The sequence below is a fragment of the Acinonyx jubatus genome, chromosome B4, assembly GCF_027475565.1.
Source record: "Acinonyx jubatus isolate Ajub_Pintada_27869175 chromosome B4, VMU_Ajub_asm_v1.0, whole genome shotgun sequence".
NCBI classification, from domain to species: domain Eukaryota; kingdom Metazoa; phylum Chordata; class Mammalia; order Carnivora; family Felidae; genus Acinonyx; species Acinonyx jubatus.
The window spans coordinates 47,726,618-48,303,333 of record NC_069387.1 but is presented as its reverse complement, the minus strand read 5'-3'; the positions used below and the strand labels follow the sequence as shown (position 1 = coordinate 48,303,333).

The 576,716-nt window shown below is 38.6% G+C and overlaps 3 protein-coding genes and 1 pseudogene across 5 annotated transcripts; 2 read left to right on the top strand and 2 right to left on the bottom strand.

Moving 5' to 3' along the window:
• Window positions 1-13,102: 13,102 nt before the first annotated feature.
• On the top strand, window positions 13,103-120,989 carry EPS8 (epidermal growth factor receptor pathway substrate 8). 2 transcript variants are annotated; one of them, XM_027035630.2, is made up of 21 exons: window positions 13,103-15,118; window positions 50,877-50,956; window positions 52,847-52,923; window positions 61,816-61,883; window positions 63,177-63,338; window positions 65,111-65,260; window positions 71,396-71,478; window positions 72,074-72,210; window positions 75,750-75,823; window positions 77,073-77,199; window positions 79,362-79,450; window positions 79,824-79,898; window positions 85,241-85,389; window positions 88,146-88,329; window positions 93,105-93,235; window positions 98,386-98,494; window positions 99,371-99,514; window positions 109,189-109,411; window positions 116,480-116,660; window positions 117,802-117,931; window positions 119,711-120,989. In XM_027035630.2, exons 2-21 carry the CDS (start codon window positions 50,898-50,900, stop codon window positions 119,822-119,824), a joined length of 2,466 nt encoding a protein of 821 aa, XP_026891431.1. In that variant the 5' UTR covers window positions 13,103-15,118; window positions 50,877-50,897; the 3' UTR covers window positions 119,825-120,989. The 2 variants fall into 2 exon arrangements, with proteins under 2 accessions (XP_026891431.1, XP_026891433.1); XM_027035632.2 differs by lacking the exon at window positions 13,103-15,118 and having other exon boundaries at window positions 93,108-93,235.
• Window positions 120,990-128,814: 7,825 nt separating this feature from the next.
• On the bottom strand, window positions 128,815-374,173 carry PTPRO (protein tyrosine phosphatase receptor type O). 2 transcript variants are annotated; one of them, XM_027035627.2, is made up of 27 exons: window positions 373,519-374,173; window positions 241,918-242,191; window positions 227,141-227,299; window positions 225,269-225,421; window positions 223,109-223,552; window positions 221,113-221,274; window positions 217,347-217,543; window positions 210,178-210,298; window positions 209,636-209,829; window positions 208,351-208,462; window positions 204,397-204,548; window positions 203,093-203,213; window positions 185,835-185,974; window positions 183,121-183,253; window positions 180,878-180,998; window positions 175,337-175,405; window positions 172,915-172,998; window positions 165,975-166,010; window positions 162,655-162,736; window positions 152,310-152,400; window positions 151,173-151,249; window positions 150,190-150,324; window positions 148,766-148,888; window positions 143,986-144,140; window positions 141,752-141,887; window positions 136,617-136,737; window positions 128,815-135,642 (listed from the first exon to the last, which is right to left on the bottom strand). In XM_027035627.2, the coding sequence occupies exons 1-26, from the start codon at window positions 373,591-373,593 to the stop codon at window positions 136,633-136,635; spliced, it is 3,651 nt and encodes a 1,216-aa protein (XP_026891428.2). In that variant the 5' UTR covers window positions 373,594-374,173; the 3' UTR covers window positions 128,815-135,642; window positions 136,617-136,632. The 2 variants fall into 2 exon arrangements, with proteins under 2 accessions (XP_026891428.2, XP_026891429.2); XM_027035628.2 differs by lacking the exon at window positions 172,915-172,998 and having other exon boundaries at window positions 373,519-374,172.
• On the bottom strand, window positions 313,138-316,583 carry LOC128316358 (cytochrome c oxidase subunit 1-like; annotated as a pseudogene).
• Window positions 374,174-461,124: 86,951 nt separating the features above from the next.
• RERG (RAS like estrogen regulated growth inhibitor) lies at window positions 461,125-576,357 on the top strand. Its single transcript, XM_015061745.3, has 5 exons — window positions 461,125-461,265; window positions 464,701-464,864; window positions 562,102-562,158; window positions 572,978-573,051; window positions 574,623-576,357. The coding sequence occupies exons 2-5, from the start codon at window positions 464,804-464,806 to the stop codon at window positions 575,028-575,030; spliced, it is 600 nt and encodes a 199-aa protein (XP_014917231.1). The 5' UTR covers window positions 461,125-461,265; window positions 464,701-464,803; the 3' UTR covers window positions 575,031-576,357.
• The last annotated feature ends 359 nt before the right edge of the window (window positions 576,358-576,716 follow it).

Sequence of the window (576,716 nt, the reverse complement as noted above, 5' to 3'; positions counted from 1 at the left end):
CATCTATCTAATAATTTAAATCTGAGGAGTCACATATGCAACAAAGTTTAAATTAGTTCAGTTCTGGTTATGATACGTCCTCTTTAACTCATGACTCAGTAATCAAAATGATTTTCCATTTAATTAGTTGCAGTTGAAGAGATTTTTCTCTTTTATCTCTACATCATTAATAAAATTATAAGGGTGCCTGGGTGGCTCAGTCAGTTAAACATCCAACTTTGGCTCAGGTCACGATCTCATGGTTTGTGAGTTGGAGCCCCATGTTGGGCTCTGTGCTGACAGCTTGGCGCCTGGACCCTGCTTCAGATTCTGTGTCTCCCTCCCTGTCGGCCCGTCCCCTATTGGTGCGCGCTCTCTCTCTCTCTCTCTCAAAAATAAACATTAAAAAAATTAAAAATAAATAATTAAAATTCCAATCATTTCTGCTTCTAGGATGACTATATAATTTCATTGATACCTAATATAGTACACAGTACATACTAGTGTTACTGTAAGTATTTATTTATTCCTTCTTTCAGGAGGCAAGGAGAGGTAGGATAATTAATCACCAACTTGCATCAAATAAATTAAAGGAGAAAGCTATACACTGTCACTTCAAAACCTGCCTCTTATTGCTATTTAACTGTTTTGAGGAATGCCTACTGTATCACTAATGTGTCCAGCACGAAAACATCCTGTATGTGTATATGCATATATATACATATATATGTATTTTTCTTCACTCCTTGCTGTCACTGTATAGACAAACAGGCTTTTGACAAAACCTGGCACTTCCCTCTTGACTGTTTTTCATAAATCCACCTGGCACGTATTACTGTAGAACTTTTGTTCTAGTTCTTTTCCTGACTTTGGCACATATTTGAATTCAAAGCCAGTGCTGCCTTTTCCAGGTGATTTGTTTGTAAGATGAGTTTTCCTGCTAGCCACAGGGACTGTCCCATAGGTGAATATGAAATTCGCAGCCCTCTCCCCAAAACCCACCACTCTGCCATCCTTGACAGTAACGAACCCTCTTCTTTCTTGATGTTTTTCTGTTTGTATTCTTTTCAACTTGTCTGTCATGTGAAAGAAAACAATCCTCCTTGCTTTATCAGGCTCTTCAGTTTTTTTGGGAAATTATCTTTAGATATTAAACTCCCCACGAAGGCTTTCTCACCTTATTGGAAAAGAAGTGGCAATTTGCTTCCTGAAACCTTTTATTTATTCAGTTTTTATGTAAACTGACTGACTCCTCACTGGTCATCCTATTAAAGTCTTCTGATCTTTTATTTATACATAAGTGTGATTTCATTAGATTTATGTGGTGTTCAATGTTAATGCATATACCTGTGCTACTTGTATGCTTTTAGCGTGTATATGTACTTCTGTAATACAGATTAACCTGAAGGGCAGTCTGTATTTAGAGTGTGTGTTTATATCTCTAATACAACCTAAAGGGAGAATTCTACATTTTCTATGAGCAAGTCAGCACACTGATGGGTTCAGGACAGGCTGCCCCAGAATATACCACTTTGGCATAACGATTATTGTGGATTAAAGTCACTTAAGAAACAGCCTGTGCCAGAAGGACACTGACCTTCTTCTCTCCCTCTGAAAGCAGGAATTAAATTCTCCGTGTGAAGGGTACCCTCCCTGCACCTGGAGGGTAAAAAGCATCCTTATTTACCAAAGAGAGGGAATTCAAGTCTGAGAAGCTTGTATAAACAAACCTTGTTACTGCTTCCTTACTAATTTCCTACCACAAGCACAAACCGCTTTGTCTTGTCATTTCCTCACGAATGTACTTTTTCTCTGTCTAAAAGATGTAAAAGCTCCTTGTTTTGGTGATTTCTTTGAAATTCATGTTTCTTTGAGCTCCCATATGTATGAATTAATTTTGTTATTCTCCTGTTCATCCGTTTTATGTCAATTTGTTGTTAGACCAGCCGGAGAACCTGGAAAGGGACAAAGGAAAAGTTCTCCTTCCCCTTCAGTACTCACCTGAGACAAATTTCAACAAATGTTTAAGACACTGTTTATTGACAGAGCTTATGAATTTTTAAAATTCATATTTCCCCCCTCATTTGTATTTTTTTTTCCTTCATTCATCTCTCAGTTCTTTGTTGGTGAATCAGGGCTGTTGTAATGAGATTTCTACAGGTCTGAAGTCCAAGGTCAGTACCGAGTAGTGGGTAAGGAACTGTGTGACTAAGAGTTGCTAGTGTAACCCCATTGTATAATTTTTGATGAGGTGACAAAAGTCAAAGAATTAATAACGTAAGTGAAAGTGCTACGTAAACTATATACTGTGTGTGCCCACACATCCTCTGAGAGTGATTTCAGTCTTTGCAAAGCTAGTGGTAGAGATAAAGCATGTTGCTGCTGTAATTACTGGAAGTCCCTGTGAATGAACTTGGTTTGGAGATCTAGCTGGTAAGTATAAGATCTGCTGGTTTATCCTGATTTATTGGCGTGGATCCCTGGGCTAGTGGTATCTTAATAGAATGCAGAAGAGTATTTGCCTCGAAGTAAACAAAGTAGATGTTTTTTATGTTCCCTAACAGGATGCCTATGTGATCTTTTGTCTTGACATTGAATTTTATTTCATTGTTAAATGAATCAAAATGATATGACTCATTATTCTAATGCATCTTATGGTATTTTAGTTTGGGAGGGGGGAAACCTTGAAGACTGATAGGTTTTAACAATAAAGCAGTATCTGTTCCTTGGAGATACTGGCTTGTCTGTAAACAAGCCCCCTTGCAAAATGGAGCAAGACCAGCCAGGAAAATTTTGTGTGGGAGTTATGCATATGTATGTGTCTTTCTACAAGATGCATGTAAAAATCTAAAGAGCCATGTAACCCCCTATTCAACATGTACTTATTATGCTATAGCAGCCAAATTTTAAAGTAGAATTATTGCTAATTTGAATTAATTTCTGTATTTAAAGATATAGAAAGCTTTTGCCAAAACTTATTGACAGTCAGAAAATCTGCCTTGTTAGCATCTAAGTCCTTCTCTAACGTCGAAGTCAATTGATGGAGACTTTTTGGTGGTATTTGAGACAATACCATACATGTGAAGTGCCTGATTTATCCCAGGAGTCTTGGATAAGGATTATATTTTGACACCAAGTTCTGAAAGTTCATGAGCATTAGAGAGGGACTGACTGACCCTTGGGTGATATTTTGATTCCTTATTATGAAGCCATACACCTTTTCTGTTAATGAGTACTGTAATATTCAAAGTCAGTAGGAAGTTAAGAAAGAATGACAACAGGCATCCTTACAGAAATGAAATAATGCTTTAATACTAGCACAGTCAACATATTGGTTACCTTAAAATTGAATTCTGTGTTTGCAGTAAAAATTAAGTTGTGGCCTCTTTGAGATGGAAGAGGTTAAGAGTTAGCACTAAGTTAATGTGTAAGTTTTTTCTTCTGCAGTATAAAATGATCTTTTTTTTTTGAGAGAGAGAGTGTGTGTGCATGTTGGAGAGGAGCAGAGGAAGAAGGAGAGAGAGAATCTTTTTTTTTTTTAAGTTTATTCTGAGAAGAGAGGTCACGAGTGAGTGGGGGAGAGGCAGAGAGCAAGGGGGGCAGAGAGAGAGAGACAGAATCCCAAGCAGGCTCCGCACTGTCAGCAAGGACCAAGCACCATGCAGAGCTGGAACTCAAACTGTGAGATCATTACCTCAGCCAAAGTTGGATGCCTAACCAACTGAGCCACCCAGGTGCCTGGGGGAGAGAGACAATCTTAAGCATGCTCCATACCCAGCCTGTAGTCCAACACAGGGCTCAGTCTCATTACCTTGAGATCCTGACCTGAGCTGAAATCAAGAATTGGACCCTTAACCAGCTGAACCACAGAGATGCCCCTGCAGCATAAAATGATTTTAACTTGGGAGTTGGTCAACAGGCACTTTTGGTTTTGGATTAAATGTAATTAGAATAATCTAGGCAGGTATATAGAAAGTTTTACCACATGTATCAGATTTATAAAAAGATACACAGATGTGGTTGTTAATTTAGGGAATCATGTCTGATATTCTTCATATATATATATATATATATATGAATAATTTATTGTCAAGCTAGCTAACATACGGTTTGTACAGTGTGCTCTTGGTTTTGCTGGTAGATCCCATGATTTATCACTTACATACAGCACCCGGTACTCATCCCAACACGTGTCCTTTTCGATGCCCATCATCCATCTCCCCTCTCCTCTGCTCCTGCCCCATAAACCCTTAGTTTGCATTCAAGAGTCTTTGCATTCAAGAGTCTCTTATGGTTTGCCTCCCTCTCTGAAACTACTTTTTCCCCTTCCCTTCCCCCATGGTCCTCCATTAAGTTGTCTCAAGTCCCACATATGAGTGAAAACATACATCTGTCTTTCTTTGACTGACATTGTTGAGAGTACCAAAAGACCTAACCTACTATCTTTTCTTTTTTTAATAGATATAGAATAGGTCTACATTATAGTTTTCTAAGTTAGAACTTGACACTGAGAACCTCAATGCAAGGTGTATGTTTCTTTTGGTCTAGAGGAAAAATGTTATGCATGTTTGTGTCTTGTACATACATAATAAAAAAAATCCATGCTGATAGCTAACAGAATGAATCCTATTGATCTAAAAGAAAAAGTGAAAAATCAGCAAGAAAAATTTGAGGTTAAGGTTTTAGTGAAAGATCACTGCTAAACTAAGAATGGCATAAAAAGTTTTTTCTCCTTCAAATTGGGATAGATTTTTACAAGTGATATACATACAGTTTTGGTGAGAGTATAAGTATAGCATCTGTGGAGTGTAGGGGAGGAAAAAGTTTTCCTCAGCTCTCTTAGGGTCTCTGGATCTGTAAATTAAACTGACAGAGAAGGATTAATAGGAGAAAAGAATACAGATTTATTTAATAGAAGGTTTTCATGAGATAGGAGCCTTCATAAAGAAAGGAAAAAGGAGGCCTGAGTATTTTTATCTAGGTTAGATGAAAACTGATCAGTTATGGAGGAATATGATAGAATAAAGAGTATGGGATAAATATAGTAAACTGGAGGAGATTTAGCAAAGCCTGTTTGTTCTGATTCTTCTCAGTGTCCCTTTGTCTTCAGAGATAAGGATGCTCCTTTCTTCCTCGTGAATGGAGGGCATCTCTCACACTAGGGTTTTATGACCTATTTCAGGAGAGAAGGGCCAGGGAAGGTCAGAGTGATCTTCCTGCTTCTTCCATTTTCTCAAACTCCTTTACCCTAAAATATCCAATATGCCAAGGTTCCATATTTTAGGGTTAGCTTGTCCTAAAACATGTCATTTGTTCCCCTATCTGAAACTTCCCCCAAGAACTTCCAAGGTCTAGAAATTGATTTAGTAGATTATCTGTTGAACCAGTTTCTCAGTCCTGGACATTTCTGTGGATACCAAAGAAAAAGAAAAGGTTAATGGTTAATGGTTAGAACAAACCATTAACCAATGAACGTGGTTTTTGAGTCCAGAGGGCAGTTAGTCATCAAGAATATTTATAGATGTTTGACTCAAAGCATCTTCAGATAGGGTGAGGGCAGGTCGTAGTAACCTGGCAGGTTTTCCTGGTTTGCAGTTTGAATGTCTCTGGTGATGTCATCAGGTGTTCTGGTGAACTTTCTGAGTGGCCCACATAGCAGTAGGCAGGAAGGGTTGTCCATATAGGAGTTGTTGTGGTGACTTCTCTGAAATTGATCTCAAGTTGTCCAGCTTCAACTTGCAGCGCTTTGGGAAAGAGGCAGTTTTAATTTTTAGTAATTCCAAGTCAGAAGGGTGGGAGTAAATTGGAAACATTAGTTTGGAGAATTGTAGCTAGATATTGGAGGAGACTAGAAGAATTCAGGATCCCATCTACTTTGTAGGTAGAAAACAAAACCTTAAAGACAATGAAGAGGACTAGAATTTAACACCCACATGGGTATGCTGTAGTTTTCCATTGAAACACAATTTTTGTCTTTATAGTCACCCTCATTTCTATCAAAGATAATTTAAGTAAGACCAATCTGTTTGCCACATAAGTCTAGTTTCATTAACTTGGACTGATCATATCGGTGCAGCAAGGATAGTGGTTGACCATATATACTTTTTAAAAGTCTGCTTTGCCAAAACTTTTTTTAAGTTTATTTATTTATTTTGAAAGAGGAAAGGGAGAGAGAGAGAGAGAGAGAGCGCATGCGCACAGGGGAAGGGCAGAGAGAGGGGAGACAGAATCCAAAGCAGGCTCTATGCTGTCAGCACAGAGCTTGATGTGGGGCTCAATCTCATGAATCTTGAGCTGAGATCAAGAGTCTGGTTGCTTAACTGATTGAGCCACTCAGGCACCCCTGCTTTGCTGGAACTTCTCATGAGGAATCATAGATTGGACTTTCAAAAGGCTCTTGAAGCTTGTAGACTCAGCCAGTGACTCACTGTCAGATTTTGCCTGTAACACTTATAAATGTGAGTAAAGTCCTCTGTTCTTGAGGTCCCCCAAGTATCCTGAGGTTCCTGGATTCGACTAGGAAGTAAGGGTACCCACCTGTTAGGCAGAAATCCTATAAGCAAGCTACCAGGTAGTTTTTAGAAGGGTAGCTGTATAAGCATTGGCTCCTTAAAGCTAACCTTAGTTCCTTGAAGCTGTCTGGTCACATCTGATTCTGTGCACATCATTTTCAAATATGTCATTCCAGTCCAAGCCTTTCTAATATAAGCAATGTTTACAATTGTGTCCTGTTACAAGGAGGACCGATTTTTATTGAACTTATGCAAATAACTATATTGCCATGAAAATATGAATACTCAGTAAGAATTCTCAAATTCTGGAGAGATGAGTTGGGGAGAAAAGAGAAATGCTTCAATTCTGTTTACAAAAGTATAATTTACCAAATTGCTGTGAGTTATAAGTAGCTCAAAAAGAAAGAGAAAAAGGTTTCCTTAAATTGGAAAAACACAACATTAAAGAACAAGTGCTACTTCAAACAGAAGTTATAATCATCATATCAGTCCATTCAGTCCCTTATAATTAATTCTTACTCTGCTTGCTCTTGGGTTAACAGGTTTACGAGTCTATCAACTCCTACATCAGTTCTGGAAATTCTTACCCATTCCAGTGGCATAGTGTCAGAGTTTTTCAAGTGATACCATCATAGAGCATTCTCATAGTAGATGATTGTAAACACTTCTAAGAAAGAGTCGGAGCAGAACAGTAACTCTGAGCTGTCAGCACGGAGCCCGACGCGGGACTCAAACTCACGAGCTGTGAGATCATGACCTGAGCCGAAGTGGGATGCTTAACTGAGCCACCCAGGCACCCTGGTACGGTTAAAATTCTGATGAGAGTTCATTTGATAGGAAAATTAGTTATTTCTATGGTATACAACAATCTAAGATGATAATTGGATAGAGGGTGGTGACAAATTTCTATGAACTTTGTACGACTTCTGGAATACCTATCTTAATACGATGTATCCATAAAACATAACCTGAATGTTTATCACCACTTCTTATTTCAGTCTTTCCCATGTCAAACCTAATTATATTAACATCTCTCTTGCATAAGATGAGAGACAAATCCTTTAAGATTTTCCAAGGGCCCTCTGGATAACCTGACAATCAAGTTGATGTCAACAAGAGTTTAGGAAGTTTGTCAAAAATATCAAAAGGTTTGGACTAGTTGACTAAATCGGGTCACAGATCATTGACCTGTGGTCACATTATCTATCTGACCAAAGTGAAAGAGGATTTTAAAGGCAAATACAGAAGGTTACCTAGTTGTGAACAAACTTTTTTTAATATGGAGGGAACTCAGTTTTCTTAAGTAACCAGTGACCTCATAAAGACAACATGGAGCACAGGAAATTATTCTAAGACAACATCTAAGGTAGATTACTTAAAAGGTAAAGAAAACTAAGAGAAATAGCAATGTTCTTTAAGCTCACCATTTAATACTTAGTTAACCACTTTATTACACTGTGCTCTTTTATGCATTGTTTCATTCAGTCTCTCTGAAGAAGATACTATTATTTTTATTTCATAGACAAGCAGACAGATTTGGTGGAGTAACTTGGCCAAAGTGATACAGCTATAAATAATAGCACTGGTGTTTGTACCTGTTTTGCACATGAACCTGAGTCTTTTACAACTATGTTCTATTTCCTACATTAATGATTTGTTTAAGGTCATATGATACTAAATGATAGAGCCAGGGGAAAAAATTAAGCTTTTAGGTTTCAAACCCATGGCTCTTTGGACCATAACATTTCACCTCTTGACATAGGTTTATTTAACCTCTTTTCCATAGGTCCATCTCCCAAATACAGAGGAATTAGATACTAGTGCTAGAATTGTCATTGGAAGGTCTTGAAACTGCAGATTAAATAAAGCTTAAGAAGTTTTTTGGAGGATCAATACTTTATTGACGAGAAATAAACTTGAAAGTAAATCCTTAATATTTTGCTCAACCCCAGTAAACTTGCAACGTATTAACACTTCAGCCAAAGGCCATGTAGTTATACATTCTTCTGCCTGTGCAGACTCTAGCCTGGTGATATTCAAAGAAGTTAAATCACTTTTTGAAATGAATATAGCCTCTCGCAGTTTAATATCGGTGTTTCACTGTGACATTCCACTTCAGATCCTGTTGAAGCTTTGCTGTAATGGCTTCTCTTTATATGACCACGGTACTATGTGCCACTGACACAGCTTGTCTGATTTAAGTGCCCTCTGCTGCCCCTCTTTATTGGTAACGCGTGAGCTTTAAGGATCATTTGATGTGCAAATTTAATTGCAGGTTTTATTTTTGAAGGATGACATAAGCTATGTCATTCTAATAGCTATTTCTACAGCTTTTTCTAAACTGCTACTCTGAAAACATGCATTTCTTTCTGTATTGTAATGCTTCCTGATTTACTTTTTCAAGCCTGCTTGCTCAGTGAACTTGTTGAAGTGTATATGTGATGGTTGTTTGCAGTATTTCAGTAGGTATATGCTTTGAAATTAAACTTGGGCAATTCTTATTTTTTGATAAGATAGGTCCTTATGAGCCTTTGTCTTCTGTATCTGTTAATTTCCCCCTCCTCCCTTTCTTCCTCCCTCCCTCCCTTTCTTCCCAGTGCTATAGCACATGATTACAATACTCAAGAGCGGTTGAGTCTCATTATATGGCTAATGTGATAATTTCTTGACTGTATTACAGAGTTATGGTAAAAATACTCTGGAAAGGATCAGTAGGCTTAAATGAAATGCCATTTTCTTTCCGAACGACACTAAAGAATCCAGAAGCACCGATGATTTTAATAAAACAAGTACTCCTATCTTTTTTTTTTTTTTTTTTTTTTTTGAGTAACATTTTGTGGAAAACAAAGGTTTGGAGGATGATATAGGTTTAAAAAATGCCGTTTTACAAGGAACATCTGTTAGTTCTTCTGATATGCATCCACTGAGTCAATTATGAAGGCTAGTACCATGTGAGTCAGGTGAAATAAGGAAGTTCTGAGTGAAATCTTAATAATGATAGGAAATATTGGTACTACATGTCAAAAGCTTCCACTTTTCCTGCCTCCCAGAAATTCTTTATACCTATTTGTTTTAGAAGAGTCTGTATTTAAATTGGAATTTTTTAGCAGAAATTGGGGGGCCTCTGAAATGTGTTATTTCATAATTTGTGAGGTAAATTGACAAATGTCCTCATAGCAACTAATACTTTTTCCTCATTTGTCATTAGATTTCCTGACTATTCATTCGGTGATTTAATTTTTCTGAAAATTTACCATTTTATGTTGAAAAGTGTAAAACTGCCATTTACAATGATTTAGCCAAAATCTAATTAAGTAGGTTTTCTGTTTTTAAATTTGAACTGTGAGAATGTTCTAGGATAGATCTGAATAAGAGCTCACCAATTTGTCTCACTGATCTCATTTTACAGGTGAGGAAATGGAGGCTGAGAGAGGTTAAGTTACTTGCCTGAGGTTATAGAGCTACTAAGTGGCAGAGTTGATGCTTCAACACAAGCCTTCAGTTTCTTAGTACTGAGGTCTTTACACTTTACTACTTGTCTTTGATTATAGGACTTGAATAGAAATGAGACATCACTCTTTTGTTTTCACCATTAAAAAAATGTGTTTTTTTTTCTTTTTGATTGTAATTGTCAAATGAGGGTGTGACTTCCTGGAACTGTATGGGGATTCCTAAGTGGAAAATTGACACACAATATCCATAATCAAATGAGTTTGTGTGGTGTTTCCCTGAGTATATACCTAAACTTTGCTACTTTAAGGTGAAACTACCATTTTGTTCCCTTATATATACCCTGTTACCTAATTTTGCAGTTCATTTTTCTCAAACTCGTACTTCTGTTATTGGAGACTCAAACCATCTGTAGACTTGAAAATGTAATTATGGTACCACTCTTCTAATAGCTTATGTAAAGAATGAATATTGTTTGGTCCTGCTATTTATATTTATTCATCCCAAGAAGTGTCCATTATCTTTTTTTGTTTGTTTTTCACCTTTAATCCAGATTCTGTGTCCAAACAGTATCTCCAAAATGATAGTGACTCATTTAATCTTTTTTTAAATTTAGTATTTTTTTATTAATTTTTTTAATATCCAGTTATTTTTGAGAGAGAGAGAGAGAGTGCAAACAGGGGAGGGGCAGAGAAAGAGGGAGACACAGAGTCTGTAGCAGGCTCCAGGCTCTGAGCTGTCAGCACAGAGCCTGACGGGGGGCTTGAGCCCACAAACCATGAGATCATGACCTGAGCCGAAGTCAGATGCTCAACCAGCTGAGCCACCCAGGCACCCCATCATTTAATCTTTTTTAATATGAGCAAGTTGGTTCTTCATCTCATTCACATCCCATGCATATTTGCTCTTTTGTATGCCTGTGATATATTAATAATTTTACATGACTCTCCCCAGATATGAATTATATTGCACTGCTATTTCATATCTAGATAAGTTGTTAAAGGATTTGGTTGATCATTCTACCCATATGAATTTAGCTAGCTTAACTTGCATGTTATTGAGATTTGGTAATGTGCAATTTAGAGTTTAGAAACTTCTTTTGGATTCTCTCATTAGTAACATGTTAGTTTCTTACTTCCAATGAGAAAGAGTTTTAAAGTTAGAAGAAGAAGGATTGGTTTACAGAAAACAAAGCAGATTGTGATTCTTGGGAGAGGAAGTGCTGAAAGACAGATGAGGAACCGCGATTGAAGTGTACAGAAACTGAGAGTGAAGTTCTGCATATTTCCAAGGTGAATGTATTCTGACATTGTTGATCTGTTCTGCTTGCCTGTCCTGATAATTTATGTTAATGACTTCGTGTCATTTTGAATCTGAAGGTCTTGATACGTTTTGCTACGTTTTATCGTCTGCCTTTGTATTTGTGGTTACAAAGTGTGGAATGTAGGGCAGGGACACCAGTAGAGAGGGTGTGTGTGTGTGTGTGTGTGTGTGTGTGTGTGTGTGTGTGTGCGCGCGCACGCGCACGCACATGCGCAATTTCCAGCTTCCTTTAATAGTTATGGAAGACGTGTGGCAACCAAATCTATGTTCCAGATATATTTCTAATGGCTACTTCTGGTACACTGCCCTGTCTTAGAAGGGTGAGGCAGTCAACAAATACCCATGAGCCTTGCTTGGATTTGTCCCGTGTTATTGACATCCTTTAGTGTGCATATGAATGAATATAGCTATAGTCCATGCAGTTTTTTTTATTAATATTCTCTTTTTTTAAGTATGCTTCATGCCCAGCTCAGAGCCCAGTACAGGGCTTGAACTCATGACCCTGAGATCAAGACCTGAGCTGAAATCAAGAGTCGGACACTTAACCAACTGAGCCACCCAGCACCCCTATTAGTATTCTTAATAATGATTAGTTATATACTTGCCTGAACCTGATTAACCGTTTATAAAACTGTCATTAACATCTTTACTGGTGGTTCAGAACCAAAAGGTGTATCAGAATTCTGTTACTTGGAACATGGGGTAAATATAAACAGGGCTCATGGGATTTGTAGATTTCCTCACCCTTAGAAGATAGGGCATTTACCAGAAGTAGCCATAAGAAACATGTATTTGGAATGTGTTAGATTTGGTTGTTGCACATTTTCCCATGACTGTTGAAGGAAGCTGGAAATTATACACGTACATCTCTATTGGTAAACTTGCCCCCCAGCAGGGAATTAAATGTACCAGTTAACTTACTGTTAGGAAAGTGACTGTCTTAGAAGAATAAATGGCCTATATCTAAGCAGCAACGTTTTTGGCATTTAGCAGACCCATGGACCTAAGAGGTATTGTCTTCACAAAGACACACTGGAATTGGTATACCCTTGAGATGTTGTGAAATGTTGTGTTGTGGAATTTTATGATTATATTTTCATTTTCAAAAAGTCTTTCCCTTGTGCTACTGGTCTCCTCACCAAAGAGATATTAGTACTTTCTGGTGTTCTCCTCATTGGTTTCAAAGTTTTATTATTTTTCTTTTCTCCTTTTTTTTAAAAAAAATATTTATTTTGAGAGAGAGCATGCACGAGTGGTGGAGCGGCAGAGAGAGAGAGAGGGAGGGAGAATCCCAAGCCCCGATGCGGGGTTTGAGCTCATGAACAGTGAGATGATGCCCTGAGCTGAAATCAAGAGTCAGACCCTTAACCAGCTGAGCCACCCAGGCAGCCCTTTCTCACTATCACTCCTTTCATAGTGCTGCCCCATATCCTGTCTTTTTTTTTTTTTTATGATGCTCTTCTGTTGCAGCTTGGGTTCCCCAGGATACAGACTCTCAGATGGAAATTAGTGTGCTAGAAGTTTCTTAAAAAGTGCTCTTTGGATCAACCCCTGTGGAAGGGAAGGGAGATACCAGTATTGGGCAGAAGGGAAATTAGGCTACTGTGCAGTCTTGATGGAGGTATGACCCAGAGGGGAGTTCTGAAGCTAGGATGGCTCTCCACCATTGTCCCCCATTAGGGAGAGAGGGCCACGTCTTTATATTCCCTGCAGCCACCTGTCTTTGAATGTGGGCTGCCCTGGAAAGGGAGCATGAGCTTGTGTGAGAAGAATTTTCAGCCAAGGCCGTTCTCAAGAGAGCTGGCAGCCGTTCAACAGGGGGATAAATCATTCAGTCCTGAAAGGGGATCTGAGTGGCACATCACAGTTTCCACTCTGTCCTTTTTGCACAGGTGCTGGAGAGGGCTCACGGCGGCCTGGGGGATGGGTCAGGATTTCCAGCAATGGGGCGTTGCAAGGGCAGAGTGGTCATCAATGGTAGAGAGGGAAAGTTGGTGTGCAATAGATCCTGCCATATAATTGAGTTCCTGCTTTGCTTATTGTCTAAGTAAGTTTTTAAACTTCTATCCATCTATACTAACAATGTTCTCTTTTTAAGTTACAGAAACCTGATGAAAACTCAGGGTGCTCTATGTAGAGAATATGCATGTCTTTGCATATAAATTCTGTATGGTTTTGTAAAACCTACTTGTTTTTTCTGTTTCCTATTCTTTATAGACTCTTTTTTCTTCCTCCGTCTCTTAATAATTATGCTTTGTTTTTCTATCTTCATATTAAAAAATTAGTTGAGTGCTGTATTTTCTATTTGGTATATACACACACACACACGTGTGTGTGTGTGTGTGTGTGTGTGTGTGTGTGTGTGTACCCATTTATTTTTAAAGTTTATTTGTTTATTTTGAGAGAGAGGGGAAGAGAGAGAATCCTAAGCAGGCTCCATGTTGTTAGTGCAGAGCCTGACATGGGCTCGATCCTGTGAACTGTGAGATCATGACCTGAGCCGAAATCAAGAGTTGGATGCTTAATGGACAGAGCCACCCAGGCGCCCCTGTTTGGTTTGTTAATGTTCAATCACAGTAAATCATTTTCTTACATGTTTTGTAATTTCTAAATTATAGGCTTATCTTCATTTGAGATTTTTGTTGTTGTTGTTTGGTTTAGTTTTTCTAGCTTATAGAGGTCCCATGTGGCCTATAGAGTGTTACTCTAGAGTGGTTTCATTTCTTCTGGATACTCCAGGGATATCACAAGCCTCGGACCCAATTTTATCTTAATTTTTGAGTTTGAAGATTCTCATAGAAATAAGATTTAGACTTGAGAACTGTTGTGACACAGGTGTAGGGTTTTAATTTCTGGTTGTTGTATTTCCCCTATGCTTTTACCCAGATTCCCAGAGACAGGTTGTCTTGAAGTCTTACTAAGACAGTGGGTGGATTTGTCCTGTTCCCTGCATCATTTTTTGACTGTGATTGCAGCCTTTTGAAAATAGCTCTGGTTTTTTGAAAGGATCTCAGTACCAACTTTATACCTTGTGTGTCTGAGAGCTCTTTCTCTGCCTGCACATGGTCATCAGGGTACAGTTGGGTAGGTGGTATCCTGTGTTGAGGAAAAGCAGGGCCAGAAATCTAGACTCTTCTTCTGAGAGAATACTTTCTTCCCATCTCATTGCTTGAGAGGGCATCTCCTTACCAATTTCAGTTAGGCCAAAGTGCTAAGGTGATTCCTGTGGTCATTTCTGGAGGCCATAACTGGCAGTATTTACTTTGGTGCATACCACTTTGGCCCTTGGTTCTAGCTTTGGTGTAGCACCAGGGGATTTTCTTTGTCGTAAGTGAAGCTGTGTTATTTCTTTTTAAATTTTGTTACACTCTTTTTCATTTTTTCTGTGTGTTTGCAGTGGAAGGTCTTCATTAGCTCAGTTAACCACGTTGCTGTACCTGGAATTTCTTCCAGTTACTTATTAACCTCTGTTCCTCAGATTCCACCGCTAACAATGGGAATAATAATAGTGTCTGTCTGTATGGTGTTAGTTTGGAGCACATCTTAAGTTCTCAGTCATTGTTAGCTATTATTATTTGCACCATTTACAGCTTTACTTTAGCACCTTAGGGAAGAGTTGGAAATGAAGTGGTTGTGTTTCTTAACAAGAAGAGGAAGTCTTAGTTAACGCCCTAGAGAAACCAGAGGAGAAACTTTGTTCACTATAGTAAAATGCCGAAACTGAAGCTTAGAGTCCCACCCTTTCTGTTGGTATGCCGAAGGTCACTTGGCACCCAGAGTGAGCTGAGAGGAATGTCCTCTCAATATTGCCTGGCGGATCGCTTAGAGGAGTCTTGCTTGGATTGTGTGGGTAGGTAAGTTTGACTTTGTGAATATTTACTTTGCTAAGGAGGGCTCTCAAAGGCATAATTATTTTAGAAGATATATATAGACCTTGAAACACGCAGTAATACTTTTTAGTCCCAGTTAGCCTTTTGACAATTTCTTAAACTCCCATTTGGTATTCCAAGTGGATTCTGAACTTGTTGAAATTGGTGCCTCGGGCTCCTCAGAGCCCTGCCTCCTGCCTCTGGGGGATTTTAAAGGATTTCTTTCTGTTAGGTCATATGTTTAAGAGAATCATTTTCCTCCATAAATTGTAGGTGAGAAGAAATCTGTTGACGATTAATAGTTGGGGAAGCACAGATAGAATATATGAAGTTTTCTTAAAAATTACTTTTAAGTTAATCTGATAGGCAAAATACTGTGATTATCCTATAAATATTAACTGTTTTGGATTGTTTATACAATGTCAGTTGTACTATGAAAATTTGCTTATTAACCAAGTTCAGTTTTCTTAGGTTGTTATTGGCTTTGAGTCCACAGACTTAACACTGCCAAATTTCTGTGTAAACATTTTGCTTGGGACCTAAACTGTAGTGAATATGTGTATTTAACGTTTTTTTTTCTTCTTCCCCTGAGCCTGTGTATATTAATGGAACTTGTAAACATTTAAATAGTCAATTAATGGAAATTTTTAAGGAAAAACTCTTCCAAAAAATTCAATCATGTGATTATGTTGTAAGTATAAAATTTGAGCTTAGTGTGAAATATCTATATATATCTATAGATACATAGATATATATAGATATATATAGATATATAATTCTTACATAGAGATGTTTTTGTAGCTTTTATCGATTTGTTACATTTAATTTTTTTTAGGAGGAGTCTTTTTGTTGTTATGTTATGAGTAATTAAGTGCAAGGCCAAGATTTATACTATTTAAAAACAAGAGTTAATAGTATTGTATCACAGTATACTAGATAGAGAACAAAAGTAAATAACCGGTTACATCTCTGTTTTGGTGCTGGGAAATGTAATGCATTCTTGAGTTCAGGTGCCATGGTTATTATGCCTATATTGATCCATTGAAGTCCATTCTTGAATATGTTGATTTTTCTCTAATGTGTCTGCTATTTATTAAGACTCTACACCATAAGGAATGTCATCTACACCCCAAACTTAAACTTCCCATATAAGCACAATGTGCAACTGTTTGGTAGCATACATAGGTGAGATTCAGTGGAATGTTTATGGCCTGAGTTATTCTCAACCTTGTTGCAGAGCTTTGGTCAGCTTTACAGGGCAAACTCTAAAGCAAGTGTCAGTGTCATGCTCAGTATAAATTTTGTATAAGCTCTCGGAATGGTATGTAATGTTGGGGAGGGGCAGAGAGCGAGGGAGAGAGAGAATTCCATGTAGGCTCCATGCTCAGTGCAGAGCCCTACATGGGGCTTGATACCCCAACCATGGGATCATGACCTGAGCCGAGAAAAACTGAGCCACCTGGGCGCCCCACCTGGAGTTTAGTTTTAAAAGTGGTTTCTGTTTTTCTTGCAGATGGACTTGGAAATACTTTCTTCAGTTTAAGTAAATTACATATAGGAGAAAATGACTTTGGGAAGGATACAATGTTTATACTGATTTTCTGTGTAATTCTGAAATAAACTGTATAGAGAAGTTTCCTTTTTAGTTTATTTTTCAGAGAAATCATGTTGCATTAATTCATCAAGGTAGGCGTGAAGATAAAGAGATTCTTTTGAGTTTTAAGCAGACAAAAATTAGCTCATTATATTTTAGATTTTTAAATAATACTTTACCTGAATTGTGTAAAATTTTTGTGTGGATGATATAACAAAGTAGATTTTCATATAGTCTTTTGATCATTTACCCTGTAACAAAGTTCTAATTTAATTAAACAATTATTCTTTAAAATTCTTTTTTCTGTTAGAGTTTAAGCTTGTGTGTGTGTGTATGTATATATACATATTTTTTAATGTTTATTTTTGAGAGAGAGAGAGAGAGAGAGAGAGAGCGAGAACAAGCGGGGGAGGGGCAAAGAGAGAGGGAGACTCAGAATCCAAAGCAGTCTGATGCGAGGCTTGAACCCACAAACTATGAGATCATGACCTGAGCTGAAGTCAGACACTTAACTGACTGAGCCACCCAGGTACCCCCCGTGTGTATAGTTTTAATTTTTAATTTTTTTCATGAAACACTGAAAAGTGGACTTTCAGCTAATAAAAATGTATTATTTTAGTTAAAATTTGTGGCATTTCTGTCTGCTGTATAGAATTCATTAACAGATTCAGGGACATGATTAGAAGAAACTTGTAGTAGTTGTAATTCTTAATATATATTCTAAGGTATTAAAGCAATATGTGAAATACTGTGCTCTTTGTACTTAGTGATGTAAAATCTGAGCTGAAATGGAACATGTGTTTCTTATACTTGCCTTAGACCTTATGTGCACATTAATCCAAGAAGGTTTTGCTTTGGGAGAACATTGATATACAGCTTCTTGACTATTAAAAAAATATTGTGTCAGATATTTAGATGTAATTCAAAACCATATTAACTTTCTTAATTATATGATCTAATGATCAGATTTAAATATTTGCTAATATTATTATTACTCTTAAGTTGTATTCTTTTTTTTCCCTCATTGTTTCCAAAAATATACTTTCCTCTCATTTTGCAGGTAATTTTTTTTATTCCACTATTTTTTATAATTTGCCAGACCAAATGACACAGTTAGGATCCATTAAGTAGAGCTGTGAATATCAATCTTGGACACAAAGCTGGGGATTGTTGTTGGGAAAGCCCTCCTGCTGCTCTTACTTGGCATTCCAAAGACTCTGAATGAAGTCTCTTCACTTATTTCAAAGCCTGGGTTTGTGAAGGCCAGTTGGGCTCCCTTTTGCTCATTCATCACTGATGTTACACTCTTCTGGTTAAATTACACTCTTCTGGTTAAAAATTGTCAGTGACTTTCCCATTTTCCATCAGATAAAATTCAAAGTTTGTTATAGAACTTATTATTTGTCATCATGTATCTTGATTTGTGGCCTACGTGTCTTGATCTTTATGCTTTATTGTATATTTCCTGCCTTTTTCTTTATTCATGCAGCAATTAGAAAACGTTTCCCTCATAATCAAAATTTAACTCATCCATAAGGTCTGCTAATCACCCCCATTAAATTTCTCCTGGTCCCTTTTTCCAACATTGAAAGTAATCTGTTTTTTTTTTCCTGCATTTAAAAAAATTTTTTTATTTATTTTTGAGAGAGCATAAGTGGGGGAGGGGCAGAGTGAGCCAGACAGAGGATCTGAATCAGGCTCTGTGCTGACAACAGGGAGCCTGAAATAGGGCTTAAGCTCAGAACTGCAAGATCATGACCCGAGTTTAAGTCAGATGCCCACCTGACTGAGCCACCCAGGTGCCCCTTCTGCATTGTCTTAAGGTGCTTCATGTTCTGTCTTGTGTTGCAGTTATTTTTACATGTGTTATAATATTTTACCCCTCCTGTATAGCCTTGACCAACTTTAAATGATCCACTGAATTACTTAAGTCTCTTACCTCTTACTAGGATGGATGGAGGTGGTTTCATCATGTTTCTCCTATGATACCTTGTATTCAGGAAATACTCATAAATATTTGGTGAGCGAATAAATGAAATGACATGACAGCGTGTTACCACCAGACATTTTATTCCTCTGTTGGGGATAGGGGATCAGTTAGAGAAGAAAACAATTGTGACATAGCTGTCTGAATCCGAGCTGTCCCCAGAAGGGAAAGCTGAGGGAACAGTCAAAGATGCAGTTAAGAAATGTTTTAGATCATGTTTAATGGCTCATTACTGACGAGGAAAGAACAACGTTTTCTAGATAAACACTTTGGGCTAATAGGAAATTGAAGAGTAACACAGGCTTTGTAGATCGTGACTAGAGTTCTGAGTCAGAGAACATTAATCATGAGTCTGTAGTTTGGGAATGAATAGTCAGTTCTTCTATAATGCTTGTTTTGAAAATGGGAATTTATTCCTACATTATTGGTACTAGGGAACAGTTTGAGGATAATGTATATTTCACACTTGTCATGTGTGATATTATCTGAGAAATAGTAGGTGAACACTGAAAGTTCCACCTGGTTGACCTGAGCCACATAGGAATACACAAAATGCATGGGCACAGTCCTCGGACGTCTCCAGCTACCTCACTTCATTGTACGCTATGAACTGCAAACACACCCATATCTTTTATAGTTTTCTCTTCAATTTCAGATAACCCTTTTCCCTCCATTTCACAATAACTTACTTATGTGTAACCCTGTGGCAGCCAGTTCCACAAGCAAACTTCAGGTCTTTTTCAAGGTAAGGTACCATGTTTATTGTGGTTTTTGTTTTTTTAACCATTTAACATATGTAAAACTGCTACAATCTTTATTAGTTTCTTTCCTTTTTTTTTATGAAGTGTCACTGACAGTTTTTGAGTGGTGTGCTTCTAACCCCATTTTCTCCATAAGCCTTGTGGTTTTAATGATGTGATTTTGTATCGCATCATTATTTTTAGGAATATGTGTGTTGCATTATAACAGAACAGGCTTGTCCTAATTGTTAACCTACAGAGTGCAATCTGATGGTTCTCCCTCTCTCTTTCCTTCATTTCCGCTCTTCCTCTTCCCTCTCTTTTGATGGTGAAAGAAACTAAATAAAATAGACCCTGTAAGGAGGGACACAGCATGACAGAGCAAAATACCAAAGGACTTTTTTTTTTTTTTTTTTTTACAAAAAAGGGCATAAATTTACCAGTGGACATAAATGGGTATCTTCAAAAGCAGGCAGGGACTGAGAAGTAAATACAAAAGCCAGTGGCCTCCTGGAGTAAAACTATATCTTACCTTTAAATAATAGTAATTATGTTTAACATTTTTTGAGCCTTTACTATATGCTGGGCACTGTGATAAGTGCTTGACATAGTTTACGCCATGTAATCGTCATAAAACGCTATAAAGTATGTGTTATTACTGTCTTCATTTTACAGATGAGGAAAATGAGACTTAGAAGGGTTAATTAACTTGCCCAAGGTAGGTAACTCATAAATATAAAGGGCAGAGCCAGTTCTAGAATCAGGTCTGACTTCCGAGCCTTAGATTTTAGTGGTCTGTCACAGTACTTTGTAGATTATAAATTAATAAACTACAGGTGTTATTTCCTCTACGCTTAACTGTGTCTGATTGGCATCACGGGCTATTTCTATGCCTGTAATAATTGAAGAAACGGAGGTGCCCAGGCTAAGAAATGTGCAGATTGTCAGAGGCAGAACAATAACAGAAATTAATTCTAATACCTAATTCAGGGTTTTTTTTTTTGTTTTTTTCTGGAGTTTATATATAGAAAGGGAGAAAATTTGGACAGTTGGCAATAAGGAGGTAAGCTGAGCTGAATAGAAGGAGAAATAATTGCTTTGGAAGTTGGAAAAAAAGGAGGTGAATTTGTAACAATATGTTAGAATTGAAAGATGAGAGCCCAATGGAGAATGAGCAAAAGGGATTCTCACTCTATGTCGTGGGTAGCCCAATCAGATTCTCATAAAAGAACTAAAATCAGTACCAGTTTTGATACAAGGTTATAGCACAAGAAATCTGAGGTCATGAGCATAAAATAGCTATATTATAAATCCTGATTAGTAGTAGGCTCAGGGAAAAAAAAAAAAGAGGAAAGAGAGAGGTTATGCTAAAGGATGCTTTCAAAAGGCTTTATTTGTACTGATTTTATTGCTTATCCTTAGTCACTTTTTTCTTTACATGGCCAGTTACCTCACAGGGCCTTACATAGAAACACGGACACAAGTGTTTAATCCATACTTGTTAAATGGAAGCATTGATGAATAGTGGAGAGAGTAGTTCTTCAATTGAGTGTTGATTAAAAGCTAAATATTATATAGGTAATGGATAAATAAGGGTGGAATTGATGAGTATTTAGAGCAAGGGATTAGCAAACTGACCAATAGACTATATTCTTTCTATAAGCCAAGAATGGTTTTTATATTTTTAGTAGATAATTAAAAACAAAAACAAAATTATCAACAGAGACCATATGGGGCCCACAAGCCCCAAATATTTGCCACTTGACCCTTTATAGAAAGTTTGTCAACACCTGACCTGAAAAATAGTCCAAAAAAAAGTTAGGTTGTTCTCTTTTAGGAAATCAGATTAGGAAATGGAAACTGGTATTATATTTTATAGCTACATTTCTGAACATGTGCCTTTTTTCCCCTCATATGTGGGAAGGAGTTGATATTTACTAAAAATAGTTTGCTAGGAGCTCTGTATACCTTATATTTATTTCTCATACCCTTAAAAGATATCATAACTACTTTAATTTTTTTTAATGTTTATTTATTTTTGAGAGAGGGAGAGAGAGACAGTGAGAGGTGGGGAGGGGCAGAGGGAGAGGGAGACACAGAATTTGAAGCAGGCCAGCACAGAGCCCGATGTGGGTCTTGAACTCACAAACTTTGAGACCATGACCTGAGCCAAAGTTGGACGCTTAACCGACTAAGCCACCCAGGCGTCCCAGATACTATAACTACTTTAAGTGAGGAATCCTGGCTTGTAGAAGCTAAGTAAGCCTAAAGTTTCACACTTAATGAGTAGTGGGATTCCTATATATTTGGGTCTCCCACGTAAGAAAATGGTAAAAGTTGAGTATAGACTATTCAGAATTCTGGCTTGAAAATATCTAAATAGATATCATATGTGGACATTTGTAGTATCTTTAGCTAGTATCTCAAATATAAACAGAACATTTAAGTTTCACATACAAAAAATAGGACTGTTTGAAGAATTGTAATTTTATTATAAAATTTGCATATGAAGGAAGATCTTTGGATAAATTGTGGAGTTACAGAGATAAAGTGTAAAGAAAAAATTCAAGACTCATCTGTTTTTTTTTTAACGTTTATTTCTTTTTGAGACAGAGAGAGACAGAGCATGAATGGGGGAGGGTCAGAGAGAGAGGGAGACACAGAATTCGAAGCAGGCTCCAGGCTCTGAGCTGTCAGCACAGAGCCCGATTTGGGGCTTGAATTCACGAACCGTGAGATCATGACTTGAGCCAAAGTTGGACGCTTAACTGACGGAGCCACCGTGAAAATTGTTTTCAGCCACCCTGAAAGAATTAAAATAATATTCACCTAAAAGAAAGATGAGACTTAAAACGTTTTCAATATAAAGTACAGAATAGAAAAGTTTATTCTGCTTCAATAGAAAGTATACCGGGCAGCCATTTATTTTTGAAAAGCTCATGTTACAAATATTGGCCCATAAGTCTAATTATAAAGCCTTATGAAGAAGATTTCAGGGTACTGTGAAAACATGCAATGAAGGATCTAATAATATAGATTGGAAGGTCCGGACAGGACATCCCAAGAGGGGTCATTTAAGCTGCGATGCAGGAGTCAGGCAAAGACAAAGAGGATAATTATTCCAGACAGATAATGATAGGCCTTGAGGATGGTAAGAGCTTGGCATATTCAAAGGAATATCAAAGAAGGTCATTGTGTCTCCTAACGACTCTGAGGACAAGAATTATATGTGTTTTGTTCATCCTTGTATATCCAGCTTCATACACATAGTATCTGTTGGCACATAGAAAGCCCTTAGCAAGATTTATTGAATGGACAAAGAATGAATGGACATTTCACAGGGAAATTCATGGTATAATTGTGAGTATAGGGATTCCTTGGATGAAGGCTACTACTCTCTCTCTGAAGCCTACCTAATTACATCAAACTATTCAGATTGTTGGTAATCCCAGATTATCCTAGGTCACTTGCAGCCCAGATGTCCCAAACCTTGGTAACTATGGTCAGAGGGTCTGAATGGAACTTGGACTGAGAGTCTGCATAGAAAAAGCAGGAAAAAAGGAAGGTAGACTGTTTCAGCTGGGTCTGAGCCTGAGAAGGAAAGTACATTTGCATTATTACAACATCAGGAATAAATCTGAGCTAGAATGTATATTGCCATTTTTCTAAAAATAACCAGCCGAAGGGAAGGGTGTTCCTTACTAGAACATGTGATCCCTGATTCTCTGGGTGATCACTGGTGGCCAAATAGCACATGATCATCAGGCTTAGAGGTTTAATTAAAAAGTTAAATACTCAAATGCTTATTATTTGTGTAGCTTATTTCTTCAAAATCATATTTGGACTTCTAAATTTAGATAATTTCACTTACTGGTTTGAGTGCATTGAGGAATTTATAAAGTAGAAAGAATGGGGAGAGGATTGCGTATTTCCTAGGTCTGTGATATAAAGTTGTAGTAACCACGGAAGGACTATTTTACAAAATATTAAGCATGCATTGGAGGTAAAATAGAGGTTTACAACAATTAAGGGAAGAGAGGATGACTTTAAGTGGGAAGGTAGATGGGAATTAGAGAAGAAGGAAAGAAAACATTTCAGGGTTATTCATAAATGATGGCCTTTGAGTTAAAAAAAAAAATAGCCGCTAACTGGTAAAAACAACACATGTACAATTGATTATACAATTTCATAATGCCACTTGCGTATGCCTTACTTAAGCTTAGACTTCAGTGAACTTTAGTTTAATGGTATCACATTGTTGGGGGTTTAATATGAAATCTGAGGCATTCCCTACTGGATGTCATAAGTCTATTTCCTTACAAAAAGAGAAATATTGGACAGCAGATGAGGTAAGTACTAAGACCTCTAAGTTTATTTGTATCAGTGAGCCAAAAAAAAAAAAAAAAAAAAAAAGACTCTTCCCCTTGCCCCCTGGAGATAATACAAGTTTTACAAAGGATATGTTGGGAGGGGAATTGGCAGTACTGGCATGTGAGAAACTCTTAGATGTTTATTTTAGATGGATTCTCTCTTGAGTATTAAAATTAGTGAGTTAGATATTGTCAGTGCCATTGGGCTCATTTGCAGGAACAGAGGATATTCTAACTATTGCAGGTAACAACTGATTTGTCCTAAGGCATCAATTTCATGACAGTTTTCTTAACCAAAAGTACAGGCATGTTCTTTAGGCCTTTTAAATAAATCTTAACAATTTTTGTTAACATCATTTTATAATTACTATTGATATTTGGTATGATACTTAGCAATGGACTAATTCATTATAAAAGCAAAATCTAAATATTTTCTTCCTTATCACTTTAAAAGCTAGACCTTTGAAGCCATCTTATTTAATATATGTATATTTAATATGTCATCTGACCCTTGACCGATGTGGGGGTTTGGGTACTGACCCCTTGCAGAGTAGAAAATCCACATATAGCTTTGTCCCCAAATTTAACTGCTAATAGCCTTTAGTTGATTAGCACAAATTTTGTATATGTATTATATATTGTATTCTTAGAATAAATAAAGCTACAGAACAGAAAGTGTGATTAAGAAAAGCATAAGTAAGAGGAAATAGATTTACAGTATTGCATGCATTTATTGAAAAAAATCCTTGTATAGGTGGAGTGCAGTTCAAACTTGTGTTTTTCAAGGGTCGGTTGTATATGTGCATATATATACATGTGTATGAATTTACCCCCCTTGGAATACTGATATATTTTATTGCTCAATGCCTGTTTTCCTCAAAGTTTCTGTGCCTACTAAATTGTTTAAAAGTTCAATTAAAAAGTGAAAAATGCAGAGAAATTTAAAAAAACTCTTTAAGCCCTTTCATGAGTCAGATGATCCTTTTGTACAGGAGCATGTCGATTCCAAATCATTTTAAACTTTGAAAGTAATTGTATGTGTACCTTGTCTTATTTTATCCCCTCAACACACTGTGAGATCAGTGTGTCGGGATGGAGCATGGAGCCCTACTCCATTTGACTAATAAGAAAGTGAAGGATCGGTGAAAAACGGCCTTTGCAAGAGGGACTGCCAAATCATGTTAGCGCTGATGGTAACAAGGATTGGTAAAAACTTGATAAGTGCTTTTTGTTTGTTTGTTTGTTTGTTTCCAAAACACAGTTCCAATTTGTTGGTCTTACAGATTAGGAATTTTGTCTCTTGATCTTTATTAAAGTGGAGTATATGATAATCTAGTGTATTTCAAATAAAAAATACATACATATGTGTATATGTATGCTCACACACACAAGATTGTAGGATGGTTTTAAGTTTTTTTTACAAGTGTGTTTGCCACATGTAAATTCTTTATGCTTCCATTACATCCTCATTTACAACCTTCACCTTAGTGGACCGGGTGGCCACACCTGATGGGCTTGCTGACATGACGCAGTCTTTTCATTCCTCAGGTTTATTTTTTATTGTGTAAAATATCCATGACATAAAATTTACCACTTTAATAATCTTTAAGTGTACATCTTTATGAACCGAAACTCTGTACCTGTTAAACAGTAACGACTACTCTTTTTTCCTCCCTGCTTCCCCCCCCGCCCCACCAGCTCCTGGATTCTTCCTTTTTTTTTCCTTCCTGGATTCTACATTCTATCTCAATGAGTGTGACTACTCTGGGTCCTCATATAAGTGGAATCATACAATATTTGTTGTTTTGTGACTGGCCTATTTACTTAGCATAATGGCTTCAAGGTTCATCCATGTTGTTGGATGTACCAGTCTTTCCTTCCTTTTGAAAGCTGAGTAATATTCCATTCTGTGCATATACATTTTCCTTATCCATTTACCTGTCAATGGACACTTGGCTTGCTTCCACCTTCTTCTGATGTGAATAGTGCTGCTGTAAACATGGGTATATAAGCATCTGTTTAAGTCCTTGTTTTCAGTTCTTTTGGGTGTATATTCAGAAGTGGAACCACTACAATGTACACGGTAATTCTGTGTTTAAGTTTTTGAGGAGCTCTGCCATGGGTTTCCACAGAAGCCACTTCATTAAAGGAATGTTTTCAATGGCTGACAAACAAAAAACAACCTTCAGTTCTCTTACTCTCTGGATTTTTAAAATGAACTTTCCTGGGGCGCCTGGGTGGCTCAGTCAGTTAAGCGGCCGACTTCATCTCAGGTCATGATTTCATGGTCCGTGAGTTCAAGCCCCGCGTTGGGCTCTGTGCTGACAGCTCAGAGCCTGGAGCCTGTTTCAGATTCTGTGTCTCCCTCTCTCTGACACTCCCCCATTCATGCTCTGTCTCTCTCTGTCTCAAAAATAAATAAACGTTAAAAAAAAAATTAAAAAAAAAAAATAAAATAAACTTTCCTAAAACAGGATGTATGCAACTTCAGTGGATTTCTTGTGTATCTAGTAACTGTTGAAAATGTGGGCTGTGTCCTTGTGCTATATTTTAGATTAAATTATCTTCCTGTTTCTCTTTGGAGAATTCAGATTTGAAGAAGTTATGGGAATGACATGGGTGAATCTTAGTTTTTCCAAAAATATATCTAGCACAGAATACAGTTGAGATGGTTCCCATAGGAATGAAAGAAACTGATAAAATTTCCTTAAAATAAGTTAGCTTTAATTCCTAATCTTGTCTGTCCTCCAAAATGCCCCATACTTAATTAAAAATTAGTAATATGATTTTGTGTTTCCATAAAGATTAAGTCTGAATTTCTGTGCATGCTCTACAAGGCCCCTCACGATCTGGCGTCAGGCTTTTCTCAACTACATTATCTTTCTATACATCTTGTACTGCAGCCACACTGAATATCTCCCTGTTCTCTGAAGCTCATGTCCTTCCATGTACCATGCTTTACATATGCCTGGAATGCTCTCTCACTGCCCTCGCACCTTCCAATTGACACACTCCTCTGTGTCTTTCAACACCTGGTTCTACTGTCAGTTCTTCTATGAAACCTACCAACAAACTTCTCCAGGTGGATGCTCCCATAATACATTGTTCATGCCATGACAGTAGCATTTATTAAATTGCACTATAATTATCTCTTTGCTAAACTGAGTGCTCCTAGCGGAGAGACACCATGTTGTTTATTATATGCCCTTGTTGTGAAGCACAGCACCTGGCAGGTGTAGACAAAAACTACTGGATGCATTTCTTAGACGGTTTTGCTTGCTGTATAGGTTGTTTGTCCATATAGTCCCGCTATATAGGATGTTTGTCTTTAATAAAGAATCATTCCTAAATAAAAATAAGTAAATAAGTAATCATTCCAGGTATAAGATGGAATTCATTTCATAATTTCAGTAATTATTAATAACTGGACATATCATAGGCAAAAGTATTAAGCAGGCAAATTTTTTTCTCAGTAGCTTACTACAGCTTCATTTCTGTGAAGCTTTCTTACATTTCCTGGCACACTGGCTTCATACGTATTCTTATAGTACTTTAAATTCCTCCTATCATAGCAGGAAGTATCTGATAATTCATACTTATGTGATAATAATATATTTTTAGTCCCAGAAGTGATTGAAGTCTAAAAGTGGTTCCTAGGGATTACGACACATAATTCAAAAGAATAAATTAATTTCCACTGGTAGAATTTCATTCCCTGTGTCACTTGGGTAAATGATACATTTTAAAAAAGCAGGATGACTGTCTTGGCCCTAAAATCACACTGGGCAGGCAGGGCTCCACAGCACCTCTGCATCTCAGCACCTCCAGAGTGGTGTTGATGCTGGGAATATTCTGTCTCCATAGGCTGCTGCTTTAAGGGCTTAACCCTCTGTGATAAATTTGCCCTTCTTATACTGGTCCTTAATAATCTGAAAGGCAGAGTGGTGTGGCATATTTATAAGTGCTTATTCTACCTCATTAGCTAACTAGGAATTTCCTTTTCAAATGTTTAGAACTAGAAATATGCAGTCATTTAATATTTAAACTCATTTCTATGAACCAGGTATAGATACAAGTGAACATTTATTAGCTGAATTGGCATATTAAAGGATGGTCTTTGTACTGAAAGCAAAATACTGCGAGAGTCAGATATTTGAACTCCTTCCAGTCTAGATTACTCAAGAGGAAACAAACAGCAAGATTCAGTTTAATTGCTTGTTATTTTGAAATAGGAAATGTTATGTGTATTTTTGTTCCCCAAGGGCTGTGTCCAGGACAGTATCATTGTGGTGTTTTTATAGTTCTGTGAGATGTTTACAGTGTTGTAGAAATAAAAAACAAATGAAACTGATATAAATGTATCCAGACAGTGGAGTGTTTCAAAGCTCATCCAAGTAATTGTTCTTCTAGTTCAAAGACTTGGTGTTTGTACACAAATCCTATCAATATAATAGTCACGTTAGGATTTATAAACTAATAAGTGAGGACATACTAAATTTTGGTACATATTATGTAAATGAAATATTTATACATATATGTAATTATATGTGTGTTGTGTGTGTGCTTAATTAAGCATGTTTAACTTTTAGCGAGCATTCTAGTGGGAGGTGTGTGGTCACATGCACAGAAAGCATCAAAACATTTTGGGCTCAGGGCACCTAGGTGGCTCAGGACGCTTGGTTAAGTGTCAGACTCCTGATTTTGGCTCAGGTCATGATCTCAGTGTTTGTGAGTTCAAGCCCCATATCTGGCTCTGCTCTGACAGTGTGGAGCCTGCCTGGGATTCTCTCGCTCTCCTGCTCTCTTTACCCCTCCCCTGCTCACGTGAGCGTGTGCTGCACCTTCTTTTCTCTCTCTCTCTCTCTCAAAATAAATAAACTTAAAAAAAAAACAGTTTAGGCTTTTGTGGTGGTCTGCCTGGGGTTTGAGGCTTTACTGTGTAATAGGTGTGATTCTGTGTCTCAGTTTCCTTATCTATGAAATTGAAGTAATAGTTGTATCTGTTCCTTATTGAGTAAATGCATGCTAACAACCTGTAACATGTTTGGCATGCATAAGCACTTAAGAAGTGTTATTTATTGTTTTTGTAAATTACTATTAAATATTGGCCACACAGTTGATTCAGTTGATTCAGAAGAGAATTCCCTTGAAAAAAAAAAAGACTGTTTTGAAGCCAAAGACATTAGTTAATTTTGTGGATTAAAATCATATGGTTGTTTCTTTATCATTAAGAGATTATGGTATAAAGAGGGATATGTGTAGGTAGTCAGTGGTTTATTCATTATAATATACTTTGGATTATCCATTTTGACTGTATTTAAAGTCTTCCCTTTTATGATCAGATAATATATGTTTATGAAATGGTCTCCTTTGAAACTTGTTGGCTTTGGAAAATATATGTCTTTTTGTTCATTTTGTGTTAGACTTCAATTTTGTCTAATCAGTGTTTGAATGAAATGGCACTTGTTGTATAGACTTCCTTCCAAGAAAAACATTGGGTGTTTCAGGAAGTGGTATTGATGAGTCAGAGGATAATACTTTTTTCCTCTGAGTCAGTTCTGAGTCTCCTTGATATAAATAGGCGTACTTTTTCCCAAAGTTCTGCTTTTTAGATCATATGTTAAAATCATTGACCACACCAACAACAGTACTTTTATTGGTATTTCCACTGAATTAACACAGAGAGTCTTATATAATTGTGACTATAGAAATTCTGTTAAATAAATTTTTTTGAACAATTTCAATTCAGTTTCTGTACTTCTAAATTAGTTCCTATTTTGCAACAAAAATGTCCAGTCCTCGGACAGGACTGATTTGTGCTAGGCGGTCATTTGTGTAAATCTTACAGGAAATTTATATTGGTAATGCTATCTCCTTTGATCACTAAAATTCTAGCACATGTACATAAAACTCCTATAGCGCAATTTTAGTACAGCAGTTATTTTGCAGAAGATTGTGCTAGCTTGCCACACCCCAGAGCTGTGTCAGAGATACGAAGGAATAATCCAGAGTTCTTTTTCATAACTACATTAAAAATATTAAACATGATAAATAGTTGCTGAATGACTAGATATTGTTGATGTTGAGTTGGTCAGGGAAGACTAAAATAGGGGTAGGAATGGAGGAATTGAGCTGTTGTTCGACGGGAGGTGTGAAGTGGCAGGAAGGGTATTTAGGGTAAGAGCAGAGGCCTGAAGGTGGCTCAGTGCTCCGTATGCTCAGAAGAGAGTGAAGGATTCTGGGTGGGAGTGTTGGAGAGAATATGGAGGACTGGAGAAATTCTTTAGGGCAAAATCGTGGTAGGCCTGGAATGATAAGCAAAGGAAACTTCTTTTTGGGTGTGTGAGTATGTAATTGGTAACATTCTTTACTCTGATTCTCATGTATTTCACTTGACTTGTATTTGATTGATTGCGATTGGTTTTTACCTCAGTGGATTTCATTATTAGAACCAGTATTTAAAGAAAGCTTCCATTACTATTTGTCTCCAATATACAATTCTTCAGGGAGATAAAGAACTCATAGATGTCGATATAGATAATAAATCTTAAGTGACCTATGTGTGCTTTTGCATACAGTCTTCATAACAACCTTATTTCAAAGATGAATAAACAGAGGCTCAGAGCTGATAAAGTTTGTTCAACGTCATGTAGAGTGAAAATTTACATTTAGGGCCTTCTACCTTCTTTTTACTACCCCGCAATACCACAATGCAAGCATTGCAATATACTCGGCAAGTTTTTATGGTTTCCAGTAGCTCTGAAATAGCACCCCAAAAGCATTTTTCTTCTTGGCGGAAATACTATTATTATTTTTTAGGAATTGGAAGGTGGTCTTTAGATGGTGGGAAATCGCCTTATGGGCAAGCTGGCTCACTCCCTCCCAGGGAGCAGCAATAGGGCTTTGCTTTCTAAGACTAGAGTATTGTCATTTGAAGCTCTGTGAGGTTTGCAAGGGCCATCAATTATGTTTAGGAACATTTGTGGGTAGTGGTGATCCACAGCATGGATCCTATCCTTTGCCCACTTATATAGTAGATTATTAGTTGGTCATTTTTCACTTCCTGTATTTTAAGCATTTGGGTCTAGATCAGTTGGAGTCTTTGATTTTTTTGTCTTCACGCACACAGTCACTTCTAGAGTAGGCCGCTTTCCTTCATCCTATTTCTTTCATGGCAGGGAAGCAGCTGTGTGACTCTTGGCAAAACTAGTCTTCCCTGAGGTGACATCAGTGACAGTTAAGAGTAAGTATTACTCTCATAAACATATCATATCTCATAAAATTCAAACACTTGTTTTCTAGAAAAATTTCCTTTTTAGCATCCTGGAATGGAGCAGCTTCATTTCTTGGGAGATCAGGGAAATTTATCTTATTTTTCCCAGATAAATAGTTAGAGGAGTGTGCTACTATATGCTGCTATGTGCTGTTCCCAGTGTTTCTTACCAACTAAATTGAAAACAGACAAAAAAATTATGGCACATGCTTTCTTCGTAGGCAGGCTTGGAGGTTGTGAGGGTAACATATATCCAGTTCTCAAAGGACTAACCTGAGTTAACCTGTGTTAACCCCCCCCCCCCCCCCAGTAAAATGGGATACTTTCTCCTGTGTTCTGTTTTGTCAGGTGGTCTGTAGAGGTAAATTTAGATGACAAGAATCAGCACACTGAGCCAGTGTGCTGGCCTATGACTGATGTCACTGAGCTAATCTTTGGAGCTGCAAAGGATTCTTGGAAATACCCTAGTTTCCAGCTTATGAAAAGGACTGATGAGGATGAGTTTAACATGTCCAAGGGCACAGAGTTGGGAATGGTATTGACAAAGCAAGCAAGAGTATTAACTTCGGTGTTCAGTGTTTTCTAATTTCACAACAAACCTAAGTCAAGTTGACATCTAGGTAGGATGTTCTAACGGCAAGCCTAGGAACAAAATTTCCTCACACCCACAGAAAGTGGTTGGATTCTGGTAGAACTGATGCTCACCATCAGACAAGGGACAGAATTGGAATGGTGAGAGGATATGGTTAGATGAGGATTTTTATTCCATTTCATTTGAGGAAAATAAGGAAGTTGGCTAACAATAACAGAGGTCAAGATGGAGAGGCTGGAGGAAGGAGGTGCAAAATATGCAGTGTGGATGGGGTGACTTACAGGGATTAGGGCATAAAGCAGACCATGCTTGCTGTTTTCCTTGAGTGGTTCTTGTTAGAAGCTAGTGATGCTAAATATTTTCTGTTTTTAACTCTTCAACAAGCTAACATATTTCCTACTCAGATTTTCTTGCTTTTAGAGCATTGTTTCATTCTGTCTTTCCTTAATAAGATTTTATTTATTTATTTATTTATTTATTTTTATTTTTATTTTTTTACATTTTTTTCTGAGAGATATAGAGAGACAGAGCACAAGTTGGGGGGGGGGAGCAGAGAGACAGAGGGAGACACAGAATCCGAAGCAGTCTCCAGGCTCTGAGCTGTCAGCACAGCTCAAACCATGAGATCTTGACCTGAGCCGAAGTCAGATGCTTAACCAACTGAGCCACCCAGGGGCCCCATCCTTAATAAGATTTTAAAATAAACATTTTAATTTGGGCATAATTTTTTCACTCATTGAATAAATTTTTATTGAGAACTTCCTGTTTTTAGGAACTACGCTTAACCCTTTGTATTCGGTAAAACTATTTAGCCCCTGCCCTCACGAAACTTACAATCCTGTGTACAAACAACAAAATGGGAAGCTGACTTCAGTATGATAAGTGCATCTTAGTGTTAGACTCCAGCATTATGGGAACACATGGAAGAGGCATCTGTCTATCCTACTTTGCAGAAATCAGGGAAGGTCTCCCTAGATTGATATCTGAAGTTTGAGTAGGAGCTGGCCAGATGAAGGTGGCAGGGAGGTTTTTTGGCTGAGAGAATATTCCAGATAGAAGATGTAATTTGCTGGCAAGAATCTTTAAAATGATGTATTGTGTGCCTGTGTAGTTATAGGGAGGGTTCAGGGTGGAGGAGTGGGTCTGGGACAGAACAGGGGAGGTGGCAGGAAGGCAGAAGTGGGGAGGAAGGAAGCTTTACAGGTGTAAAAGGCCAGATCACAGAGTACTAGGCTGTTTCATCCAACTGGATGTTTCCTGGAGGGCAGTGGGGAACCGTTGATTGGATTTATGTATAAGAATGATTGGGGCGCATGGGTGGCTCAGTCGGTTAAGCGTCCGACTTCAGCTCAGGTCATGATCTCACAGTTCGTGAGTTCGAGCCCCTCATCGGGCTCTGTGCTGACAGCTTAGAGCCTGGAACCTACTTCAAATTCTATGTCTCCCTCTTGCTCTGGTCCTCCCCCGCTCATGCTCTGTCTCTCTCTCCTTGAAAAATAAATTAAAAAAACCCATAAAAATAAAGAATAATAAATTTAAGTTTTAGAAGGCGGGAGTATTAGGTTGATTCAGATTTTATCTACAGAAGCTTCTGAAATGATTCCAATTTAGATTATCAAAAGATCACTTAAAATCCTGGCACCTCTCATTAATAGATTTTACTGCTTACATGACACAAATATTTCGAGTTTGAAAACTACTATTATTAAGAAATAATACCAAATATTAAAAAAAACATGTTTTATCAGAAACAATCATATATCTCTCTTAGAGTGTAATATATTGAACTTTTAAAAGATTTTGCTGAGTTAAACCTAGGCTGACACTTAGTTTAGCATCTTGAGGAAAACTTAGCTCCCTTCCTCATCAAATTCAATAAAACTATGTAAGATTATGTTAGAAAAAGCAACATGTTTTAGGTTGATTTGTTGAAGTTCCCGAGAAAATAAATTTTCCAAAGAAGTTGGAGGAAAAGCACCCACTGTGTATCATTCTGTTGGATAGAGGCAGAATGGATTATTTCTACATTTTCATAGAGCCTTTTTGAAGGAATAGAGCCTATTTGAAGAAATATACATATTGACACATTTCTTTTATAATAATTCATATGTTCCATGTTTGTAAAAACATGCTATCTGAAAGTTGAGTATAAAAGTCAATTCTAGTTTTATTGATTGCCATTAAACAATTGGAAATATGTTACCATAGAGAAGTACTCTGTAATAGGCATGGATTTTGCTGATCAGAAGTCAAGGTGATGCCATGACCCTTTAGAATTTTGTAATTCTTTGAAATTCTAGGGGCCATTGTTTTTATTCTGGTCTGACCCTTGCCTTTATCTTGATAATATTTCTGACACTCCTGATTGTCTCCTGCCTTTACTTCATGAACATTCTGAATCCAGTGGTTTTTCTTTCTTCTTTATAAGTAAAGCTTCACTGTTAGTTCTTTTCTATACAAATGTATGTGTTTTCATTTATAATAGCTTTTTAGCAAAACAAAAAAATCCTATTAGTTCTATTTGGATGCTAGGTGACCATGTGATTTGGGGCAAAAAACAAACTCTGACCATTATTTTCCTTTATATGGCAAAGCTGTTGGATTTTATTTCATACCAACTACTTATTGGGACTTTGATTAAACTCTGTCCCTCTCTTAACTCATCTGTAAAAGGCCATAGTAATGGTCTTAACTCATGAGGTTGTTGTGACAATTAAAACAAATGTATGCAATGGAATTGTGCCTGGCACGTAGTGCTCTGTAAATATTAGCTCCTCCTCCTCCTCCTCTCAATGCTATTAGCACTCGTAGTGGTAGCTTAGATCTCTTAGTGAATGGATTTTATAAAAACAGTTGGTTTAAAATGGTAGACAGTGATTATGCCAGCTAAATTATACCTCGTTTATTTAATAAAGAGCTGGAATAATTGGGGGGGGGCTATTTAGAAATACTAAACTTGTTCTTCTTATGAACAACACATTTCAATTAAATCAGGTCATGCTTCCCCCCCCAGTTTTACTTACCTCAGCCTATAGGCAGGGTTCCCACTTGCTTAAAAGTGGGAATGATGGGAATGGAAAGAAATGCAAATGTGACATTACTAGCCCTTGTGCTAGATCCCTCTTCAAATTTCCTCTTCCTTTTAACTTCAACTAGCCTACTTACCCAAACAAGTCTATCTTAACTTCCCAAACAAAAATTCACACCATATGATCCGGGAACATGAAAGTGTTTGGTGGTTCTCCCTTCCTCAGCTGACCCAAGCACCTCTCTTTAACTTATTAATTCACTATCTTGAGTTGTGTTTGCTCTGTTTCTTTTCCAGGTGCTCAAATCTAGGAATGTAACTCCTGGAAGCATTTATTATTTTCTTCTTTCTTCTTCTTCTTCTTCGTCTTCGTCTTTGTCTTCGTCTTCTTCTCCTTCTCCTTCTCCTTCTCCTCCTCCTTCTCCTTCCTCTCCTTCTCCTCCTCCTCTCCCTCCCCCTCCTCTCCCTCCCCCTCCCCTTCCTCTTCCTCCCCTCCTCCTCCTCCCCCTCCTCTCCCTCTTCCTTCTCCCTCTTCCTTCTCCCCCTCCTCCTCCCCCTCCTCCCTCTCCTCCTCCCCCTCCTCCTCCTCCTCCTGTTCCTTTTTCTCCTCTTCCTTCTCCTCCTCCTCCCCCCTCCCCCTCCCTCCCTCCCTCCCTGCCTCCCTCCCTCCTTTCCTCCTCCTCCTCCTCCTTCTTCTTTCTTCTCCTTCTCCTTCTCCTCCTCCTCTCCCTCCCCCTCCTCCTCCTCCTTCTTCTTCTTCTTCTTTCTTCTTTCTTCTTCCTCTCCTTCTACTCCTCCTCCCCCTCCTCTCCCTCCCCCTCCTCCTCCTCCTTCTTCTTCTTCTTCTTCTTTCTTCTTTCTTCTTCCTTTCCTTCTCCTCCTCCTCCCCCTCCTCCCTCCCCCTCCTCCTCCCCCTCCTCCTCCCCCTCCTCCCCCCCTCCTCCTCCCCCTCCTCCTCCCCCCCTCCTCCTCCCCTCCTCCTCCTCCCCCTCCTCCTCCTTTTTCTCCTCTTCCTTCCCCTCCTCCTCCTCGTCCTCCTTCTTCTTCTTCCTTTCCTCCTCCTCCTCCCCCTCCCCCTCCCTCCCTCCCTCCCTCCTTCTTCTTCTTCTTTTTCTTCTTTCTTCTTTCTTCTTTCTTCTTTCTTCTTTCTTCTTCTTCTCCTTCTCCTCCTTCTCCTCCTCCCCTTCCCCCTCCCCCCCCTCCTCCTTCTAAAAAGTGACACTGGCCCAAAAGGGGACATGTTACCATGAAAAAAGTTCCATTTAACCCCAAGTGGAATAGTACTTCACTTGTTTTTCTCTCACTTCCTGACCCATCAAATCCACATTTTTAAACTCGAAGTACCTGAATTTGCCATTTTATAGATTTTATTGTTTTATTTCTTATGATTCTTCTTCCCTACTCTCTTTAATTTTATTTTGTTTAAATTCAAGATATTAACAGGATACAAAGAACATTCCTTGTTCAGAATCATTTTTACATAAATTTCTTTGCCAACAGAGCACTGTTTCTGTGCATCAGTCTTAAAACATTGAAAGCAGTTTCAAAAAATGCATCAACTCTTTGTTTCAGTGTTCACTAATTATCTTGTTTCAGTGGTTCACTAATTATTCTGGATTTTGAAGGGGGAAAGCTTGAAATAACATTTTCAAAATGAATCATACAGTTTTTAGATGTTCCTAGCTATATGTGACTCAGTCTGACTTTGTAACCTTTATAAATACTATCTTTTCTATCCTTTTTCTTCTAAGCCACTAACAAATTATAATATTATATTTATTATTGTACTTACTTCATGCAGGCTCTCTTACGAGACTGTAAACTCCATAAAGGTGGGAACCAGGTCTGTTTGTTAACTGTGTGCTCAGTATCTAGAGCTCACCTGTCTAGTATGATAGCCATTAGCCAGATGTGGCAATTTACATTTCAGTATGAACTAATTTAAATTTAATAAAATTAAAATCAGAGCTCTTGAGTAGTGCTAGCCACAGTTCAGGTGTTCAGCACTTGGACTCAGCGTCTGTTTTGGGCAGTGGTGATACTGCACATTTTCACCATCACAGGAAGTTTTATTTATCAGTGCTCATCTAGATCCCTGATGGGCACATAATGGTTACATAGTACATGCTTGTTGAATGAGTGAATGAATGAATAAATTAGTACTGATATTGGCTGGTGGCAATTACTGTTGAATGAATCTTATTTGAATAATTATTTACAAAGGTCCTTTTGGCTTTTATTTAATCAGTGTTGACATATCCCTGACCAGTTTCCAAATTCCAGATTTATCCATAGTTAAGGGGAAGTACCCAATAGTTCAAAGTCCCAGATTCCTCATTAACATGGGGATAATAAGGACAGGTTGACCAAAGTAAAGCCATTTTGGTTTTAGGCTGAAAGTCAGTAGGTCATAGAAAGAGTCACAAGATCCAACTCATAGAAAACCACAATACCTCACTCTCTGTGGCAGTAAAAGCCTCAAAGACTGGACATTATTAACAATCTCCCCTGTGGGTAATTCCACAACCTAAGACAGTGGAAAAACTAACCACCCAATGTAAGTGATAAACCCAAAGTTAGAGTATGCCCCTTCCTATATGGTCAGCTAATTAAAAAACAAAACAAAACACTGATAAAACCCTTGTTAGAAGCAAAGCAGGGGTCCTTTTTCTTATCTGGGAGGAGAGACCACTTCTTTGTGAAGTTGTTCCAGTCCTCTATGTATAATAAATCTGTGTCCCTTCCCTATAAAGGGCTTGCTCTTGAATTCTTTCTCACACAAAGCCAGGAACCCTCTTGGTGAGGGGCCCTGGCCTGTCTGGTATCTGTGACCTCTCAACAATCTCATAAGGTGCGTAAGAATTAAGTAAGATGATATAAGAAAGCGCTTGCACCGTGACTTACTAAAATGCTTATAAATGAGCATTATTTTTTTGATGACAGCAAATAGAGATATGTCTAAATTTATCCCTGTTCATGGATGGTTTCACGTTTATGAGGAACTTTACTCCTATTTTTGAGAGCTTCCATTGTTATTATATGGTAGACATTTTTCAAGGGTAATATTATTCGTAACCAAAGCTTGCATTATACTGTCTTTAAATATGAAATTTAGTAGCCTCAATTAAAAATGTTTTTCCTTGGGGCGCGTGGGGGGCGCAGTCGGTTAAGCATCCGACTTCAGCCAGGTCACGATCTCGCGGTCTGTGAGTTCGAGCCCTGCGTCGGGCTCTGGGCTGATGGCCCAGAGCCTGGAGCCTGTTTCCGATTCTGTGTCTCCCTCTCTCTCTGCCCCTCGCCCGTTCATGCTCTGTCTCTCTCTGTCCCAAAAATAAATAAACGTTGAAAAAAAAATTAAAAAAAAAATGTTTTTCCTTTGGACTTAATTTTTTTTTCTTTAATTCGTATGACTATGTAAATAGCTAACTTCCCAAGAAAAGAGTTTCACACTACTTTTATAGGCAATTTGAATTTTATTTACTTAAAATTTTTTTTAACGTTTATTTATTTTTGAGAGAGAGAGACAGAGTGTGAGTCGGGGACGGCAGAGAGAGAGGGAGACACAGAATCTGAAGTAGGCTCCAGGCTCTAAGCTGCCAGTACAGAGTCCGACGTGGGGCTTGAACCCATGAACTGTGAGGTCCTGACCTGAGCCCAAGTCGGTTGCTTAACTGACTGAGCCACCCAGGCACCCCTTAGGCAACTTGAATTTTAAAACTAATGCACAGATATCTCTGACTTCTATTCTGGGGAGCTGACAAAGATTTTATTCCCACCTATATTCATTTAAATAGGGCTTCTCTTTGGAAACAGATTAAAAATCTGAATAATTAAAATGAATACATCACTGATTATTTATCTTAGGGTAATTTCAGGTTTCATTTAGTCACCTAACTGCTGTGCAGTTAAAGCTATGGTTTAATTTCTAGAAAAACAAGGTATTTTTTAAATTAACAATAATGCCTGATGTAGTTGGGGATATTGCCTCACTTTTACTCACTATAATTGTTGTTTCTTTCCTGGGATTTGAAAACAGCATTTGTTGTTATATATAACATCAGGTAGTTAAACATATCTACCAAAATATCAGCTGACTTATGTGAGGTAAATTTCCTTCATTTTTTATCTTGCTTTCACTGCGGCTGTTCTGGTCCTTTTGTTTTTAGTATAAACTTGTGCTCGTATTTTATAGTCCACCTTAACCTCTCAAGTTCATATTGGAGGTGACTTGAATTTTTCCCTTGAGTTTTCCATTAACAAATATTTGTCAGTGTTTTGACAATGAAAATATGTTACAGGAAAAGGCAGATCAAGCACATACATTTATTCCACTCCTTTCAAAAGAGTGACAGCAAAGGGATTCAAAAAAAATGCAGGAATTCAGTGAGATAAAATGACTCTGGAAAGCCTGTGGGTGATTGTTACTAACCTACAAGCTCTAAGAAGCAGGCACCTGAGCTGCTAGCGAGAGACTCTGAGAAGCAGCCTGATTTTCCCTTCAGAACCTCAGAAAGGCTCGACAATGAGAGTGAGGCTGAAAACAGGAGAATTAAGTGGTAAGTGTGTTTAAAGTGAACTTAGGCCCCAGATGCCTCCCCACACTCCAGCAAGACTGGAAGTTAATTCTGTGGAGAAATGTGGGCTAGGGAACTCTTGAGTAGGGGACACCAAGGCATAGAAGGAGAGTGGAAAATGAAATACTAAATAGTGAGGTACTCTCAGCACACGTCCTCTACTCATCTCCAAAAATTTGGCAGTTAGATATATATTCTCCAGGATTTCAATTGGAAGATGCTTTTTTGAAGAATCTGACCCTTCTGTGCAAAAGTCCTGTGGATACTGTTGGTTGAGGGTCTCCCCCTGGAATAGCCCAGCCAGATAATTCCACAGTGAAACCTATGTGTTGGCAAGTCCCACTCACCTACACAGATTTTCTTTTTTTTTAGTGTTTATTTTTATTATTTTTGAGAGAAAGAACAAGTGATGAAGGGGCAGAGAGAGGGAGACAGAGTATCTGAAGCAGGCTCTGTGCTGACAGCAGGCTCCTCACTTACAAGCAGAGAGCCCGATGTGTGGCTTGAACTCATGAACCCTGAGATTATGACCTGAGGAGCCAAAGTCAGACAAGACTGACAACTGAGCCACCCATGTGCCCCCACAGAACTTTCTAATTAGTCTTCAAGTGTTTTATCTTCACTGTGAATAGTGACCAGTGATCATCAGACATTTGAGGAAATTTAGAGACCAAAACAAGCCAAAATTGACAGCAATAGGCACAATAAAGGGAGAAGAAGAAAACTGTTAAGTATTGTCATTAATATTTTCAGAAAGATCAAAGAATATACTGCAATCTGGAAATAAGAACAAGTATCATGATAAAAAGAACATGTAGGGCATAAAAATGTACTCCTGGAAATTGAAAATTGATAGAAGACTTGAAAAATTTTAAATGACTTTAGGAGATAAAGTTAAGGAAGCCACCAGAGAGTAGAACAAAATACCAAGAAATGAAAAAACAAAAGTGAAAAGGCAATAAAATTAGAAGCTCAGTCCTCAGAATAGAACAATAGAATTTTTTAGAAAAGTAAAATTTAAAAAAAAATGTAGGGAAGAAACGATCAAAGAAATAACTCAGGAAAATTTATTAGAATTTAAGGACCATGATTTTCAAATTGGAAAAGATCCATTGAATTTCTAATATATTGAATTAAAAAAAAAGTCTATACCAGTGTATTCATGAGATTTCAGAACATTAGGGGAAAAAGAGTGAAGATTCCCAAACTCCAGAACTGCAGAAAGAAGAAAATAGGCCACTGAGAAACAGAATGCCACCTAATATCTCAGCAGGAACCCTGGAGACAGAACAATGGCTTCAAAATTTGGGAGCAAAAGTAATTTGCAAGATAGCACTGGAAACCAAGACAAATTACTGGCCATCTAGGAAGGTATAATAAACATGTTTTCAGCCTAGTAAAGCTGCAGAAATTACGTTTCTTATACCCTGAAGTATGTACTCTTCCAAGATAAAAAAGTAAAAGTAAAGAAGAGGGAGTCCTGAGATCCAAGAAACAAGGATTGAAGATAGGAGGAAGAGGAAATAATGGGTAGGATAAGGCTGCTTTGGAAACCACAGTGAATGCTGTACAGGAGACCTAGGGATTAATCGATTGATTGTAACAGGAAGGTGTAGGAATTAGGGAGAGATGCCTGCAGAAAGATAAGAATAGTGGTAGAGTAGATTGTGTTTAAATGCATCAAAAGAAACTTCACTTTTGGTGGAGAGGGAAAGGATCAAATTAATGGAAATGAAGGAGAACTAAGGGTTGAAGGTAAGATGATTATTAATTCTAAAGACAAAAGATTGTACAATGAAAGAAATGTAATCTTAGTCTATACTGTGAATAGCATTACACAGATATGGTGACTAAACACTGAATTTTGGCCTAACAAAAGCATGGTACCATGCTATCTGCTGTGTTTGCTCTTCTGTTTTCTGGCTTACTCAGCTCATGTATTACAGCCTGGAGGAAGGTTTTTTTTTTTTTTAATTTTTTTTTTTAACGTTTATTTATTTTTGAGACAGAGAGAGACAGAACATGAACAGAGGAGGGGCAGAGAGAGAGGGAGACACAGAATCTGAAGCAGGCTCCAGGCTCTGAGCTGTCAGCACAGAGCCCGACGCGGGGCTCAAACTCACGGACCGTGAGATCATGACCTGAGCCGAAGTCGGACGCTTAACTGACCGAGCCACCCAGGTGCCCCTGGAGGAAGGTTTTTATGAACTGAATGCCTAGCCCCTTCCCAGCATAAGCTGCCCACTTTGCGTTCTGTCTTTTTACTTGCCACGTTGAACTACATAAATGATCCTGTTGATGTCTCCTCCCCCCATTATGCCATTCATTATTTCTTCTCCTCCTCCTCCTCTTCCTCTTCCTCCTCCTCCTTCTTCTTCTCCTTTTTAATGTTTATTTATTTTTGAGAGACAGAGGGAGAAGCAGAGAGAGGATGTGAGACAGGATCTGAAGTAGGCTCTGCACTGACAGCAGAGAGCCCGATGTGGCGCTCAGACTTGCGAACCCTGAATTCATGACCAGAACTGAAGTTGGACACTTAACCAACTGAGCCATCCAGGTGCCCCTACGTGTGCTGTTCACTTCTAAAGATCTTTATCTTACCTTCTTTGATTCAACCCTTTTTTGAGGAAGATTTTGGTTTCTAGGCCCACTCCTCTGACTTCCCTTGAACTTTATTTATTTGTTTATTTATTTATTTATTTATTTTTTAATTTTTGAGAGGGAATGAGAGAGCATGAGCAGAGGGGGCGCAAAGGGAGAGAGAGAATCCCAGGCAGGCTCCCCACTGTCAGCATGGAACCCAACATGGGGCTCGATCTCACGGTTTGAGAGATCATGACCTGAGCTGAAATCAGGAATCAGACTCTTAACTGACTGACCCACATAGGAGCCCCTACTTTTTCTTCTTTTTGTTCCCCCCTAAAATTTCTGTATAAGATGGGAGAGTTTTCAAGGAAGGCTTTGTTAGGATTTGTTTTCTTCGTGGGAGTACGGACTATCAGTTATTTTTATATTCAGCCAAATGTAGATAATGACTGGAATTGATTTTTCTGTTGTGTTTTGACTGTTTTTTGTTACATCACTCTTTAGTAGCATATGGGGACTGTCTCTGATTTTGAAGATAAGTGAAAAATAGTATTTTGAAAGTCATGCACTGTTATCTCTGTCAACAAAATGTTAAACAGTGTGGAATAATAGGAGTAAGGAGTCGTTAAGCATGATTGGAGAGTTTTACCTTATTAGTCCAGTCATGGACTTTGTTGACTTATAAAGTTATAGATGTTGAACTTGAGACACCTGCCCCCATATAACCATTATGCTGGCATTTGGATCTCTAAAACTGTATCTTGCCAATATAGAACAAATTGAAATCATGAATAATCCTTGATGAGATATGCTATCTCTGTGTCCTCTTACCGAAATGATCACTGTTGGAGTAGTATGGCAAACAGGCAGAAATGAGGTTGAGGTGAGAAGTAGCATCTTTTTATAAACTATCTGGGAAGCAGTTTGGGGGTGATGTACATTATAATCTGGTAGAAAGCTTTATTTAACCTCCATTTAAAGAGAATTGCATTGCTTAAAAGTCCTGTGTAGTTTAACACTTAAGCATTTTTTACTTACACTAACCTTGGGGAGATGTATTTATGATTTAGAAAAGTAAGATGAATTGAGTATAATAGTTGCTTAAAGGTGACATTTGCCGCTTTGTGTGGCGTTTGCTACATTTGCTATAAAGCTGTGTGGTATGTTTGTACACCATCAGTCCTCATAAGGAGGTGTACTGACAGATCAGAGTGAGTCACCAGTGGTGTCTTATTTACTGCTTCATGTCCTTTGCTCTGGGTAATGCAGAGGGAGGTAATCATGTGACAGCAGGGTAGTTAAATATTAAAATGTTATATCTCATCCGTAGGTTAAAACTCTTCTCACTGTACCTGTGAGGTTTTATGATTTACTATTTTTAGAGGCCATTTAATACATCATAATAAAATTTGAATTCAAGACTTTTGGGCTCATTAAAGATGATTTTAGAACGTATTTTTCTTTCTAAACCCATAACGACGATTTTAGAACATATTTAGAATAGAAAAGTGTGGGTTATATCAGGCCCAGATAGCTCTTTATCTGTTTGCCTCTGTAAAATGTGTTGAGCTGTACTAATTTGGCTTATGGCACACTATGGAAAAAGAATATCTCACAATAAAAAATAGTCATATGTGAGATCCTAAGTTCCTCAGTAGCTTTTGTTTTGCACTAGCAGTGGCACAAAATTTCATTTTGAAACCTTTCCAAAAGGTTCATAGAATGTCAGTGAATACTAACCCTTAAGGCTGATTTTCAAAAAGTAGAGATTTGAAAAAAAAATTCCTGGGGAATGGGATGAGATGAGTTAGGTGGGATGGTTCTCTTTACTTCTTGTTCCAAAATGTTGTTCCCTGATATGTATTCAGTTGAGAACTGAACTGACAGAAAAAGTTGTACTTTTATTCTTATTCTGTGAGAAAATACCCACAGTAAATATTCTTCTACCTCTTCTGAGAATCTGCACTCAACAACTTTCTGCCTGGGAAGATTTGAACTTCCTAGATGATGTTTACTTTTTAAAATTCCAATCATCTTTTGGTGGTGTTAGCCAAGGTTTTTTTTGTTAAGGGCTGTGATCTCTCCCATGCTTCAATTTCTTTCTCTTTCCCTTCCTATCTTTCTCTCTTTCTCTCATTTTCTTTCTTTCTTTCTTTCTTTCTTTCTTTCTTTCTTTCTTTCTTTCTTTCTTTCTTTCTTTCTTTCTTTCTTTCTTTCCCTTGCTTCTCTTCCTTCCCTTCCTACCTCCCTCTTTTCCTTCCTTCCTTCCTTCCTTCCTTCCTTCCTTCCTTCCCTCCCTCCCTCCCTCCCTCCCTCCCTCCCTCCCTCCCTCCTTCCCTTCCTTCCCTTCCTACCTCCCTCTTTTTCTTTCTTTCCCTTCCTTCCTTCCTTCCTTCCTTCCTTCCTTCCTTCCTTCCCTCCCTCCCTCCCTCCCTTCCCTCCCTTCCCTCCCTTTCTTCCCTTCCTTCCTCCCTCTTTTTCTTTCTTTCTTTCTTTCTTTCTTTCTTTCTTTCTTTCTTTCTTTCTTTCTTTCTTTCTCTGTCTTCACTCTCTCCGTCTCTCCCTCTCTCTCTCTCTCTCCCTCTCCCTCTCTCCCTCTCCCTCTCTCCCTCTCTCCCTCTCTCCTGCTGTCCCTCTCAGCACTATCTATACCCAGAACAGAAGGGAAGGTTAACTCAGATCTTGTCTGAAGCACCTGAAGTAGGAGTTTATAGGGTTTGAATAATCAGGAGTTTCTATTTGATGAATCCGATCCCCTCTTGTTTGTTTTTCCATCTTTTCTGTTGACTAAAAAAATAGAATAAATGAGTAAATAGTGGAGAATATACAAATCTCCCATACAGAAGAATGCCAAATAATTTATGCGGATATTCCCTCCTGTAGAAAGTGGAGCATAACTGTCCACCCCATAAGTTGTGGGCTGCATGTAATCACTCCTTCCAAACAGGCCTGTAGAATGGTGGGGAGGGAGGTCACTTTATCATGGAGAAACCTGACAAATACTCCTCAGTCAGTGAGCAAGGTTAGCATAAACCATGTTCTCAGAGCCAGAAGCATGGACTCTTGATATGATATGGTGACAGTGGCACATATCTCTGTGGTCTCCCTCTCCAAAACCTATAATTCCAGCTTAATCATGAGAAAACATCAGACAAATCCCAACTGAGAGACAGCCTACAGAATATCAAAATACAGTATTCCTCAAAAAAGCTATCAAGGTCATTATTGCAGGTTGAATCGTGTTCCCCCAAAAGATAGGCTCAAGTCCTGCTACCTGGTACCTATGACTGTGACCTCATTTGCAGAGGGTCTTTGCTGATAAATCCAGATGAGGTCATACTGGATTAGGATCGACCCCAATCCATTGACTGGTGTCCTTATGAGAAGAAAGAAATTTGAACACAGACACCCAGGGGAGGCCATACGAAGATAGAGCAGAGATTTGAGTGATGCATCTACAAGCCAAGGAAAACCAGAGATTACCAGCCAGATAACTGTCAGAAATTAGGGGAGACAAAGAAGGATTCCTCCTCTATACCCTTCAGAGAGCTTAGCTCTACTGACACCTTCATTTTGGACTTCTAGCCTTCAGAACTGTGAGAGAGTAAATTTCTGTTGTTTTTAGCTGCCCACTTTGTGATACTTTGTTATGGAAGCCCTGGAAAACTAATATAGTCCTCAAAAGCAAAGGGGGAGTGTGAGACATGGTTACAGTGTAGAGCAGCCTAATGAGACATGAGGACTAAATGCCATGTGGTATTATGGAGAGGATCCTGGAACAGAAAAACAAAACAAAACAAACCCAACAGCTTTAGGTAAACACATGAAGGAACTTTGAATAAAGTATTGATTTTAGTTAATAAAATACTGATATTGGTTCATTAATTGTGACAGATACGTCATGCTAATGTGAGATGTTAACAATAAGAAAATGGGGTGTGGGGTATGCAAGAACTCTCAGTACTGTTTTCACAGATTTTCTATAAATATAAATAAAGTGGTTCCAAAAAAAAGTTTATTGCCCAAAAAAAAAAAAAAGACCAGGATTTAGCTGCAGTTTTATTGAGACCTCTGGTGCATGTGATGGAGTAAATGGTAGTATTTTTAAGGATGGTAGCAGTGGTGATGAGGCACTGAGGCTTGATTAATTATGCTGATTAATTATGTTGCAGGGTAATTGAATCAGAAACTTCCGCTAATAAAGTGTATACTGCTTTAAAAGTCAGTTTCTTGCAGCTGTCATTATATAAGGCTAACTGTAAGTCCATTGTTAATTGTGGAAATAATATAGTCGGGGGATAAACATTTTGAGGAAAGGTTTTATTCAAGCCTATTTGCCAAGGTATATGAAAAAAAAAAAAAAAAAAAACTCCTGTCAGTTGATTGATTGTCCAGCTTCTGCTCAGGTCATGCTCTCAGGGTTCTTGAGTTCGACCCCCCACCCCACCCCCCCTCCCCCGGCCCTGTTGGGCTTTGCTGACAGCAGGAGCCTGCTTTGGATACTCTGTCTCCCTCTCTCTTTGCTCCTCCCCTGCTCCTATGCTCTCCCAAACATAAATAAACATTAAAAAAAACTATCTAATGTTTATTTGTGTTTGAGAGAGACAGAGCATGAGTGGGGGAAGGACAGAGAGAGAATGAGGCCCAGAATCTGAAGTAGGCTCCAGGCTCCAGGCTCTGGGCTGTCAGCATAGAGGCCGATGCAGGGCTGGAACTCACAAACTGTGAGATCATGACCTGAGCCCAAGTCGGATGCTTAGCCAACTGAGCCACCCAGATGCCCCTAAAAATTTTTCTAAAAAGGAAAACTCCCACATAAATACTTGGAGATTTCAGTTAAAATTCTTCATGTCACTTGTGAAATTTAATGGACACTTTTCTGAGAAATAGTTCAAGATCCAATCCAACCGCCATTTCTCCTAACCCAACCCCCAGCATATGGTTCAGTGGGCAATAAAGAAAGGTTAAGACAATTTCTTCTCTCTCTGAATTTCATTCCCCTTCCTACCAAATTTTTATTTTTGTTGGAGGATTCCAACTACATTGGAGGCTTACCCTCACCCCCCCCCCCCAGTTTAATATGTATTTCATTATAATGGAAGAAATGCTAACGATCCAGGTAAATTTATGGGTATCACATGCTATTTACATGTGCATGAGCACTCAGAAGACCCACTTTTATAAACTTGACCTTGAACAACATGGGGGTTAGTGGCATGCCCCCCTCACAGTCGAAAATTATTATATAACTTTTGACTTCCTCCACACTGATCTATTCATAGCTAACTGTTGACTGGAAGAGACGTGAATTTAATTACATTGAAATCAAAGTAGAGATACCTCAAGATACTCTGTCAAGCATAAATAAACAAAAAGTTAAAGAAAGTCTGTGACATTTTCTGAGAGAACAAGTTATTTCAAGGACAGCTCAGTCTATAGAGAGCTACTAGCAGTTTGGTAGCCAGATTGGGTAGGTGGTATTCTGACATTGAGTAATGACTACATACTCATTCAGCAATTTGAAAACTGATTTTGTGTGTTAGCAAGAGTAAAGAAAAGGAGAGGGAATCTAAATATTTATTTATATTTGGGATCTTAACACTTTCTAATACCAAATTTAACTTTCTGGTTTTGCCATATTATAGATAGCTTCATTTATTTCTGCTTATGATGATTTTCACGGACTCCAATTACTCTGAAAACTTCAGTATTTAACATTTTTGGTGTGCTTAACTTAGGTCTTAAATTTACCACTTTTATCTTAATACTTGCTGAAGAATGTTATTTTCTGTAGAAAAGAAGAAGAAAATTATAATAACTATGACTTATAAACGTGTTTTTATAAGGAAAGTGAAGCTCTAATTTCACATCTGTAGAAGGTATTATGACAGTTTTAGTGTACCCTTTTAGTAGGATTAACTAGCTAACTTAATAGAGTTAACTGAATTTATGACATCTTTAAAGTGATAAAGAAAGTGTTTATCTCCTTAGTTTTGTTTTGCTTAATAGTTAATAAAAATGAAAACACCTATATTTTTTCTAGTAAGACTTGATGGTTCTTCTCAATTATATATATGATCTACATAGCTGTAATTTGGATATGTCTTCTGGAAGCCTAAAGGAAAACCAGGAATTTGTCATTGTTTCCTTTGTAAGGTGCGCACTCTAATTGCTATAGTTAAGGATTTGGAAACTCCATATTGCTGCATGAGCATCTGTGACAAGTGACAGTGTGATTGCCAAAGAGGAAAAGTTTCTATATTTAAAATCCAATTTAGCAAATTGACATTTTCTATTCCTGTTTCTAATATTCTCTTATTCTGACAGATCACTGTTTTAAACAAAACACAAACCACGCATTTATTTGACTGTCATGAAGAATTAAACATGAAAAGGATGAGATGCTGTGGCTATCACTTTTCATTAAACCAGCTGCTGTGGTTTTGAAATGCAAACCAGATCAAAATCAGTTCAAACCCTAGCGTTTAACTTATATACTGAATGAACCAGCTTGTTTTGAAAGCACACTTAAAAAAAAACTTAGAAGAAACTTACACATCCGTCATTTGATTTTTTCACTAGCGCTGTGAGTTAGAAGGATCCAAGAATTTTCTCTATTTTGCTGGTGAGAAAATTGAGACAGAGGCTTAATTGACTTGTGTAGTCTAGTCAGTGCCAGAATAGGGTTCCAGGCTTCTAACTGTGAATGAATGTGTCTGGCTATGGGCTCTAGATCTAGAATGTTATTCCAGGCCTCTGTCCTGGCCCACATTCTAGAATGTAACAGTTATGTGCTCTGTTCGGATCCTATAGGTTTATGAGAACCAATTGTGAAATACTTAAGAATTTTGTAAGCTGCTATAAAAGTATTGATAGCTTGAGATGAACCATAGTGGAAGTATTCATACCATGGAAATCGGTAAGCAGTACAGATCAGGATTTAATTTTTCCCCAGAAAACTGGTTGACCTGTACACTATGCATTGCATCCAAGTATAAATTGGAGGAGAACAAACAATAACAGCAACAATAAAAACAGAATACAACAATGTAACATAAATGTAATGTAATTTTGTAAATGCAGTATTTATCTAGGGGAGAAGTCAGTATTTCTTTGTTCCTTAATTTAGAAATTTGCTTCTAAGCCGTGAATAAATATGGGCAGGACTGTTGGGAAAGCTTGAATTAAACTTGAGTGTTTTGAGGACCTCTATAAATTCTTAGTTATTCTTCAGGAGCTAGGTCAAGTCTCAGCCCTTCCCAAAATTATGGTAGTCGACCTGGCTTTTTCATTTAAAATAGGATTTTAAATAGATTTAAAATGGAGCCTTATACATTGGGACTTATTTGTGTTTCATATGAATAATTTTATATCCTTAGGAATGCAATGAATGCAGCCTTTCAAAAGTGGGACATGGACTTTCTTTTTTTTCTTCCCTTGAATAAATATTTAATTAACACTTATTCTATGCCTAGTACTGTTCCTGCTGCTTGAGAAACAGCAGTCATTAAACAAAAGTCTCTGCCCTTATGCAGCTTTTAGTCTAGTGAAGAATCAGTCATTTAGTTACACAAATGAAAAACTATAACTGTGATACATACTTTGAAAAATTGATTATAGTATGAGCATGTCTGATAGTGGGCTTTTGTGTCTAGAAGGGAGGTGAGTTAAAGCTTCCCTGAGGGCATTGTGATTGAACTGAGATCTGAAGAATGAGAAAGAATTAATTTGAAGTTACTGATCATGAATACAATTTCTTTATGTGGGCTTTCGATGGCTTCCTAATCTGAATTACATTCTCTTTTAATATGCACCTCCATATCACCCTAAACTTTTCCTTTGTAATGGGAACATTCTGTAGTTTCATATTTATTCACTAAGTGACTGTTTTTCCCACTAGAGTGTTGGCCTAGAGCTGGGACTGTTTTGTTCACCTTGGCAGTATCAGCTTTATTGCCTGACACATAATAGTCACTCAGTAGTTATTAATTCTTCTGTTCCCATTGCCTTTGTCTTATAATAAAGCTGGGACGTGCCCTACCTACCTCTCAGTTATTGAGAAGACACGGTGATATAATGTCTACAAAAGTCAGAAAAATAAGATGAGACCTAAAATTGTTTAGTGTCACAGAACCTAGGAAGGACCAAGTATTCAGGAGAGAATAGAAATAAATCAGGTGTAGCAGTATTGTCTGGAAGCACAAAGAAAGAAAAGGCCGTTGGATTTAGCAGTAAGGAAGTTTTACTTATTCATCTTGTTGAGGGAATTTGTTCTATTTGTGAAACATATTAAAAATGTTTTCTGAAGTTAAATATCATTTGGTGTTGACTTTAAAAATTGCTTTCTCGTGAAAAGCGGAAGGAATATGTAAGTGGATACCTTCTTGGAAAAAAAAAGGTGTATCCAAGTGTGTATGTATAAGATGTCAAATGTGCTTTGAAGGAAGGGAGAATAGAAGGAAGGGAGAAAGAAGAAAAGTAGATGCAGGAAAAAGTCTGGAGGAAATTGACAGACTGTTAAATGGTTATCTTTAAATGGTAGGGCTCTGGGTGGTATTTTTCCCCTTTGTGCCTTTCTGTATTTTGTACTTCCCTGTATTTCTCAAGTTTTTTAATGTAATGAACCTGTATTACTTTCCTAATGAAACAATACACAAAGTAACATCTAAAACATCATAAAACTGACCTTTGATTGTGAGTTTGAGCAGAATGTACAATTAAGCCTATATATGTAGAGCATTTGGAACTATATTTTAGATTTTTTCTTTTACTCACCTAAATGTGCTTATAATTCTAGTACATAATGTTAAATGCCAGTTGAATCTTTTTTTCTGTGTCCCTCTGTACTTCTGGTGCGCGAGCTCTTTGAGGGTGGAGATCTTTATCTTCGTATTTCTGCCATCATCCTGGCAGTGACTGTATTTGTTGAATGAATAACTTGAAACTGGAATGTCTTGACCTTTTTATTACCTTTAATCTACGTACCTTTCTTTTTTCAGAACAGAGGAGTGAAAACCACAATGAATGGTCATATTTCTAATCATCCCAGTGGCTTTGGAATGTATCCATCTCAAATGAAGTAGGTTGGAAGATTTATATTTAATTTGTTGGGGTTCTTTTTGGATTTGATTTGGTGGCTTTGTTTTATGTTTCTAATGAAAGGACTAGCTAGCTCCACTTATTTATGTAGTTTATTCCTCATTAATATTTAATCTCTTTCTAATACTAAGGTATGATAGTATTAAAAGTTTACTGTGTCTAGTAAGAAAAAGATAGTAAAGTAACATCAACCTCAATGACAGTGATCAAATAGAAGACATTTTGTTCTAGGTATTTTATGTATTATTGTTTTCCATAGTTAAACATGTTCTTTGCTTCAGAGCTTTCAGTTTCTCTGGAGCATTCTACTATTTTGACTTATAAAGTATTGGCATTTGAGGAGAATTAAAGGTCTCTTAGTCCAATCTGTCAGAATACTTATCACTATGTAAACCAAATAAAAAGACCAGACAAGCAAACAGAACTATCCCTGTGGCTTCAGGTATAATTTGAAATCACAACCCTGGCTTAAGTTGCCATCCCCTTATATATCATGGTTAATATTGTTGTTATTTTCTACTGGCCATTGTGGTATACAGTCATTTTTCAGAATTCACAGGTTACTCCCTTTGTAAAGAGTTATACTTCATCTTTTCTCTCTGTAAAGATTATTGCAAATCTCTTTATAATTGGCCAGTAAGAGACACCAGGCGAGTATTGTCAGGTGCCATGTTTACCTTGTCCATCAGTTATGCAAGCCAGAAAGTTTGACCACATTCTCAATTTTCCTCCTTCTTCTTACAACAAATGTCCATTTAATCGTGAATTTATAACATTTTCTTCTGTTAGGGAACTCTTATTTCTGTCCCTTTCTTCTGTTCTTTCTATTCTAGCCCTACTTAAGGCCCTTTTTCCTACCGTAATTTTTGCAGCACCCTCTACGTGGTTACCTTGCCATTAGTTCTGGGATTATTTTCTTTAAAAATGTTTTTGATCATGTCACTTCCCTGTATTAATATACATACTCCATCTAGAGAATAAAAACTTAATTCTTATGTCTTAAGCCCTCTATCTGCCTTCTGTATGTCTGAAGCCATTCCTCTCTTCTATGCATACCCCACTAGATACGTTTTTTTTTTTTTTTTTTCCCTTGGACACCAGGCTCGTCTTTGAGCCAATTCCGCATGCCTTTTCCTCACTTAATTCTCCACCCATCTGTAGAGCTTCTTTCCAAACTTTTATATTCTGCTGAAATGCCAACTTGGCGGTAAAGTGTTTTTGGACATCCTGATGAAATCTATTAGTGTTATCCAGATGTTACATTCTGTTGTAACTGTTTTACTTGTTCTATTAGCTGAACCCTGTCCCCTGCCATTATCCTTATTCTTCTAGATTTTAGGGTTTAATAAATGTTTACTGAATGAATTTTAAAAATTCAAATAATATGTTTACTTCACCTAACATTAGTAACAGGAGGCTAGAAATAGGGCAAAGCTGGTCAAATTTAATGATAAAGTGTTATTTTGCATTTTAAATTTTTATGAAAATAATGTCTGTTCCATTATAAATTGAGTCATTTAGTACTTTTTATAACTGGATCACTGCTCACAACTCGATTTAGTATGGCACTCTTAAACTCTTCTAAGATAGTTTCAACCTTATTGAATCTTTTTGGCTAAGGTTCTGCCTTCAAGTTTAAGACATGGCTATAATTTACATCTGCCTCAGTCTACATCAGGGTAGTGTCATTCATGTTCTGTTTCTTGACCAGAGCAGGATCTGCTCATTTTGATGCCTAGGTATCATTAACTCTGTATGTTTTTAAAAAACTCACGGTGATTATGGTACCTTGGAATTTTTATTTGTCGTTTTGAATTTTTATTGCTTACTTTGGACTTTAACCCTGCACCATGACCATTTTTTATTACAGTGGCTACGGATCATCACCCACCTTTTCCCAAATGGACAGAGAACACGGTTCAAGAACAAGTGCAAAGGCCCTCTATGGTATGTTTGTTTATTTGATGAGGTATAATTCTATTTCCAACCACATTTCACAAACGAGGTTTTCGAAGTTATAATTTGAATCCATGCCTTGTTTATATTAATTGGAGTGAAGTAGTGAGAGATTAGGATTGTTTAAAAAAGAGTTTTTATAAAAGCTACTAAAGCTGTGACTTCTGCTTACTGTCATATAATTTAAAGCCACAGGCAAAATGTATTATAGTGTTTTCTAAGGAGTCTTTTATATGGCATCAGTGCCTTAGGTGGATTTCCTGGCCAATTATTTGTGATATGATTGTTGATCTTCATGACTGATCCATTTGATTATAGGCTGACAGTTGACAGGACTTCTTCCTTATAGTTCTTGAACTTTTGGGTAGCACTATAGTATGAGGAACAGTCCTTACATTATTTCTCTCTGCACTACAAAACCAGCAGGCTTTCTCCCTGATTCTCCTTTAACTTCCCTTGTCCTCTCTAGATTGTCTCATATGTAAATAATATATTTTTTAACTTAGGTATAAAATAGAAGTCATTACTAAGAAGAAATTGAAGACTCCTGACATACATGTGTTTAGGAATGCATTGTTTTCACAGGGTCTGTCTGGGCTTTTATTATTGTACAATAAAGAATAAGAACTGTATTATGTCCTAGTAGTTGTGAATAGTAGATCCAGAGAATATATTCAACAAATACGTATTTTATAATTAATATGTGCTCAGAACAGAGCTAGTAATATATGGTTCTTGACTTTAAGGGACTTGCAGTCTAGACAATGACTTGAAAGAACTGAAAAAGAAGGGTTTTTATGACTTTTTGGTTTTTGCAAAAATAAAATACTGAATTCCTTCAGGCTTTTATTTCTAGGTAGGTAGTCTAGGTACTTCTGTGAGCCAGGCCAAGGTCTTCATAGTGTCTGTTTCCATGACCATTCAGTCATTCCAAAGATGAATAAGACACATATTCATTATGCATTATTTTGGTGAGGTTAGGTTAGTAAATGCATCATTATAATAAAGAGCTAAATAAGCCTGGATGGCAGCGTGTGAGGTGCAGTGGGGGTGGTCACTTCTTCTACATGGGTAGGGGCGGTAGTCAGAAGAGATTTCATAGAAGACTTGAGCCTTGAGCTAAAGTCTGAAATGTAAGTAGTATGCTCCAGGCGTTTGGGAGGCTGGAGAGTACCATAAACAGCAGTATGAGTCCTTTATAAACTCGACTGTAAGTTCTGTGAAATTGGGCCATATCTGCCTTGTTTACTTTGGGATTCCCTAAGCATAGCACAGGGGCTGATGTATAATTTACGCTCAGTAAAATACTGGCAGAATGAATGTAATGAATGTATGAACTGCGAACAGTTTGGTCTTAACTGGAGGGTGCGTGGTGTTACACTGGGAAATAAGATTAGAAAAATAAACATGGCCACAGTAGGAACAATCATACTAAGGAAGTTGAGCATTGTTTATGGGGAATGACTAGTCACTGAAGTTTTTTAGTCAGAGGAAAAATAGTTCTGTTGTCTTGGGTCACTCTCATAGCAGTATTGAGGATGGATATGATGAGTGTGGATGGAAACAGGTTAAGTCAGACATCTAAACAATACCCTAGAGACTTGTTAAGGAGAAAGAGTATTATTGCTCATCTCACAAATACTGTAGATCCAAAAGTCTGTTCTCAGCTAAGAAAGGGATAAGGGATAAAAAAGTGGAATTCACCTCAAATTTTAATGTTTATTTTGTGTTAGGAGCACCTTCATAAAAGTGTAGATCTGGAGATTGAAAATCTTCAGGTTTAATCAGTGAATTTCTGTGAATCAAGAATTTCTGTGTTTTACATATAGAGAAAGCTGAGGCTCCTTTCTAAGGTGAGGTGATTGTCAAAGTCACATAACTTTAAAAATCTTGATTGTGAGAAAATGTGACAACTTTGTGTAGTGTGACAAAAATGAACAGTGTATAGGTAAAACAGAGGACATAAAGAGAGGGAAAGAATGGAGGGAATCCAAGAGTCAAAGAAGAAAGAAGACTTAGCAAATGTGTTTGGCTTAGAAGTAAGCAGGTTTTAAGTTTCTTGAGTTACAGATGATGTTTCATTCCTCCTGGTATCTAATCCTCACCCCTCCCTCCCAAAAGGGGCTCTAAGTCCAATGCCCATGGAATGAATGGAATGAATGACAGGGAAGAAATATGTTCAGATTTTGAACAATCTTTTTCAGTAAATAAGTTGGAGTTCCAGCTGTAGTTAGTTAATATAGAATGGTTAGCCTCCCAGTTTCAACTTTTTTTTTTTTTTAATGGGAGGTGGTAAAGGAGAGGTTTGTAATGTAGTTTGTCACAATGTATGCATTTTCTTAACAATTTTTCTTTTCACAATGATTAAACCAGTTGAGTAAATCAAGAGTTCATTTCTTTTGTGGATGGTACACGAACTTCTTTGGGATGTGACGATACTGTTTAGTGCACTGGAACATGTACAGTAATGACCGTTGTTTTTCATACACCGGCCACAGGTTAGATACTGCATCTAGAGTTTCATGCAGCTTGTCTTTCTCATGAGAACACTTTTCAGATCTGACACCATAATGTGCCTCCTAGACTGATTCAGTAACTCAGGAACTTCTGTCTCAAGAGAGGCATCGTAGGTTTTGGAGGCCAAGCAGTTTGGGGCTGAATCATGGCATTTCTACCAAAGCACTGCCAGTTTGAGCAGGTGATTTTACCTGTTGGCCCCCGTTTCTTCATCTATAAAATAGAAATGATAATAATATTGTGGTAATGAGTTTATATGAGGAAACAGAAGTAACGAGTCTGTCATGGTATTGAGGGGGAATGTAGGAGAGTTATTTTTTGTCCTGGGTGCTCAGATTAATCAAGGCCCTCAAATTTGATGTTTTGATGTCATACATACGGTATATAATTACAGTGAAACTTGGACAGGATCAAGTGGTAATCTTCATCATATTTTTTAAGCTTATATTCCAGATATTACCAGAAATATTTTTTATAAATCCTGTAAGTGTATTGTCAATTATAGAATTATGATGATAAATTTTGATTCTTTTGGATATGTGTAATTTTATTCAAGGAAAGTAGTTAAAATATACTGCAGTGTAATATCCCTGTTTTGCCATTTCTTCATTATGATATAAGAAATTTCAGAGCCAGTATGTGAGAAGCTCTGCCTCACTAAAGTCCCTGACAACATAAATAAACAGAAAATAAATATTAATTTCATTCTCCTCCACATACCGCATGACGGTAACATTTCATTTGGCTAGTGTTATCAGGGAATTGAAAATTTTGTAGATATGTACAGTTTGTAGTTAGCCTGCTTGTCAAAGTCTTTAAGCACTAAAATTTAATATCATTTTTAAGGGACGTACTTGTAAAATATATTAAACATTCCCTTCTATCAGGGTGTGGTGCCTGTAATCTCTTGTCGATGATTCGGAGGGTCATCAATGCACACTAGCTTGTGTACTGTCATGTGTTCAGAAGCTCTATTCTTTACCTTTATGCCAAATCATTCAAAATCATTTCCCTTTTGAATATCTGTGGCTGCCTTTTCTGTGCATCTGTGTACCATACCCGTCACTTTTCCCTGTTGTTAATGTGCCTTCTTCTAACATTGCTTCTGATATGTATGGGCTGATCAGCTAGATAGAATATCTTTAGTAGAGTAAGTAGATTCTGAGTGGGGAGTTGAGAGTCTTGTTAAAGTCTACATATTAAAATGTGCAAGTTTCGATGTGTCGACGTCGTGACATCTCTCCGCCCTTCAGAGGACTTCTTTAAGTGTGGGCTCTGCTGTGTTCTGAATAGCTGAACTTCCTAGAAAAGTAACTTCTCTTTAAGTTAGATATTGCTGAATTTGTAATATAGCCATTTATAATAATCAGGTATTTAAAGTCATCCTCTATCCAGAAAAACTCAAGTTTCACAGAATCATCAGTTAGCAATATTTTGTTGTCATTACCAACATTTATAGTAATTTTAAGATTTGTATTGTTGGAGTCCAAGTAGTACTGGATAAGTATGATAGACGGGCACCCTCTTAAGTCTCATTCTAGCCTTCAGTGTGAACTTTTTTGCAAAGATAGCAAGGAGGAAAATATATTTGTGTTTTTCCTATTTTTCTTTTTTCTTCTCCAGGAGGTACTGGTAAGAATTGAATGTAAGTAGTCTGTAAAGCGTATAGCTTCTGTATAATTGACTTTACTGTAAACTTTTCTGTATCTTTGCATAGCACTTGCCTTCTCTTTCTCATAGCAAGATTTCTGAATATAGCGCTTGTCTTAATAGATATATACCCCATATGTTTTACTTTTTGTACCTATCTTTCTTCTCTTCCTGTCCCTTTCTAGGAGTTAGTCTCTTTGTGTAACTGTCACAATTGAAGCCCAAGCAATCTCTTACACATTCAGGTGGCATTCACGAATTAAAGCCCATTTCTCTTTTCTCCACATGCGTCACTTACAGCGTGTATTTTACTTGGAGAAAACGTTTAAATATTCTTTTTTAAGAACGATTTTCTTTTAATTCTTATGAAGCACATGGCTGGCTCATGACTATATATTATCAGGAAGTCGGGCAATTAAGAGTCAAAATTCAGTTCCGTAGAGTGTTCTGGTGCTTCACCTTATCTGAAAATTTTAAACTTCTTTTCTCCTCATGGGACAAACCAGGAAAATTCATTCTTAAATAATGCAGTTTTATGAAAATGACCTTTTTTTTGTTTTTAGTTACTTTTTTTAAATGTTTATTTTTGAAAGAGATGGACAGAGCGCGAGTAGGGGAAGGGACAGAGAGAGAGGGAGACGCAGAATCTGAAGCAGGCTCCAGGCTGTCAGCACAGAGCGCACCGTGGGGCTCGAACCCACAAACCGTGAGATCATGACCTGACCCAAAGTCAGATGCTTAACCGACTGAGCCACCCAGGCGCCCCACTCAGCAGCTGCTTTTATGTTACATTTTTTTTCTTTTTAATTGCAAAATCCTTACTTTTTAAGATATGCTTAATTTTTGGAAAAAGAAAATAAAATTTTCTGGATATTAGCTCTTATAAATTTTGCTGTGTATATAAACAGCAATACAGACAAAAGGGAATTGCATTTAAATATTCAGACCTGCATGTTGTTATAGTTGCCATTGTACTAATTGAAGAGTTAAATGAAACCTACCTGGTTTTTTTTTTTTTAATTGAGACTTGTAGTTTTAGGCTCATAGCAAAATTGAGTGGAAGATACAGAGATTTCCTATCTATCATCCCGCATATGCATAGCCCTCCACTGTCAACAGCCCCCACCAGAGTGGTGTGTTTGTTACTGTTGATGAACCTATATTAATATATCCTTATCACTCAATGTCTTATGAAACCTGAATTTAATGTTCCTGATCTGCAAGTTGATTATCACATAATAGCTTGATAATGCTAAAAAAATCTGTAAAAACATATCAACTCAATAATGCTAAAAAAAAGCCTGTAAAGAATTTTTATCATTGGTCACTGAATTCACCTAATTCTGTTTCTGTGGGTTTGTATGTTCTGTTCTGCGGTGTAAAAGCAAGTGAGAAAAGCAGTAAAACCACAACCATTGGTACTACAATCAAGTAGTTTATTCCTAGCTTTAATTGACTCAGATTGAGAAAGTTAAGGAGACAGAAACTGAGGCTTTTATATTGGGAGTTGAGCAGCCTATATATGAGAAACCCAAAACTCTGCTGCCAGATTTATTCAGTTATTATTTAATGTACTATTTGGCTGTGCTTTACACTCTTAATTAGGAAAGAAAAGTTTTCAACCTAAAGAGGTAGTAGATGAGTTGGCCTTTGTACAGATTTTGGAACAATCTTGGCTGTCCATTAGAATTGCCATTTATAAATCCCAGTGCCCAAATTGCACCCTAGACCAGCTACGTTAGAATCTCTAGCAAGCAGAACCCAGGCATTATTTTTCAAAGTTCATTCTAGTGTGCAGCCAGGGATGAAAACCACTGTTAAAGTGGGGAACATCATTAGAGGCTTTATCTGGAGTATCATTGAGACTTTATTTAGACTTCTCATACTTTTTTAAGGCTTTTGGTGAGATTTTCAGCTTAGGAGCATGATTACTGTTTACGACTGTATTTGAGAGTACATATGATTCTCATAAAAAAAGAAATGTACCATAATTGCCTCTTAGGAACCTTCTTTCAGAATTTCCTATTAAAATGTTAATATTAACCTTTATTTATTCATCGACTTAAATCATTGGAACTACTAGTTTGTTTATAAATCCGTTTCGTGGCATTTATATATTTTTAGGGTCTTTAAAAGGTAATTTCTTATAACACATACATCTTATTTATTGTGTAGCATTGGAGAGAAAGCAGTTTAAGAATTTCTAAAATGGATTTTTCATGTGGAATATTTGAAATAACATCTATCTTCCAGGAAATCAGAGTGATCAGTTAATGTCATGTTTTTGTTTTTGTTTTTGTTTTTACAAATATCATCGAATAGTCAGTGTTTTTCTATTGTACTTATAAAATAAGCTTCTATGGGATTAAAAAACTGTGTTAGAAAATTAGGGAGAACAAATTCTTACTACTTCATAATGAGAAACTTGAATTACAAAACACGCCATTGGGCTTCACTTATCTGAAAGACTCAGTGAAGCATTTGAATGTCCTGGGGTTGCCATATCACAACTGGATACCATGGCAACCATTGCCATTTCTTTTGCTGTCTAGGTCAGACCACAGGAAACAGAACCACCTTCATGTTCTGAGTCTGCCTTAGAGAGTTGTGCTAGAAAATGATAAACTAGTGATTCTGAAATAGTGATTCTTTCTTTCTTTCTTTCTTTCTTTCTTTCTTTCTTTCTTTCTTTCTTAAATATAATTTATTGTCAAGTTGGCTAACATACAGTATGTACAGTGTGCTCTTGGTTTTGGGGGTAGATTCCCATGATTCATCACTTAACATACAACACTATTTAGAAATAGTAATTATTTCTGGGGCACCTGGGTGGTGCAGTTGGTTAAGCGTCCAACTTTGGCTCAGGTCATGATCTCACGGTTTGTAGGTTCGAGCCCCACTTCGAACTCTGTGCTGGAGCCTGGAACTGAGCCTCCAGCTGAGAGCCTGGAGCCTGCTTCGGATTCTGTCTCCCTTTCTCTCTGCCCCTCCCTGCTCATACTGTCTCTGTGTCTCTCAAAAATAAATAAACATTAAAAAACATTTTTTAGTTAAAAAAAAGAAATAGTAATTATTTCTAAAAGTGCTTTTGTCAGAAATGTTCCTCAGTTACATATTGTATTTCAGTGGTTCTCCTGAGAACAGTTATCTATTTGTTAATATCTCACCTTGATTAATTCTCAGCTAAGAATCAGAAGAATCATGGTTGTTTCTTTTCTTGATAAGTAGACTATAGTCATGTAAGTGAAGGTTATGTTTTATATATTGGAGTAGAAAATTTAAGGTGAAACCAGATCTTTCTTTTTGATCACATTGTTTTGGTAGGAACGGATGGATCATACTTCTTCAGGTCATCATCCAAACAAAAAAAGAAAGGTAGCAGATACTGAATTTTGTAGTGTGTCTGTTTCTATTAAGTAACTTTAATGCTGCAAAAACAAAAATAGAGTATATCAGAATAATATCAGACTGATGTAATATAAAGGACATAGGTATTTTTCATCTCAGTTTCAGATAAATATAAATGAAAAGATAATTACTTTCATATATATTATGAAATAAGAATTTATCAAAGTTTTAAAAAAATTCTGTTAACATTCTTGATCTGTATATGTGCTTTATATTTTGTACTTGGTTTGAGTTCATGTTCAGCAGAACTTTTCAACCTCTGAAGTTGTAGAAAGGTCTAGAGGTTTCATATCAACTGAAAGAAACATATTTATATTTGAAAAACAATTGGATATCAGGAAAGTTAAGGGGTGTGTGCGTGTGGTGTGTGTGTGTGCATGTGCATGCGTGCGTGTGTGCGTGTGTGTGGATATTAGTACTGTAGGAGTTTTGAGGTTTGATCTTATTTAACCCTTTTATTTTACAATAAGAGTGCTGAGGTCCAGAGCTAAGCACCTTGCTCAAATTTAGTGTCCTGCTTAGTGACGGAGCCAAAGCTAGAGTCAATAATCTCCTGGTTCCTACTTAGGGTTCTTTTTCATCATAGCATTCTGCTTTAGGAAAAAGAGGGCAACTCTGAATTTACAAATAAGCAAATTCCTTGATTAGAAAGTAACATGTACAAAATATTTTGTATTTTATTTTGGTTTTGCAGCATTATACAAAAGAAAATAAAGGTTTATTTTTGCTTTTTAAATAGTGTGGTGTGGTAACTTTCCACCTGACTTTCTTGTATTTTCTAACAGCTGATATCTACAGTTTTGAGCATCATGTTTGTTTGTTCTGTAGCTGTGTGGAGACTGTTAAAGTTTAATGGCACTCGGTATGATTGAGTCATGTTTTGAATCTCCTCTGACACTCTCCATAGTTTGGATGTTGTGAAAGGAGATGTTCCTTGTCATGGCCATTATTTTGATAATATAGTCTAACTCACAGAATACAGTATCTGTGACAGTATTTGCAATTCTGTTGTGTTCTCAACACATTAAAAAATGAGAGTTATAAGCCAGTTTTCGTCTTTTTTTGCCAAAGAGTAGGTATCTGATTAATAAAGCCCTTAATTAAATAACTCTTTTTAAATAAGCTTTCTGGTGGCTTATTCATTTAATGTGAATAATGAGTGTTTTCAGATACACCACACAACAGTGACTTGTCAGCTGCTATACTTATACGTGAGCTAGACTAGTTTTAGAGATGGTCACAAGGCCCTGGTACACAAGCTTTAGCCTCTTAGTGGGTACATAATGGCTTTTTCAACTTCTCTTTCAGAACAAAGGAAGAGTTATGCCCGGGACAGTGTCAGCAGCGTGTCCGACACATCCCAATACCGTGTTGAGGTAAGATGTTTTGATGTTTGCTAAAATGTAGAATGAACCTTGAGGGACATACAAATTTGGTAGTAAAATCAGAATTATGTTTTATTGTATTCCTATGATGTACTATGAATTGTGTTCACCTTTTTTCTTTTAGAGTTTTGCAAAATTTAGATGTAAAATATCAAAGTATCTTGTTAGTCTGGGGTCTATTTTCATAGAGAGTAAATTAAAATAACTACTCATTTATTATTGCCAGCCTTGTTTTGGTTAAAAACAGGACAAAGGCTTCTATTTTATATTATAGAATCTTGAACTTATGCCTTTGGTGGTTTCACGGAGTGGTTTGGTTTTATTTTTAATTTTACCTAAAGTCGTTAGTAGTCCTATTTAAACAGTGTTTTCTTATTAGTTTCCTGTGTTGTTATCTGTTAAGCTATATTTGCTCTTGAGTGGAATCTATTTAGTGACTTTTGTTTGTAATAGAAAATATTTAAGTAGGGAGTAAATTTTAAATTGCTCTTATTTTCAGTTTTCTACCCATAGCAAGCATGCTTAATTAGATTTAAAGTTTTATTTAAGAGCATGTGTGAGTGGCTCAGTTGGTTAAGTCTTCTACTCTCAATCTCAGCTCAGGTCATGATTTCACAGTTCGTGGGATCTAGCCCTGCATCAGGCTCTGTGCTGACAGCCTGGAGCCTGCTTGGGATTCTCTCTCCCTCTGTCTCTGCCCCTCCCTCCCTCTCTCTCTCTCCCTCCCTCCCTCCCTCCCTTTCTCCTCCTCCTCCGCCTCCACCTCTGCCTCCACCTCCTTCTTCTCTCTCTCTCTCTCTCTCTCTCAAAAATAAATAAACTTTAAAGTTTTGTTTCAGTTCAATGAAGACTTTGACAGTTGTTATAGTAGTAGTCAACTACTTCTCTCATTTATCAACGTCTGTAGTTTTCCACCTGCAGTGTAGCTTCCCTGCTGGTATTCAGCACTTAAGTAACCAAAATGAAATAAAACGGGAGGGATTGGTTTTAAGAGAATGTTATTTAAGCTGTTTGGAATTTATGTTATGTTTATGTAGCTTGACATGACTCAGTATTAAGCAGATTTAGGTATTTTATGACTCAAGGCACTGTTGCCTCTATTCAACAAAACCTGGCTTGACTTTATTATCTCAGTAAGATAGCCATGAAGTTGTAGGTGCTTTGTGTTGGTTCCTCACCACTCTACTCACCGACTTCAATGAGGTTACCATTGCTTTCTTTTGGAAAACGTGTACTAAGAGACTGTGAGCATTATATATATTTTTCCTTTTTGTCAATCATAAGCACTTGACTACCTTTGTTCTGGATCGGAAAGATGCAATGATAACTGTGGATGATGGAATAAGGAAGCTGAAATTGCTTGATGCCAAGGGCAAAGTGTGGACTCAAGATATGATTCTTCAAGTGGATGACAGAGCTGTGAGCCTGATTGACTTAGAATCAAAGGTAAGTTTGTAAAATTTGGACTATTTTACTTGTAAGAAAGTTCCACAGGTATTTACATTTACAAGCAGGTCATACTGTATAAAAGTGGATGAAAGTTGGATAAAATAAAATATTTTGTCAGTGATTTGAAAGAAGAAATAGAATACTGCATACACATCATGCACAAAATCAGTTCCTGAAACTAAAGATCAGGGATCCCTGTTCTGTTGTTTTATTTAAACCACAAACGATGAGATGAAGGAAGTGACAAAAACAATTCAGAGCACTGAAGCAAGGCCCCCCACTGGGCCTTTATGACATCTATCAATTACTTGCTAGGCCAAACCATATGCCAGGAAATGAGTGACCTGGGATGACGAGGTGTGTCAGTGTGTACGTATTCACTTCTCCCCAGCCATGTAGCAGGCACCTTTATTTCGCACTAGGCTGGCGGGTAAGATGCTGGAGCTCCTGAAACAGCACTCTTTTGAGCCCCATCATTTAAGAAGCACTTGAGTTGCGAAGGTAAAGAAAACAACTGTTGTAATCATTTTAGCGTATTCTGTCTGATGGGACTTGGAGTACAATTTGCCCTTTCTTTCACCAGTCACATCCATCGTACCCCGTGAGAAAATAGCAACTGAATGCCTCTCCGATCCTCATGGTTTCAAGTAATTCTAGGGAAGGGATATTATTTAATTAACCTTTGCAAAGAAAGAAAATTTGTTATTTCCCTGGTACTCTGAGAAATTGCATTTTATTCTGATGAGCCAGTATTTCTTGTTTTGCCTTCGCTGGATGTCAGGGAATCAGAATTTAGAATGAATCTATGGTGTGATATATGTGTATGTGTGCCGCCTGTAATAAAAGTTGATGCTTTTTATTTTTACTTTTATTAATTTATTTTTATTTATCGGGGATATTGTATTTTCTTTACTTAAAAAAATCACTTTCTCCCATCATGACCCACTTACTATTTGTATAAAGGCATTAGTCTAACAATAGACACTTTAAATTTATCTCATGAAATTCAGAATTCTGATTGTGAACAGAAAGTTCATTTGTTTAAGAAATAATTATTTAATCTATCAGTATTTTATTTAGTGGGCTACTTATAGGTTAAAGAGTATTCACTTTTATACTACCGAACATCTTAATCACTTTGAAGAATATATGTTTTTAGTGAGATCCTTTTGGCCCAGCTGTTTGATATTTTGGGCTGGAATAAATAAATATAGATATTTTTAATCTTTTCATCTGAGAGATTCATTGAAATAAAAAAAATGTACAAATGATGTATTATTTGTAGCCCCACATTTATGATCACAGAAGATAGAGACTTCTGTGTATGACTATTACTGTTCAATGTTCAAGTAAAAAAAAATTCTGACACTATATAGCCAGAGGGGAAAAAATACCATGTAAGATGGGGAATAATCTTGGAAAGAGGCCTCAGTTTACTTCTTTTTCTCTTAAAGGCATCATCTCCACTCCATAACCTAAGGAAGTCAATATTATTAAGTTCAGTATTTCTTCTGTTTATTAAGAAGATAACTGCATTCCTCTGCTAAATATTTCCTTTTTGTTGCTTTTTCTCCCACTCACCTGGCCCCACCTTGTTTTCTGCTGTCACCTTGTATCTACTCATCCTCTCCATCCTAGGTGTTTACTTGTATTCACTGTCAGTATGATTTACACACTTTAAAAATTATGTGTACAGTGCCAAGAGGTCTTTGTGGAATCGATTATATTTATACGATAAAAATTAAGACAAGTTTTTACTTTGTTTATAGAATGAACTAGAGAATTTTCCTTTAAACACAATCCAGCACTGCCAAGCTGTGATGCATTCCTGTAACTATGATTCAGTTCTTGCCCTGGTGTGCAAAGAGCCAACTCAGAACAAGCCAGATCTTCATCTTTTCCAATGTGATGAGATTAAGGTAAATGAATGGTGTATTTTTTTTCCCCTCTGAGTAGATGTTCTGACAGCTTTTGGATTATCTACTGCCATCATATGACTGGTGGATTTTTAGTTTCTTAGGATTTTGTAAGGAAAACAAATACCTTAGTATGTTCCTGAGGGCTTCCAGGAAATAAAGAGTAGATAGAGTGGTATAAAAGAAAGGAAGAAAGGAAGAAAGAAAGATGCATTCTACTTATTAAAAAAAAGCAGGCATAGATAATATATTAAATTCTTCATTGAGTTACTTGGACTTATAATTAAAAATTGATTCTTCAAGAATCATACTTCATGGACAGTAAGTAATCATATCATCTTATTTTATTCTGCACTAAACATGGATTATTGCGATGAAACACTTAGACACTTCCCATGATATAAAGTTAATTTTAATTATGTGTCTTGAATAATTGCTCAAGATATGTAATCCCCAAGTGGTAATGTGAAAGTGGTTAAGCACAGTTACCTGTAAAAACATGCTATATCCTTAAGATTTGTATTTCAAAGTACACTGTAATTTTCAAATGATTATAACTTGCAGTGCTTTGTTGGACATTAGAAATTATCATCAGCCTTGATATCTTTATTTCATGAGTTTATTTCTCCAAAAGGGAAATCATTTTGGGTTGAGTTGATTGGTGCTTTGTCAAGGCAGTGATTTATCACTTTGATTTTATATTATAAATCATACAGGTAATTTTTATCTTATAAAGAAGTGCTGGGAGATTAGCATAAAGTGTCACTTGATCTTTTCTGTATTTTTTGACATGATAGATAAATTAGACTGTCATCAGGATATTTTATAATTTTCTTTTTTTTAAATTTATGTTTAGATGACTTTCTAAAAACCTTACTTGAACTGTGGCATTAGGTAGATTACATATGTGATGTTCATCAAAATTTTATATAGTACCTTTTGAAAGTCATAAAGGGCATTAAGAATTTTGCAAGGTTAGGGGCACCTCGGTGGTTCAGTTGGTTAAGTTTCCTATTCTTCATTTCAGCTCAGGTCACGATTTCACTGTTTGTGAGTTCAAGCCCTGCATCAGGCTCTGCACTGACCGCACAGAGCCTGCTTGGGATTCTCTCTCTCCCTCTGTCTCTGCCCTTCCCTCTCTCCCTCTCTCTCAAAATAAATAAACAAAAAAAATGTGCAAGGTTAGATTTGTTAAGTATGAAATTAGTATGAAAGTGTATATTTTCTCTGGAAAAATGAAATTATAATGTAATAAAATTAAAACATTTTGAAAACAGAGGACTAAGCTAAAAGACATTTTAAATCTGGTGTTTGCCTCAGTGTTTTATTTTTTATGTTTATTTTTTATTTTTTATTTTTTTACCTCAGTGTTTTAAAACTTACCCTGAAACTAATAGTTACTGTGCTGAGTAGAGTTTCTGAATTTCAATTCTGAGGATAAAGGACTTATTTTATCCGATAGGGGATGGTAGTATTGAGGAGTCTGAAACATTTACTGAATTATTGTTTTATGTAACTAAAAGCTCAAGTACCATATATGCAGCTATATGTTTTTACTCATTAGTGCCATATTCTCCATGAGGCCATTTTTTCCTTGAGACATTGAAAATATAAACACAATGAAGTATGATGTGGTTTCTTTTATATGGGTCATGTTGCAACATCACTTTTGAGTTATAAAGTTTCTTTTTATTTTTTTCAAGTTTCTTTATTAGAGGATTTTAAACAATGCTTCTGCCCACTTCTGTAGTAAAATTTTTCTTAGAAATATGATATCCCCTCCCCAAAAAGAAATATGATAGTCCCCCCCTCGTAGGAAATTCAGGGTTCCTGGGCATCTTCAGTTTTTTAAATTAATTAATCAATTAATTATTAATTAATTAACATTTATTCACCTTTCTGAGACAGAGAGAGACAGAGCACGAGTGGGGGAGGAGCAGAGAGAGAGGGAGACACAGAATCTGAAGCAGGCTCCAGGCTCTGAGCTGTCAGCACAGAGCCCGATGCAGGACTTGAACTCACTGACTGTGAGATCATGACCTGAGCTGAAGTCAGACGCTTAACCAACTAAACCACCTGGGCGCTCCAATAATTTATTAATTTTTTAAATTTACATCCAAGTTAGTTAGCATATAGTGCAACAATGATATCAGGAGTAGATTCCTTAATGCCCCTTACGCATTTAGCCCATTCCCCCTCCCACAACCCCTCCAGCAACCCTCTGTTTATTCTCTGTATTTAAGAGTCTCTTATATTTTGTCCTCCTCCCTGTTTTTATATTATTTTTGCTTCCCTTCCCTTATGTTAATCTGTTTTGTATCTTAAAGTCCTCATATGAGTGAAGTCATATGATATGTCCTTCTCTGACAAATTTCGCTTAGCATAATACCCTCTAGTTCCATCCATGTAGTTGCAAATGGCAAGATTTCATTCTTTTTGATGGCTGAGTAATAACTCCATTGTATATATATACCACATCTTCTGTATCCATTCATCTATCGATGGACATTGGGCTCTTTCCATATTGTGGTTATTGTCAGTAGTGCTGCTTTAAATATTGGGGTGCCTGTGCCCTTTCAAAACAGCATACCTGTATCCCTTCGATAAATACCTAGTAGTGCCAATGCTGAGTCATAGGATAGTTCTATTTTTAATTTTTTGAGGCACCTCCATACTGTTTTCCGGAGTGGCTGCACCTATTTGCATTCCCACCAGCAGTGCAAAAGAGATCCTCTTTCTCCACATCCTCGCCAACATCTGTTGTTGCCTGAGTTGTTAATGTTGGCCATTCTGATGGGTGTGAGGTGGTATCTCATTGTAGTTTTGATTTGTATTTCCCTGATGATGAGTGATGTTGAGCATTTTTTCATATATCAGTTGGCCATCTGGATGTCTTCTTTGGAGAAGGGTCTATTCATGTCTTTTGTTCATTTCTTCACTGAATTCTTTGTTTTTTTTGGTGAGTTTGATAAGTTCTTTATAGATTTTGGATACTAACCCTTTTTCTGATATGTTGTTTGCAAACATCTCCCATTCTGTCAGTTGCCTTTTAGTTTTGCTGATTGTTTCCTTCGCTGTGCAGAAGCCTTTTATTTTGATGATGTCCCAATAGTTCATTTTTGCTTTTGTTTCCCTTGCCTCCAGAGACGTGTTGAGTAAGAAGTTGTTGCAGCCGAGGTGAAAGAGGTTTTTGCCTGCTTTCTTTTTGAGGATTTTGATGGCTTCCTGTCTTATGTTGAGGTCTTTCATCCATTTTGAGTTTATTTTTGTGTATGGTGTAAGACAGTGGTCCAGGTTCATTTTTCTGCATGTCGTTGTTCAGTTTTCCCAGCACCATTTTCTGAAGAGACCATCTTTATTCCATTGGATATTCTTTCCTGCTTTGTCAAAGATTAGTTGGCCATACGTTTGTGGGTCTATTTCTGGGGTCTCTATTCTGTTCCATTGATCTGAGTGTCTGCTTTTGTGCCAGTACCATACTGTCTTGATGATTACAGCTTTGTAATACAGCTTGAAGTCCAGGATTGTGATGCTTCATGCTTTGGTGCTATTCTGGGTCTTTTCTAGTTCCATACACATTTTAGGATTGTTTGTTCTAGCTCTGTGAAGAATGCTTGTGTTATTTTGATGGGTATTGCATTGAATATCTAGATTGCTTTGGGTAGTATTGACATTTTAACAATATTTGTTCTAACTGTCCAGGAGCATGGAATATTTTTCCATTTTTTGGTGTCTTGTTCACTTTCTTTCATAAGCTTTCTATAGTTTTCAGTGTTTAAATTTTTCATCTCTTTGGTTAGATTTATTCCTAGGTATTTTATGGTTTTGCTGCAATTGTAAATGGGATCAATTCCTTGATTTCTCTTTCTGTTGCTTCACTATTGGTGTGTAGGAATGCAACCGGTTTCTGTGCATTGATTTTTATATCCTGCAACTTTGCTGAATTCATAGGTCAGTTCTAGCAGTTTTTTGGTGGAATCTTTTGAGTTTTCCATATAGAGTATCATGTCATCTGTGAAGAGTGAAAGTTTGACCTCCTCCTGGCCGATTTTGATGCCTTTTATTTCTTTGTGTTGTCTGATTGCTGAGGCTAAGGCTTCCAATAGTATGTTGAATAACAGTGGCAAGAGTGGACATCCCTGTCTTGTTCCTGACTTTAGGGGGAAAGCTCTCAGTTTTTTTCCATTGAGGATGATACTAGTGGTGGGTCTTTCATATATGGCTTTTATTGTCTTGAGGTATGATCCTTCTGTCCCTACTTTCTTGAGGGTTTTTATCAAGAAAGGATGCTGTACTTTGTCAAATGCTTTCTCTGCATCTATTGACAGGATCATGTGGTTCTTGTCCTTTCTTTTATTGATGTGATGTATCACATTGGTTGTTTTGCAGGTATTAAACCAGCTCTGCATTCCAGGTATAAATCTTACTTGGTTGTGGTGAATAATTTTTTAATGTATTGCTGGATCCAGTTGGTGGTATCTTGTTGAGGATTTTTGCATCCATGTTCATCAGGGAAATTGGTCTATAGTTTTCCTTTTTAGTGGGCTCTTTGTCTGGTTTTGGAATTAAGGTAATGCTGGCTTTATAGAAAGTGTTTGGAAGTTTTCCTTCCATTTCTATTTTTTTGGAACAGCTTCAAGAAAACAGGTGTTAACTCTTCTTTAGATGTTTGGTAGAATTCCCCGGGAAGGCCCTGGACTCTTGTTTTGGGGGGAGATTTTTGATTACTATTTTGATTTCTTTACTGGTTATGGGTCTGTTCAAATTTTCTATTTCTTCATGTTTCAATTTTGGTAGTGTATATGTTTCTAGGAATTTGTCCATTTCTTCCAGATTGCCCATTTTGTTGGTGTTTAATTGCTCGTAAGGCATCTTCAGTTTTATTTAACATCCTGCGTAATAGAGAGCCTTTGACAGGATGTTTATTATATCTTCCTGAAAGTAAGATATTCTTATGGCAGTAACACTGAACTAGGGTGCATTAGCCCTCACAATTATTTAGGAATGTGACCTTGGCCAAGCTATCATGAGTATTCTTCAGTTTCATTAATTATAAAACGAGAACATATTAGATAATCTTCAAGTTTCCTTTCAGCTCTAAAATTTTATGATTATCTGTGCTTATGGTAAAAGAATATACAACATACATATTTGAGAAAAACATACATAGTTACAGAGAATCAGCAGGAATAAAAAATAGAAGATGAGTACATCCTAGCAAGAATCTAATATGCAGTAATAATCACTGGCCATAAATAAAATTCTTTGCTACTAATCTTACCTTGTTTCTCAAGAAAACCCAATCAGATATTCTTGTTGGGAGAGTATTAGAGAAGTTAATTGTTTGGAGAAAGTTAACTTTTATCTGAAATGACAAAATAGGATACAAAAGGATACAACCTAGTGTTGGGGGTTCATTCCATGATTATAGTGTATTTGTTCTAAACTGAGAGTATCTGCTGGGTCTGAGTGATATGTTGTAGTAGGTTAATAGGCGCCCACTGGAGCCTGAGGATGAGAATGGGAAAGGAGCTCTGTTCCTCACGCGTCACTTCTATTTCCTTCATTTCTCCTTAGGCAGAGATTTTCCCCCAGTTATACTTTCTGCATGTACCTATACTTCCAGCACATGCAAATCCCTCTCCTCTTTGCCTTTGTGCGAGGATAACTTGTGTCTAAACTAATGGAATCTGGACTAGATAATCTTTAACAATTTCTTCGCGTTTTAAATTTTGTCTTTGGGGCGCCGGGGTGGCTCAGTTGGTTAAGCGTCCGACCCTTGATTTTGGCTCAGGTCATGATCTCACAGTTCGTGGGGTTGAGCCCTGTGTCGACCTCTGCGCTGACAGAGTGGAGCCTACTTGGGATTCTCTCTCTCCCTTTCTCTCTGCCCCTCCCCCACTTGCATTCTCTCTCAAAATAAATAAACAAAATAAATAAATAAATTTGGCCATTATAAAGTTCACCATCAAAAAACCACAAGAGTCATGTTTGGAAAGCACATTTAAAAAAAAGAAAACACTTCTTTTGTGTCAAGACACTGATTCAGACAGGAAACATAATCCCTTTTTTGTTGTTGTTGTTTGAACCTACATATCAAGACAAGAAAAATCTATGACCTCCTATCTTTCATTGCAGGCAAACCTCATTAGTGAAGACATTGAAAGTGCAATCAGTGACAGTAAAGGAGGGAAACAGAAGAGGCGGCCCGAAGCCCTGAGGTAAAATCATTAAAAGAGATTGAGGGGTAGAATTGTTTTGTTTGTTAGAAAAGTTTTTTCATTTGTGGTTTTTTGTTTTGTTTTTTGCTGTAAAGATTTAGAAGGATTGCCTTCAGTGAAGGTATATTTTAGAGATTACAACCTGTGATTTCAACTCATTTGCTCTTCTGAGTTTGTCAGTTTATGGGTTTATGTGTGCACATTTTCCCCTCCATGTTTCTGGTCTTTCTCTGAGAAGGCTTCTCTCCCACGTGTGTTGTCCAAGAGAGTCAGGACTGATGAGTGACAATTTAAGGGAAGGTCAGCCTAAGGGAGTACAAATAGATGCGAGGAATATAGTTAGTTCACAGCCTTTCCAAATCACAGGAGGCACAGGAAAAAAAATTAAACCTAGTGATCAGTTGAATTAAAATGTTCCTATGTTTTTGTATTTGATGTACATTTGTAAATATATATAATATGAAAGGGTTAGGAAACCCTTATTGTTCTACCTCTTGACATAGTTCCTAAGGTTGAAGAACTAATACCATAAACTGAGAGAATTGATAGAAAGTAAGATGGTAAAAAATTCTTTTTTTTTTTTTGTCTTTTTTAGGATGATTTCAAAAGCAGACCCTTGTATACCGCCTCCACCAAGAGCTCCTGCCCCAGTGCCCCCTGGGACTGTTACCCAGGTGGATGTTAGAAGTCGGGTGGCAGCCTGGTCTGCGTGGGCAGCTGACCAGGGGGACTGTGAGTGTTTCTAGGAACTGCTACTTCTTGAACATTTATTATGGGTTGTGACATAGTTCCTGCTTTCAAATTCTGATGCTGATTTCTGAGCTAAAGCCTGAGGTTAGCTTTTTTAATTGAAACAAAACTTAGAAAAGAAATTTAAGCCTTGGACACTTTAAGACTATTGTATACGAGAGTTCAGGCCAGTTATTTAAATAAATACGGTGTTAGGATTACGGTCCCTTTTTTTTTTTTTTTTAAATGCAGTCAAAGGTGGGAAGTTTGACTCAGCTAACAAAAAGATGGTAACATGATATATACCAAACAAGAGTCTACCAGTTTGTTTTTAAAGACTATACTTCAAAATTCTTTCCATTATTATTATCTTTCCTATTTGGAAAAAGTGTTGTGCTTTCATGAAAAGGATATCAGGGTAGTATTAGGACAAGAGTAAAAGGCATTCTCCATCTGGCTAAGCTTGTCAAAGGGGCCCTTGTGGGCACCATCATTTTACCTTGGTATTCTTTTTAAAAGACAAATCACAGCATAGAACATAGTGTAACATTTTACATGTCAGAATGTTTCTTGCCAAATATGAAATTGTTATGACTGGTAATGCCTTATGATATGTTGTTAGGTCCAGTGTCTTCATTATAAGGGTTAATAATTGTGATCCAGCAAGTTTGAATTTGATGAAGCTTCACTCTTTTGCCTCACAGTTCAATAGACTTCTTAAATCACTTATCCTTTATCTAATAAAGCATTATTCATACAGGATATCTAGCAGGGTAGGTAAACAATAGAACTTGGTGGCCAAAATGAGTGACACTGGGCTTTATTTTGAATCTGATGAGTTGCAAGTTAGACTCTGGAATAAGACCAGGATCTACTGTGTGACCTTGGACAGTATCTCTCTGTGCTTCAATCTCACTTGTAAAATGGGGATAATAATTCATGGGTTGCTGTGAATCTGAAAGCAAGTAACGCCTCTAACAGTATCTCTTGCAGTGTAGTACACATAATGTGTGGTTGGTCTCACTTTTGCCAAATGGAGTTCATTTTATTTCTGAAATACTTTCCATTTTATTTAGTGTTTTGTTTTGTTTTGTTTTGTGTTTTGGTATCCTTAAAGTTATTTTTAGAGATTTACACATAAGCCCAGCTACCAAACAGATGAAAGAAAGAAATCTTTGAAACATCCATTTATCAAAAGTGAAGTAACAGAATTACTTACTTTAACTTTTATAACAATTTCTGTTTTTAGAAATTTATAAGGTAAATTTCTGTTGATGCTTTTTTTTTTTTTGTAAAATTTTGTGTTTAAAAAAACTGGTAGGAGTTTATAGTGTTTTTTACTTTTTGTTCTTATGGTACTTTTGTTGTTGCTGCTGTTTGGCGGAAGAAATGTGGGTTTTGAGAGAGATCAAAATGGTCTTCCTTGAAGTTGAGGAAGGATAAGACATCTTAAGTTTACAAATATTCTGAATAAAATTGTAAAAACATCTGTAAAACTAATATAATTTACAGAAAAGAGAAAATGTGTTCCTGGGGTGTTTGTGGGCTCTCATTAGGTTTTGTCTAAAATATGCTGTGCATTCTCATCTATTTAAATTGAAGTAAGAAACGGTTTTCAGAACTTCTAATTTTCTACTAGACCAAATAGAACATAACACTTACCGATGTGAGGTTCTGTCTGGATCCAGGCAAGTTTTTAGTTGGAAATCCACTGCACGCCCCCCTGCTTCCGTGACCCCCCCGCAAGAAGTATCTTTTGGTCCCTCTGCAAGTTCTGGCTGACTCAGGCTAAAATCTCCTTTGAATCCTTGACATAGCCTTATCCATGACTTCTAAAAGTGGTCTCTGTAGAATAGTGGCAGAAGGGGTCCTAGGTGATGAAAAAGTCTGCAAGATATTGCACCTCTCCCTTATCTCACCTGCCAAGTGACATTTTGGGACCTATCTGGAGTTCCTACTAGCTATATTTCAAGGTCAACTTGCTGCTTTCTGTAGTATACAATACCCAAGGAAGTAGCTAACCCATGCAAAACAGCATTTAACTGGCAAGATTTCATGAATGTAAATTCTAATTATCCTAAAGTACTTTACAGCCACTAATTAAGTTTCATAAGACTCTGTAATTTCTTCTTTTGTGTGTGTGGGGGAGTACCTATTCCTTTTTTGGGGAAAAGTTAGGCATAAAAAGGCATAGCGATACAGAATTTTGAGTATTTTTTTATAGTTTTCTGTATTGAATATCATGAGTCATGATGTATTATGAGTTGCATTTCCATTATTGATGGTACATTTTTCCTGTTTCATCTGTACAGTTTTTGGGTTTTTTTATTCCATATACTGTGAAATGTTTGTAGAAGTATCTGTGTTTAGTAGTAGTGTTAACCAGGAAGGAGATCATGATAATGACCTTACAATTAACATCATGCTTTAGCTCAATGAGCTAACTTAATATCTTGAATGCTCTTAAGATATCTATTATTTAATTTACAAATCCTGTAGGGCATTTATACTTTTAAAGTGTAAGTCAGTGAGCCCAACATTGCATGTTTTAAGCTTAATGACATTTTAAAAAGCACTTTACTGGGGCGCCTGGGTGGCTTGGTCGGTTAAGCGTCCGACTTCGGCTCAGGTCATGATCTCGCGGTCCGTGAGTTCGACCCCCACATCAGGCTCTGTGCTGACAGCTCAGAGCCTGGAGCCTGTTTCAGATTCTGTGTCTCCCTCTCTCTCTGCCCCTCCCCTGTTCATGCTCTGTTTCTCTCTGTCTCAAAAATAAATAAACGTTAAAAAAAATTTTTTTAAATAAATAAATAAAAAGCACTTTACTGTCAGAATTTTTTTATTTTTTATTTTAAAAAATTTTTTAAATGTTTATTTTTGAGAGACAGAGAGAGAGAGAGAGAGAGAGACAGAGCACAAGTGGAGGAGGGGTAGAGACAGAGAGGGAGACACAGAATCTGAAACAGGCTCCAGGCTCTGAGCTGTCGGCACAGATCCTGATGTGGGGCTTGAACTCAGGAACGGTGAGATCATGACCTGAGCTGCAGTCAGAAGCTTGGCTGACTGAGCCACCCAGGTGCCCCTACTGTCAGAATTTTAAAAAGGACTTTACTGTCAGAACCCCCAAAGCTGTATTATAATCAAAGTGTTGGAATGTGTAAGAATTGGGAGGTTTGTTGCGTTAGAAATAGTTGGCCAGTTTTTGAGGGGTAGGTGCTTAAATGTGAGTTGGTACTTGTTTTCTTCTGTAGGAATTATAGGATGAGAAGTTATGATTGGTTCCACAGGCAACTGTCAGGAAGAAGGGAAAATAGCGGGGAAGTTACAGGGTGAATCAGCATTGTGAAGGTTGAAAGCTCTGCCCGAGTCCTTCTTTTTTAGTGGTAGCAAGAGTGCATGTCATTCATAGATGACGAGCAATTTTGATTCTGTATCTAAAGAAGGTGTTCTCTTTTGTAAATGGTACTCTTTTCATGTTCCATTACCTATATTGATACTGCTCAGGCAACAGGTGGAAAGACTTAATGATTTCCTTTCTTTAGTTGAGAAGCCAAGGCAGTATCATGAGCAGGAAGAAACGCCTGAGATGATGGCAGCCCGAATTGACAGAGATGTGGTAGGTCTACCATTCATCTTTAGATCATTGGCTTTTTGTTTTGTTTTGTTTTTTAAAGGGGAGAAAATATCAACAGGGAAAATGAAGTTGATTTAAATAAAGGTGTTCTGTGGAAAGTATATTTTCTCTTTCCATTGGTGGTTATGCCCTTTGAATTATTTATCTTAACTGTTTTTTGCCTTTATGCCAATATTTAGTAGAATAGGGCTCTGATAGAAGAACTAGCATATTAACTAGTTTACAAAGGAATTTAAACTGAATTATCAGATTTGAGGGATTTTAACTTTTTCATAGTTTGTAATTCATAATTGAAATATCTTTTAGATATATCTTCATGACATTTATTAAAAAATGTTTTATAATTCCTAAAAAAATAAAATGTAAATTTTAACTCTTTATAAAGGATAAGGCTGTATTTATTTTTATTAGTCCATAGTAATTTACTTATACAGTGAGAATGTCCTGTGATGTAATAACAACATATGATCGTAATATAATTATTTTTATACTATACACACATTCCTAGCTTATTTGTAAACAAATACTTAGAGGAATTTGAAGTTTGGAACTTCATTTTTATATCACACCATTATTTATTACACTTAGAAGTTTATTTAATCCCGATTTCTAGTCTTTTAAATTAGAAGAATGTCAGGTTTCTCACAAAGTAGAGAAAGTCAGCTAAGACTGTAGTATAATCAAAATTCATCCAATAATCCCTGAAAGCATAATTCATCATTGATTCTATTTAACCATGTAGAAACTCTTATTAATGACTATTCTAGGTTATCTATGTGTTTATTAGGTTATACAACATTCTGTATACCCTTTTCCATGAAATAATACTGTTGGTACTCTATTGGGACATTTGTTAAAAAAAACAAAAATGCTTAGTGCTCTTCTAACAAGATATTTCTTAGAAAATTTTACCCTAACTTTATGTGGAAGAAACACTATGAGAAAATTAGAGTAGTTGAAAATAATTAATAATCTGAATAGATACTGTGAATGCTTTCTTGATGGTATTGAAAATAGAACAAAATTAAACTAAAGAAAAATGTGAATGTCAGACTTCAGCCACAGGTATAGATATATTTAGTTTAATTCATTTCTTGGAATTAGTGCTAAACTTAAAATTTGCACGTGGGAGGTATTTTTTTTTCTAATTTTCCTTTACTGACAGTATAAAGTCAAGGCAAAAAATTGTCTTATTTTGTTTTACATTTCATTCTGTAATTTCCAATTCCAGCAAATATTAAACCACATTTTGGATGATATTGAATTTTTTATCACAAAACTCCAAAAAGCAGCTGAAGCATTTTCTGAGCTTTCTAAAAGGAAGAAGACTAAGAAAGGTAAAAAGAAGGGGCCAGGAGGTAAGTTGGATTTTCTTAATCTTCTAAAGACCTTTGAGAACTCCAGTGCTAGGCAGAGTTTCTGCCCTTGTGAACTGCTCAGCAAAACTCCATTGACAGTGGGCCAAGGTCCCTTTTTTTATTTTGGGATAGCACCTGGAAGTTAGGCAGAGACTAAGATGAGCCCAGGGAAAAGTCCATTTTGGTTCGAAGTTGGCTATGGTAAGGAAAGAGTCTAGGATACTTCACCTAAATCACAGAGACTCTGAGATGCAGCTGGTGACCATCTGTTTATAGTTTTAATTAGTGACTGCAAAATTAATGTCTGCTAAAGTCATAGCTCTATTCTTCCCATAATTGGATGTATTTTATTATAAATATAGAACCTCATTATTTTGTTAGAAGGATTGATTTTTCTCATTAATATAGTTGCAAATGTCAGTGGATTTGATTTTTTTTTTTTAATCACAGAACTCCCAAACAATATGTTCAGGTCACATACAAGCAGTTTTTGAGTATGCTGTAGTTAGCTATTTAAAATGGCTTCAAAATATATAAACTTGCACTTGTAGAACATAATGAAATACATAAAAGAATAGTAAATAAATATCCCTTTCATGACACATGACTTTCCAGTCTTTCTCTAGCTCATGTCTATATCATAAGCATGTGACCTGCAGACCTGTCTTCCAGATGTGTATATCTGGATATATACGTCACTTCCTTATATTCTGAGATTAAGTATTATTGCTTCCTTATGTCTCACACCTCTTATTCCTGCTGTATTCTTTATGAAGGGTGTTCTATCCTTTTGGTCACCCAGATTCTAGACCACAGATTCTTGTATGATTTCATTCTCTAGCTTACAGCCAACATCAATATTTTTTCAATGTGTTGGGGTTTTTTTTGTTCCTTTGTTTTTGTTTTGTTTCTTTTTGGGAGAGAGAGTGTGTGAACAGGGGAGACGGGCAGAAGGACAGAGAGAGAATCCTAAGCAGGATGCTCAACGGCGAGCCTGACATGCATCTCGATCTCACAAACCATGAGATCATGACCTGAGCCAAAATCAAGAGTCGATGCTTAACCGGTTGAGCAACCACATGCTCCTTCACTGTGTTTTATATCCAGTTGTTTTCATTTTCATTTGCATAACTAGTGTCTGCTTCAAATGTGATCATTTTTACCCAGCTCTCTAAGTAGTCTTCAAGCCTCCAGTTTTTTATTCTGGGAGGACAGTTGTCTTAAAGCTCTAAGGCAGTCACTTTGTTCTTCTGAAAAGCATGTTAATTCCATGTTCTGTTGAGTTAAGCCTACTCCTCCCCTTGGCAGTCAAGGTCACCCACAATCTAACCTTGATGTACTTTTCCATCCTCGTCTTTCTTTGTTTTAGTTTGTTGTTTCATGTACATACGATTTCCTTTTTTCATGTTTTTTACTTATGCTGTTTTTATCCAACCATGACATTTTCTTACCAAATTGCCATGTAACAGACTTTCCAAATCTCATCTTAAAGGCTACTTTCCCTGTGAAACATCTTTTAGGTGTACATCCTCCCAACTCCCAACCAGGTGTAGTCTCTTTCTATAGTACTTCATTGGTGTATCTTTGTTACTTATCTGATTCATGTCTTCCATTAGATTTTAAGGCCCTACAGAGTGGGGCCTATAACTTACACATTTAAAAAAAAATGTTTATTTATTTATTTTGAGAGAGAGCAGTGGGGAGAGGGGCTGAGGGAGAGAGAGAATCCTAACCAGGCTCCATGCTCAGTACAGAGCCTGATGAGGGAGGGGCTCAGTCTCATGACCGTGAAATCGACCAGAACCAAAATCAAGAGTCAGATGCTTAACCACTGAGCCCCCCGGAGGCCCCATAACTTATACATTTTTATAGTCTTTGCAATGATAAGCACAGTAACTGGGACATAAAAAAGGCTACAGTATACGTTTATGGAATTGATGAGTAATTGGTAGTGCCTAAGGATAGAAGAATCCATTTCAAATGTCGGATCATCTTAGTTTGTTGCAGTTAGTCTATGACATGTGGTAGAGTAGCTACACAGCGTGGTATCTGGTATGATCGTCAAATTTTATAGACGCAAATGTGTTCTTCTACTTTTTCATTTAATGTATTTTCTTAGAACTTTGCTTTCATCTGTCCCTCTTCCCATTTATTTCTTTTAGAGGGCGTTTTAACTCTGCGGGCAAAACCTCCTCCTCCTGATGAATTTATTGACTGTTTACAAAAGTTTAAACATGGATTTAACCTTCTGGTAGGTGAAATTTATTTATATATAACTAAAAGAAACAAATGAAAGAAATCAAAGCCTAACCAGGATGTTATTGATTAAATTAAGAGATAAGCTTTTTCCTGCGGGTTTTTTGGTATGTGTGTCTTGATTTTTCTTTAATTAGGACAGTAGCTAGTAAAACCTATGTATCTAAGCGAATTATCAAAAAGGAATGATTCCTAACTTTTTAAAAACTAAATTCCCCTAATCTGACTTACCTAGGCTGATTAATACACTAAAAGTGAAAGTAGGTGTAAAGAACTCTTCCTCTGAGTCTGTGTTGGACCTTCATGAGTGTCTGTTTTTTGCTTATTACATCATAGTAATCTGTTTGTCTGGTTTCTTAATGCTACAGGCCAAACTGAAGTCTCATATCCAGAATCCAAGTGCTGCAGATTTGGTTCATTTTTTATTTACTCCATTAAATATGGTAAGGCTTTGTTAATATAAGAAAGGAATTACTCTTAGTACGTTTTTCAACCCCATGTGCCTGGCTGCAGTTACCTAGACAGTTTTTCTTCATCACCTTGCATGGATGCTATTTCCCTTGGCATCTATGCACATATCAAGAATGTGCAATTTGAGAGTTTGAAAGAACCTTAGAAATCATCTAGTTCAAACACCTTATTTTACAGTTGAGGAAACTGATGTCTGTGACAGCGCTAGGGAAATGAAAAGAAAGATTTATCGGATGCTGGTGTTGGCAATGTATACTAGTATATAATAGAAATAGAAATGGCTATAATAATATAAAAGCTTTTCTCTTTCTCCCAAAATAGGCTAGACATGAGGAGGCGCTGGTACTGGATGGAAGGTTTTGCTCATGTATTTATGTATTCACAAATATTGAGAGCCTGCTGTGTGCTTCGTATTATTCGTAGCTTATCAGGAACAAAACAGACATAAATTTTTACCTTCTTGGAACGTATATTGTAGTATGGAGGGGCAATTGTTAATCTAAATACATGCATAAATAATGCATTTTGCTAAAAATAAGTGTTACTTGAAAAAATGCAGTAGGGACAGAGAACAGGGAGCATTTCAGGTGCGTGCTCATGCAAGTGCGCACGTGAGTGTGTGAGCTGGAGTAGTACCCTTTCTGAATAGGGTTGGTTAAGGTGAGAAGGTGTCATTTGAGCAAATGAAGTGAGGAATGAGTCATGTGGATTTCTGAAAGAAGAGAATTCCAGGTAGAGAGCAGCTGTTGTAAATGCTCTGGGGTGGTAATTGCAAATTATGCTCTTGGAATAAATAAGTATAGTGACTGACATAGAATGAGGGAGATCTTAATTGGAAATGAGGTTAGCAAAAAAACGGAAGGTCATATTTTGTTGGTCCTTGTAGGTGATTGTGAAATCTTGTACACTTTGGAAGGTTTTCGCCAAAAGGATTCTTCTGGCTGTACTACTAGGAGATCTGGCGGAAGAAGAGACTGGAATGGTTATTAGAATAATCCAGATTGGAGATGACGGTGTTTGGATCAAGTAGCATTAGAGATCGTAAGAAGCCCGATTCTGGGTGTAAACCATAGAAGCAACACTTTCTGGTAGATAGGACATGCTGTGCAACAGCCAAGCGTATCTCCAAAGTTTGGCCTATGAGTGAAGAGATGGCCTAATTATTAACCAAGATGTAGAAAACAATAGGTAAGACAGAGACTACTACCAAGGTAGTAGTTACAAATAAAGAAGAGGAGTAAGGACTGGTGGATCCCTGTGCAGTTTCAGTGTGAGGAGAATAGAAAGAGCCAACAAAGATTTGAGAAAAAGCAGTTAAGAAGCCAAATGAAGAAAATGTTTCCAAGAGGAAGAATTGAACAACTGTGTCAGGTATCTGTGTGGTGGAAGCTGATTTTACCTCCACGTTCTTGTTACAGCTGTACAAAGGCAAAGAAAGATGATTTGTCTTTAAGGAAGTGACTCTGAAATTAAACAGATAATTTCTGCCTTTGTCCAGTTGGCCTGAATGTTCTCATATAGCCACACCGAACACCAGAGTAATGTAGTCTCCATCTGTGTTGGTTCATCTAAAATGTAGGGGCTTCTCTTTCTAGATGGGAGAAGAGAGTGGACACTAGGGAACAATTAGTAGTCCTTACATTGCCCACTATATGTCAGGTTGAGTGACAGGCAGGTAATACAATTTTTTTCTCCCCAGAAAACTCCCTTCTCATACAGGTATATTTTTATATAAGGTATAATTAAAAAAAATTTTGTTAATGTTTATTTATTTTTGAGAGAGAGAGAGACAGAGTGAGAGTGGGGGAGGGGTAGAGAAAGAGGGAGACACAGAATCCGAAGCAGGCTCCAGGCTCTGAGCTGTTAGCACAGAGCCTGACACGGGGCCTGAACTCTCAGACCATGAGATCATGACCTGAGCTGAAGTCAGAAGCTTAACCGACTGAGCCACCAAGGCCACCCCCCTCACATAAGGTATAATTTTTGAAGCCAAAAAGAAGGGTGTGTTGGAAACAATTCCCTTTGTAGAGGAGTTGGACTTTCCTATGAGCTTATCCAGCAAAAGGTTATATACCCTTGTGTCATAGGCCAGGATCCAAGATACACATCTTCATTTTCTGAATTTTCAGTATCCAGGTATGTTCTTTCCTTATATGGTATGATAATATACTTCCCTTCCTATTTTATATTTCTTATACTTGCAAATATTGTAATAGCAATTGTTCCAAGCTGACTTTATGTAGAACCGTCTTGTCCTACAGGACGGCTAGGAGAATTCACTGGAATATTTAAGAGTACACAAAAAAAATGCTGGGGCTTAGGAAAAGCATGGCGACAGAAAGCAGGCAGAACAATTGTTGGCCCCACATACAGACAGATATGAAAAGAGACTGGGCTACAAATCACTCTTTTCTACAATTCCACCAATTAGCTAGGTCATTCCCGTTTTGTGGGAGGACAAGTGAGCAAGGAGTAAAAAGAAGGCAGAATCTGTTTTAAATACTTCCAGGAGGACAGAGTTTCCTGTTTTCCGGGCTAAGGCAGGCACAGGTGGAGTGGTTGTGAATGGCTTTCCCTGTCAGAAGGGCAGACAATAGAGAACAGAATGACAATAGCAGTAATGATAATTGTTAGTAGTGTGTGATTATTTGGTGTTATTATTTCTATGGCTGTTTTTTAAAGAGTAAGAACTGTATGAAGCCAATAAGCTTAATTTTGGTTTAGGGCATATGGACATTATGGTTTGAGTTCTTTAATATTTATCAAAAATGGAGCAAATTCAAATGCATTTTTCATAGCTTTTACTTGATTATCAGAAAAAAAATGAGAAAAACAAAATCCAAGTTACAAAAAGGAATAATAAATCTTATCCTTTCCTCAAGGGCAACTAGACAAGACCTGAAGTAGAATATGAAATGAATATTGCTTTACAGACATAGGAAAGTAACATTGTCAGCATAAATGTCAGAACTGGGCAATAAAAGATTAGAAGATGAGAGTCCAAGGCTACATCAATAATTTATGAATGCTCCCATATGTTGTTGCTATATATAGAACATCAAATTTCTACTTGTCTAGTTATTATTGAATAATTCTTGCTATATAAGCTCTTTTAAAAATTAGATCAAGGCCATTCACATGCAACGAAGCCCAGACTAGCTCATTAACAAAATTTATATTCCTCACTCCTTTTTAAAAATATTTATTTATTTTTGAGAGACAGAGAGTTTGTGTGTGTGGGGGGGGGGGGGGTGCGTGCACACGTGTATGAGTTGGGGAGGGGCAGAGAGAGAGGGACACAGAGAATCCCAAGCACTATTAGTGCAGATCCTGACACCAGGCTCAAACTCACAAACTGCGAGGTCATGATCTGAGCCAAAATCAAGAATGGAACGCTTAACCTACTAAGCCACCCAGGTGCCCCTATATTCCTTATTCTTTAACACATTTGATACTGTCTTAGTTTGCATATTAGGAAGTGTTGGTTATAGAGCAGTTTTTTGCCACCTTCTCATTCTTTCAAACTCTTTCACACATTGTAAGTAATTGCGTAGTCATGACATAGAGGAGAACTATAAGATAATAGGACTGGTTTCCCTAGCATGTAGAAATTAGCCTTTGCGATCAGGCTATGTATCTGAAAATATGATGTATTTTATCTTTGTTTTTCATCAAAAATGAGTCCTTATTAATGGTGTCTCTGATCAAAATATGTCTGTGGCTCTTTTAATGTTCTGCCTACAGAGATCCAGATGTATTACTTGGATAAGAAACTTGGGAAGGAACGTTCATAAAGAGCCTACTTCCAGCCACACAAAATTGAATGGCTTTAAACCTTGAAAAACCTGCTGCCTGCCCCCAGCATCTGCACACAAGCTTACCTACAGCACACATACATGCAAACCTGCCTGACATCCATTCTCCAGAGGGAACTATGTCTTGCAGCTTTTTATTTACATTTCTTTTGTTTCATTCCCTCTTCCCTCTGTGAAACCAAAGATTTAAAAATTCCTTTACTCTTAGATTTTACTCCTTAACTTTTCCTTCTTAATCATCCCTACACATTTACTAGAAGTGCTTATAGGGCTTGGAAGTAAGAAAATTACATGCCAAACAGTCAGGGTGGGTTTTGTTCTCAAGTAAGAGCCAATGTCCCTCCTTATCTTTGGTCTTTCACTGATTCTCATTCATCCCTCCAACACTGTGTTTTCTGCAGTTCACTTGGTCCTAGTCCTCACGGGAGGGAAAACTGAAGAATAAGCCATAAGTTAAAATGTAATATGTTGCTAATACATATAAATTGTTTTGGGGACAGTGAGGTGCCTCAGAGCTATGCTGTGGGGTTAAGAAGGGCTTCCTGGAAGAGGTGGTACTGGAGTAGAGTTCTGAGTGATGAACGAAGGGCCTCATGGGGAACTGGGAAGAAACATGTGCAGATACACAGAGGTATACGATAGCATGGCATGCTCAGGGCACTTGGATGACTGGGGAGAAACTGACTCTTGGTCTGAAGCCATTCAAAAAAAAATCCCTTTTTACTTGTGCCATATCTCTGGGAAAGTGAAATTTTTATAAAAGGGCTCTGGTTTCTGCTCTAGGAGATAACTACCATTCTTTAGCCAGGAAATAGCCTCTGAGAAGTCAATTTGGAGCAGTTTCCAGACATACACTTATCATCATTTTGTTTATCAGAGAGTTGCACCTGTTTATTTGTTTCTGCTAGTCATTAAATTATCCATTTTAAATCAGGACAGTTTCCTAGAATTCGATTCTGGGAAAAGCTGTCATAGATTCAGAGTACCAGTTCTCATTCTTCTCTCACTTTTCTCTCCGGATCCTTTTATTTTTGTATGTCTTTATAGGCACAGCCATAGGCTGTTAACTTGAGACTTATTTCTCTTTAGAGTATTCCTTTATAGAACCGTATTTTTCAAGTTGGGCATAATAGATTTGCCAGGAAAGATACATGTACTTTTTTTTTTTTAAAGCAAAAAGCAGATAGTTAAACCACCTGACTTAGAATTCTCTGGATAGCCATTAGTATTTTCCAGGGAAAATACAGTCCTGTGCAGCCAATAGACAGATCCTGTGAAAGTCGTTAAACTATTAACTTTTCATTCTAGATTATTAGGCACTATTAGCCTGGGCAAGTTGACTTAACAAACTGTTTTTCATTCAGTAGTACACTGCACAACGTCAAAATTTGAGTATATGAAAACAGTGCTTGTTTTTTTTGGGCATAGATTTTACATATTTTGAAAATATACAAGTAATCATCATCTTCTTGCTAAAAAATGATTTATTGTCATTTTAGGTGGTGCAGGCAACAGGAGGTCCTGAACTAGCCAGTTCAGTACTCAGCCCCCTGTTGACTAAGGACACAATTGATTTCTTGAATTATACTGTCAACGCTGATGAAAGGCAGCTTTGGGTGTCACTGGGAGAAACTTGGATGAAAGCCAGGTAAGTGTATGAGTTTAATACCTATAATACTTTAAGTATTGTTCTTTGTTATTACATGAATCTAATGAGACATATTTTTAGCCTTCTACTTATGAAGGACCAGGCATTACAGAGAAAAAGCCTAAACCCTTCAAAAGCTAGTCTAGTGGAAAAGATATAAAGTATGCGCAATATAAGGCATGTTAAGTACCAGGAGTGACACATAAACTGCTGTTGTTTGGCAAGGTGGAACCATCAGGAGGAGGATTTAAAGAGGAGGGTAGTTAGCTTTCAGAGAAGGGCTGGCATTTAAATCAATAGATAATAATAGTCACATATTGTGTAATATATATGTACACACCATACATATAGGGTTTGCTAAGCAGTCTTCCATGAACTTTACGTAAGTACTATTGTTGTCACTATTTTACAGATAAGGAAACTGAGGCATAGAGTGGTTAAGTAATTTGCTCAAAGCCATATAACTCTTAAGTGGCAGATCTGCCATTTGTATTCAGGCAGTCTGGCTTTGGAGTTGATGTCCATAATTATTTTGCTATGCTGCCTCTCAGTAGGATGAGTAGGATTTCCACGAATACATAATTGGGAAGGGGTTTTTCTAATAGAGAAACACAAATGAGGGCATGAAGCAGGAAGTCAAGAGAATGGAGAATGAATATGGGTTTAGCTGACATATAAACTTTGGGTAGCAGGTGCTTGTGGAAAAGGGGGAGAGGAGAAAATGGTGTTAAATGAGGCACATGGAAATGAACAGGTGGGCTATGAGGGCTCCCCCCTGCCATGCTATGGAGTTGGAGAAGATTGTATAGGCTGCAGAGAACCACTAGCTTTGTGAATAGGAGTGTGACATAATCACATCTGTGTTTTAGAAAGATCAGTCTGGTAGTTGAGCTCAGGAAAGACAAGATCCTTCTCTGGGTAGAAAGAAGGAGGGGATCATTTTAAAAATTGTATCTTGTCAATAAAGTGATTGTGGAAGACAGATCATTAACATTGCATCATTTATCATTGCAGTATTAAAGTTTTTCTGAGCAAAGCAAGGTATAAAACTTTCTCATTTTATGACATTGAATAAATAATTTTTGCCTTTCTTATCCAAATCATTTTATTGCTCTCACTACTTAGAATAAGCCATTCAGGTGGTCATTTAGAAGCTTTTCTTCCTAATGCTTTTGGATGGACTAGCCTAAAAGTAATGGATCAATTCATACTTTCTTTCTTCTGTTTCTTTTGTGGAAACACATATAAACTGTTCCCACTTGTATTTTACACTTTGGCAACAGCTTCTGTTGGAATATGGCTTACATATTGAATGGTTTACCAAGCAAAAAATTCTTTAAAAGCACTGTAGTTGTTACTTTTATATTGAAAGCATTATTTAAATTTATTTTTATTATTTGTATATTAATATATCATGCTATTCGTATATCATACTATGTAAAAACTTGGTTAAACAGATTTCTTAAATCCATTAGATATTTGTAGGTTATGATCTTTTGATAAGTCTAAGTGGGATCTTTTAATATTTTCACATGAAACTTACTAAATTAATCAGATCTCATAGTACAAAAATAACCTATATTTTTAAATTTCTTGGTTTTGGGTCCTACCTCACAATGAGAAAATGAATGACCATTGGAAAAACTACATCAAAAGAAAATACACTGTTAGCTCTTGACATGAGAGATGGTCATTTCAAATCCTAATTGTTAAGAGTGTTAGGAAAAGAATATACTGATTTAAAAACTCATAAAGATAACAAAAATTATGAAGATACTTAATAATCTGAATAAAATGGCTCATTTTATCATAGTAGAAATATAACCTGAAGAATTAATCTTTCACTTGTGAGAGATAAAACAACACAGTGGAGCAGAAATGAACCTATAATTTCTGTCCCAGGTGTTTTTGTGGTTCATGAGTGATTAGGAGCTCGTAGAAATAAGTCTCACTCAGAGTCATTAAATAATGAATGGGTAATGATTACGGTTCCAGATTAGTCCTAACTTGATTTCACTGATTAAAGACTAGCTGATAAATTTAATTTATAAAATTGGTAATGTTTCATTTAGAGGACTTATTCCTTTATAAAGCATAAACATTCAGAACATTCTCTGTTATTTCTTTTTAGGAAGATATGTCTGACACCAGGAGGGTTGGTTATGATGATGAGAGGGAAGGGAAGGGAAAGATGAGAATCTGAAACTACTTTAGATGCAAGAGAAGTTCATGTTCTAAATACTTTCAGCACTTCTAGCCTCACACTCCCTTTCCAGTGTTTCAAAACCTATATCCATGTTACGAAGATGAATGAATGGAGAATGGAGGCAATGTAAAAAAACAGATCGTGAAGCAAAATTCAATCTTCATTTTGTTGGCATTACAATCTGGCATAAGCATGTTCCTTTTCCCTTTATGTGTGGAGAGAGGGCAGATTACGTATGCTTTGTTTTTGTTGGTTTTTGAAAGAAAAAATGTTTATTTTTGAGAGAGAGAGACAGACAGAGCAGAGGCTGGGGAGGGGCAGAGAGAGAGGGAGACACAGAATCCGAAGCAGGCTCCAGACTCTGGGCTTTCTGCACAGAGCCCGATGCGGGGCTCCAACTCACAGACCGAGAGACATGACCCGAGCTGAAGTCCAGCTTGACTGAGCCATCCAGCAGCCCCTGTTTTTGTTTTTTTGTGGCTAACCTTGTTGAAAGTAATTTTGAACATGGATACATTTCTTAATTTTATGCCTTAATGTCCCTCTACAGAGCAGAGTGGCCAAAAGAACAATTTATTCCACCATATGTTCCACGGTTCCGCAACGGTTGGGAGCCCCCAATGCTGAACTTCATGGGAGCACCGATGGAACAAGATCTTTATCAGCTGGCTGAGTCTGTGGCAAATGTAGCAGAACATCAGCGCAAACAAGAGACAAAAAGATTATCCACAGAGGTAAAGTTTTTAACATCACTTTTTGTAGAAAGTGCAGTAATCTGTGCATTCTCTTCTAATTCTGATTACGAGTTCTAGTTTTATTGATCTGAAGATTGTTCTAGAACTAATGACTTAAATGTCCTGCTGCCCTTATTTACCTCTCAGCTTTTTATCGTTGTTGTGACAGTTGCTCTGTTTCCCTGTGAAGCCCAAGCCCCCCCCCCCCCCCCGCCCCCCATATCATTCTTCCACAGCCTGCCAGCCATCACCCTGCCAGTGCCCTGGTGAGCCAGTCTCAATTTTTGAGTGCCTAGTTTCTCTCCTTGTCAGGGAATCACCCTGTTGCCTGTTGGCTTGTTCTATTTTTCTCATCCATTATCATACCCTTAAGACAGCTCCCTGGGGCGCCTGGATGTCTCAGTTTGTTAAGCGATTAAGCGGCTGACTTCAGCTCAGGTCATGATCTGTCAGTGAGTTCGAGCCCCGCGTTGGGCTTTGTGCCGACAGCTCAGAGCCTGGAGCCTGCTTCACATTCTGTGTCTCCCTCTCTTTATGCCCCTCCCCTGCTCATACTCTGTCTCTCTGTCTCTGTCTCAAAAATGAGTAAACATTAAATAAAAATTGAAAAAAGAAAGCTCCCTGAACCTAGGTCTCCTAACCTGTCCCAAGCAGCTTTTTCCCAAATGTCCCATTTGTTTCCTCCTCTGTCCCTCCCTCCCCTCTCTTTCCTCCCTCCTGTCCCTCTTCCCCCTCCCTCCCTGTCTTCCTTCCTTCCCTCCCTTCCTTCCTTTCATTTAGTTCTAAACCCTGGAGCCCTCTCAGCCTGGCTAGAAGGCCAGAGCTTCTCCTGGATTCATTCCCCAGGCTCAAATGAGCATTTCTAACAGTATCATACCTTGAGAAGAATCACAAAATTTACTGTACCTTTCAAGTATTTAGTAAGCTTTGGAGTAATAACCTATTTTGGGAGCCAATGGGGGGATTTGAAATTGGCTATGTTATCCCTTCACGTCTCTTAAAAATGACTTTTCTGTGATTCTTCTTGTTCTGTCAGAAAATTAAACATTGCTTAAAGCTGAAGCAAACCAAACAGGATGATCAGAACCTGAGGAATTAGGTGAATGAGGTCTATTTGGAGAAGAAACAGTAAATGATGACTAGATCCCCTTTGAGGTCCTGTTTGTTTCCTTTATTTAATTCCGTAGATAAATTTTCTCAGACTGCTGTGGGTATTCATAGCAAACATGATAGGAAGGAATGATTAGCAAACTAGAGTAAATCTTCACTTTTAAGGAAAAACACTTATATAAATTAAATTTTTAAAAAATCATTCCCTTGAACAATAACCATAATATTATAGAAGATTGATTAAATTCCAAAACTTTAAAAAAGCACATGTACTGCTTTGAAGATATGTTTTTTCCTAATGTAATTGTTTTTTCCTCTGGCACAATAAGGGTAGAGTCTATAACTGCCTGTCCTTCTAAATGAGGGATTAAGAAGATGACTTCACAGCCCTTTGCCTTGGTCGGCAGGCACACATCCCTCTCCAGACCTCATCCTGATGGATGGTGATGAGGATTTTATAGTTCAGACCTCATCACTGTGGATTTCCTTTCCTCATAGAGGGTGGCTTTTCTAGAGGGAAAAAAAGATGTAATCAAACAGGAAATTATGATACACATGTTGCTGCTATAGTTACAGCTGACTCTTTTCAAATCACAGGAATTTCTAGCTTACAGTCTTTATATCTTAAATAAGAAAATACATCCACTTAATAATACATGCCTCAGAAATTCACTTCTGTGAGTTCTTTTTCAATTTGTGTATTTAAAGGGAGAGTAATGTGTTCTGGGCTCCCAGTGTAAAAGTTGTCTACTCTCACTGAATAAGTAATTTTAAAGGAAGAATTATTGAGAATCTTTCCTTATAATGAGCTATCATTTTCCTGTTGTAAACTATTTGCCATTTTATGGCTTAAGTACTTATTCCGAGGTTTTAAAAAAAATGAAATGAAAAGCGCCTGCTAGCTGTTCTAGGGGAATTGATGCCTTAAGAATTTGTTGGAAAAGAGGCTGAGTAATGGTGATTTAAAATACATAAAAAATGCAATCATCCCTAGAAGAGAAACTTTATTATACTTTATTGCTACTAAAATAAATGCACTCAGGACAAGACTTGGATGATTCAAGATCTGGTGGTTTTGTTTAGAATCGAAAGGCATAGGTGACGTGGGGTGTCAAATGTGGGTAGCAATACTCAACTTCTTTACTTCCTCTGAACCAGCAACAGCCCTCGACAAGGCTGTGTATGTAGTCATCACAGTTAGTCATTTGTCATCATTCTCTCCTCCCTCCCAATATTCCCAGTCACTCTTAGGACCCAGTGATCTCATGCTGGCTGACCTCGCTCTGTTCTGTTCAAAGTTAGCCAAAGGTGAGGGTGATTCTACCAGGTTCTTGCACTCCGCCTTTTATAACAGCCTTTAATAAAAAGCTGCCTAACCATCTGATGCCTCTGCTCTCAACCAGAGAAATGAGAAACCAACTTAATTAAGCTATTTATTTCATTTTTAATTTCAGCTTTATTGAGGTATATAATTGGAAATCCTAAGATATTTAAGGTGTTCATCTGGTGATTTGATACACATTGTGAAAGGATCCCCCTGTCTAGTTAATTAACACATTGACACATCTATCACCTCACATATTTATCTTTTTTTTTTTCTTTTGGTGAGAACATTTAAGTTCTACTCTCTTAGAAAATTTCAATTATACACTATAGTGTTCTCAGCTATATTCACCATTACATTATATCTTCAGACTTCACTCATTTATAGCTGTAAGTTTCTGCCCTTTTACCAAATTCTTCCTATTTCCCCCAGCCCTTGGTACCCGCTTTTCTACTCTGTTTTCATGAATTTGACTTTGTTTTTCTTCGTGTAAATTTCACATATAAGTGCTATCATGTCGTATTTGTCTTTTTCTGTTTGGCTTATTTCACTTAGCAGAATGCTTTCAAAGTCCATCCATGTTACACACAGCATTATTCTCATGGCTGAATAATACTCCATTGTATGTTTATACCACATTATCCATTCATCTGTTAATGGGCATTTAGGTTGCTTCCCTATTGTGAACAATGCTGCAGTGAACATGGGGATGCAGATATCTCTTCAAGTTCCTAATTTCATTTCCTTTAGTATTATACCCAGTAGTGAAACTACTGAACATTTCTCATTTTTTGAGGAACCTCCATACTGTTTTTCATAGCAGCTGCCTCAATTTACATTCCCACCAATAGTGTACAGGGATTTCCTTTTTTTTCCACATCCTCACCAGTACTTGTTATCTCGTCTTTTTGATGATACTCACCCTAACAGGTGTGAGGTGACATATCATTATGATTTTGATTTACATTTCCTGGATGATTAGAGATGTTGAGCACCTTTTCATGTACCTGTTGGCCATTTGTATGCCTCCTCTGGAAGGATGTCTGTTCAGTTGCTGTACCCATTTTTTATTTGGACTGGGTTTTTGTTTGTTTGTGTTTGGTTGGTTGGTTGGGTTTTTTTTTTGTTTTTGTTTTTGCTCTTGAGCTATGAGTTCTTTATATATTTTGGATTTTCAGTCTTTATCAGATACATGAGTTGCAAATGTTTTCTCTGAGTTTGTAAGTTGCCTTTTCATCTTGTTGATGATTTAAGCTAAGGTATTTAAATGGTGAGAATTTTTTCTTTGTGTGTTAAGTGCAGTGTATTCCAGTGAAATATATTCCAGAGGAGTAATATAGTGTGAGTTTTTTTGACATTTACACTTGTCCACTGAAGAAACCCTACCTACACTGTGTTTATCCGTACTCCAACTAACTCTGTCATTAGAATGAACTGTAGTAAACATGTATCTAACATTTTTCTAAGACATTTCCAGTTTCAAATATTCTGCCCCAGTGAGTTCACAAACACTTTCAATAGCCAAGGACTTCCATTGCTTCAGGGTCTATTGTATGTGTCCCATACTCATTTCACATAAAGAAACAGTTAAAAATCTTTACGTACTTTTTTTTTTTTTGGTCTTTGTTTCTTTGTTTTTTCCTCATAGCTTTAAAACTATGGTGCTCCTTGGGACCCACAGACCTCAGCTCCCCCTCCTGGTAGCACCTAGTAGGCTCATGTCAGAATTGTGTTAAACATAAAAAGAAATTACTCCCATCATTATCTTACCCTGGACTACTGACTCTCAAGATCTGTATGTTTCTGCCTTTCTGTATTTTCCTCAGTAGTAAATGTGGTAATAGTGCTGCCATTTAAAAAAAATAGGGACTGTGTACATTTAAAAAAATGAGAGGGTGGTATAATTTTAATACACAGAGTTTAGATGATTTTCATGTGACATTTACTTTGTTTGACTAGTAAAGGTCTGTTCCTTAAACTTAGAGAGCAAGGGGGAAGAGTTTTCTTCTTGTTTTTAAACCAATTTCATTTTATATAAATTGTTAACATCTATCTAATACCAAAATCACCTTCAATGGAATTCCTAAGGAAAGAATGTATTACTTGCATACCCAGCTATTTTCAGAGTTAACATATAGCTTTTGTACTAATGACTTTTCCTGTTATAAATAGGTCTTTGATAAAAAAAGAATGTACCAACCCCATTTCATAATTTGTTAGTAATGGTCAATCACTTGAAAATGAAACTGATCATATTATAGTGGAGGGTTTTGTTCACTGACGTCAGTGGTCATTCAAATAGTCTTAGCAATTCTTTAATCTCTGTTTGTCTGTCTTTCAGCAGTCCAGTGTATCAGAGTATCCTCCACCTGATGGGTATGCATTCAATAACATGTACACAAGAGTGCCCCATCTGGACCAAGGGGAAGCTGCTGTGGCTTTTAAGCCAACTCCTAATCTCCACGTAGATAGGTAAGATTTCATGGGCGCCACTTGGAGAGCTGCGGATGACTGTCTCTGATTTAGCGCAAGTAGAGGTCCCAGTGTCTGCTTTGTTCACTACTTCTTTAAACTTTCCATCTGTTAATTGTTTGATAAAATTTCAGTTGTTCCTTTATAGAGCTGGCTTTGATAAAGAAAGCCTCTAGTCTATAATTCTAACTGGAAAACCTCCAGCCTATAACTCTAATTTAGAGAAAATGCCTTTGGATGACTTTCCCTTTTTAAAAAGGTGCTCTGACAAAATCTGTGAATTAAGAAGAAAGAAGAATTGTTTTTGAAACTCTCTACTAGTTTATACCAGATGGTCTCTAAGGATCTTTCTTTAAAAGGAAACAATTTCCATCTTTCTCTCCTTCCAACAAAAACAAACCTTCCTTTAGATAGAACTATTTCTAAATATAAACTAAATATTTAGAAGAAGTCAGTGTCTTATTTGCCATTCTTACCATTTCATCTTACTGTATTTTATTTTTACTTTTCAGTTTTAGCTTTCATTTATTTCCCCTTAGTTTCACTCTTGAAAAAAAATTCAGCGTGGGTAAATGTGGAGAACTGAGATGGGGGAGAAGTAATGGCACTGGAGAAGGTTCACTTCTTCAGTCTTGTTTTCTAGCCTCTGCAAATGAGGGTGACAAATGAGGATTGTGGCCAACCCATATACAAAACAGAAAGAAAAGGAGGTGAAAAAGGAAATGGAAGGATGGTCATTCAGATGAATGGGACTGAAAGCTTGCGCTGGTACCTTCCTATCACAAAGCTTCTCTTACCATGAGGGTTGCATTCCCTTTACTTCTTTTCTTTAAAAAAAATTGTTTAATGTTTATTTTATTCATTTTGAGAGAGAGAGAGAACATGAGCAGAGATAGAGGGAGAAAGAGCATCCCAAGTAGGCTCTTGATCCCAATGCAGGGATCAAACTCACGAGACATGAGATCATGACCTGAGCTGAAACTAAGAGTCAGACGTTTAACCTACTGAGCCACCCAGGAGCCCCTTAGTATACTCTTTTCTTAATAGAATATAAAGAAGGTAGAATTTAAAATTTTTTGTTTTTGCTAGGAACGACAGCAGAGGTAATACTTAAGTAACTGTGTAGAAATTTTCCAAGTATTACTCTAAGGACACCAGTAACATATAGAATATAAAGTCAGCAATGAATAATACATTTTAAAGATGGCAACATATGAAATATTTTTTTTAATTTTTTGACGTTTATTTTATTTTTGAGAGAGAGAGTGCAAGCGGAGGAGGGGCAGAAAGAGAGGGAAACACAGGATCTAAAACAGGCTTCAGGTTTTGAGCTGTCAGCACAGAGCCCAATGTGGGGCTCGAACTCACGAACTATGAGATCATGACCTGAGTGGAAGTCAGCGACTAACTAACTGAGCCACCGAGGCACCCGAAATAAGCTTTAATTATAGATTCAATTTTTAGAAGATAATGCATGAAACTTATTTTTGAAGCTTAAAAGTTATTTCATTGAAATTCTTGAGTAACTTATTACTCATCCCAGTATTTTTTCCTTTTTTTAAAACATATCCACGTACCAGAAATTATTTTAAATTGGTAATTCTTCCCTTTTTGTTCTATCTCTCCAGTAAACCAGTGATTTTTCATAGCAAAGTAACAAAGCTACAAAACCACTTGAGTACATTTCTCATGTGTGTTCAGATTTATAATATATATTGATAACTAACTTTGATCGTTGTCAACCTTGGGACCACATCTAGCACATTGTGGCCACTCAGTAAGTGTAGATTTATTTGATGTATTGAATGATTGAATAGGCACATGATAGTGTATCCAACATTTCAGAGTCACTACCTATGTCTTTGCCCTTCACCTCTAAGCCTATTAGGTATAGTGTTACTGATGGAAAAAACTCTGCCATTTATTTTGGACAGCTTACCACAAAGTGTTTTAAAAGTTTATCTTGATCATTTTAGAGGGTCAGGAGAGTGTACTTTGACTTAGTGATTTAGTTATATCTCTGTACCTCATCTGCTTCCAAACTGGATTCAGTCAACTCACTTAAATTACATGCAGTTTAAGTAATGCTAATATTAAAATAATGAAGCAAAAACTACAAAATTAAGTAATCAAGAGTGGGGGTAAGAATTAAAATTTTGGAAGTACAGATTGATACTGTGATTGAATTTCAGATTTGTCTTTGAGGTTCCTAGCTGTCAGCAGAAAGAGAAACAATCATTTGCTGTCATTAGGAAAAGGAAGAAGTATATATCGGTTTATTAGGATAAATAATGTTTTTTTTTATCCCATCCTCAAAAATATTTGTCTCATGAAATTTTGTATAGAATGTGAGAGATGATGTAAGGGACATTACTTTTAAGGATTTTTTTCCTCATTTAGAGAATGTTGTGGTAAATATCACAAAGTTTCTTTTAGTAACCTTTGAGAAATAAAAAATTTAAATGGAATTTATTGAAGGCAATTCCATGAAGGGATACTCAATTATATATAGAGTTTAGGGTTGTCAAAATTTACCTGGGGAAAGAATTGTTAAAAAAATACATTGAGTGGTGGGGGCACCTGGGTGGCTTAGTTGGGTTAAGCATCTGACTTCAGCTCAGGTCATGATTTCACAGTTAGTGAGTTCGAGCCCCAAGTCAGGCTCTGTGCTGACGGCTCAGAACCTCCTTCATATTCTGTGTTTCCCTCTCTCTCTGCCTCTCCCCCAGTCGCACTTTCTCTCTCTTAAAAATAAATAAACATTTTTAAAAATTCAATAAAAAAATACATTGAGTGGTGGGTAGATTGTATATCTGAGTTGTCTTGTGGATCCCATCTCTCACTCAGGCTATTGTAATAGGTGCTGGATCGTTGACATAGGCACCTGGATCGTTGATCTTTCAGGTTGCTAAGAAAATGTATCATCATTATTGCAAAAGATAATCTGAAAGTTCTGGTCTGATATAAAATACACAGAGGTTTGGAATTTGCTTTTATAATTATTTTTTATTACCCTTAAACTCTATTACATGCCTATGCCTGGAATGCAGTAAATACCATGTGAAGTATATTCACTCTTCAGTGAAACTTACTGTGCCATTAGGTAAACCACCTGTTGAATTTAGAGCCCTCTCCTTTGAGGGATTACAATTTACTTCTATCCCAAAGCAGTTCATGCTTCAGAGATGTCTCCGATCATTGCCGACTCCACATCTGCTCTATATCAAGTGCATATCGATTATTCCAAACCACGAACAGAGAACATACGTTTTTATATATTATAGATCTCTTAAGAAACTTTAGTATATCTGAAAAATTATACAGTATGATTTTGAGATTGATTATATGGTCAATATTGTAGCTAAGTTTTATCTATAGAGGGCAAGAAACTGTAAACCGTAAAGATTTGTACTCTCTAAAGCACTTTTTGAGTGCATGCTGGGTAGTCATCTCTGAGACACTCAAAATAGCAAAGACTTCAAGGAGAGCTGTGGCAAACTTTTCTTTTTAATTCGCTGGTTCCGAAACACAGTGGCGGAGAGTTATTCTGCCCTGTTATAGTATACTCAACTCTCTATTATTAATGGTGATTATTTTCCAGATCATGGGAAGGGAACACGAGGGAAGAGAGAAAGATAGAGAACTGAAATTATTGTTTTTCTGACTTTTGGAGTGGCTGAATTTTTTATCCCCCCAAATGAAATCTAAATAGAATGTAAACATATAAAGTAGGGAAAAGGGGTAGGAAGCCCACAGAACAGCTGTTAAATTATTATTAATATATAATAATTATTTGGCTATAATGTCACTTTTCTCACTTTTCTTATTTTTTAAAACTATATCAAAAATAGCCAGTAGGTAGCATAGCTTTTGGGTCATCTTTTCTCATTGTCTCTTTCCTCTTCTGGAGTTACTAAGAGGTTGCCAATTACCTCTGATGGCAGAATACGTTGTGTCACAATTGTCGTGCTGGCCCTGCTGCGACTCATTATTCCAGAGGACCCTGGTGGGCCACTTGACAGGGGAAAGATGAACAAACGTCTTTAGTTCCTTTCTGCTTTTTCCCTTGTAGAAATGAGTAAGGAAATGTGGAAACGTAAATGGAGGAGAAAATGAGGGAGTTAAATTAAGAAACAACAGTTAAAGTGTTTTATTATTGAAATGAAGAAAATAGTAGTGCATTATTGATATATCAATTTTTGTATTACATATAGAGGTATATTTTAGTTATGTTAAATTTATTAGTGGTCATTTAATGATTAAAGGAAGTATTTGGTTTTTTAAGAAAGTTTTGTGGGTTTTTTTGTTTTTTTGTTATTTTGAGAGAGAGACCGTGAGGGAGGGACAGAGAGAGAAGGAGAAAGAATTCTAAGCAGGCTCTGCTCTCCCAGCTCAGAGCCTGATGCAGGGCTCCAATTCACTCACCGAACTGTGAGATCATGACCTGAGCTGAAATCGAGTTCGGTGCTTAACTGACTGAGCCACCCAGGTGCCCCAAGAAAGTTTTCTTTTTAAAAAAGCATAGGACTCTTGGACCTGTTCTTACTATTAAAATAAGTTTATAATGAATGAATGGATTAACTAATTAGGAGGTGTTATTAGTCTTACTCTTAATTCATACCTACCCTTGCAATTTAGGAACTGGACAAAGCTTTTCTAAAACTTGACAGTCATAATTTTTAAATATGAATTAAAGACATTGCTTGAGTTAGTGAAATCAACATATAATTTAAATTTCTACTATGGAAATTATCTTCAGTCTCTTTTAATTTTATAAAAAATGCTACCATTGATCTTTATCCCAGTTCTTTCATGGTAGAGTCGCTAATTAACAAAGTAATGTCCCCGTATATTTAATGGACAAAGAATTCATAGATTTGTATTCTGTATTTGGCTTAGTATCCACTAACCTTATGATTTTTGCATTATTTAGTTTTGTACTAGCCATAGTTGCTCATTTTAATAGTAATAACTCCAAAGTTTTGTTCAGTTCTCATATTTTATGAAATATAATAAACTAAACTATTATTGTAATAATTTGTCAGAATGTTTTCTGGTAGGAATTGGCATTGATTTGCTTTAATGTCTTACTTCTGTTTTCAGCCTTTAGGAAGAGCTCACTAAATGATCGTTTCTCTTTCTTTTTATAGAAATTATGATCTACTAAAAGCACAACCCAAGAAGTATGCCAAATCCAAGTATGACTTTGTGGCAAGGAACAACAGTGAGCTCTCAGTTCTAAAAGATGATATTTTAGAGGTAATAGAATTTTACCTTTTTTATACTCTTAATAAAGTGGATTTATTTTGTATATTGTATACAATATACTGCATGTTGTATTTGGTATATATCTAAACCTTCTTAAAAAATGCCAAGGTCAATGTCATTTTATTTTATCCAGGATAAAAGCATGTTATAGATACCTATATCTATTTAGGAGGGGGAGCTTGCTTTATCTTATTTTTTTGTTGGGTTTTTCTGAAAAACGGAGGTTGGTGGGGAGGACAGAGGTTGAATTTCTTGGCTTACTTGGTCCTCTTTTCTTCTGGGATTTATCCATTTTGGAATCAAGACTAGTTATGTAGATACATCATAATATTTTAACGAGAGAAAACGTTTCCTTCTTCCTGTCATAGTCCCCTTGCACAAATGTACCCATCAGTGAGTAAGCTGTTGATTCTGGGAATAATCTACCGTGACTCTCGAATTCATTTCTTAGATCATAACTCGGAGTTCATCTTCTTTAATATGTAATGTGGGACAGTCATGATAGTTTTTATAAAAAGAATGGTTTCCATTCTTTTCCTTCCTGTTGAAGGGTGTAGACAAAAGACCTCTCCAAACATGTCATCTTAGTCATCTTTCCATGCTTCAGATAGCATAAACAGTTAAACCTTCTTGGCAGATGATGAGGACCTTGGGTACATTCACAGTAGTGGTTCCATACATGTTTTATACTAGTAATTATGATTATCAGTGTAACTCCTGAGAATCATTCAACCCACAGTGTGTTGATAGTAAGTCAGCTTATTAGAAGTGAAAAGAGTTTCCTGATCTAAGGAATAAAAATCGAAACTTCTTTCATAGATTGGTTTTGGTATGGAATGATGCCTTTATTTTTTTTCATGATGACAGATCCTTGATGATAGAAAACAATGGTGGAAGGTTCGAAATGCAAGTGGAGACTCTGGATTTGTGCCAAATAACATTTTGGATATCGTGAGACCTCCAGAATCTGGATTAGGGCGTGCTGATCCACCATACACGCATACCATACAGGTATTTATTATGACTTTTTAGCAAAATTTAACTTCTATAAACTTTCAAATTGATTACTCTAAAATGGGACTTAAATACCTTTTGTGTATTAATCATTTTGAGACTTAATTTGTTTTACAATTTGTATAGTTTTTTTCCTAGGGTTAGCGGGGGAGGGGGGCAATGGCGAAAGATATAGGAAACAATTATATATACGTTTTTTTCTGATTTATTTCTTCAGAAAATTGCTTAAAATGTTTACCAGTAAGTGACCTTCTCTTTTTTCATACACATCCTATAGTCCTTCTGATGTTCGGAGAAGCAGTATTTCTGCCTCTTCACTCTTGCCCATAGCCTTCCTATCCAGTGGTTTCTTCATAGAGGGTGGCACTGGGACAGTGGCTGGAGGGTGGCTCATCTTCACCGTCTTTCGCCTTTATTCTCTTAAACGTTCTGTCACTGACCTTGAACTTGCACTCTTCCCCCCCCCCCCACACCAACACATGGGTATTCATTTGGACTATAATATTGGTCCTCTCTTGATTTTAAGATTAAAATATACTTATGACATAGGGTAGATAGATCAGGCTCTCTCTTGTTGATCATTAAATAATCTTTGAGTCACATGACACATTTTCAGGACTTTATTAACTCTGGTAGCTCATTCACCCGAACATCTGAATCCACTTACTATTTAACTTGGGATTTTTGACCTGTGACAGAACCTCTAGAGTCCAGTCTGCTAGCAGAGGCGGAATGGATGGATGGTCTCATATGTAGCATATGAACCTGTGGTGGTTTCTATATCATGCCCCCAGGAAGAATTATTTTAATTTTCAGAATCTTCAGCAAAAAATCACATCTGACCCCATAATAATGTCATAAACTTGAGAAGCTACATATGCTGTCCAGTGACAGAGTTGATGTTCATGCCAGGTCTAGGCTTAGTAAGATACAGCTGTCCACATGTAGGATGGTGATCATACCTCTGCTGCATGACCATTCATTACTTGTGGCCCCTCATAGTGTTCACACTGAGTATAGGTCCTGTGGTCATCCAGAGTGACTTTTGGCCTTACTAGAATCCAAGAGTCAAGCAAACTTTTTTTTTGTTTTTAATTTTAGAGAGGGGAGAGGGCAGAGGGGGAGAAAGAATCTTAAGCAGGCTCCATGTTCAGTGTGGAGCCCACCATGGGGCTCGATCCCACAACCCTAGGATCATGACCTGAGCTGAAATCGGGAGTCGGATGCTCAACTGACTGAGCCACCCAGGCGCCCCATGCAAACTTATAAAGTAAAGAATTATTGTACAATGTATGTATCTTGATAACTTAAGGTGATGTGGTGGAAATTCTGTTTGCCGTGCTTGTTTTGGCTAGCCTGATGTGCATACGTACTATGTACTTATTTTATGTTCATCATTTGTCATTAGCTTTTGATGCCAAAGAAGGAGTTTGAGTTATTCAAGGTATGGTCTACTACTCCATTTCCTGTGGATTTTTGAAGTGACTTTTCTAACTTAGTTTGAATACCTTTTTCTTTCCTGAGTTCCTTTCTGATTTGAGATGTGGTTACCTGACATAACATAGGCTTCCGCCTGGTTTATAAGTGCCAATTCCTTACCTTCTTTCCTGTAGATGGTTGGACCAAATGCCTTAAACAGTGTTAAAGAGTGAAATATATGCCTAGAACAGTGATGGAGTATATACCCTTTGCGTTTATGCAATGTTAATGTTAAAAAGTTAACTTTTTAACAGTTAACTTGTAATAAGCTATCAGAGACACTGTTCACAGAGACTCTCCCTAGATGCTGCATATGAACGGGAGTCAAGAGTTAAAAACAATTATCCAAAGTTTTGTTTGTGTGCATCCTTACTAGGGATGAGCAAACTCCAATAAAATACCCGAAACATGCAAATAATGTCAATTCTAACTAAGTATTTTACCCCACCAGCAATTTCCTAAGGAATTTAACCTCTCTTACCTTTGTCTGTTTATTGTTCGGTCTTGTCTTTTCCTTGATTCTTGGCCTGAGCCATAAGTTGACTTTTCTGTTTAAAGGTTGCTTCTGTTTAAAACCAAAGCAAAACTGTTGATACATATCACAGGTAGGGAGAGTACTTTTTGAGGACATAAATTTTATTCCTCCTTTCTCGAACAGAGCCTCGTCTTACATTTTTGTCAACTTTGGCACAACCAAGAAATTTTTTAAGTGCTCACAAGCTTCAGGAGTTTGTTTTGCTACTTTATGTAAATAGAAATGTGTGGGAATTGCCTGTTTGGGCTGGTTCCTTTTAAACTTTTCAACACTATCTGACTGTCTTCTAAAAATTTCTGGATGCAGTGATATATGTGGAAACGTTATAGAAGCTGTGTGTGTGTGTGTGTGTGTGTGTGTGTGTGTGTGTGTGTTTAGGTTAAGAGCTCTGCTTTTAAAAGGTATTAAAAAGAGTTTATTTTTTAACAGCTCCTGAAAACTTTGGGCTTAGCCCAACAAAACCACCAAAATCTTGTAAAATTTTAATAAGCAGTCTTGACAATCTGCTATCTGGCATAAATCCTACTCTAAAAGAATTCCTTTTCTCAAAGCATCTATAACGCGCATACACACACACACACACACACACACACACACACACACACACACAGTGACTAGGTAGAATAAGATGGAAACGACAAAAGCATCCTTGGTCTAATATACCTAAAGAAAAACTGTGTGGCTTATTTTGAAACGACAATAAAGATACCACATATTTATGTAAATTCCAGTGATCCTAACCCTCTAGCCTAAAAGACCTCCACCAGATTACAAACAAATCAAGAACAACTCTGTGTCTTATTCATCTCCTTATTCACCTCCCAAATATTTATTGAGTGCCAGGATCTTGCATTTGATGAAAAGGAAGACAAAGCCTAGCACTGAGCAGGTCCTCCATAAAAGCCTGCTGTCTGGAATCGGAATCACCAAGCCATCTGCCACGGCTTTGCTCCTTTGTTCTTGAAGCATTACCAGTGACCCTCTCTCTCCTCAGAAAAGGATGATAAGGGTGCCTGGGTGGCTCAGTCAGTTAAGCGACCGACTTCGGCTCAGGTCATGATCTCACGGTTCATGAGTTCGAGCCCCACATCGGGCTCTGTGCTGACAGCTCAGAGCCTGTAGCCTGCTTCAGATTCTGTGTTTCCTTCTCTTTCTGCCCCTCCCCCACTCGTGCTCTGTCTCTCTTTCTCCCTCTCTCTCTCTCAAAAATGAATACACATTTAAAAAAATTAAAAAAGAAAAAGAAATTGGTGACATTCTTTTCCCCCTGGTATCTTCTATCCATTGAGATAAAAATTTTGAAGGAATTTAAAGAAACTTCTTTTTTTTTAATGTTTATTTTTGAGAGAGAGAGACAGAGAGACAGAGCGCAAGCAGGAGAGGGGCAGAGAGAGAAGGAGACACAGAATCCAAAGCAGGCTTCAGGCTCTGAGCTGTCAGCACAGAGCCCGACACAGGGCCTGAACTCACGAACCACAAGATCATGACCTGAGCTGAAGCCAGACACTCAACCGACTGAGCCACCCAGGCACCCAAGAAACTACTTCTAGCAAAAACATTTTAGATCCCTGTACTGGACTGCTGAATGATACCTAATGATTAATTGCTTAAGCTTCCTTCACATGCACTGATAGCAATGGTATTACCCTCCAAGTAGATAATGGCCAGTAGTCAGTGTTCATGCCGAGTGCAGGCATTGTTTAAGGACGTCACAAATACTGATTCATTTAATTCCCACAACAACCTTATGAAGTAGGCACATTTCACATATGAGGAAACTAAGGTTTGGAAAAGTAAGTTATGCACAATTAACAGCTGTGTGAAGCTGGCATTGGGACCCAGGACCCTGGATTCAGAGCCCATGGTCTGATGCACTCAATCAATAATGGGAATCATGCTTAGAAAAGATTGTTTTCTCATTTTGTACATACGTACAGTTTTCACTCTATGAATGCTTAAGAGACATTTTCTCAGAATAACTTTACCATGCATGGTATTGCGATAAAAGTTAATCTGATAATCACCATCCTCAGAGTGGAATTTTTGCCTTATCTACCAATTCCTTAGATTCCATCAGTTCTTCCATTTTTTTTTCATCCTTGAGGAAGGTAATCCAAATTACATAATTTACTTAGAAAGTAGACATTTTGTGAACAGTGGGACTAGGGAATTAGATGTAAACTGCTCCATGTGGCGTCTACAAGTCATCAAATGTTTTAACAGTGCACACAGTTGTGACTCTTATTGTTTCATACCCTTGTGTTTCCTGTCAAGAATGATGGCAGTCCCCCGGTGAAAGGCACAAGAGCAGTACTTGCTGTTGTTCAGACACTTTCGGTTGGAGATTCTTTTCTGATAGCAGGGATGCTAGTACCTGGCAGCAGAAGTAAATAGGTGTTGAATTGCCACCAATGTCCCTGAGAGTCTAGGTTATTTAATATCCTCACATTTGGAGTGATTTTTAACAGCTCTGTAAAGACAGCCATTCCCACCTATTGTGTTTCCCCCATGGGTTCCACAGAGTTTTGACAATAAAAGGGAGGGAAGTAATGCAGAATTTATAAAAGATATGGAACATCAAGAAAAGATTAACTGAAACCACAGGGAAAAGGAAGTAGATGCTTATGAGAGACTATGGAGAAATGAAGAAAAATGATATACCCTTTGATAAAAGTTTTGTTGTAGTGCATTCCAGTACTTCGTTATATTTTAGCTGGGCGACAGATCAACATCCAGGGTGCTTTCTCCCCATATAATCTACTTGCCACATAAAGTTTCCTGATACCTCTTTTGATTTGATTCCCAGACCTCTGGCACTAGGACTGTTCATCTACTAGAATTACCTTTTTGCCCATATGGATTCTCATGCTGTATGAGGGCAGAAACTAACCCCACCCTCCTGTTATCTCTGGTGTACTCAAAGGCTTGACTGAATGGGTCTTCCACTTACTATTAAGTCTACGTACTTATTATTATTGTAGATATTTTTAGTCTACCAAGGTGCCAATAATTATGAATACCTGGTCGTTACAGTCCTGTGAATTAAACAGAAAATTTCCTGTCTTCTCTGTTTCCTAGCAAGAGATATGGTGATAGTACGCAAAAAGCCCCAATCTGTCACTAACTAGCTGTGTGAACTTCAAGAAAGCATTTTATTTTTCTGTGCCCAGTTTGCTCAGCTGTGAAGTGGAAGGGGTCAACAATCTCTACAATCCCATCTAGATACAAATTTGTGGTATTTTTCTCAATGCATGTTTAAATAGCCCTAAAATAGGAAAGGAAATATTTCCTGTGACTTTTAAACCACGAACACCACTAATTTCACCCCATGTTATGAATGCTCTGTTTTTCAAGCTCAGTCCAGATATTCAGATATTGCTGGACAGTGACCATTTTACTAAAGATGTTTTCGTATTCGTTCCAGTAGACTTACTTCCTGATAGTACCCAGTTCTTTAAAATGTGTTTTCAAAATTAATCTCAGAACATTCTATGTATTAATTAGAGGCATGGTTTTTAGAAAAGGATGTTTACTTTTTATTCTGCCTTATGTGTTGACATTTTCCCCAGTATTTCTTGCAATAATTTGAAAAGTCATCTCCCTTTCTCTGTCTCTCTCTCATATGTATCTATATATCTTATGGATCTAGGTGACTTATATATGGTTACTATTTATATATAGTAATGACTGCCCAACATGCATGTGCAGAATTACAAAATTTTGTTGAGACTGCTTACAAGTTTAAACCTAAAGCTCCCTAAAACACACCATGATATGTATTTCCTTTTGTAAAGTCAGCTTTTAAAGAGAAATTAACCTTATATATAGTGCACTCTAATTGTATTCTTTATAAACTATAAGAATAAGATGAACCTATCTTAATATTTTAAAAACACAATAATATACAAATAGGTACTGAAATACTCTATACGGTTTATACTGTAGCATGATTCTATATAATTAGTTTTCCATTGTTAGATAAGAATGATGGAAATTAATTATATAAGTTGATTTGTAGGCAGGTAATTTTACTGTCAAAAAATAATTTGCTCACGTGTTCTGATATTTGATGTGAATTGTAACTGATACTATTTTAGTTCCATCTCCTGTGTTAATTTCTCATTTAATGTGGTTTGCTCCATTTTCCTAATAGCAATTACTTGGCGAGCTGTCAGAGGTAACCCACATTTGTTCCCTCATGGCACTTCTTTTTAATATCATTTTTTGGATTCATTTTCTGGACTTAACACCCTCCAAATGTTCCAGCTGTGCCTTTTTTTTTTTTCCACTGCAGAGTTCCAAAGAGACCAAATTTAGAGGAAAAATGTGTAGGTTAAAATTTTAAGAACAGTTCAATTTCAATGGCTTGGTTGGGCTTACTTGCATAACTTCCCCTTGAAGCAGTCTCTTACATGAATCAGGAGCTTATCTCTAAATAACTGTCCTTAATCCTGGAGAATTTCAACTTTAGTGGCTAAAGTGACTCATTCTGACTTAATTATCAATAAGAAAGTAAATTTGCCATGGGCTCTAGTCATTCTGACTCCTTTCAGAGAAAGAGAAGACGGATTTTGTTTTAAACAGAACTTTAAATATATTTGTGGGAGATAGGAGGGTGACAGTCACTATAGAGAAGTTGGTCCACTTCAAGGTGACCAGTCATGCCGGTTTGCTCGAAAGTGAGGGTTGTTAGGGACTTGGGACTTCCAGTGCTAACACTGGGAGAGTTGTGGGCAAACCAGGAAGAGTTTGGTCAAGAGTTTTTGGAGGCAGGATTTAGAGCTTCAGCACTTGGTTCAGAAGAAGGTGCAGGGTATGGTTCTACTCTCCAAGACTTCCTGGAAGTTGAGCCATCAATTTGGATCTGCCTCCAAGAGACAGAAATAATGAAGGGAAGAGCAGTAACTGCGTGGTGGGTAAAGGAGAGTAAAGAAGATTGGGAGGGACACAGAGAAGTGATTTCAAGAGTCAGTACTGATGCTCTGTTTCCTCCGCACCAAGAGTGAGGAGTCGACTTCCACAGAAACGCTGCCCTGGTTGCTGTTTCAGAGCAGGTCCTGATGGTCTGAGGAGACACTTTTCCCCCTTTTCATTCCGTGGGTTGGAGACACGAGGCAGGAAGAAAGGATCAGGAAAAGGGGGAAATATGCAAGTAAATTCATGACAAGTTTTCATATGGTTTCTGTTTAATCAACTACATGTATTTTAAGCCTATTATTCTGTCAGCTGGTACTAATAAAGTTGCATTATGCAGCAATGACGGAAATGAGGTGAGGCACGAGTTTTGGTGAGCCTGTCTTCAGTCTTGACTGTGACAATAACACACAGCATATCCCATTTTTCACAGTATTATTTGATGGATAGCAGAACACTAGCTGCTCTTGTTTTTATGAAAGCAGAAAGTATGAATCATATCATGGAATGCAGGGCTGATAGGATTTTTTGTTTGCTTGTTTAAGCTTTAAAAATAACAATTTAAACTGACACTTTTGAGATCCTAACATGAGAATTCACTGACCCTTTATGAAATTACATGCAAAGGCTATTCTTGTCAAAGGAACATTGCATCTACATTAATCAGATGACTTTGGTGTGTGCTAAGTATAACATTTTGGTGATATTTGCTGTATTTTGGTTGCTTTTAAATGTCTTATTGGCCCAAATATAGGAATATTATTTTATGGGGAATGATGATAATAATAATAATAATAATACTATGAACTCTATTATTGAATATATCAGGAACGTTTTTAGGCCTCCAATGCCGGGGGCATCAGCAGCCTCTCTTTCTGATCTAACTTCTGTCCCATCTAACTTCGTGGCACGCTCTTATGGATCTTGCCCTCTGTTCCTTCCCTCCCTCTTCCCTTCTTTCTCCCCCCTCTGTATATCCCAATAGCTGGCAGCATTGCAGACCCTTCTTTCGGTTCTGCTTTCATTTCTGCCTGATACCCTTCCCACCTTCTTCACCCCACTGGCTGGTGAGTGGTAGCTTTTAGAGAAACAGCAGAGAAGAACCGGGTTTCTTCCCACACCGGTTTCCACAGGTGTGACTCATTTGCTGTGAAGGCAACTGTGATGATAGTGTGGTTTTTTTGTTTTTGCTTTTTTTAAAAATTTTTTTGAGTAATGATTTAATTTAAAAACGGTGTGTGTTGTGTATTTTTATGTTTTTCATCTCTGTGGAAATTGGGGAGCCTTCTTTTAAAATCAATACCACCTTATATTTGGGCCAATTTAGGAATTAAAAGTACATACTGTTCTAACCAAAGGACCAGATTACCAAAAGGCCTACGTTTTTGCATTTTTTTCTGCTAATCTTGAATAGTAGCATAATTAAAATCATGCCACTGCAGTATCTAAACTTTACCTAAATGATAAGTCATTGTTCTGTATCTTTGATCTTACCAAAAAACACAAAAAACAAAAAGCACCCAAATACTGCCTTTTGAGAATTTGGAACTTGTTATATTGCAGTTATCTAGTAGTTAAGATTATTTTGTTTAAAGTTTTAATTCTCCTGTGTAGTTTAATAGGGAATATACATAAATAAAGTTTTCTAATAGCCTAACCATCATGATTTAAAACTTACTGAAAGTTATTGTGTATTTTATTTTATTTTATTGAAAATTGTTAATGTTTATTTATTTTTGAAAGAGAGAGAGGGACAGAGTATGAGCAGGGGAGGGGTAGAGAGAGAGAGTGGGAGACACAGAATCAGAAGCAGGCTCCAGGCTCTGAGCTGTCGGCACAGAGCCCAACGCGGGGCTTGAACCCACGAACTGTGAGATCATGACCTGAGCTGAAGTAGGACCCTTAACTGACTGAGCCATCCAGGCACCACTGTTATTGTGTATATTAACACATTCACCTTTTTTAATACAAATCCCCACATGGACTGTTTTTAATATATGTTTTCGAGTTGCAGTCATAAACATTTAAAGACCATACCATTACCCTCCCACCACTTACCCCACAGCATTCCTGTTTAACAAGGAAAATTTCTGATTTTAATAAGCTAACATTAAAATGACGGCAGAAAGTGTTAAGGCTTGAAAAAATTAACAGCATTTTAAAATTATTTATTGTAAAACATAGTCCTGAGATATTTTATCTACTGAGATATTACCCTTTTTCTTAACAAACTACATGGGAAGCAGCAGAATTAAATATTATTTAATCTAGCATACTTTTAAACTGAGGATTAAATGTTGCTTTATGTTACTGATATTTAAACTTCCAATGCAATTAGAGGTTAATATTGATGGAATTTGTAAAATAATCAAAATCTTTTGACCTACCCTGGTGTTGTGTGATTCCAAGTTCAAATTTTATTTTTTTGACGTTTATTACTATCATTAATACTACTGTTTCCTACTAGTATATCTTTTTGACTTTTTAACTTACATTTTGAATTTGAAAAAAATATGTAGAATATTTTAAAGATGATTTTTAATGATCATTCTACCATATAGGATTGGAGGTGTGTGTGTGTATATGTGTGTGTGTGTGTGTATATACACACACAAATTTGCTATGGATTTGCAGGTAAGTTTACAAATAAATAGCCAACAATGTCCTGTTAAAGTATAAATTGTTTTCCTAGCCTAGGTTTTATATTTCTGCAATTTCTAATTAATTATTTGTCTTTTTATAGAAACAAAGGATGGAATATGGTCCAAGACCAACGGATACTCCCTCTGCTCCATCACCTCCTCCAACACCTGCTCCTGTTCCTGTACCCCTTCCTCCTTCTACTCCAGCACCTGTTTCTGTGCCAAAGGTCCCAGCAAATGTAACCCGTCAGAACAGCAGCTCCAGTGACAGTGGTGGTAGTATTGTGCGAGATAACCAGAAACACAAACAACTTCCGGTCGACCGTAAGTTTGCCAGGGGGGCAAAAATATACAGTTTCTTCTGTGAATTAAAAGCACCGCTAAGTAATAAAATATTGTTTATTATTAGTTCTACTGGTATTAAACATTATCCAATATAAATAGTGGTCCTTTATACTTGCATGGTACTTCACAGATTGCAAAGACTTTTCATCTAGTTTCTTGTCCTTCAGGTAGTTCTAAGAAGCATGAAGTTCTCTCTACTCTCTATTGTATACATGTCTATGCATATTCCACTATATTGTGGTGGTCGAATGCAGACTCTGGTGCCAGACATACTCGAGTTTGTACAGTGAAACACCACTTATGGCCATGTGACCTTCAAGAATTTAATAATCTTCTCTATACTTGAGTATCTGAAAAGTGGGGGAGAATAATGGCGTCTGCTTCATAGGATAATTGTGAGGATTTAATGAGGTAATACATTTAAAGCATTTAGATCGGTCATTCTCACCCAGAGATGCTTATATACCCACCCCCCACAAGGGAACATTTGGTATTGTCTGGAGACATGTTTTCATCACAGTGGGGTAGAGGCTACTGGCATCTAATAGGTAGAAGCCAAGGATGTTTAGCAACATCCTACAATGAACAGATCAGTCCCCCTACAACAGAATTATCTGGTCCAAAATGTCGTGGATGCTGAGGTTGAAAAACTCTGTTTGGCCGTGACCAATATGACACACAGTAAGCAGTCAGCCAGTGCTCGCTGCTGTCATCCTCAGTGTCATAATCATGGTGTCCCGGCTCTTCTTCCACATATTTGTGACACATACACACTCACACTTGCTTGAGAGAGTCAACCTGCCAATTCCAGCTTCAAATTTGCCCTCCAATTCAGATTTCATTTGATTTAGACTTCAACTTCATATTTTCATAAATTTAAGTTTGATTTTTCACATGAATGTTTCTGTGAAAACCAGATTTTAAAAACTAAAAGAAAAGACACTATGGCAAACCTTGGATTATCCTCATTAGTGCCATTAAACAGCAGTATAGATAATTTGAGAATTGAAGGTACTTCTAAGGTAATTTTTCTTACTATTTAATCTTCATATTATGTTTGTATAAGTATTGCAAAATTACTTTGCCTTACCTATATTTGACATGTAAAATTTCCTGGAACACTAGAGCCGGGAAGATATTTCCTCAATATGATAAAAGTATATAAAGAGTATCTGTGTGTGTGCACATGCACCTATGTGTGCATATGTATAAAGGATGTCTGTCGTTCTTTCATTGTGGCCTCTCCTAGGGCTCAGTTCTGGGTTCTTCTCTCCATGTAAACATACTTTTACTGCAAATGATCAGTCCATTTCCATTTCTTTCAGTACTGCCCATATTGTTAGAGAAGGAATGACTCCCAGATTTGTCAAATCTCACCTCTGCCATCCAGATACAAGTATTGAACTGTTAACTTTAAAGCTGAGATTCGATGATTAGATTCAAAGTCAAATGACTGGATCCTTCACTCCAATTTTCACCCTACATTTTTCTTATTTCAGTAAATCAGAGCCACATCTAGTCAGTTGTGGTCATTCTTGATAAATTTTTTTTAAAAATTTAAAAGAAGACACGTATGTTACTGTTTAGTCCTAGAAATCCTGGCTAAATGCCATAAGCATTAGCCTACTTTTATACATTACTTTCTTTCCCAAAGTAAAGTTGATTCATCACCTTCTTATCCATATCCCGACCTTACCAAAAGACAAACAGAAATGTGACATTTCAGAGAAATGGTGAACTGTGCTGCAAAAACTGTGTGTGTGTACGAGAACATGTCAGTGTATGTAAGCATAATATGCTGCTGAAGTTTTTTGAATGTTTGTGTATTCTTTTAAAAGATGCTTTTACTTTTTTTCAAAGACACTTAAAGACGTAGTTTTGAGATGAGAAAGTTCTATAAATATATTTATTGATTTCCCTAAGGAAAATTTTTCTCCTAGAAATGAACATTGTTTTTTCATTTTTACCACAAGTTTATAACCCGTCCCTTCTTTGCTACGTCAGCATAGTGATCTTTGACACTGTGGACTGTAGTTAGTCTTTCTAGGCCTAGGTCAGACTCCATAGGCATCTAGCCCCCATTTGGAACAGTCTGTGGGTTGGGACAGTTTGTTCTTTGTCCTAGTCTAAGAAACTAAGAATAACCTAATGGGAAAGAGGCATAGTTTGAATACTTTCAAGATAGACAACTCTCCTGATAATTGTGACTCATCACTTTCAAATCTGTTTTTCATAAGTAAAAGGGTGACATTGGCATATAAAGTATAAACCTTTCTTCCAAAATTAACATTTGTGTGTTTTTCTTTACAATAATAAAACTTTCCATGTATTTACACAAAGTTCTCTTTAAAGATATCTCACTCAGAAGCATAGTTTCATATTAAATAAATGTATTTCTTTTTCTAAACGAATTATTTTCGTGAAAGCTTTCTCCTGAGCACGCTTTTGGAGAACGGTTTTTCTGAATGAATGTTGGGGCTTCTCAAAAGTCTTTTAGATCCAGACAGACATACCAAAATGTGTATTTGTCGATAGCCAGGTTTCTCTCAAACTAAACCTTTTATGCTTTCCTACATTCTCTGCTTACTGCTTAGCCTTGTGATTAAAATGGAAGGAACTGGAAAGTGAATACTCAACTCAAAAAAAAAGTTACCAAGTAGCCATAAACAAGGAAAAAAGTTAGCATGCCTGTTTTTATAAATTTTTTTTTAAACATTTATTTTATTTTTGAGACAGAGCATGAACAGGGGAGGGTCAGAGAGAGAGGGAGACACAGAATCAGAAGCAGGCCCCAGGCTCTGAGCTGTCAGCACAGAGCCCGACGCAGGGCTCGAACTCACGGACTGCAAGATCATGACCTGAGCCGAAGTCGGCCGCTTAACCAACTGAGCCCCAGCATGCCTGTTTTTAAAATTTAGCAGGTAGCAGGAGTGAGACAGAATGACACTTCTTTTGCTGAAGGTAACTATGGTTGCCTATTCAAACTGGCTGTTGGGAGCCATGTGTCATAGAAGCTATTCACATTGGTTTATCGCAGGATTTAAAAAGGTTCTCCTCTTGTCACTTTTGAAGAAACCAATGCTTTAGTTATTTTGCATTTCTTCCACTTCCTTTGAAATGTTAGTCCTTTTATTTGGGTTTAATCTTTTGTAATCAGAAGTGTTATTTCAGAACGAGGTGTAGAGTTAGTCTGGTTTGTTATTGTGTGCTAGAACGTTGCAAATGGAAACCGAAAGTCAGGAGCACAGCAGAAGTTTTTGTACTCCATGGAAGGTTATGCTGTGGACCAGAAATGTTCATGCAGTGGCTAAGTTAGTAGATAAGAAAACAAGTCTTTTAGTGTGGTGACGCTTTTTCTCTCTGATTTCTTTGAGATGTACTCGTATTCTGTGTGGCAGTATGATGCAGTGAGTTAAAAGAGTTATCTAGTGAAACGCATGTAGTGTATTACTTAAATGATCAGTCAGTAATATTCCCTCTCACCCTCCCTAGCCCCCTCTTCTTTCTCCCTCTCTCCCTTCATTTCTCCTCTTTCTGTCTTTTGCCTTCTTCAGAAGGTTCCCAGAATGCCTAAGGCATTAAAAAATTCGACTGAAATAACACTTTTTGGTTATTTCATATTTTCATTTACTTCTCAAGGACTTGAACACTTTCTGAAACATTCATTCTCCCTGGGGGTGAAAAAAAAGAAGAGAAAAGGAAGAGAAAAAAGACAAAAAAGATCATAGAACAGTGGTCACAAAAAGCTCCTTTAGAGGCCTGTTGCCAAGGTAATCAGTTAACTGGATTACTGTATCAGTTTTTGTATTTAATCCTTGAAGGTAACATACAAATAATGTATCTATATATATGTGTATGTACATATATATTTGTCTATTATATATGTTATATATATAATATAATCTGTAATGTTTTAAAATACACAAATACATTATTCCCTTTCCTATACCTTCATTTCTTCCCCATTTTTCTCATAAACATGTGTGCATATACACATATTTCCCATAAGCATAAAATGGGTGGGGGAGAGGGATAACATGTAACCTAATCAAAGGTAGATTCAATGACTTTGATCATAAAGCAACCGTGAGCTGAAAGTCAGGAAATCCAGTTCTAACTAAATTCTGCTAATTAACAACACTGTGATCTTGACGCATCATCTCTCCTCTTTTGACCTCCGTTCTCTTAGCTATTAATTTAGGAGTTTGTATATGATGCCTTTCAAAGTCTCACTTAGTGAAAAAGTCAGCAGAATGCCTCAGTCATTCATTTACTCAGCATTCGCTAAATACTTAACTGCTCCAGCTGTTGCAGGCAAACATCCCTTTTCTCTTCAGGCATGTATTTTGACAACAAGAGATGGCGACCTAAGTGATTGAGTTGATGAGGAATATTAGAAGGGGGTAAGTGGTTTTGGAGAATAATAAAGCCATGTGGATGGGAAGTGTTGTTGGGAAGGGGGTTGCAATTTTAAATAGGAGAAATCTAAAGGAGGGGAAAGAATAAACTGAGTGGATTCTGGGGGAAAAGCATTCCAGGCAGAGGCCCTTAAATCTCAAGAGCGTCAAGGAACCCAGCGTGAGTGAGAGCAGAGGGCTCCAGGGGACAGTGGAGTTACCTCAGGAGGTGGTTCTCTGAGGCCTTTTACTGGGAGTAATTTGTATTACTTGGAAAGGTTTGGAGCAGAAGACTTGCAATATCTGACTTATATTTTAAAAAGGCCATTTTAACTGTTGTATTGAAAACCGAATGAAGGAGCACAGGGTGCCATGGTAGAGAATAGAAGGAAGGCCATACATAGGCCCGTGGCTCAGACCAAGCTGGTCACAGAAAAAAATGGAGCAAAGCGGTTGGATTTTTCGTATATTTTGATGATAGGACTAACAGAATTTGATGATGGATTGAATGTAATAGAAGACAAAGGGGAGTCGAGCATGACTCTGTGGCATTTTGCCAGAGGAACTGAAAAAATAGAATTCCCGTGAATTGAGCTGAGAAGTGTAGCATAAAAGCAAGCTTCAGGAAGAAGAGAAGCCTTTCAGATTTGGACATGTTAAATTTGAGCTACCTAATAGATACCCAAATGAATATATCAAGAAGATGGCTGGCATATATGGCTTCAGAGTTCTGACTGGAGAAGTAATTTTGGTAGTCATCAGCTTTTAAAGGGCACATGGCTCATTGATGGAGTGAGGGCAGGCAGAGGAGAGGTCCAAGCATTGTGCCTCAACATTGCTTACTGGGGAGATGAGAAGAATCAGAATAGGATACTGAGAAGGAGAGGCCAGCGAGACAGGAGGAAAATCAGGTGAGTGTGGTGTCCTGGAGGCCACAGAAAGAAGGCATTTTAAGGAGTGAGCACCTTCTTCATATGTTGCTGGTAGGTTACGTGAGACAGTGACTGGGAATTGACCATAGGAGTTTAGCAAAATGTAGTGGAGGGATGGGGCTAGAAGTCTTATTTTTTAACAGTGAGTTCAAGAGAAAATTGGAGAACAAGAATAGGAGTCAGCTAGTACACACAGCTTTTCATGGAATTTGTGAAAAGGGGAGCAGAGAAATGGGCAACAGCTAGGAGGCACATGGGGTCAAGAAAGGGTTTATTTAAAGGCAAGAGGAACAATCACAAAATGATAGTGTTTGTATGCTGATGAAATGATCCAATAAAAGAGGAAAATGGAGAACCTAGGATAAGTAGAGGAGAAATTAAATAGGCAGAGGAGAGGCGCCTGGGTGGCTCAATCGTTTAAGCTTGTGACTTCAGCTCAGGCTCAGGTCATGATCTCACGGCTCGTGAGTTCAAGCCCTGCATTGGGCTCTGTGTTGACAGATTGAGCCTTGCTCCTGCTTTGGATTCTGTGTCTCCATCTCTCTCTGCCCCTCCCCTGCTCCTGTTCTCTCTCTCTCTCTCTCTCTCTCTCTCTCTCTCTCTCTCTCAAATATACATAAAACATTAAAAATAAATAGGCAGAGGACATGGGGTCTAGTGCACACATAGAGGGGTGGCCCTTCCTTAGGAGCACGGAAACAGTTCATCCATAATGTAATAGGGAGGGAGGGAGAAAGAGAGAAAGGAAGAGAGGGAGGGAGGGAGGAAGGGAGGAAGGAAAGGGAGGGAGGAAGGCAGGGAGAGGGGGAGGGAGGAAGGAACGGAGGGAGGGAGGGAGGGAGGAAGGAAGGAAGGAAGGAAGGAAGGAAGGAAGGGAGGGAGGGAGGGAGGGAGGAAGGGAGGGAGGGAGGGAGGGAGGGAGGGAGCATGAGGAAAGTGCTGGTAGGTGAACCACTAGGGGAACTTATGGAGGTTCTCTTATAACTTATTTTATTTGACATTAGGAAAGTGAAGTCCTCAGTTCAGGGTGAGAATTGGGAAATGAGTGTTGGAAGTTTGCAGAGAAAGAAGATACTAAATACTTGTCTAACAGTGGTCTAGGGCACTTGTCTTACTTGGTCTAGGGCAGATTCTCAACCTTGTTGACACAGGACTGGATAATTCTCTGTTGTAGGAGACTGACAAGGACACTGTACAATGTTTTGTGCATCCCAGGCCTCTACCTACTATGCGATAGTGGCATTCTTTCTCCTCCTCCCCTCTCATTGTGCCATCCACAAGTGTCTCCAGTCATTGCCAGATGTCTCTGGGGTCAAAATTTCCCCCACTTGAGACCAGGGGCCTAAGGAAATGCAGTGCGATTGTCAGGAAACATTAACAGCATGGTTGAGGTTCATATTCATGAATTTAACATGAGATCATTCAGCATTGTTGTGTTATATGCAGTGTGCAGGTGCAGGCACAGAATAAGCAGAAAGTAAGATTTAACAAGGGGTGGGGTTTTGCCAAATGAATACAATGAAGAGAGAGGAGAAGAGCCAAGGAGTGATTTCAGTAATTGATCATGAGATTTGTACTGGGTGAGGATGAAAGGGAAGATGGTGGGAATGCTAGATTATAAGTCCAGTTGGGGTCAAAGGATTTTTGGCACTGGGTTCTAGAGAGAGTGACGCATGTTAGGGGTTTTCAGAAATAACCTACTCTGTGTTGGTGTCTAGGAAGGAAATCTCAGATGGAGGAAGTACAGGACGAGCTCATCCACAGACTCACCATTGGTCGGAGTGCCGCGCAGAAGAGGTTCCACGTGCCACGGCAGAACGTGCCAGTTGTCAATATCACTTATGACTCCACACCAGAAGACGTGAAGACGTGGTTACAGTCAAAGGGGTTCAGCCCTGTGTAAGTGTCTCTGGGAATACTTTGCACTTCTTTGTGTAAAATCTGCCTTCTTTTCAGTTTGGTCGCTAAGACGCCACAAATGACTCTTTAAAACTTTGGGGAGCCCAGACTGCACATGTTCCATGCTCAGGAAATAGCTGTAGATATTTACAGCTAAAACTCTATACTATAATAATAACTACAATTTGGTGGTGCTCTGTTTTGTAGGTGATGTTGTCTCCTTACCATCGGTCCCTTAAGCAAACTGTCAGTAGCTTTGAGGTGGTAGCTTCCTTTCCCTCACATCAGGTTACACAGGGGAGGACAAAGGTCTTAGCTAGACTCCCCAGACCGTGGAGGACATGTCTTTTTATCGACTGCAAAATGTAGATTCTCAGCCAAATAAAAAAATAAGTTACCTATCGTAGATTATAACGTAATAGAGCTTTTCCCTTGGTAAACCCATGGTAAAGATTCTATTTATAGTCTAAAAATTTGAAAATAATAAATGTGTATTTGATACAATGAACTATTTCAGTAATACATATTTAAGGGAACTTTAATATTATAAACTCACATACCCAACATGAGTGAATGAGATACACAGGTTAGTCTGTTGCCTGGTTACTAGAAAGTTATCTGTTTCCCCTATGAAGGACCGTGTTTCAAGGAATTGGTACTCAACAATAATGGTACTAAACACAATCAGCTCCTTTTTGATACTTCATAATCATCTTATATAGCCCCAAGGTCATCATCACGAGAGTCCCTTGTTAGTGCCGTAATAAGTACCAAAGTACCATTTTATAAGTTTCATTGTATGGAACACTTGGAAAAGAGAGGTTATAGCAGGACCAGAAATTTTTTTCTTTTGTTTTAGCTAGATAATTAAAAAAAAATTTTTTTAACATTTATTTATTATTGAGAGACAGAGCATGAGCATGGGAGGGGCAGAGAGAGGAGGAGACACAGAATCCGAAGCAGGCTCTAGGCTCTGAGCTGTCGCACGGAGCCCAATGCGGGGCTCAAACTCACAAGCCACAAGATCGTGACTCGAGCCAAAGTTGGACACTCAGCCGACTGAGCCACCCAGGCACCCCATGTTTTACCTAGATAATATTTTTAATGCTGCATTTCTTTTTCTTTCTTCTGTGTTTTTCAGGACTGTCAATAGTCTTGGAGTATTAAACGGTGCACAGCTTTTCTCTCTCAATAAAGAGGAACTGAAGACAGTCTGCCCTGAAGGGTCCAGAGTCTTTAGCCAAATCACTGTACAAAAAGCTGCGCTAGAGGTAGGACTTGTCAACCTGAGGTGGTGTTTTTCTGCATTAATCAGGAGTGTGGTCTGCAAATTGAAAGCTCTGAAATCAGCTGTTGATGTCCACATTGGTTATTTTCCCTTTCACAGAGAGCTGAATTAAATTTGACTCAGCTTTTACAATTTATCCTTGGAGACCATCAATGACCATTTGCAGGAAGATTAATTTATCATAAATGCTCCTGTAACATGAAGCTTGGAGCATATGCTTTTGAACAGTTAATGAAAAGCCCAATGTGCTGATTTTATATGCATTAACTACTTCTGTAGGAATTTAAATTTTGACACGATAATGGACATTCACTTCTAAGTGAGTAAATGCCTTAAGAGGCCACAACTCTTTGGCCTGTTCTTAATATTGAGTTTGGAGGATTCCAGTAGGTTAGTGGTTTTAAGGTCTTAAAACTCTGGCTTTGTGTCTTAGGTCTTGTTATATATCTAAATAATCAGAGGGACAATAGTAGGTAGGGATCCCTGAAAATAGTGCTGAAGAGTAATTATTTAGTCCTAGCTGTGTGTACGAAAGGAAGAGAATGAATGTTTTTTAGATTGAATATCCTTAAGCTTCCAATATCCTATTCTTCTTAAAATGGGCTGTGTAAGAGTAGTAGTTTCAAACTGTTACATCTCACAGCTCTTAATAACTTCCACAAAATTATGCTTCGATTCAAATGAAAGGATATTGGCTTTGGTGTAAAATTGATACATAATTCTCTCTAGCAGGTGTATCATCTAAATTCAACAGTTAAATAAGTCAGACTGAAGTAGCTTCATGCATGCAACCCTGTAACCACTCTTAGGAGAAATTTTATTTCCTTGGAAATGTTTCCTATGGTCCTGATCTTGAGAGTTCCATATTAGATGAATCCCCGGGGTGTTCTGTATTAGGCTTTCTTTCTATTGAATATGAATAAGAACTATATCTTTTCTGAGGCAGTTTTTTTTTACCATTATATATTTTAATTTTATTGAGAGTATATAAAATTACTTCTTAAGAGTAGGATAGAAAGTTCCAGAATTCCCGAATTCCTTGGTTTCAGACTGCCTATACTTTGTCCTCAAAAGTATCTCTTGATCTCTGGCTTCCATTCCTCTGGATGTGAGCTGAGGCAGACTGAGTACCTGAGGTTCTTCACCTTCCTCAACTGCCTTCCCATTATACCCTTCTCTTGCATCTAGTCCATCTTTTACATTACTCATCTGAGTTGCCAGAAACTTCCATTGATGAGAGCAGAATAAGGAGGATGCACAGGGATCGTAGGTAGGGCTTGGCAAGGAGGAGAGCTGACATGATGTCAGAGGCTCAGAACCTTCGTGTATTCTGAAGGGAACTTTGGCGTATTCTGAGCCCAGTCTCTGAGCCTAATTTAGAATCCCCTAAAGGCAGATGAACATCTTGCTGGACTTAAGAGGGTTCTTTGATAATTCACCATCTTATCATGTTTATTGTATACATATTTTCTTTCTCCCAGGGAGTCTGGGGCATTCCACATACATTATTGATTTATCTTTATCATGTTCAAGTAAAAGGCATAGTGAATGAATTGCCTTAAGACTTCCCATAATTGAGAAAATGATTCATGTGATGGATTAGTGAAGTCCAGAAGCATCACTTACATGAAGGGCAGCCTTCAGTTTTCCCCAAGAGATATTAGAGGAAAAACAAAGGACTTTTACCCTGAACCATTTCATTACATGACCTGCAGCTTGCACAAACCAGTAACCATCTTGTCTGACCATGTTTAATTTTCAGGATAACAGCGGCAGCTCCGAGTTGCAAGAAATCATGCGAAGACGACAGGAAAAAATCAGTGCTGCTGCTAGTGATTCGGGAGTAGAATCTTTTGATGAGGGGAGCAGTCACTAATTTGTTTTTAAACTCCATTGAAATGTTTGGCATTATTCCAATGTGCTTTGTTTTAAGAAGCCATGAAGGGAATGTCAGATCCTTATTTCTTGGAATACTTAATTTATCACCATAAAGAAACAATGCAAACATAAGAAATCAGAGGACTTGTTCCCTGGCCTATTATTTTTATTAAAACTGAATGATTTTAATAGATGTTCTGCCCTTGGGAAATATTTTGCCTACTTTACCAAGGTGAGGTTTCCTTTATTGGATTAATTATTTCATCCCCATCTCAGTGGATAAGCCAGCATTTTTTTTTTTTTTGACAGTGGTGAATTTATTTCTTGCAGCAAAACAAAGATATTGCCCATGATTTAAAATCTGTTGATTTCAGTTTTGCCCATGACTCTGGTGTCTGTCATTCAGAGTGTAGCTTACTGTAGGCTAGCCTCTGCTTACTTAGGTCTCTTCTTTGACATACTCAATGATAGAATTATTTAGATTTATTTAAAGTTCTTAATGCCAACAGTTTTTTAAAAAAATCAAAACATTTAATGAACTGTAAAATACAACAAGGCCTTGGACATGCAAATATAAACCTATGGAACATTCCCAAGACATTTTATGTATCATGGCTCTGTTGATCACAACTCCTTGTATAGCCTGTGTTTTGATTTAGTTTATATTCTGCTTATTATCTATATTGTGTTCTTATATATGAGAAAGCACAAGTGGAAAAGAGGTCATATGCCATCAGAACGTATCACAGGAAGTAGCCCACATTGGTGTGCGTCACAGTATTTTGCTAATGAAAGCCTCAGTTCTGAATATTGATATAAGTAGTTAAATGGATATTGGGGCCATTTTATGTGTTTATCTGTGTCAAGTTTTTCTGGTAATAAGAAACACTTAATTTACACATATTTTAATCCTGTGAAAGATTCTAGATAGAGAAAAGAAAGATACTTAACCTTCAACAAATGTTATTTTTGGAAACACAATTTTTGTCATTAAATGTTATATTATTTCACATATATAAAACAGATGTTATGTAAGAATGTTGTATATTTTAACATAAATCCATTTAGAGAGATTATCTAGATTCATTAATTTTCATAGTGCCTTTTTCATATGAGTCAGCTGGAAAGTCTGCAATAAACAGTATTTGCTGTATGTTAATAAATGGCTTCTGTCTCATTGACAAATGGGGTCTTTGGTATGTAGACTGTGGATCAGGGTTGAATGGAATGGGAAGAACAGAGACCGCCCTTTTTTTATTTGTTGTGTTTTTGATTGATTTCCAGTATATTTCGGAGTGGGTAAAAACCATTCTAGAATACTTTATTCACTGGTTTCTCTTCTTTCCACCTCTCTTGTTTCATTATCTTTTCCTTCTACCATCTAGTCAGAACTGGTCACAGTAGTAAAAACAAAAGTGCACAGCACTTACGATTACTAAGTGCTTCCACAGAAATGCTTCCTGAGGTTTCTGCAGTAACTCTCTGAGTTTTATTTTGTAGATAAGGAAACAGCTTCCCAGGTCTAATTTCCCCCCAAGAGAATGATGAACATGACTCTAGATCTTTTCCATGTCGTAAGCACAGGCACACATTTATAACTTGGCCCTTATTGAAAATCTCTGAAAATGTGGAAAATCTTCTCTCGATAAGACAAGAGAAAATAGATAGGAAAGGTGAGATAACCTGAGTGTATTGTGACATAAGTAATATTACAAGAACTGGTGTAATTTATAAGGATGTCCTTATGCTATAAAACTCCAATGGAAAATAGCACCACAGTGGTGATTACAGGAAGCAGTTACCTCCTTCTGGGCTGTGGTAACAAAGGGGAGAACTGGGCTTAACAGAATTTCGAATCTTTGAGGGAGAGGGACTGCAGACTTTGGATCCAGACATCTGAGGAGTTTGGTCTGTGGTACCTGAGAAGTTTAGAGGAAAGACCCCACAGCTGGTACACAAACCTCTGAGACGGAGGCACAACCTGTCTGGTGCCATTGCCTCAGGAATTCAGATAAGAATTCAGCTGAGAAAACAGTGAAGCAAACCCACAGAGCTGGGATGCAGACCTCAGGAGACCACGCCAGCCAGCTGGTACTCAGATTTCCTTGAGGGCACAGTGAGGCCGCTCGGGAGTGTGGGGGGAAAACAAACAAACCGGTAACTGGAACCTGCTGGGGATCAATTGCTACTTCTAGAGTAAAGAACTATTATGAGGGTGATGTTAATATGATCAGGAAGTAAAACAGAAGGGAGCAAGTGCCTTGCCCCCTCTAGCTTCTTGTCTGCCTGTAGCACACTCCTTGGGCAGAATCCGTTGGGAACACACCTGGCAAAGCCCCAAATCATAAAAATGAGAAAAGGGGTAGATTTGAAAGAGCTCAATAAACAATCCATTCCAGTTCTGGCTACTTGGCCTGTATACTTACTCTTCTATACTTATTTGAGATTCCATCTAATAATTTTTAAAAGTTCATACTTTCACCTAACAAGATGCATTCATCCTTCTCTTGTTTAAATGGTATTTAACTTAAAGAATTGGTTAAATAGGCAAAAAGACAACACTGAGTAATAACAGGACGCAGCTTCCACACCTTGGTCTGGGGGAGCAAAGGAAGGGTTTGGGTTTATTAGCGTTTAGAAGTCTGGGGGAAGAGACCTAGAAATCTTGGATCCAGAGCCTTGGGGGAGGCACCGTCTGGCATTGGTGCTGGTGCTTCAGGAGCACAGAGGAGAGATGCCATGAGGAGCTGGGACAGAGACCTTTGAGGAGAGGATTCTGGACACTTGATGCTCATTACCTCTGAGGGGGGGTAGTGAAGTTGGTTCTGAAAATGTAGGGGGGTGGTAACTAGAAACTAGAATCACCCACTGCTACTGGATTAATTGCAGCTGCCAAGCTGGTGATCTCTTGACTGGTTAAACCATCTGATTATGGCGTGGCCTTTGTGTAGTTTTCTTCTTGTTCTTTGTGTTCACTGAGCGTCTTGGAATTGTGGGATCGCAGTTTTGACTAAATTTGGCAACATTTTCAGCAATTAAAAAAAAGCAATTTCCTTTTTTTTTCTCTGTCCCTCCTGCCTTTCTAGCCTTGAAAGTCTCCCAGTTGCATGTATATTAGACCATTTGATGTTTTCCCAAGTTCATTGATGCTCCTTTAATTTTTACCAAGTCCTTTTTCTCAGAGTTTCATTTTGGGTGGTTTCGGTTGCTGTCTTCAAGTTCACTACTCTTCTGGAGTTTCTAGTCTGATTTTAGTCTCTTTCATTGTATTTTTCACTTCAGACATTAGAGTTTCCATCTCTAAAAGCTTGATTTGATATTTCAAAATATCTCCCATGTCTCCATTTGCTCAATATTTCTTTAACTTTACCAATCATAGAGAATACAGGGGTGCCTGGGTGGCTCAAGTTAGTTAAGTGTCCGGCTCTTGGTTTCAGCTCAGGTCATGATCTCACGGTTCATGAGATTGAGCCCTGCATCAGGCTCTGCACTAACAGTGCAGGGATTCTCTCTCTCCCTCTCTCTCTCTGCCCCTGCCCTCCCTCAAAATAAATTTTAAAAAAATCATAGAGAATACAGTTAAAATATATGTCTTAATGTTCTTGTTTATGGGTTCTATCATCATAACTTACAGGTTAATTTTAATTGATCTTTTTAATGCTTTATGGAGTGTTATTTCTTTGCTTCTTTATGTGCCTGGTGATTTTTAATCAGATTAAAGACATTGTAGGTTTTACCTTTTTGGATTCTTTTGTATTCCTATAAATATCTTCATGCTTTGTTTTGGGATGCTGTGAGGTTACTGGGAAAGAGTTTGGTTCTTTCTGATCTTGCCTTTGTTAGGTGGAACTTGAGAGTGGCATTTGCATTAAACCTAATTTTATGCCACTCTTGAGGCAAAACCCTTCTGAATACCCAACCTATTGTTCCATGAATCAGCATGTTTTCTACTCTAGCCAATGGTGATAAGAACTATTCCTGGTTCTGTGTGAGCTCTGAGAATTGTTCCTCTAAACCTTTCAGGTGGTTCTTTCCTCAAACTTGAGCATTTTCTCATGTGCCTGCACTGGTTCATTTTCAACTTAAGTCTCTGTGGAGATCCTATAGAGATCTCCAGAACTCTCTATTCACAGAGCTTCCTCCTCTCAATTACTCTGTACTATGAACCTTAGCCCCTCTGTCCTTGCTACATTATAAGATTTGTGTTCTCAACTCAAGGAGTCTGTGAACTCCAAGTGGGCTCTCCCTCCCTGCAGTCCAGGTTGGAGACAATATCTAGGTAGAAAGCTGGAGCACTTGTAGGGTTTTTTTCGTTTGATTTTCATCTTTCAATGATCACAGCCATTTTAATGCCCAGTGTCCAGTATCTTGAAAACTGTTCTTTCATAAATTTCATACGTTTTGCTTGTTTTTTAATTTTTCAGGCTAGAGGGTAAATCCAGTTTCTCTGATTCCATCTGGGCCCAAACTTGGAGTCACCTTGCTTTTTAAAGTACACATTTCACTGAATATAGAAATGTAGGTTGCCAGTTTTTATTCTAGAACTTTAGAAGTGTTATTCCACTGATCTGTGGCTTCCATTGTTCGTAATGGTAAGTCAGTCATCATTCATGCTTTTTCCTTCTGGCTGTTTTCAGGATTTTTTTCCCAGTGTCTTTCATTTTCAACAGGTTGATTATAAAGTTAATAGATGTAGTTTTCTTGGTATTTATCCTGTGTGTACCTCAATGAATAGTGTTTTCCCATTATCGAAGCCCATACTCTTTCCAGTACTTTTTTCTGCTTTCTCTCTTCCTCTCCTTGGCCTCCTATTTCATGTATATTAAGCCAGTTGATATCACCCCAGCAATCTCGGTGTCTCTTAATAAAAATTTTTCCCACGGGGCGCCTGGGTGGCGCAGTCGGTTAAGCGTCCGACTTCAGCCAGGTCACGATCTCGCGGTCCGTGAGTTTGAGCCCCGCGTCGGGCTCTGGGCTGATGGCTCAGAGCCTGGAGCCTGTTTCCGATTCTGTGTCTCCCTCTCTGTCTGCCCCTCCCCCGTTCATGCTCTGTCTCTCTCTGTCCCAAAAATAAATAAACGTTGAAAAAAAAATTAAAAAAATAAATAGATAAATAAAAATTTTTTCCCATTCTTCAGATTGGAAAATTTATGTTACTATGTATTCAGGCTCACCAGCTCTCCTCTCTCCTACCCCTGTGATCTTTTTTCCAACATGCTGTTAATACAGATTATTTTTCTTTTCAGTTATTGTATTTTATTAGTTGTAGATTTTACATTTCATGCTTTTATTTAATTTTCATTTCTGTGCTGAGACTATCTGTTTACTCATTAAAATATTTCTCTTCAATTCTTTAAATGACTTTTAAAAAAAATTTTTAGCACATAAAAGCTACTTTATAATCCTTTTCTGCTAAATCCAACATTTGGGTCATCTCAGGCTCAGTTTCTATTGATTGCTTTTTCTCTCTCCCACTGTGGGTTCTAGTTTCCATTTTCCTTGCATGTGTAGTAATTTTTTTTATTATATACCTGGCGTTATAGATATGTTTTATATACTCTAGAACCTGTTATCTTTCTTTGAAGAGTATTCTTGTTCTGGCAAGCAATTCAGTACTGGCTGATCACTTTGAACTTGTATGTCTTTGATTTTATGCAAAGGATGGATCCTGATGCCTCAAAGTGTTTCATAAGGTCTTCTAACTTGATTTGCTTTATCTACAAGCTCTCTCTGTTCTGCATATCTGGTTATTGCTTAATTTTAGGCTTTGTCCGTACCTGTCAAGAGTAGTTTTTACTGTGGAGTCTTACTTCTAAGGAATTCCTTACTTCTAAGGAATTCTTACTTCTAAGGAATTTACTTTTTTGGACGAATTTCTAGGGTGAATCTATCTCAGATAGATTCCCAGAGTGTTAAAGGATGTTAAACAGGTCTCTTCCCTTTTGCTGGGCTGGACCTCTAATGTCCCCCAGCACAGCTTCCGCTGGTAGCTCTATTCCACTCTCACCCTTTTGGCAGCCACACTCTGCTAAACATTGGGTGATGTTACCCTCTGCAAACTGGGGATTCACTTCCAGATTTCTGTGGCCAGTCTCTGCACAAATAGTTCCACTTTGGTGCCCTTCTTTGGAAATTCTAGCCCCTTCCAGTGCCCTGACCTCCGATCTTTGCCTCCTCATTTCAGCAGGACTAACTGTTCAAGCCTAGCTTGCTGCACTGTTGGGGAATTATCCCCAAAGAGCCAGTGAGTCTCCTTCTCCCAATGACTGTAGTCTTATACTGCTTATAAGAGGTGAGCAGTAAATTTTCTCTTTCCCTCCACTTAAGACGCACTGGGTCATAGGATCCTCTAATCACGTAAAACTCTTCTTCCAATACTTTTCTCTAAGAAAATCTATAGGAAATTGAGATTCACTTGTTTTCGAAAAGTAAATTTATAGAGGCTGCATGAGGGATTATGTTAGAGTTCTCACCAGAACTGGGTCTGTGCACCCTCCTCTCAATGCTCATGCAAGGAGACCAGAACAATATTAGAAAGTATGCCTTTGGTTTGGTGTGGGGATGGGATGGGCAATGAATCAGGGCTCCTGCCAGGCCCAGATGGTCCTGGTCCAGGCTGGTCCCATGAGCTCTTTCCTTCCTGACTGTAGTCCCAGGCACTTGGCCCAATTCCTGCTTCTTTCCGTGTCCCTGAAGCCTGGCTGTGGAGTGGAGCATGATTTCTCCAACATTAGTTATTCCTGTCATCCCCCCAAATGAACAGTCTCTTGCAGATAATGGAAAAACAAGGAATAACACACACACAGTGAGAAATTAATATGTATAGCTTGTACTGTTTTAAAGTTTCTTACTTTAGGCTGGTATTACCTGCTAAGTCCTTCTGCTCCCCATCTATTCAAGGGAAAGGGAAACAAGAACCGAATTCAGTACCCTACGATCTCTCACATTACAGATTTTACAGATAACGAGGCTGAAACTCAGACATAAGTAGTTTGTACAAAGTCACACAGTAAGTAGAAAAACTAAATTTGGACTCCGCTCTCTTGGACTTCTGCATATCCTGCAAATCTTTACCCTCAGATATCATAGGCCAGTGTATAAAAAAAATTGGAAGCATAAAAAGCATCCTTTCAAAACATGAAATTTTATATAACATACCACTGTATCAAACAGATAAAGTCAGAGCTTCTGTCGCCGACGCTGCAGAGAGGAGATACGGAGCCTCATTTGGAAGCCCCTGGCCCAGGTCTCATAGGTTCCCTCCTCCACAAAGGCCCTTGCAGGTGAACATGAAGGTATATTGGGAGCTGATTATTCCATGCCCACAATTAGATCTGATCTCAGCAGTCATTTGCACCGTTGGGAAATTTCAGGTGGCTGACCACCCCTTCAAAGGAATACTTTATTTAGACAGGAAAATAGCCTTTGGATATCATCTCTTTAGTTTCATACATAGGCTTTGAAGTAGACATTATAGAGGATGCTGATAAATTGTCAAATACTAGCTGATCCTGGTCCCAGTTTTCCTGGTGATGGCCAGGCCAGGAACCAGGAAGAGATACACACTTTGCTGCAAGTCAATCTGTGGTGTGGTTTATCCAGTAAACATAACAGTGACAGGGTCTTCTTCGGCTCCTCGGAGGCATGTGGTAAGAGAATCAGCGTGACCAGTCACAAGATGAAAGTGGCAGAGCCATTGAGCCACAGCGAAGACAATTGCCACGATCTGTTGTCTAGCTTACAAAATATAGCCCTTTGCAAGGCGACAAGGTCTAGAGTCTTAATGACACAGCAACCCAGTATTTTGCAGCCGATAAGTGAAGACACATTTCGCATCAGGAAAGCAGCCCAGGGAAGTGAATTTATTACCTCTTCACTACAACCAGTCTTATAGGGCAGAGTGTAGACATTTAGGTAATTCATTTCATTTGTCTTGTAGCAATAGGAAAAAGAAAAAAAAAAGAAAAATGATTGTTGTTTTATGCCTTGGTGACAGTGCAGTGGATTTACAAAACGCAAATTAAAACAGCTCTCTGGAAATTGCTTGGGTGCTTCTCACTTCTTTTAGCAATCGTCAGACTGCGTTTCCCACACCCCTGTCAGATGTACGTGTGCAGGTGGGGCCTCCCTTACCGAGTGGCTGACCCCAAGTGTGGCAGCACTCAGCGCGGAGGGTTGTAACTGCTAACCTGGGGAGCGGGCCTCATGGACGGGATCTCACGAGAAGTGCTCCCGCAGGGGATCCAGGAATCAACGGGACACGCCTACTCTGGGGACGTCTCGGTGCTGGAATGAGCGGGAGGTTTGGTGTTCGGAACCCGCCGAGAGGCTTGGAGAACCGGATGGCATTTACGCCACGCAGACGCTGCCAGGCCCCCTGCTGGTGCTTTACACAACCAGCTCTGAGTCTCAGCACAACTGCACGGGGCTGCTTGTACTTTGTGGGGACACTTGGGCTCAGCGATGGTGACTTCTCAAGGGCCCCCTGCTCTGACAAGCACGGGCCGCTGGAACTCCAAGTCTGCCCTTCTTCAGTCGTCACTCCGCGTCCTCAAACCGCCAGGCACCACACCAAGGGCTTTACGTGTAATCCTCAACATGACCCTGTCGGGGAAACTCTTCTTATTCCCGCTCACAGACAAGGAGACTCATTCTCTCAGGCATCGAGCGGTGTCCCCAGGGGCGTCTGCTCACTCCGAGCCTGTATTCTTCAGTCCACCCAGGAGGGTTAACTCGTAACTCTTGCATCTTACAGTTTGTACAGATCAGCTTCTTTGTCTTCGAAGAAGTGGTCGGCTTTTCACACATTGTTTTATGCAGTGAATTTGCACAGCTTGCCTGCCCAATTACGGACGTTTTCACTGAATGCGAATCAGGCGGTGGCATGGCTTTGCCTCGAGTGGGGGTTCTGTGCACCCAGACGCAAAATACACACTGTTGATGCACTGGGTAGTAGAGAGGCAAAGTAGAAAGTCAGGCCCAGACCATCCAGGACTCTGATCTGTAGGACCAGCTCCTGCTTCAGCACCACATGCCTATGACCCAGGAGTCCACACTGGGTCACAGGCTGCACCTCCTTTATATTCTGAGGTTTGTGACTGTGTGTGGTAGGAATGGAGGTGAGTGTTCACTTGTCATCCTGGGGGAAACTAACCCAGCCCAGTTCAGGGACCAGCTCCAGATGCTCTTGCCAAATCTATTCAAGAATTCCAAGATGGCCCTTGGAGACTGTGGGAGGTTTGCCTGTCCCCGCCAGCTATGCAACATGCCGTTTCTCCAGGTATTGTTTTCAGCCCCACCGCATGTTGTTTCCTTTATCTTCTTGAAGCCCTGTGCTACCATAAAGCTACCATCACCATGCCTATTTCACAGATGAGATAACTGAGTCACAGTCAGGCACAGAATCTCAGCTCAAGTCTCTCTCCATCTACAGCCCCTTGTTCTAAACCGCTCCACTCTGCGATGCTGCTTCCCAAGTTCACTCACAGGTTAAGGGCGGGGGGGATGTGATCCAGTTTGGTTTTGGACATAAAGGGGCCCTTCGAGACCATTCTGTTTTCTATTTGTAAAGGCAGTAGTGGTTGCAGTGACCTCTCTGTAGTTTAAATGGCCCTTTGGACTTTTTGGTATTCGTAGAAGTGAACAAAAATACTTTGTGCCAGCTGGCTTTGAACTTCTAGCCGCTGCTCTGGAACCTACCGTGATGTACAAGACACGAAGGCACGGCTGGCTGAGCTTCACCTCCCTTGCCGAGCCTCACGGCCTCCTGTGTGTTTGGGCTTTTATTGATTGGAAACCACTGTGGGGCCTGTCGTTCACAGAAACCCTGGACTTTGATTCAGAGTCAATAGCCTCATTCAAGGCTAAAGACCTCAAGCGGGGTTCCTATATAATGGTCTTGTTATAAGGTTTAAAACGGGGTGACAAAGAGAAGGAGAGATCTAACGTGGGGGAAAACCACTTCTGGAGAAGAAGGCATATATTTCCATAGAAAACTTTATTTATTAAAAGAACCATCATTGCTCCTGTGGCCTTTTCCTGAGCACTTGTTTGCATTGCGGGGTGACCTTGCTCTGCCCTGTTTCATCTCTCACCTGCCTTCTGGGAACTTTATTGGGAAGTCCACACCACTGCCCAGGAAAACTCCCACGGTAACTGAAGCCACACACAGTTGTAAAGCATATCCTGGTGCTGCCATATTATTTAAGAGCAGGGTGACAGCCAGAGCTGACGATACCATAATCACTGTGAGAACACAATGGAAATGTGTTACTTGGTCACATCATGAGTCGGTGCAGCAGGCATTCATTCCTGCTCCAGGTAGTGATTTGGGGCCCCAGCCTCCTTCTGTATTTTTGGCATCACCATCTTGATCTGGAGGGATGGAAATAGATAGATGATAGATAGATAGATAGATAGACAGATGGACAGAGATGGAAGGTTGCTCCTGGGTGATCATCAGGGGTCACAGGCCAAGGAGTGGAGTTTAGCATTTCTGCCTACCTTGCCTTGGACAGCACTAATCGCAAGTAGCTGGAAAATGTAGCCCCAATAGGCTCTGTTACGTTTGCAGGAACAGTAAATTCATTGCATTCTGCTGAATAACACATGAGCTGGAGCTGTCTGTGGAGCTTGGAAAGAAATTGTCACTTTAGAGTCAAGTGAAAAAGAAACGTCTCAGAAGGCAGGATTTGAGGTTAGGTTACTCACATGGGCCCTGGTGAATGATACAATGGGTTTTCTGAATGCTTGCTGATTGCAAAATGAGTGTACATCATTAGTATTCCTTAATATAGTTCAATAGTCTTTAATACTTTAATATGGCAGTGTAGTCTTTTTTGGCCCTTCGAGAAAACAAACACCTATCCTGCTCTTGAGCCTGCATTGGATGCTTTATGTTTTCCTATCACAGCATCTGTAACACTTTGTTGCCCTTAGTTTCACTTCAAATTTCCCCAAATAGAATGTAAATTCCTTGAGGTAAGAACCTTGTTTCATCCATCTTCACAGCCCCAGTGCCTCGTAAGGGATGTTGAGTAAATAAATCATTTTTCGAGAGGGTTAGAAATCGGCTGTTTCTCAAATTGAATGGCTTGAAATTAGGTCTCTGTCCCAAGCAGCTCTGGACTCTAGCACTCACACGGCACCTGCCCTTTTACCAAAATGGGGAAGTGACTTGGGCTTCAAGCCTATATCCATGAGAGGCACAGACTCCTACATCGTTAGTGTCAGTAAAGTCCTTAGACGTGCAGACAGAGGAAGGGAATGCTGGTAATGCTTTCTGACAAATGAAGCGATGGACTGCCTGGTGAGGGGGCAATCCTACACACTGGAAGGGTTCAGTAGAAAAGAATCCGCCATCTTCCAGGGAGATATATGATGATTCTCATTAAGGAAGAGGGACTATGTCACGGTCTGTGGTGACTGATGAGCAACAAAGACGATGGGAACCTAGTATTGCTGTTCTATAAACCATAGGGGAAAAGCCCAACACCATTATCCTCACTGGCCCCTCATTGCAGAAAATATATTAAGTTTTGAGATATATAAGTGAAACATGTTGAAAAAGTCTTGACTGATGTTTTCTTGGTCCTTCCAACAACGACAAAATTGATTCCATGACATATTTTTATATGTCTTTTTAGAAGATAGCATATGGCACCGTTTGTGCTTACGATGGTGCCTAGCCTATTGCACAGGGTCAAGAAATCTTTCCTTGTTGGTTGATTCATTCAACATGATTAGGTAAACAAATATTTGTTGAATTAATGATTGAATAAACAAAGGAATCTTCCTTTACTCCGGGCTTAACAGTCTCACTTTTCTCAAGTCTTGTAATTTTGACCTGTTGTTTTCCACATCCCTAATGGTTCTGGTGACTGCCTTGGACAGCCTGCAGTTTCTTCTTCTCCTTTTTTTAAAAATGTTTATTTATCTTTGAGAGAGAGAGAGAGAGAGAGAGGGAGAGAAAACACGGGAGGGGCAGAGATTGGGAGCCAGGATCTGAAGACAGAGGCCACCACAGGATGCGGGCCTCGAACTCACGGAACCGTGAGATCATGACCTGAGCTGAAGTCGGACGCTTAACCGACGGAGCCACCCAGGCGCCCCTGGACAACCTTCAGTTTCTTAATGTCCCTGGAGATACGACTCCCCGAGCTACACACCGTACCCATCTTTAATTGAGGGCCCCGCCGGGATCAGGCCTTGCCATTGCATGGGCTGAAACTGACAAAAAGCCTCTGGCTGTTCTGGGAGGCCCAGTGTCAGAGATGTCATAACTTAAGTTGTTTTTCAAATGCGTCAAATGCTGTGAAAAACTCGGGGTAGGAGTCTGCATATGTTATGTTTTGGTTGCTTTATAACCCCTTTGGCCAAAGTAGATGTTATATTTAGTCCCGGGCATGGCCTCTGGACTCTGAGCCTGTGCCGAACACCAGGCTAGAAAGCTGTGAGCCAGGAAGCGAGCCAGCTAATTTGAGGCACATTACATCAGACGTTTCCTGAGGTGGAAAGGAAGGCCTCCTTGCTAGAAAGCAGGGAGGATTTTGGCTCTTAGAGATTGGATTCAGTAACTTTAACTCCTTGGCTAAGGGCCAACCCACTAGCAAGCAGCTATCATATGGTCTGCAAAAAATTCAGATCCAAAGTCTCCAGATCCTGCTTTATATGTTAATACCACACCTTCCTTGAGAGATGGATTGCCTTTGGGGGAGTGGGAGTGTGGGGGGGGGCAGGGACAGCTTTTATAACAAAAGACATTAGAAAATCTGATAAAAGATTTTATAAAAGATTAAAATAGTCTTACTAGCTTCTCTCATTTTAAATTTGGAGGAGTAACATTGACTTTGTACTGGAAAATTTATAAGCCTTGAATCAAAATGCTGTCCTAAAAAAATGTTGTAATTCGTCACTTTTCTTTTTCTTTTTCAAGTTACATAAAAGCGTGTGTGGTGGTGGATATGTTGGTATTAGATATTACATTTATAAATTAGGCCTTCATGGTAGTTTCTCAATTAACTTCAGAAACTGACTTTTGCAGTGAGGAAATCTGATCTCAATAGCACTCCAAGTTAAATATTTTGTGATGATAAAGTCTTCCTCTCTCTCTGTACCACGTAGGCTAGTATGAACTGCATGTGCTAAGCGCCTCTATGTTTAGAAGGTTGTAGCACGACCCAGATGATTACAAAACAAAACACCTTATTAATAATACAGAGGCCCTGGCAGCCTCCGCTCTGAATGCTCACACTGAGTCCTGGAGTGAAAATGCAGCTGCTTAAAATGGTTTTAGGGTACCTGAAGGGACGAGATACAGAGCATCTTTGGGTGAATTATCATGCTGATACTCTTTATACCTGAAAAATAGAGAGCTCTGAGGAGGTCACTGCTACAGTTGGTGAACTGAGATTCAGGAGAGGCAAGTTCCAAAGGCATCTGTTGGGATTAAAATCCAAGACTTCTCGGGCGCCGGGTGGCTCTGTTGGTTAAGCACCTGACTTTTGACTTCAGCTCAGGTCACGATCTCATGGTTCGCGAGTCAGTGCACAGACTGCTTGGGGTTCTCTCACTCTCTCTCTGCCCCTCTTGAGCTGTCTTGCATCTCTCAAAATCCAAGCCTTCTGATGGATGGATGCTTTCCCCACTCTAAATTCTATAGTTTCAGGAGCACCAGCATACCAATGGACAAAGTGACTGCTGGGGAGACCCCTGAGGGAGCCATCTGGAAAAGTGCTTTCGTGTGCCCTTTCTGTGGTCTAAACTCTTGAGTCTCCAGTCTAAACTCTGGATACTTCATTTTCTCTTTTGGGAAAGTTGATCTGGTACTATTTGATCCCTACACTGAAGGGGTGCTCAAGAAAAACATGAAATATTTATGAAGTGCTTTAAGTTTCAGGGGAAGTAATATTCCAGCCTACGAAAATGAAATGGATTCCGGCTTACCCATGCACCTTATCGGCTCATCCAAGTTTGCTCACGTCACTCCTGACCTGTCCTTGTGTGAAAATCTAAGGATGTCACACATACACTCGCCACCTCTCTTTAGCCCTGTGTGTTCCCGCGAATGGAGTGGGTGATACATTATTAACATGTCCAAGAAGGGAAATGAAGAGGTAGGGGTGAGAAGAGGAGGTGGCAGCAGGGAGGCGAGAAGGAGAGGAAAGGAGGTAAGAACTGACAATGCCTGAGGAGCCCAAGCTGTTAACCTGCAGGGTGTGGGCATCTTCTGCTGTTCCCCCTGCAAGGTGAACCTGACACTCGCTGGCCAGGTCTTGCACAGAACTGTGCCAAGGTCCGCGGTGGCCAGGGCTCCTCGGTGACGAGAGACAGTAGGGTGTGGAGCTGTTCACTTGGCATCCTTCACCACCACTAAGGTCACCGATAAAATATTAAGCTGATCCTGGGTACATGGCTTCATGAAGATGATCGGGAATGAAGGGAAGCCAGGGCGAGGGGCAGCCATCAGATCAGATGCACAGAGGAGAGCACGCGCACGCGCACGGGGAGGCAGGACAGCCACGCTGCCACAGTGAAGCAGTCAGCTTGTGTTTACTTTCCACTCAGAATGTTTTCCTTTGTATATCCGTACCATCACCTCTTGTTTTTTAAGGAAGTGACACAAAATAACAGGCTTCACAATGCCGTCAAATGTCACAATACACAGTCATGTACTGTAATTGTACAAAATCGGAAGAATAAAATGTTACTAGTTAACACTGGTTAAAATCAAACAGACAACCAAAAATGAAACCAAACGAAAAGAAATCAAACGCTGGAATCCATAGAAACGCCTGACAATATTACCCCAAAACGCCGCCAAATAATTGTCCTAGCATGCTGCAGCTCATTGCCATAACTTCATAAGTTCCCAGCTCTTTGGGGGAAAGAAAGTGCGTTTTCACAGCCTACAGTTCTCAAAGAAACAGCTTTCACATATATGCAGGTCAACAGATAAAGGAATGCAAACTCCAGGCACCAGGGTTGCTCAGACAGCAGTGGAGTCTAAAGAGTCCTTCTTAAAACCATTCTGAACCAGATCTGATTTGTTGAAAAAGAATCTGGAGGGTGACATTAGTTCAAGGGGGCCAAGGAAAAAACACTTAGCTGTTAATAAGGAAGAAAACCATCAAGAACTAGAACAATTAAGACTTAAATATTTTTCCTACTCTACTTTGAAGCTGAATTACAGCTCTTCATATTTGGAAAAGATATGCAGTTGATCCGTGGGTAAAACCCCTCTCTCTTCCCCCCTGCACCCTCCCCCCCTCCTGATCCAGCATCTGAATGTCGGAGTACAGATTTTGCCGGTTCAATTTCCGTGAAGCAGAATTACCGTTTCCTCATGTGTGGCCATGCCGCTTTTTAACAATGAGGTATAATTTGATACTAACAATGCCTGTTCCCTCTTGGGCTACGGGCTTGATCGGTCATGTGGGTAGAAAACAATTCAACTTCCTGATAAAATCACACATACAAAAATTATTGCACTTAGAAACAACAACAACAAAAACTCAGCCCAACCAGCCAAGGGCCAAGAAAACTCTTCTTCGGAAGTGCTGTGCTTCCTGCCCTTTGCAGAGCGTCTGGACCTTTCTGGTGTTCGGTTGAATGTGGTCCGTTATTCAATGTCCAGAAGTAAAAGAGTCCAAAAGACACTGGAGGCTCTTTAAGGCTAAGTCTTCCCGGTGCTTCAATGAGATAAATTATCTCCTTGGCCACATACTACAAAGCAGGGGCTCTTCTTAGCAAAATGGCTAGCAGCGCCCCTAAAAAACTCTGGAAGCAAGGGAGGATGGGTGCACACCATGTCCTGTCCTGTGGTGGGGGGGAGGGGGTGGGGAGGGAGAGGGAGAGAGAGAGAGAGAGATTGAAAGAGAGAGTAAGCGGTCTGGGAGGGTCAAGCCACACACGGACAGCTCTGTGACATAGGTTTATCTGTACATCTTTCTCTGTGTGAGCCTTTCCTGTGGATCTAAATATCTTTCCTTTTTCCGCAGATTTGTCTCTGTCTTAGTCTTTATCCTTCCTGCCTCTTCGGGCTTTCTGTCTTTTGATGGATATGAAGGTAGAATGCTAATCTTACCTTGCTACCCACTGGTCCATACGCTATTTATCCTTCCATTTTCCTGCCACAATGCACAGCTACCTTCTCCACACCCTGTCAATGGTCCCCCCACCCCCACCTCAGTGTAGTCAGATACATTTCACACTCCATTTACTGACTTGAATTGGCATATTGTTACTTCAGCTAAGATTACTTACACCTCCCAAATCTGATCTCCTGGTCGAATTTGAGCACAAGGCACCAACTATGTTACTAATGTTTTCAGGAAGCTCTCAGGAAAATGTTCACATCATGGATGAGATCAAGGCATTCTTAAACTCCACTATTCTGAGAATATTGCCAATACTATTTTTCTTCTCTGGGATGTGTGCTCCAGCTCACGTCTTTTTTGTAACTAACCCCTCATATGACCCTTGTAATCAATAAAACATTTGCACAAAATATCTAGATAGAGTTGGGTGAGAGTATCCTGACATTTCGTGCATGGATCCAATATCAGAACAATTTAAGGTTCAGGTGGAGACAATGAAGGTCATGTCACAAGGAGTTGCTGAAGCCCCTAATGTCACACTTACCGACCCGGGTACATGGAAGCTCTAAGATCTGCAATGGTATTAATCTCGCCCTGTGACCCCACTTGTGGGGGCAGAATCCATACAACTGGTGACTGCTGCCTTTTGTTGTTCTAAGACAGAGTGCCCGTGATGGCCTTTTCTCTACTTACTGCTCCGGGTTCTGAACTAGGACTTGCTAACATTCTCGTAGATGACGTCACTGATGCAGAACTGTTGTTTCTTCTTCGTCCACATCAGCTGCACACACTGATGGATAAAAATGTACTGCTCCTGGTGCATAGGACAAAAATGTGTTTCAGAACAAGATATTTTTGTGCAAACATGTGCCAAGACAGACTATTTTAATCCTATGGCAGGATTAAATACCATGATGTCAAAAAACAATTTCCATTATTTCTGAAATAATTTTATCACTAGGAAATCCAAGAGAATCCACCGTAAAAATATTCTGATTAATAATAGAGTTTACGTAATCACCGCTTAATGTTAAAGAAAATGTCCAATCGATAAATCATGGGGCTCTTTTGAAAAAAAAAATAGCGTATCACTTCATAATATACACCAAAATAAAATCCAGGAAGTTTACTAAATTAAGCCATAAAAATATAGGGGGGGAAATATAGGTTAATTTTTCTCTGATTCCTTTTAGGAAGGACTTTCTAAACTTCAAAACGATGTAACAAATTACAAATGAAACTTTGAAAGCACTGTATATGAAACAAAGTGAAAAGAATAAAATAAAGGTCAAACCAGAAACTGGGAGAGAAAATTATTTTCTAGAATTATGACGAAAAGTCGACACCTTTACTTTTCTTTAAAATTCCTCCAATCAGTAACACACACACTTAAACTGACAAAATATATCGACAATTAGACCAAATATTCCTAGAAGGCCGGGACTGTATCTTTTTATTCCTAATGTCTAGCACTCAGCTTGTGCTTAATAAATATTTTCTGAAGTAAACCGAGGAAATATTAAACCATAAGCAAAAAATGGCGACATAATAAAAAAATGTAAATTCAAACAATTGGTTTTCATCCATGATGTGAGCAAAACCGAAGGGGAAAAGTCACATTCAATGATAACTTGAGCTTGTTGAAGCCGTCGTTTTCATCTGTGGTGGGCAGAAGTATTATTAATAAAGTGCTAATAAGTGACACTCTGGACGCAGATAGTAAACAAGTGGGAAAAGACCCCAATTAATGTTCTATTAAAAGGAGAATGGTTTAAATAAGTTACAGCAGATCTATACTGAAACACTATTCAGTCTTTAAAATGAGATTTATAGAATTTTGGACAATTTGGGATGATAGATACACAGAGCAACATGTTAGGTGGAAAATTAGAATGTAAAATTAGCACATGTATACGTAGCATCGAAGCACAACTGGATGAAAGTTATACTTGACTGAAGATGGAGATGAAATGCATCAGCATATGGAGAGTAGCTGTCTTAGTGCCATGAAATCAAAGAAACTTCATGATCTTTCTACTTTGTCTTCATTGCCTAGAGCGTCTCTGTAAGTAATACCATTAGAAATAACCTTGAAATAAAAACCAGTCATGGTATTCGCAGGATTTAAGGAGTCTTTTGTACAACTTTATAAAAGATAGGTTAATGCTTCAAACCTCACTGAGTTGATACCTAAGCCCAATCTGTATTTTTCAACAAGCTTTGGAAAAAATACATTCCCTTATTTTTAAAGTTTTTTTTATTATTTTTTTTAAATTTTTTTTTTAACATTTATTTATTTTTGAGACAGAGAGAGACACAGTATGAATGGGGGAGGGGCAGAGAGAGAGGGAGACACAGAATCGGAAGCAGGCTCCAGGCTCCGAGCCATCAGCCCAGAGCCTGATGCGGGGCTCGAACTCACGGACCGTGAGATCGTGACCTGAGTCGAAGTCGGACGCTTAACCGACTGAGCCACCCAGGCGCCCCTAAAATTTTTTTATTATTTTTGAGAGAGAGAGAGAGAGAGAGCCCAAACAGGGGAGGGGCAGAGAGAGAGGGAGACACAGAATCCAAAGTAGGCTCCAGGCTCTGAGCTGTCAGCACAGAGCCTGACGCAGGGCTCGAACTCATGAACCTGAGCTGAAGTCGGACACTTAGCCGACTGAGCCACCCAGGCGCCCCATATATTCCCTTATTTTGTGATAATATCAATAACTGGCTACCTCTTCTCATTACCACACACCACTCCGTTGTTTTTGGTGTTGTGTCAGGCACTGGGCACAGTTAAGGCCAGAAACTGCCTGGCTCTTCAGTGCGTAACTGTTCAGTGGCCAAACTTGGGTGTCAAAAAATTTAAAAAAAAGAAAAGTAGACAGACCACAGGCAAAGTAAATAAAAGACTATTTACAGACACATCCTTGAGGGCCCCTGAGAAGTCTAAGCTGCCGATCAGGAGAATGGCTGCTCAAAGCAAAGCCGTCACTGACCTCCAGGGAAAGCCTATTAGAAGAAAATCAAACAAAACATTTGATAAAAATAGAAGAGAGCCCAGGAGAGGTGAATGCCATCCATACAGAGCCCTTTACAGTTTCACCGTGCTTGTCTAGGTGATATTTCCATGATGTGTGCTGTACGATTCACAAATGCATCATTCACATTTTACAGATGACAGAGGGCCTGTGAGAGGTGAAGGGGGTTGTACAGAGGCCATGCTGTGACCCAGGCCCTCACGGGGTCTCACCCCACCACCCCTACTCTCTAACTGCCCTTCCTGCTCTTGTGGAGAGGCCCAGACCACGTGCCTGGTCAGTTGAGAAAAGGCAAGAGGGCATGTCAACGCTGCAGACCATGCAGCATGTTGCCGGGACGTGAAATGTGCATTCAACGCTGCAGACCATGCAGCATGTTGCCGGGACGTGAAATGTGCATCTCAGGACACAGCTGTTTTAATTGGTAACTTCTGCAATTGCTCGAGTGGGGCGGGGTGGTGGAATGGAGGTGGCGGGTAGTCTAGAGGAGGCAGGGAAATTAGAAACCAGCCACGGGAGGAAACCCGGTACACAGCACACAGGCGGTTTATAGAGAGAATCCGAAATGGCCTCTTGAAAATCATTAGTGTCAACGGGGTACCGTGGGATGATAAAGCTGAAGAAAATAATTGTTTGACTCCGCTCCTTACGTGTTAACATCAGTCAAGTAGAAGACAGAAGGTCTGGGGGGTATTATGAACGGGCTCAAGAAGGATGTTAGGAAAACCCTAACATTCAAAATACAGGCTGAACCATGATGAGCATAGAAGCCATGAAAAATAAAGGTAAATGGACAAGATGTTTCAGACGTAACTAACAAAACGGAGATAAATAAGTAACTCCAACTAGAAAGCATCCATTGCAGAATCCTGAGGGAACTCAAAAAGCTGGAACAGTTGGAAAAAATCAGTAACCTGTGGTGACCTCCGCCTCTTTTACTGACTGAGTTTTCCCACAAGAGTTCAGGGAAGGGATGCTGTACTTTAAAAAGACCCTTTCCCTGGAGATGTCAACCTAAAATGCTGCCCCAAACAAAGAAGCCAAACAACCAAAATGCGGGGCCAGAGCGTTAGGGAGAAAAACAAAATACTTCCTCAGCTCTGCAGAGAGGCACATGGAGGCTGCTCTAGCTTTGTGCGATTACCACATGCGAGGAAAGATAATGGCGCTGAGAACTGGATGGAGGGTCGGCCATGTGAAGGTAGTTTTTAAAAGGGGATTAAGATTCTGTAATTGGGAAAGCCATAGGCAAACAGGCTATAATCAAAGTCTATAAAGTTATAAGAGGCATAAATTAAGTCAATGGGGCAGACAATTCATCACATCCAAAATACTTAAAATAAGGAGTGGCCCTTTGAAGGCTGGGGATTACTATACATAATGGGGACATTTTAAACCACATATGAGGATGTAAATTTATAGAAGTGGAAACCAAAAATATGGACCGATTCATAAAGCACTGTTTAATCACTAGGTAGTGGGCTTCTCTGGGGAACCAGCACATTTCAAGCTTACGATAAGGAGGTAATATTAGTTCACGTCCCCACCACTGTAAATTAGAAGGCAGCAGAGTTGGGATGTGAGTGGGTTCAAGGAAGTGAGGAAGCAAACACATCATCAATGAGGCACCTGCGTGTGAATGGGTCACTCTTTCCAAAGTGGTATGATCTTGCTATAGCTCAGAAATAAATACCATCCATCGGCTGTGTCCAGCCTTGGAAAGGTGGGAGTGGGGAGGCAGGAGAGCAAACAGAGGCAGAGAGGAGAAAAACCCGGGCACTAACAGCAGCCATGGCTGCACGCTTTTTGAGTTAGACTGACATCTAGTGGTGCATCGTAGAAAAAGCAGGAAAAAGACTAAGGCAGCATTTAGTCTGGAAATGGAATACGAGGTCAGGCCTGGTTGTGTTGTACTCTACAAGCATTCCTCTTGCACACCCCTTGGGGGAAAAAAGGCATTATTGTAAGCTGGAAGCTAAGAAGTCGCGACTATGGTTTGGTGATTAGGATCAGGAACAAGCTATTGTGCGTAGGCTTCGGGGCGCCTCCAGGTGCACACCTGTTGCTGTTTGGAGGCAGTGTGTGTTGTGTGGTGGCAGCGGCCCGGGGCTGCCACTCCAGCCAGGGTGCATTCTGAGGCTTGCAGGGAGGAGAAGGCTTGGCTGAAGAGGAGGAAGAGGGAGCATATAACACCGCTGGATATTTCTGGGGGATGTTCCCTTGTTGTTACAATGATAAATCCATTCATTTAGACCAAGGGAACTGGCTGCACTGCTAGGTTGGGAGCTGGAAAGCCTTAAAATCATAAGGGGGACAGGAAGCATAAATCAACCCTTGATCATCATCAAAAGTGCATTGGGACAGAGGGTTATGGAGGACAAACTAATGCCAAACTAACTGAACCAAATCTAGCATTTCAAGTATGAATTAAATCACATCAGTTCCACAGTCCCCACTCGGTGGCATTTACCCAGATTGGCTGTCACCTTCAATGAACTCTCAGTCTGTTCAAAGGGGCTTTATTCCATTATAGATATCATAGATACATCCACGTGCTCTGGATTATGAAGGGCATATGATGCCAACAACAGTGCCAGCTCTATGCACTGAAGAGATTGCTAGAAGCTAGTATCTTTTTTTTTTAATACCCTGAAGCAGTTTGAACATGCACAATAAAAAGCTGGGACTAGTGGATGCAGACAAAAAAATGGACACAACAGTTTTGAAACATGAGATTGAATAATGAGAAGTTTCTCATCCCAGGGCAAATTTGAAAATGCGTATTGATTCTGCTCCCACCTCCGTCTGCACCATAGACATCCGGTATGATCGCATTTCGGACACCAGCCCTAAGATGTCGACAAACTCGTGATCCCGAATGTGCTGCAAGAGCCTGTCCAGGGCAATGAATGTTCCTGTCCGTCCCACTCCAGCACTGCAAAAGAGTGTTCAGACAACATATTCCTCAGACATAGTCCTCTGTGCTGTTGCAAACAAACTGGCAATTTAAAACCCGCCAAACTACAGCTGGCACCACTGAGAAAAGGGAAGAACTCCTGAGCGTATTTTCCTAACTGATTTTGAAGTGTGCAGTTGTGGTCCGGGGTGTCGTTCGATGGCACATTTCTGACTATCCCTGCCACCTCGCTTAAGGAGATGTGGGTCTGCACTGCCTCACACACACCCCCTCTCCCGCAGGGCCCTCTGCTTCCGGAGGAAAGTGATGATTCCATGTAGAGCCTGTTGGAGAGCTGATACACATACATAAACAGTTGCAGCGTTCTGCGTAACCTCAGAGTTAGGCACACACACCCTGCTGGAAAGTCGGCTTGAGATGCCACACGCCAGCTCTAGCTCTGGGGCCATAGCAACTTGTGTGCCGTCAGGCCTAAGTTGAGTTCACCATCCCAGACCTTCCTTACAGCACACCGGCCATTCTGGTGGGTCCTGGGCCTGGTTCAGTCTCCCAGCGATCTTTTAGATAGTTGCCTCCAAATCACATTTGATATTTGGACTCAGTCTCTTCCAGTCCCCAAATCCCAGGGCTCAGAGAGTGGAACAAAGTGGAGCGAGTGACTGACACTGACCGCTGCCCACCGGCGGTCAGGAGAGCCCCCAGCTCTACGTTCAAGTCAGCTCTTCTCTCCCAACCACTGAGAGGCTGCGGATTGTGAATTATGGTAAAATGAGAAAAGAGAAAGTCTCTGCTGGGAGAGAAATCCAACACTAGAAGCCTCGAGTTCAGAGATTGCTTTTCTACAAGACAACTCTTCCCTCCTAAGACTTACTGTCTAAGAGAAAACGTTCTGCCTCTGGGTGAGCACCCATAAAGTCACATCCAGAGCTGTGGCTGCTTCCTGCTTGGAAAGGAACCACGAGTTTGACCGCGTGGTTGAGCACCTTTATTATCTGCTCATGGGAAGAATGGTGTTGAAACTAGATAATGTTGTCTGGTGGCGCCTGTGAACATGTGAGATGAACTCACGCAAGAATATCCTCCCTGATCCCAAACTGGGTAGCTTACAAAGTGTTTTTCTTTCTGGACAGACACAGACACATACTTCTCTTTCTCTGTCCCCACCCCTCCCCCCCACCGCTCTCTCTCTCTCTCACACACACACACACACACACACACACACACTCCCCTAGCCATTCTGGTTCACAAAGGCCAAGGTGTTAGACCCAGGATTATAGACTTATTTACTTAGGTTGACATGGCTACCAGTGCCTCCTCTAACATCCCCATTCCATTTCTATCTGTGGCATACAGTGGGAACATATTTATATCCCATGCTCTTTGGGGGTTGCATAAAAATTTTGCAACGAAATCATGTCAGACTGATGGATTTTGATGGAGATTTGGTTCACTTGGTGAGAAAGAAAGCTTAAATTCAAAGATAATGTTTCTCCTAAGGAATTAGTGTGGCCCTTGTTTTTGGATAATGTGCTAGATCATACAACCCCTTTCATTTGAGCTGTCTAGAAATTCAGAGACAATCTCTAAGAGCAATCATAGCAAATGTCTATCTGAATGAGCTGAATACCTTCATTTCTCCTTTCCCTCATCTTGCTTTTATGTCTATTAATATTATTCTGGGCTGTGATCGGCTATTTTTAATCTGCCCTTGCAGTTGGCCATGTTACAAACCACTCGGGATCTCTCATAGGCTGGGGGTAATTTCACACAGTACCTAAAGGCACGACCTTTAGAGACCGTGCACCTGGAGTTGAGTCCTAACCCCTCCACGTTCTGGCTGCACGAATTTGAGCAAGTCCCTTAACCTCCCCACTTCTTTCTTTCAGCTGAGAATGAGAATAAAAATATCTATCTCATAGGCTATAGGAGATAGGAAAAGCCACATTATAAGCAAATTGTGTACCTAGTAAGGTATCAGTGAGTTGTAAATGTTATAGATTCATAATTCATTTAATCGTTAATTCACTGTGCTCAGGGATTTATGGACTGGTGGGTGATTCCCTTTATAAAGCAAAGCCTGTGGTGCTGCGACAGAAAATGCGGCTGATGAGTTTACCTGCAGTGCACGATCATGGGGCCTTTGCTCTTGGTAGCTTGCTGTCGAACCACGTGTACAAACTGAAGGATACTTTCTGCAGCATTTGCTGTGGGCACACCGTGATCAGGCCACGCCGTGTAGTTGAAATGCATCACATCCTGCATCTCGTCAGCCTTTAGGAGAAAAAGCCAAAGCAAGCATTAATCTCTCGGTCCACTAGCCAGCTGGCCCGGGCCGCCACTGCAGCTCACAAGTTAATGCCATTAAGAAGTGAAAGCCATGTTCCACTCCTGGTCAGCACGCTTCCCTTTCCAGCTCTGAGGATCGTGTCTGGCACAAAGCAGGCCCTGGGGAAAAAATACTCATTGTTTAAAACTTCAAATAGTAGGATAAATCGGCGAATCCAGGCCTGTGCGGAGATGAGAGCATAAGCAGATCAGGGTGTGTATTCTGGCTCGGCCGTTTAGCAATGGCATCAGCTTTGGCCCAAAAATACCGTGGGAGGTGCTGTTGGTGACCCTCCCCCATAGGGTCTCCTTTGCCAGGCTGACTGCCCCTTTTCCAGCTGCTGCTAACAGCATATGGCTCTGTCCTCCTCATGGTTGTCCCTCCACGAAGGGAAATGCCTTGCTGGAGTGCGCCTGAGAGGATGTGTTCTCCTACTGAGGGCAGTCCACAGCTACGGAGTGACCGATATTGGGGTATAAAATGCCGGCCCCCTTACGTCGGAGTGGCACATGTAACTGTAAGGTGCCGTTCATGCCCCAACACTCCCCATGGTATGCAGCTGAGGCTAGAATTCAGCTGAACCCACAGCTGTGCCTGGCTCCTTCCCTGCCCTGTCCTCTCCTGCTTCCCTTGCTCCCTTACAGTTTTACCCAAGATCATACTTGCCATAACTCACCAATAGGATAATCCCGGTCTTGGGCTCTGACCCAAGACAAACTGGCTGAACAGCAGGTTTCTCATACCTAAGATGCGTCTTTTTAGATGTTAGAGTACAATACGACCTATCGCAGGGGTTGTTGGGAAGATTAAGTGTGCTCATGTCTGTGAAGGATGGACCGGTCAGATATTAAGCATCACCACTACTCCATAGTTTCCACCACTCTCTTCCTTCCAGCTCAGGGCATTTATATGGTTGGCTCTGGGAATCCCAGTGAGTGGGTATGTTTTGTAACATGTATCTTATTCATATTAACCCATACATCAAATATATTGTTGTCCCCTCTGAACTGAGTAATTATCAGGATAATTCAAGATTCACTCTGTTTAGTCTCTACTCATTTGTAAGCATAAAGATTTATTCTGTTCTTGTTATCAACAGTCAGGAATATTCCAAACCCAGGCCCCAACAAAGATCTAATTCACTCCCCTTCCCTCAAACTTGGCAAGAGCCTAAAATCCCCTCAGTGAATGGAATACTGTATCATAATTTGGAAGAATTTGGCCTGGTTATGAGTTTGAAACTAAAGTTAGGTTCAGGCATTAAAGAGGAATGAATTCCAAAGAGTCAGTGGTCTTGGGTGGAGTAGAATTTGTATAAATATAAGTAAATGCATAAATAAAGCATGTAAATAAACACATAATAAGATCTGTATAAACATAAGTAAATCAGCACTCAATTAGACCCACTGTCCCCAGACACTTAAGGCTAAACATCCCAAGCCACATGCAGTACCTCCCTCACCACCTTCAAGGGCTCTTTCTTAGACACATAGAGCATGAAGTCTGCAAAAATGTTGCCCCTCTCACTGCTGTTTTCAGGAAGTATGGCAATAAAGTAACCCAAGCATAATAAATTGTGCATAATGACTCCATTACTCAACACCATGAGGACCGAAGAACGCTCAATCAATTACTAGACAACTTCAGTTGCCCAGAAAAGCTCACAAAAAATGTTAGCTCTCTTCAAAGGCTGATTATAGGCTTAGTTCAAAGGCTTGTGCATTGTAGGCATATATGTGTGTGTATATATATGTATATGCATATATATAATTGATCTGAAAATGTCTCCAGCTAAAATGAGCAAAGTGGTTCCAAAATAAGCAATGCTTATATTGTCGTTAGTCTCTCTACAGCTGTAAGACAGAGGTATTGGGGTGATCCCTGGTCAAGCTGGATAGCAAGGCACACATCAATGGGGACAAAGTTTTGCTGGCTTTCGTTTCCAGTTATTACTCAGTTCATGCCAAGTTTTTAAGCACTGGACAGTGAAAAACTGTGTGCTATGGTGGTTTTCCTCCTTTCTTTGTTGAAGGAGAAAAACTTATCTTAGCCGTTCCAAAATCTCTCTTACCCCGGTTTCCTCACTCATATACTTTCATCTGGTTGTACTCTGAAAGTTTCCACATATCAATATAGAGGGAATAAAGAAGAGTGTAAACAAAAATGGAAACAAATAGAAAAACATATTCATTGGCAAGGCACAATGTTCTTTTAGATTCTGCATTTATGGCCAAAAGGGGGCACTCTAGGACCAAATGCTCGTGACTGTGTCTACCGTATAAACAATCTTACCAGAAAGCACTATTACTCAATATTTTATTCTTATGTTTCAAGCCCTTCACATGATTGTCACTGAAAGGTCATAATTTAAGATCAAGGACAAGAAGGGGCCCCTGGGTGGCTCAGTCGGTTGTGTCCGACTTCAGCTCAGGTCATGATCTCGCTTTTCATGAGTTTGAGCCCCGCGTCAGGCTCTGTGCTGACAGCTCAGAGCCTGGAGCCTGCTTCGGATTCTGTGTCTCCCTCTCTCTCTGCCCCTCCCCTGCTCACCCTCTGTCTCTCTCTGTTTCTCAAACTAATAATAATAATAATAAACGTTAAAAAAAATTAAAAAAAAAAAAGACCAAGGACAAGAAGCATAGTATTGATCATACAGTGATCTCTGTGACTCTTCCCTGCCAAGGAAACAGGTATGGGAACAGGTGTTGTCTCGTGCTCTGCCGTTTCTTGTCTCCTGAATCCAAACCGAGGGCAATATTTGTTCTACATTTTTCCAGCAGTTTACACTGGCTTCCCAGCTAAAATAACCAAAAAAGAAAGAAAGCAGGATTCAAATGGCATTCAGATTGTCAAGTAGTTTCTCTGATGGAAGGTCTTTTCAAGTGCTTCATTATTTTTGAAATCCTTCATTCATTCACTGATTTATTCATTCCACAAAGATTTTTATCCGTGGCTAAGGTGACACAGAGCAGAGGGGGAAAGAATAAAGTTGTCTAGAGACTACAGAAAGCGTAACAAAGGAGGTGACATTTGAGCTGAAACTCTGGGTGGAATGTGTTTAGGGAGGAGATGGCCATTGCAAAGAAAAGGAACAGCATGAAGCTGTCTGCCAGGGATTTGCCCAAATTCTCATTGTGACAAAAGTCATTGTTAACTACCAGTGGTTAAGAAGTGATTTAACTTGCAAATACAGTAAGTGGCTAGTTCATGAGTACTTATGCTGCACTGACAGGGACAATATTTGTTTCTATTGTGCATAGTAAGGGTCACCAAACATTTTCTGTCGAGGGCAGAGAGTAAACATTTTAGTTTTAAGGGTCATTTGTCTCTGTTCCAATGAGTCAAGCTTGATGCAGCACAAAAATAACTCATGGGCAATAAGTAAGCAAACGTGTGGCCATGTTTCAATGAAATGTTATTTGTGGACACTGACGTTTGAATTTCATATAATTTCCATATTGGGTGTGAAATATTATTTTTCTTTTTTTTTCACGCATTTAAAAAGTTAAAACTCATTCTTGGCTCATAGGTTTTACAAAACAAGCAGTGGTCAATTTGTCCATAGCCCAGTCTTGAACCCCTGACGTATACAGTTAGGAAGTGTTGTTTCTAGGCAGAGAACATTGTGCTGAGGACTTTCCTATTGAATGGTGTCCTCAACAGAGAGCATGTTTAAGTGAGTACTAGAAACATTCCCTCCTATTTTCTGGGACTACTGTGTGTGAAGAAGGGTGATTGGTTGACAGGGGCACGCAGCCTGGCACACAAACGTTGGGCATGAGCTCGAAGCCTAATCTTCAGAGAAGTAGCAGACCCAGGACAAATAGACTTTCCTTTTTCTTTTTTAAATTTTATTTGAGGGAGACAGAGAGAGAGAGTGGGAGCAGGGGAGGGGGCAGAAGGAGAGAGAGAATCCCAAGCAGCCTCCGTGCTGTCAGTGCAGAGTCAGACATGGGGCTCGATCCCACGACCCTGGGATCAATACCTAAGCAGAAATCAAGAGTCGGACACTCAACCGACTGAGCCACCCAGGTGCCTCTAGACTTTTCTAACATGGTAATATTCAGAAATCAATAGCATTTGAAAAGAGATATGGAACCATGATTAAAAAGAAATAGCTCTGAAATAATAAAAAGCCAAACCATAACAAAAAATAAGGAAAAAAGCCAAAGAAAACCAAACCCAAACTACTATATCATGGTTTAGGTGTTTAGTTTAAAATTTAGGTGTGCCTTATATATCCTAAGCATACCCATCCACAATTAGTATAAGTAATGAGAACCTGTCAATTGTAACTGGTGAGCAGTGGTGCCCTGTGTCTCCTATTGCCCTGGGCTGATCTGAGATGGAAAGGTGCAGACTTTTTATTCCATCTCCTCGGGGTCTCCAGGCCAACCATTTCATCCACACAGCACTGCTGATGAAACTGGAAATAAATACACTAAACGTGGGATTTATATCTTGAAGAAAGCAGTGATGCAAAGCTGGAAGAGCTCATAGTCTTACATGATGGGGGGTTAGTCTCTGACACGTTGGTGTCCCTCAGCGTGGGGACAGTCACCTGACTTACATAGTTGATCCGGAAGTGTCTGCAGGCCCAGTCTTCCCGTTCTTCCTCTGACATCATCTCCACGGTGATGTCCCCATAAGCTATGGGTTCTTCCGTGAACGGCCAGTAATGGTCACATTTCACCTGAGGTGACAATAGCACACAATCTTTTATTTATTTATTTATTTATTTATTTATTTATTTATTTGTAATGTTTATTTATTTTTAAGAGGGAGAGAGACAGAGCTTGAGCAGGGGAGGAGCAGAGAGAGAGGGAGACACAGAATCTGAAGCAGGTTCAAGGCTCTGAGCTGTCAGCGCACAGCCCGACACAGGGCTCAAACAGTCTTTGCAACCTTGAGATCATCACCTGAGCTGACTGTTGGATGCTTCACCAACTGAGCCACCCTGGCACCCCGCACACAACCTTTTAAAACAAACAGGCTAGGAAAGAAATAGTCTGTGCTCACTTAGAGAAAACAAAATTACAGTAAAACCTTGGACTGCAGGTAACTTGTTCTGTGAGTGTTCTGCAGGAGGAACAAACACTTCTAATAAATTTTAACTTGATAAATGAGCAATGTCTTGCCATATGAGTAGTATGTGATGCTGGATGTCACATGATCACAACTGAGCCAATGGTTCTTTCTTTCTCTCTCTCTCTCTCTCTCTCTCTCTCTCTTGCTCGGGATTGTGGGCATGGTCTCCTATGCTCAGATGCTCAGTCTCAGGCCGCGGTGTTTGGCAGAAATCAGTGATTTTTCAGAATGTTGGAAGGTGTCCACACTGGCCCTAGTGTATTTTTTGTCACTTCAAAGCACTTATGGACAGTCCTTTGCTTTTCTATACAAGAGTAAGCTTAGGAATGCTTTGGTTCATTCTAGGTCAGGCTGCCTGCAGACATAGACCCTTTCCTCCGCTGCCTTACTGCCAGTTATATTAAATACAGTATGTGACAAGAGTTTATTCATACTGTACTGTGGTCAACATCTGTTAGTGATAGTGAAAGCTGTCCTACACAATAACCCTGCCTTCTCTGGTCTCCCTCACACCAGCCACGAAGGTTTTCAAAGGTAAGTGCAGGTTAATTTGTTATTTTTCTTTATAGTTTGTATTTTCCTTGTTAGTTTGGATTATATTATAGTATTGTAATCATTTTATATGAATCTTTTTGAGTTCTGGAATAAAGCATCTGAGTTTCCATTACTTCTTATGGGAAAAGTCGCATGATACACAAGTGCTTTGGATTACAAGCATGTTTCTGGAACGAATTATGCTCACAAACCAAGGTTTTACTGTACTTGCCTCTGAAGAACTGTATAGTATTATTGTGCGCATTATAAAAGAAGCAAGTGGAAGTTTCTGGTACATAGTAAGCACTCCAGCCATAGCCCTGGCTGGTACAGATTTTGCTGCCAGTGGGAACAGCCCCATTAGACACTTACCCTTCTTTTCTCATTACACTGAGTGAGCATGACAATAATCTGGGACTTCTGTTGTAGGACCATCTTCCAAAAGTCATTTCTGGTTTCAGGCAGTGGCCCCTGTGTGGCAATATACTCCTGGGGTGAGTTGTATCCCTGAAAGATTAAGTGACAAAGCGGTCACCCAAGAAGCTACTGTCAACACCAAATGCTGTTCCACACAAATGAAAAAAAACTGAAAATGTACTGGGGATAAGCCTAGCAAAGGATCACACACCTAGGTAATGGTTCCTCCCTTTCTCATCAAAGAGGTAATCAGAGTAACTGACCCATGTAGGTCTGCGTGATTGTAAGCATTGTTCTCTGAAGTGTATACATACAATCGCACTCACACCTTTTTATGAGAACAGTCACTAGTTTTAAAATAGGGGCTCAGGTGGAGCCCTTTGAGTTGCGTTGCCAAAACCAAAGCTTATTTATTTATTTTTAAATGCTTATTTATTTATTTCGAGAGAGAAAGAGAGAGAGAGAGAGAGAGAGAGAGGAAGAGAGAGAGATGGGGCAGAGACAGAGGGAGAGAGAATCCCAAGCATGCTCCCCACTGTCAGGGCAGAGCCCGATGCAAGACTTGAACTCATGAACCTTGAGATCATGACCTGAGCCAAAATCGAGAGTCTGACACTTAATCAACAGAGTCAACTCAGGCACCCAAAACTGAAGTTTAAACACAAAAAAAGATGATGTTTAATATAATTACTTACTTTCACTTTCAGTCTTTACAAAGAAACGTGAACATTACTAATCTATGGGCTTTTCCCCCTATTTGTTATTCTGAAGTGGGATACTGGGAATTAATAGGATAATTCTTCAGAATTGGGTAGCCAGGTGGAGAATGGCTCTCTTTTTAACTGTTTGACATATATGTATAGCTCTAATAGTCCTCCTGTGTCTGAGCTAGAATTTGGACGCCTGGTTTTAAAAAATTTTTATTGTCTTTTACTTACAGGAATATAGTTGGCATTGATATAGTCTGTGCCTTCCTCTTCATTCATGGAGACTAATCTCACTCGGCTAAAGTCATCTGTAAAGAATAATAAGAAACAATGTCAAAACTCCGAGTGGAAAGAAGGATTGCCTTAACTTTCTCTAACCAATAGCAAGTCTGAGCAGCCCACGTTTACTTTAGCCTGATACTTCGGCCACACCTCAATCTTAGTTTCTTATTTAAATAAATATAGAAACACCTCGCAATCACCATTTCCTCCCCGTCAGCTTCCCTGTCCTTGTCTCCAGGCCTCAGGGGGATTGTGTAGGATATTTATAGGAACTAAGGTATCTGGTAGGTTGTATGGAAGGCTGTAGAATGTAGCCTAAATCCATGATTTCCATGTCACCTAACACATCCAGAGAATCCACTGCCTTTGGGAAACCCAGAGAAGATAGGGTTGCATGGACTTTGTGCAAACAGACTTCAGATGAGAAAAGTAAATTCTGAAATGTGTATAGATGTAAAAGTGTAAATGATGACACTACCCAATTCTATCAAGAAGCCTGATCAAGGAAGGGTTGTCCTTCTAGAGCTTTTTCACCTCTCTTCTTTCCCAATCTCCATTTTCTCCCAGCATCCCCCACCTCTACCCAGTATGGCAGAAAGTTAAATCTTTATTGGAATGTATTTTAATTGTCCTATAAGTACTTTATATTACTCTTCTCTTGAATGTTGGCTTTATTACAAAACGCTAAGCAACAGCAGAACCTGCCAGAAGAGGAGGTATTTTAATACACCGCACTCTTGCTGTTGTCAGGGAGTTGACTGAAAGTAGTTTATGAGAGCTCAGATTATCTTACCCCGAGTTTGGCTAAGACTTTTAATCTCCAAATAGAGATAAAAAAGAGCCAAATGGTCAGTCTTTCCTTCTCAGACACAATTCATTTGAAAGCAAAGAAATTAAATCTTCCGACACAGGACAGAATTGAGTAACACGGAAGCACGATTGGGATCAATGCAGTGGCAGAGACGGCCTTGAGGATCCAGACCACAGCTGGGGTTAGCCAGAGATTGGGGAAACTAATCCATCTGCAGTAACAGTCCGTCAGCCTTTGAGAGACGACACTAGGACAGGCTCTAGTGATAAGCTTACATGGTAGGATGTTTGTGTAGCGATTTTTACATCGGTTCAGTGGAAGGTCTGCAGCAAAATGTGGAATGTCCAGTCCAATCAATTTTAACTCCTGTAAATGACAGAGAATAGAGTTGAGTTTCCATACTTGATGTGGACTGGGTTACTGTTCACATTGGCTTATTGTTCACATTGGATTATTCCTCACTCCCTGCCTGTAATAGAAGCATCACACCCCCTCTTCCACATGATGTTCCAGTAGCTCCCTTTCGGGGCCGAGCATGCTTCTCCATGCCACTGTTCTCCACTTGCGTTGGCCCATGAACTTGGGAAGAAATCATTCCAATCAGAAGCCATAAGTGTGCTTGCTCAGTTTGGTTTGCCCTCCTGTGCTGCAGCCATCTGCTGTGATAACACCCAGGGAGGCTGCTAGCCCCAGAATGAGGAGACACTTGTAGCAGACCTAATTCTGACCCATGGCCTGAAGCCGACCTGTCCACTGTCCTACAGACCCTTGAATGAGGAAAATAAATTCATGTTGTTGTGGATCAGGGTGCCCGGCTGGCTCAGTTGGTTAAGCATCTGATGCTTGGTTTCGACTCAGGTCATGATCTCACAGTTTGTGAGTGAGAGCCCAGCATTGGGCTCCATGCTGATGGTGTGGAGCCTGCTTGGAATATTCTCTCTTCCTTTCTCTCTACCCCTCCCCTGTTTGCTCTCTACCTTTCTCTCTCAAGAAAAATAAATATTTAAAAAAATGTTGTTGTGGATCACTGAGATTTTGAGATTTACACTACATAATGCTTATATAGCATTACTGGAGGAACAGCTGACTAACATAATACATAAATACCCTCGGGGCCCCTGGGTGGCTCAGTTGGTTAAGTGTCTGACTCTTGATCTTGGCTCAGGACATGATTTCACATGTGATTATAAATTAGAGTCCCATGTTGGGTTTTACACTGATGGCACGGAGCCTGCTTGGGATTCTCTCTCTTCGTCTCTCTGCCCCTCCCCTGCTTGTGCTCTTTCTGTCTCAAAACAAATAAATAGAACTTAAAAAAAAAACACTTAATTCCAATGGATAGTTTAGTGATCATGTGGAGAAGGTAGGAATTATGAGTATCATTCAAGGTGTGGAAAATTTGAAAACAGAGACATTTCAGATTTTTGGAAGTATGTATTAACTGAAATTTATATGATATATGTAAATATTCCTATTCTATGAGGTATTTCTCCTGCAGGCAACAGGTCTTCAAGAAGTAGTAAAAGAAAGAGTGAGGAACAAGTAGGGAATATTCTCCGTGTTACAAGATATAAGATCTACAGGCACTAAATATCTGGTAATAAATTCAACAGTAAGGATGAATCAGTAATGGGTAGGCAAACCTGTCAGTGAAAATAGGAACATCCAGGTACCTGTCTGTGTGTATCAGTACTCTTATAAATCCAATTTATCAGAATGTACATTAGTAGGGTAATTTTTATATAAACAGACAACCATCATAATTCAAAAAGATTATGTTACAGGATGCAGAAGAGGGGGGCGGCTTCTAAGCTTTCATCTCTTATAGGAAACAAGCAATTACAGTCAGGTCACCTGGATTTTCCAGGAGGCATCATTCACTCTGGTCTGTGTGAAGGGCGCTCCATATAATTGAACAGTGCACAACCAGTGCAGCAGGTCTGGTTATACCTGAACAAATTTCAGGGAACTATTAGTCAACAGCATATAGAACCATCTGTGAATGGAATCATCTGTATGGTATGCACCTTTCTATAATACTATTCAGTGAGGCAGTAGAGAAATCACCTGCTGTAAGTTTTTTTACTCGTATAGTATGTTAATGTTGCGCACGCATTTAACTCTTCATAATTCCTCCCAATTTTTACTTCAATGAATCATAAGCTGGAGGAATACATATCTGGGGAAGAATTTTGGAGACTCTTGGAAAGACTTCAGTAGGGAGTTGGAGACACTGGTGATGTTTTGAGAGGCTGACCAGGCATATCTCTTTCATGGCCTTTCTGTCTGGATTTAAGTGCTTTTTGCAAAGCATATGCTTTAAAGAAATAAAGTTCTTGGGTCTTTTGCTGCTTCTCATAAAAGGTCCTTGACAGCTGAATGTGCTTACTGGCCCTGGGATGCAAACCTGTGGTCAGCACGAATGGATTGACGTGAATCACTCATATTTCTCTCCTCCTTTAATTCTGCAACACTTTTGGCTTATTTTTAAATTTTTTTTAGAGAGAGAGAGCATGCATGTGCAAGTGAGGGAGTGGGAGAGATGGAGGGAGAGCGAGAATCCCAAGCAGGCTCTGCGCTCAGCGCTGTCTATGTGAAGCTGGACGCAGATCTCAATCTCACAAACCATAAGATCATGACCTGAGCTAAAATCAAGAGTTGGACGCTCAACCAGTTGAGCCACCCAGGCGTCCCAACACTTTTGGCTTTTTTAACATCACAAAATCTCAAGTTCCTTGGCCCACATTGAAGCCAACCTTAAAGACAAGCCACGCTGACTTTGATCCTCCATTCACAAAATGGGTTTTTTCCACTCAGGCAAAATACATGCTTGGTAAATGCCTTTAAACAGAAGCTTGTCACTGTCACTTTGTAAGTGGTTTTCCATTTTAAAGGGTTTTCAAAGACTGTATTTTTCTTGTAGGAAAATCATTTATTTTTATCAACTTTAAACCAAATCAGGTATTTTTAGGTTAGTTCCTCTTGGCAGTAATAAGCTTATTTAGATGATGCATCCATTGCCTAAAATATTTTGGAAATCTACCTCCTTTAGAGAGTGTCTTTATAGATAGTTTGCCAAAACATATGGCGTATTTTGTTGTACCACTTATGAATGGTAGGGTCTTAGAAAAGTAGTTCAGTTCTTGTTAACATCAGTTTAGTATTCTGTAAGATAAGGCTAACAATAAATACCTCCATCCCTCAGTCACGTATAGCGACTATCCACTGGAATGATTAAACTCAACAAATATTAATACAGTACTACCGGGCACCACCTACTGGGTGGCTCAGTCGGTTGAGCGTCTTTCGCTCAGGTCATGATCTCACTGTTTGTGAGTTCAAGCCCCATGTCAGGCTCTGAGCTGACAGTGCAGGGCCTGCTTGGGATCCTGTCTCTGTCCTTTCCCCCACTCATGTGCTCTCTCTCTCTCAAATATAAATAAACATTAAAAAAAATACAGCCCTATTGATAACGATTATGAAATGCTGGTGTTATGATGCTTTGTTTTGCTTTGCCTGTATGCATAGTTTCTCCCTCCTTTGCCATTTGTACTACCAGACCGACAACTTTCCCCACAAATCCCCTGCTTTGAGGACAGACTGACGAGCCACAGGAAGAGGCCTCAGATACAAAAGAAAAGTGTGGAAACAGATTGGAGCTGAGAGCTGTAGCACATATGGAAGCTGACTGAATGATAGAACTTTAATTGTGTGTTGTCTCCCTGCTGTAAGTGCCCTTAGTTGATAAGAGAGGTTTAATTGTCTGAACACTGTAAATGTAAATTGCCAGAGCTGAACCATAGCAAAGCAGGAACAGGAGTGTATACACAAAATGCTTCACCATCTTTTGTAATTTAGCCTGTCACTAAGTGGAAAATCAAATACTCAGTTTCCGGTTCAGTGGCTTTGTAGTTATTTTCTTTCCAACCATATGGAAACTCCAGAGGCTTAAATCTTCATAAAGGCAAAGTATGAGGTGATGGCCCAAAACCAACATAAATCATTTTTGAATTTTCATTTGCCAGTTTTGTTTCTGTCACAACTTGTGTTTTTTTCCCCTGGGCCATGTAGTCATTTGCACATTGGGCTCAGTGGTGGCTCCCCAAAAGATGTGTCCACATTTTAACCCCTAGAACTTGTGGTTGTGGCCTTATGAAAAAAGAGGCTTTGCGGATGTAGTTATGGATCATAAGATGAGATTATTCTGCATTATCTGGGTGAGCCCTGTATCTAACAACACATGTCCTTGGAGGAGAGAAGAGAAGGCCACATAACGATGGAGACCTAGATTGGAGTCATGCAGGCTGCAAGCCCAGGAGTGCCTTGAGCCACCAGTAGCTGGAAGAGGCAAAGAAGGATTCTCCCCTAGAGCCTTCAAAGGAAACACGGCCCTGATAACACTTTGATTTTGGACTTCTGGCCTCTAGCATTGTGAGAGAATACTTCTCTGTAGTTTTAAGTCGCCAAGATTGTGATAATTTGTTACGGCAGGCCCTAAGGAACGAATGCAATCCCCAAAACCCAATGGCAGTCTCTGTCGTGTGGGCTGTGTTTGAAGCGTGCAGGTCTTGGAAAGCAAAGCCCAAACACATGCACTGTATTAGTCTGTTCAGGCCGCCATAGCAAAATATCATAGGCGGGGTGGTTTAAACCACAGAAATGCATTTCCCACGGTCCAAAAGCCAGGTGCTGACAAGGCAGATTTCATTCTGAGGCTTCTCTTGACTTGCACATGACCACCATCTCACTGTGTGCTCACGTGGTCTTTCTTGTCTAACCCTACTTACCGTCCCAAGACCCCACTTCTTCCACATATCAATTCTGGGAGAACATATCCAGTCCATCCCATGCACATTAATCTTCAGAGAAGACCACAACCTGTATTCTGGCTCTAGAGTCTGTAACAATGTCAGCAGGTGGTAAGCACTTGGGACAGGGTGGACATCAGAATCAGGTGAGTGAGATTACTAGACTACAGAAGAAGTGAGGAGCAACAGCGGGACCAGTGGTGTTCACAGAAGCAGTGCCATCTGTAGCAAGTAAAAGGCTCAGTGGAATGGGGCAAGGTCTGGCTGGTTTCCAGATGAACACAAAAGGGCACGGGATTTAGAACAAAGTATTTAGTGAGGCTCTGCGTTCATCTGAGGGCCGCCATAACAAAGTGCCACAAACTGGGTGGCTTAGTGCAACAGAAATTAATTGTCTTATAGCTCTGGAGGCTATATGCCCCAAATCAGGGTGTCAGCAGGGACCTCTGGCCGCTGTCACTTGTAGAGGAATATAAGAGTATCCCTCCTTGCCTTTTCCTAGCTTCTGATGGTTTGTTGGCAATCTCACTTGCCGCTGTATGACTCCAAGCTCTGCCTTTGTCACCACATGACATTCTCTCTGTTTGTCTGTGTCTTAACACAGCTGAATTTTCACAGGGACACCAGTCAGACTAAGAGCCCACGCTAGGCTAGTCTGACCTCATCTTAACTAATTACACCTGCAATGACCCTCTTTTCAAACAGGGTTACATTCTGAAGTGCTGATGGCTAGGGCTTCAACATATCTTTTGTGAGGGACACAATTAAACCCATAACAGGTATTCTAAAGGTAGAATAGGGTGCATTAGTAATGGGCATCTCCGGGAGGTGAAGGAAGACCGGATGAGGATGCCAACCTCAGGAAAGTGTAGCAGTAGCCTGCAAGGCCCTGGCACTAGGAGGGGATTTAGGGGCAACATTCCAGTCAGTGGCACAGGCACTGGGAAACAGACCAAACCTAGAAGATTAGGAAGAGGAGAGAACTCAGGTCTGAGAACCAAGCAAGACCTCTGGTGTAAGAACTGTTGGAGAGGGTTCAAGGCGACTTATTTCAACAACGACTATGGGCAGGTCTCCAGTGCACTGGATGGAGCACAGGAAAAAACAGCTGCAAACAGAAGCTATCAGGAATCAAAGATCATCTCTCATGAACTATGTGGCCAGGAGTGTAGCTAATCTTGACCTTTGCAACCACATTTCTGAACAAAAACGGTAAGGGCTTTTGCTAGCATCCTGCTCAAACCAATACAAAACACAGAAATTAATGGCAGAATGAGCAATATATGGTATGTCTCGTGGACGCTCACATTTCAAGCTCTAAAGTCTGGCTCTTCAAAACCTTTCCATATGAGACATATGAAAGGAGCACTTGAACTTAATCCCGGAGCCCCAAACCTCCTTAAGTAAAGACGTACAGTTTCATCAGAAGGATAATCAATGTTTCCAGGAGATCCAAAATCAGATGCAGAGTGAAAAAAGAATGTATTTAGTGAGTGCAAATTAGCAAGTCATATAGCTTCATGTATGACTTATAGCCGTATTGGTAATATATGTAAATCCAGACATTAGTTTCAATTTGCATAATGCTTATAGATGATGTGATTTCTCAATATGTGTGTGATCTTTCAATGTCAGAATCAAAATGAATATAAAGTATTAAGCATTCATAGAAACAGGACAAATAACTGTTCAGCTACTGAATTTAGTTAGACCAACGATTCAGCCATCTTGATACCCTCTTGGGTTCCTATTAGAGTAGGAAACCTTTTTTTTCCCTTAAGCTTTGATTGATTATCAATTTCAGGAAAATCTGAGGGCTGCCCTGTGAAAGGTCTGACCTACATCCTGAAATCAGGTATGGGAGCATGAGTCTTTGGAAATAGCTGAGGCTATCCTGGCACGGAACCTGAGGATGTGGAGCCGGGTGGAGTTGGAGGCTGGCAGTGCCCGGGAGGCTGGAGAATGACAAAGGAAGTGAGTCAGGCCAATGGGTCACTGCCTGGGCAAATGTCAGCTCAGAAAATATAGCTGAGCCTGTGATTTAAAGCAGACTTCTGGAGGGGCACCTGGGTGGCTCAGTCGGTTGAGCATCCAACTCTTGGTTTCTGCTCGGAGCAGAGATACAACATGAGGGCATGGCACCAAATACGTTACCTATTTGACCCACAATGTTCTAAGATATATGAAAAGAAAAAAGCTTCATAATAAATGAAGATACTAAATACTCCTTCAAATCATGGTCTAGTGGTTAATTTCATGTGTCTACCTGACCAGACTATATAGTGCTTTGTCAAATAGCAGCCTAGATGTTGCAGGAAGGTATTTTTTTTTTAAAATGTGATTAACATTTGAATCAGTGGGATTTGAGAAAGCAAATGACTCTCCATAATGTGGGTGGGCCTCACCCATCAGTTGAAAACTCTCAGAGAAAAGACTGAGATCCCCTGAGAAGGAGGGAATTCTGCTTCCAGACTGCTTTGGGACTTGCGCAGCAACATCAATTCTTCCTGGGGTCCACAGCCTGCCCTGCAGTTTTCAGACTTGCCAGCTCCCACAACTGTGTGAGCCAGTTCCTTAAAATAAGTCCATCTCTTTATATATATATTTCGTCTATTCTATTATCATATATAGGATATAAGATATACATATTACAATAATTACATAAAATTAAATATATAATAATTACATAATGTAATAAACTTATGAAAGAATTATATTGATTTTTATATTGTATTAGCAGTTTTGTGTGTGTGTGTGTGTGTGTGTGTGTGTGTGTGTGTGTGTGTGTAAGTTTTACACCCAATGTCGGGCTTGAATTTATGACTCCAAGATCAAGAGTCACAAGTTCTGACAGAGCCAGTCAGGTGCCCTTGCATTAGTGTTTATACATGTATATGTTTCCTATTGGTCTGTTTCTCTGGAGAACACTAATACCCATGAGTTAGAACATGTGGAATACTACTAGTAGCTTCCTTCTAAGTCATTATGAGAGCCAAAAATACTCCCACACCTTCCCAAACTCTCCCTAGGGGTAATCCCTGGTACTGGCCCAGTTGAAAACCACTGACTTAGTTCAGCCTACTCATTTTATGGATGAAAAAGTTGAGGTGATGAGTAATTGTGGCTTTTTTTCAACATTAGTTAATGCCAAAATGTTAGTGAGAATTAAGACTTTTGGATTCCCACTTTAGTACATTCCTGCCTCCTTTATTTATTTATTTTTTAAATTTTTTTAACGTTTATTTATTTTTGAGACAGGGAGAGACAGATCATGAACGGGGGAGGGGCAGAGAGAGAGGGAGACACAGAATCTGAAACAGGCTCCAGGCTCTGAGCTGTCAGCACAGAGCCTGACGCGGGGCTCGAACTCACGGACCGTGAGATCGTGACCTGAGCCGAAGTCGGACGCTTAACCGACCGTGCCACCCAGGCACCCCACATACCTCCTTTATAAGTCCTATGAAATAAGCCTGGATGTGTTCATTTATATATCGAAGATATCAAAGCTCTCAGCATGTTATAAATTAAACATTATCACATAAAATTTATTACTCCACTTTGAACAATTTTGAAGCACCTGAAGCTAGGATCTAATCACTTCTTGTGTGGTTCTCCCAGTGTCCTTTCTTTGTTTGGGATTAATGGTCTCCTTTGGTTTAGCCAAGTGGTTCCAGTAAGAGCTGTCCTGTTCTTACATGATTCTGCCCTCTCTGGCTGTGGTTAGTTTGAGTGGAAGTCACAACCCAGGTCAGCCAGTCAGAATTGGTTGTGAATTTTCAAACCCTGAATAAGAAGGAGAGTCAACAGTTCCCTTTGGAAATTGTGGAAACCAGCATGTAACACTCAGGGGTTGGTTTGTAGTGAAAGAAAGGGAGGCCAAACAGAGAGAGAAGCAGAAATGAGGAAAAAAATGAGGGTAGGGGGTGTCCCTGCAGGGGTGTGGCCTTTGGTTCCAACATACCTGAGACTGAGCTGCTTCCCTTTCCTCCCCCTACTGGATCTCCGATTGTGATTCCTTTGATTACATGAGATAGCTCAGCCTCTTTTGAACAAATCCCCTCTTTCTTTGGTCTAGACTAGCTGGAATGCTGTGTCATTCACAAAAAAATCATCTTTCCTTTTTACCAGGAAACGGTAAAATTTGAATTGTCTTTATAGTGATGCAACCCAGCAGGACAATAATAGTCACACTGGGCTTTGATGGCACAAACCAGGAGGTAATGCTAAGCCTCCCAGCAAAGGCAGTGTCACCAAGGTAATATAATCCTGTAGGAATTAAGAGCTGGAGATTTCAATGAAGTTGAAAGTGTGCATGCATCCATCATAATTGCCATCATCATTATCAGAATTATCTAGACATTTATTTTTTCCTGAATTTTGGCTTATGCGTTCTTATAGAAAGTCTCCTTTTTTCCTGAAATGCCCTCCTTGCCATAGATCTCCAGTTCACACAGAATTTCTGTTCTTTGAGATACAGGATTGGTGTAGCATCTAACAGCCTCTTGTGCCCTTGCATGCAGTGGGTAACTGAGCTGGGCTCTGGGTAGAATTTTTAATGACACAGGGTGGTCGTTAGGGGGCTTTGTTTTTGATAATGTGTATGGTTCTTTTCCTTCTTAAATTCCCTCTTAGTATATCCACACCAGGACTGCTTCTCACAGACCTATGACATCCTAGGCTGATGAGGGGAGAGAAGAACTGAATATGAATAACGAGAAGAAAGCAGCTCCATTCGATGACCTGGTGTTTTCCATGAAAGAGAACCTAAGACGTTTCAAATAACACTTTCGAAAAGTCACTTTATCTTTTTCTTTCCCCTAGTCTCCTTGAATCACAGACCACCTGAGCCTTGCTGTAGGATCCTGAAGGATGAGGCCATCCAGACCATTAGGAGCTATGAAAAACATGGGAAAAAACCCCTGAGGACCAGTTACATTCCTCACACGGCTGAGATCTGAGGCTGACTCATTTCCATCTTCCCTGACATGGGGTCTTGGACTCAAAGAACATGCGTGCTTCAGAGAAAGGAGGTTTTGGCATTTTTCTCTTCTTCTACATTAACCACATATAACTCTTCCCCAATTTCCCCAGGAAAAGAAAAGGGAAACCTCACAAAAAAATACAGTAAAACCTTGGATTGCAAATAACTTGTTCTGCGAGTGTTCAGCAAGACGAGCAAACATTTCTCATAAGTTTCAACTTGATAAACGAGCGATGTCTTGTCATATGAGTAGTATGTGATGCTGGACGTCACATGATCACGACTGAGCCAATGGTTCTTGAAATTCACTTTGATATACGAGTGCTTTGGATTACAAGCATGTTTCCAGACTAAATTATGCTCGCAAACCAAGGTCTTACTGTATTCAGCAGAATATCAGGAGTCCTATAGCTGTAAGAGCCCCACCCCAGTCTCTTCTATGCTCAGAAGACAAAGACATTTCAGCCACCACCTACCTTTACTGTGGGCCACGTGACGTAAGACATACACTAAAAGTTCCCTGAAAGTGAAATTCTGTTTCAGGCCTAAATTCTCATCTTGCTTTTCCCTGCACTCTTGAATACACTGGTTTTTCGTGACGGCTTCTCTTATAACCATGTTTGTTCACCCCACGACCTGCATCTGTTCTCTGCTTTCGTCACCCTGACTTGCAAAAGGCAAGATTAGACACTCCCAGCCCAATTACCACCCTGCCCATTATGAACCATATCACGGGTAGTGCCCAATGAGCAGGAAAATGACATCAATGCCAATATGCCAATTCCCATGCCTTATCTATCACAGAAGGTGGGAAATACTTTATCCACTCACCTCAAATTGAAGAGAAAATTTATAGTCAGAGTCTTTGGCCATATCCTTGATGTAGGCATCAAAGTCATCCAGTTGAACTGGGCTTTATCAAACACAAAAAAATGTATGCTTTAAAAATCCTGTTGACAGGTATCTATTATATTGCTTAATGCCATACTTTTCACACACGAACAATTTTCTTGGAGAAAAAAGAACTTTTACTTCTCCAAGGTTACCACTCACCATTTTTTTGTTGTTGTTGTTAAAGTTACCAGTCCCTAATATATTGTAATTAAAAAGCGGGCCTTGTAGGTTACACTTCCTTCAGATTGGAGAGACCTCTAGATTTTTAATTGGCTCTTACTCTAGCAATAAAATATCATATATATGCATACTCATATACCCACATGTATATAATGTTGTTTCTAGAAAGCTCTGGTTTATGGGAAAGAACAAAGGATTCGAGCCTGAAGAACTGCTTGAGTTATGGTTTTTCTTTATTTACTGTGTGATTATGGAGAATTTACCTAACTCTTGTAAGATTCAACATTATCATCTATAAAATACTATGGTCCTACTTACCTTATAAGGTTGACATAGTATGTTAAAGAACTTTCTAAATTTAAACAGCTTTACAAGTATAAGGCCTTGTACTGCCAGCCTCGCCAGAAAGCTTTTAGTGCCTCACTCTTAGAGAGCCAGGTTTAGAGGCTTGTGTATCTATAAAAGTGTCAAAATGGTTCAAAGGTACAATCAGGTAACACCTCTGAGTTTACATTTCTGCATCTGTAGCAGAAGTTGTCACCTCTTGCCTTCTTCTTTTCATGAATAAGAATTACATTTTATTTCCTATAGTTTTCTGTAGCTGCTTTTGCTTTCCAGAGCCTACCAATACCAACCTGTTCTCTCCGCTTCTGCAGGATGCTGTACTCTGTCATCTATTTCGAGCCTTTTCACCCTGGCAGGATCCATCCAGTCCACCTTTCCCTTAATCTTGTTGCAAATTACTCCATTTACATCATCTACCTGTGGTCTTAGGTCTTATTAGCCAATACATAATATTTAATAGATATTTGTTTCAAGTTGTTGATTAGCCAATCTGACAGATTATGTTAAGAATTTAGTAGATTTTAAAGGGCATTATACCTGCCAGAGGCACATTTAAACCCTAATGGTTTCACTAAATAATATTAATGACTTGTATCCATAAAACACATGACAGTACATATATTCGCATATGGTATCTTGCACAGTTGACCCCTGAAGTACACATGGGCAACATTAGCCCCATGCTTCAAGTGAAGGAGCCAAGGCTAAGTAAGTCAAGCAAATAGTCCAAGATCACATGGCTCTCAGCAGTAGACTAGCATGCAGGGAGAATGATTTCTGGTTCAAAGCTGTTCCCACTCCAAACTTGCTATCCTTCCAAAAGAATGGCTATACATGGGGCTCCTGTCCTGGAATGAACTCCATCAGACTGCACTCTCTGGCTCTTGTCTTTGAGCAGTGCATTGACCTTCAGATTAGATTTACGATTCTAGTTTTCATCCTGTTACCAGGAGAATGGAAGCACAATAGGGAAGGCGATCTGAGAAAATATTTATGAATTGGAAAAAGCAAAAGGAAAAGAGAGACAGAAGAAGGGCCAGGAAATAGAAGGATGAACATCAGGGAGAGGAGAAAGACGGTAAGGAGAAGCAAAAGAAAGCTGGGAGAGAGCAGAGACGAGGAGAACAAAGGTTTAGAGGGAAAAGGAAGAGGAGGAGGTAAAGCAAAGGAGTGTTGAAATGAAGGTAGGTGGAGATAGGAAAGGGGAGCCATGGGGACATGGTGCGGGGGCTTTGGGAGTGAAAGAGAAAGGGTACAGAGACGGCAATTGGAAATGTGGGGTGGGAGAGTCCCTGGAGAACTGGCTTTTGGAGAAGGAGGGAGGATTAGAAAAGAAACGAGAAGCGGGAAGGAGGAAGCTGGTTTGACGTGAGTTTGGGGCCTGTGGGCAGGTTCTACCACACCGACACTCTACCCAGACTGTTGTCCACACCCTCCTTCTCCTCCTCCTCTCTGCTGAGTCTTGGGAAAAGCAAGCCTGATAGAATCTCCCCTTTTGGTCCAGAGGCCCTGTCCTCTAAACACTCTAGTCTATGCCTTTCTACCTTACTTAACAACCCAGCCAAGAACTTTGGGCAATAAATTCTTCCTGTTTCTGTCGAATCATTCTTTCCAGGTGATGGTACCTCTCTTCTGTGTTAGTTACTCTCATCTCTCCTGCATCAGTTGCTGTATACCAATGGACCGCATACTGATTTGAAATAGATTTAGGAAAAAATTATTCTGTTATCTATATGTGCCCTCCCGCAAAATCTATACATCACGAAATGCTAAACAAATATTTTTATGTCCAAATTTTTTTGGTATTATGTATTCCATTAGCATGAATGCCATAGATTTGGCCGGAACCCCCAATTGCCTCCTATTAAGTCATCAATATTTTATCCAAGGCAAGAATCAAGGATGAACTCTATGTATGGAAATATTCCACTTTTTATATTCAGCGTTTGAACCAATGGCCCAGAGGTGACAATCTAATTAGGCTTTTGAAATCAACCGATGGTTAATTTTTGCCCATCAAAATCTTAATTCTTATGACTTAGCAGTTCAGTAGATAAGTGAAACCATAGGCTGGCTACGGTAATTATTCTTTTCTATTTATTATAAAGATTTCCAGAGACAGCATTTCTCAAAGTAATTATTATAATATCAAATAGAGTAAAAGCTTTTCCCTGCACTACGCACAGAATTTCAAAGTACAAACCAGTAAAGGTTTTTGTACAGCTTTGATGTAGCTAACTATTAGACATTTTCTAGATTGAGAATGGCAGATAGCTTTCTATGAAAGACTTTTATAATTCCTAACAACCCATTCTTTACCAGTTTTCATATGATGATGATTTTCCTTATTCCTAACTTGGTTTTTGTGATATGCTTTCTTAGTGATCACTGACACCAACACATAATAGTTTAGACGTTGTAAGTACACATTTGCCTCTTTCTTAAGCATCTCCTCTATTTGAAGACAAGCAATTGTTTTAATTTGCAAAGTTAAGATCATTATGAAGACCTTCTTTAAATAAATTATTTTTAAAGGAAGTAGTAAGAAAAACTTAAACGTATTGTATATTTCAAAGTTTTATGGATTGGATCTTAAATGTTTTCACCACAAAAAGGAAACAATAATTATGTGACATGATGGAGATGTTGGCTAAATGCTATAATACATCGCACAATTTACTTTTACACAATGTTACATGTCGGTTATATCTTAATGATAAAGAACAACTTACTTAGTCAGTTTCCTCTTCTTTAAACCATTTTTACTCCTGAGAATTAAAAAAAAAAAAGACAAGTTTATCTGAGCAAAAGAATTGATTGACATAATGATTAAATTTGAAGAGCTTTAAATAATTATATCAGGCTCCGCAATTTTATTTAATTTTCATTAAACATTGTCTCCATTTTGTTTAATTACTTTTCCTTAAATGAGAAGATAATGATAATAATTTCAGATTCATTTTGTAAAAACCCTGTTAGATTGCAGGAACATCCTGCATTTTAGGTTTCCGATTTGCCAAATACCGAATTGTAGAAATGTAATTTCTTACTACTAGTGGTTAAATTGCTGAAGTATTTTTATAAATATACATAGAAGTACCTACTGCTTGAATACTCCAGGCTCTACAGACAAGAAGGAAAGAGTTGGGGAATAAAATGGAGAACTAATGTCTAGGAGGGTAGACATGTTGGTTGTCAAAGACTAAAAGAACCTTTGGACATTTTCCCTGGGAACATGAGTGTGTTATCAGTTTTGGCATGCATCTTACAGAATTCTATGATGGTGTTGTTCTTATTCAATCTTGAATTTGTTTTTTTTTAAGTTTATTTATTCATTTTGAGAGAGGCAGAGACAGTGTGAGTGAGGAAGGGGGAGAGAGAAAGGAGAGAGAGAGAATCCCATTCAGGCTCAACATGGGGCTCGAACCCACAAAGCCGTGAGATCATGACCTCAGCTGAAACCAAGAGTTGAATTTTTGAGCTAGTTTTTTAAGCTATCTGAAGACTTGGACCTATTACTTACTAGTTCTTAATTCATTACTATTCTGTAAGCTCAAACACATGCAATGCTAATGTGTGCTTCAGTTAATTACATTTTAGGGGCTATTTAGAGTAATTGTTTCAACCAATAAGTCAGATAACTGACCTAAGCTAGGGAATGCTAACATGCTATCTGATGAAACACTTCATTCCTTTGTATTGATATGATTGAGGGCTAGCAACAATTTTTATAAGTAATTTCCCAAGGTCTTTAAATATTGATGGCAGCACCCAAACTTCCTGAAAATATACAATCTATAGTAAATAACCAGTTGTGACCTGAGTGCTCTCATGTGCCCAAATATTTATTTATACTGAAATTGTGAATGTTTGGGTACCTTCATTTCTAGAAAGGCTTTAGCAGAATGAAGCCCTGCTTCTTCTGTGCTCTCATAGTACTTTGTCGATGGAGTATTTCTCATGATGTCTATCAGCTGCATATGTGCTCCTTTCTAGACAGTCCTTCCCCCCCACCCACCCCCCCCTCCCCGAGCTGAGAACAGTTAATAGAAAACGTGGTGGTGCTCAAAAAATCTTACTTAATTGGACCGAAACAAAACATCTTTGCTGGGGTGCTTGGGTGGCTCCATCAGTTAAGCGTCTGACTCTTGATTTCGGCACAGGTCAAGATCTCTCAGTTCATGAGATCAAGCCCCGTGTTGGGCTCTGTGCTGGGCATGGATCCCGCTTGGGATTCTCTCTCTCTGCCCCTCCCCCGCTGGCACATTCACACGCTCTCCCTCTCTCAAAATAAATAAACACTAAAAAAAATCTTTGCCATGTTGCCCTCACAGTTTTACTCAATGATTCAATTAGGAATTTGATGTTAGACTTGGGAAATGGAACTGGTGGGTGGAGAGGAAGTAATACGGGGTAGGGAATGTAGGGAAATTTCCATAAAGGCAAATGGTGTTTCTTGTTTTCATTTTCTGGTTTCAGGCAGTTTTTATTTCTTCCCACTTCTGAGTGATGACAATCCATTCCACAGCTCATGTCTTATTTTTTCTCCCTCATCCTCTGTCTTCCATACTTGAGATTTAGCGGGAAGAGACATTACAGTTTTTACTTTGCCCCCCCCCCCCCGCCCTCAAAAAGCCACTGTAATGTTGGACAGGGCTGTATCATCTAAGCATTTTAGAACTTAAAAGAACACCTTCTGAATAATGTTTACTCAGCTCTTGTGAAGGTAGCGGAGTTAACTTTAGGAATCCCACAATGACTTCATGTAGTAGAAACTAATTAATTTGGTGCTTTGTGACACAGGAATGTCAGCTTAGATAGCTAACAGTTTGGCGAAGTCAGGAGGCTGCCCAACATATTTTGTGATTGGGAGTGAAAAAACAAACAAACAAACCCAAACCTCAAGCTTTCTTATCCAAGCAGACTTTAAGGCAAACTTGGAAAAAACAAATATCTGTGGAGAGTGACGCTGAATACATTCAGTGCTGAAATATTAAGCTGCTACTATTCAACAGCTGTATGGAAGCCTGGTTCGTGGAAGAGAGGCCCTTTTTTTTCTTTCAATCTCATTCATTGATTGAATTAACTTTTACATATAATGTAAAATTCCACCGCATGGTTTGAATGACTTATTGTGTCAAGTGTATATTTATGTGTTTATGTTCAGGATTTGTGTACAATCTTTACATTTTGCTTAGATTTTGCTGAAATCCCAAAGATTCCAAAGGATCCTTATATCCTCAGGCTGTGGGATAAGGACAGGGCTGAATTATGAGACTCCCCAGCAACGCTGATAGAACGTTCCTATGTTTTCCATTGCTGTGCTAATTCTAAGACTACAATCAGGGGACAATTCACTTTTGAACATGTAAGTTAAGCTTTTGCCAGCCATTTTAACTTCAGGACATTATGGAAAGAACTAGCTTGTGTGTGTGTGTCACAGTGAACATCTGAGGTGATGTTAGGGTATCATCTTGTCATTGCAAAGCATTTTTTTAATAGAAGTGATAACACCCATCAGACATGCAGAATATATGCATACACAGCCATGCACATCTTTTAATCTTCTCTTTCACTTATATTAGGTAAGGTTCAAAATCCTGATGACTTCAAGAAGTTAAGACGCATAAGTTCTTCATGGTTATGACATCTTGGAAAGCCAACCAGACTGGAATTCATTGCAAAGGAGAATACAAGGCATGGCAGAGACATGGGATTTATAATGGCCACAAACAAACAAACAAACAAGCAAACAAACATCCACCTCCAACATAAACCCCAAACAGTCTAAATGTCCCCAATGTCATAAGCTCTACTTACTCTTTCATAGGTTAAATGGAAATCATCCCCAAATCTTAAAAAGGTGTTTAGAGTTGTATCATTCTCTGAATAAAGTGTGCAAAAACCACGAGTAAAGCCGAGCAGTTTAAACTAAATGTTGCTTCACCCTTAAAATGACAACTGTGGAGAATTTAGAGCAAGCAGATGAATACTTGAGTAGAGCATGAGGTGACTATGGCCTTAGAGAGAGAGAGAGAGAGTAGTAACAATGAATCCAGATGGAGCTAGTCTGAATGAAATGGTTTTCTCTGACTAGGAAACATGATCTGAGATGACTGTAGCCAGAAATCCTGGCAGAATACCATGTTGGGACTAAGCCACCTGGGCATTGGTGCCCTGCCCTGGTTTTTCTACCACCCTGGGACAGATTTGAGCAATACCATGAGCCAGAAAGAGTCCCTTGATTTCCACACAAACCACTCATCCAGAGGATTTTACAAAATGATCAGGAACGTCTATTTCCATGAAGTTGGTAGTTTAGGGAAGAATCAGGGTATGTGTGAGGAAGGAGGCGGGGCAGGTGGCTCTGTTACTTCTAGAGTAGGTGAAATGTGAAGACGAACCATGTGGAGAGGATTAACAATGGCTATTTAGCAGGGAAAAATATCCACGAGTTACTAGATGAGGAGAAAAGTAGCGAACAGTAGGGAATTCGGGTGGCTTTGTGAGTACTGAGGTAGCTGTACCCAAAAAAAAGCAAGGATAATGTATTTTATTTCTTTTATTTATCTCACACAGCATAAGCCAAAGGCTGAAAGCATAGTTTATGTTCAATCTATGTTCATTGGTTGATATGCGTGTGGTTTACTGAAAGTGACAGAGAGCTGGGGGCTCTACGTTTTGCCTTCTCTTCTCACATGGGGATAACCATTTCCAGTCTCAAGACCATTCTTCTAAAAACTACTGAAGGGTTTTTTAAAAACAACAAATAGGGGGCACCTGGGTGGCTCAGTTGGTTAGGCATCTGACTCTTGGTTTCGGCTCAGGTCCTGATCCCAGGGTCTTGAGATCAGGCCCCGTGTTGGCATTTGTGCTGGGCATGGAGCCTGCTTAAGGTTCTCTCTTCCTCCCTCTGCTCCTCTCCCCATTCTCTCTCTCTCTCTCTCTCTCAAAAAAAAGGATTTTTTTAAACAACCAACAGACAAAACTACTGAATGGTTCTCCCCCACCCCCCAACTTGGGTCTAGTGCTATTTGACCAGTACTATAAGTAGCAGACCCTAAAGGGTTTGTTGGAATTTGAAGATGCATTTATTAAGGGGACCTATTAACAAAGGCATGCAAAAATGCATAGGCCTGATATAAGCTTAAAAAACAGACTGTGGGAAAGTCAGAGAATTAAACAGAGAAATTTATAGGGTAGCATATGCAGCTTTCTTTCTTTTGTTTTAATTGAGATCTGTGGAGGGTACTTTAAGGGTATTGACTACAATTGGTCTGATGATAGGTAGAATACTTGAGAATGATTAATAGATGTTGAGTAAAAATTGATGCATATGTTGAAGGTCAAAATGGAATTTATACGCACTATTTGTACCTGAATGCTATCTGATGTCAAATACTTAAAATATTGTGTTGGGTATAGTGAAGCCCTATACTAAAAACTGTTATTAAAACCAACTTAGAGGGGCCCCCAGGTGGCTCAGTTGGTTAAGTGTCCAACTCTTCATTTTGCCTCAGGTTGTGAGATCTGATCTCTTATGGTTGTGAGATCGAGCACCGAGTTGGGTTCCACAATGGGTGAGAAGTCTGCTTAAGATTCTCTCTCTCTCTTCCTCTCCCCCTCCCCTGCTTGCGTGCATGAGCACACACACGCGTGCACATTTTTTCCTCTCTCAAAATCAATCAATCACTCAATCAATCAATCAATCAAGTTAGAATAACAGCAAATGGTCCTCATCATCCAGAACATTCCTCTGATTTCCTTACTTAACGCATCATGTCTAGTGTACTTCAACAGCTTTCCTCTAGTCTCTCTTTTAAAAAAAAGAAAAATGCAAATTCTGGTATAAACAATCTCTACTGTGAGGAAGTCCTTTTTTGTGTTTCTTCCATTACAACTCAAAATCCTAACCTTGCTAGCTGTATTTATTCTGTCCTTGGAGAAACTGAAGAACATTTAATCAATTGTCTTTTTGAATACATAACTCTACAGATTGCTTTTCGCCTTTTACTCTTTCCCTATTCCCCCCTGCCCATGCACCATTTTTCCAGTTCATGAACTATTTTTATTGCTTTTTTCTGAGTCCTTCTGAAGTTGTCCAGATACCTGGATCTGCCTGTACATAATTTAGTACCTAAACACCATGGATATTTCAGGACAATGATTTTTGGTTTTGGTCAGGAAACCACTACTTTTCTTTTCCTGTGGCTCAGGAAAGGGAATAGATCCTTCTAGATACGTTAGCCTGAGATTTCAAGATGATGATGATGATGATGATGATGATTATATTTTATAAAAACTGAAAAAATACTCTTTTGAGATTTGATTATTAAAAATATTTAAAAGTTAAGAAAATAAGAATTTAAAGGAAGCTGCTTTTTACAGAGGAAAGAATAGATTTCAGAGAAACCTGGATTTGGAACCTGGATATTTTAGATGGTAGTATGATGTTAAGATAATCTCCTTAAGAGATTCTTTGGCATATTTCTTTTTTTTTTCAATATATGAAATTTATTGTCAAATTGGTTTCCATACAACACCCAGTGCTCATCCCAAAAGGTGCCCTCCTCAATACCCATCACTCACCCTCCCCTCCCTCCCAACCCCCATCAACCCTGAGTTTGTTCTCAGTTTTTAAGAGTCTCTTATGCTTTGGCTCTCTCCCACTCTAACCTCTTTTTTTTTCCTTCCCCTCCCTCATGGGTTTCTGTTAAGTTTCTCAGGATCCACATAAGAGTGAAACCATATGGTATCTGTCTTTCTCTGTATGGCTTAATTCACTTAGCATCACACTCTCCAGTTCCATCCACGTTGCTACAAAGGGCCATATTTCGTTCTTTCTCATTGCCATGTAGTACTCCATTGTGTATATAAACCACAATTTCTTTATCCATTCATCAGTTGATGGACATTTAGGTTCTTTCCACAATTTGGCTATTGTTGAGAGTGCTGCTATAAACATTGGGGTACAAGTGCCCCTCTGCATCAGTACTCTTGTATCCCTTGGGTAAATTCCTAGCAGTGCTATTGCTGGGTCATAGGGTAGGTCTGTTTTTAATTTTCTGAGGAACCTCCACACTGTTTTCCAGAGTGGCTGCACCAGTTTGCATTCCCACCAACAGTTCTTTGGCATATTTCTAAGATGGGGCTGATAATACTCGCTGCAGAGTTGTGGGGACAATGAAATAAGATAATTAGACAAAGAGGCTTGCAAATAGCCATTTGTTCAATATTCACTGAGTTAGCATTAACTACGAAAACACTGAGACCCCAAACACAGTACAGTATTCTTGGCTCTCTACCTTCATACATTTCTTCATTGTTGGAAACAGAGTTCTCTAATGGATGGAGATGGTAAGGATAATGGGAAGCATCATTTACTAAGAAGCCAATGCATTGATTGAATGAAGAAACAAACGACTAGTAATAAATGGAAGAAAAGCTTGCCAAGAACATCCCAAGAAGAAAATTTTAATTGGGAAACCAATATAGGTATAGACCATCTTGGTACCATTAACTACTTTAATCCATTTCAAGACATGAGTCATAATTTCAGATGCTGCCAAACACATAAAATAATTAAAAAGAATTTTTCCTTTTTGTTTTACTTCTGGAGGGCTAACTTTACAGACTTTGTGTTAGGTAAACAGTAAAAAAAAAATCACTTACCAAGGATTAATATAAAATGCCAAAAGATAATCAGTCCAAAGACATGAGGGTAGCAGGGTTAAGAAAGCAAATATACTCCTACGCCTGTGAGCATTAATAGATAACAGATGTAAAGATGAAAAAGTGGCAAGAGTTAGTAGCATAAACTGTGAACAGATATCAGTAAATTACCTACGAAGATCAATTAAAATGACAAGCATCTTAATTATGATTAAATATTATTCCATTCTGTGAAACTTAAACGTGAGGGCTTAAGTGCTATCATATTGCCAAAATCAGTTTGATTCGCACACATCCATATTGTAATCAGATATATTTCTTTCAACTTCTGTTGTGTCAATTAGTCTGCTATTAGGTGATTACATTTTACATCAGTTAAATGAGACTCTTCAATGCCTCATTAGCTAGCTCCGGTCTTATTCTTGGGTATTATTACCCTTGCAATGCTTAAACCTCTTTTAAGGAACCATTATAACATCATTTGATAGCTAACAGCAGCTCGTGGGAGGAAATATAAACCGTCAATTTGTGCGTATACTGATTTTGACAAAGACTCCAAGCTTCTGGGACACATTCTTACAAAGCTGCACCCCTAGGTATGACTTTCTATATTATTTTTAGTTTAAATTAATACCTTCTTTCTGAAAAATAACCCTTAAAACAGAGCTATGGTATGACACTCAGGTATCATTTTTCAAGACAAGGAGCTCAGCAAACTGCCTGTTCTGGAATCTGACTGATACTCAGCTGAGTGAGAGCAAAATTATTTCATTTTACTTTTAACTTCTCATTCAGACTGTTGATTTTAAAAAGTGTGTTTTGAATCCAATCTCAGGTATTCAAACCACCTGCGAAATAGAACATTCATTAATGTGGATTTTAAACTGCCCTATGGCTGCATCTATAGCTATTCTGAGAATTAGTGGGGGGAAATGGCATCACCTTGTCACTCTAGTTACTACAAATTCCCATTGAGATATCTATTTTGTCAGCCAGGAAATGCTGGTGTGCTGGCAAACTATCTTTGCCAAGAGCTGGTGGAGAATTTTCTAGATTTTCTAGAAAGGTCCTGAAGTGAATTCTTTTTTTGCCTCAGCTCTCCTATAACTGGTCTCTCATATTCTATCCATTGTGAGTGATTGTGTAGTCAATACATAGGTGTCCTGAGTCGCCAAGTATAACTGGGCCAATTTCTACATGGGCTGCTCGTCACTGCTTTGTGACTGAGCCTTTTTAAAGGGTGAGCCAGACCAGAAACACGCATCAGTGAATTAGTTTCTTAATCTTGGCAAGAGTGTTAATGTATTCGAACAAACCTAGAAATGTTTACTAACTTTTCACCATCGAGGGGTTATGGGTTCTTTTTCTTCATAGTTAGCAAAAATCCATTCAGGCTAAAATTTAAAAATAGCACAACACATTGTCTTGTTAAAAAGAATCCTATTTCAACTAGACTTTCAACTGCTAGATGCCCACTCAGGGAAGCAGAATTTATATTTCAGTTAAAGCCCTCCCTCTTTCATTGATTCCATAAAGTTTCTAGTCTCACCTAACTATTTCTTTAAGATCACCATTTTGGGGGATTTGGAAAACAAGAAAAAAAACCTCAGATCTCTTACAGGGATTAACATGAAATGTATACATTTAAATAAATGTGCTTTGCATGGTCACTTGCAAAAGAAACAAAGTAGATCCTGTAAGCAGTGCTGGCTCCATTTTAAATGGTTACTTCATTAGCAATTTTGTTAGGCATCCATTGCAGTGGAGAGGATCATTAATTCTCATCTATCACTGTTAACGTATAATGTCAAGCAATTTAATCTCCTGACAATGCTTTCTTAATTCTGAAAATACCTCCTCCCTCCAGGTCCTAAATACGCCAGCAGGCGGAAAAAAATGAGGCCATGTTTTCCTATGGGACTTTACTTGCCCTTGAGATTTATTTACCTGTAAGTGTAACAGTTGAGAGCCCTGGGCTGTACACGTCTACTTGACTTTTGAACAAAAGGTGGTGGCTCACATTCCCGGGCACTGAAGTGTCAGTTTGAGATAGAGATGCTGCTCTGTCACATGCTGCTTCTGTGGGGTCTGTCCTGTGCCTTCGGCTGCCACCTGTTCAATGTGGGTCTTGCACTTACGCCCTTCCTTAGCTATGGGCTACATTCATGACTGCGTTAGTCCTTTGATTAATATAGTAAATACTGAGCAGACTAAGACATTTTCTCTACTTTGTGACTACAGTAAACTTACATGAACTTAATGTAGTTGGTGAAGAAAATCTAACCTTCAAAGTCCACTATCACCGAAATTGTGAAAGGATAATCAGACAAAACCATTTATCCACAAAAGATAGTAAAATAAAGTTGGAGGCACACACAGCATAGATAAGCTGCCTAAAGGCTTATTCCAAAATAATGCTCACCAATTGTATGGAAGCTTTCCATCCCTCTCCAAAGATGCAAAATTGACAAAAGTTCCTGCTCCACATTCCCTGTTTGGAAGGAACCACAAAATTAGGTTACTGCTTGACAGAGCACTCTTTTACCTTGATATAATAGAGAGCCTTTACTGGTTTATCATCACAGCATTAAATTTATAAAGGGGGGGAGGCGCCTGGGTGGCTCATCCGATTAAGCATCCAGCTGTTAATTTTGGCTCAGATCATGATCTCACAGTTCACTTCATGAGATAGAGCCCCATGTCGGGCTCCATACTGACAGCACAGAGTCTGCTTGGGATTCTCTCTCTCCCTCTCTCTCTGCAACCCCTTCTCCCCATGCTCACTCTCTCTCTCCAAAAGAAAAAAAAACAGCTTAAAAAACATCTAAGTTCCATGTACTTCTCTTTCACATGCAATGCAAAATAGAAAGATAAAATAATTTTTCATAAGGTTGCACATGCCCAAGTCATTTGAAGCCAAAAGGATTTGTTTTCAATCCTTTCCAAAAGGCACTCATGATCCTAGCTTAAATCTCTCTCTCTCTCTCTCTTTTTTTAGTGTTTACTTATTTATTTAGAGAGAGAGTGAGCATAAACAGGGAGAGAGGGAGAGAGAGAAAATCCCAAGTAGGCTCTGTGTTGTAAGCGTGGAGCCTGATGTGTAACTCGATCTCATGAACCATGAGAAGATGACCTGAGCTGAAATCAAGAGTCAGATGCTTAATCGACTGAGCCACCCAGGCACCCCAATCCTAACATAAAGTTTTGAACTGTTTGGGGCATATTTTTTACAAAGCCTCCTAGACCGAGGGCTTTCTGTTTTCAGCACATATTCTTTGTGGGGTTCTGTTTTTATAGCATTTAAATTTCCTCTCTAAAATGATGGTGGATCAAGTTGGATTTTTTTTTCCTCCAAAAATTTCTCCTCACGTTGGGATGTCCATGTGATGTATCAATTGAGATAAGAGTATAAAAAATGATACATATTGAAATAGATTGGCTTATGCAGTGCCTCTTGTCCAGAATGTTGCTTATTAATCTGTCAGTAGAAAATACTGTTAAAGTTGTTGTAAAGTTTTTTTCCCCAGAAGTGGAGGTAAAAAGTATACATATTCTCATGCCTTCTCCACCTTTGCCTAATGTCAATGGATAAACAACACAGCTTACTGGGCTCATGCATCTCATTTTCCCCCCTATATGAAATTGATTGACTTATTCAGAACTGAAGAAGGGATTTTGACATTACTGGCACATGTACTAATCACTTTAGTTACCTGCCTGCTCTTATTACAGTGTTCTAAAAACATTTTTCTTCTCTTTTTTAAAAAAAATTTTTTTAAGTTTATTTATTTATTTTGTGTGTGTGTGTGTGAGAGAGAGAGAGAGCAGGGGAGGGGCAGAGAGAGAGGGAAAGAGAGGATCCCAAGCAGGCTCTCAGCTGTCAGCACAGAGCCAGATGAGAGGCTTGAACTCACAAACCGTGAGATCATGACATGAGCCAAAACTGAGTCGGACACTCAACCGACTGAGCCACCCAAGTGCCTGGAACATTTTTCTTCTTTGAAAAGTACACTAATATATTGTTATATCACATTGTGCTATAAATTACACACCATCAATTAATTTTCCTATGTCAATTTCTTATATATAGGATTTACTTTACCTTATAATTCAAATGTTCTTACTCTGGGGGTTAAGGATAGAATTTAGGGCTCTAGAACATAGTGGGGGAAAAGTTCATCTTTAATTTCACCACCTCTAAATTTCTAACTGAAATTCAGCAATTCCTTCAACGATTAGAGTAGGCAACAAGCCACAATAATATCATCAGTACTGATGAGATGAGATCGCTAAACCATAGAAACTGCAGACATATTTCCATAATCAACCTGCTGCAGATATTGAAATATTGTTCATATTCATCACTCTGATGAAATTATGAGAGTTATTGGACATCTTACGCAATATTATCGTACTATATATTATCTAATATATTTATAAAAAAGCATGTAAAGCATATTTAAAAATAGTCTGATGACCATATTTTAATATAATTAATTTCTTTTTAATCCTATGTATTTCATTTTATGCACTTAAAAAGAAAGTATTATTCTTGGAAGAGATCCACAGGCTTAATCAGACTGCCAGAAAAGATCGCAGCACAAAAAAAATGTTAAGAATCTCTGCTCTAATGACTAGCTGGCTGAGGTAGATCCACTTCTAAATATCTTGCTGGGTGCACCACAACGAATGCTCCTGTGATAGTATTCTCAGAAATGCCACTAATCCATTACTATACCTATCCCCACCCCCACCACTGTTACTATTACGAGGTAACGTTTGTTGCATGCTTCCCAATGATTGCATTACTGCTCCTAACCATCCACTCACCTAGGGGCTATTCCCGTATTTCTTGAAATACATTCTTTCCCCTGCTTGCAGGCCACGTAATCTCTTAGTTTTTCTTGTACTCCGCTGGGTGCCTCTTACCAGTCTCCTTTGCTCCTATCTTTTTATTCTTCCCTGAAAATCTTGATATTAGATTGTTCTGGTGCTTAATCCAGGACCCTCTTCTCTAATTTACACGCACTCCCTCCAGTAAATGAGAATTTCATCCAGCTTTATATAGCTTTAATACTGTTTATATGCTAGCAACTCCCAAAGTCATATCCTTAATCCAGACTTCGCTCCTGAACACCAGACCTTTGTGTTCAACTCCCACTCCACACCTGCACTTGAAATCATCTTAAATGTAACATTTTCAAAACCAAAGTCTTGATGTTCCTCCAACTCTGAAATCCTCATCTGGAATCCCATTTCAATTGGTGGTGACTCCATCCTTTCCAGTTGCTAGGACCAAAAACCTTGGAGTCATCTTTGACCCTTATTCATTTCCATTTCACGTGCAATTTGTTAGCCAATCCCCTTAGCTAATGACTCTGTTTTCAAAATATATCCAGAATCTGATCTTTTTTTCCTACCTTTATTGCTGCTATCCTGGACTAAACTATTACCATCTCTTGCCTGGATTCCTGGAATAGATCCCCCAGTTAATATGCCTGCTTTTGTCTCAACAGATTGTTTTCTTAAAAAAAAAATTTTTTTTAACATTTACTCATTTTTAAGAGACAGAGAGAAACAGAGCATGAGTAGGGGAGGGCAGAGAGAGAGGGAGACACAGAATCTGAAGCAGGCTCCAGGCTCTGAGGTGTCAGCACAAAGCCTGATGCGGGGCTTGAACCCACGAACCGTGAGATCATGACCTGAGGCAAAGTCGGACGCTTAACCAACAGAGTCACCCAGGTGCCCCTCAATACATATTGTTTTTTAATGTAAGGCAGCTCTTCTGCCCCAAGTCCTGAACTCAGAATAAAAGCATAAGTCTGTCCTTTACTCAGGATAAAAGTATAAGTCTTCACAATGGCTTACAAAGTTCTACGTGATCTGACATCATCTCCTGCTAAACCTTCCTTCATTTCCTCTGCTTTAGCTGCACTAACCTTCCTACTACTCTCTGAATATGTTCCTGCCTCAGGACCTTTGCACTGGCTCTTTCCTCTACTCTTCCCCTAGAAAACACATGGCTAACTCCCGCATATCCTTCAAATTGTTTCTCAGATATCCTTTCAGTGAGACTCACCCACCTCCCAGAGATCTTCGACATATATTCCTTATGCCTGTACTGCTAATTTCCCTTACTCTGCTCTATTATTTTTCTCTTATTGTCTGCTCACATGCCATGTAATCCTTTTACTTTTATTGATATTACTTATTATCTACCTCCTCCACTAGAATATGAGCTCCATGAAGGCAGAAATTCTCATCTGTTTTCCCAAGCATCTGGAGAGTCTGACACATAGCAGGTGTCCATTAATATTTGTTAATTAATAAATGAAATTTCAGTGAACTGCACAAGGTGACATAGATTGTAAATTAAGATTTGATCCCAAGGAGTGTAATTTTAGAGCTCTCTACTCTAGCCACAATGTGGTACCACCTTCTTCCCTATCCTTCTAAGATTTTTTTAAATGACAACATTCAAAAAGTTTGATATTTATATTTAGACTAATCTCTTTTCTCTACGTTAATAGAAGCTCATTTTTATCTCCTTTCTGGGGCAGGTCAGTTTATACCTTTAAATACATTTATTTATTTATTTTCTTAAAAATTTTTTTAATGTTTATTTTATTTTTGAGAGAGAGAGAGAGCACAAGTAGGAAAGGGGCAGAGAGTGAGAGAGAGACACAGAATCTGAAGCAGGCTCCAGGCTCCAAGCTGTCAACACAGAGCCCGATGCAGTGTTCGAATTCATGAACCCTGAGATCATGACCTGAGCAGGAGTCAGATGTTTAACTGACTCAGCCACCCAGGAGCCCCAAATATATTTATTTAGGTACATATCTCCACCTATATTCTAAATGCTTAGTGGACAGCTTAGATGTCTGATTTTTATTTAATTGTGCCATATAAGACACCGATTAAATCATTATTGGATGGATACATTTAGTTATGAATGTAAATGATAGAATTCTGAGAAAGAAAAAGGATGTTGATTGGCAGTTCGGCAGGCTCCCAATGGGTAAATATAAATTTGAATCAAATTTCCCAAACCCTGTAGTACTCAACTAAACAACAGTTTTTAAGAGAATTGATGGATTGTTCTGATAATATAGGGGACCACCGAAAGTACTTGAGAACGTGCTCTGATAAGAAACGCATCAGTGGTCAAAGGAATAGGGAATCACCAAAGTCATAAATCAAAAGTCTTTTTCAGCTGCAAGAAAAATGAAAACTGCCTGCAAGTCTGAGTAGTAGGAACAAAACTGACAGGGGGCCTCGAATGGACCTGATCATAGACTCTGCAAATGTTTTCTAAGACAGTTTTGGCAGAATTGATGAAGAGAGGGATGTTTTTCTTTCTTGTGGTCTCTCCATATATTAACTCCTTTCATTAATCATACTAAGTAGCCATAGATCTTTATTTGACTCCAAAATACGTTCGAAAATATCCAAACGTCATTAATAGATCCCTTTGTATGCGTTTCTTAAAATGACAAGATTGAGAGTAGGAGATCTGGATTTGTATAAACAATCCTTTGCTTTGCCATTTCCACTGTGATGTTTTCTTGTTAGTATTATTATTATCTTTTAATGTCTATTTATTTATTTTGAAAGACAGAGCAAGAGGGGGAGGGGCAGAGAGAGAAGGGGAGAGAGAATCCCAAGCAGGTTCTGCGTTGTCAGTGCAGAGCCTGACGTGGGGCTCCAACCCATGAACCATGAGATCATGACCTGAGCTGAAATCAAGAGTCAGACGCTCAACTGACTAAGCCACCCAGGTGCCCCCATCATAATGTTTTCTAAACTAATATTTAAAAGTCTACCTAGAAAACACACACAATAGACACTGAAAACTGAAATGAAACTTATCGCTAATAAAATTTAGGTCTGCAAAAGTATACACGTATGATAAATTAAAATACTTTAAAGGCCGTGGGTAAAAGATTAACCAAACTTAACTTACCTTGCCATCTGCAGGTGTTTTTTCCTAAGAATTATAAGGGTCACGAGCAGCAGTCCAATTAACAGCGTGCTGAGGATGGCCAGCACGGAGATGACCACCACGTTGGGGTTCATCTCTGTCACTAAAGAGAAAAGCCATGAATTTTCATTACAAACTTCCATTACACAAAGCTAACAGAACCACTCGTCGTTTTCCATTGATTTTTAACACCATGGAACTTATGATGTTGAAAACAAGAGCAACAATGGTGTTTCTCCAAGCCGACAATGACCTCCTCCTGGTCAAATATACTCTAGCAAAGCAGTTTGATAAGCGGTGTTCAGGTACCTAGAGGAATTGAGTCCATCTCCAAAGCTTCTGTTCAGTATGTTCTTACAAAGGGAAATTATAAACTGTGAATAGTGCCTGTACCGTCGTTTAAATTCTTTTGAAAATCAAAATATCTAGAGGTCATCATTACGCGTTATTATTGCTTAACATTTTCAGAAGCTTGGAGAGGGGCAGGTTTTTGCGTTACGCCTATGACGTTAAAGGCAGAAAGCACAACTGTATATTGCACTCGCAACTAATAACGTATATGAAAAAGGCATTAGCAAGCTACCATCTGCTGCAACACTTAACACATCACTAGAAGCAAGCATTCTGATGATTGGTAGCCATATGTTGAGAGGCTTCCCATCTGCACAACTCTAGAGATGAAACTGATTATTAAGTCGTGGAGCCCTTAAGAACAGGGGCTGTGTCCCTCGCATATACTTTACATAAGGGCTGCTATGGCACTGCGCGTTGCCTAGTTCATCACACTACGGGGAAGAGCCAGATATTAACAAATGGGGACTACGTGTCACATGTTTTTATGAAATTCGTTACGGTGGACCCAAGAGGAAAGACTGCTATCATCCTCAGCATTGATCATAAAATCACACAACCGGCCACCACATTCAATCCATAAACCTTTGTGTATTTGCCACTTCCCATTTGGGCCAGCTTGATTCCTGTTCACAGGCAGAGTAACTGAACACAAAGAACATTAGACTCATGGTCAGGAGACCTTTTTCAGGTTCATTTGACTACTAACTGTCATGTGGAGAAGCTATTTTATCTGTCTCTCTGGGTCTCGTTTTCCTTACTTGTAAATAAGCTTAATAGTGTCACCTGTTTCTGCTATATTCTGGTAGCAATGACAGGGAATAGTAAGCATGAAGAGACACAGAATGGTGGAAAGGAGACAGAAGTGACAGACCATTAATATACTTTTCAGGTCCACTTTTGTCCTCTTTTCTGGAAAAATAAAAATTCAAAACAGAAAACAAACAACTATATGATGAATGCTACAGAAATGAAAATGAACCCAGTAAAGGGATCTTGTGACAGTGAAAGGTTGTGTTACAGGAGGTTTCATTGAAGGTCTCAGGTTGCAGAATCAGACTCCAACAAACAGGGGAGCAACACATTTAATAGAACTCAGAAGGGGAAAAGGAAAACTCCCTTATTCCAGACCTTTCATTAATTTCTAATTTCCCTACTTATAGTTTGGCTTCATTGGAAACTCGCCTGCTCTGACCCAGTAATTTAGCATTGTCACCGCATGGTCAGTGACGGCTAAGGGCCGAGGGACAACAGATGAGCCCTAATCGATCAGGGCACTGTGACCACTGCTGGACAGGAGGATGACGATGGAGGAGTTGATGGTGGCAACTATCACTCACACTACGTGTGCAAAGCTTTACATATTTCATTTCTAGGCTTCAAAACAGCTCAACAAGGTACACATATTATGATTCCACTTTCGCAGATGAAAACACAGAGGCTCAGAGATAGTAAATATCTTTCCCTAAATCACATAGCTGGTAAGGGCAGGTACGTGCTCCCTGACCCCACAGCCTGGAATGTTTCAGTGGAGCATGGATCTATTAGAAGTACAGAGTACATATATTTGAAAAGAAAATGTAAGGAAAATCTAAAAAGATAAAACTTCTGGGGGTGCCTGGGTGGCACAGTCTGTTAAGCGTCAAACTTGATCTCAGCTGAGGTCATGATCTCACAGTTTGTGAGTTCGAGCCCCGCATCAGGCTCTGTGCTGATGGCGTAGAGCCTGCTTGGGATTCTGTCTCTCCTCCTCTCTGCCCCTCCCCTGCTTGTGCACTCTAGCTCTCTCTTTCAAAATAAATAAATAAACTTAAAAAAATAATACAAAGATAAGACTTTCAAAGACACCAGATTTCACGAATGCCAGGAATTACCCATTGTTGAGACAGCTATGAATGTGGGGACACTGGGGCTGTCGTGGCTGAAGCTGGTGACACTACAGTTGTAGGCAGTGGCAGGAAGGAGGCTGGAGATGGTCACAACGTGAGAGGAAACAGAAATCGGTTCCTGGAGATTCAGAACATAAGATCAATGTTATATTATCTCCACCTGCTTTGTTTTTTAAACTATTTTTCAGAGCCGAGTGGGTAATATATAAGCAGTAAAGAAATTAAAAGATGCGAAAGGATAGCAATGAAAAATAAGCTTCCTTATTTCACTACTTCTTATCTCCCGAGTTCTCTTCCACAGATGGAGCCGTTGTTGTCAGACATGTTTTTGTTTTTTTTTTCTTTCCCATCTATATTTTATGGAGGTAAAAACATAAGATACAGCTAAACAAAAGTGATAATGTAGTTCACACATCATGCTGCTTACTCTTTACCTTGATTATCAGTATATTTCGGTGCTTTGCCCATGTCAGCACAGGTAAAGCTGTTTTATTCTTCTCAAGGGCTTTGTAGAATTCACTTTATTTAACCAGTCCCCTACTGAGGAATGTTTACACTGTCCCTGATTTTTTGCGATTACAAACAATGCCACAGTGAACATAATTTTACATTATGGGAACAAACATATACGTACACACACTCAATATATGTATGTGTGTATGCATGTGTACGCATACACCTTCATACACAAAACCTGCATGTGTGTAGATGTGTGAATGTGCATACGTATATGTATACTCATGTTCCCAACAGTTGAGTGCTGGGTCAAAACGTTGTGTAGTTTTCATTTGGAAAGCTATTGACATACTGTCTTCTGCAGACATGTTCCATGTTATCCTGCCACTGTCAATGTGGGACAACACCTGTTCCCATTTACTCTTTCCAATCCAATGTGTCCGCAAACTCTGAGTTTTTCCAATCATATTGGTGGAAATTGTACCTCATTGTAGATTTATTTTGCATTTATTTTACCATAAATGAACTTGATCATCTTTTCCTATGTTTAAGAATCTTTTGGGGCGCCTGAGCGGCTCAGGTGGTTAAGTGTCCGGCTTCGGCTCAGGTCATGATCTCACGATTCATGGGTTCGAGCCCCACGTCAGGCTCTGGGCTGACAGCTGGGAGCCCAGAGCCTGCTTCGGATTCTGCGTCTCCCTCTCTCTCTGCCCCTCCCCTGCTCTCTCTCTCTCTCTCTCTTTCTGTCTCTCTCAAAACTAAATAAACATTAAAAAATGTTTTTAAAAAGAATCTTTTGTGTTTATTTTCTGTGATATATTTGTTTTGGGTTGTTGGTCTTCTACTAAAGACATTACCCCCTTTGTCTGCATTCTCAGCTTTTAAACAGCAGCCACCAAAGGCATAGCAACTTTGAGTTCTCAAAAACATTTGATATTAACTTATTCTTGAGTCGAACAGATTGTTAATTTGTTGGGCCAGTGGTTGGACCAGTGACAAGTACCACAGTACAATATAAAAAGATGAGCCAGCATAACAATCTTTTTCAAAACAGGGATCTGAAACACTCCTGCCTAAAGAGATGACAGCCATCAGCACTTATTTCCAATCCCACCTCTTTTATTGTCCTATAAAAGAATGATTCTAAGGAAAAGCTCAATTGTAATAAGCAGCTACATAACCATTGTTTTCTTGAGGAAAGATGTTACTATAGCCGCAGAGAAGAAAATCCACTACTGACAAAGCAGTTATTTCCAAAAAGGATTCTTTGAATAGAAAAAGAGATTAGCTGTTCAGTATAGATCAAAAAGAGATAAGTTTGTAGAAGAGAGTATCAAAAGGGGAAAGAAATCAAAGCAAATTATCTTAACATTCTGTATGAAAAGATTCCCACTCCCAGAAATCCTTTCTTCTTTTCAATCTCATGAACTGCATTATTTAAAAAGCATCAATTATTCATGTTCATAGAATTAGTCTCTACCCTGCATTTTGTGACATCCTTCACACACTTGACCTTTTCCTTCCACGTCTGACTGTAAAAAATTGTTTTCTTGTGGCTTTGTTACCCTGGGAGCTCCCGGTTCATCTCCCTCCTTCCCTTCCTTTTGACCTGGTGAATAACTGAGGAGTCATTCTACCTGCTGTTTATGATTCTAACGCCTTCACAATCACCTCTCTCAGCCTTCATTTTCCCAAGCGAAATTGTCATCCTTACTGACTAGAAATAGTCCCTTTTTTAAATTCTCTAAGTAGAATGGATCTCTCTATGGCACTTGAGTTTTACTTTAATTATTTCTAGACTGACGCAATATCCATAACTACATGAAAAAAAATTTAAAGGCCAGTATTGATTCTACCATTTGTATCACATATAGTGCCTTTCACATAACTGGCAATCAGTTCATATTTGTTAAATTATATTTTATATGGCAGTGTCTATACCTTTGGTCGATTTAATGGCAATAGGAAAAATGAACCCTTTTAAGTCCTCAGGACCCAGGGTAACTAAGAACTAGGGACAAAAGCTAATGCAAAGAGAAAAATAAACTTTGCGATTTGGCAAATTGGTTCTTACATTTTAGGCTTATTCTAAGCACACTGTTAATTTCTATCACTGAAACACAAAAGCGCAAATGAACAATTTTCATTTTCTATAGTTTAAACAAATAAAGGACTTGACTTCATTCAGATAATTAGCCTTAATCAAAATCAACTCAGAAAAGAAAAATCAAAATGTACTGTACCTGGAGTTTGGTTTCTTGACTAGAGCCAACTTGTTGACAAAAGACTTCAAAGAAATCAGCTACTCCTTCTTCCACCCACAGCAAAGTCACTGAAGTCTGGGTTTTATTCACGGCAAAGAGTGATTTTGGAGGAGCTGGTTCTGAGCAAAGATAGAGTTTTAAAATTTTATTTTAATTTAATATATTCTTTCTTCTTTCACTAATTGGCAGGATAAAAATAGGCCAAAAACAAAAACCAAATACAGGCAGTTGAGAGCACCATCAAAATTTTATATTGCTTTTGAAATATGTCCTTTCACAAAGACAGTGGTCACCTAACTTAGAAGGCAGAGGATTTGGCCTTTTCCTCCCCCTTTCATTATAGTTCTCTTTTTGGAGCACTTCTGTTTTCTACTTCAGCTTTATTATATACATAATCTATTAATAGTTTTTATGTCATCTGCATTGGAGCTAGCACTGCCCTGATAATACAGACTTGCTGTAGGAGACACAAAAATCTGCACTTCAATGGCTGAGAAAAATGAAAGTGGTTTGCTGCCTTCTAATGCAGACATTCAGTCTGGTACTTAGCCAAAAACCTGCTGGAGACTATCTGGAATCATTTTGTCAGAAGAATGGCTTCTTGAAAATGCCGTCGAAATTAAGAGGGGTAGAGTTAAGTACATATGATTTTTTTTTTAAAGAAAAGGATTATGGAAGGGGACTGGATGGTTAATAAAATGTTAGAGGACTGATTTCTTTACCTAACTCTTTTAGACACTTCATCTTGATCAATAAATTAATCCATTAGTCAAGGAAACTATGCCCCTTCATCCTCATTTCCAGTAACTGAGTCACTGGATTTGTTGGCTTGAGACCAAACCCCTGCCTGTTCCTCAGTTTTAGGAAGTGATCTTGCTGTCTTGATCCCCCATTCTTGAGTCTCTCCTACTCTCCTCTCCGTGCCCTATCATTTGGGTGTTGTCTTTCCCTTGAATTCCTCCAGTACGCAAAGTGCTATGCCTGAACCCCAGTGCTTATGACAGAGTCCCTGTTACCCCCTGTCAGACCTCCTTGACATTGCTTGTTTGACATATCACATATCTTGCTGTTAGGTTCATGAAACATCATACTCCGACCACCTGCATGTCCCTGTTAGACAACTACCCAAACTGTTTGCTCGTTACTTGGATTTCTTTTTATTATTTGTCCCATGCCCCAAAGTCTGTCCTCTAGCTCCTGGCTTTTAGTAGTGCTTGAAGAAGCTCTTGAAGGCCATTTCACTCCTTTGACATATACATTATCTTTGTGGGGGAAGGTTTAGACCTTCGTTCTAGAATACCATCCTCATGGCCCTATTCAGAACCAGGAAGTATGTCAGAACCATTCTTCTCATGGTTTATCCCAGACAACTTAAATTTGTGTGCAACTAAAAAGAAGCATTTTTCTTTCTAGAGCCAATTGACGAGGTTAGGCAGAAGAGCTGAAGAAGGAAAGGGAGGGGGTTAGTTTTGGGCAGGTTTGATTCACAACAGATATCAGGACCCCTTTCTCATTTGCAATGAATTGTCCACTTGATGAAACATAGCGGTCAGCTTCCACTTCTCACATCCTTTATAACTGTCACTGCCAATAGGTATGAGTCAGAGAATAGGTCCTCTGACTCTCATAGAACTTGAATCTTTGGAGAAAAGTGAGGGTTCTCTGGGGGCAGAGATGGATGATTTTTGGGCTGAACCTTGGTTATGTCTCTTTTCAAAATCCACAAGACAGAATTTCTCCTCAGAGTGCCTCTTAAACTGATTAGGTTCCCTAGGACATTATGTCTTGTTTTTTGTTTTTGTTTTTGTTTTTGTTTTTGTTTTCCCCTGATGGGTAGAAAAAAGTCAGTTTAGCTATCCAACAAGAATACCGCCCAAGTCTCAATTTCCAGATCCAACTTTTTACACGTGTATTTCCAATCACCTATCATCCTTGCTTACTCAAATACTTCACTATTGCCTTAACCTCCATAGGGTCAAAATAGACCTTGAGTCTTCCGCCTTCCCGAAATCAATCTGCTTTCCAACCACTGATACTCTGACGAGCAACACCATTCTCTCAATTGACGAGGCTCTCCTCTGGTTTCTCAGTCCCTGATAGCATATCTTCAAATAATTCTTGTCATCTCTTCCTTTTATCTATTCTTTTTATTATATTGCACGTTCAAGCTTTTGTCATCACACTTTATCAATCAACACGACAGACCTTTAATTCTTTTTCCTGCTTTTAATCAGTTCTTTCTTATTTGTCAATGAAGGCATAAATCACCTAAAATACCACTTTGCTCATGTTAAATCCTATCTGCGTAATAATCTATTGTGATCAATGTCTACTGCATCACATCAAACGTGCCAAATTTTGAAGATCCTACTTACATCAGCCACATTTACCCATCCAGCTTCATCACCATCCTTCCTACCCAGAAATGTTTCCTTTGGTAGGGCCAATTTTCTCACTGACTACCATACAAGCAGTACTCTTACTCAACTCATGTATTTCCCTTCAATGTACTTTTCCTTCTATTTGGATCATCCTAAGATCAGGAAAAAGTCTTCCTTTCTTCCTGAAGCCTTACCTGTTCACTCTGTCTTTTGATGATCTATCCCTTCTCTGACCTTCTGTTACCCTAATTTGATCTACGTGAGTAAAGTCCTGATTCTACTAGGTCCCATTTGATTCTTTGAGGACAAATACCATGTGTTATAAATTATTTTTGTCTTCACCTTGAACTAGTCACCTGAAATTGCTCAATAAATCTTATCTATTGACTGATTTAAACCACAGGTCAAGATTCATCAATCAGAGCTGTTAAGATTTAAGCATCAGGCAAGATCAGACACATTGGGGTTGAATTTTGATGTCCTCTGCCTTTTTACAGTGATCGTGTTGCTAAAATTACCAGCTTTCAGTGGCAGAGTCAAAGATTGCCATGAATTGTAAGCATTCTCAGTGGTCCAAAGATTATGACTTTAATAATGGAGCAGAGGTTTCTTTGGGTCTGGCTAAAAAATGTGAATCTAGGTGATAAGTTGGATCCTCAGGTAAATCTCCAAAGGCCACAAAACAAATTTTTCCTTTCAGGTGTTATGCAGGGGCAAGAGATGATTCCAAAGTCACTGCACCCATTATCTCAGTATTCTTTTCTGAAAGATATATGCATATTAGCTCTGTAGGTCAATGAATAACATACACAAATCACCTGTTTGAGGACTGTTTAGGATTTTTGTGATAGGTATATTTCTTTAGCTGTTTTGGGGAGAAATTTCACTCAGCTATTCCAAACAAAGAAAATTACTGCAATATTTCATAAGTGGAGGTGTAATTGGGTTGAGAAGGGATTCTAATTAAATTTCACTACACAAGACAACATCTGCCCCAGGAAATGTATTAAATGTTAGAATTGTATTGTTCAAAGTAGTAGCTATTAGCCACATACAGCTACTGACTATTTGAAATATGGCTAGTCTAAATTGAGAGGTGCTATAAGAGTGACAGACTGAATTTTGAAGACTTAGTACAAAATAAGAATAAAAATATCTCATTTATATTTATTTATATCAATTACATATTAGAGTGATACTACTTTGGGTATATTTGGTTAAATAGACATATTAAACTCAATTTCACCTATCTCTTCTTAGTATTTTGTAACGTGGCCACTAGAAAATTTAAAATTACATATATGGCTCTCATTATATTTCAATTGTACAGGATGGGGTTAGAGCATTCCTTCTTGCTTGGTAGAGCAGAAGTGTGGAAATTCTTGGCAGAAGCTGCTTAGAGAGGCCCCCCTTTTGCTGTCTATCTCCTCTCATAAGAAGGCAAGGTCAGCTAAACTCCATAGCCTAGCATGACTTAGATGATTTCTGTTTCCCATCCTTGGGCATGAGACCAAAAGGGAGTGGTGGCTAAATACTGTCCAGGCAATTTCATGTGATAGGGAATACGATGACATGCAAACGCCTTTTGATTGGTCTGTGTTATGGGCTAAATTGTGTTCACTCACATTCCTATGTTGTAGACCTAAGCCCCAGCACCTCAAAAATGTGAATGTATTTGGAGATAGGGCCTTTCAACAGGTAAATTGAAGTGATGCCCTTAGGGTGGGCGCTAATCCAGTTTGACTGGTGTTCTTATAAGAGGAAATTTGGGCAAAGAGACACCAAAGATGAATGGGTTCAGAGAAGAAACCATGTGAAGACATAGCTGGAAGGCGGTCACCTGGAAGCCCAGGAGAAGGGTCTCGGAGAAACCAAACCTGCTGGTATCTTCTTCTTGGACTTTTAGCCTCCAGAACTGTGAGAAAATAAATGTCTATTGATTAAGCCACCCGATCTGTGATATTTTGCTATGGAGCTCTAGCAAATGAATACAGTCTCTTACTATTCAAAATCTCAAATATAGTCTAGCTTATAAAAGGGAGGGATAGAGAGACCTCAATGATTTTATGAAGAGTCAATGAGCTTTAAGACGATGGACACAAAAACTCTTTATATAATATAAAGAGCCACGTAGATATTAGCTATAGAAATCCCCCTGGCTACTATCACTGTCTACTTTCCAAAGTGACATTTGAAATCTCAACTCCTTCAAAATTCCCTTGCTTCATAATGTCAGATTTCCTTTTGTTTAAAATCATTTCAGAGTCCACGATGTTTGTTGTGAGACTGTGGATATGGGGAAAGGAGACAGATGTACTATTTTTACAAAATAAGGTAGAGATACAGAATTGTTTGCTTTAAAATATTTTTGAACAGCTTTCTAGCGTTGCTGATGTTATACTCAACTGTCTGGCCCTCTTCTTCCCTTCTCTTCTCTCCTTTTCAGTGCCTGTCCTATTTGAGTGGGGAATCCAACCTAATTTTATAAGGAAATTAAATACAATGCGCAGAACATGGGCAGAAAGGAAAGCTGTAAGGCTACCTCTACCATTTAATTTAGATTGGATTATGAAAGGCTCAAGCTGTTCCCTAGGATCTCAGGGGAGTGAAGGTGACCTTGAGTAAAGTATGAGCTAGTGCCTGATTCTTATTCTTTGTTCTGGCAGCAAATTTCTTCCTTTCCTAGGAAATTCCAGAGGGAGTCAGGTGTAATAGTTAGAGTTGGAGAAGAATAGAATGTATTTATTGCCTAAAAACCATCTTTTCCTGACAATTATTACATTGTTTCTTATTTTAATGTGACCCATTGGTTTAGCTGCTGAAAGAATGATGCTAATGAGGCCAAGATTATATCCGTGAGGGCCCATTAGTTTTACAAATGTGTGACATTGGTGATAAGAGGAATTCAACCAAAACACATTGTAAAAAAACGGTCAATAAGACAAAATCGATTTTCAATCCTCGGTATCAGTGACAGCAATTTGCTGGTATCCTCTTCAGATAACAAAGAACGGTTCAACATCTATATTATTGTATGTCTTTTACATCTATTTTTATTTCCCTCAAGGCAGGCAGTTCCTCCTTCGGCAGTGTAAGCCGTGTAACTTATATTCAACTTGGTCAGAGAAAACACCTGGGACTTAAACAGTGTCAGCCACATAAAGTATGTCCAGTGTGGTCAAAAACAACATCCGCAACAGAAAGAAATATTCGAAAGAAAAAGCAAAGTGGTAGAGAAATTATTCATAATGAGTTCAGACTGATATGCAATGAAATTAAGAAGATGAAAATTTATATTAAAGAACAGAAACTTGTGTTAGAGCTGAAGTTTACTAAGTCTATTCTCTTGTCAATTTAGGGACGTTCTTTAAAAAAAATTTTTTTTAGTGTTTATTTATTTTTGAGAAAAAAGAGTATGAGCGGCGGGGGTGGGGGGGGGGGCAGAGAGAGATGGAGACACAGAATCCAAAGCAGGCTCCTGGCTCCGAGCTGTCAGCACAGAGCCCGAGGTGGGGCTCGAACTCACGAACCACGAGATCATGACCTGAGCTGAAGTCTGGCGCTTAAGCCACTGAGCCACCCAGGCGCCCCAGGGAGATTCTTTTAATAAATAATGAGCAAAGTTAAAAACAACATTGGGAAATATTTTTTAAAATTCAGGCAAATATTACATTATAATTAGGCCATTTCCATATCGAAAACACACAATTTTCTCAGGAATTAGAAATACCCATGATTTCCATTACATTTTAAATAAATTCTTTATGGCTTAATGATAGCAAGTGTAACATCCCCTTCTGTGAGTCATTGGGTGTTTCTATGGTTTTCCCAGCTCAACTAACTTCTAACGATTAGCAGAATTTTTCAAAGAAAGCTTTCATTTAACTTTACTTAGTTTCAAAACAGTATATCTAACTTCCTCTTTTTTTTTTGGTTCCAAGAATATGATTTTTTTTTTTACTTAGCATTTTTATTTAGTTAAGAGTTATTTTCACAAAATTCTTAGAAAAGGATCACTACCCTCATTGTATCATTAGCCTTGTTGCCTTTATTCTGAACTCAGGTATGAACTTTAAAACTGGAAGGAATATTAAAGATTATTTAGTCCAGACCCTCACTTTGTAGATGAGGCAACTGAAATCCAGAGGGCTTAACCCACTTTTCTATGGTAACACAACTTGTCTGTGAGAACAAGAACTAGGATCCAGGGGCGCCTGGATGGCTCAGTCGGTTGAATGTCAGACTTTGGCTCAGGCCTGATCTCATGGTTCATGGGTTTGAGCCCTGCATCGGGCTCTGTGCTGACAGCTCAGAACCCAGACCCTGCTTCAGATTCTGTCTGTGTCTCTTTCTGCCCCTCCCCTGATCATGCTCTGTCTCTCTCTCTCAAAAATAAATAAATGTTAAAAAAAAAAACAAAAAACAACTGGGATCCAGACCTCTGCACACCTAGTTAAGGGTCCTTCTACACCTGGATTCCTCCCTGAAAATGTGGGTGTTTGCCATCTATTTCCATATAACTGAGGATGATAGGGCTTTCTGAAAAGTTCCTCTTTCCCCAAAGGGCAACTTTTCCACAATGGGCAGTTGCTTATACGTTGAGATCACTACATCATAGTTGCTGCCCTATCAGTCCACATCATGGGGTGCAAGGGAAGTGCTTTTAAGGACTTCCTTAAAAGGATGTCCTTTTTGTGTGGCTTGGCTGTGGGCAGCTGGAAATGGCAGTGAAACTCAGGAGACCACAGTGAGAAATGGGAGAGAGAGAGATTGAGAAGAGGCATCAGTTAGCCTCAGGACTAGGAACGGGGCCACGGAACATGACATGCCTGGCATTCCAACCCAGAAGCTAATGCTGGCATGAGGCTGCTGGCCATGTAGGACCATACATGAAGGGTAGCAGGGCAATCATGGTCCTCTGAAAACCTAAAGAACACGCTTGTAAGAAGTCAGTAGGAGAAATCTCCCACAAGCTTCCATCATCGCTCTCACCCGACGAGCCTACTCTATTGGCGGCCTTATGCTCTGTCACTCTTCCTTACTACAGATTCACTCCGTCTAAGGCCACCCCCTCTGCTGGCACCCCGGGGTCCTGTCTCCTCTGGCCCAAGCAAGGAACATCATTTTAATGAGCGTCACCTTCTAAACTATCCTGCACCATCAATTTTCCCTTTTCTGTTGAATCATTTTGATTAGCTGTTGAAAAGCTGTTTCCACCCACTTAAAAAAATAGAAAGACAGACAAAACAAATCCAACCAAACAAATAAAAACGCTTGGCTTCTTTTATCCTCAGCTCCTGCTCATTTTCTCTCCTCTTTATAATCACACTTCTCAAAAGTTTTGTTATTCCAGCTGTCTTCCTTTTTTCTTTTATTCTCTCTTGAATTACTTTTTTAAAAGAAAAGTTTATTTATTTTGAGAGAGAGAGAGAAGGAGAGCAGGGCAGGGGGAGAGAGAGTGGAGAGAGAGAATCCCAAGCAGGCTCCCCACTGTCAGTGCAGAGCCCGATGTGGGGTTTGAACTCATGAACCGTGAGATCATGACTTGGGTGGAAGCTTAACCGACTGAGCCACCCAGGCGCCCTCTCTTGAATTACTTTTAGTAGCATAATTTTCCCTCACTATTCCACCCAAATGCCTCCTTTCTGAATCACCAATAACTCCTGGGTTGCCAATTCTCACTCCACATCTTACTTGACTTACCAGCAGGTGTAAGCTGATCAATCAAGTACTTTCTTCGCTTGGTTCTTTGGACATCACACTTTTCTGTGCTCCTTTGTCCTTTACCGGCCACTCCTTCTCTGGCTCTTTTGCTGGTTGCCTCACACCATTTCCATTTCTTAACATTGGAGTGCCAGGGCTCAGTCCTTGGATAGCATGCTTTCTTCTTCATTCACTCCCTGATAACTTCATCAAGTCTGTTTCCTGACCCTCAAACTTATACCCCCAATCCTTAAATCTCCCAAAACCCAAGCTCTTTTATCTAATTGCCTACTCAGTATCTGTTCCTTAATATTTAACAGGTACCTTCAAATGTGGATGCATCCAAATCTGAGCTTCTGATCTTTCACCCAAATCTGCCTCTCCCATGATCTTCCCCAACTCAATAAATAGCACCTCTGTCCTTCCAACTGCTCAGGCCCAAGATCTTGGCGTCTTCAAGATAAATTTTGAATCTGCTCACGGCTCATCACCTTCACGGCAACCACCCTGGCACAGGCAAGTATAATCTCGTATTTGGGTAGATGCAGTAGTCTCCTAACTCTAAGGTGACTGTGTAATTTATCAAATATGTCCAAAGTGGAATACTTTTAGGGAAGAAAAGAATTGCAAAAGAGGATGACTAGTCTTTAACTGATCTATAGCAGTGTAAACTGGTATTATGTGTGGTAACTGGGATGTAAGGTCATCTTATCTACCTGGTTTCCTGTTTTACCTTGATCCCTGAACACTATTCTTACCAAAGTGATCTTGTGAAACTTGTCAGGTCATATGACTCCTTAGCTTGAACCATCTACTGGAATATCATCTCACTTGGTGTGAAATGTCTTTTCAACGACTCCACATGATCTGCTCCTTTGTTACTTCTCTATCTTCTTTTCTACTGCTCTCGCTCTCTCTCTCTATCTCTCTCTCTTGTTCCTTCCACTTCAGCCACACTACCTCCCTGATCTTTTCTTGAACTTCCAGGTACACCACTGCTTCTGGAGCTTTGCACCTGCAGTTGCCTATGCCTACAAAATCTCCCAGTTATCTGTTTGGCTCACTCCTTTACCTCCTTCAGGTTTTGACTGAAATATCACCTTCACAGTGAAGCTTAACTTATGCCACCGCCTACAAAAATTGCACTCTGCTTCTCATTATGCTTCTTTCTCTGCCTCATTTTCCTCCACAGCATCTGACGTCCTTATATTTGTGTTTATTGTCTCTTTTTCTCTAGTAGAATGAGGGTAGAAATTTTTGTCAGTCTTGTTCGTTTCTGTATTCTGAGCACCTAGATTAGTATGTAACAGATAGTAAATGCTAAATAAATATGTGTTGATTGATAGAATAAATTAATTTTTTAAATGTGTATCTTTGAAACAGAGACAGAGAATGAGCGGGGGAAGCGCAGAGGGAGAGAGAGACACACAGAATCCGAAGCAGGCTCCAGGCTCGGAGATGTCAGCACAGAGCCCAATGCGGGGCTCGAACTCGTCAACCATGACATCGTGATCTGAGCCGAAGTCAGATGCCTAACTGACTGAGCCACCCAGGTGCCTCTAGAATAAATTATTTTTCAAAGCATAGTAGCTTAATTAATTTATTAGTTTTTTTTCTGACTGGCAGTCAATATAGATGGATGGACGGATGGATGGACAGATGGATAGATAGATAGATAGATAGATAGATAGATAGATGAGAGATAGAATGGATATGCATATTTTCTTTCTTATTTCACTTTCCTCTTCCCTTCCATACATTCATTCATCCATCCATCTTTCCTTTTCTCTGTGCTACATTGACACAATTTATTCACATTTAGATCTTATTAAGCTCATTTCTTTTTGGTGGGGGGTGAGAGGGGTAACAAGGTAGTCACTTACCAGGACATGATCCAAGAAAAGGGCACGGGAGGATAGAGAGAGGTACATTAGACTTCAGTAGGCTCTGACTCACAGCATTTCACTCACTTCTTACCAAAAATAAGGGCTGCATATATCCAAGCAACCATTTCCCAAACTGTTAACTCAATGATTTCAACATAAGAATAAACAAATGTTCTCAACTGAGCATGAGATCATGAAGGGCAGTACTGTATAATAGCTGGGTTTTTCTTAAGTAAGAAATTACATTTCATCAAAATAGAAATAATTATTTGTAATCACTGAAATTTTATGACCGAGAGATTGTAATATGCCCCAAATTCCTAACACCTGAAAATATATTGATTCTTTCTTATCCATAGCCAAACTATGTTTAAAGGTTTCTAATCTATATAAAGTTTTTCATGACTGAGATTAAGAAAATCAAGCTAATGTTATTAATACCCAAACTCCAAAAGAGGAAGAGAGAAAACCACACAGTGGGTGTGAAATTCCTTCCTTCTCTATTAGGAGTTTTTCACTGAAAAAAGAAGTTTATAGAAAAAAAAATACACTCCAAATCCAGGAAAACATAAACAGCAGATGGACAAAAAGTGCCAAATCACTGTTTCTTGACTCAGACTCAACAATGTGTGAAGTCAAATTTCTCTAGGTTGCAGCTTGCTCAGATGAGGACGTTTCATTAAATTACCTCCAAACCTCTCCTGGCACTGAAGTTACCTGATTCCTTATCTTGAACCTGTCTGAACACAGCTGTGGTCAGGATACTGCAGAAGTTTGACAGTGATGGTGTATCCATTCTGTTTTTGGTTTTCTCTGACCTCATTGGCTATACCTTCCCAGTCTCTCTGCTCAGTGTCCAAGTGCTGGAAGTGGTTCTCCTCTATTTCTGCTTACTAGTTAGTGATCTCATCTAGACACTCCAAAATTTATATTTCTAGCCCAGAATTTGCTGCTGATCTCCAGACACATAACAAGAATCATTTTATTTGACAACTGTATTTGGATGACCTCTCAGTTTGGTTTTGGTTTTTTTTAGTCCAGAGAAGAATCTTTGATTCTCACCCTATCCCAAAGTTACTCCTTTTCTAGTTTTTCTAGTTGTGTCAGTCTCAGTGAATTGTACCACCATCCAGCCTAGTTGCTTAAGAGTAAAGCCTAGGAGTTAATTTTAATTTCCCTTTCTCTTATTTCCTATTTTCACCCCACAAGCAATTTCTATGGCCACAACCTCCAAAATAACTCCTGAATTCTGTCCATTTTTCTTCATCTCCATTATTACCACTTAACTAAAAGTTGCCCTCATTTCCAATGGAACGTACTGAATTAGAATGTTATTTTTTTTTAATTTTTTTCACATTTATTTATTTTTGACAGATAGACAGACAGAGCATGAGTGAGGGAGGGGCAGAGAAAGAGGGAGATACAGAATCCAAAGCAGGCTCCAGGCTCTGAGCTGTCAGCACAGAGCCTGATATGGGGCTCGAACTCACGAACCGTGAGATCAAGACCTGAGTCGAAGTCAGACATTTAACCGACTGAGTCACCCAGGTGCCCCGAATTAGAATGCTATTTTTTTAATATGAAATTTATTGTCAAATTGGTTTCCATAAAACACCCAGTGCTCATCCCAACAGGTGCCCTCCTCAATGCCCATCACCCACTTTCCCCTCCATCCCACCCACCATCAACCCTCAGTTTATTCTCAGTTTTTCTAAGAATCTCTTATGGTTTGCATCTTTCCCTCTCTGTAACTTTTTTTCTCCCCCTTCCCCTCGCCCATGGTCTTCTGTTAAGTTTCTCAGGATCCACATAAGAGTGAAAACATATGGTATCTGTCTTTCTCTGTATGACTTATTTCACTTAGCATAACACTCTCCAGTTCCATCCACGTTGCTACAAAAAGCCCATTTTTCATTCTTTCTCATTGCCAAGTAGTATTCCATTGCATATATAAACCACAAATTTTTTATCCAGTCTCACCGCTGTTGCTTAACATAGTGTTGGAAGTTCTAGCATCAGCAATCAGACAACAAAAGGAAGTCAAAGACATCAAAATTGGCAAAGATGAAGTCAAGCTTTCACTTTTTGCAGATGACATGATATTATACATGGAAAACCCGACAGATTCCACCAAAAGTCTGCTAGAACTGATATGTGAATTCAACAAGGTTGCAGGATACAAAATTAATGTACAGAAATCAGTTGCATTCTTATACACTAATAATGAAGCAACAGAAAGGCAAATAAAGAAACTGGTCCCATTCACAATTGCACCAAGAATCATAGAATACCTAGGAATAAACCTAACCAAAGATGTAAAAGATCTGTATGCTGAAAACTATAGAACACTTATGAAAGAAATTGAAGATACAAATAAATAGAAAAACATTCCATGTTCATGGATTGGAAGAATAAATATTGTTAAAATGTCCATACTACCCAAAGCAATCTACACATTCAATGCAATCCCAATCAAAATTTCACCAGCATTCTTCTTGAAACTAGAACAAGCAATCCTAAAATTTGTATGGAACCACAAAAGACCCTGAATAGCCAAAGTAATATTGAAGAAGAAAACCAAAATGGGAATGTTATTTTTAAAGTTAGGGCACATGGTGCCTTAATTGGTCTCCCTATCTTCACTGGTAACCCAACAATCCTTCCTCCCTTGAGCAACCAGAGGGATTATTTTAAATATGTCAGATTGTTTATTTTTAATTCTTTAAATTCTCTCTTATTACACTCAAAATAAAATCTCAACTCCATCTTCTTAAAAATCCTGTATAATTTGGTCTCTGCCTATTCCTTCTGCTTTGCATGCCCTTTCCCAAACTTTTCATGGCAGATCCTTTCTTGTGATTCATATCTCTCATCATTGCTTCCTCAGGGAAAGGTTTGCTGCTTATACACTGTCCCACACTACCCTGTTTTAATGTGGTACACAGCACTTCTTACCATCTCCCCCTTCGGCAGATCCTAAGCTCCTTGTGAACAGAAACTGAACCCTTCGAGTTCATTATTACAAGTAGTCTGGCATCTGGGCAATTCTTAGAAGGTTCTCTGTATGTATTCATTGAATGAATTCATGAATGGATATTCTACTACCATAGAGCTATTTTGTGATAGGCTCAACCCTTCTCATCCCTATTTCTTTCCCTTTCTTTCTTTTTTGAATGGTTGCTTATCTGGTGTAAACTTACCCAATTCTCTTGAAGTTGGCCCAGGGTTTCAAGTGGATTCACCAAGACCAGAAGTTATGACTGGTTGCTGGTTGAAGCCACAGTTGCATGTAGACCAGTAAGTTCTTGTAAAATGACATTTCTTAGCGCAGATTTGATTCACATTTGTATTGACTGCCAAAGGGAACTGTCATCACATACCCCCATGGTACCGTGAAACTGCTGACAACCTACAATTCTTAATAGGATGATGGGCTCAATGCCCTGCAAACAGTACCACTGTTGGTAGATGTCTTCTTGTGGATGCTGATCGGTGACATAATATTTGAGAATCTTTGGCAATTGCTTTGAGGCTCTCTACCCTTGCAGATACCATCCTGGATTACTTTATATTATACTGGACTCAATCATAGCCTGGTTTCTTCCCATAGATGTAGATCCTGTCCTCCATGATACCAAGTAGAGCCATTGCAAAGAGGCTTTTATCACAGAGAAATCGACCTCAGGGTTAGCCAAACCAGTTTTGGTCCTAGCTTTAACAACATCGTTCTGATTCACACTAGCCTTAAAAATCTGTGTGCCAGAGTTGCAGGTTTCTGTAAAGTAGAATTCATATGACTTCTATGGACACCGAATGAATGCTATAAAGGAACATAAAATGACTAGAATGAAAGTTCTATGAAATAAGATAACTGCAATCAGTTATTACTAAAGCAAAATGTTATTTTACTTCTTTGAAAGATAAAGTTTGGTAGAATGTATTCAACTTTGAGGTCTGTGGTTGCAGTTCGGTTCAATAAGTATCTATTGAGCACCTACAGTAGGCAAGGCCATATGTGTTATGGAAAATTGAAAGAACCAAAAAACAATAGTGTGATGAGTGGAATAGAAAATAGACTTCTAGACAAATGGATGACAAGTGAAATTATTTAGTTTTCAGGGGGAAAAAGGCCGAGTTCAGGCACATTATATACAGATTGTCTTGTTTTCAGAGAGCTACGATGTAGAAGCAGTATTTTGTCTGATATTTAGATCATAAAAAAGAAAACCTTATTGATTTTAAGAAATAATTTTTATGGAAACTGGCCTTCCCTTCTTGAAAAGTTTAAAGGACCTTTCTACACTGGTTTAAGTAGTCCTGCCTGCTAACAGGAAGATATGGAACCTCAAAACCTCATGATAAATTTGGGCTGGGAACTATCATGATTTTTACTCATATGCCTGTGTAGTGTGAGTATAATTGTACCAGCTCAGGACTTTAACTCATACTCCTGATCATATATCAACCATAATGTCACATTATGGCAACAGTGAGGCTCTCGATAGGCTCCCTAATTGCTGCTTTGGTAAGACTCACCTCTGAACAAACCAAATGAGTTAGAGAAAGCAGCTAGGACCCAAGAAACACTTACAGCCTCCTGTAATCATAAAGCTGGGGAAAAGAAAGGCATGGGGAATGTGAGCATAATCTTTAAGCAATTCCAGTTACCTGGAAATGAGTTTTGAATGGATTTTTATATCCACGAAGGACAAAATCAGAGATAGCAGTTGCAAGTGATAGGCAGGCAATTTTTTTTTTTAATAGAAAGATCACACAACGTTGGAAGCTGGTGATCTCCACATTCCTAGAGTTGAAGTACAGACCGTTGGGGAAGAAGAGCAGATTGCCTGCAGTGAATGAAATTGAACTCGTGGTTCTCAATGGGAAGGTGTTTGTAAATTTGTAGGCATGTTTTTAATAGCCACCAGGAAGGTTGTTAACTGGGCTTCTGTAGGCAGGAAGCAGAAATGCTAGATGTTCTGCAATGATCAAGAAAGCTCCAAACAGAAAAACTGTCCCAAGTCCCACATCCCACATATGTTTGTAATGTCATACCAGAATAAATCCACTATAAATGTAATTGCAAGTACTTTATCACATAATAATGTTAGAAAAGATTTTCCGGAAGTTGAGTAAAATAATTTAGAAGAAAGTTGTCATTAAGAAAAATACCTAAATGGAATTAAGGTGTTATTTACAAATTACTCAATAATTTACTTTTTCTGCCAATAGTTTCTATTTAATATGTTATGTATCTCCAGCTACCTATTTAATTTTATTTATTTATTTAAAAATTTGTTAATGTTTATTTATTTTTGAGAGAGAGAGAGAGACAGACAGACAGAGTGTGAGTGGGAGAGGGGCAGAGAGAGAGGGAGACACAGAATCCGAAGCAGGCTCCAGGCTCCCAGCTGTCAGCACAGAGCCCAATGTTCAAACCATGAGATCATGACCCGAGCTGAAGTCAGATACTTAACCAACTGCGCCACCCGGACAACCCTAATTTTAAAGGGTGTCAGTGTGAGGATTTAATTTTTGCCATGGCCAATAGAAGACAAAAAGATTTAAGACTGAGTGTTTTATGCACTGAATTATAGAGAAAAGCAACTACTGGGGAAACTAAGGAAAGACTGTGTTTTGTTTTGTTTTGTTTTGTTTGGGATTTGCTACGAGTGTTCTAAAGCTACATCCCTACCAGCAATGGTACTCCGGGTGTTTGTTTAAGCTGCTAATAAAACACCCTGGATCAGTCTTTACCTACAGCTACACCTATAAACATATGTGGTGAGAGTGACAATTTGACACTCTTAGGAACAGACTTAGATACAGACTATAAATTAGCAGACATCTGAAACAGGATGTCAGTAAGTTGCATTAAGTGTTTTGAAAATATTCTTATTTTCAATATTGCCATTCTCTATACTGTTAATTTTCAAAATATAAAAAGGAGATCTCTGCTGTGAAAATCACACATTGAAGTGCATTCATTTCTAGGTGGCCCCTCTTACACTGACACTACCCCACAACTTTTTGCCAATCCATTCTCTTGCCTGCTGCTGATTATAGACTATTATCCCTGAGGTCCCTTTATGTATCAGAAACTAAATGTATACCTCACTATGTGGAAAACTGTTGAATGTAAAAGATGTGTTGTGTGCTAAATAGTGTCACTTCCTAGTTGTATTTCATAATATAAATAATTATTTTGACACTACACTACACAATCATTTCCAGCTCATTTGCAAGAATATTACACTTTCCTCATTTCCCCTCATCCACAGCCTATTATTTTTCTTGGCATGTTCTCTTTACTTTAATTAAGGTTATTTTCCTCTTTCTCTCATCGCATGCAAATACATGTAGTCTCTTACTACTTATCCTAATTCTAACTTTTATTCAAGGGTCCACTTGTACTTATGCTTGCTCAGTTATTTATTCACTCCTTTATTTCCTTTTATATGTGCATGGAAGAACTACTAATTCCTTTACTGCTTGTAAACTTCAACTTTTTCATTTTAATTATGTGCAGTCATTAGACAATTCCATTATGACTTACAGAAGCACTGTATCTGAACAAATACACAGGGAATCCATATGATTTTGTTATAATTTTTTCTTTTACCTTGGTTTTACACTACAGTTAGGACATTATATCAACTTTGAAAATCAGTATGTGGGTTATTTTATCTATAAGTCTCAATTTGAGATATTAAAAAGGGCATCACATAATACTTACATGAGAAAGGAATGGTGTCTGATAGGGGTTGAAAGCACTGCACTAGATAATCTCTAAAGCTTTTCCTTTCCTAAATTCCTAAGACTTTTTTGTTTCTATAATCTCACTAAGGATGGGGAATACTCCTGACTCCCAGAATAGCAAAACTTCCATTCACAGAAACCTATATTAAGTTGAACGAGGGCACCTGGGTGGCTCAGTCGGTTAAGTGTCCGACTTAAGCTCAGGTCATAATCTCACAGTTCATGAGTTGGAGCCATGCGTCATGATCTCTGCTATAAGCACAGAGCCTGCTTTGGATCTTCTGCCCTCCTCTCTCTCTCTCTGCCCCTCTCCTGCTCATTCTCTGTCTCTCAAAAATACATAAACATTTAAGTTGAACATACATGTTTATGTTGCACTTATGAAAGAGAGTGAACATTTTTCTGTTATTTCATCGAATTGAAAAGACCATGACAAATCAAGAGATGCAAACGCTAGTTCTCTGGGCATGACTATTTTCACAAACACCCCCAGGTATATTTTTCTTACCTAGCTTGACAAGGCGGAGCATGGAGGTATTACTTCCTCTTTCAGTGCAAGCGGTTACTGAGAGGTTGTAGATATCTCCTGGAGGCAGACTGAGAATCGCAGTCATGACATTGCGTGTTACCTGAAAGATCCATCAAGATTGAAGGTTTAAACTTCTAATGAACTTGAACTAGAATACCACTCCAAACAACTACAGGGCTATGGTAGGCATTCTCTCTATTCTATGCGGCTTTCTACAGTTGATTACAACCCTACGGATACTTTATTTCCTTTGAAAATGATATGAATTCCTCAACTGAACCAAATGCAAGGTAGCTCTACACGTGCACAATAAATATCAGGACATTTTTGCAATTAATCCTCTATTTAGAATAGGTACTACTCTGATACTTTGCTTCTTATTCACAGCAAATTTTAGAAAAGGCAACTGCTAGGTGTCTGCTGATATGTATATAACTCAGCCCTAGCTGAGAAGCTCAGAAGACACCTAGTCATATCTATAGCCACCTGGTTTCTTAACTAAAGACTACATTTCCTAGTTTCCTCTATAGCTAGAGGGAACCATGCGATCCACTTCTGACCAACGGATCATAAGTGGAAGTCACATGGGCAGTTTATAATCCTGTCTACACTCTGTAAGTGCTGGGCCTCCATATCTTCTCCTTTCCTCTCCCCGCATGCTAGAATATGGATATAATGATGATAAGGTTCAGCTATGCAAATGAAGCCTACACAGTTCTAGACGAAACAACATGACAGAAAGAATCTGGACCCCTGGATGATTGATCCTTTACAGCAGAGGTGCTCTGACAGTTCTATGCTAGCATGAGAGAAACAAGCTTTTATTTTCTTCAAGCTATGCTCTTTTTTTTTTTTTTACAGTAGTTTAGTCTGTACCCTAACTAACGCCATGTCAAAAGTGTAATAAAGCAGGAGAAAAGAAATCAGTATTTCCAACGTACCCAAATATTTAGGCATTGGTGATATATGGAGAAAATATCAAAACATATTAACTGTGGTTTTCTTGAAAATGTTTGACATCCTGAATAAAAACCTCAAATCATAACTTTAAATGTAAATGATGAGTAGTTTTAACTATTAGAGATCACTATTAAAGATTAAAAGGTAAACTCTCTGAAAGGAGGAATTTAATTTTTTTTACTGTCCCTTCTCCGGAGCCCAAAACAGTGCCAACTGGCATAAACTATTTGTTTAATGTTTCAATAAGTGTTTGCTTAATGGTTTTCAAGAGTTCATGTAAATAAACGTTCAGATGCCCGATACTGGGATTCAAAAAAACATACACTCTTTTTAATTTTCTTCTTTCCTTCTGCAACAACCATCCAGTGTAACATTCTAGAATGGGAGAGGTCAGTTGTGTCATCTCCATATGTCCAACTGATATATAACAGACTGTTGAAATACTCCACAGATGTGATTTCTGGAGCAACTGGGGCTACAAGGAAGGTAAGAGGCACATTTTAGTTTAATAAGAGACTAATAATAATTAAAGTACTTACCAACAGAGCATGCAATCCCATGTAGAGTTAATTTAGAGAATTAAAATTCACACCATAAAGGGGTACCTGGTGCCTCAGTTGGTTAAGCATCGGACTCTTGATCTTGGTTCAGGTCATGATCTCATGGTTCATGGGTTTGAGCCCTGCATTGGGCTCCTCACTGACATCGTTGAGCCTGCTTGGGATTCTCACTCTCTCTCTCTGCCCCTCCCCTGCTCACTCACATGCTTTCTCTCTCTCTCTCTCTCTCTCTCTCTCTCTCTCTCTCTCTCTCAAAATAAATAAACTTTAAAAAATTCACACCATAGGATGGTCCTGGGGATCCCAGGACCTCTCAGTAACATAACGAAGGTTGGTGGTAAAAGTTGGGCACTGATTTCCTGGGTCCCCACCTTGTATGGCCCAGACACAAGGCGGCCAGACCCATCTGTACCTGAGGATATCAGGTCTTTTATATTGATTTCATAGTTAGAAGATTCCTAAAATGTTCACTTCTTTGCATCCACTTGTTGCATCAATAAATTAATAGTATAAGGCATTATCGAATTGATTTTCCAAGCAGTACTGGAAAACTTGGGGTCCTATAAAAGTATATTTTTTATTGTGGTATAGCAAAGATGTTTATAGAAATAAAGGGCAGTAAGATCAATGGTTAGAGGGGCAGAAAATAAATATTGTTTATATAAAATCACAAAGCAATACTATTGATCATGTCTAACCAGCACCTTGCAAAAAGTAGGCTCTTAATAAATGTTACTGAAGCAAGTAGCAAGGAAGGAAAGAAGGGCTCTTTTATCACACCACAAAGCTAACTTCTAACACTGAGTTTCTTCATTTATTTTACATTCTGACACATTTAAATGCAAATTTTTTAATGGGGAGGAGAGTTCATTACCAGCTTTATAATACATGAGCTCTGAATGTATTTTTAATTATTTTTTAAACTTAACTGATAATTCTGAAGATTTTAGGAAACACGCACACACAGTTGAATTTCAGTTCCCTGTGTGTGCTGGTTTGGACAAGCAAGTGTTCCATTCTGAGAGACAGCACAAGACCAAAGGAAATATCTGGAGGAGAATTTCTATAAACCATGAAGATTTAGTTTCCTTGATATGCTACGAGTACTCGTAACAAACATTCATAACTATGCTTTCTAGAACAATTTTTACGGAAGAGACTTGTAATATAGAGCGTAAAATACATTTCTGTAGCAAGCAAGTTAACACAAACCCAAATCGTATTTCAGAATAGTCTAATAAAGAGAATAATACCTGTGGCTTCTTTCCTCCATTATATTTCTATGTACTTCGTTATACATATGTATCTATACTTATATTTTGCCAAAGGATATTTTCTCATGTTCTAATTCTAGTGAGGACAAGAAACACTTTTAAAATTGCAAACCCGGAACGTATTTAAAATTGTATAAGTATTAACACAGATCCCCGCACATAAATAATTAACTAGATCTTTAGATTTTTAAACGCCATGTTGTTGCCTTAAAATTCAGCATATTGCTGAAAGGCCACAAGATGTCACTATTTGTTTATTAAACATAATTTGGTACACTGGCATAATTACTATGCATTTGACTTGCAGACAAAGTTGCCTAACAAAGACAGTAGTCCAGAGATCCTAATAAATCACACCTTATTCAAATATTTTATTCCTGTATCCTTTTATATCACACGATTTGGCGTTTTGGATCACAACTAAAAGCACAGGAAAGAGAAGTGTGATATCCTTGTTTGCTTTAAACTTGAGACGAGGGAAGAAAAGCAAAACGAGATAAGGCAAAGATTTCAATTGGCTTTAAAAATAAGTCTAAAAATAAGTCAGTGCCCATATATATTTTAATAATGATTTATATTATATAATTTACTTCTCACACTACCTGTGAAATATTATTATGCCTATTTGACAGATGGGAGAGTTGAGACCGTCTATATTCATATGCTTAGGTGACACCTTGAAGGGACAGTGTCAGCATGACTTAGGAGATAGTCCCAGGAGGGTTCGCTTTGGCAGCACATACACTAAAATAGGAGATTGTCCCAGGAAAAGATAAGGAGTTCACAAAGATCAATTTGTTGGAGACAACAGACTGCTCACCTAGCCAAGCAGCTCACTTATTAACCATAGAACTATTCAGACTTGCCAGGCCCATAACTTTTGCCAGGTCCCAGTCAGTTCCCAGCTCTGAAAGGCACACCTAAGCCACTTGAGTCCAGAACTCCAAATCCTGTTAATGGTTCATTTCCGGTGTCCCCCTTCAGAGACACCATAGAGAGCCTGGCAAGGTGGTTTTCTGCTTTATTGCAGAGAGTTCTAAAACACTTGGTCTTGCTCTATTAGCCGGTTGTTAGGTCACATTTTGAATTCTGCCAATGAGAAAAAAGAAGTCGAGGATCATTAGGACAATTTGCTCAAAGTCTGACAGCTAGAATTCTGGAGGGCCAGGTCTGCTCAATCACGTCTTCAGATGCAAAGTCTGGGCTCTTTTCAGACGTCTCTGTCTGAGGGGGAAAGAGTATTCTCAGAAAGGCAATGTCAATAAAGTTAAGCTGTATGAATCATTTATATGGTAAATGTAACTAAAATTAAGTATGCAATTATTAATATAGTCAAGAAGCTCACACACTACTCATCACATAATTGGTATTTTCTACCTTTTTGATATTTTGGTAGTCTTTCACTTGTCTACTCTAGTATTACTATTAATATCTGGAACACAGGGAGCTCCAGATATTGTCTAGTAAAGGAAAGGGATATACTATGTATGTTGATAGTGTAAGAATTCACATGATTAATTTCTTCTTTTTTTTTTAAGATTTTATTTTTAAGTAATCTCTATACTCAACATGGGGCTCGAACTCACAACCCAGAGATCAAGAGTTGCATGCTCTACCAACTGGGCCAGCCAGGTGCTCCCACGCAATTAATTTCTTTGCATTTTCTTTCATTGATAAAGTCTGACAGAGTAAAACTAGATGTCCAGAGAAGAATATATTTTGGTAACATTTTTCTTCACCTAAACATATTTTTCTCACATCTTCTCTCAGTATAACACTAATTATAGCCTTGTAGTCCAACCAAAAGTTCCTGAAAAATCGTAGTTCAAATAGGATTCAGAAATAGTCAGTGTTTCTTTGATGAAATCCCCTTTCATTGCCATCTCTGACCACCTCTGTTATCTATCTCTGCTATATGAAAATGAGCTAACAACTGTTTCAGTGCTTTTAAAAAAACCCCCAAGGCTTACAAAAGTTAACATGCACAGGTTACGCAGAGTAGATGGCCGATCCGTGATTCAAACCCAGGTCCATCAGTCTCCAAAGCCTGTTTTAACTCCTGCTCTGGACAATGCTGCCATCAGCCTGTGACTTTAAAACTTTAATTAATAAGGAAAAGGAGGCACTCTAGCAAACAAAATCATTGAGTGGGTAAAATCAGTTGAAGCCCAAAGTTCTGTCTGCTACATCTCTATTCTAATCGATTCCAAACAGGGGCACATAAATAAAGGACAATGACTCAGGATGAAAATGTATTTTGATTTTCAAAGACTATCATTTAAACATATAATGAACTTTCAGAATCAAGGATACTAGCTTCCATGAGACTGAGCTTCAGTCAGTGCTGGGTGAGTGCCTAGCGCTTTCTGGAGATATATCTCTTCAGAAACTCCTCAAAATGGCGTTCTCTCCCCGTGGAAGCCGTTCCCATAACACCACTCACCTGTTATGAAGCTTATGGTGGAGCTGTCGCAACAGCTCAGTTCTGGGTCTCCCCATGTTACCATGGTAACTCGAAAGTTGTAGTACCATGCTGGCAGCAAATTGGCTATCCTCTAAAAAGAGCAAGGAGACAAAAGAGCAAGGGGGAAAAAATCCTATTTTTGGAATAGAGTTACTTTTATTAGGTCATGAAAATTATCAATAAGTATTTTTTATTTTCCTTCCCATACCTTTTTGTATTGTATGTATATACATGTATGTATATCTGCATGTAAATAGAATGATCTACAAACAGAACTTTTAAAAAAGTGATTCATAGGTATTGAGTCAAATGTTACTAATATTGGTCTCGTTTTGCAGTTTCCTACGTTGTATTACTCATGTGAAATAGTACTTATTTGTAAGCGACTGTACATACACATTCCCCTATTTCTACAAAAACTGGCCTCTCACGACTTTGTGTTCTCCCAGTTTGGACCATAATCATGCATCCTTGTTGGGTGGCAAATACCAGAGACATCAACCAGGTAGAGGGCAATCGTGCACTTCATGTGTGACCTGTGCCTTAGAAATTATTCCAGCCTCAGAAAGCGCAATCTTTCCCTACACTCTTGAAAAGCATCCTCTAGTTGCACCTGGTTGCAACCAACCTCAGTTGGTTAAGCGTCCGACTTCAGCTCAGGTCATAATCTCACAGTTTGTGGGTTCGAGCCCCACACTGGGCTCTGGGTTGACAGTTCAGAGCCTGGAGCCTGTTTCAGATTCTCTGTCTCCCTCTCTCTCTGTCCCTCCCCCGCTCATACTCTGTCTCTCTCTCCTTCAAAAATAAATAAACATTAAAAAAGATTTTTTTAAAAAGAAAGAAAAGCATCCTCTAATAGCCTGACATCATAGGTATTTAAGTGATGTGTAGATATTAAGAATACTCATCACTAGTGTTAAAACAGTGTCAACTAATTATTGAATGACTAACGGTAACTTTTTGTGTTTTCCTCCTAGGGACAGAGAGGGACAATAAGCTCTCAGCTCTATTAAAACGTGGATATGCCCAATTAGGTGTGAAAGCATGCTTCACATAATTATTTCTCTCTCTTTCTCTCTCTCAATCTCTCTCTCTCAATCTCTCCCTCGGAAAAAACAGTCCTACACGCAAAAACAACTAAAAAAAATCTTGAAGGTAGCAAACCACCCATGTGTATTTACAGGTAACTTTTTCTGACACACTTGGTACAGAAAGGCAAATTTCTTTACACAGGAAGTGTGACGGCTACTTAAGGAACCATTACCACTGATGCAGTTAAGGAGATAGTCGCTGCTATTTCATAGTATGTTGTCCACTCTGATGTCATTGTTGCAGGGTTGAAATAAAACATTTCAACTACATATTTTCTGAACACTCCTAAGTAAGGTCTGCTCCAGCTCAGAACCACTGCCGTAGGACCCAAGGGATAGAGCATTAAATCCTTTATTCCCGTTGGAACTAAGAAGAAGCAGGGAAGGATGAGAAAAGAGAGCCAAGAAGAAAGGTTTAATATCTTTTCGAATGTCTTAGAAATGGCTTCAAACTTCTTAAAACTAGAGTTTTTGCCCTTCTGATATGGTCATTGAATAAATCATATTTGCCTCCGATGTTATTTTTCTGAGTAATAGTTTCTAACTTTAGACCCCAGGTTATACAACTGTAGTCATTTATGACTCTGGATGTAGAATATTGGGTGAATGAGTAGGGACCCCCCATATATGATGCTAATGACTTGGGCATGGACACTGCGTCCCCCTCCCCACCAACAGTACTCTGATAAAGTAATTCTTGAGGCTGGCAACTTACCGATAGCAAATGTCACAGGATCTGAAGGTGGGCCAATCAAAGGGCCTTTTCTTAGGTACATCACGACCTGGTACTGGGCACCGGGAACCAGATTTTCAATGATAGATTTGCTTGAGTTCACCTTTAAACCAAACACCCAACATGATTTATTTAGAGGTGGGCTTTCAGAATGTGACACAGCGGCTGATACCATATTCAGGGACTCTTTGTGGAGCCACAGACGCCTTTGAAATCCAGAAGCCTTTGCTTGTTCTGGGGAAGGTCAGATTTCAAAATTAGCATGATTTATAGTTTATGTGAACACTGAAGGGAACCCGGAACATTCAAATTCTATGGCTGGATTTAATAAGCCCCGTGAACTGCTTTATACCATCAATGTCAATTTGAACCATGTACACTAGAGACACATCAGCCTCTAACCATAATCAAATCAGCAATACCATAAGGGTAGGCTGACATCCTAAATTGTAGTGTCAGCTAAAAACATACAAAGATCAGTGCAGGAATGTCTTTGGTCTCTCGTCACTAAGAAGCATATAATATCTAATTATAGAGAAGGAAATGACCTCAGAGATTATCTGCTCCAAATCTCTCATTTAATAGATCAAAACAGTGAAACCAGGAAATGGCCAAGGTCACATATTCAGATGCAGTGTTGGGACTGGAAGCCTAGTGTTGTGACCTCCAATGGCTGTTACAGGCAAGTCTGGGACTAACCATCAAGATACAGTAGGAAATGCTTCTGAAGGCTATTGTGACCCCTTAAAATAATGTTGTAGAAAATATTTCTCATATAGATGAGCCCTTCTTTACTGTTCTTTTTTTTTTTTAACTTTTGGTTAGGTAACAAATACAATATAGAGAAAAACAACCGACAGATGAATGAAATGTACATTTAAAAAAAATGTACTTATTAAAGTTAAATGTTGGCATGCACTAGGATTAATGGTTCAGTTTACAGGTCAAGAAATGTGACCTTTAATGCCTCTGATATTGAAGACAGCCTTGCTTAGTAGAGAGAACACAGGTTCTCTATTCAGACTGCCTGAAATCAAATCCTGACTCTACCTCTTATCAGCATGGGAATTTATTTATAATTCTTAGCGTGGCTTCATGATTGATAAACTATAGATAATACTATTATATACCTCACAGGTGAGGATGCTTATATACCTCACAGGTTTCTATTGAAACTAGAGATTCAATAAAGATAATTCACTCCTCATCAATTTTTGGCCTCTAGGGTATATAACATTGTAAAATTACTGTGGAAAGGACCAGAAAGAAATCAAAGAAGAACAATAACGTTGACAGCTTACCTATGCTATAAGGTTTTTTTTAAGCTTCGTTATGATTTTAAGAATAAATACAGAATTCATGGGTATGAATTTTAAGCCTTTCTAACACCAGAAACTGATTCTACACAATAGGAATTGTATAACTTGAGTTGGGACAACTTGCTCTAAATGTAAGTAGGGGGAGCAGCATACCATAATTTCTTTTCCAGTAACTTAAACAAAATAAAATGAAGTTGAATTCATAAAATAGCATTTCCGCCCCTTCTTTCCTACTCACTCATACCAGAATTTTTTGCCCATGTTTTACTTTTTTAAAAATTATTATTATTTTTACAAGTCTATTTATTTATTTTGAGAGAGACAGAGACAGAAAGAAAGAGCATGAGTTGGGGAGGGCAGAGAGAGAGGGAGACAGAGGATCCCAATCAGGCTCCGCACTGAGTGTGGCTCAGGGCTCCACCTCGTGACTGCCAGATCACGAGTTCATGACCACGGAGATCACCACCTGAGCAAACATCAAGAATTGGGCGCTCAACTGACTGAGCCACCCAAGTGTCCTTGCCCATGTTTTAGAATGTGAATTCTGCTGGAAGCCATCTAGGTAAAGTTAGCCAACTAGATATTCTCATCTGATGGAGCATTTCCTGAAGAGACAAACTATGAATAAGAATGTGTGTGCTGTGCACAACTAAGCAACATTGGCTTATTTCTTTGAAATACATTTTTAAATGATAAAACTAATAATGCGCATTGCGAAAATTATTCACCCAACAGAAGAGCAAATGAAGTTAACTGGCAATTTTTCTATCCTCCTCCCCCCACTTCCAGCATTTTGGGGGACAATCTTCCAGACCCTCCTACACACATATATAAATAAACAATATTATATTGAACCATATAGGTGTTGCATTATCAATGTCGCTCCGAACTTTCCTTTAAGACTTAACAACATATTATGCACATGTAGGCATGCCTGTGAATGTTAACCTAGCTCATTAATCACTCCTTTAGAATATTTAGAATAGCAGGACAGACAAAGCGTAGATTACTTCAGGGTGGTGTTAAATCTCTTTGGTTTGATAATATTTTAGGCAACTACTTGATTCTGATTATTCAAATGACTACCTGAAGTCATAGCCACTTAAGTTTGCCATCATATTTAATATCCTGAGGGTATTTTACTATTGAAATAAGTAAGAGAAAGGCAAACATAGTATGATTTCACTGTGAGGAAACTAGAAAGCAAAACTAATGAACAGACAAAACAAAACAAAGCTCATAGGTATGGGGAACAGAAGGGGGGTGGCCAGAGGGGAGAGGGGTTCACAGGAGGATGACATGGGTGAAGGGGGTCAAGAGGTACAAACTTCTAGTTATGAAATAAACAAGTCACGGGGCTGTAACATGCAGCGTGGTGATGACTATAGTTAGTAATATTGTATCGCCTATCTGAAAATTGCTAGGAGAGTAAATCTTAAATGTTCTCAACCCTAGAAAAAAAATTTTGTAACTTTGTGTGGTGATGGATGGCAACTAGACCTATTGTGATGGTCATCTTGCAATGTATGTGACTCTTGAATCATTATGCTGCAACCTGACATTAATATAATATAATGTGATAATTATACCTCAATGCAAAAAATATGCCATCATAATAAATTCATCCTAGGGACATGATTCGATTTTTTAATAAGAAGCAACTATGTGTATATACATCACACTACTAAAAAAAAAAGGAGAAGAGGGCAACGGTGTTGCAAATAACCTTGGTAACAATTAATAAACACCAACTCCTTTCTGCCACCCTGTTTTCGAATATTTGCTAAGCTGCCAGCTGGTATCTGTGCTTTTATCCCTCCACACTCTTTATTTATCTTGGACCGCGCTGGGAGTAGGTACACTGCACTCTACTTAGTAAATAATGTGTATAATATGTATTTTATTCTCCAGAGGATCATTCCACATCCCCTTCCCCAATTTTCATCCCATCTTTGCATTTCACTATTTCCTCTCTCCCTTTCCCAGCTCACTTGGTCTCCATTTCAGAGAATTCTGTTCAGCCCAATGCCTCTCCAATGAGGCACCAGTCCTTATCCCTCTTCAGCTAAAGAAATAGGAGGAAAGATGTCTTAGCACAGGAAATACATGCAGACTATTAAATAACAGGGTGTGTAAATTGTTGGAAGGCACTTAGGGACCAAGGCAGATCACATTAAAAATAAATATACAGGGGCGCCTGGGTGGCTCAGTCGGTTAAGCGGCTGACTTCTGCTCAGGTCGTAATCTCGCAGTCCGTGAGTTTGAGCCCCGTGTCGGGCTCTGTGCTGACAGCTCAGAGCCTGGAGCCTGTTTCAGATTCTGTGTCTCTCTCTCTCTGACCCTCCCCTGTTCATGCTCTGTCTCTCCCTGTCTCAAAAATAAATTAAAAAAAAATAAAAGATACATACATATATTATGTAACGTTTTTTAATCCTGAAATTTAGGATTGTGTGTGAGTCTTCAGAGAAAGTACTGAGAGCACATTTACTTTGAAGAATTGACAGGGTCCTTTATGTATAACACTGATGGAGCACAGACTTTATGTTCCTCATATATTTATTAATGAAAAGCACCACGATGGTTGTTAGGGGGCATGCAACGCAAAACACCCTTTTCCACAAACATTTGTTGCCGGCAAACTTATACACGAAACAACAACCAGACATGAAGAGCACATGTGGGATTTGGACAAGTTCAAATTAATGGGTCCATGGAAGGCCAGACTCTAAGCCTCATGAACTCAAGGTTCGAGTCAAATTTGTTTTATTTCTAGGACCTTGCACTAGGACCCACCTAGCATGCAGAAATCAGCGGTGGTATAAGGGAGGGTAACGGTACTCGCAGTGACTCTCATGGATGACCTGGGTGATATATAAACAACGATCCTGTGGTATAGTCAGTGGTAGATGCCAAGTAGGGAGAGTGAAAGTATCAAATAGTGAAACATTATCTTAATGTTAATACAGTAGTCCCGCCTTATCTGCAGGGGATTCTGTGTTCTAAGACCCCCAGTGGACGCCTGAAACCATGGGTAGTACCGAACCCTGTATGTACTCTGTTTCTTCTTATACCTACATACCTATAAACCTATTGTAAAGTTTAATTTATAAATCAGGGACAGTAAGAGATCAACAATAACCAATAGTAAAAACAATTACACAGTATACTGTAATTAAAGTTGTGTGAATATAGTCTGTGTCAAAATATCTTACCGGACTATACGCTCTCTTCTTATGGTGCCGTGACACGATAAAATGTCTGTGTGATGAGACAGAGTGAGATGAATGACGTAGAAACTGCGACCTATCGCTAGGCTATTATTGACCTTCTGACTATATGTCACAGGAGGATCATCTGCTTCTGGCCCGTGGGTGACCATGGGTGACTGAATCCATGGAAAGTGAAATCATGAATAAGGGGAGGGACTACTGTATGTGTTTAGCCTTAGAATCACTTTTATTTTTGAGCTGCAGGAAATCTTGAATTTCCTGTTGAATGCAATCACAGTACCACTGCAGACAGAATTAAAGAACTATTAATTTTTTTTTTTTTCTGGATAACAGTTGCTTTAGGAAATAAGCCCAAGTCAGACAGGTACTGGTGATACTGTCTTCTGGATTCTTTTGATTAGTGGCCACGTGACTGCAGGCCAGTTTTTGAGACTTTTTGAATAATGTTTCCTCGTCTAAACATATGTGTGTGCCTGTGTGTGTGTGTGTGTGCGCATGCATGCGTGTATAGTGAGGCAATGGATAATGTTGGTGTAATAACAAAATCTTCAAAATGTTCCTGTGGTAACTGAGATAATGCCTCACACAGTGAGGTCTAGATCCCGGGTCTAGATCCGGGCGGGTCTAGATCCCGCCCTCCATTCTAAATATTGGCCTTCTTGCCTGTAATCCTTAACAGTTTCATGTTTGCATCTCAAGAAGGCACTGTCAAAGTACACTTAGACCAGCCTTTTCTGGCTCATTTATAATTTACAAACTCTATCTATACCGTTAGCCTTTGGCTTCTATGCAAAAGATACATAATTTGTACATCAGATGAAGGGCGAAGCAATGTACCTTGGAGCAGTCAAGTTCTATGTCATGTTCTGTAAGAGAAACGGATGTTTCTAGCAATGGAACCAGTCAGCCGTTTTCGGTAGGCTCAGGAAAGGAAGCTAGTAAACTGCACAGTGAGTCGTGATTACAAGTTAATCTGTTTAGCATATTTACTCCTTAATTTAATTGAAGTCAAGGGGTAGCCTCATCCTCAAGTAAGAGCCTATCTTAGTACTTTTAAGCCTTTCTGGCACTCCAAAGGCCAGGATTCCTAAATTCATCTTATCAGTTTCAAGTTTCTCACTCTTTGAATTTCATTAAATGCCCTAAAAGCTTTCATATAGCAACTGTTGTATTTGAGTATTATATTTCTAGTGTATGACACATGAGTTGATAATTTTACCTGTGGGGAAGTTAATATTCTGTTTGTAAGACACCAAGAATCAGTACATTTGACCGTATGAAAAAATAAAACCAAGTTTTGGGAAAGTACGGCTGGGCACCAGGCTCTCTGTGGATACTTCTGGGCGACGGACTGCAGGATCTGCCCCGGGGCCCACGTGGCAGGGTTTCCCTTCGGATGGATGTTTGGGCCTGAAAGCTCACTCTGGTAGCCATTCCCTGAACTAATGATTTGCACCCCATTTCCACTTGCCCTTCATGCTCCCTTGTGCTCAGCTAAGTCCTATTTCTCCTTCAAAGCTCTCCTCAACGGGGCACCTGGGTGGCTCAGTGGGTTAAGCCTCTGACATCAGGCTCTGTGCTGAGAGCTCAGAGCCTGGAGCCTGCTTCTGATTCTGTGTCTCCCTCTCTCTCTGCCCCTCCCCGGCTCCCACTCTATCTCTCTCTCTCAAAAATAAATAAACATTTAAAAAATTTTTTTAAAAAGCTCTTCTTAGCTGCGATTAGTGAAGGGGGAGTTTTTTTCCTTTCGTACTTTTAATTTTTGAATTAGTTTTCCGGTGAGCATGAATTATTTTTTGTAGTTTAAATAACAAGAAAAAGAAAATGGAAAAAGTAAAACAAACAAACAAAAACTCCCCAGAATCTTCTGCTTGGTTTTCTCCTTGCCAGGTAAAAGTTTCTCTGGCCAGTTTTCCCAATCCTCTCGCCCCAATCCATATTTACTCATGCCCAGCTCTTTCTTTCTGTGAACTCATAAGGGCTCCCTGGGCCTTATTTTATACTCTGCAGTAACTGTATGTTCCCTTATGCTCTGTTCTCACTAGATTATAAACTCTGCAAGGGGCAGATGCATAGAAATTATCTAGATCCCCAACATCTATCAGAGTACCTGCCACATCGTAGGTCTCTTTTTTTCCCTTAAGTTTTTTAATGTTTATTTTTGAGAAAGAGAGAGACAGAGAGACAGAGTGTGAGCAGGGGAGGGGCAGAGAGAGAGGGAGACACAGAATCCCAAGCAGGCTCCAGGCTCTGAACTGTCAGCACAGAGCCCAACGCGGGGCTCGAACTCACCAGCTATGAGATCATGACCTGAGCCGAAGTCGGATGCTTAACCGACTAAGCCCCCAGGTGCCCCCCCCCCCCCACATCGTAGGTCTCCTGAATGAGGCATGGAAATAAATGGGAGATGGTAGTCCTGAGAGGGACAGGGAGGAAGACTGTCACTGAATGTCACTGAAGAGCCATGCACACTCATCCCCCGTGCACAACGCACCCGGGGGAGACCTCAGCACAGCCTCTCGCACCGGCCTCCTGGCTCTGCCTGTCTGGCTGTGCCACAGCAGGTGAATGAGCCCGTCAGCATTGTTTTCTGTTCCTTTACCTGAGTGCAGTACTGCTTTTCTAGCCTCTGGCTCTCCTTTTGTTTCTGGCAGGTGAGTGACACCACAGACACGATGGTGCCATTGTAGTTCTCTTGGGAAGACGTCCAGGACATCAAAGCGGTGGTTGAGCTTAAAACGTGGACGCTCACATGCTGGGGCTTCTCAGTCAGTTCTTCGATCCACTCTCCTGACGGGCCTGAACATTTCACATAAGAGCACAAGGGAGGTGTCATACCGAGCTGGTTGAGATAAAAGAGTCTCCTTTTAAAAATCATGTTGTTCTCCTTTGGCCCTTACAAAGATACTCAAAGTAAGACCGGCAGCTGGACCGGCACGTCTGTATGTTCTCTGCCCAGCTGGTCTCACCACTGCCCGAACAGCAGTGGCAGCAGCAACGAAATCAGTTCTAGGGACAGAGAGAAGCTCTACGTCAGCTGTTATGTGCATCTGAGGTGACGCTGGTCAATTCTCCACCCGAGAGAATCTACTTCTCTTCTAACAAACACTGGGTGGGGCATTTCATCAGTGTTTATGGTTCCTTTGCTGTTAGGACCCTCAGCCTCTAGAAATAATTACTTTGAGATTCAAATTAGCCTCGACTGCCATCGTGTGAACAGATTTTAAATTTGGTAACAGCAGGATCAAAGAGGCGGGGTGTGACTCTATGAGAGAAGAAACAGGCAAACGGGCTGGCTCAATTATAGAAGCTGCCTGCAATCCGGGTGATCATTTGAGGGTCGCGGCGGGTTCCTCATTATAAAGTATCAGCATAGAAATGCCCACCATTAGCTTTGTTCTCTTAAGTTTTTAAAGTGGTTATTAGCACAGTGCCTGACACATAGTAAGGACTCAAGAAGTGTTAAGATGGTTATTATCTACAGAAAGTCCTTGTTGAAATGCAAATGCACAACTTTTCTTTATTTGCTTAGGATACACTTCTGAGTGTCTTCCTGGGCTGGAACCCATGAGGGGAAAAGAAGGAAGTGGCTCTGCAGGGGAGAGCAGTCTCCAGCTCACAGCAAAGGGGGCAAGGGAGATAAAGACAATAAAAAATGACCATAATAGTGGTGGCAAAGAGACCTGGCATTCACCATGTATCAGGCTCTGTTTGAAGCTTTTATATGTTTACATAGTTTAATCCTTTCATTTTCATGACAGACCTATGAGATAAGTACTAGTACTCCTTCCACTGTCAGATGAAGAAACTGAGGCAGAGAAAGGGAAAGTAGAGCTGGGATTCATACACAGGAAGGCTGGTTCCAGAATCCATGCTCTTAACACCTCCATGACACTTCTGGAGGCACTATGAAAACATTGGTTTGGAGACAGGTACGTTGACCCAGACTCAGTTTTGCTCATTAGTGAGCAAATGACTGGGCAAATGATTTAACATCTCTGAATCTCAGATGGATAAATGGCCAAATGGCCAAATGGATAAATCATAGAATGTTAGGATTGACAACTTTAGAGATCCGATACCTCATTTAACTGATGAGGAAACTGAGGCCCAGAGATGCAAATGGCATGTCCAGTGTCACAGAGCTAATAAGTGCTTGGGGCCCAACCCAGACCCCCCGTCTCCTGGGTCATTGCTTTGTGACAATTTATCATGATGCCATCTGTCGCTGGGATCAAATGAGATTATACGTGTTAGAGAACAATGTAAATGTGAAGTGTTAACACTGTTATGAAGATTACTGGGGTAGCAGGTGCACAGAGAGCCAAAGTGGGAATAAGGAAAATAAGTCACTTATTTGATAATCAAGCCAAAGTAACAGGTCATTGCAGGCTACATGGAAACGGACTTTGCTAGCAAATATTCCTAGGTCTAGTCCTCACTTGGACGCTTCGGAAAGTCATTAAACTTTCCATGAATTAGTTTTTTCCACCTGAAAAATGGGGGTAATTGAAATGTAAGGCTATTGGGGGACTCAAATAAGTTTCTACCTTACTTCTCATCTCTGAAGGAAAACGTTCAGAGCTAACATACCTAGAAATCATAATGCAACAAAAAAAAAAAAACAAATCTGAATGAAATGTAATAAATATTAATGTCATAGCCTAACTCCCACCCGGTTTGGATCAGGAAAATGGTCTGTGAATAGAATTTAGCTGGTGTGAGACTACACTGTGTGTAGGGGCTTACTCAGGTAAGTATAGTATTTATATCTACAGTGTCCTGTTTTAAACTAAAGATATATATACAGTACACTTGAATGACCCACTACTGCAGAATAGAATATCCTAAGTGCTACAAATATTATTCTTTTATTGGCAGAGAAAAAACAAAAATTTTAGTGCCTTATATTTTTCTAGATGAATATTAATAGGTACCTCTTTGAAATAATTATATTTTGGAGCAATTCTGACACATTCTCAATAGCACTAGTCAATTTGGATACTCTAGGGCAGAGTGCCTGACGCATGAAAGTAGTTCAGTGAATTACTTGTTGGTTGAAGGTACAGCAGAATTAATAAATCAATAGTATAACCCCAGGCTAGGATTTTGTAATTTGGTATGAGAAGCGAGATGTACACATATAAAAGAAATCGAGAGAAATATCATACACAAATAAATTCTGTATTTTGTGCTGAGCACTATGAAACACAGGAGCAATTCAGAGAAAGGAAAGCCAAGTGAGGTTAGAATAGCTGAGGGAGTGTTCCTGGATGCTCTTCACACTTGCGGTGGACCTCTACTGACAGGCCAGGAAACCTTTTGGTTAATGAGACATTGTCAGGTTCAGAAAAAATGGAATACTAAACTTTGTCCTCATTCTCAAGTGACTTCAGGTCAAAGATCGATGTGCAAACAATTAGGACTAATCTTTCTGTATATCTAACGGATCTTTAGGCCTCTTATCAGGGACAGCATTTTTGGTTTCTTAAATAGAAATGCTACATGGGTCATTTGCAACATTTTTCAGCTGTGAAATAAGCTGATCTCTTCCCTCTACCTCCCTTCTCATTCTCCCACCCACCTTTCTGAGGATTGACGAAAGGTGGTATTTTGCCTTTGGAGAGGGTGATAAAGTATAGGGTGGCCATCCTTTTTGACAAGCGGTTTTTATCCACTGCCTCCTGGTTTTTCCTTTCTTCTGATCGGAGACACATCTAACTGCTTTGAACTGATTTTTGACCTCTAGACCTCTAGTGAACATTCAGATTAGCTAAAAGCATTACAGACACGCACAATTTGTGCAGCTTTTAGAGGTAGTAATTCCTTTACTCTTGCCCCTTATGGAATCAGTAGAAGCCACCCTAAGACTTGGCACCGGGGCTTCTAGGATGCTCTAGCTTTGTCCTCTTGTGCCAAATTTATGGCAACCACCTAGGTCCCACTACCCATGAATCTTTGTTTGTCCTTTGAATTGTATAAGCTCAACATTCTAGCGAGACCTTTCACATAATCCAAAAATATCAATTTTCTATACAGCCTTAAACAAAAGTCATATTTCCTAAACAGTGCATCCATGTCCTTGGAGAGTTTGCGATGGCTAGTGTGGAAAGTCAGCTTAATAATGTTCAATTATCACAATAATAAAAAAAATCTGTAAGCTAAACCTCTGAGTAGGTCTGCTACTATTAAACATACATATATTTCCTCTGCTGTCAAAATCTCATGGATCTGGGCCTCCCCTGACCGTGAAGATTTCTCAGGGTCTCTGAGGTTTGATGAATCATTGATGCTGGAGCATCATTAATCTCCCCGGTTCCATTGTCCTAGTCCCCCTGTAGGTACAACATAATCCCTTTGGTACTTACTGATATAAAAACTGAGTGATTTTGCTGACTGACTTTTTCGAGTTTCACAAGATCCTGAGGAGCTAAAAGTTGTTACAGATAACTTATATTTCCCAGGCTCCTTCAGCTCTGCGACAAATTCATGCGCTTCTTCATCCACTGTCAAATATTCAGTAAAGTTTTCTGAATCATATGTAAAAAAGAGAATATATATGAATTAGAATCTGAAAGGGCCTTGAATGTAAACAAGTCAATTAATAAAAAAAGTAGTTTTTAAAATATTGTTTCTTTCCTTTTGTCACGTTATATTACATATCTTAATCAAAGGTGCTATAAAAAAAAGATGACTAAGTATTCAAATTGGTTTTCATAATACTTTTAAACAACCAAACTAAAATATGGCATCGAAATCAAGAAAACTTAGGGATTCTCCTGTACGGTTTCCCAACAACATTATATGCACACAATAATAGTAGAATGTGAGGAAAAGATCAAAATAGTTGACTTTTTCATCTAGATATAAGGAGTAAAAAAATAACAGGCAACAAAGTATCTTATAAATTCTTGGTGGTAGTATTAAATATCCAGAAATGCCTTTAAATAAGCTGAACTCTTTCTAGTTAGAAATAATTCTTCTGGGCAGATTTTCTGACACTTGCAATATGCTTCCTTCATCTGTTTTCTTCCAGAACTTCTAAAAGTAAAAATGATTTTTACATTGCTTCAAAGTTCATCTCCTGCTGCTTATTACTGCATTTGAAGTTGTTCTCACCCGTTGGTGACTACAATAGCCTTCAACAGAACACATTGCAGTCACATAAAAGCATGACTGAACCTGCACAGAAATACTCGTTTAAAAAAAATTCTGAGTTAAGGGATCCTATTTTCCATAGAATATATTAAGGAACGGAAAAATAAGAGACAAATAAACTAAGGGCAGACTAAGACAGATTACTTTATACAAGTAATTCCAGGCAAATGTGAAGACTTTTGACTCGAATAATTGGAAATGACAAAGGATTTCAACTTTATACAATATATGGGTATGGTTGATTGCGCTATAATCCAGCATAGAGGAATCCACAGCTTTTGATATCTTCCTCTATTAAATAAAATAAGAGCAAACAATATATAATACATCAGAGTCCATGATACTAATGCCCTATTCTGAAATAAAGCTATTATTTGGAACTTCAAATTTTGCCAACTTGACAACTTTTATCACCCAAACTACTGGACTGGAAAGTATAAAACAAAGAATGTTATTTTAGAAACAAAACAAACAGCAAATGACTATAAAAATCTACCAAACAATTTGGATGTGATTCATGACCCAAGTTTACTGAAGGCCATGGCCGTTTTTCTTATGGTAAGGGCTAAAATACAAAGAATGGCTCTGAGATGCTGGATACATGAACATGAGACACAATACAGCAGCTGTAGTGAGACTATCAGTTGCTGTGCGTTTTCTATTTTATTACCAGCTCCTCTTCAGGAAAACGTGAGTGGTACTGGCTCCAGAGGGGCGCACACCCTAAGGCAAGTAAGAGTCCCTAGATAAGCAGTACAAAGGTCTGACCCCTTTGGGAAAGCAGCCATCTTGTCAGGAAGACTGTTTTGCTGCATGCTTCCACAAATTGTGTCCTGGAAAACAGAACATCTCTCCAGGATTATTGTAATTGTGATGGTTACAACTTTAATCAAAATCTTTCCAAACGTAAGGTTTCCCTCAGCGGCCAGGGGTACGTGACATGTTGGGCAGTGAAACGTGTCCTGTTGTCAAAACTTGCAATTTATACGCTTCCCGAACCTTGGATGCTGATCCTACCTGTTCAGTTTTGTTTTCTAATCTCAGTCCACGTTGCTACTCAATTAGACTCTTCCCTTCCTTTACCATTTATCTTGAAATCTTAACTGTCTACCAGCAGTCTTTTTTTCTAAATTTAGTTTGAAAACATTTCAATTTCCTTTCCTTTGCACACCGTTTGCTATTTTCACTGATTTCCTATTACGTTACCTTCTCTTTCTATGTGGATATGGAACCCATCAAAGGCAGTGGGTGGTTTGGGTGGTAACCAGTTCAAAATCATTTGTACAGGAAAAAATGAGAAGGAGCCTGATGTTGATTTCTCAGTGTCACTGAGTGTACTGTTATGTTCATACTCCACGGGAAGTACGCTGACAAAGTCATCTTCACTTTCAGGAGCTGTCGATGCGCTGCCCCACCAGTACGGCTGGGATGTAGTTTCGTAGTCACTGCTGTTAAAATCAGGCCAACCAGAAGAAATGTTGCCAGAGGGCATTTCTGGGGTTTCATCTGTAAAACGGAAGAGTCTGTCTTTTCCCATTGTATCTTGTGATCTCATGAAGGATTCCTCTGGGAAACTGCCACTCTGCTCTTCCCAATTGCTCTTGTTCAAGTTTACAATGCGAACTGAGATATTTCGAGGTGGGTACGGGGCTGTAAGGGAGACAATGTTCATTCTCGAGTGATTTTTAATTCTATGACAGCAAATAGTTATTCGTGAGTCAAATATGCAAGCGGATTTACAAAACAGAGGTTCGTTTTACTACTACTATATAAAGATAATCTACATCGAGAACTAGTGTGGTGTCAAGTACACATTTATCTAAGATTTTGTGCACGATGTATTCACACTGGTGTATCACCACTCATATTTCAAATACAGTAACGAGTGATAGTATGCTTGTCCAACAGGTAATTTCACCATGCCCAGAGCAGAGCTTTGTAAATATTCTTCGGCTTATCAAAATCTCCTTTTAAAGCAATTGAGTCTCGCCACTGGATCTTTCTTACCAGCAAGCAGCTATAGTGTACCTTAGCTATCAAGATAAAAATACTCCCTGTGACACAGCTGCGCTTAGAAAAGGTAAATACATGTCTCTAGAAACAATAACACACATGTTAGAAATATGGCTTCACACCTTACCTCTCTAGAATGAAACATATGAGCCCAAAATCAATTTGTGAATTATGGAAGTATACTTTTCTAGAGGGAGAAAATTGTGAAGGCACACCATATGGTCTCTACCTGCAACAGTTTCTACCTATCCTTCAAAGAGCAGCTTAAATATCACTTTGTCCATGAATTTCTAATAAAAATTAATCTTTCTCTCCTCTGTGCAGTTATATAACTTTGCACCTCTTATGACATTTATCACCTTCTGCCATGTATGATTGCCATTTATATTGTATCTCTACCATTTTTTTAGGACAGGGAACCTATCTCACCAGATTTTGTCTACATCTCTCATACTTAGAACAACTTCCAGGTAGAAGTCACTCAATTGGTAATGCTTCCTTAGTTGAACTGAATAATTAAAAATACAAATAGACTCTTATTTGTAAGTGTTTTATTTGTAAGTGTATTGTAGCTGAATAATTAAAAATACAAATAGACTCTTATTTGTAAGTGTATTGAGGTGAATAACTTATTTAGCTGAAATAATTTCTTTGTCTTGGTCTAATTAATGCAAATCATAGCATCTTAGAATTCAGATTGGCAGGGCCTCAGGGGTGATCTATTACAATCCATTCCCAACGTTCATATGAAAGGCATCTCCAACATTCATAATGAGTAATTTAGGCAAAGGTAATGTCATTAGGCACAGGTAATGTCAACTATATTGGAATTCGTGACAGGCATTGAGTATGTGCGTATTTATGTCCATCCATCCATCCATCCATCCCATAACCGTGCTTCATATTAGTGATGCTACTAAAATTAAACACTCCAAGTTTTAGATACACATGAATCCCAATATTTTCCTTGAATAATCTGATATTCTGTACTAGAACATCTCTTATCTGTTTATCTGCCATATGAGCATTTACCAGGTTATAGAATAATAGATGTCTACTTGGTCATGTTAAGTCACTTAATTGTAACTTTTAGTCATATCATGTACTATTTTCCAAACCAAGATTGTAAGTCTATGATTACATTGATATATTTTAGATTTTTTTTTTTTTTTGGATATTTTGCTCACCTCTTCTTACACTGATAGAGAATTTGTTTAATACTATTACAAATATATATGTATCTCATTTCTTATCTCTGGAACAGAATTTTTCTTAGAATGATAGAATATTTATATGCAACAAACATATAACTTAATTGTTTTTTCACTAAATTTGGTTCTTCAGAAGACTTACCAGTTCTATGTTGTTTGGGTTCATGACTGACTCCACTGTACTCCACAAGAGTACTTTTATTAAAAGTTGCCTCGGATACCAGCTGAAAAGTGATATTACTATAACATATTCCTGGCAGCCAGTGATTAAATACTGTTTTTCCCTTAAAGAAATCTGCGAAGAAAAAAAAATCAATTATATTACAATTCTGGTCTCCTAAATGCCACGTCTGTTTAGGAAGTCCTAAACAATCATAATTAAATTGCCATAAAATAATATCCCCTTCAACTTCTGGCATGGTCAGTAATACAAACTTGGCATAAGGTTAGAGGTGAAAATTTGGATCTTTCGATCCAAAATCCTGAAAAGCTTTTTCCACAAGAATTGGATACAATTGGAATTAAATTTTTATTGCAGGGACATTTGGTGCATTAAATGGAGAAGATAATATATAGAAATTATCGAGATTAGGTTTATGCTAGCCATTTACTTTATGATAAAAATCAAAGATAGTTTGCCACTTTATGACTTAGGAAAAAATAATTTTATAAGACATGTTTTCACTAGGCTCATTTGTAAAAACTGGCCCATTCTTAAAGTAGAATGGTTTATCTGCGAGTTGGCAGATAGCACTTGATCAAACACAGAAGAAAATACAAATCTGGATTTCATTTGGAAAACACTAGGAAAATAATAAATTTAAGATTCCAATCCAAATCAGGAAGAAACATGGCAAAGAAACTAAAAATATCACTTATTGAACTAAAAGCCAAAAATAGTTTAAACAATTAATTAACTTAAAAAGGAGAGCATATTAATTAACTTATTTTAAAACTGCTGGCTTTAAACTCAACAAAAATTCCACAGACCACATCTCAGTCATTCATGAACTTGGATTTGCAGGCAATCACTAAGCAAATAAGGTCCCGTTTATTATTTTGCAGATAATCTGTTCTCATGGAAAATAAAAAATGTGATTAATTTGTGGAGTTCATGATTATATTTATTTCATTTTTTAAAGTTTCAAAAACTATAAAAATCGATGCACGTGTTTTAAACAATGTCTCATAAAAATATTCATGGAAGAAACGAGTTTGTAAAAGCAACAAGTCAAAAGGACACTTTTCTGGATATCATGCCCTGTGTAGTTTGGGACCCATTTTCCACCTCCCTAATACATGTTTCCAGTTATAACCAGCCAACAGAGAAATGTTACATGTCGTATCCTGAGAGTTCTAGGTTCCTTTCCTTCCCAATTCACTCCCAATGGAGCTGAATGCTCCCCTTCCACCCTTCCTTCTCTATCTTCCTCTAAGAGTCTACTCAAAGAAGTTGAGCAGGTTTTTTTGAGATTGATTCCCATAGGATTGTCTTTCTCCTTTCCCATCAAGACAGTACAAACAGTGAAACCAACTTTTGTATTTTAATGCATGAAATCATTTAGCTGGTCATACAGATAAAAAATACATCCAAGGGTACACAAAAGCATTATCATTTGCCTTTGAGAATAGTCTTGGACCACCTCCAAGTCAAACTTGGTGGAAGGTGACTTTCTAGCTTCTTAGTTCTAGAAATGCCCTTCTAACACACCTGGAAGGAAGTGGTAGGGTGACGTGTTTCTAAGCTTAAGTCTTGTACCAGACATGCTGCACATATAAAGTGGTAATAATTTGAGTATTTCTTATGCTTATGCATTGCACGTGGCTCTAGCAAACCAGATGTTCTAAGATTCATGACAACAAGATTTTCATTAATTAATACTTCTTTGTAATGGTTCTTTCATGGTCAGATAGTGAATCCTGAGACCTCTTTAGAGCAAGAGAGAAGACCTTTTGGCAAACATCATGTAAAAAGGAATCGTTATCATTCAACACTGTTCCTTTTGCCTCTTACCTTTATATAGCATTGTTCGGAAGTCTTTACCTTCCCAGTAGCTTATGTTTACTCTTGTGAAAACATTATATTTTTCTGGATAATGAATTTCAAACAGGACTCCTGTTTCAGGAGAAGGTTTATAGTCATATATTGAAACACTGGTTACAGGTAGGGGTTCTGCAGAAGGGAAGTACATGGAGAAAGGGGAAGTGGAGGAAAAGGGACAAAAATCATTATCAGTACTTGAAAGTAGCAAAAATTATGCCTACCAAAACCTTATACACTTTTATTATCCATGAGCATTAAACTGCTGCATACTTATGAGCTGACTGGTCTACTTAGCAGTAACTAACAGAATACATTTATAAGGTGTTTTGTGCCTTTCAAAGAACTTTCATATTCATTTTTCCACTTGCCTTTGCAACAACCCTGAGATCTAAGATGAGCAAATGTAAATACTGCGATTCAACCAATAAAAATAATGATGATGATTCAGAGACTTTAAATTATTTGTTAAAAGCAACTTAAGTATGTGGCAGAGCGGATGTCTTCAAATTCCTAGTTCATTTTTCTTTTTTCCAAGCCAAGAAAACTTGATATTAAAAACAGACCTGCAGCAGAAAATACATCTGGCCCTGACCAAGGATAAATGTTTATGTCATCTTTTATTTTTGTGTGTGAAGTTACTACTTATTTTTCTATATTAAGTATAAGAATGCAAACCATCCTAGGTTGTGAGAATCACAATTTATGGTGTTTATCAAACCCCTCTTCCTGCAGAAGTTTGAAAAAATGTTCATTTATATTTCGCTTGACTTATTAATTCATTACAAACTTTTTAAATACTCATTTTTTAAAACTGCAATTTAATGTATGTGTGCATCTCCTCCATAACACGTTCTTCAGCAAAAATCTTGTAAAAAAAATTGAACTCCTGCGCCCCTCTTATGGTGCTGTTGGATAAGTTTTACTTGAATTCATTTTATTCGAGAAAATCTTTTAAATAACTTAGTTTGGAGTCAACTATTGTATTACAGAAAAAAATAAATTTGATTCAAAGTGTTATCATTAGCAATTCTTGGAAATCATCTATAGTCCAAAGGGAAGCAATATCCTTACTTTAAATTTTACACTTTTAAATTTTCAATTTTGATACCATAGGACATCAAAATTTAATTTAACTTATTCCACAATTATCAAGTACCTACCTTGTTTCAATCTACTTTGTCTCAACCAATGAAAAAAAATATTTTTTTCATTTTGCCCTCCAGGATCATAATCTATTTTAGCTTTTGCTTTTGATTAAAGAGATCCAGGAAGGATTGAAGCAACATGTTAAAGCTTTGATTTTTCCTGGAATTTTCTTAAAAAACCAAGCCAAACTATCAAAAAGTCAGGAAGGACCTTCAGATTAGGGTATATATTGTGATCATGTCCCTGTAGACTACATGCTATATTCTCTGGTTAAAATGTTTCTATTTTATCTTTGATGTGTCCTGAGTCTTCCTGCTTAAAGGTAACAATTACAGAGTGAATTCACTTTGTCATGTTAGCAAACCCACCAACCAACCCCTGAAGACTCTTGAGTATTGCTCTTTGATTAATGCCAAAGAAGTTTTGAACTATTTGAAGGTCTTTCTTTCAACCCAGTCCCTTTACTAACCCAGGGAGTCTACCAAATCCACCTACTGCCTCTGGATCTAAGAGAACCAAAATGAAAGCTAACAACAAAAAGCAGCCACTGAGCACAGACTCTTCCAGGCCTGGAGTCCTGTTTCCCACCCTCACCAGGGTTCTGTCTATGGAAAAGTGAGAGGCCCACCCAATCTTTCATTCCCTGTGGCATGGAGTGTGCACATCAAAGCCACAGCCCAACTTTGAAATTCAAGAGATAGATGAGGATTACAGCATGGGTATTTTATTTTGTGATATTTTTTTTTCTGCTGCAAGTTACTTAAATTTCAACTAAACGAATTTTAAAAATGCCTATTTGCATGTTCGCTTCTTATAGTTCTCTGAGCTTCAACCTAAGTGACCCAGGTCAGCTATAAATTCTAAACTGCAAGCCCAGGCATTACAGAGGCAAATTCAATCCAAGAATTACTATTTTCAATAGCACTCAAATGCATTCTCTAAAAATGTTTTACTGTCTCTCCAGTTCCTTCCCTCGTTCTTTTTCTTTTTTGCAGTTAAGGGGTGTGCTATAAACCAGAGCTGTTATTATGTGTTTTTCAGTGATGGCAAGGTTAAATTCTGATCAAATTCAATATTCTTTCCTCTTTACACTTCCATTTCTTGCCTTGGGGACCAGGCTGGACTAGATAAAGAAATAGAATTGTTAGAATATGTGTATCACTTATTACTTTTGCTTGTTTATAACTTTTTTGTCCTCAATCTTTTTATTGTTCCAGAAGTTCAGCATTACAAAATATATTTGTAACTCCTTCATATAACTTACTCAGATCCTATTTGCCTTCCCACAATGGCCAGAAGTCAATTATTACTCTGAATCTGGTGGTTATCTTCCGATGTGTTTTTATTTTTATATTTATATGTGTACAACATCCATGTGAAATGTTATTTTATGTGTTTTAAAGTATGTTAACGGTCTCATATTATATGAAGCATTCTGAAGCTTACTTCTATTACCTATCACTGCTTTTGAGATTTGTCCACCTTGATTCGAGTATTTCTAGGAAGTTTATTTTAGTGTTCACTTTAGAATTATACACACTGTACTGTTTATCTGTTATTTTGTTAGATAGATTGCTTTCAGTCATTCACTTTTGCAAATAATGCTGCAATAATCTTGGGACATGTTTCTGGAAGCTGGAAATCCTGGATAGTATGGTATGCACATCTTCAATTGTATGAGCTATTGTAAAAATGTGTTCTAACTTTCTGTCAATTTGCATTTCAATAAGCAGTGTATGATAGTCCCTCTTTTTCCATATTCTTATCCAGCACTTGCTCATATCAGCCTTTTTAATTTTTGCCACATGAAATTTGCCATGTGAAAGTTTGTTTCTTTTAATTCATGAAAGAGGTTAATTATCTTTTCTAATGTTAGTCATTCAGCCTTTCTTTTCGTAAAATTGGTTCTTTTGCCTGTTTCATGGATTCTTTTTCCATATTCTTCTGCTAATTTGTAATACAACTTTTGTTGTATTCCACATTCCCACAGGTTTTTTTTGGTTTGTTTTCTTGTGTGTGTGTCCTGTGCCTTCCTTCTAGATTTATCTTCCTTGTTAAAACACATCACTTAATAGTTATTTAAGTTAGAGTCTAAGTGTTAAATTCTCCTAGACTTTGTATTCTGGACAAGTTCCTTATCTTCATTCTTGATGTAGTTTAGCTGGGCATAAAATTACAAGATTTCCTCTTACTACTTTGAAGTTATTGCTCCATTGTTTCTTTAATCAATTACTGTGCAAGAGAAAACTTCTGTCAGTTTTCCTTTGTAGATACGATACTGGTTTTCCTTTGGTAGGTTCTAAGCTTTTTATTTATTCTTGGTAATCTGCGGTTTCACCATCACATATTTAGGTGTTGTCTTATTTTTGAATTACGCTACCAGGTATTTGGAATGCTTTGTCCATCTATAGATTGATGTCACTCTTCAAGTCTTGGAAGTTTTCATAATCAACTCTTGAAATATTGTGCCCATCATTTCCTCCATTCTCTTTTTCTTGAACTCTTAACCTCTTAGAGCCTCTCCCACCTTCCTACCTGAGAATTGTAAGGCAATTATAATTATAAAGCAATCACACAGTATTATCTTTCAGTTTACTAGCTATTTAACTGTTATCAGTATAGAATTTATCCCATCTACTGAAGTTTTTCAATTAAATTTAAATTTGATGCATTCAGATAATTTTGTCTCATCTAACCAATTAAATATTAAATTAAATAAGTGTATTTTTAATTTCTAAAACATTTATTTTATGCTTTTTTGATGTTTTTGCTTAATTTCTGCCAATCTTTGCTTCATAATTTTTTAATCCCTTTAAATTGATGCAATTCTTATATTTATTTCTTTGAATATATTCTTTGAATATATTATGAAATATATTTATTTCATAGCATACTGTACATTTGTTGTCAGATTGCTATATAAAATATAATTCGCAATGTTAGAGTTGTTGTTTTGATCTTTTTTAGCAGACATTTCTTTGTGTGTTTTGAAATGCAGGCCCTAGGCTAATTTTTTGTTTCTTTTGTCCCATTTCTTGTTTCCTGCTGTTGAGGTAGTTTTAGCCATAGCTTTCTTTTAGCTCACCACATCCCCTAGTCTAGAAACAGGGCATAAGATGTTACCTGAAATTCTTGATATTGTGGGAGATAGAGTGGCTATCACAAATACATTCCAAATTAGAGGGTAACTAGCTTGGTCCTTGATAGTAAAACTGACTGTGTGTGTTCCTTGCATCTCAAGGCCTCCATCTATAATTGTATCACAGGCAGAAAGCATCTCTGCTCCAAGCAGAAAGCCTAGCTCAGTGCCCATCTAGTATGAAGAATTTCAATCCATATTCTACTGGGGCCCAAGATCAGGGCTGTCTTCTTTCAAATATAGAGCACAGAGGCCCCAGGGCTTCAGTGCACCTCCTTGCTTGGAGTTTCTGTTGTGCTATTCTTAGAGACAACTAACTTATTTTTGAGGCTACCAATGTACTTACGGTTTTCTTTTTGCTTTGTGGTAGGAGTAACGAGTGCATCACAAGCATGTATTTACTGCATTATTTTTGCTAGAAATCCTAACATTAAATGCCCATTTTTTCTTTTAATCAAAAAAATTTTAATGACATTTAATATGATTATTTTTTTCTCATTAGGTGTCCCCATAATAAAATCTGATGTTTAAATTGAAGACTGTTTTGTGTTCCTTAATTACCTTTGAATCATTCATGACAATCATGAATAAGAAGTTTCTTAAAGTTCTGTAGGTGACTGGCTTAGATAGATGATGAAGAAACAAAACAAATGTGGGGCGAATACTATTTTCAAGAAAATGGAATTAGCCCTGTGCTTATGGGTAACTGCTAAGTGCTGAGAGGTGCTTCTTTCTGAGATTGCTCTGTTTTGATGGATTAAAACTAAAAGAGCTGTTGGGTCAGTGACCAGTATCCTTGCTTTTGATGTGATCAATCTAAGAATCTACCTGTTCTAACACATTTCTCTTGAGGGAAAGAAACCTGTGACTAGACCCTCACTTCTGATGGAGAAAAAAAAAAAAAAAAAAGACTGTTCCCAGCTCCCAGGCCAGAGTTCCTAACTTATGTTTAGATGGTGATCTGGAGGGGCACCTGGGCGGCTCAGTTGGTTAAGTGTCTGGCTTTGGCTCAAGTCGTGATCTCATGGTTCATCAGTTTGAGCCCCGTGTCGGGCTCTGATCCTCTGTTTCCCTCTCTCTCTGTCCCTCCCCCCTGCCTCAAAAATAAACATTTAGATGGTGATTTGGAACCTAACCTGACATCTCAGCTCTATTCAAGCAGGCTACTGAGGTGAGCTGGCGGCAGCAGCCTCCTGTGGTCCAAGAGTCATGGCTCCCATCACACCCATAAGCTTAGTTCAAGTCTTCACCGTTTCTTTCCCAGAATATTTCAACAGCTTTCCAAATTATTCTCCCTGCCTCAAATCTCACCTGAATTTTTTCTACTTGTTTCTGCTCAAAATCTTTAAGCCTGCAGGCTACCTGGTGCTCTCACTTTTGTCAGAATCTCTGCCTTAAGCCAGTTACTTCTACCTCACTGCCTCTGCCCTGCCTAATCTGTGTTGACTCTCTTTTGCTTCCAACCCCTTGAGTAATTTTCTATTTAATGACATTGGTATTGTTTGTATTTATTGATCTTATATTAAGTGCTACACATTTTGTTAAGGAGTTTATTTTAACATTTCTCGCATTACAAAATATTGACGTTGTTTTACAGCACCCTCTCCCAAATCAGCAAACGTACGGCCCCCAAATCTGGCCTGCCACTTGTCTTTATATGACTTGTGGGGTAGGAATGGCCTTTACATTTTTAAATAGTTGAAAAAATTAACAGAAGAATAATTTTTCATGACACATCAAAATTATATGAAATTAAAATTTTGGTGTCTTTAAATAAAGTTTTGCTGGAACACAACCATGCTTGGTTGCTTCCATACTGCCTATGGCTGCTTTTGTGCTGCAACAACAGAGTTGAATAACTGCAACAACAAAAAAAACCCAAAATAATTATTATCTAAGTCTCTACAGAAACCCCAACCACTGGGACAGATTACAGACTTAGAAACTAAGATTTAAAGAAAATAACAACCTATCTAATGCTACACATATGGTTTCTAGATTTCTTTACTTGCTTTAAAGTTCATACTTTGAACCACTACTCAAATTACCTGCTGGACAATTTGCCCATTCCAACGCACGATTCAGGATTCTATGACTTGCCACTCTGGTATAATAAGGAGCTTTCCCCAATGAGATCTTACTATGTCATGTCTTTGTATCTGTCACCATTCCTCATCTCTTACAGAAAGTCTACACTCCTTTGTAAGGTAGTCAAGGTTCTTCTCAAGTTTTCTAGCCTCTTTTCCTATCATTTTCTGGAACCATGGATGCTTGCCATCATAACTCCTTGTAATTTACAAGTGGGTCATGCTATGCAAGCCTCCATTCTTTGCAAATATGCTTCCCTTTGACTCTGTTGTAATGTTTTACATTCTTTATTCATTTAGCAAATTTTCCTTAAATTTTCAATACACTTTTCTTCTAAGGTGCCTTCCCAATGTTTCTTAGGAGAGCTGGGCAGTCTCTCTCACATAAATCTCTTACAGCATTTATATTTTTGTAATGGTTTGTCTGTTTTTTACACTATAGTATACCATCTTTCAGTGTGGGTATTTATTTATCTTTATTTTTCTAGAACATAAGACGTGACATACAGAATGTGCACAATAAATAAAATAAAAACTCATGCATTATTTTTATTTATAATACATTATATTTGTATAATGTATGGATATATGTTTATATTTGTAGAATATATTATAAATATTATATTTGAAGAGTGTCTCTAAAGTGTTTGGCAATGTTTACAACTACTCTCTCTCAGATTTTACTAACCCATGAGACAGGGGGATATAAATAACATTTCCCCAATTTTTAAGCAATTGTTTTCATGTATTAATGTATCTATTGAGAAGCAACTTCTCTCTAAAGCGCAGACAATATACTGAAGGTTCTCAATCAATTAAATATTAATCAGATGTCAGGGCCTAAGGGTTGTAAAATTCCTTTGAAATGGCCAACTGACTTCTTTGTGCTGATTTTTTTTTTTTTTGCCATGTTTCTCAGCTTTCTCTAAGAGCATCAGACTCAGAACAGCTATAGACAAATAGCAAGGGACTGCTCCAAGGCCAGTTGCTTTGTCATTGCTTATTTCATCAAGACAAGCATCTAACACACAACAAATGACTGCAACAAATATACCCTTTTATTCTCAAAAACAATGTGTCAACTCCTTGAGCAGATACTATGCATGTTTCCTAAACTTTAAAAAGAACTGCCTGTTATAAAAATAAAGATGGCAAAAAACACATCATTAACTGACAAATAATGGTAATTTTAGAGCTCAAAACTAATCTTAGTCATCATGTACTTTAATTCCCACTTTTTTTTAAAGGACGAAGCTGAAACCAAATGCCACCTAATGTCACCTCATGTCTAGGGTCACAAAGATATTTGTGCCTTAATTCCCAGTTCTTATATTCTGAACCTATTATCCCTTTTAAAATCTGGGGGGATGTAACTGAGTCTTTAAAAATGATGGGGCGCCTGGGTGGCTCAGTCGGTTGGGCGTCCGACTTCGGCCCAGGTCACGATCTCACGGTCCGTGAGTTCGAGCCCAGCGTCAGGCTCTGGGCTGATGACTCAGAGCCTGGAACCTGCTTCCGATTCTGTCTCCCTCTCTCTCTGCCCCTCCCCCGTTCATGATCTGTCTCTCTCTGTCTCAAAAATAAATAAATGTTAAAAAAAATTTAAAAATGAGATAGAAGATGAGAGATAAGAAACCATCACTAACTAATTTTTGCTCTTTAGAAATCAACGTAAATTTCCTCTTTCACTTAGGATGTAGAAAGCTACAAGTCAATGTCACACTCAACCCCCAACAAGAAGAAAAAGCTAAATAATCCATGAGATCATAACTTTTCTTGAACCTATCAGGGAAGTGAGGTTGCCAGGCATTCGAATGAACTAAATACTCAGGAGTGGCAAGCCCCCTGCAGACAGGAGGGACTTTCTCACCTGTAGCAAAGCATGGCAGGAAGAGGAAGGGCCCCATTAAAGCAGGAAAGAAGACAGCAACTAAGATCTTAATGAATTCATAAGGGCTGAGTGTGTTTCCAATGACAGTTTAGAACTGCTCTGTCCAAAAGAATAGTTATTAGCCACCTGTGGCTATTTTAATCAGACTCAGAATGAATCAAAATTAAATAAAATTCAAAATTAGTGGCTACTGTACTGGACAATGCAGATATAGAATATTTCCACCATCTAAAAGTTCTAGGACAGAGCTAGTTTCAAATGATTGGGAGTCCCAGACACAAGTAGAGTCCACACTCTCTTTCTAGCTCTTATTGTGGGCTTTAATCAGGTGCTCAGGAGAATATTGAGGGTAAGAGCCTCCCCTCCCCCCAGGGGGTTGGGGTGGCACAGGTATGCAGGTGATAATTTGCTCCACTAATAGATCACGTTGAAACCTTACTCAATTCCCTGGATCTTTCCTGAATACAAAGCAGAAGCCTTAAGGCACTGGGGAAGGACAGAAACAACTTTCTGTTCAAGTTCTCAGGCAAAGATACCCCCTTCTGAGGGATGGATAGAAGTGAAAGAGTCTGTTCCTGGGACAGGGGCAGAATCTCCCTTGGACCTATGATCATGCACTCATACAAAGTAGAATTCTACTACTACTGGGGAAAAGACAGAAATTCCAACCCAAGTAGACTAGCTGTCAGTGTATAATGAGGGGTAGGAATGCTGACAATTTCCCAGCAGGATCACAGGATCTGCCTAAGCCCGAGGCTGGATCAGGAGAACTAAAAACCTCCCTTACACTCACCAAAAATTTAGCGCTAGTAAAAAGCAACAGCAATCCATTGTGAGAAGAGGGGCAAAATCATGGAGACCAGTGGTGCGGGTGTTCAGGACTTGTCGATACTGAGGGTAGAATTGGAGCACTGAGAAATATACTCAACCACTGCTGGCAGAAAACACTGGAAAAATTTGAAATCTGTGATGAACTGAAAGTGACAATACCTTAAACCCAGCTTGCCTCAATCTCCCACACTAACAGTCTGGCAATATGGTAGATTAAAATTAAATCCAACAATATAAATACTTATGTTTAAGTATAAATGCTCTAAGCGAGCACTGTCAAAATTGGTACCCACTAGCCACATACACTACTGACCACTTGACATGAGGCTAGTACAACTGAGAAGCTGAATTTAAGCTTTATTAAATTTTAGTAAACTTATGCTTAAAAGTTATATGTAAACTTTTATATTGATTATATACTGAAATAGTAATATTTTAAATGGAGTGGATTAATATTAATTAAAATGTCATTAAAATTAATTTCACCTTTTCAGAAAATTTTTTAATGTGTCTACCCCAAATTTAATATACATATATGATTAACATCCTATTTTTATTGGATACTGCTGGTCTAAACACTCCGCTTAAAATTCAGACATTTTCAGATTGGAAAAAAAAAGTACAATGCTAAGAAACCCATTTACATATAAAGACATAAGTAGGTTGAAAATAAAAGGATAAAAAAAGTATACCATGAAAAGACTTAACAGAAGAAAGCTAAAATATCTATAGTAATAGCAGACAAAATCAACTTCAACACCAAGCATATTTCTTGGGATAAAGATGGCCATTGCATATAGAAAAAAATGTCATGCCTTTTTAGAGCTGGTGCATGTGTCTCAGTCCTGTGCTCTCCCACTGCCTCCCTAAAACCCATACAGTCCACAAAGGGGGTGTTCCTTGATCAGCCGGCTCTGGTGGCTTGGGGGCTTCTGTCCCTGGGCCCCACAGAACTGTAACAACTGGAGAGGCAGTTGTTGGCAGGCTCCCATCCTGAGGGCACTGCACAGGCAGTAGACTGAAACATACCACTGGCGTGTCTGTGACAAAGGTTTATTTAGTTGTCCTGGAGCTTCAGCCTGAAGGGCAGTCTTCAAGTTTGCCACACATCTACAGACTGCGCAGGGAACTTAGGTCAGGCAATTCCATTTTTGTAATCTTTCTAAGTCTTGCTACAGCTTGCTAGTACTTCCCAGAAAGGAGCTTGTATACCTGTCTGGAGCCCTGATTTTTACAACAGTTGTCCAGAGGACTCTTCCAGATCAACTGGTTTGGAAGTCAACAGGGTTTACAGTTGTGGTGCCTCAGGACTTTACATACTTGCTTACCTTAAAAGCTTCTGCCTGAGAGCATGGCTTCCAATCAGCCTGAAACTAAGTGTTTACTGAGATCCCTCCCTTTGGAACACTGGCAAATCTTAGTACTCCCACTGGGATCTCCACGGACAAATCTTAGCACTCCCCTTAGCATCCAACTGGGATGCAACAAGAATAAATCAAGCTGCTTAGCTGATCACAAAGGTTCAAGAGACAACCAAGAGCTAGGGCAAGGTTGAATGATAATGTTCTTCTCCTGACACAAGGCCACTCCTTCAAGACTGGGAGAGACAGTTGTTTTACCTAATACATAGATACAAATACAGAGAGTCAAGCAAAATGAGGAAACAGAGAAATATGTTCCAAACAAAAGAATAAAAGAAAACCCCAGGAAAAAAACCCTTAATGAATGACAAGTAATTTACCTGATAAAAAGTTCGAAGTAGCCGTCATGAAGATGTTCACCGAACTCAAAAGGATGAATGAACAGTGAAAATTTCAACAAAAGACATAAAAATATAAGAAATGACCAAACAGTAGTCACAGAGCTGAAGAAGGCAATAACTGAACTGCAAAATACACCACAAGTATTCAACAGCAAACTAGATGAAATGGAAGAAAGGATCAGTAGAAAACACAGCAGTGGAACTCACCCGAACAGAGAAACAGAAGAAAAAAAAACAATAAAAAAAATGAAAGCGGTTTAAGGGACCTGTAGGATGGCATCAAATAGAATGACATTTGCATTCTAGAAGTCCCAGAATGAGAAGATAGAAAGAGGCAGGAAACATATTAGAAGAAATAATGGCTGAAAGCTTTCTTAACCTGAGGAAGGAAATAGACATTCAGGTCTAGAAAGCCCAGAGAGTTCCAAATAAGATGAACCCAAAGAGATGCACTCAAGATACATTATAATTAAAATGTCAAAAGTTAAAGATAAAGAGAGAATCTTAAAAGTAGCAAGAGGAGTTTCATACAAGGGAAGCCCCATAAGACTATTAGCATATTTTTCAGCAAAAACGTTATAGACCAGAAGGGAGTGACAAATATATTCAAAGTGCTGAAAGGAAAAAAACTTCCAACCAAGAATACTCTATCTGGCAGGGTTGTCATTCACATTTGAAAGAGAAATAAAAAGTTTTCTAGATAAGCAAAAGCTAAAGGAAATCATCATCAAAAGAAAGGACATTAATTAGTTATACACACATACACACACACATAAAATTATTGTTATCATCAAAGTATGATAAAAAGGACATTAATTAGTTATATATATATATATATATATACATATATATAAAATTATTGTTATCATCAGAATATTTGGGATCTGACTAGACATTTTTCCAAAGAAGACATACAGGTGTCCAAAAGGCACATAAAAAGATGCTCAACATCACTAAGTATCAGGGAAATGCAAATCAAAACCGCCACAGGATATCACCTCACATCTGTTAGAATGGTTATTATCAAAAAGACAAGAAATAACAAGTGTTGGTAAGAATGTGAAGAAAAGGGAACTAATATGCATGGTTGGTAGGAATGTAGACTGGTGCAGCCAGTATGGAAAACAGTATGTATATTTCTCAAACAATTAAAAATAGAGCTACCAGAGAGCTACCAGATCCAGAAATTCCACTTCTGGGTATTTATCCAAAGAAAACAAAAACAGTAATTCAAAAAGATATATGCATCTCTATGTTCATTGTGGAATTATTTATAATGGCCAGGATACGGGAACAACCTCAACATCCATCAACAGATGAATGGATGAAGAAGATGTGGTGTATACCTGTGCAGTGGAATACTACTCAGCCATAAAAAGGAGTGAATTCTTGCCATTTGCAACAACTTGGATGGAATATGAGCATATTCTGCGAAGTGAAATAAGTTAGATGGAGGAAGACAGATACTGTAGAATCCCGTGTATATGAAAATCTAAAAAACAAACAAAACAAGGCAAAACTCACAGATGCAGAGAACGGAATGATGGTGGGGTGGGCAAAATTTGTGAAGGGGATCAAAAGGTACAAACTTCCAGTTATAGAATAAATAAGTTATGGGATGTAATGCATAAGGTAGTGACTATAGTCAATAATATTGTACTGCATGTTTGAAAGTTGTCAAGAGAGTGAATCCTAAAAGTTCTATTGCAAGGAACAAAATTTGAGACTCACTGGTGACAATAGTAACTGGACTTGCTGTGATGATCTTACAGTATATGCAAATATCAAATCATTACGTCGTACACTTGAAACTAATATAACTTTATATGTCAAATGATACCTGATTATAAAAAACGAAGACATGGTAATCTTAAAAGTTTAAAGATATAAGGTCCAACTTCATGCAGAGTTCAAATTATGCAGAGCATAAACTAAAAGGAGAAACAGACAAATCCACAGATATAATTGGAGACTTTCACACACCACTATCCATCATTATTAGAACAAGTAGACAGAAAAGTAGTATGGGTAGAGAAGGCTTGAGCAACCAACTTGACCTGAGATGTATCAAAACTTCACCCAACAAGTGGGTACAGAATACATCCCAAGATAGACCATATTTGCGACCATAAAATGAACTGAAACAATTTTCAAGTAATTGAAATCATATAGAGTATGCCTTTTGATCACAACAGCATTTACCTAGAGATTAATAAAAATGTTTCTGAAAAATGTCAAACTTTTGAATATTCAACACACTTCCAAGCCCACATGTCGGAAAAGGAATCACAAAGGAAAATAAAGATACATTTTGAATAGAACTCATTGCACATGCTAAAATATCAATGAGATATTATAGAAATCTCTTACCATGTACCTACTTATCATTTACTTACTTATCAAATGTCTTTACGAACCGTTAGCTCAAGGGCTGACTGCTAGAGTTTTGTCTGATCTTGAGTGGCTGAATGCATGTTCATGAATGTTAGGTAAACAACACTTTTATTTTGCTTTGTCTTAGTTTTTTTTTTCCTCTGCTCTTTCTCCCGTTACTTGCTCAACTAAACTGAATTCATATTTATTGTTCACGTATTAAGTATAAAATTCATGCTAGGTGCTTATGAGATTGTGAAGATGAATAATGCAGGACTTCTGATTTCAAGAAATTGTATTATAGCCATTGTATACTTAGATCTGTTGCCACACCTATTAACTCTCAATTCACCTTTTTTCTGCAGCTTGTTTAAAACAGTATTTTAAAGAACAGGCAAGTTCTTCCTTTAATTCTAGTAGGTCGTAGATTTGTTCATTATATCTATAAACCTTGAAGGTCTTGGGTGTGTGCCATTCCATTCCTAATTTTTAGGATTCAATATTGATTCTGAGACTCTGCCAAGGGAAACTTTAATTAATTTTTGACAGACATATTAAAAATATGTCTCCTAGCTTGATTCTGAGTTCTTGCTTCCTGATGTTTCTCTTTCCTTTCATCCCAAGAGAAAAATATCACGATGTTCTTTTCCTTAATTGTGGCGAAAATGATTGCATGTAGCTGACATTTAAAAAATCGCAGCCACTGGAAAATCTGCACTAAAGAACAATAAGCAAAAAGAACTCCACTGAGCCATTAAATTGCTGTAGTGATAAATTCTACCATCTTATAGATAACAGTTTTTCTTTCAACATATACCTCAACATATTCAGTAGAGCTGTATCTTACTTTGAGATTAGATATTAAAGTTCCAGAGAGTAAAGTGAAAATCACATATAGTTAAAATCACTCCTAAAAATTCGTAATATCAGCATCACTTCTTTACTTTAAGACATGGGCTACTGAAGGTTAAAATGCCAATGATTTGTTTTTCTTGGTGTTTTTCTTGGGCAGTGGAAGCCAAGGCTATTTTGAGGGCGAGGTCAAGAATAGAAACTGATAAATAATGATATCTTTTCTCTCTCTCTCTCTCTCTCTCTCAGCTAAAAATGTATAATTAATTTTGAGCAGGTGAAATACGAGTATAAATTCATAGTCTCAAAACTTAATATGAGAATATGTGTTCTGGAAAGAAATAGTTTAGTTATGATCATACTATTAAGTTATATAGCAAAAAATTACATGGCCCAATCATGAATCTAAAATTGTCATTCCGTCTCAAAGCATACTATTTCACTGAGTTTAAAGCAGAGTTTTTAAAAATAAAAGGGAACAGTTAAACATTATCAAATGCTGGCAAGCAGCTGTACTCTTAATATAAAGCAGAACTTTGAATTTACCTCACCTGACTTCAAGGCGATTGATCTTGCCATTCTGGGCTGCCTTCCTTTCAGTGAGAGCCCCAAGAAAATATACCCCAAAAAGAAACACAAGAGGACGATATTACAAATGATGCTTACTTGTTAACACAGTGATTGATCTGGATGGCTTGGTAACCACATTTCCATTTACCACTACCAGAGTGATTATGTAATAAAGGCCATGATAATTAGCCTTAAAGGTAACAGGAGGAGGCAAAGTGCCGTTGAATTCCTCAAATTCGAAGAAGTAATTTTTTGATTCCCCCGTTATCTTCACGACATACACAGATGATGGACTCATGACATCTGAAGCTTCTAAAGAGACAACGATGCTATTATCATCTTGAACAGTTACGCGGAATGTTGTGGCATTCTGTTTGAGAGAAGAGAAAAAAAAAAGGACATGAAGGTCAAATTGAGATTATTGGCAATAAAATTATGCTGAGATCATTTTTCCAAAACTAGTATTTGTGATAAGCATCACACAGGTATTTTAGCGTTCAGGGAAAAGCAGGAAGAGAGAGATTTAACCCTCTTATGACTAATGATCTTCTCAGGCTTTAGCTTTTGATTCTTCTCCATTGAAAAGCTGCTTTCCAGTTCATGGATTGTGTCGTGTAATAAACACAACTAAAAAATCGTGGAAATGAGTAAAGAATGAATGAATGAAAATCATCTTGGCACTGAACTTCCAGAGAAGTCCTTGGTCTCAGCTATTCTGGAGAAACTATATGGTTTGAAGCACTCTATTTTACATTGGAAGGAGTAATGCCGTGGTAGTCCCAGGGAAATTCTAAAAGCATGTTGTAAGGCAGTTATTTCCTCTCTCACTTTTCCCCTGTCAGTTCTGAAAATAAAGTCAGGACTGAGAATCCTGTGATAATCCTCCTCATTAAAGGTTAGCCAATCTTTAATAAGAAAAGCTAAAATGCTCTTTGAAGAAGGAACCAGACTGAGGATCACTGGGATCTGTGGGAACGGCAGCAGTTAGGGGAATGAAAACTGCTCCAAGTCTCTAGATAAATGTTTATGGACAGCATTTGAAAAGTCATTGTGTACTTGGTTTAAATATTCCTTCCTGATTCTTTCCCGTACTGCACAAGCAGATTCAGTCCTTCTGCTCTCTGATATCAAACAAGACTCATATACTTTATATCAGTGCTGCTCCATTTTTATTTTTTAATTGTTTTATTTTTTTAAGTTTATTTATTTTGAGAGAGAGCACGTGCATGTGCACACACGTGCGTGCACAAATGGGGGAAAGGCAGAGACAGGGAGGGAGAGAGAGAATCCCACGTGGGCTCCGTGCTGTCATTGCAGAGCCCAGTGTGGGGCTCCATCCCAGGAACTGTGAGATCATGACCCGGGCTGAGATCAAGAGTTGGATGCTTGGGGCCCCTGGGTGGCTCAGTCGGTTGAGCGTCCGACTTCAGCTCAGGTCACGATCTCACGGTCCGTGAGTTCCAGCCCCGCGTCGGGCTCTGGGCTGATGGCTCAGAGCCTGGAGCCTGCTTCCGATTCTGTGTCTCCCTCTCTCTCTGCCCCTCCCCCGTTCATGCTCTGTCTCTCTCTGTCCCAAAAATAAATAAACATTAAAAAAAATTAAAAAAAAAAGAGTTGGATGCTTAACCGACTGAGCTACCTTGGAGCCCCACTGCTGCCTTGTTTTTAATTTATCTTCTGGGTCTGTGGGGTCCAAGGAAGTTATTTCACTGCTCTGAACCTCAGATTTCTCTTCTGTGAAAGTGGGACACAAAAACTGCTAATACTTGTTTAGGACTTACATGGATCCAGATATGAAGCTATGTAGTCTATAAACGTGGTCATCTCATTTAATATTCAAAATAACCTCATGACATAGGTATTATTTTTCAATCTCAGTTTGTAGTTAAGGAAACTGAGGCTCAGAAGGATGAAGTCACTTGCCCCAGGCCACACATCTAGTTTGGGCTCTTAAGCACTTATCACACAAGTACCAAAATTGAGTTCCATTATTGTTCCACATATTTATTTATCTTCTCCTCTTGATTTCTTTTCCTGAGTCTGACACACATACACAACTGGTAAGTCTCTGTTAAATGAATGAAAGCATTGCTGATTGCATTAATTATACGTGGACATTTGCCTCTGAGAATTAACCTAATGGTACCTCACACATTGTCCGTAGCCAAATCATGCATACAATACATATATCAGCTCCCTAAACGAGGTTAAAGTGTACCTAAAAATGTTTTTTCTTATTATTTGGATTTTTTAGAAATCTAGTGTTTACAGGTCCTAGTATTTGTAAGGAATATCTGGCCATTGACAGAAGTTTAATTCTATGTTAACATTTAGTAGATTTAATTGTGTTTATGATATTATAACCATACTAGACCCCAAATCCTCTAGGACCAGGGGCTGTGTCTCATTGCTAGCTGCATCTGGAGTTCTAGGACCACTGCCTGGCATATGCTAGGTGCTTTGTGATCCGGTCAGTCATTGGCAGGTCTCTCTAATATAGAACAGTCAGTATGGACTGATGTTTAAAATGTACTTTTATCCATATTGTCTCTCATCCTCAGACACATGGGCAGATTTCTAAAATTGTGTTCTTTTGGTAAACATAATAAACATATAGAAAATGGGACCCATTCATATTGCCAGTGATCCAGATGGAACTGTGACGCTAAACCAAGCATTGAATATCCAGTAACACTGAACTCTGGCTTTTATTAATTATTGGTTATAAATACTGGTTCACCAACTCAGAAAACAGTTAAGTTTACAAACATCAGGTTCATAATGACAAGAGTTTTTTGCTCTATGTTTTATTTATTTATTTTTGAGAGACAGAGAGAGAAAGCAGTGGGGGGGGGCACGAGCATCAGAAGGGCAGAGAGAGAGAGGGAGAGAGAGAATTCTAAGCAGGCTCCACGCCCAATGCAGAACCCAACTCGGGGCGCCATCTTATCTCATAATCATGAGATCTTGATCTGAGCCAAAATCAAGAGTCAGAAACGTAACCAACTGAGCTAGCCAGGACCCCTGCTCTACGTTGTAGTAGCCAATAACAAAGTTTTTGAGGTAATGAAAAGAGGGATAAATAGACTCAATTTTGTAAAGTGTTTAAGGAACATATATCTAATGGGTCATGATGCTTCACAGACAGTGCAATCTTCCAGGGAAAGAGACTAATCTTCCAAAATCTAATGACAGCTTTGGGCATGATTGTATCAGCCATGAAAATAAGTATTGGCCCATGTGCTCCCAGGTTGTCAAAAATAAATTAGGGTAGGCTAATCAGATTCAGTCAGTGGGACTAATGAGAATAAGGCAGCAGGCCAAGTGAGTCTAGGCAGTGAGCCTAAAGAAATGTCATCATGCTATTTCTTCTCTGTCTTCTTTGCTTCAGCTTTTCCTGGAACCTATATTCAGGAGAAAATACTGAATGTATGCTGCAGACATGTAATCCTTGCTGGGTACAGCAAGAAGGAAGACTTATAAGTAATAGAAATGGATAAACTTAGGCAAGGCCAACATGGATTTATTTGGTGGATAGAGAAATATTTAAAACTTTTTTTTTTGAAACCGAGTAATAGTATTGCTTGACTCCGCAATGAAAATATTTTTACTGAAATTTCCTTTGCATAATAAAATTTAATACAGAAATTTCTCCGCTCCAACACCCTCATTTCACACTTGAGAGAACAGCGGTGCAAATGTCACACAGCTAATTGATGTCAGAACAAGGTTTAGGATCCACACATCCTTACATCTCCTGGTATTTCTCTTTCATGAACTAGAGGTAAGTTGCTTGAGGCAGCAAAGGGAGCCTGGGTGCTTGGCCTCAGTAAGGAAGGGGGAGCCCAGGAGCCTATGACCTGTTCAATGGTCAGTCCCAGGGAACAGAAGCTACTGGAGACAGAGCGGGCAGCACTAAAGAGCAGGAAAATGCAGGATGAGTGCCTAGAATGCGGGACAAGGAAGAGAACTGGCCTCAGAGATGTTGAAGTCAGACGTCTTAGGAACATCTCTGATAAACACAGCAACTGTTACGTACTGATCCCCTAATCTGGATCAGGCTTTGCACTTGGCATTTTATGTTTTTTGGTTTTTTTTTTCTTCATTACAACAATCTTTAGAAATAAGTGTCATTTTCCCTATTTTACTCAGAGAGGTTAAATAATCTGCTTAAGAACACAGCAATAGACTTGGAATCAGAGGTTTGAGTTTCTATTCCTTTGCTGCAGCCTATTATCTGAGAACACAGGGAAACAAGATCTCTTAACTTCATCTTCTTAATCTGTAAAACAGGGGTGATTCCTATAACTCATGGGCTTTTAGTAAGAATTAAATGGCTCTTATAAAAATGTTAATAGAATGAACTCAATAAATATTGGTTGTACTTCAAAGGTTCTGGTGTTTTAGTTAAGTGCTGAATCCCTCAATGACCATTAAACTATAGAGGTTCTATAAACATCCATTTAACTAACTTCAAAACTCTTTGGGACTCTGTAATCGTGTTCACTTGATGTTATATTTACAGAATATTGGAGAGCTATCCATTTTGTCAATTCAACAACAAACACTAGCTGAGCTCCCACTTGGTATCAGATATCTTGCTGGGTGTTGGCGACAGGCTCTGAGGGGCACTTGAACTCCTGGAGCATGGACTCCAGTGAGAAAGGCTCACTCAAATGCATAATTTTAACACTACGTGAGTACTGCTAGTTTAGTTACAGACTTTGAAAGCCTGTCTGGTTGATGCCTGTTTTTTCTGCCTGGCTGGAATCCCTTCTTAGATTGCACCTCCTTATTTTGGAGCACTGTTTCTTTCCCACAATAAAGCCAAAAAGGGGTCCGATGGGGGTTGCTAATAGTGCCCTACTCCCAGGTCAGTACCTTGACTCAGTCTGGGTGAAACATATTGCCCAGTCCTCCCTTCATGGAGAGAGCCATAGGGAAGCTCATGTGGACCAAGTCAGCCAACTAGAATGCTTTCTCTGAAATTTTATGACTGGAATTAATGGGAAGGGGCTTTTTTCCCCTCTGGTGCCAAGTATGTATGGATGTAAATCTGGAGAAGTCAGTATCTATAATTTATGTCATGAAGAAAGAATTGGGGGAGAATCCCTGATACGGTCTGAGGCCCTGGTTTCAGACGTTCTATGGCCCCGCCCCTGGGCAGTTTGGTGACCTGAGTGAATAAATTCCAGTTTATGGCTTACGTCAGCTAAGCTGAACTTCCAAAACTTACAGTCCTGGTCAATACAAGAGAATTGTTCAGTGCTATCGCCATGTAGAGAAGAAAGCAATTAATTCGGCTTCTGTGATGGGCGTGAGGGGAAGGTTTCAAGGTGGAAGTGATGCTTGAAAGAGGCTCAGGAGTTTACCAGGGAAACAAAGGTCAGAGAGTCATCTAGAGAAATGGGAAGAAAAGACTCCACAGTCCTCTGTGGTGGCTGGATCATAGTAGGACCTTCAGAGGGGAGGGTAGATAGCCCAATTTAAGATGTGAATTTGAGTATTTCTTGGGCCAAAAGAAATCGTGGACTGTTTTAATGTAGAAAAGTGACATGATTAGGTCACAGTTTAGAAAGGTCAATATAATTAGGAACATGGGCCAGTATAGTTAGGAATTGCCCGAGTAGGACCACCTAAGGCCAGTGGACTGTTAAGGAGGCTGTTACAGCCATTCAGGGAAGACCCGATGAAAGTCTAAGAAAATGCTGCCTACACCAAATCTGCCTGTGTGACCTGCATCCAGAACATTATCAATGCTCCACTGGTACCCCAATCAATGATTAGACTTATGAGAGGGCATTTTAGAAGGAACAATTAGAATATTCTGCTGTGCTAAGGTTACCACATAAGAAGTAATGGGATGCTCAATTCTTTAAAATACTAATTTCAATGCTGTCCGGTACTTATATAGCATTTACGGCCATACTTCTCTGCAGACACTATGTAATTCATCTGCTTAGCCTCCTGTGCAGCTGCAGGAAAACTTTTCCAGCAACATCTTCTTTCCTTTTGGTTTCTTCAGGAAGATCAAAGTCCCAGAGCTGTCCTGACAGGACTGAGCTCCTCCTGACACTTTCTCAGAATTATGCACAGCACTCTGTCGGAAATCGTCAGAACAGAATTTGGATGTTGATCTCAAAGGCTAGTGATGGCCTCCCACTAATTTTCCATTATTTGTGAAACCTTCAGATGTGTCTTGAGCAGCAAGCATATATCAGGAACGGTGCAGGATGCTGGGGATTCACTCTATTTAGGAGTAAAGAGGAAGACAGGTAGTATGTGCCTTTGTCCTCGCGAGCACTGCGTCTGACCAAGCATAGCGATGGTGATGATGGTAAGGATGATGATGAAATCACAGTAAAGAACACTAACTTACACAGTTATGTGCTTGGTATGTGCCGCCAGGAACTGCTGTGAAGCTCCTCCAGCAAGTTGCTGGTATTTACAATCTTCTGTGTAATACCAGATTTCTTTGTATGTGACCTAAATGTATGTTTTCAGGTGGAACATGTCAGCTCTCCCTCCATGCCTGAGTCCACACTCATGACAGTTCAACCTCCATATTTTACATGCCTAGATACCTTCACTTCTGTTTTTATGATTTCATAATGCAGAGTCCTCATCTCTTTTGCCTCTTTTTTGGCAAAGGGGTCCACACTCACACGTCAGGCAGGTGATATAAATGTGAGAAGCAGTCTAGTAGAACAGGATTGATGGATGAAATAGCAAACGGGAGGGTGCACACATTACCTAAAAGCGTCCTTAAAATGCACAATTATAACAAAATAAAACTATGCTGGCCAAAGAAAACACATTTGAAGATCAGTGTCAGCCCAGAGGCTGACAGCTCATTACACCCGAACTTGTTGCACTGCCATTTCCTTGATCAAACACCTTATCTTTGGACCGGCAGCTTCCGATCATACTCTTTGCTCTGCCCAACCAGAGTGCAGAATGGTAACAGAATTCCGTTACCCCCTATGCATTCATTTAAAATAAATACAAATGGCATTTCCTTATCAAGTTACCATGTATGTATGTGTTAACTGGCATTTTATTTTTATTTATTTTTCAGAGAAAGAGAGCTTGAACACATGATGGGGGAGGGGCAGAGAGAGAGGAAGAGAGAGAATCCCAAGCTGGTTCCTGTGCTGATGTGGGGCTCGATCTCCCAAACCGTGAGATTGTGGCCTGGGTTGAAATCAAGAGTTGGACGCTTAACTCACTGAGCACCTCAAATGGCGTTTTATTATATACATATGAATGCAGTAATGATTTCCTGATTCCCAATACGGACTTGTGGTGGAAGCTGTACAGAACTCTTAATTTTGGAGATTAAACAAAACATGCCTAAGGAAAGAACTTAATCTGGCATTTTTAAGTTGGAAAAATTATGTTATGCTGCAGAGATGTGCCAAAATTCAATGTGATATTTAGGAAAACAATAACAACCATATATCGCATTTTATATTTTATAAAGCACTTTCAAACACATTTTCTCATTTAATCCTCAACCCGTCTCGTGAAATCATTATCTCACTTCACAGATGAAAACACTGTGGTGCAAAGAAATTAAATGGTTTCTCCAGGCTACTCTGTTATAATGGGGAGGAGCTGGCGCTCAAGGCAATTTTTTTTTTTCTTTTTTAAGTTTATTTATTTGTTTTGAGAGAGAGAGTGAGAGTGAGTGTTGAGTGAGTGGGGGAGGGGCAGAGAGAGAGAGAGAGAGGGAGAGAGAGAGAGAGAGAGAATCTCAGGCAGGCTCCACACTCAGGGCCGAGCCTGATATAGGACTCAATTCCACAACCCTGGCATCATGACCTGAGCTGAAATCAAGAGTCAGTTGCTTAACTGACTGAGCCACCCAGGCACCTCAAGGCAATTCTTTAACTGCAAATTTTATGACTCTATAACACTGCAGTCCCCAGATTGTAAGATCCTGGAGCCAGAATGATTTCCCAAACACTACTTTTCATATCTGTATTTAATTGGTGGTGAACTCCCTCAGCACAGACCATGACTTATTCCTCTAGATTATGCTTGATAGATACTCCAAAAGGCTGGTGTCACAAAAGAGGCAACTTTGAGAGAGAAAAAGAAATTCTGGAGACAGGCAAACCCGGGTTCAAGTCCCACTTAAGTGATACCTTCACATTTTGACTCTTTGAACCTCAGTTGCTTCGGGCAGATGGCGGTAATACTAGAATGACTGGGCTTTTGAAGAAAAGCAAACAAGACTATATGTGTGCATTATTTAACCCAACACCTACTACTTAGTAGATTCTCCAAACACAACTAATTGTTACTATGAAATTTCTGATCTGCATTTTTACACTGATTTTCTTTGGAATGTGTAAATTTTAGAAGTTGTATCTTCTTAGGACACTAACACCATGATTTATACATGGTTCAGTAGCTCTTCTGCCTTTCAGGCTATTCATCCAGCAATCAGTATTACCCCTTTTTGTGGCATCATGAACAAGAGCAGCCAGTATTTCTTTTTCTCTTATGCCTGCGTATAAGCCTGAGCTGCCCTAGTTGACTGAAGGTTACCATGGGAACAGTTGTGAAGCTGTGCCTGGCTGATGATTGACTCAGGAGGAGGTGGGTCCACAGTCCAGGAAGCCACAAAATACATTTGTTCTCAACAGTTCAATGATCAGGCCACTCCTAAAAATAGGCAACATTCTTCTGGTTTAATGTTTTTACAAAAAATAGGGGTTCCTGGCAGGTTAATTCTATCCGTGAAACAAGTGTTACTTTCATAAGAAGAAGCACTCAAAAAACGTAATTTTGCCTGAATTTATTATTCCCCAAACCTCTTTTCTATCCTTACCAGTATTCATAGTTTTAAAAGAGTGTTACCTAAGAAAGATGCTTCTGAAAAATGTAGCTGTCCCACTTATTGAAAGATAATGTGGAAGATGATGGTGCTAATCATTTATTTTAGAATGGATGAGTTCAGTCAAATTTCCCCACAGGCATGAAGTGTCTCTCCAACTGTGACACCAGTTAATTAAATCCTGATGATAGCTAACAAAGAGTGCAGTCTCGTTACTAAACATGTAGTTCACAGCATATTTAGATGTGACCTTCATGACCTTTTGTGAGCACTGACCTTTAATGCCCCTGAGTTGTTAACATCCTCAGCAGCAAAACTGCCAGACCTTCAAAGCATATAGTTTCCTGTGCCCTCTGCCGTCATTGGGGTTTTATGGGTTTTTTTAGAAGACTGATCCATCCATGCCAGATAAATTCAAGCTCAGAAGTTAAGGGAGATGAAGTACATTACTTTACATACACGCTTCTGGCTTGATGTTTACCTTCATGTAGTTTTTGAAAATTGAGTGCTTGCTGTATGCATGGTGCTAAGGATACAATGATTGAGAAAAGAAATCTGGTCATTGTCGCAATCGTCTTTGGAGTCTACAGCAAAAGAGAAGAAATACACTATTTTAAGTAAATGAATAATTACAAGTGTTGAGAAGTGCATAATGATGAAAGACCTAGCAGGAGGATCTAATTTGGAGGAAGTAAGAGTTCACACAGGTAAGTGCAGGCCTTAAGTCAGAGTTGACCTGATGAGGAGCTGGAGAAAGAATAGGATCTCTAAAAAATGTTGAGCCTTATGCTAAAGGCAATGGGAAGCCACTAATAGGTTATTAGGAGCGTGAAATGACTGGATTTGCATCTGTAATAGAAGAATATATTATGTTAACCGCTGGTTCTCAAATTTCTATTGGGGGGACTTTTAATAGAAAACTACTTGGTAACGAATGAACCACCTGGGATGGAAGGGAACACTCTACAGATGTGAGCACAGGCATCTAGGCAAACAAACAGAAACAAAAATAAAAAGGGTCAAACAAGTTACAAGGAAAGCTTCAAGTTACAAAGAAAAGAATGGCTTCATTCCAGAAAGTAAGAGAGCGAGGTAAGAGGGAAGGGACTAGAAAAAACAGAGAGGAGAGCCAGCAAGATGGTGTGATGCTGGCATAGGGAAGGGAAACCAGTCAGTGGAAATATCCAGATGGAGGAGGTCAAAGAGCACTTTTAAAACTGGAAATGCCTAATGTTCCACTTGAAGTTAGCATTTTGTATAGTAAACACATCTCCATCTTCCCAAGTCCCAACCTTTAATAATATCTGCCATACCCGCAGATGCTTCGTGTGAGTGGGTCATTTGTGGAATTTGCAGAGAAGGCTGAGTTTCCCATCCATGTGTTAGGACACAGAAGCCCTATTTGTGGAACTTGGCGCCTGAGAGAGGAGGAAGTGAGAAGGCAAACCTCCTGGAAAGTGACAAAAATCCCAGGGTAATTTGAGCTTTCATGGGACATGGGAAGGGATTTAAAGCTAATTTCGTTGAGGCCCTCCAAGGGGCAGGAAGCTCCTTCTGGTTATATTGCAGAGAGCTGGTTGGTGAGGACAGGCAGAAATAAGTGTGATCGAAGTATTCTATTACGGATGCGAAGGTGACTAGGACCAAGATGTCAGCAGAAATTTAGACAGTGTGTTCCACAGAACTCAGTGACCTGAGATTTGAGTTGGTTGTGGTATGGATTTTATACACACTCATCATCGTCGTCATCATCATCATCATCATCATCATCATCATCTATAAGAAAGACTGTCGACATTGGCAGGGTCAGAAAAAGGGTGACGTGTATCATTCACTCAGTTCAGTTTGATGCATAATGGAGTATGAGATGCCTGTGGACATTCAAATGCAAATGCCAAGTAGCTGGCAAGATATATGGATCCAGAATTCAGAAGAGAGCTCGGCATCAAATATTATTTCACGGATGGCAGCTGGGGCCCTGGAAATCAAGGAAATACCGTTGCATGGGACTACAACAGCTACTATTAAGAAAGCTTATACATTTAAAAAAATTTTTTTAATGTTTATCTATTTTTGAGACCAAGAGAGACAGAGCACAAGCAGGGGACGGGCAGAGAGAGAGAGGGAAACACAGAATCTGAAACAGGCTCCAGGCTCTGAGCTGTCAGCACAGAGCCCAATGAGGGGCTCAAACCCACGTACCGCAAGATCATGACCTGAGCGGAAGACGGACTCTCAACCGACTGAGCCACCCAGGCAGTTCAAGAGAACTTATACTTTTATTAAGAATCTACTTTCTGCTAAGAACTATTTAGGCATTACTTTGCTTCATCTTCTTAACAACCTTCTGAAATAGATATTATTATTTGTATTTTCCAGATTAATAATTGAGCCTCAGGAAGATTTAGTAACACATCTGAGGAAACACAGCTTTTAGGTGGTAGACAAGAGAATTAAATCCACATGCCTTTGAGTCCAAAGTCTGTGCATTAACACTGACCCTACACATGCCTCTGTTACTGCCATGAGCTGCATTTCAGACCATGTTTTACTTTATTTCTTTGCGGCCAAGACGGATGAATGTCTTTTAAGATCACTCATCTTTATTTCATGGGGAGTTGCGGGGCATTTGGCTGTAGTAGGAAGAGTAGTGACTTAAAGGCAAATAAAGTTGAATATGAATATCAGTTCCATCACACAGAGACTTCTCTGAACCTTAGTTTCTTTATCTATAAAATGGGAAAAGAGTGCCTACTAAGAATGTTATGAGAATAAAATGAAAAAAAATGTACTTAAGATACTTATTATATTTTATAACTTATACATACTAAGTACTTAATTTTGATGGTTTAAAAAAAGTGGAAATTACACGCAATGAATCTTGCTAAGGAAGCTCTTGTTAGCTGCATCAAAAAGCTTTCTGATTATCATAAGAAACCTAACAGACAACAAAAGGAATTTAAGTTTGCACTTGTGTAAGAACCCTCCACATTGTAACAAAACCCTAAAATAATAATCACTCAATTTTTCAGTGTGCATTTTTCAGGAACAACAGTAGCTCACATTTGATGTTATTTGAACTAGTGACAAACATAATTCTATTAGAAACATTATTTCTTACTGTTCTATTAAAATGGCCTCTAAACTTGCCTGACTTTCTCCTATTTTCTGTCTTCTTCAAATATACTGAATTATGAATAGTAACAGAATTGTGATGTTACAGGATCTTGGTTAAACAATAAACTTATGAAAATGGGATCATGAAGAGTAAAGAACATACAATTTAGGGTAAAAAATTTTGGCTTACTAGATTGCTGACCACAGGCAAGTTATGTAGCCTCTCTGAGACAGTTTTATCATCTGTAAAATGGGGTTTTTCTCATCTTCTTTCAACTACATTTTTGTGGTGACTCTATAAGATAATGTTTCTAAACTACCTACCTGGGTGCATTCTAAGTGCCCCTAACACATGGCAGAGTTCTGATCGTGTGAATGTTCCAAGTTAAAAACCTCGGGGGAAAATCACTGAGCTTAATATTCACTATCAAATAAAAACCAGATTCTTTAGCTTGACACTCAGCCCCCTCCACAGCCCGTCCCTGTTTACGACTCTATCTTATCTGCTGCTGCTTCTCTGTCAGGAAGTTCCACGAACCCCTGAAAACCCTACACACTAGTCAAGCCCCGCATTCCCTATGCCCCAGGTGCTCTCCTCTGGGTTCTATTCATGCATTCCTTCAGCCCGCAATATCCCTTTTCCCACTTTCAATATCCAATTCTATTTGACACTGACATCTCCATCAAATGCCACCTTCTTTGCAAAGCCTTTATAACCATCCCATAAAGAATGGGCTCTCTCTTCCTGTAACTCACAGCCCAATGTGTGAAGGACACATCACTTTGTACACGGGATCACACGAGTCTAGTAACAGGTACACTGTTCCTGCAGTAAGAAGTGGAAATAATTTCAAAGGGCTCTTCTCGTTTACCAAAATCCCGCTATCCTCACGTTAAGTATTTATAGCATCCACTGAAACCATTTGAAGTTAACATTTCACATATTCATCTTCATTTCACAGTGTTAGCTTGAAATTGTCACCATTTCTTACTTTCCACGGTATGAGTAATATGTTCAGCCAGCACTGATGCTATTTTGAATTACAAGAAGGCTAGAACAACGATCTGATATTTATGTTTTATAAATGAAGCTCAAAAATATCTTTGTCTTTGGGAACAGCTGTAAAAAGACAGTATGCAATTTACTGCAGCAAGTGAAAGGGTTCTATTCTTTGGAAAAGGATGGCATTTATGGAAATCATGCTGCGGTATTTGGTAAGGAAATATCATTGGTTTTACTTGACACACTGCACTTGTTGCTGATTGGCATTTCCTCATTAAATATTTTCTTGTGGCCCTGTATAATATGTATTTTACAAAGGTGAAATGTTTGCCTCATTGAGAGAATCTTAAAACGTGGTTTTGACCATTAGAAAATGTCGATGGTACAGAATCTAATGTCAACATTGAAAATTTTTCATAGGATTCTCTACAGAAATGTTTAACTCTCCGTATCTTTGCTGATTAGTTTAAGGTTTCTGTTCTTAAAGGCAGCAGCTGCTCTTGGTTGCCTGACACAAGTACCTTATGTCAATTTACAATAATCTACGCTGTTTACATTCAACAAAAGATCTTTATTTACAAAGTTTTTATTCAACTCATAATAAAGATTTAGTAAAGTCACAGCATGCGGTACTTTTATCCACAGCTGAGTGTGGGATCCATAGGATTTTTAAAATTAGTATCAATGTGCTTTAAGTTCTGAAATATGCCTTTATTTTTTTTTAAATTTTTTCATGTTTATTTATTTTTGAGACACAGAAAGACAGAGCGTGAGCAGGGGAGGGGCAGAGAGAGAGGGAGACACAGAATCTGAAGCAGGCCTAGGCTCTGAGATGTCAGCACAGGGACTGACGTGGGGCTTGAACTCACGAACTGTGAGATCATGACCTGAGCTGAAGTTGGATGCTTAACTGACTGAGCCGCCTAGGAGCCCCTGAAATAAGCCTTTCTTATCTTAAATGCCTTGAAATATAATATTTATGATCAATATTAATTTTCCATTTACCAATTACTCTATTTCCTCCTCCCTGAATAATATTCCCTTTCTTGCTTCTTCTGTACTTCTTGTTTTTTCTCTCAATGTTTTCCTCTTTGTATTGCTTCTCATGGTCTGCCTTGTGCTGTGTTTGGTTAGTTCTATATATAAATTTCCTGCTAGATTTTAATCTCCTAAAGACAAGTATTCAGATCTCACTTACTGTCTATCAGAGTATGTTTCTATTTGAACTTAATAGATATTTGTAAACTTAAATCATCCATCCATTCATGTACTCTACACTTACTGAGCCTTTCATGACATATTCCTACCATGTCTGTACAGCCTACTCTTATGTGTCTGAGTATTTATTACTATAGTTCAGTTTCTGGATTTTTAAGCCAAAATCAGTATCCTTGTATTACAGAAATAAAAGAATACTTGGCCAAACAAAGAGAGCTATTGGGGAAATAGGCAAGGAGGCAGGTGGAGAGAAAGAGGGAATCAAATGAAGAATAACAAAGAAATACAAGGAAATAACGGGTGGGAGACAGCAAAAAACATGTGTAAATTGGGGAAGAGTAAAATAGTGAGCAATAAACCAGTGACAGAATAACATTGATCTTGTATCTTTGCTGGTCATGAATTCTACCTCTGTTATTATTTAATACTTGACAGAGAAAAAAAATCAAGCTAAATTTGCATTAATATCTCAACTCTTTCCTTATCCACTGTCCACCTTCCTTTTCTCTCCTATGATTACATTATAATTTGTTTCTGCTTTGCAGAGAATACATTCTTAAAGACTCATAGATAAACCATTAATAAATCCTATGTTGCTATGGGAACTAATAGAGATTTAATGGTCTAATTGCTCATGCAGAGGCTGTCCATCCACTTGGCTCGAATGGTGCCATGGAAATTCAAATATTGGATGAGTGATTGGACTTTAGGACCTCTTTCAATTCATAACTTTGAAGAGTTATAAATTAATAAAAGCTGAACCTATGAGTAACTTCTAAGAATATTAAGAAATGCATGCCAGATTTCCTTTTAGGCTATAAGTATCTAGGATCTGTTTTCTTCAAAATGACAATTTCTCTCAGGCCTTTTCCATTAGCTTTAGCTTTGAGGAAACAAATCATAGAACATTTACTGGAAGAATTTAATCATAGCTTATGATAATTCAATACAATATTTTCCAAATACATTGCTGCATAATTTATAATAAATAGGATTAATTATATATATTTAGTACATAACAATATGATTCTCTACTTCACTGGAATAAAAAATACCATTAATTTGATCCATTTGTCTAGTTGATTAATGTGTCTACTTCTTTGTCTATTCCCTTTAGCATTCAAAATAAGAAAGAGATTGTTAGTTATCAGGTAATTATAATTAAGCCCATACTAACTGCTATAATTAAAGAGAGAAAAGAATAATGACAATAGTAATAGCCAGCATATCTTAAATGCCTAATGTATGCCAGGGTTTATTCTAGGTGCTTTAGATTAATTATGCCTCATCCTTAAAACAACATTTAGAATTTACTATTATTATTTTATCAATAACTAGGAAGTGGAAGACCAGGAATTCAAATAGGAGTAATTTGAACAATAATTCATAGTAGTTGACTGGTGTGAGCTACAAGGTCATGGTTGTGAGCCAGAGGGACTGGTTTCAGACCTCAAGAAGGTTAATTCTAATGGGCAATAATAGTAAGAAGCGTCAAATATTATGACAAGAAGCACAAAGTACTCTGGTAGCAAGGACACCTTTCCTAGTGATGGGGAAGTTGGTGCTTGAAAGATAAATAGGACTTGGATTGCAAAGAGGCCAGAGTATGGGGGATATTTCAGGCAAGAGGGGCTGGAAAGAGGAATAGAGGATAGTGCAGCACCTTCAAGGAGCAGGAAGGGTCTTGAAGGCCATGTCCAGGCATTTGGGCATTATCTTAGGGTCACTGAAATGTGAGCATGAGATGGCCATGAGATTTTCTTTTGAGAACAAAAGAACTATTGGTGGTGTGAACCCAAATTGGGGGAGGTCAGCAGGAAGCAGGAGATCAATTAGAAGGCCGCGGTAGTAACTCCAGGAAGACTGACCTGGACTCTGCAGGGGTGAACGAGACGAGGGGCACAATGAAAGATCTATTAAGGAGGTAATAGGAGAGTGCCTACAGGTGCTCAGAGTGGGAAGGGGCTTTAGACTATGTTGTCCAAAATCCTTAATACAGATGAGGAAACCCGAGGCCCAGAGGCGAAAAGGGCCTGCTTAAGGCTATCTGGCTGATAGGAGAAAGACAATGTTTTTTTGAGTACAGTTGACATGCTAATGCTGCATTAGTTAATGTATACAACTTAGTGATTTCACAAATTTATATGTAATTTTACATTGACCACAAGTGTAGCTACCTTCTGTCCCAATTACATCACCAGTACATCACTGACTGTATTCTTTTTTTTAAAAATTTTTTTAAATATTTATTTATTTTTGAGAGAGACAGAGACAGAATGTGAGCGGGTTAGGGGCAGAGAGAGAGGGAGACACAGAATCCAAAGCAGGCTCCAGGCTCTGAGCTGTCAGCACAGAGCCCGACACGAGGCTTGAACTCATGAGCTGTGAGATCACGACCTGAGCTGAAATCGGACGCTCAACAGACTGAGCCACCCAGGCGCCCTCATCACTGACTGTATTCTTTATGCTGTGCCTTTTATTCCCTTGGATTATTCATTCTGTCACTAGCATCTCCTTCATCCATTTTGCCCAACCCTTTACCCCCTCCCCTCTGTGAACCATCAGTTCCCTGTATTTATAGGTCTAATTCTGCTTTTTGTTTGTTTATTCATTTTTTTAAGGTTCCACTTATGAGTGGAATCATATAGTATTTGTCTTTCTCAGACTGACTTATTTCATTTAGTGTAATATCCTTCAGGTCCATCCATGTTGTCTCATACGGCATGATCTCATCGTTTTTTATGGCTGTGTAATATTCCATTGAGCATGTATATGTGTGTCTGTGCATGCACCTTTATACACACCACATTTTCTTTTTCCATTTCTCTATTGATAGACATTTAGGTTGCTTCCACATCTTGGCTACTGTATATAATGGTGCAATAAACACAGGGGTGCAGATGTCCTTTTGAGTCAATGTTTTCATTTTCTTTGAGTAAATACCTAATAGTGGAATTATTGGATCATATAGTATTTTTATTTTTAATTTTTTTGAGGAGCCTCCATTCTGTTTACATCAGTAACTGTACCAATTTACATTCTTACCAACACTGCCCAAGGGTTCCTTTTTATCTACATCCTCACCAACATTTGTTATTTCTTGTCATTTTGATTTTAGCCATTCTGACAGGTATGAAGTGACATCTTATTGGTTTTGACTTGCACTTCCCTGATGATTAGTGATGCTGAGCATCTTTTCATGTGTCTGTTGGCCATCTGTATGCCTTTTTTGGAAAAATGTCTATTCAGGTCATTTGTCCATTTAAAAAAATTTTTTTTAACTTTTATTCATTTTTGAGAGACAGAGAGAGACAGGGAATGGGTGGGGGAGGGGCAGAGAGAGACGGAGACACAGCATCGAAAGCAGGCTCCAGGCCTTGAGCTGTCAGCACAGAGCCCAATGCAGGGCTCAAACTCACCAACCACAAGATCATGACCTGAGCTGAAGTCAGCGTTTAACTGACTGAACCACCCAGGTGCCCCTCATTTGCCCATTTTTTAATTGGATTGTTTTTTTCAGTGTTGAGTTGTATATGGTCTTTATATATTTTGGATATTAACCCCTTATCAGATACAGTAAAACCTTGGATTGCAAGTAACTTGTTCTGCGAGTGTCCCACAAGACAAACATTTCTAATACATTTTAACTTGATAAACAAGCTTTGTCTTGCGATACGAGTAATACATGACACTGAGCATCACATGATCACAACTGAGCCAATGGTTTTTCTCTCTCTCTCTCACTGTGGGATTGTGGGTGCTCGTCTCCCAAGCTCAGATGCCCAGTCTCAAGCTGAGGTGTTTGGCAAGAATCATTGATTTTTCAGAACATTGGAAGGTGCCCACAACTGGCACTAGTGTATTTTTTGTCACTTCAAAGCACCTATGGACAGTCCTTTGCTTTTCCATACAGGAATAAGCTTAGGGATGCTTCGCCTCATTCTAGGTCAGGCTGCCTGCAGATATAGACCCTTTCCTCTGCTGCCTTACTGCCAGTTACATTAAATACGGTATGTGACAGGACTTTATTCATACTTTAGCCAACATCTGTTAGTGATAGTGAAAGTCGTCCTACACAATAACCCTCCTCTCTCATCTCCCTCACACCAGCCATGAAGGTTTTCAAAGGTAGGTGCAGATTAATTTATTTTTCTTTATATTTTGTATTATCTTTATTATTTTGTATTATATGCAGTATTGTAATTATTTTTATTTGAATATTTTTAGGTTGTGGAGTGAATCATCTGAGTTTCCATTATTTCTTATGGGGAAATACACTTTGATATATGAGTGCTTTGGATTACAAGCATGTTTCTGAAACGAATTATCCTTGCAAACCAAGGTTTTACTGTATATCATTTGCAATATCTTCTCCTATTTAGTAGGTTGTCTTTTGGTTTTTTATGGCTTCCTTTGTCATGCAAAAGCTTTTTGTCTGGATGTAGTCCTAATAGGTTGTGTTTCTGTTTCCCTTGCTTGAGGAGACATGTCTAGAAAAATGTTGCTACGGCCAGAGGAAGACTCTTTAAGTGCAGGTCTTCTTGAACCCTCTCCAGTGATATTTCCATTGCAATGTTTCACTCTCCAAAACCTACCAAATCAGTTGACTTTTTTTTTTCTTCCCACCATAAGAAAATGGACTTAGATGGGCTTTCTATGCGTGCTACAGCGGTATAATCAAATCTGGCATGTAGGTGAGTGGTCAGATTTGTGAGGCTATTGTAAACAAGTGAGTGCTTTCCAAGTGGCAAAGAAGACTGCCTTCAGAGATTATCATTTTTTTATAATAAGTGAATAAATTAAGAACAAAAACCAAGAAATTGAGATTTTTTAATGTCATTTATTTTTGAGAAAGAGAAAGAGAGAGAGAGAGCAGGGGAGGGGCAGGAAGAGACGGAGACAAGGAATAAGCAGGCTCCAGACTCTAAGCTGTCAGCACAGAGCCTGATGCGGGGCTCGAACTCACAAACTGAGAGATCATGACCTGAGCCAAAGTTGGACGCTTAACCCACTGAGCCACCCAGGTGCCCCTAGAGTAGGGCTTTTCAAACTTAAAGGGCATATGAATTCCGGTGGTCTGGGATGAAGCCCATGATTCTGCTTTTCTAACAAGCTGCCAGATGTTGTTAATGCTTCTGGTCAACAGCACATACTGCACGGCCAGCCCTCACTTTTCAGTTTTTACTCCCTGGTTATAGGCATGGATAGTTAATCAGCAAAGCCAGGAGCCATCTAGGTAAAGTGGAACTAAAAAAGTCAGTCCTTCTGACTGGGAGGCATTTGCAGGGTGAAACAGGTCACTGAGTGGACAAGGCAACTCGCTGATACTCTATTGTGAAGTCATCTTCGGGAAAGGGTGGTTCCCACCACTGGAGCAACACACAGATGAGGCTCAGAGGCTCTAAATGCAGGGGAAACACTAGCCATGTGCCATCACAGTTGACAAATCGCCATGACACCCTGGGTGTCATCCTGGGAGCACAAGACTCTGCTTTAGGTGCTTCAGTTCAAATCCTGTTACTAGCTTTATGACTTATGTTACCCTTTAAAGATTCTGAGCCTTAGTTTTACTCAATTTTATACTGTAAGCTCCAGTTTTTGTCAACATTATGTTTAGAATTATTCAAAAAAGCTAATAAGATAATACACATGGAAACTCGGTTGCACAGCTGGTGTTCAAAGCATTAGAAGAATGTGTGCTTGAAAATCATGTGAGTGAATCTTTAAATCTTGGAACTAACTATTATTTTTCTCATTCCAGGTCTGGAAAGTTTATAAGCCACTTCCATGTTGGGCAGTTAAATATAATTCTTTACACACAGAAATGGTCTATCAAAGAGTCGGAGAAGAATAGTGCACCTGCATGTTTCCAGGGGTGTATGGATTGTGAACCAGATTTAGATCTAGAAAGAACAGCAGGTAGATTTGATGAACTCCATGTGACAGAGGCAGAAAGCTCAGACTTTAAGAACTAAATTGAACAATTATGGACAGAGAGACTTAAAATTGGTGTACTTGGTGTAACAGCAAGCTTTCCCTACGGCGGTCACATCATTATGGTCAACACAGGCAGAGAAGGGCCGAGGTGGCAAAGGCAGGAGAGGATCTGATTTAGGACCAGAAAACGGCCATCTCCCTCAGCTACTTCAGGCTTAGGGCTTCCAATACACAGGAGAGGAAAAGCTGGTAAATCAGCCATCATATAAAACTCACGTATCAGCAGGGATGTCGCTTAGTAATTTGGTGCAGTTTGATAATTTGAGGCAATATCCTGAAAGCCGGGTACTGTCATGGGGATGTAGGAGACACAAGGTAAAATGATGCAGCAGTGCTCAGAGAACTTGCAAATACAGCAGAGGATATAAACATGGATACAGATGGGTAATATACAGGACGTGAAAAGACAATAAGAGTGGAGAAGGAAACAAGGGAGATTGTATTCGGGGGAGGAATCAAAGATTGTTTCATATAGGAAGTAGTACTTCCTTGAATCATAAGTCATTACATTTAAAATTAGAAGAGATCTTGGAAGTGATTTAGTCTGATCCTTCAGGCTGGTGAAAATGGTGAGGAAAGTTTGTTAGAGATAGTGTGAAGAACAGGACTTTTTCAGATAAATTCAGAAATTTTATTCAGTGAGAGCACTTGGTGCACAAGAAAAAGCAGTGAGAGATAAGGCAAAGGGATAGCTAGATTAGAGCAAAGGAAGACAAGCCTTGAATGCCAGGCTAAGAACTTGAACATTGTTGACAGGAAACCATTCAAACAAGTGTTTGACAATATTCTGGGTTTTTTAAAAAATGTTTCTTTATTTATTTTGCGGGAGAGAACACAAGTGGGGAAGGGGCAGAGAGGGAGAGAGAGAGAGGGAAAGAGAGAGAATCCCAAGCACTCCACACCCAGTGCAGAGCCCGATGTGGGGCTTGATTCCATGACCCTGGGATCACGATCTGAGCTAAGATCAAGAGTCAGACACTTAATCGACAGGACCACCCAGGCACCCCTCAAAGGAGTGTTTGATGTAATATTTGGCATTTCACTACCTTATAGGTTAAAGAAATGAAATATACATCATGTTTCAGAGTATCTTTAGTTTCTGCAGTATTGCTGCATATTTGTGACTTCATTGTTACAGTTGCCACAAGTGAACACAATTTGGAATTCTTGAAAACTGAAATCACCCTTTACCTCAATGAGAGGAGAAGCAATTTTCACTTGTTTGCAAAGCAGCCCAACTGGAATTATACTTCCAAATAAAATAAATATCTCCTGAGAAGACTGACATGAAATCACAATTTCTCCCTGATAAATCACAATCCTTTTGAAATGAACCTGACATACGATATTGAACCATCAGTTTCAAAAGAACCAGAAACACAATATGTCTATAATTGTCTTTTTTGTTTGAAGACAGTAAGATGCAACCCACTTATGTAGCTGGTGAGGTTAGCTCTCAAAAATTTTGCTTCCTAGACTGTTCATGTGTGGAGAATAATAGTTACAAAGCATAGGTTTGCGGCAAGTTCAAGAATCAATTTTTGGATGCATCCTTCAGAAATTCCACCAGGAGTTCACTAATTGTCTTTAAGTCTAGTAAACCCTTCATCATGGGGGGTGTTCTCCTATTCCTAGAGTTAATTCTGTCAGGGCTGCCTTACTCATCCAAAGTGTCTCCATATTTCTTGACGGAGGTCCAGTGGGGTCTGGGAAGGCCAATGGTAAAACAGCTAGACTCCCAAATGCAGTAGCATTTAAAGCTAAGGTAGCAAATACCTGCTGAGCTTGTTACCTTACTTTTACTTACATTGCTTTTTTTATTATTATTATTCTCCACAAATGGGCTGGAATAAGAACTGCTGTGATTTTTTTTTTTAATTTACCGAAGCGCAATTTGGGGCCTGAATATTTCATTCTTTTACGACATTCATACTTTCTACTGCCTTTCTCCCCTGAAACCCATTAACAAAGAGAAAAGCATGGCCATTTGTTGTTACTCTGTTTCACTTGCCATTATGAGCTGTGGGTGAGAACCAACCATCAGTCCATAACGCTGCTTCTCTAACTAAAATCTTAGGCTTTTTCTTGGGGCAGCCCTCTGCTGGGGGCTTGATGATTCATATGCTGAATACAGGCTGCAAGAAGCAAATACCAAAGGAGTCACTGGAGGTTGGGGTTGGTGTCAACATGCAGGAAAGCTGGGGCCAGATGATGCACGGTCATTATCCCAAACATGAGTAATGTAGGATCCTTGCAGGTGTTACTTTTTAGGGTGTTGTTGTTTTGTCTTCTGGTGGTAAGAAAAAGGAAAAAGGGAAGTGCAACTTAGCCTGCTCTTTCCAAGCTCGCAGGGGAGTCCCTTCCTCAAACACCCTTCGCTCTCGGTGGTATAACGAGACATGCCTTGGTGGCACCTGAGGGGATCTTCTCTTACTTTACCTTTGGGCCCCAGTTAAATGAGACAGGACTGTATGATTATTCCATTATTTTAGCAATTTCAGCACTTGCTGCTTTGAGGACAGTGTGGGATCCCTTTGCCCCTCATTTCTTTGGTGGGCAGGAGATGAGACTAGAATGTTTTGAGGGGTGCCTGGGTGGCTCAGTCGGTTGGGCGTCTGACTTCGGCTCAGGTCATGATCTCGTGGTTTGTGGGTTCGAGTCCCAGGTCGGGCTCTGTGCTGACAGCTTGGAGCCTGGAACCTGCTTCAGATTCTGTGTCTCCCTCTCTCTCTACCCCTCTCTGCTTGCACTCTAACTCTCTCTCCCTCAAAATAAATAAACATTAAAAAATTAAAAAAAAAGAATGTTTTGCAAAGCACATATATATATAATAAATATGTTATATAATTATATAAAAAGCATATAATTTATATATAATTATACTTAAAAGGTATATTATTTATATATAACAAAATATATAAATAAATAAGTGCGTGTATACACACACAATACACACACACGCACTTTATCCTACTTCTTCTAATAATGCTCTTTACCCGGACCAGAAGACTCTAATTACAGAGATGTGGGCATATGAGTAAAATTTAAGCCTCAAGTAGCATAAACTTATATAATTTAAAATACCAAACCTCAAAGTTTGGGATAATTTATTGCTTTTCAAGTTGCAGAACGGCAGAATAATCTACCAAGGACATGCACTGCTATTATGCATTGTTCTAGACAGCCCGGCACCATATTTAAATGAGGCATCAGAGCACTAGGTGATTCACTATTTAAAAAACCTCTGTGTTTAGTACTTTTTGTTAACATGCTACAAGTTCTACGTTACCAATATCAATTTCATAAGTGCTCTCTGTCCCAGATAAATAAATTCTTCCAAGTTGGATTTGGCTGGTATGTTTCAGTGGAGCTGTTTCTGTCCCTCCTATTTTGACATTTGGCTGAGTTTTGTTTCAGGCATGTCAAAAGCCTGCCCTAGGGAGATAAGGATTAATTTATTGAAGAAACCTTACAATGCAGAAACCAAGCAGAAATTTTCAGAACCTGTTGTTCATGTCAGTTCAAAATGATTCATTTTAGTGAAACAGTTTTTCCCCTAAATGGAGATACCAAAGTATATTTTGTGAAATAGAGAAAAGTAATGATTATTCATGTGTTATGGGCATGTGGTTAATTATAAGTTAGAACAGGGTGAGAGGAAATCCTGCTTAGATATAATTCCATTTAGTATTAGGTCAAGCCATACGAAATTGCTAATATTCGAACAAATACATCTTTGAAACTGGATACTTTGAAAATAAAAGCCAATTAGCTTCAGCCCTTCCATTTGGGTACCTGTAGTTTGTCACATTCTAAGGCTGTGCACTGTATTTATAGGGGCTCCAAGCCAGCCACTTATCATAGCATATTGAGACACAGTAATAGGCCCTGAGTTGAAATATAAAAATATTAAACAGATATAACAGATGATAAATTAAAAAATAATCCTTTCCATGAGTCCTAATATTTTAATAAAAAAACTACATGATCAGATACCATAATTAGGTTCAATAAGTAAGAAAAAATTAACAACAATGGAAGAAATAAACCATCATAAGTCCATCACTCAGAGGTAACCACTGTGCACTTGCTGGATCCAGCAATCATAGGCTGAGTCAATGACTAGTGGAAATATTTTCAATGATATAAGCAACTAAAATCGGGGGTTATAAGCATTAGTATTTAGGAAACACATATTCTGCTTCTCATGTTACTGAGCCATTATCTCTCACTAGGGCCTAGTTATTTCTTCTAACCTTGCAATGCTGATTAGAACCTTTCTCAGAAATTCTGAATCAGGACAGAGAAGAAACAGTGGTGATGTGGAAGTAGGGAATATGAGAGAGAGAAAAACTGATAGAGGTAAAGAGGAATTTTTTTTAATGTTTATTCATTTTTTAAAATTTTTTTAATTATTTTTTTAAATTTTTTTAACATTTTATTTATTTTTGAGACAGGGAGACACAGAGCATGAACAGGGGAGGGTCAGAGAGAGGGAGACACAGAATCTGAAACAGGCTCCAGGCTCTGAGCTGTCAGCACAGAGCCCGACGCGGGGCTCGGTATGGCGAGATCATGACCTGAGCCGAAGTCGGACGCTTAACCGACTGAGCCACCCAGGCGCCCCTAACGTTTATTCATTTTTGAAGGAGAGACAGAGAGAGGGAGAGGGAGAATGAGTGGGGGAGGGGCAGGGGCAGAGAGAGAGGGAGACACAGAATCCGAAGCAGGCTTCAGGCTCTGAGCTGTCACCACAGAACCCGACGTGGGACTCGAACCCGTGAGCCGTGAGATCAAGAGCTGAGCCTAAGTGTGATCCTTAACCAACTGAACCACCCAGGTGCCCCGAGGTAAAGAGGAATTATATGAAGAGATTGACAAGAAGAAAAAGAGATGCTTTGCTAATTCATTCACTAAGAAACTATGGTCAACCTTAGCTGAAATTCAAAGGAATCACAGATGTATATCCCATGCAGTGCAAAGCTGCATCAGTGTTAACATTAATAAATAAATTCTTTTTGAAAGAATGACACAGTACTAACCAAGCAGGGACTGCATGTGTCATGTCAGTTCAGTCACACAAAAATTCTTATAGTTTTTCTTTGCTTTAGTTTTTAAGGTAGATGAAAATTGTGCTTTGTAAAACTCTCCCAAATCATATAAAATCATGTCTTAGGAGCCATTATTTGAATGGTTAAGCTGACATACTTCTGAAAGGTCTGTTATGTTTTTGATGGTTACAACTACTCTTATCCTCTGATAGTTGAGAAGGTCTATAACCTCATTTCAGCTTCCTATCTACAAGTTTTCGTTATGGGAGGTGCTCCGTATATGATAGGGATTGAATAAGCTGATCAGATCTTTTCAGTTTATGGCAGTTGAACTAGAGAGAACCTAGGGACACTGATTTCCCTGCTATCCAAAAGTAGAGGCTTCTTATGAAACCTTTCCTTAGCCGAAATAGCATAAAGTGAAAAAGCAATTAGCATTGATTTATATGGAGATTTTTTTGAGCATTCCCAGACCCCCAAAACAACCTCTCTTAGGCTTCTCTGATACCTCAGGACACATCTTGCTAATGGATGCACAAAATAAATGGAGATAAAGCACAGATGGTCACAGACACTGTTCAAAACTCCGGTGGCTGGATGCTGAGATGTTGAGTGTGGTTCCTGGGGAAGAAACCTGGCGGGACCCCTCTAGATAATGCTGGGTGGGCACTGCCTCTACAGAAGATTGCTGCAAAACAAAAACTGAATGCTAATTTTGCTTTTTGCCTTTTTTTTTTGAAAAAGGAAAATTCTCTTCTAATTTCCTTTGGTTAGCGAAAACAGGTACTAATGTAGGTCTTTTGCAAAAGCAAAGTGGCAAAGCAAAACTTGAACTTTTGAAAAGCAGGGGACACCAGTAGTAGCTTTTATGTTTCTGTGGACAATGTTTGATGTTCAAATGGACTTGCAGACCCCTGGCAAAAAGTTTTCCTCTCTTCCAGGAAATATTGATGTTTGCTACTTTTGTATTTACTTGAGAGAAAATAAAGTGCTTACTTGCCCTCAGTTTCTTTACCGTTACTTATATGAAAGATATTCCACCAAAACCAATTTACTTTTAGTGTTACTTTGTTGCTTGTGGATCAAAACTAAAAATGCTGAATAGAAACCAACATGTATTTTGAAATTTAATATGAAATGGGAAATTCGTGCATCGGAATATGAGGTATTTCATTTGGGTCTACATCTGGTTTTCACCTGATAAAGCAATCATTTTTAAAAAATGTTTATTTATTTGAGAGAGAGAACACGTGTGCCGGTGTGGGAGGAGCAGAGAGAGAGGGAGAGAGAGAATCCCAAGCAGGCTCCGTGCTGTCAGTGCAGAGCCGGATGGAAGGCTCGTACTCACAAACCGTGAGATCATGACCTGAGCTGAAGTCAAGAGAGCTTAACCAACTGAGCCACTCAGGCACCCCAAGGCAATCATTTTTAAGTTGTTCAAGGTCTCTGGCAGTTACGCTAAAATTTGGTAGAATTTATAATAGAAATAAAGGAGATAATTCTGTAGAGGATGTTTTTTGAAGTTTATTTATTTATTTTGAGAGACAGAGAGAGAGAGAGAGAGTGAGAGAAAGTGGAGGAGGGGCAGAGAATTCAAAGCAAACTCCAAGCGTAAAAGCCTGATGTGGGACTTGACCTCACGAACTGTGAGATCATAACCTGAGCTGAATTCGGGAATTGATAGTTTAATGGACTGAGCTACCCAGGTGTCCCTGTGAAGGACATTTGTACCGCACCACTCATTTTCAAATAAGCAACCTTTGTGCAAACTGGGTAAAAAGAAGGACCCCGTGATACAGGCACACACAGGAAATGCAGCCTCTGCACAGTGACCCGGAGACCAGCTATATATGTTCAGTATAGAGGATTTTGGAGGATTTTCAAACTTAATATACAGGAGGACATTTAGTCTTGAAAAAAGAAAAAAAATAAGGTGCTGTGTTCAAGGTCGCAATGAACATTAATTTACACACACTAAACAAGCTTGCATGGTCATGGAATATTAGCTAAGATTGCCATGTGGTCACACGTAGCACGAATATGGAGAGAACGGCAAATGTGTCTCTAGGTTGAGGAAGCAGCTTTAAAAGGAACGATTAAACATTAGTGAACAGTTTTTGAACTAATATATAGTTGTGGAGTTTTTTTTTTTTTTTGGTGAAAAGTATAACACCTCACCCAAAGTTTTTCTCAAATATGAATACTTTTCATTCTAAAGTAAAAAGCCAAATAAAAGAGAAATAATCCCTTTGAAAATGATCTCAATTTGTAGTCATGTAGAAAACCATGAGTTTCTTATTGTATTTTCATGTGTTTTGATGTATGCATCCATGTAAGACCCATTTCATTGAATGATAGCGATGATTACATCCACTAAAATTATAAGGGCTTGAGGGGCACCTGGGTGGATCAGGCAGTTAAGCGTCCAACTTCGGCTCAGGTCACGATCTCGTGGTTCCTGAGTTCGAACCCTGTGTCGGGCTCTGTGCTGACAGCTCAAAGCCTGGAGCCTGCTTCGGATTCTGTGTGTGTGTCTCTGTTCCTCCCCTCCTTGCACTCTGTCTCTCTCTCAAAAATAAATAAAGATTAAAAAAATAAAAAAAAAAGAAAAGAAAATTCTGTCCTCAACGAAGCTAAATCTTTACTAAGATCATTGGAGAATTGGCTTCAGAGAGGTCCTATTATTAACGCATAACACACACACCCACCCCATGCACTGCTGACTTGAAGAGGTATTTGTCACATCTTATCCTTGCAATAACATTTCAGAACCCTTTTGTCTGAAATTTGACTTACTGTCCTCCTCGACCTCTCTGCAGAATCTGATTCTGGTTAGTGCTCCTGAGTCCTCTTCCTTTGGCTTCTATCACACTACAAACTTCTGACTCATCTTCCAGCCACTCCTCTGTCTTCTCTGCCTCCCCTTGCCATCCTCCTTGTGCCTGTTTTATTAATTCTTTTTATATTCAAGTTCTAAATTCTCATTTTTTCCCTCTTGTTATCTCCATAGGTGACCACATCTGGGACTGTGGTTTATTTACCAACCATCTGTGTGCTGAACACTCTAGAATCTGGTTTTCTAATCCTGACACCTCCTCTGAGCCCCAGACCAGCATATTTAACTGCCTCCTTGAAATACCTGCTCGAATATCTGACGCATTTCAAACTCGGACATCGGATGCATTTCAAACTCAAGGCTCTTAAAACAAACTAAAAATCAACACCTTGTCCCTAACCCTAATCTCTATTTGGTATTACCCCATTTCAGAAAATGTTCCACCATCCGTCTGGAAATGTACAATCTGGAAATGTGGGGTCATCTTCAATTTCTTGTCACCCTCACCTTCTCTTACCAAATTGAACTTACGTCCTGTGGTTTTTATCTCCGGAACATGTCTGATTCTGCTCAAGTTTCCTCTTCTCTTATTTGCCATAGATTTCTAGAGTGTATTATCTTCTCATGCTCTCCCAGCTAGTCTCTACACTGTATTCAGAAAATATTTCCAGTATATAAAGCTGGTAACGTTGCTCTCTGCCTCGAACCCTTCACTGGATGCCTGGTATCCCTGGGATAAGGACAGATGTAACTTTATGTGGCCTGCCTTAGTGCTCACATCATTTTAACCTTGATAATCTTTCCAGCTTCATCTCCTTCCACATACCATCTTGCTTTCCTGTATTCCACCCAGACAGACCTTCTTTAAGGTTCTTAACTGGAATATTCTCCCTCCCACCTTGAGATTTGTGCATGTGCTCTCTTCTCTAAGTGGTCTTCCTGCTCCAGCCCCTTCTTTGCCCATCCTTTAAGCTGGAACATGTGTATGTCCTCATCATGTTGATCTCAAATCCTACTACAGTGACTGGTACATGGTAAGCCCTCAAGAGATCTCTTTGGAATGGATGAATGAGTGAGAGATTCATGAGATTCAAAAAAACTTGAAAAATCTGAACGGATCTGTTCAGATGGTGTGTCAGATACTCCTTATTATCCTTAATATCCAATTTCTACAATAATCCCTGACTTTTAGTGGGTATATGAATTGGAGAAGATTGTGTTTAGCAGCTTTCTGTGCAGCCATATATGACTATAGGACCAATTCCTGGTTATTGGGATATAAGAGAAAAGTGCACCACTTCCAAAGTGTTCTTAAAGGAAAGGAATGTGCTTTGTTTCAATGATCTTCTCCTTTCTTCTGGTGGAAATGTGAATGGAAATGCCAAAATTCCAGCATTTATCCTAGATCATGAGGTGACTATGAAAATGGAAGCCATGAATGGAGGAGAAATAACAAGATAGAAAGAGCCTGAGTTCCTGGCAGCAGGGATGTAAACTTCTTTCTTATTTGGCAATAAGTCGAACCTAAATCTAATTAATTTTTTCTCAGAACACTTGATTTTAAAGAACTTTTTTATTATAAAATAATTTTAAGTTATAAGAAGGTTACAAGCATAGTACAAAGGAATCCCAGAGAGTGTTTACCTAGATTTACCAATTGCTAACGTTTTGCATTTTGTTTCATTTGTTCTGTCTGTCTCTTTATCTGTCTGTCTATCCATCCATCCATCAATCCATCCATCCAAATATATATATAATTTCATTATAAAATACATTTAAAAAATTTAAACCATTTGAGAGTAACTTCCATAAATCATGACCCCATACTCCTTACTTAACATGTGCGTATTTACTAAGAACAAGGACATTCTCTTATATAACCACAACATACTTTTCAAGTTTAGGTTATTTAATATTGACACAATACTATTATGTAAAACTCAGCCCATATTTCAATGTGAGTGTGCTAAGAATCACCATGTTATTTTAAGTATCATGCACCCTCGCAACTGAATCATTTGTAGTAATGGTTCTGAATCAACTTGTTCTAAAAACAATGATGTGGTTGTCTTCAAATTTCACTCAGTCCTTTGTTAAAGCACTTGATCTTAAAAGCGCTACCCAGAAGAACAGTTGCTTAGACAGCAAAGAAAGGGTCCAAACTGTCTGCCTCCTACTGTTTGTAAAACAAAGGAAATCCACCATACCCAGACCTCATTCCTAGAAACCCTAAATTTCCCTCTCCTATTCAGGGGAGAAGCTTATTGCAAAACAGATTTTTACAGCTATTGTGAGAACCACAGTAGTTACCTATGTTGATAAGCACAACCTTTCATTTATAAACATGAATGTTTACAAATAAGAATGGATAACCAGGGGCCAACAGAAATTGAGGAAAACCAAAGCCTTCATGTACAAGGAGAAGGCTGATTAAACAGAACTAATCTTAGAGGATTAGTTAGAACCTCTAAGATTAGAGGTACCTAGAGGAACCCAAAATAATGCAACAAAGAGAATTTTAACAGTCATAGAGGAAGAACAAATTGCTATGATAAAGGGATAGTCTGAGATGAAGAAAACATTCTTAGAAATTAAAACCATGATAGCTGAAATTTAATACTTTAATGAAAAGTCTAAATAATAGAATTAATTTGGCTGACAGCATCTCCCAAAACATAAGACATAAAAGACAAAAAATATAAATGTAATAGAAAATTTATGAGAAATAGACATTAAATTCAGGATATCCAATATTCATTTTCCCAGAAAACAAGAAGAGAGACTAAAGGAGGAAAAAAATCTCCACCATTTTTGTTCTATTCTATCATGTGAACATTTAAGAGCCTAAGACACACAACCAAATTAAGAACAGCTTGTCTGGGGGGTAAAGTTAGCACTATATCCAATATACACAATGATTTGAAGAACCAGTTTTCTGACATAATACAAAGTGTTAAACAAATAATAAAAAAATATTTCTCTGCGCTGAAAAACGACTTTAGCTGAAAAAAACCTCACAAAGTGCCAAAGCATAACAAAGTAATAATAATAATAATAATAACAATAATAAATCCCCTATAAGTATTGTTAGATTTAGCAAATAAAAATACATACATTTGAGGCAGAGAGAGAGAGTTTTAGTTTATTGTTTATAGTTTATACTGGCTAGAGGGTCTGGTACCTTGTCTAGCCACCATAACTCCAAATCTATATACATTTAGATGAAACTGAGATAAAATCTTTGAACTCCAAGGATGAGACAGTTCTAGAAATGAGCATGGAAAGGTGTGAAGAACCCTAAATGAGTCACCACAATGGAATGACTCTCAGGTTGGTATCAGACTTCTCTGAAACACAGGAGGCTATGTTTGGAAAGATCTAGAAAGTTGAGACAAAGAATTGGGAACCTAAAGTCCTCTACTGGTCAAAGTGTCATTTAAATGTGAGGGTGAAATAAAGTACTCTAGGAACAAAAACAAACTTCTATGTAAGGACATCTTAATGACGACACATCAGAAGCATTTCAATTAAAACCAGGAACTAGAAAATTAAGAATATTATCACCCATAGTTCTCATTATACACATACAAAGGAGACCATATAATTAAAAAGTGTGGTAAATATTGCAGAGGAAGAGATAAAGCTTACAATTTTCATAAGTATGACTGTCCAATAAAAATTCCAAGATAACTAATTAAAGAATTATTAGAACTAATATAATAATTTAATGCAGTGATTATATACAAGAAATACATGCAAATATTAATAGTTTTTCAATACGTCAGCAGGATCCAATTAGAAGTTTTAATGAAATTTGAGATCTCATTAAAAGTGGAAAACAGTGAAAAAAACTTAGGAATAAGCTTAGCAAATATCGTATAAGAACTTTAAGAAGAAAAGTATAAAAACGGTGTGAAATATAATGATGAGGTTTGGAGGGTGACAGTGGGGTGAGTGGGGTCTTCAGCCGATGACCAAGAAAGAATTCTTGAAGATATCTTTGGTGCAAAAGCTGATTTTATTAAAGCACAGGGACAGGATCCTTGGGCAGAAAGAGCTGCCCTGGGACCATGAGGAGAGACTGGTTATATACTATGGGATTGGGGGAGGTAAAGCCCAGGGGAAGTTTCCAGTGAGATTTCCATATGCTAAAGAAGACTCACAGGATACTGGTGGCCTAGCTATTGTCAAGGTAAGGTTGTTTTTTCCCCTTGCAAATCATTAGCATTAAGATAGTAGGGAGTTCCTGATGAAACTTTTTACTCTACCTGCCTCAAGTATTTGCCAATGGGCTGCAGGTTATAAGGAAATTTAATTTTATCTGCCATTGCCTTCTGCCTTTGTTCCCCACATCATATAAAAAAGACTTCAATAAAGGGAAACACGCTACATTCTAGTATGAAAAAGATAATCATTTTGATGATGTCAGTTTTCTTCAAATTAATTGAAAAGTACATGATATCACAAGTCAAAATCCACCCACCCCCTCTATAGTTTATAGAATTTAAGAAGCTGACTTCATTTCTTTGGAGGGGTAAATGCATAGGAACAGTGGCATTTGATAAAGGAGGACACTTACTCTATCAGCACCAGTGCTGTTAAGTTACAGTTAGAACAATGCAGTATTAGTGGAGGAATGAACAACTGAACAACAAAACAGAATCAAGAAGCTATAAAGAAACCCATGTGTATATCAATGTCTATTTTAGAATACATTCATTATTTCAAATCAATCAAGGAAATAGTGGCTAGTACAACAAATGATATAACATTCGAGGGGAAAAGATTTCTAACTCAAATTGTGCACAAAATGAATTGCAAATTGATCAAATTTTAAAGAAAGCAGTTTAGCAGAGGCTCCAAGCCTGGGCTCTGGAACATTTCCTGGACTCACACATACCAACAAGTTAGATAACCGTTCCATGCGGCTGGCTCAGCCTCCTTACTTGAAATTTGGGGATATTCATACCTTCCCTGTAGAGTTGTTATTAAGAATAAATGTGCTAACATTTTTTTTTAGCATGCCCGGTTTTTCCTTCTTTATTGAATGCCTTTCAAGCTGTAATTACACTTGAAGGTGATGAGTTAGGAAGGAGAGGTGCACTGAAGGCATAAGGCTGCTCGTAGACCTGGCTCTAGACAAGCGACAGAGAGAACTGAGGCTTAAAAAAAGCATTAGGGCAGCAGCCCGTGGGGCAGGTGGGTGGGCCACATGCCCCCTCCCCCTGGAGAGGCCTGTCACATACTGAGTGTTAACTAAACTTAAAAAATAAAGCTTGTGTATAGGATAAAATCACAGACAGAATAACAAACAGGCAAAATGCCACAGAAGCACAAGCAAACATAAAGATGACAAAGGATAGCTTTCGGTATTTGTAAAGAGCTTCTACAAGCCAAGAGGTGGGTGGCAATGAATTATGGGAAAAATAGACAAAAGATATATAAATCAAAGAAAAATGAAAGCCAAGCAGTTCAACCTTATTATAATCTCTAGTAACTGGAAAACACAAACTTAGACATTAATGAAATGACCACAGCTTTAGCGAGGAAGCACTTCATGCCTGAGGGAGGAGAGGGACACCTATCCGGCCTCCCAGATGAGACCAGGTGACCTGTGGAGTGACAAACATTTGCACTGAATGGCTTGGGCAATGGGGTCCCAGCTCACCTTGACCATTACACTTGAGCTGCCTGGCCTGGTCACCATTCCCTAAATTCCCTAAATACTCTACACATTCCCTTAACACCTATTGATATTTCCTCTGGTTGATATGCCCTGCTTCTGTTTCTTCATCTGGGAATATTCTCTGTATCTTTCAACACTCAGCTCAAATGTTTTCTCTTCTGGAATATCTTCCTTAGTTCTCAGGGGAGAGTCTCCTCTTTCATGCACCCATTATTTTGTTGTTTATATATCGACTATGGGTTGATCACCATCTTCTGACTTGTTTTATCCTTCTGTGTGCATATCTCCCAAACGATTGCAAGCTCCTTAAGAACCAAAGCTATTACTAGTTTATTTCTCTGCACATAGTAGAGACCAGCACATAGTAGAGACTTAATAATATATTTGTTAATGATGAGTGGGTATTTATTTAAAAATACTTCCTATCTGGGGCACCTGAGTAGCTCATTCGATTAAGGGTCTGACTCTTGATTTCATGGTCCATGAGTTCAAGTCTCAAATCATGCTCCATGTTGACAGTCTGGATCTTGCTTGACAATCTCTCTTTCCCTCTTTCTCTCTGCCCCTCCTTTGTGCTCTCTCTGTCTCCCTCTCTCTCAAAAATAAATAAACTTAAAAAAATAAAAATACCTCCTTTTTATTTTCATGGATAATTATTAATTGATTCCACAGTCTTGAACAAATTCATTCCTACTTCAACCATAATCATATATATGATATAAAAATGTTAAATGTTAAAGGAAAATAGGATATTTTTACCATCAACCAATGTTACTTTTTTACTTCCATCTTTATTCTCTTTTGGAAAAGTCTTTTCAGAACAAAATTCACATCAAATGTGTGAATTTTGATGTTCTGTAAATACAAGATTTAAAATAGAATGTGCTGTATGTAAATAAATAAGAATATATTTCACTGAAAAGTAAATACATAATGTCACATTCCATATTCTTGCAATATTTATTTAAGAATATTCAGTTACAACTTAAAGCAGAAAAATGCTGATAATTAGAAATGCTGTCCAGCAAGTCAGAGATGCATCTTTTTGTAGGTTGCCTATTCTACTAGGCTGCCCTATTTTAAAAGGCTAATGAATTCCCTTTAGATGATCAGACTTCTCTAACTTGTGCCCTTAAATTCTCAGCTGAGGAAGGATAAAAGCAGAAAGACAGTATGAAACTACAATAAATTGTCTCCCTGGCATCTTCTCTGATCATCAGTATTCATGGCATTGACTCTGAGTCATCTAAATGGGTTAGAGAGGTAATTAGGATATTGACAGGCAAAAGCAATGGATGTGAGTGAACCTCTGATTATCCTATTACTTGCCTTTACCAGCATGATGCTGAAAGCCAAGAAGCAACTCTAAAACCAAACGAATCTGAGATGTCATTGCACACAGGTAAAAAAATAAAAAAACACTTCTAGGTCCCCCAAATAATACTACAGATGTGAATGAATCAAAATGTTTCATTCGTTCTGAAGCTTAAAAAAAGTAGTAAAATTGGGTCTATATACAGAAGAGCAAATAACATCTGATTTTCTACAAATATTTAAGTATTTAGTAATTTCCGCCTATTTTTCACACAGTAGGCCAATATTGGTTTTACTATACCCCACCTCAGCTTACACTTCTATAAGAAATAAACTATAATTAAATATGGAAAATATTTCTGACCATAAGCTCATTCATATTTTACTGTTTTATTTCTTCCATCTTAACACCTTGCAAAGCATAAACTTAAAAGATAATTAATGGTCTAATTTTACAAGATGACTACATTATTAAAACTCTGGGAAACATCGGAGAGCATTGGGCCCAGCCATCTTATTTCAGATAAGTAGAATCAGACGCCTCGGAAAGGAGAGGGATTTACCCAAGGTTCACAGCAATTAGAGAGAAGTAGGGCAAGAGCTCTGCTCTCCCGTCCCCCAGCCAGGGGCACATTCCCACCAAGTGACCCTTCCCCCAAGTCTTTGCTTCAATTTCTCTAAAATGATTCTCCCCTCAAAATGTGCAATATTTTCTTTCTTAACGTCCCTTAAAAAGTTAAGCAAACAAATAACAAATACCCTTTGTATAGCAATATCATAATCTTTGAGAATTAGGGAGAGAGGATGTACAATAGGGTATCTAAATCAATAGGTGATAATTATCTCATTATTACACTGGAAGGGAAATGTTCTTCGGTTTTATGCAACACAGGATTCACATCTTTAATCCATATCTTCTGCTAACATGGTAGCATGTTTTGCTCTGCCTAATCACTAAACATTTAACCCTGTTTTAAATATTTAAAATCTGACTGCCCAGTTGTTCGTTCACTATGACAAATATTTCTTACATCTTTTATTATTTACATGGTGGGAAATACTCAAAGGATGTTGTAATTAGTCACTAATGAGATGGGCCCCCAAACCTGGGCCTATATCTCCAGGCTGTTGCTTTATAACCATGTGGTTTAGGCAAGTCACTTAATCTTTCTAAGCCCAGATTTCCTTCTGAAAAAATGAAAATGCTGCAACTTGGAAGAATGGAAAAAAACGTATTTAGGCTGAGCTTTATTCCATGGCTATTTTCTTAGGTCAAATATTGGCAGTGTTACTTGGTTCAATCTAATATATAAAAAATTTTGGCACATAGCAGACACCCAATTATAGCTAATATAATTATTATAATTCTTTTTCAAGGTATTTTTTGCAATTTCATTCATTATAAAGCCATATCTGCACCAACCCATCATCTGTGAGTTTTTGATTGCCTCAAGTGCCTCAAAAAAACAGTTTAAAAAAAAAGTAAAAAAAAAAATTCATTTCATGTGGTGGTAATGTCCCTTTTTCCCCCTCTTTGCAATTTCGTCAGACAGAGGTGACAATGAATGACAATTCAAAAAGTATCTTAATTCTTTAGTTTGGCCATATCCAAATCCTACTCCCTGGGGTAAGTTATTTTGGAATTGTTGCAAAGATTTGTTTAGCAGCTCTGTGGCATAGAAAGTATCTGAAATGGAAACATTCTCTTTTTTTTATTAAATGGAAAGCTTCACATTTATTTCATTGTTCTCTGATCACTAGATACTAATAATATTAGCCACAATTAAAAAAAATTTTATCATGAATCAGGGATGGTCCTAAGTATATCACATACTCTCAACAATTCCATGAGGTAGGTACTAATATTGCCCCACTTCAAAAATGAACTGAAGCACAGACGCTGTAAGAGTGCCAACAAAATGGACTCCACCTTTGGCCCTTCCTTCCTCAGGGCTTTGTGTTCCAGGCCCCCTTGGAGGTTAATGTATACCCTGACCAGAATGTAGGAAGGCTTGCTCTAATCTTCCCTAACGTTGTTTAGATAATTAGTAGAGGTGACATAGTTTCTTCACCCACCTTTCTGGCACATAGGTGGCCCCACAGGTCTGTTGAGTGGCAGATCCTTTGGTGTCACCATAATGCCCTCTGTACATCACCTGCTCTACAAAATCTGTGGACTACGGTCTGGACTTTGGGGTGAATAGCTGTGCAGTGTCATTACCGGCCCGATCCCCTGAATCCGTAAGTTACCCTGAATAAAACTGTGGAAACCGTATGGAGTGGTCTGCTTCATTTGCTGCTCTCAAAGTGCCTTCTGAGTTTGGAGGATACTTTACTGTCTCTCCTCCATCTTCTAACAGAGAGTGATTTGCCAAGATCACAGAACTAGTAAAGGCCAGGCTCGAGTTTGACGCTCGCAATCTGATGTCTGAACTTTGTACACTCTTTTGTTTCACACTAGACATCGCAAAGCTTTAGAGTAGTGTTTCAGTAATGGTAAATAATACAAATTTTTGGAAGTGGGGAACAGATACAGACTCCAGAATAAACACTTTGACACCATGGTGGTACAGAACAATGCACTCTTTTATTTTTGTTTTCTACATCCCAGGCAACGAAATAATATCTTACCCGCAAATCAAACCTACCTATCCATCGGTTTTTGGAGTCTTCTCTCTTGGACCACAGTGTTTGGTTCTTACTGTTGATCAGGCACTATTTGTACTGTTATTGTATCTTTTAATGTCAAATGTCTTACATTGTTACATGAGCCACTTTTCTCCCTTTTTTTTTTAAGCTTATTTATTTATTTTGAGAGAGAGAGAGCACAAGCAGGGGAGGGGCGGAGAGAAACAGAGACAGAACCCCGCACCATCAGTGCAGAGCCCAATGTAGAGCTCAAACTCATGAACTGAACCATGAGATCATGACCTGAGCCAAGATCAAGAGTTGGAAGCGTAACCAACTGAGCCACCCAGGCCCCAGTCCCTTCCTACCTCCCTTCTTCCCTCCCTCCCTCCCTTCCTCCCTTCCTTCCTTCCTCCCTTCCTCCCTTCCTCCCTCCCTTCCTTCCTTCCTTCCTTCCTTCCTTCCTTCCTTCCTTCCTTCCCTCTCTTTAAAAAGTATATTTATTGAGTTCCTTCCATGTTCTAGTCAGCAAGCTAGAGACTAAGGTGAGTCAAACACAACTACTGTTCTCAAAGATTCAGAGCCTAGAAGGAAAGACAGGAAAATAAATAAGTTCAATGAAAGACTGTAGGTACTACAAAGAGGTGTATGGAAGACAGGGGCGCAAAAGGTGTTATAATTCTATTTACAAAGTCATCAGTTTTTAGGAAGCATGTAAAGGTAAACTGCTATGATGTCTGCAATTCACTTTAACGTACTCTAGGAACAGTATCTACACAAAAGAGAGAGAGAGATAAATGAAATAATAACGGCAAAAATTTGATAACGGCAAAAATTTGATAACTTCTAAAACTGAGTGTACAATACATGGGTAATCATTATATTATTGTCTCCAATTTTGTATATATTTGGGATTTACTTATGGTAAATGTTTAGAAGCACATCATTAGCACAGTTAACATTTAGTGAATGCCTACTAAGAGGCAGGTACTAAGTACTTTTCCTGTATAAACATATTCAACTCTCACAACTACCCTGTGAGGTAGGAACTATTAGCGTATCTGTTTCACAGGTGAGGAAACTGACACTGAGAGGCTCAGTAAGTTGCCTAGATTCACAGAACTAGTGAGTAATGGAGCTGGGCGGTCTCGCCATGTTGTATCATTTCTCAGCATAGGGTAATTAATATATAATGATAGTTACTTAGCATATTTAGGCTCTGTGCTAAATACTTTACATATAGTGTTTTATTTAATCCCTGCAAAAATGTAAGGACTTAAGTCTCAAGGGTCCTTTTTATGGTGGTGAATGTGGTAAGACACGTAGGACATGATGCTTGAATTGAGTTTCTATAGCTGAAAGGCTATCTCCCAGGATGAAAAGGATGTGATCCCATTCCAGGTGGTTAGAGAATCCTAACCAATGCGCAGAGATAGGATGGTTCAGACCCTGGCACCTGCAGTGGAGGAGAATTAGGTGTGAGTGAGTGGTACAAGAGTTGGGCAAGGTTGTATAACCAGGCAGAAGTGGGATCTGAAGGTTCTCAAGACATGGTAAGCAACTGGGGCACAGTTCCGAAAGTTATGAAAGAGACACTATTGGCTTATAAGCAGGAAGGGACAATACCAGACTTAGATTTGTAAAAGTCAACTATGGGCCTTGAGGGGCATGAATCAGAAGCCCGGGGCAATGTCCAATACGTAACTGACTCAGTTGGTTTGTTTAATGGTTCCTCTGAATGCACATTTACTAATCTTGATAAAGTCTATGCAATGTTGGATTACTTCTCTTTTCTCTAAAAACAAAAATAAAACAAAACAAACACTAGCTTTTACCTTTTCTGTGCCTTTTTTCTCTCATGCACATGGTGCCTATTTAAATGAAATACTCTCAAAGGGCATTAAATAATTGTGGTGGACTGAGTCATTTTCTAACCATAGTCTGTTTTTTAATTAGAAGAAAAAAAATTCCCATAGGTCAACCTTTGAGGTCACCACTCTTTATTCTGTGGCTTAGATAGCTTGAAGTTCATCTCAACTATTAAAAAATGATTTTACTTTAGCTTCAGTTAAGCATGTGGTTGCATTTCTCACATCTAATAAAAATATTTATTTCCAGGGATCCTGAAAAAGGAAGAAAGCAGTCTAAATTGCTTCATCCTCTCCTTGTACTCTTTGCTGACAGTTTATAGATGCTATTTTTAATAGGCAACTTTACTACCACATTGCCCTTTCTCCAAAACTCTGGGGTCTGAAAAAATTATATCACATCAATTAGCTTCCATGGAGCATCTTAAGATGATAAATGACTTGTTGGCATGAATGAAGGGAGAGGAAGCTTTTCTCAAGGAGCAAATTAATATCTGCTAAAAAGTCATAGCGGATCTGTGCCTATTTGGTCTATGCCTTGAACTCACCTTCCTTCTTTCAAAATTGCATCTATTTTATCTTCTGTCTACTCTCACTCTGATTTACTATGTATTAGTAATGCCTTAAATTTTACATTGTAGGAAATGTACCATCAGCCATGCAAGATTTTACTCTGGAAGCTTCCAAAAGTATCACAATTTTTCTACTTTTATTATAATAGTTAATACTTTGTGTGTGTATAGTGTGATTGGTCCCAACAATCACTTCTGCTGAGGACCCTTTAAGCCAGACCTCCCATATCTATACCACACATCTACATTGCAGGAAGCTCATAATACAAGCCAGAAAAAAAGAAAACAACAAGAATGGCCGGAGTTGATCTGGGCAGTTCATTCATTCAACAGATCTTTATTGAAGCCCATGTCTAGGCCAGGTACTAGGAATTTAGTAGTGAACACAATATACATTATGGAGTTATGGAGAAGTTAATCTGTATTAGTAATTAATGTATGCTATAATATGAAGAATTTGGGGGCCCCTGGGTGGCTCGGTTGGTTAAGCCTCCAACTTCAGCTCAGGTCACGATCTCATGGTTCATGAGTTTGAGCCCCACATCGGGCTCTCTGCTGTCAGCACAGAACCTGCTTCAGATCCTCTGTCCTCTACTCGCTCTCTGCCTTTCCCCTGCTCACACACTCTTTTTCTCTCAAAAATAAAAATAGAAGCATTTCTTTAAAAAAAAAAAGAACTTGGGGTATTTAAGCATATTCACATTCATCAAGTAGAGAGGCCCTCTGCATTTAATTTCTTTGCCTGTGCTACTCAAAGTTCTTGTCCACAAGGAGGGCCATGAGCCTGACCTGAATGGAAGTCAGTACACTGCTGCCTTCATCAAAAAAGTCTTACTAGGAAAAAAAATAGTTGAAATTAACAGTGTGCCTAGTGGTGTAGGTAATTTACACTCTGGCATAAGTTGCTTGATTCCTTATGCACATTCTACCAAGGTCCTCGTGTTGCTGCAGACTAGTAAGAAACAACTCACAGATGGGCAGACAGTCTTCTCATCTCACTTTGGATTGCACTGCTCTAGACTATGTTCCTGCTTTGTTGAGTTATCAACTGTAGACTCAGTTCCTAAAGGCTGTAATTTGAGTGCAGGTTTAAAGAGACACTAAATCTTAGTGTTAAAAACTTTGAAGAATTCCAATTCAGAAGTAGACTCTGGGGGGTAGCACAGACACAAACGAAAATGTAGAACAGAGCAATGTTCCTGTCCTTCACAGTTCTTTAATTGCTTTGTTTAAGGTTCTACCATCACTTCCTTTGTGAGAAGGAACAAGGGTATGATCAATACTTACTATGTACTCATTATACTAGTTTCTCAAACGTAATGTGCATACAAATCTCTTGGGAACCTTGTAAAGAATACTATTCCTATTTAATAAGTCTGGAGCAGGCGTTAGTTTCTACATTTTTAACAAGCTTCCAAACAATTCCAATGCTGTTGGACAGTGGGTCACATTGAGTAGTGAGGCTTGGTGTTTGCAATATTTACAGTTCATTGCATAACCATTGCAGAAAACTGGGCTTAATCATTCTCAATACATTCTTTTGCTGTTTTCATTCATATAGGAATTAAAGATCCTCTATCTTTCTGTCATATTCAAGTGTTATTAAAAATTTGTAAGTAATATGCATAGAATTCACTCATTTCTTTCTTGATATCCATAACTGCACGGGTTTTTATTAGTTCATTTTTTAACCTATACTTGATACCTTTGCACATAGTTGGGCTGTATAGGAATAAAGGATCTGACCATTTCCAGAATGTTGTTTACACAGTTCACAAAACATGGGAGTCTAAAGTCCTGTGGCTCTCAGGAAGGTACAAATAGGGCTTGGGCAAATAATAATAAGAGAATTTTTCAACTACATCCAATCTGTATAAGTTCCCATATAGACAGGAAATTCATATAAAATTTGTAACCCAGACATTTTTCCACTTCTCTTCATATGGTGTATTGATTTTCTATTACCATTGGTTTCTGGCCAAACACTGACACAAGGTCAAATTCATAAAGGTAATGAAGAGAAAGCCAGGGAACTCGAGTGTTGTTATTTACAACTCGGAGGAAAATCTGCACAACTCCACGTGGTCATGGAAAAGAGTATTTCGGTTGCCAAGAAAAAAGGAAGTGTTAAAACCCCCACCAGGATATAAAAAACTCACTAATTTCCTAACAAGAGGGCTGTCAATGAGGATCTGGGAAATTGGATTAACAGAGAAGAGCCAAGATTTAGCTTGACCATTAATCATGGCAGGTGGGAAATGTTAAGTAAGCTTCAGACTCCTGACTCAACCATTCATTCAATGTTGCAAACACACGGCATTGGAAAAGGTTCTAAAATCCTAAGACTGTGCCTTTTAGTACTTCTCCACAAGACGTGTTCAATGAATGTGAACCAGATACTACTATACTAAGTATAGGAGATACAAAGATGAATAAGATATAGTCCCTGGCTCCAAATGGTCCATTGTAATGAGACTCACAGACAAATAAATTATAGATTAAAATACATAAGTGCTATTTGTCCCAAGTCTGTTATACGACCCCTGAACTTAAATAAAGAGACTTTACTGGTATTCTGATTTTAATAAAGCTCTTTCTCATGTGATTATTAACTGTTGATATAAATTTTGTGCTCTATAGCAAAAAGGAAACTTTTGCTCTCCAGCCTTTTAATATTTGAGGCTGATTCTCATAATTATATTTAGATATGTCTTCAAATTAAACACCTATTTCCTATTCAAAGAATGACAGGAAGAAAAAAAAGGAATAGAAAGACATAAGGTTAATTCTCAGCACATTATTTTATTTATATAATCAAAGAATGTATAATAAATTGATTTCATCTAACAAAAACACTGATTTATACAAGAAAAAGCAGAGAGAAAGAAAGAAAAGCTGGGAACAATATGGAATATCAAGTTTTGTTTACCTTTTCTTGAGCAAACCTCTGAGTAGCTGGGAGATTGCAAAGAAGCCATTTAGGGTATTTGTCCATGGGTAGTTGGGTGAGTCAGCAAGGGAAACAATTTAGGTTATTTGTGGATTTTCCAAAATTTGAGTATTCTTCTATGAAGTGTACATGGCAGCTGCTTCTGTATTCTGTCTCCGTGTTCTTTCTCGGCCCGTCCACCTTAGCTATGCCAGCTCATCCCACTTTCTCTTAGTAGAACTCCTCATGCATGAAATCCTTCTATATTCCACACCATTTTGGTGGAGTTAGCTTTTGAGATTATTCTTGAAGAAATTAATGGGCAGTGTTGGCCTTGTACTCTCCAATGTAACATTGTAGGATTAAAAGATGATCGAGTAGATATACACCAAATTTGCATACAAACTCAAGTACAGATTTGGAAATGGTATTTTTCTAAATGGCTATATTAGACAACTACATTTCCATTTTCAAAAAAAACATCTCAGCCATTTCCTTTTTTTTTTTTTTTTTTGGTGCTTTTAAAAATAAAATATCAGTCAACACTTTCTTATTGCTTTTACAGGTGTTCATATAATTGAGTTTCTGGCCAGGGTAACTGTGAGAAAGAGAAGCCATCCTAAAAGATAACTTATGATTGTAATTGAGGCAGCTGAGTAAATAAAAATTAGAAATAAATACTGTCAAAAGTATGAACCAGACCTTTATGACTCTTCGAAGGATGCTCAACAGAAAGGGCACACCCTCAATAGAACAAACGTAAGTGCTCGATTTACCAGAGAAAAATAAAATAGCTTCTAGGCAGAGGATTGAGTTAGGGAAAGAAAGAATAAAGGAGGAAAGAAAAGGAAATATCTTATGCCAATACACCTAGCTAGCTTCTGATGGAGAAATAAACATTTATTGGGGACCTGCCAGATGAGGGACCCTGTGCTAAGATTTGCATGCTTCTAGAATGCTTTGTGTGTGGTCTGCTGAACGACAGCAACAGTATTATTTGGGAGTCTGTGATAAATGAATCTAAATCTATACAAAGGCAGATGAACAGAAGGACCAATTGTTTCCCTTCTAACTACTTTGCAATTTATGTTTTGTACTTTTTAGATAAATGGAAATATTGATTTAGCATATTGACACTTATATTTTAATTTTCAATGTTACTTGATCCCAAGTTGGTAGTTTTAAACCTTGCTTTTTTTCAGTGGTGGAAACTTTTGCTCAAATGTAATATTTTTCCCACTTAACAAAATCTTTCAATCATTTAAAAACTGAAAAAATTTTTTTTCTAATCTCAAAAAGAGTATGATTTTAAAATCAATCAGTGCATTCTTATTCAAAGCATACAGTCACCCATGCTAAAAACCACACCCCGCCATTAATTATATCAAGGACATCTATTCACTGGCTTGTATTTTTCCTTTTTCTGTAAATAAAAAAAGGTGAGTTTGTGTGTGTCTTTTTTGTTTTCGTTTTAGTTTTTTGTTTGTGTGTGGGTGTGTGTGTGTTTGTGTGTGTGTGTTTTGTTTTGTTTTGTTTAAAACAGCACACATTTATTATCTTTGTAATTCTGGAGGTCAGAATTTGAAATGAGTTTCACTGGGCCAACATTAAGATGTCCCCAGGGTCATGCTCCTTCTGGAGGCTCCAGGACACAATCTGTTTCTTTGCCTTTTCCAGCTTCTAGAGCTTGATTAGGTGCATTCCTTGGCTCTGGGCCCCTCCCTCCCTTTGAAGGGCCCCCCCTTCAAAGCCGGTAGCATGGCATCTAGCCTCAGTTGTCATAGTGTCTTCCTCCTTGGCTCTGTAGTCAAATCTCAGTCTTTTTCTCATAAGGACACTAGATCACTAGTTTACTATAAAAGGATATAACTCAGGAAGAGATGCACAGGCCAAGATATGGAGAAGGGGCTTGGAGCTTCATGCCTTTTCCAAGAGTGATGCTCTTCCCAAATCTCCATGCGTGTATCAGCCAAGAAACTCCAAGTAAGGTGTTTTATAAAATGTAATACTGTTTCCAGTAATTAATGGTAGTACTTGGTCGTGTCAATCTTTCAAGAGAATGTAAAGATTCACCAAATACTAACTTATAAGAAGATACAAAATGCAACACCATCCATGACAATTAGAGTTGCTTATCAGTTGTTTATTACTTTCATATAATGACTCAACTAGTTATAAGCTGAAGTTCAAAAAACAAAACAAAACAAAACCAAAAAACAGAAGTTACAGGAGTGTTAATTAAGGGTATTCTTCCTTCTAAAAGCAGCAGCAGCTAAACTCATGTCATAACAAACAGAAAAAAGAAACATTTTTGGTGACTTATCCAATGAAGCAATGATAGCCTCTCTCACAGTGAAACATTTGATTTTACAGCATTTTAACAGCCAGAGGATAGAACTGTTAATAAAAAAAATCTTACTTCCCTTGAAATGTATATAAAATGTTGCAGCTGACAGTGTACATTGATTTAAGGCTATACAAAATATTGGAAAAAATCTGATGTCTAAGAATTAGTTTTCAAAAGGAGCAGTATCCCTTAGGGCAGGAAATAATAACACTGTGTGTTTCAAAATATTGTAAGACATTTTTCCAATGCTATTCTCCCCAGAAAATCTGGCATTTCCAGGTAAAGGATTTGTAGTTTCAACCATGTGTCAGTGACCCCAAAGACATTTTGCAATTTTTCTGACGTGTGAATCTGAGCCCAGCAAGTGAAAACAATAAACATGGTAATGATCTTGGCAGAATTTGCAACATGTCTCTCTCAAGGAGACGGGCTCTCTTTTTCCTTATTCTGTGATAATTATTCCGATTGTGTTTAGCCTGCTTGAAGCATGTTGCTTAACCAAGATAATTTATACCACAAATAGTAACAGGTCTAGGTTAAATAAAGCAAAATGACCCCAAATAATGCTCTGAGTCTTTGTGGTAAATCACAGACTATTTGAGGATTAAGCTTGTTTTTTAAAAAATGGAATAGCATGAAATCACTTTCCAGGTGGACTGTACTCTGATTGCCTAAGTCAAGAATCATGGAAGAATTAAGTATTGCCTTTAGACTCTCCATCTTAAATATCGTTATGTGTCCACCAAGCTCTTAGGTCAAGGTTGAATGTGCTCAAGTATCCTGCTCAGACTTTAGAATGCTTGTGAGTTGCACTGGAATATTCTGTTTTGAATACACAGCCACTGTTGATTACCTTCAGATCCTGAAGTCCCACTACTTTGCTTTTAGCTTCCCCATAGACAGTGTCACCTTTCCTGTTCCTTATCCAAGGGTGACAAGCAAAGTAGATTATTTATAAAGAAGTTAAAAAAAAACAAAAAACACTCTTAGCTGTAGAGAACAAACAGATTACCAGAGGGGAGGTGGGTGGGGCGATAGGTGAAATAGGGGAAGGGGATTAGGAGCACACTTACCATGATGAGCACTGAGTAATGGGTGGATATTTGAATCACTATATTGTACACCTGCAACTAATATAACACTGTATGTTAATTACACTTGAATTTTAAAAAAGTAAAAATAATTTAAAAATAAAGAAGGTAAAAATAGAACTGCTTCCTCTGAAGAAAACTTTCTTCAGTCACCAGGAAAAAGACTTGAACATAACTCTTTATTCCATTTTCACATGAAGTAATAGCCCATATTTTGTGTGTGGACAATAGAAGCAAATATCCAGAAAAGTTTAGACAAATAATTAACTTGAACCATCTACTGTTCTCTGAATATAACAAATTAGGAGATAAGGGGATTAGAAATCTAAATAATTGCTTTCATTGACTCCATGAGTAAAGTACATTCTGAATTAACAAACATCCTTCTTACTTTTAAATTAAGTAATTTTAAAATTTACTGAATGACTTAAAGGGTATCCATTATCTTTAAGATACAGTTCAAGTATCATTTTTTTATAATAATCAACTTAACTTTTCTCACAGCAGTTTGCTTCTTCAGACTTTAATTCAGTAAGCTAACATTTCCTCATTACCAAAAATATTGCATAATTGTCCATGTAATTTCTTTAGGGAGATAATTCCATAGCATCCTGATCTCAGCTTGGAAAACTAGCTGTCAGAGACACATAATTTCTATGTGCCAAGATTTAAACCACTATCCTTCTAATGTTATTGTCTTTTTATGATGAACTCTATTAGATGTAGGAGTCAATAATAGATCACTCCTTCAAAAATGAACCTGTTGTGTCCTCACCATAAATGATTCTACACTTCAATCCCACCTATAGTATTCTCTATCACACTACTTACATTTCTATTAGGACACAATAATATTAAAAAATTTTTTGTTAATGTTTATTTTTGAGAGAGAGAGACAGAGCACAAACAGGGGAGGGGCAGAGAGAGAAGGAGACACAGAATCTGAAGGAGGCTCCAGGCTCCAGGTTCCAACCTGTCAGCACAGAACCCAAAGTGGGGCCGAACTCACAAACCGCGAGATCATAACCTGTGCCGAAGTCGGATGCTCAACTGACTGAGCCATCAAGGTGCCCCCCCCTCAATTTTTTTTTAATGTTTATTTTTGAGAGAGAGAGAGAGGGAGGCAGAGCGTGAGTGGGGGAGGAGCAGAGAAAGAGGTAGACACAGAATCCAAAGCAGGCTCCAGGCTCCGAACCGTCACCACAGACCGTAAGCGGGGCTCAAACCCACAAACTGCAAGATCATGACCTGAGCCACCCAGGCGCCCCGGGACACAATAATATTTTTACTACTGACAAGACTTTAAACTAACTGATGATGACAAGCAGATTTGGATCTCATGTACAAACTACAATTATTTATGTGAACAAATTAATCTTCACAATTATACCTGGAAATTATTAATAAAATCCATTTTCATCAGAAGTATAGGTGACTTAATTTTATAAAATATATAGGGTCATTTTTAAACATTCATTTATTTTGAGAGAGGGAGGGAAAGCATGAGTTGGGGAGAGGCAGAGAGAGGAAGAGAGAGAATTCCAAGCAAGCTCCACACTGTCAGTGTGGACCCCCACGTGGGTCTCAAACTCACAAACTGTGAGATCATGACCTGAGCTGAAATCAAGAGTTGGAGGCTTAACCTACTAAGCCACCAGGTACCCCTATATAGGATTTAACTTCCACTTAGTTTCTAGCATGTTTTTTGCTTCTTTCATTCTAAGTCTTTTTCTGTTCCTTTTTAAAAAAAATTTTTTAATGTTTTTATTTATTTATTTAAAAAAAGTTTTTTTAATGTTTATGTATTTTTGAGACAGAGAAAGACAGAGCATGAACGAGGGAGAGTCAGAGAGAGGGAGACACAGAATCTGAAGCAGGCTCCAGGCTCTGAGCTGTCAGCACAGATCCCGATGCAGGGCTCAAACTCACGGACTGTGAGATCATGACCTGAGCTGAAGCTGGATGCTTAAATGACTGAGCCACCCAGGCGCCCCTGTTTTTATTTATTTTTGAAGGAGAGAGAGAGACAGAGCATGAGCGGGGGAGGAGCAGAGAGAGAGGGAGACAGAGAATTTGAAGCCGACTCCAGGCTCTAAGCTGTCAGCACAGAGTCCGATGCGGGGCTCGAACCCACAAACTGTGAGATCATGACCTGAGCCGAAGCCAGATGCTCAACCAACTGAGCTACCCAGGTGCCCCTCGAAATGAAACTAAGTAAGAAGGATTACAATAAGGAATCTTTAATAATGCAGTTTTATTTATGAACCCCCCACCCCTTGTTAACTATTTCAAAAACATTACCATCCAGCCTGCCCCATCCCCTGCCCTGCCCAACACCTATCATGGTTGCTTGTTCAAAGAAAGTCTTCAGGTACTATATTTTGTTTCTAATGCAGATCATTGCTATTTTTTTCCTATAATTTAGATGTATAATTAAAATTTTTTTCTAACTCACTCTTCTTGGGATCCCCAAGCCTTTGTTCTTTGAGGACTCTACACATGCCCCAAGCTGGAAGACAAAAACAAACAGGTCTGGACCTAGGGTTCAGGGGTGCCCCACCTCTCCTGGCTTTACCCTTGAAGGAAGGCAGTCCTTACATTTCAGATGCTGTCAGATTCCCAGGAAAGGAGAGGTTACAAATACCCAGGTTTTCAGTGCTGTCCTTGCTTGGTGTAAAATGTCCTCCAGAGGAGGATGGTCCTCTGGTCCCTGAGATATCCAGCTTAATCTCACTGGCTGCCAGTCCCACCCCTTTGCCCCAAAGGCCTGCCCTAACTACACACAAAGTGCCATCCACCTGGCCTCAGCCCACGGTGGACCCCAGTAATCTCTTGCGCTGCTCCAGAATTCTCCCATCAGCAAGGTCTTCCACTTGCTATACCCAGTTTGGGGCCTTCTTGCTTCCTCCCTTTCATTCACTGACGCTCTCTCAGAGTCGGCCCCCTTTATAGCACTTCCAGCTCTGGAGTTGTTCCTCAAAGCACCGGCCAGGCTCACAACCCCATCAGATATTATTTGCCACCTCTCAAATAATAATCAAACCCTAAATAACCAAAATGCTAAATTTGGTTATCATGTAAGTCCAAAACTTCTATACCAATACAAGACATCATACTGAATGCCAAACACTGTACATTTCCTGAGAAATATTCTCAGCCATCAGTAAGATAAATAAATAAAAATCTCCATTAGATTAGGATACTGAGGCTCCCTAATTTGCCTATGGCTGAAAATGAACAGGAGAAACTGTTTTTTATTTGCATGCTGTTTTCTTTTCATTTACCACACTGATTTGCAATGGCAATTTATTCAACAAAATCTTATTGTTATAATTATGCGCCAGTAAGGAAAACTATGGTCATGGAGTTTAACTACCTTTTGCCAAATCTGATTAACATCAAAAAAGACCAAAGATCATGTTGCATTTAGGGAATTATTTTTCTCATGTGTTTTACCAGTTGTGTATGTTGATTCCATACTTCTGGTGTCCTTTAAACACACAAACTTTTATTGCTTTTCCTTACATTGGCAACTCTTCTCCCTTCTTACTATGTCTGTCTGTCTGTCTCTTCTGCCCCATTATCCTGTAGCTAGTAACTCTTTGTTATACCTTAATCAGGCAGCATCATTACTGTGAGGTTCTCTCTTCTAGTACATTAAGCTTGCTGAATGCATGGTCCCTACTCTGCCGGTAAAAAGGACAGGTACAGATACTTAGAAGCTGAGGAAAAGATACTCTCTGTGCGCGGTGTCACTACAATAAACATTACTTTTACACTCTTGTCTACTGCTTCTAAGAAGTGTTGATGTTGCTTTAACAAATGAAAGCAAATACTCTCTTGGCTTGTGCTCATTCTAACTCTCAGTGCCAGGGAAAAACTCCGTAAGCCCATATTCTCTGCAGAGGCAACCAACACATCATGGGTCTATGAAATTGGCAATACCTCTGAGCCCTTTGTTGTCAGGCCTCTCAAATTTGGCACATCTTGGGGAAAGTAAATTGGCACAGTGAGAGACAAGGGCAGGTTTTGAAATCAGCTACAGTGTTTTGACACAGTGGTGATGTTCATTGGCTGACTTCCATGAGATCCTTTTTTTCTTCTAGAGTCTGGTAAGAGGTTGACTTAGATTATCTAAGTTAGTTATCACTATAAAATATTATTTAAAAGGGAAAAACTCTAGGAGGTTAATATAGAAATCCCATTCATTCGAGAAGGCACAGAAGTGGAAATAAAATTGAATTATTCCCAACTTTTATTGAGCGTCTACTAGACATAAGGCACTCTGATAAATAGGTCCTAGAGATACACAGTGGTGTTGTCATTCCTTATATCTTAGGGTTTACAATCTAGCTGGGGAGATTGGACAAACATATAAAAAAGACAAATGTAGGGTACCTGGGTGGCTCAGTTGGTTAAGCATCTGACTTCAGCCCAGGTCATGATCTCACGGTTTGTGGGTTCGAGCCCTGCATTGGGCTTTGTGCTGACAGCACAGAGCTTGCTTGGGATTCTCTCCATCCTCTCTCTTCCCCTTCCCTGCACGCTCTCTCTCTCTGTCTCTCAAAATAAATAAATAAACTTAAAAAAAACCACAAACATAAGTACAAAGTAGCATATGTCAAAAGACAAAATATAGGGAAATGTTTAGAGTAGGTTATAATCACAAAAGTTTGAATTTTCAGGTAAGATTTTCTAAAGGGAACTAGAACTTGAATTCAACTCTGAAGAAAATGGGACTAAATATTGATATTCACAGTAAGTACATTTATTGGACCCTTTTGTGCCAAACTTGGTGCTTTATAAGAATCTAATATTCTTGGGGTGCCTGGGTGGCTCAGTCGGTTGAACATCAGACTTCAGCTCAGATCATGATCTCACGGTTCGTGAGTTCAAGCCCTGTTGGGCTCTCTGCTGTCAGTGTAGGGGCCACTTCAGATGATCTGTCCCCCTCTCTCTCTACCCCTCCCCTACTTGTGGTGTCTCTCAAAAAAAATAATAATCAAAAAATAATTAAAAACAAGAATAAAATGGAAAATAAGGTGTGTGTTTTTTTTATTTTCACACCTCAAAGATAATGTATGTGAAAAAAACCTAACATAGAAAGTCTGACTACCATCAAAGTTAAAAACATTTTTTTTTCAAATGACATAAATTAAAAATGGAACCTCTCATGGCAGATCTATTCTCTAATACTATGGTGATTTTGTCAAACATAGGCTGTCATTGATTTTATCTGAAGAGAGATACTTGATGACACAGCCTCCTATAGAGTTAAAGTTGGTCATTATAAAGTTACAATGACCAAATGTATGTGTCTTTTTCTAATGTGAGATAATGAAAAAAAAGAATAGTGATGATTCTAACACAGACCAATAATTACAAGCATCGTTGAAAATCCACCTCCTTGATCCCACATAGGGAAGCTTCCAGGCACACCCAAAGGAGTGGAATGTTCAAATGGTTACTATAAAATCTGTATTTTTTTCCTGGAACAATAGAATCTCAATCCTAGAGACCAAAATTAAATGATGATAAAAGAGGATACTTAAGAAAATAATCTTGAGCTAGAGTCTGGGATTTTAAGGAAATCAAGTCAGTTCTCTCCATCAAATCCCCCATCCCGGCAGTACCTGCTCTCTCTCGGCATTTAATTTCCTCATCTTGTAGGAGCAGTCAACTTTGAAATTGTTAGGAAGGCAGGAGAATAAGCCAGATAAATAAACAGATTGTTTCAAGCCTCTTACACAAAGATCAAAGAAAAACTGAAAGATTGGTCATCTATATGCTTATTCTTTTTAGTTTTCATTTTCCTCTCATTTTTTTTAAACCCCCTAGGATCTAGTTTTTCATATCTGGTGAACATAATCAAAATAAAAAGGGAGGATAAAGTCAAAATGTTTTGGATTATTGCAAGAAAAAAGTTAGAAATCCCAGTTGTAATTGCAGGTTGGAAGGTCGTCACTGGTTACAGTAAGAAGTATAGTTATAAGCTATACAATGCACGCATAGCTTGTGTTCTTTAACTGTTCTTCTTTGGCACTTTACGTAAACAGTAAGCTACTTGAAGGGAAGAAATGCATCTTTCTGTTTCTTTAATTGCCCAAAGACTGATATTTTGAAGCGCTTTTTGGAGTAGACACTAACTAAGTTCTAGGGATTTAATCAATGCTTTCAGATTTAGTGATCAACTGAATTAGGAAAAGAAACCAGTAATTTTGTGATGAACAAAATGAGTTTCCATGAGGCTTTAAACAGATTAGGACTAGAGGCCATACAAGGGTTTAGACCAACATTTGTTCTTAGATTTTTCTAAATAATGCGGAGTCAAAACCAAACCAAACAAACCAAACCAAAACAAAACAAAACAAAAACACCAGCGTGGAGGTCAGAATATACTTAAGCATTAACTAAGAGATGAACCTTATCTTTAAATTTTTTTAATTTTTAAAAAAAAAAATTTTATTTTTATTTTGAGACAGAGACAGAGCGTGAGCAGGGGAGGGGCAGAGAGAGAGGGAGACACAGAATCCGAAGCAGGCTCCAGGCTCTGAGCTGTCAGCACAGAGCCCGACACGGGGCTCGAACCCACAAACCGTGAGATCATGACCTGAGCCGAAGTTGGACGCTTAACCGACAGAGTCACCCAGGCGCCCGGAGATGAAGCTTATCTTAAGGTAAATGATGAGGGGACCAGAAGCCTGTGGTAGGTACATGAACTGTGGCATTCTTATTCCTATAATCCAAACTCAGGAAAATCACTCAGACTCTGACGGAATTAAATAGTAGAAATAACAAATGGCTGCAAAATACTTTATGCACCAAAAACACTATTTCTACATTTTAGTTTTAGTTTCTATTTCTAATCAGGATAGTCTATTTACTATTTACTATACACTATTTAATGTTTAACTCCATACCATCTTGGTGACTAGAAAAAAAAACAGGGAAAGCAAAATATTGTGCTGTTTCACCTTGTATTGGTGCAAAACTGTTCTCCTACCATGATATTTTTTAAGTTCTTATTATATCAATGTAACTAAGAGGACGTTAACAAAATATTGCATAATCCTTTCTGAGCCTCATCATATATGTGGCATGTTGTGTGCTCTCTATAAACACAATTAAATCAGGATGCTTTGAATTAATCTACTTATTTTTTACTGTGGCTTGATTTCAAGCCCTTGAGAAGACATTCAGAACTAAACTTAATCGAAGACCATGTCATTATTACTTTTGTTTAACCAAGTAGGTTCACTGGAGGAAACCTGCATATAAAATAGCCTAATCAGAAAGACAGCAAACAAAAGAATACCAAAAGAAGAAGATTAAAAATCAGTATCTAAATCGCTTTCAAAAATGACAGTACTTCAGGGTGGACATTGTATATAAGACTACAAGAAAAATTGATGTTGATTAAAACATGTTCTTGGACTGAAGTTTCAGGGTTCATGATTGATTTAGCTGTTCTGGAAACAAGAATTTCATTTGAAGTTTCATGGCTCTTTAGAACTTTGCTGGACTTACAGAGATCATTTTCCCTGCATGTATCCCTACATGTGTCATGCAATGTATTTTAATAGTATCCACGTATGATGCCTGCACACACAGTGGCCAGCAGAAGATGGCTTGTGGATGCCATTGTGGTTTGTGATAATTACAAGTCATCATCTGAGTTAGTGAGTTATGAGGGGCGCCTGGGTGGCTCGTTGGTTAAGCGTCTGACTTCGGCTCCAGTCATGATCTCACAGCTGTGGGTTCGACCCCTGCATCGGGCTCTGTGCTGAGAGCTCAGAGCCTGGAGCCTGCTTCAGATTCTGTGCCTCCCTCTCTTTCTGCCCCTCCCCCGCTCATACTCTGTCTCTCACTCTCAAAAATAAATAAGCCATTAAAAAAATTTTTAAAAAGAAATAGTGAGTTATGGCTACAAGAATATTTTAGCAGACTCAGGTGACCCCTGAATTCAGGTCCCAACACTGCCACTAACTTCTTTTTAATTTTTTTAAATATTTATTTTTTTATTTTTCCATATTTTTTTATTTATTCCATATAAAATAAATATTTTCTGTTTATTCCATACTTGAACATATTTACATCCTTTTCTACTTTTTCTGTTTTCACCGTACCTCTCATGTCTTGCTTCTTTCATTCTGCTCCATATGGTAAGACTGTGTAGACTTCCATCAGTTTTAACAAAATGGAACGATTTATAATTAACTGATCTTCTGGTAAGAAAAGAACTTGTCATTCAGGATATATTATTTAAAATAGTAAGGAAGCCTAGGTGGCTCAGTTGGCTAAGCATCTGACTTTGGCTCAGGTCACCATCTCACAGCTCCTGAGTTTGAACCCTGCATCAGGCTCAGGGCTGACACCTCAGAGCCTGGAGCCTGCTTCGCATCCTGTGTGCCCCTCTCTTTCTGCCTCTCCCCCGTTCATGCTGTTTCTCTGTCTCTCAAAAATAAATAAACATTAAAAAAAATTACAAAAAAATAAAATAGTAATAATTAATTGTCTTCCAGTAAATTAAAAATGAGAAAGTTACTTTAGAATCCTTCCTCTTAAAGTGCAGTACTTCTGGGGGCACCTGGGTGACTCAGTCGGTTGAGTGTCCACTTTTGATTTCGGCTGATGTCATGATCCCACGGTCGTGAGTTCAAGCCCCGCAGAGCCTGCTTGGGATTCTCTCTCCCTCTCTCTCTCTCTGCCCCTCCCCCGCTCATGTGCACATGTGCTTTCTCTTTCTCTCTCAAAATAAATAAGCTTAAAAAAAGTGCAATATGTGTACAGTCAAATGAAAATAAAGATATTCTTGGATAATGGCTTACAAACTTTTTCACCAAAAAGAATACAACTAATTTTCTTCTCTCTTTGTAGATTCTATATTATTAAACATTTTTGCCTACCCACTAGCTAATTAGGAACTAATACATTTTCCCATTTGTATTAGTCAGACATACAGGACTATCAATTAGAGTTCCTAATTAATATGAGATACCACAGTTAGGTGACAAAAAAAAGTTGGCCCAAAGCTTAGAAACATAACATTTCAGTTGGCCCACACAGTCTTAATGCAGTCAAATGAGCAATTTCCATTAGAAACACCAAGACAGTTTTTGTAAAATTTAGAATCCTGGGAACCTTAGATCTTTTGCTAGATGACATTCATGATATATTCATGTGAATGTGACAACAAAGCAATCAGACTTATTTCTTCCCTCAAACAGATGCACAGAAATATAGCTTTTGCTAAATATCTGCTGCCGAGCATTGAGACATATTGACTCTGTGCAGAAGTCAGCTTCATGTAGAGTAGAAAAAACATGAATTTTGAATTAGATACATTTTTTTTCTTCCAAGTTGTGATTTAAATTCCATTAGTTAACACAGTGTAATATTAGTTTCAGGTGTATAATTTAGTGATTCAACACTTCCATACAACACGTGGTGCTCATCACAAATGTCCTCCTTAATCTCCATCAACTATTTAACCCGTCCCCCCACGCACCTCCCCTCTGGTAACCACCAGTTTGTTCTGTATAGTTAAGAGTTGGTTTCTTGGTTTACCTCTCTTCCCCCGCCCCCCCCGCCCCGTTTGTTTATTTTGTTTTTTAAATTCCACATATAAGTGAAACCGTATGCTATAGATCTTATTAAACATGAGTCATTTGTAATTTTTTTCTTAATCTCATATTATTAACCTATAGAATATGACTAATAACATCTACTTGAAAAACACTGACAACTTTCATGTCATAAAGAGAAACTATTAGGTACAAAAAAATCATAAAATAATGAGAACCGCATTTTTGTAATATGCAAAATGGTTAAGAGATCAATGTCCTGATTACATAAATAACACAAATACATTGAAATCTTCCTCAAAAGAAAAGTGGGCAAAATATATGAATTTCACTCACAAAGTATACATATGGCCAATAAGCATATAAAAATGTCCAATGCCATGAGTAACCAGAAGGAAACTAAAACAATAACATGCCATTTTTGCTGATAAAATTAGCAAAGATTTTTAGAAAGATAGTACTGGAGACTAAGGAGGAATGAATTTTGTAATTTAGTCAAATACTATTTATTGTATGTACCAAGCACTCTTTTAAGACATGGGGATACAATGAAGAATAAGATGAGATCACTGTACTTAATGGACCTTACATTCTGGAGTGTGTGTGTACATGTGTGTGTTTGGTGTTTAGGGCAGCCAAGCAATAATCAGATAAATAAAGTTATAAATTGAGCTCACTACAATGAAGGAAATGAATAGGGGACTGCGATAGAAAGTAATGGTGGAGGAGATAGAGAGGTCAGGGAAGGCTCCTGCAAAAAGGGTATATTAAGCTAAGATTGGAGAGATTAGAACAAACTAGCTTTATTATGAGCCTAAAAAAGTATGCAGGCAGAGAAAAACACTGTGTGTATACGTGATGAATTAAGGGAGGGCTGAGTGTGCTTTAAGGACTGTCAGAAATGCCAGTGGAGTTAGAGCACAGTGGTCAAGAGTAACATGGCCAAGTGTGGCGTGGTCCAAACATAATATAGCAAGATGGGAAGGGGCTGGGTGGGAAGAAGTCAGCTCTTTCAGGGCCTTACAGGTCATGGTAAAGGGTTTGATTTTTATTCTTAGTTGTAAAGCTTGTCTAAGGGCTAACAGTCTAAACAGATATGAACTTCAAATGAATAAGAAACTAAATGTTTACTGTGAACTCACCAATCACCCAGAAATAAAAGTACAAAACTTGTAAGTTTAAAACTGTCAACATTGATTTAATGCGGCAGATGATCTCTGCCGACCTCACGTTGCGTTCGATGCATGTATTTAGTACCAAGTGTGACGCTGTAGGTTCTGTTTAGTGACATGTACTTATATTAACACCAATCTTCTTATTTTAGTTTTTTTGAAACTATCCTTCACTTTGCTTATCATGTTTTACTTGGCTTGACTCCACTATCTTCTTATCTCTAACTATTTTCTTTCATTCCATATATCAATGCTTAGAATAACTAAACCAGTAATGTTCGGTGTCAATCAAGTAACAGACATCAAGATCTCTAGGAGAGATTAACACTCCTGTGTTCACTGAAGCACTATTCCCGTTAGCTAAGATGTGGAAACCACCTAAATGTCCATTGACAGATGAACCGATGAAGAAAATGTGGTCCAGATGCACACAATAGAATACTATTCAGCCTTTGAAAAGAAAGGAAATTCTGCAATGTGTGACAACATGAATGGACTTTGAGGACATTATGCTAAGTGAAATAAACCAGACCCAGAAAGGCAAGCAATGCCTAATCCCACTTTTCTGAGGTACCTAAAATGTCAGATTCATAAAATCAAAGACAGAAAAGGTGGTTATCAGGACCTGGGGAGAGGGTGAAATGAACCATTATTAATCAGGACATAAAGTTTCAGTTCAGTAAGGTGAATAAACTCTAGCAGTGTACCGTAAAGCACTGTACCTACAGACAATAATAATGTATAGTAAACAGATGGATCTCACGCTGTGTTCTACCGCAATAAAATTAAAAGATAAATAAATAAAAGTCAGACAGAAAAGCAATGTCAGCATGTACCATTCTTATTTTCTAAAGCATATATATATATATGTATATATATATATATATATATATATATATATATATATATATATGCATTGAATTGTTATCAAATAGGGACATAACATTTAACAATTTACATAGCAAACTCTAAGTTTTCCAAAAGTATGTCCAAAGACTCCAGGTAGGAACTACTGCTCTGAAACATAGTATTGTGGACTGTCCTTTCAGACAGGGGCTCATAATCCTCAGAATTTAGTAGGTGAAAATCCCACGAAGTAAACAAATTTCACAAAAATCTTGTATCTCAAGAAAGAATTCCTATTGGATTTTCTTATTGCTCTAGCTAATCTTTCTAATTTAAGTTCCCAAAGCTCCTTTCTTTCTCTAACTTAAAGACAGAATTCAGTCAAACAAATACCAAATCCCCATCTGGGCATCAAAATAATCCTGACAATTCTTCCACTTCATACTGAAATAAAATGCTAGACCATTTCCGTGTTTAAGAGGCATGACCCATGGTTAGAATTCAATGAAATTATGAGATACAATTTATACTCTGATGAATTTTAATTAATTTTTAATTAAATATAGAAAATTGAATGTTCAGGCAAAATACAAAATTAGAGTTGGCAAGGAGAACAAAACGTGAAATTGATCTTGCTTTTCAGTCACCCCTGCAGAATGTGTCTAAGTCTGATTTGCAAAAGAGCACAAAGAGAACAGCCAAGTGAACCAGTCCAATGAAATCCGACCTATGAAATATTTTATAGTTCACTGGAAGAATCAATTTTTATTAGATAGTGACTTCTCCATTATTTGCCTGCAGGATGCCTATTTTATACTTTGCACATAGCAATTTCGTCATTCCTTGTTGACTTTAATCAAGGTATAAGATGATGTGGGAGGAAGCAACGCAAACTCATTTGTTTTATCATTAGCCTAATCTCTACATACTGCACCCATCTTATGAATACATGTATTTCAGAGAGAAATTCACACATGGCTTTTATCTGTATCATAACTACTCTCCATTGCCATTAAGTCATCTTTTCCTCAAGTATTTACTAAATTCTCTCTGTGATAGTCAGTAGTGACATCTGCCGAATAATTGTGGTTGTTCCCTTTGGCCCTTTGTAGTTAGATACGGCCAGGTGACTACTTTTGGACACTGGGTTGTAGTGGAAGCGTCTTGTGCACTTCCAGGCTAGAGTATTTAACTCTTGGTTCAAACCGTGGGGAGTCATTTAACTGCTGGTTAGAACTCCGGAGAGTTTTCTCTCTCTCTCTGGTATAATGACGGGCAATATTTAAGATGATGACTGTTCTACTGAACTGTCCTTGAATGACTGTGCTGGTAAGTGATAAGAGACCCCAGTCATACAGAATGATCAAAAACCTATGTTGCTTTAAGCCACTAAAATCTTAGGGTGGCTTTTTTTGATGCCATTATTGGGCTACTCTAATACAAGCTGCGCGCAACACATTGTGCCTCATGAGGGGGATGCATCAGTAAACAAGACAGAAATAGTCACTGACCACATGCCACTTGGATTTTACTGAAGAAACTTAGAACAGAATGGAAACTACAGGAGGGCAGGGGTTTTTATATATTTTGTTCATGGCTGTTTTTTTTTTTTAGGGCTAGAAAAGTACCCAGTGCAAAGCAGATGTTCATCTACACATATATGATAAACAACGGAAGAAGTTTAATGATCTAATTAAAATATTGATACTTTTCACAAGGGAAATACACAAAGTGTGATGACAGTCTGTAATGATGCAAGATGTCCAGTCCACCAAGGGGGAGTAGAGCTCCCCAAGCTCATCAGAGTGGCTTTTGAGAAGCAGGAATTAATGGGGTAAGGGATGGCAGAGGGGGAAAGGAGAAACCATTCCAGGCAAATGGGATGGCATATGCAGAGCCACTGACACGAAGGAGAAACAAAGGCGATTTAGATTGAGGGTAGAGAACAATAGGCACAGGGGGTACAAGGTGTGGTGAGACCACTGGGAGGGGGACAGGGGAGCAGATTACACAGGCCATGTAGGTCTTGTTAGAGACTGTAGGCTTTGGGGTGCGTGGGTCTTGGGTGGCTCAGTCAATTAAGTGTCTGACTCTTGGTTTCTACACAGGTCATGATCTCTCTGTTCATGGGATCGAGCCCCGCATGTGACTCTAAACTGACAGCACAGAGCCTGCTTGGGGTTCTCTCTCTCTTCTCTGCCCCTCCCCCTGCTCACACACGTGTTCTCTCTCTCAACGTAAATAAATAAACATTAAAAAAAAAAAAAGATTGTCGGCTTAGCTTAAAAAAAACAGGGGACAATGTTTGAAGGGATTCAAAGGGACACCCAGGTGGCTGTGAGGGAAATAGACTGGGAAGAGTGTATGGGGTGTATTGTTTCAACTTACTGCTATCTTTAACTCAGAGCTAAATACAATGATTTGGAGTTTAGCAACTTACCTTAAGCTTCTGACCAGAACTAAGCACCAACTCCTTACAGAGGGAGAACCTGCTGTCCGCACAGCTTCCTCCTTAGTAACCAGGCTCTGCGAGATGCCTTGGTCTCAGATGCCTTGGTTAAGAGGCAGCATGGAAAGAATACACACAGAATGTTCTGGATGACGTTGTTCATTTCCTTACCAGGGTCTCTTTTTGAAGATTTTTGGAAGAGATTTCTTCCTGGCTTAATACTGAGAATAGATTTGCTCCTCCTTAGAAATACTCTTTTTGTACTCTTAAAGACAGGTACAATTTTAGATGGATAAATTTCCTTTTTCCCTGTGCCTGTGGAAAAGCTTAGGACCAACATGTGATCCACTTGAAGTAACTGTATAGAATAGTATGTGTATTTATATTACCCTATCCATGGTATGTTTCTGCCCTAGGTTTTGCTTTTTGATTTTACTGACTTCTAATTTAGGTCATCCTATCCTGTTTTATATATTCATGTTATGTCATCTTAAAGGGCTTCTGGTACTAAGTATAGTACAAACAAGCATTTCTCAACCACTTATCTATAATCAGATAAATAATAATTTGGGTATAAAAGCTAAGCAGCACACTTTTCTATGGTATGCCTTTTAAAAGACATGAAAAATGGGAGTTGGATTGATCTTTATATATTAAAAAAATCATCGGGGCACCTGGGTGGCTCAGTTGGTTGAGGATTGGACTCTTGATTTCTGCTCAGGTCATGATACCAGGGTCATGGGATTAAGCCCTGTGTCTGGTTCCATGCTGAGCATGAAGCCTGCTTAGGATTCTCTCTCTCTCTCTCTCTCTCTCTCTCTCTCTTTCTCTCTCTCTCTCTCTCCCTCTGCCCCTCTCCTCCACTCTCTTTCTCTCTAAAATTAAAAAAAAATTAAAAATAAAAAAATCATTTATTTTTTACCTATTATGTGTCAGATACTGTAGGTTTAAGGATGAGTACCAACATATATGGTCCGTGACTTCATGGAGCTTCTGGGTTAGTGGGACAAACTCTGGATCTGTGAGAAACAAGATTGTCTTGTGTGTGGCCCTTACACCACGTACCCTTAGGATTTAGGGATGGACTGCCTGGGTTTCAGTTCCAGCTCTGTCACTTGTTAACTTCACCTTGGGCAAGTTATTTAACTTTTCAATGCCTTCGTTTCCTCATGTGTAAAACAGTGATAGTAATACTTGCCCACCCACCCACTCACCACATAGGATGGCTATAAGGATTAAATGAGCTAATGTGTGTAAAGAACTCAGAATAGTGCCTGGCAGGGGTATATTACTGTTAGATGTTTTTATTACCTATAAAGAGAATTTGGGATGAAATAATGCTTAAAGTGTCCCCGTGAATAATGCAATAGGAAATCAAAAGTTCCTTTTCCTTACTTGTTTCTAAATAAAGCATTATATATTGTTTAGAATTATGAGATCATTGAGAAAAAGAGACGTCGGGAATCATCTTGGATAATTTCCAACTAATTTAGAAATCCCGGCCACTTTCCTGACAGATGCCCGTTTAGTCCCTTTGTTAGCATTTGTGGAAATGTAGCACTTATCCCCGAATAACCCAATCCATTTTATTGTGGGTCAGCTCTAATGGTTAGAAAGCATTTCTAGGATTGAGCCAAACTCTTAAGAAAAAAAGAAGACTGTTTTTCCATCCTCAATTAATACACCAATTTGATACGCTTACTAATAATTTGCAAAAATTTTATGCACTAATTTGATATGCTTAATACATGATAACTACTAAGTTGTACATAGTGACACTCATTGTTATACTGAAAATATCTGAAATACAAAATGTGAACATTCAATCCACAAGTATTTACTGAGACTCCACTTTGAATAAGGCAGATGATTAAGAACAGTTTTTCTGCAAAGGATTACATATTCTAGGATTTAACTAAATTTACCAAATGCCTACTTTGGGGACAATTTAAATGTTATTTAATTCTCAAAACCCTCGATGGTAGGTGTTATTGTTTTTACAGTAAAGATGAAGTAAATGAGAAACCAAGATTCAGGGAGTTATTTTTTACGAAGAAATATAGCTATAGCTAGTCTATAAATAGCATACCTGGAACTGGAACACATTTCTGTCCATTTTTTTCCACTGTACCCAGAGGATCAAAGACCAAAAGTAATAAGAGAAAGCAAAAATGCACATGGAAAAAAGATGTTATTTCAGGGTACCAAAGAACCATTATTTTAAAACAGCAGGCCGGGATGCCTGGGTAGCTCAATCAGTTGAGCATTTGATTCTTGATTTTGGCTCAGGTCATGATCTCACGGTTCTTGGGTTTGAGCCTCGTGTTGGGCTCCCCACTGGGCATAGAGTCTGCATAAGACTCTCTGTCTTTCTCTCTGCCCTTCCCTCCCTCCCTCTCTCTCTCGAAACAAAACACCAACCCCACCCCCCCCCCCACAAAAAACAGTAGGCCTAAAAGGGGGAAAGGTATTATATTAAGAGCTTTCTAAATATTTGAACCATGCCATGCTTCTAAGAACTACTCATTTCACCAATTCAATAAGCAATGCATCTCTGTGTTGTGAACAGTGTTAGTATTTAAAGGGCTTTTCATTCACCTCCATCAGTCACATCCTGACCACGTTAGATTTCTCTGATTCTCCTCGTATTTCTCTTCACAGTTAAAGATGGGTGGGAAACTGTTGGGAGCATCAGTTAACCCTTGCCTTGCCCCCCCGCCCGGCCCCCAGCTGCCTGTTTTGTGGATACTGGTTTTATTTGGGGTTTATTCCTTTTACCCTTAATTTTTCAGGGTAATAAAAACAGGTCATGGGGTCAGGGTGGTAGTCCATTGCCATAATAATGCATATTCCCACATTCCACAAGGCCTACCTTGGAAGAATTTAAGTTGTCAAATAGTTACGTTTTTTGGTTATATTGGTCAATTAGTATTCAGAATTTTCTTGGATATTAATCTGAATCCTCTGCCACCATCCTCCCCGCCCCACCCCCACCCCACAGAATGCAACAGAATGTAAGATCCTTGAGGGCCAGAAATTTTTGTTTTGTTTCCAGTTCCTAAAATAGTAGATTGCACATAGGTGTTCAGTAAAGGTTGGTTGACAGATGAATAAACTAAAAACAAAGCCACAGATCTTATCTCTCCTGGGGCACTCAGCCTTCCCAAGGGACTGCCCTAAAGGTTATATATGTCTGTGCTCTCACTCAGAGGTGACTCGAGTTTATGAAATCCAAGTTCAGAAGTATGGCTGTTTGAACACTGGGCAACTGAGGACAACTCAAAGCAATCTAACTGAAGGAAATCCTCATTCTCTCTGTCAGACTGAGGTAGGGGCTTTTTAATCAGGAAGATCTGGCTTGTATTGTCTGTTAAATGGAGATAATGATATTAATCTCTTAGGGTTATTACAAGGAGTAAACAACACATGGGAAGGCATATTTCACAGTCATTGGCATATTGTTGTTGCTTAATGAAAGCTTATTTCTGTTCTTCCTTTGTATAAATAAAACACAGTTGTTAGAGATATAAATATTATCAGTTGCTTAGATCTTGGTGGCTAAGGAAAGCAAATATAATTAGAAAGAAATGTAATCTTTGAGTTACAAAGTTTGATGGTAGGCCAGTCACTAAAATACTGTTATTTCAGTATATCACCGTGCCTCTCTATTGAGGACAAATATTGTATGGTCTTAGAATTTAGTGATGCATTATAAGCAAAGAAAAATATCCAGTAACTCATGTGAATGCCAAGCTCCTGGACGTCCCAAAATGGTGAAAGTCCCAGAGACTGCCTTAGTCACATCATGTAACTCAGCCACTTCCTGGGAGAGTACTTTCTAAAAAGACTTGGTCTTACACTGTGTGTGATCCTTCTACAATTCCATTTTCTTGTGTTAGACTTCCCATGGGAAGGCAAAGGATTAAATCTGCTTTATTGTAAATGTTTGAAGGGAAAGACTGTGTTAAGGGGAGTAAATGACCTAATAAAAATGCTTCCTTGACTTCCATTTTATTTTCTTCCTCAACAGAACCATAAAAGTCTATACAATGTTATAGAATGAGCCTGTGTCAGATGAAAAACTTAGCAGCGTGTGTGCCTGTAGATACTTGACCAGCCCTATGAATTTCTGTTTCTGGATTCTTTGTTCAACAGAGAGTTTCCTTTCGGTTTGTTCCCCCCTAATTAGACATTATTTTCACATCACATTAAGAACAATTTTTTGGATCCAGAATTTTGCAGTTAGTTCTTGAATATAAAAATAGTGCCAACTCAAAGCAATCTTTCCAGTAACTTCAATTAAAAAATATAGTAATTCAGTAATATTTAAGGCAACAGTATTATTTAGGATATATACGTTTTTCTCAAAATTAACCATAAATGCTTAACTGAATTGTTTTACCACATTTTAAAGTCACAACTGAAGACACAAGTGTGATTCAAATGAGTCCAGCCCCTATGGTTAAGCCTTAATTGCACATGCAAACATACAAATATATACACCCAAATACATACATTTCCATCTATGAATCTGTATCTTTATGTGCAAATTCACACATCTCCAACATCACATATATTCAGATACATTTCTATGGGAACACACCAAAAACGCACCCTACTTATAAGAAGAAATTAAATAAATCAACTTTTACAGACTATAGGAGCTTCCAGAAATGGTATATTATACATACACATCTCTGATCTGTGTTCTCAATGGTAAAAGGACTCATGAGGAATTAGACACCTGCTTCTGTTTATAACCTTAAGTAGTCCCAAAGGCCTGATTACTCTGAAACAACCATACACTTGTCTTGGTTCATTGCTTAATCAATCTTTTCAGGCACACCAGAATATCCCATTTTCCAATACAAGGGCTTTCATCATCAGCATGTGTGATCTTTAATTCTGCAGTGCTGTCATATATTAAGAGACAATAAAATGAAATAGGCTGTTATCTCTTAAAAAGCACTAGTAATTCAAATTTGGACAGCTTCAATTTGGGCATAGGTTGTTATCTCTTAAAAAGCACTAGTAATTTAAATTTGGACAGCTTCAATTTGGGCAAGGTAATTGTGGAAATATTCCCTGCCTTCTCTATGCTGCAGTCTAACATTTAATGGTTTTGCAAATCTGACTGTACTAAGCTACAAGCAATAAGGAAATAAAATTAAGATGTTAGTCATAAAATTAGCCAATATAAGAGACTAAAGATTCTATTCCAAGATGGGCCAAGCTATGAGATTTGTTATTATCCGTGGGATTGAAAGAATGGAGGCTTTTTAGGCAAAGAAGGGTCTTTTTTTTCACTTTCTTGTATCTTTGCTTTCTCTCTGTCATCTAAAACTTGTTCACACTGTCCCAGTCCTAAACGACAGCAACAACAGCCACCAGCTAATTCTGCATCTTCCTTCTCTCCAAGCCATCCTATTTCCGCTTTTCTCTTCTCAAGGGCCAACGTATTAAAGTAGTTTAAACTCGTTGCCTCAACTTCCTCAGTTTCCTTATATTTCTCAGTTCCCAGCAATCTGACATCTGACTCTGTGTTTCTGCCTAAATTGCTCAAGCAAAGGCAAATAGTGTCCTGTTTTCTATACCTACTGGCCCTATTGCAGCCCTAATTCCTTTGTGACACCCAGCAATATTTCACATTGATGACCACTTCTTGAATATTGCTGTCACTTTATTCTCCTCTCTGACCCCCATCTCTATCTTATTTACTTCATGTTTTTCCTCTGCCTCCCAATTAAATTTTAGTGTTACTATAATTCTCTTCTATTATGTGTGATTTCTTCCACTCCTGTGGTGTTTTCTCCAGGTGACAGACAGCAATCAGATACCAGACTTCATGCCAAAAAGAATGTCAGACGTTAACACCACCATTAAAAACTTCAGTTGCAATAGTGGAGGTTCGCCTGATAATGCCATTTAATTGATTTGGCTGGCCTTTGAATAAACCAGAAGGATCAGAGCATATGGCAATAAACTATCAAAAATTAACCAAGTCGTCGTCCTAATTACCACATGTTGAAGGTGATACCTTTTCAGTACCAGAGTAACTTAACTCAGTCTCTTGTATTTGGTATTTGGCTATAACTGATTTGTTGACTGTAATTCAATTCCCCATGGTAAGAGAAATCAAAACCAGATCACTTTTACATGGGAAGGGTGACAATATACACTCATTGCCTTCCCTCAGAGCTACATTAAATCTCTTGCTCTCTGTCACTGTATAGTCTATAGGGACCTTGATCATTTTTACATTCCACAACACATCATGTTGGTTTGTTATATCGGTGACATAAATGGTAATTTAACATGATTAGTAGAAAGTGGCCGGCATTCTAGGCATCCTAAGCTGCCTATGTGTCAAAGGGCAAACCTCAGTAGAAGACTCACAACAAAAACTCCTAGGATATTAGAGCAAGACCATTCCTTCTGCAGCAAAGAATTATGTAATTTTGGAAAAAAAAATTCCTGCCATGATACTAGATCCTCAGAACTGTATATTATCTAATCCATTGAGTCATAAGTTTGGGCAGGAAGAGTAGTGATTTGTTATGAATGCACCATTCAGAATTGGGCTGGAAAAGTTCCAGAAGACACAAGTAAATTACAATAAACAGGACCAAACACCTAAACCATTTGTAAGGTATTAGGTTCTCTGTCACAAGTTATAGCTATGGCATCTTGGGTTTCCCTAGGACTAAATGGCAAAGGAAATAACTGAGGCCCAATTCACAGATAAGTTGGTGCAATTTCTTCATGTTAGCTTTACTGGATAATTATTACACTTGAGGCTTACATAGGTCTGGCTCTAAAGGACATGAGAGTGCACTAGACCTTCAAAGATAACACTGGGAAGTTTATTTTCCATGGAGTTTTGGGCTCCTGGGCAGAGTGGTTTGGCTAGTTGGTCAGAACTCTGAAAAAAAGACAATAAGTGGATAAGAGACAATGAAGTCTTAGGAAAATCCATGCACTGGGCCTATGGAAGTGGGCACAGCATGTGCACTTGTCTTTCTCATACTCATGACCACTAGGGACCATTAATCTCAGAAGAGGAACTCAATAACCAAGGAGGAAACTTGTCCTGTGGATGGCAACAAGCATCTTTCTTTGGCAACCCTGGTGCTAGCAGAATGGGACCATAAACAGAGTGACCATTGTGGCAGGGATACAGCTACGCAGCCTCAGTAGCAGGGTCCTTTTTCTGTAAATTTTATCTGACTACTGGTGACTAGTCAGGAGCAGAAAACAAAATTAAGCCCTCATTATGAAGTCATTCTTCAAGGAAACCGGTCTACCACTTGGTGGTAGGTTGATTACATCAAACTGAACCCCAGTAGAAGGAGCAAAAATTCATCCTTTCATGAATTGACACCTTCTCTGGATATGAATTTGCATTCCCTGGTTCAAGGATCACCACTGACGTCATCACCCTAAGGATTATACAACATATGACATATATTTTCATGGTTTCTCACAGTTATCTCTTTTACCATACAGGAATGGGCACTTAAACACACAATCCACTTGTCCTACCATATATCCCCTCACCTAGGAACTGAATAATGGAATGGTCAGTTAGAGGCTTAAGGAAGACATACACTTAGGTACAGTCTGGTTGGGGTGCTGTCCTCTAGGATGTGGTGAATGCACTAAATCAATGGCTGATAAATGGTACTCTCTCCAGTAGCTAAAATGCATGGGTCCCAGAACTAATGGGTGAGAGTGGGGTTAGTTCATCTCACCATTCTTCCCAGTGACCCAGTGAAGTTGTGATCTTCATCTCCACAAACATGGGTTCTACAGGATTAGTGACCTTGGTTTGTGCAAAGGGATTGTTTCCCCCAGAAGACAGAGTGGAACTCTTAATACATTCCACTTTAACTTGAAACTATAGCTACTACTTGGTCATGTTGAATTGCCCATGCCATTGAAGCAACCAAGGTGAAGAATTACTATTCTCATAGAGGTGATTGAATCTGATTTCTATGAAGTTCTGGGATTTGTGGTATATAATGGGAATAGGAAGGAGTACGTGCAGAATCACAACATACAAGAGGAGTGCATATTTGTGTTTCTCTGCCAAAAGATAATGTGTATGGACAATTATAGTAAATACAGTCCAAAGAAGGAAAGGCAACAAAGGGCACAGATCTCTCACATATGAAAATCAAGGTCATTCCAGCAGACAAGAAAACTAGGCCAGCCAGAGTGTTGGCTTAGCATGAGGAAAATAAACAGAATGAGTAGTAAAGAAGGAGATGATAAATATCAGTTATGACCTTGGCACTGCCTGCAATAGTGAGAGTGTAATTCATTCCAATAACCCCCGGAATTAAGCCTTTTCAGAGATTACAACTTATCACTACCCTGAAGGGGACTCAGTGACAGGTTTTACCTAATAGGGCATATGGGTGGATCTGAGTGGTGCAAGGGATAGGCTGTCCTGGCCATTTCATACCCTCTTAGTTCATGTCTTATCCCAACCACTGCTTTGCTGGCGAGTTCCATTAAATGCTTCACCATCTTCACCTTGGTTCAGACTTATAACATCTCATTGTGGGTTGAGACCATGGAACTCTTCCTGCTATGGGACTACTTGGCACAACTGTGTGGGATACCTGTGGCACCTTACTTGGCCCTTATGCATGCACAACCAGAGATTACTTTAGGTTACACCTTAGGTAATGGGGATAGGGATCAAGGGATGAATTGCCTCCCCTATTGCCCCAGGCCATTAGTTCTCAAACATGTTTCACAAGGCTCCTTAGAAGTTCCTATGAGACTGAAGGATGGCAGCTCACAAAAGCACATTTTTCAAATTGGTTTTTCCCTGTTCAAAACTACTGCCCTCATGCTTGTCCTCTAAGATTATATTCCCAAATAAAATAAATGACCTTTGGGGCCTCCTGGGTGGCTCAGTCGGTTGGGTGTCCGACTTCAGCTCAAGTCACGATCTCATGGTTCCTGAGTTCGAGCCCCACGTCGGGCTCTTTGCTCACAGCTCAGAGCCTGGAGCCTGCTTCAGATTCTGTGTCTCCATCTCTCTGCCCCTTCCCTGCTGGCGCTGTCTCTCTCTCTCTCTCTCTCTCTCTCTCTCTCTCTCTAACTCTCTCTCAAAAATAAATAAACATTAAAAAAAATTTTTTTAATGACCTTTACACAAGCTTTGGTCTATGGTTTAGCTTTTGGGGAACACCTAGATTAAAACAGAACTTGAAAAACATTTTGAAGGAAACTTTTATTTGAAGTGAAAGGACTGCTAGGTCTTGTCAATGTCTCGAGCCTGAATAACCAGCTGCGAGTGTCAAGGGAAAACAGGGAACCCTGGGAGGAGAGCTACTTTTGGGGATGAGGAGATAAGTTTAATCTTAGACTGTGGAATTGAATATGGAATTCACCCATAAAGAGTCTGGCATTGAAATATAAGTCTAAGGTGAATAGATAGAATTGGATGGTAGATAAAGCTGTGAGACAGGACGAGTATTCTAATAAAATAGGCAAGGGAAATTTACTCAATGTTGACAGCAATATTTGAGGGAACATGGTATCTTCATTACTAAAACGGAGCTCCTTGAATGTGAAAGTTGAGAAAAAGTTGTCCCACATGTCATTTTTTGCTTTCACATTCCCTGTACCTTTTACTCTGAGAATTCTTCTTACCTGGCTATTTAAAGATTCCCTGGAGGGAAGGAAAAAAAAAGACCCTGTCAAAATAGAGCTTTCTTTAAGAAGACAGAAAAAAAAATAGGCTTTTTTTTTCTTTGATCAGTCAGTGAGAGCAAGGAATGAGGTCAGTAAGAGTAGATGTTTTTCTAGGATGGAGAAAAGAGCGAGCACCTCATTTGGATTTCATTTTTTATAACATGTTGTTTTTGAGCATGAAAACCTCCCAGCCAGCCACGGCAACAATTTCAGAGAATACAATTATGTAAGGAGTTTTAGTATTAATATTTTACGGATGTGCTCACTGATCAAGATTTTTTTTTTACTCCTCTGAAACTAATCAGACAGAGCGTTTTAGAGAAACACGCTGATATTGTCACTAAATTTACATTAAAATTGGACATGTTATCTACCCTACTTAAAAAAGCACACGGTGTATCTATTAATCACTGCTTAATGTTGAATACTAATACATGAACTTTTTCTAATTAAAGGGCTATTCAGCTCCGACACCAGTACCTTATCATTTTAGGTGTTTTATTATGCTCTTGGCATTTGTTAATGGCAGGACTTGCTCGCTATTACCAAAAGCCTTTCAAATCTTATAATTTTTGAACAGTTTTAAAAATGGGAAGAAAGAGTTCAATGTGTTTTTAATTAAAAACTAGATTTTTATTATAAAACTGGGATGTGGGCAGGTTGATATCTCTTCTATATTATCTAAAGGAAGTGTAAAAAATTTATATGTAATATTTATTCCTGTAGTGTTTATATATTTCTTTCTTGAATTTGTTTTAAAATATAAAACTTACGTGGGTAATCCACATATTATATTCTCACATTATGGAAATTAATCACACTTCCACTAAGAAGACAAACATACACATTGTTTTTTTATATTTAAAAAATAATTTGTGCTAGGGCACCTGGGTGGCTCAGTCAGTTAAATGTCTGACTTCAGCTCAGGTCATGATCTCACAATTGGTGGGTTCCAGGCCCGCGTCGGGCTCTGTGCTGACAGCTCAGAGCCTAGAGCCTGCTTTGGATTCTGTGTCGCTCTCTCTCTCTCTGTTCCTCCCCATTCACTCTCTCTCTCTCTCTCAAAAATAAATAAAATATTAAAAAAAACATTAAAAAAAAATCATTTGTGCTGGGGGAACCTAGGTGGCTCAGTTGGTTAAGACTCCAACACAATGAAGAAGCCAGAAGCAGGCCTGGGCTTATATAGAGTCTTAGTATTAGACAAAATTAAATCAGTGAAGAAAGAATAGTCTCTGCAATTAAAAAAAAATTGGTTAAATTAATGATTCTACATCTATACTTTCAGATAGTATGTGGTCATTTAAAAAATAGAATATTTTGGGGGTGCCTGGGTGGCTCAGTCTGTTGAGCATCCAACTTCAGCTCAGGTCATGATCTCGTAGTCTGTGGGCTTGAGCCCCACGTGGAGCTCTGTGCTGACAGCTCAGAGCCTGGAGCCTGCTTCGTATTGTGTGTCCCTCTCTCTCTGCTGTCTCTCTGTCTCTGTCCCTCTCTCAAAAATAAATAAACATTAAAAAAAATGAAAACACAATTTGTGCTTAAAAGGAAAAAAATCTCCTTTAGTGTTCCCTGAGGCTTTGTGCATTGGCCTAGCTGGAGGGTGGTTTCTAATGAGCACTGTTCACAGTGAAGTGGATCTCCTTTGGCTTTCCTTACGGAGTGCATGATGCACATAAATCAAACTGTGAGATCAGGGGACTAATCAGTCCTGTAGATGTACAACTGTAGTCCCTGGAAGGACCAGAAGAAGCTTTTCAACTGGCATAATAGCAGCACAGAAACTGTTCTCCTATGACTGTGTTATCACTGTTTAAGATTTTTTGGGTTAGACAGTAAAATATTAGCAGTCTAGCATTACTTCTCTTAACTACCTTGCATTATTGGCCTTTCATTCCTTTGCTGGTTCATTCATTCAGCAGGAAGACACAGCACCAGGTTATGTGGCAGATACCGATATACTCAGATAGCATGACACCCGCCAAAAGTGAATTTGTAGTCTAAGGGGATAGGCAGGCAGAGATAGGAATAAAGTACTAAGAAAGCATAAAGCAAAAACCTCAAACTCTGCTGAAGATGTCAGGGAGGGCTTCACTGAGGAGTTGACAGTTGAAGAGGACCAGGCTTCACCAGGTGGGTGAGAACAGCTTATAGGTAAAGGCACAGCATGACGAAAGGCATGGGGCTCTACAGCAAGTAATTTCTACAGAAATTAAGAGTTCTGTGGGGTAAGGACAGTCCCCTCCCCCCTACTTCTTGTTAATAACACGTTAAGAACTTTGGGCTTTTTTTTTTCCTGGGGTAGTAATATTTTTTACCGGAGTAGGCTAAAGATCCAACTTATTTTTGGAGGTGATAACTGATAGCCATGTGCTAGATGCTTAGGTTACTGGGGTGTAAGATTGAAATGGGGGCTGGAAGCAGGTTTCAGAAGAATCTGCACACTGAATAAGAGATTTAGAATGTACCATGTAAGCAATGAAGGCCTTTGAAAGTGTTTGAGATGGCATGATGAAAGCAGTGTTTTTCTTGATATCTGTGTATACGTGGAATAATTTTCCTCTAGATTGTTCATGTTCTTTTAGTTCTGAGATAGATCTGGCTTACAAGCGTTTTCATGGGCTGGGCGCCTGGATGGCTCAGTAGGTTAAGTACCTGATTTCAGCTCAGGTCATGATCTTGTGGTTCGTGAGTTCGAGCCCCCACCTTTGGGCTCTGTGCTGACAGCTCAGATCCTGGAGCCTGCTTTAGATTCTGTGTCTCCCTCTCTTTTTGCCCCTCCCCCACTTGTGCACACGCTCTCTCTCTCTCTCTCTCTCTCTCTCTCTCTCAAAAACAAGTAAACAACAACAACAAAAAAGAGTTTTCAGAGGCTATGTAATTTGAAAGGTATTGGGGAAGGAAGTTTTAGAGGTGTGCTTCCTTCCTTTCTTATTTTAAGGTTACATAGGCTGCCTCTTCAAATGTATGATATGAAGGAGGACATCCATGCCGCCATTTGAGGTTGGTTGTGGTTAGTTCTACTATTGCTACTTCTCGTTTGGAAGCGAAGGCTTCTCAGACTATAAAAATTATTCATATTACTACTGTTAGAGAAATGAAAGAACCTATAGAGGAAATTGTGTTTCAAGTTGTATTGCATTTGGATAGTCAGAGTAATGTAGAGGTATTCAGGATAATCCGAGAAAGTGCTGAGGAAAGAACGTCGTGTTAACCCTACAAATATAATTGTGAAATGGATTTTTGCTCAGGTGTTACCGAGAGTATTTCCTGAAAATAGGGGGAATCAATGAGTGAGCCCTCCTATAATAGCGAATACTGCTCCTGTGGATAATACATAGTGGAAGTGAGCTACTACATAGCATGTGTCACAAAGAACGATATGTAACGAGGAGCTTGCTAGTACAATGCCTGTTAAGCCCCCTACAGTAAATAGGAAAATAAAGCCTAGGGCTCATAGCGTAGCAGGGAATCATTTAATGTGGCCTCCATGAAGGGTGGCAAGTCAGCTATATACTTTTACCCCTGTGGAGATAGCAACGATTCTGGTGGCTGATGTGAAGTATACTCGTGTGTCAACGTCTATTCCCCTGGTGAACATGTGGTGAGCGCATACAGTGAAACCTAGGAAGCCAATAGATATTAATGCTCAGACTATTCCTATATAACCAAAGGGCTCTTTTTTGCCTGAGTAATAGGTGACGATGTGTGAAATTATTCTGAAACCTGGCAAGATTAGGATGCAGACTTCGGGTGCCCAAAAAATCAGAACAAGTGCTGACATGGGATAGGACCCCTCCAGCGGGATCAAAGAAGGTGGTGTTTAAGTTTCGGTCTGTTAGTAGTACGGTAATGCCGGCCACTAATACTGGTAGTGGTAGGAGTAGCCAGACGGCAGTAATTAGGTCGGATCAGAAAAATAAAGGTGTCTGATATTGAGATACAGCAGGGGGTTTTATATTGATAATTGTAGTAATGAAATTAATAGCACCTAAGATTGAAGAAACGCCTGCAAGGTGGAAGGAAAAGAGGGTTAGATTTACAGATGCTTCAGCGTGGGCTAGGCTACCAGCTAGAGGGGGATATACAGTTCATCCAGTGCCTGCACCCGCTTCTACTACCAATGATGCCAGTAGTAGTAGGAAGGATGGGAGAAGAATAATCTAATGGATTATTTCAAGCCAGTCTCCAATCTTCATCTTAAATGAATCTAATATCAGGTGTTACTAACACTTGGCAGCCAAAATAAATGGCAAGGGTATCATAGCTATTTCTCTAAGCAGATTTTGGAGGAATAAAAGATCTAGAAATTTGCCTGTTAGGGAGGAAGATGGGAACATAAAGGTGAGTGTCTGACAAAGCCAATTAAGTACTATGAATCACTATCATGAGGAGAGCTAATCTTTGTAACCCCGTGTGGGAGTTACAATCCTGAAGAAATGTTACTATCATACAGGCTACCGGATGTGAGATAGAACTCGGAGAATCCTTAGAGAAAAATATATTTTTGCCCTTATGCAGAAAGGCTACTGTAAAATATAATGCATCCTCAATCTAATATGTATATATAGGCTTAAGCATATAAAATTGCCTCTATGTGACTCTTTGACGCTCCAAATGGCAATTTCATATGGTTCAAAATAATAAACATGCACACACACACACATAAGATTATATTTATCAACTTATACGTGCATATCAGGTTTATGACCAGATATCTATCTATCTAATCTTTATATAGACAGACAGAGACAGACAGGCAATAGAGGCGGAAAAAGAGAGAGAGAAAAGCACTAAAAAATTGGCTTGAGTGTTTACTGTGAAAATATTTTACAAATCAAATGTGTTTTATAATAAATTCAGATATAATAATTATTAGACATCTTTTAAATCCTAACAAAATGATTTTTTTTAAAGTAGGCTTCATGCCCAGCACAGAGCCCAAGACAGGGCTTAAACTCACGACCCTGAGATCATGCCCTGAGCTGAGATCAAGAGTCAGTTGTTTAACCAGCTGAGCTACCCAGGTCCTCCCCTGTCCCCAGAAAATGATTCTTGTATTTGGGCGCCCAGGTGGTTCAATTGGTTAAGCGCCCAACTTTGGCTCAAATCATGATCTCGCAGTCCATGAGTTTTGAGTCCCGCACAGGCTCTGTGCTGACAGCTCAGAGCCTGGAGCCTGCTTTGGATTCTGTGTTTCCCTCTCTCTCCACCCCTCCCCTGCTCATGCTCTGCCTATCTGTCTCTCTCTCTCAAAAATAAACATTAAAAAAATTAGAAAAAATCATTCTTATATTTTAAGAATAGTAGAGCAAAATTATGTTTTTATAATGACAAATATTCTTTCAAAATTGACTCCTTATGTGAATTTAATTAGACATATATTGAACTGTCTCCCTGTGGCCTTTCATGTCTCCATGTATCTGTGTTCTTTGTGCTACATTCTTTGTAATTTTTTTTAATCTTTATTTATTTTTGAGAGAGAGAGAGAGACAGAGCATGAGCAGGGGAGGAACAGAGAGAGACACAGAATCCGAAGCAGGCTCCAGGCTCTGAGCTGTCAGCACACAGCCCGACAGGGGCCTCGAACTCACAAACTGTGAGATCATGACCTGAGCCAAAGTTAGACGCTCAACCGACTGAGCCACCCAGGTGCCCCACATTCTTTGTAATTTGTTCAGATATATTCTATAATCTTTTATGTCAATTGAATGTATTCTGCTAGTTAAGTCCTCTGTTTAATTTTTAATATTATTCATTAAATTTTGTCATATGTAGAAATTATTTTGGTTCTTTTTCAAAAATGAGTGACCACTTTTAATAATCTCTTGCTCTTTATTTTTTTTTATTCCTGCTTTAATTTATTTAAACATTTCATCTATTCTTACTGTAAATTCTGAGAAGGCAGCTGCCTATAAGCTGGGAAGAAAGTGCTCACCAGGAACCAGGAATTGGCAAGATGATTAACCTTGGGCTTTCCAGCCTCCAGAACTGTGACAAACTAAACTTTTGTTGTTTAAACCCCCCAGTCTATGGTATTTTATTTCGTCAGTATGAGGTGACTACTACAGTGAGCTGATTAACAAGAATTGCAATACATACAAAGGTTTATAGTGAAAGGCAAAAGTTGTGCTTAGTTGAAATGTCCTAAATTTTTTTTTTTTTAATTTTTATGGTCCTTTTGACATGGTTGTAATCAAGCCTTTGCACACTTTTCCCCAAGAACAGAACAATAACATAATCGCTCCAATCTGTCACTTAAACATGAACTTAAACGTGCTGCATTTCTATCCACAGGCTTTGGTTTGAAGGATGGCAAATCAACACCTTCTATGTCTCATCTCATTCCCTGTCAGCATCACCTGCCTCTGAGGCCCCTGCTGCTGAGGCCACCAGCACTGCACGGGCTCTGATGGGCTTCAGGTTGGCCTGTTTTCTCTCTACAGTCTGTGCTGTGCAATTCTTGCCTCCTGCCCTTGAGCTCTCCGGTTAGCGCTGGGGAATAGGGTAGAAGGGTGTTCTCGCAGCCCCAGCGCTTTTGCTTGGATGTGTGGGGGACTTACATCTTTGAGTTTTGGGAGATAAATTCTTCTGTTCCTCTTCCCAAACCAGTTGTCCTGAGAGATTCAGTGATTTATCCAGTCTCCTGAAATATCGTCAAAAATCTGTGCGGTTTGCTTGGTACCAAGCGGTGACAGCCTTTGTAATCACACATACATTGTTCTCACTTCTACGCTACCTCCCTTTTTCTTTCCTCCTTTCCTGAGATTGCGCTCTCTAATAAAATAATCGCACATAGGCTTTTGTCACAAGCTCTGTTTGAAAATCTGTTTGCTTGAAAATCTCTGTTTGCTCAGAAAGATGGTTGTAGAAATGATAAGACATATTTTTAGATGTTTCTAATTTGTTTTTCTCAGCTTATCTTCCACAAAGAGCTATTATTAGCTATTTTAGAGATGAGGGAATTTATTGATTTATTTTCATGTTTTTATTTATTTTTGAGAGAGAGAGAGAGAGGCAGAGCACGAGCTGGGGAGGGGCAGAGAGAGAGGGAGACACAGAATCCGCAGGCTCCAGGCTCTGAGCTGTCAGCACAGAACCCGACGTGGGGCTCCAACTCGTGAACCATGAGATCATGACCTGAGCCGAAGTTGGACGCTTAACGACTGAGCCACCCAGGCGCCCCTAGATGAGGGAATTTTAAATTCACCATTTAAAAAGAATCTAAAGTAAGAAAGCCATGACACTTTCATTAATTGCAGACAAATATTTTTCCAACTTAGAGTTTGAAGCTTAAATGTAAACACTACCTGAGAGATCTCTTCTATTTAGGGAAAGGAAAGGTAGAAGGGAGTTAAACATATTAAGTATATTTTGCCATTAACAAAGGCAAGTATGTCTCTTGTCACATGTTCCGTGGGAATTCAGACAAAGAGGAAATATGTTCTAAACAACACAGGGAAAAAATGTTACAATAAATATGACCTTTTTCTTTTCTTTTTAAGTTTATTTATTTATTTTGAGACACAGTGTGCAAGATGAGGGTGGGGGGGAGGAGCAGAAAGAGAGAGAGAGAGAGAGAGAGAGAGAGAGAGAGAGAATCTTAACCAGGCTCCGTGCCGTCAGCACAGAGCCTGACACAGGGCTTGATGCCGCTGTGAGATCATGATCTTAGATGAAATCAAGAGTCAGATGCTTAACAAATCAGCCACCCAGGTGCCCCAATGTGACCATTTTCCATCATGAAGTAACAGCAAGGTGTCATGAGAGGCTTTTGTTGCCTTTTCACCTTCTTGGTTATTTGTAAAGTAACAATTGAGGTTTGGAACTGTCAAGGGAGTAATGGTGAGAACAAACTAATACACAACCTTAGAAAGGTCATTTGACCACTGCTGGCTGAAAATATACAACATGATGAACATTAATGACTTTATACTATTGTGTTAGGGATATAGAAAACAGCCACCAAAGACAGGTTTCTGGTAGGGATGCTACTTAAATTGATCTAAGTATGACATTCAGAGAACAGGGCATTGAAAGAAAACCTTTATTAAGTTTGAACATCAGTGCTAAAATGCAAGATTTTTTCTTAAGTATTCCATCTTTCCCATAATGCAAATGGAATCGCAAAAATAATATTCCATTGTATGCATATACCAAATTATGTTTCTGCATTTGTCGTGATAAAAATTTTGGTTGGTTCCACTTTTTTTACCATTTTGAGTAATATGCCATGAACATTCTATATAAGTTTTTGGTGGACATGTATTTAGATTTCTCTTGGACATATATTTATGAATGAAATTTAACATGGTAAGATACTGTCAAATTATTTTCCAAAATTGCCATATTATTTTACATTCCCACCAGCAATGTATGAGGGTTCCAGATTCGCCACATTATTGCCAACACTTGTTATTATCAGTCTGTTTTTTAATTTTTATCTTTTATTGTCTGTCTGTCTCTTTTTAATTTTTATTTTTTATTGTCTGTTTTTTGATCATAGCCATCCTAGTGGGTGTGAATTGTTATCTCATTGTGGCTTTGACTGGTATTTCCTTAATGACAAATGCATTTGAGCATCTATTTATGGACTTTTTAATAACGTCTTTATTTTCTTCAGAGAAATGTTTATTCAAATCCTTTGTCCATTTTTAATTGGGTTACTTAACTTTTTATCACTGAGTTGTTATGTACTCTTTACATATTTGGGATACAAGTCCTTTCTCAGATATATGACTTGCAAATATTTTCTCCCTTTCTGTAGTCTCTTTTGTGATGTCTTTGTCTGCTTTGGGTATCATGGTAACACAGGCCTCACACTGAGTTAGGAAGTGTTCCCTCCTCTTCAATTTTTTTGAACGTGTGTAGAATTGATACTATTTCTTCTTTAAATGTTTGGTAAAATTAATCATGAAGTCATGTGAGCTTGGGACTTTTTAATTACTGGAAATTCCTAAATTACAAATTCAATCTCTTTACTTACTATAGGTCTGTTCCAATTTTGTATTTCTTTTTGAATCACTTTCGGTATTTTGTGTTTTTGTTGGAATTTGTCAGTTTCATCTATGTTTTCTAATTTGTTAGCATGTAGTTGTTCATAGTATTCTCCTATAATCCTTTTTCTCCTTACTGCTGTAAGTTCAACGGTAGTGTCCCCTTTATTATTCCTGATTTCAGTAATCTGAGAATCCTGTCTTGATTTCTTGGTCAGTCTAGCTAAGTTTTGTTCATTTTGTTGATCTTTTCAAAGAACCAAGCTCAGTTTTAGGTTTTCTCTGTTGCTTTTCTAATTTCTATTACATTTATTTATGCTCTGACTTTTTTTAGGTTTATTTATTTATTTTGAGAGAGAGAGAGAGAGAGAGAGAGAGAGGGCACTCATGAGCAGGGGAGGGGCAGAGAGAGAGGGAGAGAGAGAGAATCCAAAACAGGCTCTGAGCTGTCAACAAGGAGCCCGACGTGGGGCTCAATCTCATGAACAGTGAAATCATGACCTCAGCTGAAATCAAGAGTGGAATGCTTAACCAACTGAGCCACCCAGGCACCCCTATGCTCTAACTTTTAAGTTTATTTTCTTCTTTTTGCTTGCTTTACATTTAGTTTGCTCTTTTTTTCACCCAGTTTTTTAAGGTAGAAGATGAGGCCACTGATTAAAAAATCTTTTTTCTTTTTCAATATAGACAGATGTTCACAGCCATAAATTTCCCTCTAAGCACTGTTTTAGCTGCATTCCATAAGTTTTAGGATGTTGCGTTTTACTTTTCATTCATTTCAAAGAATTTTAAAGCTTTACTTGCTATTTATTCATTGACCCATTGGTTATTTCGAAGTGTGCTGTTTAATTTCCATATTTTTGTCAATTTCTCAAATTTCCCTCTATTACTGATTTCAAATTTAATTCTATTGTGCTTAAAGAGCATACTTTGTGTGATTTCATTATCCTAAGCATACTGAGGCTTGTTTAATAACCTGATATATTGTCTCTCTTGTAGAATATTGTATGTGCAATGAAGAAAAATGTGTATTCTGCTGCTGTTGGATGGAGTGTTCTATAGGTGTTTTTTGGGTCTAACTGGTTCAGAGTATTGTTCAAGTCTTCTGCTTCCTAATTAATCTTCTACTTAGGTGTCCTATCCATTTTTTTTTTTAATTTTTTTTTCAACGTTTATTTATTTTTGGGACAGAGAGAGACAGAGCATGAACGGGGGAGGGGCAGAGAGAAAGGGAGACACAGAATCGGAAACAGGCTCCAGGCTCCGAGCCATCAGCCCAGAGCCTGACGCGGGGCTCGAACTCACGGACCGTGAGATCGTGACCTGGCTGAAGTCGGATGCTTAACCGACTGCGCCACCCAGGCGCCCTTGTCCTATCCATTTTTGAAGGTGAGAGATTAAATTCTCCAACTATGATTTTGAATTGTCTGTTTCTCCTTTCAGTTTTCGCTTACTGTTTATATGGGGGTTTTTTGCCCCTCATCTTTTTAGCTTTCAAACTATTTTTGTTAATGTTTATTTAGTTTTGAGAGATAGAGACAGAGTGCAAGTGGGGCAGAGAGAGAGGGAGACAGAATCCGAGCTGTCAGCACAGAGCCTGAAGTGGGGCCCAAACTCACAAGTTGTGAGATCATGACCTGAGCCGAAGTCGGATGCTTAACCGACTGAGCCACCCAGGCATCTCTCTTCCAGCGTTTTGAATGTTCATCTCATTGTCTTTTGCCTCCGTGGTTTCTAATGAGAAGTCAGCTGTTAGCTTTATTAAGAATCTCTTATACACGGTGAACCATTTTTCTCTTGCTGATTTTAAGATTCTTTCTTTGTCTTTTGACAGACTGAATAAATGTGGATCTCCTGGACTTTCTCTTACTTAAAATTTAAGATTCTTAGATGTATAGGTTGATGCTTTTCATCACATTTGGGAAGTTTGTGTCTATGATTTATGCCAATATTGTTTCTGCCCCTCCCTCTCTCTCCTCTGCTCTGGGATTCCCATCTTACCTATGTTGGTATGCTTGATGGTGTCCCACAGCTCCTTGAGATCTTGTTCATTCGTCTTCAGACATTTTTCTTTCTGTTCCTTAAACTGGGTAATCTCAATCGAGCTACCTTTAAATTTTCCAATTCTTTCTTCTGCAAGCTCGAATCTGATGTAAACCCCTCTGGTAAATTTTTCATTTCAGTCATTGTACCTTCAATTCTAGAATTTCTACTTGGTTCTTAAAAACATTTTTTAAATTCCTTTATTGATATTCTTTATTTGGTGAAGCATCAATGTCATACTTTCCTTTAATTCTTCAGACATGATTTTCTTCAGTTTTGAATATATTAATAATAGCTAATTTAAAATTTTTGTCTAGTACCTCTAAAATCTGGGTCCCATTAGGGTCAGTTTCTATTTATAACTTTTTTCCTGTGTTTGAACCATAATTTTCCTCTTGGAAAGTGTATATTTGAGAACATATAACGTGGCAAAACTGGAATTCAGGTCCCTTCCCCATGATGTGTTGTTGTTAGTTTTTATTGTTATTGCTGCTGGATTTATTTCTTTATTGGGTGGGGGTTGTTTAGTGACTTTCCGGAACTAATTCTGAAAAGTCTGTATTCCCTGTGGTGGTCAGCCACTGAAGTCTATTATTAACTAAGTGGTCAGGAAATGATTGGTCAGATACTTTCCTAAATGCCTTGAGCCAGTAAGTCTTCTATCCTTTCTCAAGGAACTTTATTTGTGTTCTGGAACTCCAGTAATGCTCAGGCAATGTATAATTCTGCCTTTGCCTTTACTTCCTGCTTGTACAGGGCCTCAAGACCAACCAGAGATGAGAGATTGGGGCATTTTTGGGTTTTTCCTCACATGCGCACAGCCCTGCTAATATATGTGGACTTCCAAATCCCTGGTAATATATCAGATCTTTTCAAAGACCCCAATGAACATCTCCTTTTATTTTTCTGTCCAGGCTCTTGTTTGCCCCAACTGATGCTGCAAGTGTCTGTGATATCAAATAATCTTTGTTGGTTGTTTTCCACATACACCCTGGAGGTAGGGCTTTTGAGCTCTGATCAGGTCAAATAATGACAATGCCTTTTGAATAAAGATTTTCCAAGCAGCTTTGAGACAGATCAAATAGTGATAATGCTCTGGGAATGGAACCATTTGAGGAACTCTGAATTTGGCCAGCCTGCCCTCATGCTTCATGGCTCTGAGGCTATTGTTTTACAAGGCCACTGTAGAACTCGGGAGAAGGGCATGGGGTAGGTCAAGTTTAAGAGCCATAAATCTTGTTCTTACTGAGGTTCAGCAATTTCTTTTTTTGGAATAAACACTCCTCAAGATTGTTACAAGTCTTTGGTTAATTTTTAGAATTCTGAAAGAGTTGATTTGTATGATGTTTTTCTCCCATGTTTTCACTGCTTTTATGAAGGAGTGGACTGACTCTAATATCCCAGACATTCCAAGTCCCTTCATTAGCTCTTATTTTTACCTATTCCCTTCCCAATATTTTAATGACCCAGTTTCTATTTGGGAAAAGAAAGTCTTCCCAATGGATATTAGTCTTGTCTTGGAATTGTTCTGTGCCATTCCAAAAGCAGGAAATAAATATACAATCTTTTAAAATATTTTCCAGATGCAATTATTAACAAATGTCTGTATCAATCAACATGTTCTCTAGCTTATTTGGTATCCTCATTCTCTTCCTTCAACCAATTGTTCTTTGCATTTTTGTAGTGATTGAGTCTTTGAAAAAGAATGATGAATAGTATTGATTCTCACTTTCTATAAAATATATACACATGTGAGTACAAAAATATACACTGTTCCCAATATATTCATTGGCCTGAATCCTTAAGATCTTTCTGGAACACAGATAAAAAAATTCTTCTCCTAGAATTTCATACTACATTTGTTTATAATTATTGTTTCTATATTTTTTAACATCTTTGTATCTGAGAGAATTTATCCTTAGTAGTAAACAAGAAAGATGAAATTTACTGAGTGCTAATTAAATGTCAGTTACTATGATACATAAAATGATTTGTGCATAATAAGTGTTTAATAATTACACTTTGAATAAATACTACTTCACCTATTTTTATTTTAACCTCTTTAACTGTACCCTTAATTTTTGACAGATACACATTGCCCTCAACAAGGAACTAGAAGAATTTGAAAATATGTTACACTCATAAAATAGTAGAGTGGGTGGGAAAAAAAAAAAGATGAAAAAGTACTGCTGAAATTAAGAATAGGTTCAAAATAGACTCTGGGAAACTTTAGATATCTCTCAATTTCTACCACTCCTACTCTCTGCCTCTCCAAAACATCCTTTTGTATGAAATGATACAAAACAACTGGTAAAGATTTGCTCTTGTGGGCCCCCACTGTGATGCCAATCTCAGCACCCAAATTACTTTCTTCTTCTGTCCTATTGTGTATTTGTCACAAGACAATTTGTCATCACCATGCTAGTATTCACAGTCCAAGGCAGCAAAGCCCATGCTCAACGTCATGCTCCATAATTATGTTTGTTTCTATGAAGCCCCTCTATGCCCACTTAGCATTTTAGATATGGATCCGAATGTGGTAGCAGTTTCTCATAGGTACTGTGATTGCTTCTGTTTTGATTTTGTCCATGTGTTTTAACTAGATTTCATGTAAAACATCTGGAGACACTAATTACTGCCTGTCCTATAAACCTACACTCCTACTTGCCCTGGTGACAGTCATGTCATTAACTGACTCAAAACCAACTCTAATTAATCAACCGACAAATAAAGATGGTCCACCTGCCTGTACCAGTCTTAGTCTGAACCCAGCACAAAATAATATCCTTTGCAGCACTGCCTGTGAAAATCCTGGACACTGATAAGACAGTCTACTTATTTCTTAGGCTAAATTACCAAGGAACACGGAGCACAGTAAAACCTTGGATTGCAAGTAACTTGTTCTGAGAGTGTTCCACAAGATGAACAAGCATTTCTAATAAATTTTAACTTGATAAGCAAGCAACATCTTGCACTACGAGTAGTATGTGATGCTGAACATCACATGATCACAACTGAGACCATGGTTCTTGAAATTCACTCTCATATACAAGTGCTTTGGATGACAAGCATGTTTCCGGAACGAATTATGCTGGCAAACCAAAGTTTTACTATAGTTTTATATTTAAAAATCTATATCTAGGTTATCTTCAGGGGTAGATTCAATTCACAAGCCACTCGGGAAAGTCCTGAGTACGTGTCTTGTGCCCATCCCCCACACCGAACAGCTTATTAAGGAAGCTGAGTCCTTGCACGGTATTTCACTTTCAAGCAGTTAGCTTTACTGTTTGGCTGCATTCCAATCTGTGTAATTATCCTGTCCTCCCTGTTAAAGAAAAATAAAATCCCACCAAATCATAGTGGTTTTAATTAGGGAAGTTATTCATTACTTCCTCCTTTAAAACAGACAAGGAGCTATCAAATTTTGTTTCCACTGCTATATAGCAGTTGTGGTCAAACCAGAGGGGTTGGGTTTAACGATAGTAAGGAGTTTCCTAATTAGTTCCATAATGGACGTTAGAGACCGTCCCATAAAAAGCATTATGGAAGTAGAATGGGGTATTTCTGTACAAATGGGTCCTGCTATATATAGAGAGAAAAAAGTGAAGTTCTATCTACCTTGTTCTGCTTAGGCCCCAAGATTCATGTTAATCAGAGATCTCAATTTTTGTTATTTTATTTTTTAAAAACATTTATTTATTTATTTTGAAAGAGAGAGAGAGTGAGAGCACACAAGCAGGGGAGGGGCAGAGAGAGAATGCTAAGCAGGCTCCACACTTAGCACGGAGCCTGATGGGGTTCCATCTCATGACCTCTCACGATCATGAGATCAGGACCTGAGCTCAAGGCAAGTCAGATGCTCAACTGGCTGAGCCACCCAGGAGCCCTGGATATCTCACATTTTAAATTGCATCCCAACATGCTAAGAAGGCAGAAACCATTCTCAGCACACGTGATTGAGTGGTTCATTAGGAATATATATCAACATTAATATATCATAAGTATTTGACACACAGAATTTTTAAGGAATGTTTAGTGAACAGAATGTATTTTAAAGGAGCTCATAATTTAAAGAATTTTGCAAAGTGGACATCCCTTAAAATACTATTTAAATTTATTATAAATTAATAAATGTATTATAATTTACTCACAATTAAATTATTAATTACCAATATTAATTAATAATATAGTCTGTTAATATTAACTGACAATATTTGTTATTAGTTATTAAACTAAGAGCTAATTTGTTATTAATTATTAAATAAATTATTGTATATGTTTATCATATACTAATTATTATAAAACCACAAACACATACGTATAATATATGGCAGGCTTAGTGAATGCCTGAGGATTATTATTCTCCTATAATCAGGTGTTTAAAAAATGTAAGCTTGAGGTTTTTCTATTTATTTTACATTAAGAAATTACTTGCTGTTGTAAAGCGTTAAAACTTTTACAAGATATCATTTCTTTCTAATTATAAATACAATACTCATTGCATAAAACTTCGAAAATCATTATATCACCAACTTGAAAAAGCTAATATGAGCAGTTTGGTGAAGATCTATCCATATTATAATCTGCATCACAATCAACATCCCATTTATTTTTTTATTTCACAACATATCATCAACATTTTACAGGTTGGATGGTATCTTATGCAGCATTATTGTCTTTGCTTGCCAAGTATGAATATGTCACAATTTACAATCTCTGGTTGTTGGAAATGTAGGCTTCTTCAGTTTTTTAATATTCCAAGTAGTGCTTCAACGACCATTTTTCATACGTATCATTGCACTTATCTTTGACAAAGGCTTTGTGTCATCTTTGATTAATTCCATACATATAGACTCCTAAATGGAATTACTGGATGAAATGTATGCCTGTTTTTGTGTGTTTTGGTTTTTAATGCCACTTGCTCTTAAGAAGCTTATAGAAATCTTGCCTGCATCACTGCCAACAAAGAGAACTATGACTTATTTTTATCTTTTTGTGACCCTGAAAGGCAAAACAGTGGATTTTTTCACATGTGCACCCCCCAAAATTTTTTTTAATGCTCATTTATTTTTGAGAGAGAGAGAAAGAGACAGGACATGAGCAGGGGAGGGGCAGAGAGGGAGACACAGAATCTGAAGCAGGCTCCAGACTCTGAGCTGTCAGCACAGAACCTGACAAGGGGCTCTAACTCACGAACCATGAGATCATGACCTGAGCTGAAGTTGAACGGTTAACTGACTGAGCCACCCAGGCACCCCTGTGCCTGATTTTTTTTAATTAAGTTTTTATTTTAATTCCAGTACAGTTCACATACAGTTCACATATTAGTCTCAGATGTACAATATAGTGAGTCAACAATTCTATACATTATTCAGTGCTCATCATTGCAAGTGTAGTCTTAATCCCCTTTACCTATTTCGCCCAACCTCCAACCAACCTCCCATCTAATATGCTTTATTTTATTTTTTATTTTTTTAATTTTTTTTAACGTTTATTTATTTTTGAGACAGAGAGAGACAGAGCATGAACGGGGGAGGGGCAGAGAGAGAGGGAGACACAGAATCCGAAGCAGGCTCCAGGCTCTGAGCCATCAGCCCAGAGCCCGACACGGGGCTCGAACTCACGGACCGCGAGATCGTGACCTGAGCTGAAGTCGGAGGCTTAACCGACTGAGCCACCCAGGCGCCCCTAAGATGCTTTATTTTAAATGAGTACCTTTAGTTAAAGTTATTTTTTCCCACAAGAACATTTTTTACGTGAAGCATACTTCAGAATACAAGGTTCTAAAAGATATATATATAAAACATCCTATCCAAGGAAAATAGAATACACATTTTCTTATGAAGAAATTCCGAAGTTTCTTCATAAATTTCGGTAATATTCACTAAGGATTTTTGTGCTTTTGTCCAATTTGTACTTTTTTTGGAATCGCCAATTAATTCTTTTGCTTCTTTTTCTATCAAAGTATTCCTCTTCTGAATTGATTTGCAAAAATCTTTATGTATTACAAAAATCAAGAATATACAAAATTAAGACTACTGTCAGTCATGTATAGCTTAGCTTTTAAATCTATAATAAAATCAAACATACTGAAAGTTAAAAAAAATTCATGCCTAAACTTAGAATTATGTTTTGAGAAGTTCTCTACATGATATAATTAAACTAATATTCAATATTATTTTTAAAAATCATTTTACACTTTTAATTTGCATTTAAGACTTCAACCACTGGGATTTATTTTGGTATTACAGATTTTTTCCCCACTGAATGCATTATGACAGAGTTGAAGTTGCTATTCATAGAGTTGTTTGCTGCTTATTATCATTTTTTAATCACTGATGAATTGAAACATAAAGGAGGTTGGAACTTTAGGAATGCAAAACAACAGGGTGGGAAACATTCCAATTTTTCTTTAAACTATATGAAATGCTTATACTAATTTTTGTGAAGATCTCAATTTATACAAAGGCTTTGTCCACAAGTCTTTTTCTCAAAGAACTGCTAAAACATGTGTCACGTAACTAAAATAACATATATACCTATCTTAATCTTTGAGGAAGAAACAGACTTAAATTTTTATTATTGATGGGTAACCCTCAGTTTTCACTTGTCAGAATTTTCCAGATTCTGTGTTGTCAATATAATATGTAAGGAAACTTTAGAGGCTGGAAATCACTTCTCATTGCATAAGCAGTTTTGTTGTACCCAGTGAACTAATGAGGAAAGAGACATGAGCTACAGTCTGTATTAGGTTATCAAATTTATAATCCAGGAATTCCAGTAGAATATTTTAACTAACCTAATCCATCATGTTTTTTTCCAATTTAGGAAGTCTTTCAAAGGAGACAAAATTGGATGAATTGTTTAAATAGGCCATGAGGCTATACAGAGATTTCACATCTTACCTGGTAGGTTTACACTAAGCTCTCTCTGTACCTTCAGTTATTGGCATATCGATAAGAGCAGGTAAATGAGAAAGAGTTCAAGTTGAAGACTTTCCGGTCAAGGAAAAAAAATTGACTATTTTCTTCCCTGTCACACCTTTTCAGTTGTGAGTTGTTTTTAATTATGGGGTGTGTCTCATTAATAGATGCAAACTCAAAGAAATCTTCCTTCTTATTGCAGATTACGTGTTCACTGAACCCTTCCAATTTCCAACCTTTCCAAAATTCTCCTCTTAATTTTTGTTTTATAGAAACTGTCTTGACTGAAAACCCAATTAAAACTCCTTTTAAAATGTACAGAAGTCCCCTTCACACCCACAGGGTGGTTAGAGAATTAATGAAGCACTAAATTGGCAAACTAAGTTTCATCCATCTGGCAGGCTTCTTTAGTGAGACAGAATTTGCCATCTCAGTGCTGCCCTTCCCCAGGATTTCACAGCCCCCAAGGGGGTTGCCCATAGAGGAGAATGTGAGTTTGTTATCTGTGTCCTCTTCCCTCCCACACACCCCAACCCCCCACAGCAGATATGCTTTATTTTCAAACAAGGGACAACCCTCTTTGTCATCTCAGAAATACACCAGGTTACTAAACTACTTCTACAAACTAAAGGTGTAACAATAGGCAAGAATTACACGACTTCTAACACTCTCAGTGCTTAATCTTAGGAGACATGTTTTCAGAGAAATGAATATGATGGAGATCTAAACCTAGAGCATAAATCCAGGCTCATTAACAGACTTCATATGTATCTATACTTCCTGACAGTTATTCACTCATTTCCAACGACATATTCTTTCAACAGTATTTGTTTGAGTTCTGCTCTGGGCTATGTACTACTCTAGGTGCTGAGGATGCAGCAGTTTTTAAAGCAGACAAACATGCCTGCTTACATTGTAGAAATAGACAGTCAACAAATAAGACCAATAGATAAGCTGTATAGTGCTTTAATGGCAGAAGTGCTAAGGAGGAAAGTAAAGCAAGGAAAAGTGCGGGAAGGAAAGCAATGAGGGCATATTAAACTAAATCCTTATATAAAGTGGCCAGGAGAGTCTCACTGAGAAGGTAACATTTGAATAACCAGCCAAATATGGCAAGATCACTGCTGAGCAGAGAGGAGGTGCAAGGGGACATTCGAGGTAGGGAGAAGAGCTGGGGCAAAGCTTCTACCTGGCACACTGGAAGAAGAGCCAAAGACCGTGACTGGAACAGAAGAGCCACATGTAGAGCAGGACACTACTCTAGGGTCCAAAAGGTAAGAGGTGTCCAGATCATGATGGGCCTTGTAGCTGGTTGGAAGCACTTTGCCTCTGATTGAGAAATGAAGCCATCGATGTGTTTTCCTAGGATATGTTCAGATGATTGATTCATTGATTGATGGACTACCTGAGTCAAGGAAGCAGTCTGTATTGCCTCTTTCATCACCCTTAGACCCAAAAAAGGGAGGAAGGACAGGTGTTGTTGCCTGGGGCAGAGTGAGTTTCGCTCCATCCACTGCAGGCTTGGTTTAGAGCGCTTGGTTATAACCACAGCCGTCCACCAAGAGAAAGAACATTCTGCCTGTTTCACCTCATTCAATGTAGGACTGGGCACTGTGGGGTTTGAGAGCATGGAAGGAGTCAAGGATGATCCAAAATGTGAGACCTGGGCCAAGGGGGAGGATTCAATTGCCACCAACTGAGATGGGAAAATTGCAAGAGAGCAGGTTTGGCAGGAGAATGTGAGAAGCCCAGTTTCGGGCACATTAGTCTGAGGACATGCATTTGTGAGCAACCTAGTCAGGTTGAAGAGGATGTTCTTTGTCGATGGAATGGAGAAAAAGGAACTTCTCGGGTTTTTTTTATTCTTAATAGAATATTTCAGATAAGTAAAAAGATGTTTTATACCTCCAAAGAATACTCCACAGTAAGGTTTCTATAGCCACAGAAAAATCCAGAACACAGAAACTGGGTCTAAATGAGACAAGTATTTCAACATCGTCTGTATTGCAGGTTTAAATAATGTTAGTTTATTGGCAGTCTCACATACCCTGTAATAAGGGAAGTCAGAAAAAAATGAATACACTGAACTAATTTTGTTCTGCAACACTGTGAACTCTAGTTCAGACTACTACCTTTAGATTTCTCTGGAGGCAGTGTAGCTTAATGGTCTGCTCCACCACTTATTAGCCTTGTGACCTTATCTCGCATCTTCTTCTGTTAAGATGAGGATCATAATAAAGGTCAAATTTGGGAGTTAAAAGGTAGAGTTAATAAAACACAAGAGACAGTAAAGAAGGTGTGAGAAGGAATAGGTAGTCAAATTATTATAAGCAGCCCAGAGATCAAAGACAGGTAGAGATAGGAAAGGCAACAAAAATCTAATTCCCCTGAAATCTTACCCTGAGGACCCTGTTTCTTTTCCTTTCCTTCTCTCGACTTTGTCTCAGACTCTGTGCAGAAATCTTTCCGTGCTTTTTACTGAAAGGGCAAAATTAGCAGTCACCGCATGACATACCCAAAAGTCAAAATTTTGGCACTTGCCATCTTCCATGGAGAGGGAAACTTTCTGGAGTAGCCACGGCAGCTTGAGAGAGTGGGGGGTACCAGTCAGCAAGTGGAGCTTGTGGGGTTTTGCCGCTATCTGGTGGAACCTGGGCTCGGTGAGAACGAGCATGAAGTGAATCTCACCACCTAGGGATCTGCTCAGCTACTCGAAGCTATTTGGGGTTGTATCGTGCTTAATACATTTTCCTTAAATAGTCTTTTTCTTGAATGTAAATGTATTATTTAGATAAAACACAACTTCCATCTGTCTCATTTACCTATGGTAAAGTCTTTTTTAGAAGATCTATACTGAAATGGCTTTTCATTACTTTAAAGCCATAGTCTCTCATCAAGCAAAGGGAAAACCATGTGGCAAGGAGCATAGTTTTGAATTCCAAAGGATCTGAACACATTTCAGACAGGAGTATTCAGAAGTCTGAATGGTGTTTACTTTTTGAAAATAAAGTTTTCTCAACTTTTATTTAATACTCACATAAATTAAATGATCATGTGAATTGGCCAAATTTGGACAATTGGAGGGGTGAGTGGGTGGAAGAAGGGTAAGAGACAAGGGCATCCAGGATCAGGGTTCTTCAAGGCCACCACTGGGGCTAAGGGGGTGTAGTCAGTGTAGAAAAAACAGTATAATCAAAATTAGATTCAAAATTCTTGGCAAAGATAGAAGCAAATGGTCAAAGCTGGGGAAGTGAGGCAGAGCAGGGACAAAGCTTAACTGTGCAAAGGCAAAATAAGTCAAGTCCAGAAAGGGATAACTATAAAGGATAAAGATAAAGAATAGGTCCAAATGCAGAAGTCAAGAGATTTAGTAACCAACCCATTGAAAATGTTACTGTCTTGGGATCCCAGGCCAGACATCTCTAACTACAGTGAACTGGTATTAGAATAGCAAAATTTGGTATATCAGTCTCTTCAAAGAGCATGTTTATATTATTCAATTAATGGGACCAGTGATTCTAGGATTCAAGAGTACGGCTGAGCAATATACTACGTGCCACTGTTGCAGAACAAAATCATTCAGTCTTTTCTTATTCAGCCAAATGTGTACAGACTTCAAAAATTCAGAGAAAGTTTTCATGCAGGTATTCAGCAGGGCTGCTAAAACTTAATGAATCCTACAAATCAGCTGCCTCCTTCCCCATCAGACAAGGATAACTCCCCCGTAAGTTTAATTACAGTCAAGAGCCTGGATTGCTAGGCTGGTGTGTGGGGATGTGCTCCCCTCCTTCCAACATGAGAGCTCCTGTGTCAGCACTGCCTTGATCTGGCAGCATATAGTAATAGAAAATTCTGCAATTACAATGAAATAGACAGAAAGTTGATAAATGAGGTTTTGGACTAAAGCATTTAGAAACCCACAGAAATCAATTATGGTAAATATTTCCAGAATACCCACCTGACATTCCTTTGAGAGCTTTTACTGTAGTGATTTATTTGTAGAGAGAGAAGCCAAGAAAACACTTTTTTTTCCACCGGGGAAATGCACCAGTTCTGTAATAATGAATATTCACGTAGATACTGATAACCTCACTCTTTTTACATATGCTTAGAGGTTCATTTTATCTCCTGGCACTTGCATCATGGTGCACTCTTTATGATCTGGAGTGAATCCTCAAAAATGTCTCATATGTCTTTTTGTGATTTTGGGGGAGATCATACTTTTCCTTCTGTATTGTGCAATGTTCAGTTTCAGAGTTTTCCAGAATTCTGAAAGTAAAGTAGATTTAATAAGTGCCATTAGCGAAATGGATGGTTCTCTGTTGTCATCTCATTTTAGCTGCTGCCAGTTTCACTAACTGATGTGTGTTGTATATGCAAATATTTTTATATACATAATAGTCCAGTGTCACCAAGTGCCCACAAGTTTGTGAATTCTGTCATAAGGGGAGCTCTTCAAGTTTCAGTAAAACTAGTAAAATGAACATGATGTCAATGCAGACCTTTGGGTCTTGGTTTGAAGAAACTTTAAATGAGCAGTAATCACATTTGTTTGCAAAGGGCCTTAATCCATCACAATTATTTTTTGTTTATCAACCCTAAATTATGAATCCTTTTACTTATGTAGTATGAGTCACATTAAATTTTTTGCTAATCAGATCAAACCACTATCTCATATTTAGCTTTTTGTCAAATAAAGCTTCTAAATGCTGTGTTTTCTAATCCACTCTGCTATTGTGTTGCTATTAAGCCGTATCTTCTGCACCCTGAGTCTGCTCACTGGTATCCTGGACCCAAGTATAAGATCTTACACTTATCTTTGACTTTCATCTTATTTTCAGCCTATAGCTCCAGCCTATTAAAATCTTTTGGAATTCAGATTCTGTCACCCAACATATTCATTATCTTTTAAATCTAGGCAAGTTGAAGGAGGTGTGTTTAATTTGTAGCCTGGCCAGGGTTGCACAGCTGCTCTTCGAAAAATAGAGCATGATTAAACACCATGTGGAGGAGAGGTAATTACTTTCTTTTGTCCCTGGAGAAGATAGTTTCAAAGTCTTGCAAAACTAAGACATTGAGGAAGCTCAAGGAATTAATCTTCTAAATATTTACTTTCATTCCATATTCATTTCAAACTCCATTCCATACAGAAACTAAACTCCGGTTTATTTTGTTAAGAGAATTCCAATTTTCCTCCTAGACGTACTCAAGGTCAGCATCGAAATTAAATTTCCACCATCTTGAATTTATAGCTATTCCTTCCTGAAAGATTCATTCCAATCATATTTTGCAAGGTGTTCCAAGATTAGTTTAAATAATTAACACTGAAAAGCTCAAGTAATAATAGAAATATACATGTAAAGTTTTAAAATAATTTAATTGAAAATATTTTGGTAAATAAGGTAAGCTTTCCCAGTTTGGAATTAGAAAGCTGTGTGTATTAGTTTATAATAATGAGAATACTTAACTCAGATTATAAAAAGATTTCATGTAATTTATTAATACCTGTTGAACACGCATGTCATAATTTCATTTTTTGGAACTAGCATTTATATTATAGTTGAAGCTACTTCTAGATTAAGAGGTCATTACTTTTGTTGTATTGGTTCCTAATTTACTAGGCCTCACTCCTAGTTCCCAATTTATTTTCTAATGAACTCTTAAAATTTTACCAACTGTATCGCAGAAGAAAGGGCACGTGATAACAAGATACATTAATCTGAGAAAATACTTTGTAAATATCAGGAATTTCCTATTTGCTGTTTTTTCTCTAAAGGCCTGATATATTCAGAGTAAATCTAACATAAATACTTAGATAAAATATATTTAGAAGCATTTAAGAATAGTTGGGCTTTTAATAGTGGAATGGCATTGCATTTGTAAAATAAAATAAAAATAAATGCGACACTGCTGTACAAAACCTGACATTTAGCTTTGATGCGTGACCAAGGATGATGCATATGGCCTCAGCACCCAATTCCCTATTTATTGTCCAACCAGGGTTACACTTCATTTTGCATTGTTTTCTCAATAGCTGCTGATATCTTTCACAGTTCCTGGTGAATCCAGAGACCTCAGTGAGTTTCAGGGATGCTTCAGAACCTTGGAGAATGGGATGCAGTGGTAGTGTGGCAGTATTCCAGTAATAGCAACACACACAGACACGGAAATGTCCCCATAAATGAGGTCCCTGGGATAGTTTGTGCTTTTAAATGATGCCGTTCCCGAGGAGCTTGGTATGAGAGGAGGGATAAAGAAGGGGGAATTATTCTCCACATATAAGTTTGATATACAGTTGAACATTAGGGGCAATACTGTATATCAGAACACAGCACAGCATCCACATGGTGACAAAACTTCAAGAATTTTTTTCTTTTACATTTGCCAAATATCCACATAACTTTTTTTCTTAACTCATTCACTCATTTGTGCTCTTTGACAAAACCAGCTACTGATAGTTGACCCATTTATTTGACACATCGGAATAACTTTTTTCTTTACTATGGCAGATTTAAGGTTCATTAATAGAACCCTCTGTTAATGAAGCTTGACCAAAAAGTCCCATTCTTCACTGTTCTGAGTTTCTGAAGCAAGTGATTGCCAAACTATTGGATATTTTTCATAAGTTCTTTTGTATTGGTTTATGCTTTTAACCTATATGTTATAGGTTAAAATATACGTATATGACTAACAAGATGACAAATAGTTTAAATCCTAGTGGCCAATAACATTATGATTTTTTTTTTTTTTTTTTGGTTGTTCCTGCATACTACCTTGAACAGTACTGGGAACAGAAAATTTTGCCATTTTTCTTTGTCATGAATATTCATTATGATTTTATATTATTTGTGTCCTTTGACAATGGATATAAAGTATATTATTATATGCTTGGAAATGTATCTTCTATGCTATAACCCAGAATCTTCTATCATTAACCTCAGATCTCTCTTTATTCTTATATGTTCTGAGTAGCTACTGTTTGTCAGACAGGCACTATTCTAGCTGCAGAGAAGACAAGAGTGAGCCACAATGATAAGTTCCTTCCCCGCTGAAACTCATATTTTGATGTAAATACATAAGTAAATAAAGTATTTCCAGCTTGTGATTCATTTTACAAAGAATATAAACATGATGTTGGTGATTTTAGAAAAGGGATGAAGGAGAGCCCACTTCCGATGGTGGAGTCAGAAACAGCCTCTTTGGATATGTTGATTTTTAAATGGAGTCTTGAAAGATAAAGGAAAATGAGCTGATCACTTGAAGAGCCGAAGAACATTCAAAGGCACAGGAAACAGGAAGAACAAAGGCTCTGAGTAAGGAAAATGCTTGGGGAGTTCTAGGAACTATTTAAGGTCAGTGTGGTTAAAGCAATGGTGGGGGAGGGGCATGGTACAAGATGAGGTTAGAAAATGGAAAGACAAACTGAGCTAATAAGAGAGTTCTGCAGTGATGCTGGACACAGGATCAACATAAAAATCAACTCTGTTCCAATAAATCAACGAAAACAAAGGACAAAAACATGATCAACAGCAACCAAAATATTTTAATACCTGAGAATAAATCAAAGGCATTGAAAATTAATAAAACAATCATGAAGGGCCTGAAAGAATGCCTAAATCAATGCAAAATATATCTAAGTTCATCCATGGATGAGAATCAGTATTATAATTTGTTAATTACCCCCTCCCCTTTCTATTAAAAATACAATTTGCCTCTAGTAAATATACTAGAGGTAATATATTCTTTCTTTCAGAAATAGCAGGTTGTATCTTCTGGAAAATACATGTTGTTCTTGTACCTCAGTTATAGCAAACTTGCTCTGGAGGACAGCCCAGTTTCAACTGAGGTTTTATATTACAGAATTTGAGCAAATTCCGGATGCACCTAAAATTCAACTTTGAGTGTGTAAGTGCATGCAAGGTACATGATCATTTTAATCTCCTTCTATAAGATGTATCAGGAAGGAGTAAATGAAAGTGATGCAAAATACCAAGGGTCTTTTAGAAGATGCATGTCAACTGAGCATAAAATCCCAAGCAGATGTAACTAAAACTGAACAGAAGTTCTGGCAGCGATAAACTTTCCATGTTGGCCTGGGATTTGTACCTTCATCAACAACTTCTGTTCACATTTTATCAGCAACATCAGTGACATGAACTAACTGGTAAAAGATGCAATGAAGTGAGGCAGAAAGTATATGAGATCAACAGATGGGAAACCTGGATTTTTCTTCTGTCTCTGCTTTGGCTACCCTGAGAACTTGTATAATTCATTTAGCGTGGAGCTCCTTACATTGATGGTCCTTGGAAACTGGATTAGAGATTGTCTAAGACCTTGAAGCCTAACCGAGTAGAGTTGACTGCTTGCAGCAGGAAGGAAGCCAGGTCATGGTTTCAGGCCTGGTCTGAAATGTGTGGAGACTTGGGGGAGCAGATCCTCACCAACATCAGGTAAGGTGAACTCAAGAATGAACAGACTGTCTTCATTCTATGACTGTTCCATTTTCCCTTAAACAGAGTCAATCCACAACAAACATCTGCTGGTCTGAAAATATTTTCTTAATGTTCATTTTTATTTCATTTAAGCCATCCGGCATATTGAAATGAGCCAGTCAAGTAACTGTGCACGCTACGGAAGGCAGAGTGAGTAGAAGAACCCCCTTGGGCGCAGTCTAAAACAATCACCCACAGCCATCAGTTGTTGACAGTAGCAGTCAGAATATGTTGGCATGCAGTAATTAGAGATGGAGAGGCACAATTTCAACGAACATGTTCTATTATTAGTGTATTTCAGCAGCAGAGCAGCTAAGAGAACAAAGGCAATCGCTTATCTGCTTATAGTGAATTACTTGAGACAGCAGAACCTGTTTATACTCTGCACCAGGCCGGTGTTCACACCACATGTGCTGCACAAAACTGCTGTCACCAAGGTGACAGCCACCCCCACAGTGAATGAGTAGAGGGATAAACAGTGGAATGAAGACAACAAGAAAGCTTAAAAACAGCACTCATGCACAGCCTTGACCATGACTCCTGAACCCTCTCTAACCCAAACTGCACCCCCTCTCTGCCTAACATTATACAGAAAAGAGAAAAGGCATGTAAAGGAAAGCAAGATTTAAAAAAATAATCAGAGGAAAGAAATTTTTGAAAATAACATTGCGAGCAACTACTGTATTTAAGATTTAAACATGAATTATCCCATCTCACCCTCATAGAAGAATGAACAGGTATTCAGAGAGATTTTAAATGTTTGTTTAGGGTTACGAGGATGATACAACATGTTTGATGTAAAGCCTAGTGAACATTCTGCTCGCTGTACCATTCAGCTATGAAAGGCAGATAAGGAGAGCAATGTCATAAGGAGGAAAGTGCTGCTTCGTTTCTAGTCAGTACTATCTCATAGACCTAAACATTTAGAGGAAAATGAACTCCAGGGCCCAGGGATAGACATCTTTCCATTTACGGGCATTGCCACATACTGTCGAAAACAAAAAAAGCCTCAAATAGAAAACATTTTTTTCTTCATTGCAAATAGAGCACCTAGGATAAACATTTAAATTGAGAGTAACTTCCTTGTATAGTATGGAGAGGAAAATTGGGGAAAAAATGATTTAATTCTTAAAGGTATCTTTAGAAAATTTACAGATGTGGAACATTTCTTTCTCCAAGATCGAGTCCCATGCATGAGATATTATTTGGCATAAAGTTGGTTACTGTGTGCCATGATTTCTCTATATACGCTACTCGGATTGTATTTAAATTTCTTTTGGCTGATTAAAATTCTGAATTTTTGTTTTATTTTAGTTGCGGTTAACATCTATAAAATTTTGATACCAAAAAAACAAAAGGTTACTTATTAATTCAATGAGTCTCTGAGCAACATTTTCGCCTATAACAGTATCAGGCAAGGCTCCAGTCACAACTTACGCCTGTCATTTTCTGTAATTAAAAGTACACAGTCATATTTAGGCATTCTGCCTCCTAGCAGCTGCAGTTAGATTAACTGTGAACAAAGAAAACATTTTGACACAGTTAATTATATGGTAGTTCTCCTTTTCTAGCAAATACCAGCTACCTCCTCAAATGAATAAAAGCACTTTTTTGTTATTTTTTTATATAATAACATAAATAACCATGGAAAACTTCAGTTTATACTTATAAGGAGTTTGTTTTGTTTTGTTTTTTTACTTTTTTTTTTTTTTTTTTGAGAGAGAGAGAGAGAGAGTACATATGCACAGGCAGGGGAGGGGCAGACAGAAGAAGAGACCTAATCCCAAGCAGACTCTGCACTGCCAGCACAGAAGCCTGATGCGGGACTCAAACTCATGAACCATGAGATCATGACCTGAGCCGAGACCAAGAGTCAGAGACTTAACCGACTGCACCACCCAGGCACCCCTATGTATAAGGACTTTTAATCTTTATTTCCAACATTTCAGTCTAACAAACATTAAACTATCTGGTAACTTTTAATGAACATACATGATTATCAGATTAAACAGATCTGACTCAAATGTTCTTTTGTGGGGCAAGATTTCAAGCATTTTTTTCAAGCATTTAAAAAAAATCTTCACATGAGGAGAAAGATGTGAACGGGATTTGTCTTCACCTTTGCAATGCATTAGACATCACAAAGGAATAGCTACATCCCTTGTCCTGTACACGAGGGCCATGCTGCTTCTCAGGAATTCTCATCAGGCAATACATGTCCTTACTGGAAGTGTTTTCTTAATAGTGGGAACTAAAATTGCCCAATAAGAAATGGGCTGTTCCTGGGCAGAGAAAGGAGGTCTGCAGCTGAGTCATCTGCTTATAATGGTGTGGTAAACATGGAGATCAGTGGGAGAAGGAGGGCATAGTTACAGTTTATTACATGAAACCCAAACCGACCTGTCAGTAAGGATGAGAGAGCTTGTTTCTGTTCACTGCCTTCAGTCCTTTGTAGGAAAAGAGTGCTGGGGGTAAAGTCTTGAGACTGCAACCTAACCTAACAAGAGGTCCTGACCTGCAACCTACAACCTAACCTGCAAGAGGTCCATCTCAGATGGCAGCACTGGAAGGAGACAGGGAAGTGTCACTCAACATGAGTCACAGTTGCCTTGATTTCTAAATTCATTGTAATCTGTGTGCTTCTCTCTTCCTTCCTCTTCCCCTTCAACCTCCCTCTCCTACATACCTTTACTGTTAAGAATTTCAAAAATAATACAGTTGGGTAGGTCAGTATGGACTCAAGGGAAATGTATTGAGGAAAAATACGCAGAATGGTAGGGGATGGTTGTGCTTGTAACTACACACATAGAGGGTTTTGGCCTTTAGAGATCCTTTTATATAAAGCTCCATTAAAATAGACATCAATGTAACTGAAATTTACTTAGCGTATATGAGAATGGGCTTTGGAGTCCATCCTACTTGCTTGGTGATTTCCTATCACTGAGGATTGTTTTTCCTGTTTGCAAAATAGGGGTCACTTTATGTGTGCCATGCTGTTTGAGTATTCAGTAAGACAATGTATTCAAGGTGCTTGTTATAGCACATAGCAAGCCCTCTTTAAATGATCCTTCTTATTACTCAGTAATAAATGCGCACTTTAAAATAGAAGAGAAACATAATGCAAATACGATTTAATTACAGCAAATGACAGGCATAAGTGGCGACTGGAGCCTTGCCTGATATCGTTACCCCTACAGTTAAATGAATGTTTGAAATTCCCTTAGATGAGTGAAACTACTTAAACTTTAACATTTTTTAGCTTTCTGTTGTGTGTTTGTGTGTGTGTGGTGAAACAGACTTCTGTGTCTAATGGATACTGTAACCTGCATATGGATGGGAGTATTAAGATGAGTGTCTGGAATATAAGTTATTATATGTGAGAAAACACACATTGATAATGATGCCAGAAATCAGACCATGCTGAAAGCAAACGATTTCTTCAATAATCAAACTCCTTCGGATGTAGATAACAGATATTTATTCCTAACACATATTTCTGGATGACTGATGAAAATCTACTGCACAGAGAAACTATTAAGGTTCTGTGTGGATTCATTGCTATGCTAAACGAAGGTAACTAAACCTGTTTATGTACGCTGTTTTTCCGATTCGTGTATATCAAGGCTGAATCACATTTCCTCTGTGTCTCGGATGATTTGAGCAGTACAACTTCGCAAGGGCAGAAGACACCCCCTTCCCTCTGGGTTTTCACACTTCTGAAAATCCCATCCTCTATGCCTCCATCCTTGGTGTTCATTCCTCTGAAAATTGTGGCTTCGGTAGCTACCAACCACGAACCGTTCCTTTCTCTAAAAATGGCACTCAAATAATTTGGGGAGAACTGATTTAGTGATGGTAGCCGGTCAAGTGGAAGGAGCCCTGTAACACACTCTCCCTGTTGCCAGATCCATTACTGGGGCTACATGCTGGGCTCAGCCTCCATCAGGGCTGCATTGGGCAAGAGCCAAGAGCCAAGAGCCAAGACCATGAGTTGCTTCCTCAAAGCATATCCACAAGGCTTCCTCTTCCCCTATAGAGAGGAGACATGGAAATGTGCTTTGCGTCATATTTAGTATGCAGAGCACCCATAGTAATTTGAAAATGACATATTTCCCCTGAGGTTACTTAGGAAAGTTTCAGTATGTGTAGACCTGTTGAAATATGAGTGTTTGAATGGGATGGATAAGGTACATTTGACAGCAGGTTTTTTGTTTTTGTTTTTTTGTTTTCGTTGAATCTTTATAGGATACGTGTTATGGAGACTGGACTCAAACCACTTTAAGAATAAAAGGGATTTATTTTCTTTCATATTGGGGAAATCCAGTCAGGCATAACGGGATCCAGGTACTTAAATTATGTGATCAAAAATTTTTTTTTCCTTAATATCTTTACTCTCCTCTCTGTTAGTTTCATTATTTATCATGTTTTCTCCAGGTGGTAGAATACTGTCCCCAAAGAGCTAAAACTTTTGTATGATTTCATTTCCTAATCTTAGGAGTCTCAATTTTTCTGTGCTTCTATAGTCTTTGAAGTAGCATAACTGATTATCGTTCTTTGGTTCATATGCCTACCTCTGGACCAATGTTTCTGTCCAAGAGAATCGGATACCCTGACTCCCTAGTCTGACATGTAACCATATAATGGGGACAGGGGTCTGGCTGCTCCCCACCAGAATCTCTTGGACTAGAGAAGGAACAATTTCTATAAGAAAGAATGTAAGGGGCACATTAGTGGCAGATTTCAAGCATTTATTGGGACATGTCATTTGTAAATTAAATTTGGGACTTGAGCATTTTTTTATATGTTCAAAAGCTGTTTCAAGACATCTTTTGTCTTTACTTCCAGGGTGACTGTGAAGCCAAACCTTTAGTCTTGTACCCTGGGGACTATGGCACTTCTATGAAATGATCTTTGCCAGGTTTTTGAATCTAAAATTTAGAAGGTCTCAGTTTCTCCAAGTCCCTCAGGGTACTCTAGGCAAGCCACCAAGGTGGCCGGTAGTTTCCCGGTCTCCATTTTGTATTTCAAGGCTAAGATAATGAGGAAGAAAGAAAAAAGAAATCAAGAACCTTCTCTGAGAGCTCATATGCTAAGAGATCCAGTTCTGAAGTTGTCATAGTGAGCAAAAGAATGCCAAGCCTTGCAGCTCAGTGGGCCAAGTTCTGTTCCTGCCACATGTCTGTAGCCTCCACAGATATCAATGGGAGTTGTGTGTGTGTGTGAACTGAGCACAGAAGCTGGCTGTGTATAAATAGCTCTGCAATGGTGAAAATCTCTTCTTGTGTGTCTGGTACAACAAAGGTAGTCTTTTGCAGTTAGTGCCTGCTTCCCCCTCTAATAAAGTAACCAGGCAGTTTCAAGAAATTCCATACCAGAGTATTTGATGGCAATTCTTTCATTTAAAAGATTTTGATCAGAAAACAGGGAACAGGATTTGTCTTAAATTCCTCTCCCTTTCCGTTAGCATATTCAAGCCGGATTTAATGATTCTTTGCAAAACTGGCCTCCACTATTCCTTTGGCTGAGCTGTCAATCTGCTAATTGACTGACACGCAGCTAACTGGGGGGAAGGGTGGAAGTCGCTATGTTCATTAGGAGATTAAAAAGTTATCTAAAGCAAAGTGCTTACTTTCACACTGGCTGCCAAGAAATACAGAGTCAGAGCTACATCGCATAGAGGGTCTTTCATGAGAGCAGGGCTCTGACCCCATCAAGCAGGACACATGGGTGGGATCCCTGGACCATTGGTCATCTGTCATTCTTCCATCAGCCTCAGTCTGACACTGATGACACTGATGTGAGGCTGAGCCATCTCCTGGCCTCACGTGAGAATTTCTTTCAGAAAAGAATTAGAGATAGACTTGTACTTTGTCCATTACAGTCTGGCTGGTTCAGTCAATAGAGTATACGGCTCTTGAAGAGTTAAAGATAGACTTGTACCTGTCCATTAGAAATAGGAGATTTCTCCAAGATTTTTATATGAAATGTTCTAGTCTATGAAAGTGACCTACCAGTAGATAATTTTCAAATGCCATCGTCAGTCCATGCCCTAGTTCTAAACTCCAAACTGGTTTCTGGCTGGCGTCTAGAAATCTCTGTTTGGATATCGTGTTCACACTTCTTAAATTCATCCAAAACTTAACTTTTATTTCACCCCCACCCCTGTCCCAGAACATTTCTACTAGGTGTGGCCTCTACCTTAGTTAACAGTGATATCTTTAATAATTCAACTCAGAAAACTGGTAGTTGCCCTAACTTCTCTCTTCCTTGTCACTGCATCTAATCAAAGCTTAGTTGATCTTACCTATTAAATTTCTCCCTATCTTCTTATTTTAGTCCCCTGCTCCTTCCATGAAAAGTGAATTAGAGTGGACGTTTTAGCTCCACTAATACCAGTGTTTGAATCCCTTTTTTGTTACCTCTTTGGGGGGACACATCTTTTTGAAGGGAGCCTTGGTTTCTTCATATGTGAAATGGATATAACATCTACCTCACAGGGCTGATTAATAAGGATTCAATTAGATTATACACGTAAAGTGTTGGTATAGTTGCTGGCATACGAAATAAAGTTCTGGTGAATGGTTGCTATTATAAAGCAGACACTTCATCCTTTCTTGCTAAGAATATTGTAGCAGACTCCCTGCGTACAGTCTTGCCTCTTCTCTATTCTATACTTTCTAAAATGCAAATCCTTCCACATTATTTATCCAAAAAATATTTTGTATGATAACGAAGTCCCTGTGACACTTATCCATCTATTTACTCCCCTCAGACCGCACCATTCCTAGTCCAACATTTTTACCAACTGATGTGCCATCTTTTAGCCATCCATCCAAATGGAAAATCAGGATTCATCACTTAAAAACCCATCTTAAAATTGCCTCTTCTCTGAAAATTTCCCTGATCCCACTCCAAATAGAGTTGACTCCTTCCTTAATTCCACCTCTATTTTTGAAGCATAAAACTTGCGTATTTCTATTATAGGTTTAATTACACTGTATTGGCATTATTTGTGCACATATCTGTTTTCCTGACCAAACTGTTGTGTGGTCTTCAAGAATGCTTTGAAGAAAGGACCATAATTAAGACCATATTGTTCTCCCCCAAGAGTTTAGTCCAGTGCTGTATTTCTTCTCTATTACTGCCCTAGCAAATTTTACAGATAAAGCAACATAAAACAACACAAATTTATGATGGTACAATTCTATGGGTAAGAAATCTGGTATGCATCTCACTGGGTTGAAATCAAGGTTGTTGGCAAGGCTTCCTTTCTGGAGGCTCTAAGAAAGAATCTTTTTGCTCCTTCAGGTTGTTGGCAGAATTCAGTTCTTTGCATCCATAGGACTGAGGTTTCATTTCCTTGTTGGCGGCTGCCGGCTGAAGACTATTTGCAGATTCTAGAGACTGCCTGAATACCCGGGCTTGCCCTCCTTCCTTAAGCTTCAAAGCTAGTAATGGCTGAGTCTGAGTCCATCCTGATCTGTTCTTCTACTTTCTGCTATTTTTAAGGACTCATGGGTGAGATTAACCCCAACTGTAAATTCCAGGATACTCTCAGTCTTGAAAGGTCTTTAATCTTAACCACATCTGCGAACTTCCTTTGTCCTACAAGGTAATCTATTTAAAAGTTCCATGGTTAGGGGCGCCTGGGTGGCGCAGTCGGTTAAGCGTCCGACTTCAGCCAGGTCACGATCTCGCGGTCCGTGAGTTCGAGCCCCGCGTCAGGCTCTGGGCTGATGGCTCAGAGCCTGGAGCCTGCTTCCGATTCTGTGTCTCCCTCTCTCTCTGCTCCTCCTCCGTTCATGCTCTGTCTCTCTCTGTCCCAAAAGTAAATAAATGTTGAAAAAAAAAAATTAAAAGTTCCATGGTTAGAGTGTAGACATCTCTGGGAGACCATTATTCTTCCTATCAAAAGGGCCTAGCATATTTTAAGTGATCAATAAATAGTGCTTGTTGAAAGCCAAAATAAATATAGGCAGATGACAATAAGTATGTAGGTCTTTTGATTATATCCCTGATTTTTATAGGGCCATAGATAAATTAAAAATTTTATATTCTTACCTGATTTACTTGCCATAATTTTTTATAAGAATACTAGATAATTATGTTTTCTAGCTCTTTGCCTTTCATGGGACCATGGACCACGGCAAATGAATTATACCCATCAGATCAAATGAATCTTTCTATAATCTCTGATTTATCATAAATCGTAAACATTATTACTAAAGGCTATTCAAGAGCCATCATGACTCTTGTCTTCTTTGTGACTACTTATAGAAAGATTTATCATTTATATGAATTTAATATGAATGCATACATTTATCCTAGAAATATCTGAGTATCGAGATTGCCAACCTTTGTGAAAGGTAAAGAATGGTGAACAAAACATGGCCCCTCCCTTATAAGGCTTACAAAGTAATTGGGAACCAGATAATTAAAAAGTAATTACATGTCTAGGATGAACAGGTAAGGAAAGAACATTTTGGGGATATAAAGGTAATAGAGACATGGTAACTACAGTGGAATTAAAATTTTAAAAAAGACATGCTCTAAGGCAATCTCTTTCCTCAAGAACTTGATATTATGGTCTGGTCAGGAATACAAATATATGGACAAATATTGCCACTATGGTGCAACTAAACCAATAAGAGATATACCTTCATGTTACAGTGATGCGTCAAGGAGGAAGGAGTCCACCACATTCGGAATATGGCTGGAATGATTTCAAAGAAGTGAAGATTTTAAGTTGTGTTTTGAGGAAAAAAAACAAAACTCTTCCAGATGGACATGGAGGCATGGAATGGAGTTCTAGGGAGATGGGAAAAACTTAGGTTCTTCTCCCAGTTTGGAGAAGAGAAAGTCAGGAATGGATTTGTGGTTAAAGGGTCATCATTGCTAAGACCCAGAGGATGGGTATGTGCCTGTTGGGTTAGGGAGAGAGCGTAAGAGAAAGGAATTTTCCAGGCAGAAAGAAGGGCACATTCAAAGGACTAGAGGATGGTGAGAATGAGTGTCAAGTATGAAGAAATGAGAAAAGTTCAGAATGACCACAGCATAAAAAGTGAGGAATTAGAAATGATACTAGAATAGCCACAAACCAGATCAAAAAGGGACTTTAAGCCCACGAAAGAGTGTAGATTATAGCCAAAGAACCATGGAAAGCCATTTATGTATTTTAAACAGAAAAGTGAAATGACAGATTTTCATCTTGCCTAATTCCATTACTTCTGACTAACTGAATTAGTTGGTAGTTCTCCCACCCCATGCTGAAACTAATCTCTACCCTTTCTACCAAGAGATTCTTCTTTCATTGATTACCTCATTTCTTTGTTTCTCCGCAACCAATAGAACATGCAGGATTCCTGGGAAAGACGGGCTGATGTCCTTCTAGTCTACAAACTCACACATAAGGGTAGCATTAAACTCGCTTGGGATCAATATCAAATTGGGTTGAGCAAAGGCTGTTCCCTCAAGCTATTCCTGTCCCTGGCAAGATGTGGACAATTTCCTATGGCTCTGCATCTGAGAAAAAGAGAAACAAACCTCCACAGATAAAAAGTATGGGAATATGCTGCTGTCATAGCCAAGCTGGGGATGGGAGACAAAATAACACATAAGATAGAATTTTGAAAATTAAGTAAAAAGGAGATTTGAAATAAAGTTCCTGTAGGTGAATTTCTAATGTGATATGGCCTGTGCTTATAATGGTGCACATTCATGACAGTCAACTACTGCTAAATGAGAAGAAGAACCTGGCAGGCACTTAGGCTGACTCTTCAAAATGTGGACTTGGGGATATGGGCAGTTTCTATGTTTGTCAGGGAATACAGAAGCAGTAAAGACTAAAAGTCAAGAAAGAGAAAGACAGCAAAAAATTGGAAGCTAAAATGGAATATGTTAAAAGAAAGATGCTCAAGGCACCAGAAGACCTATCATATTTGTAAACATTTCTGATTCACACTTTTTCGTTAATACTAAATAGCTGGAAGAATTTATAAAACTTATGAGAGGGGTTCAGAGGAGAAAAGTAGGGGAGGGAATGGGGGAAGAAATTGAAGTCAGGTTTGAGCTCTAAGCTGGAAAAAAAAAAAGCCCTTTCCATGTCCTTGTCCTTCATGACTTCGCTAGTGCCTCCTTGACATTTATAAAGACAAAAGGAAAGCAGAAAGGCCTTGAGAGCTTAGTCACGGGCAGTAACTTCTAAACATAAAGTTATTCTACAAAATAACTGACACAGGCAATTAAATTTCTTGTTAACAAAATATAAACAGGCTGCACTCTAGACTCAGGAAGATATTATCCCACCCACAGAACCCAAAACTGTGTAGTTATTTTCTGATGCTTTAATGTGTATTTTCCAATGATTTGTATAAGGGACAAGGAGAGGAAGGAAGAAGAAGGCTCTCTCTATATAAAGTTTAAATAATAAAAGTGTAGACTAGGGAGTAGAGAGGGAAAGATGAGCTAGGAAGCGCAATTATAGAAAGATAGGATAATAGGAGGCTGGTGAGGGGCATCAATTCTTCTGCGTCCTACAACACTTGAATACCGATGGAAATCATATCCAATCTCAACCTTAGAACGAGGTGGGCAATGGTGAACTGGCACTTTATGTCATGAGCTGTGGAATTCTTCCTGAGCAGAAGCACTGTACCAAAGCATTCCCCGATTTATCATGGAGGTTGGTGCCACCGAAGTGAGAGGTTGGTATGCTAGGCCATCTGGTGAGATGCAACTTGTCAATCTCCCAGATGGTTTGTGAAAAGAGGGAGACTTGATACTGAACTGAGATCAGCATATGAAAAGAGCCATGAAATCACAAACTTAAAACCCATTTTTTTTCACATAGTGTTCTGAAAGCTTCATTAGGGAAATCTTACATGGATTGTATCTGACAGTTCATATATAGGAGTTTTAATTTATAACACAAAACCATTTCCATAATATTTACTACATTTGCCTTCACCTCTTTTAATAAGTGTTTTATTAATCTTAAGTTGCTGAGTTAAAAGGAAGAAGTTGACATTATTTTCATTGATTTATTCACACATATCCAAGTTTTATAAGACTTCCGTGGGAGGAGGTCTAGCAGAATTTGACTACATTGAATTACTCCTTTGGACAAACATGCTCTAAAAAATAAGTGTCATGTTTGTGAAATACTTGAAGATGATCTGCTTTTTTAATTTAAGTTTCCAAATAAATGTATTTTAGAACCACTTGGGTTATGCTCACTAATGATTCTTAAAATGATGTAATCAGCAAGCATTACACTTGCAGTATAACATATTCCCCATGCCCATAACTCTGGGATTTTTTAACATTAACAATAATTAAAAGTGGGAACTTTGAAATGGTGTAAATTTATTTATTTTTTTTCCAAGAAATAAAGCTAGGTTTTCATATATTATTTATTTTATTCTACTTTAGTTAGAACATAATAATGTTTATATAGACTCACATACAATTCTCCTTCAGTTTAGATATGTTCATGTGTACAATAAAGCTTCTTTTTACATTTTAATTTTGAATTCATGTACAATGGCTACTTACTTGGGACATTTACTGTAAAGTGTGACTATGTTTGAGACAAATAGATCTTTTAATAATTTGTAATATCTCAACCACTGAGGAATTAATAAATCAATACCTGGGGCACAGTAGCAAATATAAATTAAGTATTGATCTTGTATCTATTTTCACATTCAATTAAGATGCCATATTTTAAAATAAAGACCATAAAATAGAATGTATTTAACACAAGCTTTCTTCTTTCTTTGTAGTTAGGTTGTCTTCATGTTTATTTGTTTATCATTCTGCATGCTATGAAGCATTTGATTATTTCACTTTCCAGCAGTTTATTTGACTTGGCGAGAAAGTGGACAAAGTAAACGAAAGGCAGATCAAATAAATTAAGTAATTTTTGCTACTGTTTATGTTATAGGATGGGGGTGGCACAGATCTCAGCTGCTATCTAAGTGGAATTCACACATGCTTGAAGAATTAGTGAGACAAGACTTCCAGAAATCCATTGGCTCACAGCTGACAAGCTCTGGGGAGAAAAACAAAAGCCAAAACACAAACTGTACATATGTACCAATTTCTAAGCACAGATGAGTGAAACCTGAAGAAATAGTGAATGATTTGCACAGTATATGGCATGTAATTATTGCTCAAAAAATGTTCATTAAAAGAACGAATGTTCAATATAACATATATAACATATAAAAGATGAATAATAATCATATACATACTGAATGAATAGAATGCTTGACAGTATTACATGCACAAAGTTACGTAAAAAATCCTTTTTTAGAGGTGCCTTGGTGGCTCAGTTGGCTAAGCGTCCCACTCTTGCTCTTGGTTTCAGCTCAGGTCATGATCCTGCAGTTTCTGAGATTGAGCCCCGTGTCAGGCTCTGTACCGAAAACACAAGGCCTGCTTGGGACTCTCTCTCTCTCTCTCTCTCTGTCTCTGCCACTCCCCCTCCCCTACTCATTCGCATACACTCTCTCTCTCAAAGTAAATAAATAAACTTAAAAAAATCATTTTTATTGGAATGATCTGATCAGTAGATCAGAGGCAAAGCTGTTATGAAAATATTTTGTTACTAGTCATAAATATTTAGTAAATTTTATACATTAAATCATACCAGTCACATAATCAAGCTGTGATTATAGGTGACCCAAAATTAACTTGGGTAGGGCAAACTCTATTTTTTAAAAAGAAAAAGAATATATTACAGTATTAAATACAGCCCTCCATGACATACACTATCCACATGGGCAGATACACATAAATGTGAAAAAAGAAAACATCTCTGTACCAGAGCAAATGAAACAGGAGATACAATCATTTTTTAATAAGATAATATTTTATTTATTTATTTATTTATTTATTTATTTATTTATTTATTTATATTTTTAGAGAGAGACAGGACAAGAGTGGGAGAGGAACAGAGGGAGAGAGAGAAAGAGAAAATCTTTTTTTTTTTTCAATGTGTATTTATTTTTGAGAGACAGAGCATGAGCAGGGGAGGGGAGGGGCAGAAAGGGAGGGAGACACAGAATCTGAGGCAGACTCCAGGCTCTGAGCTGTCAGCACAAAGCCTGACATGGGGCTCAAACCCATGAACAGTGAGATCATGACCTGAGCCGAAGTTGGACACTCAACTGACCGAGCCACCCAGGCGCTCCGAGATAGAGAAAATCTTAAGCAGACTCCACACTCGGTGTAGAGCTTAATGCGGAACTTGATCCCACAACCCTGGGATCAGGACTTGAGCCAAAATCAAGAGTCGGACACTCAACTGACTGAGCCACCCAGGCGCCCAAATATCACATATTTAAATTGTGTCTTACAATTTACAAAGACCTTTCAGAGATTATCTCATTTAAATTGCACCATAATCCTGTGAGGTAGAAATTTTCATTTTTACAGATGGGTAAAGTGAATAAGTGATTGTGGGCAAATGATCTCTCCTCCATGCTGCCTTGTTTTATTATGATAACCCTAAAATACTTTTCCATCAGGTACTTGGCTTTCTCCAACTTGAGACACCTATTACACTTTATTAAAAATCTATTAAAAACTTGGAAAATATGCCCATTCAAAAATCCTCCCAGCCATCATTTTGCTTCAAAGTGATAGAAATCTATAAAGGCAGGACACCTTTAATAATAGTACAGCACATTTTGTCATGAGCAGTCTGTTCCTTCGAAAATTATCATAAAACAGATTGAGAGCTAAATATGAAATGCTGAGCTCTCCAGTTAAAGCACAGACCTCATTTCATTCAGATCAACTCAAACAGATGAGACAGAAGAAATGGCTGAACAATTATTCTGTTTTTTTCAGTCATGGTAGTACACTTCCCAGCTCAAGGTTGAGATAATTTATGGAGGGGATGGTAAGGCATAGTATGCTTGGCTAATAATTTCTCAGCAAGACATATTCTAAAGCATTAATAGCCATATTCTGGGGCCTTCCTTGTATGCAAGCGCCATCATTTTTACTAGTTTCATATACAGAGCTTAGTATCTCATAACCCAACAGAAAAATTTCAAAAAAGCAAAAATAACACACCCTTGGGCAAATGAAGTAAGCTCTTTAAAATTATGTTGACAGTTCATGTCGTTCTTCCACATCTTTTTTCAAGATACTCTAGTAAATTAAATAAAAAGAGGAGAAAAACAAACAAAACCTTATCTTCAGGTATGCTTTTTCTTTACAAAACCAATTTCACAGAACAGTCAGATGTGTAATAATGGGTGCCTTGGGGATGTAATTTTTTATGCAACTTGACATGCACGTCATGAGTAATTAATTATGTCTTCTATTTACACTTTGTCAGATAAGAGTATTAAACAGAAGAGCTGAGAGGAACACAGAGCACTACCATTAATCTGTTTAATTTGCAAATCTAATGCAATCAAAAGGAAGACATTAGTGTTAAAATTGTTTTTGTCCAGGTGGCATCTTTCATGGAGGAAAAGGCCTGTCTGAGGTGTAAATGCTGCACAAAGCCAGCAAGCTACAAAATCTCAAGTCGGCTTCCAAAGCCAGGACAAAAATCCTCCTGAGAATCATTGATTCTCAGTGCTCTACACAAAAACTGGAAGTCTGAGCTCTCTACCTTAACACAATGTATTATATTCGGCTCTGTGCAATTATCTAACAAAGGGCAGAAGCCCCCAATCCATTAAACCGAAGGCTGAACGTGTGACCGACAGACTGATTGACAGAAAGGAGAAACTGCAAGAAAGAGTTTTGGATGAGCAGGAATCAACTGTCTCCAGGAGTAACCTGTGGCCCATTTCTTTCTGGATGGTAGTCCCCGCCAATGACTCAAAAGCTGATTCAGTCTCCTGTGTCTCATAATATTTCTATCTTAAAATTTATTTAAAAAAATTTCTTAATGTTTTATTTATTTTTGAGGGACAGAGAGAGACAGAGCACCAGCAGTGGAGGGGCAGAGAGCGAGGGAGACACAGAATCCAAGCTATCAGCACAGAGCCTGACGTGGGGCCGGAACCCATGAACCGTAAGATCATGACTTGAGCTGAAGTGGGACGCTCACCTGACTGACCACCCAGGTGCCAGAATACTTCTATCTTAAGAGGAAGAGGCAGAAGATGTAAGTTAGTGAATGAGGAAATAGAAGCCATGTGAGAGCTCTCACACCGAAGGGTATGATATAGTGTTCAGATTCTATGGTTTCATTCCTAACTCCTTCAATACCTGTCTGAAATTCAGTTTACTCATTATTAAAACGGTGATGATGATTGCAGGATTATATTAGAATGCAATGAGGTCATGTGTGCAAAGTCTCTGGGCCAGTCCCCAGTAAACAGCAGCCTCTCAATAAATGACAGCGATTGTCAGGATCACCACCATCATTTTCAGTAAGATGGCGGGCGTTGGAAGAACTTGTCTTTTCACTTCTGCCAGAGATACTTGTACTGGTTGTTTCCTTTTGGATATACCTTATAAACAAATGTGGCACTATTGGTAGGACCCTAATTGCTGAGTTGGTAGGATGTTTATGTGTATAACAGGTTCAGATTTTCTAGTTAGTTTTGTCTAGTAGAATGTCATTTTTACTTGTAGTTTTAAATAAAGGATAAAACTGTAGAAGAAATTCTACAAGCATGACAGGATATGTATGTGAATTATAATTTTTAAATAAGCATGGCAACTTTTAGCCACGTGCAGAGCATCTAATTCTGAAAGTGCGAAACCACGGAAAGGAAAATCTCATTCAAAACGGAGGTCCTGGGGTGCCTGGGTGGCTCATTTGGTTAAGTGTCCGACTCTTGGTTTCGGCTCAGGTCATGTTCTCACAGTTCATGGGTTTGAGCCCCACATTGGGCTGTGCACTGATAGCAGAGGCTGCTTCAGGTTCTCTCACTCCTTCTCTCTTTGCCTCTTCCCTACTCTCTCTCTCTCTCTCTCTGTCAAAATAAATTTAAAAATTTTTTTTTTAATTTTAAAATGGAGGTCCTGAAGGGGAATCACTGATGCATGTACCACTCTTTGAGGCTTACTCTATATATCTTGATTAGAAGAAGCTTACTTTACTACCCCAAGCAGGAGGAAGGAAGATTTTCTCCTTGCCCAACAACAACCCAGCCAATGAGAACTGCCACAATTCAGCCAGTAAGTCACCACAACCCCAAACTCTTACTCACCTCCTGTAGACTTTTGTTTCAAAAAGCCCTCCCCAAATTCTTTTCTCCTCTATAAAACAATACTTCTCTCCTTTGTTCTCCGGACTTGCCTATGGTTTGGCATAGTTTGCATGTCTCAAATTGCAATTTATCTGCTATTCCTGAATAAACTCATTTTGTTGGTATACTAACTGGCTATTTTATTTTGAAGGTTGACAAAAGTATGCTGACAGTTACAACCTGTCTCTGAAAAATCCACTTATTTTCCATTTATCTCTAAGAGTGCACACAGATTAATGCATAAACAACACGATCCCGGGGAGTTTAAGTCTAGGGACTAATTTACTGAACTACCCAACCAACAGAGGATTATTTTATCTAATTAAGACAGAGCGCACGTATTTAGAATTAAGCATTTGCATTTACCAGCAAATTCAGAATTATAAAAGCAATTAAAGCTAAAATGAGGTATGATAATTTTTTTTTTGCCTGCACACCACTGCTGAGGTAAAGCTCATTTTAATGTTTGCCTTTGTAGCACTGTTGTACCGAAGGTTATGAATAAGAAGCTCCTGGCGGGGAAAACCCACCTTTTCCACCTTGCTTCCAGCCACTCAAACCCCTTAGGACCTGAATCCATCCACCCTGCTTTACTCAAGCCTCCTAAACAGAGTCTACATTTTCTCACATTCCTATTTGCTCCTATTTCTCCAACCTAGAAAGTTTTCCTTAACCTAGTCTATCTATCTGACTCTATCAGACTAGATTCAGATTAAAATCTATCTTCATTCATGAACCTAGTGCTCCTTCAAGCCGAAGGGCTCTCTTCCTTATCTGAAGGCAAGGGCACTTTGCTGCCTATAAGTTATCTGTTTCACTCATTTGCAAATAAATGTGTACTACTTCAGAAATCTCTTACAGTGGTAAGTCATATATTGCCTTTTAACTTGCTATATATTTATATTATTTACCTTTATATTACAGACTTCCTGAGGGCATAACTTTGTCCTATACTCTTGGAGATGGTGAACACTGCACCTTTCTTACATGTCCAGATTAATATATGTTTGATGATTGACTTGTTGAAATAGTTAAATACCTGTTCATCTTCATATATCCTGCATTCATCTCCCCTGTTTTACTCAAGCCTCCTAAACTTGTCTTACACTTTTTATTTCATTCTAATTTATTTATATTATTTCCAGATATGTTACTTAATAACTCCCCCAAAAAGGAAGAACGATATCACTTGATTAATCAATAAAGTATTTTGTCCTCACTTCCCACAACGGTAATTTGTTACTCTATTTTCAACTATTTTCTGAAGAGTCATTAAAATGGAGATGTGTTGTTTCGAAGGGACATATACACTCCACTGTTTATAGCAGCACTATCAACAATAGCCAAAGTATGGAAAGAGCCCAAATGTCCATTGATGGATGAATGGATAAAGAAGATGTGGTGTATATATATACAATGGAGTATTACTCAGCAATCAAAAAGAATGAAATCTTGCCATTTGCAACTAGATGGATGGAACTAGAGGGTACTATGCTAAGCGAAATTAGTCAGAGGAAGACAAATATCATGACTTCACTCCTATGAGGACTTTAAGAGACAAAACAGATGAACATAAGAGAAGGGAAACAAAAGTAATATAAAAACAGGGAGGGGGAAAAACATAAGAGACTCTTAAATATGGAGAACAAACAGAGGGTTGCTGGAGGGGTTGTGGGAGAGGGGATGGGCTAAATAGGTAAGGGGCATTAAGGAATCTACTCCTGAAATCATTGTTGCACTATATGCTAACTAATTTGGATGTAAACTTAAAAAAATAAAATTAAAAAATAATTTAAAAAAAAGTTGTCTTTAACACTGATGTTATCGGAATTATGAAAGGACCAATAACTTTGGGTCCTTTCCAGAGCTCAGTAGATAAATCTTGTACGAATGTAGTTCAACACCCAACCTTCTTCATAATGCACTTGAATTTGTGGTAAATGTGATGTATTGAGGCCCTTGTGTAATTTTCTAATATTTTGTTTTCACATTTGCTTAGATATCTTTACCTAGTATAATTATTTTCTTTCTGAGACAGTCCTCATAAGAAAGAGGCTCTGTCAACTAGTCAGCTAAAATACTTAACAGAGTGCCAGGCACAATAAAAATACACTTGATCTTAGCCAAAAGGCTGAGAAGCGATCACAATGAAAATAAATAAATAAATATATATGCTTACAAGGTTTTTTAACCTTTTCCTTTGAGAAAATTACAGATTTAGAGAAGACTGTAAAGAAATGGACAGAAAGGTCTCGTGCACCCTTCACCCTGCCTCCTCCAGTGTTGACATCTTGCAAATCCAAATAAGAAAATATCCAAAACAAGAAAATATCCAAACTATGAAACTGACATTGGCACAATCCATAGAATTTATTCAGATTTCACCAGTAATTATGTGCTCATTTGTGTCTGAGTATATACGGACCTATACACTTCTATCACGTGTACAACTTCATGTAACTACCACCACGATCAAGACACACAACTCTTCCATTATCACAAGGCTCCCTCATGCTGCCTCTTTATAGCCGTCTCTACCTCCTCCCTCCTCCCCTCCCTACCCAATCTTTAACCCTTGGCAACCACAAGTTTGTTCTCATTTCCATAATTTTGTTATCTCAAGGGTATATATAAATGGAATCTTAAAGTATGAAACCCTTTGAGATTGGCTTTTTTCACTCAGCATAATTTTCCTGAGGTTCATTCAATTTGCTGTGAGTAGTATTACCTGGTATGGGAATACCACAGCTCATTGAACCATTCATTGACTGAAAGCCATTTTGGTTATTTTCAGTGTTTGGCCAGTACAAACAAAGCTGCTGTAAACATTCCTGCACAGGCTCTAGGTTTTGATGAAGAAAATTACAGTTCCTCGTATATGGCTAATTCAACCTGTTTAAACCATAGGTTTTCATACATGGGTGAGATGGGTGATGAGCTCGTGAGTACAATCCGTATCAAACATTTTTGTTAGTATTTTCAGGAAGGAATAACCATCTGTCCCGGTTCTCCCAGAACAGGCCGGTTTATGCCTTCTCTCCTGGCATAATGATCCCTTCACTCTCAGAAATGCCCTGGTTAGTATGATAAATTATATAATCACTCTTATTCAGATTACTTAAAGATTCCAAGCATTGCTATTATGCCTGCTTGGCTATGATGGAATTGTATTGGAGTAGATTGCTGTTTTGTAATCTTTCTGAGTACCTCTGGAGTGACTCTCTGGAGTCTGAGAAATGAGACAGTCTTCTCGCAATGAATGATAGTCTTGCTGAAGTCCCTACTGTTCCTCCCTCCTCCTTTTCAGTTAGAAAATGTCACTCATATGTGGAATTCAAGAAGTGAAACAAGCAAGCAAAGAGAAAAAAAATAAGAGAGAAAGACAATGAGAGACGAAGCAAGAAACAGACTCTTTATAGAGAACTGATGGTTACCAGATGGGAGGGGAGATGGGGGCATGGGTGAAAGAGATGATGGGGATTAAGGAGAGCACTTGTCATGAGGAGCACTGGGTGATGTATGCAAGTGTTAAATCATTATATTGTACACCTGAAACTAATATTACACTGTATGTTAACTAACTAGAATGTAAATTAAAACTTAAAAAAAGAAAGTATTTTATATTTAAAAAAAAAGTATCTTCTTGTGAGTCAGTTTTATGGTTGGGAACAGCTTCTAATCTCATGTCTTACCTCTGTGTGTCTTAGCTCTTGTCAGAGCTCCACAACTGAGAGGGGAGGACTCTTCCCCACCATTGCCAGTTTGAAAATACTTGCAGGGACAGATTCTGATAGGTTTGGCTTAGATCAATGCCAAGCTCAAAGACAACGGTCAGTGAGGTGTAGTCCCCAAATGGGCTTATCTTAGGGCAGGGGTTCACCCCTTTGACAGATCACTCTGTCCAGGGCATTGAGGCCAAGTAGGAGGGTAGCAACACCTTTCAGAACATATGGATCAGAAAGAAGGAAGTTCCGTCTACAGAGGGCAGGTAGTGGAGCAGATGGCCGACTTGGCCACAGAAGGAATGGTGATCTTGGGCAGCCACTGTAATTTGTGTCTGCTGTGAGAGGGTCAGCAATACTACATCTTTTTGACTAGCAAGCCTATATTCTTAAATTTTTTATGCACTGTGTTTAGCTATGGAGAAATGGGCAATAAATGCTTGCAATATAGCTTCTGAAATCTTTCTAAGTGGTTAATTCTGAAGTAGCCTCATAAATGAGAGGCCCACATATAGGTGACGATCCCCAACACTTTGTGATCATAATCAATCTTTATTATCATCCATGTCCTTTTTTTTTTAATGTTTATTTACTTTTGACAGAGAGAGAGACAGAGCATGAGCAGGGGAGGGGCAGAGAGAGAGGGAGACACAGAATCTGAAACGGGCTCCAGGCCCTGAGCTGTCAGCACAGAGTCCAACATGGGGCTCAAACTCATAGACCGTGAGATCATGACCTGAGCCGAAGTCGGACGCTCAACCTACTGAGCCACCCAGGTGCCCCATTATCATCCATGTCCTTAACAAATGCAAATACAATTGGGAATTGAATACAGTCGACCCAAAGATCTATGACCTAATGGCCTAAATTGCAGAGCATTGAAAATGCTTGAAAAATTATTATAATACATTTAAGTGAAAAGAGTAGGCTAAAATAGTAGGACAATTTGATTTTTTCTTTTTTACATACTCACTTAGATACACAGACTTTGGGAAAAATTTGGAATGCTATATCTCCAGATGGTGGTTATTTTGGAATAGAGTGTGTAGGAATGGCGGCTTTCTTCTTTTCCTTCCTGTTGTATCTGACAGAGTTTCCTCAGTGAACATGTATTAGTTTCTGAATTCTTAATCCATTATTATAAAATTCTTGTGTCTGGTGATGCACACCTGATTCAGAATTACAGATTTCAAATTAAGTACTTCCTTCTTTAGAACCTCCAGAAGCCATGTAGTAAAAGGCTAATTGAAGGCCTCGGCACAGCATCAAGAACTTCAATAGAAAGATTCTCATTATGTTCCCAATTAGCCTTCAACAAAAATAAATAAATAAGACAATGGTGCGTCAATCAGATGAAAAAAGACTTAAAGATACAGCTGTATTTTGTTGCAAATACGCAAAAAATGAATTCAAGGAAGCAACGTGGAGCACCTCTAAAGAATGGCTGATTTTTAGAAGATTTAACAGTTACAGCTAATTGAAAAGAAGCAACTGATAAGCTGTTTTTAGGACTAAGTCCATAATACTTAATTCTAAGCCCATGAAATCATCTTGGCACAGTTTTGACAACAACAGAATCTCAATATTACAAATCCCAAGTACCTAACCATTTTGAGTGAGGCCTGTAGTCATTTCCGAGAGACTAATTAAAAAGTATAAATTAGTTAGGGGAAACCGTAGAGGAATTTCTCCATGATGATGAAAAAAATGAACTTGGCCATATCTCATCACTATATTTATATGTAAATAACTCTGTTGTACCCATACGTTTCATACATGTATAAAGGATTTTTCTATAATCCTTTAAAGGAGGACCACATGACTCACTGTTTAATAATACATTACAGACAACATATAATTCCCTTGGCTTTTTATTATTCACCTTGTTAATCAACTTATTCAGAAATGTAAGCCAATTTTTCTTCTTAGATAAAATCTAGGAATTTTAAGTACATCCAAGTAATAAGGCATTTCTTATGATAATGGTGTTGGCACTAATTGTAAATATGATGCTTTTACTTTGTGGTATTTGGCAAGAACACTCCAATTTTATGACTGCACTTTAGTTTTTAGCACAATGTCAAAGTAAATAGAAATGCTATAGCAATATTACTAGGGTGTCTATTTTATGGAGCACCAACTTGACTTTAAGAGGAAATTCCTGGTTACCAAGAGAGAGGATGATGTAGTCTAATTAGTCTAATTCCGACATGGCCACTCAGAGACAAAAAGAGACCCTTATAAATCTGTTTTTGAAGATTTCCAGAAACCTTGATTTGATATTAAAAAAAAGATCATTAAACTTAAGGAAAATAATTTGTTAATCACAGAATTGTGGTTAATAGCCATGCATGTGAGTATATCTATATTTGATCACAATTTTCTTCTCTTTTTGGTTCTAAGGGATATATTAATTTATCAACCAACAAAACAAAATTAAGGTAATAGAAAAAAATTACAACTAGCCCAAACTTTCACACTTTACCAGCACAGTAGTAGACCAGCACGGTGAATGGTAGACTATACATACTTAGATACAGATTGGTATATGACTGATGTAACACCTTTCAATTCTCTAGTGACACACTGATTTATAGAAGTAATAGTAGTTGTTTTAATCATACTTTGGGTATTTCTGTCATTTGAAAATCTTGAAAATCCAGGGTCTTGGTGTGTATATACTAACATTTTAATGAACAAAGCACTAATTTACTCAATCAGCTCAACTAATTGTTCATATTGGGATAATGAAATACTTATTATCTAGTATTTCAACTGAATATGAAAATTACCATCTTTTTCTATATAAAATTACATGTTGGGACCTTATACAGGAAAGGACATCCATTTTCTAAAATCCATTTAAAATTTTTTCTGTGAAGTACTCCTATGCATTCAAAAATATCATTTTTAGGGGTAAAAAAATCACAAATTTTAAGTATTAAAGACAAATAATAATTTGTCATCTAGCTTCAGTTAGTTACACGAGTTTCTGAAAATGAGTTTAGAGGTCTAGAGCCAATCTGAGTACATCAACATGCTTGGTGAGAGGAAAATGAGGGAAAATTATTTATAAAATTATTTTAATGTTGATATTTTCAAACTGCAAAGCCAAGAAAGAACACACTCTCCACACTGTTTTTCAGGAATACTACTTGGCAATGAGAAAGAAGGAAATCATGCCATTTGCGGCAACGTGGATGGAACTGGAAGGTAGTACGCTGAGTGAAATACATCAGTCGAAGAAGGACAGATATCATATGTTTTCACTCATATGTGGATCTTGAGAAACTTACCAGAAGACCGTCGGGGAAGGGAAGGGGAAAAAAATAGTTACAGAGAGGGAGGGAGGCAAACCATAGAAGACTCTTAAATACAAAGAACAAGCTAAGGGTGGATGTGGGGGTGGAGGAGGGGGGGAAATGGGTGATGGGCACTGAGAAGGGCATTTGTTGGGATGAGCACCGGGTGTTGCATGTAAGCGACGAACCACAGGAATCTACCCAAAAACCAAGAGCACAGTTTACACACCGTATGTTAGCCAATTTAACAATAAATTATATTTTTAAAAAAAGAACACATTCTTAGATTTCAAGAGTTCAGAAATAACTTTGTTTTAGAAGTCAAAGGAAATTATACACAGTTAATGAATAAGATAGAGAATAAGTGATTAAAAAATCCGTTTTTACTTTACTACAAATGAGAACTGATCACACAAGAGAACCCATCTGTTGCTTGGCCACACATCATTTGTCCTTCCTTGGCAGTTTATTCTGACCCAAGCAAATAGCAAGAACAAAATAGGTGAGCAACCTCATCCTGATGCCTAAAAAAGTTCATTTTCACTTATAATAAGGTCTCTGCTTTCTTCACAAGATCAACAAAGCAGCATTTCCAGACCATCTCCTCATTCTGATTCCCCTCACGGTGCCAGGAACCACCCGCCTGACAGATTCTCCCTCCTAGTTCACGGGGTTGCGCAGCAGCCCCGTCCCTGCGCTGGCACGCCTGCATCCAGCTCAGCCTCTTGAGTCTGTCCCAGCGCGGCTGCCTGACCTTTCTCGCCCCATGTACTCATGCAACATTCATTCATTTATTCAACAAGTATTCACGGAGCACCTCCCATGGTCCAGGTGCTCTTCTAGCAGCTGGGGATACAGCAGGGAACAAAGTGGATAAAGTCCTTGCTCTCATGGGACTTACAAGCATTCCAAAGGAGGATCAAGTAACAAAAAACTCACCACGTGGTGAGTGATACATTCTCTGAAGAAAATAAATCCGGGTAAAAGTGGTAAAATTTTAGAGTGACGGGGTGATTTTAGATTGGCTGTTCACAAAAGACATGTTGAGGAAATGCCCTTTGAACAGAGATTGGAATAAAATAAAATCTGCCTTTATAAAATGCTTACAATGTACCAAGTATTTTTCTCATGCTAACACTCTCAAACCGGTATCATGGTTCATCATGGGGCCCTACTGGGGAAGAACGAGAATTGCCTTCTACCCAACTAGCTGTCATGGCCACAAAAGAGAAGAACGGGCAACAGGCAGAAAACCTGGGCTAGTGTAAACTGTGAAAGTGGTATGATGGGTGGCTGAGGACAGGACAGAGAGATGACAAGCTTCTCACATGTTATCTTTATAACCTGTCAGGTCTGTTGACAAGCAGTTATTCAGAGCATGCAAGAAAGCGGGAACAGTCACAACACGGTGCTCAACTCAAGTGAAATGGAGATAGTAGCAATGTGTGAAAGCTACCACCAGAAACAGCTCATCCCCAAACCAAGCTAACCAAACAACAAAACAGGTGCTGAGAAGGGGAGCAGCCACCTCTTGGCCGAGAGTGATTTCACCGTTTAAAACCAATGGTTACAGGGGTGCGAGGGTGGCTCAGTCGGCCATACATCCAACTTCACTCAGGTCATGATCTCATGGTTCCAGCCCCATGTTGCGCTCTGTGCTGACAGCTCGGAGCCTGGAGCCTGTTTCGGATTCTCTTTCCCCCCACCCCCCTCTGCCCTGCCCCCACTTGCACTCTGTATCTCTCTCTCTCAAAAATAAATAAACAGTAAAAAAAATTTTAACCAATTGGCAGTAATCTTAGAGACAAATAATACTGAATAAAATATATTGTTCTCTCAAGTTATATAGTAAGATGATTATATTAGAAAATAGGGTCAAAATGATTTTTTCATTTTTCAATAGCCAAAAGCCAAAGAACCTTTTTTGTATACACAGTTACCAAAACTGGAGTTAGCACAATCCGTAAAATGAGAATATGTACATTTGCTTTCTCCTAAGACAGTTTCTTGAACATCAGTCCTTGATAAGAAAGTTGGGAATGGTTACTTTCCTTCATGCAAAGTCTTCTGATTCTGCGATTTAAATTATAAAGGATCTTGCTGCTGTGTTTTTTTCTTATCAGTAAAGTGAAACTTCTCATTTACAAAAAAGATAAAGGAATAAAAAGAAGTGTCTAGTGTACAAGCACAGATAATGTTTCTTAGAGTGTAATCACATGTATTCCCATGAAGTATTTTTACAAAATGGGTTCTACTATCAAACTTGGGAAATGCTACATGCTAGATCTCCCTTCTGGAAAGCACAATGCATATTAACATACTAAGTGTTCTGAGAAGTCCTGGTACAAAAAAATAAGAGTAAATGAATAAATAATAGTTTAAACAAAGTTAAATTGATTATTCCAAGATTCATGTTACCACAGAAGTGTTTAGTTTTAATAACATCTTTGACATTGGAAGTCTCTCATGTTCCATGACGCATATTCTGGAAGATGTGGCTCTATACACATTTTTATTGTTCTACCTCTTTGATTTTGCTTTAGCTACCTCTTGCCTTCCTATCCTATCTCTTGCCTTCTCTTTTTGTTTTTGTACAGAACACTTATTGAGTGCTTACTGTATTCTAAGGCACTTTTTAAAGTACGTTATGGCCATCTCACCTATTGCTGCCTGACAAGTATTCTCTGACATAAGTGCAACAGATTGCCAAAGGGGCACCACACAAGTGAAATAACTTTTCTCCACATCCAGCTTGTTGGTAAGTGGCATAGCCAAGGAAGCCAAAATCGAAATCAGGTCTCTCTGACCTGATGCCTATGCTCTTAACAAATAAGTGCCTGGTTCTCTATTCCTCAGCTCTTCCCAAGCTTCATGGAGACCAATGGCCTACCTATTTTCCAGTCCAAAGATATTTTCCAGATCTTAGCTTATGGGACCTTTCTGTTGTGTTTGATGTTGTTGGCCAATCCTTCCCCCTTGAAATTTCCTAGACTCCGAATTTCCTTGATTCTACATTCCTCTTACACCTCTCTGGATGTTTCTTCTTCATCTTCTTAAGTTCCTTATTAAATGTTAGTGCTCCTCAAGGCCCATCCTGGCCCACTGCCCTTCTCTACTTTTCTCTCTGCTAGGACATCCCCATTCACATCTCCAGGCTTGCCATCACCCCGGACATCAGACTCATATCTAATAATACTTTGTGGTTTTTTGGCACTTCAAACTCAAGAGATCTTCCACTAAATTCGGCATGTCCTATATATCAGTCAAGGCCCCAGTAGGGCACTCAGGGGAAATCCTAGAGAGTTTAATTAAAGGACGATTAATAAAGGTGTGGAGCGGGAGCAATGGTACTAAGCATGATAGGGAAGGGGGTAAACAGATCTGGAGGAGCACACATTCTTAAAACTGCAACATTTCAGGCAAAGGTGTCAGTTATCTGGAAGTTAGCATGAAAATTACCCTCTCCCCGGTTCCCCACATCTAACCAGTCTTGTCAATTTAGCTACTTTTAACATTGCCTCCTTACTTTTAGTTTCTTTTCCTATCACCCTAGGGTCACCATTTGTCATCTCTTAATTGGACCATTATAATAACCTCCTAGTAGTTCAACTGCTTCCGGGCCCACTTCACCTTTGGGATAACCTTTCTTATAGCCAAAGACTCTCTCTGAACTACAAATCTTACTCTACTAAGCCTGGCCCAACCCTTCAATGATCATCTTCACCTAGAAAATAAAGATCCTACTTTTTTAGCAAAGCATATAGGAGTCTCCCTGATCTGGTATCTATCCCCTCCCTTCCTTTTATGCACGCTTGTATTTTCCTAAACTCTGCCATGCTTGCATTCTTTTTTCACAGTGGGCCTTTGCTCATGCAGTTTTCTCTGTCTATATGTCCATATTTTTAAACCTAACTCAGGCTCAGCTCAGGTATCATCTTTTAAGAAATCATTTCCCAAACCATGAGATATAGTCTCTCCTGTAGCATATTAACATTTTTTTTTTAACTATGTTAACGTAGTTTTCTATTAACATAGTTTTCTCTATTAAACAAACAAAAACTTCACTAAATGTTAATGGCATTTTCTTTTATGTCTATTTTCCCACTATATCATTTGTGAAGATTCAACTGACTATTGTCCATTCCTGTACCTACAACATCTGGTACAATTCCTGGCACACAATAAATATTCAATCACTGTTTGATTAACTGAATGGAATTGGACAGCAAATCATTATCCTGGAATCAGAAAGACAGACTTAGTATTGAAGAAGAAAAGTAACTTCTTAATGTGACCATTCTGGCTTTGGGGAAAGACTGGTTAGCCAGAAGAGTTTATAGGATACTCTTTCAAGGAAGCTACATGACAGGGAGAGATTAACCAGAAGTTAAAGCCAGGATCACAAGCCAGTAATGCTAGAGTTAATCAAAATAGAATCCTAATTCAGAAAGTAGGGTAGAAGAAGTTAGGAATCAGAACACAGATCAGACCAAATATGGAAAGGGCACTGCAGATTCTGTGGAATTCTCTAACATCTGGTTTGTACATGCCAATCACAAGCTCCTATGAGAGGAACCAAGAGGGAATCAAAATCAAGTTCAGCACACAGGGCTATAGTTGGTCTCTGATATGGGTTAAGAGTAAAGGGAACAAGGGACAAAAATGTCTCTGTGCATCACTTGGTCAATAGGAGGCCATAAAGAAAGAAAAGGATTAAGGACCTGGTAGACCCATGATATTTTCTCACACACAAATAATCTATTATAAAAAAGTAGGTGTGCAGAAAGAAAACAAACAAACACAAAGTTTCTGTTACCTGAAAAACAGTTAAATGAGGTGATACAGAAAAAAGGGAAACATCTGTCATGTACATCACATACACATTAGTGTTATGAAATACAATTCTGATTTTGGACCCCTACATTGTAGATAAATGCTTTTTATTTGTTTAGTAAAGTTACAAAAATTAGCAGGTTCATTTGGTTTTAATTCACTTTATGATAAGACCAGTTTTTGTTAGAAAAATTTAGGAAGAGTGGGAAACCAAATAAATGAAGAGTATTCAATAAGAAATTTATTTGCATATAAATAGAAGGATGGCAATACATTTGTTTTCATCAAACTTCCTTTTCATTTGATTTCCTAATTTTCCCTATATTAATTTCCTTACAAAAATCACCATGAATATTTATAATTTTTAATACAATTCTCAAATTCAGAGTCCTATTGTCAGTTCTGATTCTCTGTTTCTGAAGTATTTTCCCAAGCAACTATCATTTTTCTCTCTTTCATCTCAATTTCCTGACAAAAAAGGAAAGGAAAAATCTTCCTTACCAAGAAACCTCTACAACTTTGTTTCGAACATCCTCAGTTTGTTGGTTCTACTATATTTAGGAGTAAAAGGAGTTGGCCTTTTAGGTAACTAGAATGTCTAGGAAAGCAGACATCTTTCATTGGAGAATTAGATTTTAAATGAAAGAGTTGAGAACGGTTTTCTGACACAAGGATAAAATATGGTTGTACTTATAGAAATAAATTTGAAGGCACCATGTTCAGAGGAAAAAAAAAAAACAGCCTAAGGATCAGTGCTCTGGAGCCCAAGGACAAGCTTGTGAAAGGACAAACTTAGTAATTAGGAATAATTAGTGACTCTAGATTACAAGAGAGGTGCTTAATGAGGTTATTTACATATTGCCCTGATGAGCTGGTGGAAGCACTATGGCACCTGTTGGAGCCAACAGCACCAGGAGAGATGAGGATACGAGTCTTTGTATATGCCTCTAGCTTCGTCCCAACCCGTTCACCCCCTGGCTCATTCCACTTGTGCCACGTCAGCCTTGTTTTGCTTCTTCAAATAAAGGACACAGGTGCACAAAGAAGTCTCTCACATATTCATTTAAGCAGAAAGAGCTAATACCAATGGATCTTTGAGGCCATGACAGAAGAGTTCTTTAAGGCTTTGAGTCATGCTCTTGGATTAAACACCACCATAAATAGAACCAAGACTGGGGTGTAGGAAAGGCTTCATCTCTCTCAAGGGCAACGTTATGGCAAAAAGTAGAGTGGTTTCTATTAGAAGAATGCAGAAATCTTTGTCAGCTCTAGCTGGTAGTGGTCACAGAAGAATGATGATATGGAAGAGGAAGCAAGAATATGACTTGCAGAGCTGGCTGGATGTTGGCTGAAGCTGCAGGTCACATGTAAAGGTAACGGAAGCAATTTCTTCTATTATTTCAACTTTGCTTTTATATAGATGATAGCAAATGCAGTGGAGGTAACACTGGTGAATAAATGAGCAATCAACAGTGCTGCATTTTTTGGAAAAAAAATAACACCTTGATATTTTGATTCATAATCTTAAAGAGTTCTTGATATGAGGAACTGGTAACTTTTTATTATTTTTTACTGTAATGACTGCAATGTAATTATAATGATTTAATTCACAAAATGATAATTTTCTCATGTTTTCCTTAAAGATGTGTTCACAAATCAATATGATGGTATTTAACACTTTTCTGTCAGAAACTATATAATGCTGAAAATTGAAATTCTGTTTATGAAGCTTCTATCATTTGCCTAATTCCACATACTAAGCACAGTGGGAGACAAAAAATTGCAATATACTTTCCTTTATTTGAAAAATAAACGTAGGGGCGCCTGGGTGGCTGGGTCAGTTAAGCGTTGGCTTTGGCTCAGGTCATGATCTCACGGTTGGTGGGTTCAAACTCCATGTCAAGCTCTGTGCTGACAGCTCAGAGCCTGGATCCTGCTTCAGATTAGTGTCTCCCTCTCTTTCTGCCCCTCCCCCACTCACACTCTGTCTCTCTCTTTCTCTCTCTCTCTCTCTCTCTCTCTCTCAAAAATAAATAAACATTAAAAATTAAAAAGAAAACAAAAATAAATGTATTTGGAGTAATAAAATGAACATACTAGGTGCTTTCTAGTGAAGCTCATCATTGCAGTGGGGCTATGCTTCTGAAAATGCAGCACTGAAACTGTGTAGCTGAAGGCATTAAATTAGGAAGAAAATGAGAAATACCTATGGTAATTCCTGTTAAGCCTTCTCTTGTGCCACACTGCTGCCAATCACAATGGCTTAAATAGGTTCACCAACTGTATCCAACACCAAAGGTCCTTTGCAAACCCTCAGGACTCAAGTTGGAATTATATTCATAAAACTCAAGAGTCAATGTGCTTATAAGTTTAAATAACTTTCAGTTGGACATTTAGATGCTAGAAATAGTGCCACATTTAAAAATAAAGTGCAAGGGTGCCTGGATGTTGGTTAAGTATCCAACTTCCTCTCAGATGATGGGTCAAGCCCCGCATCAGTCTCTGTGCTGACAGCTCGGAGCCCAGAACCTCCTTCAGATTCTATGGTTCCCTCTCTCTCTGTCTCTCCCCTGCTCATGTTCCGTCTTTCTTTCTCACAAAAATAAATAAAACATTAAGTTTTTTTAAATAATAAAATTAAAAATAAATAAAGTACAAAAAGGGGTGCCTGGGTGGCTCAGCAGGTTAAGTTTCTGGCTGTTGATTTCTGTTCAGGTCATGACCTCATGGTTTGCAAGATCGACCCCTGCACTGAGCTCTGCACTGACAGCACAGAGCCTCCTTGGGATTCTGTCTCTCTCTCTCTCTCTGCCCCTCCCCTGCTTGTGCTCTATCTCTCTCACACACAAAATAAACAAATAAACATGAAAAAAATTTTAAATAAAGTACAATTCTTACATTGTTTTTAATTACTTATGCTTACAGATGTGCATTTTCTTATGGGCCAAAATGAGGCAGGGGTATGGTGTGGATTTTTTATTCCTTAAGGTAACAATAATCTGTCACGCAACAAAGAACAAAGGCAAACATGTGGACAGTTGGAAGGATTACCCAATCCCCAGTAGAAGCCCTTCCCGGTGAACCTTCTCCAACTTACTGGCGATGTCATATGCGAAAGAGTTTCTCTAAAAGGTTGGCCACAACATTTATCAAAGGAGTCGATTGACAGAGGAGTTAATGACAGCAAACTTCATTGAGAGGAGGGTGGTTCAAGCTGCTCCAGAAAGATGAAAACATTATAGTTCATCTGCTAATGTTGTATAATATAGAATGTGAATGAAACCTCCATGAGGAAGTGAAAATTATTTCGTGTGTGTGTCTGTGTGCGTGTGTGTGTGTGTGTGTGTGTGTGTAAGAGAGAGAGAGAGGGAGAGAGAGTCAAAGAAAGGGAAAGAGAGAAGGATGAGAAGAGGGAGAGAAAGAGAAAGAGGAAGAGAGAGAGAGAATGGTGGAGAAAGGCAGACAGACCTTGGAAAGTGGATATTTCTCCTAAATAGGAGTACTATGGCCAACATCATAACACTCATGTTTTATAGAATTAAACATAAACCTCCTTTCAGAAAATATAATTAAGTCCTCTTTCAAATTTAATGTTCTTTAATTACATATCAGGTAAGAGCAGACACAGAGAAAAATATAGAGAGGAGGTTAAGTAAAGAAAGAAGGATTCATGCCAAGCCTATGAGTTTAGGGAAACATTCCACTTGACTACTAATGAGCACCATTTCAGGGAAGGCAGAATTTAAATTCCTATGATGTCATATTCTACAATTTGCATTTTAGTTGACAAAATACTGATATCAAGTGAACTGATACAGGAAGCAATTTTCAAGAAGAGGTTTAGTAAAGATAGGAAAGGTGAGAGAAATTATATTGCCTTCCCTGGGAATTATGGGAAGACGCACAAGAAGGAGACTCATCAGATAAATACTCCATTTACATTCATATGTGGGTAGAAGATTTCCAGACTGGTAGTTCCCAGTATACTTGATAATAGAGTTCTACTTTTTTTTCTATTGTTATATACACCATCAATATTGATTATGAAATTTATTTTTTTAATTTCATAATTAACATTGTTTATGCAACACTAGTTGTGCAGATATTAGCCTTACTGCATACAGTGGATGATTTAGACAATCTGAGATGCCCGATTAAATGTTCCTATCACTTAGCTAGGGATAAGGAATGATGCACAAAGGCTTCCATGGCCAGGCTCATTTAGGCTACCTCAATGAAACTGGTTATAGCCAATCATACAGATTCAAATTTTTAAATTTTTTTTAACGTTTATTTATTTTTGAGACAGAGAGAGACAAAGCATGAACAGGGGAGGGTCAGAGAGAGAGAGGGAGACACAGAATCTGAGACAGGCTCCAGGCTCTGAGCTGTCAGCACAGAGCCCAACGCGGGGCTTGAACTCACGAACTGCGAGATCATGACCTGAGCTGAAGTCGGATGTTTAACCGACTGAGCCACGCAGGTGCCCCGCAGATTCAAATTTTTAGACTTCCCATCACTTATACCCAGTTGCTTGCTTCTGATTTGTGAAAAAGATAATACTATAAATCAAGCCTCATATTTTGGTTTCTCTAACTTTATTGCCTTTAAGAATTTTTATTCTTATATAGAAGACACTTCATGTGGAGTAGTGAAAGATTTGTTGACATAATGAGAGCTACAGAGATTTGGGTGAGGTTGGATAAATGTTTCTGACTCAGCACACAGAGCTTATCATTGGGATTCAATCAACAATCTGCTATTTAATAACGGAATTGTTTTCAGGACTACTTTACTGACACTTGTTCAAAACCTTGAGGGCAAATATATCTCCAAATTATAAAGAGATGATACGATATGCCCATTTTATCACGTAATATACTATTCCCAAATGTAAATGCATTATCCTTTGTGCCCAATTTAACACTGTGAACATCTCTTTGTCAACTGTAACAGATTAAGCCTAATGAAATAGCATATATGAAGTCCCTGGAAGACTGACTGGCACCTGATGAGTATTCAGTATATATACGTATAATTTTTTTCCTCTGATGTACTTTATATTAAGACGACACAAAACCGCATTTACATAGTTGTCCCATTACGATATTTATTTAAATGACAAGCTTTATCAATGTATTTACTATGTGATGCAGTCAACCATAATTGACATCCACCTGCAAATGGGCAAAAATACACCTATTATGTGGAATAGGGTGAATCTCTATTACAATCACTGAGACTACTATTATGCCAACACCGACTGCATTTTCTCACATCTGTATCAGGTTTTGATTAGAAGTTTTGCCACATTTTGTCCATTTTAATTTGCAGCGCTCCACCCCCGCTCTCAAACTCATCATTTGAACATTCCTGAAATTCTCACACGTTATGAAGAATTCAAATAAAAACCTGTGGTTGTGCCAAAGGTTGGATTTGGAGCAGATGTCATACATGTAGGTCTTAGCTGTTACTTAGAAAAATGTGCCATCTCCCACTTGGGGTTCATGACAAGTGTTGCATAGACATAATAGTTATGACAGAATTTGACAAGTAGAAAAATTAATAGAAAGCTTAAATAAATCTAATACAATTGTGGGGTATGCTAAAAGAGCAATCTCCTAGAGTAAAAGCCTATGACCAAACTTATCATTTGCCAGATTTTAAATAAAACTATCATTTAAAACTTAAGAAAAATGTAAAAACATATTAAATATAACTTAAAATTTCATGTATTTACTCTGTTGCTTTTTCTCCTTGAAACTATTTTTTCCTATATTCCATTAAGAGCCATAAAAATATGGAATATTTAAAATTGATGCTTTTCTCAATCCATTGGTCCTATTCCACTGTCTCCTTGTCAAGCATTCATAATTAATGGTACACGTAAGCAAAAAGTGACTCTTTGGTAAGGAAACCTTTGCATCCATTAACGTTACATCCATTTCCAAGGTAGCAATCACGGTGGTGCTGAAAGGATAGCTCCCAGTCACCTGTGACCTACTTTGCCAGGAAGGGAAAAGGACTAATGAGGAAACGAAAAGCTAGACCCACTGAGGACACAAGTGGTAGACAATTACCTCACAACTCCACACTACTTTCCAAGCAAACATGTAGCTGAAATTTGTCTGAAAGATTTCATGCACAGCATAGTTAACAAAGTAGGATATTTTTAAGCAGCCCCCTTCCTTCTCATTTTCCTCAAAATCACAGCCTAAAGCAGCAGAATCCAAAGAAAACTCGAAAAAGTTAATCACACAGATTTCTCTGCCACTTAAATTTAGAGATACCAGCCTTTGTAAATAAGGTGGGGGAAAGTCTAAAGACTTTGTAAGGGGAACGATGAGGTTGCAGATGAAGACCTGGGGGAAAGAGTTCTCTCCAGGCTCAAGTTGACACTCTTTATTCAGAGAAAACCATGCTCACGAACCACCCCGGCAGTCCTTTGCGAACAGGGAGCTCAGCCCCAGGTGCATAGTTCCAGCAGAAAGTAAATTGAGACAAAGCAGCCGCACACACCGTTGGGGAGAGCACTAGAGTTGCAGTAGTGACCAGAAGGAAAAGTGACCTCATTTTGCCTGGTGAAACGCTACCTAACAAGCCCACCTTTGACGTGGATACCAGCCGCGGTAAAGAAAAAAAAAAAAAAAAAAAGAGCACAAAGGGCGAAAGCTGGAGGGAGCAAAGTTGCCTGTTCTTCCATCCCATCCCTCAAAACCGCCGGGAACACGCACACGCAAGAACAACAAAGCTTGCGCCCGGCTGCACGACCGGCGCGTGCAGCGGCCCGGCCATCAAGCCCCCGGGCTGGAGCCGGGGCGTCGGAGCGAGGACGCAGGCAGGACCGCCGGGGCAGGGGCGGGGTGGGGGGTGGGGGGGAGGCGCTCCCCTACCTTGAGTAGCACAAAGAGCCAGAGCAGAGGCAGGAGGCGGCGGCCGCCGCGCGTTCTCGCGGGCAGGTGCCCCATCACGGTGCCGACGGGGACCCGGGGGGTCCGCGGCGCGTGCGAGCTCCCCCGGCGGCGGCTCACAATGGCGAAGTGAGGCTGCCGCCTCAGACCGTGGGCGCCGAGGCTGTTCCCGGCGGGCGCATGCTGCCTTCCCAGTCCCCTTGCGCCTGCTTCCTCTCGTCTTCTGCGCCCGAGGTCCGCCAGGAAGAACAGGCGCTGCTGTTCTTTAACAGCTAAGGATGGAGAGGGTGGGGATTGAGGTGGGCGAGGCTCCGCCGCCGCCGCCGCCGCCGCCACCGAGGCTCCGGAGGAGACGCGGGGTCCGCGTGGTGAGCCAGAGGCGGGGGCCCTGCGCCCAGCCGGCCGCGGTCCTCCCGCAGCAGGATACTCTCAGTCTGGTCTGCGGGCTCATAAAGTGACAGCAGCCTCCCAGCCCTCCCACCGGGGTCCGCCTGCCGCCTCTTCTTGCTGGGCAACCCCCACTCCAGGCTCCGCCCCAACCCTTTCCACCGTCTCTGGGACTGGGGAGTTGTGCGGGGATTTCCCTGACTCCTCTAGAGCAACTTGGGGAGCGGAACCCAGTCTCCTCTCAATCTTCCTACATCTGCTCTCAGTTGCTGTTGTAAAAGTACAGAAAGCACTCGGAGGGAAGCGGTGGTTGTGATTGGGGTGATGGAACGCGTGGTGCGTGCCTGTGTGTTTGATGGGGATGATTCCATTCTCTTCGTCCCACTCCTCCCCGGGAGGAAGTAGCACAATTAAATACATTATCCGTTTGAAATCAGTTCTTATATAAATTTCAAAGGCTGCCTTTTGATACCAAAGTCTGTCAGGTCGCCTAAAGTGGGGGAGGGGAGATCACAATATATTACGTATTTATAAACATATACTTTAAAAATGTGAAACTATCAAAGAAACTGTTGAACTTGTCCAGAATGGTTATAACTACCAGTGGGGGGTGGGGGGTGGGGGAGAGAGTTCCGGGACAGAGGTGTGTAATTAAAAAACTGTAATGTTAGGAATCTTTGTGGTGATGAAACAGTTCTGTATCTTGATTGTGGTGGTGGTTACACAAATCTACCTAGGTAATAAAACTGCATATAGACGCAGGAGTGTTCGCTTCCGTCCGCGTGCACACATACAAGTGTCTGTACAACTGGTGAAATCTGGATTATGACTGTGAACCGTACTAATGTCAGTTTCCTGATTTTATAATTATATAAAATGTTACCTTTGAAGAAAGCTGGGTGAAGGATAAACAGGACCTTCCCAAACTATTTTTTATTGAGATATAATTGACATATAGCATTGTATTAGTTTTAGGTATACCTCATAATGATTCAGTGTTTGTGTGTATTGTGAAATGATCACCCAAACAAGTCTAGTTAACAACCATCATCACAGATACTTACAATGTTTTTTTCTTGTGAAAAAAACACAACTAAGTGAACTAAGATCTACTCTTCTAGCAACTTTCAAATATCCAGTACTAACTAAAGTCACCATCCTGTACCTTACATCCCCTGGACTTATTTATTTTGTAACTGAAAATTTGTAACCTTTGACCGCTTTCACAGCATTTGCTTCTTAACACATGTGAATTACTTGTGAGTAGCTAATCTGTGACCTTTTAGAAGCTCAGGCAAGTATTTCCAAGCTGTGTATTTTCAAAGTATTTATATACCTTTGGTGGTTATGTGTAGTTTTTGAAAAATATCTGTCAAAATAAGTATGGAGTACACTATTCAAATATGAATCACTCCGGGGCGCCTGGGTGGCCAGTCGGTTAAGCGTCCGACTTCAGCCAGGTCACGATCTCGCGGTCCCGGAGTTCGAGCCCCGCGTCAGGCTCTGGGCTGATGGCTCAGAGCCTGGAGCCTGTTTCTGATTCTGTGTCTCCCTCTCTCTCTGCCCCTCCCCCATTCATGCTCTGTCTCTCTCTGTCTCAAAAATAAATAAACGTTGAAAAAAAAATTAAAAAAAAAAAACAAATATGAATCACTCCTTCTTATCATGTAAATGACCCTTGCTGTGCCTTGCCAGTGATAGAACTTCCTATTTGTCTTTGAGACATGCTTGGGCACCAGGAGACAGGCAAGGTGACCTTGGTTATGAATATAGAGAGTTTGTCTCAGACCCACCATTAGGGAGTAGTGACACGAAAAAGGATCCAGGGCTACGTTTACTTGACCTTTTGCTAGATAACTAATGACCAAATACTAATCACTTGGTTGGTATGTATATGTGTGTCTAAGAACGGTTTAGATTGAATATATTTACATGTGTATGTTTGTGTACTAAATGGTCATATACACAAATATACAATAGTGGTTTGAATTTCCATGAAAATATTGTCTTTGGTGTCTTTTGTGCAAGTATCTTTTGTTGCCATGTTCTTCCCCCTTATATGCTCATTTTAGTGCCTTTATACCCTCTCTTTGTTGGCCTGGACCTTTTCTTTCCCTTGGGAAAATATTAACTGCTTCTCCCTCGCTCTGGATCAGACTCATGGGCTATCTGAAAATTTTATCCTTGGGACTGCACTCGTAGGGGCTTTGCTTTGATATATTTTCCTTTTAGTTTGAAGCTGCCGAAAGCAGCATTCTATTCCCAAATGTTTCTGAAAGTGGCACTGAAGTGATCTAATGTCTAGAACTAAAGACACGTTTAGACCAGCGACAAAATCATACTCACAAATTGCTAACAACTCTTTTGAATCAAATTTGATTTTAAGGTGGCCATGTTGTGGTTTGCTTATATACATAAAGGTATTTATATGTGTGTGTACATGCATGTGAGTGTGTGTGTAGATACAGGGATATAGGCTTGGCTGGTGTATGTAGGGCAGCAAAAAGCAATTCTACTGATCATACAGTCATCTTGTAAATGCAAAAAGAAGTTTAATAGTGAGGTACATTTTTACATAATAGTATTTGCTATGTTGTCTTTCTGGTTTTTTTTCATCACTTATACCACAATTTGCTTAGCACTTATGTACATATGAATCACTTCTGGGGAACAATAGCAGTGAACAGAAAGGAGTAAAGCATTCTCCATTAAAGTATTAGTAATTAGCATTATTAATATTCCATTAAGTAACACTGTGATTAGATGGCCTGAAGACTGATGACATTATTTCATAATCACAGAAGATTTCCTCTCTGGAGAAGAGTATTTTACTTAGCTGTTGCTGGAAAAAAAAAAGTTTCATTTGTTTTTATTGCACTTAAAACAATAAGTCTTGGGAATCTTCCTAGGAGAGACTCCCTAGAAGGATGTGAATGTTGTATCACCAGCAGTGTGGGGTTTTCAATCCATAGAGCATGCAGAGTGTTTCTTTTAACTATTGACTGGTTTTCCAGTGCAATACTTCCAAAGTATGGTAAATCTTATTATGCTATTTTCAAGACTCCAAATCAGCAAGAATGGCCATGGGCAATATATAGTGCAGGTGGTAATATGTGCTTTACCAGTTATTTCAAAATATTTGCTCTGATTTCATTATCATAACAGTACTGCCGGGTAAAGAAGACAGAGATGGTTATCCCCAACTATTTTACCCCAAATGCCGCTTTTCCTGGTGAAAAGGTAAATGGACCAAACAGAATCTCTTATGTGCTCTAAGAGAGGCATTGAAAAATGAATGTGCACAAATTGAAATAAAATTCTGCTTCTTTTGGAAATACTAATAAGGCTGTTAATGAACAAGAGATTGGAAGATGCTTTTAAAAAAATCTGTAAGTCACTTTGTTTTTGTTAAGAACATCCATCTTTTCCTAAATATGTAAAAAATGTGCCGATGCCCATGTGTTCAGATCTATCTCTTCTATAGCAAAGAAGCAGTAGCAGGCACGGAGAAAGAGCTGTAATCCCTATGAGAGGTTTAATGAGGAGTCAAATGGAACTCTGACTGTGCTGTTGCCAATGAAGTTCAATTCCGTTCTCCAGGGACCAACTCTAATGCAGTTTAGTGTGTTCAGTCCTGGCTTCCACTACTAAAATCGCCTACAAGGCTGTCAGCAGTTTTGGTAGCAGAGTTGTATTTATGGGAGTTGCTCAATGACAAATAGTTTACTTTATATAGAATGTAGGGGGAAAAAAAGCTCAAGCCATTGATCTCCAGACTATATTCCACTTGAAAAGCACAGTAATAGCCATGCAGTTGGCCATCCACATCTCACATATTACCAATTATTATAACATATGAACTGGAGATTATGTGTAATATGGTCTTAAGATCAGCTGACCAGGCAACATTTTGATTTTCAATTTATCTGAGCATTTATTGTAGTTTTTCTCTTAATGAACACTGGTTTCTTGCCTAAAAGACACATTGACAATTCATAAATTCTGTCTTTCAAAGTGAGAATGATTGACAGCCCTCAGGTGAATACCATGTTCCAACTGCCAAGACTTATTACTATTGTCACACGTGAAAAATAGTGAAATTCACCACAGAAGGTCATTTTTTATTTTATATGCAGAATCTTTTCTCATTGCCCTTTTCCTTCTTAAATAGTTCCTATTAAGAGATTTTTTTTACTCTGCTCTTACATGGTTTAAAAAAAATAAAATCAGAATATTGTGTTACAGGAGATGGGTTTTATGACACAAGACCATCTACTCAAAGGAATAAGAGAGCATATATGGAAACATGAGACAGACCTTTATCATTGGGCACAACCTGCAGGCTATAGAATGAGGAATCCTAAATTAAGAAGACAGATTGTCATTTTTAGATACCATCCCTTCTTTTAGTCATATTCGAGGATTACTGTGTGTTGTTAACATTTCCTTTAATTGTCTTAGAATTAAAGGAAATATATTAAACAGACATAAGTTATGAAGTTTTATCTTATATTTTGGTTACATGGGATGTATTGGCTAATAAACTTTTATAATATTCATTTTCTGAGCATCCCAGACATTGTTATTATCTATTCACCCAATCTTCCTTTATAAGTGGGTTTCTTGACTAGTTATAATGTAAAGCATTAAAGATCTGGCATGGGACAGGTGCCTGGGTGACTCAGTCAGTTCAGCGTCCAACTCTTGATTTCGGCTCAGTTCAGGATCTCACAGTTGTGAGATCGAGCCCTGAGTTGAGCTCCGAGTCGAGCCCTGAGTCGGGCTTGGTGCTGAGTGTGAAGCCTGCTTAAGATTCTCTCTCTCCTTCTCCCTCTGCTCCCCCCACCCAAAACAAACAAACCAACCAACAAACAAAGATCCTTCATGGGAAGATTCACTTTAGCTTGACAAAAAAGCATGACTAAAACTTGAATATATTTTATAAATAAAGCAAGACATAGTGTTTGTTAAGTGGAAACGGTGTCTACTGATCTTTGTTTCTTCTCTTCATTCTTTACTTCCCTTCAAATTAAAGATGTAAGTCAATATTTACTGTGAACTATGTGTCACAAATAGTATCTATGTATGTGTCACTTAAAAAGTAGTTGCAAATATATTGTTATGGAAGATTTGGTCATAATAACTTCAGGTGCTGTCTAGAAACTATAATTGTGAAGCCGTACATTTCTACGTATGCTTGCGTGAATATTGCGAGAGGAGCAGTTTTGGAGAGGGAGTTGAATGTACAGATTCCATCTGTTTTGTTTGGCAACCTGATAATGCTTAGAAATTATATATATATAATATATATATACATATATGTATTACATATATATACACACATACATATATACGTATATATATACACACATACACACACACACACACACACACACACACACACACACATATATATATATATATGAGAGAGAGAGATAGATGATTCTAATGAAATCCAATCAGGGATCAATATATGTCAAGTCTATGGCCATTCTCTGTTAACTCACTGTCTCACAAAACAACAATTATTTCCAACCTTTTCTACTCAGCTCAGTCCTCCAACCCACTGCCCTACAGATCCTTTCAGTGCGTGGCCTTCACCTTCTACCTTACAGAGAAAAAATACTGGCCAAGAAAAAGTGACAACTTTTTCTTCTTGCCTAACCATAAGCATAATCCTACATCTTTTTTGTTAAAAACAAGGGGTTCTGTCTCAATAACTATCTAAGGATAATTCTACCACCTATTTTCTAGAGCCCATTTCTTCCAGTTTTCCTTGCCTCTTATTCTCCACCTCTCCCTGTTAATATATTCTATTCTTGGCTTCTTAACCATGTTCACGTCTTTACAATCGAAGGGAAAAAACCTTCACTGAAATAGTCATGCTGTCAGTTGCTACCTTTTCTTCCTCTTCACCTTTCACCCCCTACCACTGCCCCTTCACAGTAATATTTTCCCAAGGGTTGTGCATGCTTTCTGCCTCCGTTTGTTTTCATCACCCACTTACTCTTTAAACCACTTTGGTCTAGCTTCTACTCCCATCATTTCACCAACATTTCTCTCACTAAAGTCACTGGAAATCTCTTGGGAGCATATGCTATGTTGGCTTCTCTCCACTTCCTGAAACACTCTCATCTCCCTGACTTTCCATAATCCTGCACATCCCTGGTTTTTCGTCAATATCAGTACGTGTTCTTTTGAAATCTCCCTGCAGGATCATTATACCCTTCTTGTCCATTTAATGTTGCAATTTTCAGTGCTTACTCCTAAACTCTTCTATTTTCCTCTGTATTCTTGCACTAACCAATATAATCTATGACCATGTGTTCAATCCTTATCTATGCATATGAGCCACAGGGTCACATAGAGCACTCTTTTGATTCAGGTGGACCCATACAGCTATCTGCATGTTTCAAACTACTTTTGAATATTTAAAACACCCCAAGCTTAAAAAGTGTGAAACTGAACTCATATAATTACCTGAGAATTTTCTATCTCCATAGATGACACCCACACCAAGCCATCCACACAAGCTAGAAACCAAGGAGTCACCCTTGATGCCTCATTCTCCTCTCCAAAACTACCTTATCTAATTTGATTCAACGTCTTGTCCCTTTACTCCTGAAATATTTCTGATGTCAGTTCACTTCTCTCTATCCAAATCAACTTCATCTTAGTTCAAATTACCATTATCTCTTGCCTGAATTATTGTGATACTTTGCTACATGCCAGAGTTTAACTTGGGCCTTTGTGGTCCCTTTACTTCACCTTTAAAGCACAACAGAAAAATATCTCCATCTGTAGTCAGTTAGAACCAGTTTTTGAAACTTAAATCTGATTACTCCGACTCTCTTACATAAATCCAAACGACTTCCAAATACTTCTAGGTTAGTGATAAATTCTTCAGCCCAGCCTGTAAGACCATCTAGCCCTTATATGCATCTCAAGTCTCTTGTCACAACTTCATTTCTTTTGCTCTCTGAACTTGTAAAATTCATGCATACCATGTTCCCTCCTGACATGGAGACATGTGCCTGTTCTCTGTGCCTGGAATGTTCTCTTCTCTTTCATCTGTTCTCTGCTCAAACTTTGCTTCCTCGGCCTAATCCCATAATCTAAAGTGTCATAGCCCATCTAGTATTTTTATTATTGATATTTTACTTTAATTTTTATGACCATTTACTTAGTGAATATTTCTTTATTAGACTGTAAACTCTGCACGCACAGGAATTGTGTCAAGTATTTACTTGCCATTTTCTCCAGGGCACTTAAATCAGTTCCAGGAATAAAGTAGGTACTCAGAAACTGTTGGTTGAATGAAGAAAGTAGCATAATTGCCAATGATAATTATACTATTGAAAATTAAAAGATGAAATATTTATGTTAATGTTTTGGTTTAGTTGTTCAAGATGGGAACCCTATTCCAGGTTCACTTCCACTATTTTTAGGAAACAACAAATAGGGGGCAGCAAGGTAACAACAGTATTTGCACATGAATTATTCTGGAGAACCTTGTACAGCACCTGGGATTGGTGAATGATCAAGGAGAGGAACATAAAAGAGCAAATAATGTTTATATTAGAATAACAATTTTATTCAAAATTCGGGTGATCCTTCAACTTTTGAATGGATAAACAAACCATGGTCTGTATTCCCAATAAAATATTACTCAGGAAGAAAAATTAATGAACTACTGATGCATGCAATAACATGAATGAACCTCAAACGCATTGTGCTTAGTGAAAGGAAAGACTTAATGGAAAAAAAAGCCACACTCTGTATGATGTCATTTGTCATTTTAGAAACGATACAACCATAAAAAAAAAAAAGATCACTGGTTTCCAAGAGGCAAAAGGATGGTAGGGCTGACTAAAAAGGGACACAAGGGATCTTTGGGGGGATGAAAATATCTAAAACTAGATTTTGTTGGCAGTCACATTACTTATGCATTTTTCTTTTTATTTTTTTTCAATATATGAAATTTATTGTCAAATTGGTTTCCATACAACACCCAGTGCTCATCCCAAAAGGTGCCCTCCTCAATACCCATCACTCACCCTCCCCTTCCTCCCAACCCCCATCAACCCTGAGTTTGTTCTCAGTTTTTAAGAGTCTCTTATGCTTTGGCTCTCTCCCACTCTAACCTCTTTTTTTTTCCTTCCCCTCCCTCATGGGTTTCTGTTAAGTTTCTCAGGATCCACATAAGAGTGAAACCATATGGTATCTGTCTTTCTCTCTATGGCTTATTTCACTTAGCATCACACTCTTCAGTTCCATCCACATTGCTACAAAGGGCCATATTTCATTCTTTCTCATTGCCACGTAGTACTCCATTGTGTATATACACCACAATTTCTTTATCCATTCATCAGTTGATGGACATTTAGGTTCTTTCCATAATTTGGCTATTGTTGAGAGTGCTGCTATAAACATTGGGGTACAAGTGCCCCTATGCATCAGTACTCCTGTATCCCTTGGCTAAATTCCTAGCAGTGCTATTGCTGGGTCGTAGGGTAGATCTATTTTTAATTTTCTGAGGAACCTCCACACTGTTTTCCAGAGCGGCTGCACCAATTTGCATTCCCACCAGAATGCTTTGACCATGCTTAATTCTTGTCTGAAATATTTTTATTTACTTTTTTAAAATAAAAAAATGCAGTAAAATTTGTCCTTTTAGGGTACATTTTGAAGCATTTTGAAAAATTCCTAAAGGACATGATGTCCAAAGGCCTAAATGCCTAAAATGCCTAAAGGACCCTAAAAGGAAAAATTTTACTGTATTTTTTTATTTTAAAAAAGTAAATAAAAATATTTCAGACAAGAATTAAGCATGGTCAAAGCATTCTGTCCCATGTAAAAATAGTTTTTTTAAAAACGACAATATTACTTTGTGTTTATATATGTAAGCATCAACATTTTTGAGAGCCTTTCAAAGCAACAGTAACAGTAATTTAGGACAAATTTTGTTAGGTGATTATGTTATTGGCTTTCCTAAATTATCTTATGATAAAATCTCAGAGTAAAGCTTATAAAATCTCTTAATTCTCTTCCCTTCCTTCAGCTATAAAGCTGAGAGATTCATATGGACTATTCATTAAGTCATTCAGCAAGCATATTTTTTTCAACTCTTGCCATGTTGGGCACAGTTAAGATACAGCTGTTGACTTCTGGGAGCTTGCAATCTGGTAGGAAAGGTGACATACTAAAAGAAATACGAACAAGATGAAATGTAGTAAGTAGAAAAAAGGGTAGACACAAATGCTAAAAGCATTCAAGGAAGGGAGAGATAATTTACATATGTGAGAATCCAGGAAGCTAGAGAACCTGGGGTATGCCCTGCATATGAGCACAGTTAGGGGAGATGAGGTGATAAGAGGGTCATGCAGCAAGTCCTTTGCTCACCATTACCCATGTCTATCTCTTCTTCCTGGAGGCACATAGCTATACTCCACTTCCCAGTTTCTCTCATGGTTAAGTATTGAGATAAGTCTGGGTCATGACCCATGAAATGTGGCAAAAGCATATGCATCTTCAGGCCTGGTCCATAAAAACCTCCATGTATAAACTTCACTCTCTTTTTCTCATCCATAGAGTGTTCTAAGATCTAAATAGAGGAACCTAAGATGGAAGGAGTCTTGATCCCTGGGCATCTGCAAACAAAAGAGAGAGAGAGAGAGAGTGAGAGAGAGCAAGAGAGAGCTTCCAAATACTTCTAGGACAGTGATAAAATTCCACTCTGTACCATGATCTAAAACTTGGATAGGTGTATTTAGATTCGGAGAACATCAGAGGCCAGGTTAAGGATCATCAGAGGCAGTGTTTGAAATAGAGCAGTGGCATGATCAGAAAGGTATCCTTTAGGAAAACTGGTCTGAGAACATCTTTTAGTGAGGTGGATTGAGAAAAGGAAAAGATCAAGGGATTGTACATTTTAGTAAAAGTATAATTAAAATGATACTTGATGAAATATAGATTAGGAAAGGAAACAAGTGAATACACAAGAAAAATACATGTGAAGATAGGACAGGCTCAAACCTCTAAACTCTTAATTCTCTCATCTCTTGCTACTCACCTAAAAGCTGTGCCATGGACAACGCTCTGGCCACATGGTGGCACCAGGTGAAACTCTCCAGGTTCTGCCTCACACCTCTGGAATCTACTTGTAGGCTTAAGGTTTCAAGTTGTCTAATACCTCCTCAATATCTTCACGCTGCACTCATTTTGTTTGTCTGCTTCCTTTCTTCTCCTTTGCTATTTCACTCCTACACACCTAGTTTATGTCACCTTGAACTTCATGTCCTGCATGCCCACGGTCTAATCCCATCCCCCCAGCTCCCAGAACTCAGCCCAGCCTTGTCTAAGAATCAGTTCAGACAAGAGGAACATAGTGATACAGATAAAGAACAGGTTCATCAAGGGTTGAGGAAAAATACGCTTAGCAATTGTGATAATAATGGTTAAAGACAAAGACTTGTAATTTTTAGTGAAACATATTTTAAGTGCCATTCATTTGCAGTTTTATCCCCAACTTTAAAAAAACTTTAAAATCTACAAAAAAGTTGGAAAAGTTGTATAATAAATAATCATCCATTTGTCTTCTAGGTCCACCATTGTTAACATAATTTGCTCTATCTATCTATCTATCTACCTATCTATCTATCTCTATCATCTGTTATCTATCCATCCTGTCTTATGAATATTTTTTTCTGAATCACTGGACTTAAGTTACACACAGAATGGTACTCTTCACCTCTAAGTATTTCATGACCCCCAATATCATTATTACATTGAAGAAAATTAAAAATAATTCTGCAGTATTATCAAAATTTAACCTAAATTCATATTGTCCTAATTGTTCCCTCAAATGTTTCAGTAGGTATTTATTTCCAATTCAGGATCTCATTGAGATTCACACATTGTGAATGCTATATCTCTTCAGTTTTTTAAAATAACCTCCTCATCCCACCCTGCCCCCATAATCAATAATTCTAAGCCAACTGTCCTATAGGATATTTCATATTCTGGATTTATTTGTTTCCGCATGAAGTCAGTTATTTTCAATATACCCTGTGTTGGCTGAAGATTGTAAGTTATAGCTAGAGGTTTGATAGACTCATACTAAATATTTTTGGCAAAAAATACTTCAAAGATGTTGTAATATTGGGTCACATTAGGAGGCTTATAAGGTCAGGTCATATCACTATTAGTGATGCTAAGAACAATTACTTGGTTAAGGTTATGACTGGCAAATCTCTCCATTGTGAAAGTACATTTTTTTTCTTTCATAATTAGTAAGTACCTTGCAGGTTCATACTTCAAAACTCTCTGTATATCCCATTTCTCACAATTTCTACTCAATAATTTAAGCATTCATTGATTATCCTTGCCTAAATCAATTTCTATACTGAGGTTTGCAATGTGATGATTTTTAAAATTCTGTCATTTATCTCTTTTTTGTATTAGCTAGTATTATTCTTTAAAGAAGGCATCTCTTCTCACCTCCTTCTCTATTTTTTTTTTTAGCAACTCCATGTTCTCTTAAATTTTTTTAAATATAGACTATTTGGACATTTATTATTTTACTTAACCAGAAATCTGGAGATGGGGAGGATTCAATGTTGATCATCACAGACTCAGGGTCTTTCCAGCCTTAACCCTAGTGTAGTAGCTTTTTGATCTCACACTTGTCATCTTCTGGGTAAACATTGCCTGCCAGAGCTCCCTCATGATATCTTCTCACTGTGTGTAAAAGCAGGTCACCTCTGAGAAGGCAAAATTAGGCTCCGTCTATTTTACATGAATAGGAGGCTCTGCTATTTTATCAGGAAGAAAATCTCTTCTAGAAACCTGCACTTGACTGCCTTATGTTTCATTGGCCAGAACTTGTCACATGGGACCCTAGTTTCCAAAAAGTCTGGGAAAGTGAGCATCTAGCCAAAGGGCAAGTCTTGAAACAATCATGTTTCGCCACCTGCTGGCAGAGGGACCCATCTTCCCTGAGGTCAAGGGACTGCCACCCACCAGCTGAACAAAATTAAAATTCTCTTAGCAAGGGTAAAGAAAGAAGGGCAGGGATAGGGGATTGGCTGTTGGATAGGCAAAAAAAAACTGTGCCTGCCTGAATAACTTAGGTATGGCTGCCAGGGTTCCTGGATGTAAAACCAAAATATCAACTTTCTAGGTAGAGGTTCCCACTAACCAAACATGAGTTCTTAGTCAACATCTGATAGTCCCTTGAGGTTTCCTCAGTATGGACAAATGACATGGGCAAATGACTATTTTTTAATCAATAGACTTATTTTTTTTAGAATAGTTTTAGATTACCAGAAAAACTGGGCAGATAATATAGAAAGATCCCATATATCCCACCCACCCCCTCTCCCCTATTGTTAACATCTAACATTAGTGTGGTATATTTGTTACAATTAATAAACCAACACTGATATATTATTATTAACTAAAATCTATTGCTCACATTGAGGTCCACTCTTGGTGCTGTAGAGTTCTATGGGCTTTGACAAATGTATACCTTGTATCCATTATTATAGTGTCACTATAGAATAGTTCACTGCCCTAAAATTCCCCTGTGCTCCACTTCCTCATTCTCCCATTTTAGCCAAACCACTGACAACCAGTTATCCTTTAACTATTTCTAGTTTTGCCTTTTCCAGCATGTAATATAATTGGAATCATACAGCATACGCCCTTTCAGATTGGCTTCTTTCACTTAGCAAAGTGCATCTAAGATTCCTCCGTGTTTTTTGTGGTTTGATAACTAATTTCTTTTTATCACTGAATAATATTCCATTCCATAGACGCACCACAGTTTATCTGCCCATGCCCTATTGAAGGACATCTTGATTGCTTCTAGATTTTGTCAACTACAAACAAAGCTGCTCTAAACAGTCATGCAAAGGTCTTTGCCTGGACGTGAATTTTCAGCCCAGTTGTTTAAATGCCTGTGAGCATGATTTCTGGATTGTATGTCAGGAGTGGCTGTAGCATTTTGCATTCCCACCAGCAATGAACAAGAGTTCCTGTTGCTTCATATCCTTGCCAGCATTTGATATTGTCAGTGTTTTGGATTTTGGCCATTCTGATTGGTGTGTAGGGGTATCACTGTTGTTTTAATTTGCAATTCTTTAATAATATATGTGTTGAGCATCTCTCCACAGGCTTATTTGCCATGTGTATATCTTTTTCTTTCTTCTTAAGTACACTTCACGCCCAGCACAGAGCCCAATGCGGGGCCTAACCTCATGACCCTGAGATCAAGACCTGAGCTGAGATGAAGAGTCAGACTTTGAGCCACCCAGGCATCCCATCTGTACGTCTTCTTTAGTGAAACATCTGTTAAAATCTTTGGCCTCTTTTTTTTAATGTTTTTAATGTTTTTATTTATTTTTGAGGCAGAGCATGAGCAGGGGAGGGGCAGAGAAAGAGAGGGAGACACAGAATCCGAAGCAGGCTCCAGGCTCTGAGCTATCAGCACAGAGCCCGACGCGGGGCTCGAACTCACGGACTGTGAGATCATGACCTGAGCCAAAATCGGATGCTTAACCGACTGAGCCACCCACGTGCCCCTCTTTGGCCTCTTTTTTAATTGAGTTGTTTGCCTTCTTATTGTGGGTTTTAAGAATTCTTTGCATATTTTGGAAACAAGTCCTTATAAAAATGGTTTTGCAACCATTCTTTCCCAGCCTGTGGCTTGTCTCTTCATTCTTTTAACAGTGTGTCTCACAGAGCAGTTTTTAATTTTAATAAGGTCTAACTTATAATTTTGTTTTCATGGACCATCCATTTGGTATTATATCTAAAGCTCCTCACCAAAAGATCTTCTCGATTTTTTCCACTTAGTGTTATTATGAATTGTGATAATCACTTTTTTGAAGTTCTAATAGTTCTCACAGTTTTTGAAGTTCTGATACTTGTAATTCTAATAATTGTAATTTGGATTACATGAATCTCTTCAATATTGTTTCTGGGTTCTTTTAAAGGAGCCCACTGATCTTTGAACACATTCTTACTTTCAAGTACTATATGCACACATTTAAAAATCTGCTCTTGGGGTGCCTGGGTGGCTCAGTTGGTTAAGCGGCCGACTTCGGCTCAGGTCATGATCTCGCCGTCCATGAGTTCGAGCCCCGCGTCGGGCTCTGTGCTGACAGCTCAGAGCCTGGAGCCTGTTTCAGATTCTGTGTCTCCCTCTCTCTGACCCTCCCCTGTTCATGCTCTGTCTCTCTCTCTCTGTCTCAAAAATAAATAAACGTTAAAAAAAATTTTTTTTTAAATAAAAAATAAAAAATCTGCCCTTCTGGTAAAACAAGTTATAATCCATTAAATTACTTGACAAATGTTTATTGTGCACTTATCATGTGTCACACTCTGCTTTAGGGGTCGGAATAGGAACAAAACCTAGAAAGGCCCTGAAGCAGTGGTATCTTTGACATGCTCATGGAGTAGCAAGGAGGCTGGTGTACTTGGCAGTGGGGGACTATTTGTGGTAGAGGAGCGTGGGGGCATTGCGTAGGACTGTGAAGCTTACTATAAGGACTTTGACTTTTACCCTGGCACATAGGAAACCTGTTCAGAGGCTGACACAGAGGAGGGATGTTATCTAAGTTACATGTACATTTAGCCTCTGTGTTGAAAATATACTCATGGAAGCAAGGTCAGAAGATAGAAGGTTTAGTAGATAATGCTGGGAAGAAGTAATGTAGAGTAGAGATGCTAAGAAATCCTTAGTGTACATAGGCTTTTGTGGGCAGGGACAACTAGATGTGCTTAGGAATTAGATATGAATTAGACAGAAAGAGGAACCCAGGACGACGCCCAGGTTTTTGGTCCACACAGAAAAAAAAAAAAAAAAAGCGCTTTGCCAGTGTTTGAAATAGAGAAACACTGAGGTCTGGCAAGTTTTGAGGGAAGATTAGGAGTTCAGTTTTAGACTCGTTATGTTGAATATTTATTAGACATCTAATTAGAGATCTTGAGTAGGGATTAAATAATTCTACAAGTGAGGGGTTAGATCTGGATTGAAGTAATACATTTAAGCTTCTTCAATATGTATCAATGATATTTAAAACTTTGAAACTGAGATCACCAAGGGAAAGGGCAGATACAGAAGAGAAGAAATCCAAGGACTGGGAATGTCAGATTTTCATCTTCTGGTCTGGCAGCATGTGGCAAAGGGGTCTCTAGAAACAGATGAAGAGGAAGTCCTCCTTTTCCCCCTCCTTCAAGGTGTAGACAAATTGTTCACCTACACATAAATCTGTGGAGAGATTCTCTTCTATAGCTATGTGATAGTATAAACTGTTGATAAAGTAAGTATCATAATCTAATTTAACAGAGCAATCTGAATATGCACATAAAGATAAGCACCAAAATAAAAAAAATGTGTAAGTGTGTATATGCTTTAGTAAACATTTTGCCAATAGTGTTTTGATTCTTATTTGTCTTAGTATTTATTTTATTGTTACCTAATTCTTAATTAAACAAAAGACTTCACTCATCTACTCTTTTATTCAATAGGTATTTACTAAGTGTCTACTGTGTTTGAAGTATTTTTGGCTAAATCCTGTGGCATAAACATTGTTACTTTTAGTTATTTTTCTACTCCTTATGTTTTCAAAAACTCACATTTGGATTTCTTAGCAGAAGGCAAGTGTGAATATTGTTATTTTTAGAGAGTTGAAAATAGATATGCAAAAATCAAATATATATGCATTTCCTCTGTTTTACAGCCACAGCAATATCAGCAGAATTTCATGTTCAGAAACTTTGTCATAAAAAAACGATTTAGAAAAATCCCACTACTGGTACATCCAAAGATTTTATAAAGTCAAATGCATTAAAGTACTTTGAGTTTGAGAAGCCATTTAAATATTGCAGTCATGAGGTCCTTTGGCAATAACCTTGAAGAGCAGAAAAATATCCTGGGAATCTCACTGCTTTAGTCTTGAAGTTCCTCCTTCTTGTAGGTCTCCACTGACCCATATCAACTACTGTTGGGCTCTTGGTCCTAAACTAAGTACATGGGCCTCTTCTTGATGCTCAGAATCCTTGTCATTTTCATTTGCTTAAATATAAAGCTTCAGTGTTACTTATTATAATAATTTTTGATGATAACTGTGAGGACAAATTTTTTGTAAAGCTGAAGATTTAATTCTAGATAATTTCTACACTTCCAGGGTCTCACAAATTAAGTGAACATAGTGACAATAATTCAGTGAAAAGTGATTCATTCTCATTGATAACATGCCCCTTTGAATGTTAAAATGGTAGCGAAATTGAGTTGATACTGAATTGCCATCTTACAAAATACCCATAATAGCAGTGACTAAACAATTTGCATTTCCATTTCTTAAAAACAAATGATCCCAAACCATTCAAAGTTCTTCACAAAGCATGAAATTACCTCCTGTTCCCGAGTCACAAAATGGCACTGGAACATAAACTCAAAGTGAAGATCCATAGGAATATGAAGAACATTTGCCTACTTGCAGATGTGCAAAGAAAAGCTCCAGTATATGCCAAGCCCTCAAAAAACTCCCAAATTGCTAAGAAATAGTCAGAAGCCTCATGCTTCTGGGCAACAGAGTTCAGAAATCACTAATACAGGAAATTTCTGCTGCAGAGAATGCAAATCAACTCAGAAACAAAAAAGTTTAAGTGTCATTACTTGCACACAATGAAAAAGACATATTTAGAAATGCCAAGAGATCGATAACTAAATGCCAGACTTTCCACAAATTGTTCATGAAAGTTACATCTACTCACTGAACTGTAGAAAATAAGGAATGTCTTAATATTCGTTGGTCTGAATTTTGGTGCTACACAAACTTAAAGAAATCAATGAGTAACATGTGCAACTTTTAAAGGTTAACAAACATAAAATAAAATGATACCTAGGAAAGTTGAAAGAAGACCGTAACAGACAAACAAACAAGCAAACACAAACTAAAAAGTTCTTAAAAGTATGGTAAAAGTCATACAAAAATAGCATGGCTTAACAAGATGCAAGTTGATTTTTTTAAAGGACAAATAAAAGGGCCCATCTTTGTTAAAATGGACTATGATTAAAATGAATAAAGGCAAAAATATTGAAGCGTAGTTCTTGGTATCCAAATTTTGTTTTTAAAAAAAAAGGATATTATGAAGAAATAACTTGTTTGAAAATTTAGGCAATATTCAGTTATCTGCCTTTAATTTATTAGTATATTTTTCTATATTATGATTTTCCCTTTAGCTTAGATGTGCCTCACAAGTTGTGATATTGTCATTAAATTCAAAATACTTTGTAACTTTCATTATGACATTTGGAGCCATTAATTTATATGGAAGTGGGTTGTGTTTTTGATTAATGAGTAATTTATTAACAACAAAATGCTCAGGCTTTAAGGATATGATGTATAAGTTTTGACACTTAGGTGACCACCATTCTGATCACTGTATAAAATATCTCCAACATCCCACTAATTTCTCCTGCACTCCTTTACAGTTAAATACTTCACCTTTCTCCAAGTGGCAACCACTGTTTTGATTTCTGCCATAATATAAACGGATTATAAGGTATATGGTGTTTTGTATCTGACTATTTTGTTCCAAATAGTTTTTTGAGTTTCACCTATTATGTTGTGTCCATCAGTAGTTCATTCTTTTATAGTAGTTAGTAGTAAATTCCATTTTATTAATGTATCTTGCTATGTTTATTCATTCTCTCTTGATAAACATTTGGTTTACTTTCAGTGTTCGCTTATGAAAAGAATGCTTTGAATGTTCTTATACAAGTCATTTTGTGGACATAAATATTCATACCCTTGGGTTATCTCTGTTCTTGTCTTCATTTTGATAGTTTTTGTTGTGGAACTTGAAAAGCTTATTCTACATTTTTATGGAGAATCATAAGACCGAGAACAGACAAAATACTTCAGATAAAGAGAATAGACAAAATACTCAAGATGAAGAAAGAAGAGGAAGGTGAAGAAGAAGAAGAAGAAGAAGAAGAAGAAGAAGAAGAAGAAGAAGAAAAGGAGATCAAGGAGAAGAAAATAAAAGAAAGGAGAGGAAGAACCAGGCACCTGGTTGGCTCAGTTGGTTGAGCATCCGACTTCAGCTCAGGTCATGATCACACAGTTCGTGGGTTGGAGCCCTGCGTCAGGCTCTGTGCTGACAGCTTAGAGCCTGGAGCCTGCTTTAGATTCTGTGTCTCCCTCTCTCTCTGCCCCTCCCCCATTCGTGCTCCCTCTCTCTCTCTCTCTCTCTCTCTCTCAAAAATAAGTAAACATTAAAAAAATTTTTAAGAAAGGAGAGGAAGAAGAAAAAGAAAATTCTTATCAGATATCATACAATGTGAGGCTGTAAGAATTAAAGAAATATGTTATTGAAAGAAATATAGACAAATAGACAACTGGAACAGAATAGAGAGCCAAGAATCAGGCTTTCATAAAAAATAGATCCTTGCAAGACACAAATCACTATTAGGAATGATACAGGGATGTCACTGTAGATCCTAAAGCCATTAAAAGTATAAACAAGGGAATACTAGAATAAGCTTTTCAAGTTCTGCACCCACCCAAAATAGTGGAAATTTGCATTTGCTACTGTGAGCTAGGAAGCTTTTCAATACTTAAAGGTCTTCTGGTAAGATCAGTGAGTGTATTAAATGTTAACCTTGCGATGCTATATAAAGATATATCCAATGTTCGAAAGATCTACATGTCTCAATGAACGAATATGTTCTAAATTATCAATGACGGTATTACAAAATCATACATGGATAAAGATTAATCGAAATATGTATGATGGACAATATATTTTAGTGTGGTAAGGCATGAAAGTGCAGTTATAGTTTCATGTTCCACATTACAACTAACCTTGAAAAAAACTTTGGCTTGTCAAATTTTGGTATAGTATCAAAGAAAGGATTTTACAATTATGCAGAAAAAGCATTAAATATCCCTCTCTTTTCTAAGGCATTAATTACTCCTCCCTTTTCTGTATGGAACTGGATTTTCTTCATATATTTCAACCAAAACAATATATTTCAACAGATCAACTACAGAAGCAGTAATGATAAGTCAGGTTATTTCCATTAAGCCAAACATTATAAAGATATACAAAAATATAAAATAATGCCACACTTCTCACTAAATTTTTCATTTTGAAAAATAAAGTTATTTTTCTCTAAACATTTTATTTATATAGAATATATTCATTATTTTCAAATGAAATTAATCAATGAATATTTCAAATTTTCCTCTTTAAACTTCTAATTTGAAAAATGCTGATGGATATAACCCGTATAAACCAAAGTGCTTTGAGATCTTCAGTTACTTTCAGGATATTAAGAAGTCCTGAGATCAAAAACCTTGAGAACAACCACCCTAGGAAAATACCCATACAAATGTCATTGGACAAAAATGTTCATGACAACTATATTGGTAACAGTTAGAAAACTGTTAACAACCCCAATATACTGGTGTACAACATCAAAGATGAATAAGTTATGATATAATTATGTACATCATGCCAAAAGTTAGTGCAGGGAAAATGAATGAATGATAGTAACATTATTGAATCTCAGCAATAAAATTTTGAGCAAAAAATGCATGTGGCTACAAACTAAATTAGTATGATCTCGTATGAAGTTAAAAGATGCCAACTAGATACAATATTATCAAGAATAATATTTGGTAAGAAGAATATATTTGGAAAACTTACAAACCTAATCAAGGGAATGGTAGACACAAATTCAGAATAGTGGTTCCCTGGGAAAGGAGCAGGTGGTTGACATTGAAGAGGGACATGCAAGGGATTTCCAAGGTAATAATAATATTCTGTTTTTAAAAATGTCATGTTGTGTATGTGAGTTTTTGATTCATTATTATTATGTATATCTTACCAACGTTTAAAAATATTTAAGGGCAAATTACAATTTAAGAGAATATATTTGCAAATATATAACAAAACATTAAATTATGAAAATATATGGAGTTTTTCAAATAAAATAAGAGATTGGGAAATCAAATAAAAAATGAGAATGGATATAAATAAGCAATTGGTAAAAGAAATAAAAAATGATAAGATGTTTAACCTTTTAGTAATCAGGAAAATGGTAATTATAATGTGTGTATTGGGTATACATCATATATCTTACTGGTTTAAATATTATACAGTGTTTCCAAGGGTGTAAAAAGGTCATAAACTATTGGTTGTAGCATAAATTTAGAAGAATTAATCAAAATGTGAAGTTGCCATACGGTGCCTCAGCTAATCTATATCTGTGAATCTGTTCTAAAGATCCTGCCCATGTACACAAGATGGATGAAAGGAATGGTCTCAGCAGTACTGCTTGTGACAGTAAATTATGGAAAGCAGCTTAAGTTCCGTCTTAGGGAAATGATCAGATACTTGGGTGAAGATCCCATATTACGTGACATACTATGGTAACCTGTTGAAAAGAATGAGGTGCTCTTAAATATCTTGAAATGTAAAGATATCCAGGATACTGTTAAAGAAAAGAAGCAATTTTGAAGACAGTATATATGACATGATCCCACTCATCTACAAAAATGGGGAAATGGTGTATGTATGAGTGAACAGGAAAGACTGCCAAGAGTGTTGATTTCTCAAGAGGGCAGTTCAATGTACAGAGTAGCAAGTTTTCACATTTCATTCTCCATAGTTTAATAATGCTGAAAATTTTTTACATTGAGTATATGTTTGATGAGCTGTTGGCTTTATAATATATAAAAAATTTACACAAAATAGTAATACACAAAAATGTCATTAATCAAAAAAAGATTTGGAACAATACAAATGAACTTAAAAATGGATGAATGAATACTTACCTAAGACATGGAAATATTAGGGCTATAAGTGGGGACACAGTGAATGGATTTTAAATAGATACAGCAAAAGTAATCATATGCTACTTTATCAGAATAAACATCTGTAGAAAAACATCCCTTAAACTAGATCCACATTACTAAGAACAATGCCATGATTTTCATTGGCCAATTTCACATCAGCAGCTAAGACAAAATACAAGTATAATAATGATGAAATTTTTGAGTTGCAAATAAGCTATTCCCAGCCCAGGTTTTGAAAAAAAAATCAATATTATTGTAGCATATTACATTGGAATGGTGATAGGTTAGAAAATATATGTTATTCCGTATAGTATCTAATACATTTAGTTCTTCACCAGGTCCTTTGGAATAAATTCCTTGCCACTCAGTATTATTAATTATGTCAACATCAGACATTTGTGCTACTTAGTATTCTGCAGTGAGCCAAGAAGATCCTTCAATGAGTTAACTTTCCCTCAGGATTAAGAATTTCATTAGAAACTAACAGCAATTAAAATATGTCTGAAAGAAGTTAGTGACATCTGTATGGAAATAATGGCGCCCGGAAGATGTCTCCATTATTCTATCTTGGTTGCCAGAGATACGGATGACAGGAAAATAAGAAATAGATCTTGGTCCTTTCCCTTCACACACACATGCATCCAAATCTTTACATGACTTGATTCCAAACTATACAGGAATAAAACATCTTTTCTATTTCTGCTTCAAGAAAGCACAAATTTTTACTCCCGGGCATTTTTTGTCACTTATCGTTTCTGATATTCTAAATCTCAGAACATGATAATTTATTCCATCACAAAGGGAGAAAGTTATTCATTTATGTCTACTCTCAAGTCATATCAGAGAGAATTTAAGCACTTTGGCATCTCCATATTTCATGTGAAATGTTTATAAATAATTAATAAAAGATTCCGAGAAATTGGTGCTGAAGACTGAAAGCACGCATGGAAGCGAGTGAAATGGAGACAAGTTTGCCTTAAAAATAAATAAAATTTCAGAAACCCTTAGGCATTGTTTTAGTCAGGATATTGAAATGGACTCAGTTTTACTTGTGGGTGATGTATCACACCCTAGTGCTTGGTTGTGTGGTGGGTCCTGGAAGGTCGGAGCTGAACAATTCCATTTCTGGCCTTCTAGAAGCAATTAAAATCAAATTCCCAAGTCATCTTAACAGCAGAACTAAGTAGAATGGCCATACTAGGCATTTTATATGGTGACAGCCTGGCAGCGTGTGTCAGTGAGGAAGAGATGATCCTGACATGTGACACGAGCCAATGTGAGAGCCCAGAGGTGGATCCAAGGCCTCAAAGTTTTAACAATGTAAGGAGTCTTTTTTAAATTGTTAAAGAATTGTTAAATTTGAAAGCAAAATAATTTTAAAAACTGCAAATACACAATTAGATTTTAAAGTAAATACTTAGAATAAGACGAAATCAAAAAATTACAGAGTTTCAAGCTAATAATTGTCACAAACATAAAAATCCAGAAACATAACCTATACTTCTATCTGCCATATCTTTACTATAATTTTTCCTGCAGTTTTGGGGCTTATTCTGATGGTCTCTTTGTTTGAAAATATTATTGCAATATTATTTTTAACTTAAGGATAGAAATACAATTCAGTTTCTCCTCTAGCATGAGTGATCAAAATTTATATTTTATTATTAATATTTGGCATTCATAAAGCTTTTACTTGCCACACATTTTCACTTTGTGTGTGTGTGGTTTTGTTTGGATATTTAAAACACAGGACCTTAATTCCATTTTGCTTAATTTCCATCAAAAAAGAAAGAAATATGATGCTTACAATTGTATATGCTACATTTTAAGAATATTTCTGACAGGAGAGAACCTCCATATTAACAAGATATGTTATATGTTATACAAAATCTTCTCCTTGCCATTTTAATATTTGATGATTGAAAGAATTTTTCAGACTCCACATGTTCTCATATGTCTAGTGTTGAACACTGTATGTAATATTCCTTTATGGTGCTGCCTCTTTTTTTAAATTAATTTATTTATTTTGAGAGGGAAAGAGAGAGAGGGAGAGAAAGAGCACATGAGCAGGAGAGCGGCAGAGAGAGAGAATTCCAAGCAGGGTGCACTGCCAGCACGGAACCCGATGCGGGGCTTGAACTCATGAACCTGTGAGATCAAGACCTGAGCTGAAATCAAGGGTCAGGCTCTTAATCAGCTGAGCCACCCAAGCATTCCTCTGGTTCTATATCTTTGTGTCATGATGCTGGACAGTCAGGACAATGGACAATTACAGGTATTCCTGGAGGCCATTCCTGCTTTGGCGATAACTGTATATTTCATGGAAGTGACTGTGACCTATGTAGATATGTTTTTAAACCCAAACTAAATGCCTCTCCAGCTTAACTCTTCCTTTAGCCAGATCTCAAGAATGCCTGAGGCTCCAAGCCATCTGAGAGGGAGTGGATGTGTATGGTGGAGGGGAAGTCAGAGGAAAGTCCGAGCGTGAAGGGACAGTGTTATATAACTAAATAAATTTTAAAATCTTACTTGCGCAAATTTTATGGGAACCTGTGACCGTGACATGTTGATAAGGCCCATCCCAGAGTTTTGGAAGGGGCCTGGAACTCAAGTTTCGTTAGCTTTGCAGTCTCTGCCAGAGACTCTGTGCATGTAGTGAGGCCAGTATCTTCCCTTCCTTCCCCATGGATGGCAGCAGGCTGGCATCCTATAACAAAACCTTCCTGTAGCTCCCTATGTACCCTTTGGCTGTAGATCCTCCCCACTCTAGTTTTCTAAAAAAAAAAAAAAAAAAAAAAAAATGTTAATAGGGTTAATAGTGAATAAGCAGGGCACAATGGGGTGGAGAATCCTAGGTGATTTTTTTTCCTCCAGGACTGTTCTCAGCAGTCATTTAAAAATCCAGGGACACCTGGGTGGCTCAGTCGGTTAAGTGACTGACTCTTGATTTCTGCTCACATCATGATCTCACAGTTTGTGAGTTCGAGCCCCTCATCCCACTCTGTGCTGATGGTGCGGAGGCTGCTTGGGATTCTCTGTCTCCTTCTCTCTCTGCCCCTCCCCTTCTTGCTCTCTCTCTCTCAAAAATAAACATTAAAAAGTAAAAACAAAAATATAGATGGCATTCATCAGAACTACACAGAGTATATCACCTCCACTCTTGCAGTGAAACATCTCCTACTATGTGAGCTTGTATGTTGCATATATTTACTGTAACTTGTTCTGTGAATATACGGCAAATGGTTATTTATTGCAAGAAAAGGCTAAGTGGCACTGAGCCTTAGTGAGGGCATTTCTTAATTAAATTGAGTAGTAATAATCACTATAACTTTGATTAATGCTAAGAATGGTCTTAATTTTAGATCCTCATCCATTTTTTTTCCTTAAAATTATCCTGCCTGCTACTCTTTTCAAGTTACTTTTATGGCTACCATATAATGAATGTGAAGTAAAATAATTTCTGAACTACTGCTGCTAGGAAGCCAGATAATGAGAATACACAAGACATGACATGGACCTATATACTTGAAGTGGATCCATTTTCACCTTGATCTCCAATGAGGAAGGAACCCTTTCCACCAGAGGAAGTCAAAGGCATTTCTTTCTGCTTCACCTTAGCATTATAGAAAACTCTCATCCTGCAGAGAATAGAGAATGTGTTGACAATGATATAAAGAGAAAAATTATATATATGTAGGACAGAGAACATTTGGATCAGAGGAAAAGAAAACCAGTCCTGGAGGATAAGGTACTGATGCTGACTCCCAGGTTGGGGGCAGTTTCAGTGGAATCAACCTGCCATGAGGAAGCAGGCTCAAAGTGTAGGTAATGGGGCCGTGTGAGGGACTGAGCACCGATCTCATGTGGTGGGCAGGTTGGGCGCTCAGTAGTGGGGGCAGGAGCCAGGCAGGAGCCATGGTGAAGGGACAGCTAGGTTATTGAGACCATGCTTAATTTCCATTCCTGATGGATATTGTGGAAACAGTTCCATATATTGTTCATCGGTTGGTTGAAGACATATACTATATTCCAATAGGACAGCATCCCAACCTCTAAGGAGATGTATGCTAGCTGGTGCCATAATGAGCCCTCAGCTGCTTTGTTCTTCTGGGTGATGGGACACATGAAACACCAATGAATTATGGGAAGAATACATTGGTGCATTTCCTAGGCAATGAGCTATCCCGGTTGGTCATGATGTTGGATAGGATGTCAGAGCAGTGAATGACAGTTTCTGTAAGTCTACAAATGGGGATTGGGTAGAAGCCCTGCAGACAGGAAAGGCATTTCCATATCCAGAAGAGCTGCATGCCAGGAGCCAAAGGTTGTGTTGGTTTTCCTTAACAAAGACACCACATTCTAAGCACAGCTGTGATTAGCATCACCTCCTGATTAAGTGTGCTATAAATTACTGTTATTCTCCCAGAACCTGTCCTCTGCACTAGCCAGACAAGAAGTTAAATGGTCAGGATTACTCCCCCTCCTCCCTCCCCAGAAGCTATATTAGAACAAAGATGCTTCTGGTGCTCTTAGCACTTAGGAATTTACAAGGGTTTTAGGAACCTTGTGAACGCTCTCCAACCCTGTGAGCATTGAGTACTGTTCCTTTGAATAATTTCAGGTGGTTCTTTCCTGGAAGTGGGCAGTGTCCTCACATGCGTGCTGTGATAAGTGTTCTGGTCACTTGAGGATGTATCTTTCCAGACCTCTGGGGTTCTCTCCCTTTGCGGCTCTCTCTTCTCTGGTACTCTTGTCTGGCAAACTAGCCCCTTGGGTCTTCCCAGGCTCTCAGCTTGCTTCCTCCACTTCAGTGAGTTCGCTTGTTCCACCTAGGTTTCCCCTCCTCGAGCTGCATGCTGCCAGGAAACTCTCTTCAGGCAGAGAGTGGAGACCATCACAGCTTTTCTTTTTGTTTCTCATTTGTCATGAATCACACTGTTCTTTATGCCCGAGTTGCAGTGTTATAAAAGCCATTGTTTTATTTATTATGTCGATTTGAAAAAAAAAATTAGGCTGGAGGGTAAATCTGGTTACTATCTCTCAATCTTTGGCAGGAGTGGAAATTCCTAAATTCAGTTTATTTTATTTTATTTTAGTTTATTTTATTTTTAGTTTATTGATTTATTTTGAGAGAGAGGGAGAGAGAGAGAGAGAGAGAGAGAGAACATGCACATGAGAGCAAATGCACAAGTGGGGAGGGGCAGAGCGAGAGAGAGAGAGAGAGAGAGAGAGAATATCAAGCAGGCTCCACACCTATCAGCATGGAGCCTGAGGTGGGGCTCAAATCCACGAACCATGAGATCATGACCTGAGCTGAAATCAAGAGTCAGTCACCTGAGCCACGCAGGTGCCCCGAAATTCATTTTATTTTAAAATTTGATTTGAATGGCTGTCACCTGTGAAAAAGACATCTTCAAATATATACAGATCCAAATGAATGAAGTAACATAGTTGTCCATGCTTATTATATCATATTGCTTTTTGTTTCATTTATCAGTTACATAAAAGGTTTTTGTTAAAATGTAGCTATTCTATTTCTATCTTCTCAGATGCCAATCATTGTTCTTAAAAATAAGTGGAAATATGTTGCATTTTTATATTTAAGCAAATGATTCAAAATCCATCAAAACTATTTATTTGGAAGTATTTTGGAGAGCTTAAGTAAATCTGTGATCATATTCTTAAGTGCACAGATATGAGAGTTTTCATAGATAACACACATCATTTCCAGCAACAAAATCACATAGTGATACAAACATTAGCAAGTAGCAGTTCTCAAAATGTGCTCTGCATGACAAGGAAAGCAAGTGAGCTTGGGAGAGAGGCAGAGAGAGAGAGAGAGAGAGAGAGAGACAGAGACAGAGACAGAGAGAGAGACAGAGAGAGAGAGAATCTTAAGCAGGCTTCACACTCCGCACAGAGCCCAAACCCACAACACAGGGCTCAAACGCACCAACTGAACCATAAGACATTGACCTGAGCAGAAATCAGAGTCAGATGTTTAACCAACTGAGCCACCCAGGTGCCCCACGGAGTTGTTTTTAAGAGCGTATGAGATAGATAAACTGAAGGACTGGATAAAAATTTGATTTTTGCTCCTTTTTCCTGCTTCTATTCTTGCTGAGACCCACTCTACTACACATGCCTTGTAATGCAAATAGCAATGTCCTCCTTGTAAGGGACAGGAGTTAATGATTCTCTAGAATAAATAACATCTAAGGAAGGACCAGGTGAGAATGACAGAAGGAAGCTATCATATGTGTATTCCAGACCACCTGCACTAGACATCCCCAGGTCAGGATCCCTGGTTTTAAGGAATAATACCTGGGCCCCTGTCTTTGTTCTAACTGGTTCCTGGATACCTGAGGGAGCACATACACCAGACCATCCACCATCCTCCATAAAAAAAAAAAAAAATGCCTAGACCCTGAACAAAGCTAAGACTCTCTCTTTTCCTTTCAGAGTCTTCTGGATGCTCCATCTGTATTTTTCTCTGTGTGTGTGTATATATATATATATATATATATATATATATATATATATATATAACTCTGCCTTTGCCTCCTGCTGGCTATTTGGTTTCCATCCTGCATGAAGCCAAGGACCATCTTGGCAGGTCCTATGGGATCCTGGGTCCTCAGACCTGGCCTGCCTGTATCACAGGTAGGTTTTCATTTTGTTAACATCTCCTCTTTACCTTGCAGGAACAGATTAAATCTGTTTATTTTGGGCAACATATCTTCTGGGAAGCATCTTAGTAAGAGTCACTTGTTCTCACTAAAAAGGTCAGCACATTGGTTTCATTGTGCTTGAAACATCATTGGAAAAAAATATAAAGGTTAGTCCACATTTTCTGGATACTTAGATTGCAAATATTCTATTAATTGTGATGGTTCCACATTCTCATTAGCTAACATTTCAAGGCAGAAAACACACTTAATGTGAAACTCAAATTGCCTGGACAACTTAGAATCATTTTGGTTTCCCTCTTGTCATATGTGATTACATCTTCATTGTTTTTACCCCTGATATACTTGATAAAGAGCCCGAAGTGGAATAGAAATGTCTGGGGCACCTGGGTGGCTCAATCGGTTAAGTGTCTGACTTCGGCTCAGGTCATGACCTCATGCTTTGTGAGTTCGAGTGTCTCATCAGGCTCTGTGTTGACAGCTCAGAGCCTGGAGCCTGCTTCACATTCTGTCTCCCTCTCTCTCTGCCCCTGCCCTGCTCATGCTCTGTCTCTCTCTCTCTCTCTGAAAAATAAACATTAAAAAAAAAAAAAGAAATGTCTGCCAATTTTTGTTGTTTGCCTATGAATTATTGATATTATGTTTAGACCAAGTTTTTGTTGTCGTTGTTGTTGTTTTAAGAAGATGGCAGGAAGTCTCTGGAGTGAAGCCATCACTGTCACCTCCTCTGCAGTTAGAACTTCTATGCTTCCCCTAGGATGCCTCAGTTACTGTATGTGACACATGCCTGTCTTACCTACGACTGAGTTAGGGCACCTGTATCTATCCATATATGACATGTTAATAAACCTTAATTTCTTATTTTTTAAATTTAAAATATACACCTAGGGGCACCTGAGTGGCTCAGTCAGTTAAGGGACAGACACTTGATGTTGGCTCAGGTCATGATCTCACAGTTCATGAGATTGAGACCTGTGTCGGGCTCTGCACTGACAGTACGTGGAGTCTGCTTGGGACTCTCTCTCTTCCTCTCTCTCTCTCTCTCTCTCTCTCTCAAAATAAATAAATAAAACTTCAAAAAATATATATACACCTGAAAGTTCTGAGTTTTTAAAATTTTTTTAATGTTTATTTATTTTTGACAGAGAGAGAGAGAGAGAGAGAACATGAGTAGGGGAGGGACAGAGAGAGAGGGAGACACGGAATCTGAAGCAGGCTCCAGGCTTTGAGCTGTCAGCACAGAGCCTGATGCGGGTCTTGAACCCACAGACCGCGAGATCATGACCTGAGCCAAAGTCGGACGCTTAACCGACTGAGCCACCCAGGCACCCCTAAAAGTTCTGATATTTTAATCTACATCCTGCAGCCCAGGGAGGACTGGGGTGTCTTTAGGGTATGTAGTTTACTCACCCAAATTACAAAGCTCCAAGAAAGGGGAGGAGTAGACGCCTATGGCTATAGCTATTGAGTGATGGGAGCAAGGATACCACTCAGGCAACTACTAATAACAATTAACAGCCTGCAAAAAAAATAAATAAATAAAAAAATAAAAATCTAGCCAGGACTGAAGCATAGGGATCATACTAAAAAAAAAAAAAAAAAAATTAAGCTTATGTACCTATTGGAAAATAAAAACAAATCCTTTGTAAAAGAAAACTCCTTGCCACTTCAAGATTAAAAATCGGGATAAGACCTAGATTATGTACTTTCTTACAACAGGAAAACCCACAGCCAAACACAGATATATCAATGAAGCTGAAACCCATCTGTCAGAAGAACTTGTCATTCGAAGAGGCATGCACTGAGAGATAAAAACATCAAGTCATACTTTTTTTAGAAAGATTTAGCTAGGTGGGAACTCTTTTATCAAGCCTGCCTTCATTCCCCTGACCTATAGGGGCTACTTTTTCTCAGTCTCTAATTTTAAACTTGTCCCATCAAGTTCAACATGTATGATTTTGACAATCCTTGCAAGTGTTCAAAGCTTGTTTTCAAGATATTGCGGACTTTAGACTGCTCTCCCCTCAGTACTAGATTGTTCCAGAAGGAATGTGTGAAGAATGAATCATGGAGAGAAACCATTAGGCTGAAGAGGAGATGTGAAGAGGAGAAACCATTAGGCTGAAGAGGAGATTTACCCTGAGGGTTTTGTTAACAATTGGCTTATCACCTTCCTTATTGAAATACTCTGTTTCTCAAACCCAGAGTCAATGCTGTCAAGGTGGGGGGGGAGTCTGGAGGAAGAGCCATCATCTCTGGCCCTGTGTGATCTGTATGCCTTTGGTCACCCACACTGGTCCATACTGCGTGTCTCTTGACATCAGCTTTCATCTCTGAGGAGCATGACTCTAAGTGCTTATTCTGACTGCATTGCTACAGCTCAGAGGAAAAGTTGTATGACCTCAAGAGTCTGTAATGTGCTACCAGTAACTTGAGCGGGTGGCCATTGATGTCCCTTTCTCTTCTGAGAAAAGCGTTGGAGTTTCATGATGTCAGCTAATCATCCAAGCCACAAGTGTTCCAAGTTTCTAGAAGATCTCCTTTCCTTGGAGGTAAACCCCCAATTTAATCATTAAGGGAGATGTTTCTATCTGACAGGTACATGTTATCAGATGATCACCGAAAAATTCCAACGGTGTAGATAGATACAGATACCAAATGATTTTTTAAATTATGTCTGCTTTTTATAAACGGATGCTTCTTCCTTCTTTTACTCTACATCATGAGCATCTCTCTTAGGATGATTGGCAAGATAAGGTGGTAAGAGGAAATTAAAAATTTTAATTTTTGATTTTTAAAAACCAACAATAAATGATCCCGTATCCAACGTAAGCACAGGTCTGTAGTAGTACTGATGTGGATACAAAGGCAAAAGAAAAAACTTAAATTTCCTTACAACCTACAGCCCATTGACAAGCCCTTGAAACAGGCAGAGTGACCTATTTGGAACTCAACTGCCTCAGTGTAAATGCTGTGCTAAGGGCAAAAGGCAATCCTAGCTTAACCTTATCCCAACCTCCAGGACCCTGTAAGTCTCCTTTAACACATAATATTTCCTTTGGAAATTTCCTTTATCTCTACCCCCCGCCCAAGATATACGTTAGCAATCATCCTGCAAGCATATGGCCCACTGATGTACATCTGAAGCGTCTCATAACTAAGGTTTCACTAGACAATAGTAAATGAACTTTTCCTAACAGCAGCTAGCCTCTCAAGGTCCTGGAAACCTTGCTTCCAAACTTCCTTGCAGGCTATCCCTAACCCCCTCCCAACTTGAAAGTATATCATCAATTGCTCCTCACAACACCAGTGCAGCTCTTTCTGCCCGCAAGTCCTGTCCCGTGTTCTAATAAAAGCATCTTTTGGCACCAGAGATACCTCAAGGATTCTCTCGATGGTTCACTCTGAACCCCAACATTTCCACATCAGTAGTATAAACAACTAACAGCTACAAATCAGACAGAAACATACTTTTCATTGTATCATATTTTTAAAGATGTGGTCCATGTACATAATGATGCACGATGGTTAATGAAATGGTATTCAGATGTATATATATATATTCTCCTGTGTATAAAAAATTAAATTAGTACTTTGAACTCATGGTTTTGGAAATATTCATTTCAAAAAATTTTACTTAATGTTTATTATTTATTTTTGAGAGAGAGAGAGAGCATGAGCTGGAGAGGGGCAGAGAGAGAGGGAGACACAGAATCCGAAGCAGGCTCCAGGCTCTAAGCTGTCAGCACAGAGCCCGATGCTGGGCTGGGACCCACGAACTGTGAGATCATGACCTGAGCCAAATTCAGATGCTTAACCAAGTGAGCCACCCAGGCACCCCTGGAAATATTCTTTTTAAGGGGGAAGTTAGTTTTTTTTTTTTAAAGAGTAGGTTTAAAAACTATTTTACAAACAACCATTAAGTAACTAATTGCATCAGTGATATGCAAACATGGTAAAATAGTACAGGTAGGATGTGAATAGCTGAGGGTTTGAGAAACATTGCACGGTATTGTTTTTAGTGTCATGTGTAGAGCTTATGGTTTTTGTTGACAAAGACCTTACATGCTGTGTTGGGATAGGTTCCTAGAAGCAGAGCCTGAGGCAGGAATTTTTACACAGGTGATTTATTGAGGGGATGCTTTCAGGAAAAACCTGCCGGGCAGGACAGGAAACAGGATAGGGCAGGAAAGGAAGCTAGGTTTATCTCGGTTTCAGGAGATTCTTAGTTGCAGACTGATCCCACAGGGAATTTTGATGTGTAAACGCAACAGAAGAATTGCCCTGCCCAGAGGCAAGGAGATTGAGGTGTCATAGCTCCACTTCAGTTTGGGGAAACAATACACTTTCCTAGGCATCTCCTGGCAAGGTAGCAATCTTCTGGAGACCAGAGTGAGAGTCACAGAAAACAGAAGACACGGTCTCTCAGGAGGAAAAAAAAAAACCTCAAAACAATAGTAAACACCTGAAGCACACTGAGATAACAAACTGATAGATTACAGTCCAGTGAGATCTGGAAGCAACCGGCAACAGTGACTGTACGTCATCTGTTGGAAGTTCTGGCTGAAAAGGAAGCTCATCAGTTCTCGGGGTCATCTTGAACCTCACCACACTGGCCTCCTGTTTTCTTTTGTTTTGTTTTGTTTTGTTTTCTAACATTTATTTAGTTTTGAGAGAGCGCAAGCGGGGGAGGGTCAGAGAGAGGGGGACAGTGGGAGACAGCTAACGGGCTGACAGCAGCAAGCTGGAGGTGGGACTCGAACTCAGGAGCCACAAGATCACGACCTGAGCTGAAGTCGGTCGCTCAACTGACTGAGCCACTATATGTTTTCTATGCCAGTCTCCTCCAGCCTGATGGCAACAGATGGCATCAGTGGTGCTGTGACCACCGTAGGTAGGGGACTGGCCTTGTCGGACGGGCACCTGGCTTGAGTGTTCCATGGATGTGGTCCTGCTAGCTCATACTCTGAATTTCTATTCAGTCATCACAAGAAAGAAATATTCACTCTTTGTTAGAGAGTCTATTGTATAGGGATAAAATGTGCAGGATCAATTAGATGTGTGGCAGGCTCTCAGAGGAGAGAAAAATGAGGTTTCGACTTGCAAGGGACCTGGCTTCCGGCAATGGCTGGCCCACTTCAGGGCGTGCCAATTCATTGCCGTTGACCGTATATTTCCACCTACTATCTCACCAACGTGAACCGGATGCATCTGATGAAGTGCTCCCAGCTCTGGTTGAAATAAGTGAGTCGCTGGCAGCATGCCTCCTTGCAGTTATTTTGGGCACTGGGCTTGGAGCCGCTGAGGTTTGGCAATGCTCACCTCGGAGGCTCTCCCCGCTGGGCCAGGTGCCTGGCGGCATTCCACTGTAGTCTTGCTTTCTCTTCCATTTAGCTGCTGCTTCTCGTTCTTTCTCTCCCCACGCCATGCCTTGCTTGACAGATCTTGCCCCACTCTGTTCTTCACGGATGCTAGCCTGGTTGCCTAATTTAGAGCAGCACAGAAAGCTCCATAGCAGGCTCAGCTGGAGCTCACTTGGCATGGGAATGTTCAGTAAATTTGGTCGATGACAGCCAGTTTGCGTCCCTGGCAAAGAAGCCTGCACAAAGTATTTCCCGTTGGACATAATGATACCTGTTTAGTGATTAACAACATAGACTCTAGAGCCAAACTCGATACATGTTGCAAATGTCCCTTATCGGGGTGCCTGGGTGGTTCAGATGGTTAAGTGTCTGACTCTTGGTTTCAGCTCAGGTCATGATCTCACAGTTTCGTGGGTTTGAGCCCCATGTTGAGCCTGGTTGGGATTGTTTCTCTCTCTCCCTCTCTTTCTTCCCCTTCCCCACTTACGCTGTCTCTGAAAATAAATAAATAAACTTAAAAGAAAAGAAAACGTCAGGGCACCTGGGTGGCTCAGTCGGTTAAGTGTCCAACTTCAGCTCAGGTCATGATCTCACGGTCTGTGAGTTCGAGCCCCATGTCGGGCTCTGTGCCGACAGCTCAGAGCCTGGAGCCTGCTTCAGATAGTCTCCATCTCTCTGCCCCTCCCCTGCTCTCTCTCTCTCTCTTTCTCAAATATAAAATAAAACATAAAAAAATAATTTAAAAAATGTCAGGTATTGGTTGTGTTACGTTGAACAATTTATTTACTTTCCCATGCCTCACAACTATCATCTATGAAATGGGAATAGTCTGCTTCTTGGTAGATTACTCCTACCATGCGTACAAATGGCTGACAATAGTAGTTCCTGGTGGCTAGAAACATGCTGATAAAGTATTAGCGATTTTCATTATTAGCGTTATTTACCTTGCTAATATAATTTATAGTATTTGTATAGCTTTGCTGTTCTAAGCAACTGGAGGCCTCTAATATGTTGGCTAAGGAATTTTCATCATAACCCTGAATTACGTTGTATCTTGTCATTAACAAAAGTAGAGCACAAAGAAATCTACCTCGTCTCATATTGAAGTATTAATTTTATACAGCAATTAAAGAGAATGAGTTTGATTTATTTCTAATGGAAGTATTAATTTTATGCAGCAATTAAAAAGAATGAGGGTGATTTATTCCTAATACTTTGGAAAGATAAACAAGACATAAAATCGAGGAGTACCTGGAAGTCACAAAGAAGTGTGTATAATATATGTCTATTATTCCATTTTATGTTAAAAAAACAAATTCACATATATATAAAATTACGTATGCGATTATAATTATATAGGTAGTATAATATGGAGAAAATGATTTATCTTTATAATTACTGGCACAGGAAATATTTTGTAGGAAGAGACCATCTTTTTTGAAAAGAAGCTTTGAGAAGACTCCTGTACTTTAGGACAGTGCCTTAGGCTGAGGGTCAAGGTTCACGGGGAACGAGGCAGAAGTGCAGTACAATAGGGGTGGGAAAGTGGGCGGGTTTGGGCCCAGTGCAATGTGGAGGACGCTCAATGAGAAGCAAGCCCCCAAATGGCGGTAGTGTGGTGGCGGAAGAAGACTTAATGCCCCTTGGAGAAGAAACCACCAGCGAATCTCCAGCACCTCCTAGAGAGAATATCCTTTGTGTAGACAACCCCCAGAGGCTATGTTCAGCTTCCAGGTTGGAAAAGGGGGAAGACAGCGTCTTTACTTGGACTCAGCCAGCATCAGAGTTGCATGTACAGATGCATGGGGAGATGCACATATGGGGACACACACAGCACACACACACACACACACACACACACACACACAGTGAGAGCCACAAAGTTGGAAGAACACAGCCCAAACTGCCATGTGGTGACTGTTGGAAGAGGGGCATGAGATTGTGATGAATGGAGGGTTAGCAGTGGACACTCTCTCTCTGCCCTCTTGGTGCCCGGATCTCTCGAGGAGCCTGTATTCACGCTGGTGTTGGTGAAACTAGCAAACAAACCGTTTGTTCCCATGCTTCCTAAGTGAAACGCTCTGCCTTTCTCACAATCTCTGGGCATCACCATCACCCTTACTGCGACTACCAGTGTTGAGGAGGAGCAGGAGGGTTGGGGTAAGCGTATGTCTACTTTGGGTGCCTAGCATGGACATCCTCACTAATTCTTGTAAAAGACCCGACAGAAAACTGATGTCCTGAAATCAACAATTAAGTGCCAGGCACGCTCACTTACGATTCACCTTTAATGTTCCTACCTACTTCTTACGTTAGTTATTGTAGTCTCTGTTTCACAGATGAGGAAGGGGCACCCGGAAAGATGTGACTAATTGCTAAAGATCACACAGCCACTGTGGAAACCCAAGTATTGTGTTGTTGTTGTTTTGTTGTTATTGTTGTCATGTTGTTTCTTCTTCCAGTCCCAGTGTCCTTGTCCTTACATTGAGCCCCTTACATTACACACACGAAACCCCCAATTCCCCAGCATGACTTGCTTTCTAACCCTGTATCCTATTTCAAAGACCCCTTTCCTTCTTGTTAATCCCTGCCCGCTGTCCTCTTTGTTCTTCACCAACCTGCAATTTGGCCAACTTCTTTCTCAATTTTTCTATAGTTTGTTTTCTTTTTGTTTTAGCCTAGTTGCCATAGGGAGATTTTTGTTTTCTCAATATGTCTAGATATAGTCCAATAGACTGGCTCTTGAGGGTAGTACCATGCCTTGTTAATCTTTCCATTCCTAGGCAATGTCATACTGCCTTGTATTCAAATGTTTTGGAAAAGGATTGGACAGGTAAATGAATGGATTAATGTGGCCGATCTGTGGCAGAGTTCCTGTTTTTCTGCGCAGCTGGACCCACTTCTGTGTGCACCCTGCAAGGGCAAACACTCCCCTCTCCCACAGCCTTTGTTTCTACCATCAAAGCTTGCCTCCCTCCCATTCTCCCCACGTTAACCCGTGGGAGTTGCAAAAGCTAGGTGTCCACAATGACAGCATTACTTACTCCCGAGAAAGCCTTAGCAAAGGAGAACAGCATCCAGGTAGTTTCCACATCTCATCCAACGGAAGAGTTGAGAGACCATTAATAAATAAAACTAGAGCCTTTTCCATAGCTTTCCAATTTGTGGATGCCAACTATAGTACGTAAATAGCTGACTCTTGACATTTTAAAGCTATAAAACATAAGTCGTTGATCCATATTTGTATATTCCATTTATGAGAGTGTGAAATCTCTTGAGAGGAGAGAGTCAGGCCAGAATCACCAGCATCCATTAACCCTGATAGAGGATGCAGGCTATTTGCAGGAATGTGCCGAAATCCTGCCATCTTGTGGCCAAGACACGACATTTGTTCTAAAATCTAAAACTCGAGTAAGGAACTGCAAACGGCCACACATTGCCTTCACAATCTCTCTTCTTCACCACAGTGCAGAGAAAATTGGCCTGGTTCCTTCCAGCTTTATCCTTGGATGCTCAGCATCTCTTCTGGAAAAACAATAAATTTTACTCTTTCCAAAAATATGTTGGTTCCATGGAGGGCTAGATCCTCAATCCATGTACCCAAATGAATTTTGCTGCCAGAAGGTTATGGTCGGCTTTTTTTTTTTTCTTTTCCAGAAACACATGGGATATGTAGTTTCTCTGAATCTTAGAAAACAAAAGCAGGCAATCACTATCTCACATGTGTTTTCCTTCACTTTTCTCCCAGCATCTGGTTGCACTTTTAGTTGAACATATTTCCAAACACCACAAATATTAGGCAGGATCCTAACAAACCTTTAGCAGACTTGAAGGTAAACAAAAGATTAAGTGATGAGACGGTGAGCTGTGGAGGACCCAGAGGGAACCACACTCCTGGATCTCAGCAGATGGGAAAGCCAGGCTTAGGGGGAATATTCCAGCTGCCTTAATCTCCTTGTTTGTTCTAGTTCTGATCCCAAACAGGAGAAACTTTTCCCTGAAAGCCACTGCCATACACAGGCCTTGCAAATGTAGAAAGTTTCGAGGCACCTGCTGATATGATGTCCCTGCCAGCAGGCAGAGTGTAAGCAACCAGTTCCCCTGAAAACGCAGTGGGTCTGGCATACATTTATCATAACTTATTTAGATATTTGGGCACTTACACAGATACCCTAGAAATTAGATTATCATTTTTTTGATATTACAATGGAATGGAAATGAGTTATTTATCCTGCTAATTTTTAAAACAACCCAAAACCTGGTCAGAGGAATCAAAATCTTTCCAAGTGTTTCAGATTATTTAAGTAGCAGTTTTCATGTGTCATTTCCACGCTTATAAAATCAAACTCTTAAATGCAATTATAGAGTTTGTGAACAGTACTGGGGAAAATTGTTGTCTTTTTCTTCCATAATTTATAGCAATAATAACATTCAGAGGTAAGGCAAAATCAGAATGCCAGGGAGAAATATTTTGGTATGCAGGATCATTTTTCTTGGTAAGAAGTCTAATTGCTGGTACTGGATGTACTTTAAAATAATGACTCAGTCTTGTGAATCATAATTCTGGAAACACCTGAGTTGATGCAGAACTTTCAAAAATAAAGTGTTTATGGCATTAGAAAGAGTGTACCAGTAAAACCTTGGATTGCGAGTGACTTGTTCTGCGAGTGTTCCACAAGACGAGCAAACATTTCCGATAAATGTTAACTTGATACATGAGTGATATTTGTGATATGAGTAGCACATGATGCCAACTGAGCCACTGGCTCTTGAAATTTGCTTTGATATACAAGTGCTTTGGATTACAAGCTTGTTTCTGGAACGAATTATGCTCACAAACCAAAGTTTTACTGTACTTTGTCACTTCTGCAGTGACGTCCTGGGGCCCCTGTGTCAAGAGGACTGGTATGTTTTTAGATTCTGGGCCCCAGGTGCCAGCTTTATGGGACCAGATCTTGGGAATGTGGCCCTGGACTCTGCATGTTAAAATCATGTCAGGTGATTATTTTGCTCACCGATATTTTCAAACCCATGCTCTAAAAGAGTAGATCTTAATTTTCTAAGATTTTATAAAATATGTGTATGTATTTAAAATGATGCCTGGCTCTACCCCTGAGATTCTGAATTAATTGGCCTGGAGTAGGGCGTAGGATTACATACTTTTAAAAGTTCCCCAAACGACTGTAACATGCAACCAAGATAGACAACCCATGCTCCAGAAAAGAGATTGGGCATTTTCTGCCAGATAGTAAATATTGTAGGCTTTGCAGGCCATGAGATCTCTGCTGCAACCGTTCCACTCTGCAGCTGCAGCTTGAAAGCAGCCACAGATCATGTGTAAACACATGGGCGTGGACTGTGTTCCAATAAAATGTTATTCACAATAACAGGTGGTGGGCTGGATGGGGCCTGCAGGCTGGAGTTTGATGACCTATGGTTCTCACTTGAAGCAGAAGCTTAAGACCCATCTCAGACCTATTCAATCGGACTCTGCATTTTCTCATCTGTATGCGCATTAAAGTCTGGGAAGCATGGTTTTAAAAAACAGCATGGTATTGTGAGGACTTGGTATAGTAACTATTTGTCAGACTCTAGACCACACTCATGGCAGATATTCTAATAAGTCATAGCACCTCTTCAGCAACGTCTACAAATGACTTCAGAATTATTCTTAACACAACATTCCAGGCTGTATCACTTATCAGCTATGTAATATAGGACATAGCAGATAGCTTTCCTGTTTCTTCATCTGTTAAATGAGAAGGTATCTAAGCTCTTTTTCCCCCCGCTGATATTGTATAATTCTGACTAAACGTGGCATAAATAACTGATGAAAACTAGCAAAAAAAAAAAAAAAAAAAAAAGACTAGTTGAAGTAGAAACCAGAAAACATTATTTACTTTAGAAATTGAGAAAACTATTCTTGTGCCTAATTACCAGAGGAAATTCGAATGTTGGAATAGAAGGTGAAATATAACTCCTATCTCCTAGAAAATATCACTTAGCTGTCAGGAAGGAAATACAAGAGGACTTTGGAGTCACTTTTTTTTTTTTTAAATATCAAAAAAGAGCTGTTCCAATGGAGCAAAGAGAAACGGGAAATGTATATACAGGTGAAGGGACACATTCCCCAGAAATCAAGATGGAATTTGAATGCATTAATTTAACTTAAAAGGAGGTTTTTCCCCCCTCAAATATGAAAGAAATTCACTGCTTCCACATTAAAGGGTAACAGTTCTGAAGTTCATTGATTTATGACTCAGTAAGCAAGCACATTCCCTGCTTTTCAGCTGTTTGGATTAGAAACGAGACTACACAACACGCCTTTCAGTGTTAGTTTATTTTGACCTAGGTCAAGGCTGGGTGGTGATTCCAGGCAGACTAAGGTTTGAAGAACCAACATGTGTGCTCTGACCTAAGGGCTAAATGTTCGGATTAGGTGGGGCCAGTCTTACAACTGCTATTACTCTGACAGGATGGAGTATAGAAATTAAAGGACCTTTTAGTCAAAATAGGATTACATTTGAATCCTTCCTCTGCCATTTACTATTGCTTTGACTTGGGCCAAGTGGCTCACATCTTGGACCTTCTGTTTCCTCATTGTTCCGTAAAAAAATGAAATGCCTTAGAATTGTGGTGAGCATTAAAAGGAACACAAGAGAGGGGTGTCTGGGCGGCTTAGTCAGTTGAGTGCCCCACTCTTTTTTTTTAATATTTTATTTATTTTTTGAGAAAGAGTATAAGTGGAGGAGGGGCAGAGAGAGAAGGGGACAGAGGATCCAAAGCAGGCTCTGCGCTGACAGGCCAACAGCGGTGAACCTGATGTGGGACTCAAATTCACAAACCTTAAGATTGTGACCTGAACCAAAGTCCAATGCTCAACCGACTGAGCCACCCAGGCACCCCGAATGTCTGACTCTCGATTTCAGCTCAGGTCACGATCCCAGGGTAGTGGGATCGAGCCCTGGGTTGGGTTCTGTGCTGAGCATGGAGTCTTCTTAAGTTTCTCTCTTTCTCTGCCCCTTTCCCTCGTTCTCTGTCTCTCTCTCAAAAACAAAATAAAACAAAACACAGAAGATATTTGTCTAATCTATAGTACACAACAATCATTATTAGCTTTCTTCTTTTTTTTTCTTTTTTCAGAGAAATGAAACTTTTTACCCCTGATGGGTATCCAATGATGAATATATTATTTGTACAAATTTGTAAATCCAGCAACAGTGTAGAGAGACAATAATGCCTACAAGTAACCCCTTTAATGAATGGGCTGAGCTTTAAAGGCACACCTTCAGCATAGCTTTACATTTTCTTCCAAACCCTGCTTTCAGTTTACCCAGTCTTATCCTTCTTCCCTATCCCTTAATGCTACCTTGGGTGATTCCACAGTTTTCCAGTCACTTTTAAGTGTTATAAAAATATTATTTTCAGGTACGGAATGCCTAGTCAAGTCTAAATAAACTTGACCTCACCTTCAGTTCAAAGCTAGTCTCCTTCTCCCAACTCAGCCCTGACTCATGGTGTGGGGACTGTGGTGGGGAAGTAGGTGAGATTGAGGTCACACCTGGCTCAAAAGGCACCTTAGGGTGAATTTTAAAATGGAGGCAGCCCCCCAGTCAAGGTTGTTGCACAGGAGGGTTGACTGGATTGCAGCCACCATTGAGTCCCCAGATGAAATACTTTTGTGGACAATCTATGCAGCTGAAGAGGGTGGAGTTGAGTGCTTTTTTCTTTTTTTCTTTTTTCATTATTTGGCCTGGCTCTTTCATTCCTCTTTCGTTCTCTCTTTTGCTTCTGGCTCTTCTGAATAGAAGGGAAAGTGGATGTTGCCAGCAAAAGGCAACGAGTGTAATTCAGCTGATGAGGCCTCCTGTGTCTCAAACATCCAAATGCTGCCTTTTGATGTGGTGCTTTGATGAGTTTTTCGAAGGCTCTGTGCTCCTCATGCACAATTCCAAGTGCACTAGTCTCTGCGGATTCTCACTGAGGCAGTGCATGCTCTGTAGATTCTAGCCTGCAGCGTGATACTCTCGGCCTCTCGGCACCATCATCTCATTCAAGCAGGATGCCCTTTTGACTGGATCCTCTTTCTCCTGCAAGACATCTCATTCGTCCATGGGAAAATATGACCTCCTTGCCTTGACAAATGGTTGAAGTGCAGTTTGACCATCTGCTGTCCCTTCTCACATCTCCCTGTCATCATAGAAGGTCCATCAGCCTCCTGCCTTTGGACTTCTCTAGGCAAGATGCAGGCACCACCCTTTGTTCACCTATAATCGAAGGAATTGACATCAATTTATCCCAAGAGCTCGCTCACGAAGGTACACTCTGGTGTCAAAAGAAACAAGCTTGGTGGCTCTGAGTGGCTAAGTCGGTTAAGTGTCCGACTCTTGGTTTTGGCTCGGGTCATGGTCTCACGGTTCGTGGGATCGAGTTCTGCATTGGGGTCTGTCATGACAGTGTGCAGCCTGCTTGGGATTCTCTCTCTCCCTGTCTCTCTGTCCCTCCCGTGCTCGTCCTCACATGCTCACGTGCGCGCGTGCGCTCTCTCTCTCAAAATAAACAAATGAAGTTAAAACAAGAAGAAACAAGCCTGAAATTTTTGCATCTGGAGACTTCTTGTGATTACCCTCATTCTCTGCTGTAATTCTTCACATCAACTTGTGATGGTGTGTGGAGGGAGGGGGATGCTATCCTCTCCTTAGAGAGAAAGGAATGGCACTCATTCAGTGTATCTGTCCAGTGACTTTTCTCTAAGTCCGTGTGGCATTTATGATGGAGCTGACTCTACCCCTGACCACAGAGAGATGTGAGCCAGGCCAAGCAATAAGGGTTTCACATTCCTCTGGACACAATGATTGGTTTAAGGGTGAGGCATTATCCTAAACTAGGGCCACCAGAAATAATCCCAGGAGTTGTGATTCTCGGATGATGTACTCTGTAAAGAAGTACTGTATTGGTAGTTATCTTGCTACCATGAAGAGAAAGTTAGTCTGAAAATAAGGTCAACGTAGAAAAAAGCACAAGAGATGAAGAAACTCTTTTTTTTTTTTAAACCTTTTTAATGTTTCTTTACTTTTGAGAGAGGGGTGGGCAGGGGGTGGGGAGAGGGTGGAGAAAGGCAGAGAGAGAGGGAGACACAGAATCCAAAGCAGGATCCAGGCTCTGAGCTGTCAGCACGGAGCCTGACTCAGGGCTGGAACTCACGAACCATGACATCATGATCTGAGCTGAAGTCGGACGCTTAACCGACTGAGCCACCCAGGGGCCCCGAGATGAAGAAACTCTTGACAGTATCTTATCAGCACGTGGATCCATACATGTAGTAGCTAAACTCCTTTGTATTTCCCAGTCATATCACTTCTGGCTACCACATACTTCCATGGTAGCACTGACTGAATTTATTAGAATTTTGCCTAGGTTCATGTTTGTTTCCCTTAAGAGACTGGAACTACATCAAGGATCTTGTCTAACCATGTTTTTATTCCCCAGTGGCCGGCATAGTGCTTCTAATTTGTTGAGAATTCAACGTATATTAAATAAAAATGTTTAAATCTTAAATATTGAATTGAGTAGCACCAAAATGCCCTGATCTCTCCAAATTATTAACTTTAGAGTCACTTTTCTCAAGTGAAGGACATGCTTTTGGATATCCAAAAGATAATAATGATGTAGAGGAGGGACAGTTGATTATATTAAATTCAGCTAGGGCAAGCATATGGGACAATCTTAGAAGGACATAGACTGTCACGACTACTGCCACTCTTCCTCCTGCCAGCAGAGTGAGAGCTCCTAAAAGATAGTGAGATCTCTATACCTTTTCCTACTCATGAGTTGGTGAACAGCATGGGACAGCATATCCTCCTGCTTTGAACGCACAGGCTTATGGATAAGTGTGAAACCCTTCCTTCATTTGCCGCAACACACACATTAATACTGATGAATGGAACTCATCTTATTGGTAACTGTAGCCTGGGAAAGCCTTTCAAATGGTGAAGTACAGAAAAAGGTTTTGTATATAAAGGGACCCTGAACACTTGTATATAAAGGGACCCTGAACACTTGGGACCCTGAACAAATGGTGAAGTACAGAAAAATGTTTTGTATATAAAGGGACCCTGAACCCGTCGAAAAGTTCCAAGTCTCATGAAAACAGAAGCCTAGAGCTTATGCTCCTGACCTAATATCATATTGGAGGACTTCACTTGCCTCGATGCTGAAAGCAAATTCTGAACCAATAGGCAAAACAAGAGGTGAGCATTTCCAGAGTCTCTTGGAACAAGGAAAGCCTTATCGAACTATAAGTGATAAAGTCTTGAAGCAATTAATTTTATGCACTGAGAACCTTTTACAAATTGCAATAAAGGTTCCGATACAAGAAAGTTGGTACACAGATCATATGAAGGTGGCATAGGAGACCTGGAGAAAATTCAGTTTCAGTCAGAAAGCAAAGGAAAAAAAAAGTTACTGAGTAACTAAATTAGATCTTCTGTCTGCAATGTTACATTTTTACTCATTTCTGATTTATTAAGAATGGACTATTTATTTCAAAACACTACTATATATATAATTAATATATTTACAATACACTTATAATATATAATATAATATAGCAATTAATATAACATAATTATTAATTCCATGTACATTTTTTTGCACACCGAGTCCATGAAAAGCCTTTTAATAATGAGGCACTTTAAAGGAAACAAAATTGGCAGCAGTAGGAGAGTGAATACATACATATATATGTATATGTATACATATATATATATGGATTATTTACTCCTTCTAGACTATTAAAGTCTAATTCTAACACCGGCATAAATGAAATTGACATCTAATGGAATATTCTTACAACAAAGTTTATATCATCCTTGGTATGAGGATCTAGGTATGTATTAGTTTTGTATTGCTACTATAACAAATTACTGCAAATTTAGGGGCATAAAACAATACAGACTGATTATCTTGCAGTTCTCTAGATTAGAAGGCTGACACGAGTCTCACTGGGTTAAAATCAAGGTGTTGGCAGAGCTATGTTCCTTTCTGAGGGCTCTTGGGAAGTATCTGCTTGCTTGCCTTTTCCAGTGTTTGGAAGCTGCCTTCACTCCTGGATTCCTGGTCATCCTTCTGCATCTTCAAAGCCAGCAAAGTAAGGCTGAGTCCTGCTCCTGCTGACATCTCCCTGGTTTTCTCTTCTAATTTTCTCTTCCATTTTTAAAGACACTTGTGATTACTTTGGATCTACCTGGATAATCCAAGATAATCTTCCTATTTTAAGGTCAGTCGATAAGCCACCTTAATTCCCCTTTGCCACATAATATACTGCATTCACAGATTTCAGGCGTTAGGATGCAGACATTTTGGGAACCAAAACTCCATAATGTGTTTTTACATTTTATATTTGCATGAGCTTCAAATATGTGAAAATTATGCAGACCAGCTTCTTCATTGTGAATCTAGTTGAGAATTTTTTTTTTTTTTTGTAGTTTTAAGGTTAGTGAGATTCCTTAAAATGACAGATATGATAGGGATCAAGTAAAAGATTCTGTTGCCCCGGGGCACCTGGGTGGCTCAATCGGTTAAGTGTCCAAATCTCAGTTTTGGCTCAGGTCGTGATCATAGGGTCATGGGATCTAGCCCCGCTTTGGGCTCCATGCTGACAGCCCAGAGCCTGCTTGGGATTCTCTCTTCCTCTCTCTGAACTTCCCCTGTGCTCTCTCTCGCATGGACTCTCTCTCTCAAAATAAATAAATAAAACTTAAAATTCATCCAATGTTAATTATCCTTTTAAAAAATATAATTTTTTTAGTTAGTTGTACACAAGATCAAGATTTTTAAATGACATTTATAAAAAAATACGACATAATGCTCCTGGATGTTGATGTTTGAAAAACATAGTACCTGAACACTTTTTCTCATCTGACACATATCATTTGATAAGTTAAGGAATAGGATACAATAGAAAAGTTGACTTGACTTGAACAAATTATATTTTTAAGAAATTGTAGACATTAAAAATGTTCTTTGATAAGTATATAATCATTCTCATGCAAAGGAAGAGAAATTCCATGATCTTATCTCTTATTCTAGTAAGAAAGTATACACCAGGGGGACTTCAGCATAGAATAGACAGAGTAATTGTTGATCAAAGATCCAGGGAGAAAAGCATTTCATTAAAACTACAAAATTAGTCAATTTATAAATTACGCTCAACATTCTTTTCTGCACATTGATTTAATTCTACGTGCATTTTGAACGCTGACTCTATGCACAAAGTCTTTTAGTAACGAAGCACTTTGGAGAAAACAAAGCTCACAGGTCGTAGGTGAGGTGGGCATACACAAGTGATTTTGATATGAATCACTTGTGATATGGGGTGCCAGGATGGCTCAGTTGGTTAAGTGGCGGACTCTTGATTTAGGCTCTGGGCATGATCTCGTGGTTTCACATGTTGGGGCTCTGCATTGGGCTCTGAGCACAGACCTTTCGGAGCCTGATTGGGATTCTCCCTCTCTCTCTCTCTCTCTCTCCCTCTGCTCTCCCCCATTCGCGCTGTCTCTCAAAATAAATAAATAAACTTAAAAAAAAGAACCACTTGTGACAAATACCATGAAAGAAATAAAAACTCCACTTGAACACAAGAGGTATGAAGGCAGAAATGTTTCTAACTTCTAAGCCGAGAAATACCCTCACTAATATGAACATAATGTACTATGGGAATGTAAAAAAGATGACAAGACTTCATAAAACATAAAGGTAAAAAGGGGGAGGACTTTAGACACCATGATTTCCATAAGTTACACTCCTTAACACTTAAGACAGGTAATAGGGTCGTCAAATGGATCTCAATGCCTCCGCTCTGGCCTCACTTCTCAAAATGTTGTTACCCATCTTTACCACTAGGTGGCACCACAAATGCAGGCATTGGCATAAAACATTTCTGGGACTTGTGCCTACCCACTTAGAATGGGTTTAATTTGTCTCTTCTCTGGGACTTTCTCTCAATTAGCCTGAACTAGAGGAAGGAAAATACTGAAGGGAGTATCACAGGTGAGAATTTGTGCAAGAAAAGAAATTCTAATATTTGGCTTTCGATCAATGTTTATTTAAAGTTACCATTTGAAAATTAAATTTTCTTAAGGCTTTTCAGTTTGCCTTATAGATTTATTTTTAACATATAGTAGTTTGGAAAAATGCTTTTTTGGATTTGACATATCAGATAAAATTCTTTTTCAAACATCTAACATCATTGTATATTTAATCAAATTGCCTTGGGCATGTTAAACTGTAATGACAACTTTAATATATATGGATGATCTCAAATATTTAGTCTCCTAAGACATAAACAGATTTTATTTTAAATGCCCCAATACAGGGGCACCTGGTGGCTCAGTCTGTTGAGTGGCCTACTCTTGATATCGGCTCAGGTCATGATCCTAGGATCGTGGAATCGAGCCCCACATCAGGCTCTGCAATGAGCGTGAGCTTGCTTGGGATTCTCTCTCCTTCTCCTTCTCCTTCTCCCTCTACCCCCCTCACCCCCCCTTTCTCTCTCTAAAAATATAATAAATAAAATACCCAAATACAGATCTAGCAACATCTTGCTAATCACTGAACTTGTAAATCAAATAAATCAGACTTACAAACATGGTAGATGAAATTCTAAGCATGTCAAATAGCTCCAGACCCAGACCACACACACAGCATCATAGTGATTTCTTACTGATTCGACTAAGCCAAATAATACGGCAGTGGGCTCCTTTGCATGGTCCCATTTTTGACTGCCATACGAGCAGGAATGTGAAATTAACTAGTTACTTAAATTTATGTGATTGCCGCCCACTGCCTTTGCCCTAAGTAATGGGTCCCTTACACTGAAATGTGATTTTCAGGTCCTCAGATGTATAATCCCTTTCTGTAATCATTACGTGATATCCTCACCGAGGCTTGGTGTGTGCTGATGGAATTTAGAACCCCTCCCTTAGGCTGGGAATATACCCCTGTCACTTCCATAATTTATATGCCTCAATACCCCACTTTCCACTGACGCCAGCCTGGAACTTCCTCTTTCTCCAAGAGAAAAGAAAACACCTTTGTCTCAAATAGAGTTCCCAATGCTAGACACTGGAGTCAGGGTATGTAAGTTTGAGCCTTTGGTCAAAATTGTGCCGGACAACAATTTTGGGGAATAAGGTGCCAAATGAATTCCTCTAACTTATGACTCACTTCTGCTTTTACGTTCATGTTATCTGTGTGCCCACCATAACCAAAAGTGTCAGAGAATGTTATCCGATACCAAAAAATACTAGACACTGTCAGAGATCATACTCACTCAGGTCCGTAGTTTTATACAGAAGGAATTCTGAGGTTCCTCTGTTGACTTGCCCAAGGTCAAATAGCTGGACAAGAGCAGAGCTGAGAGTAGCACCCAAGGATCTTCCTTCTCTGCAGTCCCACTGCATTTGAGTGGGTTTATGATAGGGGCAACATGTATCTTATGAGTTGTAGGATGTAGGGAGTCCTTTTATTCAATCCACTTACTTTACAGCAGAAGCAGCATTGATGGTCTCAAAATCACAAAACTAGTGACCTTGGGAAATGACTTCATTTCATGGACTTTAGTGATAGCTACTATTTATTGGACAAGTACCATGTACCGGGACTGAAATTGCTGTTTTCCATGTATGACAACAGTCTTGTAAGGAAGATATCATTAACTTATTTAACAGGTGAGGTAATTGAGACAAAAATGATAAGTAACTTCTTCAAGATAAAGAAACTCAGGGATGAGTACTAGAAACACCTGCTCCCCCCAAACCAATGTTCCTTCTTCACTGCTAGCATTTTCGTTCTTATTTAGTTTCATCTGCTTTTTTTTAATGTTTATTTATTTTTCAGTGAGAGAGAGACAGTGTGGGAGCAAGGGAGGGGCAGAAAGAGAGGGAGACAGAGTGTGAAGCAGGCTCCAGGCTCTGAGCTGTCAGCACAGAGCCTGACGTGGGGCTTGAACCCACGAGCTGTGAGATCATGACCTGAGCCAAAGTCAGATGCTTAGCCAACTGAGCCACCCAGGTGCCCCTAATTTCACCTGCTTTTTAAAAAATATGTGACTTACTAAGATTTTAGAGTTCACTAAGAGTTTATTTCAAAATTACTTTTATCTAGGTATATTACTGATTTCTTAAAGTCTATTTTGAGAGAAAGAGAGCACAAGTGGGGGAGGGACAGAGAGAGGGAGACAGAGAGAATCTCCAGCAGGCCCCACACTGTCAGCGCAGAGCCCGATGTGGGGCTGGAACCCAGGAACCGTGAGATCATGACCTGAGCTGAGATCAAGTGCCAGAGGCTTATCCAACTGAGCCACTCAGGTACCACAGTATATTACTGATTTTAACTCAAATTTCAAATGACTGTTGCTCAGTGATTTACAGGACACATGGTTCTAGATGGAACCCTGCAACAATTGTTTCTGTTACTCTCCCTGTAGGCAGAGTGAGAAATAATTTTGGGGTTCTAATACTTTGGAAAATCCTTTATCTTAGGGGTCCTGCCTGTGCAATTGACAGTGTGTGATGTCAGGAGCCCAGAGGTAGGTGGTTCCAGGCAAGTGCAGCAGTCTGTGGTATGGTCACCTTTGTCCTCATGCTTCCTGCTTCAGAGTGAAGGGAATACACCCCCCAGCATCTCTACTGCACTCTATACGAGGAGAGGGTCCTTCTGTCTCAAGAAAACAAAGGTTTTCCAAGGGTCCCCATCCAGCAGACTTCCATCTATGTCTCTCTCCACTCCAGTAGCTACTCTGAGACAGAAAGATATTAGGGAGAAGAGGATTGTGGCTAAGATGACCCACTGTAGGTCATCTACTCAAAACCACTGGAATTTAGAAAAAGAGTGGGCAGGGGTGAAAATTCAATGACAAATCTTGAAAAATATAACATGTTTCTACTCTCAGGACTGCAGCAGAGCCAGGCAGTTCTTCAGGGGCTGCCATCCTTCAGAACACTACGCCAAGTTAGGCGACGAGCTAAATCCACACAGTGGGATAGTCCATATCTCTCACGTAGGGGATTAGTTCTAAAGTATGCAAACTTTCCCTTGAAAATCCTTTAGAAATGAATGAAGTTAATGGCTGACATATTGATTCGTAGTAACTTCAACGCAGCAAATTTCTCCTTCAAGTTTTGGGACAAATCTTTTTGATTGAACCTCCAGATGGAAGAGTTGACATTCATTTCTGCACATTGTTTTACGGGGAAAAATACATACCTTAAAAAGTATAATTGCACTCAAGCATTTCAAACAATGAAGACCACATGTGCAGTAGACGCTTCTGACTCCTCACCAAATACCTGTCTTCTCTATTCTCCTTACACACGATCTCATGTTACTGTCATTGCAGTTTTTATTCATGTTGAGAGAGACAGAGTGCAAGTTGGAGAGGGGCAGAGAGAGGGAGAAAGAATTCCAAGCAGGCTCCATGCTGCCAGCACAGATCCTAATGTGGGCTCCAACTCACAAAACCATGAGATCATGACCTGAGCTGAAACCAAGAGTCGGATACTTGACTGACTGAGCCACCCAGATGTCCCTGTCATTGTAGGTTTTTAAGTTTACTTATTTATTTTGAGAGAGAGAGAGAGAGAGAGAGAGAGAGCAGGGAGGAGCAGAGAGAGAGGGAGAGAGAGAATCCCAAGCAGGCTCTGTGGTGTCAGTGCAGAGCCCAAAGTGGGGCTTGAACTCATGAACTGTGAGATCATGACCTGAGCCAAAAGCAAGAGTCTGTTGCTTAATGGACTGAGCCACCCACGTGCCCCACTGTCTTTGTATTTTTACCATCTTGGACTGTGCAGCTGGGAGTGGACAAATGACTCATTCCTGCCTAAAGTCTGAAGCATTCAGTGGAGCTCCCCCAAGATGGAAAAACTTAGATTTTTAAAATGTGAAATATAATTAGAAACACACACACACACACACACACACACACACACACACACACAGTGTATATTCAGTTTAATAAACAATTATGAAGAAAACACCTGGATGATTACACATATCTCATTTTAAAAATTTTGTTTGGGATGGTCATCTATGTTCTTGTACATAGCTCAAAGAAATGTAGTTTGTGTCTTTTCATTGTTGCAAGGTGTTCCATTGTATGAACGTACTCTGATCTGCTTATTTACTTCATTCTCTGTATCAATATCTAGTTCGTTTCTCATTTTGCTTATTGCACATTTGTATGTACATATCCCAGTATGTGGAAATTATTACATGCGCTGATTAAACACGATGGTGTATGCCTGAGAGTGGAATTGCCAGATTAAAGAGTTATATATACATTTAACCTTACTAGATGATATCAAGGTGTTGTCCCAAACTGTTTTCAAGGTGGTCGTCAGCAGTATTGTATGACATTCTCGCTCTACGTTCTCAGCATCAATTGGGGCCGTTGTATTATTGCCAATCTAGTGGACGCATAGAAATAGACCATCGTTCTTTTAACCTTCTTAATTACTAGTTCCTTCACATTTTCCTACGTTTGTTTGCTAGGGCTACTATTACAAAGTTCCACAAACTGGATGGCTTAAAGAGAAATTTCTCATCGTCTCATGGTGCGGGAGGCTATAAGTCTGAGATCAAGGACCAGCAGGGCTGGTTCTTTCTGAGGGCTCTGAAGGAGAATCTCTTCCATGACTCTTCTTCTGGTGCATTACTAGCAAATTTTGGGCACTTCTTGGTGTGTACGTGAATCACTCCTCCTGCCTTGATGTTCGCGTGGTGTTTTCCTTGCGTGTCTCTGTCACCAAATTTCCCACCCTACTCCAGTATGGTCTCATCTTAACTAATTACATGTGCAACAACCAAACCAAATGAAGGTTTGGACTTCAACATATGAATTTTGGGGAGACACGATTCAACACGTAACAGGCCACTTGGATATCCTCTTTTGTTAAGAACTGTTTAAGTCTCCTTTGCTCCTGTTTCTTTTGGGTGGTCTTATAATTATTATTGATTTGTGGGATTTGTGTGCGTCTAGAAGATTTTGTTCAAATTGTGTCATGAACATAATTTGCCTTTCTATGGATTATTTTTTAACTCTCTTTAGAATTTTTTAATGGATGAGATGTTTTCAATTTGAATGTGGTTGAACTCAGAGATCTTTCCTTTATACTTAGTAATTTTATACATTGTTTAAGAGATATTCCTTTACCCTGACTCAATGAAGATATTTTCTTATATTATCTCCTAAAAATTTATAGGCTTGCCTTTTATTTTTAGGTTCTTTATCTACCTGGAAATGTCTTTTAAAAAAATTTATCTGGCCAGCTAACTGTGCTAGTTCCATTTGTTAAAAACTTACCAATTCCCCATTAACATGTCATGCCATCCCCATCGTGGATTGCATCCATATGGATGTGGGCTTGTTTTTGGACTCCTGATCTGTTTCAGTGGTCTGTGTTGCCTATCTATGTACTAAAGGAACATGGTCGTAATTACTAATGCTTCAAATAAATCATGGTTTCTGGTACAGGATTTTTCTTGCTCAGTACTTTTTTTTTTTGGAGTGTCTTGCCTGTTCTTGGCTTATCATATTTTCATATGGATTTTGGAATAGAATTACATGGAATTTATAGATCAATTTTGATACAACTTATATTTTTAAAATACTGTGTCCACAAATCTATCATAGGTCTCTTTTCATTTTGGTCTTTTAAAATATCCGACAGTAAAAGTATAACTTCCATAGAGATTTGCACATCTTTTATTTATTATTAAGAATTAAATATTATTTGATGCTACTGTAATCACAGATTGGCCATTATGAATAAATATTGCTCTGAAAATATCTGTTCATGTGTTTTGGTTAATATAACCATTTATTTTTGTGAGGTATGTAAGCCAGAAATACAATTGCTGGGTCATGAGATATATGTGGTCTTAACATTAGTTGAAAATACTAAATAATTTTCTAGTGTGGTTGTAAAAATGTGCACTTGATATCAGAATACACGAGCATTTCAGTTGCTCCATAATTTTGTTAGCACGTGGTATTATCTATTGTTTAATTTTTTTAATGTTTTTAAAATTTTTAAATTGTTTTTAGGGAGAGAGAGTGTGCATGAGTGGAATGAGATGGGTAGTGGGGGGAAAAAGAGAGAGACAGAGAGAGAGAGAGGATGAATCCCAAGCAGCGTCCCTGCTCAGCGCAGAGCCTAATGCATGGCTTGATCCTATGACCTTGGGATCATGACCTGAGCTGAAATCAAGAGTCAGATGATCAACCAACTGAGCCACCTAGGCACCCCAATCTGTTTTTTAATTTTAGCAATTCTGGTGGAGATTAAAAGGTGTTTCACTGGGTTTAGTTTTTATTTTCCTAATGACTAATGACTATCTTTTTATGTGCTTATTTGATATATCTATCTCTTCTTTCATGAAGGATTTGTTCAAATCTTTTGCCAATTTGGGTAGGGGTGGGGGAGATTGTTTCTTATTATTGAACTTTAAGGCATCCATCAGATAGGTGTTTGAAAATATTTTCTCCTACTTCTGTGTATTTTCATTTTATTGACAGTGTCTATCACAGAAGAGTTTTTGATTTTGATGAAGTTTATTGTCACATTTAAAAAAATGTTTTGGCCTTTTTGTATTCTAAGAAAGCATTGCCTAATCCCAGATTGCAAAAATTTTCTCCTGTGTTTATTTCTAGAAATTTTATACTTTCAAGTTTTACATTTCAGTCCGTGGTCCCTTTTCAAGATAGTTTTTGTGTTCAATATAAGGATCATAATTAATATTTTTTTAATGTTTATTTTTAAGAGTGAGAGAGGGAGCACATGAGGGGGAAGGGGCAGAGAGAGAGGGAGAGAGAGAATCCCAAGTAGTCTCCATGTTGTCAGCACAGAGCCCAACATGGGGCTTGAACTCACAAATCATGAGATCATGACCCAAGCCGAAATCAAGAGTCAGATGTTTAATCAACAGAGCCACCCAGGAACCCACGTAGTTGATATTTTTTCATTTGTATTTTCAGGTGATTCAGTGACATTTGTTGAATTACCTTGACACTTGTTGAAAATCAGTTGAACACATATATATAGGTGTATTTCTGGGCTTTCTAATTCTGTTCCATTTTCCCATACATCTGTCCTTTGAGCAGTCCATACTGTCTTGATTACTGCGGATTTTTATTAAGCCTTGAAATTAGTTAGCAGGGGTTCTTCACATATATTGCTTTTCAAATATTATTTAAACTGTTCTAGGTTCTTTGCTTTCCTAAATACATTTTTGAACCTGCTTGGATTTGGATACTAATTGCACTGAATTCATATTACAATTTGAGGAGAAGAAGTATTTTAACAATATGGAGTCCTTGGATCCTTGAACGCTATATATCTTTGCATTTATGTAGATCATTAAATTCTCTTATCCACATTTTGGGATTTTCAGAAAACAAATCACACTTAACCAAGTTAAGTGTGAGCCACTTAAGTCACTTACTTGTGTAAGTCACAAGCCACCAAGTTACAATGTGACCTGAAATGCCCTTCATGAACTGAGTATTTATTTAACCCACCAAGTCATAAAGTCCGGACTGCAGAGTTATGCTCCATCATCAAATGGAAGTGGTAAATGTGTGATTGGGCCTGAGTAGGCTCTAAAGGCAAAAGTAAGTCAAATGAAGAAGTGGCTCAAATGCCTATGGCCCCTACTCCTGCCACACCCCTCCTCTTTCCCAGCCTGCACCTGTGGCTCCATAGGGAGTTACATACCACCATTTGGCAGAGGAAGAGAAGACTTCAGTCTGGTTTACAGATGGTCCTCCATAACGTGCCAGCACTAAAATTCTTTTCTGAGACATCCCTAAAATACAACAATGAAGAGAAATCTTCCCAGTGGGCAGACTTTTAAATAGTGCACATGGTTATTCACTTTTCTTAGAAGGAAAAATGGCCGGATATGCAATTTTGTGGCCAATGACTTGGCTGGATGGTCAGGGACTTGGAAGGAACATGGTTGGAAAATTGGTAACAAAGAAATCTGAAGAAGATGTATGTGGATAGATGTTTCTGAATGGGCAAAAAAAAAAAAATGTGAAGATATTTGTGTCCCATGTGAATGTTCACCAAAAGGTGACCTCAGCAGAGGAGGATTTTAGTAATCAAGAGGACAAAATGACCTGTTTTGTGAATACGAGTCAGCCTCTTTCCCCAGCTTCCCTCTCATTACCCCATGGGCTTTGAATGAAGTGGCTATGGTGACAGGGATAGAGACTATGCATGGGCTCAGCATGCATGGATTTCCACTCACTAAGCCTGCCTGGCTACAGCTGCCACTGAATGCCCTACCTGCCAACAGCAGAGACCAATATAATTGCTAATATGACACGCTTCTTCAGGGTGACCAGCCAGCTACTAGTGACAGGATAACTACATTAGACTGCTTCCGTCATGGAAGGGGCAACATTTTGTTCTTACTGGAATGGACATGTACTCAAGATATGGATTGCCTTCCCTGCATGTGATGCTTCTGTCAAAACTACCATTCATGGACTTAGAGAATGCCTTATCTGCTATCATAGTATTCCACACGGCACTGCTTCTGATTAAGTAACCCTCTTCACAGAGAAAGAAGTGCTACACTGGGTCCATGCTCATAGAATTCGCTGGTCTTACCATATTCCCCACCATCCTGAAGCAGCTGGCTTGATAGAATGTGGAATGATCTTCTGAAGACTCATTTATAGTGTCAGCTACATAGCAATACCTTGCTGGGCTGGGGTACAATTCTGCAGAAGGCTGTATGTGCTGTGAAATCAGCATTCTGTAGATAGTGCTGGCTATCCCAGACAGCCAGGATTCAGGGGTCCAGGAATCATGGAGAAGTGGGGGTGGTACTACTCACTACTACCTCCTGGTAATGGTCTTGGGAAACTTAGCTACACTTTTAATTGTTTTTCTTCAAAGAACCAACTTTTAGTTCTATCATTTTTCTTTTTTAAAATTCCTTTGAGTTCTGCTCTTATTTTTTATTATTCCCTTCTGTCTTTTTGTGTTGGGTTTAATTTTCTCTTTTCTTCTTGTTTCTTAATAAATTACATGGCTGTTTTAAAAACTTTCTTGTTTTCTCAAATAAGCATTTAATGTTCTATAAATTTCCATTTAAACACTGCTTTAGGAGAGTCTCAAATGTTGTTTTCATTTTGATTCACTGCAAAATACTTTTAAAATTCCATTGTTGCTTGCTCTTTAACCAATGAGTAGTTTAGAAGTATATTATTTAGTTTCAAATATTTGGACATTTTCAGGTTTCTTTCAGTTACTGATTTCTATTGATCAGATAATATACATCAGATAACATAACCTGATTTCAAGTATTTTAAATGTATTCATGTTTATTGTATGGCTCAGAAGATAGTCTTTCTGGTGAAAGTTTGATGTGTATTTGCAAAGAATATGTATTTAGATGAGTTGGGTAGAGTGTTAGATAAACATTAATTAGGTCAAGTTGTTGATGGTGTTATTCTGGTTTTTATGTCCTTATGGATTTATTGCCTACTTATTCTGTAAGTTACTAAAATAAAAGTGTGGAGATCTCCAAACATAATTACGAATTTTTTTATTTCTCTTTGTAGTTCTACCAGTTTTTGTTTCATGCATTTTGAAACTGTGTGGTTTGGCACATATACACATAGAATTGTTAGGCCTAACTGATGAACTAACTCTTTCATCATTATATAATATCCTCTTTAGCCCTGGCACTAATCTGTGTTTGTAAATCTACCTCATGTAATATAAAATAGTGATTCCACCTTTCTTTGATTAATGCTTCCATACTATACCTTTTCTATCCTTTAACTTTTAATCTATGACCTCATAATTAAGTTAAATTTCTTATAGATAGCCAGTACTTGGAATTTTTTTAACCAATCTGTCAATCATAGCCATTTGATTTGTGTTTTTCTTTAGACCATTATGTTTGATGTGCTTAATATAATTGTATTTATATTTACAATCTTATAGGTTATGTTTTATTTGAACCATCTGTTCTTTTCCATTTTTCTTTTTTCTTTTTCTTTCTTTTTTTTTTTTTACCTTCTTTGGATTAACTGAACACTTTGTAAAGTGGTTTCATTTTATCTTCACTATCAGCTTATTAGTTATACACCATTTTGAGTGTGGATGCCTGCTCTATGGACTTAAAAAGGTACCATTAACTTACTATGATCTACCTTTAAATAATATTATACCATTTCATTTAAACTGTGTAAGAACCTTACAACAGTACACTTCTAGTTTCTTCCCCTATCCTTTTCTTTTTAAATAAAAAAAAAGTTTTTTAAAGTTTATTTATTTAATTTGAGAGAGTGAGAGAGAGCAGGAGGGGCAGAGAGAGAGAGAGGGAGAGAGAGAATCCCAAGCAGGCTCCACACTATCAGCACAGAGCCAGACAAGGGGCTTGATCTCAGGAATGCTGAGATCATGACCTGAGTCAAGTTGGACGCTTAACCAACTGAGCCATCCAGGTGCCCTCTTCCTCTATCTTTTGTGCTATTGCTGTCCATCCAATTATATTGAACCGAATAACTGGATGAACAATGTAGTTTTATTTGCATTTTAAATCCCACAATATATTGTTATTGTTTTTACTTTAGACATTCAATTATCTTTTAAGGTAATTGAAAATGAGATTAAAATATCTCTTTTAATGATCCTTAGATTGACCATTTCTTGCATTCTTCATTTCTTTGTGTAGATCCAAGCTTTGATCTGTCTCATACTCTTTATGCCTTGAAGATCTACCATGAACAGTTTTTGTTTTTGGTTTTTTTGGGGGGGGGATCACACTGTTCTTCTGGCAATGAATTTTCTCAAATTTGTTTTTCTAAGAACATGTTTATTTCATCTTTGACATTTTTATTTTATATTTTATTTTATTTTACTTTATTTTATTTTAACTGGATATAGAATTCTGAGTTGACAGCATTTAATTTTTTTTTAATTTTTTTTTTCAACGTTTATTTATTTTGGGGACAGAGAGAGACAGAGCATGAACGGGGGAGGGGCAGAGAGAGAGGGAGACACAGAATCGGAAACAGGCTCCAGGCTCCGAGCCATCAGCCCAGAGCCCGACGCGGGGCTCGAACTCACGGACCGCGAGATCGTGACCTGGCTGAAGTCGGACGCTTAACCGACTGAGCCACCCAGGCGCCCCAAGTTGACAGCATTTTAAAGAAGTCACTTCTTTTTGTTCTGGCATGTAGTATAGTATGAATACAGTATAGAATAGTATAATATTATATAATTATATATTATAATTATAATTATATATATATAATATATATAATATATATATTATATATATTATATATTTATATATATAATTATATAAGAAGCTATCTTATAAAATATTATGAGATATAATATATTCTGAAATATATAATATAATATATAATATATTTTAGAATATAATTATAATATATACTTATATAATATATATTTTAGAATATATTATGATATCTTACAATATTTTATCAGATAGCTTCTTGTGAAAGACCTATAATTCTTATTTTTGTTCTTGTAAGTAATTTTTATCCCCTCTGGCTCCCTTTAGAATTTTCTGTTTAATTTTGGTTTTCAGCAGTTTGACTATATATTTGCATCTAGTTTGTGTATACATGTGTGTGTGCTTTAAAAAAATTATTGTTATTGACATTTTCTGAGCTTCTTAAATCTACACTTTGTTATCTTTCTCTATTTTTGGTATATTCTCAGCAATTATCTCTTCATCTATTTTTCTTCCCTGTTCTCTCTTCTCATTCTAGGACTTCAATTATATATGTTAACTGTTTGATGGTGTCTCACAGCTCGTACATGCTCCTTTCTGTTGTTCTTTCCCTTTCACTCTATTTTCTCTTTGTGTTTTGGTCTCAATAATTTTTAGTGACCTATCTTCATGTTCACTGATTATTTCCTCTGCTCTATCAAGGCTATTGATGGGCTCCACAAAAAGAATTCTTCACTTCTGACATAATTTTTGTTAAAGTTTCTAGCCGTTCTATTTGACTCTTAGAGCTTCATCTCCCTGCTCGATATTTAGAATTCACCATCATGATAATGTCTAGAACCTGTGACTGCAGTTGCTGAAATGTTGAACAAAATGGTCTGATATCTTGCTATTTTATAAGAAGTTTAAAAGCAAAATTAAAAAAAAAATCCTTGGATCTCCAAAGAGCAAAGTAATTTTTATGAAAAGGAAATTAGCATAATTTCTAGAAACAGAGCTTTTGCCTTATTTAAACATAACAATTTTAAAGCAATTGCATAAGAATGCAAAGATGTCTTCCCCTCTCAGGGATGAAAGCGTTTTCTATCTGCCCCAGAGGCTTAGCTTTTTTGTTTCATAGGAAAGAAGATTCTAGGGAAATGGGTGATTTGTGCCTGATCCCAGAAGCAACCAATTATTTCCTGCATGAGTGCACCCGTAAGCAGGGTCAATTTCTTCTCTTCCCCCTAATCTTCACCAGGAGTACCTAGTATAGAGGGCCATGGAAAAAAGCTAGCAAATATGTATCTGTTCCTCTTTTGTCTGCGTCCTTGAGTTATTCCAAACTGATATGCTAGCTGAATTCAGCTTGATAAATAAATCTAGGCACCAATGATTAAAACCTAGTTTCCAATTAGTGTAAAATCATCTATGATTTTAAAAAGTCTTTTCTTCTCTCTTAAAATGTCTGTTTCCTGGAATAAGAAATTATTAGTGCTGATTTTATACACAAGTTCAATAATAACAATACTTATATATTCATTCATTGAAAAATGCATTCATTTAAAATTCATTTAAAAATTCTTTGTCTGCCTATTTTGTTCCATGTACTGTTCTCACTGCTTGGGATAGATACTATTTCCCAATATAGACATGACTTGTTTCTTCAGCTATTCAAGTCCTTACTCAAATTTCACTTTCTCAGTGAGACATTCCTTGACTCTATGTAATTGCAAACTACCCTAGTTCTGATTCTCTCTTCCTCTTCCATGTTTTATTTTTAAATTATCACTGATCATTTAATATGTTGAGTAATTACTTATTTTTTTATTGTCTTTTATGTTTAGAATGTTTGTTCCTTGAAGAAAGAGGTGTGTTTTGGTATTGCCGTATTTCAGGGGTGGGGTGTGTGTGTGTCTGTGTCGGCATGTGTGAAAGACCCTGTAAGACCTAATAGTTCACCAGAAGGGTCTTGGATTTTGCCTTCGTAAAATAAGGGCAATTAGAGGGTTTTGACAAAGGAGTGACATGATCTGAAGTAAGTTTTAAGGGGGTCACTCTGACTGCTTTGTTGAGAATAAACTGTAAAGGGTCAGAGAAAATGCTTAGGAGGCTAGTGCAGTAATCCAGGGTGAGAGTAAGGGGTGGTTTATACCGGAGTGATGGTGATTAAAATGAAAGTGATCCGTAGATAGAAGGTAAAGGCAGTGCCAGCAGGATTTGCTATGGATGATGGGGCATAAATAAAAGGATTCACGACTAGAATTTTGTCTAATGCAAATAGAAAGATGGAGTTGTCGTTAACTAAGATAACAAAGATTGTGGGTGAGACAGATGTAGAGAAGAAGATGTGCAGTTAGGCCTTGAACACATTTTTATTAAAAATTTTATGAGATATCCCCGTGAGGCTAGAAGTAGAATATAAAAGCCTAGAATTTGCAAGGGAGGTCAAGACGGCAGTGGGAATGATCCAAATAAAGATGACATTTTAAAGTCATGACACTAGAAGAGTACAGAGGGGAGAAGAAAATAGGACAGAAAAGAAAAAAAAAGTCTAAAAACTTAAGCCTTTAGGTAGTCTAAGGATAAAGATTAGAAAGAACATCAGAGAAAATATGGCCAGTGATTCAGGAAGAAAAGCAAGCACGTATGTCCTGGAGACCAACCGAAGAGAGTGTTTCAAGGAAGATGGATCAATCTGTGAATTGTTTCAAATTGTTTCAAATACTGTGAATTGTGCACAGTGTTAAGTAAAGTGAACACAGAATCGGCCATTGTTTTGATTTAGCAATATGCAGTCTTTGGAGAGAGTAATTTCTTACTTCTTGTTTCCTTTCAAACTCTCCCTGAGACAGGGTAATGACTTTCCATTTTATAATTGGGAAATTACAACTCAGAAAGGTAAAGTATCTGGGATATTATGTTAGCAGGTGACGGAGCTGGGAACAGAATCTAGTTCCAACTTCTAGTTCAAACTTTTCTAGAATGCACAATGCAGATGCTATCCATGATGAAAGTAAATTCTGTCTGCTTCGTGGTTCTGCTTGGGGCCATGCTCAGCTGATTCATGGTGGCTCTGTCCACTAGCTGATGTTTTGCAGTTGATGAGGCAATTTGTTTGCTTAGCTCCAGGAACCCTGTGGGTGTTCAATATGTGTTAATTCATTGATTGATTCTCAGAGGAAAGCTGTGAATCCCAGCACGTTTCCTTTATTGAAGAATATAATCACAATTCACACATAATCACTATAATCACATACTTACTCCTCAAACTAAGATCCTTTTGATTTTCTCAGTGACAACTGGGGACCTCATTTCAGTTGATGCTTATAAAAGAGAATCATCCAAAGGGCCATTATTGTCATAATTAGCATATAAATTTAATTTAATGTTTACAGCAGGCAGAGGAAATATTCAAACACATAATATTCTATCTTGGCTCTGTGCAATTTATTTGTATAGGTAACTACTAGTTAAGTCCAAATTAATAGCCATCACATTCGGAAAGGATATGTTTCCAGAGATATATGTAAATATGCATTTGTATTCTTATGCTATAAACGAGGTAAATATGAGAGTCTTTCAGGCTATGAAGTGAAATTGCTGGCTAAATTTTTGTGTTGCTCTACTCCAGCATGGACAGGAGAAACAATATATTCCTGGAATGGAGGGGTCAGTAAAATAGGAAAAAGTGTTTAAAAATGATAAATGGAAAATAGAATTATCCCCCAATCAGATAGACAGGCGTGCGCACGTGCGCGTGCGCACACACACACACACACACACACACGTACATGCACACACACTACTAAATAAACTAAAGAGTTAGAATACATGTTGAGATCCTGCCGTGATCCTATAGGTTCACCGTTGCTGAGATGGGAGGAACTTGGTTCATTCAATGTGGTACAGGCTTATAATGTACCTCGGAGAATCAAGGTAGCAAATATTTCAGATGAAATTGCACTACATGTCAGGTTAGAATGCTCAAAGCAAAGAATTCTTCTCAGTTTCTAATTAGGTGGACAGCGAGGGGCACAGGTATTAGAATTCTGCAAACCTACAAGGTGGGAAAGAATTCCTGACCATGAGTGATGCTCATGATACTTAAAGGGAAGAGAGATATTTACTTGAAAGGGTTCCTAATTTCCACATGCAATCCACGTGCACTGTTTATGGTGATTATATAATCATATACTTACATAATCATAAGTCATATGATTATGTATTCTTCCATTATGTGTATGTCTTTATATTCACAATGCTTGTACAGTGGGCATGAGTTTCACGTGCAAGAAATGTCACATTTCTTTTCCCAAAGTTAATTTAAAACCAACTCTATCTCCTACGCCACCAATCTCTCTCGTTAAACCATGAACAGTCCTCCAGGACTCTTCAAAGTTCCTGAGGTTTAGTGCAAAACAAATATTTGAGAAAGCACATCCAAAATGAATTCACATTGGATGTTTGCCTGTCTTCTTTACTTTTCTTTTGGGGTTATGGGGCATGGGGAAGGAGAAGGAAAGGAAAGCTTCCTAGGAGATAGAAAGCGGGCACAGCAGAAGGAATGGAAAGGTTCAGAGAGTTTATGTACCCAGTTATTTGTTACTGAAATCTAGAATGCTGCTGTTACAGCGGTTTTTCCTTTAACCCTTATCTTTCTTCCTTTGGCAATGCCTTTTCAGGTGATAAATGTTAAGGAGCAAGGGGCAGTGGAGAACATTTACAGCATTACAAAATTAGAGGATGAAGGGATGAAAAACATTTTAATCTCTTTAAATCTTTTAAAGAAAATTGCTGTGACCTCTCTGTAGACTTCCTCTTCCTCCTTCTGCTTCTAGATTTCTCCTCTTCCTTCTCCTCCTATGTACACACACACACACACACACACACACACACACACACACACAATCTCTCTTTGCTCTTATCTTCCCGCTTGTACTGCTTTATCTTCCCTGATTTCTAGAATCTTTCATCTGTATTAAGTATTCATAATTTTACTGTCATATATTTCTGAACACAAAACTATTAATTAAAAAAAATTAACTTAAAGAACTCCAAACACATTTTCCAATTTCTATGCTTTTGTTTTCACCAAATCTTTAACCAAGTGGATGGCAATCCCAAATATAAGGACACAATTATTTCCAGATTTTGTTTTATTATATTATAATCAGATAAACTGCATATTTTCTCCACATGAAAGAGAAAACTGGCCCCAAACTAACATTGACGAAAAGCCAAATGTGTTGATCCTTGATGAAGCATTTTCTTGTTGGGATGTATTGAGCCATTACAATCAAACTTAGATAAACCTGGCCGATTTTAATCTGCTTATCTTTATTTTTTGATTGGGAGGGTTTCTAACAGATTGCATTCAGAAAAATGTGTAACAATACCATTATATAAACATCTTATTCCTTGTTTCTTTAAGTACTTGTGTTTTGAATGCAAACTGATTCACTGATCTTCCTGAACAATTTTTTTAAAGAAAGACGACTTATATAACCTGTGAAATGTTCAACAGGAAAAGGTGGGAATGCCATTTCATAGACTAGAAAAGAAATTCAAGCACATGTCAAGAAGGTATAAAAAACTGATTGAGGATCATGATCGATTGTGGGACATAAGAGCATTTTTATTTAGGAAACATAATATATTTTCATTTTAGCTTAAATAGCGTTTCAAGCAAAACAATTGAACAAAGTTGTGGTGGTTGGCAGCATGGTGATGAGGAAATTGGCCGGGTAGGTGGGGAAAAGAGTAGGTGCATAGAGTTGGATGGGGTAGGAAAGAGAACACCAGTGGGAGGGAGGGTAAATTATCAGTTGAGAGAATCAAAGCTGTGAAGTTAAGTAGTTATGTATGTATTTATTTTATTCTTTACCACTTTACATAAGGAGCTTCAGGCAGTTTACAGAGAATATATAATATACACTGGGGCAGTAATTCTTTTTTTTCAGTTTATTTATTTAATTTGAGAGACTGAGAGCAAGTGGGAGAGGGGCAGAGAGAGGAGGACACAGAGAGAAAGAATCCCAAGCAGATTCTGCGCTCTCATCTGTCACAGCAGAGCCCCATGCGGGGCTCAAATTCAGGAATCCTGAGTTCTAACCTGAACCAAAGTCAGACGCTTAACCCACTGAGCCACCCAGGTGCCCGTGGGGCAGTAATTCTTAAACTATTTGTGGTGAAGAGCCAGCTTTCTTTCTCTTCCTTTCTTCCTTCTTTTGTCTTTCCTCTCCTCCTTTCTTGCTTGCTTACTTTCTTCTTTCTTTCTTTTCTGCTCCATCACAGACTGATACTTTAGAAAACATGTAAGAATCAATCATTACGAAATGAAATAGAAAGAAAACACCCAAACGGACTTCTTCCTTTTTCAGCAAGGTGAATTCACTGATCACACGCCTGGAGGTCAAATGGCTCTCAATTCTCAATGCTTACTTTTAACTTCTGTACATATTCTGTCATGGACATGTTTTCAGTAGCACTGTAATATTCTAACATAAATGACGACAAAACAAAACAAAGCAAGTAGACGATAACCTGCAGCAGCCTCAAAGCCACATGTTAGAAGATATATTAGAAAGCCACATATTAGAACACCTGCTGAACTTGCTCGAGCACTTAGTCCTTGGCTTCCTTTGCATTTGTATAAATCACTGTGCTCTGTTATGAGTAGTCTTCACTATTTTTTCTTTTTATTTGTAAGTGATAGAAATCAAACTAAACTTCAGTTGGAAATGCGTTAGATTGCATAAACCAATACAGGAAGAACAGAATTAGTACTGATTTCAGAGTCTCTTAGAACCTGACAATGGGGTTATGGCACAGCCTCCATTTTCTTTTCCTCATCCTTCCTAAACACGGTTCCCAGTTTCTGAGATGCAAGGAACTTAGATCCCACATCCCCCTTGGAGATGCCAGAGACTTTGGAGAAAGGATGGAGTTGTTAGGGGTTTCATGTGGAACAAGAGGAATGCGTGCCATAAAAAATTACAGTGTGGGGCTACTGTGGCAAGGGCGGCAGCCAGAGGACACAGCTGAATGTTCCAGCAGATGGCTAATGTCCAGGAGAGGGCTACCACCTGTCAGCTGCAGGTCATGGACAGTGAACTAGAACAGTAATTATCAGGCAAACAACAAGATGGCTGTGGCCTTGCAAAGGTAGTCACAAACGTGAGCACCTGCTACCTTTGTTGCTTCTCCTGACCCCAGATCCAGAGAGGTGAAGAATCGAGAAGAGCGGAATCTCTGCTCGGAGCCACCGAACTGCAAGGGGAGTGCAGGCTACCAGGGTGGGGGGAACAGCTGAATTGGGTGCAGGGTTACAGTGTTCAAATTAACAGGTCTGAGTCTTAGAAACTGAACGAGACCAACTGATCACAAGTGAGTGGAAACAGAAGATCGGGGTGAGACATTGCCCAGGATGACGCCACCTAGAGGGAATCAGTAGTTCAGCAAGTATTGGAAAAAGAAAGCCTGTTTCATGTTTATACCATAGGAGTTGAGACACCGTAATAAAATGGCTACATAAGTAATCCCTATGGCTGTTATGTTGAAAGATTGAGAGTGGACAACCATAGGTTTGGAGAGACCAGGTAGGGGGCTCTCTTTGTGTGGTCCAGTGGAGGGTGATCACGCCATGCACAAGAGTTATAATAATAGTTACGGATCAGTGACGATGGATTTGTTATGCATTAGCCGAGAGGATCAGGACTTGCTAAAATGTAGAGGACCTGGTGACCTGGCGGAAGGAGAGAGGGATCCCTCTGGTTTTCTGGCTTGGACAAGGAGATGGGTGATAAAGCCTTGTAAGGAAATGGAAAAGGCTAGAGGAAGAATCAGATCAGCTTGAGAGGGGCCTCAATCAAATTTTGGACCTGCTAAGTTACAGATGGCCACAAAGCATGTCCATGTAGATGTCAAATGTTCAGCCAGGCATTTAATTCGAGAGCTCAGAGGCTTTCACCACTGGATGTAATATAAAACTGTAACCATTATTTGGAAGACTGTGAACCCAGTAAGTTGAAAGCAGAAGCAGTCTTGTTTGCTTTCCCTAACCTGTCTTTTTAACTCCTTTCTGTTGACTTGTTCTTTCTCTGCCCTTGAATGAGGAAATCTCATGGTTTTTTTTTTCAGATAAGTATCAGGAAACATGAAAATCTGGTGTAATTTCCAAACTATTAAAGTCCCAGAAACTTATCCAATTTAAAAATCTCTGCTGTCCCCCAGCTGTCCTATATTTACACGCTCAGCCCCACAGTGGGGTGTGCCCTTAACTCTTCCAGTGGATTATGAATGTTCTAGCTCTCAGCAGGACTCTGGAGACAGGAGACAATAACTGCTATGATGAAAATGTGGCATCAGTGCCCTCTAGGTTAGGGTGAAAGTGAATAGCTGGTATACTCCTGGCCAATTCCTGCAGAGAATCAGGCCACCCCCACAGAAAGTCTTCCGGAGAAGGACCTGTTTCAAGACGGATCCACATTTGATGCCTGGAAAATATCCATCTTTACCCTGGGTCTGTGAACCTGCAACTCAGCCTACCACAATCTTCTTTTCTCTGTCTTTCAAGCTCTGTATGTGTCCTTTGAGGGAGTCTGATACTAGTCCTCGTGTGTTTTAAAACTTTTTTGCTAAACTCTAAATGGTTCCCACAGATCCTGACTCACATGATTTAAGACAGGAACAGATGAAGGTGGCCAAAAAGGTACAAACTTCCAGTTGTAAGATAAATAGGTACCAGGGATTTAATATACCACATGATGACTGTAGCTAACACTGCGGTACGGTATATTTGAAAGTTGTTAAGAGAGAAGATCCTAAGAGTTCTTATCACAAGGAAAAGAAATCTTTTCTTTCTTTCCTTCCTCCCTCCCTTCCTTCCTTCCTTCCCTCCTTCCTTCCTTCGTTCCTTCCTTCTTTCCTTCCTTCACTCCCTCCCTTCCTTCACTCCCTCCCTTCCTTCACTCCCTCCCTCTCCTTCTCTCTTTTCTCTTTCTTTCTTTCTTTCCCTCCCTCTCTCTTTCTTTTTCTTTCTTTCTTTCTTTCTTTCTTTCTTTCTTTGTTCTTTCTTCTTTCCCTTTCTTTCTTTCCCTCCTTCCTCTTTCCTTCCTTCTCTTTCTTTCTTTCTTTCTTTCTTCTTTTCCTTCCTCCCTTCTTCCCCTCCTCTTTCTCTTTTTATTTCTCCTGTCTTTTCTTTCTTTCTTTCTTTCTTTCTTTCTTTCTTTCTTTCTTTCTTTCTTTCTTTTCCTTCCTTCTTCCCTTCCTTCCTTCCCTCTCTCCCTCTTTCTTTCTTTCTTTCTTTCTTTCTTTCTTTCTTTCTTATTCCTTTCTTCCTTTCTTTTTCCCCTTTCCTTCCTTCCTCCCTCCTTCCCTTTCCCTTTCTTTTTCTCTTTCTTTCTTTCTTCTTTCTTTCTTTCTTTCTTTCTTTCTTTCTTTTCCTTCCTCCCTTCTTCCCTTCCTCTTTTTCTTTTTCTGTCTTTATCTTTTCCTTTCTTTCTCCTTTTTTTCTTCCTTCTTTCCTTTCTTTCTTTCCTTCTTTCTTTTCTTTCCTTCTTTCTTTCTATATGAGACGATGGTTACTAACTAAACTTACTGGAAAACAAAGGTGAGGAGGTGTTTTCTCCTCCTTCACCACTGGGTGGAGTACCTGGGGGCGCACGCACAGCACCCTGACAATTTTCTCCAAGGAAACCCATGCTATTGGCAGCTGCAACCTCCCAGTGGATCTGCTGTCTTCCTTTTAGATTCTGAAGGCAGGCAACAGGCTAATGCTACTTGTGCTCATTTCCTACCCCTCAGCATGGCCCCACTCCTGCCATGTGGCATCAGCCTCTTCTCTAGGGTGTGGAGGTCCTTGAGTAGTATTGTGTTGCTCTCAGGCTTTAGACCCCTACCCAGAGGGGAGAAACTTTACAGTTATTATAGTATTACGTAAATGTAGGTATCATTTGCATGGAGATAGTGTTTAAACTATAGGACTGCCTGAGAAAATTTAGGAAGAGAGAGAGAAAGGGGTGGGGGAGAAAAGAATGCTGGGCCCACATAACAGCTCCAAGAAGTGCCAATATTCAGATGTAAGATAAAGAAGGAACTTGCAAAGGAGTTCAAGAAGGGATAAAGACAGAGATGAGGGGAAAAATAGATGGTGGTACATGACGGCATTTTGAAGAGGAAAAAGCAAAGTGTTACCATGGTGGGTCTTTCTCTACAAGAGATGAAATTTGTTTTTGCTGTTTCTTGACAGACATAAATCCATTAGCTAATGTTGGGATGTACTGTAATTTATAATAAGATTAAAAGCCTTGGTGAACCAAAATATCATGAAATGACCTTTGAAATAGAAGTAAATTGCTTTCAGGTTGTTTGATCAGTAACAAAGTCTAATAAATGGAAAGCACCGGGGAGCACAATTCAGTTTTAAAGTGTTGTGGGGCAAGGAAGAAAATGCCAATAAAAAAGCCAAAAATGAAAACAAAAACAAAAAACCAATTAACCAACCAACCAAAAAAGTTAGGAAAGCAGCTTGTATTCCTTTTCATTCCCATATCTAAATGCTAGAACATAATTGCTTTCTCTTTCATTTGGTCTAAAAAGTTGACATTTGAGCTGAGATATCCATTTTTAGACCTAACAAGAATAAACATATTGTATACTGACTTTTTTTTTTTACTGTCCACAAACATTTAAAAATCAATAATCTTAGAAATGTTTGTCTGGCATGCGTGAATATACCAACGCATTAAAGAATGTATGTAATGTGTACCATGCTCCAAACAGCATGAAAAATTTGAAAATGTCTGGAAAGTCCAATGAATATGTTCTCCATCTGTATTCTAAGCAGGGCATCATGTTCTCTCTGAAGAATGTGGTATCACTTATCCTAATACAGCCTATGCTCTAAAACACTTTCAATTATAAATTTTGTTTTGACTTTGTAGTTTAAATTATTTGAACTTCTAGTAGAGACAACATTTGTTGCCTTAAAGGGAAATTTAGCTGTTAGGATTAAGGATTAATGTCTACATTTGCTTAGCTGGGTTCTCTCCCTGAAAAAAAAAAAAAAAAGGAAAAGAGCCTCAAAAGTAAGCCTAAAGTATTTAACGAGCATTAAAAAAAATGTTTATTTACTTATTTTTTGAAAGAGGCAGAGAGGGGCAGAGACAGAAAGAGGGAGAGAATCTCAAGCAGTCTCCTCTCTGTCAGCGCAAAGCCTGACACAGGCTCAAACTCACGACCCGTGAGACATGACCTAAGCTGAAATGAAAAGTTGGACTCTTAACCAACTGAGCCACCCACACGCCCTTGAACATTTAATGTATCACCAGAACAACAATTATTGTCTGTGAAGCCATCTTGAACTGAAAGATAATTTTTAGCATTTTCTAAACATTAGTAAACAATTTTAAACATTGGAATCCTAGAAATTCCAACTAATGCATCAACTCTTTTCGTGAGCAGTGGTATTTAGGACCTTGCCAAGTAGGAAATGGGCTTTCTGGCACAAAGATATGCTTTCTTGATCACATAGAACAGTTATCATTGCCATTCAAGGCTATTTTTAAGTTGTTTGCACCTGCTTTCATGTTTGTGAAAATCAGTTCTGGTCACAGTAGAGCTTGATCTAACTAGATAGCTGGCATAAAAATTACTAATAATTTGTTCCAATAAACATGAATTAGAAAAAAAATTCTTCGTTTCTTTAAAATCCTTCATTGTAGACATACACATTTGAAATTTCACTACTCTTTGTTCTCAACTCACTCCTTTACCAACCATACATCTTGGCTGACTTCTGCAGATTTTCTCCATGCGTGCTGCACCAGGACCAGTCATCCAGAAAGTTTGGCTAGACTTTCAGGCTTGGGAGAGTAGATCCAGGCACAAGTGGTAAATTTGAGGGGGGTTTGGTTGGTGCTTAGTCAACCTGGATGGCTCAATTTCCAGGAAATGGGGAAGCAGAACCATGTCAAAGAGTTGTTTATTCTCAATGGGACCAGGGGCAATGTTCCCTAAGGTTGCCAGGAGTCACTACAGTTTCAAGTCCAAAGGAGTCAGGAATGATAGACTTGCAGGCTACTGATGGTTGCCAAGAGTGTGGGAGGAAGGTCAGCACTAAGGAGTTTTCTCCAATCTGTCAAAAGAACAGCAATTCTCAAAAGGTTATGTTGTCTCCTGATACTTTTTGTGGTTTTACTTAAATTTAGAATTTTTACAAGAATTACTTGAACATAATAAAATATTAAAAAGGCATAAATGAGTACATAATGAAAGGTAAATATCTCTCCAAGCCTCGGTTCCTTTCCCCAGAGGAAACCACTGTACCAAGTATCCTCCTTCCAGAGACAGACAATGGATGTATGAGAACTCATGCATGGTTGGAAGAGAATTTTTTTTTAAGTACAAATCGTATCATATTCACCTACTGTTTCTTCTTCATGTAACAATGTAACTTGGAGGTCATTCCTGGCCCTTACCTAAAAAGTTTCTTCCTTTTAACGGTTTTCTGTTGTCTTAATTCTAGTAGTTGGGCAGCCATCTTAATTTTGCTTCATCGAACTCATTTCACTTAAAGAATCTTTGCCTTAAATTTAAATGAAAAACAAACGCATTAAACGTCTACAAAAATATCTGGCATGGAGCAAGATCTTCCACTTCTGTTTGTGTGACATTGAGGAAATGACTCACCTTTCTCCGCTACATGAGGGGATACTACCTATCTAGTTGATATGGCTGGTATGGTGGTCTGGCTATGAAACGTGTGCTCTCATTTTCAAAGAGCAAGGTTATTACTGGAAAGAGGCTGTCCAGGAGGGATTGCATTTCCCAGCTCCTTTACATCTGGTGTTACCACGTAACTAAGGTTTGCTAATGGAAGATGAGAAGAAGTAGTGATATGTGTCAATTAAAGGCCAAGGCAATTAAAATCATAGCTGTACACTAAATCAAAGAGTCGGGGTAAAGATTAAATTGAACAAGGTAACATAAAGAAAGCATTAGGCATAGTAGCATCTAAGTGGCATCTGTTATTATTAATATTGTCACCCATATACGGCTTTCCATAGGTATAGCCCATAGTTTTTTCTGTACCAGCTCTAATGAACACTCGGTACTTGGTCATGCACTCCAAAGTCAAATGCACATCAGAGTAGCATTAAAGAGCAATGAAATTTTTAATTGGGGGAATAAAAGAGCGAATTTACTTATATACCTCATAGCAAACAATGATCACCATTACATTTTTTTCCTACAAGAGTGATATGTTAGCTATCAGCCAATAAGTGTCTTCACTTTTTGATGTTTCCCCCATACATTTCTAAATTATTTTCTACTGTCCCAACATATTCAGATTTTACCCAAAACTTAAATGATCTCACTTAAAGAACTATTCAGGGTAAATGGACCCAGCCTCCTTTTTTTTTTTTAGATTAAAATATAATTGACATATAACATTATATTAGTTTCAGGAATACAACATAATGATTCGATATTTGTATATAGTGCAAAATGATCACCATGATAAGTTGAGTTAACATTCATCACCATCACATTTCTTGTGATAAGAACTTTTAGGATCTATTCTGCTAGCAATTTCAAGTATACAATGCATGTATTATTAACCATAGTCACCATGCTATGCATTACATCCCCAGGACTTATTTTATAACTGGAAGTTTGTATCTTTTGACCACTTTCACCCATTTTACCCATATCCCCCACTCTCCTTAAAAAGCAGCTTATCAACACGCCATTGTTACCCAACTTGTCTTTTGAGAGTCTTGGATCTTCTCCAATCATATTAATAAAATATTTATTCAACAAAAGTGAATATTTACTGAGGAGAGGATTTTTCTTCTAGGAAGAACAAACAAGATTGCTTCTCCCCCTTCTAAATTCGTTGGAATTATAAGAGTATCTCATTTGACTCCTAGTTGCATCAAGAGATCGCCACTAAGGGGAAATACTCTTCTCTCTTGGACTAGAAAAATAGCCCCAGAGAAGGTTCTCTAGGGAAGTCTGGAGCCCCATTAATGGCAGCATCTGCAAGCCAGCTCACTTTCTGGGCCACAGCTGTCCTTTTGAGATTCACTATGGCCTTTGCTTCTGACGCTGCCTTGGCCGCCTCTCACCCTCCTCTACTGAATATAACATAGAGACCTGCCCCTGCATTTGCTGAATTTGGTCCCAGTGTACTCCTCCTCCCTTTCCAGCCTTGGGTAGTTCCCAAGAATCTTTGATATTCTTGCTCAAGTTCACTCCTCTAGGCCTTGCATAGGAATTCAGCCTCAGAACCTACCCATTTCACTGAACCTCTGGAATATTGATTTCAAACCCTGCCCCTTGACCACCACTGGCCCTCTTTACGTGCAATTGATGAGTCTTCTTTTTTTCAGAGAAGTTAACACCCAATTAATGCCCAGTGTATCTGAGTCTACCAGTATGTTGTAGAACACAACAAGCAAGTGGAAAGATACATACTGTATCTGTGAATAATGTGGGTGCAAGTGTGAATAAAACTCCTTGAAAGTGTTTCATAAGAATCAAAACTTATTTAACAGCTGCCTTTCCCCAACATATTATAAATTCTATAGGAAATGAACTGTGTCTGTATTATTCCCTAACATATCCTCAGAATCCAGCACAGTACCTTGGGGATATTAGAGCCTCAATGTTTGTGAAATAAATAAATGATATAGATAACCCAGAAGCAAAAGGTTAAGTGACCAAACATATTTTATAAAAAAAAATTCATATTCAATTTTAAATATATATATTTATATACATATAAAACTAAGTATTATCTAATAATTACTAACTTCGTAAATTTGGACAAGGTACTCTTTGTGCGTCCCTTTGCTTATCTCTAAAAGGAAGTTAATGGTAGAGTGGGAGAAATGAAAACATCATAAAAGTGCTATCTGAATGTTAGAGATTATTGTTTTTGTGCATGTGGGCAATATGAAGGTGATGATCTAGTTGTTACAGTCTGAGGATGTTAACCACCTGGAAGCCTATTGCATTCTAATAAGAGCAATGTGTCTCAGTGACAACTTTATAGGAACTCCTCTCCTGGCTGGTTGCTCTGACTTGCTGGCCACAAGAGGCAAATCACTTATTTTTTTCCCCTTTATCTTTAAAATGAGAGTAATGCATATATGCCTCCTGGCTACGTTGCATATATTAATTTAAAGATTTTAATTTACTGTGTATCAGTTCATCTATCCTAAGCTTTTTCTTGCTTGTGGAGCAAGAGAGTATCCATGGTTAAAAGAAGCAGGCAATTATTTTAAGCTGATTGTTATCTTGTATTTCAGATTTTAAGCTTGCTGTTTTATATCAACATGTGGAAACAAACCACTCTTAAAAACTTTACGGTGTTTATCTAATGCAGGGATGAAAATTCAAATTTAAATAGTTCCATATTCCACTCTTGTTGTTAACAAATCCTTGCAATTAACTCACAAATAAACTATTCCCTGAGCCAAAAGTAATGTAAGTATGTTGTCATAATATATTAAAAGCAAAAGCTTGGAAGGCATCAAGTGATGGTTTTAATCCCTATAGGATGGACTTGAGGATACGTCCATTACTTAATAAGTAGCTCTAAAGTGAAGGTCACTTCACTATAAAGTGAGGGTTTAGATCAGTAATGGACAATATCTCTCAGGGGGCACCCAAATCTCAGACTCTTATCTCCCCAAGGCGGCTGGAGAATTTCACATGGGCGAAAGCCTCCCTTCACTGTAACAGTGGAAGGGACAGTGGAAAACCTCCCCCATCATAGCAGTGAAAACTTTGTGGAAAAGGAATACTCTAGTCTCCTAAGATGGGAAGTCATTCCTTATGGACTGCTTCTAGGTAAAGGAGAATGATGAAAGCCAAATTCTCAAAAGTGTTTCTTGATAGCTGAAGATTCAGAATCATAGTTATGTGACAGCAGGAGGCAGCAAGGTAGGCTCTGGACTGAGGCCAGGGGCACCAGCATCCCTGATCTTTAGCACAGGGGAGAAGGATGGGCACTCTAAATTCTGAGCTTATTTGTAGGATATAGAACTCTATACTGTCTATAGATTAATTAGACATTTAATGAATCTATAGACATTAAAGGATTCTCTAGACATTTAATGATTATACCCCATAATATAGGTATGCTTAGTGAAACATGCCACAGAAAAGGAACAATTCTAAAGTAAGTATCCAGCCTTTATGTCACGGAGTGACCACAACAAGCCTCCTCTGTCTGCAAGTGCCACCAAGATGTCCCATGGAAAATTTGGGAATAAGGAAAATAATTTTTCCCTCTAGGAGTCCAACAAGTGAAATCCATACTAGGAAATTAATGGCTATGAGAAGAAATCAACAGATTTTCTATAATTGAATGAGGGGTGGATTTTCAAAAGTATTTTAACTCCAAACAGGGTTTGGAATTTGATAATTTAGTACCAAACTGCCTAATTAAATTAATTGTATCCTCTCTAGAAAAAGAGAACAAAAGAGTAAAGGAGAGGAAGAGAAGCTGGGTCCCTTTTTCTGTGTGTGTGGTAGATTTCTTTTTAATTTTTTAAAATTTATTTTAGAGGGAGAGGGAGAGCAAGTGGGGAGACGGGCAGAGAGAGAGAGAGAGAGAGAGAGAGAGAGCATCCCAAGCAGGCTCCATGCTCTGATGCAGGGCTCCATCCCATGAACCTGGAATCATGATCTGAGCTGAAATCAAGAGTCAGAGACCCAACCGACTAAGCCACCCAAGTGTCCCGTGTATGGTGGATTTCAAATATTGAGAAATTCTTCCCATTGCACATGCACAACTGGTACCTTTTCTACAATTTAATAATAAAATAATATAAAATGTAACTAAAAATTATAAAAGAAGGAATACAATTTGCCATGGTCTACTCCAGATGAAATTTTCTTTTGTGCCAATTTTATATTATTTACAGTCCTATGAATATTATTGTACTTTCCAGACATACAGGAAACAGGGTGTGGGGAACACAGAGTTTCCATTCACAAAAAAATTGATGCACACTGTTAAAATTTAATTAGTCACCTGATTATATACTTTAATCTCTTGCTGATTTTGAATAACTCAAGTCAGATGAAGTCAATCAATTCTGAGAGCCCATATCAGTAAACCAGACCACAGTTTATTATATGTCAGAAGGTAATGCTACCCTGTAAGACCTCTTCCTAAGCAGATAACTAGAGTTCCTTTGATAACACCTTAACCTTATTGTCTGCCTTTCGGATATTATCCAGCTTCTATTACTTGCACCTAATACCTGACACAAATGTTCAAAGTCATATACAAATCACCAAACTAAACTGAGACTACTGCTTTATTCTTTCCTAGAGGAACCTGGTTTGGGAAATATTCTCAATTGCCCTAGGGTCCTTTAATAGCTAAGTGACCAGAAATGGCTTCCAGTTTATATTTAAAATCTGTTCATGGAATATTAGATACTATGAAGCCAACTCCATCAATCCCCGCCTAATTCCACTGTCTCACCAGTCTGCTGACAGCTTCCCAAGATTGGGAACCATGATCTCATCATTGGAGATTTTACTTCTTGCCCAGTTCCACACTGTGCCTCAAAGCAGCTGCCTCATCTCACAGGTGAGGCACCGGTTTTGAGTTCAGGCAGTCAGTCCAGACTTTCTTGTTCTTTACAGTGTTTTAACTCAAGAGCCTGGTGATCCTTCTTTACCTTTGAAGCTGGTAGCCTCTGTGAGACCTCAGAGACCCATCAGTCAGGCTCAATAACTTTCAACTTCAAAAAGAATGAGGTCTAGGGGCACGTGGGTGGCTCAGTCGGTTAACCGTCAGACTCAATTTCGGCTCATGTCATCATCTCATGGTTCATGGGTTTGAGCCTCACATCAGGCTCTATGCTTACAGTGTAGAGCCTGCTTGAGATTTTCTCTCTCTCCCTCTCTCTTTGTCCCTCCTGCATTCTCTCTTTCTTTCTCAAAATAAATAAACTTTAAAAATAAAAAGAATGAGGTCTAGTTCATCAGGACATTCTCTAAAGACCCCATTTGCCTCTATTTTAAATTCATGGATGCAAAGAGATCTGTGAGGGGGTTGGGGGGATGATTCTTTATGTTCCCTAAGGAGTAGCTAAAGCTCAGGCTCATGACTGGCAGAAACAAATAAACTCACAACATATAAACAAATTAACAAACTCCTCTCTTGGTATTTTTTCCTTAAAACAATGCCCTGGTTACTATCAACATAATTCAAAAGGACTCTTATATGCAGTTCATCCTAGAACAGAAGGCATCTGCCCCACTGGTGTCTCCATCTCTAAAAACAGAAAACTTTATTAACCACTTGAAATTCTAGCTCTGGTTTCTGCCCCTCCAAAAAGAAATTGAATACTGTCACCATCTCATAGCTCATGTCGTAACTTATCCAATGCAGTCCTCACAAGAACCTTCTAAAACAATCATTATTGTCCTCATTTTACAGGTATGACTACCTACTGCCCAGGCACATAGCTATTGTCAAATGGCAAAGCCTCTATTCCAACCTAGGCCGCTCTTGACCTTTTTCATGATGCTATTGCCCCAATTAACACCTGGCAGGAATTCATTGATCAAACTGCTTCTGTCTCCCAGCCAGAATCTAAGAGCACCAGACATCAATCAGACAGGTACACTTGATAGAGGTAAACAGTGAGGGAAGGAGGACAAATGGAGCTGAGTGATGCACATTTTGCACTGGAGAACAGGGCTCATGGTATCACTGCAGTGGAGAGCGAGCCGGGCTTGGGCATCTGGGAGAGAAATGAGATGGAAATCCCTAAATAAACAATTGTCAAAACAGATGTATTTATTTATTTAGTTCCTACCAGCTTTTGCTTCTGCTTGTCTCCTGGTCCCCAGTTCCTGCGTCTATAGTTTGACTTTAATTAAACCTGCCTATCTATGCCTCTTTCATTTGACAATTCCGTAGGCTTTAACATTTGTATATTTCCACCTTGGCTTGTCCTGCCAGGTCTTTCTAACCTCCATCCTTGCCAAGGTCCTCTGGCTGGGGTGGCAAATCAGTTAATGTTAGGCAAATGTTTCTGTAGCTCCTTATAGAATGCTGTAAGAATAGATTCATGCTATAAGAATTTTTTTCAGATATTCATTCCCCTCCTCTTGTACCAGCGAAGATTGGCACACTTGAAAGCCTCTGAATATCTTGTTTGTCCTCAGGCAGACTATATGATGCAAGATACAACTATTTTTTGAAGTGTTAAAATTAAAAACATATATAGTAAGAGGTCTGCTTACTTAATTTGCAGAATGTTCACAAAATGGCAAGGTGGAGTCTACCCAGTCTAGAACTTCTGAGGAGGCTAACTTTAACTTAAGACTTTACGACACGGGGCACTTGCATGGCTCAGTCATGATGTCATGGTTCATGGGTTCAAACCCGACATCGGGCTCTCTCTGCTGTCAACACAGAGCCCGCTTCAGATCCTCTGTCCCCCTCTCTCTGTGCCCCTCCCTGCTCGCACTTTCTCTCTCTCAAAAATAAATAAACATTAAAAAAAAGACTTTATAACAAAGACAAGAATATGTAATGTGAGAATGATTGCTTTATGTTGTGAACTCAGGAATAATTATATACGCTTGCTCGTGCTGCATGATCCTCTCTTGGCATTACAATTCATCCCCATTAGAGAACTCATAAAAGCCTTTGTGGCAGCTGGGGGAACCACTCCCTGCTCCTTGGTTCCAGATTTATTTCATTACATAACCCAGACTCTACTGATGCTTTTCTGCCAATCTTAGATTATTCTTGTTCCATTCAAAGATGTGACAATCCCTTCTTTGTATCAGAATGAAAGAATGCTCAGTTTTTGTATTAGTTAAAAGCCCACTTTAATTACGATCTTCAAGTTACTAAAATGTAAAGGAAATTGCTTTCTTCTAGCATTTTTGGTAAACACCTAGAAATAGAGATTTACTTGTGTGTTTGCAATTCTGAGCTCTGTGTCTATTAAAAAGTTGTCAGTTTTGGTGTTTGCTTTTCAACAAGCTCCAGCGATATTATCTCCCAAGATTACCATCTGGCTAAAGAAAAAAAAGAAAAAGAAAAAAGGAATAAAGACTAACTATGTGTGAAATTTAAAAGGGGGTACCTTCCACAAGGCAACCTAAAGGTGACTTTGCTAGAAGCAGGCCTTTAAATGTGAGCCTTTTGAATATGACTTCAGCCCCGTGGTAGCACTGATACGGCCGGGACCAGCTGGACCTATGGCAGCATGGCTGTGGCCTTCCCAGTCTGTGTTTGACAGGAATGACCGCATCGTTCAGCTTACGTTAATGCTTTCCCATCATCACCCTTCATGAGCAAGCTGGCTAAAATATACTACTCAGAACCACTGGAGAAAAGTGCATGAAGATTCTTGGCAGCATTCATAGAAGAGATATAACTCTCCAGAATCAGCCTGTTTACTCATTTTTGCGTTGATGAACCAATTTTCCTTGTCAAGCTTTTCCAACCATGTCCAGAATACGTGTACTAATTTTCGGTTAGTATTTTCTTGATTTTTAAAGGAAAGTATAATTTTTATTTTCTAACTAATACAACACCTATATCTTCATTATAAGATAAACTAAATGAGGGCACCTGGGAGGCTCAGTCAGTTAAGCGTCTGACCCTTGATCTCAGCTCAGGTTTCGAACTCAGGGTCATGAGTTCAAACCCTGTGTTGGGCTCTGTGCTGGGTGTGAAGACTACTTAAAATAAATAAACAAACAAATAAAAATAAGATAAACCAAATAAAACAAACTAAAACCCTACAGACAAGCCTAACACCACCTTTATCTACCTACACCAACCCTAGATGCCTCCCTAGAGGTGCCTGCTTTCATCTGTTAGCTTCATATCCTTCATACGTTTCCTATAAAGTCGTGTGTATATGTGTGTGTATACACATAGAAATTATATTCTCTGGCTTTCTGACATAAATGATATCATATTTTATATATTGTGTCTTGTTTATTTGTTGGAAATATCTTTATGTCAGCGTATATCGGTTTATTGTATTTTTAAAAGATGATATGTAGTATTCCTTGCTCTAAGATGTATTCTTTATGTGGTTAAACGTACACATTATATTTGGTACAATAGTAGCTGAATACCGTGACATAGTTGAAATCAGCGAGGCACAGACATAGGTGGTGATGTGAAAAGATCTCTAAACTATAGTGAGAAAATGAATAATTTGTAGATTATAATCCAATATGTAAACATTTTTTTTAACGTTTATTTATTTTTGAGACAGAGAGAGACAGAGCATGAACGGGGGAGGGGCAGAGAGAGAGGGAGACACAGAATTGGAAGCAAGCTCCAGGCTCTGAGCTGTCAGCACAGAGCCCAACGCGGGGCTGGAACTCACGGACCGCGAGATCGCGAGATCGTGACCTGTGCTGAAGTCGGACGCTTAACGGACTGAGCGCCCAGGCGCCCCCATTTTTTAAAAATGTATGTTTTGGGGTGTCTGTGTTTATGTTTGGGTACGTCATACACAGTGGAAGAATATATCCTAAACTGTTAAAATGGTTGGTTTTAAGGGCTGCTTTAGGTTTTGGTGTTAGTGTGAGTTTTCATCTTTATGAATTCTTATGTTACATATTTTACTTGCAATTTCAGAGATGCTTAGCCAGGGACAAGTAACCAGTTGACATATTAAATCAGAAATTACTATGTATTTATTTTATATTAATTATTTAGAGATTATATACATGTTTTCTTTTATTTCACTTATTTTGTTCAACAATAACAAAAATGAATTCCCTCAGTGCCAGGAACTGTGCTAAAAGTCATGGAGGGATGGTGAAAAAATTGTACTATTTTTCTTTTTTTATCTACTTTTTATTTATTTTTATTTTTTATATTAAATATAATTTATTGTCAAATCGTTTTCCATACAACACCCAAAAATTGTACTATTTTTCAACTTCTACAGTTTTCTCTGAGTTAGCTGCTTATCTAAATCAGTGGGTGACTGTGGTTAAGCTTTAGAATTTTTAGTAGCTGGTGAGATGTTCTTAAGCCTTCAACCCCTACTCACCCACTTGCCTACTTCACTTTTTCTCATTCCAGTCCACAGCCATCTTATCAATTGGATGCATAAAATTACCATTTCATTGAAGAATAGTGTCTTCTTTCAACCCTATATAGGAGACAGAGCAGCTAGGAAAAGGACACTGGTGCATATGGTTTTTTAGCGTTATTTTTAATCACCGATCATATGTTTGATTATTCCATCCTAGTTTGTGAGGCTTGAAGAATGTTTCAGTTCAGAATTGTTTTCATGTATCATTAAGGCAACGTTAGAAAGTGAAAAACCATGTGGACTTTCCTACATAAACAAATTTTTTTAAAAAATGTTTATTTATTTTGAGAGAGAGAGAGACAGAGAGTGAGTATGGGGGAGGCGTGGAGAGAGAGGAAGAAAAAGAATCCTAAGCAGGCTCTGTGCTATCAGCATGGAGCCCAACGAGGAGTTCGATCTCACCACTGTGAGACCATGACCTGAGCCGAGATTCAGTGGGATGCTTAACTGACTGAGCCACCCAGGCTCCCTTCCCATGTAAACAAATTTAACTTTTCATATTAACTCTGTGGTAGGCCGATTTTTATGATTAATATGTCAGTTCAGGTCCCACACGTCATCAGAACTCCACAAATGTTTCTAATTTCCTGCCAGTTTATGAAGTAAAGATCATCTGATATCAACTGAACAGTATTAACTTCCAATAAAATTTTTTACTATTCCATTTGAATGTATTAATTTCTTTGAGTCCAGCTTATATAACTGTAGTAGCAATTAAATTGTATTCAGAGTGAATGCCCTGACCACTCATTTATACCCCTTACCTTTTTCTCTCTCTCTCTCTCTCACACTACTGTTCATTCAGATATCTGTAAAGGTGAAAGCAATAAGAATTCAATAAGAATTCCAATTCTGCTAGGAAAATTTAATCTGCAGTGATCTGGAAAAATAGTTAACAGAGATGAACTCCTGAAAGCTAAATTTAGTTCAGGGGTTATGGTTCAAAAATCTGATGAATTAGAAACTTGCTTTTGCAGCCTCATATGGGCATTCACTGTCTTCTCTCTTTCCTAATAAAGGGAGATGTAGTTACAACATCCCTGTCCATCACGGCAGGGAGGAGGATTCAGGGTGAGAATCCTATGCAAAAGAGGTACAGGGCATTAGCCCTAGCTTGTTTTTCTCTAAACATGCTCATTCTTAATATTCCTGTGGTCATGCTCAGTATAGCACCAGCTGGAGAACTGACAGTAGGAAAGAAGAATGGAGGGAATCCACATTGACCATGGTGGGGAAATCTTTCTCAGAGAGATGAACCCACCACTATTATAAAAGTGGTGAAGCGTGATGACTGAGAACATGGGCTTTGGGCTGACTTTCATGTAAGTAATGGTATGGAATAAAGCTCAGTTGGAAAATTGCCCTTGCCCTCTGAGTAGTAGTTAAGTACGGCACACATTTTCCTTTCTTTTGTTTTTAAGTCTCAGTCTACCTATGTCATTAAGGTGTTTTTTTTTTTATTTTTGTAAAAAAAAAAAATATATATATATATATATATTTGCCTCATTTTAATTCAGTCTGACAAATTTTGTCATTTAATTAGAGCACATAATACATTTACAATTAATATAATTACTGAGATAGCTGGATTTAAGTCTACTACTAATTATTTGCTATCCATTTGTGCCATCTATTTGTTCCTTTATTCCTTTTCTCCTGCCTTCTTTCCTATTAACAAAGTATTTTAATTTTATTTTATCCTCTCTATTAGTATATTTTTGGATTCTTTTAGTGTTTTCCTAGGAACTGCAAAATCCATTCTAAAATTAGTAGTATATCATAAATTACTAATTTTGCCATATCTCAAATTACAGAAGAACTTTATAACAGTGTAACTTTGCTTATACTCTCCCATCTGTTTGCTATTGTCACATATTTTTCTTTTAGATATTCTTTTAACCCCACGAGACATCATAATGCTTGTAGATTTTATTGGTCAATATTCATTTATTTATTTTTGCTTATATATTTGCCTTATCTAATGTTGCTGATAACTACTTGAATTTTTATACTTCCATCTGGAATCTTTTTTTTCCCATTGTTTTGCTGGCAAATTTTGTTTGCCTGAGAGTGATTTATTTCAGTAAATATAGGATTCTAGTTTGGCACTTTAAAGATGTCATTACATCATCTTATGTCTTTGTTAGTTTATGTTAAGAAGTTACTGCTCATTCTTTTTTTTTCCTTTGCAATAATGTTTTTTTTGTTTTTTTGTTTTGATTTGTTTTGTTTTGTTTGTTTGTTTGTTTGTCTTCCTGGCTGACCTTAATATTTTCTCTGTAACTTGGTTTTCAGTAAGTTGCTGTGATGTGGTTAGGTATAGTTTTCTTTTTATCTTGAGTGAGGTTCATGGAGCTCTTGAATTGGAAGATTGCTATTTTTCACCAGATTTCAAAAGTTTTAGGCATTACTTCTTCAGCTATTGCTTGTATTTCATTCTTTCTTTCTTCTCTTTCTAGAGCTCTAACTACATATGTGTTAGACCTTTTTACCATGTTTTACATTTCTCATGTTCTGTTGTGGTCTTTCCCTTTGTTTTTTTCTCTGTGGTTCATTTTGGATATTTTCTAATGGCATATCTTTGACTTTAGAACTATACAATATAATACCTGAAATTAAGAATTCATTCAATAGGTTTAGCAGTAGATGGAAAGATCAGAAGACAGGATTAATAAAGCCAAAAAGTTTTTTTGTAGGGGGGATCTTTTTTATAGCATCTATTTTTTTTATTGTTGAAATATACAAATGGACAAAACAGATAAATATTTTATGTTTTTGTCTACTTTTGTCCATCATTCCTAGCACAGTAATCTTAGAAATTTTGAAGTTCTTGCCTATTCACTTTAGGTCATCTGGTATTGTATAGCTATTGGCTTTTATCTCTTTATTATTGGTAATTTTTTCCTGCTGACCTAGTAGTTGTTATTGTATGTGTTATGGGCTGGAAGTTTCTGACCCTCCCGAATTGTTATGTTGAAGCCTTAACCCTCAATGTGACTGTATTTGGAGTTAAATGAGGTCATAAAGGTGGGACCCTAATCTGATAAGATTAGTGTCTTCATAAGAAAAGATACCAGAGACTTTTCATTGTCTTTCTACAGGCACAAAGAAGAGGTCATGTGAGCTTACAGTAAAATGGCAGCTGCCTCCAAGCCAAGAAGAACAGCCTCAGAATGAAATCTATTTTGCCAGAACCTTGATCTTGGATTTTCCAGCTTCCAGAACTGTGAGAAATAAATTTCTGTTGTTTAAGTTACCCAGTCTGTGGTATTTTGTTATGGCAGCCCAAGCAAACTAATACAGGATGCTTGACATTATAGATGATAGTTACAGAGGCTCTGGATTACATTATCTTTCTTCATAGTGTTGAGTTTTGTTTTGGCAGGCAGTTAATTTACTGGTGGATTAGGTTGTCCCTGTCAGCTCTTCATTTTAATCTTTGTTCTAGGGAGGGTCAGATTTGCTGTTACTCCTAGACTATTGCCCTTATTCCTACAGCATGTTCCTCACTCCTAGAATACAATCTCTCTGAGTCCTCAGCTGAAAGTCCAAGATGTTGAGAAATTACTCTGAACTCTGACTAGGCTCAACTTCAGTGTCCTTCTGAGGACTCTGAGGTCTTTGAAACCCCACCTAGCTTTCAGACCCCAGGCAGCTGCCCTTTTACTAAGGTTGCAAGAGACGCATCAGACAACACACAGTCCAGGAAATGACCAAGGCCCTAGAGACATTTCTGTGCAAATATCTGGAGTTGTCTCTCTGTGGCTATCGTCTGCAACACTTTAACCTGCTGAACCTGGCTGCATTAGTAGCCCTGAACTCTGATCTCACTGCTGTCTGGGCCCCACTTTCATGGACCAGGGCCCTTAAAATGCCCCCAAGGAGAAAACTTGGGTGACTGTGGGGATAAACCCAAGTGCATTCCCCTCTGTCAGGTTGTTTTCCAATGCTTCTAAACAGTATGTTTCGGGTAGGTTTTATAGTTGTTCTCAGTCAGTGGGAAAGTCCAACCATGGCCAAAATCAGACTTACTCTTGCCTAATATCTACCTCAGTAAACAATAAAAATAATAAAATACCTCCTTAAGTTAAAAAAAAATCATTAGTAGCAACAAAACAAGGAAAGGGTTATGATTTCTTACCATAAAACTTCAAAATGGATCTTCTAAAGAAATAAAAGATCATGATACAGACTGCCTTCTCTCCGGAAGCAGTATTGGTGAATCATCAAATCCTGGGTGTTCTTTTTCACCAATAATGAACATCTCCAAATCTGGAGTGAAATGACCTAAGCCAACTACCCTCATCTTTTCTGACAGGAGGAGGGGACACACTGAGTAGTTATCCTTGAAATGGCTTAGGAGAGAGAGTAGGGGGCGCTAAGAATTAACAGGCAAGCTATTTTAGGCTCCAGGGAATCTTTTCTTTAGAATGGTATCTCATCCTGACTGTCTGCACTAAATCTTGGTACAGGGTCTTTGATAAAACCTTAAAAGGAAAGCAGGGTGTGTAACCTTTAACAGAGGCTGCACAGAAACTCAGATGACCTCTCTTCTTTGCTTTATGTCCTTGTCCCAGGACGGTAGACAAAGTGGAATGCTCAGCCTTCAAACCACTGTTCCATAGAGAAAACAAAAAAAAGTCTCAGATAAGGTAGTGTAGGAGCCAAATAGAATTCACTTATTATGTATCACAGACAATATGATATTTGCTTTAAAAAATAAACAATATAATAAATACAAAAATATTTTGTGCAGGACGAAAAGGAGGAAAAGATCATGGTACACGAAAGTAGGGAAATAACAAAATAAATTGAAAACAAGGAAAGGAAGACATGGGTATCCTCAGTTATATGGAACAGCATCTATAAGACCTTCTTGGAAACATCACTTAATGAAGATATGAAGGGATTAATCAAAATAAAAAGTATGTAATAGAAAAACTATGGTAAAATAATTAAATAAACCTATCTCATTTAAATATAGAACTAAGTTTAGACCACTCTGGGAATTAGAATTACAGAACAATGTACATATTATAAATCTTGACAATAAAAAAATAATACAGAAGTAAAATTATAGGAGGAAAAAAGGAGAAGAGAGAGACATAATAGGACAGCTAATTTCCTCCTTTGAAATGGTAAGAAGCCAAATGATATTGAGTAAAACAAATAAGAGGCTAAATATAAATCATATAAATATATAACCATATAACAAAAAATATAAATGAAGTTATGGTTGAACACAATGCATTCAGATATCATTTTATGTCGTAATTTTAACTTCAGAGGAATCTTTAAGATAAAAAAAAATATCTTGTGAGGTAAGCATGCAAAGTTCAGCCATCTTTTATCATTCATTTTCAGTTCTTTATCTCCTGCTTAATTAAGTGTATTTTAACATTAAAAATAGCATTTACTTATTTGTTAAAATAGTATAAAAGAACTTAGCGTAACTATAAGGCCATTTAACATATCTCTTGCTTCATCTATGTTCTATTATGGTAACAATGATGGTCCTCTCATGAAAACAGCAGTTATTTCTGGATGGTGTGATTTTGGGGGTGATTTTCTATTCCTTTGTATTTTTTCTACTACTTAATTGATTTACAATGAGCACGATTAGCATCTACACACACATACATACGTACAATTCCAGTATTCGGTGTGTTTTGAGGTTATACTTACAATTCATTTACGAGTTTTAGCTCAAGCCCAAGCCAGGCTAAGGGACTTAAATATGAGAAGACCTCTCCCCAGGGGAATTTCTGCCCAGCAAACAAATATGGTGAAGCTGTACATGTGACATGTCCCCTCTGTCTTTACCCATCCATAAAGCAGGCAGCATGGTGGGGAGTGGTTCCTTTCTGCTGTTTTTGAGACAAAGGAAACACTCCCAGTCAATACAGGATACCTACAGAAGATACAGCACAATGGGGTCACGCTCCAGTATACCTACTTCATCTCTCTTGGTATATATATTACATTAAGAACTGAAAATATGGATACAGATGCTTCCCTAGTTGATAGAGGTGTGCTGGCCTAAGTGGGAAAATAGAGGGAAACAGGTTCCATAAACAAGATCCCAAGGAACTGCTTCAAAAAAGGTCTGGCTTGGGGTCTTTTCCATAACTCCAATCAGGTAAGATTGGCAAAGTGGAAATGTCCACTTAAGTCTGTATAAATAGGAGATATCATATATATATAGAATATTCAGGAATACAGGATTTGAGAGGGGAAGAAGGTAACATGTTGGACCTGAACACAAATGCCATGAAATCCCACGTAATTGGTTTTCTGTAACATTCCATATAATCTACCTGGACAATTCTTTGCCCATCCCAGACTTCCTGTATGCTGAGATAATGAAATCTCTTTCCCAGGCCTCTTTCCTAAACTTCACACCCATATATAGTCAACATCTTACTGCCTATACTGTTCCAAATTCAGTATGTAAGAAAAAAATCAAACGTATCTGGTCACAACTTGTTCTTTCTTCTCATTCATTCAACAACTTGTCTTTTGAATATTCACAATGTGCCAGGCACAGTGGTAGAGGCTGGAAATGAACACATACGTACAATATATCCCACCATCCAGGAAGTTCAGGTTTGATGGAGAAGACTGAGAAATGCAAATGAGTACAATGCAAACATGATGACAGATAAGGCTACAAGGCTCATCCTATCCAGGTGTGTGTTGTGAGGAGGAAATAGATTGGTGGTCAGGAAAGTCACAGAGGATACAACACGTGAGCTTCCTCAAAGCAAAAGCAGGAGAGCACCTGAGTAGCTTGGCAATTCCTCCCTCTGCCACGGATCTAGCTTCTTCATTCAGTCTGGCCCCTGACTCTCTGTGCAGTGGCTTTCCAGGTCAGCACTGGCCCCAGAAACTGCCTCCATGGTTACACCTCTTCCATCAAGGACACACTGAAGATTGTTCAATTGGTGGTAGGTCCCTGTCTGCTCTATATTGCAGTGGTTTTCTGGAGGCCACCTGGTCTTTTAGTAAGAACACCCAGAACTTGAAGGAAAGAAATACTAGCCTAGGTGTTTCCTGCTCCTTTGATCAGAAGATTCATAGCCTTTGGGCAATCATTTAACCTCTCTGAAACCCACCTACTCATCTGTGAAAGGCTAACAATTATAATACTAGTGCTTACCTCAAGGGAGGGTATAAATATCAAATGAGACGAGAGAAAAGCGGGCCTAGCACAGCACCAATATTAATCATCTTTGTTAGGTTTTGAGGAAGATGAAGTATGACTTCTATTCAACCCCTGTAAATGCTGATCATGTAAGGAGAATGTAAAGCTTTTGGCACTTTGTCAAATATATAACTATAAATTTCAATTGGATTCGGTATTTATATCGCTCCTAGCATCTCGTAGCTTCCAATCCGGCCTGGTTTTCATTCCAGCCATTTATTAGCCTTGGACAAGTTATTTATCCTCTTTCAATTTCCTGTTGGGTAACATGGGGATAATTAAACATACCTCAGAGGGATGTTGTGAGCACCATTTGAAGTAAGGAATGGAAAACACCACGTAGCGATGCTTTCACACGCAAAGTTGTAACCTACAGAAGAGGTCCTTCTTCGAGAACCTAGAGGCCGGGAAGGACCCCGGGAAAGGGAAGCCAGCCTGGGATGCAGCACGCAGAAGGCGGATGTGTCTCCTCTGGGCTGGGAGGCGGCGTCGCGGGAGGTACCGGCCCAGGGCCCCAGTAGGGGGCGCCGACGCGCCGCACTGCAGCATCCTGGCGGCAGAGCGGCGGCCCCGGCCGGTCTGAGCTCGCGTCCTGCCGCAGTCCCTCGGCCGCTAGTCTGGGCGAGCGCGAGCACAGAGACCCCCACCGGCCCGTCAGCACTTGCAGTCGCCGCCGCCGCCGCCGCGGCTCCCACTGGCGATCGCAGCCGCGGAAACGCGAGCCCCAGGCTGGGCTGCGCAGCGTGGGAGGGCTTCGCGGGGACCGATTCCGAACTTGCAGGGGACCGCGGCTCTCCCGGGCCTGGAGAGTGTGAACAGGTGAGTGTCACGCACGTGCCCAGGTGGCTCTTACGGAACGACTTCCTGCACACCCCTGGGACTCCCGCCCCCGCCCCCCAAGGACGCGTGGCCTCTGGATCCGTCGTCCTGGTCGCCGGGTCTTCCCGGGGCGGCTTTGGGGTTCGCTGAGAGGGGAGATGTGAGCGCCGGCGCCCAGAGCTTGACAGCGCCCTCCGAGCTGAGACTGAGAATGCCCTTTTCATTTAGGCTGCGTTTGCTCTCCAGGTTGAGAGCAAGTGACCTGCAGTCCCCATGGGCTTGTTGATCGTTCTCGGATACCTGTTGCTCCGGAGCAAAGCTATACCCGAGGTTGGGGGGGGGGGGGGGGTCTTGCACAATTATCCTCGTCGCTGTGGGTGCTGCGTTGCAAGATGAGGGAGAATTCCTGGTAGCGGGAGAAGGAAAACTTGATTTCAGAGCTAAAGAAGAGGATCTCATTCCTAAGACCAGAGTCCGCTTGCCTAAACAGCTGTGCTTTATTTTGATGATAGATACAGAAGTTAGAACAACTATTACCTTATAAAGATGCTTGGTTCCCCCTACCCCACCCCATCCCCAAAGAAGAAGTAGAAGGCAAGGACCTTGATAATAATAGTCTTGGGAATGATTTATTATTAATGAAACCTTTCTTGAAATAAATAAAACCAGGTTATTGGTGACCTAAATGTCACAGGTTTGACAGACTGGAAGCTCCTGGAAGGTGGCCACTTTTGTTTGTATGTGCTTAGCATAATTGTGGAATGATCAACAAATGTATTAATAATAGCATAGGATTTGGAGGCTAGCTTCTTTTTCTTCTTTCTAAGCCTTCTTTTAGTTCCTTTATGTTTAGGGGGAAAATCACTCTACCTTTAGTCTCCTAAATATCTAGGTGTCATTTTAGCTTTAGGAGTGATAGAAACTCAGAAGTTCTTTTGTCTTAGTAAAGCACTGTCCACATAAAAAGGAAATGGCAACTTCTAGACCCTGCCAGTATATTTCTATACAACAACATTAAGACAAACATTTTTAGGTCCATGTCATGGAAGGTCTGGAATTATAAATTATTTTGAACATCAGAAGTTGGCAAAAGATCACTTAATACACCAATTTACACATTTGTCTTTGTTTTATATTTTTGTCAAATGTAACTTTTCACATTTTTATGTGAAAACCAAAATGTTGAAACGTACATGTCAGTTTGCATCTTCTTTAAGTGATCTTCCTAAATAATAGGTTGATAGTCAGCAGCTGTATCCTTATAAGTGAAAAAAATTAACCTACACAATTTTTTTCTTGTGTGCAATTCCTATATTTCTGAGGTCATTTGGGAGTTAATGAAGTATTTGGCTTATATATTTTTTAGAAATCACATTTGATGACTACTTTCATGATGTATAAATAAGATAGATAATTACTTAGAATTTATGTGCATGGAAATGAGCAGTTTTGCATGAAATAACAAATCATTGTTTATACAGACCCTTGCTTGGTCTGTGTTTCAAAGAAATGCTTGCCATTCTTATGTAGCATTTATACAGTTATATATCTGCAGATATTATGCTTTTGTGATGCTTCTGTGATGAAGCACTGAACTTTAAACATAAGGCTTTTCCTTAATGAATGCATATAAAATGACAAATAAGGAAATTCTTTTATCTTTAGCCAAAAGTATGGGCTTAGACACATTGCAGATGTTAAAGCTTCTGGTTTTTTTGTGCTGTTATTAATGATTACAGAGAAATTTTGTTTGTTATTGGGGATGAAGTAAACAACAGCTAATGTTAATGTTGACCTTTTTATCCCTCAGAGGAAGCTCTGGTCCTTTGGAAATCAGCAAATACAAACTTTGTTGGGTGCAAGGCTAGGATGCATGATGAAGAAGGCAATTACACTCTCATGCCATTGTGGAAATACTTTTCCAGGAGTTTCACTTCTTTCTTTCTCTTGAGAAGCTCTTTTGAAAAGTTGTAGATGACAAAATGCTGCCAGGAGCAGTTTACACGTTTAGATAACCGATTTGTGTTGCAAAAATATCTTTGCAGACTGACAGAGTGGATGAAATGAATGAATCACTAACGTGATTAAGTTTAACAAGGATGAAAGTTAAGTCATGTTTAAGTTTAAGACACTGATTGCAGGAGTTCCGAATGAAGGAGTCTGCAGTTCTTGTGAAAGATGTGAATCTTGCTGACAGTGGCTGTACAACCACAGTGCCGGATACAGAATTGGGAGAATCTCACTGAACTTTTGCGAGGTCAGCTTGTCAAGTCATGTCGCAAGTAGTGGATGGATGGAAGGCCATGTTTTTAGTGATGAAATGGCAAGTGCCAGCAAAGTGCATGTGGCGAAGAGAGAAGGCAAGAGTCAAAGAAAAAAACAAACAAGACCATGCATCTTATGAAGAACAAGGGAAGATGCCAGGTCTCATTTTCCTAGAAAGTAGTTGCCTAGGATGAGGCAGAGGGTCCTAATAGTTGCTGGGCTGCTTGAAAGGTTCTGAGTAAATGTAAACAAAAAGTTGACTTTCTGTCCGTTGACCATCTCTGACCCCAGGTATTTGAAAGTGTTCAGTCGGACACAAGATGGTTGTCTGATCTCAAGGAAGGATTCCTGACATGGCTAGAGGATTCCTTTGGTTGACCCCAAGGCTCTTTCCAACTTTACATTTCCATGGTACTAAGAACCTAGGTGTCATTCCAAAAGCACCCATCTATATAAAATGTACTTACATTGTATATAATATCATTTCCTAAGGGTTAGGATGGTACCATAAACTAATTTACTTAAGATTGTCTTAGAAAAGGAATCAGAAGTTGAGGAATGGCATTTCTCTTTTGTGTGCCAATGGTATTGTGCCCAGAAATATATAAAAATATTAACTAGATATTATATATCAATTCCTGGAACATGTGTATCTGTCACATGACTCAATCATGTGATCTCGTGTGAACTGAGCTAAAATTTAACCTTGAAGTGCAAATTCAATAATTACAACAGGATTGACTAATATGAATGTATATTATTCAGCCCTAAGGAAAATAAAAGAGTTCCAAATGTGATTCCCCCATTATGTGTATTGTGTCTTGGGTATTTATAGACACATGGTAAATACACGTATTCACACACATCAAGTATTTGTTATCAGTTATTGACCAAAAAACAATGCCTTCATTAAAAATGTCTCAGGTTATGCTATTGTGTCTGAGAATGTATATGTTTTAGAACCAAAGAGATCTAAATTCAGGTCTTGAATCTATCGTTTATTAGTTGACTAGTTTGCAGTCAGTTGCTATAGCCCTACACAGGATTGCGATGGAGATCACAATGGAAAATGCTGATAAAGTGAACGGTAGCTGGCATGTAGGAAATGCTTAATAAACACTAAGCCCTCTCTGCAGTCGCTTATGAATTCCCAAATCTCTTTTTTTCAAGGATTGCAGATTTACAATGATATGGTGAATCCAAAGGCGGGAACCGAAAAGATTTTCTCAGCTCTTTAGTTGGAACGACAGTGAATTATCTACCAACACCCAGCATGGCTAAAAGTGCAGAGGTCAAACTGGCAATATTTGGGAGAGCAGGTGTGGGCAAATCAGGTAAGTTTTTTGATGTGGTTGTTGAAGTGTCTATGCGCGCGCACGAACGCTCGTGTGTCTGTGATACTGCCTCCTGAGATTGGACAGGAGGGTGGTCGGCATTTCTCATAGTCTCATGTGTTGCTCTTTTAGGTGAAGTCTCTTTCTCTTTATCTAGAACTTTCATTTTACGTAACAAGTTTTATGTACTTTTTTGCTTATTTATGATGAAGTAGCTCGGCTGATAATACACGAGGCAAGGGAGGTATCATAGGTCGTGGTATTCTGAGGAAAGGTATAAAACAAACCTCCAAAGAAATCAGATTGTGGAAGTGAAAAAATACGTATTTTCTCTTCTTTCTCTGTACAAGATCCGGAGGGGCCACTTTTATATCTCATTCATCTTGATATTTGCAGCAACCACCCCAATGTCAAGCATGTGTTGGATGCTAAACATATGCTTGTTGAATGAATATATATCTTTTCAAGAAACAGAACTGCATTACTACCCGACACTTTTAAAATGGGGAAGAAAATTTAGAATGCATGACCTCAAGCAAGACAGCTATCGCCACCAGTGCCTCTGGAGTGAATTTAAATGATCGTATTGTGGCTTACACTAGTAATTCAGAGACTTTTTTTTTTAATTCCTTACATGAGAAAAGACTGACAGACCTTTAAGATTCAGGGTGAAATGGTGGATGTGAAAATGCATCTAATCCACTTTGAAAATGTATCTCAGATTTCATAATTAAAGAACAATGCTAAAGTAGATGTTGCTGAAATGTAAAGGCAACATGGCTTTTCAGATCATGCTGTCTTGATTTCTTACTGGAGGAAAGAACCATAATTGACTTTGCACACGGAGCTCTTGGTTTTCAGGAAATGACTCCAACAGATATCTAGTAGGAGTATATTTGTAGAGGGAGAGCCATTTGGGTTGTCCAATACAATAGGTAATCCACATAATCTTAAATAAACAAACATAAATAGCTTTTAATTCTGTGACCAGTCTCCCTTTCCTAACTGGCTCTCTGGTTTAATTTCAGCAGTAAATCTTCCCTATTCTAAGTCTTTCTCTCTCTTTCTTTTTCTTTTAATTTTTTAAGAGTGCTCTTTTCTGCCATCCCCCTTTCTTCTTGCTGCTGACTTTTGCCTCTGGCAGAAACCAAGCAAAGAAAATAGATAGTTGGCAAGGCTTAAAAACTGCCAGCCTTCACAAGATTGAAGATAGTTGAACTCCTCCCCATTAATCTCCTCAGTGTTTTCCGATGGCGTGAGAACCTAATTTCCGTAGCTGGTAGAAAGCTCTGGAGAATGAGGAAGCTGTTCCAGTGAGTGGAGGATGAAGGGAAGGGAGTCTGTGGGAAGGCGAGAGCTGCCAACAATAGCTTGCCTAAGTCCTTCGTGAGTGAAGGGTCTAGGCCTGGGGCTGCCTATTTATTACTCATTCATTCAAAACTTACTAGAGGCAGTAAAAGAAGGAAAGTTTTAGAACTCCTTTTATTTCTCAAAATAAACTCCACATGGTTGGAAAAGTTAAGCAAAAAATTAAAATTTGGTTGAGAAACTAGCTTGCTGTATGTGTAGCCATCCCCTTCTCATCTATACCGTCTGAGGGCAAGCACTGGACATCTTTCTTTCTTCTTTCTTTCACCTCTCATTCATTGCTTAAAACGTGGCAATCTTCCACTGCAATCATGCTTCCGAAACTGCTTTAGCTAAGGTCACCACTAATCAATAGCCACCAAATCTAATGAACATTTCCCGGTTCTGGTCTTAGAACTCTTCCTGCCATTCAACACAACCACGTATTCTTTCCTAAAACTCCTTCTGTCTCAGGCTGTCGTGACCTCACACTTCTTGGGTTTCGTTCTACCTCTTCATTGTCCCTAACCAACTGCCTTCCTCGGCTGCTCTTCATCAGCCCGCCTCTCAGAAACCTCAAGGTCCTGCATCCCCACCTCTTATCTTCTTGCTCCATACATTCTCCCTAGAGGCAATTCCTCACCCGCATAGTTGAAGATAACACCTGCACACACAATCCAAATTCTGCTGACCTTGGTTTTATTTTATGTCAAGTGCAGAAGCTGGACTTGTTCACTAAGTTCCTTTTTAACTCTAAAGTCCTGTGATTCTTAATCCATGTTCTTTGTACTGGTTTCTCCATCCACCTTGTATACATTCTGCCATTTGTATTTATTTTCATGTAGGTGAAAATGAGAGTGATAGACTTACATGCCTTAAACAATTGCCCTTTTGTCTGTCATCTATACACAGTGTTTCCCTATTTCAACATTTAGACTGTTTTTCCTGAGACCTGGTAACCACACGTCACATTTAAAAGGTGGTACTAATTTGACTTGTGCATGGGAGACAGTACTGAGACCTTTTCTCACAGTTCAGTGAAAACAGTTACAGAGTGCTTTGTATCCATCAACTCTGGAATCTGACTGTAGCAATGTTAAACTCACGTTTATTTTAATTTTTTGTTAATGTGAATGTCTGATGTCTCTGCCTAGTTGTTGTACCACATGGTCACTTTTCTATCCTATAGTCTGTATCATTCTTATAAGTTGTTTTTTAAGTCTGTAAGACGTTATACCTGCTAGAATGTCACAGCAGCTTCTCATTTTCTCAGATGCCTCCCCACAAATGGTCATGATCTTCCCATGGGCTCAATGATCTGTTTCTCTCCAGACACCCAGCAGGGGAAGGATTCTTAGGGGAGCCAGCTTGCGATCTTGGAAGGGTAGAAATAGAGCATCTCTGATTTGACTTGGGTCTGTGTTCATCACATCAGAGGCTTCAAGTCTTACCTGTACCATCTACTTCTCCCCATACTCACTACCCAGTTAGAATTTGGGATAAGCAAGACATGTTGTCTACTTGCTAATCGACAAGTCAGGTTTGACTTCCAATTCTATACTTTATCATCGGGGTGAACATGGCAACTTTGGCAAGTTAAGTCCCTCAACTATAAAAAGGATATAATAGTGCCAGTCTCAAAGAGTCATTGTTAGGATTGAATGAGTCATTACATGCAAATCTTTTAGAACAGCACCTGGCACATAGTAAGCGCTCCAGTATTAGCTTATAATATTATAGCTTTTCGAGGCATACTGATTTTAATTTGTTAAGTTTTCTAGAGAAAACATACTGTCGAAGATGCATTTACATTCAAGTGGGTATTTTGGTTTTCAGTAAAAGTCAGAAAGCGTATAAGACAGGAACTCTATATTGCTACTCTGCACACCCTACACACACACACACACACACACACACACACACACACACACACAACTTCTCTGTCTCATTCTCTTTTTTTAATGTTTATTTATTCTTGAAAGAGAGGGAGAAAGCGTGCAAGTGGGGGAGGGGCAGAGAGAGACAGAGGATCCAGAAGTGACTCTGTCACTAACAACGGCAAGCATGATGTGGGGCTGGACTCTGGAGCCATGAGATCATGACCTGAGCTGAAGTTGGATGCTTAACCCACTGAGCCACCCGGATGCCGGTGTCTCTTTCTCTTGAATTCAAAGTCTGGCTAATGTCAGTTACAGTTTGACTACTGGTGATCATAACTCTACTTCTTGTGTCTTATATCTTGGAAGAACAGCCAAAAATATGTTTGTGTCATCAATAAATTTACACCTTAAATTCGAAAGTACTTCTGGTATGTGGTAGGCAGCTTCCTAAGCCCAGGTAATGGATAGGCCCTCTATGTTTAAAACAGAATTTGACCTTAACCAGAACTTTTTGGTTGACAGGTTGACCATAGAAGTATTAGCACAGGCAAAATTTAGTAATTTGTTAATTACTAAGGAGAACTGATAAAACGTGAGGAATGTGTGTGTGTGTGTGTGTGTGTGTGTATTTTTATATACAGAGTATATACATGGTCTTGTATTGGGAGGATTCTTTTCTCTTCTGTCTGATTTTACCTCGCAGTTCTGAGAGCTTGCTTGCTGGTTCAGCATGGTGAGCACTGTGGGGGATGATGCAGATGGCAGAGGGTCCTTTTCCCAGCCCATTGTATCTTCTCTTACCCCAGCAGGGTAGACATGCCCCTTCACTGGCTGAAGGTAGAGCTCTAATAACATGGCATGTGGGACGTAGATTTCTTCACTTGTGTGTGTCAGCCTATAATTTGATAGGCTCCGAGTGATCAAAGCAGTAATGCCTGCCATAAAACCTAGAATGCACACCATATTTACTTAATGCTTCCTGGATTCATATTATTCAAATTCATAGTAAGTGTGGGAGGAGCTGAGAGAAAAACAACAAAAATTTTAAATTTAGTTTCACAGTTGACATTCTCATTTTAGAATTGAAATATTGTGTGCCGTAGCTAAATATATTTCCTGAAAGGGCTAGCCTCAAATTGAGTAATGCTATCCTCTAATTCAAAAGCCACTTGGGGCACTCATCCGTGAAGGCTTAAGTTCGGAGATTCAGATTGCTGGGCTATAAATTGAGTGCTAAACACAAACAAGCTTGTGATATATTTTTCCTTGGCACAAAGAGAAGTGATCTATTTTTCCCTCTTTTTCCTTGTTTCCTTGTTCTTCTTTGCTCCTCTCTGTCTCTCAATTATAAAAAAAATTTTTGAAAAACTTTTTTCATTTTATTTTCCAGTGGGGCAAGGACAATTCTGATTTTAAATATGACTCTTCCAGAAAGTACCAAATACCACTTTAACATAATATGTATGCTTTACGGCTGGGGTATGTTCATGAGATTTCACATACGTTAAATGAAAACAGCAATATCAATAGCATCCTGGCTAGTTTCCTTATGCTATAGAACCTACCTTTTGCATTTTAGAACCTTTTCTCTGTATGTAGCTATAATGCCAGTTCGTTCCCTTCATTCAGACTTAATGGTGTAGTATGATGCTTTTTGAACGTTGTGTTCAAAGTACTTTTAAAAGAAGAAAGAGTGCCTGGGTGGCTGTCAGTTAAGCATCTGACTTGGGCTCAGGTCATTATCTTACAGTTCGTGGGTTCAAGCCTCGTATCAGGCTCTGTGCTGACAGCTCAGAGCCTGGAGCCTGCTTTGGATTTTGTGTCTCCCTCTCTCTCTGCCCTTCCCCTGCTCATGCTCTCTCTCCGTCTCTCAAAAATGAATAAACATTAAAAAAAAATAAAAAATAAATAAAAGAGGAAGAGAAAGATCTGGGTGATTTGGAGTATGTAAGCATCTCATGACAATCATGTAATTATTTTGCGTGCTTTATAAATTACCAAAATATATGCAAAATTCAGTGTTGCTCCATAATATATCCATGTTTGTTTGAATATAAAAATGATACCCCCCACCAAACAGTGACCAAAGTGGACTCCCTGGGAGGATAGAGCAAGTTGACCTGTGGCTTCAATAACCCGTAAGCTCCAGGTCCAATATGAAAACCACAAGTCTAGGAAATGACCTCGGCTGTGCACGTCACATGAAAGTGAGTGACCACTGAGAATGGTCCTGTCCCACACTTTTTACTTATTTAAGTTCTCAACCAGCTCTTCAAGTTCTTGGTCACTCTTCTTTTAAAATTGTATAATCTTGATGGTAAATTTTCTTTAAAAATTTGTCTGAACAAGAAGAGGGACAGATTATGTTTCGGGTTGGTGCAAACACAAGTGTATGTACATGAACACTAGACACAAGGGTATATATGTGTGTGTGTGCATGTGCATACCAAAAAGCCTTTCCTAGGTGGTTCTTGAATTTGAAAGATTGCCAGAAATGAGGTCCATTGGTTCCTTGTTTAGTTGGTGGTTAGAGAAATAATTGTTTTTTATTTTATCTTATGATTTTTTTAACATGAAATTTATTGTCAAATTGGTTTCCATGCAACGCCCAGTGCTCATCCCAACAGGTGCCCTCCTCAATGCCCATCACCCACCCTCCCCTCCTTCCCACCCCTGAAATAAGTGTTTTTTAAAGGACCGGGCCCACGGGAGGAAGTTGGCATTGAGACAAGTTTGGATGAGGCTAGAAAACTAGCTGTTTTCCTGCCATGAATGTAATCATATGGTTATGTTGGCTTTCAAGCATTTATACTTCCTTTACTTGCAAAGAGAGAAAAGCGAGAAGAGACAATCAGCCTAGATGAGTTGATTTTCATTTGTTTCTTCCACCCCAAGAGGAACAAAAGGGTATTTTCAAATCCCAGGTGCACACCTGTTGGATATGTGTAAAAGTCATACCTCTGTGCAAGCTGTAAGTCACGATGACCTTTATTGTACACCCAGAAAGAAAAAGCAAGGATGAGGAGTGGTGAGGGCTTAGAAAAAGAAAAGAAAAGAAAACATGAAAAGGAAAGAAAAAAATTAAAAGCAAAATCGGTTGTTAACGGGTGGGTGGTTAAACATGTTGTAGGTTGGCAATGACCAGTTCTTAGACTTTTCCTAAGGAAAATATAATTAGGCAAGAAACAATACTGGCAAAACAAAACAAAATAAAAAATCAAGACCTGGTTTTCAAAGCCAAAAGGACATATCTCTGTCCTTTCTTTTTTCTATTGGAATATATTATTAAAATTTGGGTATTCTTTATTTTTAACTGACAGGTAATTTATTCATCAAAATAGTTTCCTGTAGTTAATTGTCAGTTGTTGTTTGGTTCCATTTTTGTTTTCTTGGCAACTGACAAGGACTAACTTTAAGGAAAGGGAGTGAAGAAAATTGTAAATCATCCATGTAATTCCCCTTTTTATTCCTGGTATTTCTCCAACTTATGGGTTTAGGGAAATCAGCCAAATTTTCAAAGTGGTACTGTCCTTGAAGCCAAAATTCCAGTGCAAACGCATCTCTGTTGCTACAGCTGCCTTTGAAAATTGATGTGGTTTCAGAAAAACAGCCATAATTTCTTCCATCCCATTAAAAATGAAAGCAGTTACATTATAGAGACAGAGCAGTCTGAAAAGGTAATTTCAGCATGGAGTAAGCAAATACGTAAAGCTCCTGTATATACATATGAGAGAGAGGTTGTTACATAGATCACCCAACTTCTTGGTGCACAGCCAAGTCTAGAGTCCCTAGTTTATGACTCTTGCAAGTTTGCAAATAAATGTGTTCATTTGGTATCACACCATTCTTTTCCACATTCTTTGGAACACGTTGTGTTAGGAAATGAGATGATCGTTAGGATTTTATAAAATGAACCTTGTTAAAACCTGGTGAATTTTGTGTTTATAAGAAACTTTCAGTTATCAATAAATAACCAGTGCATAGCAAAGCCTTCTGGGACTCCTGGGTGTGTTACCAATCAGTATGGCCACCTGTAAGATTCTTAACAATCATATATGTAAGAAAGTTCTTCTGTAATATAGTATTTCGTTTCTTATAGCATTGGATCAAGTGTAAGAAAACTGATGAGTCATCCTCTGCTAAAGAATAAATTTCTCATTGTTATCAAAAGAATATTTTACACTATGTCCTGTCAATATGATCTAATTATTTTTATTTTTTTAAATTTTTTTTTAACATTTATTTATTTTTGAGACAGAGAGAGACAGAGCATGAACAGGGGAGGGGCAGAGAGAGAGGGAGACACAGAATCTGAAATCGGCACCAGGCTCTGAGCTGTCAGCACAGAGCCCGACGCGGGGCTCGAACTCACAGACCGTGATATCATGACCTGAGCCGAAGTCGGACGCTTAACGGACTGAGCCACCCAGGCGCCCCTGATCTAATTATATTTGAAAAGGCACTCAATTCTACTGACTGAAAGGATTGGGTTTAAACTTCAGCTTCATCCTGCTCATGTCTTTTATTATTCATCTGTCAAATGAAATATACATTTGCTTGCTTATTGATTGATTGATATAACAAGGCAGGTAGGATAGGCTTTGAAGGTACTTTGAAAAATCACAAGTGTGATCTGAATTTGGTCTTAATCCAATGATGCTCTTGTTATCAAAGTCCATGCAGTTCTTCCTCTATGATCCTTAACATTTCTGTTTGGACAAGCAGTATGGTGAATTCTCTAACTGTCCATTGCTGGAGGCCACACGAACATGCTCCATTCAGCAGTTGACTGTTAATGTTTCTCCACCAACTACATAACATTACAGACTATTCAGATGTAGCAGTTTCTATGCCTTAAGTAACTTGCCCTTTCAAATACGTGAAATGAGTAAGTACTGAGTTGAGATTTTTTTAAAGATCGGTATGTAAGAAGTCAAGATGGGAGGAGAGCTTAAGAAAATAATTCAGACTTATGCCTTATTGGAGAAGGAAGCATGACAAGTTATAGAATTTTTTTGATGATCGAATCTTGTCCTTATTAAAGGATAAAAGTTTAAATATTTTGGTAGAAAGGTTTCTCAAATAATATATAAATATATGTATCTCCATATTTCCTTTTAATCTTAAAGTATATTTTCACTCATTCATTCAGTCATTCATCCAACATCTGTTGAGTCAACTTTGTGTTCTAGAGTATTTGTACATGGTATAGGATACATCTACATTCCCAAAAGGGAGAACAGTAGATATATCTGCTCATCATTATATCCCTAGACCCTCACACAGTATTTGACACAGACTGGATCCTCAACAAAATGAACAAATTGAGTTAGACTACGTGTTCTATACATGGTTTATAATTTTACTGAAAGGCATATATTTTAATGGTCTCCTTGTTATAACCAAAGTAGTTTCTTCACCTGCACTTGAAAATCTCCAGTGATAGGAACTCAGTATGATTGGACGTAGACTATTTTTCCCTTGGACAGCTGTCAGTCAGTGTTCCAGAGAAACAGAACCAATAGGACAAGAGCATACACATACACCCATACACGATGTATGTATGTATGTATGTATGTATGTATGCTGGCAAGACTGAAATCTGTAGAGCAAGCTAGCAGGCTGGAAACTCAGGCAGGAGTTAATGTTGCAGTCTTGTGGCAGAATTTCTTTCACCCTGGAAGCCTTGGTTTTTGCACTAATGGCCTTCCAGTAATTGAATGAGGCCCACCCACGTTATTAAAGCTAATCTCCTTAAGGTCAACTGACTGTAGATGTTAACCACATCTACGAAATACCTTCACAGTTACTCCTAAGGTAATGTTTGATTAAATAACTGGGCACTGCTTTGGGCCAGCCAAATTGGCACATGAAACTATCACAACAGCTCTTCCTGTTTGTTACTTTACCTTTGGAGCCAAAAGGGGTTCATTAGCTTCTACTTGTTGACTTTAAGCTTACTCTCAGAGTGACAGGAGACATTTTAAATCCCTCTTCCATCTGACAGCCCTTAACACATTTGCAGATAACTAGCGTGCCTGGACCCATGCTGGCTTTTCTCTTCCACAGTCTGGTTACTCTTAGTTACTTCATTTGCCCTACAGAGTGTGGTTTCTAATCCCAGCACCATACCGGCGGCGGTTCCACTTGATCTGTGCACTCCAGAAAGTGTGGGGGCTGGAAGCGAATGCAGACATGTCAGATGTGGGACCTCCAGGCCAGATCAGAGCAGGACTGTGAATCTGTGACTGCCTACCCTGCTTTTGCTAAGACATCCTAGGTCATTTGTTGCTTTCCGCGTTACAGTGGATGTAGTGTTGGCTCATGGGGACATTACTGCAAATGAAGTTGTCTTTTTAAAAAATATGTGCTGTTGCTGAGTGAAATCTTCCCAAACCTATAGTTTGCGTATGGTTAACCCAGGTGTAGAAGTTTATTTTCATCCTCTTAAATATGGTTTTGTTAGATTTAATCTATTCTGGCCTGTCGGGAGAATTTGTGTCTAGTATATGTATCATTCTTCTCTATTTTCTGTCATCTAGAAATATGTTGGTCTTGGAACATTATGGGCCCTTGATGCTCTGCTTGAATCATAGAATTTTCCACTTTGGTATTATTTAGCTCATTGAAATGATTGAGAATCCCAGGGAGTTCTTTGGATAATTTACAGCCAGTAAAGAAAAACAAAGATATGGGGACATTACCAGCATATCACATTACTTCCAGGTTCATTAAATAAATTCTGTTAAGATTTGCCTTAAAAAGGGTGATCTGGGAGGAAGTCTTACAGTGATGATCCCTCATTTAGTATTTTGTTTAGCATTTCTTGTTTCTGTCTCACATTCTTATCTTAAGATTCAAGGTACATAGCTCTATAAAGTGCATACCAGTGATCAATTTTTATTGGTCCAGATATCTATTCGATACAGAAAGTTGTTTTTCAGAGACTCATCCAGGATCTGTATGTACATTTCTGTACTGAAGTGGCTGAATTTATGTGCTTCAGGACTGCTGCTGCAAATCACAACTGAGTTTGGGAAGAGATTTTCTTCACTGGATTATACCAGTAGATATCAAACTTTGGCCTACCTCAGAATCACAGGGAGAGCTTGTTAACACACATGTTTCAGGACCCCATCCTCACAGGTTCTGGTTCGGTAGGTCTGTAGTAGAGCCAGAGAATTTGTATTTCTGATTTCTAACACGTTCCCATATGATGCTAATGATGCTGGTCTGGGGACCACATTTTGGGAACCATTGTATTAAGTTTGCTAAGTACTTAATTTCCATTTGAAATAGATGCTTTCAGCTTTGCAAATGCACATAGCTCTTCTCCAACAGCTCGTAAGAAACACTGAGTGTCAGGCACTGTGATGAGTACTGGTGATACAATGGTAAATAAGACAGATGGGCTGTCTGCCCTCACGAGGCTAACATCTATATTGGAGTGGATTAAGTGAGCCAAAAATACTCTATGGGGCAGAGCAAATGTGAGGTTTTTCTGAGGTTCCTTACAATTCAAATTTTTCACTCCCATGGTCTGGTAACTTTTGTTAAAAAAAATATATATGTCTTAACAACTGCGACATGCTGGGCTTTGGTTTTAAGATGAGATGTTTGGCAATGGTAGGTGTGGGTTGAGCTAAATAAACTGCAGTGTCAAGTGTCTGAGAATTAAACGTTTAATCTAAGACCATGGTACCAAATTTTCTACTGAGAGAAACTAAGCAGACCACATAGGAATTGAACCCATAACCTTGAACTTTTAAGTAACACCAAGCTCCACTCTATCAAGTTAAGGCTAATATAGAACCAAATTAAAGAAAGGAAGTTGTTCTTTTGGAACAATGATTTGGAAAAATGATTTTAAATTGCTCTTTGGTGTTGTCATATATAAAACTTATGCAGTGGTGTGCAGACAGAACTGTAGTATTGAGAAAAATTCATAAGTTTCCACTGTCGGGGGTAAAAAGATATCTTTTTCTCAATGATGCATTTCCTGGTTTTAAAAATACATGAAAAAGGTCTCTTTTGTTTTATGTGACTGGGCAGTAATTTAAGAGGCGAGGCCAAAAATTTAAAAAGCAAGAATAAAAAATTGTGAATATTTATTTGTCTGAAAAGTATTTGACTTTTTTGTGCATTAAGAATCCCATAAATTACAACTAAATCTAACAACTGAGCCAGCTTCCTAGTCATTTGGCAACACTTGTTGACTTAGAGGTTTTAAAGAAAGACTCAACCACGCATGGTAGTATGAGTAATGGTTATCTGTTCCAATGTCTGGGACATTTTTCCATTCAAGATATTTTATATCTTGAATTTATTTTTCTACAGTGTCCCAAAAGAGGTGAAATCAGGAGCATAGCAACCATGAGTCTGAATATCCTTGAGTCTTCCAGTTTAACCCATGATTTTTTATGTCTCCCATTTACCAATTTACAAATGTTTGTGACATTACTGTTGTGTTCCCAACTCTTCTACTGTCTCTATTCTCCCATCAATAATATCAATATTTGTGGGGGAAGTCCAGAGAACTACATCACTGGCCTTGTCTTCAGGGACGTTGGTGTTTTGTTGGACATTTACGACTTACAATTAGAAATCACCTAGTGATAGTTTATGTTCCAGCGGGATGACTGATTTTTACAAATTTGTATCTTGAAATATTTTTTAAAAAATTGCCAGAGTTACCAAACAGTACAGAGAGTCCTTGTGTACCCATCACCTAGCTTTTCCCAGTGATAACATTTTACATAACCACAATACATTGTCAAAACCAAGAAATTAACATAAACACCATATCAGTTGCGTGGCATGGATGCAACTAGGTTACAGATCTTAAAATGATTGATTTTTGACTCAATTCAGGCTCAGGACCCATTTGGAAAGGCAATTGGGAAGGATACCGAAGGAGAGCCTTTGAGAAAGGACAGAGCTCTTCATGAGTTTTCAAAAGGTGAAATCTGATAAATTACTTATTATCAGAAATGTATACATTGAAATATGTACAATTTAGCAAGTAGGTCATACATAAGATGTTCTAGCAGTTTAGTTTAGGCCATAAATGCTGTAGGAATTGAGGAGAGTAAGAGAAACCAGTGGGAAATACTTGGGGAGACCTTGAGGGAGGCAGTGACACTAAAATCCTGTCAGTTCAGTGGGATTTTTATGGTGAGGAACGGAACAACTTCCCTCTTGTTTCTTATCTTTCAAAATTATGATGTTTTCCTCATACCAATTCACATATGTCATCAATGTTGGAAGTAGAAGCGGGGAAAGGACAACAAAGTGAAAAAAGAGAGATAGGAACTGAATGAAAGCTGGGAAGGGAGAAGAGCTTTCGAAATCTTGCTGATTCCGTCCCAGGAAAGGTCCTTTTAAAGGTGCCTGGAACTAGCTCAGCAGTCCTCATTTCCCTTTAGCGCCAGGAACACAGGCTTGGAGCCCAAAAGATCATTTACTAACTGTATGTATGGTTGGCTTCTTAACTTTGGGGAGCCCCAGTTTCCTCTTCAGTGAAATGCAAATGATAATAACCATCTTATCTGAAAGCTGTTGTGCACCAAAAACAAATGAGATGTAATTGTTATGTCCAGAATTCGTGATCCCCAAAGACCACCAAGGAGCCGAGTCCGATGCAAAAGCAAAAAAGCCTTTATTCGAGCTAGCTCGAGCTCAGTCCCCTACCTGCACCGACATAGCAGTGAGATACCAGGGAGAGAGAGTGAGTTTCAAAAGGACAAAGGTTTTATTGGGGCCTAGGGGCAGTTGGTGAGGTAATGGCTGTGGCCTCAGCAGATTGGCTAGGGAAGGGTCCGAGTCCTGTTGGGGGGGTGGGGGGTGGTTACTCAAGGGAAGAAGGTGTGGTCAAGATGGAGGCGGGCATAGCCCCGCCCTTTCAGTAATAATAGTCAGCAATCCTAGTAACTAGCTAATGCTTCTAGCATTGATTATAGGCCAACCACTGTTACAGGACACAACACACTCGAACCCAAATAATTATCACAGCACCTCGATAAATTTGGCCCAATTATTATCCCTTCTTTACAGACATGGAGTTTGAGTTCCCAAAGAGGAAGTAACTTGCACAGGGTCCTACAGTTAGTGACTGGATTCCGGCAGAGCTAGGATTCAAACCCAGCAGTTGGCCTCCACTGTCTGTCCTTCTATCCACAGTACTCTGAAAATTTTAACAAAACACCAGGCACAAGGCTAGAAATACTCCACAAGTGTTATCTTCCTCTCTCTCCCCTTGTCTTCTCTTCCTCATTGCTTAGGAATACTCATTTGGTTTAATCAGTATCTATGAAAAGTACTTTACTTCACTAGATCCATTACTAGAGAAAAATGAGGAACCAGGAGAGAGAAGATGGTGATTAACTAAGAGATCTTATAGCCTTATATTATATTTTTATTCAGTTGAACTTTAAAAATAATATTTCTATCCCAAACTCTGCCTATGATTTCATGCTAAAACCTCTTATTTGGCTTTTGAGGCCCCACAGTATGTGAAGGAGGTGTTAAGGGAGGAAGATGGAAAGTATAAAGAAAGACGGACGAGCCTAACATTGAATATGTGAAAAATGTGAAGTGTGTGAAATATCCTCAGTGGGAAGGGAGGATACATTAATAATTTGACCTGGAAGAGCCCCAGAAGCAAAACTCAGAAGCTATTTAAAAACGTGAAAGTCCTAGCATGTCAAAATTAAGGAAAATATATAGTCAACTCAAAGTTTTTAAATGATGTTATGTGTTAAAAATACTGGATTGCAGAGATTTTCTTCATTATTTATCACAATAGGAGAGTGGTTTTTTTTCTTCTTCACTGAAATACAAGATGTTCTTGTGAACCAAATAGCTGGAAGAATCAGGCTCCTACACAGGGCAAAATGCCAAGAGGCTTCAAACATTTTATGAGGGCAGATCGGGTAGGATTGGATCCCATCAGATAACTCGAGATCCTTTATCTAGATTGTGAATAATTCATGATTAATTATTGCTGAGATGTCTAAGTTAATAAATATTGTTCAAGTCTGTGACACTGCTTATAAATTCAAGGAACCACTATCATTTATTGTTGCCAATTATTTTTGATCCCATAATTAATTATTCAAAACTACATTATGGTGGTGCTATTTTGGATGAATAATTGGCATAAACAGCTGTGATGTCAAAATGGAAATTTTACATATAGTTTTTTCAGGTAATTGTTTCAGATTCAGTAAAAAGGAGGTTTTGTTCAGTACAAATTAAGAAATTCTCAAACCAGCCATCATGAGAAAACATGAGCTTTTGTAAATATGTTTTATTTAAGGTATCATGAAGCAAGAGTTTTTAAAATTACCTTTTATTTATGCAATATTGCATTGCCATAGTTAGTAAGTAAACACTTCTATCTTGTTTGATTCCCTACAGAATATTCAATATAGACTCCCAAATTCCTTACTCTGTCTGCTCAGTCAAGTTTATTGTAAGTCCTATGCATGTTGTGTAGAGTTCTGATACAATTCACAGTATTAATATGTTTATATATAACATGTGATGGTTTGAATGACCCAAAATTTACTGTGATTTTATGACAGTGACAGGGTTGTGTTTTACTGAGGAACAAATACAAAAATAAAGAAATAAATTTCCAAGAACTATCAAGTTTATTTTAATCTTAGAGTGCTTTTTCTATAAAGATGTATTGATAGAGGTGGAAACAAAACTGAATTTGTCAAACAAACTTGAATTTGTCAATCTGAACTTTAAAGATACTGGACTAGCCATTCAGTTAAATTAGATAATTTTCAAATCTCCACTGTTATTTGATGAATGTGCATATGAGCATGTATGTATACGTGTACGTGTGTGTGTTCGCTAAGAGTATTACTCCAAAAAACTCAAAACCTAAACCCTCTATGAACAGTAGTGTTTTCTAGGTTTGAAACGTATGGAAAATGTTGAGATGCTAATGTGCTTAATATTTAGTTTCTACTTAGTCTCGTGTAGCTTTTCCTCCATATGTGGCAAACGCTAGTCTAGAATATGGCAATATGAGAAAAACATGGACTCTCTCTACTCTAGGAAACAGCTGCAGACAGAATAGAAAGATAGAAATGGAACACAGTAGACATATTGGGGCATACAGAAACAAAACCAAACAAAGAACCCACTCATGGTCCTTTCAGTAAAAATTCATCAGAATGCCATCACCAAATGGAAACATCAGATCAAATATATTAACTATACAAACAGTAACAACTCTGTTATTTTAAAACATTTATTTGCATTGGAAAAAGACTACCACATATTGCCACCCAGAGCCTCACCCGTAGCTGGTTTGTATGAGGTAGTTAATGAGATTTGGGACTTTGGAACTGGTGAGATTAACATGAGATTTGGGACCATGAAGAGATACTGTAATGGACTGAGAATATTGAGGACCTTAGGATGGAGTGGATATATTTGCATATGGGACTCCCCTAGGGGGGCTGAGAGAGGAATGCAGTGGCAGAATAATGACCCCCAAAGATGCCCATGCCCTAATCTCAAGAACCTGTGAATATATTACTTTACATGGCAGAGGGGACATTGCAGATATGATTGAGATTATGAACCTTGACATTAGGAGATTGTTCTAGATTGTCCAAGTGAGCCCAGCCGAATCACACGATTCGTAAAAATTGAAGAACCTTTCCAGGCTGAGGTCAGAGGCTGAGGCTGGTGGAGATGTGACTAAGAAGGAATGGTCACAGAGGTGTAATGGTGCTGTCTTTGAGAACAGAGAAAGGGGACCATTGGCTAAAAAATGTGGGTCAACTCTGGAAACTGGAAAGGTGGGGAAATGGATTCTCTCTTAGAGCCTCCAGAGACACCCTGATGATGGTGTCAAACTTCTAACCTACAAAAGTGCAAGACAGTAAATTTGTGTTGTTGAGCACTAAATGTGTGATAATTTGGATTCTTAAGCATGAAAATTGAGGCTCCTAGAAGCTATGGCTGCATACAGTGAGAAACCACTCTTCTACACAGAATAAGTTGTCTAAGTCTGTGTCTACATTTGCCCCCTTACCCTGAAATTCAAAATAGCCTGTGAAAACTCAAGAATGGAGTCCAAATAAGACTTGGGGGAGACCAAATGGGTGGAGATGACCAAAATCCTGAAGAACCAAAGCTAGTCAATTTCCAGGTTCAGGGGATCATGTTGAATGATCATTTGAGCGAGGCATGGCCTGAGTGGGCTTGAGTCTTGCACCCCTCTTTGTAAAGAATGGGGGTGCCTTTGAGAACTATACATGTAGGAGAGGAACTACATGTAGTTCAATCATTGAATCCATGTGGATCTGTCAATGGAAGCATCCTTACAAAGGGAGAAGATAGTATAATGTAGAGCAAAGAAAACAGAGCCAGAGGCTGTGAACTAAAGAGAACTGGGACACCACATATGGAGACCCAGGCCAAGTGATATCCTCTTAGACAAGGCAGTTTGGGATCTTTAGGCATCTTTGTTTTCTAGGGGCCCTAGATGGCCTGGTCATTCTGAGGGCAGACACCTAAAGGAAGGAAAGCTGGGAACACAGGATAAAAACCAGTCTCCTTGATAAAGGTTGCTCAGCACTTGAGTTGGGCTGGATCATGCCCTGGGTAACAGGGCTTTCTGCACTGCCCACCCCCACATGCACACATGCTGAAGACAGATGGACTGCAGTGTGCCTCAGTCTGTATAGTCAGGAATTTATAAGGTGCAGGGCTCACATTCCTCAGATGACTTAAATTAGCTTTATGAAAACATTCTGTCGTCTAGCTTTGAGGGCCCATAAACGGTAAATAATAAAATTAGCTTACTTCATACAACACCAGGCATTTTACAAAGTGCTTTATTTATATCTCATTTAATAACTCACCATAACACGATTTAAGTCTTGTTCTAAGCCCTGCCTTCCTGATGAGGAAATCGAGGCTCTGAGAGGTTTAACAACTTGCCCAAGGTGTAGATGTAGTGAATCTCAGAGGCAGGACTGAAACCCAGGTGTGCTAACCTCAAATGCTAACTGTTTTCTGTTCTGGGCCTGCTCAGACTGTGCTCGTCAAGAATAGTTCTGTTTCAGCAATCTAGTAGTATTGGTCATAGAATGCAAATATCTCCCCATTGGTTCACATTTAACTCTTGGTGATTTATGAACTTCTCATGGGTCTCCAAAAGAGGTTGCATTTTATGATACCTTGCTAATAACTGTAATAATTTTACAGCCCAGTAGCCAGACTTCTTGGATGCAAACCCTGGCTGCACTGCTTCCTGGCTGCACTGGAAGGTGAGCTACAGAATGCAGGCATTTTGGCATGTTGTGATCAGCGCAACAGCCCCAGCACCCAGTTTCATACACTGGAGGTATTCAGTAAATATTTGCAGAATGAAAGTCTGCTTAGTTGCCATTGCACGTATTAGGTGAACGTGATAACTGCTACACTGCGGACTTGCTGTCCATTGCATGTATTAAGGGGAATAATCTGTGAACATTCTTAGAACGGTGCCTGACAACTATTAAATGCTCAGTCAGTGTTAGCAGTTGTTATTGTACATGAGGCTGAAACCCTTGATCTGTGATTGGACAGGCTGGTGGTCCCTTAAGGTGCCACTGATGAAGAGGTTTGGCTATTTTATGACTGGAACCTTTCTCCCTTGTCCCTGGCCTTTCTGTCACTTCTCATTCTCTCCTATGACTATTTTGTTTCAGTGGCAGCAATTAAGGCTTACACGGTATTTACAAATTGTGCTATGAGTGCTGAAGAATAGCCTTTCCTGTCTAGCACAAAGGTGTAGAAAATACCTTTCAGTATTGGAGAATCGCGACTTCTGAAGGTCTTTAAAAATGATTTCAGTGTAAACCAAATATTCACCAATCACCAAAACGTTCCCTGCGCTCATGTGTTTCCTCGAGTTGGCTCAGCACATTTTGGGTGCGAGGTCCACAGTCTGGAAAAAGAGGAGACCTGACTGACCTTTACACCAGGGCTTGAAACCCGAGTACAGTCACTCATATGAAGCCCAAGCTTGGAGGTTTCAGGTGTGTGAGAAATACTTCCTCAGGGGAAAAGAACAATTAAGACAAGGTATCATTTTCTAGCACGACTCTGCCAGCCTGGTAGGAAGCTGATAATGTTAATTATCTTCATCCAGGAAGCCAGGATCACCTCTTCAGTCAAGAAAGTTGTGCCTGGGTAGAACAATATGTTTTTCTCTTTCCCATAAAGAAACAAAAGCTCTGTGTCCACATCATTTCACCGGGATGGCCGGTGTGCCCATCCCACAGATCTCTACCTGGGCTGCTTTCTAACTGGACTTAGGATGAAACCTTTTCAACAAATTGTTGACTAGAGAGGGCTCACTCATGTAAATTATGGAGCCATTTTTTGCCCAGATTTTAAATGTCCTGAAAGGAGGAGACGTCATTGGCTCATATTCCTCAGGTAGTCACAGGTCACACACTCAGCTTTGAGAGTATTGCTCAGGGTGAAGCGTTCATGTAGCCCATTGAGCATTCTGGGTAGACAGCTATGTCCCTTCCACATGCCTGTCCATTCAGCTTGTAAGTATCTCAAGATACATAAAACACAAATCCATCTGCTGGAGTGGCTCTCCACCTTCGGTTGTTCATAAATCCAATTTAAGTATGATTTGGGGACAGGAGCACAGGATGGTAACCAACGCTACAAGCCTTCTGGGGAGGAGAATGGCATGTTAATAATGTATTTATCATCTATGATGCAACTTCTCTATGTATCTGCTTGCCTCAGTTTGGTGCCATATGGCAGCCAACACCGATTTCCTCCCACCTTCCTGAACTGATTTTCTTTTGACCTCAGTTCAATTTGAGACAGATTAATGCTGATGGACTTGAGTAATGAACTAAACCAACTGGTTGAAAAACAAAAAACAAAAAACAGTCAACCTTGTTGTGCATTAAGAAAGTAAGTGAAGATTTTCCAGGAATGGTTTCAGAACCAGGAGACACAATCATCTTTGGAGCAGGGTGAAGGCCACCTACTTAGCAGGAAGAAAATGAGTGGGCAGAAAAGACTGCAAGGGTAATAATGACCTGTCTCTGATGATCCATCTCTTCCTTTCCTAATTAGGCACCCTGGCATTTGGGGCAGTGCCACTTGTGTGTAAGGTGGGAAAGAGAGGTGAGGTGGTCTTACAGAGTTTGCCTCTCATTCCATACCTGCCGCGTTAGGCTAATCCCCAGCCATATTGGACCTGACCCATACCGACACTCCTGAAGGTAGTGTGGGAATCTCTTCAGTTTTGCCACCACCTCCCAGTGGCTAATTAGAATCTTTCCATTTCAGCAGTTGTCTGTTCATTAGCAATGACTATAATGATGGTCAAAAGGGCTTAAGTCAGTTTGCAAGCATCAATTTGATAAGCTGTAACTTTCTGGGTGGTACCTTAAGCCTTTGCACATTGGAAGATAATACAGGAAGATATTTAAGAAAAAAAACAAAAAAGCTCGCGATTTCTGATGCATGTGAAAGGGGCGAATCCTTGACATAAGTTACCACATGCCATCTGACAACCCGGAAACTGGTGTTGCAGAGATAGTGGATATTGAGATGGTTGCGGAAATTGTGTGCGGAGAACCTGACAGCACCCGTAAGATTTTCTTTGTGGGTTTCATCAAGTTCTCAGTGGTCAGACAATTAACCCAGTATCCTGCAGCAACCAGAGGGTGAAGTATGGACACAGCAAGAGGTCCTGCTGTTGTCAACAAAATTGCTTTTAACCAATAAAGCAAAATAGAACTCCTTTCTTGGCAGCTGTGAACTGGACATCATGTTAAGCATTCTTGGAAGAGATGGGCTCCAGGCTTTTAAACAACACCAAGACTGTATATATAGTACACGAATCTGAGATAATGGAATGCTAGTAAAAGAGCGAAGCATTCCTAGTACAGATTTTACTGAACACCAACCTTTTTTTCAAGAGATCAGGCTTCTTTTTTTTTTTTTCTTAATTAAAAACATTCAGCCTAATAAAAGCTATTTTCAAAAGCGTAGATTCTGAGACGAGAACACATATATTTCAGGACCTGAGGAGCAGCAGACAATGAATGAGGAGTACAAAAAGAATGCTTCAAAAGATCAGTTTCCAGTGACTTGTGAATGCTCACTTATGATCATACTTCAGTGTCTTTTGCCTTTGCGCCCTTCATAGCAGGCCTGGAATGTGCTGTTGAAGGAAGTCAGTGTTTGTTATTTAGAGTACAGCCCGGATCCTGTGAATGTGTGTCATGCAAGCATAGATGTCCTACAGCTGCACACACTCTTTTTTTCCCATCAGCATATTATTTAGCATAATCCCCCCAAAGTTCTCAAAACAGGCACATAATCTTAAATCCTTGCACAGAGTTTGTGAGTCATTGTTTTGATTGTTCTTGTAAAGGTACTTACTTTTTTTCCTGCTGGCAAAATGAAATCTCAGATTCAAATCCTTTTGGGGGGGGAGGGGTGGGAAAGTAGAAAGTAAAAAGAAACAAGGCTTTTTTCACTGATTCACTCCTTTTTATAGTATAATAATAACCTGAATCCTTTGCCTGCCATTGAAATTTAGGAACATGAGAATGCATGCAGGGAAAATAATATCCCAAATGTTCTTAGGCAGATTCCTCTCATTTGCGACGATATTTATAATTTCTTTTCTTACAATATCCAAACCAGACTCAGAGTCAAAATTCCAGATTATCAGGCATTTCTCCCAGCTCTAAATTCAGCACACTTTCTACTATATTGCATTGCCATGTGTCCATTACTATGTCATGGTCCCTTGTAGGTTTCTAAAACTGTCTCATGCAGGGAAACAGAAGAGAGGACTCCAGTGTGGGGAGTGTGGGAATGGGTGTAGAGTTCAGATAGGCAGGTATAATTCTCTAATAAAAAGAACCAGGAGTCCTTGGAGAAGTGGTTGGTGCCAGGGCTAGGACAGGCAAATGAAAGATAAGCATGGGCTATCTGGTGTTATCAGAAAGTAAGGAAGTGCTGAAAAATAGGAGAGCACAGAGACAGGTCTACCAACCTGAAAGGGCTCCAAGTGGCGAGAGTTGGAACCATTTGAACGAAATAAATATGAACATAAATCCAATAATAAGTGACTAAAGAAATAAAAGGGGAAGAAATGACAAGTCTTCCTTATAAAACAATTCCAATTAATAAATGAAGAATGAACAAAGGAAACAGAATGTAAGAACACCGTGGTAATAATTGCTGCAGGCAACCATTGATGGATTTAGTGGGTAAAAGTTGAAGCAGAAACAACTTTTTGCAGATTATTCACCCCTAAAATAAACATTTATTTAGTTTTGAGAGAGAGAGAGAGTACGAGCAAGGGAGAGGGGCAAAGGGAGAAAGAGAAAGAATCTTAAGCAGACTTCACTCAGTGGAGAGCTCAACACGGGGCTTGATCCCATGACTCTGGGATCATGACCTGAGCCAAAATCAAGACTCAGATGCTCAACCAGCTGAGTCACCCAGCTGTCCCTAAAATAAACATTTATTAATTAAAAAGTGAACAATGATAACTCTACAGTGCAGAAACCTGGCAGAGATCACCTTAACCAAGTCCTAAAGGTTAGCATCACTAGGCATAAGGTATAATGACATGGTCAGAAGCTGCACTAGGTAGGGCACATCATTTCAGTGGCATTCTTTCCATTAACCTCAATAACCTCATATCTAATCATGGATTAACCTCAGACAAACCGAAATTGAAGGACATTCTACAAAATAGCTGATGATTACTCTTTAAAGGTGTCAAGGTGGAGAAAGACAAAGACTGAGAAACTGTCACAGATTGGAAGAGACAAAGGACACGTGACAATCAAATGTGGCATGGGATCCTCAACTGTATCCTGGAAAGGAGGAAAAGGGGACATTATTGAAAAAACTGGTGAAATCCAAATAAAATCTGTAGTTTACTTAATGGTATTGTACCAATGTTAATTTCTTACATTGCACTATGGTTATGTAAGACACTGACATTACATGAATGTGGGTGGAGGCAATAGGGAACTCTCTGTACTATTTTTACAACTCTTGTAAGTCTAAAATTATCTCAACATAAAAAGTCCTTGCGTACTTGATATTTAGTTATCTCTCTATACTTTTCAACACTAGAAAATAAATGTAAGGCATTTGGGACAGTGGCAAGATTGCTTTTTATCATAAAACTTGTCATTTGTTCATTCAGCAGCTACTCAGCAGCCACCACGTCAATTCGTCAATTCACTGTGTTCGTCTTAGGGATTTAGCAGATGACAAGACAGGTAGATCCTGATAAAGCAACAAGTGCCAGGATAAGGGAAGTATATGGTTCTATGGGGAAACACAGAAGCTGCACCTAACTCAGGCTTGGGGCATCAGAGATCACTGAGCTAACGATGGATACAAATTAGCCAAGTCTTCATTGTCTGGGGAGAGAGGAGGTAACAAAGCAATAACAAAGCAAGAGTGGAGGCAAGAAAAAACATGGAACTTTTGAAAAAACAACAAGCATAGTTAACTTGAATGGACAGATCATGGAGTTCAAGGGGAGCTAGAAAGGTTAAGCAGAAACCAGATTATGTTAAGAAGTCTGTAACTAAAATATGAGGGGCGGCTAATAAACAGCTTTAAATTGAGGAGTGATTTCATCGTACTTACATTTGAGAAAAAATCACTCTGTCTTCCCTGTGAAGAATAGATTATAAAGAGGGATGGGGCAGAGGCAGAGATGCAGGGAGACCAATGAGGAAGCTCATTCTAGCAGTCCCAGCAAGGGGTGATAATAACCTTGACACATGGCAAGCTTTATAGAGAAAATGGACAGATTTGAGAGATTTCAGGAAGGTCTCATGAACAGAAGTTAAATGCTTCTTTGTGTGATGGTGGTGAGGGAGAGGGAGCATTTTCTGTTGAGAATGTTCAGTTCTGCATCTAGAATCTGTCAGTCGTTTCTTAGTTTATGCATAGATCCACACTATCATGTGTGACAGTGGTGGCCTGTGACTCAAATATAGCCATCTGGAGATCTATGATAATGCTTGTGTGGGTGTGACACACACACTATGAGAGCACCTCTAATGAGTCATGTCCCCTTCCCTTGAGTTTGGGCAGAAAAACTATATCTTTTTTCTGACCAATAGAAAATGACAAGAATAGGGGCACCTGGGCAGCTTAGTCAGTTAAACATCTAACTCTTGATTTTGGCTCAGGTCATGATCTCATGGTTTATGGGATTGAGCCCTATGTTGGGCTCTGCACTGAGAACGGAGCCTGCTTGGGATTCTGTCTTTTTCTCCCTCTAACACTCATGCTCTCTCTCTCTTTCAAAAAAAACAAAAAACAAAAAATGGCAAGAGTGATGGAATGTCATTTTTGTGATAAGTTACATTATGTACAACCCCATCTCAGCTGACCGAAGCAAGAGATCCCTTTGCTGATTCTGAAAAAGTAAAGCACCTTGTTGTGAGAGGGCTGCATGGCAAAGAATTATGGGTAACCTCTAGGAGCTAACAGTGCTCCTGGCTGACAGCCCGCAAAAAAACCCAAAACAAAACAAAAACTAAAAACCAGAAAACAAAAACAAAAACAAAACAAAACATTAGTCCTACAACTTCCATGAACTGAATTCTCCCAGCAACCTGAAAAGGTTTGGAAGTGGATCTTTCCCAAGTCAAGCCTTTGATGATACCACAGTCCCAACTGACACTGAAATCTGGTGAGACTCCTGACCCAAGAAGCTATGAGATAATGAAGGGTGTTTTGAGCCTCTAGATTTGTGGCAATTTGTGATGCAGTCACAAAAACTGAATATACTTGCTCCAGATGCCTTTGTCCTCTCTTTTGGATTTTCTACCTCTAGCTCTTTCCATTATTAGAATCTTAAACCAAGGGTCTTTCTTCTTGTTTTTAATCTATCCTTTTGTTTCCAGGTACTTAAGCCAGACGTTCCAAATATCAAAAACTCTCTTTGGTTCTAGTATTATAACTGGGTTAATTTGCAAACTAAAAAATATCTTACCACGTTTGGATCTCTCTAGAACGTTGATGTGTATATGACGCATTACCAATGATATTTGCTTTCAGGGGTCTGAGCATCCCAAAGGTCTAATCTCTGTTTAAACCCTAAAGACCCACTGTAGACCCACACTGGCTTCCCATGTTCTCCTATGTCACTTACCACAGGCACTATGGACCTAAGGAACATCTGGCTTTTATTTAAGCTATCATCATCTGCTTTAACTCTTAAAGTTCTTTGAACCACCCTAATCTCGTCCCTAACCTGGACCCTATATAGCCTACCCTCAATCTCCCCCTATCTTAACTATTGCTAAGAAAAGTAACATTTTAAGTTAATGCTAAGAAATGGATAGATTTTTATGGAAATAATATATTTGGGGATATACAGAGTCTAAGAAATCATAAATTTCTGAATGTCAGGCTCTCTGGTTTATATCCTTACTGAAATTGGTGATAACTAGAAAGTTATGGCTTTCTGACTTTTCCATGAACTTTTGAAGATGGGATTCACCAAGCTATCCACTTCTTAGCCCTCACTGTTGGTGAAGGTCATGCAAATTCTTCTCCCTAATATTTTAGCTATAGAACCATTTGTTCAACCAATATTTACCACTACTCTATGCTAGCCACTGCCCAAGCTCTGGGAATATAATAATGAAAAAAGTAGTTCAAAACAATGGAATTTGAAGGGGAACCTGGGCGTCTCAGTTGGATGAGCATCTGACTCTTGATTTTGGCTCAGGTCATGATCTCATCGTTTGTGAGTTCGAGCCCCTACTTCAGCTCTGCGCTGACAGCATGGAGCTTGCTTGGGATTCTGTCTCTCCCTGTCTCTCTGCCCCTCCCTCATGCTCGCTCTCTCTCTCTCAAAATAAGTAAACGTAAAAAAATGAAATTGAATTTGCATTCTAAAGGGGAAAAGATACTATAAGAAAACAAATAAATATTTACAATGTAAATTGTGTCAAATAATGATAGCTGAAATGGAAAACAATAAAGCAGGGAATAGAAACAGTGTTGAGGGTTGCAATTTTAAAGACTGGTCAGAGAAAATTTCAATGAGATGTCAGTTAAGCAAAGGTCTGAAGAAAGTAAGGGAGTGAGTCTTGTGGTTGGTTTTCTGAATAAAAAATATTCTAGGCAAAGGAAACAGCCAAGTGCAAAGGCTCTGTGTATGCAAGGACACCAAGGAGGGAGGCCAATTTAGTTGGAGAGGACTGGAGTGGAGGAAGGGAAGGAGCAGAGAGATTCTTGAAGGTAGTGAAACCATATAGGTAGGTGTAAAGACTTTGACTCTTACTGGAATGAGATGGAAAGCCACTGGAATATTTTAAGCAGAGCAGTGATATGATATGGTTTACATTTTACTAATACTACTCTAATTTCTATGCTAAGAATACGATAGAGTGTGTATTTAGGGCAGAGAGATTGAAAACAAGGGTGGGACTTACAGTTAGTTGACTATTTAAATAATCGGGGTAGGACAGTGCAAATAGAGAGCATTTCCATCATTGCAGAAAGTTCTATTTGACCTATTGGGAAGAGGGAGAATATGGGAAAACTTGGCTTCTTTTGCTGACTGCTGTCATATGACCAAGGGATATCTCTCCCTTTACCCTGAGAGGACATGGCGGGCTCAGGTATTCCTCTTAACTCCTGTCAATGGAGAGCAAAACCCTGTGGAAGGGATAATAGGTTCCTCCTTCTCTCAAGTAGAACATTTATTTTTCTCTAAGAATGATCATTTCAGCTGGAAAAGCTCTGTTAAGGGAGAGAAAATAAAATGTTACTAATTGAGTACACATCACATGCTAAGTACAATTTTAATATGATATTGGTATAAGCACACATTATGTGCACCCATAATGTACTAAATACAACAATCTCATTTTATCTTCACACTAAGTATGCAAAATGTATCTCCATTACTTGTTAAGGCCAAATTTTGGAGAAGATAAATTAGTGTAGGAATTAGTGTTGGAGCAAGAACTGATCCCAAAGACCATTTGCTTTTCACTGATATACTTTATACTGCCTCCTTTCTGGGCATTTCTTCATGCATGATGATCAAAGAAGAATGTCAGTAGATTAGACATCTTTGTACATGTGTTTGTGTAACTTCCTTATCATATCTGTAGAAACATTGTGACCTTCTCCAAGTGACAGTGCTTACCCAAGCTTGATCTTTGAGCAGAGTATGCTTTTTTTGTCCTTTGTTAAAAGCTTATGCTATTAAAGAATGAAAGATAAACATCTCTTCACCAAGGAGACATTAAAGTTGGCCATGTGAGAAAAAGAAAATACAGGTGGAAGTACATGAACTTTGGATTGGATGGGGGTGGGGGACAGGAGTTATGGTCTTGACTTTGCCACTCATTAGCCTTGTGACCTTGGGTAAGCAAGTAATCCATCTCTCCGGATATCTATTCCTCATCCTTAAGACTCCTGTCTGTATAACAGCCCAGTCTAGCTCTGGAGCTTTATAACTCAGCTTGGCATTCTCTATTCTTATTTACTCTGGTGGGAAGAAATTTTCTAGGTCCTTGTGTCTTTAGTGTCTATTTACTTCCTGATAATGCAAAGGAAAGCAGTATGTAACCTTAGAAAATTGTAATAAAGGCTTACTGCAATGTAATTCTTTTAACGAGGACAACTAAAAAGAAAAGGTCTCAGAGTACTTAGTTTTGCTATTAAAAATAGTCGAATGACCAAGAAAAGGTAGTAAATATATATAGCCTTAATTCACATTTATACTGGGCACTGTCAGACTTAAGAGCTAACAGTAGTGTGACTGGTCACTGAAGTATGAGCAAACTACTGATAGCACTAAGACCCCAGACCTATGGAACTTTCTGGCTGCCAGCCAACTCATGTTTAAATTTTATATCAATATATTAGTATTTAGCATCTGGTTGTGCTGAATATTACATTTACTCTTGGCATACTGTAAGCCTTATTTTTATAACATCTATACTTTTGCCCTTCCCGCCTTTTCAAAAATTATCTTGATCCTAACCCCGAGTTTAGCCTGGGGTTGTGGAAAACTTTTGTCCATGGTTAAGAGAATTGAATCACGAGAGATAAACTAGACGGTCTAATTATCTCTGTAGGAATCTTAATTGAAACCAAACTATCCCTTGTGTTAATTTTTTTTTTTAATGGGAAGAAAAAGGAGACAGCAAAGCAAGCACCCAAGTCCTCCTCCATTTTCTGCTTAATAGTGAAGTTAACAAGAGGCTTTTCCTGGGTATTATTCATTCACTGGGATCATTTTGGCTGTCCCCAGGGCCATTGACTCTTCCCAGCTGCTCCATTAATCTCCGGGAAATCCCCAGTGCTGCAACTGTCACTGTATAATTAAATGCTTTGTTATTTTCTGCATGGTCCTGTACTTTGGCAGCTTATTTTCATTAATACCAGGGCCTGTTCTTTGTCACTAATCTCATATGGCTGTGAAGAAGTAGGCTCCAGATCTTTCCTTTTTTTTTTTTTTTTTTTAATATTTCATCTTTTTCTGAATCAAGCACCTTCCTCCTCTTTCTCCTCTTTCTCCTTCTCCTCTCTGGTTGGTTTATCTCTCCGACAAAACCAGATTCTCTCATGTATCATATTGATATCAACTATTTTTTTAATTTTCCTTCTAGTTTCTTCTTAGAAGAAAATTTCAAATTTTAGAATTAAATGTTCATGGCTTTTAAATGTTTTTCCCCACAAAGATTAATCTTTGGCTTGAGCACATGGTCCAGCACATGTCCAGACAATATGGATTGCTATAAAAACTGAACAGGTAAAAAATAAAGAATTACGCTTCTTGATTTTGTCATCCTGCTAAATAATTTCTTCATCGTGGTCACAAGGGCCACACCTTGACAGTACAGGAAGGTATTTAAAAATCATTATCTTTGGGGGTCCCTGGGGGGCTCAGTCAGTTAAGCGTCTGACTTTGGCTCAGGTTATGATCTCATAGTTCGTGGGTTTGAGCCCTGTATCAGGGTCTATGCTGACAGCTCAGAGCCTGGAGCCTGCTTCAGATTCTTTGTCTCCCTCTCTTTCTGCCCCTCCCTGACTTGCGTTCTCCCTCTCTCTCTCAAAATAAATAAATACAGTTAAAAAATTAAAATCATTGTTTTTCTCCAGAGATTCCAATGTCAGAATTTTCCCTTGGTGTCCTATTATTGCTTAAAATGGATGTCATTGCTTTTGCACAGATAGAGAGGTTCTTGAGAGTAAATGAGTTGTCTTGCCCTAGTGGAAGGTAGTGGTATCCAAGGAGGTCTAGGAGACTCAGGAGTTCTAAGAGCAGAGGTCACAGAATTGAATTGTAAGCTCTGTAAGGACCTCCTTTACCCACACTTGCACCTTCTGTCCATTGATATTCAGCTTTTGGGTACACATTAGAATTATGTGGGGGAGCTTATAGAAATCTCGATGTGTTGGTCACACCTAAGACCAATGCGAGAGGGAATAGTTTTCAGGAGAGAGAGAATTAATTTAATAATTCCAAAGAAGACATAGACAATGAGAAGTGGCTAAGAGTTCCCATTGGAGGCCATTCTTACCGTTATAAGTTTGACACCTGCTTAGCTCTCTCACTTTCTCTTTAAAGGGGCAGATCGTGCTTAGACTTTGGAGTCTGACCAAATAAGAATGTGCACTGCTGGTTACAGACCTGGAACAACACTCTTGACCTCTCTTGACTTCAGTTCTCTCATTTATAAAGGAGAATAATTATACAGAGTGCATATGTGTGCCATGAAGTTAAAATACTTTATGGGGGCACCTGGGTGGCTCAGCCGGTTCGGCATCTGACTTCAGCTCAGGTCATGATCTCACAGTTCGTGAGTTCAGGCCCCACATCAGGCTCTGTGCTGACAGCTCAGAGGCTGGAGCCTGCTTCTGATTCTGTGTCTCCCTCTCTCTGCCCCTCCCCTGCTCACACTCTGTGTCTCTCTCAAAAATAAATAAACATTAAAAAATTAAAAAGAAGAAAAAGGAAATACTTAATGGGGTGCCTGGGTGGTGCAGTCGGTTAAGCATCTGACTCTGTCTCAGCTCAGGTCATGATCTCCCAGTTCGTGAGTTTGAGCCCCACATTGGGTTCTGCACTCATGGCGTGGAGCCCGCTAGGGATTCTGTCTCTTCTTCTCTCTGCCCCTCCCCTGCTTGTGCTTCCTTTTTCTCTCAAAATAAATAAATAAACTTAAACAATTTAAAAAAAAAGAAAATATTTATAGGACGTGCAGACAACTTGGGGCACTTGCTAAGAATCTAATAAATCATCAAGGTGTTTAGTGTGATGACCCTTTTCCACACCTCACTTCTGTTTCCATGCTTCTTCTAGTCCCACAAACTTACTGCATATGGTTCAGGATTCACAGTTCTCTTTCAGACCTCCATAGTTTTATACAAGTTTCTCATTTTAACTACAAGAAGTTATCCTCTCGGTTTACTCAGCAAAGGAATATTTATCCTTCAAGGATTAGCTCGGTTTCTACCTGCGAAACATTCTTCACCTTACATGTCAGACTTAAGAACTCCGTTAGGGACTGTCCTCCTGCACTTTGTAACTACCCTGACAAGGGTAGAGTGTGTTAATGGCTTGAAGCCCCATCTGTCTTCCCATGAAATTCTTAAGTTTCTAAGGGCAAGAACAAAACCTTTTATCTTTTGTATCCCAGTGTCTGGAACAGTACATGGAATAGAGTAGGTGTTTATAAATATTGTTGGAATGAATAAACAAATGAGTTCCTTTAATGTCTTTTTCACACACTCAAAAAGGTTGGAGTTGCCCAGAACATTGTTAGGAGTCAGAAAGAGAGGAAGACACTGAGAACCTCCTGTAAAGAAGGAGATTATGTGGTAAGCAGAGAAAAGCATGGAAGAGGAAAAGAGGATCTTCAAATACCATTATCCTCTCGAGGAAAAGTGTTTGGGTTATGTAGTGAGGGTTCAAAATTTAATTCGTTAAACAGAATTGAATTGCAAACTTCCTGAGGAGCCTCCCTTGTTCCACTGGCTTTCAACCTGTGAGTGCGTATCGGAATTATCTGGGAGCTCTTAAAAAAATCTTAGTTATCCTATACCCAGACATTAGCATTTTTTTTAAAAGTTTCCCTAGTGATTTCATTGAGAAGCCAAGTTTGAGAGCCATTGCCCAGGACGTGACTTAGGTCAGCTCCTTGCTCATCATGGAGGCTCAAAATCTGTTCTCTAATTGCATAACTGACCTTTCACTCATTACCCAGCTCCCTCATCATAGCTGAGAATGAGAGCAAATTTCAGTGTTTTCCAAATACTGAATTCATCAGCCCTACAAGTTTTCAAAACAGACAAGAACAACTAATTTGTAGCTTCAGGGAGTGAATCTCTGATACTACCATATTTTTTTTGTATGTAGGCTCATCTTTGCTGTCAAACTAATCTATTACATTCTTAGAGTGGTAAGACAGCTCTAAAACTATTGTGGCAAGAAAACAGGGTTTCAGGGAGGGAAAGAGAGTGCCTGCACCTCTGTCAGTTGACCAATCAGGTGTCCTTTAACCCTTACCAAAGCAAATAGAAAATTCTCCCTGTAGACAGCGGCTGTTCAGCACATAACAGCTGCTAGGCATTCCCCAGAACTGTTGCTCTGAACTTAATTGCTGGCGTGAGTGTAGAATTGCACAACATTGTATGGTAAAGGGGAGGATCCATGATGATCAAGATTTCTTTCACACCTAGAAACAAACAGAAATGTTTATTGCACATCTGAAGGTGAAAAAGAAGAGAGGAGGAGGCGGACCATTTTAAACTGACTTTCCTTCCCATCTTGGAAGTCAAGGAGTATTGACTTCTAAGCAAACTTCAGAGCCTATGGATTCATGTTGAAACACGCAATGCCAGTATGTTGCTGGTTGCTTCTGGAACACTCTTTATGGCATGCCACAGAGAGAAACTTTTAAAAGCTCATCTTTCATCAGCGTTTCTTGAGGGTGTGTAAAGGATGTTCCTTATAGATTGGCACAGATGAATATCATTAAGCAGATTGCCTCCACCTTGTACAGAATTCATTGCCACAGAAAAGGCAGCTTTGCTCTTTCATCTGCACAGCTGTTTAATGTAATAGTTTGTCCCTTGTGTGCATAAAACCCATATATTGCAGAGATAGATGGATTTGTATTAGTTTTCTATTGCTGCATGACAAATGGCCACAAATTTAGTGACTTAACACAACACTCATTTATTATCTCACAGTTTTCATGGGCCAGGAGTCCAGACTTATCGGAGGTGGGTTCTCTGCTAAGGGTCCCAATTATGGTGTGACCTAGGTGCCTTCTCATCGAGGGGCTTGACCAGGGGAATATCTATGTCCAAGCTCATTTAACATTTGGACAGAATTAGACAGAAGTCAGCCAGCGACCCCCCTCAGCTCTAGAAGTGCCCACCATTCCTTGTCACATGACCTCCTCACAACATGGCAGCTTACTTCTTCAAAGCTAGCAAGTAAATCTCTCTCATTCTAGTCTGTGTAATGCCACACAATTATGGGAGTGACATGCCATCACTTCTGCTATATTCTATTGGTTATAAATAAGTCACAGCTTCCATGCTCAAGAAGAGGTGTGAGGGCAGGGGTTTGCACAAAGTAGTGACTTCTTCCCGTGACCCTGGTATGTATATTCATCACAATATTCTAAACCGGCACTTTACTGAAGTGGTTAACTTACTAGAATGAACTCGGTAAAAATGGCATCACACAGAGTAAAAGAAAGAACACTGGGATCAATGTGCTCGGCAACTGCATGGCTCCATGGCCTTAGACTAGTTGCTTAAATTTTGAGACGGAGTTTTACTTCCAGTAAAATGGGAACATCTAACTTCTCCTATATGAGTTGTAAATGTAAAGTTACACATGTGCTTGAAAGTTGTTCAATAAATCTTAGTTTCCATTAAAAACAGTGGTCAGAGATTATTTTAGGATGTCTGTGTCCTTTAAACCCAGGATCAAGTCACTGACATTAAATGTCTCTTCATTTAACTCAACTTCTGGAATTTTAGCAAGGAATGTGGAAACAGTACTTTAGAACTTATTTTCTCTAGCAGGTATGAACTACTATAGCAGGGCCAGGCTCTAATTGAATCCTCCAGGACCAGATTATATAGAGGGAAAAATAATCAGATGAATAGAAGTGTCTTAATAACCTTAGGCTTTTCCCCTCCCTATGAAAAAGATGAAAGAGGCACATTTTCTCAACCTAGAGTGACAATGAAGGTTCTAGAATATCAAGCTTTAGGTCACAGAATTTCATCCCAGCCCATACTCTCCCTTTTTAGGGAATGTATTTGAGGTTTGGATTGTTAAAGGACACAATTTTAGGAATATAGACCCTATGTCAGGAGCAAAGAAGCTAAGTATGTTTTTTTCAAGTTTGTATTTAAGTTGTAGTTACTTAACATATATGGTAAAATTAGTTTCAGGTGTAGAATTTGGTGATTCATCCCTTACGTATGACATCCAGTGCTCATCACAACAGGTGCCCTCCTTGATACCCATCCCCCATTGTGTTCTATATTCTAGTTGTTGAAACACTGCAGAATTTAGGTTCAATTTGTGTGTATTCTGGCAATTATGGAAACCCACATGAGACCTAAATGTTTTCAGGGGAATGAGTATTACATGAACATAGGGATCGGAAAAAAATTGTGGGCGCACGCTTACTTCCCCGAGACCTTGTCTGCTACGAATGAGATGGAAGTCAGGGGAATTGCATGGAGGCTACTTGTGCTTAGTTTGTGTTTGACAAGTGACTGTAGCTGCGTTTCTGTCACTTTCCATCAGCATGTTGTATAAGGTTAAGGGAAAATAAAATTACACATAAAACAGAATGTCCTTCCTTATACCTACCTCCACTCTTTCTTGTGATATTTTAAATCATGCCATCTAAGACTTGCTAAGCACCTCACTTCATATTCTGAAAGAACTCCTGAAGGCTGGCCCTCTTAAGAAGGAAGAATTACTGGAAAATCACATAGTCGCCCCCAAACTGACTTGGTGATATGCATTTTAAATAATTCTTTGCAGACTGCTTTTATGACACACAGTCTGTCATTATGATTTGCTGTCATGGGATGCCATTAAATTCATCAGTTCAAACACACTGTGTTCCCAGGTTTACAGCTTGTCATAATGATCTGGGTCTCTGTGAATTCCTGATAAATTAGGCCTGAATGGTCATGTAATACACATGGGGAAGAAGGTTTGCTGGATTGAAAGATTTCAGACCCTCTGGTTTATTAAATCTTCACTAAAAAAAAAAAATATATATATATATATATATATATATATATAGTTTATATTCCTTTTTTTTTTTTTTTTAAAGAAGGAAGCCACAGAGGCGCCTGGGTGGCTTAGTCAGTTAAAGCATCCAACTTTGGCTCAGGTCATGATCTCACAGCTCGTGAGTTCGAGCTCCGCATCGGGCTCTGTGCTGAAAGCTCAGAACCTGGAGCCTGCTTCAGATTCTGTGTCCCCCTCTCTGTCTGCTCCCCCCCCCCCCGCCCCATGCTCTGTCTCTGTCTCTCTCTCTCTCAAGGATAAATCAACATTTAAAAAAATTTTTTTAAGAAGAAAGCCACAAGTTTAAGAAAAGCAAATGGCATAAATTTGAGAATAAAAATAAGACCTTCTTTCTGCAAAACTGCCCTTACATACAAAGGAACATCTTTTCCGTTTGTTTGGACTAGGCCCCTTTGAATTAACTACATGTCGCTACTACACTCATGTATCATTCACATTATAAAAAATAGAAAATGTAGAAATTTTTAAAAGAGAGGTTAAAATGAATAGAAACAGAAGTCTGAATATTTGCTTCTTGCATCCCTTTAGAGACTACGGGTGTGGATGAAAAATGGACTAAGATGTGTTACGTGCTTCACCCATATTTTTCCTTCTCCAATTTGTACTCACTACCATGTTCTGACTCCCGAGTGTCATTGGGTTTGACATGTGTGTCTGCTGGTTGCAGAAGCTGGAGAATGATAGCAGGGTATGGTGGGTTTCCATAAATTCACATCACACATTTTACTTTTGGAAAAGTTACTTGGCTTCCTACAAAAATTTGATAGGAAAACAGAGATATTAAGTGTTAGCTTACAGGCTCCTCGTTACACTATTTCGAGAAGCTGAAGAAATACACAGTTCTGATAAAACTGGGCATTATTCCCAGCTGGGTCCGTGGCAGGCTCACCCTGAAATGTGTGAGTTTAGGGTTAATCAGGATGAGCCTTTGCTTTCCACACTATTCAAGGGCTTATGTAAGAGCTATGCTTTTTATGGATTTAGGATAAAATATGATAAAATGATTTTTTCTAAAATAATATAGGAAGGCCGTGGGGCACCTGGGTATCTCAGTCAGTTAAGCATCCAACTTCGGCTCAGATCATGATCTCATGTTCAGTTTGAGCCCTGTGTCAGGCTCTGTGTTGACAGTTCAGAGCCTGGAGCCTGCTTCCGATTCTACGTCTCCCTCTCTCTCTGCCCCTTCCCACCCTTCACTTTCTTTCTCTCTCTCTCTCTCTCTCTCTCAAAAATAAACATTAAAAAATTTTTTCAAATAATACAGGAAGCCTAGTTATTTAAAGAAAAGAAAATATCTTAATAGCTTTCTAATTTTTTGACATCTCAGAATGACAGTTTGTGAAATAAATATGCTGTAAGCATAAAACTTTACGTAGCATCAGGGAAAATACTCTCCCTGGGTTAGAAATTGTGTATCTGAACTAGAGGTTCAGAATACCATATTTTATGCCTTCATTGGTTTTCTATCACTAAAAATTGAAATAGATGCCTATATTTTTTGGCTGCCAAAAAGAAAGACTTTTATTTATGAGTATATATTTCAGGAAGCTGACACAAATTTTTGAGTTGCAAAAATGTTGTAGAATGAGTGGACTGTTACAACTTAAATTTGCAAACAAAATTATTTTCATTCAGCATTTACTTTTTTAAACTTCTCCACTGATGAGTTGATGAGTTGATGAGTCAATTTTAATACTCTAGCACTTACTTGATCACAGATATACTCCTTCCTATCTCACAGTTTGTTAAAATTTAAATGATATCTTGACTGAAAAGACATTTTTGAAACCATTAAAGATGATATGATAATGAGTTATTATTATATTATGTATTATTACATAATATTATATTATTACATTTCAAGTTTTATCATTACATTTATCAAAATTTAGGTCTGCCATTCCATGTCTTCCATCACTTTTTCATAATGGTTGGATAAGAATCTATTCTGAGTCATCAGGAAGTGAAAGATCATTATGTTAAGTCAGAATATATCACTTGATGTTGGGGTCATTCTGGAATCAACATGTATGAAGAAAGCACGTGTTTTGCAATTTAGTGATTGGCTCATCTTTCCTAGAATTTACCTATGTTTAATGTCTTTGGATGAAAAGCAGTATGACATGTATTTTATGTGATCTTATATCTTTGAGTCAATATTTGATTATTTTTTACCTCTGAAACTCTTATTAGCCATTATGGTCCCATTATGTTGAAGACTGGGGAGGAATTACTTGGTGTAGATGGTTAGTTCATTTATTAAGAAGCCAGGAAACCCTCTTCAAGTGTAGTCTGAGATAAAATTGTCTCATCAACTGTAATTTAATTTTCAGAGTATAAAAGAGAAAATGACTGTATTTCCAGATGACTCCCGCCCATCATCATAATGACTTTCTTCCAGAATTTACTCAGGATAACAAAACCATTCAGCCACACCTTTGCAATGACCTCTCGGGGCATTTTCCACCTGGCTGTGGACACCTGGCTGTATTTGTCACCTCACTTCTTACCTTCTTCTCTCTGTTCTCCACCCTCTCCTCATTGATGTAAACTTATGAGGTTTACCCTGCCAGATTCTAGTCATTTCCTTTTTTCCCATAGGGGATGGAGAGTATGTTCACCCAGACATAATAACAGGATCTAACATTTACTGAGCTCTTCTGATGTTCCAGGAATCATTCTGAACGTTTTACATAGATTAATTAATTTCTTTTTGTATTAGTTGATTTCTTAACAACCCTATGAAATAGCTCCCATTATCTCTGCTTACAGATGAGGAAATTGAGGGGAAGACTTTGAGTGGCACAACCAGGGTTTGAAACTTAGCAGCCCTGGCTGCCAGCACCCTATACTGTGCCCTGACAACAGCTGATGGCTCACTCGTTTAAGTCTGCAAAGCCCAGCTATTAGCAGCCTTGACAAATGGGGTGTCTGGGAACACAAACAAGGAAACAAACCCCATTCAGCTTTTGAATTGGATGTGGAATTTCATAAAAGTGCTCTAGCTTAATATTTCACATACTGTATGGATTATTAACATTTTTCAGGATGAAGAAGACTAGCTTGCTGGCTGTTGGGACTCACTCAGGGCCTCCACTGGGAGGGTGGAGGGCTTTATCTGGACTGCTGTGTATGTGCTGGTTCTGAATGAAGCCAGTCTCAGATGCAGAAGCTGAACCCAAACCAGATTTTTAAAGCTGTTGATGTCTATGTTCAGTTTCTTCCTGGCTAAGGGATGTTTTCCAAGGAAACAAAAAATAAGTGGAAAAAAACAAATTATCTGGATGCCATAGAGTTGTCATTGTTAATCATTTGTATATGAGAAGAACTGAGACTGGAACATGTAAAGTATCTTTACAACTCATGGTCTGCCTAACAACTAGAAGCAACCTGACTGTGTGGTCTTATTCCCCAGTTCGAATTAAGAATACTAGAAAATTCTGCCCTCCACTCACAAAGTTGGGAGGCCCTCCTTCCACGCCTTACCGCTTTAGAAGGGGAAGATATATCCCCATGGAGTCAGGAGCGAGGCATCTATCCTGTAAGTGAAGCTGAGAGATCCACCTCAGAGATTTCTTTATCAGTAGTGCCAGGGATGGATAGGGGTTTAGAATCATCTAGTTTCCAGCGGATATGAGGGCTCCACATCATCTCTATTGACTTCAGCCAGTGTAACTCCAGTCTGCAAGCTTGTGGCTCTAGTTAGAGGGTGCTCTGGATGACTTATTGGCTTTGCCTCAAGGGCGTGGGGTTTTGCATTTGAATGTTCTTGGCCACAGTTTTCAGAGCTTCTGCTTACAGGAAGCTTGGCTGTCAGGGCTGTGCAGAGAGAGGCAGGGATCCTCCTATATGCCAGAGGCATACCCAGTAGCTCAGGCCTTTCCCCCCAAGGCTCCAGGATAAGAAAGAGGGGTTTGAAGAAGGCTTCTGGGGGATGAATGGTCGAAGGCAGGGATCCCCAAGACCTCCATATGTATTTTATGGGTTCATTTCACACTAGATATAGGGCTGCATCTTTATTTTTGATTTTCCAATTCAAAACTGTATTAACTTCCTATGTCAGCCCTTTGCGGTAAAATTTCAAGGTCTCAATTGCTTGTGTGATAATATTCCTCTCTGTTTGAAAAGACAGTGTTACATTATAATGTTCCTTGACTTTCCAGTTAGAAAAAGTTAAAATTCCTAGGTGAAGAATACTGTTAACCTATCATTCTTTCATTTTCTTCCACTGGAAGCCTCCTAAAATAGGATCAAATGCATGAATTTCATGTCTCTTCCTCCTCCTTCTCAAAACTACTAAACTCAACCACCTGCTTTTCATTACAGCTTTGGCCTGGCCACCGGCCCTGATGATCTGTGTCCAAGCTTGGGAAGTACTGTTCCATGTGCTTCATGCAAAGTCCAGACACCATCTTTTGAAGCTCCCACTGTGCGGCGGATAAGCTGCCATAATGCGTGACTATAACGGGAGCTGCCCACACTGTATCCCTCAGTGTCTCGTTTTGCTTTCTCTGTTAATTGGTAATTTTCTCCATGAAAAGCAGTGAATCACTGTGTTGTGGCTTTCAGGAATGGCAACTGGAATAAGAAACCCATACACATTTTCTCACACGTCTCTTAATGCCTTGATATTTTTGGATGTTACACGGCAGCAAGCAAATGTTTCCTAACAATTTTTTTTTTTTTTGTGGATAAAATGCAATCTAAATATGGATGATAATGCATTCAGGGGAATTAGCCAGATACTTCAGAAAATTTTGGTGGAAATTCAGAAAACCTATATTTTTTAATCGTAGCAATGTAGGACGAGGAGGTTGCTTTTGAGCTGGAGTGGAACTCTCATCTTGGACTTGAATGGTGATTGACGGCACAGACCTTAATGCAGTTCCAGAGTTCCACTGAGGTAGATAAAAGCAGTGCAGAGCCCTGGCTTTCAGCCTTTCTCCAAACTGCATTGGTTTTTGAGACCCTTTTATGCCAAACTGCCTTTGAGATGGCAAAAGTTATGGCCAATCATGTAAGGAGAAAATCACTGCTGTCTTTAGAAGCAGTCGTATTCATTAAAGGACAATAGAGGGGTTTAAGTTGGTCCTAGGAGAGCTAAGAAGTAGCCGCCCTCACTCCCTCTACACACACACATTCCTACCACCCGGTCTTTCTCACACCCCACATAAACACACGTTCTCTTGCTCTCCCCACTCTTGACTTCCTTCCCTTTCCTTCCCTCCCTTTATCTCTTTGACTTCTACATTTCTCATGTCCAAAAATGTTCATTTAACTGGAGTATGGCAAATAATTGCAATTTAGGCAACATATCATCTAGAGAAAGTAATAGGTTACAATTTCAACATGAACGCTTAGTAATTAATTAGAAAAAATTTGCTATAGGCACTCACTTCTCATAACTGAGATGAAAGAGTTATAGCTGAATTTTAACACAGTTACCGCTCCAGAAAAGAAAATAGTTATATTCTGATAGGGGGGGAATCTCTTCTGAGAAACATATTTTTCACATCTCTAGTGGATGGTCCTTTGATGGAATCTTCATGTAAATTGGGAAACTTGTCCTGGATGAGTGTCCTAGAAGTTTTTGGAAGTCAAACTTTCTTTTCAATGCAGTCATTGAATTCATGTTTATGATTTGGTTTTCTCAATAGGGTTCATTCTCTATGTTTTACAGATGAGGAGATTGGGGCTCAAATATAATAAATAACTTCTATAAGGCCACACAGTTAGTAAGAGATGAACCTGGAACTCAAATCTAGGCCTCTATGAATCCAAAGCATAGTCTCTCCCCAAATAAAACAACATTCTATAAAATTAATAGAAAAAAAAAACACACAACCAAACAATTGATATATAGTGTCTGTGTGCCTTCCATGATAGTGTATTGATTATTTCTGATACTTTAACTCTGCAGAGTTTAGATGAAGTTCATTCATCAGGGCCAACATCCCAGTATCCACAGCTTTACTAGGGACCCAAAGAAATATATAATAGTAAATATCACAGAAAGCCCAATGATGTCATTTCAAGTGGGGTGGGAAGGTAGCATGCTTCCATCAGAAGAAAGACTGAAATGAATAACAAGAATATAATTGTCATTTCTAGACAGCTTGGAGATACTCTTGAAGTCATTTCATTATAGAATCATGTTCTTAATACAGAGCCAAAATGAGAGAATCACAGAATATTCCTCCATTATAGCACTTCTCTTTCTCTTTTCCTGCTCCACTTCAGCAATAAAAGTATGAAAGCTGTTCCTTCAGTCATTTAGGGAAGAGTTCAACCTGTTTGGGAAAAAAGCTAAGGAGACATTTGGGGGCTATAACACTTAAATGTGCTTAAAAACACTTAAATATGCTTCCAACTCCATTTGTTCCGTGTGCTCTGTGCTTCTGGTTTATGCCACAAGTAATAAGACTGTAATATCATGGTTATAAACAACAAAAATTTAATAGATGATATACATGTTGAAATTAAAGAGATTTAAACAGAGAGATCACAATTTTAGTCTCTCATTTTGTCTTTTGTGTCTTTACTCCTCGTGTCCTTCATAGGCTCTATCTTTCAGAAGGTTTTTTTTTGTCTTTGTCCTAGACTTTTAGGTGTAGGCTAGGTGTTTATAAGATAGAAGGTTGATAGCAAATGTTACTTTAAGCTGACAGCTTAGGTGTCTTCAATTTTAAAATATACTGTGCTTATTTTTGCTGCTTTTTATGTTCAAACATAGGGCCATTAAACTTATTAGAAAGAAATATACCTTGAGGTGTTCCACTGAATAATGGAATGAATTTCAGGGAAAACTCATAAATAAGTCTGCTAATAAGAGGGACAACTTTTCCATATGAGTTTTAAAGTTCTTAAGAAATTAGAAGTTATTATGCCAAAATATATTCTTGAACTTACTTAGAAACAAAAAAGATTTATGCATACCTATATATATATAATTTAGATACAGAAAAATTCAGTAAGGACATTTTCAATAAAATCAATTGTTTTCATACATATGATATACATTTTAATAAGACGTCATAAAGGTTTGGTGGCCAAGTAAATTTGTTTACCCTTTTTGTATTCTTTTTTTTTTTAAGTGTGTATGTGGTTAGCTAGTGATAGTTAAGTTCTTTTATTGAAAGATCAAACATTAGAAAGGTACTGTAAGGCAATGCATTTCCTAGTAGAAGAAATCCTACATTAGTCAATTTTTTAAAATATATATATTAAAATATCTTTAAAGAATAACAAATAAAATGCCAAGTAAAAATCTGTGTGCTCCGGTATTTTAAACTCATGATTATCCTTATAGTCATGAAAGATGGATGGAATATTTTTTCTCTTCATTGTTTCTTAAGGAATTAATAGGCATCATGGCAGGCAGTTGGAAAAATCTGTTTTGGCAGACTAGCCTTCTAGCCATTTTCCAATTCCCATGTATCAAAGTTCCTGATCTCTAATACAGAAAACTAACCTATCAGTATCACTTGTTATTACCCAGTCCTATTTTAAGCTGATATGAATCTGTGAAGATTCACATACTCAAGCTAGTGTACACACTGATAACAGCAATATAAACATAATACTATATTAGGGGAAATGGAAAAGTCCTTCTATGTTCTGCAAAGGTCTAACTGCATAAGAATATTGTGCTTTGTTCTGAGTACTAATGGTAAAGAAAGGCATGACTAGAGGGAACAGAAAGGAGGGCCACTTAGGAAATTGAATCTTTGATATAATACGAGGAACTATGTATATGAGGAAGAAATGGAAAGAATAAGAAAATTTAGATTTCTGCCACGTCATAAATACATGAATTTTGAACTAAATATGTAGCCACCCAAATAAAATTGATGAAAATAGATGTGAAGAATCATTTATAATATGTGAAAAGTTTTTTATTAACATTTATTTATTTTTGAGAGAAAGAGACAGAGTGGGAGCAGGAGAGAGGTAGAGAGAGAGGAAGGCACAGAATTGGAAGCAGGTTCCAGGCTCTGAGCTGTCCGCACAGAGCCAGACGCAGGGCTCAAACTCATGAGCGGTGAGGTCATGATCTGAGCTGAAGTCAAACACTTAACTAACTGAGCCACCCAGGTACCCCTATAATATGTGAAAAGTTTTAATCAAATTTCATTTCCCTTTAAGAATAAATAATGGCAGCAGACTTCTGGAATGGCAGAATGAGGACCTCTGTAAATTTCCCTTTCCATGCAAGCAATTGTGGTTGGCAATTAACCACAGTTCTGTAACAATCTAAAAAAAGTTTATTCAGGGAAAACTGCTGAACTTCATTAAGAACTATAGGATTTATGGCATTTTAACTTGGTCTGCTGTTACCACTCTTTCCCCAGCTCTGCAGCAACCTTGAAAACCAGCAGCCTCACAACCATGATAGCTGTGGAAAATGGCAGACTTGCAGTCACTTGGGGGGAAGGGCAGGCAAACTGTATTTGCAGCTCCACAAAAAGTTCCATCTGCTGAACATTGTCACTATTTGACTTCTCTCACAGCCTCTGGAAAAACCCATTCAGGGTGCTGTTGTTACTTGATCTGACTGAGAACACCTGCTGGAAGAAAACGCCTTATCTTTAGGGCACGTGTCAAAAAACATCAGTGGTGATTATTTAACATTGCAGATAAATAAGAGACTGGCCAGAAAATTAAAAGGAAGATAAGGGGAATGGGATGCCCATAGGGTTTTGAAAGCCCTAGCATATTCCTGGGGAACTAGAAGGCTGTACTCATACACAAGGCTGTACACATGCCCAGGAGAGACCTGAGAGGTTCCCAGTCTCTTACTTCTGTCTAAACTTGAATCTCTGTGCAAGCAAAAAATAGTCTAAGGCAGAGTTGTAAACTGACTTCCCAGGCATTGGAACCCTGCCCCATCACACACACACAGTCTGATAGCAGAGGTCGGAAGACTTACTTATTCAAGGTATTTAAATAAATATCTGACCAAGCATTAGCTGATTAATAAGATGATCAAACAGAGACTTTAATAGTTACACACTACAGAGAATACAAACCTTACAAGATTGGTCCCGGAAATTTACAAAATAGATAGCAGCAGCAACAACAATAAGAAACTAATAGCAACAATGAGAACTTGGTTGGGAGGAGATGGTCTAATTTCCAGTTTCCACATTATATTACTTAAGAACGTCCAATTTTTAAGAAAAAATTATGAGGCACACAAAAGAATCATAAAGTAACATTCATACACCCGGAAGGAAACAGTTAATAGAAACTGTCATTGAGAGATCCCAAATCTTGGACTTAACTAGACAAAGATTTTAAATTAGCTTTAAAAAATATGTTCAAAGAACTAAAGGAAAACATGTCAAAAGAATTAAAGTATGACAATGAAAGTCAACAAATAGAGAATATCAATAAAGAGACAGGGATTATAAGTCAAGAACCAAAAAGAAATTCTGGTTTTGAAGTTACAAGAACTAAAATGAGAAAAATTCACTAGAAAGGCCAAATAGCAGATTTTATCTGGCAAAACAAAAAAGAAAAAAAAAATCAGTGAACTTGAATATAGGTCAATTGAGATTATCCAGTATGAGTAACAGAGAGAAAAAAGAAAGAAGGAAAACAACAGCCTCATAGACCTGCTTAAGCCATGAAGAATATCAACATATGTTTAATGGGAATCCCAGAGTAGAAGAGAAAAAAATCAGGAAGATTATTTAAAGAAATAATGACCAAATTTGATGTTAAAAAATCTATTAATCTTTATATCCCCAAAGCGCAAAAACTCTAGTTGGATAAACTCAAGAAATCCACACCTACACATTATCATAGTCAAACTTACAAAAGACCAAGAGAGAAACTTGAAAGCAGCAAGAGAAAAATTATCCATCATATCTAATGAATCCTCAAAAAGAGTGATAACTGACTTCTCCTCAGAAACTATAGAGACCAGAAGGCAGTAAGAAGACATGTCCAAAGTACTGAAAGAAAAAGTCTGCCAACTGAGAATTCAGTATCTGGAAAAATTATGCTTCAAAAAAGGAGAAATTAAAACAGAAAACAGAAATTCCTCAAAAAACAAAGCATGAAAGAATTTGTCTCTAATATAGCTGTCTTACAAAACACACTAAAGGAAATCCTGCAGGCAGAATTGAAAAAACACAAGGGAGTACTTGACTCTACATGAGGGCATAAAGAACATCAGTAAAGGTGACTGCATAGGTAAATATGAAAGGTAGTATAAAAGTATTTTTAAAATACAAGGCGTCCAGATTAGAAAGGAAGAAATAAAACAATCTTTATTGGCAGATAGCATGCTCATGTATATAGAAAATCCATGTATAAGAAAATCACACACACACACACAACTTTAGAAATAATAAACAAGGTCATCAAGGTTTCAAGATAAAAAATAAATTTATAAAAATCTATTATGTTTCTGTATACCAACAATCAATTCTAAAATTAAATGAAGAAAACAATTCCATTTACAATAGCATAAAAAGAATAAAATGCTTAGGTGTAAATTTCACAGAAGAAGTGCCATACTTGTACACTGAAAAGTGCAAAACATTGCTGATAGAAATTAAAGAACACTTAAGTAAGTGAAAAAACAGACAACTTATGTCCATGTATTGGAAGAATTACCATTGCTAAGATGGCAAGATGGCAGTATTCCACAAATTGTTCTAGTGATTCAGTGCAATACCCATTAAAATTTCATCTGGAGTTTCTACTGACATTCATATTTGATCCTAAAACTTATATGGAAATGCAATGGATCTAGAATAGCTAAAGAATCTTGATAAAGAAGACCAGAGTTGGAAACCCGTAATTCCTGATTTAAAAACTTACTACAAAGCTACAATAATAAAAACAGTATGCTACTTGGCATAAGGATAGAGATATAAATTAGTAGAATAGAACTGAGAGCTCAAAAATAAACCTATGTTTATGACTAATTGATTTTTACAGAGGTACCAAGATAATTCAATGAAAAACAAATAGATTTTTCCAACAAATTGTTCTGGGACAACGGAATATCCACATGTAAAAAGGATGAAGTTGGACTTGTACCTCACACCAAATATAAAGTCTAACTCAGAATAGATCATTGAGCTAAGTGTGAAAGCTAAAACTATAAACTCTTAGAAGAAAAACTAGGAGTAGATATTTCTGAATTTAGGTTAAGCAATAGTTTCTTAGCTATGACATGAAAACATGTGACAAAAGAAAAAGTAGATAAATTGGACTTCATCAAAATTAAAAACTTGTGCCTCAAAGGACATTGTCAAGAAAGTGAAAGAACAACTCACAGAACGGGAGAAAGTACATTCAAATCAAATATCTTATAAGGAACTCGTATCCAGAATTTATAGGGCGCCTGGGTGGCTTAGTTGGTTAAACGTCTGACTTCAGGTGATGATCTCATGGTTCGTGGGTTTAAGCCCTGCACTGGGCTCTGTGCTGACAGCTCAGAGCCTGGAGCCTGGTACTGATTCTGGGTCTCCCTCTCTCTCTGCCCCTCCCCTGCTCATGCTCTGTCTTTCAAAAATAAATAAATGTAAAAGAATTTATAAAAAAAAAAAAACCTTTATGTTAAATGTTTAAAAAGTGAATAATCCAATTTAAAAAGCAGAGAAAAACTCTTGTGCATTGTTGGTAGCAATGTAAAGTGGTACAGCCACTATGGAAAACAGTATGGAGTTTCCTTGAAAACTCAGAAATAGAACTATTAGCAATTATGCTTCTGGGTATTTATCTAAAGAAAATGAAAACACTAATTCAAAATGATATATGCACCCTTATGTTCACTGCAGCATTATTTACAATAGCCAAGGTGTGGAAGCAACGTAAGTGTCCATCAACTGGTGAATGGATAAAGAACATGTGGCTATATATATATTATAAATTATATAAAACAATATTACTCAGCCATCAAAATAATGAAATCTTGCCATTTGTAACAATATGGATGGAGATGGACCTGGAGCTTCTTATGTTAAGTGAAATAAATCAGTAAGAGGAAGACAGATACCATATGGTTTCATTTATATGTGAAATCTAAAAAGCAAAACAAACAAACAAAAGAGAACAGAAACAGATTCATAGATACAGAGAACAAACTGGTGGTTGCCAGAGGGGAGGGACATGGGAGGCTAGGCAAAATAGGTGAAAGGGGTTAAGTAAGAGTAACAAACTTCCAGTTATGAAATAACTAAGTCACAGGGATGTAATGTACAGCACAGGGAATATAGTCAATAATATTATCATAACTTTATATAGTGACAGATGGTAACTAGGCCTGTCGAAGTGATCATTTCATAACATATAAAAATACCCAATCACTATATTGTACACCTGATAATAATGTAATATTGTATGTCAATTATAAATCAATTTTAAAATGGACAAAAGATTGAAATGGACATAACTCCATAGAAGATATATAATGAACAATAAGCACATGAAGAGATGCTCAACATCATTAGCCATTCAGAAAATGCAAATGAAAACCACAATGAGATATTATTTTTCACCCATAAGGATGGCTGTGATCAAAAACACAAATAATGATGAATGTTGGCAAGGATGTGGACAAATTGGGACTCTCAAACAAAGCTGAGAGGAAAGTACAATGGTGTAGCCATTTTGGAAAAAAAATGGCACCTCCTCAAATGTTAAACATCAAGTTGCTCTACGACCAAGCAGTTCTCCTTCTAGATAGATGGCCAATAGAAAGAAAGGGTATATAAAGGTGCAAAATTTTGTTTATGGATGTTTATAACAGCATTATGTACAATAGCCCCCAAATTAAAACAACCCAAATGTTCATAAACCAATGAATGGATAAACAAAATGGTGTGTTCATATAATGGGATATGTTCAGTAATAAAAAGGAATGAGTAGTCATACGTGCTATAACATGGATAATCCTTGAAAATATTATGTTAAGTGAAAGAAGCCAAACACAAGAGATCACATATTGTATGGTACCATTAATGTGAAATTTGCACAATAGGTGAATCTATAGATACAGAAAGATTGCCTACACTACAAACATTGAATTGTACCTGTTAAACTGGTGAATTTGTTTTAGGTCAATTACCTCTATTTAATAAATCCATTTTTAAAAAGGCTATTACATAGCTTAAAAAGAATAAACAAAAATTATTTCATGTTAGATGCTTTATTTCATGAAAATTAGAGGACTACATATCATAATTCTATTAATTGTTAGCATAGGGGGCGCCTGGGTGACTCAGTTGGTTAAGTGTCTGACTGTTGACTTCGGCTCAGGTCATGATCTCACAGTTCGTGGGTTCGAGCCCTGCATTTGGCTCTTACACTGACAGTGTGGAACCTGTTTGGGATTATCTCTCTCCCTCTCTCTCTTTGCCCCCTGTTCACTTGCTCTCTCTCTCTCTCTCCCTCCCCCCCCCCGTCTCTCACACACACACACACACACACACACACACACACACACACACACTCTCTCTCTCTCTCTCTCTCTCTCTCTCTTAAAATAAGTAAATGAACTTAAAAAATTGCTAACATAGTTTTTATTACTGGGGTGTTTAAACAATGACCCATATTATTTTAGGTAGATTGCACTCTTAGAGTTTGTTAATTTTTCCCCCCTGTGGAAATATATCACTTACAAAATACTCTCAAGGAAACCGAATAATTTAATTTTATTGAAATTCTAAGATCTCTTCGGGTTAACCTAAAATACACTGCAAAATAATTCAGTAATGATATAAAATAAAAAGAAAGAATAATTGCCTTGTAAGTATGTCTGTTAGATATTTACTTTGGCTCAACACTCCTGATTGCATTCTTACTAAAGTGAGTTTGATTGTGTTCCTGTCTCACTCAGAAACTTTTAGTGCTCTTCTCTTCCAGGCTTTTCTGCCAGCCACTCAGGGTCTCCCACAGTTTAATTGCAATCTACAGGCCAGCCTTATCTGCTGCTCTTACACAGACTCTGTAAATCATTCAAATGATTTGGTCTCTGAACTCACTTGGCATTCATTCATTCACTCACTCATTCATTTATTTCGGTAATCTTTAAATGAAAATATTTGTTCAATGTCTACTATGTATCGTATGTACAGTAAACTAAAGGTCTTGGCATGTAGGGAAAAATCAGAAGGCCACAGGGCAGAGAAGAAATGAGTGGTATTACTGAACTCAAACATAACACAGCAAGAAGGTCAAATGCCAACTCCAGTTACCAGCTTTGACTACACCTTCCTAACTAGGTGGACGCACACATCCCAAAACAAGACAGGAGCATCACACTGCAGTGATCTTTCTAAGCCGCGAGTCCTGAAAATCATCCTTCATGTCACTGCAGTGAAAATCTCTGTGTTATGAAATCAAAGAGAATCACCTGTATGTGTAGCTGAGGTTTTCTAAGGTTTCCTAAATGTCTACAAGAGCTTTATGCTCACATTCAGGTAGTAAAAGAAAAAGGTAATTTCTACTTCCCTGGTTGTTAGGGAAGTGATTTAGATTTTTAAAAAAATGTTTATTTATTTATTTTGAGAGACAGATGAAGAGAGAGAGAGAGAGAGAGAGAGAGAGCAGAGGAGGGGCAGAGAGAGAGGAAGAGAGAGAGAGAGAGAGAGAGAGAATATCCGAAGCAGGCTTTGTGCTGTCCGCACAGAGCCTTATGTAGGGCTCGATCTCACAAACCATGAGATTGTGACCTGAACTGAAATCAATAGTCAGATGCTCAACCAAGTAAGCCACCCAGGCTCCCCAAGTGTTTAGATTTTTAAAAAGTGGTTGTTTGGGGCCTTTTCTCTTTAGGGACCTAAGGTAGTTAGGACGCCAAGTATATGGGAAACTGGCGTCTTCAGTGAGAGCTGGAAATGTCATTTTGATCCAGATTGCCTTAATACTGCAGAATTCTGCAGCCTTCCTTACAATGTGGCTTCCCGTTGTATGTTCTACAAAATATGTTTATTCAGAGCAAAAGTCTATCACCAAAAGTTAAACTAGAGTCTAGCCTCCAGACCAGTATATTGTACTCAGAGATTGGAAGCCCACTGGCCCCTGCTTGTTTGTAAGAAGCACTTGACAGCAATGATCCTGAAGACCACACTACTCCAGAAAGTATGGCTTTAAAAAGATTATGGATGTTTCTTTTTTAAAATCGACTTTAGGGGTTTTTTTTATTGTTTTTAACGTTTACTTACTTTTGAGAGAGAGACAGAGACAGAGCACAAGCAGAGGAGGGGCAGAGAGAGAGGGAGACACAGAATCTGAAGCAGGCTGCTGGCTCCGAGCTGTCAGCACAGAGCCCGACATGGGGCTCGAACTCACAAACAGTGAGATCATGACCTGAGCCGAAGTCGGACACTCAACCGACTGAGCCACCCAGGCACCCCTCAACTTTAGTTCTTAGAGCGGTTTTATGTTCACAGCTAAATTGAAAGTACGGAGTTTCCGATGAAATTCATCCCTATCCCACACCGAGTGGCACATTTGTTACTATGAATGAACCCACAGTAACAAATCATTGTCATCCATGTCCATAGTCCATTAGGGCTTACTCTCAATATTTATTGTAAAATGATTTAGAGCGCTGATTTTATTTAAATAAAATTGTATCTTTAAGTTAAAGTGGTTCTAGGTCTTATTATTATTAAAGTAGTTGAATTCAGTTGAGTGCTGGTTCCATGTCTGCGTATGTCACTTTTAAATGCGGTGGACTTGACAATAATTAACAATACAAAACACTTTGTAAGCTGGGTCATAACATCTGTTTTCCCCAGAATTCCTTCATTTTAGATCCCTGATACACACAATATGCACACACACACACACACACACACACACACACACACACACACACACTTCAAAGTGAATGATGTGTTGATGTGTGTTCCCCTGGTTTCATTATGTTACATCTGGCTTCTGTGAAAGTTTCCACCTCCTGCTTTCCCTAAGAAGTGTTGGTTAATTATTAAAAGGAGGAAGTTTAGTATAGCCCAGGAATTGGTGTCACATGAATGTCTGGCTAGGAACACAGAAAAATAAGATTCTGTACACATTTGAGAGGGAGCCCTTTTATCTAGAAGGGATACTACAGATGTCTTTATAGGTTACCTCTTATAGAACCCTTCATGAGCTGAAACCATTTAAACCTCACTACTTTATTTATTTATTTTTTGTTTATTTATTTTGAGAGAGAGAGAGAGAGAGAGAGAAAGAGAGAGAGAGCAGGCAGGGAAAGGGCAAAGAGAGAGGGAGAGAGAATCCCAAGCAGGCTCCACATTGTCAGTGCAGAACCCCATGTCAGGCTCTAACCCACAAACCATGAGATCATGACCTCAGTCAAAACCAAGAGTCGGAAGCTTAACCGACTAAGCCACCCAGGTGCCCCTTCACCTCACTACTTTAACCCTTACAGGTTTAAGTTAGAGTTTATGGCTCATTTCACTGGCAAGTCAGAACTCCTATTCTTTTGTTTTATTTTCCTGCCTTGGGATCTCTGTTGAAAATTAAATCAAACCTCTCCCCACCCCCACTGCACACCGCCCCCAAATCATTAAAATAATGTTATTGTATAAAGAAGAAGGCTTTAGTGTATCAGCAGAACACATCCTTTAGTTGGCTATTTATCTGTCTGTCCATCCATCAACCATCCATCTATTATCTATCTACTTACCTACCTATCTATCTGTTTTTCATTTAAATTTGGTTTGCTAGAAGAGAGCCATCTTAGATATGGGGAGACCTTGGACTTTTTGAAAGGGCTCTGTTCTGCCTCTCTACTTGGGAAGACTGATAATCTGCATCTTTGCTTCCTCATCTGTAAATGAAAATAATAACTTTACAGGATTTTAAAGGTTAAGAGAGGTCATGTATTTAGAAGCGACTTTATTATCTATTCCATAGCAGAGAAATTTTAAGCATTATGGTGGTGGTGAGTGGCATGGAACCATCACCTATCTTGTCAGTCTGCAAGTAGGATCCAGCAGCACACATTTGAGAAACAGTTCACAGGGAGCGGCTGCAAATGCAGACCAGGGTGAACTAACAATCCAATCACTGGGAATACACTGTGCCCATAACTTGATACCAAAAAGAAAGAAACCTTGCCGATTTAAAAAATTTTTTTTTCATGTTTATTCATTTTTGAGAGAAAGAGAGTGTGAGTGGGAGAGGGGCAGAGAGAAAGTGAGACAGAATCCAACGCAGACTCCAAGCTGTCAGCACAGAGCCTGACGCAAGGCTCAAACTCATGGACCGCGAGATCATGACCTGAGCCAAAGTCAGACACTTAACCAACTGAGCCACCCAGGCGCTCTGAAACCTTGCTGATTTTAAGGCTTAACAGTTTCCAAAGTGTTACTCATGTTATCTCATTTTTTATTTGATCATCAAAACAACCCTTCAAAGTAGTCTAGGTGCATATTGGCCCCATTTTACCATGGGAAAGGTGTGGGGAGTCACGGGCTTCCTTGAGGTTCTGCAACCAGTATGAGTTACAGCTGGACAGAGGCTGAGTCTTTAGGCTTAGAACAGGATCTCAGGAGCCAACAAGGCGAGCAGAGTGAGGGTGGGTAGAGGCTGGACCGTGTTCAGACTTCACTTCTTGTTTTGTGATGCCTGATTGAAACTACAGAGGACGCATTCCCATCACTCGTATTGAACCTGAAAAAAGCACATAATTCTCAGGAAGTGTAACAGTTTAGGAAATTAGGGAACTTGTCCACATTTTGTTATGATGGAATACACTATTAAAGTGGAGCCTTGAAGCCCTGAGGGTGACAACAAAAGGCTAGGAGCTTAATTGGTTAATTAAGTAGGAAGCAATCATAAGCCAAACTTGGAGATATAATGAAGGAAAAAACTGAGGTCTAAAATTGACCTTACCTTCTCTCGGGCCATAATTTCTAATTATTATTCAACTTCCCGAGGACAAATTGTGTATCTGTGTTGCCAATCTGAAAGCCTTTTGCCTTGATTTGGGCAAAGAACCAATTAAAACTTTATTCGCTTTCCTAGCCAGGGGTTGGGGGCAGGGGGAGATAAAACAAAAAAGATACCCGATGATTTTGTCTTCATAAAAAATGTTAAAAAGAAAAGCCTACCATAAAGGAGTATCTATTTGGATGAATCTATTTGGATAACCTATTTTTAAAGTTCATACCCTTCTTTAAAACAACTTTTTCTATTCTAGCTTCCATCAGAACCAACTCAGAAGACCGCTTGTTTCTGAGGCACATTAAAACAGTTATTTTAGGGGTGCGTGTGTGGCACAGCTGATTAAGTGCCACTGACTGTTGATTTCAGCTCAGGTCATGATCTCATGGTTCATGAGATTGAGCCCCACACTGGTCTCTGCACTGACAACATGGAGCCTGCTTGGGATTCTTTCTCCGTCCCTCTCCTGCTAATGCACACTCTCTCTGTCTCTCTCAAGATAAATAAATAAACATTAAAAATAAATAAACAGTTATTTTAGATACCAGCACATATGTTGGCTCCTCCAGAATAGTGACTCTCAGTGTGTGGTCCTCAGACCATGAGCATGAGCATTACCTTGGGAATGCAAGTTCTCAGGCTCCACCCCAGAACTACCACACCAGAAACTCTAGAGGTAGGGTCCAGGAATCTCTATGAAGCCCTCCAAGTGATTCTGATGATTTTAAACTTTGAAAATATCTTCTCCAGAAGAGTCAGGCATTGACGCGGGCGTAGGGTTCTTTCAGGGCAAAACCTAAATCCCCTCTGATTTTACTATGGAACAAACTGGGAGGGCCAGTCTACAGACTGAATTCCTCTCAGGGCAACCCAGCAAGGGGTTGCATTCAATCTGGGCTAGGAAATACAGTCTCAGAGAAATCCTGGTATGCTTGGTCCTCCAGGCAGTGCCAATTGGGAAAGCCAAGTCCTGCTAACCCAGAGGAATCTTTAGACATGCCCTACACTAGGTAAGAAAATTCCTCTTCTGCATCTGGCAGAGAGGATATGCAAGTCTTGCTTCTGCATTGTCTCCCTGGTACGATTTGCCTTAGTTGCAAGACAGGGTATTTTCATTGGTGTTTTGACCTTAGATAGTAAGAGAGAGTATGAGTGCATGAGATAGTAGAATCTTAGGGTCAGGAGGTTCTTGAAAGCCACGTAGTCCAGCTCTTTGTCAGGCAGTATGGTGGTTATTTACAACATTCTCAATAATAATCATGATGGTGATAGTCATGATAATAGCAAAGTGCAATATCTTTTATAATTTGGTACATCTTTATATGTTAGTATATGCTAATTTAATGCAATTTTTAAATAACCTGTATATTAGGGAATGTGGGTATCATCATCATCATGAGGAAACTGAAGCTCCGAAAGGCTGAGTGACTTTTCCAGCGTCCCATAATTAAATGGGAGAATTCCGACTGAAATTCACATTTCCCATCCTCTTTGCATTACACTTCCATAGGATCAAGCAATTAGATTAAATTGGAAGAATTGTATGAATATGAGGGTTTCTTTGTAAAAATTCTCCTTGCAAGCCCATGAGGGTGGATATGCCTTTTCAATATTTTTTAGGCTCTAAGAAACCCTGGGGTCACTAGCTATGCCTCTTTGCTCATCTGCTTTTGGTAGCCACTTTCCTTCATCGTGTGTACCACGCATCGTTTCCCAGGCAGACAGCAGAGCAATCTCTCAGGCTTTTAAGAGGTCAGTAACAATAGAAATGTCTTTGGGGCTCTTGCTCAAATGAGAAATGATGGGTCATAGAGCTAAGTCCTTCACCCTGTGCATACAGAAATGGACGTCTTGAATTCTCTCCAGTAGTGGTAGTGATTCTACACCACCAACATAGCCTATCTATCCTAATCCTCCTGTAACGAGTGATCAGGGGAGCTCACTGTAGTCCTGGAGCAGACTGTGATCCGAATACCTCCTTGTTTTGTCCTATCTCTAAAAGATTGAGTGGGAGGGATGGAGAGGATAAAGCGCTAAGATTAGAAAATTGCCCATTACTCCTGAGGAATTGGAAATGAAGGGGTTAGGTATCCCTGAAAGCAGAGCTGACTTTCAGGGAATCTAGCAATGTGCTATGCTGAAAGTGTTACCGTTGTCGTTTTTATTTTTTAACTTTCTTGGATCTCCCTGGAACCAACTCCGGGGCACCATACCCCAGTTTAAAAACATCCTGCTTGTGAAAGCCCGCCCCAGACATCTGGGTACAGCTGTCATTTAAAGCTTTCCCAGTCACTGCCTGCTGCAATTGGATGTAACTTGTGCATGGTAACTCTTACCGCCACTCATGACAACAAAATCGTTTGCCCAGGAGCAGGCAGAGCAGGAAATGAGGGAGCCAGGAACCCCTCCATCATCCATTCTACAAGGTCCCTCAGGAAAACGTAGAGTGTATATTTTCTGGAAGTACAGTTTATTGTGTTGTTTGAAAATGTTACTCTGAGCAACAGATGTTATTTTTGGAGACTGGGCAACTTTATTTTAGTGAAAAAAATCCTTGGCAGAAGTTAAAAGATTGTTGGCTAGAAGAAGCAGTTGGTATATGGGGTTCCAATCCAGTCTCTTCCGTTGTACTGTAACGGTTTACATACAGAGCCAGAAGTCAGTAATTTGCAGTTTTTGAGTGGCTGCTGTCCTGCTATGACTAATGCCACCAAGCCTCAGCAGGGAAGCCAGGAGACTTCCTTTCACCTTGAGCTTTGAAGTGCTGTAGGGAAAGGAAAAACGGTCAAGCAGCTGACCGTGTCCTCAGAATCCATTGGGGTTTCAGTACACTTTGTTCTTCACTTTCATTTAGCACAGAGTCTGCACTAGAGGAGCAGTGTGAAGCCTTGAGGAAAGATCACAATCCTTAGTGCCAAGAAGATTATTTACCATGTGCTCTTACATTTAAATTTTTGGGGCGGCACTCTGGCTTAATGGAGAGAGCACTTCAGTGGAAAACTTCAAAAACGTTATTTTGGAGTCTCTCCAGGGACCAAGGGTAGAGCTTCTAAAGCAAATTTAGTTTTATTTCTATCTTATTCTCATACACCTATTGACTGTTTTGTGCTAATTAACATCTTTCCTGGGTGGCAAATTAATGAAGGAAAGAAGGAAGTCCAATCTGGTGGTTGGGGAAACTGAGTCAGGGACACTCACTGGTGGCCACGAAGGACATCCTATTGATGGCTGCACTGAGATGCCAGGTGATCAGTTCATTTTGGATCAGTATTGTGGTCCAAATTTGAGAGTTCAGGATTGCTCATGTATCTTGAAAGAGGGAATTAGTAAGACTGCTTAGGCTGTCAGGGTCCTAGAAAAATGTAGCAGGTTCAGAGTAGACTCTTGTGGTGAGCTGGAGCTGAACTTTATGATGGTCCAAACACTTTAAAGTTTGGCAAATACACGGTGAATTTGGAGCTTACTTCAGAAGCACCAGAGGGGAGAATGGGCAAATCTAGACCCCACAGTAACCAAGGTCCTAATGGAAAACTGGCTTCAGTCAGGACTTGCTCAGAGATCAATGGAACAGCATCTGTTAGGGTCAGACTGTGTTAAATGTGCTGAGTTCTGGTCAACTACCTGTGTAATTTTAGATTTATTTCTACCTTTTTCTGTTTCAAATTCAAATTTCAAATTCAAATCCTTTTCTGTTTCAAATTCAAATTCTTCTCTGTTTCAAATGGAATTACATTTTCTAGGCTCCTTTGTCCTTTGCTTTACTAGTATATTTGGCCAGTGAGAGGCAGTGGTGGAAGATTGAAGGGTAGGAAAGAGGAAAACCACAATATTTCTCCCTCTTTCTCTCTCTCTGCTTCTTTTTATGTCTCCTGTGGTAGCTACATTTCCTCTAGAGTTCTAATTACCTCAAAAAAAAAAAAAAAAGCCCCTCCCTCCATGATCCCATCTCCCAGAGGCAGTCTCCACTGACTCCGGCTCCTTTTGGAAGGTTCCAGATGCTAGGCCTTCCTTGTTTCCTCCCATTGTTCTTTCAGCTCTAGTTGGCGTTATAGCTTTCTGCTGTTGCCTCTCCATCTCCTAATTGGTTTTCCACTTCTTCTATCACTTTGAATAACAATTTCCTTCTATTAAATGCCCTCTATTTGAAAGACCTAGAATGATATTATATTTTTCTATCTAGACCCTATGATGCACTCCCACTGAGAAGATCTGAAATTGCATCAGAGACCATCTGACTATTAAATTTCTTCCTTTCCTAGTCCAGATTTATTTCCTATACTCTACTGACAATAGTTCTTCTTTCTAGGCTGGTTCTTCATATCCATGTTGAATTTTAGTTCTTTTGGGTCATCTGTCCTTTTTGTGTCAAATCAATATATCCATTTAAAAAATTAGCTGGCACCATTTGCAATACAATCTAGGAAAGATGGTCCTATGAGTCACAAAATGAAATTATAAATGTTAATCCTCATCCCTCCTTCCCTTCAGCCTGAGTCACTGACTTTTCCTATTATGCTATTCCTTTCTCGTTTTTGAATATCAGGCCACCTGGCAGGGGCGGTTTCTGCTCAGGTTCGTGTAGTGCTTCTGGCATTGTTGGCTCACAGCGAAAGGAAAGTGCTTGTGATGTCCACCCACATCTGTCATATTTCAAACAGAAGGCAGAAATGCCATGCCTCTGTGAAGCAGGGGATCCTCATTATTTGCTTCAGCAAAATTTGTCGAAATTCTTAGCAAAAATCTAGGCTTACCTGAATATCTCTCTATAGAGCTACTGATAACAGTAAGAATTTAAATTGTTCACAATACAAATGTATATTATAGGATTTCAAGGCCCGGCACTACATTGTAAAGGGACCTGTGCCAGTCAGTAGCTATGTGACCAGAAGCAAGAGTTTTCTTTATGGGTCTCTTTTCACATTTGCCAACTAAGCGATTTTGACTAGATAATCTCTCAGAGCCCAGAAATATAGTTATAACTGTACGGTAAATTCAGTTGTGCTTTTTCATATTCTTCATACTTTATTTTCCCTCCTTGAGATCGAGATCTTCTTGAGCATGGAAAGCAAAACCTTTTTTTGCTTCCTTTCCCCGCTCTGACACTTCCATCCATATTAGCCCCTAACACTTTGATGTGTGAAGCATGCCTCATTATCCCTTTGTCCAGGAAACAGTGCTGTGGCAGTTGGCTCTAAAAGTGGGAGGAAAGACTAATGGGGCCTTGGAGTCTCTGTTTTCAGACTTCTTAGCTGGAGGATTATATCGGTGTTTTGGAAGACTAGATCTCCTGATTTTTCCCCTTATTCTGATTGGCACACCCCATTCTTTCTCCTGGTGGCAGTGCCCTGTCCGGGCTGTGTGTGCCCCTGTGTCTACTTGGTGCATAACCAAAGTGGGTGGTCATTTCCACGATGACATTTTAGTTCCTCTGCCTCCAAACGTTTCTCTTCCCATCGCCCTACCATTGTCCTGTGTAAGGACCTTGAAAGCTTCATAAGAGACTCATTTTGATGAAGGCAGTATCTCATCTTTCATGTCTTAGTTCAGATAACACTTCCTCAGGAAAGTCTTTCATTTCTACCCCTAGTGTGGGCTAGAGTATATTTCCAGCGTTCTCTACTTTCCTTACCAAGAATACAGATACTGAAGACAGACTGGGCTTAAATTCTGCCTCTGGCAGGTAGTTACTTAAGCTTCTCAAGACTTACTTTTAAAAATTGTGAAATGATAATAGCAACAGTAGATATAAATATAGGTATAGATATATAGAAATCTATATAGATATAGATGATATATAGATATAGATGATATATAGATATAGATAGATATAGATATAAATATAGATATAGATATAGATATAGATATAGATATAGATATCCATGTTTTAGGGGAAATTTTTCATGTAAACAGAACAAACCTGTAATTAGTAAGTGCTCAACAATATGGTTTGTCGTTATTATTAGATTGTTACTGATATTGATTCTTTTTCTTTTTTTTTTTTTAAGTTTACTTATTTATTTTGAGAGAGACAAAGAGAGAGCAAGCAGAGGAGGGGCAGAGAGGGTGGGGGCAGAGGATCCAAAGTGAGCTCTGTGCTGACAGCAGAGAGCCTGGTGTGGGGCTAGAACTCATGAACTGTGAGATCATGACCTGAGCCAAAACCAAGAGTCAGACATTTAATCTATGGAGCCATCCAGGCACCCCTAAATTATTTTTTTCTACTACTGGGCTGTAACTATATGAGAGCAGAGACTGTTTTCTCTTGTGCGTAATCAGAGTCTAAACTCCTAACATAGGGCCTGATATAGAATAGGTGCTCGAGAAATATCAAATGAATGAATCTCCAAAATCTCTTGCTAAAATGCATGTACTTCTAGGAGAATTAATTGAGTACACCGGTCATTCACACCAAGTGAAGAGAATCTGACTGGTTCCTAAACAGGCAAAATATAAATGAGAAGAAGGTAGAAAGGATGTCCAGAGCACATGGAGAGCAGGTCTTTGTGCTACATGAGGAACTCTCAGTGACTGGCTTACCCTGGAGAGAGGAGAGTACTTAAAGGAAAGATAAATGGGCTCCAAAGAACACACTTTCGTGGATTCTGGGGTTTTCCTTAGGATGGACCATACATGGAAGTTTCGCTGTGTGATGTGGTGACATACTTTATTTATACCAGATAAATAGTCAGTGATGGCTCTGCTTGTAAGAAGCATTATTCCCTGTCGGGGCACCTGGATGGCTGAGTCGGTTAAGCATCTAACTTTGGTTCAGGTCATGATCTCTCAGTTTGTGAGTTTGAGCCCCGCATCAGGCTCTGTGCTGACAGCTTGGAGCCTGGACCTTCTTCAGATTCTGTGTCTACCGCTCTCTCTGCCCCTCCCATGCTCATGCTCATGCTCTGTCTCTCTCTGTCTCTCAATAATAAATAAACATTAAAAAAATTAATAAAAAAAGAAGAAGCATTATTTCCTATAGCCTTAATGCTTGTTGAGCATCCCAGGATTTTTCCAACTCAGTTCTTAAATTTCTGTTTCTACTATGCTACCATCCATGTGATGGGGGGAAATGGATTCTTAATTTCCAGCACTTAATATATTGTCTTTGGACAAATTCAAATTCAAACATCTTTGGACAAAGTGTGATCGTAATATGACTCTCTGTCTCATGCAAAGTATTTTATTGTGCAGATTTTCTTTTGATTATTATAATACCCTGTGGGATAGGTAAGGTAAGTATCATCATCCCTGTTTTAGAGATGATGAAATTTTAATTAAAAGGTTAAATAACATATCTGATGTGACACTCCAAATCCTGCAAATCTTCCACTGTATAGTTCTTTCAGGTTTCCTTTATGGATGGAGCCTTTACAGAAGTTTCCCAAAATGTGGGCTTAAAAGAGCCACGTGTCAGTGGCATACCCACTTCTCTTGTGTCCTGCATTCCAGCTGGCCTCGAAGTGGCCTCGGCCAGACAGTGCTACTGTGCTGCCCAACAAGGGTCGTAGTAGTTTGTCCCGAGCTTCTGTGAAATCAACACTCTCACACTACTTTTTTCAGTACTCTATCAAGAAAACGATTTAAAACGAAAATGAAATAAATGTGCTACTGTATGTATAGAACCCTACAAATAAAACCTGCTCAACTACAGAGAAAGTATTCTCAGCCATTATAATGAAGCATGTGCACGGTTCTATACAGAGAAAACTTTGTCAAAGATGTGAAGGACCTATGGTCATTTTTCTCTGTGTCCATTTTCCAAAATTTAAGGAAATCTCTAATGTTCTCTTCATTCTTATACAAACAGTGGAATTATCACAATTTTCCTGCCTTGTCTCAGGCCAAGATCCAAAGTCTTTCTTTTTTCATACTCAGGAAGATAATCTTGGCTAGAATTCTTTGTTCTTTCTTTCTTTCTTTTTAGGAAGGGGGTTCGATCTGTTCTTATATCAATAAATATAAAGAAATATCTGAAATCAATAACATAAAGAAAACTGAAAATCCTAAAAAACTAAATATAATTTAATTTATTTGTTTACTAAAATTTTTTTTAATGTTTATTTTTTAGAGAGAGTGTGAGTGGGGGTAGACGCAGAGAGAAAGGGAGACACAGAACCTGAAACAGGTTCTAGGCTCTGAGCTATCAGCACAGAGCCCGACGCGGTGCTTGAACTCACAAACCTCGAGGTCATGACCTGAGCCAAATTCAGATACTCAACTGACTGAGCCACCCAGGTGCCCCAAATATAATTTTAAAAAGAAGATATATAATATATATATATATAATATATTAGTATAATATATTATGTATATATGGTGAAATCAGTCATTAATCATTATTCTCCTTCCTGTAAAAGTAAAATGAATCATCTTTATGTAAGAACTAAAGATATTTTTGTATTAGCAGGGCCGCATATTATGCAAAAGAGTGAAGTACTTTCATGGTCATGCTCAACAGATGACAGGGGCCTGTCAAAGAGCACAGGAAGCAGTTGAGAGGGCTCACACTGGCCAATTCTGAGACAAAATAAATATTGATAGTAATGGATTAAAACCCATTGAATAAAATAAGAATATATGTGTGCATGACAATATAAACCAAAACTTACAACAGAATGTCAACTACTAAGTGCAAAAAGAGTGGCAGGTTTAGAAAACTACCATTTGGGCAGCTTTACAGTACTAATTGATTCGGGCAACTCATCCGTGGATGCTGAAACTGATGGGTCAAAGCTTGATGAGAATCAGGATATTTACATAGTTTGGAGGCATCTTCCCCCAATTATTTATTAATTACAAATGGAAAAATAACAGCTTTACATTGGAGAAACCTGAAAATTGCCCTCTTAATGACATGAATAAAGTTAGCATCACCGATGATGAGACAAACCAACAACTGTGTCTTCTGATGTGATTTACTGAGAAAGACACAATAGCATTTCTGTGGCATTTCTGCCCCAAGTGCATAAGCTGAGTCTAACCATGAGGAAATATTAGACAAATCCCATCGAGGGACGTGTTAGTCTGTCCCTCTTTGAAAACTGTATACTCTTTAAGATGCTTTGTGCTCTTCAAAAATGTCAAAGACTTGGGGCACGTGGGTGGCTCAGTTGGTTAAGCGTCTGACTCCTGACTTCGGCTCTGGTCATGATCTCACAGTTCATGAGTTTGAGCCCTGTGTTGAGCTCTGCACTGACAGTGCATGGAGCCCGCTTGAGATTCTCTCTCTTTCCCTCTCTCTCCCCCTCCCCCACTGGTGTGCAAAAGCACTCCCTCTCTCAAAATAAATAAATAATACAAAAAACAAAATAAGCAAACAAACAGAAAAACCCAAAATGTTAAAGGCTTGAAATATTTTTTTTTAAAGACTGAGGAAGTATTACAATTTAAAAGAGAGAAAAGATGGGGCATCTGGGTGGCTCAATCTGTTAAGCGTCCTACTTCGGCTCAGGTCATGATATTGCGGTTTTTGAGTTCAAGCCCCACCGTGGGCTCTGTGCTAACATCTCAGAGCCTGGAGCCTGCTTCAGATTCTGTGTCTCCTTTTCTCTCTGCCCCTCCCCCACTCACACTCTGTCTCTCTTTCTCTCAAAAATAAATAACATTTTAAAAAATTAAAAAATAATAAAAAATAAAAGAGAGTTAAGATATGTAACAACTAAATGGAATGTTTGCTCTTGGATCAGACTCTGGACCATGGGGACAACTGAAGAAATCTGAATATGAACTGTGGATTAGATAATATTGTATCAATGTTAAATTTTTTGATATTGAGGGGCACCTTGGGTGATTCTGTCGGTTAAGCGTCCGACTTCTGCTCAGGTCATGATCTCCTGGTTGGTGAGTTCGAACCCCACATTGGGCTCTGTGCTGATAGCTCGGACCCTGGAGCCTGCTTCGGATTCTGTGTCTCCCTCTTTCTCTGCCCTTCCCACCCCCTCTCAAAAATAAGTAAACATTAAAAAATTTAAAAAAAATTCTGATATTGATAATTGTATTGGCATGTTACAAAATATCTTTATTATTAAGTATAAATATTGACATATTTAGAGGTAAGAATGCATATCTCCAACTTACTCTCTAATGGTACTGGAAAATGTGAATATATGTATATATATTCTGTGTGTAGCTATATATATATAGAGAGAGAGAGAGAGAGAGCGCAATCTATATATCTATATCTATCTATTTCTCTATCATCCATCTAGGTATAGAGAGAAGAGAGTTAATGATAAAATAAATGAGACAAAGGGTAAACAATGAGTGGATTTTAATAAAGAGTATATGAGAGCTATTTATTCTATTTTCATAGCTTTTCTCTAGGTTTGACAACACGTTCTCAAAAAATGACAAAAAAATATGGGAAAGCAAAATTTCCCCATCAGCAGATGCAATCATCTGCATCTCACCAGGATAAGAAAGGAAAGCCCAACTTCTTTAAATAAGCAGCCCAAACTCTCATTCCCTAGCTCATGTGTTTTGGAGTTAGAGTTCTGCTCTGCTTTATTTTAAATTTCTGTATCTTTAAGTGTAAGGTAAGAACCAAAAGGGGTAAAAAAGAGACACTCCTGGTACGTTCAGGCCTACTATTTTAGGAACAGAATGCAGTTGATCAGTTATAGTACCATATTTTCATGAAACAGGAATATGGTTGTTTCGCAAGAAGGGCGATAAATTACATTCTTCAAGTCAGCCCCAACGGGTGGGACTTTGCATGAAAAATTACTTGCTAGTTCTCAAGCTTCTTGCACGTCCCTTGTGACATTTTGGCAAAGCAAAACTGGGGGTGGCTGGATTGTAAAATATTTCCCCAAATCACAAAATATTTTAGAGCTGATACCAGACCTACACTCTTATCTGCTGACTACAAATAATTTTACGCTATTCTGGTATGCCCTGAGCATCTGCCTTATGTAATCTAAGCGGCTTCTTCCATCTCTTCCTGCTTTTTTAAGCTGAGGAGACCTGAGTCCAGAATGAAAAGCAGAGCATATCCACTAAAGGGGAGAATCTAGAGCGGATCCAAGAAAAGAAGCTGAAAGGGAAGACAGGTTGAGATGTTAGATCTGTGGCCGACCCTCATTTGCTCATTTCACAACAGGGGTACTCTATGACTTTATCTCATTTGGTCCCTTAGTATTTCTGAGATGGGCACTATTTTTATCTCCCTTCGGTAGCTCGGATAACTAAAATTTAGAGAAGTAAAATGACTTGCCAAACGTGAGTGGCAGGGTTGAGGTTTGAAGGAACTTCTGAATAACTTCAGAATCTCACTAAGCTTTAACTACGCTGTCCTATGAACTATATTGATCAACACACTCTACTTTTTTTTCCTGAAGGCTCATAGCACATTGAGAACATCATCCACTCTTGCTTAATTTGTTGCCTATCCTGGTTTAAAAAGAAAGCACCAACATCCATTACAGGTTTTCTGACCCCAGCAATTTCATTAACAAGCATTCCTTTTCAGGCCAACAGTATGTGGTTCTCACAGTGTTACTTCTGGGCACACTATGAGATTTTGAAGTGACTTCTGAATCATCAGAGAGACAGAGATTAAATTAGCACTTCTTAAAAGTGGGTAATCATAATACAATTGCTTAAAAACTGTTGTGATATTGTCATTATTTGTGGTAAACTTCTGTATCAGGGTAGGTATACCTCTATAGTATAGTTTTTAACCTGAGGGCCAGACCCACCAAGCAGCCAGCGGATAGATTTCAGAGGGTCTGTGAACTTGGATGGGAATACATTTCGTCTTAATTTCCACTAACGTTTAAATTTTATTTAAGTGAAATCTAGCACCGCCTTCCATTGTGAATGTAGAAACATATCACAGTATTGTTGTCAGACTTTGTCACCAACAGAAATCACAGATATTTTCAGTCCTGTCAATTGTTGCTGATGTTTCAAATGTCATTTATATTCACAATTAATCTGAGATTATGGGGCGCCTGACTGGCTCAGTCGGTAAAGCGTCCAACTCTTGATCTCAGGGGTTGTAAATTCGAGACCCACGTTGGGTGTAGAGATGACTTAAAATCTTTAAAAAAAACTGAGATTATGATAATTTTTAGGTAATTATCAAACTTGTGACTAGTTCTTATTTAAAATGTTAACAAAGAAGTGTGTAATTGCTATATCACAAATTTGTTTTTAATAATATTTTTATAATAGGATGTTAGTATTTTTAAATATTTTAATAGTACTTTCTCAACCTAGTTGGTGTTATTTGTAATTATATGTCTTTTATGTTTTTTAAATGTTTATTTATTTATTTTGAGAGAGAGAGTAAAAGAATGCAAGTGGGGGAGGGGCAGAGAGAAAGGGAGAGAGAGAATCCCAAGCAGGCTCTGTGCTGACAGCACACAGCCCAGTGCAGGGCTTGATCTCACGAACCGTGAGATCATGACTGGGCCAAAATCAAGAGTCTGATGCTTAACCAACTAAGCCACCTAGGTGCCCCCGTATATTATTATTATTCTGAGAGTTGGTTTATAGTCTATGCCAAAATAGTACGTGACACAAGAATGGTTAAGAATTCCGCTCTATAGCATAAACCCCATCATAACCTTAATGAGAATAACAACTGGCTGCTTTTGGAGTCCCTGGGGCACTGCAGTGACCCCAGGAATGGGGAAAGCTGTAAATGCCAGACAAAATAATTGGTGGGTACTACCATGCACGTCCAACCCAGTGCTTCCCAGTGAGAAAGAAACCCTTCCCTCTGTAACCCCAACCCCTTCCAGGACCAGAAGGCTGGGCAGTTATTCTGCCCAGCCACACTGCTGGTTCTCCTTCCCGCTCCATTTTCATGACAACAGATCTCCTGGCAGCAACTCCAGTAGACTCCAGTGCTCTAGGGAGCTGGGCCTGTGTTAGCAGGCCACAGGGATGGATGGGAGCCAAGACTTTTGTGATTCTCTCCACCCTCATTTTCCTGTGAAAACACAGCCCGGAAGGACTACGCTGGAGGGTTGATGATCTTAGCAGTATATTTGCATTGCTGGAAACTCAAGTTGTCCTTTTATGTGTCATTTTTTCTAATTTCATTTTTTTAAATCCTTTATTTTCCAACAGGCGGATTCTGCTCACACCTACACAAGGTGGCACCAGGTGTGTGCATATCTTTCTGATAGTTACAATGCATCACAGACCCTTACGGGAAAATGAAAGATGAAAAAACTTAGTGGTTGGTGTTAGATTACTTTAGATAGTCTATTAGTGTGATTGCTTTTTTTTTCCTTCCTTCACCTAAGTTTCCTTGTTTGGTCTTTCTTTCTTTCTTTTTTTTTCCCCCTGAATATCTCTTAGCTGAGCTTCTCATCACAACTTACCATTTTATACATATGCTATTCAGTTTCTTTTCCAAGTCTCTTTGTGGAGCAAGGATTGAGCCTAAGCATGTGTAACTTACATTTCAAAAAACAAAAATGTATGATACTGTAATTTCAGTTAAATTAGTTTCTCTAAAGCTTTGCCATGAAATATCAGGACAGACCCATTCTTGAAGCTTAATATAATTTTAAAAATTATAAGAGTAAAAATTCTGTTTGCATGAGAGTGTTTAAGTCATCATCTTTCCTAAGTAATACACAGAAATAATGTTTATAAACATGACTGTTGAGCATGACTGAGGCAAGTTTTAACCTACATTGATTTCCTGTTGAGTAGGAGATGAATGACCCGCCATGTAAATAGAAGCACCAGGAGACTTGCTGTGTTCCTTGACCGTCAGTGGATATCCAGAGTAGCTTCTGGTTAATTCCAGTGGTTTTTGTTTCTGTTTTTGTTTTTGTTTTATTTTTACATTCTGCTAAATTCTTATAAATCAGGCTACTCTAGCTATTGGCCAGATTTTCCTGGAAGAAAATGAAATACAGTCCACCCTTGATTCTTTTCTGCTTATTGAGGCCACTGCCTCCTTTATGAGGAGCGGTAATCAAAGTAGCATTTGTTTCACTTCGTCACGCAGTATGTGAGTTTTTACAACAGATTTGCCCTTCTAATTGTATCGTTCTGGCACATTTTAAAAGGAACTTGCCTTAGATGGGTGGCAGTGTGAGATGGTTTAGACCCAGATCAGGTGGTTGACTATAAAGGCAATCTGGACACAACTTCTGTGCTCTGTTGATTGCCAGGAAGGCTCAGCAACTAAATGGCAAGCCAACAGACTGGGATTAGGAAAACATATCTGTATTTGTTTTCTGGGGCTACCATAACCAGGCACCACAAACGGGGTGGCTCAAACAACAGAGATATATCATCGGTCCACTCTGGAGGCTGGAGGTCTAAGATCAAGGTGTCAACAGCAAGGTTGATTCTTTCTGAGGCTGTGAGGCAGCATCTGTTCTGGGCCTCTCTCCTGCTTCTGGTTCAGGCAGTCCTTGGCTTATGGATAGTGGTCTTCCATGTCTTCACATCATCTTCCCTCTCTACGTGTCTGTCCCTGCATTCAAATTTCTCTTCTTATAAGGATGCAGTCGTATTGGATTAGGGCCCATCCTAATGACTTCATCTTAACTTGACCATCTGCAAAGACCTTATCTCCAAATATAGTCATATTCAAAGGCACTGGGGGTTAGGACTTCAATATCAATATTAATTCAAAATCAATTCACTCCATAGCAGTATTTATCTCGAAAAATCGCCAGAGAGGATCATTATAACTACTAATAAAATTTATGTGAATCATATCATTTGCCTTCAGTGAATTTATTTATTCCAGATGTCTTATTTAGATAATAGGATGCCAAAAGTAATGTACCATGAATGTTTTTTTAATATAAATTATAAATACTATTCAATTATTCCTACATTTTCCAGAGACTGACTCTCTGTTATTTCCTCATAGACCCTGTTGGCATTTTCCTGAACTTCATTGCTTTGTCTTCATTTATAAACACCAGACTCTCTCTCTCTCTCTTTTTTTTTTTTTTTTTTGCTGGGTAACATGTCTGGAGCCCTGTTGCTTGGGAAATTTAGTTCACTTTCATTTATTTCAAACATTCAAAGTCTATACCACTGGTTTCTATTTTCCACTGTCCAGAAGAGTAACCTTCCCAGAGAACTCTCTCTCTTTTTAAAATTTATTTCTTTATTTTGAGAGAGAGAGGGAGAGCTTGCACATGAGCCGGGGAGGGGCAGAGAGAGTGGGAGAGAGAGAATCTCACACTGTCAGTGTGGAGCCTTACATGGGACTTGAACTCACGAACCGTGAGATCATGACCTGAACGGAAATCAAGAGTCAGATTCTTAACAAACTGAGCCAGCCAGGCACTCCTGGCTGTGTTCTCTTAAAGTAGCAGACAATTGTAATCTAAAATTAAGGATCCATCATATCTTCCCCTATTCTCTTCCTTTGAAGAAAATCTGAAGAAGCCTTGATTGACACTTGAGCTCTGTGGAATGGCTGGAAAAATACTGACCCAGAAAATAGATGTGCAACAATCTTTTCCATTACTCAAGGGAAATTATGGTATTAATTTTTTTCTTAAACTCTGGGCTAAGTGTAAATATGTGACTCACCCCGACTACTTCATCCTTAGGCCATAAATATTAGGAGTGATGACTTATAAGGAGGTCATGTTGATGTGTAATGAGTAAATGCTTGTCTGCACATATTAATTTAACAAGAAAGTAGCATTTTCCTAAGTAGTATGACAGAAGAAACAATTGTTCAATATAAGTAAAAAGCGGTGATTTTTTTTAATGTTTCTATTTATTTTTGAGAGAGACAGCGTGCAAGCAGTTGAGGGTCAGAGAAAGAGGGAGACACACAATCAGAAGCTGGCTGCAGGCTCTGAGCTAGCTTGTCAGCCCAGAGCCCGATGCGGGTCTTGAACCTACGAACCATGAGATCATGACCTGAGCCAAAGTCGGATGCTTAACTGACCGAGCCACCCAGGTGCCCCAGTGATATTTTTAAAGAAAAGTTATTATAATAAAATAATCCTTTTTTTCCAAATAATAATAATGAAATTATGTTACGCTTTAATACTTGAAAACATGTATACTAGATCTTGTTCCAAAAAAAAAAAATTCTGTTAAATTTCAAATACTACTTGAAAATTAACTTTTATTTGTTTTTATTTATTTATTTTGAGAGAGAGATCATGAGCAGGGGGAGCAGCAGAGAGAGAGGGGGAGAGAGAATCACAAGCAGGCTCTACACTATTAGCAGCATGGATCCTGATATGGGGCTCAAACTCACAAACTGTGAGATCATGACCTGAGCCAAAACCAAGAGTCGAAACTTAACTGACTGAGCCACCCAGGCACCCCTGACTTTTAATAAAATATAATTGTTCATAGCAAATTTCCACTCGTAGTCCATGGGAAAACACTGGGAGATGTTACAGCCAGATTGGTTCCCTCAGTTCAAGTGGTCAGTGTCAAACTTCACTCCTTGGGCATTGATACATGACCCACACAAGTGGGACAGTGCCATGTGTTTCCTGTTCTTAGAGCAAACCCCTACTACGTCCAGGATCAGGCAGGACAAGGTGAGGATCTGAGTTCCTAAGAGATGGCTTGCTTCAGAGTCTACTCCGTTAGGGAAAAAACAAAGGAACCAATAGACAAAACACAGCCCACTATAGATAACAGCTTCAGAAAATACGAAAAGCCCACCTATTACAGTAGGAGAGACAGAACTATCACTTCGTCTCTAAAGCAGGTGAATTTTTAAAAGTTTTCCAAATCAGTGTTCACACAGCCAGCAATATTAAGTAAAAGGCATTAGGGGTGCCTGGGTGGCTCAGTTGGTTAAGCGTCTGACTCTTGATTTCTGCTGAGGTCATGATCTCATGGTTTTGCGAGTTCGAGCCCGGAATCGTGCTCCACACTGCTAACGGTGCAGAGCTTGCTTGGGATTCTCTCTCTCTCCTTCTCTCTCTCTGCCCCTACTCCCCAAATAAATAAATAAACTTTTAAGGAAAGCATTTGTTTTTCTTAGTGAAATTTCTACTTGTGTGACATTGCTAATGCTGGTTTCTCCTTTCCTCTCTGCTTGTTCTAGTTGCACCACCTTCTGTGTCTTCCTCTAACGGCTTTCCAAAATGACTATGGCCAATAGTCTCATCACTGAGCGATAGTATTTAGCAGTGTAAAGCAAAATAGCGTAAATCTTCTATGGTTTATAGGTCCCAGTTTGTTTCCCATGGTTACAAACCATGTGCCCCATGGCTATCTCAAATGCTTTTTATTTATCTCCAACTTGAAGGCAAGGAGGTGGTCTTGTAGTTAATTTGTACCATCGTAGTGACAAGCTTGGTATTTAGCACATTGGAATACACAACATTTATTGTAAAATTGCGTTTTTACAAATGGTTACAGCAATTTAAGGGAGTCCAGATACGAAGGGTAACCCATAGTCCATGAATCCCTTCATAAGGAGGAAATACCTTACCTGATTTATGAAGGGAAAGCAAGCAGAATAAAAGTGGAATTCTGTTGACTTAATCACATTGGTTTTGTCTGCTTAGAACTGGGGAGGGGAGTGCGATGTTCAACTTTTCCTGAGGAAGTTGTGTGCATACATACTGGTAGCGCCCTCTAGTGGATGATAAAAATGCTCTTGCACCACTCGATTCCTGGACATTCCATTTCACTGGAAGGATCTATACCTTTTGCAACCACTTTGTCCTTTCTCCCCCATCTCAACATCAATAGGGCTTTCTCTCAGAGTGACTTGGGATGCTCCAGTCTACCACAAATGTCACTGGTGTGTGCTTTGTGAGAAATTTTTAAGGTGAATTCAACTGAAGTGAGTATCAATTTTTTACCACTGCCCTTCAAAGTTATTCAGTTGCCAATGTGGGTGCAATTTAACTGTTGCGTGCAAGCCCTTGGCTCGAGTCTGTTTATGTAAACGGTTCAAAGCTGTGGACTGTGTGTCTGGCAAGCTGCTTCCAAGAAACAAAGGAGAAATGAGCATGTTTTCCATTTAAAAGACATGTGGTTCTTATTGCCTTACAGAAATTGGTTTTTGTTTTCACTTCATTTTATTTTTAAAGTGAGTTTTCCACTGTGAAATAAAGTGTGTGCATGGTAGACAATAGTGAAAATCCAGAGAGCAAAAATATCGCCCACAGTTCCGCCAAAGCCGAGACTGGTTTTAGATACAGCTTACCAAGGTAGACTGCTTCCCTGAGATATATCCTAAGGGAGCGGGCCCTGATGGACTGAGGGTGAGCATGTCATTAACTTTCCACACAGCTGTTTTTTCAATTTATAAAGGGCAATGATAATATTGCATTTATGTACTTTCATTTTCTCTCTCAAATTAGGTACGGCAATTGCATAATAATAATAGCAGCCATTTATTTAGCACAGATTTTCAGAGCCTAACACTGGAGTTGCCATTCACCTCCCGGAAAACAGCAATTTTGCTCACACTCAATTCTTTCCGATAACCTCTCCCACATCTCTCCCAGTATTTGTTTTCGCAGTACTAATAACTGCCATTTATTAGGACCTTATTACACAAGATAATTTACTGGTTAAGTAGGTAGCCTGATTGGATTGTAATTCTGGCTTTTCCCCCTAATAGCTGTGTGATCTTGGACGAGTAATTTAAAGTCAGTGCTACAGTGTCTCCCTTTGTCAAATAAAGGTCCTGCCCCACAGGATTTTTAGGAGAAAATTAAGTGCCCAGAACATAACTGGGTACATGGGGAGTAGTCTATAAATGTTAGCTGTTATTATTAATATTTTAGATGACATATTAGACATTATACCAAGTTCTTACCATTTATTATGTCATTTAACCCTCATAACAATCTATGAGTTAGATATTCTTATCCCTGTTTCAGATAAGGAAAATGAGACGGAGGGCTCAGTGACTTGTCCCAGTCACATGTATATAAGGTTCAAAAATAGGCAAACCATCTAGGTGTTGGACATGAGCTCAATGGTTACCACTCAGCTCATGTCCAACACCTAGATGGTTTGCCTATTTTTGAACCTTATATACACCGAAGTAGACATTATAACCCTTTTTTGTGTCTGACTTCTTTCATTTAGTTTTATGTTTGTGAGACTTATCCCAGTTGTTCATTCATTTTCATTACTCTATACATGACATTCTACTAAGTGGCCCATCACAACGTATACATTCCACTCTGGGACATTTGGGAGATTTCCAAGTTGGGACTATTACAAATATTGATGCAGTGATAATGCTTGCACATGACTTTGGGTGAACATATGTATGCCTTTCCATTGGATAAACACCTAGGAGCCCAATTGCTGGGTCATGAGGTAAGCATATTTTTGGCTTTAGAATTGTATTGCCATTTAATTTTCCAAAATAGTTATATCAGTTTACACTCTGTGGAGATTTAACTTTCAACCAACATAAGAGAATCAGAGGCCATTTTTTATTTTTAAAACAGTAGAACAAAAGACATAGTTTAAGTGATATTTTCAGTAAAAAATGAAATCCATTAATAATTATTAGCTTCTGAAAAGCACTTGAGTTTAAATTTACTTACACAATAGAAATGACTCATTTGTAACAGTTAAATTCTATAATATGAATGAGATATCAAGAAATCTAAATTTAAAAGGATAAAATTAAGAGTGAGCAAGGATGTGGTATTTATATCAAAGTATGGTATGGCATTTATGGTGTGGTATTTATGCCAAAGAACAGAATAGTCTGATTGCTTGTGTTCTTGCAAGTTTTTTTATATAGTCATTATCATATAGTCATCCATAAACTGGGTCATAGAACAAGTTGTTCAAGATCAAGGATCTTGTCCTTATCAATTAGGGAAATTATAAGTCTTAAGTTTTCAGATTCTAAAGACTTATTTATTTTTGAGAGAAAGTGCAATCAGGAAAAGGGCACAGAGAGAGGGAGACAGAAGATCTGAAGCGGGCTCTGCACTGACAGCAGTGAGCCCGACGCGGGGCTCAAACTCACAAACCATGAGATCATGACCTGAGCACAAGTCGGCTGCTCAACCGACTGAGCCACCCAGGTACCCCATTAGTTTTCACATTATTAGCAGCAAATCCATTTGCCCCAAAGAACTCTTATTCTGAAGTGCAAACTGTTGGCCAGAGGAGCTGCTATGACAGAAGCAACAGTGAGAAACCTCGGATCTCCACACACTCTCTCCCTTCTACTCACTGCTTCTAGCAGCTCCCAAGAACTTTCCCTGACCCGGAGAGCGTGGCATGAGAACGAGTGCCTAGATCCTGGATAATAAAATGCATTCCTGCCACCTTATTCACTTGGTAGCAACTCTCAAGAATAATATGTCAAGAAGGAAGGATTCTAAGGACGTGGTGAGAACATGGACGAAAGCACGCCATGATCAATTAGTCATGTCTGTCACAGGCACAGAAAGGGATAGTGAACGTCTGTAGGCTGGCCCCAGATAGCATTTACATATGTCCACTCTTTCTTTTAAGTATTTAATTTCCTGTTGACTCCAAATCCAGTGTAACAGGGACTGGCATGTTGGCACAATCAAGCAGATGGCTAGTTGTTCAGTATACGTAGGCAAAATACTGACATAGGAGTCATCTTGGTACAGACATCTTTTTGCATTTGTCCAGCACATCTTTTGAGATAAATTCCTGCAAGTGGACTTGTCACCATGGAGTTAAATCTCCAGTCTTTTATAGAATGCACTCTGCCCTTCCAATAGATGACACAGGTCACATTCTGCCACGTACTATTATTAGTGAACAACTGTCCTCCCATCAGAAGAGCCGAGCCCTGAAGTAGAAGTTCTGTCTTTGGCTTCTGTTTCATTCCCACCCCGATGACACTGACAGCATTGCCTTTTTCCATAGTAGATGTGGATACACATGTTTTGCTTTAAATATAAGGATACTTTTTACTATTTTTCAGCCCTGTTTTTCTCAGTTGCTGTAAGGACAACATTAACAGTTAAAGGTCGCTAATGCATTTAATGGAACCATTGTCCCAGTGATTGTGGTGTTAGTGTGCAGACCAAAATATCGATGATAAATGGGCACATTAATATTGGAACTGGAATATAGGAGTATTAAAAAATCTCTAAATGCCTATGGAACAGGTAGTTTTAATTAAAAAGTGACCTTCTCTAATTCACTTCATGTCCCCTCAGTGCCTTTGCACTTGGCATCTATGGCTGATTTATCAACTCATCTCACATACAGCTTATTCATTAATAACTAATGTGCTTGGATTATTACAAAGTTTCTTGGGCTGACATGGATAGAAATCTTTTTCTAGCGTCTTTAAGTTTAATTCTTACAGCACTCAGTCCCCGTTCTTCCAGAAACAGTAGGCTCACTAAAGCATACCATTACTGGCATTCTTCTTCCTTTGCTGTCTTTGTTTTTGTTTCGATTTTTCTTTCTTTCTCCCTTTCTTTCTCTTTCTTGCTCTTTCTTGCTCTTTCTTCCTTTCTTTCTTTCTTTCTTTCTTTCTTTCTTTCTTTCTTTCTTTCTTTCTTTCTTTCTTTCCTTCTTTCTTTCTACATTCTTTATTTACCGCTTCTAGTTTTATTCCAGTTAGCATTTCTACTGATCTTTTCAACATCCCAAAAGTCCCCATGATGTCTGCCTAGCTTTCTGGGTGTCCTTTGACTTTGTTACCTACAACTCACTTGTAATTTATTTTGCATGCCTCTATAGCCTTGTCTTCTGGAGAACATCTCTATATGGCTTTTGTTCCCCCTCTCAGTTCACATTATCTTAGAATGTATTGCAATCAGTCCCTAGACTGTGAGACTGCTTTCAACTTTTGAAGTGTTTTCTAGGATCTACTGACCACACTATCTGTGAGTGGAGATCCCAGATCTGGACACTCCCGCATGTTATTCTGAGGAAATGTGATACACTTCACATATGTGTTTGATGCTTCATGTGCACAGATTAGTATTATCCATCAAGATTCACAGATGTGCTGTCTGATTCCTGAGATCGCATTTTTGATTCTATAGAAATGGTAGGATTAGCCCCAATTTATAAACATATATTTTCCCAGGTAGAAAAAAGTTCATTGGTCTCTCTTTTCTTGTTCAGCACCTTAATACATGAATTTCTCACAATCTACTTTCTACTGCATTCAGATCTAATCTAATCTTCAGTGAATCATTCTGGGATATCAATTGGTTTGATGTTTAATATTTTTAAATAGTTAAGCACATTTTGATACAGGTATCTGGGTCAGGGGGCCTCATTTCAGATACAGGTTCTATGTGTACATATATATTTTAAAAAGTTTTAGTTTCCCTCATCTTTTATCAGTATAAGAATATGCTAATTTATGCCTTCACAATTCTGAAAAATAAATATACCTGCATAATTACAGTTATAAACTGATTCCACTTTTGGGGTGCCTGGGTGGCTCAGTCGGTAAAGCATCCGACTTCAGCCTCGGTCATGATCTTGCCATTCCTGAGTTTGAGCCCCTAGTCAGGCTCTGTGCTGACAGCTCAGAGCCTGGAGCCTGCTTCAGATTCTATGTCTCCCTCTCTCTCTCCGTCTCTCCCCGACTCACACTCTGTCTCTCTCTCTCTCTCAAAAATAAATAAACCCCCCAAAAATAAAAATAAAAATGATTCCACTTTGTCTCCATTTTCATTTAGGTTCTTTCAGCCTGAATTAACTAACGATCATTCCCCCAAATATCCATTGTATTTGGCTTGTAAAGATGCATTTTTACTTAGAGAATGTTATAAAACGTTTTTTTGCTTAAAGCAAATTTTACAATAGAAATAATGTTCACTTTCAGATCCAGATTTTAATCTTTTTGATTTATAATATTAATTTAAGCCCACATAATTCTGTAAACTAAAGCCAGAGAGTCTTTCTGGTTACCAGTATAATTATAACTTTCATCCAATGTTTACCAGGGAATAGTGAATTCACTTTGTTAAAATGAGATCTGGCATGAACCTTATCCAGTCTGAGCTGAAGCAAACATAGCTTTTTTTTTTTTTTCCAGGTTTCACTAAATTACATTTACAAGCTGGACGCAATTAAAAGCTTTAGAATAGCAAGGAAAAGGCAGATTTGAGAGAGATGTAGATTTCCCTTTTAAGACTATTAGACTAAAACCCAAATAAAAATAAAAGAAAACCGAAGAGGGGTTGTTAGTGTAATATTTCTAAGCTGGTTTGCTGAAAGCAGATCTGCATGCTTTTGCACTGTTTGCCAATACAATGCAAAGGCCAAATCGCTAAAGGTAAACAGGATTTGGGAGGCTGCCTGCTCTGGGATTCAAGGATTAGCCTTTATCCTGCCCTTGACGTGAGCTGCTGTCAGTCCAAATGGGTCCCCTCCCCTGGGCCTCAGAGAAATTACTTCAATTTACACATCACATAGTTCTAATGCAAATCACGAGTAATGCTGTCAGTCAGAGAGAGACAAATACCATATGATTTCACTCACGTGTGGAATTTAAGACACAAAACAAGTGAGCAAACAAAAAAACGGACTTAAATACAGAGAGCAAACTGGGTGGGGGGGATGGATAAAATAGGTGAAGGGATTAAAATATACCTCTCATGACGGGCACTGAGTGATATGTAGAATCGTTGAATCGTTATGTTGGAGGTCTGACACTAAAATAACACTGTATGTTGATTATGCTTCAATAAAAAAAGGGAAAAAGAGAGTAATATCTTACCTTACACGAGGGTACAATAGATAAAAACAGCCTGACGTTTCAAGGTGGTGGACCTAGATTTGATTTCCGATAAAGCAACATAGCTAGGATATATATTATAGTATACTATACATTAAATATAAAAATATAGTATAAAATACACATAATATTTACTATAATACAAGGAGCTTGGTACATTGCAACACCTGGTGGCGGTTTCTTTATCCTTTGTTTTGGAACATTTAAAGTTTATAAAACATGTTTACGTATGGTATGGCATTTTATAATCACAACAGCCTTGCAAGGTGTATTTACTTGTCCTCGTTTTACAAATAAGGGCCCCGGAGCTCAGAAAGCATAATGACCTTGCTTGAAATTCTCGAGAAAGAACAGAGCTGAGGTTCATACCCAAGTCTTACCGTTCCAAGGACCGGGTATTGTCCTTCCCTATACCAGGGCTTCACCCAAAGAGCTTGTAAACACATTTTCTGTGTGATTGTAGGCTCCTGTAGCTGGTATAAATTTCTCTAAAACAACCTAATGTCAATCTTATGTCTTATTCTGCATTCTGACATGAATTTAAAATAGTCAATTTTATGTGCGTTTCATCTGAAACTTTTAGTGGATTTATGGTCCACGGTCGGCTTTTGCTGTGCCCCCTCTCCACTCCCTGGTGTGAGATATAAAATACACAAGCTTATATCAAGCATTGGAAGCTCGTTACCGCTTCCTGGCAGGTGTCTGCTGGCATTGGCATTCAGGCACAGCCCTCCCTCTGTGTAGCCACACCAGTGATGAACTTGAGCACATTTTCTGTTGAAATCCCCTTGTCAGACTATGGAATATGCTCAGGCCCACTGGCTCTTGAAGGCATACCCTGGGCGCTTTCTGAGCCATGGAGCAAGTTTTTAGAGATGCCGTGGGTCCTATTTTGGACAGTGGTTCCGAGAACCTGTTGGAAATCCATAAGCTTGGTCATCCCATGAGGTGCCCCTGCTGTTCCTCCTTAGCTGCAGGGGATTTGGCAAGGGCTCTGAGGGCCAGGACAGGCTGTGGAGGAGAGGTTCTTCCCCCTTGTTCTAAATCCACTGAGGCTAACTAGAGATTCCTCTGACCTTTTCTCCAGCCCCACATTTCTGGCTCAGCCTAAGAGGGAAGGAAGTATAGGCTCATATCAAAATTTCACCTGCTTTTCTCTCTGTGTTTTTCTCTTCCTGTTATAAAAACAGCATTTTTCTCAGGCATCTGAGAATAGGGGTGTTTGGGAGTTGGGGGTAGACAGGGTTCTGGCTAGAATCTAATTATTAATGCCAAAATCCTGGCTTCTGGATGCTCCAATCCGGGAATTAATATCTGATTTCTCTTTGTATTCTTGCTCTGGTTTACCTTTCCTTGGGTGAGTGGAAGTCAAGGTCTAATTTAAAGGGGGAAAGAGAGTGGGGGAAAAAACTCAAGACATTTTCTACTAAAAAAAGCCACACATGCACTTAAGTAAGTGCTTCACCACATTATCTCTCACTCTAATCTTACAACTTTCTGTCATTTCATTCTGGTCTTGTCACTATAGCATTCAAACTATATTTAGCATACTGCTAAATAGTAGCTGAATGTATCATTAAGTTTGTGTGATTCACAATGTCATCTTCAAACACAACGATGACTGACAAATGTTTAAAATGGGCACATCACTGTGAATTGTTATGTGATTCCGAACCATTTGATAACAGCCTCAAAGCCTAGATTTACTTCTCCATTTCCTCCCGTCGGTATTCTCTTGAGCCCACTTGCATTGAGCTGTCCTTCACACCACTCCATCGCCAATGATTTCACACAGCTAAATCCAATTCTCCATCCCTCTCTTACTTGCAGCATTTGAAATGGTTCATCAATCCCTTCTTCACACACACACACACACACACACACACACACACCAAACACAAAAAAACCTTTCTTTGTATAGCTCTCAGGACTTGGAACCTCCAAGTCTTCCTCCTACATACCTTCCTAGTCACCTTCACGGGTTTTTACCTCATCAACCTCACTGCTAAAAGAGGTACCCCCAAATTCAGGGAGCTCCTCTATCTCTACTGCCATCAGGTGACTTCATCCAGTCTTGTGTCTTTAAATACCATCTTTATACTGACATATTTGCAGATTTGCCTCCCTAGATTGGATCTCTGCCCTCAGCTCCAGACTCTTCCATCCCACTGCCTCCTAACATCCCCATTGCACGTCTAAAGGATATCACACACTTGCCATGTTTGAAATTGGCTCCTGATCTTCCCTCTACAATCTTCTCTACCTGTATAGTCTTTCCTCATCTGCGCAAATGGCACTTTATCTTTCCCGTTTCTTAGTCCATAAACCTTGGAATCATTCTCCACTCTTTTCCTCTCACACTCTTTAGCGAGTTCAAAAGCAAATTTGATTTTCCTCACCAACTCTGCTGCTCTGCCCTGGTCCTACTGCCATGATCTCGGTTATCACAATAACCTCTTAATTACTCTCCTTCTCCTTTCCTTTCTTAGCCTTTATAGGGATCAAATCACATCCCCTCTTTCCTCACCATGGTCTGATGTTTCTCTGTCTCCAGTCAACATCTGTACACTCACCTACATGACTCTGCAGGACCCCACCACTGTTCATTCTCTTCTTCCCTTCCACTTCTCCCTTTGTTCTCTCTACTCCAGTCACAATGGCTGCCTCCTATTATTTAAACATACCGAGTGCCTTTATTCCTCAGGGCCTTTACATTTGTTCTTTCTTCTGTCTGAAACATTTCCCCCCAGATATTTAGATGGGTGACTCCATTACCCACTTTGCATCTCTTCCAAGATAACATCTTTCCAGTAAAGCCTTCCTTGATCACACTTTTGAAAATAGTACCCCGTTCCAGCTCCTCCACTCCCCTCTTCTCTGCTTTACTTTTCTGCATAGCATATCACCATATAACACACTATTTATTCACTTGTTTTATTTTATTTTATTTTATTTCATTATTTATATTTTTATTTTATTTATCTGCCCTCCTGTACTGGAATCTAAGGACCATAAATCTTGTGGGATGAGACTATGCTCTGTCTGTTTACATCTCTAGATCTTAAAGGAGCTTGGCACATTGTAGTTGCTCAATAAATATTGAGTGAATTAATGAACAAACAACCTTGGGCCAGTACTGTTACTCAGCAACCAGCTCAGTGACAACACATAACAGTTATTACTAAAAATATGTTGCATTGATGTAATGAAATGGGTTAAACCTATGAGAATTTGTCTTGAACTCTGAAACACAGAAAAAATATACACTTTATTTTTTCTATAGCTTGTGTCTTTGTTCTGAGATTTTCTGTGGAAGGAACCATTAATTATTATTGAATTATCCTTTAGTGAGCTTAAGTACAAGCCTGGTAACATATACTGGATAAAGGCCTTTGTTAATAGCTACTAACATGAGCTACCACTTTAATATACTATTCCGACCATTAGTGCCCAGCAGAGTTTTAGAAAACATGTACTAAAGGAGATCATTGAGCCAAATCCTTTGGATTTGAAATTAGGGTTCTGTCACTCTATTCTGCATCCAAATGTATTCCCTGCTATGGTACAGATTGCTTTTCTATCCCACACTATGAAAAATGGGTTTGGAACAGCTAGAAAAGAGTTGGTTAAGTTGTGTGCTTCTGCCAATATATGCATCAAATTTGGGCCAATTATTTCAAAATGAAAACATAACAGATGACAATATAGTTTTAGAAAGTGTGTATAAAGACATGCCAGTGAATTTTTTAGATGGTTTAACTTATCTAATTAGAAGAGCTAGTATTACATTTTTTTTTCTTTTATCCCATCCAAAATATTCTCCTGGGATCCAAAATATTATTGTTATCCAGAAAAACTGCTTGAAAAATCAAAACAAAAAAAGACTAATTGATAAATCACCACCAAATAGTCCATAATTGACACTTAAATCACACCATGTGAGTCTTATCAATCGTATATTCATCTTAGGATCATGTATATAATAAATGAACATGACAATGATTTGGTGAGCTTTTAAGATGAATTTATTTCACAACAAAAAGAACAAAACAGATAAAGAATAAAGTGGAATCTTTTCATAAAATACTCTAGTGAGTGACATAGAAACTTCGTTTCATGTCCATAAATTTCTAGCTGTTACAATTTGGTTTTTCTTGACAACTTACTCTTAGAGAAATTGCTAGCAAGAGAATATGTTTATGTAATTTGTGTTGAAAAGAAAATAAGATTAGGAAAGTGAATCTGGAGTATAACTTCTCAATTTGAATAAATCGATGGGTAAAATATAACACATGTAAGGTTATGACTCTATGAAAAAATGTGAACACAGTTTATTAATAGAGGATAATCAACAGTTTGTGATTATGTATATACATATATAACACATATATATAATACCTCAACTAGATATTCTTGTAAAATATGTAAAGTGAAGTAATATGAGTAATTTGAAAAAGTTAGAAATAAACTAAATAAGACTAATGGTAGAATAGTAAATATTATCAACTGAATTCTGTTTCCAACCATACGGTGTTGATGTAGATCAGCGAAATTCATCTTTACATTGCATACGTAAAAATATGTGAATAATGCATTATTTAAAAATTCTGGAATAAAGGTAACTCATGGCTGGGCTAGAAGAAGAGTGAGAATATTAAAGAGGCAGAAAAGAACAACAGGGTGAAGAAGCTCTGAAGCCTACTTACCATGTAAAAAAGTTGGACAACCTGTCAGTTTCAGCCCTGAAATGTAAAGAGCTTCTAAATCATCACTTCTATCCTTACAGCAAGAGAAGAGCTGAACAAACAAAATCAATTACTTTTCTTGGAACAGTCAAAAAAATGAAGTTGCTGAGCAATCTACCATATCCTGAAATCTGGAGAGGAGCAAATATTGAAAATCATAGCCAAGATTAGCTTATCTGGGCAGAAACTAATGGAACTGTGAACCGTTCTCTGTGGATTGTAGACAACATGCAAGAATGGATGGGTAATGTAAGCAGAAAGATAGAAACTTTATGAAAGAATCAGGAGGTTATGCTGAAAAGGAAGAACTTTGTAAAAGAAATGAAGAATGCCTTTGATGGATTCACCAGTAGGCTGGACGCAGCTGAGGAGAGATTCAGTAAGCTTTAACATATGTCAATAGAAATTTCCCAAGCTAAAACGTAGACAAATACAGACTATCTAGGAACCATAGGATAATCCCCCCAAAAAGTATAAAATGCACACAGTTGGAATTCCATAAGGAAAATAAAGAGAATGGGGCAGAAGATATATTTGAGATAATGATGACTAAAAATGTTCCAAAACGAGTAATAGACACCAAAACTATAGTTCCAAAAGTCTCAGAGAACACCAAGAAGGGTGAATACCAAAAAATCTACATGAAAGCACATCATACTCAAACCGCAAAAAAACAAAGGCAAAGAAAATACCTTGAAAGAAACTGGAATTGAGTGGGGTCATCTTACCTATAGAAGAATAAGTGTAAGAATTCTACAGTCAACTTTTCATCAGGAACCAAGTAAGAAGAGAGTGTAATAACATATTTTAAAGTGTTGAAAGAAAAAAGAAACCCCAACAATAGAATTTTATATTAGAAAGGATGTAAACATAGAAATTATCCTTTATAAGTGAAGATGTAAAGATTTTCTCAAACAGAAACTGACAGAATTCATCACTAGCAGAGCTACTGTGCAAGAAATGTACACAGAAGTTCTTCATGAAGAAGAAAATGATACAGGTCAGAAGCTCAGGTTTACAGAAAAAAGAAAAGCATTGTAGAAAGAATAAACGCAAACAAAATAAAATCTTGTATGTTTCTTATTCTTAATTGACTTCATAGATAACTATTGTTCAAAGTAATAGTGGTGATAATGTACTGAATAATTATAGCATATGGGCAAGTGAAATGAGTCACAGTGATGCCATAAGAGATGAAAGAGAGGTATTGGGAATATCCTGTTATAAAGTAACTTGCATTACTTGCGAAACAGTATAGTTTTATTTTATTCTATTTTATGTTAGTACTTTATTTTACTTAGAGAGTGTGTGCATGCAAGCGGGGGAGGGGTATGAGGAGGGGGAGAGACAGAATCTTAAGCAGGCTACGTGCTTGACAAGTGACAATACCAAATGCTGACAAAAATAGCAACAGAAACTGTCATTCATTACTCATGGGAATGCAGAATGGTACAGCCACTTTGGAAAACAGTTTTGCAGTTTCTTACAAAGCTAAACATAATCTTACCATAATCCAGGAATCGTGCTCCTACATATTTGCCCAACTATCTGATAACTTCTGGCTACATAAATACCCTCATGCGAATGTTTATAGCCAAAACATTATTGCTCCAAATTGGAAGCATCCAAGATGTTCTTCTGCTGGTGACTGGATAAACTAACTGTGGTATATCCATACAACGGACTACTCAACCATAAACAGAAATAAACTCTTGAGCCAGGACATGACACAGAAAAACCTTAAATGCGTAGTGCTAAGTAGAAGAAGTCAGACTGAACTGTATAATTCTAATTATGACTTGGCATGTTGACTAGTGGATAGGCGTGAAGGAGAAGCCATCTGGCTTCACGTTTTTTCCTTTGTGTAGTACTGGAATTGTTCCCTTGTTGGTCCTCCTGTCTCCAGTCTTACCTACATTCCCCCTTGTTCATCTTGGTACTGAAACAGCAGTGACCTTTATGAAACAAAAAAGATGATCGTGACGTCTTTGTGTTTATAGTACTTTAATGGCTTCTCATCATGTTAAGCCTAATTTGAAATTTCTTAGTTTGGGTTATCAGCTTTTCAGAATGTGAGTACTTTTCCGGCCCATCTCTCCCAATTCCTCTCACTTCCACTCTTATTTTGCCAGACTCTAGTTCTCCATACATACTATGAATTTTTAAGTTTCCATTTTTTTGTTTTTGTTTTTGTTTAATGAAGCTAAAAAGATAGGAGTAGGATTGGTGGTTCGTGCTGCAAATGAGACATCTATAGGTAGATGTCTGGGCTACAGTCATAGCAACAGCCTATTAAATCTCTGTGTGAAGCAAATGGAGTCTGGGGTACAGGGCATACATGAACAGAGTAACTTGTAAGCTCCCTGTTTCTTTACAAAAGAGGGAGATTATATGAGATATTTCTTTGCTTCTCTGGGATACTTAGTCATTCTGAATCACTTTTATGTCCCAACAAAGTCCAAATGTTTTCAGTTGCCAGTTTCTCATGTGCTTTAGTAAAAACGAAGCATAGAAAAAATTAAGACATTAACACCATATGTATGTCCTCTTTCATAAAAAATGTAAGTTAAAAATACAAATTTTAGGGAGCCTAGGTGGCTCAGTCAGTTGAGCATCTAACTCTTGATTTCAACTCAACTCATGATCTCAGGGTCATGGGATCGAGCCCCACATTGGGCTCCATGCTGAGCATGGAGCCTGCTTAAGATTCTCTCTCTCTCTCTCTCTCTCTCTCTCTCTCTCTCTCTCTCTCTCTGCCTCTGTCCTTTCTATTATTGCATACGTGTACATTCTGTCTTTTTAAAATAAAAAAAATACAAATTTTATACCCAAATCCCTTTATATCCAAATTCCTTGAAAACTTAGAAAAATACTCAATATAGTACAGATAATTCTATTTAAATGTAATGCTTTGAGATAAAATATTGTTTTTAATAAAAACATAATAAATTATAAATTATTAAGTTAAAAATTCTAGTTTGGAAAATTTAGTAATTTAATGCTTAAGCATCACTCATAATTAAAATGAATAATAATTTTCAACTTAAACAAAACTGGTTTCAATTCTTGGGCACAGAATCCATAGCTTTCAGTTTATTAACCCTCAAGATACAAGCCAAAAGACAAAGCCAAATCAGCTGATTATGTATTCCAAACTTAATTCCTCTTATTTCTGTTTTCAGTTTAAATTCAGGAAGAGTTTATTGTCATTGAATCATACAAGTTATTTTTTTAATTTCGAACATCTTTTTTGTTGTTGTTTTACATCCTTTATAAGCATTCCCTAACCTCTACTCCCTATCAAACATGCTAGGAATTATAAGTCATGATTCTGCCATTCTCCCATTCTCATTTGTCATCCTAAACCCAGTTATCCGTATCAAATTAACCGTTACCTTCCTACTTTTTAGGACGTGGGATGCACTGAAGCCAGACTCCCAGGCTAGGTTTTCAGAGACGAGTGTTTGCCTCATAATTCTTAGAGACTATACCATTTATCCTTAAGAAATTCCTCATGAGGAGAACTGACATCTATTCTCTAACTCTTTCTCAGAGTGATAATTTTGTCAGAATGCAGGCCAGGTCCAAATTTCAGGCTTAACCATAATAATTTAAAAGCAATTTCTAGACCCCCATCTGGAACTAATTTATGTCTCATTTTAATTTGTGGTATTATAAAGCATTCACTTTTATATTGCGTTAATTTTAAATTTCCATTAAATTACTCAATTCCTATGTTTTTATGTGGCTTAAGGGTTTTTTATGTCCAGTGATTTTGACCTTCGCAGGGAGTAGAGCAAGGCAGGTGGGGGCAGGGCGGGGAGGGGATGGGGTAGGAGACAGACTGCTTCAGAAACTACAGCTATATGGACAAATTTTTGTCCCTTGGCTTAATCTGTTAACTATTTTATAGTTTAGCTAGAAATGTTGAGGAGTTGAAGTGGGGAGAACATAGGAAGCAAAAAAGGACATCATGAGATTAAGCTAAACATAGAGTTTTGTGCTAAGTCCTCTTTTCCTACTTTAAATTACCTATATGGGACATCTTAACCATGCCCATTGCATTTACTAATCACTAGAAAGTGTCACTATGGCAATGATCACTCCCTCCAGCTTCAGGAGTATGAAGACGGTTTTCTATGTGATAGCGTCAAGCAGTACTTGGGACGTGATAGATATTTGACAAACATATGTTGAATGTATGATAGATGAATGGAAGGATAGAGGATAGATGGATGGATGCATGGGTGGATGGATGGATGGAACATTTCTATCTGGAAGTTCTCATTGTGTCTCATGTTCAACATGTTTAAGCCTAACCTCACTTGCTCTTACATCATTTCCTCATTATCTTCTGTCTCAAAGAATAATGCTACCCCAGACTTCTATCTCATATGGACTGACTTCTCTACCTCACTCTCTATAGCTAATCAATGAACAATTTCTATAGGTAACCAGTTCATACTGAGCCATACCCCTACTCAAATTGCTGTGTGTTCATAGACTTCAGAGTGAAATCTAAACTCCTCAAGCTGACATATAAGCATCTTCCTAGTCTGGTTTCTGAAAAAGCTCACAAGTACCTTCCACATAGCTCCACCCTCAACACCACTCAACCTACCCTGAACCACATGTGATCCCTAACTAAACCAGGCTCTCCCATGAAAGAAGCCTTTGAAGATGATGCTCTTTGCTTGGAATGCTCTGCCTAAATTAGTGAGCTTCAACTCATCCAAGACCCAGCTCAAAATTTAGCTCTAATATAGAGTCATTTCTAATATCTTGCTTAGGGAATCTTCTTTGTCTTGCTTTCTTTGGTGGCTAGCACAGCGCTCAATGAATATTGATCAAATGGATGTGTGTAGAACCCATAGGGGAGTAGGGAGAACAGAAACATTTAATTAGAGAGCCAATGAGAGAGCACTTGAAAATTATTAAATTTAGGTATCAATATTTCTGTTCTGAATGCTGTGTGTACAACTTTGCTCTGAGCCCCTCTCCTTAAGATCTGACATTTTAAGTCACAGTTTGCTGGAGTTTATTGATCACTCCTTTCTAGTTCAGCTCCTCAGTTTCATTTTAAAAATTTTTTAAAATATTTATTTATTTATTTAGAGAGACAGAGCATGAGCAAGGGAGGGGTAGAGAGAGAAGGAGACACAGAATCTGAAGAAGGCTCCAAGCTCTGAGTTATAAGCACAGAGCCCAACGTGGGGCTCGGACCCACGAACTGTGAGACAATGACCTGAGCCAAAGTTGGATGCTTAACCGACCAAGCCACCCAGGCACCCCAAGCTCCTCAGTTTCAAAGCATGCCTTCCCACTACAGGCCCAGAGATTCAAAACTGGCACATTCTTGGTCTCAGCTGCCACTGACAGTTGTTAGTCCCTCACCTGCCGTGACCTACTAGACCAGGCCTCAGTGCCAAGATCTCCATAGTTCACTTTGATTTCAGGCAAAATGGCCCATGTTTCTTAGAAGAGGTTAGAATAATCACAGAAAAGAGAGGACTGTTAAAAGTAAGAACATGAACCTGGGGGTTGGTGGTTTAGGAAAGACCCAGGAATAAAGTATGAAGGAACAGAAGTGTTGGACCCAGGAGGTGGGGGAATAGGGAAATTTGATTCAGAGTTTTGATTGACAGGAGGCTAATAGAGGTCTAGGTGACAGAGCAAAGAAAGTGAAACTGAACTTCCTCTTATATTTTAAGTAAACCTTCTGGTTGGCTGTCTCTAAGATGGAACAGATGTAGTTATAGGATTGATGCTTTATACATACCACCCTGATGTTGTCTATTACATTTTCTCTTCCACAAAACACAAGTGTTTTCCGCCCCCCCCCCGATCTTTTTTATTTTTCCTGAAAGATGCAAAGACCCAAACTCTCATCTCCTAAAGAATAGAAACTGAATCTTATTTTTTTGCCGTTTTGCCTAAAATGGTTCCTGACATTCTGCTTTTTGTTGCTGAAAGAATGAACTTGCTAATGACTGAGGAAACTAGTGAGGAAACAGTTGCTTATCACATTCCACTTTATGTCTATTTCATTATCTACTTGTTTTCCTCCTTTGCTGCATCCTTAAAGACCTTCTCAAGAGAAAAACAAAAATCTTATTTATATAAGAGTTTCCTTCTTGAAATTCACATTCTCTCTCTGTGTTGCCATGATTTCTGGTCATGGATGTTCCCTCCACTAAGGATGAAGAAATCTAGTCATGAGCAAAAAATGTGCTTTTCAAAGCATGCCTCTTCATAAAAAGTATGCTCATCTGGAAAATACTATCAGCCATTCAGAATTATATCATATCCATTGAAATATTAAAATATAGTGGTGTGTATTGAATATTGGGGGAAAATGAGTTTTAAAGTATACAAACCTGGGCTCAATCTCAGATCTGTCACTTCACTGCTTTGTAAAATAGACAAGTTTATTTACTTTTCAGTTCAGATTTCTTATATGTAAAATAGGACTATTAATTCCTACTTTTAAGAGTGTTTTGAGAAATAAATAAGCTCATAGTCAGTATTCAATACAAACTTCAGTACAAACTCCCCTTCTGATATTTAGCATTCCAGAATTCCCATTCATGTTTGATTTTAGAACATAACTAAAGCCTAAAGATATTTTTTAAACTGTTTTCATGTTTATTTATTTTTGAGAGAGAGAGGGAGAGACAGGAGAGACAGAACATGAGTGGGGGAGGGGCAGAGTGAGGGAAACACAGAATCTGAAGTAAGCTCTGAGGCTCTGGGCTGTCAGCACAGAGCCCGACATGGGGCTCGAACCCACAACCTGTGAGATCATGACCTGAGCTGAAGTTGGATGCTTAACCAACTGAGCCACCCAGGCACCCCAAGCCTAAAGTTATTTTTGAAGAGTATATACATTTTTAATCCAAGAGCTAATATCACTAATACAGTAGAACCTTGGATTGAGAGTAACTTGTTTTGCGAGTGTTATGAAAGATGAGCAAGCATTTCTGTTAAGTTTCAACTTGATAAAGGAGCGATGCCTTGAGTCGTATGTGACACCAAACATCACATGATCACAAGTGAGCCATGGTTCTTTTCTCTGTCTTTCGCTATGGGATGGTGGGTGATCATCTCCCATGTTTGGACGCTCTGTCTCAGGCCACGGTGTTTGGCAGAAATCAGTAATTTTTCAGAACATTGGAAGGTACCCACAACTGGCACTAGTGTATTTTTTGTCACTTCAAAGCACCTATGGGGGCGCCTGGGTGGCGCAGTCGGTTAAGCGTCCGACTTCAGCCAGGTCACGATCTCGCGGTCCGTGAGTTCGAGCCCCGCGTCAGGCTCTGGGCTGATGGCTCACAGCCTGGAGCCTGTTTCTGATTCTGTGTCTCCCTCTCTCTCTGCCCCTCCCCCGTTCATGCTCTGTCTCTCTCTGTCCCAAAAATAAATAAACGTTGAAAAACAAAACAAAACAAAACAAACACCTTTGGACAGTCCGTTACTTTTCCATACAAGAGTAACCTTAGGAATGCTTCACTTCATTGTAGGCCGGGCTGCCTACAGATATAGACCTTTTCCTCTGTGGCCTTATTGCCAGTTACATTAAATACAGTATATGACAAGAGTTCATTCATACTGTACTGTAGTCAACATCTGTTAGTGATAGTGAAGGTCATCCTACACAATAACCCTCCTCTCTCTGGTCTCCCTCATACCAGCCACGAAGGTTTTCAAAGGTAAGTGTAGGTTAATTTGCTTACTTTATATTTTGTATTTTCTTTATTATTTTGTATTATAGCATAGTATTGTAATCATTTTTATATGAATACTTTTGGGTTGTGGAACAAATCACCTGAGTTTCCGTTACTTCTTATGGGGAAATTCGCTTTGATATGCAAGTGCTTTGGATTACAAGCAAGTTTCTGGAGCAAATTGTGCTTGCAAACCAGGGTTTTACTGTATATGGATTCTTGGTTCCACAAATTTGGTGAATCTTGCCCTTTTCAGTCCATCAATGGATAGTCAATGGAAGTTCCTTCAAGGGACGTGTTTTTTAAATAATAAAGACACCCTAGAGTACAGACCTAAGTACAATGGTAATATGGGAGTCAAATAATTTATCCAGGTTTTAATTGTTTTCTCGTTTATATCTCAAATATTTATTGAGCACATGTCACATATCAGGCAGTGTGCCAGCCACCAGAGATGAAGATGAATAAGGCTACAATCTCAGAATCTGTAAGACATACAGGAATATAACTTCATATTTATAAGGCAGTTGCACGCTGCCTAAGTTGTTCTATAGTTGTCCTATAATAGAGAAGAAACAAATGACAATTTCATGTCATACAAGGAGTGATTAATGGTTGGGGAAGGCCAGGGAAGACTTTAAAGGAGGTGGTCCTTCACTAGTTACCACAGATCGAAATGCGGTGAATAGTAACACTATCTGTGAGTCTGCAGCTTTCTAAATTCATCAGTCTTTGCCCCTTTCTTTGATCTACCAAAGTAGTTCTATCTCCTACTTAATATGCTGACTCATTTTTAGCATATTTGGACTTTCAGGGGTGCCAAGTTAAAAAGGAGATGAGCCTGACAGTATTTATGGAGCACCCGAAAGAAGCTATGGTCTTGCCTTGTATTTAAAATAATAGTAATAGATCCTAAAAGACACCTTAAAGAAACATAAAGTCAACTACATTGAAATGATGAAGCAAAGCTGCATCATGAGGATGATTACAATGTCTTATATACGGTTTTATACACCATGGATTACAGAATGAATAGTGTTTAGTGCTCCACATGGAGGCAATAAAAGAAGCTCATGAATGTTCAGAAGCTTATGTCTAGAAAGTCATTTTTTTCCTAGAGACACTTCAGGCTTTATTTTTGCCAGAGATTTGATTTTAATCTTTTGTAATGAAGTAGCGTAATCAAAGGACCCTATATCGAGGCTCCTGGGTGCCTCAGTTGGCTAAGCATCCGGACTCTTGATTTCAGCTCTAGCCATGATCTCACAGTTGGTGGGATTGAGCCCTGCCTCCGGCTCTGAGCTGGCAGTGTGGAGCCTGCCTGGGATTTTCTCTCTCTCCCTCTCCCTCTCTGTCACTGCCCCTTCCCAGCTCACATGCCCTCTCTCTCTCTCTAAATAAACATTTTTAAGTAGTACCCTATATGTAAAGTATATGCAATTTTCACTCCCAAATTTTTCAAATTAAGAGCTTAATAACAGGAGAGGAGTATATAACCAGGAATTGTAGGCCGTTTGATGACAAATTTCTCACCTGTAAAAAAAGAAGATTCTATTAAATGAGTCAGGGTGAGTCACTGAAAGAATGTGGATGGGGCGCCTAGGTGGCTCAGTCGGTTGAGCGACCGACTTCAGCTCAGGTCATGATCTCACGGTTTGTGAGTTCGAGCCCCGCGTCTGGCTCTGTGCTGACAGCTCGGAGCCTGGAACCTGCTTCGGATTCTGTGTCTCCCTCTCTCTCTGCCCCTCCCCGACTCACGCTCTGTCTCTCTCTGTCTCAGAAATAAATAGACATTTAAAAAAAAAAAAAAGGAAAGAATGTGGTTCCTGGGATCAGACCAGGGTGCACACATATTTGAGGAAGAAATGTAAATAATCTGAGCTTCATTTTCTTTGTTATTGCACACAGATACATATACATAGGCCTAAGTATATACATATACATATATTCGGTGCTATAGGACAATGAAGGGTAAAGACACACATTTGTCCCTTGAATAACGCAGGGGTTAGTGACATTAAGCACCCCCCCATGCAGTTGAGAGTCTGTATATGACTTTTGACTCCCCCAAAACTTAACTACTAATAGTCTACTGTTGAGCAGAAGCCTTACCAATACCATTAATAGTCAATTAACACATATTTTGTATGTTACATATCATGTATTGTATTCTTACAATAAAGTAACTAAAGAAAAAATGTTATTGGAAAAATCATGAGGCAAAGAAAATAAATGTATGGTACTGTACTGTATTTATTGAAAAACTGTGCACGTAAGTGGACCCACACAGTTCAAACCTGTGTTGTTCAAGGGTCAACTATGTATGTAAAGATATGGCATAACACCCGACCTAATAGTGCATTCTCAACAGATGAACGTGGATAGTGATACAAACAATACTGCATTATTTTTAAATGCTTTCCCGTCATAATGTTTATGATATTGCTTAAGCACATCAGTGTTTAATGAAGTGAGAAAAACAATTCCCAAGTTGTATTAAACTCTCTCACCCTTGTATTGTTCATTATTTTTCAAATACATTATTGATTGTGACATTCATAAAATTCAAACTGAAAGCAATTTACTATTGATTTGGCCACCCGTGTTGGCTTAGGAATACACACCATTGCCTCTTGTTTTCTGCTGGCCAAGTAAAGATTCTGTAAATTCTGTACTGAAGTAGAAAGGGGGAGAAGACAGTGAGAGAGCTACTCTATCTCCCAGCTGCAGCATAATTTTGAGAAGCTTCACGTTTAGGATGCTGTGTAAGTTTATTATAATGTTTCCATATAGTTTTCAAGCTTTAAGAATTCTATGAAACATTGAAAAATTTTGTTGTAAAAAAAGAGAAAAAATTTGAAAAACAAGTTGTGAACATACTTACAACCGATAGTGGACTATGACTGTATTGTCCACATTTGCCTTCTTTTCCTGTAACAAAAATATTTTCACAGAATAATTGACACTCTGCGACATAATTGTTCTGAATTTAGCACACTCCTATGGAAGGTCATTAAAGACTAGTTCATTACCTTACAACTTAAAAGTAACTATATATGGGGTACCTGGGTGGCTCAGTCAGTTAAGCATCCATCAGACTCTTGATTTTGGCTCAGGTCATGATCCCAGGGTCGTGGGATCAAGTCCCACATCAGGCTCTGTGCTGAGAGCTGCAGCCTGCTTGGGATTTTCTCTCTCCCTCTGCCTCTCTCTGCCCCTTCCCCACTTATTCTCTCTCTCTCTCTCTCTCTCTCTCTCTCTCTCTCTGTCTCTCTCTCTCTCTCTTTCTGAAAATAAACTTAAAAAAAAAGTAACTGTGTATTTTTTTATGAAGGTTCTGCAGGTTACAGAATGAAAACCATACACATCACTTAATATATATTCATAATAACTTTTCATTATGATATGAATGTAGTAGATAACAAGCACAATCTTTGAATCTGCATTAAATCAATGGTTTTCACTGGGTGTGTTATCAGGATTATAGATAAAATCCAAAAGGAATTCAGGTGATGAAGTTCTTTGAAGTACTTAATTGAACCACAGATTCTTTACCTGTCTTAAAAAAATATCTGAACTGGCCATTTGAAACATGTCTAGCAGGCTTTTTCCAGAACAATCAGTCGACCACAATTCCATAAGCCTATTATAATTTTCCCATGATAAATGCTTATTGTTGCGTGCTGCTGAGTTTTGAGATAGATTTGTTCAGCAGCAATAACTAATAGAAAGAAAGGAAAGGTTTCACAAAGGAGGTTATATTTGAATTAGATTTTGAAGAATGATTAGGATTTTATTAGTTGGATAGGGACCTTCGAGGCAGAGGTAACAACATCATTAGATGCGTTAGGAGTTGAATGTGCATGATATTAAGTAGTACAGTCAGTCTGCCGGGCTGACGTAAGCATAAGGAGTGTTACTGAAAGTAATTGAAATTCAGGTTGCACAGGTCTGTGGGGATCAGAGGAAGGAAAGGAATCAACTCTGACCCACAAGGTGGCTAGCCATCTGTTACAGATGAGAAAGCCGAAGTTTGGAGAGGACAGGTAACTGGAAACTACTTTAACTGATAGAGCATTCAGTACACATCAGTGAAAAGACATGGATGTTCCCTTCAGACAAAAGGACTAGATTTTTACAGTAAGGATACTTCTTTAAAGGACCTATAGAGAAGAACAATAATCACAAATACTTAGGCGGTCATATATGCTTAAGTAGCCACGGAACAATTGTATTATATACATTGTTAATCAGGTTATTTCAGGTTATTTCATAAACGATATAAGTGAAAAATAATGATGTAACAAGAATTTTGTTTAAGAATTTGGGCCTAGGGGCACCTAGGTGGCTCAGTGGGTTGAATGTCCAACTTCAGCTCAGGTCATGATCTCTCCGTTTGTGAGTTCAAGCCCCGCCTGAGGTTCTCTGCTGTCAGCACAGAGCCCACTTTAGATCCTCTGTCCCCATCTCTCTCTTCCCTTCCCTGGCTCATGCTCTTTCTCTCTCTCTCAAAAATGAAAATAAACATTAAAAAAAGTAAATGTAAGTAAAAAGTAACGATTGAAAGCTCTATTGGAATCTTTAGAGTATATTTTTAAATGTCTTTAAGAGCAAAAGAATATCGTGTGTGTTAGTTTTCATTTACCTCAAAAGTTCATTTCTGGGACGCCTGCATGGCTTAGTCCGATAAGTATCCGACTTTGGCTCAGGTCATGATCTCATAATCACACTGTTCACCATTACAGTTCGTGGGTTGGAGCCCCACATAGGGCTCTGTGCTAACAGGTCAGAGCCTGGAGCCTGCTTCTGATTCTGTGTCTCCCTCTCTCTTTGCCCCTCCCCTGCTCACGCTCTGTCAAAAATAAATAAATGTTAAAAAAAAAAAGTTCATTTCCAAAAGTTGATCTACTGTACGGATCATATCCATTGAATTTTCATTTTAAAATATTATTCTGATCACGAAAGTTGGTACTTTCAATGTCCTCCTCATCTTGATGATGACATCAGAAATTATTTTGAATAACTAGACCAGAGTTGTTAATCTATTTTGAAATGACATAACTATTTTAATGTAGAAATAATGCCTTTTAGCATTTGCTTATAAATGAAATATTATCGTTGGATTAAATTCTACTTCGTGAATTTTCCATTTTGTTAAAACCAGCTTTCATAGGTAATCATGAAATGCAATTCCAGTAATATAAAAAATAAACCACATAAAATGAAGAATTATTCATGTTGGTTATAAATTAGGCAAAATGTTCTTCTCTAGATCGACTTTGAGACATGTTCACCTATTCAGTGGAAAGGTAGGTTTTCAAGGCAATGGGAAGAAAATCAGATATTTCAGAATGCAGAAACTTAACTGCAACCAATCTTAAAACTTCAGGGAAAACAAGATCTTATATCAGATTGCCAGTGGAAATAAAGTTTAGCAAAACCACCCTTTTGCATCAAAAGAAAACCTTTGCTCAGGATACTTGGGATAAAGAGGACCAGGTATTCAAAAGAAAAGTAAATCCATTTTGTATTAACCATTTGAGTAAACTCCAGAAGTATAATTTGTAGAAGGATCATGGAATAGCCATTAGAAGGCATTCAGATTATATGTTAATATCACCTTTCAAGAAAAAGTCGTAGAAAGATGGCATGGTTCTGTTGTGAATTCTCTTGGATTGTTTTTTCTGCTTATTCTCTCAATGCCTGGTTATTGTTTAACTGTTAAGAAGAGTGAGCTGTGACCTGAAGTGATCAATCTTTCTCATCTATTTAAGAAGTATTTTATAGTCTACTGTGTGCCAGACACTGTTCCAGATACTAGAGAACAGTGATAAATCAAACAAATGTAATGCCCTTATGAATATACATTCTAAAGAAGGAATCAAGTAAAATAATAATAATAATGATAATAATAATAAAATAATGATAATAGTAAAATAGCATTTCAGTTGTTTTTATCATCACTATTATTATTAGTAGTGGTGGGGATATTAACAATAGTAATAGTAGATTTATGGAATGTCTGACTGGGACAGTGGCAAGAAATGACCTCATCTCCTATTCCACTCACTGTTGCCATTCTGATTTAGCCACACCAGTGGGTCAGCTTGTTGTTCCCTGACCATATCAAGCATGCCTTCCTGCTTTAGGGCCTTTGCACTGGCTTCTCCCTCTCCTTCAAACACTCTACCCCCAGAAATCTTCTCTCATCTGTTTCTTACACCGCCTCCTCAATGAGGATTATCTTGGTCACCCTATCTTAAATAATAACTCTTACATCTTCCTACCCCAATGCCAATACCCTTACCTTGTTCTACTTCCTTTCCCATAGCACTTACTACCTCTAATGTATTATGTAACGTATTTATTATTTTTATTTTTTATCTGTCTCCTCCTGGTAGAGTATAAGCTCTGTAAAGTCAGAGATCTTTGAATTGCTTATTGGATTATTCCAAACACCTGAAACAGAACCTGATACAGAGTAGGCCCTCAGTAAGTATTTATTCAGTGAGATGAGGTCAAGAAGAATTTGAGGAAAAAATGTGGCATGAGATGGCTTAAGTTTTAGCAGAAACATTGGCTGCTGCATAGAGAGTAGTTTAAAGGAATTCTAGGGATATGGCTGAAGGAGGGACACCCCAAGGAAACAATTGCATTATCGTTAACAGGTGAAAGCATGTGATGAGAGAGTGGTAGTGATGGAGGAGGTGAGACCTACAAAGTATGTCCCACGTAAAAGTTATATTCCCTAATAAAATTCTAATCAAATTTGTGGGTAAATAATACTGAAGATTGATGGTTACATCAGTAGGTGGTGAATGTTATTTAAGCACCTCAAACAACAAAGTAAGTAATCAAGACTTTAACAGCTATCACTTCCACGTATACAACATTATTTTCATTCTTTAGACTGACAATTTGAAATTAAAATATTTTTTAAAACTTAAAAATACAGACAGTGCATTTGTCTTTTCCATGAATAATCTGTGTAAGAGAGATAAAAATACGTCTTCCAAGAATAAACATAAGGCATGTCAGTTTTTCAGTATGGTTTTGCTGGGGTTTTTTGCTGTATTAGAAATAGACTAAATTTTGTTTAAAAAAACATATGATCCTATTGTCAAAATAGCCATCAAATAATAATGTTCATCTCTTAAAAAGAATATTAGAAATATTTAGATTGATATCAGTGATTAAGCCTAGCAACACTGCCCCATTGGAAAGTACCTTCCTGAAACGGAGCCAATAACCCAGCAGCCAGCAGGAGCAGCTTCTCAAAAACAAACATGACATCTCAAAGGTCACCAGAATCCTCTTTGTATTCATAGAACAGCTTCCTTAGGATCCAACCCCAGAGCTAATTTATTCTAATATGAGAAAAAATTCTAACAGGCTCATTCATGTGGCTCATCAGTCTTTGGAATGATAAAAGTCACAAAGGAGACATACAGATGGGTTGGTTATGGGAGGTGGTCTCAGTGACCATGGCAAAAAGAGAAAGCCATTGTTTTCGAAGGAGGAAAAAAGGTGTGTGTGTGTGTGTGTATGAATACATATATTCAAAAACTAAAACCATTTAAGCCCTAGCACTCTTGAGCTGTGCTGCCTTGACCATTCTTCGGCTTCTCAAAGTATTGCTGTGTAACTGCACAGGGCACTAATCCAGGTTGTTAACTAGGATCCAGACATTTTCAAATGATTCAGTTATGTTCAATATACTCGGTTTTGAAAGGCAATGGAAAGCCTAATGCATTGTAGAAAGATTTCATTGAGAAGTAATTAAAGTTTAAGTGGCCTCAGAATCAGGGAAGTTCAAACTTCAGCTATGTGAAACTTGATTAATTTTAATACCTCATTGCTTCAGGATGTCAGATGAATGAATTTTTCTGGTCCAAACCTTTCGAGTTAAAACTACATAACTCTAACAAATGGTAAAACTCAATAGTACAGGCAGTTATGTTTACTAATGTGCTAATTTAAAAACAGAAAAATAATTGGCTACTGCTTACTGCTTCTTACATGCAAAAAAATGCATCCTCAAGAGAGTGAACAGTGACAGACTCTGAAAATTGCAGATGAACCCACAAGTACACTTACTGTGGGAAGTATTATAGGGTCAGTGGCCTTGCTACTTTAGGCACTGCAAATATTTTGGCTTAAATTCAGACTCACACTCTGTAATTAGAAAAAACATTGTACTTTCAGGCTCCAGCCAAGCCACATATGTTTGTGTTCTGTTTTGAGGTTCTCATTGCAAATTGCACTGTGATCTTTCACATAAGGCACTATGGTAGGGATGACAGACTTCTGTTGATCCTAACAGTGGCAACAGACAAAGGACAGACTGATGGCAATACCAGCTGACTAGTTGTATTTCTTCAAGGAGTAGCTTTGGGTTACTACATACAGGGCATTTCAGTAAAAATAAAAATATTCTCATAATAGATATTTTTTTGACTATAAAATATGATAGACATTGATACTTTTGTTAGGATCAGTGAGATTCCCAGGAAGACCACTAAAGGTCTTCAGAGGGCTCACGAGGCTGCTGAAATTATCTGACAAAATGTGTGTATATACATTTTTCCGGGGAAAAGATTCCAAGCTTTCGTTCCATTTTCAAAGTGTCTGTGATACCCCTTTCCAAAAAAAAAAAAAAAAATGTTTTTAAGAAGATTAAAAGCCGCTGCTTTCGCTACACCTATAGGAAAATGTTGAGCATGTGTCCCATCAGGTTTTAAGGACAATAGAGCCTCCTCCAATTATGCCACCTCTCCTTCTGTCATGGGCTTCCAGTCAAGTATTCTCTAAATGGCCCAGGCCTCATATTTAGTTTAGAACAATAGATAAATCACAGGCTTTGGAAGTTGACTGCTTAGACTCAAATCCTGACTTGGCCACTAACTAGCTCAGTGAGCTCAGTTAAATTTGTTAAGTTTTCAGAGCCTCAGTTGCCTTATTTGAAAAATGGGAATAATCACAGTATCTGACTCATAGGGAGGAGGTAAGGGTTGAGATCATGTAAGTGAAGTGTTAGCCCAGTTCCATACCCTAACTCTGACTGTGTTATTTCATCAGTGTTACCTTTGATGAGCTTTAATGAGTACTAATAAAATCCTTAATTTTGAAAATCTGTTTTTTTAATAATACCAGTTACCAGCTAATGATCTTTCATTGCAGTTAAAAATCATGATTTCAACTCACCTTTCTCAATTGTTAGCAATATTCAAAACTTCAGATGCCTGTATTGTGACACTTTACGTCCAAATTCATTGTTCTGCTAAAAATTTTATATATGGGCATGTTCAAATTGTGATGTCTTTTCTTTGTTTGTTTGTTTTTATCCTATAACTAAGAGAACAAATCTAGCCTGTTGGTTAATGCGCCATTAAAACATTATACCAGTTTTTAGGCCACAATATGAAATAGAAAAAGCATCTGAATAAACATAAATGAATGGATTGGGTTTATATGCCAAGAACTATAAAGCACATATAGTTGTCTGGGTGATTTCTCTTTCCATACAAGGATAAGAACTATAAGGAAATTAACAAATTTGTTTGAAATGTTGCTCTTTTCTTCCACAGCTCTTGTAGTGAGATTCCTGACCAAGCGCTTCATCTGGGAATATGATCCCACTCTTGGTAAGTCAAAGTTTGTTTCCTCTTCCTTTCCACTCAAAGTTTATGACCCAAAAGAGACAATAACATTTTCTGTTGCAACCTTTTGAAGCACCTACCAGGTGTTTAGGAAGTGCCTTATCAAATCATGCAAAGAAGTCTTTAAAGAAGCTAGCCATGTGTCTCCTGCTCTCCATGCTTAGAACCATGCAGGATTTTCATGCCTACATGAAGAAATCAGGTCAAACTGGGGACAAGAAGGGAGTGGGTACAACATGATGTCCATCTGTTGGAAATGTAGCATCGTTTTAATGGGAGAAGGATGCCACAGTGCACAGGCTAATCTGGTGTGGAAGAGAATGGCATGCTGAGGAGAGTATTACAATAAAAGAAGCCTTCTGAATGCTGATTTTGGGAAAACATAAAAATAAACCATATTTCTCTCCAGTGAATCTGATCAAAGCCTATTTAAAAAAGAAAAAAGTGGTAGCAAAACTGGTATCTGTGGATGTTGAAAGTAGCCATAATATTGATGTATGAACCATTCATGGTGTTTTTTAAATTGTCCAAAACATATCAGATACCTATTCAGTTACCATCTTCAAAATAATGCTGACAATCCATGGGTTCTAATTTAAGCTTCAGATTTTATTCTGCGTGAATCCTTTGAGTTTTGTTTCTGATGCTTCAAGGAGCCCAGCTGGTATTGTAAAAGTTGTTACTTTGATCCAGAGACAGGAGAGACGTACATCCATTGTTTGATTACCAGGCATAGTGTCCAGGTTGAGCTGGCCTCGCTCAGAATAGTGAAACGGGCAAAGAATATTCCTCTTTTGAAAGTTTCATTTTGTTTTGTTTTGGTTATCACTCCAAGCTGACATATGTTCAATTTAATTTTTTAATGTTCATTTATTTATGAGAGACAGAGAAAGAGCACAAGTGGGGGAGGGCAGAGAGAGGGAAACAGAATCCGAAGCAGGCTCCAGGCTCTGAGTTGTCAGCACAGAGCCCGATGCGGGGCTCGAACCCACGAACCATTAAGATCATGACCTGAGCGGAAGTCGGCCGCGTAGCCAACTGAGCCACCCAGGCGCCCCTACATACATATGTTCAAGTTAAAAGGCAGCCTTCTTGGGGCACTTGGGTGGTTCAGTTGGTAGGGCATCCAACTCTTGATCTCAGGGTTGTGGGTTTGAGCCCCACACTGGGCTTCCCTTTGTGCCTCCTTTCATTGATTTTATTCATTCATTCAACAAATAAGTATTAAATGCCTCCTATGTCATATATATTATATACGACATATATATATAATGCCATATATATTATTCTAGGTGGTGAAGATAAACCAATAGGCAGAAAGAGAAAGCCTGTGGCTTTTTCTAAGCCTGTGGCTTTTTCTGAGCTAACAGTCTAGTAAAGACAGAAGAGTCAATAAACAAGCAATGAATAGTGATAAGTACTATGAAGGAAGACTGGACTGAGAAGGAATACAGAGTGATCTTATAGTTTACTTATTTTTTAACTTTTTAATCTATCTGGAACTTATTTTAGTGAGAAGTACACACTGAAGATCAAACAATCTTTCCAAATAGTTGACAAACTTTCCTACTATTGTTTACTAAATGGTCCCCACCTTTCCCCACTACTTTCAAAGCTGTTTTTGTTTTTGTTTTTGTTTTTTTTAATACACTGGATTATTTACACTAGGCTGCAGTTCTAGATTTGCTTTTCATATCTATCCCCAGTACCGCACTCTTGATAACTGTATGCTTTTTAGCACATTGTGACACACAGGAGGGAAAATCTTCTCTCTTTAACTTTATACAAAATTATCTTGGCCAGTATTTCTAGTTTATTCTTCCAGGCCAATTTTAAAAACTCTATCATAACATGATATGATTTTGATTAGAATTGCATTAAAACTATAAATTACTTTGAGAAGATTCACATCCTTATGGGATTCAGGGTTTTGTTTTGTTTTTTTTTTTAATCTAATAGTATGCCTCTACATTTATTAATCTTTACTTCTCTGTTTTGGCTATTAAATAGTTTTTAAACATCAATAATTTTTAAAATGTTTTGGATATAGCCACAATCTAATCTTAAGAGGATGTATTTGGACCAAGAACACACTTGGTTTTAAAATATCAAACAATTGTGTATTGTTTGTCCCACGTAAGTAAATGCTTACTCTTACATTTTTATTACTTACATAATTTCTACAAAGATTGTAGTTCGGAGACTCTTAATGGCTATGGGCGTTCAGTAGAAAAATACTAATCTTATTTACCAATCCCAGTGTATCTCAACAAAAGATGAAACTTATGAAAAATGATCTCATAAATTTTTTTACCTCTCTGAATATGTTCCAGTAACTAATGTTACTATTTTACATTAGTCTTAGGTGAACCATTTTCCCTTTTCTTTTATTCATTCTGAAAAACAACTGCTGTTAATAGAAATCTGCCTGTATCAGTTATTTATAATGCAGACCTCCTTCACTAAGAACAATGAAACTTTATTGAGTGACCTTGTACTGTACTGTTCAGAAAGGATTTCAGCTGCTAAGCAACAAAGCGTTGATCAGACTTCGGGAGTACCAGGCATATGACTCACTCCCAGGTGAGAGTTTTACAAACTCACCCTGGAAACTGATGTGTGTGTGTGTGTGTGCATGTGTGTGTATTTGTGTGGTAGAAGTCCCCAGTGTTCTAGCTAACAGGAGCCCCCCATCTATTTGATTCAAGATGAATCAAGCACGTCCTGGACTTCACTACATTTTGTCATAGAGTTTCAAAACCACCACCAAAAAGGGAAAGCTACCATTAAAAAGCAAAGTGGCATATCTGTAAAAACCAGTCTTGAATTCTGAATTCAGAGCCTTCCTCAAAACCATGGGGTATAACACTGTATGTTAATTATATTTCAATAAGAGAAAGAAAGGGAAAAAATGTTTAATAGTGCAATTTTTTCCACCTGTAACAGAATTATTGCCCCATGAGAAGCTGAAGACTATGAACACCATTCCACATATTAACCCAGTTGGAATAATATCTACTGCTCTGAAGTAAATCTATGAAGAATAGATTTGCTAGTACACTAGCAAATGAGTCCCAGACTTTTAGATTTCAGTAGGTTTTGCTTTTTGTTTTTTTAATTGTTTTTAATATTTATTTATTTTTGAAGGAGAAAGAGACAGAGTGTGAGTGGAAGAGGGGCAGAGAGAGAGAGAAAGAGAGAGAGACAGAATCCGAAGCAGACTCCAAGCTCTGAGCTGGCAGCACAGAACCCGACACGGGCTTGAACCCATGAACCGCCAGATCATGACCTGCGCCGAAGGCGGATGCTTAACTGATTGAGCCACCCAGGCACCCCACTTTTTGTTTTTTTAAGGAGAAGGATTTTCATAGGAACTCCAATTAGGGATGTAAGCAAGGCTCAGAGGGTGAGAGAGAACTAAACCCAGATTCTATTTGCACTTGCATTTCATAGAAGCAGCGAATACCTTTAACATCCAATTTTTTTTGGAGGATATAACCTAAGAAATTAGTTTTCCTTAATTTGTTTTTATTTCACTGTGGGATCAGTGAACTCTTTGTCAGAGACCAGAGCTGGCCTAGGAATAGCATTTGAAAACCAGCACTGCAGCCTGTGAGATTTGGGACTTGAATCATCTGACCAGGAAAAACCCTGATGGTGGTGACTGTAATATTCTAGTTGTAGAACAACACGGTCCATGTTCTGATTAGTTCCCCAGCAAGAACTGAATACCTACTTCTGAGAGTCGTATTACCCTCTGAGAGTGTTGATCGTGCCAGAGAATACGGTAAAGGCTGAGATGGTGTGTATAGGTAGGGGTGTGTGTGTGTGTGTGTGTGTGTGTGTGTGTGTGTGTGTGTTGGGGGGTGTTTGGAGAGGAAGAGAAACTATTCGTCAGCACTTACTGCTACGACTACTGTATTGGAGGCACCCTACTCCATTTGAATGGATTACAGGGCTCTCTGTGTCATTAGTAAAGGCTCAGACCGGAATGAGGGTAGGAATTGGCAGACAGATCCATTGGCACTTTGATTTTGTGATTGGTTCTTCCTTCCTGCACTGCACTACCCTCTGTTTGGAAAGGCTTATCCAAGAGAGAGGCACACCCGGAACAAATTTACTCAACTGGATACTAAGGCAGAGGTGCTTAGCCGACTCATGGAACTATTTAATATCGGCTCAGCAAGGAACTTAAAGATCATCGTTTGACAAATAAGGAAACAAGGCCAGTGAAGTAAATTTATCCAAGATTATGTGGCTAGTTTGTGGTTAGACCAGTAATAGAACTCAAGTCAAATAATGGAACTCAAGTCAGTACAATTTCCATTGTAGCATAAATCAAAACATTACTAACTGCTGTTGTTACTGTGCTGGCTACATGTCCATCTTAATACGTTGAAATGTGCAAAAAGCTAAATTGGTAAAAGGATTAACCATATACGACGTCCCTCTGAGCATCAATTTCTCTTAGAATATACAAAATATACTTCGATTTATAAAAATGTTGCTGAATGCAGTTCATATACAATGAAACTCAGATATAATTTTTAATATGCCTAATTTCATCTTGAAACTAATAATTGGTGTTATAGTATATGATATTTTGGTTCATTTAGATATATGCCTTAAATAATCACCCGCCTTGGGGCGCCTGGTTGGCTCAGTCGGTTAAGCGTCCGACTTCGGCTCAGGTCACGATCTCGCGGTATGTGAGTTCGAGCCCCGCGTCGGGCTCTGTGTTGACTGCTCAGAGCCTGGGGCCTGTTTCGGATTCTGTGTCTCCCTCTCTCTCTGATCCTCCCCCGTTCATGCTCTGTCTCTCTCTGTCTCAAAAATAAATAAACGTTAAAAAAAATTAAAAAAAAATAATCACCCCCCGCTTCCCTTTAAAAGGGAAAAAAAGACTTGGGGTGCCTGGGTGGCTCAGTTGGTTGAGCTTCTGACTTTTGATTTAGGTTCAGGTCATGCTCCCAGAGTCATAGGATCAAGCCCCAAGTCAGACTCCACACGAGGTGTGGAGCCTGTTTAAGATTCTCTCTCTCCCTTTCCCTCTGCCCCCCTGCTCTCTGCGTGCACACATGCACACACACTCTCTCTCTGAAAGAAAAAAGAAAAAGGAAGAAAAGAAAAAAAGACTCAAAATTACATTTTAAGTTAATATGAACAAAATGAAAAGTGTGTCCAACCTCCACACAGATACACATTGTCTCTTACGTTTTAAAATGCATAGTGGAGTTTAATTCCAAAAAGTGCTCAGTACATTTTTTAGAATTATATCTTCATTACAGTTAGCACACAGATGTACATTTCGCCTGTGTGGGCTATACTTCCGCTGTTTACGTGAAGATATGTGTTTCTAATGAGAGAAGAGGCTTAAAGAGAGAAGGCTCAAAATGGCATAAAACCAGTATTCAGCTTAGATGAAATCACTGTCGCTCCCCGCTGCTGTGTCTGTGACAGACATTCCCTCATTTCCTGCATTTCATCACTTTCGTTTTAGCTAACAAACAGCCAAAGAATCGCACAGCTCCATACAATTTTCATTATATTTTATTTCCCCCCTACTGTGGCCTTCTGTGGTTGAAACACATATCCTATTTATCATGGAAGCAACAGAGAAAAATGTCCCTGTCTGTCAGGCAACTTATGGTGTAAGGAGATGGAAGAGGGCCCAGAACTCTGTTTTCCAGGCCCCAGGGTGGATGCCAGCCCTTTTAAAAAGGAAGGTAGCACAAAGGCCACCACTGAACAGTAGCAGGAGAGACAGAAAGGACATAGATCCTAGCATGCATGCTGCTGTCTGGGCCTCTCTTCCTCAAGCTGGAGCACTGAAGATGCAAAAGGAAATCATTGAGAGAAGATTCATACATGAGTAGTTGCTGTAAATGGTGTTTTTTTAATTTTTTACTGTTTATTTATTTGAGAGAGAGAGAGGGACAAAGAAAGCAGGGGAGGGGCAGGGAAAGAGGGAGATACAGAATTCAAAGCAAGCTCCAGACTGAGCTGTCACCACAGGGCCCACCGGAAGCTTGACTCGCAAACCTCGAGATTGTGACCTGAGCCAAAGACTGCTGCTTAACCCACTGAGCCACCCACATGCTCCTGTAAATGGTATTTTAGAGCAGTAAATTATACAAAAGAATAACCTCCCATTTAACATAAAGAGTAGGGGGATGAAATGTTCTAGAATTGAGAACCATTGTCCATACCACGTATGGATTACCTATTCCAAGAGAATAATAATGCTGCAAAATATGCTTATTAAAATATATTAAGTATAACCTCACTTTTTTTTGAGAGAGAGGGAGAGAGCGCACGCACTTGAGCAGGGGAGGGGCAGAGAGAGAGAATCTTAAACAGGCTCCACACTCAGCACTCAGGGCTCGATCTCATAACCATGAGATTATGACCTGAGCTGAAATCAAGACTCTGATGCTCAACAGACACCCAGGCACCCCAAACATAACCTCACTTTAAAATTTTACTATTCAGGGGCGCCTGGGTGGCTCAGTCTGTTAAGCATCCGACTTCGGCTCAGCTCATGATCTCACGGTTCATGAGTTTGAGCCCCGCAAAAGGCTCTGTGCTGACAGCTCAGAGCCTGGAACCTGCTTCAGATTCTGTGTCTCCCTCTGTCTCTGCCCTTCCCCTGCTCACACTCTGTCTCTCTTTCAAAAATAAATAAATATTTTTAAAAATTTGCATTTTACTGTTCAGAAAAGACTTCAGTTATGTGCCATGCCTATGGCAATGATCATGACACAGGCTGATGGCAGGTAGAAGGTTAGGTTATGCCACTTAGTTAAGCCTCCTTTCTGCAGTTTGTATTTTTAGGTAGGACGATATATTTGTAGCAAAGTAGCAAAAAACTGTGGTCCCAAAAGAACTGTAAAATAGTTGATGAGATAAAGAAATGAAAGTCAGAAAAATGAGATAAGAACAAATAAATAAAAGGAATGGCTCACTGGTTACCCTGTTGAGAGAGAAACCTGCAGGTTTATTTGGTTGGTTGGTCGATTGGTTGGTGAATTGGATAGTTGAGGTGTAAAGAATTAAATTAATCATACTGCTGTATCCATGTGCTTGTGAAGCCTTTATATTATTTATATTATGTTTACATAATTATATCGTATGTATTAGGTATTATTATATTTCTATTATTATCTATATTGTTTATATTCTTTCACTTTCTTTTTCTGGCATTCCCATTTGACACCATTGCCCTCCTCTTTCCCATAGGTGTATAATCTAATATGTTTGGCACTTTACATAGTGGTAGAAGCCAAATTCCAAAGGCAGTCTTCCTGAGTTTCAAGGCCAATGCTACCACTTACTTACCACTTATCCCTGTGTGACCTTTGACAAGTTATTAAATGTTGTTGTGCCTCAGTATCCTTGTGTAAAATGGAGGTAACAGTAATACCTACCACAGAGATATTTGTGAAGATTAAATGAATTAATATGAGTAAAGCATTAGAATAATTCATGTTCAAATGGCAAGCAGTATGTACTAAGTATTACATATTTTTTGAAAAAGGTATTTTTTGTGTGTATCCATATACTTTAAATTTATATAAACTTCATTGTGCTATAGATCTTCCTATGATGGTAATCATGTGGTTCTTTATTCTAGTGCTTTTTTTTTTCCCCTTTAGTGCTTCAATGTATTACATTGCATGTATAGAAACAATACCCAAATTTGGGGGCACTTGGGTGGCTCAGTCGGTTAAGCATCCAACTTTGGCTCAGGTCATGATCTCACAGTCTGTGAGTTCGAGCCCCGCATCAGGCTCTGTGCTGACATCTCAGAACCTGGATCCTACTTCAGATTCTATGTCTCCCTCTCTCTCTGCCCCTCCTCTGCTCACTCTCTGTCTCTTTTTCTCTCTCAAAAATAAATAAACATTAAAAATATTAAAAAAACCTCTCCAAATTATGGAAAGAGCCCAAATTTCCATCAACTGATGAATGGATAAAGAAGAGGTTGTATGTATATACAATGAAATATTACTCAGACATAAAAAAGAATGGAATCTTACCATTTGCCACAACGTGGTTGGAGCTAGAGAGTATCATGCTAAGCGAAAAAAGTCAATCAGGGAAAGACAGATACCATATGATCTCACTCATATGTGGAATTTTAGCAACAAAACAAATGATGATGGGGGCGGGAGGGGTAGAGAGGCAAAGCAAGAAATAGACTCTTAACTATAGAGAACAAACTGATGGTTAGTGGGGGGGGCGGTGGGTGGAGGGATGGGTGAAATAGGTGACGAGGACTAAGGAGTCCACTTATGATGAGCACCAGGTGTATACCTAACTGGTTAAATAAAAACTGAAAAAAATTGCACTGATAGATTTTAAACACCCTGCATTTTTGAAATTAACTGATCAGTGATATACTTTTCTTATTACACTGTTAGATTCCATTGGATAATATTTTATTTAGAATTCATGACTCTAGGGTGTCTGGGTGGCTCATCAAACTCTTGATCTCGGCTTGGGTCATGATCTCATGGTTTGTGGGATTGAGCCCTGCATCAGGCTCTGCGCTGATAGCATGGAGCCTGCTTGGGATTCTCTCTCTCTCTCTCTCTCTCTCTCTCTGTGCCCCTACCCTGCTCTTGCTCTCTGTCTTTATCTCTCTGTCTTTCTCTCAAAAAATAAACTTAAAAAAAAAACTTAAAAAAATTTATGAATCAATGTTCAAGAATGAAGTGAACCTATGATTTTATTTTATTTTTTCTCTTATTACTCTTGTAATACTTATTAGAGTCAGCATATGCCCCATAAAAGGAATTGGATAGATATCCTTTTCTATTTTCAAGAACAACTTGTTTAATGTTTCTAGAAATCTCCTTTAAAACCAATTGGATGCAGTTGCTTTTCATGATTAGAAGAGATCTACAATTAACGTCTAAATTATTTACTGGTTATTGATCAACTTAAGTGCTGTAGTTCTCAGTGCACCCATCAGTGCATCTTTTAATCCAAGAATTTATCAGGGTTTGAAATGTGTTGGTATACAGTTCATAATATTATTGTATTTTCATTTCATCAGAATATGTAGTTATTTCTTCTTTTATGCCAAATTTTGTTTGATTACTCCTTCTCTTTCAATTTACTAGTCAGTGTTGCCACATTTTTTTTTATCTCTACTCCCCCCCCCTCTTTTTTTAATCCTTTCAAGCCTCATGCTTTGGTTTGTTAACCTTGTCTAATTTTTTCTTCTGCACTTTTTTCTCTTTTATTTCTTTCCTCATATTTTCTTGGATTTATTCTATGTTCCTCTTCTGATATGTTGAGTTGACTACTTAACTCACTTTTTTCCTATTCTTATTTATTGATGTCATCTTCGGGAGTAAGACAACTACATTAGCTCATTCAAATATGCCTCTTGTCTCTCCGCAGCCCTCACACCCTGATATATTGGTGGCATCTAGAATAGTAGTTCTCAATGACTTTCAATGTGGTTTTATTCCTTTGTTTTACTCCATTGGGACCTTGAATTCAGTTTTACTGGTGAGAAGTCTAATATCAATCTGAGTCAAGTCCTTTTGTAAGTGATGGGCCTTTTTTCTCTAGAGCCTTTAAAATTTTTCTGTATCATTGATATCCCTAAATTTTTCTAAAATTGTTTTATATGTGGGGCTTTTCCTCTTGTGTGCCCTTTTTGTCCTTTTGAACTGTTCAATGTCTTTTATCTTAGAAATTCTCAGGTATTACAGCCTCATATATGTTTACCCCCATCCCCCACCCCCCATATGTTTTATTCTCTTTGAGGCTCATTTTATAAGAGATAATAACATGTCTAGATCTATTATCCACCACTCTTATATTTTAACTTTACATTTTTCTTCTTCTTATCATTTACTGATATCTTCTGGAAGAGTTTCCCAACCTGGCCTTCAGCTCGGTCAAACATTTGTTGACTTCATTATTTTAACTGTTCTAGTTTTCATACAGAGCAGCACCAGGTGGTACTTATTTTAATCTCTGGTTTAAATTTCATGTGGTGAAAGGCACACTCAGACCACCCAAAGTTCTCACTTCTCCTAACTTCTCCTCACCCCAGTAGAGCTTGGGGACCGGCCACTCTGATATTAACCTACCAGCCTTCAGCTGGTACTGAGCTGTTATTTTTCTACCTTGAAGAGGTAATAAGAGCAAGAGAACTCTGCTTTCTTGTGTCTCCATCCCTGTGGCCCAGCCTTCCTCTGCTTTCCTCACAACCCCCAAATGTGGGGTCCAATCTCCTTCTACTGCCACAAGGGTTTCTCATAGCTTTAAACGGTATTTTTTTACATGGATGGCTATCCACATCCTCTAATGTCTATTGCATTGTCAGGGTTGAGGTCTTGAAAGAAATGAACAGCTCCTGCTTTTATGTCACTTGGTCAGGAACAGTAATTAAAAGTGATTTCCAGAAACTGGATTTTAGGAGTATCAAGACAGAATGTGTTTTGTGGGAATCACCTTCTCAGTCTAGGATGTGGAAGCCTTATTGTAGGAGGAAGAGATCATCAGAAAGCTGAGCGGATAGGAGAATACAGTGAGTGAAGAGACAAAGAGATTCTCCCATGCTATACCCTGAAAGTCTGTGGCTCCCTGATGAGACCCTGTACTTCCAGGATCTTAAAGAGTACAGAAGTGTCACATTCTTAGACATCCATCCTCTCCTTCCAGGATGCACATTTCCTTATGCCAAATAAACAGACATACTTCTGTGACTAAAGGTCGAATTAAATCCTGCACTTATTTACTTTTTTATCTTCTTCTTTTTTTTTTCTGCTCATTCCCTCAGAATCAACCTACCGACACCAAGCAAACATTGATGATGAAGTTGTCACCATGGAGATACTAGATACTGCTGGTCAGGTGAATAAAGGGTTCAGCTAAAATGTTTTCTGTATTAAATAAAAATGATACATGTATGTGCATTCTATAAACAAAATTAAGATACTTTCCTACAATTAACTAATGATGCCTAAAGACTTTTTTCTTTAATTATCTAGTTATTTGTATATTAACGTATTTGCAACAGCTTGTGTATGCATCCTTATATAAATTGCCCAGTACTTCAGGGGTTGGGGGAGGTTGAAAATAACATTCACATGACGTCATCCAGAATAGAATTACCAACATATATTTTTGGGGGATGGCAAGATATTAATAGATTCATGGTTAAGTGTTTGAAATGCTCTGATAGAGTGAAGCAGATATTTTTACTGGAGTAGTTCTCAGAGCCTTTAGTATGCCTTAACGTATGATGAATCCTTAAGAGTTTCGGTAGCTATTCTGTTCCAAACTTATATAACCTCCGAATATTTTTTCAGAATACTTTATTTTGGGAATCTCTCCTGTAATATTCTTTCCAGACCTCACCATATCCTATTGAAAATTTGAGCCACATAATTGAACAATAATAATCCATTAAAAAGGAAGCTAATATAAATTTGCTCTGATGTCCATATGTTCTGAGATTACAGACGGGTTCATAGGATAGGTTTCGTTCCCAAGAATAAGAATGACCACTAAGAATGAAAATTAGGAAGCTGACGCATTCCATGGTGCTTCATCAGTGACCTATGACCCAAAGAAGACTTGAGTTAAACTGTTTAATCCAAGAAATGTTCTTGTAACTAGCTATACACTTTTCTTTCTCACCATCACCTCCTTTTTATCTTTTCCCTTCCACCCAGCCCTGATTCTAGAAAGAGGCGACAGGGAATTACATGTCTGCAAAGGTTATTTGAGCCCATGAGGGCAATGCATTTTCAAATCATACATGCTACTTTCCTAAGAAGGAGTGATCATCCCCTTAGAAAACCACTTGAAATGAATTTCTATCATTATTGGGACTTTATAATATTTCTGTGGTGTTAAGATAGAAAGAAAAGAAAAAAGCCCAAAGCCCCTAGCTTTGAGTTTGACTTTCTATCCATTTGTTCACTGTTTTTCTGTCCCTGGTGCCTAATTGTCTATAAGCCAAAGACAAAGAGATTAAAGCAAAAAACAAAATCAAAACCATTCACTAAGCTGTGCCTCTAAATCTGATCTCTATAGGGTGGGGTAATGTCTACTTGTCTGTTACCTATTTGCCAATTCTTTGTGATGAAAAGCCTTAGAGGCAGTGTGTTCAACTAAGATAATTTCTTTATAGTTCTTGTAATTATGGATTTAATGATATGGCAAGAAGAAAATTAGAAGCAGAAAGTTAAAGGTCTATGCAGTTAAGTACGTTTTTAGTTCCCCAACATATCTTGCTATGAGTAAGTAATGCTTCTATTCCAAAGTGATTGGAGTAGAAGGTAAGCTTGTACAGGCAGACTATCAAGAAATTTTAATGACATGGAGTAGTAATTAAGGAATCACCATTGGCATTAGCCGCATCTATACATGGTGATTACTTCTAATTCTCCCAACTGCCATTGTTTTCTTGTCAACAGGAAGACACGATTCAGAGGGAAGGACACATGCGTTGGGGAGAAGGCTTTGTGCTGGTTTATGACATTACTGACCGAGGAAGTTTTGAGGAAGTGCTGCCACTTAAGAACATCCTGGATGAGGTCAAGAAGCCCAAGAATGTGACTCTCATCTTGGTTGGAAACAAAGCTGACTTGGACCACTCCAGACAGGTTAGTACAGAAGAAGGGGAGAAGCTGGCCACCGAACTGGCATGTGCTTTTTATGAGTGTTCTGCCTGCACTGGAGAAGGGAACATCACCGAGATATTCTATGAGCTGTGTCGAGAGGTGCGTCGCAGGAGGATGGTCCAGGGCAAGACGAGGCGACGCAGCTCCACCACGCATGTCAAGCAAGCCATTAACAAGATGCTCACCAAAATCAGTAGTTAAGGCAGCACTGTTCTTGCAAAGCCCCTACGGAGGTGAGTCAGGTTATTGGAAACACTTTCTTGCCCTCTTCCCCCCCACCCGTTTTCCCAAAAAATAAAAGAAAATACTCCATTCCTTGTGCTGACTCTGGGAAATGCCTGGGCTTCCCATTGTTCCCGGGCTTCCTGGATGTTGAGAAGTCATAGGGTGTTTTATGCAATTTTAGTGCTGATAATGTCTCCCTTTCCTGCTTGAATAAGATACACTCTATTGCAGTTTGAACCTATAATCACCAGAGATTCTGAAATGGCTGGGCTCATATTACACTATTTTTAGACATCTTCACCTTGCTTCAATAGGTTGGAAGCTTTCAAAGGCATTTTTAAATTCCATTCTTTGTCAAAGACTGCAAATGATCATCTTAAACGTCTAAGGTAATGGAAGATCCAGTAAAAACCCAGGAAGAGTAGCTGAGGTAGTGGAGCAGGGAATAGAGCCCTGGTTCCTTTTTGAAAAGAGGATTTTCTGAATGATCTCCAATTGTCTAGTTTTTCTTTAACCCTTATTTTGTCCTTAAACCCAAACGTGTTCTCACAGTTTTCCACCGTAGTAGAGTTCCATTTCAGTTTGAGCGGGCTCTCTCAATGGGCCATTGATCATCGTACTCTGATGCTTCTTGTGTGGCTTCAGTAAGATTTCAGCATAAGAGAGGCAGAATTGATCTTCAGAGCCTGCTGGGCCATTTCTCACAAAGCCCAGGGCAATGTGAAGACTTTAGGAGTCTTTTCACCAAACCCTGACTTTATGGAATGCTACTAAAGGATTTAGATTAGAGATGTCCCATTCATTTGTCTCTCTGCTTGTCATCTTAGCAGAAAGACAACAGTGCAAAAAACAGGAAAAGTAAGAATGAAGCTGAACCAACCTTCCATTGGGGGAGCCAATGCTCTAATGCCAGTAAGAAAAATTAGCCTCTGATTCATTAAATTGGCTACATGACTTCTTCTAATTTTTAGGATAAGTTGATTCACTTAGAATTCAGAAAAGAATGAGTGATTGAAATTCACTATATCTGAATAAATGTGTATAAAACAGATTCTTATATTGTGAAGGTAAGGTCTATAACTGATAAAACTTTATGACTCTTTTTTCCCTATTATGCCCCCATATAGCAAAATTTGGGCACTTTATTTTAGAAGAAAATATATATCTTTTACATATGTGTGTATTTATAAATGCATAAGTATATGTATAAAAATTTGTAAGAGTTGAAGGCTTTAATTCACCAATGCATTTGGACAATTTGGTGTAACTATTTTATGTGATATAATAAAAAGCATAATTTTCACATTCTGTCACATCCAAGCAGTCTTTCTTGTGATAACATGAAAAGTTTGTAATTTTAGGAAAGGCTTGAAAAGACAATCGAATTGCAGGGTCGATGCAGCAGTGAATGTGATATACAAAACAAGCTCCTGTTCATAATAGTAGCTATTGTTTTAGAATGCTTAGGTGTTATTTTACACACTTTATGTATTATCAACTCCTCAAATACCTTATGCAAGAGATATTACGATGATCACAATTGCAGGGATGAAGACATTGAGCCCTGAGAAAAAATGACGGCACAGCTATTTAGTGGGTAGAGTCAGGATTTGAACCCAGAGAGGCAGTGACACTGTAGAGCCCATACTATTCTCCACTATG

Excerpts from the sequence above, each read along its gene's own strand:
- EPS8 (XM_027035630.2), top strand. The coding sequence starts at position 50,898 with ATGAATGGTCATATTTCTAATCATCCCAGTGGCTTTGGAATGTATCCA. Across the intron at positions 79,899-85,240 it reads TATTTACTCCATTAAATATG|GTGGTGCAGGCAACAGGAGG; the intron begins GTAAGGCTTTGT and ends TTGTCATTTTAG. Across the intron at positions 117,932-119,710 it reads TACAAAAAGCTGCGCTAGAG|GATAACAGCGGCAGCTCCGA; the intron begins GTAGGACTTGTC and ends TTTAATTTTCAG.
- RERG (XM_015061745.3), top strand. The coding sequence starts at position 464,804 with ATGGCTAAAAGTGCAGAGGTCAAACTGGCAATATTTGGGAGAGCAGGT. Across the intron at positions 464,865-562,101 it reads AGCAGGTGTGGGCAAATCAG|CTCTTGTAGTGAGATTCCTG; the intron begins GTAAGTTTTTTG and ends TTTCTTCCACAG. Across the intron at positions 573,052-574,622 it reads TACTAGATACTGCTGGTCAG|GAAGACACGATTCAGAGGGA; the intron begins GTGAATAAAGGG and ends TCTTGTCAACAG.
- PTPRO (XM_027035627.2), bottom strand. The coding sequence starts at position 373,593 with ATGGGGCACCTGCCCGCGAGAACGCGCGGCGGCCGCCGCCTCCTGCCT. Across the intron at positions 223,553-225,268 it reads ACCCAAACAACATAGAACTG|CCCCGTACCCACCTCGAAAT; the intron begins GTAAGTCTTCTG and ends TCTCCCTTACAG. Across the intron at positions 185,975-203,092 it reads GCTCCGCCTTGTCAAGCTAG|AACCAGCTCCTCCAAAATCA; the intron begins GTAAGAAAAATA and ends ATCTTTGCTCAG.